Genomic DNA, 576,716 nt, shown 5'->3' with positions numbered 1-576,716 from the left:
GTAGATATCGAGGACCCGAATTGGGCAGCCCTGCTCTAGAGCAGTGTTTCCCAAGACGATCCTAAAGTACCCCCTTGTCAGGTTTTCAGGATATCTGCAATGAATATGCATGAAAGAAATGTGCATACAATGGAGGCAGTGTATTCAAATCAATCTCATGCATATTGGGATTGGGGATTTGGACTTGTATACCACCTTTTGGTAGTTTTACAACTTCACTGTTTTACATAAGAACATAAGAATTGCCGCTGCTGGGTCAGACCAGTGGTCCATCATGCCCAGCAGTCTGCTCATGTGGCAGCCCTAACTGAGTCAAGTCTTACCTGCGTACGTTCTGGTTCAGCAGGAACTTGTCTAACTTTGTCTTGAATCCCTGGAGAGTGTTTTCCCCTATAACAGCCTCTGGAAGAATGTTCCAGATTTCTACCAATCTCTGGGTGAAGAAGAACTTCCTTACATTTGTACGGAATCTATCCCCTTTTAACTTTAGAGAGTGCCCTCTCGTTCTCTTCACCTTGGAGAGGGTGAACAATCTCTCTTTCTCTACTAAGTCAATTCCCTTCAATATCTTGAATGTTTTGATCATGTATCTTTATTGTAAACCGTTTATTTCCCATGTGCTGTCAAATGTATCTTTATTGTAAACCGCTTCGAACTTCACGGTATAGCGGTATATAAGAAATAAATTATTATTATTATTATTATTATGTTCCCAGGGCAGGATTAACTAATAGTCCAAGTAGACACGTGCCTAGGGCCTGAAATTGGCAGAGGGGCCTGATGAAGGAGGGCATCAACACTGTTTTTTCCAAAAGGCAATGGGCCCCTCCAGCATTGATCGGCAATGCGGGCCCCACCCCAATCGTCAATGCAGCCCCCCACCCCCCCATCCATCGACGGAAAGTAAGACAAGCAAGCAACGCAGATAAGAAATGCAATGGGAACTGTAATTGTGCAAGTGGTGCTACTTGCCCAAAGCTTCCCTCTGACGCAGCTTCCTGTTTCCACCTGGGTGCATGGTGGGGTGGGGCGGGGCGGGGCAGAGGGCCCAGTGTACTTGTGTGCCCAGGAGCCCTCGACGAATTAATCCTGCCCTGCATGTCCCCCCTGAGTCTCCTCTTTTCAAGGGAGAAGAGGCCCAGTTTCTTTAATCTCTCGCTGTACGGTAACTCCTCCAGCCCCTTAATCATTTTAGTTGCTCTTCTCTGGACCCTTTCGAATAGTACCATGTCCTTCTTCACGTACAGCGACCAGTGCTGGATGCAGTATTCCAGGTGGGGGCTTAATATGGCCCAGTTCAGCAGCATGATAACTTTCTCCGATCTGTTTGTGATTCCCTTCTTAATCATTCCTAGCATTCTGTTTACCCTTTTCAAAGCCGCCACACATTGTGCAGATAGCTTCATTGACTTGTCAGCCAGTATTCCCAGGTCTCTTTCCTGGGGGGTCTCTACGAGTACTGTACCGGACATCCTGTATTCGTGTATAAGATTTTTGTTACAGACATGCATCACCTTACACTTATCCACTTTTGCCATGTGGCGGCACATTTCTCGAGCGTGTTTATGTCACGTTGCAGTTCTTCGCAATCCTTCTGTGTCTTCACTACTTGGTAGGCTCACAGTCTATCTAATGCATATTGATTGTGGATATTCTGAAATCCTGACTAGCAAGGGGGTACTTCAGAACTGACTTGGGAAACACTGCTCCAGAGTATATGCTAGCTACTTTAGATGATGTGATACTTTTTTAGCGAGTGGTGCCAGTGCCAGCAAAACATTTTGGTTGCTTTGTTTTCTGTTTAATCTCATCCTGAGTATATGTTTTTTTCAAAACGGTTTTAAGAAACCCGACTACATTGGTTTACTGGAAAAATCTCCTGCAGAGTCCTGAAGAATCCTGAAGAAGGTACAGGTTTCTGAACTGAAATGCCTCCAGTATTGAGTCCTTCATTTATATTATATTTATATTATATTTATATTTATATTATATTTATATTATATTTATAGAACTGAAGCCCAAGCCCTCTTGCCCCGTCGAACCGTGACCCCCCCCCCCCCCCAACATCGGGGCAAGAGGGAGCTCAAGCCCTCCTGCCCCAGCGATTGTGCCCCCACCCCCACCCCCACCGAGTATGAGCAGGCCAGGAGGAAGCCCAAGCCCTCCTGGCCCCGGCGACCCCCCTTCCGACACAACGGGCCAGGAGAAAGCCCAAGCTCTCCTGGCCCCGGCGACCCTCCGACTGGATTGGGCCAGACGGACGGGTGCCAAGTCCGCCCGTCCGGCAGGCCAGCCAGGTCCAGAATGGGGCTGGGCAGAAACCCCGCCCACAGGTGGGGCCTGAGGTGCCTGGGCCAATCAGAATAGTCGGGGAGTCGGCGGGGCAAGAGGGCTTGGGCTCCCTCTTGCCTCGAACGTAATCGGACAGTCGGGTGCCGTGGGGCAAGAGGGCTTGGGCTCCCTCTTGCCCCAATGTTGTGTGTGTGTGGGGGGGTGATGCATCGTGGCAGGAAAGATGCCTCATCTCCCCTACCGCGATGCCATCACTCCTCTACCCGAACTGCCGTGACCCACAGCAGGAGAGATAGGGTATCTCTCCTGCCGCGGGTTGCGGCAGTTCGGGTAGAAGAATGATGGCATTGCGGTAGGGGAGATGAGGCATCCCTACTGTCGCAGTACTTGCGGTGGAGGGGTAGGCAGGTTGCTGGGGCCGCTGAGCTGATCGCAGCAGCCACAATCAGCTCAGCGGCCCCTTTTTCAGCACTTAGACCTGGTTTGACTTCGTCTAAGTCAAAAAGGTCTAAGTGCCGACTAGGCAACCTGTAAAATGTTTTGGTTATACCTGTTGTACGCCTAGGTGTAGGTTGGCCCACCTCCCACCCACTGCCCGCCCTTTCCCCTCCTCTAAACACGTCTCTTTTCTCTCTGTGCGTCTAGAGGCAGGGGAAAGGCCTAAGATGGTTTTAGATACGTCTAAAAACCAGCTTTGGTTTTGGGTACTTGGACGATCAGGCTTTTTGATCGTCCAAGTAGCCATTTAGGATACTTTTTAGACAGTTTTTTTTTTATTGATTATGAACCCCATAGCGTCCAAGGCCACCCCATGGATTTGTAAATAGAATTTGTTCTGAAACATAGAAACAGGATGGAGGATAAAGGCCAAATGGTCCATCTAGTCTGTCCATCCATAGTAATTATCTCTTCCTCTCTCTAAGAGATCCCACGTGCCTATCCCATGCCTTCTTGAATTCAGACACAGTCTTTATCTCCATCACCTCTTCCATAAGACTGTCCCATGCATCTACCACCCTTTCTGTAAAAAAGCATTTCCTTTGATTACTCCTGAGCCTATCATCTCTTACATCCTATGTCCTCTCAATTCAGAGCTTCCTTTCAAATGAAAGAGACTCGACTCATGCACGCATTTATAGGTATTTAAATGTCTATATCAGGGGTGCCCAACACGTTGATCGTGATCGACCAGTAGTTCAGGAAGGCAACGCGAGTCGATCGCGGAGCCTATCCCGGGCTCCGTGATAGACTCATGTTGCCGTCCTGATCTACCGGGCCGATCAGCCTTTCTCTCCGGTGTTCTCTCTAGGGCCTTTTAGCTGGGCGATCCGCCCAGCTGTCATCTGCTGCTGCCGCTGAACATAAAAAACCGTCTTGGAGATTTCAGCCCGTAGCGAACTTATGCTCCGTGGCTCTAACCTGTGCGTGCCGGCTTCCCTTCTCTTCCCTCCGAAACCGGAAGTTATGTCCGGGGGGGGGGGGGGGGAGAAGGGAAGCCGGCACGCACATGTTGAGAGCCCTGAAGCAAGCGTTCGCTATGAGACAGGTTAGTGAAGCATTTGTTCTTCTTCCTGCCGGGTCCTGCCTACTTTCTGTTTCCGCGAAGGCAGGACCCGGCAGCATTTCCCCCAATAAGTTGATCACGATCTTGGGATGATCAGCCTTCCTCTTCTCGACGGCAGAATTGATGTCGGGGAGAGGAATGCTGGTTGGCCGAAGCAGGGAGAGCTTGGGGCCTTTTATTGGTGGCGTTTGAGTTCTGGTCCCCGATGGCAATGGCAGTGGCTTGGGGGAGGGCAGGGAGAAAGAAAGAAAAAGGGCAGGCAGGGAGACAGAAGGAAAGAAGAGAAGCAGAAAAAAAAAAGAAAGGGAGGCAGAGAGAAAGAAAGGGCAGGGAGAGAGGAAGGAAAAGTTGGGGGAGGGAACGAGGTCTGGAGGAGAGGAAGCATACAGGCTAAAAGAAGGGAAGAAAGATTGGATGCACAGTCAGAAGAAGAAAATGCAACCAGAGACTCATGAAATCACCAGTCAAGGTAGGAAAAATGATTTTATTTTAAATTTAGTGATCAAAATGTGTCTGAAATTATATCTGCTGTCTATATTTTACACTAAGGTCCCCTTTTACTAAACCGCAATAGAGTTTTTTAGCGCAGGGAGCCTATGAGCGTCGAGAGCAGAGCTGGGCATTCAGCGCAACTCCCTGCACTCTAAAAACTGCTATTGTGGTTTAGTAAAAAGGGAGGGGGTATTTTTGTATGGTTGTTACTGAGGTGATAGTGCATAGAGTCATCTGCTTTGACCTCTTTAAAAAACCCTGGAATAGGAATGATAATTAACATTTTCTATGCGTACATTGTGCGTTGTGTTTTTTTAAAATTTTATTGTTGGTAGATCATTTTGACTTGGTCATTTTAAAAGTAGCTCGCAAGCCCAAAAAGTGTGGGCACCCCTGGTCTATATCATACGTTTCTCCCCTCTCCTGCCTTTCCTCTAAAGAATGCCTATTGAGATCTTTAAGTCTGTCCCTATACACCTTATGACGAAGACCAAGCACCATTTTAATAGCCTTCCTCTGGACCAACTCCATCCTTTTTATATCTATATTCTAAATGAGGTCTCACCAGAGTCTTATACAGGGGCATAAATACCTCCTTTATCCTAATGGCCATACATCTTCCTATGTATCCTAGCAACAAGAAATCTATGCCACTAATGTTTATGTCTATATTTATTCATGGCTTGCTATTACTTCCCTTCAACATACAAATCATCTACAATGCAAAAATTAAAAGAAAGAAAAAAAGAGCCCAAGAGCTAGTCTCGATGGGCAAATATAACAATGGGCTGGATGGCCCAAGGTAATCGCCCATGGTGAGACAGCTTGCAGGTGCTTTGGCAGAGGTAGGTAAGGAGGAACTTGGTTTCCTGCCAGGTGGATGGGAAGGGATTGGATGAGAGAGGAGAAGCAGGGCATGATGTGGGGGGGGGGGGGGTTATGTAGGACTCATGCCTACGAGGAACTGCATGCTTCCCTGTCCCTCGGAGGCAACTTTCCCTCTCACCCTTCCCTTTGTATACAGGGTTTGCACGGGAGATATGGGGGTTCAGGGATGTCACAGCGGTGGTAATCCCAAGCTATAAGGTTTTGGCTCATCAGAAGATGAGTGGGTATTTGGTAGTGAGCTCAGTTGAGTGGTGATGCAGTGGGTCAGGTGACCCGGAAAGGGGGCATGGAGGTCCATGCCTACTCCCCCCCCCCCCAGACTCATCAGGGAATGAGCAGTTAAGGGGACGTGATCTCAGGTGAGCGAATATGCCTTGAGGCAGGTGGCACGGAATAGGGGCATGGAGGTCCATGCCACCCCCAGGCTTTTGATGACATGGCAGGTTCAGGGGAATACAATTTTGATTTTGTCAAATTACAATGTTTTGGTAGCTCGGGAGGTGAAGAAATTAATTGCTTGTTTATTTGTTGTCCCAATAAACAAAGCTGTGGCCTGGTTATTACCATCAATAAAGCGTCTGTGGTTTATTTATTGTTGATATTATTGTGGGGTAATATGAGACTTGATAAGCAAGTAAAGCAAGGGACTTGGTGGTTATGGAGGGCCATTGGGGGGGGAAGATAGGGGTAAGGGGGCGACTAGTTAGCCATTCCAGATGCATATGTTAAAATAAAACACTGAAAGATACAACTCAGGAATGAAGCATAAAAAGTTCAGTAGCACTCTGCATCTCCAATACTGCATGATCCCATAATTGCCATAATCAGATAAAGAAAAAATGCACATCGAGTCCTATTTTAAACTTTCAGTACAATCTCCCAAGCTGTAATTCTTTCAGAATAGCATTCCAATAGGTCAGAGTCAAAATATAAAACATAGAACTACATGCGTGTTCTAAATCAGTGTTTTTCAACTGGGTCCTGGAGTACTCCCTTGCCAGTCAGGTTTTCAGGATATCCACAATGAATATACATAAACTTGATTTGCATACACCGCCTCCATTATATGCAAATTTCTTCCTTGCATATTCATTGTGGATTTCCTGAAAACCTGACTGGCATGGAGGTACTCCAGGAATGAGCTGAAAAACACTGTTTGAATGACATGGGCAGGTGATGAGATATTCAAAACATGACAGTGGGTAACCCACTACCAGAGCCCAGCTTATATTGAGTTCTAAAGGCAATAGGAAGCCAATGATTTTCCACATGCTATGGCAGGGGTGTCCAATGTCGGTCCTCGAGGGCCGCAATCCAGTCGGGTTTTCAGAATTTCCCCAATGAATATGCATTGAAAGCAGTGCATGCACATAGATCTCATGCATATTCATTGGGGAAATCTTGAAAACCCGACTGGATTGCGGCCCTCGAGGATCGACTTTGACACCCCTGTGCTATGGGGTAATGTGATGATAATATCAAGTAGAAAAGAAATCAATCAACTTTTTCAGCAAGTTGTAAGGCCATTATATGAGGGTTCTTCAAAAAGTTTTTGCATTTTCATATTTCTGCGGGAAATGGTTGGGGCAGGAGAAGTGGTAAGAGGACGTGTCATAGAATGTCATGGGAAAAGTTTTGCAAAACAGGGTGATTATGTGGAAAAGTGATATAATTTGGTTTAGAGATATTTTGTAGTGTTAAAAAAAAATAAAAGTGTGGAAATGTTTTTGAATATCCCTCATATATAATAATGATAGTAATCAAAATGTGATATATTACTAGCATGTATAACAGTAGTCAATGCCTTTTTATCAAAAGAGGTCTAGAATAGACCTAATTCTACAAAGGAAAAAATCACTGAAGAGTCCTAAATATCAAAATATAACCAAGCACCTTCAAAGACTTACTGGGAGTGAGCAGATGATCCATCAATGATGGCACCACAGTAAGTGTGGGATGTCGCCTCATATACCTCATAGCACCAGATTTATTCAGAATAAGACGCAGTATGTTCCCTGTAATATATTTTAGCACAGGTATTGCTAGCTCATAGTCAAGGTACATCTTGAACATCCTACCTAGTAACTGAGTGAGATATTCTATGATGGATGAATCCTTTAGTAGAGTCACTGTACAATTCACTAAAGCCATTCTTCTTATTTTCTTCCACAGAATGTAGAAAACACAAGCTAAATGTGCTTTTGGTTTCAGTACTGTGGTATTTTTCTGTTGCGAATGAGGACTGTTAGGGACGTAGGCTGTGAAATATATCATCTCTGTCAAGCATACAGTACCTATATCCTTCACCCTGTGTTTCTTGCTGCTTGATTCCTCCTGCCTGGTGCAGTGGAGCATGTATTGCATCATGGCGCAGGTCAAACAAATGATAAATCCTACTTATAGTGAATCTTTACATACATTATTGATATTACATATCCAGTCATTTTAACTCAGGGTACAGGGGATAACATGAAAGGAATGAGATTTTTGTTGCTGCAGACTCTGTTGTATTCTTTTGTTTTCTCCTCTTCAGTATCACATCTTATTGATACTGCGGTGGTTTTTTTTTTTTAATTACCATGACTAAAACCATGCAAATTAACTGAAAGTAGCTTCACTGTCACTGATCACTGCATGAAGTCAAGCTATTAGCGCTGACATTTCCTTCCGAGCTCGATGCCTTTGATTAATGCATCCGCATGGCTCGCTCTCTCTTTTTATAATGTACTCATATGACAAGAGCTGATTTATAAACATAAAATAAAGATTAAGGAGGGGAAGAGGAACTTTTAATAAAAAAGCCTAATGAGATTCATAGTCTGGCAAGGATTTTTCCAACACATTTGTAGGAAAACCTTTTGTCATTAACTGTGGTAACTGTACCTTTCATATGAAGAGGGCAATTTTCAAATGGATTTACTTGGGCTACAAAGCAATTTCCCAGATAAAAAGCTTCCTGAGCTTGATTTATTCATTCATTCATTTTTCTTTTGCATTATACTTATGTACAATTTAACAGATTAAGGATGTAACTATTAAGGTGTGATATAAGTCAGGCTTTTACTGCGCCTTAATTTCACACAAGACTAACTAGCCTGCAATATCTCAGTACCATAGGTTACTCATTTCTGCAGTTCAAAATAATGCTGTTTGTATTATTTTGTTTTGATGGCCTCACAGTTCTGAACCCCCTCCAATAATGCCATCTTCCCCCAATTCCACCTCATAGGTTCTCCTGGGCCTACCTGGCAAATCCTAGAGGATGGGTTATAATGTGATCAGAGCAGGAACTATCCCCACTTGTTTGTGCCCATTCATGCAGAGGGATTCAAAAGGACACTGACAACACCTAGTGGTAGTCTCACTGTATTACTGCGGAGTTAAGCTGCTGTATAACATTATTATGACAGCTTGACACTTAGAGGTAGTACTATGACACTGCTGCAAGTAATTAGTGGCATCATTTTGTACTTGGTACAGAAATGGCAGGAGCAAAAGGAATTGCTCCTACCCTGACTCCATTATACCCCCTCCCCTCAGAATTTGCCAGATAGGCCTAGGAGGAATCCTATAAGGGATAGCTTGGATAGTTGAGGAAAGAGGAAGAACTATCATGGAGTCTGAATCTGAGAGTCATCAGGGGGGAACTTGGAGTTGGAGGCCATGGGGGGGAGTGTTCTTGCAAAATGGAAGCTTTGGGGAAAATACTCTTACTTTCAATTGGCCTCTTTACAAAGTTGTCCAGGAACATCAGGCTGCAACTTTGCAGTTCAGTGCTCCCTGGATTGAAAAAAAAGGACCAGCTTTTTGCTGACAGTAATTTTCAGGAATGCCACAATTTGCAGTAAGCCACATTATTTGATTTATACAGAAATAAGTTGTATTGCATGCATTTGAAGGCTTTGCAATCATTACTATGTTTTCATAATATTATCCTGCATTACAGCACACTTTAGCAAGTAGGGCTCTTATGGGGGTAGTTATGAAGATGCATTAGGTCCCTAATGTAAATTATTTGTCCCTTACGTGTGTTACAGGGCACTAACATGCATTATATTAATGTAACAGGCTTTTAAGGCCTGTAACACACAGGGTCAAAATGCATCATAATAACGATCAATAAAACCAAAATGAGCAAAAATGACCAAGGGTATCAAGCTGGCAATTAAGCTTTAATCAAAGTTCAATATATGACCCAACATGGGCTGTGTTTCGGCACATCTGCCTGCATCAGGGGTCCAACATGATCTCAATATGTATACTTCATTTAACTATTGTGTAACCAAACGGTTGAAACGTCAACACAATAAAACATGGGACCGGGCCACAACTCAATAGCATAAACAACTAAGAATGGCACAACCGCTCTTTTAAATATTTTTTTAAACAGCTCAAATGAAGACAAATATCATGTTTTAGGAAAATGTAACCTCAGATTATAAGAATGGAAATTAAATGGAAATTCAAAGCACCTACAAGCATCTAACATTAGATCCCATAACATGTTAGACATCTGTGATTCCTGTTTAGTCATTCTAGCATCCAATTTTTGAAATATTTTCTAATGATGAAGTTTCATTAGAGAACTGGCATAGTTATAAACAGTGTGATTTTAAGAGCAGCTTCCATTCTAGTGACCACTTGCCAAATATATTTCAAAGTTATATCAGAAATAGCCCAAACTCCAACAAACCAGGAACCACTGATGTTAAAGAGACCACTGCTAAACTTACTGTATTATCCCAATGGCAGTAAAACCTGAAGCATGAACATCAGAAGAAACTTTAGGGACCAGAAGACCACTTCCAGAATCACCAAGTCTCCTATCAGTACTCCCAGCATTATGGATAGGTTGATAGAGCAGGGTTAACATAAGAACATAAGAGTTGCCTCCGCTGGGTCAGACCAGAGGTCCATCGCGCCCAGCAGTCTGCACCCGCGGCGGCCCATCAGGTCCACGACCTGTTAAGTGGTTCCTGCCTTTTCCCATAACCTATCTCTAAATCTATCTGTACCCTCTAATTCTATCTGTACCCCTCAATCCCCTTATCCCAAAGTCAAAGAAGCCTCTACAAGGAAGGAACTAGAAGCTGGGGCAGCTTAGGTTATATCTGTCATCTTTGCTAGTGCTTCTTAAATAAGAGGCAATATGGGGGAAGTTCTATAAATGGTGCCTTAATCTAGACACCAGTAGACACACTACTGGCACCTAAGTTAAGAAGAAAATGCCATTTTAAATGCAACTTTTAAATGGAAATTCAAAGCACCCACTGACATCTAAACAGGTAACGCTGGAATTGCATCTCCATATCAGTGCCTAATTCCATGCCGGAATAAGCGTTAAGGGGCATAAAGTGCTGCCGTAGGTGAGATTCACATAGGCTTTGAAAACCCTGGTCTATATTTCCAGTGCCTATCTTTGCTGTAGGTTTGATTCTCTAAACGACACTGTCACATGATTGATATATGATCGACAGCCGCTTATAAGGCGGCCTCTGACCATGGCACCATTTAGAGAATCCAAAAGGGCCATGTTCTGTACATGATGCTTAAAAGACTGGCGCCAAAAAGGACAGTGCTTAACACACTTCTATAAAATGCTTCCGAAATTATGCACATTTATAGAAACATGCTTAGTGCCCATATACATGACTAACATTTAGGCACACCCATTTAGGCCAATGAAAACCAGGCCTAAATACTTGTGCCTATGTTGTGCATAGATCAGGCATAAGAATCGCCGCTGCTGGGTCAGACCAATGGTCCATTGTGCCCAGCAGTCCGCACATGCAGCGGCCCTTGGTTTAAAGACTAGTGCTCTAACTAAGCCTAGCTGTACCTGCGTACTTTCTGGTTCATCAGGAACTTGTCTAACTTTATCTTGAATCCTTAGAGGGTATTTTCTCCTATAACAGCCTCCGGAAGAGCATTCCAGTTTTCCACCAATCTCTGGGTGAAGAAGAAGTTCCTTATGTTTGTACAGAATCTATCCCCTTTTAGATTTAGAGAGTGCCCTCTTGTTCTCTCTACCTTAGAGAGGATGAACAACCTATCTCTATCAACTAAGTCTATTCCCTTCATTATCTTGAATGTTTCGATCATGTCTCCTCTCAGTCTCTGCTTTTCAAGGGAGAAGAGGCCCAGTTTCTCTAATCTCCCATTGTACGGCAACTCCTCCAGCCCTTTAACCATTTTAGTCACTCTTCTCTGGACCTTTTCGAATAGTACCGTGTCCTTCTTCATGTACGGCGACCAGTGCTAGACGCAGTATTCCAGGTGGGGGCGTACCATGGTCCGCGGTACAGCGGCATGATAACCTTCTCCAATCTTCTCGTGATCCCTTTCTTAATCATTCCTAGCATTCTGTTCACCCTTTTCGCCACCGCACATTGCGCTGATGGCTTCGACTTGTCGACCAGTACTCCCAGGTCTCTCCAAGTACCGCACCAGACATCTTGTATTCGTGAATAAGATTTTTGTTACCAACATGCATCACCTTACACTTATCTATGTTAAACCTCATTTGTCATATGGCGGCCCATTTCTCGAGCGGGTTTATGTCACATTGCAGGTCTTCGCAATCCTTCTGGGTCTTCACCACTCTGAATAACTTTGTATAACAGTGCGCCTAACTTTTAGAAATGCCCACAATCCGCCCATGCTCCTCCCATGGCCATACCCCCTTTTGAGATTCATGCACTAGAATTTGCATGCACACCTTTATAGAATATGCTTAGAAAGTTGTGTACATAACTTCTAATCAGTGGTGTACCAAGGGGAGGACGGGGGAGGGGTGGACCGCCCCGGGTGCAAGCCATGAGGGGGGTGTTCCAGACCTTGGAGTCATGGTCCGGGATCTTCCCCTTCTCACAGCCTGGCCCCAAGGCTCTGGGTGGTCCCCATGGCCCAGTATGTTCTCACCTTTCTCTCCTGTCTAGTTTGATGTCGCCTTTACGTTCCGTCAAGCTGAAAAAAACGCTGGACTTGGCATTGATTCAGCGACATTGCCCACAGCTCCCCCTCCTGCTTTCTGCATCTGCCTGTTCTTTCTCCAATGACGCAACTTCATGTTTCCGCCCGGGTGAACCACGGCAGATGGAAAGCAGGAAGGGGAGCCGCGGGCAACATTGCTGAATCAATGCCAAGGCCAGCAGTTTTTTCAGCTTGATGGAAGGTAAAGGTGACATCGGACCAGCCAGGAGAGACAGGTGAGAACGTTTTGGGCCTGAAGTAGGTTTTTTGTTTTTTTTAAAGTACAAAGCGAAGGAGGGGGAGGACCGTATATACTCGAATATAAGTCAATCCGAATATAAGTCAAGACCCCCTTTTCCCCCCACAAAGGAGGAAAAATGGTTGACTCAAATATGTCAGGCGGCTTAATATTCAAGTGTCCTGCCCTGTCAGGCTCTGCACCCAGCCCTCCCTGCCAAGCTATGTATCCAGCCCCTTCCCTCCATCCCTCCCCTGTCTAGCACTGCACCCAGCACCCTTCCTTCCTCCCCTCCCCTGTCAGGCTCTGCACTCTTCTTCCCAGGCTCTGCCCTTTGTTTTACCCCCCTCCCCCACCCTATCTTTATACCTCTGCCGATCTGTGGTGGAGGTGCATCAGGCAGAAGCAAGCTTATCAAACTCCTGCCTAGCTGCTAACCGGCTGCATGATCACATTTCCTCATCTGAGTGGCACGAGCCGCAGCGCGATTTGGCACTGCTTCTCGGCACTGCTTTTCGGTGCTGAGCAGCTTCCTTACTGGCTCGTGCCACTCAGATGAGTAAATTCGATCACGCAGCCAGTTAGCAGTGGGGCAGGAGTTTGAAAAGCTTGCTCCTGCCCGCTGCACCTCCACCACAGATCGGCAGAGGGCCCGCTACACCTGCACCTCCACCATGGATTGGCAGAGGTACGCTAGGGCAGGGAGGAGAAGGGGGGCAGAGCCTGGCAGTGGCGGCGGCCTTAAAAAAAATCTGGCAGTGGCGGCGGCCTTAAAAAAAAATCTGGGAGGGGGCATTGACCAGAATATAAACTGGGACCCCCATTTTTTGGCCAATTTTTTGGCCCAAAAATCCCGGTTTATATTTGAGAATATACAGTACATTAATTAAGTGCCAGATTGGGTATGGAGGGACCGAGCTGTTGGAGAGGGAAAAAAGAAAGATGCCAGACCTCTGGGTCAGGGAAGAGGAGGACAGAAATGCCAGACCATGGTAGGCAATAGGAGGAGGAAAAGGAAAGAGAAGGACAGGAGATACCAAACCACAAAAAGGGAAAAAGGAACGAGAGAGATGGACAACAAAGGTAAGAAAAATGATTTTATTTTCAACTTAATGTTTGAAATATGTTGGTTTTGAGAATTTACATCTGCTGTCTATGCATTTGTTTCTATTTCTCTGGTATTGTCCTACATGCAAGCAGAGTCTGACATTAGGGTTTTCTTTGTGTATATTAGGACTCTTAATTTGTGTTCCTGTATTTGCATAGGGTTGATCTGTGTTCTGGTTGTGTGATCAAGGCCAGATGTTCTGCTAGGAATGAATGACGAGAAACGTTATTGATGTCATGGCCCAAAATAGGAACATATTTGTCGGCTCTCCTTCACCCCCTTTGGACTTAAAACAGCCCTCACTTTATGGAAGTGGGGAGGAGAGAGGGGGCAGAGGCAGAGTTTTTTATTGCCAGCCGTGGCGATATTAGCTCCAACGCTCATAGGAATTCTATGAGCTTCAAAGCTGTTACGCTGTGGCCAGTGATAAAAACTGCGCTATGATTTTGTAAAAAAAAGGGGGGTGTAGTTTGTGACTACATATTTCATACTAGGCGAAGGTGTTTTCTGTGTTCTATGTGTTCGAAAGACATGGTTCTCTGTTAGCACTGACTGTGCAGGATTAAGCTGTACTAGTCTGGCTTGTTTAGTTTTGCAATGGGTGTATTGATGTTCTACTGCTCACTGCAGTATATAAGATGTTGCCTTTTCCTAGGTACACTCTTGTTGTGCCACTGCTTCTAATTAGTGCCAATTAAAGCCAAGGCAAGATTACCAGACAGAAACTGACCTATTCTGGACATATGATGAGGGCAACTTCACTAGAAAAGGAGGTGCTACTCAGAATGGTCAGTGGTAAAAGGAAGAAGGGGAAACCATAGGCCCGTTGGCATGGGAATGAACATCAAGCAATTGAAAGAAGTCATAGAAAACAGGGAAGCATGGCAAGGACTGGCCTACAGAGTATCCAAGGGTCAGACACAACTGAATGTGCAACCTTGAAACGAAATCCTGGAGATGCCCCGTAATAGGAACTACAATATATTTTCACTTACCACAGGAGAGGTAACTGCAATTTAACACACTTTAGTAAAAGAACCCCTATGTGTACAGCTAAAATAAGATATAAGGAACTACACTTCTCCCTCCCTCCGTATTCGCTGTGATAGGAGATTAACAGAACCGCAAATACAGAAAAACCGTGAATAACTTTTTCATATGTTATTTGCTGTTTTCCCTTTAAAACCATCGTGAATATGGTAAACCGCGAATAACATGGTGGGAGACCTGGCCTGTTCCTGAAGGAGAGGCAAAACACGGTGAAGAAAGTGCTTGGAATCAGCGATTTCTTTATGCAAGCTGACGTCATTTAGGGGGAGGAGCCAGCAAGCTACAAAACATGAATAATCGAAACCGCAATTGCTGAAACTGCGAATACGGAGGGAGAAGTGTAGTCTTACTTGCAAGGTAGGCAGTAGAAAAGTAGCAAGGGCAGAACAAGCGGAGTCAATTGCAGCATGTATTAAAGATGAGAGAGACAATTCAAGCTTTCACCTGCTTCTTGAAAACAGATGTAGTCTTGAGTTTGCAGATATTTTTAAAATCCTCATTTTAACTACCACACATGAATATAAAGCAATAATGTATATTCTACCTACTGTATACTATGACAAATGACATCAGGCCAAGAAAGGTAGAACAATCGTTCAACGTATTGTATCAAGGGAGTTTGAGAGCACATCATCATTTTAAGTGTGAAGTTGCTAATGTCTTTTTCAATGGCTCAGCTCCTGTAGAGCAGGGAATCTTCATCTCTCAGCTCATCCTTCATTGCACAGATGATGACTTATTATAACAAAGTCACTATTTTCCACACATTCTTCCTCCGCAATAGCCTTTAATGGCATCACCTTTGGACATGCAAGAAATTTTCCATTTAAAAACAGCACCTCATGGTTGATGCTTCGATTTCTTATAGTTGCACTATTCTTGGATAAAATGGGATTCTTTGCAAACAGTGATGCTTTTTAATTGAGCAAACATAAGAATTATCCAAGATGGTGATAAATGCAAAATATAAACTTTTATGGTCACATAGGCTCCATCTTCAGATATGAAGAATTTCATGTGCCTTAAGAGATGTTTGTACTTTAAAAAATATTTACCAGTTTTCAAATAACTTTAAAACTTTTTTGTCCAATTTAACTTCAAAGTTCAATGTGGAAAACTTTAAAACTGAACTAACGAAAGCAATGATATTCAACCAACCATGTCTGAGTAAAGGTAACTAGATAATTTTGACAGGTAAAGATTTCAGATTTCTTTTTTTGTTTGTTTGGATGTATTTTCCAATAATAGTATACATTGGTATGACAATATAAAGGTCTTTTAAAATATAAATCTGTATAGGTTTAATTATGCTGATGTTTTTAGATTTTTTTTTCAGCTATAATTGATCTATTTATTTATATATTTCAGATAATAATGTCAAGTTGTTGCAAATGTATTTTAAATGTGCAAAAGAATTTTAAGCGCAAACTTCTTTTGAATTGTGAGCTATAATTGATGTAGTTTATGATCATATATTAAAAATGGTTGTATATGCAATCTGCTAGTATGCATTTATTCATTTACATACTACTAGATTCTATAAATGGCATCCTATTTAGGCACTGCTAGGTGCCCTAATTGCAGCCGTCCAGTGATGCCTAACCCCCTCCTTTACAAAGCACCTGCCAAGGCAGTAAGAACTCTGATGCTCACAGGAATTATGTGAACAGTGGAGCTGTTACCGTGGCCACCGGTGCTAAATACACTAGAGCAGCTTTGTAAAGGAAGGGATAAGTTTGGTATCTGCACCAAACAGTTTTTTTAATTGACTTAATCCATGCCGGTTTTCAGCCAATCAAAAAAAAAAACAATTAAAATTAAGCAATTTAAGAGTTTGGTGCCAAACTCTTAGGATGCCTACTGATGCCTGAAAACACCTATGTTAAAAAGTAAGCATGGTTAAGGGCGTGGTTGAATTTGGTGTCATTAGGCATCCAACATAGGCACTGCCAAATTAAGCGAGTGAAAAGCTGGCCTAATGGGGCAGCACCTATGTCTTGGACACCTAGCAATGAATAAGGCCTAGATTCACTAACCCCCGATTCTGTGTCTGATCCCTGCCCGATTGCATGCAGGCTGACAAATTCACAAAAGGCCTGCTTGCAAATGGGGATGATCATTGGCACGCCCTCCACCCACCGCACGAATCGCTAGAGAGTGATCCCGACACATGCGCAGACCATCTGTAGATGGTCTGCGCATGTGTCTAAGAGCCGCAATCTTAAAAAAATAAATCTTTTACTTTTAAACAGCCCAGCAAGCCCATGGTTTTCACCTGTGGGCTTAAACCACGGGCTCACAGTGCAGGGAAGGGCAGGAGATCAGGGCTGAGACGGGGCAGAGAGCAGATCGGGGCAGGCAGGAGATTATAAGAAGTGTCTCTGCTGGGTCAGACCAGAGGTCCATCGTGGCCAGCAGTCCACTCGCACGGCAGCCCAACAGGACCATGACCTGTGTAGTAGTCCTCTATCTATACCCCTCTATCCCCTTTTCCTTCAGAAAACTGTCCAATCCCTTCTTGAACCCTAATACCGTACTCTGTCCTATCACGCCCTCTGGAAGCACATTCCAGGTATCCACCACCCGTTGGGTGAAGAAAAACTTCCTAGCATTGGTTTTGAATCTGTCCCCTTTCAACTTTTCCGAATGCCCTCTTGTTCTTGTGGTTTTCGAAAGTTTGAAGAATCTGTCCCTCTCCACTTTCTCTATGCCCTTCATGATCTTGTAAGTCTCTATCATGTCCCCTCTAAGTCTCCTCTTCTCCAGGGAAAAGAGCCCCAGTTTCTCCAGTCTCTCAGTGTATTAAAGGTTTTCCATACCCTTTATCAGACGTGTCGCTCTCCTCTGAACCCTTTCGAGTATCACCATATCCTTCTTAAGGTACGGCGACCAATATTGGACGCAGTGCTCCAGATTTGGACGCACCATCGCCCAATACAGCGTCAGGATAACTTCTTTCGGTCTGGTTGTAATACCCTTCTTGATTATACCTAGCATTCTGTTCGCTGTCTTAGTGGCCACTGCGCACTGTGCCGACGGCTTCATTGTCTTGTCCACTATTACCCCAAGTCCCTTTCTTGGGTACTCTCACTCAATAACATCCCTCCCATCGTATAGCTGTACCTCGGGTTTCTGCTTCCTACATGCAATACTTTACATTTCTCTATATTGAACTTCATCTGCCATCTCGTCGCCCACTCCCCTAGTTTGTTCAGGTCCCTTTGTAATTTCTCGTAGTCCTCTTTAGTCCAAGCACCACTAAATAGTTTGGTGTCGTCTACAAATTTTATTATTTCGCACTTCAATATATGCAGCCAAGCAAACAATGGAGATGTCCAATCAAGACAGGCAAATCTCTTTTATTCACTTCAATAGTTCAATGGCTTGACATGTACTGTACATGTTTCAGCCACACTGGCCTGCATCAGGAGTCTTAAATATCATAAAAACAACGGTGAATGAGGTATCCAGATGTACTGGACCACTTTGAATTCTTAATGTTGTGATAATAGCTATCCTTCAGAGCAAATGGATGTGTCTGATGCACAATCTTGAGCTATTGAAGTGAATAAAAGAGATTTGTGAAATGTACAAAGCTTACCTGTCTTGATTGGCCATCTCCACTGTTTGCTTGGCTGTGTTTGACTTGTGGAGGTGACTCGCCTGTTTTGCACTTTCATGCATAGAATGCTGCATTACGATAAAGTGATATGCATGCATCATACCTATCAGGAGCCAGTATACAAGCTTGCTTTCTATGTAGTCTTAGGCTCTGATCAGTGCTTTTACCCTCAGAAGGCCTCATCCTAGGACAGAGATACAGATAACTGTCATATTTTGAACACATTGCCTGAACATAACAGCTCCTCTATCGTACTCACATTTTCTCGCTTTATTTTAACAAATAATGCAGGATATGAGTCTTGTTGTATCCAAGTCACTCAAGGATGCCTGCTCAGAGGATATAGAAGAAAATGTACAATCGCCACTTAATCTGTCTTCAAGCTCAGCCTTCTGTTCTCCCCTCTATCTATTTTGTTTACATTTATAGGGTTGATATACATTTAAGGCCTTTCTATATAATATCTTTCAAGCTCAGCCTTGGCATGTTAGAAAGACACCTCAGGTGTTTGAATAAGTTAGGCAGTGCTTTAAAGTAGTCATCCAATCAAATATTTGAGACTGAGTTTGCCGGCTCTGCATTAAGCCCCGCCCTATGAAGTGTACACAAGGCAATGCATGTGATATGGGAAGGGGGAGTCTGATCTTCTTTGATAGCAATACCCATAACTATATATTGTTGTGGGCTCTGCCTTCGTACTGGTACAAGTATATTGGGAAACACATAGGATTCTGAAGATGTGCCTACTTCCACTTCTTCCCTGCTTCACTCCATCTTCTTTCCCCCTCCATTTATGGTCTTGGTTGACACTTCCTATTTATAGACTCTTCTGGAGCACCCAGCTACTCCTCGCTGTCAAAATTCTAACAAGCAAATAGTAGCAACCACAGATACGTACTAGAAAACCTTTACTCCAGAAGAGACACATAAAATAATTAGAAGTGAAACAATGCAAGAAAAACAAGGAAGGCACAAACTACAGTCTGTAATCAATTATTAAATAACATCTTGCCATCTCACAGGAATAAAATCCAACTTTCACACTTAGTCCAGAGTTCATCTTCGCTCTCACAGCGCAGACAAAGTAGGTTATTATGAGAAATGGTTTCATATTATTTTTCAGAAAACCAGAGATGAAATTGAACACCAGAGTCCACATACATTAATTAATATGCTCCATGTGAATTAAACTAACTGGCTTTAAGAAGCACACCTGCATATTAATACCAGTGCCAAGCCATACGTACAGATTTCTACCTACCACACTAACTAAACTGTGTTCATGTGTTAACACTGGTTCTGTGGCAGTTAACATAAATTATTTGCCATTGGCATGTTAAATCACGTTAACATAGTTTTTAGAACTAGAAAGGCACAATGGTCCATATTCTATAAACGGCACCTAAGGTTAGTAGAGGATATGCTCTTTTATTTCAACAGACTTGGCTGTAACAAGCATGTTAAAGTCCAATATCTGCACAGTCATTTAAATTGCTTTCCAGAAAACCTTGGTGACTTAAGCAAAGAGCAAGGTGAAAGATTTCACCAAGACATAAAAACAATGGAAGCCAGATATCAAGGAAGTTGGGATGCATACATGATGGCAGACTATTGTTGGAATCTTTTGCTGGAATGTCCTGGCAAACCCCACTCTTGGAAGTCTTACAAAAGGAGATTCTTGTGTGTTGAATGACTGAAAAGTTTGCATCATAAACCTGTGCTTTTGGTATGAAATAAGTAGATTTTCATGCTGTACCCTTTCTTTTAATTTTTAATATGTTTCTTTCATGCTTAAAAGATATGAATTTAAACACTACATTAAAATATCCTGATTTTTTAATGGGCGAGCAGAGTGAAGAGTGATACAGTAGACCCCCGCGAATTTGCAGTTCACGGACTCAGTCATTCGTGGTATTTTCTGACTGCCTCTTCTGGTCAGAAAATACCGCGAATGACTGACTGATGGAAAAGCAACTTTCCCCCTTCTTTGCCTGCTCAAGAAAAGAACAGCTAACCCTCTCCCGCTCTTCCATTTTGACCCCTTTTGTTGGAGCTGCTGTCTGGTGTCCTGCGTACAGGCTGCCTTTTCAACAACAAAGCGAGGTGGGGGAGGATTTGTGCAGAGACAATGGAGCGTAAGGAAGCTCACTTCTGCTAGGGTTCAAGTCTGCGCTCAGTTCTCCTTCAGACTAGGCAAACTCTCTGCAGTCCACCTTAAGAGCAGCCGAGGAGGGGGATTCTGCCACAGTGCTGAGAATTCTTTCAGGTTTAGGGTGAGCATAAGAAAGGAAGGGAAAGACAGTGCTGGGAATCGAAGGACCCATGAGACAGGTGGTCAGAGAGCTCTGACCGAGGAGGGTGTGCAGCATTCGCCCGCCTCCGATCCGCACCTAAACTGCATTTGCGGTTTTTTGAAATTCGCGAGTGCTCCTGGAACGGAACCCCCACAAATTTCAGGGGAGTACTGTATATGGCATATGTGCTGTATCTCAAAAACTAGAGCTGATGGGAGAAAACTGGTGTCATTTTTGGAATGAGAAGGTCAAATATACCCAGAAACAGGTCTAACATCTGAGGCACCAAAATGAGTGTTGACCAGTGTTATTATATTCAGAATAAGATTACTATATCATAGTAAAAACTTTGAGAACAAATACAATTTCAACAATTTATGGAAATGAATAAAAGAAAAATATGATCTAACTTAACTGGGAACATATTGAATAGTTTCGCTATATGAAATATTAAAAAAACTTCTTATATAAATCATGTCAATTTAACATCTCTAAAAGAGGGAAATTGTAGTTTAAGATATGTACAAGTTTGTTTATCATTAAAGTCATCCAACAGAGTTATTAATGATGTCAAATCAGTTGGACAATAACCCTCTAAAATTTTAAAAACAACACTTTAAAAAAAAAATTATTCATGCTTTTACTGGAAGCCAGTGAAGATCAATCAGCAAAGGAGACACATGGTGAAATTTGGTTCTACAACAAAATAAACCTAGCTGCTGTGTTCAGAACCAGCTGCAATCTCTGCATTTGCTTTGGAGTAATTCCAATATATACGGAATTACAATAGTCCAACTGTGGTAAAATGAATAACTGCAGCAACATTTAAAAGTGATTAGGTATAAAATAAGAACAAATGAATCAAAGGTGTTTTAACTTTTAAATAGCCTTCTGGAATATTTCATCTGAACCTTCATTAATAACCCGCAAATCCCTTGAAGTTCTATTCATTATCAATTGAGTAGGTGACAGGTCAAATGCGCGCAAACCATTGAGTATCGTCAAAACAGGGCTTTCTGAAACCAGTATTTACAAGTTTGTGCAACATACATGTGAATATGTTTCAGAATTAATGTTCACAGTATTCATCGTCCTCCCTCCCCGTTTTTACGAGGGGCCGCTGAAAAGTTCTCAGCCCAACCAATAAAATTGGGGCAGTCTCCATTAAGGGCTAAACACTTACCCCCCCCTCTTTTACTAAGGGGCGCTAACTGATTAGCACATGCTAAACGCTAAGGCATCCACAGACTAACATGCACGCGTTATCGTTTAGCACGTACTAATCAGTTAGTGCACCTTAGTAAAAGAGGGGCTAAGTCCATCAATTTTCCACTTTTTTGTTCCCTATTTTTCCAACTTTTCACTGTATTTTTCAATATCACAGAGAATATTTATACTTGTGATGATGAATCTGCACTAAGTGACAAGTTTTCACAAATTATTTTCCATATTAATTATTATTAAAATGTGCTTTATTCATGATTAAATGGAGTTTTAGAAAGCCTGTGCTACTCAGTATATCCCCAAATGCCTCAATAATCACTCTAAATCCTACAGCTTTTGAAAAACAGTCACTCAAGAACATAATTTAGCTTCAGATATGATAAAAAAAAATATTTAGTTATCCAATGCTATTAAAACTTTGAAGCAGTCTTTTCATAACCACTGCATCTGTTAGGAGTGCATTTTCCAGCTCTGCAAACATCCTAGATCTCCCAGGGGAACACCTTATCCTTCCACTAATACAGTCAAGATGACAAGGAAATGTGATCAGAACTTAGTCATATTCCACAGCTTTGATCTTTCAGAATGTTTGTGTGATTCCATTTCTGACCCAGTATAATAATTGCATAAGAAAGAAATAATTCTCTCTCAGACTGAGAAACCTTCAGAGAGACTAAAGAATTGTTTTGCCCATGTATGTCTGTAAAAATGTACCTCAAAGAAACTGGAAGAATAAAACAATAGTTGTATTCAAATGCAATGGTATCCCTCCAACAAAAATAACTTTTCTATTGCATTACGTACTAGTCTTATAGCCCGTTACATTAACGGGTGCTAGAATATATGTGTGTGTGTCTGTCTTTATTTCTTTCTCTCTCTCCTTAGTCTGTTTCTGTATTTCTGTCTTTCTTTCTTTCTGTCTTTCTTTTTCCTCGGCTGTCCACCACCACCCCTTGCCTGCTCCCCCTGTCCATTCTCCCTTCCTTTTACCTCCCCTGTGTCCACCACCACCCCTTCACTGCTCCCCTTATTTACCAAGCCTGAAACATCTGTATCCTGCTACCTGTCAACTTTTTTTTTTCTCTCTCTCTCTCTATGCCTGCAGTTCTTGTCCATTTTTCATTTGCGGGCTTGGCTTTTCCCTGTCCATCATTATACCCCCTTCCCTTCCAAAATCTTAATTTTCAGAGCCAATAGGCAGTCCTACCTTCCAGGGTCACTTCTTTGCTGGCTTTCTTCAGCGCCTGCATAGTTTGAGAGGCAACTAAATGGCTGCTGCTGGCGGGCTGGCGTGCGCTCATGGGCTCACCGTCTTGCACAGAGGGCAAGGGAGCACGTGCACATTGGTTCTCACTCTTGCGCAGGTGCACGCTGGCAGGCCGGCGCGCAGCCGACCGCTCGTTCGTTCGGACGGAACGCTGTGACTGACTGGGGTTGTGTGTGAGGAGGAGCAGGGAGGAGACGGAGACACTGATGGAGCGAAGGACTGTATTGCCGCCTGGGACCGGGACTGCCAGTGCCTGTTTCTCTTTCTGGGTTGGAGTTGCGCGATCAGGAGACGAAAACTAAGGAAAGAAGTCCGCACAGCCAGCAACCGCTGTCTTTCCGCCTCTGCCAGTGGGGACCACCGGGGCCTGGGTGCGGCGGGGAAGGGGGGTCTTGCCTGGCCGGGGCTGGCCGAATCCCGGGCCTGCTCTCCTTCCCCTAAGTCCCGGCCCCTCACTCTGCGCCATCTAGCGCATGCGCACTCTTGCTGCCACATCCCGACAGATCAGGGATCATGGAACACGAGGCGCGAGTGCGCATGCGCGCTTAGCAATTTATTATTATAGATTGATATTCAAATTGCAGTAATGAAGACTCAAGAGGAAGATCGACCATAGGAATACAAAATTTAACGTGGCAGCAAAATTTACAAAGAGAAGTCAAACTGGTCAACATTCTAAACAATTTAACCAGCCAGAAATGGTCACTGAGGAGGAATTTCTGTAACTGGTGCCGAAACTTAGGCGCTGTTAGCCACTCTACCGGTGCCTAATGGCAAACGCCATTAGACATGGTGAAAATCCTTGACGCTCAAGCACCTTCTGGTGCCTAAATAAAAGGCATTGGAATTGCCCCTATGTAGGTGCTTTCTGGTGCCTAATGCCACTATGGACATGGCTAATACCAGAAAGTGGCTATGTAGGAATGATTCATGGCATAGGTAGGCACCAGAAATGTAGACCAGGAAAACCTTGGCCTACATTTCTGGCACTTCCCGGATACACCAGGGAGGGGCCTAAGGCCTGATTGGCCAAGGTACCTAAGGCTCCACCCATAGCCACATAACATATGAAATACCTTCAGTTCCTCTACCACATTTATGTTGCTGCAAGTCTAGGGCTGGTGTAACTGCAGTCACTGACATATAGGCACACTGATGCTGGGTTATGATAATTAATATTCTATAATGAGATCCGGATGCCATTATAAAATAGGTTTTCACTACATAGCATCAGGATCCCTATTTTCTAGATCTCTTCTTATGTTGTCACTCCCTCCAGGGACTCCACTCTATTGCAAATACAATACAATACATGTCTTATATACCACAATTTTCTGCAAGGAATCAATGCTATTTACAATAAGAATTGGGTCCAAGTTCTTAAGTTACATTGTTAGCATGATTTTATTTATTTATTTCTTCCATTTGTTAGTCGCACATAACCTGTACAAGCTCTAGGCAACGTTACAGAGGAAGGGGTTAGATGAGGGTAGGGAGGACTTTGGAAGGTTGGAAAGAGTAGAGAGAGGGAATAGAAGTAGAAGGGAGGAACCGTTAAACAATAGAATTCTAGGGAAATTTAAATGATAAAATAAAACAAAGGGGTAAAAAACAGGGAATGAAAATAAAAATAATTTGTAAACTGGAAAAAAAATTGAAAATAAAATTAAAACAGTCTAAACAGAAGTCCAGCTTGAAATGTCTCCACTGCTTGGGCTGCCAATTTCCCAAGACAGCTACATGACAGGCTGATCCTCGCCTACACACCAGATGTCCCATAGGAGAGAGAGAAAGAAGATCCAGCAGTCTGCCATCCCTGACAGGGCTGTCCCACCGGCTACATGCCGCATCATCACCAACCGCCTCCATCATCCTTGGCACCTCAGCCGGGCAACCACCCATTTCGGCAGCGTCAATCTTGTTCTTCCGCCGTCTGAGGTGCCTTTGGCTTGCCGATGTTATTGTCTATCCGCCCTCCGATTTCCTTCCTTTCACTATGATCATTAGTTTAGGAGGAGAGTGGAAGGTTCAAAGAGAAGAGGTTAGTTTCTTTCTAAGGTAAGATATCAACTCAGCAAAGGTAAACAATCCATACTATTGCAATTTGACATCTCTGCAGTGTTTGATGTAGTAGATCATTCTCTCCTACTTCACAAATTAAATGAGCTTGGAGTACAGTATAGGGTACAGTACTACAATGATTCACATAATTCCTAAAAAAGAAACTTATGGTCTGGACAGATGACAAGAAAGCCCAAAAATGGAAGACTGACTGTGGAGTCCCACAAAGCTTGCCAATATTAACTGCACTATTTAACATATATCAAAGAGCACTAGGGAATAACCCTCCCCTGACTCAGGAGCAAATATTTTCTTATGCTGATGATATCTTCATCCTCTGCACAGCTAGAGAATCCTTCAAAGCACTATAACATACCTGAAAAATACCATTGAAGACCTAAGCAATTGGACAAAGAGAAATTTTCTCAAACTGAACAAATCAAAAACAAGAATATTATGGTTCAGAACTACATAAATGACCTAGAAGAGGAAACAACAAGTAACATAATCAAGTTTGCAGATGACACAAAACTATGTCGGGCAGTTGGGTCGCAAATAGACAGAGATGCACTTCAAAGAGATTTGAACCAACTGGAGAAATGGGCGGAAAAGTGGCAGATGAAATTTAATATAGAAAAATGCAAAGTGATGCACCTGGGCAAGCAAAACAAAGAACAAGAATATAAAATGTTAGGTGTAACATTGGGCAAGAGCGAACAAGAAAGGGACCTGGGAGTACTGATAGACAGGACCCTGAAGCCGTCGGCTCAATGCGCAGCGGCGGCAAAGAAAGCAAACAGGATGTTGGGCATGATAAAGAAGGGCATCACGAGTAGATCGGCAGATGTCATAATGCCGCTTTATAGAGCAATGGTCAGACCATACTTGGAATACTGTGTCCAACACTGGTCTCCCTACCTAAAGAAGGATATAACCCTACTAGAGAGGGTGCAGAGACGAGCCACAAAACTAATAAAAGGTATGAAGAATTTGAGTTACAAAGAACGCCTCGAAAAACTGGGATTGTTTACCCTCCAGAAGAGAAGGCTGCGAGGGGATATGATAGAGACTTTTAAAATACTAAAAGGTTTTGACAAAATGGAGCAAGAATCTTCGTTATTCACATTGTCAACAGTGACTCGAATAAGAGGTCATGGACTAAAACTTAGGGGAGGCAGACTCAGGACTAATATCCGGAAATTCTGCTTCACACAGCGAGTGGTGAATGCCTGGAATGCTCTCCCGGAGGAGGATGTGACAGAGACCACCATTCTGGGATTCAAGGGCAAGTTGGATGCACATCTTCTTGCAAATCACATTGAGGGACAAGGGTGAACAAGGTGTCCATTAGAGAACACCTAGCTTGGCCTCCGCGTGTGCGGGTCGCCAGACTAGATGGACCTAGGGTCTGATCCAGTGAAGGCATTTCTTATGTTCTTATGTTCTTATGTTTAGATCTATCCACTGGAGAGAGCCTAAAGATAGAGAATAACTCCAAAGTCCTGGGAGTCACCCTAGATTCAAACCTAACCTCAAATGCACACATTACTACTCTAGTAAAAAAAAATTCTTCTTTAAGAGACAACTAAGTACAGCTTCAGGACAATAGTGCAGTCCTAGTACCATATCTGGACTATTGCAATTCACTATATTGTGGCATCACAGAAAAGGAATGCAAGATAATTCAGCTACTACAAAACACAGCTGTAAAACTAATTCTCAAAAAGAACCACTACGAAAGGGCAAGTACACTGTTAAAACAGCTACACTGGATGCTGATGAAGAGAAGAACACAGTTCAAGATGGCAGGCATGGTCCACAAAGTGATATACAGAGAAAACACAGAGGGTCTTACTTCGATCATTAAAGTCCAACACTCATTTTTCAATTCATGCACCACACAACACTACAAACTGTCATTCCCTTCTCCTCAACAAATACGAAGAAAAGAAGATACAGTATTTGAATCCACCTTCGAGTACCAAAGACCTCTTATTTGGAACAAACTGCCAATTCATCTAAGACAACCCATCAACTACCTTGAATTCTGAAAGAAACTAAGCTGTTCACTTTGAACCCTCCACTCTCCTCCTAAACTAATGATCATGCTAACAATGTAACTTAAAAACTTGATCCAATTCTTATTGTAAACTGCATTGATTCCTTGCAGAAAATTGTGGCATATAAGACATGTATTGTATTTGCAATAGAGTGGACTCCCTGGAGGGAGTGACAACATAAGAAGAGATCTAGAAAACACCTGGACCCCTGCACCCCACTACAACTCCCTCCTAATTCCACCCGAACCCCCAGGGACCCTCCCCCACAGACCCCCATCTAACCTTTTTTGTTGGACGGACGGATGGGTCCTCCGTCCTTCCAGCAGGCCCGTCTCCATCTTTCCGGTGCATTGTGGGTTGCAGCAGGGAGGGGCCTAAGGCTTGATTGGCCCAGGTGCCCAGCCCCTTGCATCGATGTGTTATGCCGCTGGTGCATGCCATTACAGAACAGTGCTTAGTCTCCCTGCTGCCATTTATGCACAAAAGTGTACACTAACCGTGACACTGCTGTATAGTCTCAAAACAATAAACGTGCACAAATTCTCAAGTTAAATCTTTTAGGCAAACTTTAGTTACTACTTTTTGTTAAATCCAGTGCTAATTAACACCATGGTCCTCAGAGAGCCACACCAAGCAAATGAAATATTTAATTATTAAGTGTGGTAGCAATCCTCATAGGAACCAACTGACGGTGAATATTTGCTGTACAGTGGCATAGCGAGGGTGAGAGGTGGCACCCCTCCCTCACCCTCATCTCTGCCCCCCCCCCACACACTCCTTCCCTGATTCCCCCTGCCTCACGTGGGCCCCCTCTTCCCTTCTCCTACATCTCTAGTTGTTCACCACTGCGAGCAACAAGAACTTCAACGTGCTCCTCGTTACCCTGTCATCTCTCTCGTTGATATCACTTCCTATGCATGATACCCGGGAGTGACATCAGCTAGAGAGATGACGCAGTCGCGAGGAGCACATTAAAGTTGTTGCTAGAGGTACGGGGAAGGGAAAGGGGCGTGCACATGGTGAGGGGAGGAGTGGGAGAAAGCAGGGGCAGGGGAGAGGAGGAGGTGTGCTGGCATCCCCACCAACGCCCTCTCCTTACTACATCATTGCTACTGTACACTAGTATTCTGTAAATTTACATGCTCAAGTGTCACATAAATGCAGGCACCCAGTAATCGATTTGTCTTTCACGATAAGGGTAATTTTTAAAGCTATTATTGCACTTAAACAGAGGCCTATATTCAGAAATGCTTGTTATGAAATTGCCTAAAGTGCACAAAGATAAAGGTATACATATGGCCCTGAATTCAGTAGATGGGTGCTTTAAGTTGCACACAAAGATGAGTGAATGCCCAATTTGTGCATGCAACTTAATTGAATAATGAGCCAATTTTTTCTTTTTTTTTTTTTTTTTTACTGAGTTTGGTCAGTTACCATGTCATTTAACCCGTTAAAAAACAAGTTGTGCACAAATTATACGTAGTTTGCCATCCCTAGGCACCGCTGATGTATACACCTACCGGCGCCTAACCTGGGCACCGTTTATGGAATTTCTCTCAAAGTATCTAAATATGGATAGTGCTTCAATTCAATCACCTCCAACTTAGCCCTAGTGTTAGAAAATTATCCTCCCCATAACCAGAGAGAGCTGGCCCAGTTTTGCTGTGGGTTGCACTTGTTGATGCTACTTTCATTGGAAAATTTTAAAAAGAAGTGAAAACCAAAATAATTTTATAGCCTACCTATATCCTCTAGTGGCCTAAAAAAATTAATGTTAGCTCCTCAATTCCAACTAAAAAATGTGTTTCTCACAGAAGCAAGATCACTTGATAACTTTCATGGCTGTACAGTTTCTTCTTTTAAGATGCACTTGCTAAACTAAAATGTAATCAGTGGTCCCCAGTTGAATATTAATATCAAAATACAGAGATTATGTAGGCCAAGCAATTACATATGCAGTGCAATGCTGACAATGATGTCCCTACAATAAGTACAGGATACCTAGAGATAAAGACGGCCGAAGTTCTGTTCTTCGATGATTTAAGCTCATAATTTCAGCAGAATAGAGAACTAATTAGTTCATTTGGGAAAATACAGTGCTCATGTTTATTGGGTAAAATGAGAACTGGGAAGGGATATTTGATGAAAAAATAATCCCAGGTGCATTGATTTAGTTAAAATAGTAAACTGCTATATTCACTCTATCTACTCCACTTTATTTAACTGAGAGCACTAACCCCTGGAAGAAAAAGCCTCAGGTTTATTGAGGTAGAGCTCAACAGCCCAAACCTCCACCGCCCACATCATTGGCTAAAAAACTTCCAAAAAAGGGGGGAGCGCACGTGCCACAATTAAACTGGGACTGAAAACAACTAATGTCTATTAATCATAAGGAATTTAAGTGATATTTTAAGTAAAAGCCAACGTTTCACGATATAAGACCGTTTCTTCAGGGCATATGACTATTCACATTCCATATTCCAATAAACCTGAGGCTTTTTCTTCCAGGGGTTAGTGCTCTCAGTTAAATAAAGTGGAGTAGATAGAGTGAATATAGCAGATTGATTACCCACTTTTCACTATAATACATATAGTTAAAATAGTAAACAAATTGAAATATCTGGAAATCTTACCTATGCAATAATTGGAAAATACAAAGGTTAATATCACACCCATTATAATCACAGCAGCAGTATTTCTCAGCTGAATGGACAGAGCTCATATGGAATAATTGTACAGTCGCATCCATATTAATACATTAAGAAACTAACTAATTATGTGCCTGAGCTGTACTATCTTACTCAAGGTCATCTCATGCATCATTGGAGGGGGATTGAGGAATAATGTCAGAAGGAGGGAAGGAATAAAACATCAAGAGAAAACTGTTCCTCCAGACCATGTTGTCTTCAACAAGCAAGAAGTGCCATGCCATTTTCGGGAGGGTATACCGTATTTTCACTCATATACCGCGCACACGGGTATAGCGCGCGGGAAACTAATCTATGTAAAGAAATTTTTATATACCGCACACACCCGTATACCGCGCATGCCACCCCGACTCCTGTCACTGCCCAACTCTCCTTTCGCCCGCCCCGACTCTCCTCTGGCCACCCCGACTCTCCTTTCGCCCACCCCGACTCTCCTCTCCCCCTTGAAGTCCTGTCCCCACCCTGAAAGCCTGATGCCCCCCCCCGATGTCCGATTCACCCTGCAGGACCGCTCGCACCCCCCCCCCCCGATGTCCGATTCACCCCCACCCCGAAGGACCACTCGCACCCCCACAGACTCCCCACCCCACCCCCATCATGGAGAAGCTCCTACCGTTCTCCTGCTGCTTCCTCTGCCGGCGGTCCCGGGCCTTCTGTGAGCCCTGCTCTGAAATGCTTCCTCTTCTGGCGGTCCCGGCCCTTCTGTGAGCCCTGCGTCTGCGCTGCTTCCTCTTCCGGCAGTCCCGCCCTTTCTCTGACGTCGGGGGGGGGAGTGCGAGCGGTCCTACGGGGTGAATCGGACGTCGGGAGGGGAACTATGTAAAAAAACGTTGTAAAACGCGCTCACGCATATAACGCACAAGGTTATGCATGGTTTGTAAAAATTGTGTATAACGCGAGCGTTATATGCGTGAAAATATGGTAACCGCCTCGCCAAGCAGCCTGCTCTGAGTAAGTAAGCACAGGGCAAGTGCTAGGGTTCCTAGTGCCCCCTTGCAACTTATCAGTTGACCCCCCATCCATCTTCCAGCATCTCTCTTCTACCTTTCCTCTCCTAACCCCTCTTCCCCCAATCTAGCACTTTTTTTTTCTATCCTCTCCTCCCAAGAGGCAACAGAACAACTTTTTGTTTGGGCGGACCAAAGCTACTGTAGTCTGACAGGCTAGTATTTTTGTGAAACTGGAAATAGTCTCTGTCTTGCAAGTGCATTGGGTGCTGTTGGCAGCCCCAACATAAGATACGCAAAGCTAGAGTTACCAAATTTTCCCAAAGGAAAATCCGGACCTATGGCCACGCCTACAGGCCCGCCCAGTTCTGCCCCGTTCCGACTGCATCACGCCCCGTTCCGTCCTCCAACCCTGCCCCCAGATGGCATTCGAGCGTGCATGTGACGTCACCACGTTGCGTCCATGCCTATGCGGATGCCCCCTGCCGACCCGATTTTTACAGGAAGCTTTTCAAAACCTGGGCAAAGTGCCGGGTTTGAAAAAGCCGTCCGGACCCCCCTGACATGTCCTTGAAAAGGAGGATATGTCCGGCGAAACCCGGATGCCTGGTAACCCCAGGCAGAGCAGCAGCAGTGAAAAGAGGCACCCCTGTCACTCTGCAAATGATTTCTAAATGCAGAGCAGATAGGGGGAAGGGGCAGTAGGGGAGGACAATTTTAGTGGAGCCAGCCCTTCCTTTTCAATGCCCATGCACCTATGCCTACCATGTGAGGCAGGGTTGATGCAGCAGGGAAATCAGAGGCATCTTTTGTGCCCCCCCCAAAAAAAAAAAAAAAAACAACATTGGTAGCCTCCTGCCATGCTTACTGTATTGCACTAGCACTCAATCCATCCATTGCATGATCTGACTGGGTTAGTTCACAAACTAAGACCAGTCCTGCCCAACAGCTTACAAATCTCAGCTGTGCCCAGGGAATCTCAGTCCCTCCAATAAACACATAACACTATCCCTCAAGAATAAAAAAAAATGTTCATGCAAAGTTACAAAAAAATGTGAAAATAAGGTATAGGGTAGATAATTTCACAGGCTAAAAATAAAATAAATAAAACCCCTATGGTAATGATGGATGGGGGAGGGAATTTTTCTCTTTTGTATAGATACTGATTGATTATAAGTGCTTGGTTGATTATCATTATTTGTACATAAATTGTATTGTACTTTTTGTTGACATTAAAAACTAAATAAAGTTAAAAAATAAATAAAACCCCTATTTTTTATCACTATTTGTCAAAAACTTTCAAAAAGTGTGGAATTACTTAAACTAATCCACAACTCATCAGTGATTAAAAAAAAAAAAAACCCAGAAATATTAACTACCCTATTTATTCTTAGAGCAAAGGAATATTGCTTTAGATGGGGTTCTTAAGCTTTTTCTTCTTATTCATAGAGGGCTATTCTATTTTCTTGTTACACTTTGCATGAACATTTTGTATTCCTGAGGGGCTATATTTTGAGTTTATTGAATGAGTTTTACTAGCTGATTTGCTTATATTTTGGGATTGTTTGAAGCTCTGTCCCTCCCCCATGTAAAACCTTTCTTCTCCAGGCTTGAGTATCCTTCCTAACCTGGGAGTAGTTACATTCAGGCTCATTTAAAAGAAAAACATCTAAAAATGACATAAATGACATTTGGACATTTTGTTTACTAAAATGTTCAAATTCCCATTTTGAAACACATTTTTTTAGACAGTTTTGTTTGCAGTTTGTCTGCAGTCATGCTCATAATAAAAAAATAAAGACATCCAAAAAGCATCCTAAATCGGCACTTGGACGTCCTAATTACCAGGACAATCCTTACTGGGTCAGACCAAAGGTCCATCAAGCCCAGTAGCCCATTTTCACGGTGGCCAGTCCAGGTCCCTAGTACCTGGCCAAAATCCGAGGAGTAGCAACATTCCATGCTACCAATCCAGGACAAGCAGTGGCTTCCCCCATGTCTTTCTCAATAACAGACTATGGACTTTTCCTCTAGGAAATTTCCCAAACCCTTTTTAAAACCAGCTACGCTATCTGCTATCCTAGAGAAATGACTGCTTGTGAATCAAGAGGATATAAGCTTGGCTTTTAAATTGACAGATTTTTTAAGGGCTGAGTGTATGGCGCAGTGGTTAGCACTACAGATTTAGCACCCTGAGGTTGTGGGTTCAAATCTCTCACTTCTCTTTCTGACCCTGGCAAGTCTTAATCTGGGGAGAAGGGAAATATGATAAAATAGCTGAATATAAATACCACTTAGGATATAAGTAGTATACAGTGGAACCTTGGTTTACAAGCATAATTTGCTCCAGAAACATGGTCGTAAACCAAATTGCTCGTATATCAAAGCTTGATTCGTTCCACCCCCACCCCCCGAGGCCACCGGTGCTGCTTCACCTTACCCCCCACCCTCGAGGCCACCGGCGCTGCTCCACACACCTCCGAGAACCCCCCCCCCCCGCCAGCGAATGCCCCCCCCCCAAGAACTGGCATACCACACCCACCCAAACACCATCCTTTATCCCAATTTGGCACCGGCACCAGCACCAAAGCAAAGGACATGCTGGTGCCGGTGTCTGAAGATCCTCCCTCTTGGCTGGGCTGGGCCTTGAGCATCTGCGGATGTTCAAGGCCTACTGGTTCTCGCTCTCTCCAAGAATCTCAGAGAGAGCGAAAACCAGAAGGCCTTGAGCATGCACAGATGCTCAAGGCCTAGCCCAGCCAAGAGGGAGGATCTTCGGGCACCGGCATGTCCTGTGTGTTGGTGCTGGTGCCGGTGCCAAATCAGGGTAAGGGATGGTGTTTGGGCACTCAGCGAGGGATGCCAGATTGGGGGGGGCACACGCAAATTGAGTCAATGCTCAGTTTGCAAGGCACGATTTGCGGGAATGTTTTGCTCATCTTGCAAAACACTCGCAAACCGCGTTACTCGAAAACCGAGGTTTGACTTTATAAATAAATAAAATATATTAGTGGTGCTTCTTGGGGAAGAAGAGCCTGCCCTTTTACTGTATACAATTTTAATGTTAAAAAAATTGCATATAATTGCTGTTCTAATGATATCATAATGCTAAAATGCAATAATGTTATAGACGTTGTCAGGATGTCTATGTGACGCTTAAATTTGTTCGATGCCGCTGAGCACAGTTTTCTATTGTGCATCTATGCATAGGAGAATCACTCGCAGTGTTGTCCTCCTAGACATCTAAGCCGACGCCTACGTTTTAGGCGTCTTTTACGGAATTTGCCCCTAAGTCTCTTGTTCCACCTTGATAATATTCCCTAGGACTTTTGCATGAACACTTTGTGCAAACAGACTTTTTCTTATAACTTTGTCATTCATATAGGGGTTTCTGTACTCCATTACATAACCAGTGCTGATTTGTGAAATGAAGAAAAAAAAGAGGAAACAGGGGATATTCAAATACAGTCTAAACAGTGTTGCATACTTCAAAAAATGCATATATGTCATACAAAATACTAGGAAGACTTTTTTTAAAAAGTAAAATAAATGGGTGTCAGGTCAAAAGCGCGCCGGGACAAAGGCGCGCCCAGACAATTGAGCGCAGCGCGCACCGCCGCACCGCTCTAAATTACTGTTTTTAGTGCTCCGACGGGGGGGCGTGGGGGGGAATCCCCCCACTTTACTTAATAGATATTGTGGGGGGTGTGGGGGGTTGTAACCCCACATTTTACTGAAAACTTCACTTTTTCCCTGTTTTTAAGGGAAAAGTTCAGTTTACAGTAAAATGTGGAGGGTTACAACCCCCCAAACCCCCCCTAACGCCGGTGCGATGTCTATTAAGTAAACTGGGGGGGTTCCCCAACAAAACCCCCCGTCAGAGCCCCTAAAAACTGTAATTTAGAGCGGCGCGGTGGCGCGCGCTGCGCTCAATTGTCGGTGTGCGCTTTTGTCTTTCGCGCCGTTGTCTATGAACCAAATAAATGTACTTGTTTGTAGCCTGAGCTTATAAGCAAAACTATGTTTTCATGTTTTCAAGTGTTCTTTAACTATCCTGGTAACCTGACAATATAAATAAAATTTTGTATGCATCCCCCCATATTACTGAATGTTCCTGAGGGGAGATAAGCTTTCCAAGTGTCTTGTTGTTCTACCTTTATCAGAACACTGGAGATTTTAGTGCTATTTAATGGACTTGGCGGAGGAGAGCACAGCAGTCATATGACAGGGATAATTGTCCCAAAAAGACATCTCATGTGGGCAGCATGATCTTTGGTTTTATATAGATGTACAGTAAAAGAGATCAACTGTTCTTTGAACTCCCTCAGGAAGTTACTGACTAAAAGGATGAACTTCAGCGCTGTGAATGACCTGCTGCTTTTTCCATTTGTGGTGCTCTTTCAACAGAAGAGTTTAGGGAGTCTTAATATTGTTAATCTTTCGTTTAACAAGAAACTAGATTATTCTCATTTGTTTACTTTCTAATATATAGGAATATTATTAATTTCTCATAAACATCTTGTACAGATCTGCAGTTTTGTTTTGTTTGCTCATAAACATGTTGACATCCATGTTCTGGGAGCCAGACTTAAAGACCAATTAAGGCTGGGGAAGGGTTTTGATAATTTAAATGTTTCCATTTATAAGGTGTCTTATTTACCAAACCACTAAAGAACTGGCATAATGATGCTGCTTTTTTGGGGGGGAGGGGGAGCTAGTTTCGATTTTAAGCTTTGATTGTCTGGGCAAAGATCACAAAAGCCAATGGTTTCAGAATTTTGGAATGAGTTTTGGGGTAAACCGAAAAATCAAAACACGAGATGGAGAAACAGTAGCACATCCAGAAAATCAATGGCACCTGTTTCAAACAAATTGGAGCAAACTCACTGCGAATAAACTACAAAACCGTAGAAAAAAAAAGATCTCAGAATCTCGCAGCACTGTTCAAACTGTATACCGGGGTCAGCTTCATACCATCACTGGTCACAAACAAAAGAAAAATTACACACAAATTGTTTTCACTTACCTTGAATGTGACTTTTGAAAAATTACAATTGTTGTGTGAAACTTGGCGCAGTGGGTTTGATTACAATGCTGAATGACAATGAGACTAATTTCTTATTGGTGGGAAATTCAGACAATATGGGGCTGATATTCAAAGCTATTTAAGCAGGCCAGAGAATCTCTGGCCCGCTTAAATCACCTAACACTGCCCAAATGCCAATATTCAGTGGCACTAAGTAGAACAGGGGTATAGGACAACTCATCATGACTGATTCATTATGTAGGAGAGGCACCAGTTTTGGGGGAGGAGGAATGTGGAGGAGGAGAGGTTCCAGCGGGGGGGAGGGACAGAGTGGAGGAAAAGCACCAGTGTGAGGAGGAGAGGCACAGGCAGTGGGTGGAGAAGGAGAGGCACGATTCATCGTGGTTCATCACTGCCACTGTGGAGAGGATGATGAAACATCCCGTGATGAAAAACACCCCTTGATAAATCATCCGATTCTGGCAAGGCATTGCCGCCAAATATTAATTCTGACGGAGTCCCCAAAAAAGTGGGCCAGTTATGGACAGGCCAGGGGGCGGTGCTGAGCAGAGCCCGGTGCTTCCATTAACTTGTTCAATCCTTTTTTTAATCTTGGTTAGCATATAAGAGATTTGGGTCCCTTCTATCGTTAAAGATTTGGAGAGTGGGGGCCTGGAAAATCAGTGTTTGGAGGTTTATCGGGCTCAGAAACCTCTTAAAATCTTCTGAGGAATGGGCTTCCACTAGGTTTTTAAGAAACCTTTGTATTTCATATATTCATTTGGAAATTGTCTGATTTACTTGATAGAAAAATTAGAGTTTTGACATCTACAAAGGACTGGTTACTAGTTTACCCTACAATAGGCATGATACAGCATGCTGAAAGTCAGAGGTTTGCTTTTTCATGTGTGATGCTTACATATTGGAAAGCATTGCCCCGAGATCTGAGGTTCATTTCACATTGTATTATGTTCCACAATGTAAATCTTGGCTGTTTGCAACAGCTTATATTTCATCTAAAAATTGAATCCTGTCTGTGCTAATACTTTTTCATTTTACACTATGGCTTTTATTGTTTTGTATGAATATATTACAAGTGATGTTATGTAGATAGAGACATTTGTGTGAAATGTTTTATTATATGCTGTTAAGTTGTATATATTGTTATATGTTTTATATGTATCTCACCTTGGGTTTGCAAAAAGAATGGACAATTCATAAAATGTAGTAATAAAATAAACAAATAGAAATATAGACGATGAAACATGGAAGGGATTCTAAAGCTGATAGAGACTAGACTTGGAGGAATTAACTGCACGATAAAACTGCTTGTGGACATTTTAATGTTAACAGAAATAAATTAAAATGGTCCTAAGTGAGTGATTCTCAACCTAGTCCTTGGAGCAGGGTTGTCCAATGTCAGTCCTTGAGGGCCGCAATCCATTCGGGTTTTCAGGATTTCCGCATTGAATTTGCATGAAATCTATTGGCACGCACTGATTCCATTGCATGCAAATAGATCTCATGCATATTCATTTGGGAGATCCTGAAAATCCAACCTGGTGAGGGCCGAGGTTGGACATCCCTGCCTTGGAGCATACCCAGTTTTGCTTTCAGGATATCCACAATGCAAATGCATAGATATGTATGAAGAAATGTACCGCATACAAATCTCTCTCATGTATTTTCATTGTGGATATCTTGAAAACTAGATTGGTTGGGAATGCTTCAGAACTGGGTTGAGAACCACTGGTCTGAGGAGATGTCCCAGGTTCTTAATGAAAAGTACTAATTTAGTGGCGAGACTAAATATTAAAAATATGGTTATAAAATTGACTCATAAAAGCAGACTTCTTTTGATTATGACGGGGGTTGCTATGCAAATGATAACGAGGAATTGGAAAAATTATGACAGGTTAAACCTTTCCTTTTGGTGGGAAACATTGTGTTTATATTACAGATATGAGAGAATGAATGCGGAACAGGGGGGAAATAATAAAAAATTGAAAGAAATATGGGGTCCATTAGAGGCTTTTGTTGAATTAGAGACTGATTAGCTGATGCAACCTTTAATTCCTAAATGGTTTTTGTTACACACATCCAGAGAGGGATAGAAGGATGGGGGGGAAAAGGGTACTTTAATATTGGTTGAATTCAAGTGCTGTTTTATGTATTATCTGAATGTGTATTTGTTGCACTTTGTATCAGTTCTGAAAATTAATAAAGATTTAGAAAAAAATATATAGCTATATAATTTGAATAGAATGAAAGGCAGATGAACAATGAATAAAGGAATGTTAAAAAGTAAATACTGTAGTTTGCTTTCCTCAATCACTTTTATTTAACACAGCAAGACATGGTATATTATATTATAATACAAGATTTGTGGGTTCCAAACCCACGCTGTTCCTTGTGACCCTGGGCAGGTCACTTAATCCCTCCCTACCCCCCACCCCACCCCACCCCCCATCGCCCCAGTTTCATTATGAGCCTGCCAGGCCAGACAGGGAAAAATGCTTGAGTACCTGAATAAATTCATGTCAACTGTTCTCGCTCTCCTAGGAGACTGGTATAGAAAATTGAATGAATAAATAAATAATCAAAATATGAAATAGAAAATACAGTGAATATAGTAGAGAAAAAGAAATAGTACATCAAACTTAAGAACATTATGGTAAAACAATAAGGATATATGAAGATATCTTGTACTCCAGATTTGTAAAACAAAAGATGGCAACCCCCTCCCCTTTTACAAAACCATGATAGCGTTTTTTTTTGCGCAGGCCGGCACACTGAAAGCTGATGAATGAGGCATTCATTCTGCATATAACACTTTTGATACAGACTCAATTCCTGTCTCCACCACCACTGCTGCCACAAGGTTAGCATAGATAGGGCCTCCAAACCTACAGCAGATAGATTGCCCATGCCAGGTTTTACAGATAAATAATCTGTTTAGGAGTAATACACTGACTAGGATATTCAGCGGGAGCAAGCCAGCTATCTCCCACTGAATACTGGGCAAAATATATTTTAAAACCCATGTTAAATACCTATTGCGACCTGATTGTGCTAAGAACAGGAAGGTGGAAAATCACTTTTCCAACTTCCTGTTGTTTGCATAGATGTTGAATCCTTCTTTTTTTTTTACATTTACCTTGTGCTAAGGTCAGCACAGTGGCTTTCTTCATTTACCTCCCCCCCACCCACCCCTCTTTTACAAAACCATAGTGTGGTTTTTAGTGCCGACCGCGGCAGTAACAGTTCCGACACTCATAGAATTCCTATGAGCTTCAGAGTTGTTACCGCCGTGGCTGGCGCTAAAAACCACACGACAGTTTTGTAAAAGGTAATGCATATTTTTGGAAGTAATCATAATACACACCTGAAAATCACTCCATTGAGATTACGGCATTGGTGCCTAAATGATAGAATCTTGCCTTTTTGTAGAACCAAACAGTGGAGAACAACCACAGCAGCAAACAAAAGTGATGTAATGTAATGTAATGTAATTTATTTCTTATATACCGCTACATCTGTTAGGTTCTAAGCGGTTTACAGAAAATATACATTAAAATTATAAGTAAGAAAGGTACTTAGAAATTCCCTTACTGTCCCGAAGGCTCACAATCTAACTAAAGTACCTAGAGAGTAATAAAGAAGTGAAAAGTAGAGATAGAGGAAAATAGAAAATAAACATTCTAACAAGACTGTATTGAATTAAGTACTTTGGAAGGTAGAAGAGAGGAGAGAAAGGAATAGATGCAGAAGGGGGAACCGTTGAACAAAAGAATTCTGGAGAAATTTAAATGATAGAAATAGAACAAAACAAAAACAAGTGGCAAAACAATGTGCAGCCAAAATCTTGTAAAAGTCTTTTATTAAAAACCTATTTATTTTATTTATTCAATTTTCTAAACTGGTCTCCCAGGGCAGCTCAGAACAGTTTGCATGAGTTTATTCAGGTACTTAAGCATTTTTTCCTGTCTGTCCCGGTGGGCTCACAATCTATTTAATATACCTTGGGCAATGGGAAGATTAAGTGATTTGCCCAAGGTCACAAGGAGCAGCGTGGGTTTAAACCCACAACCCCAGGGTGCTGAGGCTGTAGCTTTAACCACTGTGCCACACTCACCCCTATGGGCTTTGTAGCAGAAAGGACTCAGCATTGACCGTGTTTTGACTCTTTGATCTGCATCAGGAGTCCAACAAATCTTCAAAACTAACAGTGATGACTGACAAATTTATGTTCAAAATATCAAATGGATCTCACAACATCTAGATTCCGCTCAAAATATAAATGCATAAATCTGTGGCATATACCTTCATTGGCTGTGATTGTTCAATGGTTCTGCTTGGTACTTTCATTGTAAAAGACCTTTCTTCCTCTTCTTTGATGGAATCTTGACTTCTGTAGCATCTTTAGATGCTAACTCTATAAGGGGGTTATAGTGACATGTGTACTTTGCTGGCACTCTTTATGTGAAGTTCACAGCAGTGTCCCCTAGCCACTCCTAATTCCAAATGGGCTTGTTTTGGACATTTTGCATTTGGACGTTTTGATTTTCATAAATGACAAAAAAAAGATAAACATCTTAAGGACCAATCCATTTAAAAAAAAAAAAAAAAAAGAACATTTTGTGGTTTCAAAAATGCCCATTTTCATGACCTGACGTTTGAATGTCCTTGCGGAAACATCCAAATTCAGACTTAGATGTCCCATTGAAAATGCAATGCCCTCTGTATGTTGAAAAAGCAACAGCGAAAGCTGGAAGGTTGCTAGGGTGCATAGGGAGAGGTATGGCCAGTAGGAAAAAGGAGGTATTGATGCCCCAGTATAAGACTCTGCTGAGACCTCATTTAGAATATTGTGTACAATTCTGGAGACCACATCTTCAAAAAGATATAAGCAGGATGGAGTTGATCCAGAGGAAGGTTACTAAAATGATCAGTGGTCTTCATCATAAGGTGTATGAGGATAGACTTAAAGATCTCAATTTGTATACTTTGCTGGAAAGGTGGGATAGGGGAGATAGGATTGAGATGTTTAAATACCTTTGTGGCATAAATGCATATGAATCGAGTCTCTTTCATTTGAAAGGAAGCTCTGGAATGAGAGGGCATAGGATGAAGTTAAGAGGTGATTTGCTCCGGAGTAATCTAAGGAAATACTTTTATACAGAAAGGGTGGTAGATGTGTGGAATAGTCTCCCAGTAGAAGTGGGAGCAGCAAAGACTGTGTCTGAAGTCAAAAAAGTGTGGGACAGACACATGAGATCTCTTAGGGAGAGGCGGAGATAGTAGATGTTGTGGATGGGCAGAATGGATGGGCCATTTGGCTTTTATCTGCCATCATTTTTCTCTGCTTCTCTCTAACCTCTAATAAGTTAAGAACATAAGAAGTTGCCTCCGCTGAGGCAGACCAGAGGTCCATCTCGCCCAGCGGTCCGCTCTCGCGGCGGCCCATCAGGCCCACTGCCTGAACAGTGGTCTCTGACTAATTTTACCATTTACCTCTAATCCTATCCCTATAACCTTATCTCTACTCTTATCTGTACCCCTCAATCCCTTTGTCCTCCAGGTATCTGTCCAGACCTTCTTTGAAGCCCTGTAGCATGCTTCTGCTTATCACATCCTCCGGTAGCGCGTTCCATGTATCCACCACCCTCTGGGTGAAAAAGAACTTCCTGGCATTTGTTCTAAACCTTTCCCCTCTCAATTTCACTGAGTGCCCCCTTGTACTTGAGGTTCCCCATAGTTTGAAAAATCTGTCCCTGTCCACTTTTTCTATGCCCTTCATGATCTTGAAGGTTTCTATCATGTCTCCTCTAAGTCGTCGCTTTTCCAGTGAGAAAAGCCCCAGCTTTTTCAGTCTGTCAGTATATAGTTGCTCTTCTCTGGACTCTCTCAAGTACCGCCATGTCCTTCTTGAGGTACGGCGACCAGTACTGGACACAGTACTCCAAGTGCGGGCGCACCATTGCACGATACAGTGGCAGGATGACTTCCTTCGTCCTGGTCGTGATACCTTTCTTAATGTTACCCAACATTTTGTTCACTTTCCTTGAGGCTGTGGCGCACTGCGCCGACGCCTTCAATGTTGTGTCTACCATCACTCCCAGGTCTCTTTCAAGGTTGCTCACCCCTAGCGGTGATCCCCCCATCTTGTAAGTGAACATCGGGTTCTTTTTCCCAACAAGCATGACCTTGCATTTCCCTATGTTGAAGCTCATTTGCCATTTTTTGGCCCACTCTTCCAGCGTTGTCAGATCTTTTTGGAGGTCTTCGCAGTCCTCCATGGTTTTGACCCTGCTGTATAGTTTAGTGTCATCCGCAAATTTAATAACCTCACATTTTGTTCCCGCCTCCAGGTTGTTAATAAATATATTGAACAAAAGCGGTCCCAGCACCGACCCCTGTGGAACTCCGCTCGTGACCCATTTCCAATCTGAGTAATGGCCCTTTACTCCAACCCTCTGTTTCCTGTCCGCCAGCCAGTTTTTGATCCATCGGTGGACCACCCCTTGCACCCCATGGTTCCATAGCTTCCTTAGCAGTCTTTCATGTGGTACCTTGTCGAAGGCTTTTTGGAAGTCAAGGTAAATGATATCTATGGATTCCCCTTTATCCACCTGGCTGTTTATCCCCTCAAAGAAGTATAATAAGTTCGTGAGGCATGACCTGCCCTTGCAGAAGCCATGCTGGCTCGACTTTAGCTGCCCATTGTTTTCGATGTGTTCCCAGATGCTGTCCTTAATTAGCGCTTCCATCATCTTTCCCGGGACCGAGGTCAAGCTCACCGGTCTGTAGTTTCCCGGGTCTCCCCTTGAGCTTTTCTTAAAGATGGGCGTGACATTTGCTATTTTCCAGTCCTCCGGAATCTCTCCAGTTTTTAAGGATAGGTTGCATATCTGTCGAAGTGGCTCAGCTATTTCGTTCCTTAGTTCCTTGAGTACCCTTGGGTGAATGCCGTCCGGACCTGGCGATTTGTCGCTCTTTAGCCTGTCTATCTGCCTGAGGATATCCACCTTGCTCACCTCTAGTTGAACCAGATTTTCATCCTGATTTCCTTTTACAATCTCCTCGGGTTCCGGAATGTTGATTGTGTCCTCCCTTGTGAAAACCGACGTGAAGAACTCATTTAACCTGTCCGCTATCTCCTTTTCCTCTTTTACCACTCCCTTTCTGTCTCCATCATCCAAGGGTCCCACTTCCTCCCTAGCTGGTTGCTTCCCCTTGACGTACCTGTAGAATGATTTGAAGTTTGTTGCTTCCCCTGCCAGTCTTTCTTCATTTTCTACATTATCTCTTTTTGACATGTCTTACTTATCTTTCTGCATGCGTTATATCTAAGGCATCCTACTTCATCTAAGATAGTTTGTTTTCATAATTTTCAAAGTATACTGTCAGTCCTGTATAGACACCTATTCAAAGGGCCAAGAAGCATCATGAATGATGAAAGAGGTGGTTAGGCTTAGCAATTTGACTTAAAGGGCCAGTTATTCAACCATACTAGTGTGGTTGGTGCTGATATCGACTGCATACATTTTTTAAAAAAATTTTCACCACTTATTCACAAAAAAATGGATAAAATTGTCCATATTTGGAGAGGACAATTTACAAGTAGTCTGGGAGCTGAATAAAGAGCAGTTGAAATCAGAAGCTAGCTGAATAATATATAGATTTAAGTTGATCTAATTCAAATAGATAAATAGTAGCCTGGGTTTAGCTGGCCTAATTGCTTACAGCTAAGTTATGCACTGGACACCAGCACTAAGCAAGATTCTATAAAAGATACATGCACTTTGCACAACTGTGCTTAGCACCAAGCTAGTCGGCGCCAGTTTTGTAAGCATTATACGAATCGTATATAGAATCAGATCCTATGCCACCTAATGTGTACTGTTACAGAATAATAGTTTGGCACCCTCTTAGCACTTTCACCACTACCCCTCCCTTCCCCTTTTATAAAACCATAGTGCAGTGGCATGGCCATGGCAGTAACAACTCCGATGCTCATAGGAATTCCATGAGTATCGGAGCTGTTACCGCCGGGGCTAGCACTAAAAACCACATTACGGTTTTGTAAAAGTCGGGGTATATGTACACAGCCCAAAGTAAAATAACACACTCAGGCCCGGATGCACTAAAATCGTCCTCAAATTCCTGTGGGTCACTGTGGGGCCAACAAATTGTCTAATTTCAAAATGGCAATCGATGTTCAAATGACTTCCCATGCAAATGAGTTTTGCAGATGTCTGCCATAATCCCACACGGTCAGTAATTGGAAAAGCGATTTGACACATGCGCAGATCCGGCAGGGGAAACCTGAACAGCTGAGCGGCAGAGGAAACCCTGAAGCAGCCTTCTGCTACTCAGTTGTTCAGGGCACAAATACTTTTTTTTTTTTTTACTGGGCACAGATGTATCTGTTACACACATGAAAACAGAAACAAAAACTGTGGACACAGATGTTCTGGAGATAATTTATTAAACACTGACATATAAAACCATGAAAATTCAATTAAAAAAGTACAATGATAAAAAATACTGTGATAAAAATCCTACACGGTCCGTGTTTTGGCGAACATGCCTTCCTCAGGGGTCCAATGGTTTGCAACCTCACATATAAAGAATTGGACTGAAAACAGTCTATTGTCTTTAAATATGTGAACAAAGAACACCACAGACAAGCTGAAGTAGCAAAAAAGTTGTGCTGCCCTCCCCCCAATGATGCCCACCTCCCTCTGATGACAGCTTAGTTATAGAATTATTCTTTGGCTGTCCTGATTGGTTATCTGATTTACCCGTTTAAAAGCATAGCTAAACTCTTCAATATGTTTCCACAAAGATGGGAAGGGGAAGTAGCACAAAGAGTCTCCTTCTGTTGAGAGCTACTTGGGATAATTGATTTCTTTCAGCATGACTAATAAAACCATATCACAGTGTGCACAGGAGACTTGACCAAAATCCTGCTCAAAAGATGCATCAGAATATAGTAAAAATCCACTTACAAATTCATTTCCCTAGTCACTGATGCAGCCTGAACACCTTATTTATCTTATCGACACATAGAAGTTTATTTTGCTATTGGGATTACAAGTCTTTCCCTTTTTATTTTTTTTTTTTAAGAGTTATGATTGGATGTGACTTTCTAGTAACAGCTTAGGGACTACATTTCAGCTCAGTGGAGAGTTTAACACTGTACCTAAAACAAACTTCGGTAATATTTAGTGCTTGGGCTTCTGGCAATCCTAGTCACTCCCTTATTTATGTCTTTCTAGTTTTACTCTGTCTCCTCTGGAAGCAAATAGTTCTGCTGATTTCCCACAAAATCTGATCATGTATGAAAGCAAATGCGTTGTTGCTCTAAATCCAGCTACATCTTCAAACACTCACTAGGAAAACACATTTAAGCTGGACGTATTTCAGCGGAGAGCATGTAGCTCAATCTAGTTTGGAAAGTTAAAACAGCGGTGCAATCAATGTCTTGTCTGCTTAATACCAATTTACACCAATACCCAGTGATGCCAGTGCAGTGATAGAAATGTGCAGCTCTGTTAGAAGTGCTATTAAATTCAGCTGTCTAGTGCCTGCAAATTAAAAACTCCAGCACTTCTTTCAGCAATTCAAGTAAATCACAGGAGATCCAGCTGCCACTGGATGTACCATATAACAAAAACTGGATGAGGGTTATAATATGTCAAAATGAAAGTGCCTTTTTTATTATTTATTTATTTATTTTTACATTACATACCAAGCATTATAACTTGTGCCGAAAGCAATTAAACCAAAAAAAAAAAAAAAAAAAAGTTTTTACATTAAAATAAAGAAAATATAAATTTTTACAATAAAGCAAGTAAAAGTACTGGCCTAATTCAGCTCAAGTCCTCTTAATTAAAGATTCAAGATGTGAAATGGCGAGAGTATAAAAAGAGAAAAATAAGAAAAGCTAGAAATAGCTATATGACTGAAAGAATCATATTTTAACCTAAAGAGCTCAGAAAACTTGTTAACTGAAAAAGTTTGAAGAAAACACACTTAAGTGTGTGATAATACACAATGGCCCAAATTCACTAAGCAAACCGATTGTGTACCAATCAGTTTGCGACCCCTTAGTAACCCAGGCCCGATTCACTTACCTCTCTTCCAACCATCCTCCGATCCGCGCATGCACATGAAGGCAACGGCATGCAAAGTAGGCAGGGACGCGATTCACTAAAGAAAACCCTGGAACACCGACTGGGCTGGCCAATCAAAAAAAAAGTGACTGCTGAGGACCAGTCACTGAAGCCCTTTCTGGCTGCCCTGCCTTCTGCTGCCCTGCTCTCTGCCCTGTCAGCCCCTATCCTACAGCCCCGAGCACGCTGCATGCCTGCCCCGAACGTGCTGCCTGCCTGCCGTCCCTTCCCCGCACTGCAAGCCCGTGGTTTTAACCCACGGGCTCCATTAAAATGATCGCCTTTAAAAAAAATTAAATAAATCTATGCCGGCCCTGAGGTCCAGTGCATGCGTAGACTATCTATAGATACCCGAACTGTGATAGGCAGGCCTGCCTCATCACAATAGAAGGCCTTCCCCTTTCCGGTGCATCCTGGGATGCACTGGGGAGGGGCCTAGGGCCTTGACTGGCCCAGGCGCCTAAGGCCTTTCCCACAGAAAGGGCTTTAGGCACCCGGGACAATCAGGGCCTTAGACCCCTTCCAAGTGCATCCTGGGATATACTGGGAGGTACCAATGAGAGTCCTTGGCCCCTCCGAATGTATCCCAGGAAGCACTGGCTTCAGGGAGCACTGCTGACTCAGCTGATTGGGGATAACTTCCCCTGATGCAATCAGCTTATGGCTGCTGTAGCCTGACTTTAGGATCCCATGGCAGCCTGATTTTAGGATCCCCCAGTGGCACATATAGGTGGCTAACATGTAGGCCAGAATTTTCCAGGCCTACATTTCAGCCACCTATCATGGCTGAATTTAGGCATAATTCTGTAACCTGTGCTGTCGAGTGATTGACACATGATCAGAGGCCACTTTTAAGGCGGCCACCAACATAGGTGTCAGTTACAGAAACTGGCTCTTAGTGACTAGACAATCTGGATAATGTTGCTGAAAATCTGGATATAACCCTAGAAAGAAGGCCCAGAGATTTGTTGTACCTTCAAAGAACCCTAATTAGCAGGAAAATAATTACCTAATCTAAATACCTAAGAATGGAAGCTCTACACATAATAAAATTTCAGATGTGCCATTATATTTTCTAATTCCATTATACACTAAACACAAATTAATTGAACAGAAGCAAAAGCACACCCCTAAACTTAAGCAAATCCTGTTGACGTGTTCTGATACTCAGAGAACTGGAGCAGACTCTAGAGATAAGCCAATCTGCAATGCAAATCGGCAGCATTCCAACCTGGCATTTTCTTGGAAGTGTTTTTTTACTTGAACACCTATTCACAGCCCAATTAATTTGGAATAAATACAGATTAAGTCCCTAGTCCAATCTGGGACCTTGTTATTTTAACGCTGATTTAATTGCACTGATAAAATCCAACTCCTTCCGATCACGAACCAGTAAAAGTCTATCTCTGGAACACAACCAGATGGAGTTCCAAATTAGTTAACATTTAATAGGTAGATAGGGAGATACAAGTAAAATGTATAACAGTGACAGTAACATAGGTCTCTTATGCAAAGAGAATGCTGCAAAGGGTATGTTGCACAACAGCAAAATAGAAGGGTTGTGGTACATTGTGTATGATTTAATGCTATTTTATAAATATCTGGTTGGAAGTTAACTTGATCATTGTTTGCTAGGTAGATTATAAGTTTCAGTAAATAAATATAAAAACATGCAGTATTAATATTGTGCTGATTTTGTATTATTCCCATGTTACGTATGTCAAAGTTCTACCATACTGCCTATTATAGTATATTATTTATATTGTACTGACATTTACCATATTTCTGTTATTTAAATGTTCTACTGTGCTGTTTTAGTGTGCATATTTCTGAAACTGTTTTATATTGTTGCTATTACTAGGATTTGGTTTGTCTGTGTTCAAGTGTATGCCATTGTTTTAATTGTGTTTCCACTGACATTTGGTTATTTTACTATTTTTATGTTATTAACACAATGAAAGTTGCTTATATGTTGTAAATCATCTTGGATGAATTTCTTCACAAAGGCAATTAATTAAGCAGTAAAATCTGGGCCTAACGCATCCTAATGTGTGACTTTCCCTATACACTAGCCTAGATTTTACGCTGACTTTTTTAAAGCATTCTTTTTTTTTTATTTTGCAGGTCATGTGCTAATGTTATTAGCACATGGTACAATAGCTGCAAATGTTGCCATGGGAACCCTTACTGCTTCCTATTTAAGAGACACTAAGCCCCAAATTCTATTAGGTGCGCTTAAAGTTAGGTGCTTACATTGAGGTACCTAGCCGATGTAGGCACCTAACTCGAGTAATAGGCTAAATTGTTGCCAATAATCGAATGATGTATTGGATGAAACAAATCAGCACCTCTTAGTTGGCACTAAATGGAGCTAACTGAAAGTTATGCACCTAACTTGGAAGGCATGCTTCTACAACAGTTATGCACCTACTGCAAAATGCATAGTTAAAAAGTGGCAGATCATGAGTTTAGGAGTTAGGAGTCGCTGGATGCCTAAGAGCTCCTTTTATCAAGATGCGCTAGAGGTTTTTAGCATGAGCTGACGTAGTAAATGCACTGACACTCATAGAATTCCTATGAGTGTTGGAGCACTTACTTCGCCAGACTGCGCTAAAAATCTCTAGCGCAGCTTGATAAAAGGAGAGGGGTAAATTAGGCACATGCATTTAGGCCAAGAAAACCCTGGCATTAATAGGGTGTGCCTAAATGTTATAAAACTTAGCGCTGCCTAAGGCTGCTTAGGCGGCACTAATTGTGATTCTATAATGGGCACCTGACTTTTATAGAATTGCACTTAACAATGCACTAGTCAGCACTGATTTTTTTTTTTAGGCGACATATATAGAATTGGGCCCTAACGTGCTCTTGCATTAACTCTGAGTTAACCAGTTAGTACATGCTAATGGTTAATCGTTCCATGCCCATTCTCCACCCATGATAATTCTCCTCAATAACAAAAAATTACAAAAATAGTTAACTCATGTTTAGCATGCACAAATAGGCAAAATAGCTGTTTTGGCCATGTTAAGTGGGTGGTAGGGTTTAGTGCCCTTTAGTGAAGGAGAAAGAAAAAAAAAAAGAATAAGTAAGTTTAGTAAAAAAAAAAAAAAAAACAACTAGAAATGTACTGGATGAATAGGAAGGGTAACTAAACCATTTTAATTGCAGAAAGGTACATGCAAGCATTGCGCCCCCCCCCCCCCCACACACACACACACATACATACTACTTTTGTTCTTATTAGCCACAGAACCTTTAGCCATTAAAATCTGCCATAGTAGTGGGGGGGGGGGGTGTTGGAAAGTAGTATCAGCTTATTTGCAAATGACATACTAACAGTATTTGGACCAGACTCCTAAATAGTTGGATCCATCATTATATCTTGTCAATAAATTTGGGAACATTTCTGGGTTGATGGTAAAGTGTATAAGGACTTGCATACAGCTTTTTATGTGTGGTTTACACAATCAAAGCAGTTTACATATTTTAGACAGGTACATATTTTGCACCTGAGGCAATGAGGTGTTAAGCGACTTTCTCAGAGTCACAAGTAGCTGTGGTGAACTGTGGTAAGTCAGAATGAATCTTGGCAAGGAAACTTCATTATATCACCCACTAAAAAACTGATGCACTACAATGGCATTTACTTGAGCGCTAATCCCAAAGTAATTTATAATAGCAATATACTTCGTAATATAGAGGCAATCAGGACAGTGGAATACCTAGCATATGTGACACCCGGGACTCATCATTGTTTTACACCCACACCCCCCATCTGCATGAAAAACATGATTTTTAGTAACAAGCCACACGTCACACAAGAGTGTACCTATGAAAAGGCAACATCAATACACCCATTGTAAAACTAAACAAGCCAGACTAGTACAGATCAATCCTGCACAGTCAATCATAACAGAAAACCATGTCTTTCGAACACACAGAACACAGAAAACACCTTCACCTAGTATAGAATATGTAATCACAAACTAACCCCTCCCCATTTTACAAAACTGTAGTGTGGTTTTTAGCCACAGTGGTAACAGCTCAGATGATCATAGAATGTTGAGTATCAGAGCTGTTCCCACCATGGCCGGCGCTAAAAAATGCTCTACGGATTTGTAAAAGGGGGATTAAAATAGAAATACATAGACAATGGTTAAATTGGACCACCAAGAAGCTGGACTCTGCATACAATGCAACACCACAGAAACAGCGATGCATCTTCCCTGAAGCAAAAAAAAAAAAATAAATAGAAATTTTTTTTCTACCTGTCTTCTCTGGTTTCTGCTTTCCTCATCTTCTTGTCACTCACTTCCTTTCATCCACTGTCTACCCTCTCTCTGTCCCTTCTATATGGCATCCTTTCTCCTTCTATGCCCCTTCCAGAAACTGTATGTCTCCCCCTTCCATCTCTCCCTTCACCCCCATTGGGTGCTGGGATGTAACACAGGTATAGAAAGCTAACCAGGTAATAAGTATAGAAATCCAACCAGGTCGTGCATGTGCAAGACCGGAGGGTTAGGACTTCGATGGGAAGATAGGACTCAATGGGAAACCAAGGTGGCAAGGGGGCCCCTTCTGGTGACTCAGACAGGCCGTGACCTGTTCGGGCCGCCGCGGGAGCGGACTGCTGGGCGGGATGGACCTATGGTCTGACCCGGCAGAGGCACTGCTTATGTTCTTATGTTCTTATGTTCTTCCCTTCCCTCCTCCAATGGTCTGGCATCTTTCTCCGCTCCTCTCCTTTTCTTCACTTCCCTCTCCCACACCCCATTGTCTGGCATTTCACTCTCTCCTCTCCCTTCCTCCCACTTCCATCAGCATCTGCCCCCTTTCTTTCCCTCCAACCCAATTCCATCCAGTATCCTTCCCCGTATGACTCTCTTCCCTTTCTCTGGACACCAATTCCATCATCTGCCCCCTTTTTCTCCCTCCACCTCCTTTCCATACCACCCTGCCCCCTTTATCTCCCTCCATCTCCCTTCTATGTTCCTTTCTCTCTCCCTCCACCACCCTTCTATGCTCCTTTCTCTCTCCCTCCAAACCAGCAAGGTCCCGCGATGACTGCAGCTGCCGGCTCTGCTCCGGAAGAAGTACATGACGTCGGAGGGGGTGGACCAGCAGACACAGTTATGGCAAGGTCCCACAATGACTGCGGCTGATGGTCCACCCCCTACAACGTCACGTACTTCTTCCAGAGCAGAGCCAGCAGCTGCAGTCCTAACTCTGTGTCTGCTGGTCCACCCCCTCCGATGTCACGTACTTCTTCTGGAGCAGAGCTGGCAGCTGCAGTCATCGCGGGACCTTGCTGGTTTGGAGGGAGAGAGAAAGAAGCATAGAAGGATGGTGGAGGGAGATAAAGGGGGCAGGGTGGTATGGAAGGGTGGTGGAGGGAGAGAAAGGGGGAGGGTGATGGAGGGAGAGAAAGGGGGTCAGGGTGGTATGGAAAGGCGGTGGAGGGAGAGAAAGGGGGCTGATGCTGATGGAATTGGTGTGCAGGGAAAGGATAGAGAGAGACATAAAGGGGAATGATACTGGATGGAATTGGGTTGGAGGGAAAGAAAGGAGGCAGATGCTGATGGAAGTGGGAGGCTGCCGACTCTACTCCAGAATATAAGTACGGTAGCCACGCTGAGGTGTTAAAGAGTAGGGCAGGAGGTTCTGGACCCGGCTGGCTGTTCACCTCCGTAGGGTGTGCACCTGGGGCGGTCCCCCCTCCCCCCGCCCTTGGTATGCCACTGAATCAGGAAACTACATAAATAAGGGCAAGATCTTCCACTCTCCTTATTGGGTTAGGTGGCATTAAGATCATGGTGTCCAAACTACTATAACTTCTACAGACCATCCGAATTTGATTAAACATACAGAAAAGCTAAGATTTCTCTCTGTAATATCCAATTTTATTTGGAAGGCAAAGGCAGCAAGAATTATTTTGGCTAAATTAGCCTAGAAAAATCATGGTTGAGGTTTAACGTACCTGATATAATTTAAAATGTAGCTGCCGATATGCATTGGCTCCATGAAAGTACATGGGGAGATGAAATGTTTCCCTAACAGGCTGGTTGGAGGGGTGGAATTTCCCTTTTAAATTTTCAATTTGTTCCATGCTCAGGAGGGGCAATTTCATGATTATAGTCATAAAGAAAAATTTCATGTCACCAATGAGGATGGCCTGGAAGTGGTGGGGGGAAAATGTAAGGAAGAAAAAAACAGAAGTATCCCCTTTCATGTTAATGTGCCCCAGCCTCTCTGGCTGGGGCACATCTGGTTTTAAATATGGACACAGAAGGAGTGCACACACCTAGGGCAGCTGATATACTTGAACCCTAGAACATTTCCATCTTTCTGACAAGTACAATCACAGTGAGGTATCACTAATAAGTGTATGCTGTCATAACTGCAGATTACATCCATCAAAACAAAAAATAGACACTCAAACTTCAAATCCTTTAAACTGACTGTGGTGCTCAGAACCAGAGGTGATAAGAAAAATCACAAATGGGGACAAACTCGTAAATACGCTTTTCAGAGTCTATCATTGCACCAGCTTTTGCCAGTGAAAAAGATTTTTCATCATGCTGTAAAGGTAAGTATTCAATTCATAAAGTGCAAAAAATGTTTTCAAATGAGTGCAAAGTAGTTCAATAACTCAATTTAAACGCATAAACTTTTTAGAAGTCTCACTGCAGCGGGTGCAAGCGGGTTCTGACGCATTTCGCCGATGGCTGTTAAACAGTGAAAAAACTTCTTCCATATTCATTTCTGGTTTGATTTTCTTACCACCTCTGGTTCTGAGCACCACATTCAGTTTAAAGGATTTGAAGTTTGAATGTCTATTTATTGTTCTGATGAATATTGTTTCCCCCGTATTCGCTGTGATAGGGGATTAACAGACCTGTGAATACAGAAAAACCGTCATGAATATGGTGAAACTGCAAATAACATGGTGGGAGACCTGGTCTGTTCCTGAAGGAGAGGCAAAACACGGTGAAGAAAGTGTTGGGAATTGGCGATTTTCTCTGTAAACGCTTGGAATCAGCAATTTCTTTATACAAGCAGACATCATTTAGAGGGAGGAGCCAGCAAGCTACAAAACGTAAATAATCGAAACTGCAATTGCTGAAACCGTGAATACGGAGGGAGAAGTGTAGTGTGTTTGGGAATCCAGGATAACTGCAGATTAGTCATTAACGGGAGAGGCTGCAGGTCACACAATTGCTAGGAACTGTCGGAAGTTAGAGCAACGGTTTTCAGTATTACAAGTTGTTATTTTGATACATGTTACTAAAGAACACATCATGCCCTGCAGGGATAAACAAGATGAGGGAAAGTTTGGCAAAATGACATAGGTCACAATTACTGCATAATGATCAGCAATACTTGGAGCTTTTCACAATCATATATGAGATGACTAAATCTGCAGATTTATAAGAGACCCAATTTAAAGTACTTCACAGATTTGATCTAAGGAGAAGGGAACTTCCTTGGGACTCGATATGGGGGTACTTGTATGAAGTGTCAGCACTTGTGAGGGCTGCTCTTTACACTCATTTTCAAAATGTCACACCCAAACTATTTGGCAGAAAGCTTTGCCAATGATGGAACAGATGATATGACAACAAATTGAATGAGACTCCTCTTAGGAGATAGTGTAGAACCTCATTTTAGGGAAAGAGGATGGGATACGATATGCTGCTTTTCTGTAGTTACAATCAAAGCGGTTTACTTATTATATACAGGTACAGAAACTCAGTTTATTAAAGTAGAAATTTATTTAGTGTGTGCTTTTTAATTAAGAAATTGATCCTACCTTATTGGGTTTCTGAAGAGCCCCTGGTGCAGAAATGGATATCTTGAATGAGGGAATTGGCTAATTTTGAAATAAAGATCAGTATTTCAGCAGCCAAAGAGAGGGAGTTCAAAGAACAATGAAACCAGAAAACCAAAAGAACATAAGAACATAAAAATTGCCGCTGCTGGGTCAGATCAGTGGTCCATCGTGCCCAGCAGTCTGCTCCCGCGGCGGCTCTTAGGTCAAAGACCAGTGCCCTAACTGAGTCTAACCTTACCTGCGTACGTTCTGGTTCAGCAGGAACTTCTCTAACTTTGTCTTGAATTGCTGGAGGGTGTTTTCCCCTATAACAGCCTCCGGAAGAGCTTTCCAGATTTCTACCACTCTCTGGGTGAAGAAGAGGTCTTCAAGAATGTTTATACATTCACATCTTTAATGAAGGACCTGACATGGGCCATGTTTCGGAGATACCCCTGAGTCAGCGGTCACCCTTTGCATTTATCGGTGTTGATTAAGCCTATCAATTAAGTTGTGTGCATATGTTGGCTATGTGTACAGATGTAACCACATAGCCAACATATAGACAGATGTAAGCACATAGCCAACATATACAGGTATTATATAGAATTTGGGGGTATGGTTATATAATACTGACAGTGATGCACCAAATTGACAGCAGTTAGGCGCAAGCAATTACACCAGCCTTTGAACTACCGTAAGTGTTTGCATCTAATGTTAGGCACATAACTGCAGACTTATGATGATATTATATAATTACATTACATTAGGGATTTCTATTCCATCATTACCTTGCAGTTCAAGGCGGATTACAAATGGAATGTCAGGACATTAGAAGTATTTAGGGAGTAGTTTGTACATTTCTTTGAGTTGCTAAGGATTACATCTGAATTGTCATGATATTAGAAGTACATATGTAGTAGTTGCAGGTGATGCTTGGGACATTTCTGATTGTGTAAATTTGGTTTTATGTGTATTTTGAATAGAAGGGTTTTTATTTCTTTTTTGAAGATTTTGTAGTCTGTGGTCGAGGTTAATAGGTTGTAGCATTGGAGGTCGAGTGTTGCAGCTCAAATGGCTAGGAGGTTGTCATAGTTTTTTTCTTTTGTCGTTTTTGGTTGGAGGGTGTGTGAATGGTGCATGGGTTCTCCTATGTCTGGCTGAGGTGGATTGAATTAGTTGATTGTTCCAATAAGCTTTGAATAGTAGGCAGTAAAATTTGAAGTGTATTCTTGCTTGTATTGGGAGCCAATGTGAGTCGTGGTATGTCTCTGTGATGTGGTCGAATTTCTTCAGTGAATAGACCAGTCTTAGGGCTGTGTTTTTTATTGTTTGTAGTTGTTTTATCATGGTTGATCTGCAGGGGAGATATAGTATGTTGCAGTAGAATATTAGACCTAGGATTAGGGATTGTACCATGAGTTGGAATTGTTTTCTGTCGAAGAATTTTCTGACTTGCCTCAGGTTTCTCATGACTGCGAATGATTTTTTTTTTTATTGTTTTGTTGATTTGTGGCTGCATTGTACAGCCTCACTGTACGTCTAGAATTCATGCTTACTAAACACACTTAGGCGTCTAATTTCAAGTGGCGTTTTGAGAATTGTCCCTGTGCTGCCTGCAGAGTCTGTTCTAATCTCACTCTCTTATCCTCTCCCTCCTGCTTTCTTGGTATGGGGTTAGAATGGAAAGGAGACTAGAGCAAATGTTGCAAAAAAATAAAGGGCTCAGGAAGGATATATGTAAATTGCTTGTTCACTCTTTCCATAAATACTAGAACTAGGGAGCATGCGATAGAGCTACTAAGTAGTAGATTTAAAATAAACCAGAGAAAATATTTCTTCACACAATGTGTAATTAAACTCTGGAATTCATTGCTGAAGAATATGGTGAAATCAGTTAGCTTAGCAGGGTTTTAAATAAGGCTTAGATAATTTCCTAAAAGAGAAGTCCAAAGGCCATTATTGAAATGGCTTGGGAAAATACACTGCTTATTCCTAGGATAAGCAGCATAAAATCTGTTATACTACCTGGGATCTAGCTGGGTACTTAGGACCTGGGTTGGTCACTGTTGGAAACAGGATACTGGGCTTGATGGTCCTTCGGTCTGTCCCAGTATGGCAGTCCTTATGTTCTCTCCTTCCCAGTCTCTTTTCCTCCTATTCCTTGCAGGCTTCCTGGAAGGCAAGAATTCATACAATAGACAGCTGCTTAAGACATGAAACCTGTGAGACCATGGCTAGCAAAACCCCTGGAATTCTAATCTAGAATTTTCTAAGAACAGATTTCACTGTTGTGTTAATTTTCAATAAAAGAACCCCTCATTCTTGACTACACATTTCATTTACTGTGCTAGCTTGTTATTGAAATGTCTTATCCTTTCCTGTAAAATGTTTGCTTTAGAAAAAAAATAATAATAATAAGTTACAGAGTAAAGCCTTAACCTCCATAAAAAAATAGAAAAAGTTAAATATTTTTGCAAAGGCTGGTTTTCTTTTTAATACCATGGAAACCAGACCAGGGAAACTTTAAAAATTGCCACCGATTTGGACTACCTCACTTTTCCTGTTAGCAATCTGAATACCAATGGCAGAAACTTACAACGGTATCATTTCTGTTTGTTCTTGGCACCAATTCTAAGTTAATAATAGCAATTCTCAGTAATTACTTTCTCATTAAGTGCTGGCTTATTATTTGCCATGGTTAGTCCATTCCAGTTCTTATTATTCAGGGCTTTCAACAGAGCAATAGCAAACCTGTTTCCTTTGGAAGAACTATTTAGTCAGGCATTCTTTCTGACAATATTTGCTTGTTAAAAAAAAAAAAACCAACAACCCTTGCGTATTCTGCAAATAAACAAATACATTTCCAAAGGTTTTTCTGGCAAATATAAGACAAACATTATTAATTAAAGGGACCATTTTACTAAGTGGCAATAAGCACTAACTCATGCTTACTGCTGTTTTAAAATGGTGCTTGCGGCACATATCCAAGAGCCATGTGCTAACTGTGGGCTCAGCACACGCCACCCAATTGCTAAAAAATTACATTTTGTTCTTTAGTACAGAGCATTTTGGGGAGCAGAGAGTTGGTGACTCTGGGCAAGCCCATCATTGCCCAGGTACAAATCAAGAACCTGTCTAAAACACATGTACAGTAAACCACTTTGATTGTAACCACATAGAAAAAGCGGTATTTCAAGTCCCTTCCCTTAATTGGATTAGTACATGAGCATTGATACACACTGACCGATTAGAGCAAGAGCCATTAATGTCTACAAAGGAGACATATGGGGTTCACACATTAATGGCCATGCAATAATTTTGCAATTCATGTATGGTCATTAATTAAAAAAAATTATGACACTATAAGCCATCTTAGATCCACGCGGCATACCTCAACTCACACTGGCTCCCAATACAAGCAAGAGTACAATTCAAATTCTACAGCCTACTATTTAAAACCATAAACGGAGACAGCCCAGCCTACCTTAACAACCGCCTAATCCAAACTACCTCAACCAGACATAGGAGAACCCACAAACCGTTCACACATCCCCCAATCAGAGACGTCAAACGAATAAAACTGAACTGAAACGTTCTCAGCCCAACCAAGAAGAGAATGATTTGAAATGAAATGAAAAGTGTCAAGAGAAGTGTGGAATAACTTGTAAGTTTCATGATTCCACATCATTCTCTTCTTGGTTGGGCTGAGAACTTTTCAGCGGCCCTTCAAAGAATGATTGGTATACCAAATTTTGAGCACCTTAATTTCCTCTTCAGGATATTCTAACCTGAAGAAAATCATCAGCTTTCCTTTTTAAATATTGGTGCTTCATTTTAATCCATTTACAGAGACATAGAAATTATGGTAGATAAAAACCATATGGCCTATATCCTTCTGCCCATCCATTCTATCCACTATCGTTTCCTCTCCCTTACAGATTCTATTTGCATGTTTCCTGCTTTCTTGAATTCAGATAGATTTTCTGCATAGATAAGCAGGACAAATGCAGATGTGGATCTTTTTTGCATAATTGATTGCTTTAATGCTGGGTTAATATACATATGATTTATTGTTTATGTATTTTTGTGGTTATGTTTAAAACAATGTGTTTCTGGTATTTATGTTTTTATAATTTTTACTTACTAGTATCTGTATATATTAGAAATTTATGTATTTCTTTTTTTTGTATCTTTATTGAATTTTCAAACTACAATTGTGCAACAAGTAATCATATACATATAATATTACAAGAAAAGCACAATAAACTTTTCAGACATTAATGTACAATTACTGGTATATTTTTCCCCACCCTCCCACCTAATATTCAAATAAAATAAAAACCTTCAAGAAACTATCCATATATTCCCTGAATCAAATTCCAGTGCAACTCCCTTCCCCCTCCCCCCCCCCCCCCCCCCCTGGATGTGTATGTTTACAGGTCAATGAAATAAAATCAGTTATCATTCCTTATAAAATTTAGCCAATGGCTCCCAAACATCCATAAAATTCCTATAACATCCCTGCTGTATGGCCATGAAACGTTCCATTTTAAAAATATAACAGAGGGATTCCCACCAGAATGTGTAATTTAACATATCCCAATTCTTCCAATTATTTAAAATTAGCTGCATGGCAACCCCTGTCATAAGGAGAAGTTTATTATTCCGAGCAGATATTTGACATTTAGCTCTCATGAACGTACCAAATAAGATGATATCGTATGTCAATTATTCACTTGATCCCAGATGGATCTCCAAAATCTAAGTATAAAGGGACAATAGTACAATAAATGATCCAACATCCCAGCTTCAAGATGACAATGCCAGCATCTATTAGACTTTGAACTATCTAATTTCTGTAAACAAACTGGGATACAAAATGCTCTATGTAATAAGAAAAACCATGTTTGTCTCATAGATGCAGATACCGTACATCTCATCCTCCAAGTCCAGATTTGTGGCCATTGAGACGCAGTAATCTGATGCTTTACCTCAATGCTCCAAATGTCACAAAGACTAGTCTTTGGTTTTTTATTCAAAAATCCAGATATTGATTTATACCACTGAGTGGCCTGATGTCCCAGGAAGTCCGCCTGAAAACATAAGACTGGCAAGCTATATTGATTTTTTTAGATTTTTCCAATCAGGGAACCCCTCCTGAATGGCCTGCTTCAACTGCAGTAGGAACAAAACAGGGGAAAACAAAACCACAAATATGAAAAAGACAGAATGGAATTGTCCAAATCAAAATGATGTGCACCAATGAAAGTGTCCTCCAACTCTTCTGATAATATAAGAAACTTTATTCTTCCAGTGACACAATGATACATCCAACGACTCAATGACTCGACATGTACATGTTTCGGTCAACAGGCCTGCTTCAGGAATCTACAAGTACATGTATAAACATATAGAAAAAATATCATATTAAATAGTGCATCAAATCATGAATACAATAAGAATTGAAAAACCAAAAGCAGACATTTATATTTATAAAAATAGGAGATCATAGAGAAAACAGCACCAAACAGCACCAAAACAGCAAACAGCACCAAAATATATACATCATAAAAACATAAACTGATATTTTAACAATATCTCAATATTAATGATAAAATTTGTCAAATTCATAAACCAGGTGAAATATAATAGAATTCATCAAGCTTATAAAATTAATAATACATAACTACTAAAACTATAAAGCATCAGAATAAAAACAATATAAAAATGGGAAAAACTGATGCCATAGATATACTCTAAACTCATAGGCATCCTTAAGATATAAATAATATATAACCAGCAAACAAGAAGGTGTGGAGCACCAAATACCCATTAAAGAGGCCAATATGAACCAGCATTCAATCCATTGCTATGAAATTCATCATGCATGCTAATAACACGTTTTTGTGATAAGCAATAAAACCTCATTGAACATAAGAAAACCAAAAAATGATAAAAACATACCTTAAGAGCCTCCAATAATAAAATCTGGAAAGTGCTTCCACTCTAAAAGGTCTTGCCAACCTTCAGACAAAAATCAATAAGAGATGTCATACAGCTATAAAAATCAAATAAAAGAGAGAAAAGAGGAACAAATGCTTGAACACTAATAGATCTATAGGCACAACACATAGAACCTAAACAAAACTTAAAAGTAATATAAAAAAATTAAATAAGGTCTACTGCCAAAACAAGCCCACACAAAAAGGAAGAAATAAATTGTGTCGGCAAGCTCTAAAATGGTCAAACGGTATGCTAAAACATATTGAGAGCAAACTTAACCAACTCATAACACACTATAAAAAATATATAAAGAATCAAAAAAATGTATAAAAAGCCATGACCAATAAAATATACCGGAAGTGGCAGTTGAGTTATAAACTAATGTCAAGTGTGTAGCGAGCAAAAAAAGGTACATTGTGCTACAAAGCATGAAAAACGCATAACACTGGCATTCGCATAACTCCTCATATAAACATCACCAAATAAAGACACATAACACTTATTTATGGCAAAGCATGGGCCACAGCTTTATTAAACTAATCCATCAATGAATTCATATAAATATAATATTTTCATACATAAATAATCCAGTGTAGCTTAACAACCATAAACCTTGGAGCTATTCGGTGTCGAACTAGCTCAACTCACAAAACTCAAACCCCTTAATGCTAATCGGTGTCGAATTAGCACAGCTCAACAAATTCATCACATTCCAGCAAATACCACTTCCCCCAGCAAGACTCGCGGTGTCGCAGAGTCATGCTGGCCACCCATGGCGGTTCCGCACATGAGCAGAATAAGAACATATAATAATTAACTTTATAAGCCACACTGTCCACAATTCACCCCATAACACATTTCCGCAAAAGCTGAAACCAACCCATCCTCCACCCACCAAAACCAAACAACCCAAAAACTGGGAGGGCGGGAAGGGAACAATTTTAACCCTGCCTACCCACCTCTTCCCACACTCCCACCCTTCCCAAAAATGATTTAACCCACCAAAATCATCTTTGATCCCACCACAATTCCTACCAATCACCATTCTCCTTTCCCAACCACCAATCCTCCTGACCTAGCACCCTAACAACCAATCCCTGCCACCCTCCAGCTCCTAATAGTAACACATTCCAATGCCCCCCACCCCCTCCACCCCTAACCCACTGCTGCTACTGAATAACGGGTTCGCTCAGCCACTGTTATCAGCTTACAGCTAAACTGTAAGATCCCTAAAAGACTAAAAACTAAACCGCCGCATGAAAAAAATACATGAAAGAAACAAATCAAAACGCCGTGTGACAAAGGAACCCCTCCTGAATGGCCTGCTTCATCTGTAACCATTTATAATTTTGAGATTTAGCAATCGTGTGTTGCAATCGTGAAAAGTCATCCAAAGTGCATACATCCGCCTTCATCCAATGCTTCCAAATGACCTTAATCCTGCCAATTTGAATCTTGGAGTTCAGCCATAGGCATTGACAAGTGGATTTATGGATCAGAATAGGTGTTAAATTATTAATACATTTTAATGTCTGCCATGTGTCCATCAAAATTCTATTGTCCTTATAACCTCGGAAACTTGATACTTAAAACATGACACAATTTCAGCGGAGACAGGAGTTGCCATTCCAACTATAACCAATCAGGAAGATTTTCCATGAGTTCGGGGAGGATCCAGTACATACCCTGACGCATTATATAGGCTTGATGGTACCTATAAAAATTTGGGAAATTTACCCTACCCGCCGCAATTGGTTTTTGTAAAGATAATAAAGCAATTCGAGCTGCTTTACCCAGCCATATAAATTTGGTAAGTATACTATTTATTTTTTTGTAAAAAGACCCCTAAAAAAACACTGGCAACATATCCATTTGGTAGCAAACCACAGGCAAAATCATCATCTTAACCGTTTGGACTCTCCCCCACCAAGACAAATGTAAGGGGTTCCATTGCTCACACATTTATGCGACCTTTAGCAATAAGGATTCTTTATTTACTTTCATCGTTTCTTCCAACGTACTTTTTATCCAAATACCTAAATATTTTATACCCTCTTCCTTCCAGAGAAAGGGGAACATATCAAATAAACTATCCCTCCAGAACAAGCTAACAATTACCCTGCTATAAAAATGCATATATTAGATTACCTAGGATACATGAGGGAGTACTATAGGCAGACACTTAGGGCTGTGCAAATGCACCAGAAAGAAAGATCTAAGGCTCTCCTCCAGCATATTAACAAGCTGGCAGAGAAATGGTTGCAACCCTACATGTTAGACCCCCAGGGCAATGTTCACGGAAGTAGTCCGGGAACAATTTCTTGAATCTATGCCTAAAGATCTGAGAGGGTGGTTGAAGAAACAGGGAAGTGAGAATTTGGCACAAATACTGACATCTTCAGAGGCTTATTTAGACGCCCAAACTCCTGGTGAGGAAGATAGCATTCATAACAGACCACAATCCCGAGGCCCTAGAGATACTAGACCCCAGACTGACAACACCCAGCGTCTCACCCACTCCAAGTATAGAAAACCCTTAAAGCCTAAAGCGATTCAGGGCTATAGGTACGGGAAAAGGGGGCATAAGCAAGATGATGGTCAGAAGAAGGGGCATTCTATGTGGACCTGTTCTTTAGCTAAGGAGGAGCAGGAAGGAGAGTATTTTATTTCAGTATCGGTAGGAGGCCAAGCTACTATAGCTTTGCTTGATACATCGATGATGGCCCACCGATTCTGGAAGAAGGTTTTTCCTAGAGAGAAGAAAGAGAGAAACTGTAGTTCAGTAATGATTAAATGTGTACATGGGGATATGGTCTGTTATGACCTAAGGCCCACTGATGTATGTTTTAAGGATAAAATGTACCGGACCCTGTAAGCACTAGTGCCAGCTGCCCCGTACAATGTTATATTAGGACGAGTCTGGCCGGGGTTCACTGAGGCGATTGGGGTAAGGCGGAATCTGGTTAACACCCGTTCGCAAGGGGCCCCAGCACCAGAAGCATAGACCCCTCTAGGGAAAATATTTCCCTTCACGGGGGAAGCGTTCCATAGATACCAGTAAAGACAGGAGCGCCGGACCCAGGCTCAGAGGAGAAAGCAACAACAGCAAAGGGCCAGGCCTTGAAACAATCTGTTAAGAATAGGGAGGTCCCTTGGTTACCCCAGGAGGTTATGGAAACCTTTCCCACCTTCCAAGCAGAACAGAAGGCAGATCCCACCCTAAGGGAAGATTGGCAATTGGTGGGGGGTACCCAAAAAGGATACTGGTTTATAGTCAAAAGAGGCCTGTTATATAGAGAGAGCCTGGAAGGAGAACAGGGGGAAGAAAAACAGCAACTTATGGTACCTTAGAGGAGTTGTGATGAGAGCAGCCCATGACCATCCCTTGTCGGGGCATAAGGGGGCTGAAGCCACCTGGCAGCAAGTGAAGAAACGGTTTTGCTGACCAGAAACACGTCAGGAAGTGATAGACTTCTGCCGATCATGCCCTGTGTGCCAGAAACTATCCTTGGCAAAACCTGCTAGAGCTCCTCTTATTCCTATTCCCATAGTAGAAGAACCCCTAGTGCGTATTGCTATGGATATTTTGGGACCCATGGAGAAAACCCCAAAAGGGAATAATTTCATCCTAGTAGTAATGGATGTCACTACCCGATTCCCATGGGCATTTCCTTTGAGGAAAGAGACATCAGCGGCTATCATGAAGGAACTGTTAGGACTCTTTTGTATGGTAGGATTTCCTAGGGAGGTTCTTACTGATCAGGGGAGTAATTTCCTCTCCACCAAGATGAAGGCTTTCTGGGAAGGCTTTAGTATACACCATATTAAAACTTCTGCTTACCACCCGCAGGCTAATGGCATGATTGAATGTTTTCATCACAGAATAACATTGTATATCTCCCTACTAGTTGGCATATGAATGTTTTAATCAAACATTGAAGCAGATGCTAAAGAAAGGCATAGGAGACAACCCTACAGACTGGGATCTGTTCATACCATTGGCCGTATTTGCAGCTAGAGAAAAGGTGCAAGACTCTTTGGGAGTAAGTTCTTATGAAATGTTGTTTGGACAACCACCCAGGGGTATGCTAGATATGCTCGGGGAAAAATGGGATTTTCCCACAGAATCAGGGAGCAGTATAATTACATACCTAGCCCAGTTGAAACAGGGGTTGCACCGGGCAATGAAGATAGGTAGGGATCACCTGGAGTGGAGTCAGCGTCATCAAAAAACCTACTATGATAGGGGTGCAAAGTCCCGCAAGTTGCAGGTGGGAGATCAGGTGTTGGTACTGGTTCTCTCAGACACTCACAAATTCTTAGCTCAATGGAAGGGACCAGCCACTGTGATAGAAAAAGTGGGTGAGGTAGACTACCGGGTAAAGGACCATAAGAACAGGGTACAGATATACCTTATTAATTTCCTGAAGCCCTGGAAAGATAGGGAGGTATGGGCCTTGGTGGCACAGCAGTGCAGGGACGATGACTTGGGTCCCCAGATAGCTGATATAGGTGCTGAGAAGTTGAACATAGGGACGGGACTAACCAAGACACAAGCACATCAGGTTCAGGATATGATTTATCACTTTAAAGATGTGTTTTCTACTATGCCAGGAAAGACTAGGATAGTGGCCATTGATATTGTTACTACCCCAGGAAAGGTTGTCAGGGTTTATCCCTACAGATTTGCTGAAAGGAAAAAGACCTTAGTGAATGAATTGGTCCAGGAAATGTTGACCCTTGGGGTAATAGAACTATCCCAAAGCCCCTGGTGCAGCCCAATCATTATTGTCCCGAAAGCCGACAGGACCCCACGGTTTTGTATTGATTTTAGAAAGCTGAACGAAATTTCGCAATTTGATGCGTTCCCGATGCCATGAGTGGATGAGCTGCTCGATTGGTTGGGGCAAGCACAGTTCCTCACATTAGACCTAACAAAAGGATATTGGCAAATACCTCTTACTAATGATGCTAAGCCTAAGATAGTATTTCGTACACCCCAAGGTTTGTTCCAGTTTAGGCGTATGCCCTTTGGCTTACATGGGGTGGCGACTTCATGTCAACAGGCGGTCCAGGAAGTATTAAGGGACCACCATGATTACGCTGACGCATATATTGATGACATTGTCATACATTCGGCGTCGTGGGAGGAACATCTGGGGCAGGTAGTAGCAGTTCTGAGGTTATTGAGGGAGGCAGACCTCACTGTCAACCCAAAAAAATGTTTTGTAGGCCAAAGAGAGGTCAGATATTTGGGCTACATTGTAGGAAGGGGGCAGGTTAGGCCCTTGGTGGACAAGGTCCAGTGCATTAGAGCTTACTCATGACCATGTACCAAAAAACAGCTCAGGGCCTTTCTAGGACTAATAGGCTACTATAGGAGATTTATCCAGCATTTTTCCTCAAAAGCAGCCCCACTGACAGATATGTTAAAGAAAGGGAGTCCAGATACCCTGCAGGCTTTTGAAGGCTTGAAGGAAAGCCTATGTGAACAGCCTGTCCTAAAGGCTCTGGGCTTCAACAAGCCTCTCATCCTACAAGCAGATGCCTCTGGCAAAGGGTTAGGGGCTATCCTAAGTCAAGAGAGTGAAGGGATTGAACATCCGGTCTTGTTCCTTAGTCGTAAGCTTCACCCTAACGAAATGAACTATGCCACAGTAGAACAGGAATGTCTAGTAGTCAAGTGGGCAGTACAGACATTAGAACATTATTTGCAGGAAAAGGAATTTACCCTAGTCACAGACCATGCTGCCTTAAAGTGGCTAAACACTATGCGTAACAATAACACTCGTCTGACACGCTGGTATTTAGCATTACAATCCTTCAGGTATCATGTGATACACCACCCAGGAAAGCTTAATACCAATGTAGACATTCTTTCCAGAATACCTAAAAATATGGGACACCCTCAAAGTCTTCAGGATAGTCATCCTTTAAGTAGGGGGGATTGTGACAAACCCATAGCCAGCTTTATCGCTGTAATGGATAAAAGCAGAGTACGGTCCCTGGTCAGGAAAACTGACCAGGTTAAAAGTAAGGGTATGAAAATGGCTGACTAACCCTCAGATAGTGAGGTAGAGCAGGAAAAGTATGAGCCTAAAAATATCCAGCAGAGATTGCCATATCAGAATAAGTACACCCGAAAGCCTGATAGGACTTTTATTGAGAAGTGGAGACCTAGTCCTGCAAGGCATGCACATTATCATCCTAGGAGGAACCAGAGTTATTTCCCTAGGGATTTCCTGCCCAACCCCTCTGCTCCTAGGAGAGATGGGGCTATGACACATGTAAAAGCAGAGCCCTGAATCACAGAGAGGAGAGCAGGAATGGAGGGGAAGCTGAGGAACCAAGGCAAAGGCACGCCCAGCAGTAGTGCTAACAGGCAGATGAAGAGAGAAGTCTCCCTCCTCAACCCCACAATAGTGAGGACGTGGAAATGGCAGAGGACTTCCCAAGCTTGAGCCCAGCTGCTGGAAAAGAGGTAGCAATGGACACAACTGAAGGATGTTTAGAAGCTGACTATAACCCAGAAAGAATGAAGGTTAGTCCATAAGCTAAAGGAGAGCCAAGAATCTGTCTCACTAAGCTGCATTTGAGTGCTGGCTCTCTGCAACCACAGCCCAGGTGTCACTGATTAGAGAGAGAAGGAAAACCTTTCACTCTGGGACTGCCCGGAGGTTGTGATTTGCTAAAGGGATTGTATCTATGATAGTGTGAAGCCTCTGCATTAAAGCCTTTGTAAACCTAACAGCTTATCTGATGCCCTGCTGTACTCTGTCGGCTGGGAAGCTCAGCTGATGCTAATGAGCCTAGGAATCTGCTCTGAAAACTATACAGTTACCCAGCTAAGTTAGCTGAAAAGCCTGGAACTTTATTTCTAAAGTTTGCCACTTCATTTATCTGCTTTGTGATGCAGTTTGCTTTCATTGTTTGGAAGTTTATTTTCATGGCATTTCTGTTTATTTGAACCCTGGTGGACTATCTTTAAAGCAGAGAAAGTCCAGGGAACTGTAATTGTATGCCAATATTTTTCAATATTTTTCTTGCACCACTAATGACATTATGCCAATCTGTAGGCTTTCATGTTTTTGCCTATGCTGATGACATTCAGCTACTGCATCCTCTAAATAATAATAATATAATTGAAATCTCGGCTATTAATGAAAAACTTGACCAAATTTATCATTGGCTGGATAAAAACAGATTGGCACTTAATATAAAAAAAAACTAATGTCATGCTTTTTCCATGGAAGGATAGTTTCCCTCTTGTTACTCCTGTCTCTATTCAAAACATCCCCCTACAATCAGTTAAAAATATTAAAATTTTAGGGGTAATTTTCAATAATAAACTTAATTTTCACGACCATATTAGTAACATCATGAAAACTACCTTTTACAGGTTATGTAAAATTCGCTCTATTTCTAAATTTCTATGTCCCAAATCACTTAACATCCTGATTCACTCTTTGGTGATGTCTAAAATCGACTATTGCAATTCTCTATTTAAAGGAATTGCTTTACATGAAATAAAACGTCTTCAAATTATACAAAATGCATCAATTAAACTAATAACCAAATCCAGAAAATTTGACCATGTAACACCACTTCTTAAAAATGCTCACTGGCTTCCAGTTATTCACAGAATAACTTATAAACTTTGTATAATCACCTTCAAAACCCTATATAATATGACCCCCGCTTTTTTATTTAAGTTATTAATTCCATATTCTGCAAGAATTTTAAGATCTAACGAACAAAACTTATTGTCTATTCCTTCGCTGAAAATTAGAAACACGAGACGACAATTTATTTTTTCATGTACTGCACCACAGACTTGGAATGCCCTCCCTATTTCTTTAAGGGAGGAGAAGGAATTTGGAAAATTTAAAAGTAACTTAAAAACTTTTCTTTTTAAAGATGCCTTTGCAAACTAATTTTATTATCTTACTACTCCACTTTACTTTATTATATTTTTTTTTATTTATTACCCTCTTGTATTTTCCCTTAATGTCTCTTCTTTACTTTAATGAATTGTATTTCATCCCTCCTTACCTAATGTTAAGAATATGTTAAACTGAGTGTAATTTAGTCTTTTTTAAGTATTCGTATGTATTGTACTGTCACCTAACAAATGTAAATTTTAATGTGTACATCGCTTAGAAGTTTGATTAAGCGATTAATCAAGACACCTAATAAACTTGAAACATACTTGAACTTTAAGCCATTCTGACAGTTCTGACAGCTGTATGATATTTTTGTTTTATGCTTAATTTTTGCATTCCATGAGGGTGGCTAAAAGTATTCAGACCCCCTGTTCAATAAAGCCTAAGTATGTGAATTTGAACAAACTTGAATCGGGTCTCCTTTTTGGCAAAGTATCTCAGTGTGGCTTGGCAGACTAGGCAGGTGCCTAGGTCTGTTGTACCTGAAAAGCCTTCCTCTTTCCTGGGGAAGCCACGCCGACAGGTCAGGATTTGGAACAGCTAAGCTGCCTGCCGGTCAGAGCAGGGGATAGCTGTGTGATAATCTCCACCCCCACACTGTCTGCGGCAGGAGGGATGCATATTCCCTCCTGCTGGCACACACCCTCCCTCCGTAACATCCCTGGCAGGGGGGATGACCACTCCATCCTGTCAGCAATGCCCCTACTAACATCCCCATACACAATGCACGCACAATAACAGAGCCCATTTTTTAAAAAAAACATTTATAGGGTCTGCAGGGAGCTGAAGCTGATGGCTCAACTGCAAATGGCTTTTTTTTATTTAATGGGCACAGCTGTTGTGCATGCGCTATGTGCTCATACGACACACGCACAACAGCTGCACCCTTCCTTAAAAAAAAAAAAAAAGCTGAGTGCAGCTCCAGAACTTTCAGGGGAAGCCACAAATCAGCTGAGCAGGTAGCCACCACTCTCCTCTCTGCCGGCTTGCAGATTGTGGCTCCGGAGCTGCCATCAGCTTGGTAGAGAGAAAGAGAACAGTGACTGTAGGCAGGAGGAGGAGCTGTGCCTAACAATTGCTCTTCTGATCAAGTGCCAGGCATAGTTCCTCCATCTTTTTCTGGGCTGCTCCACACAATAGCATGCCTATAATGTGCATGCTATTGTGCCGAGCATCACTCGATGAAGAAAAATCGCTAAAACCATGGTATTTTATACTGTGGAGTCAGAGCTTTGAGCATCGGGGCCTCAGCAATGATGCTTTATCAGCCTTTTAGATCTTTGAGATCTGTGAATTATTGTTTTCTGGAAGTGTCTTCTTTCCAACAGCTCTGCTTAAATAAAACTTGCTCTTCTATTTTTTTTTCTTTTTTTGGTAGCAAGCCTGATTTTATGGAATGCACTTCCAGCTGAGATACACCTGATAACAAATGTATCTCTGTTTAGAAAATGGCTGAAAGCACACTTCTTTCATCAAGCAATTGCTGCGGATTTGATCTAGCTGCAAATGGCTGAAAATGTATTTCTTCTGCTAAGTATTTGCTGCAATTTCAAACTAGTAGAAGGCTTGTAAGTCACACACAGCATTATGCTTGCTTTTAATGGAATTTATATTGTGCACTTATGTTTTTAAAGTTTAGTTGCATTTTATGTTGTTTTACTGTAGTTTGTGCTATGATCTGATTATGCGTATTGATGCTGAATTGATCCTTTTCAGCATGTTGCAGGGTGAGTGCCAGACCACCTCCCAGGTTTTGGTTTTCCCTCTTCATGCATAAGTCAGATGATTCCCTTATTAATTTATGTGTACGCACTTAATTTTGAGTTGAACATAACTCCAAAAAGATTCAAAAGCAATCTATATCTAAACATCTACTCTTGCGCTAAATTGAGGCAAGAAGAATTTGTGGTTTGTCCTTTTTCTTTCCCAAACTAAAACATACCGTATTTTTCACTCCATAAGACGCACCCTAGATTTAGAGGAGGAAAACAAGAAAACAACATTCTGAACCAAATTCTCCCTGCCAGACTCCGTGCTTTGTGTGTCATCGCAAGAATGTCGTAGCTTAAATTGGAGCAATGAACAAACATCAAATTTCTTGTTAAACTTAGCAAGAGTGGAAATGAAATCAGGTACATATTAGTCCAAGTTTATGGGGATAATGCCATGAAGAAAATGGCAGTATACAAATGGATTAAACGTTTTTTCTGAGGGGAGAGAAAGCATCACTGATGAAGCACGGTGAGGGTGGCCAGTAATGAGCAGAATTGATGAAAACATTGCAAAAATTAGTTGAATTGTGCATCAAAATCATTGATTGACTATGAGAAGCATAGTAGGCCAAGTAAAAATTGATAGAGAAACAGTTAAGAAAATCTTAACTGAAAATCTTGGTATGAGAAAAGTGTGTGCAAAAATGGTCCTGAAGGAGCTTATCGATGAACAAAAGCAAAAGAAAGTCAAAGTTTGTGAAGACCTTTTGGAGAGGCAAGACAATGTTTTGGATCATGTTATCACTGGTGATGAAATATGGGTGTACCAATATGACCCTGAAACAAAGTGTCCAAGTGCACAATGGAAGTCAGCTAATTCTCCATGACCAAAAAAGTTCTGCTAGTCCAAATCAATAGTCAAAATGATGTTGCTAACCCTTTTTTTTAATATCAGAGGGATTGTTCATTATGAACATTATTGTACAAACTAGACAAACGGTTAACCATGTATACTATTTAGAAGTGCTGAAAAAGACTGTGTAAAAATCTATATATATAAAATCGGAGGTATGTGTGTGTGTGTGTATGTGCCGCGATCACGCAAAAACGGCTTGACCGATTTGAACGAAACTTGGTATGCAGATCCCTCACTATCTGGGATGATATGTTCTGGGGGTCTCGCGGCCCACCTGCACACGTGGGCGGAGCTACAAACATAAAATCAGATTTCACCCATTCATGTCAATGGAAAAAATGTAAAAAGCTGCCATTCTCACAGTAATTCAAAAACGGCTTGACCGATTTGAACAAAAATTGGTATGTAGATCCCTCACTACCTGTGGTGATATGTTCTGGGGGTCTCGCGGCCCACCTGCACACGTGGGCGGAGCTACAAACAGAAAATCGGATTTCACCCATTCATGTTAATGGAAAAAATGTAAAACGCTGCCATTCTCACAGTAATTCAAAAACGGCTTGACCGATTTGAACGAAACTTGGTATGCAGATCAAAAACGGCTTGACCGATTTGAACGAAACTTGGTATGCAGATCCCTCACTACCTGGGGTGATATGTTCTGGGGGTCTCACGGCCCACAACTCTATTTTGCTTGCTCAAGGGTGGGTTCACCCAATAATTTATATGTTCTTGCTCCAGGAGGTGAAACTAAAATTGTTGTTTATAATCACGTTTTGCGTTAGTTGTATTGTATTCATTTTGTCAAATATTTCACTTTATAATTTGAATATTGTACTTTTTATTAAGCTGTAAAAAAATAATTTCATTCACCACTATAAAGTATCTTTATTTGAATCCATTTACAGTGTTATTGCTATAATTAAATACCCGTGCAACGCCGGGGCATCAGCTAGTGTTATATAAAAATGGCCTGAACTTTTCACCAACTCATGGCTTTTGCATCACGACAATGCACCAGCTCATATTGCACTGTCTGTTAGGGAGTTTTTAGACAGAAAACAAATAACTGTATTGGTACACCCTCACTACTCACCTGATCTGACCCCCAATGACTTTTTTCTTTACCTGAAGATAAAAGAAATATTGAAAGGAAGACATTTTGAAGATATACAGGACATCAAGGGTAATACGATGACAGCTCTGATGGGCATTCCAGATAAAGGGTTCCAAAATTGCTTTGAAGGATGGACTAGGGTGCTGGCATCAGTTCATAGCTTCCCAAGGTGAGTACTTCGAAGGTGACCATAGTGATATTCAACAATAAGGTATATAGCACTTTTTCTATGATGAGTTTGTGAACTTAATTGTCAGAACTCATAGATAGATAGATAGATAGATAGATAGAAACTGATTGTGTGGCGTGTCTTTGGTCTGTGTTTTATGGGTGTGTGCACATCTATGTCTGTGTCTATGCCACAACAGCATATAATAAACTTCAAAGTGCCTAAGTGATCTTTTTTCAGATAATACCTTTCTAAGTATCTCTATGGTCTTCAGTTCCAGCCAACCACCAGCCAAGGTCCTTCCTGAGGTTTAAAAAAAGAATGAAGAAATAGCTAAAGCTAAGTACAAAAGTTTTAAAGTTGTATAAGAAAAGTTTATCGATTTGCACAAAACATAGAATATAGAGCACAAGCACTTTAAAAAACAAACAAACTAAGGTCTGATGATGAATAAAAGCCAGAAAGAGAAGCAAGCCTTCAAATAATTTGGCTGGTGGTTGGCTGGAGCTGAAGACCATAGAGGCACTTAGAAATGTATTATCTGAACAAAAAGATCACTTAGAAATTAGGCACTTTGAAGTTTATTATATGCCGTTGTGGATTGATGGTGTGTCTATGTGTGCACATACTGTATCTCATTTTCCTTCCAACAGAATTGCAAGGAATAAAATCTTACATCTTTTTAGAAGAATTACTTTCTATTTCAACCCTCATGAAAAGTTCATTCACTACCAGCTCCCATTAACGTCTAGAGGATTACTGAAGGAAATACCAGCATCCTTTTCTTGCATGTTCACAATACTACACTTTCAGTCAATATAGTTCTCTTTAAAGAGCTCTCCTTTAAGCCATCTGTGCTTAGAAATCCACAGAGCATCTTGCCAAATGTAAAACAACCAAAAGCATTTGAACATCTTTTTTTCAATTAAAATACTGTTCAGATTTCCAAAGTGATTTCTAAATTCAAGTAATACTCACAGGTGATTCATTCATCTCAGGCAAACGCCTGTCTAAATTCCCTAAGTGCTGCTTTAAGCAACAGCCTACAAAATCTGAGTTCTAGAGTTTAAAACTAGACTACAGAAACATTTCCAAACAGCTCCAGGGACCTATTGGCAGAATTGCATTGCTTTTTAAAAGGGGCACCATTAAGGAAGGTTCCACATGAGCAAAGAGCGGCAATGCTATGTTAGTCTGCCTGGGTGGCAATGTAGATAATACCTTTTATTTACTAGAGTCTAACTTTGAAGAGTCATAGGTGTGTCACCTTTCATACACCTCAACTGATTAAGCAGCCGTCAGCTGGCTGCATCTTGCAGTAATGATAGTTAAACCATCTTTAACGTACAAGCAGCCCTAAAATAGGGATTATTGCCTTTATTTTCTCTGCCACTTGTTTGGAGAACCATATTGGTTTCCTTTTTCTCTTGTTTTTATTTATTTTCCTCATATAAAAATTTGTAACCATTTTTATGGCTCCTTTCCGCTTGGACCACTGTTTTTCCACTTCTCTTATATCCTCCCATCCTATCAGCTCTTTCTTTCAGGTGCACCCCATTTTATTTGAAATCCAGGACTTCAAGTTTTGTATGGCTGTTGTCCAAACCAAACTGCTTGATAATTGCTACCACCCAAGTGGGCACCAACTCAGACATTAGAGACACTTTCCCCATTTGGGAGCACCAGATGCAGTATCACTTTTTTCCCTCATGGGTTTGAAGTAGGCCGCTGTCTAGGCCTGCCTCGAGATAGAGACCTCACACGCTATATACTGGTTTCAATCGATAAGTATATTTATTAGCAAATCAGTAACAGCTTACAAGAATAAATCATTCAGTATATAGAGTAACAGAATGTGATCTTCAGGCCTGAGGATCCTCTGATGTCTGTTCTGTTCACTTCCGCTTACAGGCCTGTTTTTATACATTTCTCTGTGATCAACACCACGTTGGTCTAAATCACATGATACATTTTTATTGGTTATTTCCTTACACGTCATTACATAAGTGGATTCATTTATTGGCTTATACATTTGTGTCACGCTATACGTCTGTTCAGTTTACCGTAAGGCCTAACCTTTTCCTGCAAATGCCCCTTTCTTTTACCATATAAGCAATTCCGAGCTCCAACCCCACCCCTGTCTCACTATCACAAGACACATCTTACTAAATGATATTCTTGAGAAATCTATTTCTGACCATGAGCTGTGTTCATCTTTTCACAATATCTGGCCAGGTGTGAGGCTCTGTTGCCATGCAAAAGAGTTAAGTCTTGCTTGCTTGTTTCTTCTCATAAGTTTCGCTTAGCCCAGCAGCTAACTCAGCAGGGTATTTACCAATCAGTATATGACAGTTTATGACAGCTGGTAAATGTATTAAGAAATGTCTTTAGATTGTTAATACTGATTTATTAGAGCAGGGGAATAAAAAAGGGGTTTTTTCTTCTTTGAGGTCTGGTTTCTTCACCTTTAGTATTATCCAAAGGACTTATTATGCTTCACCTGCATCATGCCAGGACTTTTTAAGTGTATTTTCCTTTATACCAGAGTTTTCCGTGATTTTCCTCTTCCTCTCAGGTTCCATCACCATTTGTCTGAGCAGAGCACTTTGAAAGACATCTACAAGATCTCTATTCCTTTCCAATTCTGCAGACGGAACTTTCCAATTCGCATCCGGCAGGTTGAAAACATCCAGCAACAGCACCTCCTCTTTCTTTCCCAGCTTTTGGATATCTGCAACCATATTTTTATCAATTTTCTGTGATTCGTATCGGAAGTCTGTAAACAAAACTTATGTAGATAGAAGTTCCATCTTCTCTTTACAAAGCAATCCATATTGCTTCTTCCTTTCCTTAGACCCCCCTGCATTTAATTCTCTTGAACATTTTCTTTACATAGAGAGCTACTCCTTTACCTTTTCAACCATCTTTGTCCTTCCTAAAAAGATTATAGCCCTGTATATTTGCATCCAATCCATGGGAATCACTGAACCATGTCTCTGTGATAGTAACAATATCCATGTCTGCCTTAACATCAGGGCTTGTAGATCATAATTTATTTTTTTTTGCTTAGACTGTGAGCATTTGTGGTCATTGCTTTCCATCTACCTTTCAGTGACAAAGCACCTGACAGCACACAGTGGAGGAGGGAAGGTTGATATTAAAGTTAGAGGCATAGTTTATTGATGCAGTGAAGCAAGGGAGAGGTGTTAAGGAGCAGATGAGTGGCAGTTGTTGGCAGGCTTTTGTAATTGTTTTAGGAGAGGGGTAGGTGGGAAGGGTGAAGTTTCAGGTGTTAGCTAATTTTGAAAATTTTGTGCGTACCCTGCTCACCATCGACTGCAGGACTTAACTCCTGTAGTCTGAATGTTGCCCCCATTATATCCAGGTAAATGGCTTTGAAAATTATTCTCTGAAATGTATCATAGATACTCAAATATAAGCCAAGATTTTTGGTTTACAAAATGGGGGTCTTGGCTTATATTAGGGTCAGCATCTACCTGCCCCCCAACCTGGACCTGATGCAGGCCTCTGCTGGGCCTGCCATAAGACCTGGTGGTCCAGCGGTTGGCCAGGACAGGAGGGATCTCTCCCACCTCCTGTTACGGTCACCTGTGATGGCTTTTAACTCCCTCTGGCCTCCCCCACGTACCTTTGAAATCCCTGGTGGTCCAGTGGTAGGCTGGAACAGGAGGGATCCCTCTCGTCTCCTGTCCTGGTCAATTGCGATGACTTTTAACTCCCTCCCACCTCCTCTGCATACCTTTGAAATCCCTGGTGATCGAGCAGTGGGCGAAAGCAAGAGCGGTCTTCCCCAGGGAGGAGCCCAAGGCACCTCAGCCAATCAGTGCCTTAGGCCCCTCCCCGTGCATCAGATAATGTGCTGGGGTGGGGCCTAAGGCCGCTATTGGACGGCGGCCAGACAGAGGAGCAGGAGCGTGAGGACTTTTCTTCTGCTCTCGAAGATTGGAGTAGGAGCAGGAGGGTCTGGGCACCCCTCCTGCTTCTGAAGATGGAGGAAGCCTTTGGGAGCTTTGTCACAAGGAACAGGAGGGGCCAGGCACCCCTCCTGCTCCCAACTATTTTTTAAAGGTACCGGGGTGGGTGGGCCGGGCCCGAGCGCCTGGGCCGATAAGGGGTGGGCCGAGGAGTGGGAGGCCTAGGAGCAGGAGGGACTGAGCAGCCCTCCTGCTCCCAACTTTTTGGTGCTGGAGGGGGGTGGGCCGTGCCAGGAAGGGGGGGCGAGGGCCATGCCGGGAGGGCTGTGCCGTGGTGTGCCAAGCCGAGGGAGGGCGAAGGGGAGATCGGGGCAGAGCAGGGCAGGCAGGAAAGATCGTGGCCTGTGGGGGGTGTCCAGCAGGTCCGGTGTGTCAGGCTGGTGGTGGTGGCTAGTGTAGGCTCTCCTGCCTGCCCTGCTCTGCGCCGATCTCTCTTGCCTGCTCGCTAGACTCTCCTGCTCTCTGCTGCTGTTCTCCGCAGTGCAGGCCCACTTTAAAACCACGGGCTTACATTGCAGGGAACAGCGGCAGAGAGCAGGAGAGTCCGGCGAGCAGGCAAGAGAGATCGGGGCAGAGCAGGGCAGGCAGGAGAGATCGGGGCTGAACTCTGACAGCAGTGACAGGAGTCTGCTTCTTTGACTGGGTAACAAGAAAGTTGGACTTGGGAGAGTCTTTGGACGTCATGTACCTGGACTTCAGTAAAGCTTTTGACAGTGTCCCACACTGCAGGCTGCTAAGCAAGATGGAATCGATGGGGTTAGGAGAGACAATAACTGCATGGGTCAATGATTGGCTGAGTGGCAGACTTCAGAGGGTGGTAGTTAATGGTACCCTCTCTAAAACATCGGAGGTGACCAGTGGAGTGCCGCAGGGCTCGGTCCTGGGTCCACTCCTTTTCAACATATTCATAGGGGATCTGACTCAAGGGCTTCAAGGTAAAATAACACTATTCGCCGATGACGCCAAACTATGTAATATAGTAAGTGAATGCAGTTTACAGAATTATATGGCGCAGGAACTGCTTACATTGGAAAGTTGGTCCTCAACCTGGCAGCTAGGCTTCAATGCTAAGAAATGTAAGGTCATGCACCTCGGAAGCGGAAATCCATGCAGGACGTACTTCTTGAACGGAGAAACTTTAACTAGGACTTCAGCAGAACGAGATTTAGGAGTAATCATCAGTGCAGACATGAAAACTGCCAATCAAGTGGAGAAGGCTTCATCTAAGGCAAGGCAGATATTGGGTTGTATCAATAGAAGTTTCATCAGTCGAAAGCCTGAAGTCATAATGCCGTTGTACAGGGCCATGGTGAGACCTCATCTGGAGTACTGTGTGCAATTCTGGAGGCCACATTACAGTAAAGATGTGCGCAGAATTGAATTGGTTCAATGGACGGCCACCAGGATGATCTCGGGGCTCAAGGGTCTCTCATACGAAGAGAGACTGAACAAATTGCAGCTCTACACTCTCGAGGAACGTAGGGAGAGGGGAGACATGATCGAAACATTTAAGTACCTCACGGGACGTGTCGAAGTGGAAGATGATATTTTCTTTCTCAAGGGACCCTCGGCCACAAGAGGGCACTCGCTCAAACTCAGGGGCAGAAAATTTCATGGCGACACCAGAAAGTATTTCTTCACAGAGAGAGTGGTTGATCATTGGAACAAGCTTCCAGTGCAGGTGATCGAGGCAGACAGCGTGCCAGACTTTAAGAATAAATGGGATACCCATGTGGGATCCCTATGAGGGTCAAGATAAGGAAATTGGGTCATTAGGGCATAGACAGGGGGTGGGTAAGCAGAGTGAGCAGACTTGATGGGCTGTAGCCCTTTTCTGCCGTCATCTTCTATGTTTCTATGTTACTACTGTCAGGGTGTGCGCATGAGCGGGGATCGCTCTCCAGTGATCCTGGCCATGGGTAGGGGGCGTATTAACGATCATCCCCATTTGCATGCAGGCCTTTAGTGAATTTGTCGGCCTGCATGCAAACGGAAATGGATTGCACACGGTTTGGAGGATTAGTGAATCTAGGCCTTAATCAGATAAGGGATAGTGAGCCACTCAAACCCAGATAATCAGTGTTGGTGCCCAGACATGGCCCAGCATTGAATATCTGGACACCAGCAACCAGAACACCAATCTAATCTAATCCTTGCTCTTTTATATCACATCTTTTCCATAGAAAATAGAGCTTGAAGAGGTTTACAAGAAAAGAGCAAGATCCAGACTAAATATCAAGATGAGCCTTAACTTCAAGTATCATAAGATTTCTGAAATTATATTTTGGAAATTTGGGTAAATCGTTCCCAAGAGCAGTAGCTCTATTAGAAAAAGAATGCTCTAATAATTTCTTAAAAAGGATAGGTTTAAAAGATGGAAACATCAACATGTAACTCCTCCCCCCCCCCAAAAAAAAACCCCAAAGAAGATGTTGAATCTGAAGTCATGTCATAAAATATTTGATAAAAAGCATAGGCATTTAAACTCAATTCTATAATGAGGCGGTAACCAATGAAGTCTCCTCAGAAGTGTGAGCACATAATCATAACATCATGTCATTTCAAGGGCCGCCATGTTCTGTATCAACTGCAGTTTCTTGGGAGTGCCTGCTCCTATTCCCCCATAAAGGAAATCACAGTGGTCAAGTTGTGACAAGATTATATATTGAACCAAAGTGGCAAAATGGTTCCCTGGTTGAATATTTATCTCAAAACTGTTAGACGTAGTATAAACACGTCTGTAGTTGTAGCACTATTTGATTTTTATCCCATAATTGTTGGATGTAGTATCAATATATCTGTACATTTGCACTATTTGATTTTGAATTACTGTGTAAAACCTGTACTTTCATCAACTGGTAACTCCACCCCCTCCCACCCACCCCAAAAAAGAAAAGAGAAAACTCACATTTCAGCTTTATTCAACTTTGCATATGTACAAGAATGTCCAAATAGTACTGCAGAATGTTTAAAAGCATAATTATTTATGCATTTTATATTAAAGAAAAAGGAACTAGGAAAGCTTTTATTTTATTGAATTGCCTGCTGCTTGAAGAACAGCTAAGAGGGTGAAAGAAGAGGAAACAATTCACTGCAAATAGCAGTCTTACACCATAAAAATATGGAACACAGAACAATGCATAATTTACAGTTTGGTTAAATTGGTCGTCAGAACTATGGAAGCTCTGGAGCACCAACAAAAGACTGTGACAATACTTCCTTCTTAAAACCCTGTCATGTACATTATAATCTACTTAAACATACTCATAGGACTTTTGCTTCTGTTGCTCGTTGTGTAATTCAAGGATACTTCCCACTACTCAAGTCTCTCTTCAGAGAATTCTTAGCCTAAAATTATACAAAGCAATCAGTGCACAAAACTTCTCATTTAAGACAATTACTTTTAAATTGTTATGGAAATCAAAAGTGTCCCTACTGCTAGAGCCAGTCAGCATGGCTTATTCTCAGAGGAAGCTGATCTACTAATCTTAACAAAACACTAAACCCAAAGTTCCTAGTTGTCTGAGCAACTCAAGGGTAGATTCTGTGGCAAATCTGCAAATGTATATTTTGTTTATGAAAATAAAGCTGTTATCTAGCATATTTTTTTAATGCCCAGTTAATATATGACCGTACCTTGCTTTTGGTTTGTATTAACAGAGCTGTCTTAAAATGGCTAAAGTTTAAAAATAGTCTAAACTGAGACTTCCTGTGCCTATTAACTGTGCTTTATACTGATACTGTGCTTTATACTGATGCTTTATACTGATACTGTAACTTTAAAATAGCCCACTTAAATGCTAGCCTATAGAACTATAATCAAGACTTTATATGCTAAGAAAAACTATCCTTTAGCCATGTTCAATTTTAGATAGTGGTGAGACATCCAGGCAGCCAAGACAGAAAGGCAGACTGAGACTTGGATCTAGATTCCTGTTGAAATTTCTGATGTAGAAAGGTAGATCTAAGAGTCGTCAGTATAGAGATGATACTGAAAACCATGAGAGGAGATCAGAGCATCAAGAAAATAAGTATAGATGGAAAAAAAGAAGAGGTTCCAAAACAGAGCCCTGAGAGAATGACACGGTAACAAAATTCATCATCATTCTCGTCCCTGCAGATAACCGCGGGAAACAATCCAGTGTCATTCTACAATGTCTATCTCAACCTCAGTCCTTCTACACCATCATTCTTCAATACAAGGCTTGAGGGTCAGTAGATGTGCCCATTCATATTCTGATTCTTCCCTCTCTCCTTAAAGAATGACATGGAGATGATTTCCCGCTGTTATCTGCGGGACAAAAATGGTGATGAATTTTGTCACCGTGTCATTCTCTAACCTGAGGTATAACGACTGATAGTGGGATAACAGTGGAGGAGGATCTATCTTCCAAAAAAATAAATGAATTGGTGCCACCTACAACCAAAAAATAAGGAACACAATACTAAATTGCTAATAGATCAACTATTTTTAAAAAAGAGAGGAAGAAGGACCTCAGACACCTAACATAGTAACATAGTAGATGACGGCAGATAAAGACCCGAATGATCCATCCAGTCTGCCCAACCTGATTCAATTTAAATTTTTTTTTTTTTTCTTCTTACTATTTCTGGGCGAGAATCCAAAGCTTTACCCGGTACTGTGCTTGGGTTCCAACTGCCGAAATCTCTGTTAAGACTTACTCCAGCCCATCTACACCCTCCCAGCCATTGAAGCCCTCCCCTGCCCATCCTCCTCCAAACGGCCATGCACAGACACAGACCGTACAAGTCTGCCCAGTAACTGGCCTAGTTCAATCTTTAATATTTTCTGATTCTAAATCTTCTGTGTTCATCCCAAGCTTCTTTGAACTCAGTCACAGTTTTACTCTCCACCACCACTCTCGGGAGCGCATTCCAGGCATCCACCACCCTCTCCGTAAAGTAGAATTTCCTAACATTGCCCCTGAATCTACCACCCCTCAACCTCAAATTATGTCCTCTGGTTTTACCATTTTCCTTTCTCTGGAAAAGATTTTGTTCTACGTTAATACCCTTTAAGTATTTGAACGTCTGAATCATATCTCCCCTGTCTCTCCTTTCCTCTAGGGTATACATATTCAGGGCTTCCAGTCTCTCCTCATACGTCTTCTGGCACAAGCCTCCTATCATTTTCGTCGCCCTCCTCTGGACCGCCTCAAGTCTTCTTACGTCTTTCGCCAGATACGGTCTCCAAAACTGAACACAATACTCCAAGTGGGGCCTCACCAATGACCTGTACAGGGGCATCAACACCTTCTTCCTTCTACTGACTACGCCTCTCTTTATACAGCCCAGAATCCTTCTGGCAGCAGCCACTGCCTTGTCACACTGTTTTTTCACCTTTAGATCTTCGGACACTATCACCCCAAGGTCCCTCTCCCCGTCTGTGCATATCAGCTTCTCTCCTCCCAGCATATACGGTTCCTTCCTATTATTAATCCCCAAATGCATTACTCTTCATTTCTTTGCATTGAATTTTAGTTGCCAGGCATTAAACCATTCCTCTAACTTTTGCAGATCCTTTTTCATATTTTCCACTCCCTCTTCGGTGTCTACTCTGTTACAAATCTTGGTATCATCTGCAAAAAGACACACTTTTCCTTCTAACCCTTCAGCAATGTCACTTACATACATATTGAACAGGATTGGCCCCAGCACCGAATCCTGAGGGACTCCACTAGTCACCTTTCCTTCCTTCGAGCGACTTCCATTAACCACCACCCTCTGGCGTCTGTCCGACAGCCAGTTTCTGACCCAGTTCACCACTTTGGGTCCTAACTTCAGCCCTTCAAGTTTGTTCAACAGCCTCCTATGAGGAACTGTATCAAAGGCTTTGCTGAAATCCAAGTAAATTACATCTAGCATATGTCCTCGATCCAGCTCTCTGGTCACCCAATCAAAAAATTCAATCAGGTTCGTTTGGCACGATTTACCTTTTGTAAAGCCATGTTGCCTCGGATCCTGTAACCCATTAGATTCAAGGAAATACACTATCCTTTCTTTCAGCAACACTTCCATTATTTTTCCAACAACTGAAGTGAGGCTCACCGGCCTGTAGTTTCCTGCTTCATCCCTGTGACCACTTTTATGAATAGGGACCACATCCGCTCTCCTCCAATCCCCAGGAATCACTCCCGTCTCCAGAGATTTGTTGAACAAGTCTTTAATAGGACTCGCCAGAACCTCTCTGAGTTCCCTTAGTATCCTGGGATGGATCTCATCTGGTCCCATCGCTTTGTCCACCTTCAGTTTTTCATGTTGCTCATAAACACCCTCCTCCGTGAACGGCGCAGAATCTACTCCATTTTCTCGTGTAACTTTGCCAGACAATCTCGGTCCTTCTCCAGGATTTTCTTCTGTGAACACAGAACAGAAGTATTTGTTTAGCACATTTGCTTTCTCCTCATCACTCTCCACATATTTGTTCCCAGCATCTTTTAGCCTAGCAATTCCATTTTTTATCTTCCTCCTTTCACTAATATATCTGAAAAAATTTTTATCTCCCTTTTTTACATTTTTAGCCATTTGTTCTTCCGCCTGTGCCTTCGCCAAATGTATCTCTCTCTTGGCTTCTTTCAGTTTCACCCTGTAGTCCTTTCTGCTCTCCTCTTCTTGGGTTTTTTTATATTTCATGAACGCCAACTCTTTCGCCTTTATTTTCTCAGCCACTAGGTTGGAGAACCATATCGGCTTCCTTTTTCTCTTGTTTTTATTGATTTTCTTCACATAAAGGTCCGTAGCCATTTTTATCGCTCCTTTCAGCTTAGACCACTGTCTTTCCACTTCTCTTATGTCCTCCCATCCTAACAGCTCTTCCTTCAGGTACTTTCCCATTGCATTAAAGTCCGTACGTTTGAAATCTAGGACTTTAAGTATCGTGCGGCCGCTCTCCACTTTAGCCGTTATATCAAACCAAACCGTTTGATGATCGCTACTACCCAGGTGAGCACCCACTCGAACATTAGAGATACTCTCTCCATTTGTGAGGACCAGATCCAATATCGCTTTTTCCCTTGTGGGTTCCGTCACCATTTGTCTGAGCAGAGCCTCTTGAAAGGCATCCACAATCTCCCTACTTCTTTCCGATTCTGCAGACGGAACATTCCAGTCCGCATCCGGCAGGTTGAAATCTCCCAACAGCAGAACCTCCTCTTTCCTTCCAAACTTTTGGATATCCACAATCAGATCCTTATCAATTTGCTGCGATTGAGTTGGAGGTCTGTAGACTACACCTACGTAGTTAGAAGTTCCATCTTCTCTTTTCAGAGCAATCCATATCGCTTCTTCCTCTCCCCAGGTCCCTTGCATTTCGGTCGCTTGGATATTGATCTTTACATAGAGAGCTACTCCTCCACCTTTATGACCATCTCTGTCCTTCCTAAAAAGATTATATCCCGGTATGTTTGCATCCCATCCATGTGATTCACTGAACCATGTCTCTGTGATAGCAACAATATCTAGATCTGCCTCTAATATCAGGGCTTGCAGATCATGAACTTTGTTGCTTAGACTGCGAGCATTTGTGGTCATCGCTTTCCAGCTATTTTTCAGTGATAATCTCCTTTTTCGTATGGAGTTTTGTGTCGTTTCACTTTCCGTTGCAATACTAAGAAATGAGTTGCTGATATTGCTTATGTTGCAGCCTTTACTACTATCACATCTTTTCTTTTGCCGGGGGTGGTCTCTATAATTGTCCTTCGTACATACACCACCCCCACCTTCTAGTTTAAATGCCTAGAAAAATATTGTCTAAATTTCTCTGCAAGGTTTCTTTTTCCTGCTGTAGTAATATGTAGCCCATCAGTGCAATATAGCTTCTTATCCTTCCATGTATTTCCCCATCCTCCTATGTACCTGAAGCCTTCTTGATGACACCAGGCTCTGAGCCATCTATAGTGAGATCACAGTAAGTCTCAGCTCAGTTTAGGTGTAGCTCTCAATCACTGGTCCTTGAAAAACCTCTTTCTTTCTTTTTATTACTCTTGCATGGAACCCAATTCATTGGTGCTACTTTATAATTCTTTCTAAATCCAACTTAAATAGTGCAGTTTAAAAATCACTTTTCAGAAAGCATTTCCTCTTACTATTATGCTGTTTCATACGTAAATTAACTCGTACATGATTCATGAAAGTCTCTTCCCTACTGTTAAAAATGTGGATTCCTTCCTGCTTATTTCTTCATCGACAGCAGTAAATCTCAAAACAACACTTAAAACATCATCCTTGAAGGAACATTCCTCAGTCCCAACGGAGATCGCCGTTTCACCTTCTCCAGCTTCTTCAGGGGTGTGATTCCTTAACCAATTGTGTTACATTGCACTGTTCACTGCTTCCTTTCAACGTTGCATCATGTGTATTTTTTTATTACTTCTTAACTTCAACACAGCACTGCTGTTCTGTGAGAGGTCCTTTTTCCTCAAAAATAGTTGATCTCTTGGCAATTTAGTATTTATACACCACTTATCTCCTAAGGAGCTCATAATTAAAAAAAAAAAAAAAAAGTTCAAAAAGTGGCCTAAATCAGTACTTGGATGATCAAAAAGACAGATCGTTCAAGTACCGATAATCAAAGCTGGTTTTAGATGTATCTAAAACCACCTTAGGCCTTTACCCTAACTCTAAACGCCTAGAGCAAAAAGAGGCATTTTTAAAGGAAAGGAAAGGACGGGATGTGGGCTAACCTAGACTTAGTCACACAGCAAGTATAACCAAAACTTTAACAAGGTTGCCCAGTTGGAACTCACATGTTTTGACACAGACCAAGTCAAAACAGGTATAAGTTCCGAATAGGGGCTGCTGAGCTGATTGCGGCTGTCGCGATCAGCTCAGCAGCCTCGGCAACCTGTCCACTCCCCACTGCAACGATTGCGGCAGGAGAGATGCTCAATGATGAGAACACCATCCCAGTAAGGGCACGAAAAGAGATGTTAATAGTGCCTTGGGTGTTTGAGGTCTAGCTTATAATTCCACTTGATATCAGTTTTGTTCTCAATTATTTTGTTTATTAATTCTTACCACACTTCATTTCTTGTACACTTCCAGTTAAAGGGAGGGAGGGAGAGAGGGATTTCTTTCTTCTTGCTTAGTTTTTACTTACATAGTATTAAAGTGCTTATGTGATATTATTATTATGTATTTTGTCTGCACTTTATGTTAGTTGGTTTTTTTTTCAAAAAATTTAATAAACAGTTAAATAAACTCATCAGTTTTTCTATTGCTTTAAAAAACGTTTCACATAATTGTGAAATATGAGCATTTAAAACAATGATTAATTGCTGTGCAGTTTACCTAGCAACATAAAAAGTGATATAGTTCAATGTTCAGTGATATAGTTCAATGTTCAGTTCAATGTGCAACATTTTTTTAAACGCTGACCATTGCCAGCTAAATTAGCTCTGGATATTCAGTGTCGGATCAAGTGTGGGCACCAGCACTGAATATTGGGGACTAATTGCCCTGCAGTTAGCTGCCAGAACATATGCAGGTCCCAGCCGGTAAAAGTGGATAGCGTAGCTGGTTTTAAGAAAGGTTTGGACAAATTCCAGGAGGAAAAGTCCATAGTCTGTTATTAAGACATGGGGGAAGCCTCTGCTTGCCCTGGATCAGTAGCATGGAATATTGCTAATCCTTGGGTTTGGGCTAGATACTAGTGACCTGGAATGGCAACTGTGAGAACGGGCTACTGGGCTTGATTGACCTTTGGTCTAACCCAGTAAGTCTGTTCTCATGTTCTTATGTTCAGCCGAGGCCCACATGAAACAGTTAGGCAGACTCCAAATGAATACTTCTGGGTCCTGCATACCTTTTTTATTGTTCTTAATGTACTGTGATCCCTCTCTCATACCCGATGAAGCCTCTTCCTTCTGTTCCCCCTCTCTCAGCCCATGCACTTAAGTACCCCCCCAAGAATGACCACACCAAATACCATCCCATCTCTATTAGCTCCCTGTAATTTAGTTTCCTGGTAATCTACCAACAAGCTGGACAAAAGCTAGAGAGGAATTTTGTGAATTTGTTCTTCTTTTTCATATAATACTAGCTGATGCCCCGGCGTTGCACGGGTATTTAATTATAGCAATAACACTGTAAATGGATTCAAATAAAGATACTTTATAGTGGTGAATGAAAGTATTTTTTTACAGCTTAATAAAAAGTACAATATTCAAATAATAATGTGAAATATTTGACAAAATGAATACAATACAACTAATGCAAAACGTGATTATAAACAACAATTTTAGTTTCACCTCCTGGAGCAAGAACACATAAATTCTTGGGTGAACCCACCCTTGAGCAAGCAACATAGAGTTGTGGGCCGCGAGACCCCCAGAACATATCAACCCAGGTAGTGAGGGATCAGCATACCAAGTTTCGTTCAAATCGGTGAAGCCGTTTTTGAATTAATGTGAGAATGGCAGCTTTTTACATGAATTGACATGAATGGGTGAAATCTGATTTTCTGTTTGTAGCTCCGCCCACGTGTGCAGGTGGGCCGCGAGACACCCAGAACATATCACCCCAGGTAGTGAGGGATCTGCATACCAAGTTTCGTCCAAATTGGTCAAGCCGTTTTTGAATTACAGTGAGAAGGCAGCTTTTTACATTTTTTCCATTGACATGAATGGGTGAAATCTGATTTTATGTTTGTAGCTCCGCCCACGTGTGCAGGAGGGCCGCGAGACCCCCAGAACATATCACCCCAGGTAGTGAGGGATCTGCATACCACATTTCGTTCAAATCGGTCAAGCCGTTTGTGAATTACTGTGAGAATGGCAGCTTTTTACATTTGTTCCATTGACATGAATGGGTGAAATCTGATTTTCTGTTTGTAGCTCCGCCCACGTGTGCAGGAGGGCCGCGAGACCCCCAGAACATATCACCACAGGTAGTGAGGGATCTGCATACCACATTTCGTTCAAATCGGTCAAGCCGTTTGTGAATTACTGTGAGAATGGCAGCTTTTTACATTTGTTCCATTGACATGAATGGGTGAAATCTGATTTTCTGTTTGTAGCTCCGCCCACATGTGCAGGAGGGCCGCGAGACCCCCAGAACATATCACCCCAGGTAGTGAGGGATCTGAATACCAAGTTTCGTTCAAATCGGTCAAGCCGTTTTTGAATTACTGTGAGAATGGCAGCTTTTTACATTTTTTCCATTGACATGAATGGGTGAAATCTGATTTTATGTTTGTAGCTCCGCCCACGTGTGCAGGTGGGCCGCGAGACCCCCAGAACATATCACCCCAGGTAGTGAGGGATCTGCATACCACATTTCGTTCAAATCGGTCAAGCCGTTTGTGAATTACTGTGAGAATGGCAGCTTTTTACATTTGTTCCATTGACATGAATGGGTGAAATCTGATTTTCTGTTTGTAGCTCCGCCCACATGTGCAGGAGGGCCGCGAGACCCCCAGAACATATCACCCCAGGTAGTGAGGGATCTGCATACCACATTTCGTTCAAATCGGTCAAGCCGTTTGTGAATTACTGTGAGAATGGCAGCTTTTTACATTTTTTCCATTGACATGAATGGGTGAAATCTGATTTTCTGTTTGTAGCTCCGCCTACGTGTGCAGGGGGGTCACGAGACACCCAGAACATATCACCCCAGGTAGTGCGGGATCTGCATACCAAGTTTCGTTCAAATCGGTCAAGCCGTTTTTGAATTACTGTGAGAATGGCAGCTTTTTACATTTTTTCCATTGACATGAATGGGTGAAATCTGATTTTATGTTTGTAGCTCCGCCCACGTGTGCAGGTGGGCCGCGAGACCCCCAGAACATATCATCCCAGGTAGTGAGGGATCTGCATACCAAGTTTTGTTCAAATCGGTCAAGCCATTTTTGCATGATCGCGGCACATACACACACACATACATACCTCCGATTTTATATATATAGATTATCACAGGAGACATAAATTTACATTAAGATGAAGAGGATAAAACAGATGCGAAGGATTTCAAAAAATTTTTTATCTTTGCTTAACTATAAGCTCCCTCTACCTACACAAACACATTAAAAAGGCCATATTTTAGATGTGGTAGCTATGTCCACAGAGGAGATTTAGATCCTTCTATCTCTCTATCTGAAGGTATTTGGTGTCATGATATCTGGTCTGATCATTTCACTTATTATTTTAATTTAGTTTGGACTCATTTAAAATCTAAAATTTATCCAAGGATAAAAAAGAACATCTCATAAGGGGTCATATTGATCCAGAGGAATACTGGTCACAATATGAGTTGATAACGGAGATAGGAGAGGGTGTTGATTTTTGGGATCACTGGACGAAAACAAGTATATCCATTTTAGATAAAATTGCCCTAAACGAAATAGTAATAGCTGTTCAAATAAATATAATAATAATAAATGGTTTGATACTGAACTCTTAAAATTGAAACAAGCCGCTTAATCATCCATCTTTATACCATATTTTTGTCCAACTTTCCGTCCAAGTCCAAAACGCCTAGAACAAACCCTGTTGGACATGGGAGGGGTCTGCAAAATGATGGACTGCACACCCAGACATGCCACCTAAATAGTGGGGTACCTTACAGGGCACTGCTGTGAACTTCACAAAAAGGGTGCCATGTCTTCTCCTCTCTACAGCTCCCTTATAGGTTACGGTGAGCCCCCCAAGCCACCACCAGAATCCCCTAGACCCACTTATCTACTACCCCAATAGCCCTTATGACTGCAGGAGCCACTTATATGCCAGTAAAAAAGGGTTTTGGGGGTGTATAGGGCAGGGCACATGTTTAAGTATCAATTCAATGATTACAGGGACTTATGGGCAGGGTCCTCCTCTCTATGGGTCCCTAACCCACCCCCAAGACGACTTAAGCTGCCTCTATGCTGGACAACTAGTCTTTCCTATGTCAGGCGGCCAGGTGATGATGGTCTGGAGGCTGAATTTTAAAGATGTGATTAATATTTTTATGGGGTGAGGGGGGGTCGGTGATCACTGGGGTAGTGTGTGGGGGTCTGTATTATGTGTTTTCAGTGCTTATCTGGTGGGTTTAAGTGGTTTTTTGTGACTTAGACCATGTTTTACATGGTCTAAGTCACAACATCCAAGTTCCGTCGATCCTGGGCTGTATAACTTTCAGTTATACATGCTGTACGACTAAGTCTAAGCCAGCCCATGTCCCGCCCAACTCCCGCCCTCGACACTCCTCCTGCAACGCCCCTTTTAGCTTTGGTCGTTCAGCAGCACTATGAAGGCCTAGGTCATTTAGAAATACGTCCAAAACCCGTTTTTAGTATCAGCACTTGGACGTATTTGAGAAATGTTCGTCCAAGTGCCGACTTAGGCCGGTTTTTGGATGTATTTCTCTTTCAATTATGAGCCCAAAGCATTTTTTTCATCCAAAATTGAATCATCTAATACTAGTTTAAAGGGTATCAATACAAAAGAACTGTTCAATTTGGTTATAAATTTATTTGACATTGCACGCTACACTCGGTTTACGCATAATATTAAACTACCTTCAGCAAATGATTTAGCACAGTATTTTGATTTAAAAATTACAAATTTAAGAAATAACTGTTCGACAAATGATATGTATGAATATCAAATATTTTACATGCAAGGAAATGTAATACCAGCGGACATGATTTGGAGTTCCTTTCATGATTTAGAATAGAATATTTATATCAAATTATATAACAAGTATGCTAAATCATACTGTGTTTTGGACTCTTGTCCCCCAGAAATCATGAAAGCAGCTCCATTAGATTTCAAACTAACCCTCTCTTTTACGAAACTGCGATAACAGTTTCTAGCATGGGGAGCCACGCTGAATGACCCACGCTGTTCCTGAAGCTCATAGGAACTCAATGAGCATCGGGAGTAGCGAGGGCCATTCAGCATGGCTCCCCGCGCTAGAAACTTCTATCACAGTTTTGTAAAAGAAGGCATAAATTTGCTGAATTAATTGAATGATAATTTAAAGAATGGAAAATTTCTTGCCAATAATGGTCACATTATAATAACTCCAATTCAAAAAAACGTAAAAAATTATTAGCATTAGTAACTAATTATAGGCAAGTAGCATCCATTCCATTTTTTTGTAAAAATCATGGAAGGATTGGTACATATTCAACTGATGGAATATCTCTCCTAATCTGGCTTTAGACCTTTGTTTAGCACTGAGACAGTAATTGCAGCCATTTTGGATAATTTACATCTCCTACTCAGTAGGGGCCTTAATGCCCTGATTATGCAATTTGATATGAGTTCTGCCTTTGATTTAGTGGACCACGGGAAATTGTTACATTGCTTAGATGCAATTGGTATCAGAGGAGAGGTGTTGGACTGGTTTCGAGGTTTACTTATGTCTCGCACCTATCAAGTATGTTTTAACTATGATCTTTCTGGTACTTGGAGTAATCCATCTGGTGTTCTGTAGGGGTCACCATTATCCCCATTGCTTTTTAATGTCTATATGTCATCATTAGGTGAGCAATTGTTCCAATTGGGGATAAAAGAATTTAGTTATGCAGATGATTTTACGATCATTATTCCATTCGCTACCTCTCTCTCTGAAGTCATCCCTAAAGCAACTGAAATATTAAATTTGATGGAGCAATGGATGACTGGATTTAGACTAAAACTTAATTCAGAAAAAACAAAATTTTTTGTAGCTTCATCACACCCGTTTGATACTAAAACATCATTGTGTATCAATAAACTTAGTTATCCTATTCAATCTACTAATAAGGTTTTAGGTGTAATACTAGACCAGGGTTTAACTATGAAGGACCAGGTGGACTCTGGTTAGAAAGGGTTTTTTTACTCTTTGGAAGCTTCGGTCCATTAGAGCATATTTTGATGTTTCATCATTTAGAATTTTGGTACAATCCTATATAATTAAACCCTAGAGCGCGCATGCGCTCTTGAAATTTCGTGATCCCTGCCACTGTGATTTCTGATCCGTGGCTGCGTTCCATTTTAGAACATGGAGGCAGGGATCACTGTAGTCACTCCCCTCCTCCCGCCCTCACTCACCAACCGCTGGAGGAAGCGCAGGCAAGCTTGGTCCCGATTGGTGCTGGCGGCGGCTGCTGGGAGGAGGGCTTCGTGGAGCACCGCCACACACCAACACCTCACAGTCTCCTGAGCCGCGTCCTCGCCACCCCGATTGCAGATGTTCCGTGATGCAGGGTAAGGGAGCCAAGTCAGCGGGGATTGGGCTGGGAGGTAAGAGAAGCGGTCTGGCTCGGGTTTTTCAAGGCCTGGCTTCTTCGGGCAGCAGCAGCGTTTACAATTCGCTGCTGTTGCCGGCTTCAGGCCTTCCTCTCTGGCGGGTCCTGCCTACTTTCTGTTTCAGGAAGACGACCCGACAGAGTGGAAGACCTGAAGCCAGCAACAGCAATGAATTGTGAATGCTGCTGCTGCTGCTGCTGCCCGATGAAGTTCAAGGAGGAAAGGGAGCAGAGGGGGAGAGAATGGCTTGGAAGGAAGAAGAGATGGCAGGGCATGGAGGGAAGGAGGAATGTATGCCAGACCAAGGGAAAAGGAAAGGGGAAAGGAAAGAGGAGATGCCATATGGAGAGAGAGAGGGCGGACACTGGATGGAAAGAGAAGAGAGGGCAGTGAATGGAAGGGGCAAGACAGAGGATGAACAGTAGATAGAAGGGGTAAAGAGAGGGAGACAGACACTGAATGGAAGTCTGAGGGACAGCGGGAGCAGATGTTGGAAGGAAGTGGGGAAGAGAAAGAAAAAGGGCACATGCAGGATTGAGGGAAGAGGATAGAGTTAGAAATAAAGATAGACAGACAGGGGGCCAGGGAGAGACAGACAGAAAGAATGACAGACAGCATCTAAGGAGAGAGAGACAAATTTAAAAAAAACCCAGACAGACATGTACTCTAGCACCCGTTAATGTAACGGGCTTAAACACTAGTCCCTTATATTAAGTCAATTAGATTACTGTAATATCGCCTATTTAACAATTTCTCAGAAGAATATGCAGCGATTACAACTGGTGCAAAACGCGGCAGTCAGGTTGATTTTGGGGCTGAAGAAATTCGATCATGTAACACCTTCTTATCAACTTCTGCATTGGCTGCTGATGGAGTCACGTGTGAAATATAAGTTTGGCTGTTTTTGTTTTAAGGTTTTATTTGGGCTAGCTCCTAAATATATAACTGACCTTTTTTTCTTTTTCAACCAATAGACACAAGAGAAGCTCACACTTAAATTTTGTTTCCCCACCGGTTAGAGGATGTAAACTTAAAAAATATCATTAACATCTTTTTTCGTATCAGGCAAAATTATGGAGTAAAGATTTGGAAAATTTGCTTTTGCTTACTAATACTTAAAAACATATTTGTTCTGAAGCACTTAGGTAGCTTATTTGCAAAATCTTATACAATAATTGATCTTTAAGGTTTTAGTTACTAGTTTTTAACTTTGTAAGTTTTACTCAATTTGTAGTATTTTTTACTATTGTGAACTGCATAGAACTTTACGGTCCTGCGGTATATAAACTTTTATTATTATTATTATTATTATCCAATGGGGAAGTGGGGCAGAAGTAACGCCCACTCACTTCTGCCCCTTGCAATTGCTTTAAGGCAGTGGTTGCCATGATCTCTCATGGCAGCCTTGAGATTCTACACTGACTGATTAACTGGAGCTCAGAACTGACTGACTGCCAGACTGCCCGCCAGACACTCTTATCTGAATGACTGAATGACAGTAACTCATGACTGACTGACTGACTGACTGTTTTACTGCCAGTAAGTCCTGATTGACTAACTGTACTGTGGCTTTTAGTTTCAGTTTTCATTAGCTGCAGTCTATTGCAGTCTTTCATTACCTAAATTATTATTTTCTGGCTTTGATACAGTTGGTTTAGTAGAGGGATGCAGACTGCAAGCTCTGATAATCCTCAGCAGCCCTCATCAGCTTGCAATTTTGGCTTTGGCTGAAACCAGGTGATGGGTTTAGGCTGCAGTTTCAGTTTCAACCGAAAGCTTTCAGACAGTTTTGATCGCAGTTTCAATTTCAAACAAAATTGAAAAAAGCAATTTGGTCAGTCTCTAGTTTAAATGGGAATTTTACTTTTTTGTATTTTACACATCTGTATACATAGAGGTACATAATTGAAACAGAAATATATCTAAAAACCCACCTAAATCGGCACTAGGATGATCATAAAGACAGGTTGTCCAAGTGCCGATAATCAAAATGGGTTTTAAACGTATCTAAAAGCAGCTTAGGCCTTTTCACTGTCGCTGTATGCCCAGAGTAAAAAGGGCTGATTTTGAAGGAATGGTTAAGGCAGGAGGTAGGCGGTATATGGGCTGACCTAGACTTAGTCATCCTGCACCAATAATTAAAAGTTTAACGAGACTTCCTAGATGGAACTTTTACGTTGTGACTTAGGCAATCTAAAAACAGGTCTAAGTGCTCAGAAGGTATCCAAACTAACCAGATAACCACTGCAGGGACAAAGTACAGACCCCCACACACTCCCCCAGTGATCACTGACTCCCCTACCACCATAAAAATCAGAATAAAAAGGTAGAGATACCTGCCTCCAGAATATCAGCACCTGGCATTGGAAAGCCTATAAGAGCTGCACAGAGATGGCTTAAGTAGTCTGCAGTGGATGGGCTAGTGAACCATAGAGAGGAGGACCCAGGCCCAGAAGCCACTCTAACCACTGCATTCATGCTAGAAAATGTGTACCCACCTCTAAAAGCCTACTGTACTACCATATAGATGGCACCTGCAGCCATAAGGGCTATTGGGGTTGTAGACAGGTGGGTATAAGTAGGTTTTGGGGGTCTCACAATGACTTATAAGGGAGTTGTGGTGAGATGTTTTTGTGGCACCCTTTTTGTGAAGTTCATAGCAGTACCCTGTAAGGTACCCCACTACTCTTTTGCCATGTCTGGGTGGCCAGTCCTTCACTTTGCTGACCCCTCTCAAGTCCAAAAGGTCTTGTTCTAGGCATTTTTGACTTGGACAAATTTTTAGATGAGAATATGGTATAAAGATAGACAACTTGGCGGTTTGTACAATCAAATGGCTGGATATAGAAGTAGACGATTCTCGGGAAAAAAATATTTTGGACATATTTTTCGAGAATGGACTTTGGACATTTCCGACTTTGGACGACTAGCATTCTAGGCCCAAAATGGACTTAGAACTTTTTTTTTTTATTATGCCACTCATAATATAGTATTGTATAAAGTGAGGATGCTGTGATGATCTGGAAAACGGCTTTAAGAATTTTGATGAAACTGGATCAATCTGTTTTTTGGTGCAAGAAAGCAAATTAGCTAGGTCTGGAATTTGGCAAAATTAATTTAGGGGAGTCAAAGGAGGGATTTTTATGATGTTCCTGCTTCTCCCATCAGGCCATTGGTCAGACATTCCTATGAAAGCTTAGACAGCCAACAAACTGCATGGAAAAACAGGACTGAAGGTTCTAATCAGGTTGCTAAGGCACTCTCTTTGTAGGTAATGCTCCTGCCTCCCCTTTCAGCCCATTGATCATACATTCCTAAAGAAGCTAAGCCAGCCAATAAAGGATTGTGAGGGAGAGGCTGAGGGAACAGATATAGAACACAGGTGAAATTTAAACTAAGGGAAGAGATATAGAAGCTTAGGCAACTAATAGGATGCAGGAAAAAAAATAATAAAAGATTGCTAAGCAGATTCCTAAGGCTCTCTCTCTCTCTCTCTCTCTCTAGCTAAGGAATTCTCAGGCTGAGGGAAGATATATGGAATGTAAAATGGGTGAACAAAGCTAAAATATAAACTTGGTCAGACATTCCAAAGGAAGGTTAGTCAGCCACAAAATGGTGGTGAGGGAGAGGCTGCGGGAACTGTACTGAATCATATATGCTTTTTCTTTCTTTCTTTTGTTTTGAATGATTTGATCGCCTTAAAATAAATAGAACAGATTGTACTTCAGGGTCAGAATGCACTTCTTTGTGTACTTAATATAATGTTATTTCTATTTCTTGCTGACATATTCCAAGGTTTGAAACAGAATATTTTCTTATTTTTAGTTCCTGTTCTCTTAACTCCTACAACAAGATCTAGGAGCACTGCACTTTTTAGGTGAATAGCACTAAACCACTACCCTTTTTTTCTGGGGCGGGCTATTATTTTCTGATAAGTTGTTATCTGACAGAAACTTGCTGGTCTTATCCTCTGTGATGATCAGGGCTCCTTGGGGTTATTAGTTTCCAGGACAACAGTCATAAGATAGTGGGAAACTTTCTATTAGGACCCATTTGTGAATGACTGTACCAGTTCAACTATTTTAAATAGTCCAAAGGAAAAAGAGATGTACCTAAGGCACTCTCCCTAAGGAGTTCTGAGGGAAGCAGAGGCTGAGAGAAGAGATATAGAATATAAAAAGGGTAAACACAGCTGAAATTTAAACTTCATCAGATATTCAAAAGGAAGCTTAGCCAGCCAATAAGGGGTTGTTAGGGAGAGGCTGAGGGAACAGATATATAACACAGATGAAATTTAAACCGCATGAAGATAATATAGAAACTTAGGCAAACAATAGGCTGCAGAGAAAAATAGAACAGAATGGATCAGATGGAGATCAGAGTAGAGAAAGTGGAACAAGAGCAGCAGCAATGTAAAATGGATCATAAGATCCTAAAAGCAATGGAAAAGTGATGACAGACTTTGAAAACCGGGCGAGAAGGAATAATATAAGGAAGGAATAATATAAGGAAGGGGCAGAAGGAAGAAATATGACATCTTTTTAGGAGGAAGTTATTCCAAAAATACTTCCCCTCAAATTAAAAGTGCCACTTGAAATAGAGAGGGCACATAGGATTCCGGGAAGGAGACCTCATGACCAGGAAAGACCTAGGCCAATAATTTTACGTCTACTGTGCTTCCAGCATGTTTTAGAGTTCCTAAGAGAGTGGCAAAAGAAACAAAAATCTATCTTATAAGGATTCAAAACTTATGTTCGTCCCGGACTTTGCAGGAGAGACAGTGTTGCTTCGTAAACAATGGTTATGGTTGGAATGGCAACTCATGTCTCCACTGCGATTAGGTCACATTCTAAGTATCAAGTTTCCTAGATTGTATAAGGACAATAGAATTTTATTAGACATGTGGCAAACTTTAAAATTTGTCAATAGTTTAACACCTATTCCAATCCATAAATCCACATGTCAATGCCTCTGGCTGAACTCCAAGATTCAAATTGGTGGGTTTAAGGTCATCAAGTTTCAAGTTTTATTAGGATTTTATATACCGCCTATCAAGGTTATCTAAGCGGTTTTACAATCAGGTACTCGAGCATTTTCCCTATCTTTCCCGGTGGGCTCACAATCTATCTAACATACCCAGGGCTATGGAGGATTAAGTGACTTGCCCAGGGTCACAAGGAGCAGTGTGGGGTTTGAACCCATGACCCCAGGGTGCTGAGGCTGTAGCTTCAACCACTGCACCACACACTCATCTGGAAACACTGGATGAAAGTAGTTATTCCTCCTTCATGATAGCTTCTCTCTTCCCTATCTTCTACCCTCTTCCTTCATCATCTGTCAAGTTCGGTTAAATTTGTTGTAAATCTGATAAATTGTTGTAAATCTGCATGTCAACGCGGATCCTAATCTAATTGATGTGAACCGCCTAGAACTCGCTGGGTATGGCGGTATATAAGAATAAAATTATTATTATTATTATTATTATTACTTTGGATGATGTTATATCAGATGGTAAGCTGCTTGACTTTTCACGAATGCAACATAAATTTGGTCTTAACAAATCACATAATTATAGATGGTTGCAATTGAAGCAGGCCATTCAAGAAGAGTCCTCTGAATGGAAAAATCTAACTAATCAGTATAGCCTGCCGGTCTTATGTTTTCAGGTGGCTTCCTGGGACACCAGGCTGCTCAGTGGTATAAATTAATATCTGGATTTTTGAATAAGAAACCAAAGACTGGTCTGCGTAACATTTGGAGCATTGAGATAAAGCATCAAATTACTACATCTTAATGGCCACAAATTTTGGCTTGGAGGATGAGATGTACGGTATCGGCATCCATGAGACATACTTGGGGTTTGTTTTGTTACATAGAGCAGTTTGGATCCCAGTTCATTTGCAGAAGTTAGATAGGTAGATGCTGGCACTATCATCTTGAAGCTGGGACATTAGATCATTTAATATTTTATTGTTCATTGATACTTGCTTTTGGAAATCAAATAAATAGCTTGTTGGAAAATCCGGTGGTATTATCGTATGATAGTGTTATTTGGTACATCAATGAGAGTTAGGAGCCAAATATCTTCTAACAATAACAAGTTATTACTCATTATGGCGGGGGTTGCCATACAAAACCAAAAGAAATTCTATGGAATGACAATGTTCCTAAGTGGACTTTATTTGAAAATGTCAAAGTTCAAATAAAGTCCATTTAGGAACATCGTCATTCCAGAGTTTCTTTTGGTTTCTTCTGGATTTTTTTCTCTGTGGAGATTTTTGGGGTCATTTTTTTAGTTTTTGTTTATGGTTGCCATACATCATATCATGAGGAATTGGAAAAATTGGGATCATCTGAATTATAGTTTTTGGTGGAACTCTCTATGTTACATATTTAAAATGGAAAGGGTAATTGCAGGATATTTGGGAGCCATTAACAAAATACTGCAATTAATTAATACCGTTTTCCCCCTTAAAAATGCATGTCCAAGGGGGGGAGGGGGTGAAGGGATATTTTGATTTTCTTATGAGTGCAAATTGAATATAGGGGAGGGAGGGATATGGATTCTGAAGTAGATTTTGATAGACTATTAAGTGATGTATTTAAGTATAAAATTATGTTATATACTGTTACACTTATTGAAAATAGAAAAAAGAAAAATAGAACAGAAGGTTGTTAAGCAGATTCCTAAGGCACTCTCTCTGGAGTTTGTAAAATTCATTTAGGGGGTCAAAAGGGGAATTTTTATGATGTTCCCACATCCCCCTGCAGACCACTGATCAGATATGCCTAAGGAAGCATAGCCAATAGACTGCAGGGAAAAACAGGACTAAAGGTTTCTAAGCAGATCACTAAGGCACTGTCACTGTAGGTAATGCTTCCACCTCCCCTTGCAGACCATTGGACATACATTCCTATGGAGGCTTAAATAGTCAATAAGGGATTGTGACGGAGAGGCTGAGGGAAAAGATAGAGAAGCTTAGGCAACCAATAGGCTGCAGGAAACAAAACAGGAACAGAAGGTTGCTAAGCAAGTTGCTAAGGCAATCTCTCTGTAGCTAAGGGCTTCTGAGGGAAACATAGACTGGGGGAAGAGTTAATGCAAGCTGGGAGAGGCATAGAAAGTGATACAAAGATAATTGCAGCCCAGAATCTTAGACAGCCAATAGGCTGAAGGAAAAAAAAACCCAGCACACAAGATTTGTTAAGGCAGTGTCTCTGTAGCTATTGCTCCCACCTCCCCCTCTCCTGCAGTCCATTGGCAAGAAAGAACCTTAGGCAGTCAATAGGTTGCAGAGAAAACTAAGGCACTGTCACTGTAGCTATTGCTCTCCCCTGCAGCCCATTGGTGAGACATTCCTAAAGAATTCCAACAGCAGGGTTCTCAGAACAGAGAGCTTAGAGGTAAGTGAGAAGAGGTGAAAAAGCTTAAATCTGAAGGACAAAGATTAGAAAAATCAAAGAATGATGAACCAATTCAGAAAAATGTGCTCCAGTTCAGTGTATTATTCAGGCCATCAGGATAAAGAAAGCCCAGTCTGAAAATTAATGGTACCTTTGGACACACCTCCCTATATGCACCACTTTATAAAATTGCTATCTTTGGTCCCCTTTAATAAAGCCATGGTAGCGATGCCTGTGTCACTTTTTTGACACTGACCTTCATAAAAGCTCCCCCACAGATCTACCATCCTCCCCAACTAATCTAGCCCACTACTTCGCAAGCAAAATTCTTAACTTGAAAGCATCCCTCGCAACATCCAACACTTACCCATCTATCCAGCTACCCACCCCAGAAAATGATAGTTCAATGGCCGACATGACCTGGTCTCGCTTCAATAACCCTGATTGGAACCTATTCCTTAAGTTATACTCTAAATATTCTAAATCCAACTGCCTATTAGATAACTGCCCTCCACCCATCATGAAAACTGCCCCCCTCCCCTTCAAAGCCGAACTCTTCAACTGGATCACTCTCTGCTTGTCTACTGGTTTCTTCCCGCTGGAACACGGCCACATCCACGTGTCTCCGTTAATCAAAAATCCCAAGGAACCATCCTCTGCAGTTGCCAATTACAGACCTATTGCCAATATTCCTCTCTTCCTCAAAATCATGGAAGGTCTTGTCAATTACAACCTCATGGATTACCTAGAAAAATTTAATATCCTTCACGATTCCCAGTCAGGATTCCGAACCAACTATAGCACAGAAACCGTTCTAGCCTCATTAACCGATCACCTCCTCCAACTATTCTCATTGGGTAACAGCGCACTGCTACTCCAGTTTGACCTCAGCAGTGCATTCGACCTAGTAGGCCATGATATACTGCTTAGCTGCCTCGATTCCATTGGCATTTCCGGGCAAGTACTATCTTGGCTTCCTAAAAAACCGCACCTATCAAGTTCATAACGATGGAACCTTCTCCCATATAGAAACATAGAAACATAGAAAAATGACGGCAGAAAAGGGCCAAAGCCCATCAAGTCTGCCCACTCTATTGACCCTTCTCTTTGATTTTGCTCACCACCCCCTGCCCTTACCTCATTAGAGATCCCACATGAATATCCCATTTATTTTTGAAATCTGATACGCTGTTGGCCTCAATCACCTGCCGTGGGAGTTCATTCCAATGATCGACCACCCTCTCAGTGAAGAAATACTTTCTGGAGTCTCCATGAAATTTCCCTCCCCTGATTTTCAGCGGATGCCCTCTGGTGGAAGAAGGTCCTATAAGATGGTGCAACCCCTGTGGAGTTCCCCAAGGCTACCCCCTATCACCTTCTCTGTTCAATATCTATATGGCATCACTGGGACACATGCTATCAAACCAAAACCTGAAATCCTACATTTATGCAGATGACATCACAATCATCATCCCTATTACCTCACTGTCACAAGAGACAGTACAACACATCTCAACTGTCCTCACCATGGTTGAAAATTGGACCACTCGCTTCAAACTGAAACTAAACCCAGATAAAACAAAATTTTTCCTTGCAAGTCCCAACCACAAACTTACGACCACCACCCTGCAACTCAACGGTCTACCATATCCAATCAATCCCACCATTAAAATTCTCGGAGTCATCCTGGACCGCTGCCTCACCTTTGAAGATCATACCAATGTCCAGGTCAAAAAATGTTTTTCCACCCTTTGGAAACTCCGTTCTATCAAACACTACTTTGATTTCTCCACCTTCAGTTTGCTGGTCCAATCCCTAATCTTAAACACTTTGGATTATTGCAACATCATATATTTGGGTTCCTACAAGAAAACCATTAAATGTCTTAGTTTGTTTTTTTTTTTTTTTTATAATTGTGAATACATTACAATATCCAATAATTCAAAGGAAAAAAGGAAAATCACATAAAACAATACATAATCAAATCATACGTACATAATTCCTTTTAAGCCCACATTAATGGGGAGTACATATTACTATTTCTAATTAAATAAAGTTCAAGAAAATAAAGGACAATAATTCTCGGTTCACACCAAAGAACCTTGAATCATTCCTTAAGATGGGATATTATTTATATTAATTCTCCTCATATTCTCAGCTAGGTGAAACAAATCACATTTCTATTCTCTTGCAAGTAAAAATTGTTGTAGTTGTATAGGATCCCAAAAGGTGTACTCAATATCTTGTAACTTAACCAAGCATTTACAGGGAAATTTCACTCTATCCTTCAATTTCACTCTATCCTTCAATTTCAAAAATTCTTTCCTCCTCAACTGAGTGGTTCTAGATACATCCGGAAAAATCCTAACCAAATCCCCACAAAATTTCATTAACCTGTTTTTGAAGTAAAGTTTCATTATCAACATCTTATCCATCTCGCTCATGCATGTTATTACCAGGGTGGACTGACTCTGAATCACATCCTGTGTATCTTCCAAAAATTCAGTCAAATTTACCTCTGGTGTGGTCAGATGGTCCACCTCCTGGGTAGATTCAACTTTTTTTGGAGGAATGTAATAATAATTATTTTTTAGAAAATTATCCGCATTGGCCATTCCCAGTACTTCTTTAAGAAACTTCCTTAATAGAATCTCAGGTGACAATAAGTGAGTTACTGGAAAATTGACCAAGCGGAGATTTTTCACTCTATTCATATTCTCTATAGATTCAATTTTAAAATGTATCACTGTAGAATCTTTAACAGCTGATACCGAGACAGCTTGTAAATTATTATATTGAGTTTCAATAGCATTTAGTCGTTTATCCAAACAACCTAGATTAGAATCCACATTTTCTAATTTAGAAGAAACTAACTAAGAAAAATCTCCCATTTGTTTCATTGTTGTCCTGAGAAACCCTTCAACTCTAGATATTCCTAACCATAAGTCCTTTAAAGTAATATCCTGTGTTTCCTCTGTTTGTGGGTTTTCATCCACTCCTCCAGAAAAAATCAATGGTTTAGGTATTTCAGCATATACTAATTTACTTGTATGGGTAGATGAAACCCTTGAGCATCGGATATAGTAGGGTTTATATTCCTTCTGTCACTGGGTACCGGGTGAAGGGGAGGAGTGCGATTGAGGGGTTGACGCTCCTGACAAGGAGGAATCAACATTTGATGGTACCACAGGTAGATTATCAGAAAATAATGTTAAATGTCTATCCATTGGACCAGATACCACTGGTATAGAGCTTCTTGGTTTAATTTTTCTTTTTCCCATATTCAAACAGTCATATAAAAAATTTATAGGAAAAAATTAATATTACCAGCCGATTCCAGCTCCCGGACTCCTCGTGGCTCCAAGGGGCTCCCAAGGGGCCTTGCGTGCCCCTTAGGGCATGCCCCTTCGGCCATGCCCTGTGGCCGCAACCGCGGCGGCAGCTTGTTTTTAAAATGTAGGAGACGGACCCGATGACATCAGGGGGTCTGTCTCTGTAGATGCCTGTCGGCGTTAGTGAAGGGAAGTCAGAACCACTGCTGTAGGAGACCGGGACCGGCAAACAAGCCCCTCAGTAATATCCTCCCTCCGGGTAAGAGCAAAGCTCTCAGTGCAACCGCGGCGGTGGCTTGTTTTTAAAGTATAGGAGACGGACCCGATGACGTCAGGGGGTCCGTCTCTGTAGATGCCTGTCGGCGTTAGTGAAGGGAAGTCAGAACCGCTGCTGCAGGAGACCGGGACCGGCAAACAAGCCCCTCAGTAATATCCTCCCTCCGGGTAAGAGCAAAGCTCCCAGTGCAACCGCGGCGGCGGCTTGTTTTTAAAGTGTAGAAGATGGACCCGATGACGTCAGGGGGTCTGTCTCTGTAGATGCCTGTCAGCGTTAGTGAAGGGAAGTCAGAACCACTGCTGCAGGAGACCGGGACCGGCAAACAAGCCCCTCAGTAATATCCTCCCTCCGGGTAAGAGCAAAGCTCCCCGTCTTAGACTTATTCAGAACACCGCCGTCCGCCTCATCTATGGCCTCAAAAAGTCTGACCATGTTAGCCCCTTCTACAGAAAACTTCATTGGCTTCCAATTGAAGCAAGGGTCATCTTCAAATTCACCTGCCTCTGCTTTAAAACCTTGACTGGATCATCCCCGATATACCTGTCACGTCACTTTGTGTTCCCAGGCTCTAACCGAACACGCAATGCCCACCTGTTTGCCTTCCCCTCACTAAAGGGATGTATTTACAAAAGATTCCTGGACAAAACCCTCTCTTTTCAAGCTGGCAAATGGAATGATTGCCTTACCACCCTCATCTCTCTTGCCCCATCCTACCTATCCTTCAGAAAAATCTCTCAAAGCTTACCTCTTTGATAAATTTCTCTAACCCCATCCTTCCTTCCTTTCCTCTCCTTCCTCACCTATATACCTCTTCTTCCCCGGATCTTACTATCCTCATCCTGCACTCCCTTGTAACTCCTCTCTTCATCCTTCCAAAGTATTTTAGATCAATGTAGTCTTGTTAGAATGTTTATTTCTTATTTTTCCTCTATTTCTATTTTTCACTTCTTTGTTATTCTCCAGGTACTTTAGTTAGATTGTGAGCCTTCGGGACAGTAAGGGAATTTCTAAGTACCTATTTTACTTTTTAATTTTAATTGTTACTGGTTACTTTACTCTGGTTAATCTGACTCTGCATCTTCGCTGTAAATGTACAGTCTCTTCTCCTGTAAACCGCTCTGAACTGTTTTGTGGTATTGCGGTATACAAAAATAAAGTTATTATTATTTTAAAATCCTCTGTGGTACTTTTACTCCCCTAGTTCCTTTATCTTGGAACTCTTATAGATTCTCTTTTGCTAGGGGTGATCAACAATTCAAGCTGTCCTATCCATCTAGTAACGGTATTACAAGAATCAAGACTCTTGGTCAATCTCTGTCTTTTAAGTTTACTCGACTTTGGAACGACCTTCCACTTCACTTAAGAAGTTCTGGTTCCCTTTTTTCGTAAGTCTCTGAAAACCGTTCTGTTTACTAAGCATTTTGGAAACTAATCTTTCTTGATAATTCTCTATATGCCCTTATTGGCCTAACTTAATCATTGTAAACCGAGTCGAGCTTTCCCGGATTGAAGTCTCGGTATACAAAACTAAGCATTAGATTAAATGCTGCTGTGGTATACGCACTAAAGCCCATTTAGTTCCTATGGGCTACAGTGTGTTAATTAGGGCAGCATCATTACCACAGCTTTGTAAAAGTGGGCCTTTATTTTTTTTTTTAATTTAAAAAAAAAAAAATTCACACTTGTATAACACAGCTGCACTGGGTAATACATGTTTCCATAATTTAAAATCTGAGTATCTCTGATTCAACCCTCCCCCCCCCCCCCCCCCCCCCCCCCACAAACAATCACAATGAACAAAAGCTAAAAAAACCTATATGGATAAATGGATAAATCCAGAAGAGTTAAAACGATAGTCAGAGAGGCCAAGCTCTGGATGGAAGAAAACATAGCTAGGCAGGTAAAGAAAGGGGAGAAATCTTTTTTTAAATATGTTAGCGACAGGAAGAAGAACACAAGCAGTATTGGGCGCCTAAAAAAACCTGACAGCAACTTTACGGATGCAGACAAAGCAGAAATACTCAATAACTACTTCTGCTCTGTTTTCACCTGTGAAGCACAAGGATCCGGTCCTCAGCTATAGACAAAGGGTAGTTCAGAGGACCCTTTCTGGGACATGGAATTTACTGCGAGTGAAGTCTACCAGGAGCTATCAAAATTAGAAGTAAACAAAGCTATGGGCCCGGACAATCTACACCCTAGAGTACTTCGTGAATTGAGTAATGTCCTAGCAGAACCGTTAGCTGGGCTCTTCAATCTTTCCTTAAGCAAGGGAAGAGTTTCCCTGGACTGTAAAACTGCCAACGTTATCCTGCTCCACAAAAAGGGATGCAGGTCAGAGGCCGAAAACTATAGACCGGTGAGTCTCACATCACTAGTGAGTAAACTCATGGAAAAGTTGATTAAGAACAAATTGGACATGTTTCTGGATGATGAAAGATTAAGGGACCCCCACTAGCATGGCTTTACAAAGGGAAGGTCCTGTCAATCCAATCTGATAAGCTTCTTTGACTGGGTAACAAAAAAACTGGATGTAATGTAATGTAATGTAATTTATTTCTTATATACCGCTAAACTCCGTTAGGATTCTAAGCGGTTTACAGAAAAATAGACAATAGGGTGCATTAAAATTATAAGTAAAATAGGTACTTAGAAATTCCCTTACTGTCCCGAAGGCTCACAATCTAACTAAAGTACCTGGAAAAATGACAATTAGTAGAGTAATGAAGAAATAAAATAGAGAATAGATGAGAAAAATAAGAAAATAAACATTCTAATAAGATTACAATGATCTAAAGGACTTTGAAAGGTTGAAAAAAGAGGGGAGATAAGAATAGATGCAGAGGGAGAACCGTTGAAGCAATAGAATTCTGGAGAAATTTAAATGAAATTTGAATGATAAAATAAAACAAAATAAGTGGCAAAACAATAAGTGAGATTAAAAAATATATCATAAACTAAAAAGAATTGAAAATAAAATCAAAACAGTCAAAACTGAAGTCCAGCTTGAACGGGCCCCCGAGCCAACCGTTGGTCCGATGGCCAGACTGCAGCCCTCCTCCGTTGGCTCTCCCCTGCTGGCATGGGGGAGGAGCGAAGACAGTGTCAGGTGCCCCGCTGGAACGGGCCCCCGAGCCGACTGTTGGTCCGATGGCCGGACTGCAGCCCTCCTCCGTTGGCTCTCCCCTGCTGGCATGGGGGAGGAGCGAAGACAGTGTCGGGTGCCCCGCTGGAACGGGCCCCCGAGCCGACCTTTGGACCAATGGCCAGACTGCAGCTCTCCTCCGTCGGCTCTCCCCTGCTGGAATGGGGGAGGAGCGAAGACAATGTTGGGTGCCCCGCTGGAACGGGCCCCCGAGCCGACCGTTGGTCCGATGGCCGGACTGCAGCCCTCCTCCGTCGGCTCTCCCCTGCTGGAATGGGGGAGGAGCGAAGACAGTGTCGGGTGCCCCGCTGGAATGGGCCCCCGAGCCGACCGTTGGTCCGATGGCCGGACTGCAGCCCTCCTCCATCGGCTATCCCCTGCTGGAATGGTGTTAGATGGTGTTACAGGGTTTGGTTTTGGTCTTTTACTTTTCCCATCTGTAGCAAATACAGTATCCAATGTAAGTTGTTTTCTTGAAGCCATCTGAAATCACTTTAGTTAAACTGAAGGGATTAAATAGTTATAAAATCTTTAGTGAGAATGTCCAGGGAGAGGAGCTCTGCACTCAAACTGCCATCCTCCTCGCCTCCAAGTTCCGGAAATTCTTCTTCACCGAACGGGTGATCAATCGATGGAATAGTCTTCCTCACCAGGTGGTCGAGGCCAGTAGCGTGCTTGACTTGGATGGGGGTGAATCCCTGGACATAGTATATTTAGACTTCAGTAAGGCTTTCGACAGTGTTCCACACCGTAGGTTATTGAACAAGATGAACTCGCTAGGACTAGGAGACACACTAACAGCTTGGGTACAAGACTGGCTTAGCGGCAGACTTCAAAGAGTAATGGTAAACGGTATTCCCTCGAAAATGTCAAAAGTGACCAGTGGAGTGCCACAGGGCTCGGTCTTGGTTCCGATGCTATTTAATATCTTTATAGGGGACCTGACTCAGGGACTTCGAGGCAAAATCACATTATTTGCCGATGACGCTAAACTATGCAACATCGTGGGCAAAAGAACCCGACAGCGCTACCAGGCCAAGCGCTATGGAGCAGGACCTACTTCTATTGGAACAATGGTCCAGCACTTGGCAACTAAACTTTAATGCCAAAAAATGTAAAGTAATGCACCTCAGGAGCGGAAATCCATGCAGAACATACACCCTGAACGGTGAAAACTTAACAAGAACTACTGCAGAAAGGGACTTGGGAGTTCTCATCCGAGAATAAATGAAAGCTGCCAATCAGGTGGAGAAAGCTTCAGCAAAGGCTGGACAAATGCTGGGTTGCATCAGAAGGAGCTTCATCAGCCGAAAGCCTGAAGTCATACTACCATTATACAGATCCCTGGTGAGACCTCACCTGGAGTACTGTGTCCAGTTTTGGAGGCCATATTACCAAAAGGATGTGAAGAGAATGGAGTTGATCCAAAGAATGACCACTAGGATGGTCTCAGGGCTTAAAGACATCCCATATGAAGAACGTCTGATCAGACTGCGCTTATATTCTCTCGAGAAGCGCAGAGAAAGGGGGGACATGATAGAAACATTCAAATACATCACGGGCCGCATTGAAGTGGAGGAAGAAATCTTTTTTCTAAAGGGTCCCACAGTGACAGGAGGGCATCCGTTAAAACTTAAGGGGGGAAGATTTCATGGCAACACCAGGAAATTCTTCTTCACCGAACGGTTGATCGATCGATGGAATAGTCTTCCTCGCCAGGTGGTCGAGGCCAGTAGCGTGCTTGACTTCAAGTGTCGATGGGACCAACAGGTGGGGGTACCACAGGGTTTTTCTTAAAAGATGGATACTTCAGGGAGGGAGGGTTTGTCTTGAGTAGACTTGTGGGAGGGAGGGTTATTGTGTGGGCAGACTTGTTGGGCCGCCAGCCCTTTTCTGCCATCAAACTCTATGTTTCTATATTTCTATGTTTTGTATTTGAGGTGCAAAGACCTATATACTACACCATAGGGGAATGCTTTTTCTTTCTTTTGTAATGAATGATTTGATGGCCTTAAAATAAATAGCAGGAAACCCAACACACACTGGAGCTATTAATGTTGTTTGTATCACCAAGGATGAGATACGATATATTGAACAGAAAACAATCCCTGGTACATAACTACTGTGTTTCCCCAAAAATAAGACAGGGTCTTATATTACTTTTTGCTCCAAAAAATGCATTAGGGCTTATTTTTTTTTGGGGGGGGTGTCTTATTTTTTTTCATGTACAACAATCATCTCTTCCTTCCTCTCCTGCACCCCAATTTTTCCTTTTTCCTTTCTCCCCCCTCCCATGTGCTGCATCTTTCCTCACCTCTCACCCATCCCCATGTGCAACATCTTTCTATCCCTCCCTCCCATCCCCCTGTGCAGCAGAACCCCACTGACCCTCCCGCCTTAAGACTGACATACCTCTGCTCCGAGGCCTCCAAAAACAGCAGCCATGGCAGTGCTCTGAACGAGCTGCTTCACTGCCTTCCCCGCCGGAGCCTTCCCTCTGCCGCATCACTGATGATGTCAGCGCCTCCGGACTGCACTCAGTTGTCAGCGCACGCCTTTGTCTTCCGCGGTTTTGACCTGACACCGAGATTTCTGCTGTTGAGGCAATGCTCTAGTCTTGCCTCTCAAAGCCTTTTTTCTGAGCACTAACAAACAGGATATATTGTATGCTACTAGTTATGTACCAGGGATTGTTTTCTGTTCAATACTTAAAATAAATAGAACAGACAGTACATCAGGGTCAGAATGCACTTCTTTGTACACTTAGCACAATGTCATTTCTATTTCTTGCTGACATATTCCAAGGTTTGAAATAGAGCACTTCCTTATTTTTTAGTTCCTATTCTCTTAACTCCTACAATAGGATCTAAGAGCAATGCACATTTCAGGTGAATAGCACCAAACCACTTCAAGAAGCCAAACAAGCCTATCCCTGACTCTCTTCTCCCAATGATATCAGAAAAGGCAGTCTAAGAATATCAAACAAAGCAGTGAATATCATATTTTAGGGCTCCTTTACAAAGGCGCAGTAGCGGTTTAACGCATATACCGCGCACTAAACCGCCGGCCGTGTTAGCCGCTACCGCCTCCTCTTGAGCAGGTGGTAGTTTTTAGGCTAGCGCGGAGATTAGCGCATGATGAAAAGTCACGCACACTGAAGCCACTACCGCGGCTTCGTAAAAGGAGCCCTTAGTCTTCTCTGTTTAGGTAAAGAAGTTGATTCTAAATTCCTGTTTCCAAAATGTATCTTGCTAGCATTTTCTTTTTTAAAATTTATTTATTTATCAATTTTCAATTACAATCAAGTTAACACTTGTACAGAAAGATAAAGTTAAGCAACAAATAAAGTACAACATTAATTATATCCTACTAACCCAATAGTTCGAGATAACTTAATATAGCTTAACTTTAACTCAAGTCCTCTATAATAGAACCAAAATGTAGAATTCAGCGAGATGATAACAAAGAATTTAGAAATGAAGATAAAATAAAGGTTGTTGGCTGAGACAGGAAATCAAACTCTATGAGTGTTTCAAATATCCACTACTTTTTTCAGAAGAGTGGTTGACAGGAAGGTTGTTAGTTGACTAGGATAAAATAAAACATATTTTTGCGATTGATACACTATCACATATTTACATGGGTGACGAAGAAAATAGGTTGCCCCAAGAGCAATAACTCTAGTTAGCGCAGAGGTTAGCGCGTGATGAAAAGTCACGCACGCTGAAGCCGCTATCGCGGCTTCGTAAAAGGAGCCCTTAGTCTTCTCCGTTTAGGTAAAGAAAGTGATTCTAAATTCCTGTTTCCAAAATGTATCTTGCTAGCATTTTCATCTGATGTCACAACGTTGTGCCTTTATGATTCAAAATCCACGGTAATAAAATGTTCCCACATTCTGTTGGATTTGTTTACTGAGGATATTGAGTATTAATTGTTGATTAGAATATTTTCAGACTCCTGATGCAGGATATTGAGCCAAAACATGACCTGTATCGAGTTGCGTAGAAGATGCTCATTAAAAACAATTTGAGCACCGATGGTTTGCTTTTGTTGTCTTCGCTGTTCCTTGTGCCTAGCAACATTTCCAAAGTCATTTCATATTACCCCAAAATGACAGGGGAAAAAATCCCAAAATGTCAGGGGTTTCCCCCATGTCATCAGTAATCAAAGTACTGAGCAATAATGCACACTATTAATCAATAGCTATCAGAAAATAGTGGACAGTGTTGAAAACCTTTGCGTTCTGTTGAGCAACAGTGTGTACTAATGGTGACGTAGCCCCTCAAACAAAAATGAAAGTAAACAAAATGAAAATTATTGCTCTGCACACCCATATTGCTAACGTGGCAGACAAGCAGGTGGAGTGGGTCTTTGTAACTAAAAAAAAATCTAATGAATCTTTATGTGAGGGATTTCCAGAAACAAATATGTTAAGCTTGGTAGCTGAGGAGAGTTGAAAATGTACTTGTAAGTGTCCTAAGTTATGAAGTGCCAAGATCATGCCACAGCTAGTAGAAGAGAGTGTGAAGGATGGGGCATCATCTTCTCAGTAAGTTATAGTTTCAGAAGTTGCAACAGCACCAGAAATCCCAGGGAAGCAGGGGACTTTCTGTAAAATATCCGAGGCATGGAGTCATTTTAAAGTGCTTTAAGATATGTGTAATATGCAGATGATATTTTGCTTCATTTGAGAAATCCTGAGACTACCATTCCAAGTTTGTTAGATTTAATTGAAAAATTCAGAAAATTTTCTGGCTATAAAATAAATTTGAGTAAATCAGAGGTTCTTCCTTTAAATGTTCATTGTCAAGAGGGATTATTTGGTTCATTCCCTTTTCTTTGGAAGGAAGAAGAGATTAAGTATTTAGGAATTTGGATTCATAATACATTGGATGAGAATTAAAATTAACGAAAAGAAATTATTGTTGAAGGTCACGGAAATGTGTGAGGAATGGAACCCTTTACATTTGTCTTGGTGGGGGAGAGTTCATACAGTTAAAATGATGATTTTGCCTGTAGTTTGTTACCAAATGGGAATGTTGCCAGTATATTTTCAGAGATCCTTTTATAAAAAGCTAAATAATATTCTTACTAAGTTTGTTTGGCTAGGGAAAAAAGCAAGAATTGCTCTAGTATCTCTACAAAAATCAATTGCGGAGGGTGGGGTAAATTTCCCAAATTTCTATAGGTATCATCAAGCCTATATAGGAGATAAAGTGATAGGAGATAAGAAGAATTCATTCCGAAAATGGCAAAAGGACAAAACCAAGGAGAACTGGAAAAAGCATAGGAAGCATCAAAAAGAATGTCACCTCATGGTTAGAAGAGCAAAAAGAGAATATGAAGAGAGGCTAGCCAGGAAAGCACAAAATTTCAAACCATTCTTCAGATATCTTAAAGGGAAGCAGTCAGCAAGGGAGGAGTTGGGACCACTGGATGATGGAGATAGGAAAGGAGTGGTGAAGGAGGAAAAAGAAGTGGCGGATAGACTAAACATGTTCTTTTCGTCAGTATTTACAAAAGAGGACACATCCAACGTGCCGGAACCTGAAAAAATCTTCAAAGGAGATCAAGTAGAAAAATTAACATCCATGGAGGTAAGCCTTGAAGACGTACACAAGCAGATAGATAGATTAAAAACTGACAAATCTCCAGGCCCGGACGGAATCCACCCTAGGGTATTGAAAGAACTAAAGGAGGAAATAGGGAACCACTATAGCAGGTTTGTAATCTATCCCTGAAAACAGGCGTGATCCTGGAGGATTGGAAGATAGCTAATGTTACGCCCATCTTTAAAAAAGGATCGAGAGGTGACCCGGGGAACTACAGACCGGTAAGTTTGACTTCGGTTCCGGGGAAAATGGCAGAAGTGCTGATAAAAGTCAGCATCAATGAACATCTAGAAAGGAATAAATTTATGAAAACAAGCCAACATGGCTTCTGCAAGGGAAGATCGTGCCTAACGAACTTATTGCACTTCTTTGAAGGAATTAACAAACAGATGGACAAAGGGGACCACATAGACATTGTATATTTAGATTTCCAAAAAAGTACCCCATGAACGCCTGCTACAGAAACTGAAGAACCATGGGGTGGAAGGAGACGTACATAGATCGATCAAAAATTGGTTGGTGGGTAGAAAGCAAAGGGTAAGAGTGAAGGGCCACTACTCGGACTGGAGGAGGGTCAAGAGTGGTGTTCCACAGGGGTTGGTACTCAGACCGCAGCTGTTCAATGTATTTATAACTGATCTAGAAACAGGGATGAGGTGCGAAGTAATAAAATTCGCAGATGACACCAAACTATTTAGTGGAGTTAGGACTAAAGAGGACTGTGAAGATTTACAAAGGGACCTGAACAGTTTAGGAGAATGGGCAACGAGAAGGCAGATGAAGTTCAATGTGGAAAAATGTAAAATCTTGCATGTAGGAAACAGAAACCCGAAGTACAGCTATACGATGGGAGGGCTGTTAATGGGTGAGAGTACCCAAGAAAAGGACTTGGGGGTAATAGTGGACAAGACAATGAAGCCGTCAGTAAATGCTCAGCGGCCACTAAGAAGGCGAATAGTATGCTAGTTACTATCAAGAAAGGTATTACAACTAGAACGAAAGAAGTTATCCTGCTGTTGTATCGGGCAATGGTGCACCTGCATCTGGAGTACTGCGTCCAATATTGGTCGCCATACCTTAAGAAGGATATGGCGATACTCAAGAGGGTTCAGAAAAGAGTGACACGATTGATAAAAGGTATGGAAAACCTTTCATTTGCTGAAAGATTGGAGAAACTGGGGCTCTTTTCCCTGGAGAAGCAGAAACTTAGAGGGGACATGATAGAGACTTACAAGATCATGAAGGGCATAGAGAAAGTGGAGAGGGACAGATTCTTCAAACTTTCAAAAACTACAAGAACGAGAGGCCATTCGGAAAAATTAAGAGGGGAGAGATTCAGAACCAGTGCTAGGAAGTTCTTCTTCACCCAAAGGGTGATAGACACCTGGAATGAGCTTCCAGAAGGTGTGATAGGACAGAGTATGGTATTGAGGTTCAAGAAGGGATTATACAATTTCCTGAAGGAAAAGGGGATAGAAGAGTATAGATAGAGGATTACTATATAGGTCCTGGACCTGATGGGCCACCGCGTGAGCGGACTGCTGGGCATGATGGACCTTTGGTCTGACCCAGCAGAGGCTTATGTTCTTATGGTCTTATATTATGCTGCAGGATATGTATTGGATCCTCCCTGAGCTCATGGAAATTCTGCCTGATTGGTTGTGGTTAGAATGGAAACTCCTGTCGCCACTGAGATTATGTCATATTATGAGTATTAAGATGCCTAGATTATATAAGACAATAGAATTTTAGTAGATACATGGGAAACTATAAAATTTGTAGATAATTTAACACCCAATCCATATAAATAAATCTATGTCTCAGACTGTATGGCTTAACTCCAATATTAGAATTGGTGGATATAAGGTCATCTGGAAATATTGGATGATTGGAGGCATACGCATTTTAGATGATGTTATTTCTGATAATAAGCTGCTTGATTTTTCACAATTGCAACACAAATTTGGTCTTAATAAAACACAAAATTATAAATGGTTGCAGTTGAAGCAGGCCATTCAGGAAGGGTTCCCTGAATGGAAAAATTTGGAGGTTCAAAATAGCTTGCCGGTCTTATGTTTTCAGGTAGACTTCCTGGGTCACCAGGCCACTCAGTGGTATAAATTAATATCTGGATTTTTGAATAAGAAACCAAAAACTGGTCTGCGTGACATTTATAGCATTGAGATAAAGCATCAAATTACTGCATCTCAATGGCCACGAATTTGGTCTTGGAGGATGAGATTTACAATGTCTGCATTTATGAGACAAACATGGTTTTTCTTATTACATAGAGTATTTTGGACCCCAGTTCATTTGCATAGAGTAGATAGTTCTAAATCTAATAAAAGTTGGCATTATCATCTGGAAGTTGGGACATTAGATCATTTACTATACTATTGTCCTTTGATACTAAAATTCTGGAGATCAATTTGGGATCAGGTTAATAATTTATTAGAAAATCCAGTGGCACTATCGTATGATACCTTTTTATTTGGAACATCTATGAGGGCAAAAAGTCAAATTTCGGCAAAAAATAACAAACTTTTGTTTATAATGATGGGAGTTGCCATGCAGCTTATTTTAAAGAATTGGAAAAATTGAGATAGATTAAATTATTCATTCTGGTGGGAATCCCAATGTTATATCTTTAAAATGGAAAAGTTTATGGCCATTCAGAAGGGTTATTATAAAAAATTTATGGAAGTTTTGGAACCATTAATTAAATATTGTAAAGATTGATTTATTTGTATAAGTTGGGGAAAACATGCACATCCAGGGAGGGGGATATGTTTTGGAATTTGTTAACAAATATAGAAGGGTCGATTACAAGTATTTTATGAGATGTTTGTAAATTGAAAGTGGGTGGGAAAAAATACGTTTTGTCTTTAGTCTATTAAGTATATTGTGCTGTAATGATATTAATGTATGTAAATGCATCATCTTTTGTGCACAATTGAAGTTTTAAAAATGAATCTATAATAATAAAACCCTAGAGCGCGCATGCGCTCTTGAAAGTTTGTGATTCCTGGCGCCGTGAGGTGTGCTTCTGTGGAAGTATTCTATTTCACACCTCACGCCGCTTGCAGAGGCTGAAGGCGCTTGCGGTAGCTGAAGGCGCGCAACAGTGGAGCTGTGTCAATGGCAGTCGGCTTCAGGCGTGTTTGTCGGATCGGCGGGAGAGTGCAACTGTGGAGCTGTGTCAATGGTGGTCGGCTTCAAGCGCATTTGTCAGACCGGCGGGAGAATGGCAGTTGCGGTTGCAGTTTGACAGCGGCAGCGCCGGCATTTTCTCTTCTGTTAGTAGGGGCTGGAGAGTGTTGGTTCCGGTGCTGCTTTGTAGGAGGCTGTACAGCGGCTGTTATAAGGTAAAAAAAAAAAAAAATACTACGGCCCAAGGAAGTGGAGTGGGAGAGGGGAAGGGGGCTGCTTTGGAGGGAGGGGGAACAATGAAGAGGGATGGGGGAGCAGGGAAGAGGTGCTATTGGACCATGGGAGCAGGGAGGAGGGACAGGGGGAGCAAGGAAGAGGTGCTACTGGACCGTGGGAGCAGGGAAGAAGGACAGGGGGAGCAGGGAAGAGGTGCTACTGGACCGTGGGAGCAGGGAAGAGGACAGGGGAAGCAGGGAAGAGGTGCTGCTGGACAGGGAAGTGGAGTGGGGAGGGAAATGCTGCTGGTGAGTATAGGGGGCTCGGGCTGAAAGGGAACAGATGGGAGAAGGGGGCTGGGGGGTAAAAATGGGTTTGGAGCTGGGGCTGAAAATAGGTAACCTGTGAGGGAAGGAGGCTTTATTAGCACCCGTTAATGTATCGGGCTTAAACACTAGTAAAGTATATTTTAAAAAAAGATATGTGTAATATAAAACTCATGTACTGTCAAAAGGTCATTATTAGAGGAAAACTAATCACTATTTAAATATACTACTGTTACTAATAATAACTGTTGTTCACAATATTTTGGAATAACCACAATATTAATAACAAAACATAAAATCAAAAATGAACTGGCTTAAAATATCAAGTTGTCTCTTAATAAATACTTCCCAATATAATGAGCAGATCTTATAAATTAAATAAAGAGAGAAAAAGACCTAAGTATGAGCCAAATGACTAACATATGGCCTATGATGCTCTACTAGGTTTTCCCATACCAAATGCTGCTGTTCTAGAGACAGATATACATTTCATTCAGATTTTGGGGAGGAGGGGGGAGGGGTCAATGACCACTGGGAGACTGTGGGAGAAGTCATAACTTAATCCCTCCAGTGGTCATTTTATCAGTTTGGGTTCCTTTTTGGCTTTTAGATACTTTTAAAACAGGTCTAGCTCAAAACGTCTAAGTTCCGTTCAGGTTGTCTTGGGAAAGTTTTGATTATTACCACAATATGTCCAAGTCAAAGCCCACTCAAAGCCAGTACAGAATATGCCCTGTTTACTTGTGGACACATGGCAGCTAGGATGCCGCACAAGATGTACAGAAAGACAATTTTTAAAAACGGCACTTGGATATCCTGGTGATTAGGACGTCCACGTGCCAATTTATGTCATTTTTTTTACTTCTTAGACTTTTGAAAATACCCCTGACAGAGGCCTATTGATCAAACATCTCAGGCATTTATATAAGCAAATATGTTAATATATATAATTGCCACAGTAAAGTCTTTCTCATTAGGCCTCTCACCCCCCACCCTCCCCACCAGCATCATGAACTTCATCAGTCTTCTCCCTATGTGGTAGTCTGAGCGAACCTAAGTCTTCCACAGGTTTGGCTTATTATCTGAAGATGCATTTTGAACTAGGGAGCATATGCAAAACTGGGAAAAAGTAACTATTCTCCTGCTAATTGGGAAAGGGGTGATACCCTTGCGAGACATGCCCCAGCAATCCTGTCCAGAATTTCTGTTTCCTAATAGTTCAGTTCTGTTTTAACTCTACCCTACCATTTGGGAATAACACCAAGGCTATCTCTGGGAGTGGATTTGGGCCCAGGATAAGGGTCCTGCATTTCTACAAGCCTCAGAGTGATTTTGTTCCTGTTTGTATTTTGCCACTGCTGCATTTTCTACCAGCTGCTTTCATCTACCATGTCCTGACTTGCACTATGTGATTCTCAGGGAATGTGAGTGGTACAAATCAGAAATTCCCATTTTGCTTTGACAACAATTCAGGATTTTGAGCACCCTGCCACTCAGATGGAAGCAAACAGTGGAATAAGGATGGTAGGCCAAGGATCTTTATGAGGGAAAGAGACAAATCATTAGGAGGGAATGATAAGTGGGATATCATTGTAAGTTGTGGGATAAATAGAGCATAATTCTGATGATGAGTGTATGAGTGTGTTGGAGGGCCTGAGAGGTGATAAGGAATCAGCTGGAAGAAAAAAGTAGAGGTCAAACCGGAGGAACGTGTCTATGAAACCTCCTTCAACTAGACCCTGGAATCTCCCTCCTAATCTTTCTTCCTTCCTTCACTGATCCCCCTTTCCATAGTAACATAACAGCTATCCAGTAAGATGGCCAAAGTTGAATTTGGCATTCTGCACAAGTCTCTGCCTTTTTGGCTGACATTGCTGCCTGGATGTCCTGCTGTCACTTGAAACTAAACATGTCCAAGACTGAGTGGCTTCTCTTTCCTCCTAAACCCTCTGCTCCTCTCCTCCACTCTCCATTTCTGGAAATAATACTGTCATCATTCCAGTCTCCTCTGCTCATAACCTTATGAACATAAGAATTGCCACTGCTGAGTCAGACCAGTGGTCCATCGCGTCCATCAGACCGCTCCCGCGGCGGCCCCCAGGTCAAAGACCAGAGCCCTAACTGAAATCAACCTTACCCAGGTACGATCCGGTTCAGCAGGAACTTGTCCAACCTTGTCTTGAATCCCTGGATGGTGTTTTCCCCTATAACAACCTCCAGAAGAACGTTCCAGTTTTCCACCACTCTTTGGGTGAAGAAGAATTTCCTTACCTTTGTATGGAATCTAACACTTTTTAACTTTAGAGAGTGCCCTCTCGTTCTTCCTACCTTGGAGAGGGTGAACAACCTGTCTTTATCTACTAAGTCTATTCCCTTCAGTATCTTGAATGTTTCTATCATGTCCCCTCTCAGTATCCTCTTTTCGAGGGAGAAGAGGACCAGTTTCTCTAATCTCTCGCTGTACAGCAACTTCTCCAGCCCCTTAACCATTTTAGTCGCTCTTCTCTGGACCCTTTCGAGTAGTACTGTATCCTTCTTCATGTAACGCGACCAGTGCTGGATGCAGTACTCCAGGTGAGGGTGTACCATGGCCCTGTACAGAGGCATGATAACCTTCTCCGATCTGTTCATGATCCCCTGCTTAATCATTCCTAGAATTCTGTTCGCCCTCTTTGCCACCACCGCGCATTGCACAGATGGCTTCATCGACTTGTCAACCAGTACTCCCAAGTCTCTTACCTGAGGAGTCTGTCCAAGTACCGCCCCGGACACCCTATATTCGTGTATAAGATTTTTTTTACTAACATGCATCACCTTACACTTATCCACGTTAAACCTCATTTGCCATGTCGCGGCCTTTTCTCGAGCGTGTTTATGTCCTGTTGCAGTTCTTCGCAATCCTTATGCGTCTTCACTACTATGAATAGCTTTGTATCGTCTGCAATTTTATTCACCTTGCTCGTTTATAAATATGTTGAAAAGCATGGGTCCAAGCACCAAACCCTGCAGCACTCCGCTCGTGACGTTTTTCCAGTCCGAGTATTGTCCATTTACCCCCACTCTCTTTTTCCTATCCACTAACCAGAATTTTCAATTCCAACCTCTCATTTTCTACGCACATCCAACAAACTCTCAGGTCTGTCATTTCTATCTCTACATCACCAAAATTCACCCCTTCCTCTCTGAGCACACTATCCGGACCCTTTTCCACACTCTCATAACCTCACACTTAGATTACTGCAATCTACTTCTAACTAGTCTCCCGCAGTGCCGCCTCTCCCCCCGGCAATCTGTGCAAAAACTCTGCTGCACAACTCATCTTCTACCAACCTCACTACACTCATGTCACCTCTCTCTTTAAATTACTTCACTGGCTCCCTATCCACCTTCGCATACAATTCAAGCTCCTATTACTGACTTACAAGTGTGTTCATTCTGCTGCCCCATCTCTCTTCTTATACATTTCCCAGATAACGCCATTCCTCAGATAAACTGCTCTTTGCTGTACCCTTCTCCATTGCCAGTCCCAGACTTCATTCCTTTCATCTAGCTGCCCCCTATGCTTGGAATAAATTACCCGAGTTTGTCCATCAAGCCCCTTCCCTTGTTTAAAAGCAGACTGAAAACCCACCTTTTGGATCTAGCCTTCCATCCTTAACCCTACTCCCCACTGCCCACCAATCATAGAAACATAGAAGATGAAGATGACGGCAGAAAAGGGCTACAGCCCATCAAGTCTGCCCTCTCTGCTTACCCACCCCCTGTCTATGCCCTAATGACCCAATTTCCTTATCTTGACCCTCGTAGGGATCCCACATGGGTATCCCATTTATTCTTAAAGTCTGGCACGCTGTCTGCCTCGATCACCTGCACTGGAAGCTTGTTCCAATGATCAAACACTCTCTCTGTGAAAAAATACTTTCTGGTGTCGCCATGAAATTTTCCGCCCCTGAGTTTGAGCGAGTGCCCTCTTGTGGCCGAGAGCCCCTTGAGAAAGAAAATATCATCTTCCACTTCGACACGTCCCGTGAGGTACTTAAATGTTTCGATCATGTCTCCCCTCTCCCTACGTTCCTCGAGAGTATAGAGCTGCAATTTGTTCAGTCTCTCTTCGTACGAGAAACTCTTGAGCCCCGAGATCATCCTGGTGGCCGTCCACTGAACCGATTCAATTCTGCGCACATCTTTACTGTAATATGGCCTCCAGAATTGCACACAGTACTCCAGATGAGGTCTCACCATGGCCCTGTACAACGGCATTATGACTTCAGGCTTTCGGCTGACGAAACTTCTATTGATACAACCCAATATCTGCCTTGCCTTAGATGAAGCCTTCTCCACTTGATTGGCAGTTTTCATGTCTGCACTGATGATTACTCCTAAATCTCGTTCTGCTGAAGTCCTAGTTAAAGTTTCTCCGTTCAAGAAGTACGTCCTGCATGGATTTCCGCTTCCGAGGTGCATGACCTTACATTTCTTAGCATTGAAGCCTAGCTGCCAGGTTGAGGACCAACTTTCCAATGTAAGCAGGTCCTGCGCCATATAATTCTGTAAACTGCATTCACTTACTATATTACATAGTTTGGCGTCATCGGCGAATAGTGTTATTTTTCCTTGAAGCCCTTGAGTCAGATCCCCTATGAATATGTTGAAAAGGAGTGGACCCAGGACCGAGCCCTGCGACACTCCACTGGTCACCTCCGATGTTTTAGAGAGGGTACCATTAACCACCACCCTCTGAAGTCTGCCACTCAGCCAATCATTGACCCATGCAGTTAGTGTCTCTCCTAACCCCATCGATTCCATCTTGCTTAGCAGCCTGCAGTGTGGGACACTGTCAAAAGCTTTACTGAAGTCCAGGTACACGACATCCAAAGACTCTCCCAAGTCCAACTTTCTTGTTACCCAGTCAAAGAAGCTGATGAGATTGGATTGGCAGGACCTACCCTTGGTGAATCCATGCTGACTGGGATCCCGAAGATTCCCTTCATTCAAGATCGTGTCTAATTTGCTTTTAATTAGTGTTTCCATGAGTTTGCACACTATTGATGTGAGACTCACCGGTCTATAATTCGCAGCCTCTGCCCTGCAACCCTTTTTATGCAGAGGAACGACATTAGCTAATTTCCAGTCCAGGGGAACTTTCCCCTTACTTAGGGAGAGATTGAATAGCTCAGCCAACGGTTTCGCCAGGACATCGCTCAATTCTCTGAGCACTCTTGGGTGCAAATTGTCTGGTCCCATGGCTTTGTTCACCTTGAGTCTTGCCAGTTCACTGTAAACTTCACCTGGTGTGAACTCAAAATTCAAAAACGGGTCTTCTGTGCTTTGTGTTTCTTTCAACTGCGGACCGTGTCCCGGTGCCTCACAGGTGAAGACTGAACAGAAGTATTCATTCAGTAGCTCGGCTTTATCGGAATCTGCTTCCACGTAACTTCCGTCTGGTCTTCTAAGGCGTACTATCCCGCCTGTGTTCCTTTTTCTGTCACTAATATACCTGAAGAAGGATTTGTCCCCCTTTTTAATGTTTTTTGCCATAATTTCTTCCACTCGAAGTTTTGCCTCCCTAACTGCCATTTTGACCGCTGTAGACCTGGTCCTATATTCTACTTTTGCCTCTCTTTTCTCCGTGCGCTTGTGGGAGAGAAACGTTTTTTTCTTCTCCTTAATGAGGTGCGAGATCTCCGCAGTGAACCATTGGGGTTTATTGTTTCTTTGTCGTTTATTTACTGATTTTATGAAGCGGCTAGTTGCTTCATGTATGGTTGATTTCAGTGTTAACCACTTAGCTTCTACATCATCAGTCTCCACTTGGTCCTGCAGCGTCTGATGGACGAAATCTCCCATGCATGCGAAGTCTGTGCCCCGGAAATTGAGTACCTTTGTTTTCGTGTTTGATCTAGGGAAGCCTTTCCTAAGGTTGAACCATACTATGTTGTGGTCGCTGGAGGCTAGCGTATCTCCTACTGAGACCTCTGAGACGCTTTCCCCATTGGTGAGTACCAGGTCGAGGATCGCCTGGGCCCTAGTGGGCTCAGTTACCATTTGTTTGAGATGTGCTCCCTTTATGGAGGTTAAGAGCCTCCTGCTACCGCTGGTTGTCGCTGAAAATGAGTTCCAGTCTGCATCAGGCATATTGAAGTCCCCTAGCAGTACAGCTTCTCCTCGTAGAGTGATATTCTCTATGTCTTCAATTAATTCTGCGTCCATGTCTTCCAGTTGTCTTGGGGGTCTGTATACCACACCTAGATACAGGCAATTTTCTCTGCCTCTTGCCAGGTTTACCCAGAGGGACTCCCCGGTGTACTTGACATCTGTGATCCTGGTGGTTTTGATGTCCTCTTTAATGTATAGAGCTACCCCCCCCCCTCCTAACCTGCCCTCTCTGTCCTGACGAAGTAGATTGTAGCCCGGTATAGCCATATCCCACCCATGTGAGTCCGTGAACCAAGTTTCAGATATTGCCACCACATCTAGGTCGGCATTCCTTATTTCAGCCTCCTGAAACTGTGTGCATTGACATACATGGCCCTCCATATCTTGTGTTTGCTAAGTCCCTGTGAGGCGTATCCTACCCGAGTCGGTGTGACTCCTAAAGAACTGTTTGCAATGTGGGTACTTACCTTGGACATGGAAGCGGAGTTTCGACTCACCTCATCAGGATAATTCCTTTCTGCACTAATATGTGAATGGGTACCCTCCCCCGACTTACCTAGTTTAAAGCCCTGTGAAGCAGGCGGGCTAGTCGGTGTCCGAAGACGTTCTTACCCCTACTGGTCAGATGGAGTCCGTCTGGTACCTGGAGTCCTTGTAGCGCTTCCCCATGGTTTAGGAATCCGAAGTTCATATCCCGGCACCATCCCTATAGCCACTCATTCGTCCTCTGGATACGTTCATCTCTGGCTCTTCCCTTGCCTCTAACTGGGAGGATCGATGAGAAAACCACCTGCGCTCCTGTCTGCTTCAGCCTTTCACCCAATGCTCCAAAGTCTCTGGTGATGGTCTCCGGTGTGTTCCTGGCAGTGTCGTTGGTTCCTATGTGGACAAGAAGCATAGGAAAGTGGTCTCGGGGCGTGAGTAGTCTATCCAGACTGGCGGTGACATCTCGTATCCTGGCTCCAGGCAGACAGCAGACCTCCCTAGATTGCATATCCGGTCTGCAAATTGGTCCCTCGGTGCCCCTCAGCATGGAATCCCCGATGACTATTACTCTGCGCTTCTTTGGGGGGAGTCGGTCAATTGTCCCTGGAGATGGAGCTGTGTGTTGGGCCTGTTCCTGCTCCTGTTCCTCATCGGCAGTTCCTTCCTGAAGAATCTGGAATCTGTTCCGCAGGGTGAGTTGAGGGTTGATGTATAGCTGCCCTGTTTGTAAGAAGAAGGAGAAGATGAAGAGATTGAAAAAGGGGGGGGGTCTCCTATGTTTGCCCGTGGAGGTGGTCACCAGCTGCCAGGAGTCAGTGCCGCTAGCCATTTCCTGGATCCCAATTGTTGGTTTCAAAGCTGATGATTTGGGGGTCTCGAGGATGGACTTGTCATGGGCCTGCTCGGTGATTTGGGACAGCTCCTGGACGACTCCGTCGATGTAGGCCTCGTCCTCTCGGATGCTTCTCAGGGATATCACCTCCTCCCTGAGGCTCCTTAGTTCCTGCATGAGATCTCCATCCAGCTGCGCAGCCTCCTCTGTCTGTGTAGAGACTGTAGTGTAGCGCTGGGGGATGGTCTCGGTCTGCACAGAGACCTCTGTCCACCGTCCTGGGTCCTCCTCCTTCTGCACGCAGTCCGTGGTCGCTTCCTGGATCCCCATAGTGACTGGAATACTGGTCTTGATTGTAGACTTCGCGCTTCTTGTCCTCCCTGCCATTGCTGAGTTGTAATTGAGGTCTGCCTGTCAGTAAGGAAGAGAATTAGGAAAATTAGAAAAATCTGTCTGTGAGCAGGTGTGAGATCTTGAAAGTTAGGGTGTCTGAGAGTTGGAAGATTGGGGTATCTAGTGCTTGAAAGATAAGGGTGTCTGAGAGACTGAGAGTTTGAGATGGCTGAGAGGGTTGCTGTCTGTAAGTTAGTATGAGAGCCTGTACGATTAGGGTGAAGGGATAGTGTGTTTGAGAGGTCCGCTTGTTGCCCTAAGGTATCGTTGTCTTATGTAGTTTGGCTCTTCTTAAGGCTCTTCGCAAAGGCGCTCTCGCTAAGGCGAGCGCCTTTGCCGCTCGCCTTCGCTGCGCGTCGAACAGCTGCGCGTCGAACAGCTGCGCGCCGTTGGCTCGTCCCCTTTTATGGGGGGAGTTTAGCTGGTGATGTCAGGGGTGGGCGGAGTTAGCTCTCGCCTCTTCCCATGCTAGCACCGCCTTCTCTGCTCCTCTCTCTGCTTCTTCCTGCTAGCACACTCTCCGCTCACTGTTCTGCCATGTGCTCAGGACTCTTCTACCATGTGCTCAGGACTAGGCACAGCTCCTACAGTCTCCCTACGGCTGGCCTTGCACTGTGAACTCTCTGCTGTTGGCTCGTCCCCTTTTATGGGGGGAGTTTGGCTGGTGATGTCAGGGGTGGGCGGAGTTAGCTCTCGCCTCTTCCCCTGCTAGCACCGCCTTCTCTGCTCCTCTCTCTGCTTCTTCCTGCTAGCACACTCTCCGCTCACTGTTCTGCCATGTGCTCAGGACTAGGCACAGCTCCTACAGTCTCCCATTAACTGTAACCCTGACATCCTGTCTGTCTTGGCTCTTTAGATTGTAAGCTCTTTTGAGCAGAGACTGTCTTGTGACTCTGTACAGCACTGTGCACATCTGGTAGCGCTATAGAAATAATAGTAGTATTATAATACTAATACTTAGGGCTCCTTTTATCAAGGTGCGCTACAGGGGTTAGCGTGTCGGACGCTAACCCCCGCGGCAAGACAAAAAACTAATGCCTGGTCAATGGATAAAAGGAGACCTTAGAATCAATAAATGAAAAGACAAGTGTTAACAATGTAAGTTTAAGAGCCACAATAAATTGTATAGGATCCCAAATGTTGGCCAGCATATATTTAACAATTGATCAGGCTAAAAGAGAAGGGAGGATTAACATTGACGATAAGTCCCTGGACGATTCACATTTGAAAATAAAGATATGTCCCCTTTTTTAGTTATAAATAAATGTTATACGTATTAAGTATGCCAAAAAAACTCAGATATTGTGAAAACCAGCAATAAATCAAAAACACTTCCACAATGGTAAGATGCAAAATGTCAGATGGTAAATTAATGAAACAGTGCAGGCCGAAATGTCAATTTTAAATGGAGGAAAAAGCCTCAGACAAGGGCCCTCCCACCTGCACAATTGTGGAATAGCGGTGGCAGGGCGTTAACCTCACTGGCTAAAAAACCTCCTTAATATAAACCAGATACTGCACTGTGTTAAAGTATAATGATGCTGGAGGCATCCGAATAAGAGTTTGATCGGACATGTTACACCCTGAGGCAGCTAAACAGTGAAACGCTGGCCACCGTTGGTGTACCAATCAATGAAGATAAGTTGAAAGTTTTCATCTATCCTATATGCATTTCATTATACTTTAACACAGTGCAGTATCTGGTTTATTTTAAGGAGGTTTTTTAGCCAGTGAGGTTAACGCCCCGCTACCGCTATTCCACCATTGTGGAGGTGGGAGGGCCCTTGTCTGAGGCTTTTTCCTCCATTTAAAATTGACATTTCGGCCTGCACTGTTTCATTAATTTACCATCTGGCATTTTGCATCTTACCATTGTGGAAGTGTTTTTGATTTATACGTATTAAGTATGGCAATAGACTGGATCGAGAGGTTTTCATACTTATGAGGGAGCATGTGTTAAGTCTGTGAGAACGAGATAGTTCCAGTCTGTGCTCTGAGGCTTTTCATTTATTGACTTTAAGTATTAGTGTTATATACCTGCTTTTAGACTATTAGGAGTTCAATTATATATTTTTGAGAGGAATTATTTGGGACATGGTTTAACTTTCAGGAAACTCAAGAGCCCTAAACACCAGTAGTGATACCCTGGAGTATATGATACATGGAGTATAATGATACCCTGGAGTATCAATACAACTTCCTCTCTCTCTCTTATTCCTCCTCTCCGGTTCTCTTGCTTCTCTATCCTCTCTCCCTCTTGTTCTCCTCCATAAACATTTTGCTGCATCATCCAGAACTCCATTTTTGACCATCCTTTTTTCCTGCCATCTGTGGTTAATGCCTGCTTCAGAGAGGATGTTACATTTTCAGCAGTGTGCAGTCATTAAACAGTGGGCGATTTATTGTTAAGGTAATAACTACTAAGGGATCTAATAATATGTTTGCTTCCTCACTCCTTTGCATACCGGTATTAACATGCAAAGAAATCCATTGTCAAAAATGACCAGAATGCTTAACTTGGACAAATTTTGGCCAAATAATTTAAGTTGTTTTTCTGTTGAGCCCAGCCAGCTAGATTTAAACTGAAATTTATGTAAATATAGTAAATGCAAACAGTACCATAGCCCCTATACAGACTTTTTCTGAAGGAGCTAGAAACCTGAAGTGTCTAAAGAAAACTACTGCCTCTCCTCCTCCCCACACACACAAAAAAATCTAAACCAATTTAAAGTATTCACAAACCAAAAGAGACAATTTAGTATGTAATGTAGGCAAAAGCCAGAGAGACACTGCATGTTATAAGTGGTTAAATATAAATCTGCTGGGGAAAAAAGTTGTTTAACTTTAGTGATAAGGCCCTGATGATTTGAAGGTTCTTCTGGATAAAACCATTGAGCAGAACGCCTGGACTGCCAGGTTGGAAACAAGTTGGAGGAAGCATGATTTATATAGTCAGCCTGAAAGCAAGGTACTGTATAAGTTCAATATTATTATGGGGAAAAAAATGTTTCCAACTTTTTAAAATCAGATATCACTAGACTATGTATTTGTTTTATGTTCTGTTTATCTATTGCTCAGAAAGCAATTACATCTCTTCATGTTTTCACAGGCTTGTTGTACAATTTATATATAGCTCTTCTGCAAATGTTGAACTCTCCACACTTGAGGTGTAATGCCCTAGGAAAGAGGTGGGTTCCCGAAGAGTCATATACATGTTGATGGTACAGTACATCTGGCTGCCTGCTTATTCTTTGATAAACACAGAAGCATCAGATATACTGCAGCCGCTGAAAATGATTTCTCCTGTGTAAGGCTGAGCTTTAAGAACATCTGTCCTGTATGTTGATGTGTCACCTGGGGATCTCTTTCCAAATAGTTGAAAGGGAAAACCCGCCAATGGCAAATACCAACTTTTAAATGAAAAGACTCCCAGACTATGAGTTAATAACATATTTTTGCATATGCTTCCATATACACCTTCAAAATAAATCCCATTTACATCTATTATATAGCAATGCAGAAACAGGAAAAGTATTAAAGGATACCGTTTTCCATATCATATATGGTTATGTTAATTAAGATTTGATATCCCACATTTTACAAATCAGTTAAAACAAGAAAATATCACCATTATCAATAGGAAAGACTTACTCTAAATACTGAAGAGTAAAATAAAAAACCTCTCTTTGTTGTGGTCTCCTGAAAGAAATCTTCTCATGTCCATTGACAATCTAAAAATTGCATCAAATTAAATGCTAAATTTAAAAAATGAGTTTTCAACATAGACTTTCCCCCTCTTCTACAAAACTGCGCTAGCGGTTTTTAGCACAGAGAGTTGCGCTGAATGGCCTGCGCTGCTCCCAACGCTCATAGTGTTCCTATGAGCATCAGGAGCAGCGCGGGACATTCAGCGCAGCTCCCTGCACTAGAAATTGCTAGCACAGTTTCGTAGAAGAGGGGGTTAAATTTTGGAAATGAAAGTTCACTTCGAATAACTTGTGGAAGGTTGTGCCATAAGAATGGAGATAAAAAGAAAAAAGCAGAATTATGAGTTGATTCATAATGAGCCATTTTTGATGAAGAAAGTACCAGTCTCTGAGAGTCAACCATCTGTAATGTACATGTTGGGGTATATGGAATAGTTACAGCAGTCAAATATGATAGAGCTGCATAATGTAGAGCTTTAAATGTCAAATAATTTTAAATTTAAATCTATAATATATAGGCAACCAGTGTAAACTAATCAACAGAGTAATGATATGATCATATACTTTAGCCTTGAATGGAAGCTTACGTAAAAGTGGTGCATGTATCCCACAGTATATTGAATTACAATAATCCATCCTTGATATTACAAAGGCATGAATTAATGTGTGAATGGAGTCAAAATCTAAGGTCTCGCTCCTACACTGTCAACACAAATGGCACCATATCCGTTCCTTGGACAACATCTTGCGGTATCCCTCAGGGATCACCCCTATCCCCTATTCTCTTTAACATCTATATGTCCTCCCTGAAACTCCTCCAATTATCCCCCCTTGAAACAATTTACACATACGCTGTTGACATCCTTGTCCTCCTTGAGACAGAACAGAACCTCACCAACCTCCACGAGAACATTACAGCTTGCATAATGAGACTCCATTCCTGGTCCTTCTTGGTACAGATGAAATTGAATGAATCAAAAACAAAATTACTCTGGCTCGGCCCAAAATTAGAACACCTGCCCACCCTCTTCACACTACCCTCAGGCGCTGCACTGCAGCTTGAGTTCTCAAGCAAGGTCCTTGGCATCATTATCGATTCTTCTCTCTCCCTCAATGACCACCTCAACTCCTTGGCTAAATCATGCTTTTTCAGCCTCCACATGCTGAGGAAAGTAAGATCCTATTTTCGCCAACAATATTTTGTCGTTCTTGTCCAATCCATCATCCTCTCTAAATTAGACTACTGCAATGCCATCTACTTAAGCCTATCAAAAAAAGTCTTCAAAGACGCCAGCTAATCCAGAATACTGCAGCCAAGTTGATCTTTGCAAAACGCAAGTCTGACCATGTCTCCCCACTCCTAGCCAAACTTCACTGGCTCCCAGTGATTTCCAGAATCCATTTCAAATGCTCCTGCCTGGCTTTTAAGATCATTCACGGCATCCTTCCTCCCTTAATCCTACTATCTTATAACTCCTCGAGTCCTGACTCTACCAGACCCGCCCAAAGGTATAAATTATCCTTCCCCTCTCTACACGGTATTCACTATGCAGGTAAACTGGAAAAATCTCTTCTCTTCAGAATCACAGGTCTTTGGAACAACCTTACTACCCTGCTGCGGACCTGGGCTCCCTCAATTATTCCGCAAGCAACTGAAAACCTGGCTTTTCACTAAAATGTAATTCTATCCCCCCTTACTCTTCTCTTCTATAAATAAGTTCATGTAAACCTTTTTTTTTCCTTCTCTTCCTATATTTTAAGTTCTTGTAAACTGTGCCGTGCTCCACATCCGTGGAGATGATGCGGTATATAAACTTAAGGTTTAGTTTAGTTTAGTCTTACTGACTGAACAAATACATTTAAGCCAGTAATAACCTTTTATTAATACCTGATGTATCTGCTGATCAAAGAAGAGTTTACTGTCAAAAAGGATTCCCAGATAACGAAATGTCTTTACTGGAATCAAATCAACATCTAATAATTTAATAGGATCTGTAGGTGCAGAAAGCATTCCACTAATTCAACATGTAGTGTGTTGTTTTTTTGTTTATTTGTTTATTCAGTTTCATAACTAGACCATATAGCTGAGCAGTATAGGGGAAATTCTCAAAAGGTTGCCTAAAGTTAAGTCACAGGATGATGCATGCTAATAGGGAAAATAATTTTCAATAGCATCAATAGATGAGAAGGTTAGTTGGGTTGATGGTGGAGAAGCTGGAAAAGACAAGCAGAGATCAGAGACCTTAATGAAATAATCTGCTAGGTCTTGAGCAGTAAGTGATAGACAAGGTCTAGATGTAGTAGGTAATTTTGTTAGGCGAGAAACCAGAGAAAACATATTTTTAGGCTGATTAGGGGTGTTATTAATCAATTTTGTGCAGTATTCCTTACGGGCAGACCTAAGCAAATTACCATATTCCCTAGTGATGTCTTGCAATGCCTATTGACACCTGTGTTAAAAAGTAGGTGTGGTTATGGGCAGAAAATAGGCGTAGTTGGAGTTAGGTGTCATTAGGCAGCTGACATAGATGTCGCCAAATTAGGTGAATAATTAAGCCAGAAGTTGTTGTAAGAGTGGATAGCGTAGCTGGTTTTAAGAAAGGTTTGGACAATTTCCTGGAAGAAAAGTACATAGTCTGTTATTGATCAGAATTTTCCCTACCCTCAGCCACTGCCTTCAACAAAACTGTGACAGCCATTAGGAAAACAACTTGTGCCATGGACCCTGTCCCCTATCAATGGCCCCTACACTCCAAACATGGTCTTCTGCCTGTAGTACGCAACATGGTAATTAAGAGTCTTTCTTCTGGATGTGTACCTGATGAATGGAAATTAGCACCAGTTCATCCAATTATAAAAAATCATTATTGGAATAATGCTCAGCCAAGCAATTCCAGGCCCGTTTCAAACTTGCTATTTCTTTCTAAACTTCTTGAATGTTTTGTGTTTAACCAATTCACCCATGTTGATTCTTGTCACTTACTCCATCTATCACAATCAGGACTTCATAAATATCATTCCACTGAAACCATAACAGCTTCCTTCTTGAATGATTGTTATTCTGCAATCAACCATGGTAGAGTCACCTTACTCATTTCTTTGGATCTTTCTGCTGCTTTCGATCTGATTAGTCATTCAGTTCTGATTTTACACTTACATGCTCACAGACTCTCCAGAACAGTATTGCAATGGTTTATGTATTTTCTTGACCACCATTCCTTCTTTGTTTCTTTATCTTACTCTGTCTCAATGCGCTGTGAACTTCATTGTGGGTTCCCTCATGGTCCATCTCAGGACTTTTGCTTCTTGAAGAGACTGTTCCTTGTATACCTGCCCTGTGAAGTAACAGGGTACAAGGTTTTTCTTTTGAGTCAATAAAGAGTTTCCCTTTACTGCTTGTGATTGTGTCTGGCTGTATGGGCACAAGCCCAAACCCAAACTCATTCACTCTGTTACAGTTTTGAACAAAAAAAAGAAAGTGCAATTGTCTTGGGAGCAATTTTTCTTTTGATAAATTTTAGAGTGCAAAGTCTATAGATAAAAAGACCCACAAACTTTTCAACTATGTAGGCAGTGTGACAATTGTTCTTTTAAACTCTATTCTGCCTTTATCTTCTTTATTTCAAGCATAAAATTCCCAACTGCAATACAACATGAGGATTTCAGTACTTATTTACATTTTTTTTATCCCTTAAAGCTTGAATGTATTATATTCTTTTCCCCCAGTGTTTCCCACCCCCTTTTACAAAACCGTAGCACACTCTTTAGTGCCGGACACGGCAGCAACTGATCCGATGCTCACAGGGCAGGATTAATTTGTCGAGGGCCCCTAGGCACACAAGTACACTGGGCCCCCTGTCCCGCCCCACTCCACCATGCGTCCAGGCGGAAACAGGAAGCTGTGTCAGAGGGAAGCTTTGGGCAAGCAGCACCGCATGCACAATTACAGTTCCCGTTGCCTTTCTTACCTGCGTTGCTTGCTTGTCTTACTTTCCGTCGATGGGGGGGGGGCTGCATTGCCGATTGGGGTGGAGCCCGCATTGCCGATCGGGGGGGCCCGCGTTGCAGATCGATGCTGGAGGGGCCCATCGCCATTGGAAAAAACAATGTTGATGCCCTCCTTCATCGGGCCCCCCTGACAATTTCAGGCCCTAGGCACGTGCCTACTTGGCCTATTGGTTAATCCTGCCCTGGATGCTCATAGAACAAGCACAAGAACAAGCAGCAAGAACAAGCAGCAATGCCAAAAGACCAGACTTGAGACACTTCACCAAGCCAACAATTGTTCCATGTGCCCTCAGTGTGAGGAAGTAAGCTAAAGAGCCAGCAGAAACTGCAGCTCAAACGTGTAGGGCTCCTTTTACGAAGCCGCATTATCAGCTTTATCGCACAGCGACTTTTTATCACGCGCTAACCCCCGTGCTAGCCGAAAAACTACCGCCTGCTCAAGAGGAGGCGGTAGCGGCTAGCACGGCCGGCGAATTAGCGCACACTATTACACGTGTTAAACCGCTAACATGGCTTCATAAAAGGAGCCCTTAATCTTAGGCAGAAAAAGGGAGCAGAAAAGCTCACTCAAGTACCACACACCATCATTGGACACATAGGTGTGCTACCATAACGCGACTAATGAATGTAAAAAAAACACTTAGAAAGTGAAAAAAACAAGACAAAAAATTATAATTATGGAGCAATAAGGCACAAAAATATAACCCAATTATTTGGCGGCGGGAGAATCAAGAACAGTCAATAGCCTCCTTCACAGACAGAAAAATTCAAAAGTACTTAGCTCCTCAAGCCGGATGAAGAATTAGCGTTCAGATATCAGAAGTTACTTGTTTTTGCAGTAGACTTCATAGCAGGTTCAACCATGCATTGGTTGCAGGAGCAGATAAAGACCCTTCTTCAGGAACCAACGCTTACAAAAAGCAAGAGCAAGATGCTGCCAAATGAAACGGCTGTCAAGCACGGCGTGAGAGAGAGGCAAAGGGGGAGGACCGGAGCATCGGAGCTGTTACCGCCACAGCCAGCGCTACAAACCATGCTACAGTTTTGTAAAAAGTGTGTGGGGGGGGGGAGAGGTTAGTATTAAAAGTATTCTCCTTGCTTCTGAAAATAGTCCCCCAGACACTGACACTGATTAAGTTGCTTAGGAATCCCACTTTGAAGTATTGTAAGCTGGGTTGCCTTAGCCAGTTGTGTCTTTTCTATACCCTTTTTTGTTTGTTTTTGTTAATTTTGTTTAGAATCTCTCATTTTTGAGATATCCACACCGTCATAGAGGATATTAAATATAGAGCATGTTCATTTTTAGCCTATTCTCATTGCTTATCCTCATTTCATTTGCTAATTGTGCTTTATTATTTCTTGTTATATACTTGTATTTAGAAACGTGAAAATTACATAAGAAAGAAAATATTATCAGAACTAACCCCCCTCCCCAATTTTATGAAGCTTTGTTAGCGTTTTTAGTTGCCTGCCGTGGTGGTAAAGTTCCAATGCTCAACGGAATTCTATGAGCATCGGAAACTTTTACCACCGCGGCCAATGATAAAAAACACTAATGTGGCTTCATAAAAAAAAAAAAAAAAGGCAGGGGGGAGGAGTAAATCATGACTCTAGAATAGAATAATCTGAATGGAAAAGAAACTAGCCCTAAAGTGCACCGTTATTTTTTGCTGTCCTTTCTATATGATTATATATTTTTGGAAATGACTGTAGAAAAAAATGCTGAATTCTGCATAAAACTACTCTGAAAACTCAGGTACACATGCCAGGTTTCCTCAGTTCATCTTCAGCTGGGTAGGCAGTTCCATTAACTTTTGGAACACAATCTGCTGCATTATTTTTTTATTTTAAAAAAAAAAAAATCTCTCTCTCAGACTTATGGAAGTGCAAATGTACAACAGAACTACTGATAAAAAGTAAAAACGTATTGCAGCTATGTGAACCTCCCTTGAGGCATTATCGACCCCAGCCTCTGCAATTCTAAGATCTCAAATTGTACCATACAAAATCTATTGTAACAGTAATTTCCTTTTTTAAAAGAGATTTTTATGGAAACAAATTTCAGTTTACTTTTAGGTCTTGCCACTCACAAAAGTTTCTTTGAGGAGGAGGATTCAGTCTTTGCAAAGGCATTTTATACCAGGCTGGAATACATTCATTTTGTAATTCTCTCTCCTGCGGGGAGCCACTAGGCTCACAATGCTTTCAGTGCCTCTCCTTTCAAAAAATGATCTATTGAAGCTGATGATTCTTAACAATGTAACATACTTAGAACCATGTTGGAAGCCAGCAGCTAAGGATAATTTGGCCCAGTCAGACTTCACAATTACACTGCCAGCACAACTACAGGCTTGGTCAGTATCAAAAGTGATCTCCCAGCTAACATCACTACAAGATTGGCCACAAGCTAACCGTTGGGTGGTTAGTTAGGGGGTGTCATGAAGCTATCTTCTATTCCAATCTCACCTTTGACCATATGAAAGTTCCATCACCATGTCATTCTGGTTAATTGTATCACCTCTCCCCTGGAGCGCGATATCACGATCTCATGAATCTTTATTGCCTTCTACTTTTAGCCATTTTCTGTCACTGGTGGATGAGTATATATTTCCACATGTGTACTCCTCCTTCCCATTTCTTAGCCCTAACCTTCCTTCCCTGTCCTTAGCACTGTCTTCTGTGTATGTCCCATATATGCTCAAATTCTTTCTTTTTTTTGAGGTGCTAATACAAAATTTGAGAATATAGGGACTTCAGAGATGGACAATGTGATAGTGTATTAAAAAAGAGGCTTCTAGGAGGTAAAGTCCCAGGAATGCTTGACTAGTGGAGCTAGATAGGATAACTATTGTATGGTTTAGATCAGGGGTGTCAGGATTTCCCCAATTAATAGCATGAGATCTATTAGCATACAATGAAAGCAGTGCTTGCAAATAGATCTCATGTATATTCATTTTGGAAATCCTGAAAACCCAGCTCGAGAACCGACTTTGACACCTGTGGTTTAGATAGATTGGGGGGAGGGGAACTCTTACAGAAGACAGGGTTGGTATTAGAAATGATGGGGGCTTGGCCAGACACTGTGTAGGAAGCCCCAAAGTTTGCCAAGCTGTGCTTCCTTCAACTACAGGCATGCTTAGGGCCTCCTGTGACTTGGGGGGCGCACATCGGTGGTCAATGACTCAGGCATTCGAGGAGGCTAAAGAAGGGTGGGAGGGGACAGGGCAGAATGAGTCAAGTTAAAATCCATGGGGTGAGGGAAGTGATATTGATTTATTTATTTGGATTTATCTCCTGTCCTCCCAGAAGAGCTCAAAACGGGTTTCAAGTTTACATACATAATAAGGCATAACAGGGTTTACATAATAAGGCATAACAGGGTTTACATAATAAAGTAGAACAGGGTATAGTAATGTAGAGCATAACAGAATATTTTAGGTCATGACATGATAGGACAATACATAGGGGAGCATGATAGTAGTGAAAAGCATGGCAATACTTAATAGGATATGATAGGACAAGACCTCTTACAGCATAGGGTGGTGATATTATGAGTTTGGTATGGCATCATAATAATAGAGCTTAGTATGACAATAGTTTAGAGTTTGGTATGACATCATGATAATAGAGCTTGACAGTACTTTATAGTGCCTGACAGTCCGAAGCATGGTAAGGCAGTACATAACAGAGCATGGAAGTGCTTTAGGATGTATAACAGTACATTGTATGGCAGATAATACAGGAGCATGGCAGGAATGTGACAGTGCAATGCATGGCAGTACAATACATACCTGTGAATGAAAATATATGCTAGGTGTGGTATAGCATGGAATGTCTGGCAAAGTGTGGAAGTATCGGCAATGAGAGTACATGACAGGACATGGTATGGCAAGATAGTACATAACAGCACATGATATGTGTTAGGTATGATATAGTATGGAATATATGGCAGGGCATGGTGGTATCAGTGATGGTTATTTATTTATTTAATTCGTCTTTTGGTTGGTATTTAGATTGGAGCTATTTTATAGAAGCACATAAGAATTGGCATAAAGGTCCATCAAGCTCGGTATCCTGTTTCCAACAGTGGCCAACCCAGTTCCCAAATATCTAGCTATGCTGCATATCTTAGGAATAAGCAGGGGATTTCCCCAAGCCATTTCAATAATGGCCTATGGACTTCTCTTTTACAAAATTATCCAAACCTTTCTTAGGCCCCGTTAATCTAACTGATTTCACCACATTCTCCAGCAACAAATTCCAGAGTTGAATTACATTGTGTGAAAAAATATTTTCTCCAGTTGTTTATTTTAAATCTACTACTTAGTAGACCTCTAACTCTAGTATTTTTGGAAAGAGTGAACAAGCAATTCACAACTACCCTTTCCACTCCACTCATTATTTTATAGACTTCTATCATGTCATCCCTGAGCCGTCTCTTCTCCAAGCTGAAGAGCCCTAGCCGCTTTAGCCTCTCCTCATAGGGAAGTCGTCCTATCCCTTTTATCATTTTTGTCACCCTGCTATATCTTTTTTTTTAGATACGGTGACCAGAACTGCACACAGGTTAGAGGAAGAGGTGAGTTTTTATTGCCTTCGTGAAGTTCAATAGTCCTTCTAGTGATCTGAGGTAGTGATGTCAGCATTAAATAGACAGTGGGTCATGTTTGAACACAGCAGGGAAGGTCCCGCTATGAGTATGTTGCTCTGGTGCTCTGGTGCAATTGCATCAGTTGCCTCCTTCCCTCCTGGCATTCATCAGTTTTCTTTACTCGTAGTCATTTCTCTTGGATTGGCACTTGTATTACATCACACAAGAAACAGTGGGAATGGACAAAGAACACCCAGCAGTTATATATGTCCTTTTATTGGAATAAACAAGACTCTTTTACATCAGTGATCCTACGTGGAGTATTCTTTGTCCATTCCCACTGTTTTTTGTGTGCTTTTATACCCGTGGGTCTTTGTCCTGATGGACTTTTTTAACTTGTATTACATCACCGCATTTAAACTTCTTTTTGGCAGCATTAAAATTTTTCTGCACTCATTTATTTGTGTTTTTACTAGACAAATCTTTCACCATTCACTCAATTTTTCATTTATAAGATATTATTTCCATTCACCCTTTACTAATAATTTGCACACATTATTATTTCATGTATATTTACATATACGCATTCTTATAGGACTCCCGAGGAAGGCGAGAATAGCTAAAACACGGACCTTGTTGGATCTGCACCAAATTTTGGCTGTGTACTGTTGTGCATTGATAGTATACTATCTGCATTGCTTGGATTCAGTGGCATAGTAAAGGGGGCTGTCTGCCCTGGATGCCATGTTGGTGGGGGCACCAGTACCCCCTCCTCCTCTCTTCCTCGTCCCATTCCTCCCCTCTACACGCGCGCCCCCTTCCCCCATATCGCTAGTTGAAGTGGTTGTTCATGGCAGTCAACAACGTGCCATTCGCGACCCCGTCAACTCTCCCTCTGACGTCACTTCCGGGTGCTGCGCATAGGAAGGGACATTAGAAGCAGAGCCGATGGGGTCACAAGGAGCATGTTGTTGACCACTGCAAGCAACAACTCCAACTAGAGGTATGGAGATATGGAAGGGAAGGAGGGCATGCACAGCAAGCGGGATCAGGGAAGGAGCAGGTAACAGAGATGAGGGCAGGGGAGAGGCACCACCGCCCCGGGCACCTCTCACCCTCTCTACGCCACTGCTTGGATTAGCTTTTTACATATTGGGATTATTTTTAATAAACTTTTACCAGAAGAACGTTGATTCCACAGCGCAATTTTTGTATTTTGAGTATTAATATTTTTGCTTACTGAATTATAAATTCAATCTGTATTAACTACTGCTTTTTTCACTGTATTGTATCTTTTTTATTATTATACTATATGGTATATTTTTATTATTGTAAACTACTTTATAATCTTAGGGCCCCTTTTACAAAACCATGGTAGCAATTCTCCAAAAGCAAATGTGCCAAAGCCCATAGGAATTGAATAGACTTCGGTGCATTTACCGCAGGGGAATCTAATCCAATCTAATCTTCTATTTGTGCGTTGCACATACCTATTCAGGCTCTAGGCAACATTCCTCAAAATCGCCGTCGGACAGGAAGGCAACGCGATGATGTCATAGTCTGGTGTGTGTGGGGGTCAAAGTTTTATTTTTGTGCATGGCCCAAATATGGTTTTTACCCATGCCACAATTCTTTTTCACCTTAGGCCAGCCTAATATCTCAATGCAAATGTTAAGAATTGCCGCTGCTGGGTCAGACCAGTGGTCTGCAGTCCACTTACGTGCCCAGCAGTCCACTTACGCGGCGGCCCTCTGGTCAAAGACCAGCTCCCTAACTGTGACTAGCCCTACTTGCATACTTTCTGGTTCAGCAGGAACTTGTCTAACTTTGTCTTGAAAATCTGGAGGGTGTTTTCCCTTATAACAAACTCCAGAAGAGCGTTCCAGTTCTCCACCACTCTCTGGGTGAAGAACTTCCTTACATTCCTTGTAATGTTCTGTAATGTCACATAAAGGACATTTGTTAACTTCCTCAGTCAGGTCTTCTGTTGCCTGGGCTCATCAGGGGAGGGGAGGAGTTCAAGTCATAGGGCAGTGGCAACACTTAGTGGATAAATTTAAGGTCCAGAATTGCAGGATTCAAAAAGGAGTCTTAGCGCAAGAAACCCAAATTGATAATTTGCAGTGAAAAGGTTGAGGAATTAGCACTTAAGGTGCTAGATCCAATGGAGCTAGAGCCCAAAGGAACAAGAGGAAGACTTCAGGGCCCCAAATAATAAAGATAATTTTTATCTCCGGTAACCTACAAATATCCCCCTGACAGCAGATAAAGACTAATATGCTCACTCAAGTCAGGTTGACAAGGTAGTATCTGCCACACAGTGCAGGTTTCTTTCCCCATGTCATTGATTTGGGGGGTTGTATCTGTTCTACAGTACATGTTACTTTCCCCATGGTTTCTTAAGATAAGCACACCAGTCATTTCACAGCTGTTCTGAGTTGAGATGCTCCTTTCTTGGTATCCATCTTCTTGCCCTTTAGGGATCCATTGGGTTTATCCCACTCCTTTTTGAATTGCTCTTGCTTTCCACCACCTCTTTCGGTCAGACATTCTAGGCATTCACCACTCTTTCTGTGAAGAAATAGTTCCTGAGGTTGCTTTTCATTCTATCTTCAGGTGCTATTTTTCAAGTGTAGCCTAATATTTTCTTTGAGTACTCTGTAAGCAGAACAGAACGAATCAGACTTTTTTTCCCCCCTAGCTGAGTATTCTTTTTTTTAGTCTTAGTATATTTATAGAAATTTTCATACAACAGTAAAAAGAATAAAGAACAAAAGCATACCCATGAGTATGCAGACATCAGCAAGATATTGAGACAAAATGCTAAACAGTAGAAATAGAAACAAGCTTATTCTTACAAGAGTCAGAATTCAACAGCAAGTATGCTTTGAGATCAGACCATTTTTTCAATGAAGACATTTGAACATTATGTAAACAGCATCTCTTAACAGAATAACATTTGTATATAAACGTGAGAGATAGTAAGTTCCACCATTGAGCATGAGAAGCTTTTGAGAGATTCTTCCAAAAGGTACAAACAATTTTTAAATCAGTGGCTAACAACATGTCTAATAGGAGACAGGAAGACTCTGGTAATGTGGAGGCAAAATAAGTACCTTTCAGTATTATAATTTTGAGAGAAATATGATCAGAAATAGGTAGAATCTCAGTGACAGTAGACCAAACATTTTTCCAAAAATTATACACATCCACCAATCCTTTACATCTTTCTTGGTGGGGAAGAGTTCAAACAATTAAAATGATAATATTGCCTGTGGTTTGTTATCAAATGAGTATGATACCAATATTTTTTCAGGGGTCATTTTATAAAAAGTTAAACAACGTTCTTACAAAATTTGTTTGGTTTGGGAAAAGATCCAGAATTGCTTTAGCATCATTACAAAGACCAATTGTGGAGGGAGGGGTAAATTTTCCAAATTTTTATAGGTACCATCAAGCCTATATTCTAAGACAGGGTATGTATTGGATCCTCCCAGATCTCATGGAGAATGTACCGGATTGGTTATATTTAGAATGGTGGCTCCTGTTTCCATTACATTTAGAACATGTAGTTAGCATAAAATTGCCTAGGAAATACAAGGATAATAGAATTTTACTGGATACTTGGAAGACCTTAAGAAATATTAGTAATCTATCACCAGATCCAATTGCTAAATCATTAAATCAATCTATTTGGGTAAACTCCAGGATCAAGATTGGCGGATTTAAGATCGTCTGGAAACAATGGATAATTGCAGGTATACGGACATTGAATGATGTCATTTCAGAAGGGTCACTGCTTAGTTTTTCACAATTGCAACATAAATTTGGCTTAAATAAAACACAATATTTTAAATGGATGCAATTGAAGCAGGCTATTCAGGCAGGGTTCCCTGGATGGAAAGATCTTAATACTCAATATAGCTTGCAGGTTCTCTGTTTCCAGGCGGATTTTTTGGGACACCAAGCCGCAAAATGGTATAAATTGTTATATGGATTTTTAAATAAAAAAAAGAAAACTGGACTTAGGAATATTTGGAGTATTGAGATTGGACAGACAATTTCTGCGTCTCAATGGCCACAATTTTGGTCCTGGAGATTAAGGTCTACAAGGTCAGCATCTATGAGTCAAACGTGGATGTTTTTGTTACATCGAGTTTTATGGACCCCTACGCGTTTACAAAAGATAGATAGCACTAGATCCAATAGATGCTGGCATTGTAGAATAGAAGTTGGGACGTTTTTTTTGTCCCTGCGTAAATGCTTTTTGGAAACTAATTTGGCCCCAAATTAATAAATTATTAGAAAACCATGTAGGACTCTCATATGACACTATATTATTTGGTACAGCAATGAGAACTCAGAGTCCGATTTCTGCAAATAATAATAAGTTATTATTAATATTGACAGGGGTCACCATGCAACAAATTACTCAAAACTGGAAGGACTATACTAAATTAAATTATACATTTTGGTGGAACTCAGTTTGTCATATATATAAAATGGAAAGGGTATTAGCGTTACAACAAGGGAATATTCATAATTTCAAAAAAATTTGGGAACCATTGACTAATTATTCTAATGATCAGATATCTTAGCACATTGGTAGTAGATATATAGGGGGGGATGGGGAATGTATTTCACATGGAAATAGGAATTTTGACAAAAGGGGGGGGATTTATTTTATATTATCAGAAGATTTGTTTGTAAATACAAATGTTATATGATAATTGATATAATATGTTTAATTCACTTGTAAGAATTCAAAAATGAATAAATAAAATCTTTAAAAAAATAAATAAATAAATAAAATTATACAAATGTGAACATTCAAACAGAACACAGTTTAGAAAAATTAGGGTCAATTTGGTAAGAGGGTCCATAAGGCTTTATAAAGAAGGAAGAATATGGATTGAATAGTGGACACCGATTTGGAGAATTTACTGTATAAAGAGAGTTCCATCGATCAGCCCAAGCTGATTCAGAAATTTATGTTCGAATGTCATTTTCCCAAATGGAACGAAGAACTTAGAGCTTAGGAGATCTAATCATTTTAAGATGCTTATAAATTTTTGATGCTATATGTCCACCAGCATATATTTTCAATGATAGATCAAAAATAGAGGCTTTTTGTCAGCTAATGAGGAAAAAGAGATAGAACTCTTTCGAAGAGAAGATATCAACTGTAAGCCAGGGAAAAAAACTGAGAGTCATCCAGAGCATGAGAATTACAAACTTGAGAAAAAGTTATCCAGAGTTTTGTGACAGGATCAATAAAAAATGAAATATCCCAAATATGTAATCTTTGCAGGAGGTCCAAGAGACCATTTTCTTATCTATTAGTGTGCCGGGGTTATTCCAAATGGACATGTGAAAAGATTGAGAAATAGGGGTATCTAATGTGGAGTCCAAAGGTTTAATAGCTTTGTAAGTATTCTTAATGATGGGGTGGGCTTTGCCTTTCTTAGTAAGAGACATCCCAAATATTTTAGATAGAGATATTGGGTACATGTAGTGACTTTCAAAGGAGAACCACCTTGTCAAAGCAGAAATATGAGAAGGTAATATCCATTCAGGCCTTGACAGAGGATGAAAGCTCTATGATAGAGGAGAAGATCTGAGAAATCTACACCCCCCCTGATAGTTTTGGATTTTTCAGTTTCTGCAGGGATATTCTAGGGGATTTACCATTCCCTAAGAATCTGGTAAGAAGTCACTCCAGAGATCTATAGAATGTTGTAGGAAAAAATAGAGGGAACATATTCAAAAGATAAAGGATCTTGGGTACTAAGACCATCTTGAGGGATTCGAGTCTCCCCTACCAAGAAAGGTGAAGAGGGGACCAAGGGAGAATTGATTTTTTCCACATATATTAAATATTAAAATTAAAATGCCTAATTATGCAAAGGACAATTTGATTTTATTGGACACGTGGAAAACAATTAAATTTATTGATAAATTAACATGTTCCTATAATGAAATCTACTTTGCAGTCCTTATGGTTAAACTCCAAGATTCAAATAGGCGGTGCTGGGATCGCTTGGAAGAATTGGATGCAGGCAGGTATTCGGACATTAGATGATGTTATATCTAATGGAAATCTGCTTGATTTTTCACAACTACAACATTCATTTGGAATTTTAAAATCTTAACAATATAGATGGTTACAGTTGAAGCAGGCTATTCAGAGTGGGTTCCCTGAATGGAAAAATTTAAAAAAACTTATTTTAGCCTGCAGATCCTTTGCTACCAAACTGATCTAGTAGGACATCAGGCTGCCCAGTGGTACAAATTGATTTCTGGATTTTTAAACAAAAAACCAAAAAAGTCTTAGAGACATCTGGAGCATCGAGATAAAACAGTATATTTCTGTGTCTCGTTGGCCACGAATTTGGACTTGGAGATTGAAATGTACAGCTTCAGCATCTATGAGGCAAACATGGTTATTTTTGTTACATAGTATTTTTTGGACCCCGGTTCGATTAAATAAAAGATAGTTCTAAGTCTAATAGATGCTGGCATTGTCATATTGATATAGGGACTTTGGACCATCTGCTATATTTTTGTCCGTTTATATTTATATTTTGGAAGTCAATTTGGGGACAAATAAATTTAGCTTTGGATTCGAACGTTCCACAATCATATGAGGCTATAATTTGTGGAACGATACTACATGTTGTCACACCTGCGCTCTGGCGCTGCGTTGCGAGCCCCGGATTCGTGACACAATACTCAGACCTGGCGTGTCCCCTACTACCAGGGGACCCTTCAGGACTTTACTCGGCTTCTTAACAGCCTAAGAAGGGCATGTAAGGCAAGAGTCCCAGACAGGATGTAGCAAATCAAAGGTTTTATTGTGAGCACAGGTTTCATTCAACAAAAGAAAACAGGCTTCAGCTCAGCAGTGTTCAAAACAAGCCCTCATTATCAGGAGGCAAACCGAGGCTGCTCACACACAGGGCAAAACATTAACATCCAGTTTCCAGGTTTTGGGTGAGTCCCACCTTAACCTACAGTCCCCTGCCTCTGGATTTTCTTAGCAATTCTTTACACAGTCCTTTTCACCAGGGCAGGTTGGTTTAGCAACATTCACTGAGCTGCATCAGCTCTAGCAGCTGTGTCCATTCAAAAGGTAGGTAAATCCAGAACAGAAAATAAACTTGAACAACAAAACCTGAACAACAGGAAACTCGGTCAGCCTGTCACATGGTTTCACTGGCTTAACATTTCATCTCACTCCCGGTTGCTCTGTAAAACGTATTCCTTGTTAGCCCAGCATTTCAAAGGCACACACAGCTCCTCTCAGCCTGGGAAGGCGTTTTCCTTCCTGCTTAGCCTTAGCTCTGAGAACTGCAGGGTCTCAGTACAGCTCCCTGCTGTGCCGTTCAGATACTTAATTATGCACAGCTGTGGGGAAGAACCCTCCTGGCTCAGCTTAGCTGCTAGCAGGAAAATAATGCAAGATGTTTGCTAGCCTCACAACTAAAGCTCTTCAGCACCAACTTTACATGCCCTATCAGAAAGGAGAGGCACACCACCCTCTTCACACTGACCTCACTGGTGGCTTCCTGACTGTGGCTGCAGGCAAACATATATTCCCTACTGCATATCGATGTCCATGGGCACACCTTCCGGTCCTACCAGACTAGCTTGCGTCTCCATGGGTTCCCCTGGGGTTCCTTCCCAGCTCTCAGGATCAGCAGTAAGCTCCTCTGGGTCCAACATCGGCCAGTCTGCAGAGCCAGACTCCTCGGGGTGCAGAGAGAGTGGATGGTTCTCTCCTCCTTGCCTCCAGGCTGCTTCCCCCCTTAGTGTTCCTAACTGTGTCCTTTTAAGCTGTGGAAGGACACTCCCCCTCAGCCTAGGTGGGAGAGGGGCCTTCCACACACAGGCTCGTTCTATCTGCCTAAGTGCAGGTTCTTTCCTAGCCTTAACCCTTGCCTGGACAGGCTGCTGGAAATGAAGTAATCCTCTTGCAGGCTCGGGGCCAGGTTTAAACCCTGTGCTGTTCTATTGCTTAAACTTTTCCTGCTCTGTCTCTCCCGACTCTATTTCCAGGTCTGTGCCGTGATCAGCTAAGTCTAAAGTCGGGGATACTACCTGGTCCGCTCTTTTATATAGGGGTATATTGTACTTCTTCCTAATCCTTGTGGCAAAACCCGGACCAGACTTGGGTTGGCCATAGGAAAACCCCGAAACAGGCTCGGGTTTGTCACAATGTGAAACCCACTCTAGATAAATATAAGAGTCGACTATTTATGATCATGACAGCTATAGCCATCAATCACCTGGTTCCACTTTTGAGAAGATTTTTCCTCCCATCCCCAAATGGAAGTTTCATGTTATAGATTAAAATCACTTCTTTGAATGTCAAAGGATTTGTTAATCCCATCAAGAGAAAGAAAATTCTTTTACACCTCAAGCATTTGAACTCAGCCATCTGTTTTTGCAAGAAACTCATCTCAGTGCCTCAGAAGCACAGAAACTTACTGGTATTTTTGATCAATGCTACATTTCTCCTGCTCTCAAGAAGAAAAATGGGGTTATTACTCTGATTCGTAAGTCTTTTCCTTTTAAAATGTTATCTCACAGCTGTGACTCAGAAGGCCGCTGGTTTAGGCTTGAATTCTGAATCTAAGCTTGTAGCAAAGAGTTAAATATACTCATGAGCAAAATGAATAACAAAAAATGTAGATATACAACTGTGTACATCCAAGCCAAAAAGTATCACAAATACAGAAAAAACAACAAGAAGTGTACTTTCGGGGGTACGTGAGATCAGCAGGACAAAAATGCAACTCACAGCTCAGCAGCAGGGGCAATGAAGAATAGCAAGTGATAAAAATCACAATGAAGTAACAGCCAGATAGGTATGTATATAGACAACATATCACAGTCAAGTCGGATGATTTAATTGTTCTTGCAAGTCACTTTCATTCTGGTGGGGTATAAAAGCCCGTATTGAGCATCCAGGACCTTCAATTGAGGTTGGAGTCCATGAAAAGTTTTTCTACACTCAGCTGTAGTGGGAGAGAGATCAGGAACAAAGAACGGTTTCTTGTCTTGGAATTGGAGATTAGAAATGGTTCTGGTGGCCTACAGAATCTGCAGGGCTTGAGAGTAGCGTAAGACCTTGAAAATTAAAGGTCAAGGAGAGGAGGCAGATGAGTGGGGCTTTGATGGTATTCGGTGCGCCCGCTCAATTTCAAGAGGAGGAGAGAACTGAACATGCAAGAGGTTTGGAAGACGGTGACGGGACAAAAGCACACCAGACAAAGCCGCGCTAACATTTGAGCCCAGACAATTGCGCGCAAGACTCAAGCATACCGCTGTAAAAGTTAATTTTAAAGAGTTCCGGTGGGGAATGTGGGGGGGAACCACCCACTTTACTTAATACTGTTTGCGCTGCCATTGGCTGCCATTGGGGGTGTGTGGGGGTGCAACCCCCCACATTATACAGAAAAAGTTGTTTCCTCTATAATGGGGGTTCCAACCCCCAAACCCCTCCAACGGCAGCGCAAACACTATTAAGTAAACTGGGGGGGTTCACCCTTACACCACCCCCCCTTCGGAGCTCTTTAAAATTAACTTTTCTGGCGGCACGCAAATGTCTGGGCTCAAATGTCGGCGCCATTTTGTCCTGTGTGCGAATGACTGTGAACCTCGGAAGATAGTTCAGCAACAAGGAGACAAAATCAGTACTTTCTGTTGTATCCGGCAGGTCCAGAATCCAGATATTTTTTCTGCACATTCTGTTGTTCATATCTTCCAATTCAAACTGAAGAAGATCAATTTTATGGAGCTTACACTGAAAACCCATATGCATTTCATCGTTCGCTGAAGCACATTCTTCTAGGAGCTCTATCCAGGCATTGAATTGACTAAGTTGGTTGGACATATTAGACATGTCCTGTTTAATTTCTGAAGTGATTTTAGTATTTTGTGCATTAGATCTGTGAGATGCTGTATGCTTTTGGCTCGTCGGCACCATCATGGAGGTCAGGCAGGAGTGGCGTGTGTAGGGCCTTCTCTGACATCAGCATGTCTTTTTTCGATCATTTTGTTGCCGAATGGACAGTAAAATCTCTGTCATTTTTAAGTGCTTTTGTGGCCATAATATTAAGAAAGTCATCTCACCAGTTGCAGGAAGGATTCGCAGGATTTTGGCTGAGATGTTTGACGAACAACCATGGAGCTGAGAGAGAGATCATGCTATGCATCCATCCTGGATAGTGTCATGTGATATCCCCCCTAGCGTTCTTTAAGTAAATTTCTATAAAATGTATTTTAATAGATGTCAGATTTCTATTTCATAAAGAAGACTGAGAACATCCTATATAATAAAATGCTAGCCGCGCATGCGCATTCCTATCTGCGTGTTCCATATGTCTATGGCCGCAGGAGTGCGCATGTGCGCTTAACAGACCCCACGCTCACGGCAGCAGAAAACACTCCTTTGCTGGCTCCCCACTCGGTAAGGTTTTTTCGCTGGTCTGTCCCTCCCATCCCTTCCCGACGTCTGACGGCTCACTTAGTCCTTTGCCGCCCCCCCCTTCCCTTCCCACGGTCCCGACTATGAACCTGGCGATTCCAGCAGCGTGTGCAGCAGTCTTCACACGCTGCTTCGGGCCCTTCTACTACCCTGATTTGCTCTGCCGCGTCTCTGATGATGTCATCAGGGACGTGCCAGAGTAAATCAGGGCAGTAGAAGGACCCGAAGCAGCGTGTGTAGACTGCTGCACACGCTGCTGGAATCGCCAGGTTCAAAGTCAGGACTGCGGGAAGGGAAGGGGGGGCCGTAAGGGACTAAGGGAGCCGGACAGACCGCGGGAAGGGAAAGGGGGGTAGAGGAAATGCTACTGCTGCTGCACAGGGAAGTGGTGTGGAGGAGAGGGAAATGGAGGGGGAGGGAATGCTGCTTTGGCTGCTGCACAGGGAAGTGGTGGGAGAGAAATGCTGCTGCATAGGAGACAGGGAGAGAGACAGATAGATAGGAAGACAGACAGACAGTGGGAGGAAGGGAGACAGAAAGAAAAAAAGAAAGACACAAGGGCAGGGAGATACACAGACAAAGGGGGCCAGGAACAGAGACAGACAGAAAGAAAGACAACGGGAGGGAGAGAGAGACAGAAATAAAGACAGACAGACAGACATATATTCTAGTACCCGTTAATGTAACGGGCTAAAATACTAGTAATCTAATATTTTCAGTCAAACAAGAAATACATTCAGACATGGAATAGATTTGCCTGACCAGAGACATCTGAGACCATTGTTTGATTTGGCACAAACCCTGTAGGGCTGTCAAAATTTCCCTCCTGCGCCGAAAAGCTGATAGCATTTGTGAAATGGCATCCATGTTTCCCTCTGAATACAGATCAGCAAAAATGCAAGAAGGGAAATTTAATTCTGATAGAAGGGTTTGGGGATTTTTAATTGCTTTAATCACTCTTAAAACCTGATGGGACCTTCTTCCTATCATAAATATCACACTGACATTTTCCTGTTTATTAGCCTCAAATCAGGGAAGAGTGTTTATTGTTTCATATTTTGTAAGTATTTGCTCTCTGCAATTCTTTTGTTTGGATTACAATAACATGGACAATTTCTTTGGTGGTATCATCTGGTTTGCTCTGCACATGCAGATTCATATGGCATTTGGTAAAGAAAATAAGGAGGAAAATAATTAGATCTATTGCAAAGAAGGAAGTCATCTGGGAGCTGGCTAGTCTCTGAGCAGATTGGTTTGGGTAAGTTTGACAATAAAAAAGGATATTGCTGTTATCTCAGGCAATCAGAAGTATAAGCAGACAGCATCTTCCAAAAAGGATTCAAAATACATAAAAACCCATACCAAAAGACTGTTTTTTTGTAGAGCAGAAATGTAGAATGTCACCAGCCTCAGGTCAGCAAATACCACTAGGATCCTTGTATTAAGGTGCGCTAACCAATTTAGTGCATGCTAAGGATTAGAGTGTGCTAAATGCTAAGGCGCCCATAGAATAAAATGGATGCCTTAGCATTTACCCCCTCATCTACAAAGCCTTTAAATATCTATGGTTTTCGGGGCTTTGGTTAGCGCACGCTAAATTGATTAGTGCACCTTAATAAAAGAGCTCCATTGTTTATTACTTTGGCGGGGCAGTGGCGACAAGAGATAGGACAGCTACAATGATACAATGCAAGGAATTTGAGGGGCAGTGGAATGGCTGTGGGGTAGGCATTTTTTGTGGTAGTGGTTTTGTACTGATTTTCTTTCTTTGTGGCAGTGACTGAACTGAATTTTAAAACAAAAGGAATCAAAAATAAATGATATATTTCCATTTTCTTTTGTTTTAAAATAAAATGAGGGGGAGGAGTAGGGAAAGGACCAATGGTCAACCAATTCACCAAAAGAATCCAGAGGTACAATGTATTTATTTATTTATGACATTTTTTACCCGCTTAAACCTAAGCGGTTTACAGAAACACTTACATAATTGTCAGACAACTCACAACATATATATAAAACAGCTTAGAAATTTATAACAGCATTATTCATTAATTAAAAGCTTCTATAAACAGTGTAGTTTTCAAAACCTTTTAAAATTTTAAAATATCCAAGGCCCCGATTCTATAAATGGCACCTAAATTTAGACACCTTGATTGGCACCTAGCCGATCTAGGCACCTAACTCAATTTTCTTAATTGGCTTCATTGTTGCCATTGACAGTGCCATTAAAAACAATTTTTTAAAAAATGAATTAGCTGATAAGCACCAACCGAGGTAGATGTCTACACCAAGTAGACATGGTGAGGGGGAGATTTGGGACAGATTTGGGGCATGGTTTGATTTTGAAAACCCTGGCCTAAATGGACGAGGGCCTAAAGGTTCAATACCTACCAGCATTTAAGACTGCTTAGGCGCTGCTGGGCATGATTCTAAAAATGGTACCTATCAGATGATTGACAATTGCATTCTACGACATGGAGGAGTTAAGTGCTGTTTATAGAATCAGGGCCAAAGAGCCTGCTCTTCAGCCAGTGATGATTAGTCTTTTGCTTATTCAAATCCTGTTCCTGCCTGGGCTTCACCTTTGAATATCCAGTTATTTTTGAGATGACTAACACGTAGCCACTTAATATTCAGCCCATAAGCAGCCATGGGGTTTTCTATGAAGATAGAACAGACTTTTATGTGATTCCATTCATGCGCTAAACCTGGCTACTTAAGGGCTGAATATCAGCACTTACAGTAAGTGGCCAAGTACTGACAGAATATCCCCAACATAGCTGGCTTTGAGTTAGCCACTCACTATGAATTTCAGCGGCACTTAGCCCATTAAATGCCACTGAAAACCCTAACTAAGCAATTTAAATTTTAAGTTTATTTGATATACCACCTATCATAATGTGTAAGCAGTTTACAATAAATTTTTAAAAAGCATATTTATTAAAATAGGGAATTAAAAAAATAATAAAAATAGCATCATTACAGGAATACACACAAAAAAGGGGAGAGAGAAAAATATAATATTCACAAAATAAAATTAAAAAAGAAAAAAGGCCACACAAATGGGAGGGGGGTTAAAACAAATGCTCTGAGCTGATAATGAGTAGTTCTCCTTAGATAGTATGATATGCATCCTTAAACAGAGGCTTGCTAAATCGCTTTAAATATCAACTGGTAAATATTCCGCATCTTTCACACATGTGAATACTAGAGATGTGCATTCATGAAGGCAAATTTGGTTTGCATGGGTGACTAAACAATTTAAAGTATGTGCAAATCATTTTGTATGCATATGTAAAAAGATAAAATGAAAAACTAACCTTATGGGGGGTTAGGCACACACCTGGCTAGTCCTAACTGGCAACTTAGTAAAGACTGGGCCAATATTTAAAGCAAATTCCGAAATCACTGGTGGATGGCAAACACATTGCTTACCTGCATATTTTCAAAAGCTAGAGAGATATCAGGCTATTTAAATCACCACATGGCCAGATATTATCCACTGAGTCGATATTCAAAGCAATTTAACTGGCCAGAAATAGCTCCTGGCCAGTTACATCACCTGTTCAGGATTAGCTGCTAATTTTCAGTGGCACTTAATCAATTAGTGCCCCTGAAAAAAAAAAAACCAGCTAGTGCTGAACTGAAAACTGACTATTTTGGGGGTAGGGTCAACACTTGACCTGATAAGTGCCAATATTCAGCCAGCAGGCTAATTGAATTAGTAGAACTGGATAAAGTCAGTCTTAACTTTATGTGGTAGCCTATAGCTAGTTAAGTGCTGAAGATCGCACTTAACCAGTGCGGCAGTGTGGATGGGGAAGGAAAAAAAACTCTAAAATAGCTAAGTACATAGGCCCTAATTCACTAAAGTAAGCAATCATCGCTACACCTGTTTTCACAGGTTTAGTGATGATCACTGCCAACCAACCCAATTCACAAAACAGCGCACCGCACGTTTTCCCCCTTGATCGCCCATTTTCTGATCCAGCCATGCAAATGAGTAAAACCTCATGCAAAATAGCGATTGATTCACTTACATTGCATGCCTCATGCAAAATAGCGATTGATTCACTTACATTGCTTTGCTAATTTGCATCGGGTTTTGCGATCCTTTAACCCGACTGCTGTAGACCTGTCAGTAACTGTGTTATCGACAGGTCTGCTGGGGGTAGTTTCCATTTTTTAAAATGACACTGATATTTTGCATGTATTACACATGCATAATATCTGTCCCATTAAAAAAAAAAAAAAAAAAAAATCCCCCACCGCCACCAACGGCCCTCCCCAACAACCTGCCGACAATCATGCACCTTCCCTATCAACAATTGTAGCAACCCACCGAAACCCCAAAAAGATGGCAGGAGGGATGCCCACTCCCTCCTACCACCAGAGCTCCCCCCCCCCCCCGTCCACTCCCCCTACCACGGCCCTGGCCCCGTACCTCCGACGTTGTGAGCACGAGGTACTGAAAACACCTCCGGCTCCTCCCTGACGACACTGGGCCTCTCCGGTGCATCATGTCCCATAGTAAAAGGGGAAACTAGTTAGAACTTTCTTCAGGGTTCCCCTGGGTTCTCTCTCTCTATTTTCCTTGCTCTGCCCTTTTTATTGCTGCACACTTCCTGTCCTTCAGGTGTTCTTGTTGGAGCTTGCCCACTAGAAGGAAAGAGAGAGCTTTCTGCTTAGCTCTCTGGCTAGGCAAGGGATTTGCCATCAGAGGGAGAGGTAGAGTTTTCTTAAGGGTACTCTGATCCTGTAGGGAATTGGCCACCAGAGGGAGAGATCTATAGACTCTGTCACAACCAGCTATGTGTTAACTGGCTCTGGAAACCCAGAAATTCAATGCTAGTGCCTAGCATGGCCTGGCACTGACTTTCCAGGCTTAACACCAGTGGCAGTCAGTAAAACACTGATTACAACCGGCTGAATATCAAGCCTTATATAATTAGGGGCCAATAATTATATAAGCCAACACCAATAATTATTTAGCACTGCATAGTTATCTGCTTAACTTAGGCTTGCTGAAATAGTGCTGACATGATCAACACTAAATATCTACATTCAGTGGCTATACTTCAATTGATTGTAACTTCTCCAGTTCCAAAATGTCTTATGTGACCTCCATTGACAATCTTGCAAGGATTTCATGAGAATAAATCCTGCCCCAACTCTCCACTAGACCACTAGGTGAAACGGTAGGTCTGGGAGAAGAGGGCAGTGATGGAGGAGGGGGCAGCACGGGAGTGGGAAAGAAATAATACCAGACACCTCGGGTCAGGGGTAAAGTGGAGGAATGCCAGCAGACTCAAGTATAAACTAAGATTTAGATTTTGACCCTTTCTTGGCCAAAAAATAAATCTCAGTTTTTGCCATCAGCTTCAATGGCAACTCCAGTAGTCGGAACATAAGGATAGTACCGGGGAGGGGGACTTCTAAAGTCTAGGACCCAGAGATATCAAAGTAAAAAAAAAAAAAGACAATTTAATCATGAATTTATAATGCATGTAACTACAGGGCAGATTCAGGTCTTTATCAGCTGTCATTTACTATGTTAAGTGAATATGGGTGAGGTCATATTTAATACTTCAGAAAGGAGTTCTGAAATGTTTCTATTCTGATTTCAGTTTTTAAATGGGAAACAGAAAAACACAATCTCTAAGTCAGGGGTGTCCAACCTGCGGCCCCATGAAGTATTTAGTGCAGCCCCGCTCGAGGGCGATACAGTGTTTTCTTCTGCTGTCCCCGGGTGTTTACCGTCTTGCCGGCTCCCTCCTCTGTCTTGCTGCAGCGTTTGTGTGTTTGTGCGGCCCCAGAAACATTTTTTGGGGCCAAGATGAAATCGATGAGGTTGGGAGAAACACTAACTGCATGGGTCAAGGATTGGCTAAGTGGTAGACTTCAGAGGGTGGTGGTTAACGGTACCCTCTCTAAAATGTCAGAAGTGACAAGTGAAGTACTGCAGGGCTCAGTCTTGGGCCCGCTCCTTTTCAACTTATTCATAGGGGACCTGACTCAGGGGCTTCAAGGTAAAATAACACTATTTGCCGACGACACCAAACTATGTAACATAGTGAGCGGCTCTGATTTACACGATAGTATGACGCATGACCTTTTTTTGTTGGAACGTTGGTCATCTGCCTGGCAGCTGGGCTTCAATGCCAAGAAATGCAAGGTCATGCACCTCGGCAGTAGGAATCCGTGCAGAAATTACACCTTAAATGGTGAAACCTTAGCTAGGACTGTAACAGAACGAGATTGTAATGTAATGTAATGTAATGTAATGTAATTTGTAATGTAATGTAATTTATTTCTTATATACCGCTACATCCGTTAGGTTCTAAGCGGTTTACAGAAAATATACATTAAGATTAGAAATAAGAAAGGTACTTGAAAATTTCCCTTACTGTCCCGAAGGCTCACAATCTAACTAAAGTACCTGGAGGGTAATAGAGAAGTGGAAAGTAGAGTTAGAGGAAAAATAAAAATAAAATAAACATTTTAACAAGACAGCATTGATCTAAATACTTTGGAAGGTAGAAGAGAGGAGAGAAAGGAATAGAAGCAGAAGGGGGAGCCGTTGAACAGTAGAATTCTGGAGAAATTTAAATGATAGAAATAGAACAAAACAAAGACAAAAGGCAAAACAATAGATAAGATTAAAGATAAATCATAAGCTGGAAAGAAAAATAAAATAAAACTTTGTCTTCAATCCACGGTTTCAGCGTCAGTGATGAAGTGGAGCAAGTAAGTTTAGGAGGAGCGATTGACGTTTCCAGAAAGGGCTTCTTCAGGGAAGAGACTTGGCAGACAGTCCCAGGATGCCTATGTCTCCTCCCCTGCGATGTTCTCCCATCCATGCATTCCCTCCCAGACACACTGCCCGTGCCCCAGCCGCTCCAAGGAGGCTGCCCCAGATGAGGCCCACGGTGAATGCAGGATTCTCTCCTCTGCGGGAAAGCCGCCCGGAGCCGACAGTCGATCTTCTTAGTGGATTGCATGGGGGGAAGAGTTCACACTCTTGGTAGGATCGGGTCTGTGTGCTCTCGGTGGTTGTGGCTGGTCTCGTTGCTGCTTAGGTGTAAAAGCAGTTGATCTCCACTGCTGCTGATATTTAAAAGCAGGCAGATTGATCTCTCCAATGGACTGCAGGGGGAGGAGTTCACACTCCTGGCAGGATCGGGTCTGTGGGCTCTTGGTGATTGAGGTAGGTCTCGCTGCTGCTTGTATGTAAAAGCAGTTGTTTTTCTACTGCTGCTGATATTTAAAGCAGGTAGATTGATCTCTTAAACGGGATATAGGGGGAGGAGCTCACATGCCTGGTTGGATCGGGGCAAGGTCTCCTATTATAGGCTGCTTAGGTGTAAAAGCAGTTGATCTCCTACTTCTGATAATATTTAAAAGCAAGCATATTGATTTTTCCAACGGAATGCTGGGGGAAGAGCTTACTTGTTTGGCTGGATCAGGGCAAAGGGCTCTCGGTAGTGGTGGCTGGTCCTGTTGCTGCTTAGGTGTAAAAAACAGTTGATCTTCCTAGTGGACTGCAGGGGGAGGTGGAGCTCACACTCTTGGTTGGATCGGGTCTGTGTGCTCTTGGTAGTTGCGGATAGTTCCGCTGCTGCTGAGGTGTAAAAGCAGTTGATTTCCCACTGTTGCTGATATTTAAAAGCAGGTAGATTGATCTCTCCAATGGACTGCAGAGGGAGGAGCTCACATGCCTGGCTGGATCGGGGCAAAGGGCTCTTGGTAGTGGTGGCTGGTCCTGCTGCTGCTTAGGTGTAAAAGCAGTTGATTTTCCTAGCGAACTGCAGGGAGGGTGGAGCTCATATTTTTGCAGGACCGGGACTGTGGGTTTTTGGTGGGTTGGTCCCGTTGCTGCTTAGGTGTAAAAGCAATTGATCTCCCACTGCTGCTGATATTTAAAAGCAGGCAGATTGTCCAGGGAGAGGAGCTCTGCACTCAAACTGCCATCCTCCTCGCCTCCAAGTTCCGGAATTGGGAGTGATCATCAGTGCAGATATGAAAGCTGCCAATCAAGTGGAGAAGGTTTCATCTAAGGCAAGACAAATGTTAGGTTGTATCCGCAGAAGTTTCGTCAGCCGGAAGCCTGAGGTCATCATGCTGTTATACAGAACCATGGTGAGACCACATCTGGAATACTGTGTGCAATTCTGGAGGCCACATTACCGTAAAGATGTGCTAAGAGCAGAGTCAGTTCAGCGGATGGCCACCAGGATGGTCTCGGGGCTCAAGGATCTCTCATACGAAGAAAGGCTGAACAAGCTGCGGCTCTATTCTCTCGAGGAACGTAGGGAGAGGGGAGACATGATTGAGACATTTAAATACATCTCCGGACGTATCGAGGTGGAAGAAGATATTTTCCTTCTCCAGGGACCCTCAGCCACAAGAGGGCATCCGCTTAAACTCAGGGGTGGGAAATTTCATGGGGACACCAGAAAGTATTTCTTCACCGAAAGAGTGGTTGATCATTGGAACAAGCTTCCAATACAGGTAATCGAGGCCAACAGCGTGCCAGATTTTAAGGGTAAATGGGATGCCCATGTGGGATCCTTAAGAGGGTGGAGTTAAGGATGGGTCATTAGGAGAGGGATCTCCAGGAGAGCAGACTCAGGGGGGTGGGTCTGTGAAGTGGGCAGACTTGATGGGCTATGGCCCTTATCTGCCGTCATTTTTCTATGTTTCTAGGGAAGCCATAAGGTTAGACACCCCTGCTCTAAGTGGTCCAGAACGAATTGACAGAAAAGCATATATGTAGATAATACACAATAGCATCAAACATCTTGAATAAACAGCAGCATTTTAATGTAGAACAAACTCTATACTTGACTATTGCATCACTTAAAGATATCAATCAGAAACTGAGCTAATGTAGGGCCATGCAAAGCATACACAAGTTTATTTGCAAGCCTATACAAGATTCCAGTGTAATACCTCTGATCAAGGGCTTTATTCAAAATGATCTTTCTACATTGCGTCTACGGAAATATTCAATAAGGCCCTAATCTCCATAATAACAAACTTACCAGTTCAAGTCTCAGCAACATAAAAAGTAAGTTGTTTTGACAGGCCAATGCTTCTTCTATCTACAGAATGCAAGGATGAATTACTGAGTAACAGGGGAATTTTCTGTACAAACCTAAGTATCTACTAGAATACTCAACTTTATGATTTTTCTTTACATTTTTGAACTGTTAGGAAAACCTATTTGAATCCAGTTTTCAACTTTGAAAATAAATGTGCCGTTTAGTTCAGACTAACTTGCTTATTCTCAAGCATTTAAGACATGTTACTGGAGATTAAAAAAAAAGAGTATCCGAATTCAAGAAAGAACATACGAATTGCCGCTGCTGGGTCAGACCAGTGGTCCATCGTGCCCAGCAGTCCGCTCCTGCGGCGGCCCTTAGGTCAAAGACCGGTGCCCTAACTGAGTCTAGCCTTACCTGCATATGTTCTGGTTCAGCAGGAACTTGTCTAACTTTGTCTTGAATCCCTGAAGGGTGTTTTCCCCTATAACAGCCTCCGGAAGAGCATTCCAGATTTGGACAAGTACAAATGAGTTTTGCGGAGGGCAGCTGTATTCCCATCCAATTGCTCGTTTAGAAACCGGCTCTCACACATGCGCAGAGCTGGTTTGGGAGAGCCTGAACAGCTGAGCATCAGGGGATGTCTCAATCCATCCTCCTTTTTCTGGAGCCATATGGTAAACCTATACAAATATGCACCCCATCAGGAAAGGTGTGGAGTGGAAGAATGGCTTAATGGTTAGAGCAGTATACCGAGATCCTGGGCTACTGGGTTCAATTCCCACTGCAGCTCCTTATGACCCTAGGCAAGTCTCTTAACCCTCCATTGCCCCACTAAGGACAGAGAAAGTACATGTATATAATATGTAAACTAGAGAATGACACGGGGACAAATTCCTCCTCCCCAGAGGAACTCATTTTCTTGTCCCAGCGAGTTCTTTTCCTGTCCCTGCCCCATTCCTGCAAGCTCTGTCCTCATCTGCACAAGCCTCAAACACATTAAAATCATAACTGTTCGAGGCTTGTGCGGTTAAGGAAGAGCTTACAGGAATGGGTACAGGGACAGCGACAAAACTCACAGAGACGGAGAAATTAAGTCCCTGCGGGGATGGGGAAAAATTTGTCCCCAAGCCATTCTTTAATGTAAACCACATTAGTTGTACCCAGTGGAATAGTAAGGGGGAAGCGGACTGCCCCAGGCACCATCTTGGTGGGGCTGCCAGCACCTCTCCACCACCACCACCACCACCCCCCCCCCTCCACGTCACACTCGTGCCCTCGCATGTGCAATGATTCATGCAAGCAAGGTGGTTCCACTATCGGGACAGATTGCACACTATTTTCAGAGAGCAAATGACAAAACACAAAATCTCATGTTTATATAGGGGGATTGAGGGGTACAGAGAGAGGTAGATAGGGTATAGAAAGAGTATAAATAGAAAAATAAGGGGGCTATAGAGCTAAATCAAGAAAATCTGACAGGTCATGGACCCGATGGGCCGCCGCGGGTGCGGACTGCTGGATGCAATGGACCTCTGGTCTGACCCAGCAGAGGCAACTTCTTATGTTCTTATATGTTCGTTTTCAGTCAGTAATGAAATGCAATGACATAGGAAATTTCAAAACCACATCCTATGTTGTTGCAAATGATAGAATATCCCTACTGCCGTGTTTGCACCCTTGACCTTGGTAGTACTCAGGGGCCCACCCTTTAGCAAACCTAAAGTAACATAGTAACATAGTAGATGATGGCAGATAAAGACCCGAATGGTCCATCCAGTCTGCCCAACCTGATTCAATTTAAAGCTCTTTACCCTTCAGAGCTACTTGAGGACAGCCAGAAAATAAAAGCAAAATGATACCCCCATACACCCCCCCCCCAGTCCCTCTCCTGAGTATTTTCCAGTTAGGATCCCAGGTAGAGCAATCCTGGGGCTCGAACTCCTTTGTTGCCTCAAGGGTCATTCTACCTCCGAAAAGGCATGAAAGAGAAAACCGCCCTCAACTGCAAGGGCTTTAGCAACACCTGGGTCACATTTCTATGAGTATTCCTTTGGTTAAACACTGGCATGAATCCATGTGATTTGGCATGCAGCTGCTCTCTCTCTAAGATAAATTTCAGTTACTTCACAAAGGAGCCATGGTAATTTTTTTTTTTTTTTTTTTCCTGCCTAGCTTTTCGGGCTTTTTGAACACTTGGTTCTGTATTAGAAATTTCATTCTTGTGCTTGCATTCAGCTGACAGAACTCCTTTGACAATCAGCTTCAATGCGCAGCACAACGGAAAGTTCTCTCCTGCACATTCAAAGGAAGCCCACATGTAGAGTTTGCTTTCACAATAAAAAGAAAACAGAGCAACAAAAGCTTCCAATAATACAGTATATTAAAATACTCAAGGTGTCTTACTGAGCAGACTTTACTAACCTCTCTTTTATAGTTATGAATTCAACTTTGCTTTTAAATTATATTGTAATAAGATTCTCAAATAAATAGGGATCTAAAAGGTTATTGCCACTGTGTAAGAAATAAAGGATAATACATTCCTTATCTCTGTTATTAAATTCTGTTGATAATGTGTCCATTTCCATGGGCTGCCACACTTCAGGAAACTAATCATAAAAAGCAATGTCTGTTGTCCTGCCAAGAACTGAACTTTGCATCTTCTTTCATGGCCTTTCTATCTCTCATCTAAGAGTATAAGACCAATATGATTATTTTGGGAATATTTAGAAACACGACATTAGCAGCCCAAGCTTCTATAACAGGGGTGTCCAACCTGCGGCCCCGTGAAGTATTTTGTGTGGCCCTGGTCGAGGGCGATGCAGTGCATCTTGCCGGCTCCCTCCTCTGTCTTGCTGCAGCGTTTGCGCGGCCCCAGAAACATTTTTTTCGGCTAGTGCAGCCCAGGGAAGCCAAAAGGTTGGATACCCCTGTTCTTTAATATGTATATGTAAAGATGTCAAAAAAATTGTCCCTTACAAATAAGTTTTGTTTTAATATATAGAAGGGAGAATTACGTAGGGCCAGTTTAACCTTTAGGCAAGACTAGGCAGCTGCCTATGCAGCTTCTGAAGGGCAGCAAAAAGCAGTTGTACACAAAGCAAACGCAATGAATTATCAGCCATCATTATACAGTGCTCCCCCAAAATTCACAGGGGTGTTACATTCCAGCAGCACCTGCGAAATTCAGAAAACCGTAAATATTGGATGTGGGGTTTCGGAGGCGGGCGAAGCCACTTTGCTGCTTGCGGAGAAATCATGTATCACAAGGTGCAGTAGATTCATTGACTGGGATTCAGGAATCACAGGGTTTGAATTAGTTTAGCTTATCTACAGGACTCTCATCAGAGGAAACCACAATGCCAAACAGAGTACCGTATTTGCCGGCGTATAAGACGACTGGGCGTATAAGACGACCCCCCAACTTTTACAATTAAAATATAGAGTTTGTTATATACTCGCCGTATAAGACTACCCCTTCTTCCGCACACCTTCTGCACAACAAATAAAACTTAAAAGAACATCAGAATTTATTTCAACAATTTTAATTAATTCATTAAAACTGAATAGAACAATAAACCCATGGGAGCTGCCATGCTATTTGTTTTCTAAACTGTTAACCAAACTGAAACTGTCAATGATAGAAGGAAGATAACACATAGAGGGAGAGAGCAAGTGCCGGGCAAGTCCCTAGCAAGTTTGCTGGCATGACAGTTTCCCTTTAAAAGCCTTCAAAAGCCTCCTGTTCGCCCCCGCAACTTCCTTAAGGGCTAGACTCCACACACGGCCGCATGTGCGAGAGACGTAGTAAAGAGAAAAGGGGTGGGGCCAGAGCGCCGCTGCTTCCCGCTGCGCAGGATGAAGGAGCTGGCACCCTTGTCACACTGATGTCCCGCCATGGCCCCGCTGATGTCCCGGCAGGTTTACTAGTACCGTAAGCACCGTAAGGAGGTAAGGAAGGAGATGTTAGGGCATGTAAAGTAGAGAGTTGCGCGGGGACAGAAATCCCACCCGTCCCCACCCGTCCCTGCCAAAGTCCCACCCGTCCCCACGAGGAAACCCACCCGTCCCCACCCGTCCCCGTGAGGAATCCCTCCGTCCCCACCCGTCCCTGCGAGGAATCCCCTCCATCCCCACCCGTCCCCGCGAGGAATCCCCTCCGTCCCCGCCCGTCCCTATAAACTTCAGAAATAGTTATTTCATTTAATTATGCTACTGAATTAAAGGCTCTGGTAGAAACCCATTTACAAATAAGCAAAAAGACTTTATTAATTTGAAAATATTAATTGGGAAGAATACATACTTTGTAAACGGGTTTCTACCAGAGCCTCTAATGTTTATAAATTTTTATCAACACAACTAATATACTACTTTATCCTGAAGCAAAAAAAAAAAAAAGAAATAGAATTCTTTTCCTACCTTTGTTGCCTGGTTTCTGCTTTCCTCATGTTCTCATTCAATTCCTTCCATCCACTATCTCTCATCCTTCTGCATCTTCCATTTGCTCTGTTACTGTGCCTCTCCCTTTCTTCCCCCTTCCAAATTGGTCTGGCACCCATCTTCTTCTCTCTGCTCCCCCCATAGTCTGGCATCTGTCTTTTTCCCTGCCAGCGTCTTCTCCCTACTCTCTCTTCCTCATTTCCTTTGTGTCCTTCTCCCCCCCCATCTTCCCCATGTCCTTTCAGCGTCCTTCTCCACCCCTTTGTCTTCCCCATGTGCTTTCAGAGTCCTTCCCCCCCCCACCCTTCCCATGGCCTTTCAGCATCCTTCTCCACCCCTTTGTATTCCCCCATGTGCTTTCAGCCTCCTTCTCCCTCCTCTGTCTTCAAGTGCTTTCAGAGTCCTTCCCCCCCCTCCTGTCTTCACCATGGCCTTTCAGCGTCCTTCTCCCCCCCTCCTTCTCTACTGCCCCGGGTGCAGCACATCCGGCCAGGTCCCCTTACTTTTGTGGCACTTCCCCGACCGACCGACAACAGCCCCGGTCCGACAAACCTCCCTGCCCTTAACCGCGAATCTAAATTACCTTCTTACAGCTGCTGTAAGAAGGTAATTTAGATTCGCGGCTACAGGGCAGGGAGGATTGTCGGACCCGGGCTGTTATCGGTCGGTCGGGGAAGTGCCACAAAAGTAAGGGAACCTGGCCGGCTGTGCTGCAACCGGGGCGGGGCGGGGCGGACCGCCCCCCTCCCTTGGTAGCCACTCGAACCGCGAGGCTACTCTCCTTCTCCTTATCTGCCCTGCCTGCAGCACAGAGCCGAACGGAAGTCTTCCCGACGTCAGCGCTGACGTCGGAGGGAGGGCTTTGTTTAAGCTTTGTTTAAGCCCTCCATCCCCTCCGACATCAGCGCTGACGTCGGGAAGACTTCCGTTCGGCTCTGTGCTGCAAGCAGAGAAGGTAGGGAGAAGAAGAGCCGCGTACATCCAGAAGACTGAGTACATCCAGCCCCGCAGGAGCCCCGCGACCCTCGGAGGCGTCCCCATGGGATCCCCGCGACCCTAGGGGGCGTCCCCACGGGATCCCCGCGACCCTAGGGGCGTCCCCGTGCAGCTCTCTAATGTAAAGTAAGGGCATGTAAACAGTACCCGGCGTATAAGACGACCCCCGACTTTGGGGAGGATTTTAAGGTACTGAAAAGTCGTCTTATACGCCGGCAAATACGGTAATTTCACTGCAGCCTATCAAATAAGCTCCCAATAGGCGGACGAAAACCCCCCACTAATGACTGGGGCCGCGAACTTGGAACCATATAAGGAATTTGCATGTGCATTGGGAAGCCTGGACATTAGAATTTACTCATACTCCAAGCCATGTTCAAGAGACTGCTATAGGACTGCAGCTATAAATCCAGACAAGCTTTCTATTTGTAATGGCAGTCTCTCCCCCCCCAACCATCACATCCCCATTAAAGTTGCTGTGCGTATTCCAGATTTGTGTGTGCAACTTAGTTAACTAGCAAATCCATGCCGATAATTGCCAATTAACAAGCAATTATTGGCATTAATTAGAATTTGTGTGCACAGCTTTCTAAGCATTTTATATAATAAAATGCTAAGCGCGCATGCGCACTCTTACCGCCATGTTCCCTGATCCCTGATCTGTAGGTCTGTGGCCGGCAAGAGTGCGCATGCGCGCTTACAAAGTTCCCTCTGTCGCAGACCCCATACTCCACGGCCGAAGTTGACATACTGCACGGCTGAAGTTTACGAAGGTGGGGATTGAGATAGGAGCCGCCGCAACAAATTTAAAACACAGACGGCTCTCGCTCAGGTCAGGAGCGAGCAGCTTTTCAAATCCCCCCAGCACCGCCACCGCTGCACCTTTTCAAACCCTCCCCCCCAGCACTGTCGCCACCATTGGTACTTTTTTTTTTAAACACGGCCGAAGTTTACGAAGGCGGGGATCAAGATAGGAACCACTGTGACAAATTTAAACCACTGAAGTTGATGGCTCTCGCTCAGGTCAGGAGCGAGCGGCTTTTCAAATCCCCCCCAGCAACGCCGCCGCTGCACCTTTCCAAACCCTCCCCCACCCCCCCCAGCACTGCCTCCATCGTTGGTACTTTTTTAAAAAAAAGCCTGGTGATCCAGCGGTATCCCTCCCTCGCTAGACGACTCTCGCACAGGTCAGGAGCGAGGATGTGAGGAGCAAGCTTATGCGCTCTCGCTTTGGCCCGCCGCTTTCTCCTCACATCCGTACTCCTAATCTGAGTATGAGAGCTGTCTAGCGAGGACAGGAGAGATTTTAAAAGATATGGAGTATTTATTTATTTATTTTTTTTAATTCTCTTGACGGTTGTTGGTTGGTTTTTTTTCTTATTTTTCTGAGTTAGACCGCATGAAGGGAACGGGGGGTTGGGAGGAAATGCTGCTGCTGCTACACAGGGACCTGGAGGAGGAGGGAATGTTGCTGCAGCTGCAGCACAGGGAAGTGGGGGGGAGGGAAATGCTGTTGCTGCAGCTGCACAGGGAAATGGAGGGGGAGGAAATGCTGCTGCGACTGCTGCACAGGGAAGGGGGAAGAGAAATGATGTTGCTGTTGCACAGGGAAATGGGGTGGTTGGAGGGAAATGCTGCTACACAGGGAAATGGAGGGGAAGGGAATGTTGATGCACAGATAAATGGAGGCGGAGGGAATGCTACATAGGGGGCAGGGAGAGAGACAGATAGAAAGAAAGACAGACAGACAGTGGGAGGGAGGGAGAGAGACAGAAAGTGGTGTGTGTAAATTCAACTGCTTAGATTTCAAAAGGAGGCAGGGCCAGGGGAGGAGCAGAGCAGGGTCTTGGGCATTCCTAAAAGTTAGGCTCAATGTTATAGAATACAGATGATCCATGCATAATTTAAGTGCTGACTTTAATGCCAAGTTGTCATTGGCATAAATGGCTGCACCTTATTTTAATTTCAAAAAAATAAAAATCATAGAAGGCAAATGATATGTAAATTGAATTCACAAAAACTATGAAAGTATATAAGAATTCAATGACCAATCATTAGTTCTTTATAAACCATATTACATATAAATATGTATAAGTTAAATGTTATAAATTAAATATTAAATATTATGAGTGCTCAGTTTAAAACACCATCTAAACAGCAGTAGTGTTATCTAATGATGTTAAATCCAGACATCATCGCACCCATCTGCCTGCCTCAAACATCGCTATGGTTGTTATTGTAAATCTGTTGAGCAAGTTTATAAGATCATATATTGTATAGAACTTGCACTTAACTCTGATGAAAATGCTCCTTGATCAGCTTCCGGTCAGGGGTTCAGGAGGGTACGAGAGTCTTAATAAAGTCTATACTGCTGGTTAGTTTTCAAGTTTCCAAGTGTCTGAATTTAACATCATTAGATAACACTACTGCTGTGTTTAAATAGTGTTTTAAACTGAACACTCATAATATTTAATTTATAACATTTAACTTATACATATTTATATATACTATAATTTTTAAAGAACTAATGATGTTTGGTTTCCATTTAATTCTTATATACTTGCACCTATTTTTAGTCACAAGAACAGGTGCTGCACTTATTCTATAAATCGTACCAACTCTGGATACAGTTTATAGAATAGTGCTAAGCTTAGATTTTTTTCAGCAATGATTTTTTTAGGTGACATAAGTAGAATTTCCTAGGCAATCCTAAGAGCTGTAATATTAAATAAATCCTTTTCTAAGAGCTTCTCAACAAGGTGGTCACTGTGGAACATGTAGGGTCATTCCACATCAAGGTGACCAATTTTGAAAATCATTCACTCTTGACATCCTCCAAACTGAATACAATTTTGTTTGGACATTTACTAGAGCAGGGTCATCCAACCTCTGCCCTCGCCAGGTTAGGTATTCACGATTTCTCAAATGACTATGAATGAAATCTATTTGCATACAATGGAAGCAGTGCATGCAAATAGATTTCATGCAAATTCACTGAGGAAATCTTGAAAACCCAACAGGATTGTGGCCCTTGAGGACCAACATTAGACAACCCTGCACTAGGGTGTTGAAGTAAAGGCTGCTTTGTTTACCTCATTGGAATAACTACGAGACGGCATTGTATCTTCCAAAACAGATAATATTTGTTTATTGTTAGTATAAAAACTTACAGTATTACAGCAGCAGAGACATATCAGAAAAATGTATTGTCAGTTCAGAATATGCAATGGAGAGAAGAACTTGCACCCATATGCTTAGCAGGGGGCTAGCAGATCCCCGTAGCATAAGTAAGTGAATCTCTCTCTGGCTTTACCTAAAAGCACGTGTTCTTTATACAGAGCAATTCTTCCTTTGTTCCAAAAAGTCCATCCCCGAATTCTGGTTATGTAATCCCCTATTGGTACATAAAATAATGTATACCTAACTCCTCCTCTCAGTCCACGCCTCTCTCACTTCCCCCCCCCCCTCCCCCACGAGAGGGGCCCTAGCAGTCCAGAAACAGAGGGCACTTCGGGAACTTCTTTTGTCCATGTCTTGAATCCTTATCACCTTGCTGAGGCTGACTTGTTTGTTATACAACACTGTATGTCTTCAGGATGGTGTCCTTGTAGACAGTCTTATGCAGCAAACTGAAACAAAGATGCAAGGGTGACATTCCAGCATCCTGGCCATGCCTGGATCCCATGGCTTGCTTTAGAGACAGGCAGCAAGCCCCCACATCCCTACTCCCCCTTCATCCTTCAGGGGTTGTTACTTGTTATGGGTGGTTTATGGCTTCTCATGGTGCCTTGCATATGTCATACGGCACTGATAACAGCTCAGTACAAATGAACAATGGTCACCGAACCTTGGAGAAGTATCCTCCTTAGGAAGACAAGAACTAGGCCAGCAGGAGTATCATTTTCATAGATTAGCGAAGTACATGCTATTCTATCTGGTTAGCTTGTAAAGAAAGGCTGCTTTAGACTGTGAGAAAATATGTGTTAAAATGGCTGTAGTGTCCAACATACACAAGGTATTTCTCCACCAAGTAGTTCAGTATGTCCAGGTTTGTCCAGGTTATCCAACTCAGTCCCCTCTTGGCGGGCCGAAGTAACGAGGACCGAAGTAACGAGGGCCGCCACTCAAGGAGTGGCCGAGAGAGGAAGAAACAAAGGCGTGGAGGAGGGGCAGCCCTTCCAACTATCTAAACTGAACAACAGTACATGCCAGAACCAGAGGATGGAGGCGCAAACAGCAGAATAATAAAAAACAGTGGGCAAAGGCAGATGCACAGAACATAACAGGCATAAAATGCAGAATGTAGAGTCATCGTACATAGCAGGGCACAAGTTTAACAATCAATACAACACATGAGGTATTGCAAATAAAGAGCATCAGCGAGATTCATGAATAATATGGGAACCAGACTATAAGAACCGATGAAAGCAATAAATAAATATTTGAAATGTGGGGCGTTCAGGTGGAAATACAAGAGGCAAGCAATCAAAAGAAAAAGAAAGCATTAAAATATAGGATAAAATAATGAGTACCATTAGAGAAATAATGTCCTGAACCAAACCTGAAGAAAATATAAAGTCCAGCAAAATGTCAGAACGGGCATAAACAAAATATGGGAGAGAAAGTGTCCAAGAAAGTAAAAGGTCAGGATGCGCCGTTTCAAGGCACACCGTCATTTTAAACTGGTACGGTGCACACTCGGAATGAAAGGGGTCTGCACATACAGGGAGGGACACATCGGCTTGAAAGAAGTCCAGGTATCATCATCCAGCAGCCGAAATCCAGTGAAGAGATTCAAAGAAATGAAAGAGAGAGAGAGAACATCTTGCCGGTACTGAGGGCGGCAACAAGTGACAAAAATAATGCATTTACCGGTCATAAGTACAGCAAGAGAGAGATACAAGATTCAAGTACACAAGATTCATAAGAGGACATGGTTTAAACTCAGTGGAGTGCACAGAAAAATACCATTAAGTCTATAGAACCTTTGCTCTAAATAAGTGAACCCCCTAACTAAGCAGTGCTCAGGCCATGAAAAGGAAAAAAAAAAAAAAAAAGTATTGCGCAATCGAGATAGGAAAAAACAAAAATGCAAAAATGGGGCGAAAAAGCTCCAAAAATGGCCAATGGTATATTTGGTTTCCCCGGGGTACCCCACAAACCAAACAGAGAGACAACACAAAGATTACAGGGCACAAACAGAGAAAACAAACTGTTCTTCCACCTGGCAAGGATTCAGAGCTGAACTGAGATCTGCAGAGAAATGCACAGTTATACAAAAACAAACATCCATCATAGCACGAATCATAATTGTGTACACACATAGGCAAGGTAAATTGCTATATAGCATATGGCAGAATAATCACAGAATCATGAAAAACATCTAAATGGATACTGGAACTCCTGAAAGAGAAAACGTAAGAATTTGATCACTCTGACTCGGTGCCCTGCCTATGTCATTCATAGGATAGGAGAGATAATGTAGACAGGGACGCAAACAGCTAGATTGTGCTGCAATCTGTAAAAATAAGCAAAACTTACTAGGTAAAGTAAGATACAGTGTACAAAGTTAAATATAGAGGTATGCTGAAGTATGGCAATGTCAATTCTAAGGGGAAAAAGAAACATGGTAAATGTTAAGTGCAAGGTCATTTCAAGGTTACTGAAAGCATAACATTTTCCGCCTTTTCTGGGTCAGAAAAATGTCCTTTGTAACAGGTCCAGAACAGCTCTGTATGTATGACTGCGAAGACAAAGAAGAGACATTTCAACTTGACACCACCCCTGAGGTAACGGAGCCATGTTCCCTTCAGGCAGACCTGGCTGCCACCTGGGTCCCGCTACGCTCTGAGGAGTGGGCACTGCTGCAGATTAGATGGGGCTACTTTAGTCTGCACTGTCCTTACAGAATAACTATCCCCTTCCTCTAGAGGTGTAACTACCAAGTTTATTTTAAATTTATTTCTGTATCCAATTGTATTTAGAATCCGATTGATAATAACACATTATACAAACGTGCATGGGAACAAAAAAATCCATAAAGAACACCAGTATAAAGACACAATACGAGAAAGCAAGGGAGACTGTTAGCACAAAAGAATTATTCTCAATCCATCCGTTAGCAATGCTATCAAGCCTTTGTTTATCAAATATGTCAATTTTAGAAAAACATGGACACTTAACCTCTATCATTGTTAGTTTTGTACTTTAAATTCCCCAACACTGGGATACAAAGGCAGGGATTTGCTCAACACAAACCCCACATGTCTGACAAACTGTCTCTTTTAGTGTTGTTTGTTTTTGATTACCAGCAGTCACACTTTTACAACTGCGAGAACACATAAACTATCGGGCTCAACTTACTCACATCCTGTAACAAATCCACTACACTCAGTATATGTCTAATATCACAGTCCTTATTCTTGTTCAGTGCGAAACTCACATTCTTAATTCTGTCTAGATCCACATGCATTTTACCCTGTTTATCAACTTACGCTATCCTGTCTGCAACTTTCGGCAACAATCATGCTGTCTTGCTTTACCAACCTTTCCCAGGTTTCCAACCTAAATGCTTTTTCCATCTCCCTGGGTAATTTCTCAACATCACCAATTTCTCGTTCTTTGTATCTTGCTTGTCTGGTGTCCCCAAATATTTTTTCTTTTATCAATTTGACAAGTATGGCAAAAAGTTGATTAAATTCCAAATACTAAGCATCTGACAACAATAAAAATAAGGGTGAAGAAAACAATAAAGAATTACAAAATTACAAAAAAACTCTACAAACCCAGAATTAAACATATAAGAAACAAGGAGAGAAAAAAGAACTTCAAGGAAGAAAGGAAAGAGAACATAATGGAAGAAAAACAATAGGGCAAAGGGAAAATATTTGGGTGTTTGTTTTGTTGCTTTGAATTTATCTAAATGGTGCTAAACCATAAGATTAGGAGAGTTAATCCAGTCCAAGCATGACTGTGTAAAAGCCTGAACCAATTCAGAACTAATGAGAATACCTTATTTTATTTATCTTAGGCAAAATACATTGCAATCCCTTAAGCCAAACACTAGCGTTTGTTGTTCCTGTCACATCAAAATCTAGCTAGCTAAGTGTTTTGTTTTACTAGTATTAAAACTCAGTTAACATTGATTCTCCATAATTACCCAAATAAAGATTGCATTGTATTGTATCATCTTCTGCAAGCCTGCCATAACTGGCAGGGTTGAGATGTCACATCTCATGATTAAAAGCAGGACTATGTACGCTATATATTCCCCCCTCTTGTAAGAAGAAAAAGAGGGACAGCCAAAAAATAATAAAGAAATAAATGCTGGCCATAGGGGTGGAGGGGAAACAGAAATAATCTGTCATTTGTTTGAAAAACACTTTCCTTATTATCTATAGACCCATTCAGTTTGAAATAATGTATACCACTGTTTTCAATTCTTTTTCCAACGTAATACAACAATTGTCCCCTGGGAGGGGTTAGCTTGTTTGGTTTTCCCCTCTTACTGAAAGCAAGATAAAGGCACCGATTTACAGTGTAACTGTAAATCCATAAAAAACAGAATTTAAAATACTATGTCATTTATAGACATGGGATATTCTATCATAGTTATAGTTACCTACTTAAAACTATCCAGTGCAATCCCTCTGCCTCTACAATGTGCTTGGCACCTCGGTTCAAGCATAAATTAAATACTAGGGCATAAGTAAACTTTTTCCTCTTTTCCCCACTCTTGCTCGCAGACTCTAGCGTAAAGCGGGAAGCAAGAGAAGATTCCTATGGATTTATGACATTTCTTTTTTTTTAGTTCAATAATTTTATTGAATATTATAAGAATTATAAACAGAAAGCAGCTCAAACACATAGAATCATAATAAAAATCATGTATCAAATATTCGTATCTACAATCGTTTGAACAAAACTAGATTAATGAAAAGGATCCAGAGTATCTGGAACTGCTTAGAAAAGACATTTCACATACGGTCACACATACAAAAACATGTAGCCCTGTTGCACTCAGTAAAGCATCGTATTACAAAGATCTCCATGTCCTTAGTTCAAATGGGCTATTTCCACAATAACACATTTGGAATTGTGGCGCAGACAAACTCTCTAAAACCCATAAATCAAGTTTCAAGTTAAATACAAGACTTTTTAAACCGCTTAATCAGGTTTCTAAGCAGTGTACAATATAAGGGTAACGGGCAGCTTAACAATTTTTCCCTAACTCCTATTGCTCCACAATTTTCCAAGGTATACAAACTACATTTGCTTTTCAGTACAGGAAGCCTGTAATGATCTGTGAAGTCAACCGGCTAATGTAGTTGGAAAAATCTCACGGCAAACCCTCCCTTTTTTCCACACTAGGAGTGAGCCTTCTAAGCTCTGAACCGGGAAAAGTAATCCGTCTTTCTGCCAAAATCTAATCTTTGTTTTTGTTTTGTTTTTTTACGTATTAACAGACATATACACAACAGAACATTACCTAATGCTGTAGCTTCATAACGCTGGCTAAGCAAATATAGAGATATACAGGCAGCAAACAAAAACAGATTATAGAATGTACATTTGCAGTCACCTGGCCACACCTTCCATAAAATGTACCTTCACTGTACGGGACATTCTTTACTATACAGGACACTCCTAAGCTACAATTTTAGGCTCCATGCCACCTCCCATCTCTGTTTAAGGCATTGTCTTAAATTAGTTTTTCCTAACTTAAATACTTTAAGGGGTCTCATGGGCAGCACCTCTTTGCAATGCCCTTTGTTTTTCAACAGGAAAACATGTCTAGCTTCCTTAGTTCTGCATGCAATTCTCCTACTAATTGCAAAATATGACATAGCCAATTGTTTTTGGTTTGTTTGTTTTTTCTTCCACACTAAACTTTTCTCTTAATACTGAACACACTGTCATTATCACTGCAGGATCTTCTCTAAGGGCTTTTCCAAAGGAGTGCTGTCTGGGGAGGTCTCTCACTTCTGCTTTACCCATTATTCTATCCCTTTGAGCCACCCGCATTCAACAGAAATATTTTGCTTTGTCCGTCTCTAGCCATGCCCTTCACAGGACAATGGAAACGCAAATAAGGACTCTCGCCCACTTCGTGCCCCTGGCATGTCTCATACACACACAATTGCAGGGTGCACAGATAAAACTCAATCCAGATCTTGACTCAACCCTATTCTTTCCCCTAATATATATATATACAGTATATATACAAATGTACAATGTCAACTGTCTTTCCCTATCACTAGCCTGACGTCTAATATATAAAAATTAAAATAAAAGGTTGTACTTACAATTTGTACAGTATTAATTCCATACGGTCTCTAGATGACTAGAAATATATGTTTTGGCTCACCCAGGAGCACCATCCGTCCAGGGCCAAATGGCCCCTGAACGGGTTTCTCTGTGGAGTTCACTGGAACACCTTAAAAAATAAAATCTGTTAATCACGCAAGCGCGTGAAAACCAAACATGATCACGTCGGGCAGTTACCACTGAAGTAAAGGCTGCTTTGTTTACCTCATTGGAATAACTACGAGACTGCATTGTATCTTCCAAAACAGACAATATTCATTTATTGTTAGTATAAAAACTTACAGTATTACAGCAGCAGAGACATATCAGAAAAATGTATTGTCAGTTCAGAATATGCAATGGAGAGAAGAACTTGCACCCATCTGCTTAGCAGGGGGCTAGCAGATCCCCGTAGCATAAGTAAGTGAATCTCTCTCTGGCTTTACCTAAAAGCACGTGTTCTTTATACAGAGCAATTCTTCCTTTGTTCCAAAAAGTCCATCCCCGAATTCTGGTTATGTAATCCCCTATTAGTACATAAAATAATGTATACCTAACTCCTCCTCTCAGTCCACGCCTCTCTCACTTCCCCCCCCCCCCAACCCCCCCACGAGAGGGGCCCTAGCAGTCCAGAAACAGAGGGCACTTCGGGAACTTCTTTTGTCCATGTCTTGAATCCTTATCACCTTGCTGAGGCTGACTTGTTTGTTATACAACACTGTATGTCTTCAGGATGGTGTCCTTGTAGACAGTCTTATGCAGCAAACTGAAACAAAGATGCAAGGGTGACATTCTAGCATCCTGGCCATGCCTGGATCCCATGGCTTGCTTTAGAGACAGGCAGCAAGCCCCCACATCCCTACTCCCCCTTCATCCTTCAGGGGTTGTTACTTGTTATGGGTGGTTTATAGCTTCTCATGGTGCCTTGCATATGTCATACGGCACTGATAACAGCTCAGCACAAATGAACAATGGTCACCGAACCTTGGAGAAGTATCCTCCTTAGGAAGACAAGAACTAGGCCAGCAGGAGTATCATTTTCATAGATTAGCGAAGTACATGCTGTTCTATCTGGTTAGCTTGTAAAGAAAGGCTGCTTTAGACTGTGAGAAAATATGTGTTAAAATGGCTGTAGTGTCCAACATACACAAGGTATTTCTCCACCAGGTAGTTCAGTATGTCCAGGTTTGTCCAGGTTATCCAACTCAGTGTCAAACAAAATCATGCAAAAATTTTTGGATGGATCTCTATTGGTACAAGATTTACAGGCAGCTGAATGGAGGCCACCTTTAGAGTGCCACCTCCACATAACATAAAACAGCCACTTTGTCCAGGCACTGCAGCTCTTTAAAATCTGTCAAGGGACTGAAACGCTTTGAATTAGTAAGTTCCTGTGCACAGTTTGGAGCCTAACATGAGCTTGCCTCCCTTTTTATGGGCCAGACTATTGAGAAATGTTACAATAAGAAATTTAAGGCCTTCTTTGGCTCAAGCCATAACTGGACCAGCAGTCACAGCCCGTGGCGTACATCTAGGATTTGCACTAGAAGACCAAAGATACAATGCCATAAAGATGTGGTCACTTTTTTATGCAAATTTTTGCCATTTTTTGGGATGCAATATCTCTTGAGTGGTTTAATTTTTTTCTTTTTTATGTCATTTGAAAAGTGTATCTTTTTGCTTCAAAAGCCACCCTCTTTCTTCTTGGACCCAGCCTTGCTTTGGTCAGAATTAAGGTCCAAAAGACATGCATCATTTGCATGCATGGATACACGGCAATACAGAGCCATCTGTGGTATCCTATTGTGTAACACGCAAATGAGCTAGAGTTATGACATTTTACAATGCAGTTAAGCTTGTGCTTGCCATGCTTTAAGCTTATGACACAAATTTGATACCAGGGACACTTTTGTCGCATAAGTCAAAGAGATCCTTTGGTGTCCAAATTTGGTTCTTGAGGGGGCATTGTAAACTAGAATGGGCAGCTAAACATTTTATTTATTTATTTAAAGATTTACCTCTTCATAGATGAGTCCTCCAAAATCCTAGGTTACATACTGGACTCCACTCTAACCATGGAACCCCAAATATCTAGTCTCCAAAAGAAATTCCTCTACACCCTGAGACAATCAAGACTAATCAGACCTTACTTTCACCAATACCACTTTGCCTTAATTGTACAACTGATAAACCTACCACAACTGGACTACTGTAATTCCATCTACATGGGAATCAACACTGCTCTAATTCACAAACTGCAACTCAACTAAAACACTGCCGTAAGACTTATCTTCAACCTGAGAAAATACGATTCAGTCACAACCTTCATCAAACAAATGCACTGGCTACCCATCCCATCACGAATAACATTCAAAATATCTTGCATCATTCACCGCATACTTTATGGAAATTCTGCGGCCCCACTCATCCAACTCTTCTCAACAACATGGTCTACTTCCCGCAGAACCCTCAACTGGATGCTACTAGATCTCCCATCCACTAAAGATCTTCACTATAAACGAGTTTTCCACTCCATGCTTACCTTCCTAGGAGTCAAAACTTGGAATGGCCTTACAGAAAAGACCAGAACTGAACCTTGCCACATCATCTTCCGAAGAAAACTAAAAACCCATCTGTTCGATACTTAATCTCCTTTACCCTCTCTTCTCTTCCTTTCCCTTCCTCCTCTCTCCCCTCTTTTTCTCTCCCCTTCATCTCCCTCTTACCTATCCACCTCCTCTCTCTTCCTCCTCTTTCTCTCCCCTTTTACCTCTCTTTACAGTCGCCTTGAGCCTGTATAAGTATGAGCGATGCACAAATAGATTAGATTAAATTAGATTTATATCTTGCATATCCAAAATTCTATGTGGATTACAAAAATCATGCATAAACATAATTGAACACACAAACCCTAAAATGCTAATACTAACAACACGTCATAAGTTAAAACTTTCTGAAAATATTCAACCTTCAAAATAGCCAACAAAATTCCCTACTTTACCCCCCACCTTTTACAAAACTGCGCTAGCAGTTTTTAGCACAGACCAGAGCAATGAATGCTCTGCACTGCTCCTGACTTTCATAGGAACTCTATGAGTGTCGGAAGCTGCACAGAGCATTCAGCACACCAGCCTGCGCTGTAAAACTGCTAACGCAGTTTTATAAAAAGGTGGGGGGTAATAAACAAAAACCATATAACAAAATTAACATTCTTTATAAATAGAGAGATGATACAGTTCCATTACAGGGTAATTTTCCATGGCTGGTGGCAAAAAAGGTTCCATCCAGCTGTGACTTGAAAGTCATTATTATGGTTGCAAAGATTAATGGAATTTTTGAAGTTTTTATACTGAGCAAAAGAATCAATCGCTAAAATAGTGAATATGGAATAAATTAATAACAATAATAAATGTGAAACAAATCAAGGAAAACTTATAAGAGCACAGCAAGAAAATAGAAGTGATGTCTGTTAAATAGAAAAAAAAAACCCTCTTTTTTTTAGAAAGAAACAGGATAGCTAAGTCAAAGTTTCATCAAGATAAATAAAAACATAAGAACATGTGATGTCAAAGCCTAATTCCACCAATGCCTAAAAGCCAAACTCATCAGTAATGTCGCATGGCTTGACTGTCCTATACTTGGCTCACATAAGAATATAAGAGCTGCCATACTGGGACAGACCGAAGGTCCATTAAGTCCAGTATCCTGTCTCTGACAGTGGCCAACCCAGGTCCCAAGTACCTAGCTAGATTCCAAGAAGTAAAACTGATTTTATGTTGATTATCCAGGAATAAGCAGTGGATTTCCCCAAGCCAGGATGGATCACGACCTGTCCACCAAGGCAGCCATTGTACCATAAAGAGCACAATTGGTGTCACAGGCCAGAGCATGTTCCCAAAATCTCTGCCGCAACATACTGCTAACATGACATCACAGATTCTTGCAAAGATGATGTGTGTCTTGACTTGCATGCAGTAAATAACATAGCACAACTTATCCATTTTAAGGGATCATTTATAAAAGTACTTGGCAAAACAAGATGTATCATAAGTTAAAAATATGGTAAGCACAACAAGCTTAGCTGCATTGTAAAATTTCACATCTCTAGCTTATTTCCATGTTACATAATAGGGCGTCAAAGATGGCTCTGCTTAACATAGTGAATCCATGCATGCAAATGATGCATGTCTTTGGAACCTTAATTCTGAAAAAAGCAAGCTCGGGTTTAAGATAAAACAAGGTGGCTTTTGAAGCAAAAAGATGCTCTTTCAAAATGACAAAAAAATTTAAACTACACAATAGAGATTTGCACCCCAAAAACTAGCAAACATTTGCAGAAAAAGTGACATCACGTTTTTATCTCATTATCCCCCCTAGCGGATTTAGCACAGGCTGGCACGCTGAATGCTCTGTGCTGCTCCTAATAAACTGTATGAGTGTCGGCAGCAGTGCAGAGCATTCAGTGCAATGGCCTGCACTAAAAACCACTATCACAGTCTTATTAAAAAAAAGGGGGTGGGAGTATATCTATGCTTCAAGTTGACTGCAAAGCCTCCTAATGCAAATCCTTGAAGTACATTATGGACCATGACTACTAGTTCAGTTATGGCCTGAATCAAAGTATAAGTCAGGAGCAGTGAGGAGTCAAAGTAGATCTTAAATTTATTTCTTTATTCAATTTTCTATACCATTCTCCAGTTTACATGTATTTATTCAGGTACTGAAGCATTTTTCCCGGCAGGCACACAATCTATCTAATGTGCCTGGGGCAAGTCTGACAAAGCTAGCAAAGCAAAGGTTAAAACGCATGGTACAGTGTGGTTAGTTCAGCAAAACATGGCATGGTAAACATTTTTCATATAGTTTGCTGGCCCATAAAAAGGGAGGCAAGCTCATATTAGGTTCCAAACTTTGCACAGGAATTTAGTAGCAAGAGTTATACTTTTTTTTTTATTATTATTTATTTATCATTTTACAAAAAAATTATCAAGCATTATATCTTGTACAGTAAGATTGTATCCTTAACATATATAATAAGAAGAAAACATATAACATATTCTCTTACACTTAAGCAATCTATAGTTCCCAATTAATGGATCCAAGACTTCCAAAGAGTGACTTTAGATATTAAAAAGAAAATAATAAACAAGACAAAGTGGCTGAAGTCGAAGGGAGTTTTCTAATCATGAGACAGTTATTGTTCCAGTTGTTCTTTCTTTCTCAAGACGTTTCAAAGCCACAAAATTTGTTAGGTGCATTGGTTCAAAGAAAACATATTTGTCTAAACCATAAAGAACAATGCATTTACAGGGAAATCTAAGAAAAAACTTTCCCCCCACTGAAATTACTCTTGGTTTTAACAACAAGAACTGCCTTCTCCGTTTTTGAGTCTCTTTGGTAACGTCTGGAAAAATCTGTATTTTTTGTCCCAGGAACTCTTTAGTTCTATTTTTAAAGAACAACTTCATAATCCAATTCTTATCTGGTGCTAAAGCAACAGTAGCTAACAATGTTGCTGGTGTGACCAAATCCTTTGTAGAAGATTCCAATAAAGTGGAGATATCCAATTGTGGTTCCTGCTGATTTTGATTACCCATTTGCTGTTCCGTTTTTCTAGCAGGCAAGTAGTATACTTGGGAAAAGGGGGGAATTAATTCCTCAGAAACTGAGAAAACTTCCAAGAAATATTTCTTTAACATTTCCCTGGGTGTCATAGATAAGACCCTAGGGAAATTTAGAAATCTTAAATTATTGGCTCGCTGGCCATTTTCAATCATTTCCAGTTTACGCCTAATGTTCACACAATCTTTAACCACAATTTCTTGTACCTGTTTAACCTCAATTATTTCAAGTTCATTTTTTTCCAACTTTGTTTTAGTTAAAGCCATATCCACTTGTATTTTATTTAATTCTTGTTCTTGTTTACATATCTTCTTTCCCATTTCTCTAATTTGTGGAGTCAAAGTATTTCCCAATTTTATTACTAAATCCCAAAGAGACTCCATAGTGATTTCAGTGGGGTTTTTTTTACCACAAAGGAGCCATTCTCACCTTCCAAAGTTGTAGTTTGTTTGTCTTTTTTTTCCTCCTCTCTCTTCTCCGATGTTCCCAGCGCTTCTGTATCTCTTCCAAGACTCAAAAAGTCCTGGGGGATATCTGTCTCCAGGCTCACCGATGAAAGAGCCTCCCGGATAACAGACCCTATCTCTTCGGACAGGCCTGGTTCCCGTGGTGAGCTCTTGCATCAGGGCTGAGCGTGACCTCCAGCCCAGGGATCCCTCTAGCGACGTCACTCTGCGTCGCCGGTTCCAACGGGCGACTCCCTGATGCCGTTGACTCCCTTTGAAGCCGATTCAGCATTTGCTCGATAGTGATAGTCGGGGGATTTTCAGAGCGCCGCGAGGCTCCTGCAGCACTTCTCCCCCTCCTTTTCGGCATGAGGAACACTCGTTCAGTCAAGCTGAAGAAACTAAAAAGGTAAATTTCAATCTTTCCCGAGCATCTGAAGAACGCTTCCAAAATTCAACCATTTGCGGCCATCTTGGATCAGCAAGAGTTATACTAATCCAAAAAATTTAATTTCCTTGACAGGTTTTGTTGAGCTGGACAAAGTGGCTGTATTGTGTTATGCAGAGCATGGCACTCTGAAGGTGACCTTCATTCTACTGCCGATAAGTTTCAAACCAATAGAGATCCAGCCAAATATTTTTTTACATGGTTTTGTTTGAGACTCTAGAGAACATCAACATACATTTTTCTTCAGTTTGGAAGAGATCAGCCTTGGACCCCTGGACTTGATATGGAATGACCCTATATTGAATTAAACCTGCTGGGACAGTAGTCCCTTTCTGAACTGAATGGCTCCAAATGCAGTTTCTTCCTACTCCCAATTCTGAGTGAGATTTGTACAGTTTACCTTTCTTATTGGTGGGGGATTTTCTGTGGAAGCCCTTTTCTCTCAGGCTTCAGGCTTTTCATAGGAGCCTTTTTGCTACTACAAGGCAAGTAAATACCTTTTTCCCTTTTTGGTTGAAGCACTGTAAGAAGTCAAATCTGCTTGCTGGAACCTTAAGAGCTCAGGGGCTAAGTCTTGTGGGTTCTATAGCCCAGTGCCTCTAGTTTCTTCCTTGGTTCCCTCTCCGCTCCCATCTGAATTTCATTTTCAGAAATTGCTATAGTTGAAATAGAACCAGTTAACTCTGTCACTACTGGGAGAAGCTGAATAAGCCCAGCATCTCCAGTCTCTTCCTTGGTTGACTCTAACCTCCCAACTGAATCGTATTTTCAGAAATCTTCATAGTTAAAAAACATCCCATGTTACTTAACTACTGTATATTATTGCTGGGACAGCAATTTCATGAAGGTTTCACTGACCTGGATCAAAGGAATTCACCATAGGATTTGTCCATAGCTGCCTGAAGTTTATGCTCATGTCCCAAAGCAAGACGGCAAGGCTCTGTTTCAGGTTTTACTCTAACCAGGAAAGGACAACTCCTGAAATCTGGTAAGTTTCTTTGGAAATTCAAGGGGATGAAACCCTCTTTAGATTGGGTCCCCCTCACAATTGCAACTTCAAAATGAAGTAGAGTTCAAGTACAAATTACTGTAAATTAAGTATAGTTCTAACTCTAAAGGCCTCTTAAACATGAATTTTGCAAAAGCTCTCCTAAAATAAATGAGTGAAAAGGTGTTATAGGTAAGAGGATGTTAATTTCATGCAAACCTCCAGTCAAGTGTCCTTAATTTCATAAAAGATCAATTATATACACACTTTAAGCACTAAACTGAACAATAATTAAATGAGTAATTGCTTTCTTACTTTTAAGCTGTCACATAATTAAAGTTAATTGAAAATTCTCTATACATGACTAATCTTAGCCAAACAGCAAAAGGTAGAGTGAGAAGGGTGTGGTAAGGAAAGTAAAGGACATTTGGCATAAGGTTGAATATATTATTCTGGCTGCAATGAAAGTCCTTCACAACAAGCACATTCAAACCAAAAGCAATGCAGTTCAAAAAACCAAAACAAAACATTTCTCCAGCAAAACAAACTGTGAAAGCACCAGCCATAGTCCTTTATAACATTGCAACTAAAGAGCCCTGCCCCCACCTGGGGCCTTGAGTTGGGCCTCAGCAGTGCTGTGTGCCCATGTGGCAAAAAGGAAAAAAACTCTTTCAACTTAGTCACTGGCAATTCAACAAGCTCTAGTAATTGTCCATACAAAAAACCAAAGCAGCATTCACCAACAAAATTGTTCAGAGCAGAGACATGCTTTGGAAACTTTCACAAGAAAAAAACATAGTTTTAGAGCCGAGTGGGCCTTACAGGCAACTCCTAGTTCCATAGCTTCAGGGTCTGGCAATACCTGTTCAAAAATGTCCATTTCTTCCTCTGGAGGCATGGCCTCAGCTCCCTGGTCTGGAGCTAAATGATCTACTTCCATGGGTTCCAGGCTATTCAGTTGCTCTGGTCTGGCTGGCTGCTGAGTCCAGGAGAGAGGACCTTTTCCCTTCCTTGGCCTCTCTGATTTTGAAGGGAAAGTAGCTGGCTTTTCAGAGGGAGAGCCACGCCCTGCTCTCAGTGTATCTGCACTGCTCTGAGGCTCTCTTGGGCTCCCCCTGTGGATGGTCGGATAAATGCAGGGTTTTCTCACAGGGGCATTTTGCCTAAACTTAATATTCACAGGTTTGGGAGCAAACCTAGCAGAAATGGGCTGAGTTTCCATGTCCTCAGCTTCTGAATAGTCAGATAGGATTTCATCTTCAGCAGAATCCTCCCTAATGTACTCAGGGAACTTAGGCTGCTGGGCTCTGCGGGGCTTGGGAACACCTTTCCTAGCCCTGTCTCTGCCTCTCCTGGGGTTTCTAGCTGGGAACATGTCAGGCACAGAGTCTGACTGGTCGCATTATGTAAAATCACACAGAATATCACATAAGCCACAGATGTAAGGCAGCTGTATAATCAGCACTAGTAAAACACTTCCACATGATGGAAATCGACAGCAAACACAGTGAAGATGAGTAATGGTGCTAAGGTGCTTTATTTTTCAAATTCTTTAAAAGACAACACAAATGCAGGAGTCTACAAATGCAACTATACATACAAAAAATTCAAACAAATCACGTGCTACAATTACAAAAATTTAAAATACAGCCGTCTAAATTATAAATAGATGTAAAAAAATGAATAATAGAAATAAATAAAAGTAATGAACAGATAAAACATCTCTATAAAACACTTAAATAGACTTTAAAGGAGGAGAGCAATTGCAGTATATAAATAGATTAAGAAAACAAGGCAACCAGTCCACTAGATCCGCCATAGGGCAAAACAAAAAAGCAGACCAAACAAGATTCAAACGAAAGGTCTTTATTAAACTACTCCCAGAAACACAGGAATCTCCCTGAACTGGCTGTGTTTCGCCTATAAGCTGCATCAGAGACAAATCAACTGGTGCAATACAGGCTAAAAACATCAAAACTGAGGGCTCTTTTTACTAAGCTGCGCTAGCGGTTTTAGCGCGTGCTACAATGCCCCGTGCACCAGACACTAATGCCTCCATTGAGCTGGCGTTAGTTTTTCCGCGTAGTGCGGGGGTTAACGCGCGCTAATCTGCTGCGCCCGCTAAAACGCTACCGCAGCTTAGTAAAAGGAGCCCTGAGAGCACAAATGTACCTGGGTCCATGAAGATTAGCCATATAGGGAAAACGCAGCCACGCCAGGCACATTCCTGTGTTCCTAGGAGTATTTTTATATCTAGGATTGAGGATTTTTGGAGTTCTTTTTCTTCGCTCGTGGTGTTAGTGAATTAGGACAGTGTACAGAAGGCAAAAACTTTTTAAGAGCAGAATGAGTGAATAAATGAAAAGCTCTACCAGAGGAGTTCTGTCCCTCTTTATCATCTTGGTCACGCTTCTTTGAACCTTTTCCAGTGCTGCTATATCTTTCTTTAAGATAAGAAGACCAGAATTTAACACAATACTTCAAGTGAGATCACAGGCACAAAACTTAGGGGTCCTTTTATCAAGGCGTGGTAGCGGTTTAACGCGTGAAATACTGCGCATTACACCACCTGCCACGCTAGTACCTAACGCCTCCATTGACAAAGCGTTAGGATTTTAGGCTGCCGCGGGGGTTAGCGCATGATGAAATGTCCGACGCGCTAACCCTGCTAGCGCAGCTTGATAAAAGGACCCCTTAGATTGTGAGTTCATGAGGGACAGAAAAAGAACCTGTATACGTGTATATAAACCACTTTGGTTGTACACATATCACAGAAAGGCAATATATCAAGAATCCTTATAATGGACTTGAAAATACATGAAAAAGTCACGAGATAGGAGGTAATGTTCTATTGTGGATTGGGAACTGTTTAACATGGAGTAGGGCGAAATGGTCAGTTTTTCTTAATAAAGAAAAGTAAATAGTGGAGTCCCTAAAGGACCTGTATTAAAGTCGATACTTTTTAATGGATTTATGAATGATTTGGAAGGGAATAATTAGTTAGGTGATCACATTTGAGGATGATAAAAAAAAATAGCCAAATTTGCTAAATTACACGTGGATTGTGAGAAATTGTGGTTTTTAGTGCAGGCCGGAGCACTGAATGCTCTGCACTGCTCCCAACGCTCATAGGAACTCTATGAGTTTCAGGAGCAGCGCAGAGCATTCATCAGTTCAGCTTGGATCATACATTGCCTGTTATTCATCTCTAACTCCATCCCTAGATTCAAACATACCTGTGATTCAGCTTGAGTGTGTAAAATCTAGAGCTAGTGGTACACAGCTGCCACCAGCACATCTTTGCCACATGACGTGCTTCTTTTGCACAAATGCTGCAATTTTTATTTTTAAGATTTTAATTTTTCCACAAGGCATTATCAGTGGCCTATCAGCTATGTCACACCTCTCAATACCAGGTTTTTACCAGACATCATCCTATACATTTTCAAAGTATGGGGGGAGTGTGTGGTGCATTGGTTAGAGCTAGAGCTAGAGCCCCAGCACCCTGGGGTTGTGGGTTCAAATCCCACATTGCTCCTTGTGACCCTGGGCAAGTCACTTAATCCCCCAGTGCCCCAGGATAGAGTGAAAGCCTGCCAGGACAGATAGGGAAAAATTCTTGAGTACCTGAATAATTTGTAATCTGCATAGAATTGTAGGCTATGCAGAATATAATTTAATTTTTAAAAAACACTAAGCAGGTAAACGATCTTCAGAGAATTTCTCTTCTGCCCCTTTCAAGTGCTCTTCTCAATATACATAGTTTAAGACAAAAAACTAGCCTGATTATGACCTGTTTGGTTCTTAAGTGGATATGTTGATCTTAACAGAAAGCTAGATCCAAGATGGCGACTCACTTTATCTCTGACAAGCCAGTCCATCTAATCACTCAATCAAACAAGATAAAGGGAAGCATGTATAAAGAATGTTTACAAGTCCAAATTAGTTTATAAACATAAGCGATTTTATGGAAGCAATTATTATTCATATACAGGTTCCACAGCTGTTACCTTGCTTAACTTTTTATAGAGCTCCATCTGCACACAGTGATTCTATAGATGAACTCAGAAGACTTCTGTTAGACTTTATTCTATTTCTCGGTAGTTCATTAGTTCAAGGTGATGCTAACGTTTACTTTGAATCCCCAGCAACACCTGCTGAACTTTCATTTATGCAAATGTCGGATTCATGCGACTTTTCACCGACTTCGATTAGTGCTATGCATACTGCAGGGCACTGTTTGGATCTTAATCGCCCTTCAATTTGAAAGAAGTACTCCCATGCCTGGATGGATCATTATCTGTTAAGTTATACAGTACATATTGCATCAATTAAGTTCCAGCACCAAACATATTTTGTCCCACGGGATTTCTAAGATTGATAGAGGAGATGTTTTTGTATCCTGTTTGTCTCATTTTAATTTTTCTTTACATGCAACTTTAGACGAAAGGGTTACTCTTTTTTTTTTTTTTTAATACTCTTCAAGAGTATTAGATGAATAAGCCCAAAGCAATTCTTGTTGACAAAACCTACTTTTAGCAAATCTCAGTTTACAGAAGACTTGCATCTATTAAAAAACTGCTATGTCAGGCTGAGAGAAGTTAGAGGAAAATAATATAACTGCTAATTTGTTTATGAGACATGATTTTGTAAGTACAAGGAGCAGATACTTATTGCTAAACAAGTTTTCTTGACAATTATACAGTATTGTTAATAGTTTTCCACCAAGCGATGATTTCAATGTAACCATAATTCAGTGGCGTACCTAGGGTATGTGGCACCCGGGGCCCATCATTTTTTGACACCCCCCCCCCCCTCATGTAAAATTTTTTTTTTTTTTTTTTTTTGCAATAACCATGAAATGGAATAAATGGTCAGAATAGAAACAGGCAGTGAAAATTTTCTTTTTTTTTTTTTTTTTTTTTTCCAAAGTATTTTTATTGAGAATGGCAAAAGGTCCAGACAAGCAACCATGGTCTGTACAGAAACTTATACATTATCAAAAAGAACACAGAATGAGAGTAACAGCAACAACAAGCATGAACAAGCCTCTCCCAAGAGAAAATTGCCAATGAGAGGCATAGCAATACACAACAAAAGGCCAAAACTTGGGGCAAGCAAACAAATCCCACCCCAGAACCCACAAGAATAATAAGCCGGACTAGACCCTCAGCCATATTTTATAATGAAAAAAACCCCCACAAGCAACAACACCCAGACCGCTCACCAGACACACCAATCCGCACAACAAGCACCCAAGAAACACCCAGCCACCACCCAGACAAAACTACCAGACACACCTACCCCACCAAGCCCAGACCCAACCCCCCCTCCCCAGAGAGTGCAAGCGCAAAGTGGACCGTGAAAAGGGCAGCTGCAGAAGTGGAAAGCCCCAGATAAGTAGGTTAGCTAAAGAAAGCCCACAGATAGAAGAAATCAGGATAACAGAAGTTCCAACAAATGCTCCCACAGAAAATTTTCTTTTATTGAACCTCATTTATGTAACCATTATTCCAAACATAACATAACATAAATTATGTCTGAATTGTCATGACATCAGAAGTACATATGGAGTAGTTGCAGGTGATGCTTGGGACAGTTCTGATTATGTTAGTTTGGTTTTATGTGTTTTTTTAATAGAAGGGTTTTTATTTCTTTTTTTAAGGTTTTGTAGTTTGTGGTCGAGGTCAATAGGTTGTAGAGTTGGGGGTCAAGTGTTGCAGCTCGAATGGCTAGGAGGTTGTCGAACAGTTTTTTTCTTTTGACGTTTTTGGTTGGAGGGTGTGTGAATGGTGCGTGAGTTCTCCTATGTCTGTTTGAAGTGGATTGAATTATTTAGCTGAAGAAATTAGTTACCCCCCCCCCATTCCACACACATTAATTCTCTTCCATTTTTGTTCCCATTATAAAAAAACACTGATAAGTTCCCAGGAAAAAAATACATTAAAATAAGAAGTGAAAACAAAGGCCCCTACAGATGAGAACATAACATAAGAATAGCCTAACTGGGTCACACCAATGGTCCATCATGCCCAGTAGCCCATTCTCATGGTAGCCAATAGTGCTGCCCGATTCAGAGAAAAATATTTCATTCGATCCGATTCACCCTGTTGAATCGATTTTTCGATTAGATTCACTGTTAATGACACCGCTTTTTAAGTTTAAACAAAGTATAACAATAAATTTCACAACAACAATAAATTTCACAAAGTACTTAAAAAAAAAAAAATCACATTTTTCCATTAAAGCAGTTCTGGAGACATTTGCTTGAACAGTCTTTTTTCCCAGTCCATAAGCAAGCAATATGAAAAAGATTTCCTTAATTATCTACTCAAACATTTTTGCTATTTACTTTCATTGTACCTATACTATTATTCAGTAGAAAAAATGGACTTAACTGTGCAGGAAATGAATCTCCTCATACACCCACCATATAGTGCAAAAATGTGCAAAGGTCTGTTTTTTTCTTTCGATCACTACATAGCCTAATGCCACACAAGCAGCGCTGTTACAAACATATTCTGAAGGTCAATGCTAAGGTTGACAAAGTTTCCTTCCTTGGACCAGAAGGAGATACTGACAAACCACTGGAAGAGATTCTAAAACAACTACCCAGAAATAACACCCAAAGACCCACTCAGTGTGTGAACCAGTTGAGTGGAGTGGACTAACTGGGGGTGGAAATGGGCCCAGAGTTTGCTCAGCAGAATTTCCCAGACTACCTCTTCCTCTCAACACACTGACATGCTACCACCACCACCAACACTAGGAACACCTCACCGAGTATGCCAGCAATGCTTATAAACTTTATAAAACACATTATTATATTTTCTTATAAAGCATATATTTTAACTGAACTCAGCCTTGCCATTCACAAAAATAGAAAAGTTCCCTTTTCAAGCTGTCTCATGTACACTTTTCAAATCTAACATATTGTAATCACAAAACAGAAAATAAAATTATTTTTTCTACCTTTTGTTCTCTGATCAATATTCAAATCTTGTTGGTCCCAGGCTCTTGTTGTCTTGCTTGCCAGGGTCTCCTTTCTCCGTGCTAACCATCCGTCTGCCATCTCTGTTCTCCCCTTCCGTTTCCCTTCCCTCTCCCGGAGATCTGGCATCTTTCCTTTTTTTTGTCTCCATCCACAGATTCACCTTTTCTCAACTCCCCACCACCCCAGGATCCACCATCTCTCCCTTTCTGTTCCCAACTATCCTCCTATCCAGTATCTCTATCCCCCCTCCACACCATCCCCTGTTTCCAAGTTCTCTCCCTTTCTGTTCCTTCCCTCCCTAAATCCCATTATGCACCATCTCTCTCCCACTCCTCTGTTTTTAGACCCATTATTTCTAACCCCCAAAGTCTGGCATATGCATGTATCTTTGAACCCCCCCTTCCCTCTCTCCCTCTGTGTACTTTTACACCAGGACCCCCCTCCCCCGAAGGTCTGTCCCCCCTCCGAATGGCTACACCCCACCCCTGAAGACCTGCACCCCCCGAAGGACTTTACCTCCCACCCGAAGGTCTGTCCCCCTCTGAAGGCCTAAACCCCACCCCTGAAGGACTGCCCCCCCCCCCCGAAGGCCTGCACTCCCTTGAAGGTCTGCACCCCCCCGAAGGCCTGTCCCCCCCTTGAAGGCCTGTCCCACCCCCTTGTAGGCCTGTCCCCCCTTTAAGGCCTGCCTGCCTGCCTTTCCCCCCCTTGAAGGCCTGTCTCCCCCTTGAAGGCCTGCACCCCCCTTGAAGGCCTGCACCCCCCCTTGAAGGCCTGTCCCCCCCCTTGTAGGCCTGTCCCCCCCCTTGTAGGCATGTCCCCCCCCCCCCTGTAGGCCTGTCCCCCCCCTTGAAGGCCTGCCTGCCTTTCCCCCCTTGAAGGTCTGCACCCCCCCGAAGGCCTGTCCCCCCCTTGAAGGCCTGTCCCACCCCCTTGTAGGCCTGTCCCCCCTTTAAGGCCTGCCTGCCTGCCTTTCCCCCCCTTGAAGGCCTGTCTCCCCCTTGAAGGCCTGCACCCCCCCTTGAAGGCCTGTCCCCCCCCTTGTAGGCCTGTCCCCCCCCCTTGTAGGCCTGTCCCCCCCCCTTGTAGGCCTGTCCCCCCCTTGAAGGCCTGCCTGCCTTTCCCCCCTTGAAGGCCTGCACCCCCTTGAAGGTCTGCACCCCCCCAAAGGCCTACACCCCCCCCGAAGGTCTGCACCCCCCTGAAGGCCTGCCTGCCCCCCTTGAAGGCCTGCACCCCTTGAATGTCTGCACCCCCCCCCCGAAGGCCTGTCCCCCCTTGAAGGCCTGCCTGCCTGCCTGTCACCCCCCTCCCCCTTGAAAGCCTGCTTGCCTGCCCGCCCGCCCCACCCTGAAGGCCTGATGCCCCGACCCACCCCGAAGGACCGCTCGCCCCCCTGGCCTCCCCGCACCACCTATGAACAGCCGCAGCAGGATTGCGAAGTCAGCGTCGGGTACCAGCCCTAAGGGGGTGTTCCCGGCCTTGCCGTTCAGTCCCCCGCCACCCCCGAAGGACCGCTCGCCCCCCTGGCCTCCCCGCACCACCTATGAACAGCCGCAGCAGGATCGCGAAGTCAGCGTCGGGTACCAGCCCTAAGGGGGTGTTCCCGGCCTTGCCGTTCAGTCCCCCGCCACCCCCGAAGGACCGCTCGCCCCCCTGGCCTCCCCGCACCACCTATGAACAGCCGCAGCAGGATCGCGAAGTCAGCGTCAGCGATCCCTGCTGCTTCCTGCGCCACGGTCCCGCCCCTCCTCTGACGTCAGAGGAGGGGCGGGATCGCGTCGTAGGAAGCAGCGCAGGGATGCTGACGCTGACTTCGCGATCCTGCTGCGGCTGTTCATAGGTGGTGCGGGGAGGCCAGGGGGGCGAGCGGTCCTTCGGGGGTGGCGGGGGACTGAACGGCAAGGCCGGGAACACCCCCTTAGGGCTGGTACCCGGGGCGGCCCGCCCCCCCCCGCCCCCCCCTAGGTACGCCACTGCCATAATTGAAGTTAGCTCAGATCTTTATGCAACGTTTTTACAAAATAAAATTATTTTGTTGCATGGTCATTTAAATCCTATTTTGCGTTCTTTTGCATCTCTACCAATTTCAATTGGAACTCCATCATAAAATATAGGAGGAGTCTCAAAATGCACCTGCTGATTTTTCATTTATTCACTCATTCTGCTCTTAAAAAGTTTTTGTCTTCTGTACACTGTCCTAATTCACTAACACATTTTGGTTCCACCACGAGCGAAGAAAAAGAACCCCAAAAATCCTCAATCCTAGATATTTTGAATACCAGTTTAGGGAAAGGTTTGTTGCCTAATCACTGGAAATTTTCTAACATTAGACCATTATTGGAAAAATCAAATCTACCGTGAAACGATCCCTCAAGTTAAAGGCCGGTTTCAAAAAAAAGCAGTGGTCCATCAGGCAGTCGAATTCTGGGAAGCAATTAATCTGGATTTTGTACTGATCTTAGTACTGAGACTTTATCAGTTCAAATGCTAGATGAAATGATCACTCACAGAGCAACTTAAGGAATGTACTTTTGATCCAATTGGTCCTTACAGCCGCATTCAATATGATTGACCTTTCTATACTTTTTGCAAGATTGAAACCAATTTAAGGATAACTTCTTATACCTGTAACCTCCAAGTTATAACAGGTCATTTAGGTTTGAAGGGCAAGCAGACACCTTTCTCTAGCCTATTTTATAAAGACATATATGGTAAATCAGCAGAAATCATGGATAAAGTTGCAGACATTGATACTTACTTGGGAGCAGGCATAAAGTTTCCAAGTTTATTAGTTATTTATATGCCGCCTATCAATGGAGATTGTCTAAGTGGTTTCTACATTCAGGTACTCAAGCATTTTTCCACTGCCTGTCTCAGTGTGCTCACAATCTACCTAACGTACCTGGGACAATGGAGATAAGTATAGTAAATAGAAACATGATGGCAGATAAAGGCCAAATGGCCCATCCAGTCTGCCCATCGCAGTAACCATTATCTCTTCCTCTCTCTAAGAGATCCCGCTTGACTATCCCATAATATATTAGAAAAACAGGCAGTGACAACATCCCAAAGAATGGAAAGAAAGAACAAACAGTGAAGGAGACTCTAGTATCCAATCACCTTTAATGGTTTCGAGAAAGGTGTTCACAGATTGCGGAGCTATATTTCAGAGGACTGCATATAGGCATTCCATTTTTGTCAAAGAATTGGTAAAGGTATAATACGTTGAAAAAAACTTTCAGACTCTCAGTTGGGGCCAAAACATGATCATGTCAAGTCTTGAGATACAATAAACGTGATTGGACAGAGTCTCGAGATACAATAAAGGTGATTGGACACCAGAGTCTCCTTCTCTGTTTGCTCTTTCTTCTTATCCCATAATATACACATGCATTTGGATATTTTATAAAATGCCTCGTACACATGTAAATTCAACTCTGCTCAAGCTCCACCCAAACTCTGCCCAAGAGCACATCTATACATGGGCTGCATGTACTTTTACACATATAGAAGACAATTCTAAAATAGAGTGCTAACATTTGGGCTCCATATTTGTGTGGGCAGTGAACCTATTCTATAAGACCACTTGCATGCATACATCTTCTTATAGAATACTAGCATAAATTGGTATTGGCAGGTCTAAGCTGTATTGTAGAAAAGGATTAGCATCATTTGTATGTTTTAATGCACGATTCTTGGTGGGCCTTAGGATTATTTATTTATGTTGAAGTTACTGCCTTTAACTATGGTAGTAGACCAAGGCAGTGCACAATCTATAACTTAAAATAATGGAAAGGAACTACAGTTAGACAAGGTTACAGAGGTAAATCATATGCAGGAAGTTGCCAAACTCATGTCCATCTGTTCCAGTTCAACTCCAGGCATTTCAAATGCTATGTCCATGCTTTCTTCTGGGACTTCCAGCTCTGTAGTCTCCTGGGGTGCAGGGCCTTCCCATTCCATGGGCTCCTGCTTGGTGCTTTGCCCTTGCCTGGCCAGAAGAGCCCTATCTCCCAGGTCTTCCTGAGCTGCCTGCTTCACATTCTTTGAGAGCTGTTTTAAGTTGTTAAAGCCACTCCCTAGCTTAGGTGGCTGGGGCACAGGTTTTATTGCTCTTTGGCTCCCTCTCAGTTCACTGGGGATATTACAGTTTGAGAACTGACTGGACTTTCTAAGGGAGCTTGCTCTCCAGACAGGCTCTGGCTCTAGAATGGGTTCTGGTTCAGAGTCAAGCTCATTCTCTTCAGGATAGGCAGCCCTATCCTCTACAGCCTCTGAGGCTCTACCTTCCACTGGTTTCCTACCTCTGGCAATTGGTTTAGTACCTGACTTAACCCTGACAGGTTCATTCCTAGGGATGGAAATGTCACAGTCTATACCCTTCTTGCAGTCCTGCACTCTAGAATTTGAGCATGCAACTTATAGAAAACTGTCTAAGTGCACTTATGTCCATAACTGTTCATTAGCACCAACACCAATTCTAGCAATTGATTGTTAAGGCAAATTAACATCCATAGAAACATAGAAGCAATGATGGCAGATAAAGGCCAAATGGCACATCTAGTCTGCCCATCCGTAGTAACTATTATCTCTTCCTCTCTCTAAGAGATCCCACGTGCATATCCCACACCTTCTTGAATTCAAACACAGTCTCTGTCTCCACCACTTCTTCCAGGAGATTTTTCCACGCATCTATCACCTTTTCTGTAAAAAGGTATTTCCTTAGATTACTCCTCTTAACTTCATCCTATACCCTCTCATTCAGAACTTCCTTTCAAATGAAAGAGACTCGACTCATGCGCATTTACGCCATGTAGGTATTTAAACATCTCTACCACATCTCCCCTCTCCTGCCTTTACTCTAAAGTATATATATTGACATCTTTAAGTCTGTCCCCAAACGCATTATGACGAAGACCACACACCATTTTAGTAGCCTTCCTCTGGACCGACTCCATCCTTTTATAACATAACATAACTTTATTCTTCTATACTGCCACAATCATACAACTTCTAGGCAGTTTACACTGACGAGAAATGGACAATCAGTGATTTACAAAAAGCAAAAGTACAACATATTTCTCAAGGATAGTCAGTATAGAATTATTAAATTTAGTATGACTTCTGTTTAGGAAATAGATCTATCAAACAATGCAGTCTTAATTTCTCTCCGAAATGCACCATAGGTCAACCCGGCAACCAAGACTGCTGTTCACTTGCTTGAAACATGAATATTCCATCCAAAAAGGACCTGTATTTACAACCAGTCAAAATTCACGTTGGGGGGGGGGGAGGCTGTGAGCCCGTTGCTTATATGCTCCTGGCCTGGCGTCGGGGAAGATGCAGTCTCCAGAATTGTATACAATATTCTAAATGAGGTCTCACCAGAGACCTCCTTTTTCGCTGTCATCTTTTCAACCTGTTTGGCCACCTTATGATCATCACAATCACACCCAATCCCTGCTTTTCTGTCATACATACAGTGGCGTACCTAGCATGTGTGACACCCGGGACCCATCATTTTTTGGCACCCACCCCCATCTGTACGAAAAACATGATTTTTAGTAACAAGCCACACGTCACACATGAGTACCTAGGAAAAGGCAGCATCTTACATACTGCAGTGAGAAGTATAACAGCTATACACCCATTGTAAAACTAAACAAGCCAGACTAGTACAGATCAATCCTGCAGTCAATCCTAACAGAAAACCATGTCTTTCGAACACACAGAACACAGAAAACACCTTCGCCTAGTATGGAATGTAATTACAAACTTACCCCTCCCCCTTTTACAAAACTGTAATGTGGATTTTAGCCACGGTGGTAACAGCTCTGATACTCATATAATTCTGAGCATCAGAGCTGCTACCACCAAGGCTAGCACTAAAAAACGCTCCACAGTTTTGTAAAAGGGGGGATAAAATAGAAATACATAGACAAATGTTAAATTGAACCAGCAAGAAGCTGGAATCTGCAAACAATGCAACAGCACAGAAACAGTGACACATGTCTCCTAAAGCAATAAATAAATAGAAATTTTTTTTTCTACCTTTGTCTTCTCTGGTTTCTGCTTTCCTCATCTTCTTGTTATTCTCTTCCTTCCATCCACTGTCTGCCATCTCTCTGCCCCTATATGACATCTTCTTTCCCTCTATGCCCCTTCCAGAAACTGTATGCCTCCCCCTTCCATCTCTCCTTTCACCCCCATTGGTCTGGTATCTGTCTCCTCTCCTTCCCCCCTGCTCTGGCATCTCTCTCTCCGCTCCCTTCCTCCTGTTCTTCCCTGGTCTTCCTTCTCAATTTATTTTCTTCCTCTGTCTAAATTCTTTTTTACTATTCAGTCCTCAATTTCCCTTTTTCTTTGTCTACCTATAGCTTGCCACCTCTTTCCCTCACCCCTTCCAGTAACTAACTCTATCCTCTTCCCTCAGTCCTGCATGTGCCCTTTTTTTCTTCCTCCTCCCCACTTCCTTCCAACATCTGTTCCCCCTTTCCCTCACACTTCCATTTAGCTGCTGTCCTTCCTCTCCCCCACACTTCCATTCAGTGTCTGTTTCCCTCTCTCTAACCCCTTCCATCTACTGTTCACCCTCTATCTCGCCCCTTCCATTCACTGCCCTCTGTGCTCTTTCTATCCAGTGTGCACCCTCTCTCTCTTCCATATGGCATCTTCCCTCTTTCTATGCTCCTTCCATAAACTATCCCGTACCCCTTCTCTCCTTTGTACATGATTGATTTCAACTCTGTCACCTCTCTGTTTTTCTCTCTCTGTCACCACCCCTCCCCTATGCTCTGGCATCTCTCTCTTCTCCTTTCTTTCCTTCCCACCTCACGGTCTGGCATCATCCCTTCCCTGATTCCCGGCATCTCTCTCCTTTCCTTTTCTTCCATCTCTCCCTCCCCCTCCATGCTCTGACATCTCCTCCTTCCTTTTCCCCTTCCTTTTCCCTTAATCTAGCATACCTTCCTCCTTCCCTCCATTACCTGGTGTCTCTTCTTCCTTCCAAGCCCTGGCATCTCCATTCCCTCCAGTTGGGTACAGCAACACTCTCCTCAATTCTCTCCCCCTTTGCTCCCTTTCCTCCTTCTGTCACCCAAGGCCTGATGTCCTGAACTTCATCGGGCAGCAGCAGCATTCACAATTCACTGCTGTTGCCGGCTTCAGGCCTTCCTCTCTGTCGGGTCCTGTCTTCATGAAAACAGGAAGTAGGCAGGACCCGGCAGAGAGGCAGGCCTGAAGCTGGCAACAGCAGCAAATTGTAAAAGCTGCTGCTGCCCGAACAAGGTAATGGCGCCATGCTTTGGAGCATGGAGGCAGACCGCTTCTCCCCCCTCCCAGCCGAACCCCCGCTGACCCTCCTATCTCTCCCCCCCAAGTGAACCTTTCCGACCCTCCCAGCGAAAGCAGCAAACCTCCCTCCAGTAGCGTCGGCTGCTTTGCGGCTTTCTCCTGCCGGTGAAGTGTCACTGATGATGTCATCAGTGATGCGCAGAGGGAGGAGAAAGCCACGAAGCAGCCGATGCTACTGGAGGGAAGTTTGCTGCTCTCGCTGGGAGGGTGGGAGTGTGATAGGGACCGGGCTGGCTGTGCACCCCCCCTAAGGCTGCACCCGGGGCGGACTTCCCCCCCTTGGTACGCCACTGCATACATATAAGTTCTTCACCATCTAATCTTTACTGCTCCTTTGGGGTTTTGCAGCCCAAATGCATGACCTTGTATTTCTTAGCATTAAATATTATCTTCCAAATTTCAGACCATACTTCAAGCTTCGCTAGAACTTTCTTCATGTTATTCACACCAATTAGCATATAATTAATCTAATAAGTTATGCATGCAACTGACCTTATTATATAAACTGTGCACACAATTTTTCATGCTGGTTGCAAGTTTGGGCATGGAACTTATTTATAAAACCACAAGGGGGTTTGTGCAAACTCCTTTGCAAAGTGTGTGAACTCTTGAAGACATTCTTTCTGAAACACAGAATAAAGCAACACAATATTCTGGCTGCCCATTCCTAATTGATATATCTGTTAACATGCATTAAAATAAATTATAGATGTATGTGACTCCATTTAAAAGAATAAATTCTTGTTCCATATTTTTGCCATGAATTTCTTTTTCTATATATGGTTAAACAAATAATGAGAGTGGTAATAGTTTGGGGATAGGAAAGAAGCAAAGGTTGTGCAAATAATGAGTAGTAATAGTTTGGGGGTAGGAAATGGTTTGGCCAATGCATAGCAAACATCAATAGGAACCTATGATATTCATAGTCAACTCCACTAAGTTTAAAGCAGTAGTCTCAAACTCTTGACCCGCCAGGTTCTATTTTGAGGCCCTCGGTATGTTTATCATAATCACAAAAGTAAAATAAAACAATTTCTTGATCATATGTCTCTTTAGCTATAAATTACAATATTATTATTAAGACTTAGCCAAAAGGAAAGATTTATAAACCATAAAGAGTTTTACCTCATGCAAAATTGTCATTTCTTTAATAAGACATAAACTATTTTTTTTCTGAGGCCCTCCAAGTACCTACACATCCAAAATGTGGCCCTGCAAAGGATTTGAGTTTGAGACCACTGGTTTAAAGGCAGTGCAGACAGACAGTGGCATAGCAAGGGTATTTGGTGCACCCCCCCCCCCGCCACACTCACGCCCTCCCTTCCCCCCAGTACCTCTTTAAACCTCCACCAGCATGAGCAGCTTCTCCGGCCTGCTGCTCATGTCAGCATTGGCTTTCATTCTGATGTCACTTCCTGGCCCCACAACCAGGAAGTGATTTTAGAGGGAGCCAGGCCAGCATGAGCAGCAGGCCGGGGAAGTTGCTCACGCTGGCGAAGATTTAAAGAGATATGGAGGAGGAAGGGAGGGGCAAGCGTGACATGGGGGGTTGAGAGTTGCCAGAGCCCCCAACAAGATAGTGCCAAGGACGGTCCATGCTCTCCCCCTTTACTACACCACTTGGTCTTTAAATGTTCATTTTCAGCTTTATCTAATTAGTATTTGTTGTGTGCTTCACTGAATATAAGTAGTTGTTGCCTTCCAATGTGATTCCTGTAAGACTTATTCTAAACACATCAACGTGACACTGTACAAGTCACAGTGCAATCACTACTTCATCTGTTTATCAAAGCATGCTCATTCCAAGTGCTTACAGAAATGAGGGGAATAGTTTTGAAAAATAATAATGTACCCAACCCTCTAGAGTTCCCTCAGGCAGTGGCATTGGTTATTATTGTACTGATATGTATAGAGCAATGGTCTCAAAGTCAAACCCTTTGCAGGGCCACATTTTGGATTTGTAGGTACTTGGAGGGCCTCAGAAAAAGTTAATGTCTTATTAAAGAAATGACAATTTTGCATGAGGTAAAACTATAGTTTATAAATCTTTCCTTTTGACTAACCTCCTCTTTTACTAAGGTGCACTAACAGATTAGAGCGCGCTAATCAAATTAGTGCGCGCTAAACGCTAACGTGTCCATAGACTAACATGCACGCGTTAGCGTTTAGCATGTGCTAATTGGTTAGCGCACCTTAGTAAAAGAGGGCCCAAGTCTTAATAATAATATTATAAGTTATAGCTAAAGAGACATATGAACTAGAAACTGTTTTATTTTACTTTTGTGATTATGGGAAACATACCGAGGGCCTCAAAAAAGTACCTGGCGAGCTGCATGTTTGAGACCACTGAGTTAAGGGGAACGGTTAATCTGCTGGCTGGGTTGGAACAGGACAATCAAGCCATTGTGGCATCACTGATGAGGTTGGCTCTTATTGGTGGAATGAGGCATTATGACATCACAATCTTGGCTCTGCTTCCCAAAGACAAACAAGATGTCATGGATACAGTTAAGGCAGTGGTCTCAAACTCAAACCCTTTGCAGGGCCACATTTGGGATTTGTAGGTACTTGGAGGGCCTCAGAAAAAAAATAGTTAATGTCTTATTAAAGAAATGACAGTTTTGCATGAGGTAAAACTCTTTATCTATATATATATAAAATCGGAGGTATGTGTGTATGTATGTGTGTATGTGCCGCGATCACGCAAAAACGGCTCGACCGATTTGAACAAAAATTGGTATGCAGATCCCTCACTACCTGGGGTGATATGTTCTGGGGGTCTCGCGGCCCACCTGCACACGTGGGCGGAGCTACAAACAGAAAATCAGATTTCACCCATTCATGTCAATGGAAAAAATGTAAAAAGCTGCCATTCTCACAGTAATTCAAAAACGGCTTGACCGATTTGAACGAAACTTGGTATGCAGATCCCTCACTACCTGGGGTGATATGTTCTGGGGGTCTCGCGGCCCACCTGCACACGTGGGCGGAGCTACAAACAGAAAATCAGATTTCACCCATTCATGTCAATGGAAAAAATGTAAAAAGCTGCCATTCTCACAGTAATTCAAAAACGGCTTGACCGATTTGAACGAAATTTGGTATGCAGATCTCTCACTACCTGGGGTGATATGTTCTGGGGGTCTCGCGGCCCACCTGCACATGTGGGCGGAGCTACAAACAGAAAATCAGATTTCACCCATTCATGTCAATGGAAAAAATGTAAAAAGCTGCCATTCTCACAGTAATTCAAAAACGGCTTGACCGATTTGAACGAAACTTGGTATGCAGATCCCTCACTACCTGGGGTGATATGTTCTGGGGGTCTCGCGGCCCACAACTCTATGTTGCTTACTCAAGGGTGGGTTCACCCAAGAATTTATATGTTCTTCCTCCTGGAGGTGAAACTAAAAATGTTGTTTATAATCAAGTTTTGCGTTAGTTGTATTGTATTCATTTTGTCAAATATTTCACATTATAATTTGAATATATGTGTGTGTGTGTATGTATGTATGTTCCAGCATAACTCTTCAATGCATGGACAGATTTCAACCAAACTTGACATACACATTACTTACTATCTGAGGACAAACACTGTGGGGGTGGGAAGGGGGGATATGTAATAATGATTGAAAATGACAGATTTTAGTATCTACCCCATAGTGTTTTCGGGCTCACAGATGAATACTCAGCATAACTCTGAAACGCATGGAGAGATTTCAACCAAACTTGGTACACATATGACTTACTATCTGGGGAAAAATATTGTGCAGTTGGGACGGGGTAAAATACTGTGGGGGTGGGAAGGGGGTGATATGTTAAAATTATCAAAAGCGACAGATATTAATGTCCAACCCATAGTTTTCGGGCTCGCAGAGATGAATACCGACACTCCCGATGCCGTTTAAGTCTAAGTTCAGCCCCATAGAGAGGGACATTCCTTTGGGATATGTGGAGGGTAGGGGGTTGGGACATGGGGGTGGGGCATATGGGACATGTGGGGGGGGTAACGTGGGGGGTGGGACATGTGGGACATAGGGGGGTGGGACATGTAGGGGGTTGGACATTTTGGGATAAATAAATATCCGGGCAACGCCGGGTAATCAGCTAGTGGTTTATAAATCTTTCCTTTTGGCTAAGTCTTAATAATAATATTGTAATTTATAGCTAAAGAGACATATGATCAAGAAACTGTTTTAGTTTACTTTTGTGATTATGATAAACATACCGAGGGCTTCAAAATAGTACCTGGCGGGCCGCATGTGCCCCCGGGCCGCAAGTTTCAGACCACTGGTATAGAGCATAGCTTAATAAACAATCCCTACTCCACAGAGCTCACAGACAGGACATGCAATTTTAAAAAATGAGGGAGGGAAGCATAAATGAGATTAGAATACACCAGTGGGTATGTTTCAGGTCATTTATGGGCTACCACCTGATTATATGGCCTCTCTATTCTATTTTCCCAAGAGGGATAAATATGTGTGCTATTTTCTCAAGCTAACTCTCCAAGTTCCTTCATTAGAGTGAATTAAATTTAAAAGAGGGCATTCTCATATCAGTCTGTGTTAATATGGAGCTCACTACTGGTTGACTTATAAACTTAGATTAATTAAAGATTAATTATATGAAATTTAGGAATAAATTGAAAACCACCTTTTTCTTCAAAACTTATTAAAAGGTACTGAGTAATTTGTGATTTTCTGTTGAAGTTTTATTTATCATGCTGTTAGAGATATATTGGCCTCCTTAACTGTAAAACCAAATGTTGAATCAATCGATTAGGGAATTGCAGTGAATATGAATTTTATTGTATTGCATTTTATTGCTCCATTGAAATAGAAATAGTCTATATTTATTGTATATGTTATTGAGAGTAATAGAAACATAGAAACATGAAGGCAGATATAGGCCAAATAGCCCATCCAGTCTACCCATCCACTAACCCCTGAGAGATCCTAATGTGCCTGTCCCACAATTTCTTGAACTCAACCACAGTCTTTGTCTCCACCACCTCTACAGGGAGACTATTCCATGCATCACCGTTTCTGTAAAAAAGTATTTCCTTAAATAACTCTTAAATTCATCCTATGCCCTTTCATTCTGAAGCTTCCTTTCAAATAAGAGAGATTTGCCTCATGTGCATTTACGCCACATAGGTATTTAAATGTGTCTATCATATCTACCGTCTCCCGCATTTCCTCCAAAGTATACATACTGAGATCTTAAGTCTGTCCTCATACCCCTTGTGAGGAAGACCACACACCATTTTAGTAACCTTTCTCTGGACTGACTCCATCTTCTGTATATCTTTTTAAAGGTGCGGTCTCCAGGATTGTACACAATATTCTAAATGAGGTCTCACCAGAATCTTATACAGGGGCATTAATGCCTCCTTTTTCCTACTGGCTATACCTCTCCCTATGTACCCTAGCATCCTTCTAGCTTTTACCATTGCCTTTTCAACATGTTTGGCTACTATCACACCCAAGACTCACTCCTCTTTCATGCACAAAAGTTCTTCACCCCCTAAACTGTACCATTCCCTTGGGTTTTTGCAGCCCAAATGCATGACCTTGCATTTCTTAGCATTAAATCTTAGCTGCCACATTTCATACCATACTTCAAACTTCGCTAGGTCCTTCCTCATATTAGTCACACCATCAAGAGTGTCTACTCTAGTGCAGAGTTTGGTATAATCCACAAAGGGGCAAATTTTACCCAACTGTCCTTCAGCAATATTGCTTACAAAAATGTTAAAAAGAACAGGCCCAAGAAACAAACCTTTAGGTACACCACTGGTAACATCCCTTTCCTCAGAGGGATCTCCATTGACCACTACCCTCTGTCGCCTTCCACTCAACCAGTTCCTGACCTAATCTGTCACTTTAGGGGCCCATCCCGAGGACACCCAGTTAATTTATTAGACACCTATGTGGAACACTGTCAAAGACTTTGCTTAAATCTAAATATACCACATCTAGCGCACTGCCTCTATCCAAATCTCTGGTCACCCAGTCAAAGAAATTGATCAGTTTGTCTGACAAGACCTACCTCTAGTGAATCCATGCTGCCTCGGATCATGAAATCCACTGGAATCCATAAGCATCCCTATTCTTTGTTTTAAAATCTTTTCCATGTGTTTACTTACCATAGAAGTCAGAGCTACCGGCCTATAGTTCCCTACATCTTCCTTACTTCCACTTTTGTGTAGAGGGACCGCATCTACCCTTCTCCATTCGTTTGGTACCACTCCCGATTCTAGAGAAGCATTGAAAAGGTCAGCCAGCGGAGCAGCCATAACTTCCCTACTTGTGTTTGTCTTCTGTGGTCCTGCTCTGTGAAAACATATGAAAGTTCTAGCAAGGATAGAGCTTTGTTTAACATTACTTTTTCCCATTCTCCATCAATAGGTTATACTCAAATTTCACAGGAAACAATGGATTAAATTAATATTAGTATTCAAATAAACTGCTGTTTTAGAGGTCTAAATACCAATCTGCAATGTACAGTACTCCCTTGAAATTCACGGGGGTTCTGTTCCAGGAACACCCGCGAATTTCAAAAAAATGCAAATACGGTTTTTTAGCTGATCGAAGGCAGGAGAGGGCAGCTGGGGCGCTGGCGGGTGCTTAAGTTGTACTTACGAAGCTGGGCACATTTTCTGACCATCTCTTTCTGGTACTAAAGTCACGGTTACACTAATCAGGAGCTTCTTTGATACGCCAGACAGCGTGTCAAAGCAGCTCCTGATTGGTGTAACCATGACTTTAGTATCAGGAAGAGGCGGTCGGAAAATACCGCGAATTACTGAGTCCACGATTTGCGAACCTCAAATTCACGGGGGTTTACTGAATACAGGTCTGTAAGCATATCTCTTAGTGCAGGGGCATAGTCGTACACCCCATTTTGGGCAAGCTTGAGTCCAAAGTGAGTAGCCATGACAACCATTCCCCCCAGTACTTTTAAATCTTTTAGATCTTCACCGGCAGCGAGCAGCAACTCATGCCTCTTACTTACGCCACCTCTGAGCCTTCCCTCTGATGCAACTTCCTGGTTCTGCAAACAAGAAATTGTGTCAGAAGGAAGGTTTGGACTGGCGTGATTAGGGTACCTAGGAGTAGTTAAAACAGAATCCATCCCTAAGCGCTCCTGCATTACTTTTTTGCAGGTGCTACACACTAATGGGAACATTAGCACACAGTGTGAAAAAAAGAAAATACCAGACTTTAGTACTGTGGCAAATCTGGGCTTATCCCACAGGAAAATCCCACATTAGAACACACTAAACCCAGATTTCACTGCACCTTAGTACAAGGGGACCTTACAGAACCAGTTCTCCTTTAATAATGTATTTGTTTGATTGTACCACTGAAGCAACCCATACAAATTTTTATCCTATTAATGTAAAATGGACAGTTCTGAAATGCTTGCTGTTCCAAAATACCACTTGCATTCTTTCAAGCAAAATCAATTTTTTTTTTCTACAGTTCTAACTGCAACATTTACTTTTGATGAATCTTTCACATAGCAATCTCTCTCAAGATAATTAAAGAACAGTTTCTGATTTGCAACAAAAGTTTAATCAGTTTTAAGAATCTGAAAAGAAAAACAGTAACGGAAGAGGGAAGACATAGAAATATTGTGAACCACATAGTTTAACTGCTAGAAAAAAAGTATTCTCTTATGTGTGAAACATCAGCGCCACCTGCTGTATTTCCATTTCTGTTTTCATGACTGGAATGTAACACTGCTAGCCTAGTAAAAGACCTTAGAGAACAAGAGGTTGAAGGCTTAGAAAGATGCTTTATAGGGAACATAGACTGGGGAAGGTTTTGTTCCTTTAAAAAATATTTAAATTTTATTTTTTTTTTTTAAACCCATTCATTTACCTTTTCAGAATTGCAGATACAGACTTTCCTCAAAACGACACCAAAAATATTATATATATTATTTTAATTTGATTTATTTATTCACTGCTCAGTTTGCATCCTGCTTGGAGCCTTTCCTCTTCCAATGACCCACCCTTCTTATGCAACTTCCTGTTTACTCAGGGGTAGGGTTACCTGACATCCAGGAAAACCCGGACATGTCCTCTTTTTAGAAGACTGTCCTGGCACTCGGAGGGATGTCCAAAACTCAGCAGTTTGTCCCAGTTATGGAAGTCCTAAGCTCGGAGGCCACATCTGGAAGCCTTTGTGCACACGTGGCCATCACTGTGATGATGGCATACGCACATGCACACGCGTGTGACATCATTGTGTCGACATCCGCGCACGCACGAAGGTTTCCAAATGCGGACTTCAAGCTCAGAGAGGTTCATGTGGGGGCAGGATTGGGGAGAGGAACAGGGCAGAGCCAGAGGCAGAATGGGGCAGGGCTGGGGGCAAAATGGGGTGGGGCCAGTCAGCCTCTTTTTTTTTTTAAGGAGGAAATCTGGTAACCCTACTCAGGGATAGGTCACAGCCCGGATTGGTTTTGGTCTGATAAATGCACTGGGAGGTTAGCGCTTGCGGCTCTAGAATTACCACAGTTATCCAAGTAACGGATGGAGCGATCAAAGGAACCATAACTGATTTAATGAGCCATTCGCAGTTTCACTGTAGCAGCCGTGTGTACTTACACGTGCATGGCTTAATCTTTGAGACAAACATATGCTACTGGCAGGATCAATCAGGTACCTCCCGGGATGCATGCATTTATCACACCCAAATCAATCCAGGCTTGCCTGGCTGCTTTGGTGACTCTAGATAACCTCGGGCCGATTGTACGTCCCTATGATGGCGATGATACATTCGGATGTCTGCCCTATCAACTTTCAGGATCAGTGTTAAATTCATAAATTACATATATTGAAATTTAAGAAATATATATAAGAAAGTAATTTAAATAATTTTAGGGATTGCTGTATTTTGCACATTAGAATAATATAAGAGGAGGAGGAAGACCAATGATTATAATATGGTTTTATTCAGCTGAACAGCTGTTTCAGCTGATTTGTATGAATTAAAAAAACCCTTCTGAGGTCTTTTCTCCTTCCTCTTTGAGAAGTAGTGGTGATTTAATATCAAAAGTATAAGGCAACCAATGTAGAAGAAATTATTTCTATTCAAGAACTGAATATATAGTTCTCATTTTGTATTGTATAAAGATGGTGACATTAGCCATAATATACAGTATTTTTGATTTTAATAAACCTAGCATGCATCTTGTACCCTTGTCTGCAGTTCTTCTGTTTGTTTTGGGCCAAATATTATTACATCAGGCCAGAGTTTGACATGTCCGCCCTATGCCAATGAGTCTGTGGTCATTGCTTCAGTGAAGTGTGTGCAGGGGTGACATTTGCCGTGAGCCGATGCTTGTCTTTGCTGCTTATCACTGTAGCAAAGGCTTGTTCCAACAAATATGGTTCAGTGGCACCACAGGCAACTAGTGGATAAAAACAGAGTAGGAAGTGGTCATTAAGTAGTTATCTTCACAATGGCTTGTCTACTCTTTCCTTTCCTGCCTCATTAGAACTCCTCTGCCTTGGGCACTGCCATCCAGCTTCCAGTAATGTACCATCAAGAAAAGGTAGGCATGTGTCACATTTTAAACTACTCCAGATGTCATTGGTGACATACATACTACTCTACCCTTTGCCTCAGCCAATTACATCTGCAGCTAGGCATGGCACTCATTAATACTGGCTGGGGGACTAGGGTGGTCCATAAGACTGTAACATTTCAACCATATCAGAACATGCCTCCAAAAGCCTGTATATGTTTTATCTCATGTAGATACGATATGGTTAAAATTTGAAGTAGCTTGGGACAAATTTAGAGATCACTTGTGGTCCTTTAATATCCTCATAATGTGGCTGGCTATTCATAACAATGTGGTAATGTGGTTAGAAACTATTTCTTACTTAATATTGGTTTAATACGACATAACTATTCTTTGAAGCTATTATAGGCAACAACAGTTTTTGGGGGTTTTTTATTACAATTCTACAGAATAGCAAACAGATACTGGAATATTAACAAAAAAAATCTATTTATACCAAATAGTAATATCAATCATTATCCCTCTAGCCCACATTAACCTTTTCCTATCGTAATAAATTTTACGTTACACTGGTTCCAATTGTAATTATTTTAGCAAAGTTTTGTATTATTCACCGTTATCATTTACGGCTATTGTAAACATAATGTAAATAAGTCATAAGTCTGTAAATTCAAATATTTTGGGTTCCTGTCGTGTACTGTGTGTCCCATGCCATGGGACATACAATGGCAATGACATTTCTGGAATGTCCCGTCAGCCGGGACACACGATAGGAAAAGGTTAATGGAGGACTGTTCATCTCAAATAAACAAAAAACATATTTTACAAATATTCCAGAGAGTTATTATAGCAATTATTAATATTGAGGGGAAAAAATAACACTAGAAGAAAAACAAAACTACTATGTGCTCTCTATAAACTGGTGATTTTTCAAATACTTCTCACAAAAAAAACCCCAGTTAATCCTTAGCACTGTTGTTGTTGTTCCTGCAAAGTTACAAATTGTTCCAATTGCATATCATCCCAAAATATAAATTCTTGATCCTGAAGTCTGATTATACAGTACACTTGCAAGGAAACTTTAGGTAAAAAGTAGCACCTAATGTTAATAATCTAGGTTTCAACTGTAAAAATGCTCTCCTCCTCAGTTGTGTGGGTTTTGCCACGTCAGGAAATTTCAATACTTTGGGCTCCTTTTACAAAGGTGCGCTAGCATTTTTAGCACACGAACAGGATTAGCACACGCTATAATAATAATAATAATAAACTTTATTCTTATATACTGCCAACAATCTTGCGACTTCTAGGCGCCTGCTAGCTGAAAAATTACCGCCTGCTTAAAAGGAGGCGGTAGCGGCTAGCGCGTGCAGCGCTAAGCTTCCACAATCCATAAGTTCGGTGAAATATCTCAACTGCCCTCCAGAGTCACTCGGTTCCATTGGCCTGGAATCATGTTTAACAAAGAGAACTTATGTCTTCTTTGGTGTTCTTACATACAAATGGACAAGAATCAACAATTTCTGGTTAAAAATCCTGCAAACTGGAGAGATAATCCAAACCACCAGTATTTGAAGCAGTCAGCATCATAAGTGACAAAAGTCAACAAGGCATATGGAGACAGACTTAAAGATCTCAATATGCATTCACTGGAGGTAAGGCAGGAAAGGGGAGAAATGATAGAGATGTTTAAATACCTAAGTGGCATAAATGTGCATGAGTCAAGTCTCATTTGAAAGGAAGCTCTGGAATGAGAGGGCATAGGATGAAATTAAGAGGTGATAGGCTCATGAGTAATCTAAGGAAACAGTTTTTTACAGATAGGGTTGTAAATACATGGAACAGTCTCCTGAAAGAGATGGTGGAGCCAAATACTGTGTCTGAATTTAAGGTGGCATGGGATAGGCACGTGGGATCTCTTAGAGAGAGGAAGAGATGGTTACTGCGGATGGGCAGTCTGGGTAAGCAATTTGGCCTTTTTCTGCCATCATGTTTCTATGTAACTCTGCAGAAAGAGCAATTGCCTTAATGCCGTTTTACAAAGAATGTGGAGAAAAAGCTGTTCCACCTTTGCTTTGTTGCTCAGTACAGAAAAATCTATCCTATGTGCTCCAAAGCTACACTGATGAATGTAGGACTACCGTTCAGCATTCACACACATCATAGAAACATAGAAACATGATGGTAGATAAAGGTCAAATGGCCTATCTAGTCTGCAGTAACCATTATCTCTTACTCTCTCTGAGAGATCCCAGGTGCTTATCCCAGGCCCTCTTTAATTCAGACACAGTCTCTGTTTCCACCACCTCTTCCGGGAGTCTGTTCCACGCATCTACCACCCTTTCCGTAAAAAAGTATTTCCTCAGATTACTTCTTAACTTCATCCTATGCCCTCTCATTGCAGAGTTTCCTTTCAAATGAAAAAGACTCGACTCATGCACATTTATATAAGAACATAAGAACTGCCATCTCCGGATCAGTCCCATGGTCCATCGAGTCCGGCGATCCGCACACGCGGAGGCCCAGTCAGGTATACACCTGATGTAGTTTTAGTCACCCATATCCCTCTATGCCTTTCGTAAGGAGATGTGCATCTAATTTGCCTTTGAATCCCAGCACAGTGGATTCCTTAATAACCTAAACTAACTAAACTAAACTAAACCTTGGGTTTATATACCGCACCATCTCCACGAATGCGGAGCTCGGCACGGTTTACAGGAAGAAAGATGAGAGAGGAACTACAGTGGAGAGATTAAAGAGTTAGGTGTAAAGGGGAAAGGTGAGAGGCCTAAGAGGGGGGAAGTGTTACAGTTTTGAGAATAGCCAGGTTTTTAGGTGTTTGCGGAGAGCATTCCAGGCGTCTACCACTCACTGCGTAAAGCAGAACTTCCTGACATTTGTATTACGTAGGTATTTAAACGTCTCTATCATATCTCCCCTCTTCCACCTTTCCTCCAAAGTAGAAGACCACACACCATTTTAGTAGCCTTCCTCTGTTGAATAATGACATAAGTTATCAGTCATCACACAACACTGAACAATGCATAATAAATCATTAGTCCCACAAGCCTATTTTCAGCTGTAAGTAACACAGTATGTATTTTAACTTTTTACATGTGCATTTGCTCATAATTCAGGTTTAGATAGAAAATTAATATAAATTCTGTGCTTGCATTTTATGCATTAAATTAAAAATCACTGAGTGACCTCTAAATGTTCCCTCTGCAAAATCTTCCTGTTCCTATATGTAGGTGGGTTTCTACAGAGGGAAAGCTTTTTGGGCATGCTGCGGGCAGTGTGCTTTCATATTGCTAACACTGCCAATACTCCACCTGAAGACTGGAGTACTGCAGCACTACAAGAGGAAGGGAGAGAAATACTGCACTCTGAATGGGCAGGGAGAGCAAGAGATGCCACATTAATGGAGGGGGAATTGAAGGGAGAAAGATGCCACATCATGGGGGGTAGGGAGAGATGCCAGATTGTGGGTGGGAAGAGGAGCTTGGGTGAGGTGATGGGGGAAAGGAAGGGAGAAAGAGATGTCATATTATGAGGGGCTTAGGGAAAGATGCCAGACTATGGATGGGAAGCGGGGGTTGGCTGAAGGGATGGGAAAGAGTGGGGGAGAAACCACAGGGTGGAGGAAAGGGAAGGGAGATCAACATGTCACATCATGAGGGAAGGAGTTTGGGGAGAGAGATGGCAGACAGTGGATAGGAAGAGAAGAGAGAGCTTGGATGAAGAGATGGAGAAGAGAGGGGAAGAGATGCTGAGAATACTTGGGTGAGTGGAGGGAAGAGAGAAGTTAGATGGATGGATAGGGATAGGGGAAGAGAGTACAAGAGTTGCTGGATCTAGAAAGGAAGTTAGAGAGAGGGTAAAGTGTCATGGATTTGATAAACAGTGTTTCTGTATTACAACTAAAGTAGTTTTTTGCAGAGAGAAGGGATATATTATACAATGAGGAAGAGCAGGGGAGAGAGAGGGAGAGATTCTGGCCTCCCTAAAAGTCATTAATACTCGAAGAAACAAAATATTCACAATTTATGCTCCGCAGCTATGGAATACTTTACCCTCTTATCTTAGAAAAGAACAAAAAAGCTTGATCGTTTTAAGAGCAGCTTAAAGTCTTTTTTATTTAAAGATGCTTTTCACACTTAAATATCAAATGTATGCTACTTCTTTTTAAAGAAGTATATAACTCAGGAGACATCAGAGATTCCTCCTGTCAATCCTCTAGTCCACAGGTGTCAAAGTCGGTCCTCGAGGGCCGCAATCCAGTCGGGTTTTCAGGATTTCCCCAATGAATATGCATGAGATCTATTAGCGTACAATGAAAGCAGCGCATGCAAATAGATTTCATGCATATTCATTGGGGAAATCCTGAAAACCCGACTGGATTGCGGCCCTCGAGGACCGACTTTGACACCCCTGCTCTAGTCTATGGCTTCCCTAGACTCCTTTCTTTAACTTACTATAACTATTCTTTAACTTACTATAAGTATTGTAGTTCAACCCCTTTCCCTATCGTATCATGTTGGTCCTTGTATGATTTGAGACGTACTTATTTTATAATAATGTACCTCATTTTAAAGTGTACATCACTTAGAAGTATTATAAATAAACCTGAAACCTAATATAGGAGAAAGAGAGAACAGGGGGAGAAGTGGACAATGAGAGAAACAGGAAAACAGAAGAGAGATGCTAGGCAGGACAAATAGGAACATAGAGTGAATGACAGTAGACATCGAAAGGTAATGTCAAATGGACGTGAGACTCTGGAAAAAAAGATGGATGGAATATGGAGGGTGGAGGAGAAGGGGAACAGCAAAAAATGAATGAGAACTTGGTGATGCATGAGATGGGTGGCAGAACTTGGACTTGGGGAGGGGGAAGAAAACAGAGCAGAAGATGACTGAGACTTGCATGAGATGGGTGGCAGAACTTGGACTTGGGGAGGGGGAAGAAAACAGAGCAGAAGATGACTGAGACTTGATTATTGAATTGTAGAGTGTTGGACAGCAGAATAGAGAATTATAGATGGGAGAGATGGGGTGGGAAGATAAATGATAAGTGAAAAGGAGACTAGATGGTGAGTGAGAAGGAAAATGATCAAATGGGCAAATAAAAAGCATATGCTATTCCTGAGATGATAATCACAGTTTGAATATTTTTTGCGTGGTAAGATGTAAGGAGGATAGCTCCACTTTGGGGAATATGGAGTTGGAGATACAGAACTGGAGGTGCAGGGTTTATATTGAGATCCTGTACAATCCTAAGGAGAGAATCCAGACTTCAGTCTCACACAGAATTTGTTGAATGATGTTATCAATTGTAATGGCAGTTTTACTGGGTAGGTAAAACTGGCTGCATGGGGGAAGGTTTCTGTATGCATAGAAGGTCCTTGTAGCATGTATTACTCATTTAAAAGTGGGGGAAATGAGGGGTATGGTGTGCAGAAATGTCATTTTGGCTTGCCACTCAATATAGGTGGCTTGCCCATTCCCCCATCGTCGTCACCTCAAATATTTCTGTTTAGAGACACCATTGAGTGTAACCCTTAAAAAGATTCATCATGTGTCATGACAAGGTTACCACTAAGAAGAAACAGCCACAAATGAGTTCAGTTAAAGTGCAGAACTTTAAAAAAAAAAAAAAGAAAGAAAAGAAAAACGTTTAGTTGTTCTGCTGGAATACTATGGGAATTCGTTTCCAGCTGGAACTGAGCCATGTGTTTCAATTCACCTTCATAACAAGGGTGAAGCCCCTCACAAAGACACAATCATCCTGGTAACCATACCATTCCTTTTCAGGGACTGAAATGGCATCACCCTATTAAGGGCAATAATGTTTCCATTATAGCTAATGAAAGCCAACTATCTTTGATTTCTTAGTGACTCAGAAGGTAGAGAGGTATTCTGAGCACCAGCATATCAAAATGAACTACTTGACCTTAGTTCCACAGGGATGAAACTGTAAAACAGAGTTTTTAGTTTATACAGGATTTGAGCTCATGTGATACTAAGGTCTCTTTTAGAGAATGACACAGGGGCAAATTTGTCCCCACCCCCACAAGTTCTGTCCCTGTCCCCATTCCTGCAAGCTCTGCCTTAACCGCACAAGCCTCGAACACTTAAGATTTTAAAGTGTTTGAGGCTTGTGCAGATGAGGACAAAGCTCGCAGGGACAGGACGGGGGAAAGCATCTCTTTGTTTTACTTAATTTAATTTTGTCTATTTTTAATATTTAGTACAATGTACAACACTGGAAAAGGGATACACATAATCAAATCAGGACTTACAGAATAGTTAGATCTAAATGTAATAATTATTACACAAGAAGTACAAATTGCTGATTCTAGATAGGTCTGGTTCCTCTTAAAATAATGTTTTCCAGATATAGACGTTTCAACTTTCTTTCTATTAAACAGACAATGAGATCTGCAAGAAATACGTTTCTAAAAGTGTATATTCTTTCCAAAGAGCAATAAAACACCACAAAATCAATTCTCGTTTAAAAAAGGTTCTCGTTTTTTCTATCAGATCTTGCTTAAAATGTCATGATATCCAGTGTTTTGTTGTTTTGGTTTTTTGGGTTTTTTTGCTGTAACTGTTCAATTCTTCCATTGCAAACCAACTTTGTAACAAGTGTGTAGATGCTCGGTCCACTTACTGTAAAAGGGAATTAGTGTCTTCTAACTTCTCTCTACAATCAAATAGGAAATACCTTCAAAGGTTATTTTCATCTGAGGAAGAGGAGAAAGCCAAAACAAAATGGGAGAGAAAGGAATATGTTTGTTTCCACTGCTAGATAAGAGAATGACATTGAATCACCACAGCTCTCAACAACTATTCCATGAGCCAGGTGTACTGAACAGTTCCTCCCACTGTGAATACTGCAGAAATAAATTAAGCATCTGGCATTGAAAATTCCAAAGCTGAGTAACTGGCCAATTGTCTGTAAACAGTTGGTCCACAGAATGTTTTGTCAAGCTGTGAAACTTATTGGGTTTAGCTTTAGGAATCTGTCTCACAAAGATATACTCCTGTTTGTGATTTTTGATGGGCCTCTGCAAACATTAAAGAGCAGAAGCTCAATTTCCTTACGGCTGGGACTTTGAAATATTTACCAGCAAAAGTTATTTGCCAAATGTGGAACTAGGGTACTAATGTGCATTGGTAATGCTGTTAACAGGTATTAGCAATTATAGTGGGAATGACCGGGGGGGAGGGGGAAGGGTTTTTGGGGTAGGTGGGATGGGGGGGGGTTCTTGGGAGAAAGCGGAGTTGAGGAATTTGGATATGCCTTTTTCTGTGGTTCTGTTCTTTGTAACACTGTTTTCACTGTGATGTGTTGCATTGTTTTGCGCTTCATAATGCTGCTAGTGTTTATCCAGTGTATTGCTTATTGGTTGTATCTTGTTCCTCCTCTGCAGTGGTTCCCAAACCTGTCCTGGGGGACCCCCCAGCCAGTCAGGTTTTCAAGATATCCCTAATGAATATGCATGAGAGAGATTTGCGTATAATGGAAGTGACAGGTATGCAAATCTCTCTCATGCATATTCATTAGGGATATCTTGAAAACCTGACAGGCTGGGGGGTCCCCCCAGGACAGGTTTGGGAACCACTGCTCCTCTGCATAAATAAATATTTTGCATGTTGCATTGCATTACTACTTATTCCATGATGACTCAAATAATTGCAGTAGTTTAAATCAGGCAGTGTTGGGGCCATTTTAGAATCACTAAGGGGCAAATAATGCAACTTAAAGCCCTAATGCTGTTTGAATTTATTCCTAAAATGCTTAGGGGCTCTTTCATTAAACCACATTAAGCACTAGCACACACTTAACATGGGGAAAAAAGGAATACTGCAAAACATGTTAAAGTATTTTGTGGTAACTTGCCTGTTGGTGTGCACTAGTTGCATTCTAATTTTTTTTATGTGAGGGGGCAGGGAGTTATTTCTAAATCTGTATTATTATTTTTTTTACAATTAATAACAACAAAAGAAAAAATTAATGTCCAATCATCTAATTTTTTGATTATCCGGACTACCCTCTGTAATTTGATATATTTATATATACAATTAAGTCTCCTGATGTAGGCCAAGAGGGCAAAACACGGCCATCAAAGGACAGAGTCACTAAACTTACAGACGGGATCATTGTTGTCCGATTCTCTAGCCAATTTTTGCCAAGCGACTGATACACAACCGAGTTTACATGCAAATGATCTGATCAGATGCACATCCGATGGATCAAAACGCATGCGTAGAGTATTCTTGTTGGTTCTTGATGCAACCTATGCATGCGTTTGTATTTTGCCCTTTACTATGCAGTTTGTGGGCACGGTTTATTCACGCATGTCATTGGCGCGTGTCGAATGCGTCGGCCGCAAGGCATTGTTGTTGTAAAAAAATGCAATGTAAAGAATACTAGAAGAGAGATTTATCTTGTCTTGGGACTTTTTGGTGGTAGCTGTTGAAGCTGTGGACAGAGCTGGAGCTGTTGGATGGAGTTCGTAGAAGGTTTGAAAGGAGCAATCGTGAATTGTTGGACGGCGCTGCTGTAAAAGCATATAACACTCGAATGAGTTCTTGTGCATATCTATACCGTATTTTCACGCATATAACGCGCTCGCACACACACACGCACCCCCACCCCGAAGGACCGCTCGCACCCCCACAGCCTCCCCCCCATCATGTAGAAGCTGCCTACCGTCGTCCTGCTGCTTCCTCTGCCGGCGGTCCTGCCCCTTCTCTTAGCCCTGCGTCTATGCTGCTTCCTCTTCTGGCGGTCCCGCCCTTTCTCTGACATCAGATGATGGGGGGTGGGGAGGCTGGGGGGGTGCGAGCGGTCCTTCGGGGTGGGGGTGCGGGTGTGTGTGCGAGCGGTCCTTCGGGGTGGTGGTGCGGGTGTGTGTGCGAGCGGTCCTTCGGGGTGGGGGTGCGAGCGGTCCTGCGGGGGGGGGTGAATCGGACGTCGGGGGGGGCATCAGGCTTTCAGGGTGGGGACAGGACTTCAAGGGGGAGAGGAGAGTCGGGGCGGGCGAAAGGAGAGTCAAGGGGCGGCCAGAGGAGAGTTGGAGCAGGCTAAAGGAGAGTAGGGCTGGCCAGAGGAGAGTCGGGGCGGGCGAAAGGAGAGTCGGGCAGCGACGGGAGAGTCGGGGTGGCATGCGCGGTATACGGGTGTGCACGGTATATAAAAATTTATTTACATACATTACAGTTTCCCGCGCGCTATGCCCGTGTGCGCGTTTTACACGGGTGCGCGGTATATGAGTGAAAATACGGTAGTTATTTTATAGTTATTTTTAATAGTTGTTTTATGTGGAATTGTAACCTCGATACTGATATTTCAGGGCAGAAAAGTCAGCAAGGATAGTGCGCTCTTTTTCGGATCAGCAAACCCGATCGGTGTTTCTTCTTCTGGTTTGTGATTCAATCGCTGCCTGCTTTTGCATGGCATTTCATTACTAATCCCCTCATTAGCATGCTCGGATCAGAGATTGGGCGAGTGCTCGGAGAAACACATCGGACAGCAGTTTTGTGAATCGGGTCAAGGAACACGAACAATCGCAAAACTAGTCAAACCAGTTTAGTGATGATTGTTACAGGATCGGTAAGTTTAATGAATCTGGCCCCAAGTCTTGTTTAAAATATTTAAATAAAAGATTTCTCTAGCACTCTGTGATCGGTCCTCTCTACTGTGTTCATTGTTTGCTGAACCGTGTGGAGCTTTTGTTCTGTCTTCGTTGTTTGGTTGGCTTCTGTGTGAGATCAGCATTAGATAGTCCTTGAAAGCTGTTTTCATATCTTCCCCTGTTATATGACGGTCTTTTACTGGTGAGATCAGCATCAGATAGTCCTTGAAAGCTGTTTTCATGTCTTCCCCTGTTTTATGACGGTCTTTTACTGGTGAGGTCAGTACCTTAGAACCTTAGATCCATTTTAATTTATAAGCTAATCTTTTTCTCTTTTTTTGAAATGTGTGGATGTATCCAGAAATTGCCTTCACTCTATACCACTGATATAGAGTTGTTCTTTAAATTCTGTCGCCATAATTCCTTGTACTTTTTTTTTTTATAAGTGTTGCCTTAATCTATTGCAGTGGTCCCCAAACCTGTCCTGGAGGACCACCAGGCCAATCGGGTTTTCAGGCTAGCCCTAATGAATATGCATGAAGCAGATTTGCATGCCTGTCACTTCCATTATATGCAAATCTCTCTCATGCATATTCATTAGGGCTAGCCTGAAAACCCAATTGGCCTGGTAGTCCTCCAGGACAGGGTTGGGGACCACTGATCTATTGGATAACTTGCTATGTCTGTAATACTTTTTATTTTTTTTAATTCTTTATTTATGTGTACTTTTTATTATTGTAGGAAGTAAGAACAATGCTAAGTTGATGGCCATGAGTTTCTAAACCATATCAGTCATCTGATATGGGAACCTATGCAGTCTCAAAAATTCTTATATTACCACATCTATGGATTAATTTTAGGCTGATCCTGTAAAAGCTGTAACAACCCCCATTTTTCTCATATACCTGTCAATTAAGATGAAACCAGCGTTAGAAATCTGATTAGTGTCCAAGCACACTTACAAAGGAAGGTAGCCAGAAGCTGCAGGGAAGACCAACGAATGAGCAAATAGAACAAACGCTGCTCTAAAATTTCAATTGGAGACAAGAAATCTAAAGATCATTTCTAAAAATTAATATATTGTTATAGGCATTGCATTAATTAAAATGTAATCACAGGCGAAGCAATCGAAGGGAAATTAGACTGCAGGCTGCTTAATGCTTGAATTTGTTTTATGATTGTATCTAATGGCACAGAACTAAAGAGATGAATATCAATCTTTAAAAGAGATGGATCTGCTTCATTTAGAGTAGGTGTTTAGTTTAATTTTCTTATGAGAGCAGACAGTAACTAAAGCCTTGACAAATGGTGCTGCCGCTCACAAGTTTCACATTGGGCTATTGCAACCATCGTTCTGTGTGCGCTGCCACATGCCAAATAGATGAGAGTGTACTTTTCTGTGTCATTACATTTACGAATATTAAGGACAATGTTCAAAGTCATTTACCTGGTTAAACAGCAATTTACCCAAGTCAATTGGTTGTTTTAAATTTGCCCTCAGTCTGGCTAAAAGAAGACACAGGGTTCTATATGTTCAAATAGGCACTTATAACTCCGAACACAAAGCACCTTCTTCTTTTATGAGCTATAAATGCAGGCATTTCTGGGGCAGGGAAAGGATCAGTACTTACAAATCTTATAAAATACCATACCCACATATGCACTGATTTCTTCAAGCAGATATATAGATTCTACAAATGGTGGCCGATCATGTGTCAATCGCGCAATGGTGCCGTTTGTAGAATCATGTCTATGTGAAAGGTAGGTGCCAGAAATATAGGCCAGGGTTTTAAAGGCCTACTTTTCCGGGGCCTACTTTCCATGAGAATAGCATCTAAAGAGGCACCTAAGGATGCCCAAGGCCACTTCCAGAGTTAACCATGCCTACAATGGTAATCCTGGTTGCCTTTATCAGGGGACAGACAAATAACTGTCTTTTCACATAAGTGTTTTTTGCTTATTTGCATGTATATATTAATATTTTATTTGTATTCTTATTTCCGTTATTTGTCCCCTGATAAAGGCAACCAGGATTGTTGAAACTGGGATCCTAGTTGGGACCTTAGTCTTCAGGCTCTGACTTTTGATTTTATGTCAATAAATAGTACCATTGGTTAATTTGGACATCTCACTTGCCTTTCTGGTTCTGTTTGCTACACAATGAGGCAAGATTTCTTCCTGCCCTTGCTTGTTTACAATTAACTAAGACATATACGTGTCATAATTCAAGAAAAGGGACCAAGTCTTGGAATTTGACCCACCCTCCTTTATAAAGCCGCGCTAGCATTTTTAGCGCCGGCCGTGACGGTAACAGCTCGGATGCTCATAGGAATTCTATGAGCATCAGAGCTGTTACCGCGGTGGCCAGTGCTAAGTAAGCAAGAAAATGCTGATTCAAAATGCAACAAACCACATCGTTCTATCATTTGCCAGAGGTATACCGTGTCAGTTGACAATATAATTCAACAAATAAATAGAACCCAACTGACATTGTTGCCTCGTTTCTCAAGTAAGTGTGCACTAAGACTTGGTACTTTTTTGTAGACTGCGATACATATAAGCTTTAAATTTCAGCTAAAATATATTTATGTATTTGTGTCCCTACTTGCTTTACTTATAATGTATTTAAGGTTTCTTCTATTAAGGCGCACTAACCGATTTAGCGCGTGGTAAAGATTAGCACATGCTAAATGCTAAAGCATCCATAGAATATAAAGGATACCTTAGCATTTAGCACGCGCTAAATCAGTGCACGTGCTAAATCAGTTAGCGCACCTTAATAAAAGGAACCCATAATTTTCTTATAATACTGCTTGATAATTAGCTTTATCTACTGTTAGTTCCTTGCTGTGATGTTCTATATATTTTGTTTGTTTCTTTATATCTAAGAACATAAGAATTGCTGCTGCTGGGTCAGACCAGTGCTCCATCGTGCCAGTAGTCCACTCACGCGGCGGCTCTTAGGTCAAAGACCGGTGCCCTAACTGAGACTAACCTTACCTGTGTACGTTCTGGTTCAGCAGGAACTTGTCTAACTGTCTTGAATCTCTGGAGGGTGTTTTCCCCTATAATGGCCTCCGGAAGAGCGTTCCAGTTTTCTACCACTTTCTGGGTGAAGAAGAACTTCATTACGTATATGTATATTTATAACCCCAGATAGAAGCGCTGAATATGCATATACACTTCTGTGTTTGAATCCACTTGTGTGTTTTAGCTTGTCTGTCAGATTATTTTGACGTTTGAGTATTTGTGTGATTGTGCAGTTTTGCATGCATGGGGGGGGGTTTAGCCTTCTTTGTGGGGGGGGGTTCCCCTATTTTGAACTAGAGTTCCTTGCATTTTGCATTTTAGTCTGCAATGTTTGGGTCTGCTCGACAGATGAGACTGTGTACAAGTTAGCGAGGTTTAATAAACTATAATATACAGTAAAACCTTGGATTGCAAGTAACATAGTTTGCAAGCGTTTTGCAAGACAAGCAAAACAGATTATTAAATTTTAACTTGATATACAAACAATGTCTTGCAATACATAGTGAATGATAGCAGATAAAGACCCGAGTAGTCCATCCAGTCTGCCAGCCATACATGGCCCATAAATTAATTATTTAGTTTAAATGGTCCTTTTTCTTAAGATATTTCTGGACCAGAAACTCAGAGCCCTGCCCGGTAGTGTGCTTAGGTTCCATCTACTGGAGTCTCCATCAAAGCTCGCTCCAGCCCATCTTAACCATCACAGCCATCGAAGCCCTCCCCAGCCCATCCTCAACTGAATGTCCATATACAGGACACAGGCCGTACAAGCCTGCCCAGTGCTGGCTTTAATTCCTTCAATGTACAGTTGACATCGCTTAAGTGCAAGCCCTGCAAAGTGTGCTTAAACGGACTGTGCGCTTAATCGGAGTACCACTTTTTAGTCATGAAAAATTGCAGTACGCTGTAGTCAAATGCAATAAAACTTTTCTTCAGCAAAAAACACACAATTTAACATAGTTCAGTTTTAGAAACAGCACTGTTACATCTAATGCAATACAGTGTAAACTTTTTATAAACCAACATTCTACTGAAATAATCAGTCATTGTTTTCTGCATGCAGATTGCATGATTCAGGCTGTGTATCTGACTACTGATGCTGTAAAACTGGCCATAGTCGTGATATCCATTTATCTCCAGATAACAACGCAGCATGTGTAGGCACTTCAGCGTGTCTGAGAAGGAAAAATCTTTACAGGTGTTTCATTAGTCGTGATGACCACAGCAGTATCTCCATCCTCATCAGACTCTTGGTTGTCTGCAGTGTCCTTTATGACTGTACAAATATCGGAATAAGTGTTGTCAGATAAGGTGGTCACATCGTTGTCAACGGCGACATACAGCTCAAACTCTTGTGGCGAGAATCCAACTGGGAGTTCAATGGATGAAGTGTCAGCTTTAGTTGCCTCATCTGATGCGTGAACGAAGCTCGCCTGTCAATAGCAATTTGAAATCGTTGATGATGAGACTCAACTCCACGCCTCCCGTGCCATGTGAAAAGAGTCGAGCACTGTCATTTTTCTCATGAGCTCAGCAGCTCGGGGGATGGATTCCATGTTTGCATCAATCACTGCCATCACATATCTTAAGACGAGCGACCTGTAATGACATTTGAAGTTAGCAATTATCTCCGGGTCCATCAGTTGGATCAAAGAGGTCATGTTTGGTGGCAGAAACACGAGTTTGATGTTGGTTAGTCTTACGTCATTGCTGTGTGCTGCACAGTTATCACACAGAATTACAATGTGTCTCCTATGCCTTCTCATCAGATTGTCAAGCTTCTGCAACCATTCAATCCACAGTGTCGCTGTCATCCATGCGTTTTTGTTGCTTTCATATTCAACAGGCAGGTGTTTAATGTTTTTGAAGCACCGAGGATTTTGATTCTTCCCAACCACCAGTGGCTTGAGCTTTTCACTGCCGTCCATATTGCAACTGAACAGCAATGTCAATTGTTCCTTTGGCACCTTGAAGCCACCAGTTTTGCTGTGTTTGAAAGCCAATGTTCCATCAGGGATGGCATGCCAGTACAGGCCCATCTCATCGGCATTGAAAACGTCACATGGTTCATATCCACCAATGACTGATGGCAACACTTCCATGACCCATCTTTCTGCACCAAACTCATTCATGTCTTGTTTTTAGCCAAGCTGCTTCTTAAATTTTATGCCGTTATGAACTTTCCGCCTCTCTAGCCATCTGTTTGTTGCTATGAAGTCTTTTACGCCCAGTTCTTTGGATAGCTGTGCTGCTTTCTCCATTAGCAGAGGCCCACCGATTGGCAGTTGACGACTTCTAGCTTCAGCAAACCATCGCAGCAACGCCTGTTCAACATCTCCAGTCTTCCCAATTCTTTTCTGTTTCCTGGTAGGATTGCTGTTGTTTTGCCAGTCTTTCAATATGGCTTGCTTTTTTTTGTGAATCCGAGAAATCTGGCTAGGGTGAACACTGTAATGTTTTCCAATAGAGAATTGACTCTCCCGTTGGTCAAGTCCCTTTAAGACATCGACACGTTCAGCCAAAGACAATGACTTTTGATCAGTATGTTGGACACGTTCAGCCAAAGCCAAAGATTTTTCTCTACTGTGGCTGGCATAAAGAGAAATCCTGACTGGAGTATTTGTGTTTGAATATATAAATCTGACTGAACATAGTGAATATAAACTGATGGCATGCTTTTTGGGACCAGACTAGCAGATCACTTGGGTTAGGGTTACCAGATTTTACAATCGTAAAATCCAGACCCATGGCCCTGCCCCCAGGCTCGCCCAGTTCTACCCAGCACCGCCCTGTTCCACCCAAGCCAAACCCACCACAGCCCCACCCCAACCTCTTCTTGTATTCGGAACCACATCAGGAGGGCATCTGCATATGTGCAGGTGTGACACGATATCACATGCATGTGTGCATGTGTGTGACATCACCGTGTTGCTTCCACGCATACGCAGATGCCCTCCTGATGCTGTTTTGAAAAGCTGGAAGCTGGAAGTGCCTGGTTTTGAAAAGCCATACAGACACCCAGACATGTCCAGGTAAATCTGGACATCTGGTAACCCTAACATGGGTCATGTATAGACAGTGGTAGGAAGAAGCAGAAGTGGCGTACCTAGCATGTGTGACACCCGGGGCCCATCATTTTTTGACACCCCCCCCATCTGTACGAAAAACATGATTTTTAGTAACAAGCCACACGTCACACATGAGTACCTAGGAAAAGGCAGCATCTTACATACTGCAGTGAGAAGTACAACAGCAATACACCCATTGTAAAACTAAACAAGCCAAACTAGTACAGATCAATCCTGCAATCAATCCTAACAGAAAACCATGTCCTGCGAACACACAGAACACAGAAAACACCTTCGCCTAGTATGGAATATCATCACAAACTAACCCCTCCCCCTTTTACAAAACTGTAGTGTGGATTTTAGCTACGGTGTTAACAGCTCTGATGCTCATAGAATTCTGAGCATCAGAGCTGCTACCACCACGGCTGGCGCTAAAAAACGCTCCACAGTTTTGTAAAAGGGGGGATAAAATAGAAATACATAGACAAAGGTTAAATTGAACCAGCAAGAAGCTGGACTCTGCATACAATGCAACACCACAGAAACAGTGACACATGTCTCCTAAAGCAATAAATAAATAGAAAACTTTTGTTCTACCTTTGTCTTCTCTGGTTTCTGCTTTCCTCATCTTCTTGTTATTCTCTTCCTTCAATCCACTGCCTGCCATCTTTCTGCCCCTTCATTGGCATCTTCTCTCCTTCTATGCCCCTTCCAGAAACTGTGTGCCTCCCCCTTCCATCTCTCTTTTCACCCCCATTGGTCTGGTATCTGTCTCATCTCCTTCCCCCCTGCTCTTGCATCTCTCTCTCCGCTCCCTTCCTCCTGTTCTTCCCTGGTCTTCCTTCTCAATTTATTTTCTTCCTCTGTCTAAATTCTTTTTTACTATTCAGTCCTCAATTTCCCTCTTTCACTGTGTCTACCTATAGCTTGCCATCTCTTTCCCTCACCCCTTCCAGTAACTAACTCTATCCTCTTCCATCAATCCTGCATGTGTCCTTTTTTTTCTTTCTCCTCCCCACTTCCTTCCAACATCTGATCCCCCTTTCCCTCACACTTCCATTCAGCAGCTGTCCCTCCTCTCCCTCACACTTCCATTCAGTGTCTGTTTCCCTCTCTCTACCCCTTCCCTCTACTGTTCACCCTCTATCTCGCCCCTTCCATTCACTGCCCTCTATGCTCTTTACATCCAGTGTCCACCCTCTCTCTATCTCTCTCTTCCATATGGCATCTTCCCTCTTTCTATACTCCTTCCATAAACTATCTATCCCATGTCCCTTCTCTCCTTTCTACATGATTGATTCAACTCTGTCACCTCTCCATTTTTCTCTCTGTGTCACCATTCCCTCCCCTATGCTCTGGCATCTCTCTCTTCTCCTTTCTTTCCTTTCCACCTCACGGTCTGGCATCATCCCTTCCCTAATTCCCAGTATCTCTCTCCTTTTCTTCCATCTCTCCCTCCCCCTCCATGCTCTGACATCTCCTCCTTCCTTTCCCCCTTCTTTTTCCCTTGGTCTGATGCTTCACTGGCAGTAGAAAGCCGCGAAGTAGCCTGTTTATTGTGCGGCTGCCGACGCTACTGGAGGGAGGTTTGCTGCTCTCGCTGGGAGGGTCGGAAGGGTTCACTCGCTGGTCACCTTGAGTAAGGAGGGAGGGAGCGTGATAGGGACCGGGCTGGCTGTGCACCCCCCCTAAGGCTGCACCCAGGGCAGACCGCCCTCCCCCCCTTGGTACGCCAATGAGAAGCAGCAGTGCCAGAGAATGAATAAGGGCACAGATTTATTCCAAGCAGCTCTTCATTAAAGTGAGCATGAGGCAAAAGAACCTGTTCTCCTTACACTATGTAACTCACCTTGAACTTGGATATGGTACAACCCATCAAGTAATTTTTGATGACACTGATCTGATATAAATTTGAACTAATGACTTGAAGGTAAAAGGCTGTATTAATCCTATTTCAATTCCTTTGAGATATCTAACTGCCTTCTCCTTTATAAAATTTGTATTTTTAAATTTATATTCTCTTATCTTGCCACTTACATTCTTTCTGCCCAGTACGAAGCAGGCATTTCACGTTAGTTTCCCAATCATAGGACATTTCATTTGATAAGCTGATTTTTTTAGAACAGCCTGGACCCTTGCCAATGACCAAGGATCAATGTTTTAGAGTGTTTCAGTTTATTTTATTGATGCAATTGAACAGAATTTATTTTTCAGAGAGTCTGAGTGGCTGTCTAAGAAATACATAGGGCAATGATAGGTCAGGTAAACTCCAATGCAGAAAGCAATTTTTTTTTTTAAATTATAACTATGCTGGAGAGGATTCAATTGCATGGCAGATTTTGTTTTACTGCCACTCTGTACCTTTATCTTGGTAGCTTTGCATCTTTGGTTTGTTTCTCTATCACTTTGAATTGTCAGTAATTTAAATAGGTATTTTTGTAGATATAATATACCAGTTGGAATTTATCTTTATGGTTTTCTATGTTTTGACAGCCTCTCTCTGTATGTTTATTATAAAATTCATATATATACGAGGGTCATTTCATAAATAATGCACACTATTTTTTTTTTAATTTACATGTTTTATTTTTTTTTTTTTCCAAGTATTTCTTTAGAGTCCTTCTATATAGTTTCCCTGCTTTGCAATGACCGAGTCCCAATGTCCGGGAAGCTTCATTATTCCATCCAAGACACCGTTTTTGTTCAGTTGCCGAATGGCTCGGGTACCGGCAGAAGAAAGCTCTTCCAGAGATGCAAAACAATGTCCATGCATAGGTTGTTTCAACTTTGGAAAAAGGTCGAAGTCTGGTGGACTCATGTCTGGACTGTAGGGAACATGAGGTAACACCTCCCAGCCGTATTTGCGAAATTTTTCAATGATGAGTGGCAGAGCAGGATTAACCAATAGGCCAAATAGGCCCGTGCCTAGGGCCCGAAGTTGTCAGGGGGGCCCGATGAAACAGAGGACTCAGTTTGTTTGTTTTTTTCCCTTGGCAACCTGGGCCCCCTGGGAAAGATTGGCAGCGCTGGGCCTGGGCCTGGGCCCCCCCCCCCCCGGAAAGATTGGCAGTGCTGCTTCCCCTCCCCCCCCCCGGGAGATTGACAACACTTCCTTCCCCCGGCATCACCATCAACCATCCTGAATAAGAGACGTCGGAGGGGTTGGCCAGCAGACATAGTCATCGTGGGACCTTGCAGCAACTCTTTGCATCTGCCAGTCCACCCCCTCCGACATCACTTATTCAAGTTGGTTGATGGCGATGCTGGTGGAGGGCGGTGTTGTCGATCTCCGGGGGTGGCCAGCGCTGCTGATCTTTATGGGGGGACCCAGCGCTGCCGACTTTTCCCAGGGGGCCCGCATTACCAAGGAATAAAAAACAGAGTCCTCTGTTTCTTCAACGGGCCCCCTCTGACCTAGAAGGGTGGAGGAGGGATAAAAAGGGGGCAGGGTGGTATGGAAGGGTGGTGGAAGGAGAGAAAGGGGCTGATGCTGATGGAATTGATGTGCAGGGGAAGGGAGAGATATAAGGGGAAGGATACTGGATGGAATTGAGTTGGAGGGAAAGAAAGGGGGCTGATGCTGATGGAAGTGGGGGGAAGGAAGAGGAGAGAATGAAATTCCAGACCATGGGGGTGTGGGTGTGGGAGAGGGAAGGGAAGAAGAGGAGAGGAGAGGAGAGAGATGCCAGGCCATTGGAGAAGGGAATGGAAGAAGATTGATTCCAGACCAATGGGAGTGAAGGGAAAGATGGAAGGGGGAGGCATATAGTTTCTGGAAGTGGCACAGAAGGACAGAAGACAAAAGGAAGAGAGTAACAAGAAGATGAGGAGAGCATCGATCCAAGATGGCGACGGTATAGGAACGCTGTGCGATTGCTCCTGAAAGCCCTTTCGAAGTGGACATTATTTCCACAATTGAGTACAATTTCCTACCTCTGAGATGCCCAAACGGAGAGGGAGAAGCGCTGCTGGGGCCTCGCGGCGCTCCGAGACTTCCGCGGTTGGCAACATCGAAGAACTTATCCGGCGCATGCAGGGAACGTCGACAGGATCAGGGCTACCCCCGCTAGAGACGCTGCAGGAGAACGGCACGCAGCAGTCCTCCTTGGGGCTTGAAACTACCTTTAGCCCTGATATGCGAGCACCTCCCCCGCATCCACGAACGGCTAGTTCCCCAAGGGAGGGGGAACTTCCGGATATCGGAGTGTTTCCTCCTCCGGAGGGAGTGGAGATCAGTCCGGGGGACAGAGATTCGGTTTCCCAGTCTTTTTCAGGGAATCTGAATATGGAGTTCGAGGCTTCAACAACTGCAGGAGATGGATTAGCCCAGCCTGAACAGATATTGGAAGACTTGCCAGTGGGTGAGCACAGGACTTTACATTTTCAATTTCCTCAGTTAATTAAACCCTAGGAGGTAACATTGGACGCTCTGTGGGACCTGGTAGCTACTATTCCTAAAACTATAGCGTCCCAACTAAATCAAGTGGAAGAACGGTTTAAATTGTATGATAAGGACTTTCTAGAACTACGGAAAATCACTGCTGATAATAAATCACAGATAGAAAATCAATAACAGAATATTAATTCCCATAAAGTAATACAGGAGGCTTTAATTAAAGATAATACAAACTTAAGAAGGAAACTTGAATTACTTGAAAATTCTTCAAGAAGTAATAATCTTAGATTAATTAATTTTCCTAAGATTACAACAGTAACTCCTAGACAAATGATCACTCGTTACTTAACGGAAATATTGGGAATTTCTGAATCTTCTATACCACCTCTTACTCAGGTCTATTACCTTCCTGTTAAAGATATTAAAGATCAAAAGAACTTACAAGAAGCAAATCAAGAACCTTTGGATGTTACAGCTTTATTAGAATCCTCAGATAGGGAAGTAGCCAAACCGGCAACTTTGCTTCTTTCAGTAGCTCTTACAATGGATAAAATATGGTTATTGAAATTATATTTTAAAAATAAACATAAAAAATTTTTGGGACTGAGAGTTCAAATGTTTCCTGATTTAGCCAGAGACACACAGAAGCGGAGAAAAGAATTTCTTTTAATGAGACCAGCAGTTATAGCCCTGGGTGCTACTTTCTTTCTTTGGTATCCTTGTAAATGCAAAGTCCATTATAAGTTGCATAAATTTATTTTCTTTGAACCTTCTCAACTGACAACATTCCTATCACTGTCAAGGCTGGAGAAAGCTCAAGATGGATAGATAGATAGATAGATAGATAGACGACTGCCAGCACAGTTTTACCTATAACTGTTTCTTTTTTCTTCTTTAATTGATTACTTAAATTCCGTTTATTTTAACCTTGGATCCTATTTAAGAGGACTTGAGTGAGATTTAAGATACAATTTATTTTCTGATTTTTATTTATTATGTTTGAATAATTTTTTATTTCTTGAATTTTGCTTTTCTGTACAAGTTTATACTTGATTGTTATATTGAAAACTTATAAATAAATAATAAAAAAAAAACAAGAAGATGAGGAGAGCTGAAACCAGACCAGACAAAGGTAGAAAAACATTTTCTATTTATTTATTTTTTTGCTTTAGGGGACATGCATTGCTGTTTCTGTGGTCTTTTATTGTATGCAGAGTCCATGTGTTTTATTTAACCTTTGTCTACGTATTTCTATTTTATCCCCCCTTTTATAAAACTGTAGAGCATTTTTTTGGTGCTGGCTGTGGCTAAAAGCCATACTACAGTTTTGTAAAAGGGGGAAGAGGTTAGTTTGTGATTACTTATTCCATACTTGGCGAAGGTGTTTTCTGTGTTCTGTTTGTATGAAAGACATGGTTTTTTTTGTTAGCGTTGACTAGCCTTGTTTGGGGAAATGCATCAGGCATGGTTCTTAGGAGCACCTTGAATTAACCTGATTTGAATCTCCTTATTTTCTGCCAATCTTCTTTTGTTTCATGTTGGATTCTTTGGTGGACTGCTTGCCTTGTTGTTTCGTTGCAAATTAACATACATGGAGTGGAATGTACTAGAGGAGTTACAGATTTGGTTGTTTATACATATGGGTTACAGTTGGTTGATGTAGAGTGAGGCAGTTGAGAGGCATTGTAAACTTGGTTATTAATATAGACTTATATTTCAGATAGTATTACTGCTTTACAAATATTTGAACACTTTCATATATGCGTGGAAAGGGTTCAGAGTTAAATTCCTGGGTAAGTAGGTGGGAAGGGAAGGAAGGGAGATCTGGTCAGAGATGTTTGGGGGTTGCATAGAAAAAAAACTGTGCACTGGTATACTAATCTTTGTTTGTTTTGAATTTAAAAAAAAAAAGAAATACAAGTGGAAATAAAAGAATAAAACAGATAAATGGGGGCGGGGCATGGGCAGGGCCAGGGGGGCCCAGTGTACTTGTGTGCCTAGGGGCCCTCGAATAATTAATCCTGCCGTGATGAGTGGAGAGCTCCATCTTCCTCATGACCCCAAAAATTTTGACGAGCTCAATCAAAAGTCAAAAAATGAGTTTTACTTATGATCATGAAGGCATCATAATCACAGACACAGTTCCATGTGGAAGAAGTGTCACTGCATGTGTATTATCCTGATTTTTTTTTTGCACAAAATGCGCAGAAAAAAGCACAAAACTCCACCTCAGTTGCTCTTGACTGGGCCACTCATTCTTCACGACAACGCTCGCCCGCACATAGGGAATGTTGTCATTGAAAAACTATGCAAATACGGGTGGGAGGTGTTACCTCATGCTTCCTACAGTACAGGCAAGAGTCCAGCAGACTTCAACCTTTTTCCAAAGTTAAAACAACTTATGCGTGGACATCATTTTGCTTCTCTGGAAGAGCTTTCTTCTGCTGGTACCCAAGCCATTCAGCAACTGAACAAAAACAGTGTCTTGGATGGAATAATGAAGCTTTCTGGACATTGGGACTCGGTCATTGCAAAGCACGGAGACTATATTGAAGGATTGTAAAGAAATACTTAAAAAAATTAAAAATAGAAATAGAAAAAATTAGTGTGCATTATTTATGAAATGACCCTCATATATATTTATAGACACACACACACGAGGGGGTGCTGAAAAGTTCCCATCCCAACCAACAACCAATAAGAGAATTACATGGATATGGTTCAATGAATGATCTGAAACAATGTCATTTTTGCTCTAGAGCTTCCCCCTGAATCCACCAACATAGGCTGCTCCGCGTTAGCTCTGTCCAGGGAAGGGGCATTTGCAGGGGATGATGCTGAGGGGACCACCACGACAGGAGGGACTCCTGCAGAGGCCACATATGCACCCTGGCCAAAGGTACCACCTCCAGGGAGGCCGCCATGGACCCCAAGACTTGGAAATAATTTCAAGCAGTGGGGTTCAGAAGCGCTTGGAGATCCATGATATTTTGCTGGAGTTTGCTCAGGAAGAAAACATTACATTACATTAGTGACTTCTATTCCGCCTGTACCTTGCAGTTCTAAACGGATTACAGAGTAAGATAGCTGGACATTTCCAGGAATTACAAATAACAGTATAAGGTAGCTGGACATTTCCAAGAAGTTACAATTTACAGTATAAGATAGCTGGAAAACAGTATAAGGTAGCTGGACATTTCCAGGAAGTTACAATTTACAGCATAAGGTAGCTGGACATTGCCAAGAAGTTGCCTTTTTTGGGGATGATTACATAGTAGAAGCAGGGGATGCTTATATAGAGGATGCAAGGGAATTACAGAGTAAGGGTGTTGAATAGAAGGGAGGAAGAGGTTTAGGGTTGGTTTTGTGATAGGGTCAGAGGGGGGATACAAGTAGGAGGGGGAGGTTAGCTAGTAGTTTGTGAAAACCAAATATAAAGTAAGAAAAAGTGTTTTCTTTTGTTTATACACTAACCTTCAACCCCTTTCAAAATGAGAAACTTCTTATTCTAGTACAAATAGAAACTTCAGCTGTGTGTTGGGTATCTATTTTATTCTGATGTTCTTATGCCTTTATTTGTTCTTGTGACTTGGTTATTAAACAGCTAATATGGATTCTGAGCCTCTGAAGAGCCATGTGGCTCTGGCTGAATCACCTTGGTGGCTGCACACAATAAAACCAGGAAAGATAACTATTATTATTACAATAAAAAGCACTTTAATTTTCAGTTGAGATTTGCTCAAGTGTAGAAAGCCAAATGCAGCTCAAGATTAAGAAGCCTCTTTGATCCCATTGCAGTGTATCCCCTTGTGACATTCTTCTGCTGTGCTTTGCTGTTATTCTCTTTGCCTCCTTCAGAGAGGGTTGGACAGTGTACAGCCTTCTAAGCAGTGTCTATCTAGGGAAATGGAAGCTGCCCTCTGGGTAAGGAACTATAATAGCACAACTGGTGTCTTGATTCGGCTAGAGATGTGCTCTGTCCTCTGTCGGGCATTTTTCCAAACTTGGCAATTCCTACGCACAAAATTGCAGTGGTGGTTTCAAGAGCTGTTCTTTTCCCCATATCCACAGTTTGCTTTACAACACTAGTATTTTAAGAGCAGGAGCATGCTGAACCACAGCATTTCATGTCTCTTGCATGGTCTTCAACTTGCCAGTATTAAGGAGGAGCTCTGCAAACTTAAACAGGAATTGAATACAATTAAAGCAGCTTCCATCACTCCACAAAATCATACCAACTTACCACCTCTACCTCAAAGAATAAAACAGCCCAGGAATAAATGGGTCACAGTAGGCTCAGGAAGACTGCGACATGTAACACAGAAACATCCACCTTCACTAATATTACCTCTACAGAATTCCTTCACTCCACTAGTGCACTGCGATACTCAGGAAAAGAGAAGGGAGGTGGGACTGGAACCAATGAAGGTAACTCAAGAGAACAAGCGCACCCTAAGTACAAATAAAAAAGCCAAAAACAGAAAACTATTACTGTTGGGGGATTCCATCATCAGAGGCATTAACCTTGGAACACAAGACGAGGAGACCAAAATAGTGAAATGTCTTCCAGGATCCTCAGCTACCAGGAGTTCCAGGCAAATACTGACTATAATTAAGGAAGAAACTAAGGATTTTAACACTGATGTTGTTATCCATCTGGGAACAAATGACCTGGCCAACAACTCCACACTTGCAGCACAGAAAGCTTTTCGGGAGCTTGGTGAGGGCGTGAAACCTTTTGTAAAGACTTTAGCTTTTTCTGAAATACTGCCTGCATATGGAAAAGGAGAGCAAAGAGTGAAAAACACAGAGGACTTTAATAGATGGCTCAGAGCCTGGTGTCATCAAGAAGGCTTCAGGTACATAGGAGGATGGGGAAATACATGGAAGGACAAGAAGCTATATTGCACTGATGGGCTACATATTACTACAGTAGGAAAAAGAAACCTTGCAGAGAAATTTAGACAATATTTTTCTAGGCATTTAAACTAGAAGGTGGGGGTGGTGTATGTACGAAGGACAATTATAGAGACCACCCCCGGCAAAAGAAAAGATGTGATAGTAGTAAAGGCTGCAACATAAGCAATATCAGCAACTCATTTCTTAGTATTGCAACGGAAAGTGAAACGACACAAAAATCCATACGAAAAAGGAGATTATCGCTGAAAAATAGCTGGAAAGCGATGACCACAAATGCTCGCAGTATAAGCAACAAAGTTCATGATCTGCAAGCCCTGATATTAGAGGCAGATCTAGATATTGTTGCTATCACAGAGACATGGTTCAGTGAATCACATGGATGGGATGCAAACATACCGGGATATAATCTTTTTAGGAAGGACAGAGATGGTCATAAAGGTGGAGGAGTAGCTCTCTATGTAAAGATCAATATCCAAGCGACCGAAATGCAAGGGACCTGGGGAGAGGAAGAAGCAATATGGATTGCTCTGAAAAGAGAAGATGGAACTTCTATCTACGTGGGTGTAGTCTACAGACCTCCGACTCAATCGCAGCAAATTGATAAGGATCTGATTATGGATATCCAAAAGTTTGGAAGGAAAGAGGAGGTTCTGCTGTTGGGAGATTTCAACCTGCCGGATGCGGACTGGAATGTTCCGTCTGTGGAATCGGAAAGAAGTAGGGAGATTGTGGATGCCTTTCAAGAGGCTCTGCTCAGACAAATGGTGACGGAACCCACAAGGGAAAAAGCGATATTGGATCTGGTCCTCACAAATGGAGAGAGTATCTCTAATGTTCGAGTGGGTGCTCACCTGGGTAGTAGCGATCATCAAACGGTTTGGTTTGATATAACAGCTAAAGTGGAGAGCGGCCGCACGATACTTAAAGTCCTAGATTTCAAACGTACGGACTTTAATACAATGGGAAAGTACCTGAAGAAAGAGCTGTTAGGATGGGAGGACATAAGAGAAGTGGAAAGACAGTGGTCTAAGCTGAAAGGAGCGATAAAAATGGCTACGGACCTTTATGTGAAGAAAATCAATAAAAACAAGAGAAAAAGGAAGCCGATATGGTTCTCCAACCTAGTGGCTGAGAAAATAAAGGCGAAAGAGTTGGCGTTCATGAAATATAAAAAAACCCAAGAAGAGGAGAGCAGAAAGGACTACAGGGTGAAACTGAAAGAAGCCAAGAGAGAGATACGTTTGGCGAAGGCACAGGCGGAAGAACAAATGGCTAAAAATGTTAAAAAGGGAGATAAAAATTTTTTTTCAGATATATTAGTGAAAAGAGGAAGATAAAAAATGGAATTGCTAGGCTAAAAGATGCTGGGAACAAATATGTGGAGAGTGATGAGGAGAAAGCAAATGTGCTAAACAAATACTTCTGTTCTGTGTTCACAGAAGAAAATCCTGGAGAAGGACCGAGATTGTCTGGCAAAGTTACACGAGAAAATGGAGTAGATTCTGCGCCGTTCACGGAGGAGGGTGTTTATGAGCAACTTGAAAAACTGAAGGTGGGCAAAGCGATGGGACCAGACGGGATCCATCCCAGGATACTAAGGGAGCTCAGAGAGGTTCTGGCGAGTCCTATTAAAGACTTGTTCAACAAATCTCTGGAGACGGGAGTGATTCCTGGGGATTGGAGGAGAGCGGATGTGGTCCCTATTCATAAAAGTGGTCACAGGGATGAAGCAGGAAACTACAGGCCGGTGAGCCTCACTTCAGTTGTTGGAAAAATAATGGAAGTGTTGCTGAAAGAAAGGATAGTGTATTTCCTTGAATCTAATGGGTTACAGGATCTGAGGCAACATGGCTTTACAAAAGGTAAATCGTGCCAAACGAACCTGATTGAATTTTTTGATTGGGTGACCAGAGAGCTGGATCGAGGACATATGCTAGATATAATTTACTTGGATTTCAGCAAAGCCTTTGATACAGTTCCTCATAGGAGGCTGTTGAATAAACTTGAAGGGCTGAAGTTAGGACCCAAAGTGGTGAACTGGGTCAGAAACTGGCTGTCGGACCGACGCCAGAGGGTGGTGGTTAATGGAAGTCGCTCGAAGGAAGGAAAGGTGACTAGTGGAGTCCCTCAGGGTTCGGTGCTGGGGCTAATCCTGTTCAATATGTATGTAAGTGACATTGCTGAAGGGTTAGAAGGAAAAGTGTGCCTTTTTGCAGATGATACCAAGATTTGTAACAGAGTAGACACCGAAGAGGGAGTGGAGAATATGAAAAAGGATCTGCAAAAGTTAGAGGAATGGTCTAATGCCTGGCAACTAAAATTCAATGCAAAGAAATGCAGAGTAATGCATTTGGGGATTAATAATAGGAAGGAACCTTATATGCTGGGAGGAGAGAAGCTGATATGCACGGACGGGGAGAGGGACCTTGGGGTGATAGTGTCTGAAGATCTAAAGGCGAAAAAACAGTGCGACAAGGCAGTGGCTGCTGCCAGAAGGATTCTGGGCTGTATAAAGAGAGGCGTAGTCAGTAGAAGGAAGAAGGTGTTGATGCCCCTGTACAGGTCATTGGTGAGGCCCCACTTGGAGTATTGTGTTCAGTTTTGGAGACCGTATCTGGCGAAAGACGTAAGAAGACTTGAGGCGGTCCAGAGGAGGGCGACGAAAATGATAGGAGGCTTGCGCCAGAAGACGTATGAGGAGAGACTGGAAGCCCTGAATATGTATACCCTAGAGGAAAGGAGAGACAGGGGAGATATGATTCAGACGTTCAAATACTTGAAGGGTATTAACGTAGAACAAAATCTTTTCCAGAGAAAGGAAAATGGTAAAACCAGAGGACATAATTTGAGGTTGAGGGGTGGTAGATTCAGGGGCAATGTTAGGAAATTCTACTTTACGGAGAGGGTGATGGATGCCTGGAATGCGCTCCCGAGAGAGGTGGTGGAGAGTAAAACTGTGACTGAGTTCAAAGAAGCGTGGGATGAACACAAAGGATCTAGAATCAGAAAATAATATTAAATATTGAACTAAGGCCAGTACTGGGCAGACTTGCATGGTCTGTGTCTGTATATGGCCATTTGGTGGAGGATGGGCAGGGGAGGGCTTCAATGGCTGGGAGGGTGTAGATGGGCTGGAGTAAGTCTTAACAGAGATTTCGGCAGTTGGAACCCAAGCACAGTACCGGGTAAAGCTTTGGATTCTTGCCCAGAAATAGCTAAGAAGAAAAAAAAAAAAAAAATTTAAATTGAATCAGGTTGGGCAGACTGGATGGACCATTCGGGTCTTTATCTGCCGTCATCTACTATGTTACTATGTCTTGCAGTCTTGCTAGTTAGAAGGTTGATCTTGATACTCTACGAGGGGCCGCTGAAAAGTTCTCAGCCTAGCTAACGAAGTTGGAGCAGTCTCCGTCGCACGCTTTACACTTAGGGGCTGATTCTACAAACAGGTGTCCTGATTGTGGGTGGCGGTAGGCATCCCACTGCCGTCTAATAGCTCATTTTTAGAAAAATTACTCTCTGAGGCAGAATTCTTACACTATAAACATTTCTCAGAGATCTAGGGAGACACATCGGGACACCTGAGCTCACCCAAGAACGTATCAGATGCTGTCAATCGGCCTCAATCATTATATTTTATGACAAGACGGGCTAATTGGACTCCTGTTAAGCTCAGCAAAATTAATACTTTAAATTCTCCTTTGTGCTTGTCATGCAAGAATGAAAAGGGAACGTTGGATCATCTACTTTTTCATTGTCCAATGGTGCAGGCATTTTGGCAACAGTTTTGGAGTCATGTTCAAATATCATTATCTGCAAATATACTTTTAACATACGCAGGAGCTATATTTAATATTTTTGATGATTCTGCTGCTATATGTAAAAGTGATATAAGATTATTAGCTATTTTGACAGCTGTGGTCATTCAGTCTATTTTGAGAACATGGAAGGATTCGGCTTCATTATCATTCCAATTCTGGTGGAACTCAGTTTGTCTAATTGGGAAGTATGAAGCAACAATTATGGAAAAAAAGAGGTAAAAAAGCAAAATTTGATAAAGTTTGGCTGTCCATTAAAAAAAATATGTGGAAAATAATAAAGATTAAACGTTATGGATGAGTGAGTATATGCATGATACACTCTCTGTAGGTGGGGAAAAGGATGGGAAGGGGTTTTGTTTAAGATATACATGTGTCCCTAGATTACGTTAGAGAATATCATCCAATATAATAAAACCCTAAGCGCGCATGCGCACTCTTACCTGCATGTTCCGTTTTCCATGAACCTGTAGGTCCCCGCCAGCAAGAGTGCGCATGCGCGCTTCAACTCCCTCTCTCCCTCCCTGTACGTTCGCTACCGTTGTTGCCCCCTCCCCCCCCAACTGAGCACCCTTTCCCGGTGCACACGAACCCCCATTGACCCTACCACCCTCGAGACGCACAAACCTCACAGCTCCAGCAGCGGCCACATTACACTAAAGATGCTGCTTCACGGCCTTTCCATGCTCTGATTTCCTCTGCCGTGTCTCTGATGATGTCATCAGAGACGCAGCAGAGGAAATCTGAGCATGGTAAGGCTGCGAAGCAGCGTCTTTAGTGTGATGCGGCCGCTGCTGGCCAGTAGGTTTGACGGTCGTCTCGCGGTGGGAGGGTCAGTGGGGTCGGCTGCATGGCGGCGATAGTGGCGGGGGGGAGAGGGTTCTACTGCACAGGGGGATGGCTGGCAGGCAGGTTGGCTTCGGAGGGTACGGGAGGGACAAAGTATGGAAGGCAGTGAGGGGGAGCAGGGAAGAGGTGCTGCTGGACCGGGGGAGCAGGGAAGAGGGACAGGGGAGCAGGGAAGGGGTACTGCTGGACAGGGTGAGTAGAGAACAGGTGCTGCTGGACAGGGGGAGTAGGGAAGAGGTGCTGCTGGACCAGGGGAGTAGGGAAGAGGTGCTGCTGGTGGGGGCAAGAGTTCTACTGCACAGGGGGATGGCAGGCAGGCAAGCAAGCTGGCTTCGGAGGGCGGGGGTGGGTCAAAGTCTGGAAGGCAGTGAGGGGGAGCAAGGAAGAGGTGCTGCTGGACAAGGGGAGCAGGGAAGAGGTGCTGCTGGACAGGGGGAGCAGGGAAGAGGTGCTGCTGGACCAGGGGAGCAGGGAAGAGGTGCTGCTGGCGGGGGCAAGAGTTCTACTGCACAGGGGGATGGCAGGCAGGCAGGCAAGCTGGCTTCAGAGGGTGGGGGTGGGTCAAGGTCTGGAAGGCAGTGAGGGGGCGCAAGGAAGAGGTGCTGCTGGACAAGGGGAGCAGGGAAGAGGTGCTGCTGGACAGGGGGAGCAGGGAAGAGGGGCAGGGGGAGTACGGAAGAGGTGCTGCTGGACAGGGGGAGCAGGGAAGAGGTGCTGCTGGACCAGGGGAGCAGGGAAGAGGTGCTGCTGGTGGGGGCAAGAGTTCTACTGCACAGGGGGATGGCAGGCAGGCAAGCAAGCTGGCTTCAGAGGGTGGGGGTGGGTCAAAGTCTGGAAGGCAGTGAGGGGGAGCAAGGAAAAGGTGCTGCTGGACCGGGGGAGCAGGGGAGAGGGATAGGGGAGCAGGGAAGGGGTATTGCTGGACAGGGGGAGCAGGGAAGAGGTGCTGCTGGACCAGAGGAGCAGGGAAGAGGTGCTGCTGGCGGGGGCAAGAGTTCTAATGCACAGGGGGATGGCAGGCAGGCAGGCAAGCTGGCTTCGGAGGGTGGGGGTGGGGGTGGGTCAAGGTCTGGAAGGCAGTGAGGGGGCGCAAGGAAGAGGTACTGCTGGATAAGGGGAGCAGGGAAGAGGGGCAGGGGGAGTACGGAAGAGGTGCTGCTGGACAGGGGGAGCAGGGAAGAGGGACAGGGGGAGAACGGAAGAGGTGCTGCTGCACAGGGAAGTGGGTTGGGGGAGGGAAATGCTGCTGCTGCTGCTGCTGCACAGGAAAATGGAGGGGGAGAGTATGCTTCTGTTGCTACTGCACAGGGAAGTGGAGTGTGGAGGGAAATGCTGCTGGTGAGAAAAGGGGGCTGGGGCTGATAGGGAAAAGATGGGAGAAAGGGGCTGGGGGGTAAATATGGGTTTGGAGCTGGAGCTGGGGCTTAAAATAGGGGGCATGTGAGGGAAGGAGGCTTTACTAGCACCTGTTAATGTAACGGGCTTAAACACATATAAATATTTTGCTATATGTATTCTTCTGTCTGGATGTTTTTTAATAAAATTTTCTCAATAAAAAGTATTTGAACTTAAAAAATAATCATTTTGCAATTCTGGTTCAAATGCTGGTTCTAACTCAACTAGACTACTGCAACTCCCTCTATGTAGGCACAACCTATTCTCTATTGAATAAGTTTCAAATGATCCAGAACACTGCAATAAGGTTGATCTTTGGCTTAAAACAAATGACCACATCTCTGTGTACTATTGCATGCTTCATTGGCTACCTGTAAATGCTCAAATCCTATTTAAGCTTTCCTGCATCGTGCACCATGCTCTAAATGCCAGCTCAGCAGAACAAATAATCCACTTGTTCTTTACCTCAACAAGGATTAACAACACCCTTCAACTGATCATTCCCTCACCTAAGGGAATGAAATATAAATGAATATTCAACACCCTTTTCACATTTGCTGCTATCAGACCTACCTCATCATCAGAAAACGTTTAAAAAACTTGTTTGTTAAATATATATCTGCCCATTAACTTTGCCTCTTTAGAGGGTTTTTTTTCTCTTCTGTTGTGCTTTTTTTATTGAATTACTGTATTGTTCTTTTCTCATTCTTCCCTTTCTTTATTCCTGGTATGGATAATTATAATTGTTTGTTTATTCCTTTTCAAAGATACAATAGTTAGATTGTGAGCCCACTGGGACAGAGAGGGAACTTACTTAAAGTATCTGATTAAACTTTTGGCCATTCTATAAATCAAATTGTATTTGTTTTTGTAAACCATTTTTTAATCCAGTGTGGTGATTTAGCAATATACTGCATAAACACTGCATTAAATTAAATTTAAGAAGTGAGGACAAAAGGATAGTCCTTCCTTACATCATACAATTTTTTATTGGAGAACCACATGAAATGGATTACAGCTCAGCTCAACACTGTTTTGACACAAACAATATGTCTTCATCAAGAGTCGTTACAAATCCTCTCAAAGGCATGAGATTGACAAACAGTAGGCAGTAATCCACAAACTGAGCAATTCACAAGAGCACTTCCAAGTGTGCATCCTGTTGCTCTGGTGAATCGCTCAGTTTGTGGATCCTTTAAATATTTCAGAAGGTCACAATTAAGGTCTCTTACTCTGGCCACTAATAAAGCAGCCACTGCAATTCAAGCTTGTTCAGAATGAATAGTAGAGAATATTACACATTGGGCTCCTTTTACTAAGCTGCGGTAACATAGAAACATAGAATATGACAGCAGAAAAGGGCTATAGCCCATCAAGTCTGCCCACTCTAATGACCCACCCCCCTGACTTTACACCCTTAGAGATCCCACGTGAATGTCCCATTTTCTCTTAAAATCTGACACGCTGCTGGCCTCAATCACCTGCAGAGGTAGACTGTTCCAATGATCGACCACCCTTTCTGTGAAGAAGTATTTCCTGGAATCACCTCGAAATTTCCCTCCCCTGATTTTCAGCGGATGCCCTCTGGTGGTCGAAGGACCTATAGGACAGAAGATATCATCTTCCACCTCGATACGGTCCGTGACATATTTGAACGTCTCAATCATGTCCCCCCTCTCTCTTCGTTCCTTTTAGTGAGTACAGCTGCAACTTATTTAGCCTTTCTTCATACGTGAGATCCCTGAGCCCCGAGACCATCCTGGTGGCCATTCGCTGAACCGACTCAATTCGCCGCACATCTTTCCGGTAGTGTGGCCTCCAGAATTGAACACAACACGGTAGCGTTTTTAGCACGCGCTGCCCCCCACACTACGCGGAAAAACTAAAGCCAGCTCAATGGAGGTGTTAGCGCAACTTAGTAAAAGGAGCCTATTATTTTACAGAAACATATTTACAAATTATCCTGACTAGAAATGACCCGAAGTTGTATTTAATATCTAATTAAACAGAAGAAAAAGGTGTTTGAAGTAAACTAGAAAAAATATCTGTTTAAAGAGTATTATTTTGATTTTGCTGAATTCTGTTTATCAGAAATTATATACAGTTAATGGTTAAAATAAAATCTACTGGGTGATTCAGAAAAAAATATGTGGCAAAAAATGTGAATGTTAATGTACATTGTTTTCTTTATCAGGCTGTCCTGTCAGTTATTGGCGTTTTTACTCTTTTTCCCTGGTTTTATCTGATTGTAAACTACGAGGAGGTGCTGAAAAGTTCTCAGGCCAACCAAGAAGAGAATGACGTGGATGTGGTTCAATCAATCATCTAAAACAATGTCAAAACGTAGAATTTCGTTTCTGCAAATTGGCACTTAGGGCTCCTTTCGCGAAGGCGCGCTAGCGATTTTAGCACGCGCTACAATGCCAGACGCGCTAGATGCTAATGCCTCCACAGAGCTGGCGTTAGTATTTTCCACGTAGCGCGAGATTAGCGTGCGCGCTAAAAAACGCTGGCGCACCTTCGTAAAAGAAGCCCTTAATGAAGTAAGATAACACGCTTCAGCTACAGTGGCAAAATAATGCTTGGAATTTAGGAAGGTGGTTGGTTGGGCTGAGAACTTTTCAGTAATTACCCCATTGTGATTTGATTATGAGATACATACAACTACGTCCAGATCATCAACAATAGGCTTATCTAGCATGCTTCACATATTTCAGTGCTCTTTGAAACCAGTTCATTTGGGGGAAAAATACATCAGGGCTACAAGTGTATTGAGTAGTGATTCCTCTCCCCCCCCCCCCCTTTTATGAAGCAGCGTTAAGCTTTTTTATCATCAGCCATGGCAGTAAAAATTCCAACGCTCACAGGAATTCTATGAGCATAAGAGATTTTACTGCTGCAGCCTGCGATAAAAAACCCTTATTCAGCTTCATAAAAAAGAAGGGGGGGGGGTCTGTTGGTTATTAATGCTCAGCTTTATTTTCACACCCAAACCAGCTGATTACGAATCCCCTACCCCAACTACAATTTGGAGACACCTGGAGTACTGTGTTCAGTATTGGTCACCGTATCTTAAGAAGGATATGGCAATACTTGAGAGGGTCCAGAGGAGAGCGACACGAATGATTAAGGGCATGAAAAACCTTTCATACACTGAAAGATTGGAGAGGCTGGAGCTCTTCTCCCTGGAAAAGCGGATAGAGACATGATAGAGACCTACAAGATCATGAAGGGCATAGAGAAAGTAGAGAGAGATAGATTCTTCAAACTTTCAAAACATATAAGAACAAGAGGGCATTCAGAAAAATTGGAAGGGGATAGATTCAAAACAAATGCTAGGAAGTTTTTCTTTACTCAGCGTGTGGTGGACACCTGGAATGCGCTTCCAGAGGACGTAATAGGACAGAGTACGGTACTGGAGTTCAAGAAAGGATTGGACAATTTCCTGCTGAAGAAAGGGATAGAGGGGTATAGATAGGGGGCTACTGAGCAGGTCCTGGACCTGTTGGGCCGCCGCGTGAGCAGACTGTTGGGCACGATGGACCTCGGGTCTGACTCAGTGGAGGCATTGCTTATGTTCTTATTACATTCAAATACTCAGGGATGTTCTGAGTCGTTGAGATACTATGCTATGGATGTGATCTTAAATCACAGTTCTTCAACCGCCGGTCCGCAGGAAATTTTTGCCGGTCTGCACAGGGCCAGCAAGATTGACTTACTTCAACTTCCTGCCGGTCCGCTCAGGGCCAGCAAGATCAACATCTGAAGTCTGCGCTGGGCCGGAGAGATCTTGGGGAGCCTCCAACAGTGGCTTTCTCCCCTCTCTGCAGCTCTCCTTTACTTCCTAGTGCAGCGATTCACAAAGTCAGCCTCGGGGCTTTTGCTGAGTCGCGGCTGCCTCTGATGATGCAACTTCCTCTTTCCTCAGAGGCGGCGCGACCCAACAAAGGACCCGAGGCTGCCTTCCAAAGGACCCGAGGCAGTGCGCCTCATTTTTGGCCTAAAGAAATGGGAACATGTCACCCCTTTCTACCACCAACTACACTGGCTGCCATTTGAATCTAGAGTTCTTTTTAAATTTGCATGCTTCTGTTACAAATCAGTTAACGGTTCTTCTCCTAGTTACATAAATACCCACTTTAACCTTTATTGCAACAACAGGACATCACGTAGAATTCAACTGTTCGCCTTCCCTTCGCCAAAACACTGTCTTCTCAAAAGATTCCTCGATAGAACTTTCGCCTTCCAAGCAGCCAAGTCGAACCCATGGCTAGCCCAGATGATACTCGAGGCCCCCACTTACCTTGCCTTCAGAAAACTACTAAAAACTTACCTATTCAGCAAACATGACCCTTAATTAATCCCTTCTCCCCACATAACACCGGCCCCACCCCTCCCCCTTTCGCCCTCACCAGATCCTTCCTTGTCCCACTCTCTACTTCCCTTGTCTAATTCGATCAAAGCTGCAATTTCTGTTAAATTGCTGTACATTTTCCCTTCAATGCAGACTACTGTAAACTGCTGTAACTTCCTCGCTGACTGCTGTAAATTGTTGTAATCTATCGTGAATCTGATTGTAATTTGTTGTAAATCTGCTTGTAACTTGTTGTAAATAAGCTTGTCAATGCAGATCATTTGTTAATTGATGTAAACCGCCTAGAACTCGCTGGGTATGGCGGTATATAAGAATAAAGTTATTATTATTATTATTATTCCTGAATCGCTGCGCTGGGAAGTAAGAAAAGCTGCTGGGAGGGGAGAAAACCACTATCAGAGTCTGGGAAGCTGCTGGGCAAGGGAAAAAAAGGGACAGCTGCTACTGGAGAGGGAGAAAGATAGATGCTTCTGGGAGGGGAGGAGGGAAAGCAATCTGGGAAGCTGCTGGACAAGGAAAAAAAGGGGCAGCTGCTACTGGAGAGGGAAAAGGAGAGATGCTTCTGGGAGGGGAGGAGGGAAAGGAATCTGGGAAGCTGCTGGGCAAGGAAAAAAAGGGACAGCTGCTACTGGAGAGGGAGAAGGAGAGATGCTGCTGGGAGGGGAGGAGGGAAAGGAATCTGGGAAGCTGCTGGGCAAGGGAAAAAAGGGACAGCTGCTACTGGAGAGGGAGAAGGAGAGATGCTGCTAGGAGGGAAAGGAATCTGGGAAGCTGCTGGGCAAGGGAAAAAAGGGACAGCTGCTACTGGAGAGGGAGAAGGAGTGATTCTGCTGGGAGGGGAGGAGGGAAATGAATCTGGGAAGCTGCTGGGCAAGGGAAAAAAAGGGACAGCTGCTACTGGACCTGGAGGGAAGGAGAAGGAGAGATGCTGCTGGGCAAGGGAAAAAAAGGGACAGCTGCTACTGGACCTGAGGTAAGGAGAAGGAGAGATGCTGCTGGGAGGGGAGGAGGGAAAGGAATCTGGGAAGCTGCTGAGCAAGGGAAAAAAGGGACAGCTGCTACTGGAGAGGGAGAAGGAGAGATGCTGCTGGGAGGGGAGGAAGGGAAGAGAGTTACTGCTGGACAAGAGGAGGAGGGAAGGGAGAATGAAAAAAGGAAGGAAACAGCTGGCAGAGAGATTAGAGGAGGGGAAGGGGAGACACAGGCATGAGAAAGTAGAGAGAGTGATGATAGGAAGGGGTCAGCAGAAAAATAAGCACAGAGGGACAACGATGATAGATCTGGTGTAGGAGAGATAAAAATGAAGAGAGCAATGAAGCTGGAATGAATCATGTAAAAAGGAGAGAGGGGTACAAGCTGGATGGAAAGGGGAGAGGGGCATAGAAAGAAGACAGGTACCATATGGAAGGGGGAGAGGACAGACAGTGGATGGAAGGGGCAGATGCTGGATTGAAGAGACAGAGAGGGCAGACACTGGAAGGAAGAGAGTGAAAAGAAGATTGAAAGCAGAAACCAGAGACGACAAAAGGTAGAAAAAAATAATTTTATTTCTATTTTGTGATTAGAATATATCAGATTTGAAATATATATCCTGCTAGAGCTGGTGTTAGACATAACTGGGGACTGCAAAACCCAGGAAGTGCTTCTTTAGCTTCCAGCTGGCTTAGGGCGCTCTCTGACCAGGGGGCAGTTGCCCTAGTTGCACTCCTCTAAAACTATTCCTGTCTTGTGTGACTGCAATATTCTGTTAGCATGATATTTCTGTGTAGCATTCTGTAATAATTTGTCTTGTTCAGTTTTCTTGATAGTAGAGGGGATATATGTGAAGGGGAGGGGAGACGGGGGTTTTGTTGATCCTTGCTCTGAATTATTTGTATTTATAAAATGACAATTGTACAGAATATTGTTTCTTTTTATACTTTAATAAAATACATTCAATATAAAATCATAACTGAGGCTTGTGTGGATGGGATCAGATGATTTGTGGGGACCGAGCTCGCAGAGATGGGGCGGAAACGGGGTTTTTAAATTTTAGTCCTAGTAGTTTGCCGGTCCACAAAATAATTCTTTTTTTTCTGCCGGTCCATGGGTGTAAAAAGGTTGAAGAACACTGTCTTAAATGATGTAAGTAAAATTAATATAAACATAGAAACATAGACTATGACGGCAGAAAAGGGCCGTCAGTCCAACAAGTCTGCCCACTCGAATAACCCACCCCCCTAAGCACTTCCTCGAAGTGAACCCACATGTTTATCCCATTTATTCTTAAAATCGAGCACGTTGTTGGTCTCTACTACCTGAAGTGGAAGATCATTCCATTGATCAATCACCCTTTCGGTGAAGAAATACTTCCTAGTGTCACCATGAAATCTCCCACCCCTGATTTTTAGTGGATGCCCTCTTGTTGCCGTAGGTCCTGTGAGGAAAAAGATGTTTTCTTCCACCTCAATATGGCCAGTAACATATTTGAACATCCCTATCATGTCTCCCCTCTCTCTGCGTTCCTCGAGAGTGTATAGCTGCAACTTACCTAGGCGTTCTTCATATGGGAGATCCTTGAATCCTGAGACCATCCTAGTGGCCATTCGCTGAACCGATTCGATGTTACACCCCTATTCCAATCACACACAGAATCGCTTATAAAATTCTACTACTTACATTAAACTAAACTAAGGGCTCCTTACTAAGGTGTGCTAGCGTTTTAGCACACGCACAAGATTAGCGCGTGCGACAGTACACGCTAGATGATAAATTACCACTTGCTTAAAAGGAGGCAGCAACAGCTAGCGCACACGCTAAAACTGCTAACGCGCCTTTGTAAAAGCAGCCCTAAAACTTAGCTTTATATACTGGGTCATCAAACAAAGGAAGCGCGACTTGGTTAACAATAGTTAAAAAAGTACTAAAAGAAAAAACAACTAGAATTTCAAAAGGATTAATTTTCAAAGGGTTTAGCAAATAGAAAAGTTTTTAAAGATTTGCGAAAAAAATTGAAATGGACTGGGGCTCCTCAAAATTAAAGGGAGTTCATTCCATAATTGAGAAAACTTGAAAGCTAAAGATTGGCTAATTCCTTTCCTGGAAAGAAGGGAGAGTTTGAATTGTTGGATGCCTCTCGCATAGGAAAATCTGTACACGTTCCATAGCAGGGGAACAAGGGGAATAAAAATAACCATTAAAGATTTGAAAGTGATGCAAGCGCATTTCAATTGAATCCTGAGATCAACCGGGAGCCAGTGAAGGCTCAGAAGCAAAGCAGTCACACCCCCCCCCCCATCCTTCATGGACAGACTTCTCATCCCCTATTGCTCTCCAAGAACCCTTCGTTCTTGGAGAGCAATCGACATCTACATAATCCCTTCACTACAACATACATTCTATGACTCCATCAGGAAAAAAATATTCTCTGTTACAGCACCAACTCTCTGGAACTCATTACTCCTGCATTTACGTGAAGAGAGACATACCGACAGATTTAAAATTAACTTTAAAACTTTCTTATTTAAAGATGCCTACAATATGCATCCTCCATTCCCCCTCATATACTAACCTTGTATGTTCTTTCCTATTATAAATTGTACTTTTCCCCTCTTCCCTGATTGTTTCTTTAAGTTTTCCCAGTGCTTAGTCTTAAGTATGTTCCCCTTAAATTTTGTAAATAAGATTGATGCTAACCGCTTTGACAATTTTTTTAGGCGGTATTTTCAAATTTTAATAAAACTTGGGAAACTTAAAACGGGTACAACAGGTTGGTTAGATCAGGCTATTGCTTTATCATAGCAGAAAGTTTCTGTGCTAGATAAGCACCAACCGAATGCTGAAGAATGGGAACCGAGGACTCAAAGCCACCTGGCACTGCTCCAGGAATAGTAGAAATTTAAAAAAAATTATGCTCGAGGATGCAAATCTCCTGCAATTAAGTATGAAAATATGTTTTACCCTAATGCAGATATTTAAAGACTAAATTATACAAGGAGTACTGGAAAGTAATAATGTGTTTTCTTTTTTGTAATGCACTTTTTATTGTGACCCTTTGGCAGGCATCAAATACAATAATACCTCAAAGGAGAACATAGAAATTTCTGCTTTGTGTTGCTACTGACAGCATAATGGCTAATCCTCTCTAAGCCGCCTCATGCCATTTTCTCTTCTAAATCCCAATATCCACAGTTCCCTCAACTCACCCTCCCCTTCCCTCTTCCAGCTAATTGAAAATCTACTTTCCCTTAGGTGCTTCTGCTGCTCCGCACTCAGTAAAAATTCACTCCCTCACCCTGTGCTTCCATATACTCCTGTGGCCAATACTCCCTCTGAGCAACAAGTTCTTAAAAAAAAAGTATTTTTGTGAGTGACCATGTAAAATCTGTGAGCTACACTCCTAGAATGTCTGAACAATTGCTCATGCGCTCAGCTTATAGCAGTGTATTGTAAACTGTGTGCCGTGGCACACTAGTGTGCCTCGCGAGATTCTAGGTGTGCCACCAGATGCCAGGGAGGAGGAGAGGTGCCAGCTCCAGCTGATTGCCTACAGGACATACCTCTCATGGCGAGAGGCACATCCTGTACGCAGCCTCTCCTCCTCCGTGGCGTCTCTCCTCCTCTCCGCGCCTTTTCTTTGTCAAACACCCCCCCCAAAAAAAAAAAAAAATTGGTATCTCAGGCCCCATCTGGAGGGCCTCCGCGCATGTGCATGATGTCATCACATCAATGTCCACGCACTTCCAGATGCCCTCACGCCACAGCCCTCAATTTAGTGTGCCGCCGGCTCACAAAGTCTGCAAGGCACTGACTTAGGGGGGGAACATAGCCTATGGCACTGCTCTCTTAGAAAACCTAGGCATGGACCCTCATTCTCGACACAGGGACAATTTTTCCCCCGTCCCCACAGGAACTCAATTTCCCCGTCCTGTCCACGCGAGTTTTGTCGCTGTCCCTGTCCCATTCCTGTAAGCTCTGCCTTAACTGCACAAGCCTCGGACACTTATGATTTTAAAGTGTTTGAGGCTTGCGCAGATGAGGACAGAGCTTAGGAATTGGTGGAATGAGGCATTATGACATCACAATCTGAGCTCTAGAATGTTGCTACTTAGGATTTTAAAGTGTCTGAGGCTTGCGCAGATGAGGACAGAGCTTAGGCATTGGTGGAATGAGGCATTATGACATCACAATCTGAGCTCTAGAATGTTGCTACTTAGGATTTTAAAGTGTTTGAGGCTTGCGCAGATGAGGACAGAGCTTAGGAATTGGTGGAATGAGGCATTATGACATCACAATCTGAGCTCTAGAATGTTGCTACTTAGGATTTTAAAGTGTTTGAGGCTTGCGCAGATGAGGACAGAGCTTAGGAATTGGTGGAATGAGGCATTATGACATCACAATCTGAGCTCTAGAATGTTGCTACTTAGGATTTTAAAGTGTCTGAGGCTTACGCAGATGAGGACAGAGCTTAGGCATTGGTGGAATGAGGCATTATGACATCACAATCTGAGCTCTAGAATGTTGCTACTTAGGATTTTAAAGTGTTTGAGGCTTGCGCAGATGAGGACAGAGCTTAGGAATTGGTGGAATGAGGCATTATGACATCACAATCTGAGCTCTAGAATGTTGCTACTTAGGATTTTAAAGTGTCTGAGGCTTGCGCAGATGAGGACAGAGCTTAGGCATTGGTGGAATGAGGCATTATGACATCACAATCTGAGCTCTAGAATGTTGCTACTTAGGATTTTAAAGTGTTTGAGGCTTGCGCAGATGAGGACAGAGCTTAGGAATTGGTGGAATGAGGCATTATGACATCACAATCTGAGCTCTAGAATGTTGCTACTTAGGATTTTAAAGTGTCTGAGGCTTGCGCAGATGAGGACAGAGCTTAGGAATTGGTGGAATGAGGCATTATGACATCACAATCTGAGCTCTAGAATGTTGCTACTTAGGATTTTAAAGTGTTTGAGGCTTGCGCAGATGAGGACAGAGCTTAGGAATTGGTGGAATGAGGCATTATGACATCACAATCTGAGCTCTAGAATGTTGCTACTTAGGATTTTAAAGTGTCTGAGGCTTGCGCAGATGAGGACAGAGCTTAGGCATTGGTGGAATGAGGCATTATGACATCACAATCTGAGCTCTAGAATGTTGCTACTTAGGATTTTAAAGTGTTTGAGGCTTGTGCAGATGAGGACATAGCTTGCAGAAATGGGGCAGGGACAGGAGAAGAACTCGGGGAGGGGGGGCCAAGATGGCGGCAATGTGAGGAGCCATGAGAGATGTGCTGAGATCTCTCCGAGTTTGCTTCTCCAAATCAACTATACCTTTTCCAGATGCCCCACGCGAAGAGGAAAGGGGTGGTCAGGGTCCTTTCCTCACTGGCCCTGGCGTCCACCCCGCTACAGCAAACTGTGGATCGCTTCTTTTCAGCCCTTCCGGCGCCTGCATGTCCCGGAGTGGAGAGTCCGGCATTGGGCGGCGAAGTGAGGGAGTCGCTTGCCCTTTCGGGCACTGAAACATCTGTCTCCTCCGGTGTCCCTCATACCTCCATGTCCGGCAACCACCGGGAAGCTGAAGCGGGAGACACCCGATCCTGGAAGTGGAGACACGGGGTCTCCCGGCGAGGACACGGTGTCTGTCGCTGGTCAACTGATGGAAGCAAGCAAGAGAGGGGAGAATCTGTCCTCTCTGATGGAGGTTTCCCTGCATAGCATCTGGTTTTTGCTTCAGCGGATGGAGACCAAAATGGAAAAATCGTCTGAAGAGGTAACTAAAATAGTGGAGAGCTTGGACTCATTAACTAAAGCTGTGGAAACAATGGAATTGGATTCTATAGCCCAAACTAAGCAGATGCAGGAGGATATATTCACCTGCCAGTTTAATATGGCCTCGATTAAAGACAGTTCCTCTATACATAAGAAATTAGAGCAATTTGAAAATTTTAATAGACGCTTGAACCTCCGTATTTTAAATTTTCCACAAATTCCAGGTGTATTGCCTCTCGATTTATTGAAAAGATATTTGATTGAAAATTTAAAGATTTCTTTAAATTGTATACCTCCAATAAATAAAATTTACTATTTACCAAATAAGAAGACAACCAGAAGAGAAGGAGGAGAAAATGAGATTGAAAAAGAGAAAAGGAAAAAAAATAATGAAATAGAATTTGCTAATGTGACTGTTCTTCTTGAACAAACAATAACAGCTGACACTGATAGAGCTACGCTCCTAGTATCATTAGTATTTGAGCAAGATGTTAATATGATTATGAAATTGTTCTTTAAAAATTCACAAAAATTATTTGGGGAACAGAAAATATGGATATACCCTGACGTCGCTAAGACTACTCAAGAACGGAGGAAAAAATTTCTTTCTATGAGCCAAAATACTATTAATTTGGGAGTAACGTTTCTTTTAGCATATCCCTGCAAATGCTTAGTTAGGTATTTGGGAGTTAAATACACATTTTTCTCTCCAAACCATCTGAAGGAATTCTTGGATGTGAAGAAGATCATTAAGGACTGAGGGGTAATAGAAATAAAGCCGGTGCTTAGATACATTAAGCCTATTTGTTAATTAAATTCCTCCTTAAATTTTCTCTCAAAATTTTTGTTGACCATCCCCCCATTATAGTGGTCTAAGAAGGGGATAAAGGAATATTTTCATAAGAATGAATTTGTATTACTTTTGGATTGTTTTACCTCCCTGGTTTATTGTAGCAAGATGTATTCTTGTAAATTTTGATGACTATATAGAAATAAATAAATAAAAAAAAGAACTCGTGGGGACGGGAAAATGAGCTCCCACAGGGACGGGGAAAAATTTGTCCCCATGTCATTCTCTACTCTCTGTACCATACTTGAGGCAGGTGGGCCATAACAGTCAACTCCATTTTCTTCCTTTTCTCAATATCCATATAACAATGATGCTGGACTCCACCACCACCCCCATGTATCGCTCATCTCTTATCTCCAGCTCTGTTTCCACACCTCTTGACTGTACTGTGCCACCTGGGAGCCAACTTCTGAAAATGATTAGGGGTGCCCAATTCATTACTCGCAACAAATTTCCCCTCACCTAGCAAAGAAAAATGAAGGAAAAACAAAATACATCTGGTAGCGAATGGTAGTGATGACCAGCCAGTTTCTAAATGGCAAGAGCAGCGGCAGCGAATGTGGACAAATCAAAAACTAGGGTCCAGCCTCTCTCTCCTTCCCCTTTCAGATTGTCAGCATCATACTCTTTCTTTTCTCTCTCTCTCCCTCTTTCCATTCAAGCCATTTATAGCACTTTTTTCCAACCAGTCCCTCTTTTCCCTCAGCCAATCTACACCACACTCTATTCCCCTCATTTTTGCTTATTGTTTACTAGTTTTTTTTAGCCCATTACATTAACGGGTGCTAGAATAGATGTGTAGACTTAGGCATTTCTTTTTTTTTTTTTTTCTTCTTTCTGCCCCCTGTCTTCCCTTCTCCCTTACTTTTACCTCCCCCCTGTCTAGCAGCATCCCTTCCCTTCTCCCCCTGTCCAGCAGTAGCCCTTCTCTATTCCTTTTACTTCTTCCCTGCCAAATAGTACCCCTTCTCCCGTACCTGCTCACTGTCCAGCATCCGCTAGGCCGGCCCACCTCGCATTATCGAAGTGGGCCGGCCTAGCAAATGCCCCACGGCTGCTGCCACTGCTGGTCCGGGAGTGAGAAGGAGAGGCATTGTCAGAAGTCAGCCGGCGTCGGAGATCGGGGCAGGAACGTTGCTGGGGAAACTGCTGCATGCGTCACACACCGCCGAAGGCTCCTACTGTGCATGCAGCAACACAGAGCCATGGATCAGGGATCACGGACGCACGGAATTTCAACTGCACATGCACGCTAAGGGTTTTATTATAGAGGATTGAAAGCTTCTATACCACTATTAATGACTGGTGGGTCAATTCAGAGCAGTTCCATGAGCCTCTAATCTTATCTCCCTCCTTTATCCTCTCTCTGGATATTCTAATTTTTCTCCTTCTGCATAGGCATAATTTGATACTTTATATTTGGGGGTAGGAAATTTAATTGTTCTTGGCTAGCTCTACTCCCTAAATCTTTTTTTTTTTTTTTTACTTGTTCTGCTTCTCATTTTCGAGTCTTCTGTTTCCCTCTGCACTTTTTTTCCTAGCTAGTTGCCATTCCATGCGGGTTTGGTTCACCCACGCCTTTACTGAGTTCCACCTCTCACTCTCCTCTACAGGCGAGACGGGTGGTGGACACCTGGAATGCGCTTCAAGATGACGTGATAGGACAGGGTACGGTATTGGAGTTCAAAAAGTGATTGGACAATTTCCTGAAGGAAAAGGGGATAGAAGGGTATAGATAGAGGGTTACTAAGAGGTCCTGGACCTGATGGGCCACCGCGTGAGCGGACTGCTGGGCATGATGGACCTCTGGTCTGACCCAGCAGAGGCACTGCTTATGTTCTTATGTTTGTGGATTTAACTCATCTTCAATTTGTGACTTTCCATTGACCACAGGCTCGGATCATTCCCTTACTCTGCTTTCCCTGGCTTCAGGCCCATTCCTAGTTTCTAGAATTGGTTCCTCATCCCCTTTTGCATTGCAGCACATTCCCTAGCACTCACAGATTCCAGACTATTCCAGACCACCTGCTGAGCCCACGTCAGATTCCTTGCCAAATGCTCACCTTCAGTTTTGGAAGCTGAGTAACGATCATAGCTTGAAATCTCAAAGATTATATGCTGAGTGGGAGAACATGTTCTAGGAGCCCAGAACGTAGGAGCATGCACTCTCTTCCAAACCACTGTGGGCAGGATATACAACGCTCTGACATCATGGTAAAAAATACAGTGGTGGGAGCAATTTTTTTTTACAGGGCTAAGCACATAAATAGTATGCAAATCATATGCATGCAATTAGCCCTGTAAAAGAGGGGAAGAACAGTGCTTAGCACTTGCTCAGAAGAGCAATCGCTAGGCACAGCTGCTCCTCCTAATCTGCATTTAGCCACTATTCTCTAGAGCCACGATCCTGGCAGAGGGGAAATCAGTGGCTACTGGCTCAGCTGATTGGGGCTTCCCTTATTGGCACCGAAGCTGGCAGGTGAATCCCCAATCAGCTGGGGGGGTTAATAGGTGCAGCTGTTGTGTATGCAACACATGCACAACAGCAGCCCATTAAAAAAGGGCTAGATTCACAAAAGTTACCGATCGTATACCCATGGTTTTGCGATCGTTTTCTGAACAGCTGTGCGATCAATCTCTGATCTGATCCAATTCGCACCTGCAAATGAGGGGAAATGCCATACATAAGTAGGAAGACATCAGTTCACTAAACAGAAGAAGGAACACTGATTGGGTTTGCCGATCCTAAATGAAGCGATTGCTGAGGACCGGTTGCTACTGTCTTTGCTGACTCTCCTATTATCTGTCGCCCTGAAAACAACCATCAACATTAAAAAAAAAACAAAAAACTGTACATATGCATACTCCCCCTTTTTTATATATTGTGCAAAAAGTGCAATGTGAGCCCGTGGTTATAATCCGCGGGTGTGTTGTGTTCCGTAGTCTGGCTGCAAAGCATGTTCTGTTCCATTCTGCCTGCACAAATTTTCCTTCCGGGAGCTGCTTGTTCCTACACCACCACTCCCTCTTGGTTTTGACCTTGCTTGTGCGGAGAGCAAGAGCATGCACGGATCACAGCTACAGCCAACAAGGATGGTCTGCGTGTGCGTCGCGATCGCTCTGCAGCGATCCGTGGGCCGTGCGTCCAATCAGATAATTTGCATGAGGACTCTTTAGTGAATCAGTCGCCCGGCAGAACTTGGCCACAAATCACCCAACAACAATCCAATAGGGAGGAAACAGCCAGTGGGAGTACCACTGAGGACAAGGTAATGCCCTGGATCTCTGGCACACTTCCATTGTCTCCATACCCACTATTAAAGTTTCTTCCAGGCTGCAGGAAAAGTAGGAATGGCTTCTCTGGCAACCTTCTGATATTTGCCTCTTTCAGTCTCTTCAAGAAAAGGCATGGAACAGTGCATCTTTGTTAGGATGATAGGAGCTCTGTGTAGTCTTGGTGTCTTTGTGTACTGTACAGTACATGCATATGCGTGTGTGCTTGCCTTTTTTCCTTATGTGTTTGTTTTTGCACATATTTTTGTGTCCGTGTATGGGTATATTTTTACTGTATATGTCTGTGTGTATGTAAATCTTTACATTTTCATGTGTGTCTTTTTTGGGGGGGCATGTCAGTAACAAAAAATCTCATGCACGAATACAGGATATCCAGGGCGGTACTTGGAGACACCTCCCAGGAAAGAGACTTGGGAGTTCTGATCGACAAGTTGATGAAGCTGTCCACGCAATGTACGGTGGCGGCGTAAAGGGCAAACAGAATTCTAGGAATGATAAAGAAGGGGATCACGAACAGAACGGAGAAGGTTATCATGCCGCTATCCCCGGGCCATGGTACGCCCTCACCTGGAGTATTGCATCCAGCACTGATCGCCGTACATGAAGGACACGGTACTACTCGAAAGGGTCCAGAGAAGAGCGACTAAAATGGTTAAGTGGCTGGAGGAGTTGCCGTACAACAAGAGATTAGAGAAACTGGGCCTCTTCTCCCTCGAAAAGAGGAGATTGAGAGGGGACTTGATTGAAACATTCAAGATACTGAAGGGGATAGACTTAGTAGATAAAGATAGGTTGTTCATCCTCTCCAAGGAAGGGAGAACAAGAGGGCACTCTCTAAAGTTGAAAGGGGATAGATTCCGTACAAACGTAAGGAAGTTCTTCTTCACCCAGAGAGTGGTAGAAAACTGGAACGCTCTTCTAGAGTCTATCGTAGGGGAAAACACCCTCCAGGGATTCAAGACAAATTCCTGCTCAACTGGAAAGTATGCAGGTGAGGCTGGTCTCATTTAGAGCACTGGTCTTTGACCTGGGGGCCATCGCGGGAGCGGACTGCTGGGCACGATGGACCCCTGTCTGTGCGTCTATATTTACAGAAAGGCAGATAAAAGGACAAACAGAGCCTCTCCTCATAGGTGATATTGCTTAAGCAAAATGCACCTAAAAATGTTTAAAGACCAAATGGCTTAATAGCATCATTACTGCTGTGTTTAGGTAAAGTGTAAATAAAAGGTGTTCAATTAGAATCACTTTAATAAAGATTTTAACACTATCACCAGTGGTGGGAAGGTGAGATTGGAGATGAATAATCACAGTTTGCAATTTTAGACCTGAGCAATGAATTTAGCAGCTGTGGATAAAGCAATAAGATGGAATCTGACTTTATTGCTAGAGGAAACCATATAATATGTGTGCTTGTGCGGCGCCTTCTGTGCAACAGCAGATTACTAGGAGCCTTTCTGAAGAGAAATGTCTTTATAGCAGAAAATCACAAAAGTAAAATATCATCACTGGAGTCAGTGTATGACTCCTGTGAGAACCATTGTCAGCTTAATGCAGAAAAAAAAATGTAATGCCTTCCTTTAAGCAGGGTTGCTTTGGTGCATAAGATACTAACGTGAACCAAAATTATTTAATACCCATCTTTAACAAAATTTTTAAAAAATAGAACAGACAAAAAAATGATTCAACCATCTTCTTAATATAAAATTTATTATTGTTACCCTGGCCTTATGCATTAAAACCCATGCTCATTTTTTAAAATGAGCACTTTAAAAATAGAAACATGACTGCAGATAAAGGTCAAATGGCTCATCCAATCTGCTCATCCGTAGCATCCACTATCTCCCTCCTCTCCCTGAGAGATCTTATGTGCCTGTCCCACACTTACTTGAATTCAGACACAGTCTTTGCCTCCACCACCTCTACCACCCATTCTGTAGAAAAGTATTTCCATAGATTACTCCTGAGCCTATCACCTCTTTTCATCCTGTTCCCTCTGGAGTTTCTTTTCAATTGAAAGAGATTGACTTCATGCGTATTTATGTCATATAGGTATTTAAAAGTATCTATCATATCTTCCCTCTCCAATCTTTCCTCTAAAGTATACATATTGAGATCTTTAAGTCTGTCACTATATGCCTTATGATGTAGACCACCAACCATTTTAGTAGCCTTCCTCTGGACGGACTCCATCCTGTTTATATCTATTGTCTCCAGAATTGTACACAATATTCTAAATGAGGTGTCACCAGAGTCTTATACAGGAGCATCAATACCTCCTTTTTCTTACTTGACATACCTTTCCCTATGCACCCAAACATCCTTCTAGCTTTCACTATTGACTTTTCAACCTGTTTGGCCACCTTAAGATCATTACATACTATCACACCCAAGTCCCACTCCTCTTTCATGCACAAAAGTTCTTCACCCCCTAAACTGTACTATTCCCTCTAGTTTTTTGTAGCCCAAAGGCATGATCTTGTATTTCTTAGCATTAAATCTTAGCTGCCATATTCTGGGCCATTCCTTAAGCTTTGCTAGGTCCTTCATGTTATCCTCACCATCGTGGTATCTACTCTATTGCTGATTTTAGTATCATCCATAACATAACATAAAACTTTATTTATGAATCACAGATACCTTGCAGTCCTATGCGATTTACAAAAGATAAAACCTGCACATTAACCACTGAATTTACAAACAATTAAAACCACACAATAATTATTTTCCAAATTTACTACATTTACGTTTTCATTAATCTTCTAAAATGCATGTAAGAGAATTATAGTGAAATTAACGGTTGAATTAGACTCCCATTTGGCTACCTGGTAGGAAAATAGATTGGTTGCATACTCAAAGAAGCAAATCTTACCTGAAAGCCCTTCAACAATATCGCTTACAAAAATGTTAAAAACAACAGGCCCAAGAACCAAACCTTGAGGCACACCACTTGTAATAATCCTGCTGGGCATTCCAAAGTACATGATCAGACAGATCCAAATAGCACAGAACGAAGCAGCTAGATTTCTGCTGGGAAAATCAAAGCAGACGAGTGCCAACCTGCTACTGAAAGAGTTACACTGGCTCTCGATTGAAAGCGGGATGAAATTCAAAATCATGTTGCTGACACACAAAATCATTCATCTGTCAGAACCACAACACCTAGCAACTAGACTAGACAACCATACAAAAACAAGCGCCCTATACTCAAGCCAAGAATACCTACTGGAAATACCCTCCTTCAGAGACATCAAATACAAAAGCGTCAGGAAAAGAATGTTTTCAGTGATGGCCCCAATGAGGTAGAACTCTCTTCCAAAGGAATTAAAACTAGAAAGAGACACCAAAAAGTTCAAGAAAGAAATAAAGACGATATTTTTCACAGAACACTTTAGCAAATAAAGAAGCATTTAGGGGGAACAGCAATATGGAGGAAACAGCAGGCTATTCCCCACTTGAAACATGAAAGGGTGAACTCGCATATAATTCAAAGAAAGACGAGTGTACAGAAACAACAATTATAATATATGTAGATAGGTAGATGGTATAAACAGGTAAGAACCTACAACCATATATCCCCAATTCAATGATTTCATATATCTAATATTTTAGATCCTCAGCTGGCTCTCCAGGTACGATGTTCATACATTGTTTGTATGAGCCACTTTTGTCATTGGATTGTTATTTTCACTTTTTTTTTCATTGTTTCATAGTTTATTAAAATTTGATTAAACGCTTAACATAAAATTCAAAGCGTTGTACAATAAAAGTTGTTTAAATATTAATTAGGGATCAGACTACAAATAATAAACATAATCCTTACGAGACAGACAAACTTGAATGGGGAGAGGATAACAAAAGGGAAAAAAAGGGGAGAACTACAATTTGTGAGAAAAGAGAACATAAACGATTAGAAACAGTAAGATATGACAAGGTAGGGATTGTGTAATAATAAAAAGAAAATTATTTAAAAAAGGATAAATCAGTTGTTGGCAACTTTAAAAAGAAAGCATTTTAAACTACTCTTGAATTTATCCAAGTTTTGTTCTGCTCTGATGTATAAAGGGAGAGAGTTCCAAATTGAAGGAGCAGTGACTGAAAAGATAGAAGCCTGACGGGTGCCAATTATTTTTAGTGATGGAACATTAAGAGTATGTTGTGAAGCAGATCTTAGGGTTCGTATGGAATTAGAAGTCGATCTATAAATGAGGGAATGTTAGTCTGTAGACTTTTGAAACTTAGAAGAACAATTTTATAAGTAATCCGATGAGGGATGGGCAACCAGTGTGCATTCTTCAGCAAAGGAATGACATGATCGAATTTTTTCGAGCTCATGATGATTTTTATTGCCCTATTTCGAATAAATTGAAGACACCTGATATCTTTTTGACATAACCCTTTATATAATGAATTACAGTAATCGATTTTTGATACGATGAGAGAGTGAATTAGGATATTAAGAAAATTAGAGGAGCATAATTTAAAAAACGTCTAAGTCCCCTTTTGGCCTAGGCCAGGGCTGCCCAAGTCCGGTCCTCAAGATCTACTGGCAGGCCAGGTTTTCAGGATATCCACAATGAACATGCATGAGAGAGATTTGCATACCAAGAAGGCAGTGCAAGCAAATCTCTCTCATGCATATTCATTGTGGATATCCAGAAAACCTGGCTTGCCAGTAGATCTCGAGGACCGGACTTGGGCAGCCCTGGCCTAGGCCCTAAACGCTGAAAGTAGAAGCAGGGAAAATGTCCATTCTCAAAATAAACATCCATAAGGAGTTTTTAAAAAAAATAATGGCCTGCCAATATGTTCAGCTGTTTAAATATCCAGACCACCACTACGTCTACACTTGCAACATATAATAAACCAAAAAAAAAAAGCCTAAGTCCCAAATGCCCAAAACCAGACCTATTAGGCAAAGGAGGAGCCAGTCCTTCGCCTAAAAGCTGCCACATGAGCGGACTGCTGGGCACAATGGACTACTGGTCTGACCCAGCAGCGGCAATTCTTATGTGCTTACTTTTCAGTGTCTGGCGAAAGTTATATTTACTGGCCAATAAATACTGAAATTTCTTTTGCAGTCAACTAACTCCACAGATCGTCTCTTCCAAACTGTGTAAAAAGTGAATTACATATCTGGTGCTACTTGTCACTGCCAAACAGAATCAGATAGAAAAATGGGAAAACAAACAGATATAACATGTTCTCTCAGCTTTTCCGCAGCTGGCATTGTGCTTGTTGCAGGTTTCTGGGTCGCGCTGTGTCTTTGTCAGGTAGAAACTGACGTTTCAGCCATCATGCTGTGGCTTTCTTCAGGGTAAGCTCTAAAGCAGGGGTGTCAAAGTCCCTCCTCGAGGGCCGGAATCCAGTCGGGTTTTCAGGATTTCCCCAATGAATATGCATTGAAAGCAGTGCATGCACATAGATCTCATGCATATTCATTGGGGAAATCCTGAAAACCCGACTGGATTCCGGCCCTCGAGGACCGACTTTGACACCTGTGCTCTAAAGTCTGCAGTGTGACTTTGTAAATAGTGGGTTCGGTGACCTGACTGGGAACAAGGCAGTCCACCAATTTGAATTTTGGAAACTCTGAGAGAACATCTAACCCAGCTCCACGGGGAGAACATCTTTAAACCTACCAGAGACTTTTTCCATTCTATGGACTTTCGTAACAAATCTCAAATTTCTGACCAACTGACTTTCCTGCCAAAATTCAAATTGATGGACTGCCCTGTTCCCAATTAGGTCAGTGAACCCACTATTTCCAAAGTCACACTGTAGACTTCAGAACATACCCTGAAGAAAGCCACAGCATGGTGGCTGAAATGTTGGTTTCTAGCTGACAAAGATGCAGATGTTAACAACATGTCCGATATTTTTGAGACCAACAGGAAAAGAGTTTTTCAAATTCACACCTCCCTGGCTGAAAGAAGAAATTGTTTTTTTCATAGAATCTTTACCTATAGTTCTAACTTCTTATTTTCCTTCACTAATGCAGCGTATGAATACTTTTTTCAGGAGGGGGAGGAGGGAGTGTTAGGGGTGTTCAATAAACATAAATATTAATAAGATGATGAAATGGGGGTTATTTTTAATCTGACATAATAATTTCAGCTGATCAACATTGTAATTTTATTACACGTTAGTAGGTTAATTCTTTGTAGCAGAAGAAAGAATTATATGATATCCGAAGTCAGTGAGTGCAGTCATCGTTCTTTTACAAGAAACAAACCTTAAAGACCCTGAAGCAGAAAAACCAAGAGACTGGAAAAGCCAGTGCTATTACATTTGTAGGCCAGGAGGCATGAAGAAAAAAATGAGTTGTTATACTAAGCCACAGAGAATTATAACATGACATGGTAAAACTATTAAAGATGTTGAAGGAAGACAAATCATTGCACCATTGATATCCCGAAGCTCTCTATTGATAATGTGTTTTCTCCTAGCATTGAAAGTACTGCTTTCCTGGAGGAATAATATACAAATGGACTGACATGTGGAATATTCTTCTGAATGCAGGGAAGTAACTGGATTATAAATATGGATTTTGGCTGATAGATAAGTCAGGACTTCCTGATTTGCAAAGAAAATGAGACTTACAGGCCAGCAGGAAAAAGAAGTGTGATAATGCCTCTGTATAAGTCTCTGGTGAAACCTCATTCAGAGTCCTGTGTAAAGTTCTAGAAACCTCACCTTCATAAAGATATAAACAGAATGGAATCAGTCCAGAAGCTGGATACTATAGTGGTCAGTGATCGCCATCATAAAGCATATGGAGACAGGCTTAAAGATCTCAGTATGTGTACTTTAGAAGAAAGATGGGAGAGGGGAGATATGATAGAGATGTTTAAAGGCCTCCTTGGTATAAATGCACAGGAGGCAACTCTCTTTCAACTGAAAGTAAACTCTGGAATGAGGGAGCAGAAGATGAAGGTAAAAGGGAGCCGAATGAAGAGAAGGGAATATTTATTTATGGAAAGTGTGGTAGTTGTACTGAACGGCTTTTTGGAGGAGGTGTTGGTGTCAATCACTATCTGAATTTAAGAAAGCATGGGACAAGCTTATGGGATCCCTTAGATCAGAGGTCTCAAAATCACGGCCCATGGGCCACAAGCGGCCCCCCGGGTGCTGTTTTGCGGCCTGCGGTCTTGCACCCGATCTCACACTCAGGGCAGGAAGAGAGGCGCCAGCGTCAGCTGACTTGCAACTTCCTGCAGCTGTCGCATATGCCGGGACTCCAGTCTTCACCTATCCGGCAGATACGCGATGGCAGGAGTCTCGGCATATGCGAAAGCAGCAGGAAGTTGCAAGTCAGCTGACGTCGGCGCCAGAACCTCTCTTCCTACCCAGTGTGTGAGATCATGTACAAGACCGCAGCTGAAAAATACAGGTATTGCTGAACAGGGGAGAAGGGGAGGAAGAAAGGGAGAAGGGGTGCTGCTAGACAAGGGGAGCAGGGAAGGGAGAAGGGAGAAGGGGTTCTGCTGGACAAGGGGAGGTAAAAGGAAGGGAGAAGAGATGCTTCTGGACCTGGCAGAAAGGGAGGGAAAGGAAAGGTGCTACACACTAGAGGGAAGGGTGAGATGATGCATGGGGAGAAAGCATGTTGGGTTGGGAGGTGGAAAGGAGGGATGCCACTGAGAGAAGAGACAAGAACAGAGAGAGAAAGCATGCAGGAGGCAGAAAGTGTTGGACTAATGGAGAGGGTAAGATGGGGAGGACAGAAAGGAGGGAAGGAGAAATGTTACACTGGGAAAGGGGGAGAGGGCAGAGTGTGAAAAGTTGGACTCATGGAGGGAGAAAGAGAGATGTTGTTTGGTTGAGGGTAGGAGAACCAGAGGAGGAAGAGAGAAAAAAATGTTGGACTGGTGGAAATATAGTTAATTTCTTATTAAAAAAATGACAATTTTGCATGAGTTAAAAAGAAAGATTTATAAACCATACAGAGTTTTACCTCATGCAAAATTGTCATTTCTTTAATAAGACATTATTTTTTTTTTTTGCGGCCCTCCAAGTACCTACAAATCCAAAATGTGGCCCTGCAAAGGGTTTGAGTTTAAGACCACTGCCTTAGATGCAGGGAAAAAACATAGTTTGAAGTGTTTGTATACAAATGCTAGAAGCCTAAAAAATAAGATGGGATAATTAGCGTTTATGGCACTAAATGAAGAGATTTCATTTCATTTCATTTATTCGATTTTTTAGCCCGTCCTCCCAAAAGAGCCCAGAACGGGTTACAATGAATATATTGGTGCATTAAAATTATAAGTAAAATAGGTACTTAGAAATTCCCTTAACTATAGTAGGCATCTCAGACACCTGGTGGAAGGAGGACAATCAACTGGACACCATGTTATCAAACTACAAACTATATTGTAATGATAGAGCAGATTAAATTGGAGGTGGGGGGTTGCATTATATATTGAAGAGGGAATTGAGTCAAACAAAATAAACTTTCTACATGAAACAGTAGCGTGGAATCCTTATGGATAAAATTCTGTGTGTGAAGGGAAGGAGTATACTGATAGGGCTGTATTTCAATTCGCCTTGACAGAACAGACAGATGAAGAGATGTTTACAGAAATTAGGAAAGCTGGGAAACTGGGAAAAAGTATAATAATGGGTGATTTCAACTGGGATAACTTTGATATAAATATCACTTACAATATTTAGAATAATATCCAGACTGAAGAGCAATCAAAAAAACTTATTTAAAAAAAATTCCTCAATAATCGTATTTAAAAAAAAGTGGAGAAAAAAAGCCTCAGTACAAAAAGAGCAATATCCCATAAAACCAAGGACAAGCTCATGTTCTATTATCGGCTAAAAAAAAATATCCACATCCTGCAAAATTAATGTCTAAATAGAAGTGCTGTTGCTCTTTCAAACACAAAAAGGCTTATTCAGAATACTGTGGTAAGACTTATCTATGGTTTGAAGAAGTTCAACCATATAACTCCCTTCTATCATGAGTTGCTTTGGTTCTCTGTGTTCCTTCATAGAATAGGCTTCTGTCAAGACATCCTGTTGTACGAGGGTTCTTCCAAAAAGTCTCCGCACTTTCATATTTTTGCGGGAAATATTCCTTTGTACACCATGCTTCATTCTATTAAATTGTTTACTGAATCTCAAATTACATAATAAAATGAATAAGTCATTTCTAAGCCTTGATTTTAGGCAAACGAAATACAAAATTAGCAAATAGCCCAATGATCTGCAGGGTGGGAGGGTTATTTATTTACTTATTTAACTTTACTGTCAATATCTAGTCACATTTAAGGAGTTTTATAACATTATATAATTAAACAGCCATGAAAAGAACAAAATATCATAAATCACATTTTTTCCTCTGGAACACATTGCCTGAGGTTGTGCTAAGAGTAGATAGCATAGCTGGTTTTATGAAAGGTTTGGATAAGTTCCTGGAGGAAAAGTCCATAGTCTGTTATTGACAAAGACGGGGGGTGGGGTGGGGGGGGAAGCCACTGCTTGCCCTGGATCGGTAGTATCGAGTATTGCTACTCCTTGGGTTTTGATCAAGTACTAGTGACCTAGATTGGCCACCGTGAGAACGGGCTGCTGGGCTTGATAGACCATTGGTCTGATCCAGTAAGGCTATTCTTATGTTCTTATGATAAATATCAGCAGAAAATGGCTGATACCATAATTGGCAGCATGGAAGAACATTCATATAAGATACGATACTGATGATGTCAGCATACCAGTCAAATACCTTAATAGGCATGCATTGTAGATCCAGAAGTGCCCCGAGACCTGCCCTCAGGTTTTTCTTAGCATGACACAGTAGTGGTTTGCCATTATCTTCTCCCAAGGTATGGATGATAAAACGACTTGCTGAAAGCCACAAGGAACTGCCATGCAATTTGATCCTGGGTCTCAGCCTCCTGCTCTAAATGGTTGGTGGCTACTCCACTCCAGGCATACATTAGAATATTCAAACAACATAAGAACATAAGAACTGCCATCTCCGGATCAGACCCATGGTCCATCGAGTCCGGCGATCCACACACGCGGAGGCCCAGTCAGGTATACACCTGATGTAGTTTTACCACCCATATCCCTCTATGCCTCTCATAAGGAGATGTGCATCTAATTTGCCTTTGAATCCTAGCACAGTGGATTCCTTAATAACCTCCTGTGGAAGAGCATTCCAGGCGTTCACCACTCGCTGCGTAAAGCAGAACCTCCTGACATGGCTCAAGGGATGACTTTCAATAGATCGCAGCGAGGTAGCTGCTCTGCTACGTACGAAACCCTGACCCAGAATCAGGTCGTCTACGAATGATTTAGCACCGGGTTCCCCACGAACGTGCGGTGCACTACGGGAGAGAGGCGGCCCCCTTCTGTCCGCGCTCCGGTCCCAAGGCGTGCGGCTCTGCTCGCCGGCCGGTCGGAGCCGGCCGGCTATCCCTGGCCAACCGAGGCTCCTCGGCGCTGCGGTATCGTTCCGTTTAGGGGGGATTCTGACTTAGAGGCGTTCAGTCATAATCCCACAGATGGTAGCTTCGCCCCATTGGCTCCTCAGCCAAGCACATACACCAAATGTCTGAACCTGCGGTTCCTCTCGTACTGAGCAGGATTACTATCGCAACGACGCATCATCAGTAGGGTAAAACTAACCTGTCTCACGAGGTCTGACAATTACGTTCACAAACTTGCCTTCATGTGCTTACGATGGCAGCACTGTACAAACAACTCTGTAAGGTTTCATAACCTTGGTATAACTATCTCACAACTGTGTTCGTGTCACCGTGTGGCGGTGTTTTGCTGAGTGGCATTCATTATTGTTGTTGCGTGTTTTTGTGTGTCATCACGAGAATGTCGGACCTTGAATTAGAGCAACAAACATACATTCAATTTCTTGTGGAAGTGAAATCAGGGACATGTTAGTCCAAATTTATGGGGATAAGGCCATGAAAAAAACGGCAGTGTACAAATGGATTAAACATTTTTCTGGAGGGGAGAGAAAGTGTCACTGATGAAAAGAGGTCAGGGCGGCCAGTAATGAGCAAAACTGACCAAAACATTGCAAAAATTCATCAAATTGTGCTTCAAAATCATCGGCAAAATCACATGGCAGACCATGTAAACATCGATAGAGAAACAGTTAAGAAAATCTTAACAGAAAATCTTGGCTCTGCTTACCTCATTGTAGGCTTTTCTTTACCACAGCTAAGAGGCCATGCCAATACCTCACACAAACTGTAATACCTTACAAGTTGTGTCCCTGTTTTGCAAGCTTGCTGTCTTTATACGACTGCACAGCTGTTGAACCCTGCAGCTCATTGCTGTTTTGTCAGGCTTATAAAAATACAGATTGGTCATTGTAGCAAATGAGTGGCTTATTTTGTTAACAACCTGTGGCACAGCCTTATGAGCCAATTGTTAACAGCTTAAAATATCAATTTTCAGAGAATTATGGCTTTTTATAAACTTCAATCAATGGTTTGTAATGGCATATATATATATTTTTTTTAGTTTGTTAAGTTAGGGGATATAGTTCAGTCAAGCAGCTGAGCTGGAAAATTGATTTTTCCATAACAATCAATGGCCAATTTTCTTTACTAGCAGGAAGACACTGTGCTGTATTTTAATAGTTCGATAATTCTACACAAGCATCAAGTGTTCTAAAGCAATATAGAGAGGCTTCTTTAAGCATCAGTCTTTTCACTGTATTTTCCGTTTCGCTTCCTTTTAGTAACAGTTTATAGCAAAAGTAACAGCATAGAAATATATGAAGCAAAGTAGTATATAAACACTGCAGGAATAAATACAAAGTCCAATAAAATGACAATCCATGAGAACCAGATTCACTAGAAAGATCCTAAACCTAAGGTCATAAAACTGTCATGCAGGTATACTGTAAGTGTAAAGGCAGCATTTTTTTTTTTTTTTTTGTATGACTCTTCTCACTGTAGGTTCCCTTTAGAATTACTACATATCTCCATCTTGATGAAAATTAGTTTTTGAGGATGACTATATGCTAATGATCCTTCATGCTGAAAGATGAGCTGCTGCAAATCGGTAACTGTTGTGATTTATCATTCCAATGCTTAGTGATTTATGATTTATTTTGCTACACTTAGGGCTCCTTTTACTAAGGTGCGCTAGCGTTTTTAGCGCACGCAGGAAATTACCACACGCTACGCTTCTAGAACTAACACCAACTCAATGCTGGCGTTAAGGTCTAGCACGCATTCAAGCCCTAGCGCACCTTAGTAAAAGGAGCCCTTAGGGACTCTTATTAAAATGTGATTAAAAAAATTGCTGCTTCCTGTAATATTGAACAAGACACTTACCTCCTCTTTTACAAAGCCGTGCTAATGGCTGCCGCATGGCAACAGCCCCGAAGCCCTTTAAATCTCTGGGTGAAGAAGAACTTCCTTACTTTTGTACAGAATCTATCATCCTATTTGCTTTTTTGGCAGCTTCTGCACATGGGGCAGATTTCAGCATATTGTCTACATCAGGGGTGTCCAACTTGTAGCCCAAGGGCCGCATGTGGCCCAGTGAAATATTTTGTGTGGCCCCGGTCGAAAGCGATGCAGTGTTTTCCTTTGCTGCCCCTGGGTATTTACCGTCTTGCTGGCTCCTTCCTCTGTCTTGCTGCAGCGTTTGCGTGTTTGTGTGGCTCCAGAAACATTTTTTTGGGCCAATGCGGCCCAGCGAAGCCAAAAGGTTGGACACCCCTGGTCAACATCAATGACACCTAGATATTTTTCTTAGGTGCTTACTCCAAAGGTAGATTCTAGCATCAAGTAACTATGATTTGATTATTCTTCCCAATGTGCATCAGTTTGCATTTGTCCACGTTTGGATGCCCAGTCTTCCAATTTCCTATGGTCTTCCTGCAAATTTTCACTGTCCACATATCATCTGCAAAATTAATTGTCTCAGTTGTTTCAATTTCCAGATCATTTATAAGCATGTTAAATAGCACCAGTCCCAGTACAGATCCCTGCAGCACTCCACTATGTATCCTCCTTCATTGAGAAAAATGGCCATTTAATACTACTTTCTTTCTGTCCATTAACCAGTTCCTAATCCACAACAGAACATTGTCTGCTATCTCATAGCTTTTTAATTTTCTCAAGAGTCTCTCAGGAGGGAACTATGTTAAAAGCTGAAAAGTTAGATGCACTATATCATTCGGCTCACCTTTATCCATGTCTATTCACTCCTTTAAAGAAATAGAGCAAATTGAGCCATGTCTTCCCTTGGCTGAATCCATAGTGACTCTGTCCCATTAAATCATGTTTGCTATGTGTTGTTATTCTTTATAATAGTTTCCACTATTTTGACCAGCACTGGAGCCAGCTTTACTAGTCTATAATGTCCCAGATCAACCCTAGAACCCTTTTTTAAAAATCAGCATTACATTGAAGGGTGGCAAACAGATTATTTTAGTGTAAATCTTTTTATTGATGAAAATTAATACAACCAGAAATAACAAGCAACAAGTAAACAAAGAAATTGGACAAGGCTGTGAACACCAAAAATCAGTATCATCTTCAAAAGTACATGACCCCCATCATTCCCCAAGTATCCCCCCCCCCTTATCCCCAACAACCCCAAATAGTATCAGCAGAAAGGAACCAACCAATATCCCAAGGCCTTTGTGTCTGATAGGCCTGGAAAGAAAAAGGAACAAAGGCACAATCACTTAGGATCTTCCTGCTGTCAACCAAACAAGCAGACTGCAGCTAAATTTTTTAAAAAAAACAACCTAAAAAACAAAACAAAACATATCGGACCACCCAGCCCCAAACCCTAGAAGACTGGGAAGAAGACGACGAAAGAACAGAGAAGAAAGGAAGGAGAAGAAAGAGAAAAGAGAAGAAAAAGTGTGGGGGGGGGGAAGAGGGTTATGTTAGCTCAGGGAAAACAACCCAATCATCTAGGAAACCCTCCGAGGTTGCCAATAATAAAAAAAACAACAACCCAAACATGGGGAAGTTAAATCTTCAAAGTGTTAAGTATAGAGCTACAAGCCCGGTGAGACAAAGAATCAATATAGAAGCCCCAAGTTTGAAGGAAAAACTGAGATTGGCGAAAGGAATCCCGCACCTTACCTTTCTCAAGAATCATAAGAGCATGTAAGTGATTACGCCACGCCCAATAAGATGGCGGGTGAGCTGAGATCCACTCCCCCAAAATGGTCTTTTTAGCCACGAGACCAGCTTTACGAACAAATAACTGCCCCGATTTGGCCGTCATATGAAGAGCCTCAAATTTATCAAGAAGAAACCCTGCAGGAGATACTGGTATCGAACGACCCAACAGAGATTCCAAATAACGGACCACCCACTGCCAAAAAGCCGAAACCACTGGGCAACTCCAAAAAGCATGGAAAATGGACTCTTAGGACTTACTTCATGCATATAATAATTACTAGTATCCTCAGGCTGAGAGGTACACAATAGTTTTTATTTATCAAAATAGTTTATACCACAATATAAACAGCATTTCTCTAATCAGGGAGAGAATATAAACATATAACAAACCAACATATAAATCAGTTGGTATTTCCTAATAGTTTAAATATTTCTCAATTTTTGGAATCAAAGGATTGTAATAGCTAAGCGAGCTACTTTGTTGGTTACATTTAAGACAGAATTAGAAAAGCAAGCTATTCTTAACTTGCATTTTGCTAAAAAGCAGGCCTTGTTTTGTGGTCAGCAATTAAAAGTTTTTCCAGATGTAGCCAGGCAAATGCTGTAGCCAGGTCTTGGCTGTGGGAGATTTGGTATCTTATGGAAATGATAAATATATATTTGTGGATAACAATCCAATAAGAGATTTTTCTTAAAGATAAACCTTTAACTTGAGAAAGTTTTTGAAACTAATACAGTGGTTGATGATAAGTGACATATAGAAAGTTTTTTCTCTTTTTTTGCCTGTTCCGATAGTATTATGAATAATTTCTTTTCAAAATTTTCCTAGCCTATTAAGGTGCAAGATGGCCCCAATGATGTGGACTAAAATAAAAGGAATGTTTTTATTTTATTTACATAGTAACATAGTAGATGACGGCAGATAAAGACCTGAATGGTTCATCCAGTCTGCCCAACCTGATTCAATTTAAATTTTTTTTTTTTTCTTCTTAGCTATTTCAGGGCAAGAATCCAAAGTTTTACTCGGTATTGTGCTTGGGTTCCAACTGCCAAAATCTCTGTTAAGACTTACTCCAGCCCATCTACACCCTCCCAGCCATTGAAGCCCACCCCATCCCATCCTCCACCAAACGGCCACACATAGACACAGACCATGCAAGTCTGCCCAGTACTGGCCTAGTTCAATATTTAATATTATTTTCTGATTCTAAATCTTCTGTGTTCATCCCACGCTTCTTTGAACTCAGTCACAGTTTTACTCTCCCCCACCTGACGTCAGAGGAGGGGCGGGACCGCAGCAGAGGAAGCAGCTCCGAAGCAGCACAGGGATCGCTGACATCGCAATCTCGCTGTGGGCTGCTTCGTAGGTGGTGCGGGGAGGCCAGGGGGGCGAGCAATCCTTCGGGGTGGGTCGGGGCATCAGGCCTTTAGGGTGGGGCGGGTGGGCAGGCAGGCCTTCAAGGGGGAGGGGGTGTGACAGGCAGGCAGGCCTTCAAGGGGGGGGACAGGCAGGCCTTCAAGGGGGGACAGGCCTTCAAGGGGGGGGGGACAGGCAGGCAGGCTTTCAAGGGAGGGAAGGCCTTCAAGGTGGGGGACAGGCAGGCCTTCAAGGGGGGGACAGGCCTTCGGGGGGTGCAGGCCTTCAAGGGGGGGATAGGCCTTCAAGGGGATCAGGCAGGCAGGCCTTCAAGGGGGGGGGCAGGCCTTCAGGGGTGGGATGCAGACCTTTAAGGGGGGACAGGCCTTCAGGGAGGGGGGCCCTGGTGTAGAAATACATGGAGGGAATGGGGGGTTCAAAGAGACGCGCATATACCGGACTTTGGGTAGGAAGAAATAATGGGTCTGAAAATAGAGAAGAGGAAGAGAGATGATGGAACATGGTTTTTAGAGAGGGAGAGAAGTTGGACACAAGGGATGGTGTGGAGGGGGGGATAGAGATACGGGATAGGAGGGTAGTTGGGAAAAGAAAGGGAGAGATGGTGGACCCTGGGGTGGTGGGGAAGGAGGGAGAGATGCTGGATGAAAGGGTAGTTAAGAAAAGATGGATCTGTGGAGGGAGACGAAAAAAGGAAAGTTGCCAGACCTCCTGGGGAGGGAAGGGAAACGGGGAGAACAGAGATGGCAGATGGATGGTTAGCATGCAGAAAGAAGGAAGAAGGAGACCCTGGCAAGCAAGTTATCAGAAGACAACCAGAGCCTTGGACCAACAAGATTTGAAAAATAACCAGACAACAAAAGGTAGAAAAACTAATTTTATTTTCTGTGTTGTGATTACAATATGTCAGATTTGAAATGTGTATCCTGCCAGAGCTGGTGTTAGACCGCAAACGTGAGCTAGGATTTAACAGAGAGAGGAAAAGTCCTTTTTGTTTCTTTATTTTACTTACACCACAGCGCCAGTGTGGTTAGGAGAAGCCAAAGGGGGGTGAAAAAGCTATAAAATAAACCCACCAGGATGTTTGAAAAAAAACCAAAAAAAAAAACACCCAATTGGGCAGGAAAGTTGAATCGAAAAACCAATTCAATAGGCTGAATCGAATCGAAATTTTTTTTTTTTTTTCTTAAATCAGGCAGCACTAGTTTGCGCTACTGTCTTAGACTTTAGGACCGGGGATTGGGGAGAGATGGCATCCTCAGTACTTTATAATGCAAGTGAAATGAGGATTTGGTCAGACTTTTGAAGGGTTTGCAGAAGAAAAATATTGTATAGGCCGGGGACATAAGACAGCAGGAAACGGGAACTTTTCTTCCTTCTATTTTTGTGAATGGCAAGGCTGAGGATGTCAGAGAGTTCAGTTAAAATATGTGCTTTATAAGAAAATATAATATTGTGTTTTATAAAGTTTATAAGCATTGCGGCCTACCCGGTGAGGTGTTCCTAATGGTGGTGGTGGTGACAGCGTGTCAATGTGTTGAGAGGAAGAGGTGGTCTGGGAAATTCTGCTGAGCAAACTCCGGGCCCATTTCTACCCCCCCCCCCCCCCGGTTAGTCCACTCCACTCAACTGGTTCACACACTGAGTGGGTCTATGGGTGTTGTGCCTGGGTAGTTGTTTTGGGATCTCTTCCAGTGGTTTGTCAGTATCTCCTTGTGGTCCAAGGAAGGAAACTTTTTTAACCTTAGCATTGACCTTCAGAATATGTTTGTAACCGCGCTGCTTGTGTGGCATTAGACTATGTAGTGATCGAAAGAAAAAACCAGACCTTTGCACATTTTTGCACTAAATGGTGGGTGTATGAGGAGATTTACATTTCCTGCACAGCTAAGTCCTTATGAAGTTACCTTGTTCTTTCTGTATTTGACATCTAGCAAGGTCTCTGTTTGGAAGGAAAGATCTAAACTTAAAAATGAAGTGGCCAGAAGTTATGGTAAAAGCAGATAGCATTGCTGATTTTAAGAAAGGTTTGGACAAATTCCTGGAAGAAAAGTCCATAGTCTGTTATTAAGACAAGGGGGAAGTGTCTGCTTGCCCTGGATTGGTAGCATGGAAAGTTGCTACTCTTTGGGTTTTGACCAGGTACTAGTGACCTGGATTGGTTACCATGAGAATGGGCTACTGGGCATGATGGACCATTGGTCTGACCCAATTAGGCTATTCTTATGTTATGTTCTCATCTGTAGGGGCCTTTGTTTTCACTTCTTATTTTAATGTATTTTTTTTCTGTGAACTTATCAGTGTTTTTTAGAATGGGAACAAAAATGGAAGAGAATTAATGTGTGTGGAAGGGGGGGGGGGTTACTAATTTCTTCAGCTAAATAATTAAATCCACCTCAACCAGACATAGGAGAACTCACGCACCATTCACACACCCTCAATCCAAAATCGTCAAAAGAAAAAAAACTGTTCGACAACCTCCTAACACTCGACTCCCAACGCTACTACCAGCGGCAGCAGAAGGCTTTTAACCTCCATAAAAGGGGCGCAACTCAAACAAATGGTGCTGGAGCCCACTAGAGGTCAGGCAACACTGGACCTGATACTCACCAACGGAGAAAGCATTTCAGAAGTTTCGGTAGGCGATACGCTAGCCTCCAGCGACCACAACATGGTATGGTTCAACATCAAGATAGGCTTCACTAGATCAAACACAGCAACAAATGTCCTCGACTTTCGGGGCACTGACTTTAAACGCATGGGAGACTTCGTCCATCAGGCGCTACAAAACCAAGCTGAAACCAATAATGTAGAGGCTATGTGGTCAATCCTGAAATGCACCTTGCATGAGGCAACAAACCGCTATACAAAAACAGTAAGCAAACGACGGAGGAAGAACAAGCCCCAGTGGTTCTCTGCAGAGATCTCGGATCTTGTTAAGGAAAAGAAAAAAGCTTTTATTTCCTACAAGCATACAGGAAACAGGGTGGCAAAAGAAGACTATCTGACCACGTCTAAAGCAGTCAAAGCGGCAGTCAGAGAGGCCAAGATTCAAACAGAAGAACATCTAGTGAAAAACACTAAAAAAGGGGATAAATCCTTCTTCAGATACATTAGCGACAGGAAACGAAACACAGATGGGATAGTACGCCTCAGGAAAACAGACGGGACATATGCAGAAACGGATTCCGATAAAGCCAAACTACTAAATGAATACTTTTGCTCAGTCTTTACCTGTGAGGCACCGGGGACCGGTCCACAACTGCAGGCAAGGCAAACCTCGGAAGACCCGTTTCAAAATTTCAAGTTTACACCCAGCAGCGTCCATGGCGAACTATCAAAACTCAAGGTGAACAAAGCCATGGGACCGGACAATCTACACCCCAGGATTCTTAGGGAGTTGTGTGATGTCCTGGCGGAACCGCTATCCATGCTGTTCAGTCTTTCCCTAAGTACCGGAAAAGTCCCCATGGACTGGAAAACAGCTAACGTCATTCCATTGCACAAAAAAGGTTGCAGAACGGAGGCTGCGAATTAAAGACCGGTGAGTCTCACCTCAATAGTGAGCAAACTCATGGAAAGACTTATTAAACACGAATTAGATACGATCCTGACCGAGGAGAATCTACAGGATCCCCACCAGCATGGATTCACAAAGGGAAGGTCCTGTCAATCCAATCTGATCAGCTTCTTTGACTGGGTTACAAGGAAACTGGATATGGGGAAGTCTCTAGACGTCGTGTACTTGGAATTCAGCAAAGCTTTTGATAGCGTCCCGCACCGCAGATTGTTGAGCAAGATGACTTCAATGGGATTGGGAGTGACATTGACGACATGGGTCAATGACTGGTTAAGCGGTAGAATCCAGAGGGTAGTGGTTAACGGTACCCCCTCCAATACATCGGAGGTGACCAGTGGAGTGCCACAGGGATCGGTCTTGGGACCGATCCTTTTCAACATATACATAAGAGACCTGACTCAAGGGCTTCAAGGTAAAATAACATTATTCGCCGACGACGCCAAACTATGCAACATAGTAGATAACAACACCTTGCCTGACAGTATGAAACAGGACCTGCTCTTATTGGAACATTGGTCCTCGACTTGGCAGCTAGGCTTCAATGCCAAAAAATGTAAGGTCATGCACCTTGGCAGCAGGAACCCATGCAGAACTTACACTCTAAATGGTGAGACCTTAGCTAGGACTAGGGCAGAGCGTGATTTGGGAGTAATCATTAGTGAAGACATGAAAACTGCCAAGCAGGTGGAGAAAGCTGCATCCAAGGCTAGACAAATCCGTAGAGGTTTCGTCAGCCGGAGGCCCGAAGTCATAATGCCCCTGTACAGATCCATGGTGAGACCTCATCTTGAATATTGTGTTCAATTCTGGAGACCACATTATCAAAAAGATGTGCGGAGAGTCGAGTCGGTTCAGCGAATGACCACCAGGATGGTCTCGGGACTCAAGAACCTCCCATATGAGGAAAGACTAAATAAACTGCAGCTATACTCGCTCGAGGAACGTAGAGAGAGGGGAGACATGATTGAGACTTTTAAATATATCACGGGCCGCATCGAGGTGGAAGACGATATCTTCTTTCTTAAAGGACCTTCAACCACAAGAGGTCATCCGCTGAAAATCAAAGGCGGGCAATTTCATGGCGACGCCAGGAAGTATTTCTTCACCGAAAGGGTAGTCGATCATTGGAATGAACTTCCATTGCAGGTGATTAACGCCAGCAGCGTGCTCAATTTTAATAAGATATGGGATATGTATGTGGGATCTCTAGCCGGGTGAAGTCTGGGGGTGGGTCATTAGCGTGGGCAGACTTGATGGGCTACAGCCCTTTTCTGCCGTCATATTCTATGTTTCTATATTGACCTCGACTACAAACTACAAAACCTTCAAAAAAGAAATAAAAACCCTTCTATTCAAAAAACACATAAAACCAAACTAACACAATCAGAACGGTCCCAGGCAATCACCTGCAACTACTCCATATGTACTTCTGATGTCATGACAATTCAGACATAATTTATGTTATGTTTGGAATAATGGTTACATATATGAGGTTCAATAAAAGAAAATTTTCAGTGCCTGTTTATTATGACCATTTATTTTTCATGGTTATTACAAAAAATATTTTTTTACATGGGGGGGTGTCAAAAAATGATGGGCCCTGGGTGCCACATACCCTAGGTACGCCACTGAGTTGAAGAGAAGGGCACAGATAGGAGGGACTTACCAGCAGAGCAGAGCTCACAGGTTGGGGATCATAGGGGGAGTTAAGTGAAGAGAGATAGTGAGGGGCAGCTGAGTGAGTGCATTTGTAGGTCAGTAAGAGGAGTTTGAATTGAATTTGGAAACAGATGGGAAGGCAATGAAGTGACTTTAGGAGAGGAGTAATGTGAGTAAAGCGGCTGTCCTGGAATATGAGTCATGCAGCCAAATTCTGGACGGATTGGAGGGGAATGAGATGGCTAAGCGGAAGGTCTGAGAGTAGTGAGTTGCAGTAGTCTAAGCGTGAGGTGAGAGGGCATGGACAAGTGTTTTGGTAGTGTGCTCGGACTTTGGCAATATTATTGAGAAAGAAGCTGCAAGTTTTAGCAATTTGTTGTATCTGGGAGGTGAAAGAGTCAAAGATGATCCCGAGATTACAAGCACACAAAACAAGAAGGAAGAGAGTGTTATCCACAGAGATGAATGAGGAAAGCGGAGAGGTAGGTTTACGTGGGAAGACGAGCAACTCTGTTTTAGCCATATTCAATTTTAGATGGTTGCGAGATATCCAGGCGGCAAGACTTATGAAACAATAAGCACACATCAGAACAGTCAAATAACATATATGATGCCGATGCTTTTATACAATACAGCTTATCATATAGCCAAGGAGCCAAGTGCAGATATTAGTTGGGGATGATGGGTGGCACAGAATCCATTGGGATAAACAGAGGGGAGGCTAAAGGCAAGTAATTTATATAGTTAAACATGATATAAGGAACTGATATAGTTACAATGTGTGTAGCTAGTTAGTCCAGTTGCAGAATGAGTGCATAGTCAATCACCCTATGTATTAAAGGCTTCGGTGAAGAGCCAGGCTTTTACCTGTTTTCTGAAGTAGACCTAGTCTGGCGTTAGATGTAGCCCCTCTGGGAGTAAATTCCAGAGTGTGGGGGCTACTCCTGAGAAGGCTTGCCAGTGGATATCACATCATACAATTTCATTTAATGAGGGTACAGATAGTGATGTTCATTGAGAGGACTTCAAAGGCTTCATAGGTGTGTAAAGGGTTAGCTTAAAGTATTCTGGCCTATTTTGACTGAAGCCTTTGAAAATCAAACACAGAGTTTAATATTTAGCCCTGTAAGGTACTGGTAGCCAGTGTAGTTTTTGCAGGAAACGATCAACGATGCTGCAGCATTGCTATACCCTTTAATTCGCTGTATGTACAGTTTCTCTTTATTGTATTTACAGTTTCTCTTTATTGTAAACCACTTCTCTTTATTGTAAACCACCTAGAAGTCGCAAGATTGTTGGCGGAATATAAGAATAAAGTTATTATAAATTAGTTGCAGCTGTTACAAACTCTTTAGTTAGACCAATGTACAAGACATTACAGTAGTCTAGTCATGATGTTTTCATGGCATGGATCATGTGGTCAAACTTGTCTTTTCAATATGAGAGATTTCATAGCTGCTATGGATGATAAACAATTTTTTAAAGCTGCTTGAATCTGCAGGATTCGAGTGAGTGATGAGTCTAGCAGTATCCTGACCTGTGATTTTAGGGGGGGTAGTTCATGTTTCCCAAAAGTATTTTGATGTTAGGTATTATAGAAAGCATGCCCTGCAGGTTGTGCTTGCTTTCGGATACAGGGGCTTTGCAGATAGCTTTTAAACAATCTGAACTCTAATTTATTTCTCCTTCTTTGAAGAAGTAGCCTTAGTTATGAAATCATATTTAAGCTACATGAATAGCACTTTGTTGATTCCTGGTCTCTCAGGTTCTGTAGCACTGTCTGTACAGCTGATTCAGTGTCTTGTTGAATTGCACCAATACCAGAAAGTAATCTTGCAAAGTCATTTCTGGTAATTATTGAAAATGTACATCCTTTCCAAATGCAAATTCAGAGTGCTCATTTGTGTTCTAATAGTCCTTCTGTCAATATGACTCTGCCACAGCTGTGACACTCTTCCCTGAGAGGCGATAGTAAGATAAATAACCAGTTCGGAATGGTTTAAGCTATTCAAGCTTTTATGCTTAGCAACAATGGGAAACCCCAAGGAGACACATTTTAATATTAAGCTCATCCTTTTTTCATCAAAATATAGTTTTGGATATCATTTTAAAATCCTATCTTTACTTCTTTCCAATCAGCTGTAGCATGTAGATGTCTTTACTGTACAATTTGGTTTATGTGTTTAACACATGAAAATTGGTTTATATTTGTATCTAGATATACATAATAAGTGAAGCTTTTACTCTTCTGATAAATATAATACTTATAACAATTTAAAACTAATTGTACCAGTAACATTGATCCCCTGTAGAAAAAAGGCACTGAACATGCAATGTCCATGACATCAACTTGAACTAAAAGCAAGAAACCTCTCAAAGTGCTGTCTAGTTTGCATACTCTTAGAAACATTCGTCACAGCCCCATTTGCACCCAATGAGGAAAATCACAGCATTCACACATGCACCAAACTGCTTACTGCAGTGTAGTTGCTCCTTCCTTAGCCACAGTTGGCTGAGAAAGCTGCATTGCAGGAGGAACTGCTGGGATTCCAGGCCAACATACAAAAGAAAACCCAAAAAAAACTTTCAATCTACTCTAGATATTCTGTAGCTGCTGTGTCTATGAAGGGACAGCATAAGAACATAAGAATTGCCACTGCTGGGTCAGACCAGTGGTCCATCGCGCCCAGCAGTCCGCTCACGCGGCGGCCCCCATGTCCTGTGCCCTAACCGAGACCAGCCCATCCTGGACATTTGTCACATGCCTGTGTCACACATGAAAAATGGAGTTCTCAAACCCAGCATTGCTATCATTGGCCTTACAGCCATCTTCATGTCACCACATGGCAGTAAGACTAGGGGCATTAGGAATTTGAACTTATTTTCCATTCACATGGGCTCCATCCTTGCATTCCCTGCAGTTTTACAGTAACAGAAGTGATTTCAGTCTCCACATTATTTGTCATCACATTTCTACACTCATACTACATCACCACACTTACTTTATTGATGCCTTCTGCAACATTTGTTTTCAACCCAGTCCTGAGGTGGTGGTGTAGCCAAATGACCAATTTTAGGTGGGTCTGACCCACAAAATTCTCTCCACCCCACCCTTTTGCCTCTCAGAATTTAAACACTTGAGTTGATAGAATCCCCAAAGCATAGTAAGGAGGGGGGTGGGGCGGACCACTCCAGACACTGATGTGGTGGAGGTGCCAACACCTCTCCTCTTACCTTTTCACCAGCTCCATCTCCAACCTGCTGCCCACACTGGCCTTGGCTCTCCCTCGGGAAGTGATGTCAGAGGGAGAGCTAAGGTCTGCATGAGCAGCAGGTTGTAGATGTTGCTCACATCGGTGACCACTGTGAGGACACATCCTGTCAGTTATATTTCCAGGATGTCAACGATAAATAAGCATAAGATAGAGGTAGTACATGACAATTTATCACATGAGAAAATCCTGAAATCTGTTTGGCTAGGCATGCCTAGTTGGGAAATCCTGCTTTGAATAGGAATGCATATCAGTACACATGCATATAGGTATCCTATACTCACTCTTGACACCAAAGAAAAAGGTGATCTTCAGGACTGATGTGCTGATTCCGGTACTGAACTGAGCTCCAAAGTCCCGATAACTAATTTTAAAATTATTTTTAATTTCAGAGCTTTGTACATTGCTGATGAGTCAATTTTTATTTTTTGCTTTGTCTACCAGGATCTTCTGCAAATACAGTATAGAAAACTGAATGAATAAATTTGTTTGTCGTTTAGTTTCTTGTATTTGAAGATGATACTGAGAGCTTTCACAATGTTTGGGGCTTTCCAGTTGCATGCAGTATCCTGCCTTGGGCAAAACTCTTCATAAAGAGGATTAATAAATTCCCCCAAATGAATAAATATATAAATCTTTCTTTTTACCCATGTGGAGAGTTCTATAACAGGGTGCCTATATAGTACCTGCTGTACAAAGGAAAATATGCACCAGCTTTCCTTTATCGTATACTTTTGTAACTAGGTTATACTGTATATTTATTTGAATATTTTACTGCTGTAATTGTTTTTTGCTTATGCTTGACTTATTCTTGCTGCATACTGTCTTGAGTGAATTTCTTCAAAAAGGTGGTAAATAAATCCAAATAAATAAAAACAGGTATGTTAAGGACAATAGTATTTTGATACTTGGAAAACCTTGAAATTTATCAATAAACTAGTCTTTAAGCCCGTTACATTAACAGGTGCTAGAATATGTCTGTCTGTCTTTCTGTCTCTCTCCCTACCCCTGTCCTTTTCTTTTTGTCTCTCTCCCTCCCGCTGTCTTTCTTTATGTCTTTCTGTCTCGCTCCCTGCCCCCCTTTGTCTTTCTATCTCTCTCCCTGCCCCTGTGTCTTTCTTCCTTTTTTTTCCCGCTGCCTATCTTTCTTTCTTTCTCTCTCCCTCCCTCCCGCTGTCTGTCTTTCTTTATATCTGTCTCTCTCCCTGCCCCCTATCCAGCAACATTTCCTTCCCCCTCCACTTCCCTGTGCCGCAGCATTTCCCTCCCTCCCCACTTCCCTATGCAGTTTGGGAGCTCATTTTTTTTTTTCAAGATGGTACCTGGTTAGGTTTTAGGTTGTGGTGCCTCCCACCCTTTTTTGTTTGGTCTGCTGTTCTTGCATCCTTTTGATCTATTTTTGCTATCTTGGTTTGACTTGTTCTCTTTTTGACTTGGTCCAATTGAGTAATCCTTGATCAATCATTTTTTTTCATTTCTGGCTGGGATCGCCTTTGCCTTGCTATTAACGGTTGAGTTATTCCATCTTACTTGCCTTTTGTGGTGGTTTCTGTTTCTGTCTGGCAGTATGGATGAGCGGTGTACGATATTTGGCAGGCAGTACAGTATGGTCGGGAGTTTCTTCTGATTTCCGACGCTTCTCTCCTGCTGCTGCTGGTGGCTGCTCGTCAGATGATTGAAGTCGGACCCTTCCCTTCATGCTGGGATGGAGTTTGTTTTGGCAGCAGATCATTGGCCTGGCTCTTGTGTCAGGGGATCAGGTGCTGCAGTGGAGGCAGGCTGGCCTGCTCCGGTGTCAGTCGGCTGGCAGGTGCAATTACTGATGGAGAGTCTTCTGTTCATCCCTGGGTCCTTGATCTGGCAGCAGTAGCGGTATTTACCTCCCCCTCCACATCCCTGTGCAGCAGCAGCATTTCCCCCTCTCCCTCCCTTCCCGCGGTCTGGCCAGCTCCCTTAGTCCCTTGCCGGAGCTATTTTTAAGTTTAAAGGTGCTGCGGCAGCTCCTCTCACAATCCCCGCCTGCATCAGAAGCCTTCTCCGATGCAGGTGCAGCTCGTGAGAGGAGCCGCGGCGGCGGCAGCTTTTAACTTAAAAATAAACTTCAGCCATGGAGTAAGGGAGGAGGCCAGACCGCAGAACATTACCTGAGGACTGCCGCTTCAATGGCTGGAGGAGCTGGAGAGCAGGGAGGCCCACGCTTTACAATTTCTCTGCCGGCACTGGCACAGCTAAGCAAGCATGCGCACTCCTGCCAGCCACGGACCTACGGATCAAAGATCATGGAACACGCAGGTAGGAGTGCGCATGCACGCTTAGCATTTTATTATTATAGATGATCAGATATTCCAATAGATAAATCTACTTATCAATCCTTATGGTTAAACTCCAAGATTTAAATAGGTGAGCCTGGAATTTTCTGGAAGCATTGGATGCAGGCAGGCATTTGTACACTACATGATGTTATATCTAATGGAAAACTGTTTGATTTTTCACGACTGCAACAATCATTTGGTATTTCAAAATCTCAAAATTATAGATGGTTGCAGTTGAAGCAGGCCATTCAGAGTGGATTCCCTGATTGGTGAAATCTAAAAATCATTATAGCTCACAGGTTCTATGCTTTGAGGCAGATTTTTTAGGACATCAGGCTGCCCGGTGGTATAAATTAATTTCTGAATTCTTGAATAAGAAACAAAAAAATAGTCTTAGAGACATTTGGAACATTGAGATAAAGCAGTATATTTCTGCATCTCGATGGCCACGAATTTGGACTTGGAAGATGAGATGTACAGCGTCAGCGTCTTTGAGACAAACATGTTTTTTTCTGTTACATAGATCTTTTTGGACCCCTGTTAGGTTACACAGGTTAGACAGTTCTAAATCTAATAGATGCTGGAACTGTCATCTAGACATTGGGACACTGGATCATCTGTTGTTCTATTGTCCTTTGATACTCAACATTTGGAAGTCATATGGAACAGATTAATCTCATATTGGAATCAACAATTCCATTGACATATGAGGTAGTCATATGTGAAACATTACTACATATTAAGCCCCCCATGGACCGCTATAAATGTAGGCTTTTCCTAATTATGACAGGGATAGCCATGCAAATAACTCGTAATTGGAAAAATTGTGATCGCCTTAATGTTTATGCTACAGATATGAGAAGATGAATGTTGATATGTTGGGGCCCGTTGACATCCTTTGTAACTTCATTATAGGTATCTTTTGTTTTTAATTTTTGTTTATTTTCATACACATCCAAGACAGGATGGTGGTGGTGCTGGGGGGGGGGGGGATATCTTGTTAGTTTATTCTTTGATTAAATGTATTGGATGGGAGGGGAGGGATATTTTTCTTCTGCATTGTTATTGATTGAATATAAGTGCTTGTTTTGATTATTAATGTCTACATAATTCCTGGCACTTTATATTAGTTTTGAAAAAATAAAAACAGAAAACATTCCTAGTCTGATTACCGTAAAAACATACTTGTAAAATCAATGAACAATACAATTACTATCATTTAAATGTGAGAAATAAATGCCAGCTCTAGAGCTGATGTAAGTGATCACACTTAAATTGCTGAAAGATATGCATGATAGTGTTCTATATATAATTGATGCATGTAACTGTATGCCCCTCCAAAGCTAAGTAAATCTAGGATATGCATAATGCACAATACTGTTATTTCACACATAAGTAGGATTTACAACAAAGAAAGTACACAATACTATTATTAAGTGTGTATATATTGAAAGATTTGGGAAATTTTCAGGGTATATAAATTGGAGTAAATAAGAGGTTCTTCCGCTAAATGTACATTGTCCAAAAGGATTGTTTGATTCATTCCCCTTTCTTTGGAAGGATAAAGGTATATTTAGGAATTTGGATTTACAAAATGCTGGAAGAAACAATGAAAGTAAATGAAAATTCTTTATTGTTAAAGGTCACAGAAATGTGTGAGCAATGGTGGGGGAGAGTTCAAACAGTTAAAATGATGATTTTGCCTCTAGTCTGTTACCAAATGGGTATGTTACCAGTGTTTTTTCAAGGGTCCTTCTATAAGAAATTAAATAGTATTCTTACTAAATTTATTTGGCTGGGGAAAGCAGCTTGAATTGCTTTAGTATCTTTACAAAAACCAATTGCAGAGGGGGGGGGGGTAAATTTTCCCAATTTTTATAAGTACCATCAAGCCTATATTATGCATCAGGGTATGTATTGGATCCTCCCTGAGCTCATGGAAAATCTTCCAGATTGGTTGTAGTTAGAATGGCAACTCCTGTCTCCATTGAGATTGTGTCACGTTTTGAGTATCAAGTTACCTAGGTTGTATAAGGACAATAGAATTTTATTGGACACTTGGGAAACACTAAAATTTATTAATAATTTAACATCTATTCCAATTCATAAATCCATTTGTCAGTCCCTTTGGTTGAACTCCAAGATTCAAATTGGCGGGTTTAAGGTCATCTGGAAGCATTGGATGAAGGTGGGCATATGTACTCTAGATGATGTAATTTATGAGGGAAAGCTGCTTGATTTTTCATGACTACAACAAACATTTGGTATTGCTAAAACTCAAAGTTATAGGTGGTTGCAGTTGAAGCAGGCCATTCAGGAGGGGTTCCCCAATTGGAAAAATTCTTAAAAATCAGTATAATTTGCCGTTCCTGTACTTCCAGACGGATTTCCTGAGTCACCAGGCCACTCAGTGGTATAAATTAATATCTTGATTTTTGCATAAGAAAGTAAAAACTGGTCTTCGTGACATTTGGAGCATTGAGATATAGCATCAGATTACTGCGTCTCAATGAATCTGGACTTGGAGGATGAGATGTATGGTGTCTGCATCTATGAGACAAACATGGTTTTTCTTGTTACATAGAGCATTTTGGACTCCGGTTAGATTACAGAAATTAGATAGTTCCAAGTCTAATAGATGCTGGCACTGCCATCTTGAACCTGGGATGTTAGATCATCTATTATATTATCCCTTGATACTTCAATTTGGGACCAGGTGAAGAAAGTACTGGAAAAGCCAGTGGCACTAACATACAACACTGTGCTATTTGGCATTTTAATGAGCACTACAAGTCAAATATCAACTCACAATAACAAACTTCTCTTTATTATGACAGGGGTTGCCATACAGCTTAGTTTAAGGAATTGGAAAAACTGGGATCGATTAAACTATACCTTTTGGTGGGAATCTCTGTGTCACGTCTTTAAAATGGAACATATTATAGCTATACAACAGGGACATTATAAGAAGTTTCTGGATATTTGGGAGCCATTGACAAAATACTGCAGAGTTATTGTTGATTTTGCCCCTTGATCATGCACGTCCGGGGGGGGGGGGGGGGGGGGTTGGAAAATATTTTTAATCTTTGAGTGCAATTTTTGAATATGAAGATGGGGGTGATATAAGTATTTGTCACAGATTACAATTTGATTGGATTTAGGTGCTATTATAGTGTAATATGATTGTATAATATGTTGCACTTATTTTTGATTTCAAAATGAATAAAGATTTTTTTAAAAAGTGTGTATATACATAGGATGAGTGTATTGTGTAGTGCATAAATAAGTAGGATGGGTGTGTATAAATAGAGTAAATATTGTATTTTCTGGTATACAATTATATAGGGTAAAGATATCAGGCTCATAATCAAATATCCAAAAAGCATCCTAAATCGGTACTTGAACGTCCTAATCATCAGGACGTCCAAGTGCTGATAATCAAAACCATCTTTCTGTATGTCCGAGGTATTCCAGATTCTGTACATTCAGAGCAAGAGATGGGCATGGTGGAGGTGTGTTATGGGCGGGCTTTGGGTAATCTCAAGGGCAGGTTAGACATGGACATCTTACAGGGCAATTGGATCCTGCATGAGCAGCCAAGGATGACAGAGAAGTCTGACACTTTGATCCCTTTGCAGATGGACCAGGTCTGCATATCACAGTCGCCTTGACCAGTCTGGTGCTACTAGAATCACCCCCTGGTGTGCCATGATTCTTCATAGAAGTCGGCTTATCAGGAAGGCATAAAGAAGGCCTGCCTTTGGCCAGGTTTGCATTAGGATGTCCATGCCTTCACTTCCTGGCTCATGTTTTTGACCGAAGAACCAAACTGCTTTCTTAATAGCTGCCAATACCATCAGATCAAATGTCGGGTGCCCCCCACTGATTCACAATGCCGGTGAAGACTTCCTGAGACAGTAACCACTCTATGGGATCCAGGGTCTTCAGGCTGAGGAAATCCACAGCATATTGTCCACTCTTGCCACATGTACTACCTAGAGTGCCAGAAGATGGGCCTCTGTCCAAAGAAACAGCATCTGGGCTGCCAAGTGTAGATCAGTGCTCTTGGTGTCCCCCTGGTAAGGACTTCGGCTTATGATCCTGTATTCTGGCCATAAGATAATCCAGACCTTTCCCAAAGAATAAATGTCCCTTAAATAGTAATTTACTCAAGGTTGCCTTAGAGGAGGAATCCCTCTCCCACTGTCTGCTCTATAGCATCCTGTGAGCAGAAATGGAATAAGCAGACATTTTGCTTATAACCGAAAAGGTCATACAGAGCATCACCTACATAATCCACTCCAGACATTAAAAACGAGTGATCCTTTCCGACAATCTCTGGAAAAAAGTTCTAGGACTGATTTTATAAAAAATTATTCAACAATCTTGCAGCTGTCATTGAGTCTCCTTCAAAGTACTCCCCCTTTCCTACAAATACACTTTTCCCAACATCATTTCCACTTCTGGAAATAGTCCTTAAATGCATCTTCAGGAATTGCCAAAAGTTGCTGCATCAAATTTTGCTTTATGTCTTCAAAGGTGTTGAATCGCTTTCCTTTCAGCGTGGATTTAAGTTTAGGAAACAAGAAGTCAGCAGGGGCCAAGTTTGCGCAAAAATTCACAAATCTTGATGCATTCAAAACACCTTCCACAACTCATGACATGTTCCCCCATCAGCCACTTTCAACATTTCATAAGTTTCTATAGCAGTCTTACCCAATTTAAAACAGAAAGGACATCACGCTGTGTAGTGTTGCTAATTGAGGTCAAACATGATGAAAAAATAGCCAATCACGAACACACACTTTCACAAAAATTGCTGTAGCTCAGAGACAAAAACAGATATGAACAAATGCAAAAAAAGGATGTTACTTTTGAGGTTTCAAGCTACTCAACATCACCTACTGCCTCTCAAAAGAACTTCCCATTGGCATGCAATTCAAACTGTCCTGGAACTTTTTGAACAGACCTTGTATATCATTCAATGCAAATAGTGTAAATAAGGGTTCTACATTGGAAAAACAAGCCAGATGGTAAAAACTAAGATTAATTTACACAAATGATATATTAAAAACTGCAATGCCAACCAAGATATAACCTATGTGGGACAACACTTCAAAAACCAAAACATTGTATTCATGAATTTATGATGAGAACACCAAAAGGAAATTTTAAGACAATCCATGAACATAAGACCTTTGAAATCAAAATAATAAAATATTTTGACACTCACCAGACAGGACTCAACGAAGACCTTGGTTTCTTATCACGTTACAAACCATTAATTTTTTCTGTTTTGTCTCCTTATCACCTATCCATCTCTCTATGCCTCTCGCCCACCCAGCCCTTTTTGTCTTTCACCTTAGCCACTTCCCTCCCTTCCTGTGAGACTATCATTGAAATGCTTTGATGTTTCACTTATATATACTAGCAGTTGTCAACATTTGCTTATTTCTGATCTGAAGGTTACCTTTGAAAGCTAATCAAACAATTCAATAAGTTAGTCCAATAAAAAAGGTATTATCTTTATTCCTTTTTCTATTTATTTCTATGTACCGTATATACTCAAATATAAGTTGATCCGAATATAAGTCGAGACCCCCCTTTTTCCCCCCAAAAAGGAGGAAGAATGGTTGACTCAAATATAAGTCGGGCGGCTTAATATTCAAGTGTCCTGCCCTGTCAGGCACTGAACCCAGCACCCTTCCTTCTTCTCATCAGGCTCTGCATCCAGCACCCTTCCATCCTCCCCTCCCCTGTCAGGCTCTGCACCCTTCCTTCCTTCTCCTGTCAGGCTCTGCACTCTCCCTCCCCTATCTTCATACCTCTATTGATCTGGTGGAGGTGCAGCGGGTCCTCTGCCGATCGCTGGTGGAAGTGCAGCGGGCAGGAGCAAGCTTTCTGAACTCCTGCCCCGCTGTTAACTGGCTGTGCAGATCCACTCTGTTCATCTCAGCGGCACAAGCAGCAGCGTGATTTAGCGCTGCTTCTCGGCACCTCGCATCTTCCTTATTGGCTCCCGCTCAGCGCCCAATCGCGCTGCTGCTCGTGCCACTGAGATGAACAGAGTGGATCCACGCAGCCGGTTAGCAGCGGGGCAGGAGTACAGAAAGCTTGCTCCTGCCCGCTGCACCTCCACCAGCGATTGGCAGAGGACCCGCTGAACCTACACCAGATTGGCAGAGGTAAGAAGATAGAGCAGGGAGGAGGAGGAGGGGGCAAAGCCTGGCCGCGGCAGCCTTAAAAAATTCTGGGAGGGGGCATTGACCTGAATATAAACCGGGACCCCCATTTTTGGGCTAATTTTTTGGCCCCAAAATCCCCGTATATATTTGAGTATATACGGTAACATTTGTGGAAAAGCAGTATATCAATTAGAAATAAATTATAAACTGTAAAACCAAGGCATGTCACCTCACCTTCCATTGCCTCAGCTACAAACTTACAATATTTATAAGGCACCAGTGGCATAACTGTATACTGCTGCTGAATATTTCATATGGTTATACATTTAGAAGTCATATTCAGACCACAAACAAGATAAACTTAGGACAGCATAAAATTGGGTCATGGATAGGCATGGGCCCACCCAATTTGGGCTCAGGCCTGCCAAGCAACCTTGCACCTCAACAAAACCAGTGTGGGAGCAGGCTGGGCTCCCGTAATGCTGCATTTTCATCCCTTAAGATGCATTTCTCTCTTTTCAGTGGGTCTCTGGCAACGGCATAAATTCTTACATATTGCCTACCATTACCCAGTAAGCTTCCCCTCTGCTTCCAATGGGTAAATTATTGGACATGGGGTAGAGAAGAGGGATAGCTGCAGCAAAAGTGGTGGAGAGTGAAGGGATATGCTGCATAGAGAGGGGAGATGAGCAAGATACAGTCAGAGATGAAGGGGAGAGAGATGCGTGAGGAAAGGAGAAATGGACATAATGGTGGAGGGAAAGAAAGGAGAGATACGTCATGGAAGAGAGATGTTGGACCATGGCACAAGGGAAGGAGAAATTGTGGACAGTGGTATTGAGACAGAAATGCTGGACATGGCAGTGAGAGAGAATGCTGCATGAGGGGGAGGAGGAAGAGATGTTAACTCAGGGCACTAACATTTTGATGATGAATATTAAAGTGCATTTAAATTTCTCAATAGCAATCATAGCTAAAGCAAATATAGAGATCAGACTTCAGAATTGTTCAACCTTTATTTTGTCATCTTTAATAACACTGAGGAAATTTTTACATACAATATTTTCAGGTATCTTTTTTACAGGGAAATTCCAATATACAGTATTTAAAATAATAAAACAAAACAATGAATGCAGACTTATGTGCTCAACTAGTACTGAATTCAGTACATTATGTGTCTCAATCCTAGCTACTTCATGTAGCATTGCAAACAGCCTCTCTGTACAAAATGACTTCTTTCTTTTAGCATATACTCTAAATCATTTGACCAGTAACCTATGATAACACTGATTTATTTTCTGCCCTATTTCTCTTTTTTCACAATTTCTGTTTTTATAGGTGTGGGACAAGAGCTCTTGATTGAAATGCAGACACCAATACCTACTTAACAACCTCAACAGAGCCTTTCTTGGAGGCAGAGGATGGTCTGCAGTTTTCAGAACAAGGGTCTGTTTAGGTGCTGTTGAAGAAAGTCGGTATTCTGATCAGAAGCCCACAGTCAACTCCTGCAATACAATGAGAAACAAGCTCGATTTTTTTTAGCCAAGTATACTCGCTTTATAATCAGTTTTAAGATGAAAGAATTCTAACTTTTATTTGCCTGGTTAATGCTCAAAATTAGAGACATTAGATTACATAATTAGACATTCTATTTTCATGATATGTTGAAGAATAATGTTAAACCAATCCAGTTTAAAATTTGGATCCATAAAAGGAAGGATTCCTTTAATTTAAATACCTAACGTTTATATTGCACAATGTTTTTATAATGCTTCTTTATCTGTATTAAAAATGTACTCTCTTAGGAGACCAAGAGATATCAAAAGGCAATGTAATGTGCTTAGTCTCCAACTCAACTTAGTAGTCCAGGATAGCTGGTGATGTTGACAGACCAACAAAGACCTTATATGAAGGGAACTTGCCTTCACCCCCTTTACTAGTATACATAAAGAACACCATGAAATAGTACAGCCTGTAGGTGGCCTCAAAATGTTAAAAGCAATATTTATCATGCATTTTATGGCTGCCCATCATTCAACTTGCCTCTAAATTTTAATAATAATAACTTCATTATATACCGCCACACCACATAGTTCTAGGCGGTTCACATCAAAGAGGACTGTACAATCAGTGAATCAGATAAAATCATAAGATTTTATTTCAAAATGCTGAGACTTATATTTTGCATTCTGGGGGTGCTCTGCTTGTTCTTACTATACAGTCCTTTATTCATGATCCATAAATAAAGAAACCTTGGTGTTATATTTATGCAGAGCCAAACCATGGAACATAATGTGCCAGGTTCTGTTTCAAAAGGACAATACTGTAAATTCTACAGAATATCATCCTCATATATTAGTCATGCAATAAGGTGAGATGAAATGATCTATCTGGCAATATAGGCAATAGCTTCACATTTAAAAGTTATAGCAAGCAATAACACAATATATGAAATGATATTTATATTGGTAATTCAACTTACATGTTTAAGCTGTTCTTCTTGAGCTCACAAAGCAACCACCTTGGTAAGGAAGTCACAAATTACATCTCAGTTGTTTTATATGACACATTCTAAACATAGTGTGTCAAATGGCTTCTCAAACATTGACTCAATAAGATCTGTATGCGATGCAATTTTTGGCATTCCTGTTAATGTGGCTACACTTGTGTGTGCAACAGAATAACAGCACAGTTTAAAAAATGTAATTGCTATTTACTGTTAAGTATCTAAATAGATACAGGGAAGTGTTAATTGGCAATGGCATGTACTATTAAAATGTAGATCAATACAGAATACAAATGTTTCTTAAAAGTACTGTAAGAGCATTCCTTTCAAGCATTCTGTTTAGACTGACTTATGCATCAGGCTGGGGGGACAACAACAATTTTTATGAGAACAAGTCTGCATCGACAAAAAGAGGCATGAGATGGACAAATTGAGGCATATATTTTAAATGTTTGTAATCCACTCTAGATTCTCTCTTCAAGGCAGCTTACGAGCACTGTGAAACCGTGGTGACTTGCTATTACAATACAAATAGCTAGTGAGGTTTTTGTGGTATAGTGACTCAGTGTACACAAATCTCTAGTAAGAGAAATACACACAGTGAAAGTCAAGTGTGCATGAAACCCTGAATTCAGGGAACAACTATGAAATATGTCATAGCAAGCATGCAAAGAGAACCCAATTAATTATGATTCTTAGAAATAAATTGCATCAAGGAACTATATTAAATATTTTTATTATGGCATATCTTTGATGAGATTTGGACTCAAGATAAAGATGTCCAACAATGAAAAGCTTAGCTGGACAAATTCTCCATCCTACCTAGGAAATAGCTTAGTGCATAGTGTATGTGGTTTGTACCATTTACCACCATTGTCTGAGAGAATATATTTTTCTAATGACCTACCAGCACCAAAGGGAAAGTATCAATAGTGACAATTTTTTTTTTTTTTAATCATGAAAAAAGAACAGTATGGCTATAATGCTGTATCAGTGGAACACTAACATGTTATGAGGTGTAATAACAGCATCCATTACAGGAAATCTATTTTGTTTCTTTGTTGTTTTATTTTATAAGCCACATACGACAGAAGGCATTTAGATTTTAGGCACAATGTCAAGCAGTAAAACTCATTTAAAGTGCAATTTTTTTTTCTTACTGCTGTTAAGTTACTTCTTAAAATACTGTTTACATTTTTCGCCTTTATATATTTATATATACATAAAGTACATACATAAAAAAGAGCAGTAGTTTTATGTTTTCCTTGGAGGATATTGCACAAATTAATACACAAGAGAAGGGAAGACCTAATGATGAAAAGTAAACAAGACCAGAATTACCAGTAAAACATACTCATTTAACTCAGTGGTTTGTGAAAGGGAACTGGAAATCAAGCTACAAATGAATGTAGTTGTCTTGAAGCAAACTGAACCATTACAAAAAAATATGCAAAGGTGCACAGCAATGCCAACTGATGAGAGCAATAAAATGTAGCAAATGGACTGAAGCATAGCAAGGCAATCATAAAAAAAAAAAAAAAGGAAAGAAAGAAAAATTGAGTGACAATTTTATTTATAAAATAAGAGACCTGTCAAAATGATCTGGCTAGGATATTCCGACTTCTTTTCTCATTCTGAATGGGGATGGGGGGAGAGAAGAAACACTAAAGAAATTAGATTCTTACCTTGCTAATATCTTTTCTCAAAGATAGGTGTGCCATTCTGGAAGGATGGGTAATCTCCCCATGCTTACGAGCCATGTAGAAGGAATTCATTCCAGGTTTTGAATCCCTTCTCCTCAACCAGAGGGCTCTGCTGCCCCCTACAGTTTGTATCAAAGTAGGCAATATCCCTATATAGCAGCGGTCTCAAACACGCGGCCCACGGGCCGCATGTGGCTCTCCAGGTTTTATTTGCGGCCCGCGGTCTGAAGGCCATCATTCTCTTCCTTTTGGAGCAGCAGCTGGCTCGTTCGCTCAAAGCCGCAGGTTGGCGGCTCCTTGCGCTATCCACTCCTGCATCAGAAGCCTCTCTGATGTCACAACATCAGAGAGGCTTCAGACGCAGGCGCGGATCTCGCAAGGAGCCGCCACCCGCGGCTTTGAACGAACGAGCCGGCCAGACACGCTGCTGCTCCAGTGGCGTACCAAGGGGGGGGGGGGGCGGTCCACTGTTGTCTTCCCTGCATGGCCAACCAACTCTGGCGGCCCGACGTCAATTCTGACGTCAAGAGGACATTCTGGCTAGCCAATCGCTGCCTGGCTACCCAGAACGTCCTTTCCGACATTAGAATTGACATCGGGTAGCGAGAGTTGGTCGGCCCCGTGCAGAAGAGAAGCAGGGAGATGGCATGTTCCCGATAGCGGCAGCAGCCTATTCCGCGGCGGCGGTGGCATGGGGAGGGCAGGAAGGGAGGAAGAAAGAAAGAAAGAAGGTGGGGTGGGGACAGGGAGCCAGAAAAAAAAGCAAAAAATGGGGCACGGAGGAAGGAAGAAAGAAGGAGGGGGGACAGGGAACCAGAAACAAAGCAAAAAATGGGGCACGGAATCAGAGAAAGACAGACAGAGAAAGAAAGAAAAAGTTGGGGGAGGGAATGAGGTCTGGAGAGGAAGCATACAGGAGGCTGAAAGAAGGGAAGAAGTATTGGATGCACAGTCTGAAGAATAAAGTGCAACCAGAGACTGATGAAATTACCAAAGGTAGGAAAATGATTTTATTTTCAATTTAGTGATTGAAATGTGCCAGTTTTGAGAAAGAAAAGATATTGAACTTTAAATGTGAGTGCTGCAGAAAAAAATAGAGTACTTGGAGGGCCGCAGAAAAAATAGTTAATGTCTTATTAAAGAAATGACAATTTTGCATGAAGTAAAACTCTTTATAGTTTATATATCTTTCCTTTTAACTGTTAAAAGGAAAGTGTTAAACTATAAAGAGTTTTACCTCATGCAAAATTGTCATTTCTTTAATAAGGCATTAACTATTTTTTCTGCGGCCCTCCAAGTACCTACAAATCCAAAATGTGGCCCCGCAAAGGGTTTGAGTTTGAGATCACTGCTATATAGAAACACATGTGAAAGAGGGATACAGGGCAGCTCCCCAAACTACAACTCTGTTCTGCTCTGAAAATATTTTTTAAAAACCCCAAAAACATTACACACTGCAATTGAACACTTGAAATGTTGAAATAACCATACCAAACAGAAACATTTATGGAACTAAAATAATACTCCAATGTGTTATAGCAACAGATTATTCTTCATACCCTTAAGGTCCGACTGTCATCCAAATTTCAGTTTGGACTTGAATTTTCTGAATGAGATAGACAGGCGCAGGAGATAACTGACAGGCTGGGGCTCCAGAATGATACACCTATCTACTATAAAAGATATTAGCAAGTAAGATCCTAATCTCTATCTAGTACAATAGGTGTGTCATTCTGGATGGACGAGTCGTACAAAAGCAGTCCCAGAAATATAGGGTGGGACCTCTGCACTGGCCGTAACACTGAGGACCCAAAGGCAGAGTCCTCCCTTGCCATTACAGCCACTCTGTAAGATTTGGAAAATGTATGCAGTGTGGACCAGGTTGCTGCCCTACAAATATTCTTGGGGAAAACCTTCCGAGCATCAGCCCATGAAGACCGTTGACTGTTTTCCACAGGCAATATATGCTGACAAAATGGCCCTACAGATCCATCTGGAAATTGTAGACTTAGACACTGGTGCGCTGCATTGAACCTGGCTGGTGAGCAAAAAAAGATGATCAGACAGCCTGAAATCATTTGTAAGTTCAAGGTATCTTAGAAGCACTCTCCTCACATCCAACTTTCACAATCTGGTCTTTCTTAGAACCTATGAACTGGAACGCTAGTAATCTGACCTCTCGATTGACATGGAAAGCCGAAACAACCTTTGGCAAAAGAACGGGATGGTGTGCATAGAAACTCTGGCATCCGTATTCTTGAGAAAGGGATCTCTGCACTAAAGTGCCTGCAGCTTTGAGAACCTTCTCGCTGAGGTAATGGATATGAGGAAAACTGTCTTTAGTGTAAGATCCATCATTGACGCGTCCTTCAGTGGCTCGTATGGATCCTGACTTAGGCCTTGCAAAACTATGTTAAGGTTCCATGAAAGAAATGGGTGTTTTACCCCAGGTCAGAGCTGTAGCGCCCTCTATAGGAATCTGCTATGTCCGGATGAGATGCCAATGAAACTTTACATTCCTAAGCACTGAAACAAGAGAGTCCAGTCACCTGAACTCTTGAGGGAAGCCCCTGTAAGCCCCTTGCCAAGACCAACCTTTATGAAAGTTAACACCTCTGAGATCAGAGCAGAAAAAGGCTCCGCCTTCTCCTTAATGCACCAGTTCTGCAATGTTTACCATGTTTTAGCATAAGCAGAGACAGTTGTAGGCTTTTTGGCTCTGAGAAGAGTAGCAATCACTAGCTCTAAGTATCCTTTGCGTGCTAACATCATGTGCTCCAGAGCCATGCTGAATAAGCAAAGCAATCCAGATCTTCTATGGCCACTAGCCCCTGAGAAAGAAGGACTGGCTGTACTCTGAGTCTGAGACTTGTGCTCCTCTGAAGGCACAGCAGATGCCACAGTCTGTATGGCCAATCTGGAGACATGAGAATACCTTTTCCCCAATGGCTTGCAACCCTGTGGAGTATCCACCCTATCGTGCCATGGAGGAAACATGTATAAGAGCTTTCTTTGGCCATGGCTGGATTACAGCATCCAGACCTGCGCTTTCAAGCATGGAAGCAATTTGCCTTCTTGTTTCTTGCTATCACCATAAGATCAAACGTTGGGTGACCCCAGCAATGAACAATGGATTGGAAGGTTGCAGCAGTGTGTCCATTCTCTTGGATCCAGGTGTCTGCTAAGGAAATTGACATCACTACACCATAGTAGCACTGTCCAAGAAGACTTGGACTGCTTTCCCCTCCAGATTCTTCTCTGGCTTCTACAACACCAAGCAAATGGTTCAAAGCTCCAAAATGTTTATCAACCATTTCCTTTGGGAGGGCGACCAACGCCCCTGGATCAGTTTCAGTGAGTCCTCCAGCCAAATAGACTGACATTCCATTGTCACAATTACTGACAAAGTTATTCTGAGAGGTATGCCCCTTGACAACGCCTGTGGGCAGAGCCACCAGCTCATACTGGCATGGGCTTCCGGAGACCACAGCAGCAATATATGCAGGGAGTTTAATTGTGGCAGCCACCGTGATAGCAGCGCATTTTGGACATTACGCATGTGAGCCTATGCCTATCGTGGCTACCAAGGAACCTAGCACTTAGAGGAAATGCCACATGGATGGAGCTGGCTGGGCCAACATGTTCATTATCTGGATGCAAAGCTTCTGTTTGCGTGACTCTGGAAGACAGACACGGCCTTCTGCTGTGTTGAAAAAGTCTCCCAGGTATTCCAGGGATAGGGACTGAAAGTTGGCTCTTTCGGAAATTCACTATTCAACCCAGGTTCTGCAGGATCCTGACCATGTGAGCCACTGCTTGTTCTCCCTCTCACTGAGAACGACGGCTTTCTGATTAGTCATTCACGTATGGATGCACCTGCAAACCCATCCTGCTTAGATGCACCGCTACCACCATCAAATCCATAGAGGCCAGAAAATTCCCCTGGTGCTACCACCGCTATGACTGACCATACTGTCTCCATGTAAAAGCATGGAACTTTCAGCACTGGACTGACATGTGTAAGATCCAGAATGAGTCTCCAATTGTGAGCCTTTTTTGGGCACTATGAAGTATATGGAGTATCTGCCTGAGCCCAAATCCTCGGGTGGCATGGTCTCTATGGAATGAATGTCTAACAATCTCTGATCTGTAGCCATGACCCTGCTTGCTTTCTCTGGTCACCCTGCCAGGGAGCCCACAAACCAGTCCATTAAGTGGCAGGCGATTTTGAGACTGTAATCATTCTGAATGATTTCCAGCACCTAACAGTCTGATGAGATCTGTGCTTAGGTCTCCACATGCCCCAAGAGCCATTCCCCTATCTTCAGAGGAATGGCTCTGGACCTGGTGTCACTGTGTTTTCTTAGAGACTGAAGTACTACTGCCCAGAGCATCTTGAGATTCACGGTCTGCTGTCAGGTAGAAATTTCAGCTGATGATCTGCCACATTAGCCATGAGATTGTCCAGTCCCTTTCCAAACATTTGTCCCTTGAAAGGAAGTCTGCTGAGGGTAGCCTTGGAGGTTTAATCGCCCATCTATTGCCTCATCAAGAGCATTCTGCGGGCTGATGTCATAAGAGAGCATTGACCACGTAATCCATTCCTGCTAATAGGAGCTGGGACAAAGGCTCACCCTCCACCAGCTCAAGCCCCCACATTTAGTATGACAGGTGCATGTCACAAAGGGAATCAAAGCAGCTGCAGTGGCTTATAAGGCTAGCACTTTGAATTGTCTTTTAAAATACATATCCATTCTGCGATCCTGCATTTCATTTAATACCATGCCTCACTCACTTGGTAGGGACGTGCATTTGCTTACCTGTGATACCAAGGAATCTTCCTTGGGCTAAGCAAACATCAGCAGACACACTTGTGCCATTGTATACAGCAGAGCTTTGCTACGTTAAGGGACCCCTCAGGAGCATCCCATTTCTCTGTGACTAATACACTCATATCAGGACGCCAGGGAAACAAAGACGTCTGGGCTCTCACTCCATTCAGTATATAGCAGGGAGCAGAAAGGACCTATTGGGAGACCAAGTTTAACTCTCACAAAGAGTAATAAGGTCTAATAGAGCTGAGAGTTTGAACAGCCAGCAGACCGTGGGATCAACTCCTTGATTGAGGGCCATCACTGTGTCTTGCATACTCATATCTGGCTGCGATCCTGCATATCCCAGCAGGGAGGGCTCGTTCTGTGACAGTAAAGGCATACAGACCCCCCTCATCCTCAGAATCTCCATCATGAAAGCCCACTGGATCCTGGCCAGCCTCTGATAATGAGGCAGATGTGCCCTGGGAGCTCAAACCCCCTTTGTACGCTACCTGGTGCGCTGCCAGACTTCCCCTGGGGATCTTGTCCATTCACATAAGCTCTCCACATCAGACTGACAAATTCCAGTGAAAATGCCATATTAGGCAGCATGGAGTCTTTTAGATGACTCCAGCTTGCATCTCTTGGGATCTGCTGCCTCCATGTACCTGCGCTTAGCTTAGGATGACTGCCATTCTAGGGCTCTTGAAGAGATTTAATTCCAATTGAAAAGCGCCCCTCCCCCCCGGACTCCATTCCTCAACCCAAGACAGCAAGGGGAGGCTAAACCAGCTGCTCCTGCCTCCTCCCTCAGGTGTGAGGCACAGCATGTGGTGCTTGATGTCCACCATTTTAAACCTGGCATGAACTAAGGTTAAAGGAGCCCAAGGACTCCATACCTGCCAGTTTTGATGCAAAACGAGATGATTTGAAGGTTCTGGGGACTTTTAAAAATTTTGGGGGGAAAATCCAAGATGGCTGCAACAGCATTTTTGTGCCAAGAAAGGCTCCAAAACACCTTAAACTAAAAAACAGTGAAAAAGTGATTTTGGAGGTGGGGTACCCTATGGGATGAGGCAAAAACCTGAAAAATAAAGGTTTTTTAAAGACACGTCTCCTGATTTCCTCATAGGCTGTAACAGCCTTACTCACTGTGCAGAAGATGTGCTGCAGCTTGCCTCAGCTCCTAAAGTAGTTGGATCTGGGAGAAGAAATCACTGCCTCAATTGGTCTGTTCCTCCAATGCTGAATCATCAGGCTGCCACTCGGACTGAAGTCTGACTGTGCCTTAACCCCCATGAGACTGTTGACGTGAAGGGGGGAGGTGAAACGCAGCCAGTACCCAGAAGAACCCCCCTAGGATATTCCTAACAGCCTGCGCTAAAGCCCCTGCAACCCAGTAGGTGAGCAGTGTTACAAAGGGAATGGCCCCGAACACCACAAAAGTTTCTGCAGGCTGGCTAACAGGTGCCACAGAGGATTGGCCTGTTAGCTGCAGACCTGTCTGCTTCTCCTTCACATAGGCAGAACTTGACTCTTCAGCACCAAAAGCTGCCAAAAATTGTGAAAAAATAAAGAAATATACCAAGCAGATCAGAAAAACTCCTTCCAGCTCACATGCAGATGAAAAACCTGAAGGGGCAGCAAAGCCCTCTGGTGAAGGAGGAGGAGGAGGGATTCAAAAGGTGGAATGGATTCCTTCTGCACAGCATGGGGAGATTACATGTCCATCCAGAATGACATACCTATTGCACTAGAAATGAAATTATCTTTTACTTTAACCATATATTGCAATTGATCATTGAATATAAACCTTACAGTGGAACAGGATTAGAAACGATACTTTGAATGGTTACACTAAGTGGGCATCAACAACTGTCTGCTGCCCCCACATCCACCCCACTTTACAAACTATGTTTATTTAGTAGTATCAATTATGTGAGAGTGATAACCAGGGGAGATAGTTCATATTTTTTTCATGCTTTCATTAAAGATGTACAAAAATGAAATTGCTTTCCTTTTCACTAAATGTCCTGACAATAATCCTCTGTTGCTGAATGCACTGAACCTTTTGATAACACAGGCCAACAACAAAAAAATAATAATTTCTTGATGCCTTGGGTTTTTTGACCTGCTCCTTAGGTTATTTGGGGTGCCGATTCAGAAAATTTCATTGGATAGATTGCATCAGCTCTAGTTTCTTAGATATGGTTGAATTTATTAATTTTTTTAACAGGATGTCATAACAAGCTTTCTTTATTGAATGGGAAATGGTGGTTGGAGGACAAAATGCAATCAATGAACCTTTGGTAGCATGAGATAGAATTATACTGCCATCACTACATCTAAAGCTAGGCTTGATGAAACAATTTGTAAAGGTTTTGAATAAAGACTGTTCATGCATTGAATACAAAGAGGGGCATAATAAAAAAAATGTCTTAAGTCCCCTTTTGGCCTAGGCCCTAAACATTGAAAGTAGAAGCAGGGAAAATGTCCATTCTCAAAATAAAGTCCAAAAGGAGGTTTTTCTTGATAATGGCCTGCCTCTACGTTCAGCTGTTTAAACACCCAGACCACCACTACGTTTATACTAACAACATATAATCAACCACAAAAAAGCCTAAGTCCCAAACGCCCAACACAAGAGCTTTTAGGAGAAGGAGGGGCCAGTCCTTCGCCTAAAAGCTGGATTCTGTAACCGGTATCTGTCAAAAAGGTTACAGAATCTACCCCCACCCTCCAGCAACGATTGCGGCAGATCCACCAACACGATCAGGGCAGGAGGGAGCCCAACCCCTCCTGTCCGGCGACCCCAGTACCCTCCACCCCCGACTCGATTTGGGCAGGAAGGAGCCCAACCCCTCCTGCCCCGGAGAACCCCCTGCCCCCCACTAAAATACGGGCAGAAGGGATCCCAAGCCCTCCTGCCCCGATGCAGCCCCACCCACGACTGCCCCCGAACTCCTAATCAGCCCACCAAAAACCACCCCCTCCACCCGCAGACCCCCATGACACCACCCCGCAACTACACCCCCCACCCCCGATATCCTCCCTTTACCTTAAAAAAGTTGGATGGACGGGTCCCAAGCCCGTCCGTCCAGCCATCCTCAGAATGGTGGGCCTTAGGGCCTGATTGGCCCAGGCGCCTCAAGCCCTGCCTACAGATGGGGCCTTTGGAGACTGGGCCAACTGGAATTGGCCCAGTTGCCTTAGGCCCCTCCTGTGGGCGGGGACTTAGGCACATGGGCCCAATCTAGCCCATGTGCCTAAGGCCCCGCCCACAGGAGAGGCCTAAGGCAACTAGGCTAATTCTGGTTGACCTGAGGCGCCTGGGCCAATCAGGCCTTAAGGCCCGCTATTCTGAGGATGACGGGTCTGCCGGACCAGCGGGCTTGGGACCCACCCATCCAACTTTTTTTATGGAAAAGGGGGGGTGTCAGGCAGCCGCAATCAGCTCAGTGGCCCCTTTTTCGGCACTTATGCTAGTTTTTGACTTGGTCTAAGTCCCGACTAGGCAACCTGCCTAAACCTTTGGTTATACCTGCTGTACAACTATGTCTAGGTCAGCCCACCTCCCGCCCTTTCCCCTCCTCTAAAAACGCCTCTTTTTGCTCTATGCGTTTAGAGGTAGGGGAAAGGCCTAAGCTGGTTTTAGATACATCTAAAACCAGCTTTGGTTATGGGTACTTGGACGATCAGGCTTTTTGATCATCCAAGTACCCATTTAGGCCACTTTTTAAGATGTTTTTTTTATTATGAGCCCCATAGCACATATGTTACCTGGACTTACCATGGAATAACTGAGGCCAGAATTTTTGATGGTTCACAGATCAGACAACTTAAAAATGACTCACATTTCATAGCATGAATGAATTAAATCAAATCATGTGCCTGATCTTCATTTGTTCTTGTTGTGAAAAACTTTCTTGACAACAAGAAGGCAGACAACTACACACAATTAGTAGAGAATATGGTTTTTTCCTTTTAAACAGACTTGGCTGTAACATAAGTGCTGAAGACCATTATCTGCACAGTCACTTAGATCACTTTCCAGAGAACCTTAGTGACTTAAGTGAAAAGCAAGGTGAAAGATTTTTATCAAGACACAAATGAAATGAAAGCCAGATTTCAAAGAAGATGGGATGCGAAAATGATGGCAGACTATTGTTAAAATCTTGTGTGGGATTGTCATGGCAGATCCCACTTTTGGAAGACTTACAAAAGGAGCTTCTTGTGTGTCGAATGACTGGAAAGTTTGTATCATAAACTTGTGCTTTTGGTATGAAATAAGTAGATTTTCATGTTGTATACTTTTCTTTTAATTTTTAATATGTTTCCTTCATGCTTAAAAAATATTAATTTAAACACTAAAATATCCTGATTTTATAATGGACGAACAGAGTGGTATATGGCACATGTGCCGTATCTCAAAAACTAGAGCTGATAGGAGAAAACTGGTGCTGTTTTTGGAATCAGCAGGTCAAATATACCCAGAAACAGGTCTAACATTTGAGGCACCAAAATGAGTGTTGGCCAGTGTAATTAGTCTCTCAAACATAGCTGCAAAACTTGCAGTACCATCTAGAAATGTAGACAAGTTGTTAAAATGTCTTCATTTAAATTCAGAAATTTCATATGATTTAGTTTCATTTTTCACCTTGAAAGCTATTTCCTATGTCTATTTCTACCTGAGAGAGTTTCCACTACGATCTTGTACTGCTATGCTGTTGTCCTCACATCTGCCCAATTCACTTGGGAAATCCCTAGACATCTTTCATTAACCTTACTTTTTAGTCAACAAAAGCTCGCATCTCATAATACATAAGAGATGGGGCAGCCATATTTAAACTGGATTCTTGGACACTCGGGCCCGGATTATATAAACAGCACCATCGGCAGTGGCCACTTTAAAAATGGCTGCAGATCTTGTTGTCAATCAAGCGACGGCGTCGTTTACAGAATTATGCCTTCGGGAAAGGTAGGCACTGAAATGTAGGCCAGGGTTTTCAAGGCATACATTTCCAGTGCCTACGTTTCACGTGAATCGTGTCTACGGAGGCGCTTTATGACGTTAACACCACTTCTCACGTTAGCCACGTCTAGAGTGACGTTAGGCATTGTAAAGCGCTTCCATAGGCACAATGCAGGCACTATTTTAAAAAACCCTTTTAAATGGTGTTTTGCATTTAACTAAGGCACCGTTTATAGAATATGAGCCTCAGTGTTACAGTATGTTCACTTTCATTTCTCAGAATTAGAATGAACAAGCAAGATGAAATAGATGACGATCACTTCATGCCTTACTCACATTTCACCACTAATAAGGAGGAAGCACTGAATTTAAACCTTACAGTGGAACAGGATTAGAAACGCCACTTTGAAATTTTTAAATTGAATCCAATTGGGCAGGCTGGATGGACCATTCAGGTCTTTATCTGCCGTCATCTACTATGTTACTATGGGTTCCTTTTACGAAGACGCATTAGCAGCTTTATCGCATGCAACTTTTTAGCATGCGCTAACCCCCGCGCTAGCCGAAAAACTACCACCTGCTCAAGAGGAGGCGGTAGCGGCTAGCGCGGCCAGCAAATTAGCGTGTGCTATTACGCGCGTTAAACCGCTAACGCAGCTTCGTATAAGGAGCCCTATGTTTGGGTGAACCTGTCCACCATATGCAAAGCAAGATAGCTTTTCTTACCCACTTTAACATTATTTTATTAAATAAATCATATATAGAGCAAAACATAACATAAGGGAAAAAAAGACCATTAGTAATTATAAATCTGGAAACAAAATAATGAAAATCGTGATCTTAAATTAAGAGGTAATAAACTTGGAAGAACTTATATTCTTTAAAAACCTGCAGAATCATCATTTTACTTCACCTTCACGCCTACCAATCAGCAAATAATCTCTGTTGGTCTTATTATACCACAGTTTTGGAGAGAAAGTGCTACATAAAACATTTTTCACTGATATCAAGTTATTACCGTTATTAATAAAAAAATAAGCTAAGCTGCCTTATCTATTTTCTAATACAAATTTGTGGTAGTAAGGGCATTCAGATCCTTTTGCAAAAGTGCAGAGCCACTCATTCTATTCCTATGAGCTGATCAGTAGTGCTCATTTGTAAAAGCCCACCATTAGTTCCATCTGTGAATAAAACAGACTGCTTTAAATACATTAAAAGAGCAATTTTGTATAGGTTGTCTAGGTATAAGAAGGTCCACCCAAGTTGATACAACAACAGTTTTGCTGTGCATTTTACACAAGACTCGCTGATTGCAGACCTTTGGTATAAAAAAATAACATATATGGCAGTGAGAAAAAGATGTGTATTCTGTGACACATATAGCAAGAACAGCAATATTATAAGGAAATATGTTAAAATAAAGAGCTGCAGCACCTGAGGCTCTTATATGTAAATACTGGAGCTTATATATGTAAGTGGTATGTAGATTTTGTAACCAGCACATGTAAGTGTTGGCATGTACATATGTAAGAAGCAGATTTTACAAATCCGCTCATCCCAAAGGAATCAATTATGGAACCCAGCCACCAAACCTATTTTTTCCCTGTTTGAGATGCTTTTGAATATCAGATAGGTAAGCCAAATTCCATCCTAAATCACTCCTCTTATCCCCATGTCCGAATATGAGGATTTAATACTTAATTTGGCATATTTTTTGCAGTATATGTGCTTTTTGTCACAAAACAGGAAATGTGCATATTTTTAAGGCCTTTCCAAATCACACATCCTTGAAATTCGTGCATGCTAAAAAAGTTTGCATGTGTGAATACAACTTTTCTAAAATTATTTTTAGATGCAAACCCACTATTTAAATAGGCAAACACAAAAACAAACCTTTTAAAATGGTGTCCTAAATGCTGCATTATTTTTGACCTGGCGACTAATAAGAAAAAGACCCTTTTACTACGGTTTGGTAATTTAGAGTGCGCTAAATGCTAAGACGCCCAAAGGCATATATATAATGAGTTTCTTAGCATTTAGCACATGCCAACTCCATTAATGCACCTTAGGGCCTGTTTTATAAAGCCACGCTAGCAGCTGTAGCGCGGTAACGGTCCCGAAGCCCATAGAGATTTAAAGGGCTTCGGAGCTGTTGTCATGTGGCAGCCGCTATCACGGCTTTGCTATCACGGCTTTGTAAAACAGACCCTTAGTAAAAGGAGCCCTAATATTGCATAAGATTTTATCAATTATGAAATCTCTCAAAAAATGCATAATCTGTACAAAAGAGATAATTAAACATATTTAGCTCTAGTGTCAAGAGCTAGTTTTTTTCCAGTGCATATATCTACATCTCTATTATGTTAACAGAAAAGAAAACAAAACTTGTACATTCTGAGAAGCTAGTTTAGTTAGACCAGCTTCTTCTGCAAAGAAAGTTTTGTTTGTTGTTCCAACTGAGTAAAGAATTTACAGAAATCTATGGGTAGCTCTATGTGAAGTAATAGTATAAGAAAAAAAAAAGTAAAATTCCTTAAAGATTATTAAATAAACATTTAGGGTGAGTACCATTTTGTTACTGAAGTGTTTTGAATCAATAGTTGTACCCATCTAGACACCACTCTGTAAAAGTCAGAAAAGAGGTATCTGCAAGAAATTAATGTGATGTATGAAATATGTCCTGAATGACGAGAATGAAATTAAATGGATACTGGTGAAATTTGCTTTCACATAAAAAGTGATAAGAAATTCTACATCAAACATAGGCTCACAGAGAAAGTCAGTAATCATGTTAACTAGCTGATTAATAATATTTGTTCCTGGCACAACCAGATATATCATGAATAATCAGAAGTACCCACCCATATCCTCATACACAGTTTTTTAAATAGTATCAGCAGTAGCATATCCACATGGCTAATTTGGGGTGGGCATAAGCCCCAAAGTAGGCGGGCACATAGTTTCATCTGTCCCCTCCTGCAGAACTGCCACCCAAATGCAAAATATAAATCCCTGAGCAGGTGAGGATTCCCAAGGTCTGCCAGCTGAAGATCACCTCCTCAGATGCTCAGTACTCTTTCTAAGCTTGGCAGTCAGTGGCAGAGTCCCCAAGCCGCTGCCATTGACATCCTGCATACACACAATTTTTGCACATGGGCGAAAACTAAGCATGAGCGAAGAAGGGACTACAGCTTGGGAACATTGCTGCCAGGTGCAGAGCTTGGAAAAATTCTGGATGTCAGAGGAGGTCTTCAGCTGGCAAGGCTTAGGGATACCCACCGGCCACAACAAGATGTGCCAATTTGGGGTGGGCATGAGCCCAAAGCGGGTGTGTTCCTGCCCACTGGGATCCTGCTGTGGCTATACCACCGAGTATCGCTGGCTAGGGCTATTATAGTCTGGGACCCATGCAGCAATAAAGTTAAAACAAAAAATCAGCATGAAAATGATTTAAAAATTGCAAAAAAGTACCATTAAAAGAAAAATGCTGAAAGCATGTTATAGCATTCCTCACAAGGAATATACTTTGTTTAATAAATTAATATTTATGGTATCTATAGAAAATAAACCAGCCTTGTAATATGTTGATCAATGACACAAGATTAGTGAATAGAAGCCTTACTGAGCTAATGTATGTTAATGCAGATAATAAAAGTGTTTAGTATGCCCAGCTAGATATGGGGCCAATACTAAGGCTATCATAAGTTGTCACATGTTTCTTTCATACCTTAATCAGCTAAGAAACTACTTTCTGCTAATTTTACTGCAGGCCTTGAAATAAATCCAGATATAAAAAGCTATGAATACCAGAAAACATTTCCACTAATAATGTACCAGAAATGGGACTAACAAATTCACTAGTGATCGATTTACTCCCTCAAACATGTTTTGGAAATCTATTCCATAACAGGATATTACTGGCATGTGCCGCAGCATCATGAGAATATAACGAGCACAGTGACATCTCTGCAAATTTTGGCAGTCATCTTTGCTGAAGGAAACATTGAGCTTATTTTATAAAGTTGCACTATCAATTAGCTATATGTTGAATGTAAAGAAGCCCATTGGGAAAGGAATGGGCTTCCTCAGATCCAGAGCACTGCTAATTGGTAATGCAGCTTTGTAAAAGGAGCCCAGTGTTTTTTATTATTTATTATCAAAAAGCAATTTTAGGTTTAAAGTTAAAAGAAATAGAAAACCAAATCCAAACAGATTAAATTATAAAACATAGTAAATAACTCAATAAAATCAAGACATACAGTAAGTACTGATAAAATAGGGCATTTCTTGTTTATACAGGTTGCTAAAATTACAGCCTCTAAAACACTCAGATTTTGACAATAGTTAGCCCAGGTTCTCATACAATTGCTACTAGCTACTATGTCAATTTAGAGTCATAACCCAGCCAGCAGATCTCATATTTAATATTCTACATTAAAAAGAATTTAAAATAATTTCTAGTAACAAATCATCCTTCCCAAAGGTAGGGTGCAAAGGCTGATAATGCATTTAGCTCTTATTGCAGGTTCAAATATTAGATAATTCTGTTAACTGAATTGATGGACAATGCTCTCAGGTTCTGAAACAGGTTTCTGATACAATACCAACCATTATATTGATTTGAGGAAAACTGCATAATTTTGAGAACATTGGCTGTAAGCAGAGACAGCATGGAATAATCAAATCTAATGATTGCTGTGTCTATAAGGCAACTCAGGACATAGACTCTTGATAAAGCAGCATTTGCAAAAGAAACCAGATGTATGGGTAAACAATTACCAAGTCAGTCAATCTTTCCAGCGCAATAGGCATATGGTAGAAGTTATAACCTTACTGTGTTTTTGGTTTAGGGAGGCGAGAACGCTGGTTGCAAGAAGTCTTCTCCCCAGCATGCAAACTATTACCTTGGGATTGATGCATGCTCTCCTTTTTTTGTGGCTGTAACTTTGTGACAGAAGTTCTGTTCTTAGATGGTAAATTCCGAGGTACTTGACATATGGATGCAGAAGGAATCTGACAGTTTATATGCTTTGGTTTAGAAAACGAAGTATTTGGTGGGCAAAGACTAGAGGTTTTGGGACGTTGAATACCTTTCTGACATGGTGGGCTGGTGGCTGGAGCCGGCAGCCGCGGTGGGCTGGTGGCTGGAGCCGGCAGCCGTGGTGGGCTGGCGGCTGGAGCCGGCAGACGCGGTGGGCTGGCGGCTGGAGCCGGCAGACGCGGTGGGCTGACGGCTGGAGCCGGCAGACGCGGTGGGCTGACGGCTGGAGCCGGCAGACGCGGTGGGCTGGCGGCTGGAGCCGGCAGCCGCGGTGGGCTGGCGGCTGGAGCCGGCAGCCGCGGTGGGCTGGTGGCTGGAGCCGGCAGCCGCCGTGGGCTGGCGGCTGGAGCCTGCAGCCGCGGTGGGCTGGCGGCTGGAGCCTGCAGCCGCGGTGGGCTGGCGGCTGGAGCCTGCAGCCGCGGTGGGTTGGCGGCTGGAGCCTGCAGCCGCCGTGGGCTGGCGGCTGGAGCCTGCAGCTGCCGTGGGCTGGCGGCTGGAGTTTGCAGCCGCGGTGGGCTGGCGGCTGGAGTCTGCAGCCGCGGTGGGCTGGCGGCTGGAGTCTGCAGCCGCGGTGGGCTGGCGGCTGGAGTCTGCAGCCGCGGTGGACTAGAGTTTGCTGGCTGTCTAAGAGATGAATTGTTAGCTGATGACTGCAATGGCAACTCATTAGCAATTAGTAGCTGCTCTTGTAACAGATAAAGAACATTTAACTGTAGCTGGGATGGAGTAGGTACTTGTAAATGCTGTTGCAGGTCATTATCCTCTACAGGTCTGTCTTGAGATGGTATGGAACAGGTCTTTATGTGACATACCAAAGCATTCTTTGTGTTGGATTTGAAAAGATGCAATGTCTTGGTCCGAGATGCTTGACACTTTACAGCTGAACTAACTTCTGGCTTTATTACTGTATTATTTTCAGTAGGTATCTGAATGGAAGAAGGTACTAACTGCATATCTGATTGTTTGTTACATGCTTTTTCTCCAGACTCTGTTGTGTTATTTTCTATTTTCTGATTCTCCATTGCTAGCATATCCTCTTCAGAATCCTTTATTTTCAGTTGTGTACTCAGTAAAGCACTTAGTCCACTGGGGTCACTTTCAGCATAGTTTATGGAATTTTGTTTCTGATGATAGCTACTTTTATGCAAGACCTGGTCAGTATGTTTACTGTGGTCCTCGATAAGTGCTGTTTTTATTAATTTTCCCTGGATGTGGTCTGTGGAACTGAGCGTGTTGCTGGAATACTGTAGTACTGGATGCTGTTAATAAAAGAAAAAAAAATATTTTAAAGTTATTTTATACTACAAGTTGGATAATTATAAACTAATTACATGCAGAACACATGGATAAGCACTATTCAATACAGGCCAAGTGTCCAGGCTTTGCACAAAAAGAAAGATTATATAAATATATACTTCTGTATATTACAGGTAAATCATTTGAACACACACTGGAGTAAAAAGTCCTAGATTATATAAATCTAAAAATCACATAAAAGATAAAGGTAGATAGTTAAAGGAAAAAAACCCATCTTTTTTCCTACTTTATGCAAAGGAAGAATAATTCTAGTACCTTTATAATCTGTATCTGGCTCTTTAATTCAATTCTATCACATCTAGGTTTCCCCAAAGTGTGTATTTTAGCAGTGGTCTGCAAACAGATTGGAGGATGTTAACCCCCCTCCCCAACACACATACTTTAATCTCCATGTTCTGCCCCACTCCCTACATCCAAAATTCCATTGGGCCAAATGATTGTGTGCTTTGTGCCTATCTGGGAGCATACAGATGTGCAGGTTTCTAAAATGGCAAACATACATGTCTGTGTTGGCATTTACATGTACATGCTGGTATTTCAGAATATAGATAGATGTATGTTGTCCCAACAGCTCCCAATTTGCGGATAAGCTCTCCAATAGCTCAGAGAGATGTTTTTGGGTTTTTTTCTCTCTCTGAGCACGTGCAGTGCCTGGGCCCCACTGGGCATGCCCGAGCCCTACCCATTTCCCCCTGCTTCCCCCTAATCCCCAGGATGTTCCTAGCTGTGGCTGGGTCAGCCGTATGGGGAGGCAGGTGGGTTGTGTGGCTGACTATCCTGCTGTCCACGGAGAACCTACGTTACAGGTAAGTAACTACACTTTCTACTAGGACAAGCAGGATGAGTCAGCCACATATGGGCGACTCCCTAGCCGAGGGATGTACCGACTGGACCTGCGCCTTAGCGCTCTGTGCATTCCTCGCCTGGCTGTGGAGGCCGAGCCGGGCAGGGTAATCAGGCGAAGCAGGTGAAGTTGAGGAAACAAGGTTTTAGATAAAGTGCTGTGTTAACTGAGCAATAATACTCACAGAACAGTGAACTGGTCAATGACAAACAGTGAGAAACCAACTGGTCAACAGTGACAAGTCGTACTTGCATGTGAGAATTCATACTTGCCTATTCCACATTCAGTCTAGACAGGAGTGCTGGAAGACCTACTTAACTCACCGAATAGCGAAACTGGTCAAATCATTAATGATTTGGACACTGACAACTGTAAAATGGATGCTTCGGCTGCACTTAGCCAGCATACACATAGGCATTCATAAATGTATTGTTAGATCTTTTCCTAAAATACTGCTGCATGTTGCCATGCTCCCAACCCTGGACACCTGAATTTTGATTTCTATTTCTATCTAAAAATGGGGCTTCACATGTAGATGAACTTCTTTCAAGATATGGGTGATTTCCTACACAACAGTCCCTAAAATGTTAGTTTTTTTCACTCAAATAATGTGGAAAATTTATTATATATGATTTTATCAGCCTGGTTGCTTTTAAAGATTTCAAAAGAAGGGGATCTGGAGATGCTGATTGCTAGATTTATACTTTAAAAATACTTGCTTAAAAGTTGTTATTCAAAACTGCATCTGCTATGAGGAATGATGATATATTTAACTGGTTACCAGTTGATAAAAGATGCTGCATTGTCTTTAGAAATAGACACTCATTCTATGGAGGTCAATTTGCAGCTGGCACCCTGAAGAGCCCTACTGAGTCCCCTGTGGATGCCTAACAGCCTACGCTCAAGCCCCTGCAATTCAGTAGTTGAGCTAAACTACTAGGGAAATGGACCCCGAGCTCCACAAAGTTCTCTGCAGGCTGGCCAAACAGGTCCCCAAGGGATTATGCTGTAGACCCAAGTCTGCTTTTTCTCCATGCATGTAGAGCTTTCTCCTGCACTGGGGAGTTCTGATGCATCAATATCCGCTAAAATTGTGAAAAATACCAAAAATAATAAAGAAATATACAGATTTCAGAAGACACCTTCCCGATCGCATGCAAAAGGAAAAACTGAAAGAGGCAGCAGATCCCTCTGAAGAAGGAGGCAGAGTTGAAAACCTGGAATGGATTCCTAATACCTACTGCCCAGAATGACACATCCATTGCACTAGAACATACATTATACTGTAAACCTTATAATTATTTATTTGCACGGAACATTCCCACATTTAAAATTCCCTGAGCAATAGGTGCAGAGCAAAAGTAGGATGTTGAAAGATTAGGTTCTTATCTTTTGGTAATCTTCTTTCTGTTAGTCCATGGAGAATTCTGTGCCACAGGTGTTCAATCCCAACCCGCGAACCGGGTATTGCAGAAATCCACACTTTTTCAGCATGTGCTCCTCCCACTTAACTGATTAGACAGACACCCCCCTTCAGTTCAGTTCAAAACACAACCAATCTTATTGGAACAAGGCATATTTATCAAGGGGGTACGGGGAACTTAGACAACTGCAACGTACTTCTCTTGGTCCTCCTGCGCACCTGTCTCTCACCTTTTTAATCCGTTCAAAATGCTGCTACACAACTCATATTCCGTGAGGGCCTCTATTTTCACATAACCCCTCTCCTCAAGTCGCTTAATTGGCTCCCTGTCCATTTCCGAATACAGTTCTTACTGATCTACAAGTGCATTCGCTCTGAAACCCCCTGATATCTCTCCTCACTAATCTCCCCCTATGCTCCCCCCATCCGTGATCTCCACTCATAGGACAAGCTCCTCTTATCTGTACCCTTCTCTTCCACTGCCAACTCCAGACTCTGTCCCTTCTTTCTTGCGGCGGCGTATGCCTGGAACAGGTTGCCTGAATCAATACATCGTGCTCCGTCTCTGGCGGTGTTCAAATCCAAGCTAATGGCCCACTTTTTTGAATGCTTTCAACTCTTAACTCCCCCTCACTGCTGTCAGATACCTATACTCACTATAATCTCTCCAACTCTGCTGCTGTCAGATATCTATACCCACTATAACCTCCCCAACCCTGAAATGTGCTGTCTAAATTAGATTGTAAGTTCTTCTGAAAAGGGACTCTCTATTGTATGTTAAACTGTACAGCGCTGCATACTCTTTTCAGCACTATAGAAATAATAAATAGTAGTATTAGTAACTTCTCCAACACAAAGTTCAACTCTGCAACAAATAAACACAATTAATAAACTGCCAACATGGAACACAGGCAAAGAACACATGAACAACATGGAACAAACCTGGTGCATGCAACAAGCACAAACTAAAAACATGCCATGAAGAGTGATTTCCCCATAGGTCCCATCTGCTGAATGGAAGATACTGTGGCCTGTAAGGAGAAATAGTTGAAGAAAAAAAAAATGGCAGGCAATCCAGAGAAACTGAGCATTTAGAGAGTGGGGTGTACATAATCCCACAGGGACTAACAGAAAGAAAATTACCAAAGGTAAGAACCTAATCTTCCAGTCTGTTATGACCCCTCTGGATTCTGTACCACGGGTGACATGCCAATGTATAGGAAGGATAGTGAAATTAATACTTCTAGAACACACACTTAGAATTCAAAATTATGCTGAGACACGAAGGCAACAACATGGAACCTCACCACCCAATCATTGCATATTGTAAATTCCAGTGGAAAACAAAATTCTTTGCTGCAAACTAGCATAGAAAAAGTCCTTATACTTTAAACAATCACAAGCAATCACTTAGCTTCATCAAAGGTTCGGACAGGGCCCGTTTTGATCCTATGTCAGGGAACCAAATGGAGCACTCAGCAAAGCTCTGAAAAAGTGGTGGTGTCTCTGAAAGCATACATAAAATACTTCAATTGTTATTCAAAACAGCCATGCAGTGTAAAATATTTTCTTAATTACTAATTCCCAGCAAACCAGAGGGTACCCACCAAAAATTCAAGTTTCATTCATATATATGAGCCTTCTCCACTGATTTCTCCAAGGCTGAAAAACCGGCAAGGCTACTGATTTTAAAGATAGCAGAACAGCTGGTATCAGGACGCAGGGGCGACAGGGACGTGTAGAGCAAGTAAAAAAGCATATCAAAAACGTAACAGCTATTCACATGCAAGTCGTTTTTTACTAGAGAAGCGGTAGTGAGACAGCTGTCTCGCTGCAACTGGACTAGATCCGTGTATCAAAGACGACACGACCAATCCGGAGCCACAAGAATTACCAATCCTTAATGGGTTGCAATCCTGCAAAGGACCCAGCCTATCATTAGCCATGGGGGAATACATATATTTACTGGCCAAGGTTCTACTAGTGTCTCTATGCCAACAATTCCTGGATCTGACCTTTAACTGAAAAAACAAGAAGCTTTGTTGATGTCTGCAGAGGCCATGAGATTAAATGCTGGCCACCCTAGCATTTCACAATGCAGATGAATGCTCTCTGGGACAAAGACCATTCCCCCAGATTCAGGGTGCGGCTGCTGAGATAATTGACCTGGATATTGTCCACTTGAGCTGCCATGACAGCCTGCAGATGGGCTTCTGCCCAGTGAAACAGAAACTGAGCCTCTACCTGCAGTGGAGCACTCTTGATTCCTCTTTGTCTGTTAATATATGCCACAGTTGTGGCATTGTTGTCAAAGACCCTGCCTGCTTTGCCTTTCAGCTGCACCTGGAAGAACCTTAGAGCTAACTGAACGGCTCAACTGTAATCTGTTGATGGATCGTGCCCTCTGTGAGGACACCCAACGCCCTTGTACTGGATGACTCTTTCAACGACTCTCCCCCCCCCCCCAGCCGTACAGAATGATATCTGTTGTTAGGGTCACCCAAGACTATGCAGAGAGGGAGGCCTCTGGATAATGACTCTGGCCAGAGTCACTACAATGAAGCCTAACACCTGCAAGTAATGCCAAATCATAGGCATCAGTAGCTCCAAAATCACCAGGATCTGGCGTCTGAACTTCAATTTGCATGGTTCTGGAAGAAAAACTCAGCTCTTCCATGTTGAACAGAACCCCCAAATACTCCAACAACTGAGTGAGTTTCAGGTTGCTATTTCTGAAATTTATATTCCACCATATATCCTGCAGATGAACTGCCTGAGACACTGCCTGGTGACATTCCATCTTGGATGGCACACTGATCAGCTAATCATCCAAGTACGGATGAACTTGTTTGCCTGATCTACGCAGATGTGCTGCTATCACCACCATTACTTTGGTAAAAGTGCAAGGCATGCTGCCAAGCTGAAGCGCAGCACCAAGAACTGAAAATGGCTCTCTAGCACATAAAACTGAAGAAACCTCCTGTGATCTGGAAAAAAGAGTATATGTAGGTAAACCTCCGTCAAATCCAACAAGGCCAAAAATTTGCCTCGAGCTTCCAAGGCAATGACTGATCTCACCATTTCCATCTGGAACCTAGGAACCTTTAACGCTGCATTGACTGACTTGAGATCCAGGATTGGTCTCCAATCTTCTGAGTCTTTCTTGGGCACAATAAAGCATATCAAGTATCTGCCTGAGCCAGAGTTTGTGTCTGGCACTGGCTCCAATTTGCACAGTTATTCTAACCTTGGCTGCTTTCTCTGGTCTTCCTGCTGGAGAGTCCAGAAAGATGTCCCAGAAGGGACAACAGAATTCAAGTTTGTAGTCCTCTTGAATGATGTCCAGTACCCACTGGGTCTGATAAAATCTGCATCCAAGTCTCCCAGAACTCTGAGAGTCTCCCTCCTATGTGGGGGATATTGGAGGTCAACCTGGCATCATTGCGATTTCTTTGAATTTTTGGCAGAGTGAGAACCGGATGTGGAGGCTCTTCTGAGCCCCCAAACCTATTCTAGCACGTTGGAAGGACCTATGGGATGAGGAGTCTGCAGACCAATAATGTGTTTTTCTGTAACAGTGAAAGGAAACACGATTGGAGCGCCTGGTACCTCATGGCTTACTGTCTGGCAAGGACTTGGGACGATGATTCATCATGCTGATCAAGTCGTCTAATCCTTTCCAAAAAGCATTTGCCCCTTAAAAGGGAGCTTGTACAAAATGGCCTTAGACACCAAATCTCCCACCCAATGCTTGATCAATAACATTGTGCAGGCGGAGATTGAATACGCTGACACTTTACTCATGATACTGAGCATGTCATAAATAGCATCTTTTGTTATATGGGAGTTCAGATTCCATTATTTCAAACAAAATTGGTAGGAGTGGTGCTCTTCATTATTCCCTTCACAATTCTTATATCATAACTTAATTTTCTTTATAACTTGTTTAATTTTTTAATTTATTAGATATTTATTAAATATTTAAAATTGAACTTATCTTTTAGTCCTTAAGGTTCCCCTTCCCGACGTGTTTCATTTGTCTTTATCAAGGTCGGGGAACTGCAATACATATATAAAGAGCAACATCTTATCTTCCATCAATCATTCCCATACCTTTATTTATTAAAAACTACTACCCTTACCTAAGGATAAGCAAAAGTTTGTTCCATTTCCTACTGCCGCTGGCGTTCAAAAATGGTGGAATCTGAACTCCCATTTAACAAAAGAACAAATTGAGTGTTTACTATTTGGTGGATTTTTCACGCTATTGGTGAGTTAGGAAAGTTTGGTAGATAAATAGAATCTGCCATATAGTCCACCCTGGGCAGAACCACAAAAGGGCACTGCGCCCCCTCTGCAAATGGATTCTGGTGTAGTAACTTATGGCATGCCTGCACACAAAGGAAGCCATGGCCACAGCTTTAAAGCCTAATGCCAATGCCTCAAAGTGCCATTTGAGGACTAAGTCCACCCTGAGCATCCTTCAGGAGAACTCCATCTTCACTAGGCAGAGAAGTTCTTTTAGTAACTTGAGCAACCAAAGAATTCACCTTAAGTTGACTAATAAATAGCAGGAAATCAAAAGTCATGAGACAAAATTTCCTCATTGCCCTGGCCCCCAGAGGACCCTCAGATTTTTCTCAAGGCTCCATTATCATTCTTGTGATCTGAGTGTGAAAGGAAGCACCTGAACTGTGACTTTGTACTGCTTAACAGCAAGAGCTGGGCAATAGAAATCTGAGAGGATTCTATATCCAACTCCGGGAAAGAAACTGTAATAACCTCAGTTAAATGTGTCAATTTAAATAGCCTGCACAGTTTTGGATCCTCTTCCTGATCTAGGGCTGTCACCGACCCCTGTAAATCCAGGCATCAGCATGGAGCCTTCAGTGCACGGAGCTGGAGAGAGAGAGAGAACATTGGATATTTCCCATATGCAGCCACTAGGTGGCAAAACACGAGCCCTGTTGGAATAATTGCTGCCTTTCTTCAGTTGAGATGTGATTTCAACATGAACAGATGTGAACCCGATTGCAACGGTCTGTGAGCAAGGATACCAGCTAGTAAAGATAAGTTAAGCATTTTTCCTGTTCTTTTGCTGTTCTTCTGTTGTTTTCTTGTGCACAGTGGTGTGGGTTAACCCATTTTTGAAAACAGCATTTTGTACTTGGTGGAGTTTTTTGCCTATGAGACAGAATTTGACTGGCTTATAACCCCGCTGGGCTGCCATCTGATATTGAAAGCATTTGTTAATGCAGTTGAGGCTTTTTCTCCACTATTAGTAAATGTGCTTCAGTGGGTATCTTCACCACTAGGCTAATAACATTGATGTTTTTCTTGAGAGATGTTTAAATACCTACATGGCATAAATGAGCATGAGTCAAGTCTCAATTGAAATGAAGCTCTGGAATGAGAGGGCATTGGATGAAAATAAGAGGTGATAGGCTTAGGAGTAATCTAAGGAAATACTTTTTTACAGAAAGGGTGGTAGATGCATGGAACAGTCTCCCAGTAGAGGTGGTGGAGGCAAAGACTGTGTCTGATTTCAAGAAAGTCTGGGAAAGGCATGTGGGTTCTCTTAGAGAAAGGAAGAGATAATGGTTACTGCAGATGGGCAGACTGGATGGGCCATTTGGCCTTTATCTGTCACGATGTTTCTATGTGCTATGCATCAGCTTCCCACTGCTGCTAGAAATGGAGAAGGGATTTCTGTCTCAGACTAGCAAGGGTAGCTTCCAGCGGCTTGTCTTATTAGGCTGCCTTTTAATCAGGTTCAAAAAACCTGAAACCCTCGGCTCCTCATGCTCCCATATGGAGTTGACCTCTACCAAGCCACATGGACAGTTTTGGGATTAATCAGCCCGTGCTCAAGCGCCTGACTGTGCATGGGTGAGCACCACTCCCAGGGGACTTAGCCCTGAGCTCCCAATTAGTATTGCAGGCCAGCCAGGCAGGTGCTTTTTTAAAGTGTGGCCCTTCTGGCTACAGACCTCAATGTCTTGCCGTTCTCCCAGGCAGAATTGTCCCAGGACTACTGGGCACCTCTTAGCATAGGAGAGCCTTGAAAAAAAATATCAGATTAAATCCCGAAAATAAAAAAAAATCTAGTGCAGAGCAGATGAAAATAAATCTTCTCAACTTGCACGCAGGAGGAGAGGGGGGCGCTTCCCAAAAAGAGAAGGGGGTGGAAAGAAGAAAATGATTGATGTCTTCTGTAAGCAACTCGCGAGTTGAGGAATCACATGCTGTTTGCACAGGAATAAGAATTTTAATTAACACCTGTAACAGATTGTTTCTATAGCAGGATTGATGAGGCACACAAGTAGGTCATTTAATTGAGTGTCACCAAATGGACCTGCTCCCCCAGAGCTTAGTACTCATGCAGCAATCTCCTCAGTTTCTCAGTTAGTTCCATAGCTCAAGAAGGAATGCATCTCTCAGGTACTATGTGCCTGATAATCCTGTTATCTATGGTGAACATTCATTACAAGTGAGCACTACCACTTTTTCTGATGGAGTTAAATATTCCCTGAAGTTTCTTCTGTGCTTTTACCAGAACAGTATACAAACACTGTATTAGCAGTTGACAGGAAAGCAGAATTTTAGCAAAGAAAAAAAAAAAATTCTACCGTTTGACTCTTACCTGGTAAAGCTGAGAAATGGTTTATCATTCTCTTTGTCCTTTCAAAGTGGCCTCTACCACTTTTAACTGGTGAAGCAGTTGGATACTGTGAAACTTGGGTATAGATTTGATCCCTACCCTGCATCTACCTTCTGTACTACTAAATCGGGATGTAAGTGGTAACTCCCATTTTTTAAATTATATACCACAAGAAATCCCAAGATATACTTCTGGTAAAGGTAAGAAAGAGCAGATATCTGGGTTGGTGTACATAAGCAGTAAGAAATGGGTCTTCCTATAAAAAGCTTGTCAGAGGCTCTACTTGAATTCAACATAAAGCTAGGGTAGGAGGCTGCCTTTTCAAGAGCAGAGACAGTCATGTCAGACATTGAGAAAATCAATGGCCTCAAGATCTTATGTCTTTGAGTCTTCTGGCTTCATGGTGTTGTCACTGCTAAGGCACACTAAAACAGGGGAAACAAATCCATAAAAATCAAACAAGCAAGAGCAAAAGTGGAAATGTCCAATCAGAATGGTTGGACATTTCCACTTTTGCTCTTGCTTGTCACTGTTAAGGCTCCATGCTTGTAGTCAAGTTCTATTTAAGGGCAAGCTTCCCTGACCTGTCTGCTGGGTTGAAAAGATTAGTATGCTCAAATACAGGAGCTGTGGTCACTACTACTACTATTTATTTTTGTAGTGCTGCACATTAAGCAAGAGACAGTCCCTGCTTGACAAAGCTTGCAATCCAATTAAAAAAGACAAATAAGGGATTAGGGAATGGCTTACAGTGGAAATGATTTAAACAGACATGGGTACTTTACAAATGAACAGGAGTTAAAAGCAGCCTCAAAAAGTAGGTTTTTAGCCTAGATTTGAATACAGCCAGAGACGGAGCTTGATACTTCGGAATCTATTTCAGGCATACAGTGCAGCAAGTTAGAAGGAACGGAGTCTGGTGTTGGCAATACAGAAAGATACAGATAAGAGAAACATACCCAATGAACGGATTTCACATGGAGAAGAGTAAAGAGAGATGAGATGAGAGATACTGAAGAGCTGTAGAATGAATGCACTTGTAAATCAATAAGAGGAGATTGAACTGTATGCAAAAATGGATAGGGAGCCAATTAAGTGACTTGAGCAGAAGGCTAATGTCAGTGTAGTAATACTGGTGGAATGAAGTCATGCAGCAGAATTTTTAACAGTCTGCAGATTTCACTGTACCTGCTTTCTGAAAATAAGAGTGGTTCAAGGGGTGGTGTCACTTGGCTTTAACTTTAATAGCCTCTATTCGGACAAACACTGAGAATAGTTAGTACATGGACAACATCCCAGCATATGACTTGGATTTAGCTCATGCCTTTTCTCCATAGTTTATGAAAAGTTACATTCAGATGCAACAAATGGTTTCTTTTTTTCTTTTGTCCCACAAGAGCTTATGATTTGGGATTTGCAGCTTGAGGGTAGTGGAGGGATAAACAACTTACCTGGGATCATTGAGGGGAGCAGCAATGAGATTTGAGCTGACTTCCCTGTTCATGGCTCACTGCTCTGATCATCTGGCTACTCTTGCCACATGGTGCAAATTGGTAGGCACTTGCCTATGGCACCAACGAACTGAGTTTGAATCCTACACTGTAATTTCCACTAGGTAGTGGAACTATCTTTTCCTTTTACCAATAAAAAAAGACCTACTACAGGGTGATGAAGGCCCCTGCAGTAAACATTAGAGGCTTCTAGTTTCTGACTGTTGGCTGTGCCTCTGTTACAAAATGTACGCTAACTGAGCAAAGGCTACTATGTAAGTACTGCTTGCAAACCAGGTGGGAACTAATTAGTAGAAGGGGCAGAGACTAGAGTCTGTTTCTAACCTATTTATAGATTCATTTCTTCCTATTCATACAAGGGATACTTGGACTTTCTTGTTCAAGCACACAGAATTGATAAGACACATTCCCTCACTTTCCTCTGCTAAAGAAGAAAAGTTTAAGTTGTGCTGCTGGTAAACAGCACTATGCTGATTTAACGTGTATGCATTCCCCCAGGATCATGGTGTCTTAAAGCGGCCAGCGAATTGGACTGTAGCAAGGACAACTGAGAAAGTTAGCCTTTTTGGAGCCGTTTCCCATGTGGTAATCATTTCCTTTTGAGGAGATCAGCTGCAACACACGAAAGTAACATTCTGGTGTAATAATCGCATTGTAATGATGTCATAATCAGGCAATCCATACACTATACTCTAGAAGTTGACCCTTTGAGGATGCCGGTTCTGCAGTATCTGCTTTGTTAATATCTTGCATGTGCAAGGCACATTCCAGGAATACGTAATGCAATTGCTGACTCTCTTTTGCTCCAAGTGGAGCTTTTTCAAGGAATTGATCTCCCGAAGCATCTATGATGCATATCGACATGGGAGCTGCTATGATAGTTTGTTGCCCTGGTGATATGGAGATCCTACATGAGTTTAATGAAAGTGAGGTCTGCCTTACTAGGGAAATGTTGTTACTATAACCCCGTATTCTGGACAACATTGTGGAGTGCATCATGTACATCAAAGATGTGCTTTCTTGGTTAAGAAAGATATTATGACCGAGTCACTGGACCAGTGTCTCTCAAACTATGTGCCAAGGCCCAGTGGTGTACCCTGAACAGATTCTGGGTGTGCCATGAGAGATTCCAGAATTTTACTTTAAATTAAAAAATTTCCTTCATAAGTATACACTAGAATAGATGACATGTATGTAGCGTATGGAAGAATCTGTCAATGTTATGAGCGTCTGTGTGCGTGAGGATGCAACATGTTTCATTCTTTGATGTGATTGGTCCTTGAAAACTAATGGCAAGTAATTTTATTTTTATTTTTTTTATGTAGTAGTTATCCTAACTTGAGCAACAAAGCAATCAAGGTTTTGTTACTTTTTGGATCTTATCTTTGTGCTTGGATTTTCAGCTCTGACAGAAATTAAATTGGACAAAAAAAGAGAACTGCAGATGGTGGATGATGAAATACATGTCTGCTTGTCAACTATCAAGCCATGCTTTGAGTTAATTTGCATTTAAAAACAAGCACATCCATTGCATTGAACATAAGAATTGCCGCTGATGAGTCAGACCAGTGGTCCATCGTGCCCAGCAGTCCACTCCCACGGCGGCCCCTAGGTCAAAGACCAGTGCCATAATTGAGACCAGCCCTACCTGCATACGTTCCAGTTCAGCAGGAACTTGTCTTACTTTGTCTTGAAACCCTGGGGGGTGTTTTCCCCTATAATAACCTCTGGAAGAGCATTCCAGTTTTCCACCACTGTCTGGGTGAAGAACTTCCTTATGTTTGTACGGAATCTATCCCCTTTTAACTTTAGAGAGTTCCTGATGTCTCTAGAGCCACTCAATTTAGAAGGAAAAAGTTTTTGAGGTAAAAAGTTAGAGTTTTGGCTCTTGAGGCATCTTTTTATTTGAAATTCCCATGTAAATGCTTAATCAAATTAAAAGATGTCAAATATGTTTTTTGGGATCCTATCCAATTACAATAATTTTTAGTTGCTCGAGAACAGAAATAAGTTTAATTTCCTTCAATGTTTCATCACTAAGAAACGTGAGGAGAAATCTATCCCTTTTATAGTAAGGAACGACACATGGTTCACGTAAGTGAACTGTGAATTAATTAAGAACATAAGAACATAAGCAGTGCCTCCGCTGGGTCAGACCATAGGTCCATCCTGCCCAGCAGTCCGCTCCCGCGGCGGCCCAAACAGGTCACGACCTGTCTAAATCACCAGAAGGGGCCCCCATGCCTCCTTGGTTTCCTAATTGAGTCCTATCTTCCTATCAAAGTCCTAGCCCTCCGGTCTTGCACCTGCACAACCTGGTTGGGTTTCTACATTTATTTTCTGGTTAGCTTTCTCAGTATCCCACGATCCCTTTATCCCTCAGGAATCCATCCAGTCTCTGTTTGAATCCCTGTACCGTACTCTGCCTGATCACTTCCTCCGGTAGCGCATTCCAAGTGTCCACGACCCTCTGGGTGAAAAAAAACTTCCTTGCATTCATTTTGAACCTATCTCCCTTCAGTTTCTCTGAATGCCCCCTCGTACCTGTTGTCCCCTTCAGCCTGAAGAATCTGTCCCTATCCACCCTCTCTATGCCCCTCATGATCTTGAAGGTCTCTATCATATCACCCCTGAGCCTCCTTTTTTCCAGAGAGAAGAGCCCCAGCCTATCCAACCTCTCAGCATATGGGTAGTGTTCCAGCCCTCTTACCAGTTTCGTTGCTCTCCTTTGGACTCTCTCAAGTACCTCCATGTCTTTCTTGAGGTACGGCGACCAATATTGAACGCAGTATTCCAGATGTGGACGCACCATCGCTCGATACAGTGGCATGATGACTTCCCGCGTCCTGGTAGTTATGCCCCTCTATATGATGCCCAGCATTCTGTTGGCTTTTTTTGAGGCCGCTGCGCACTGTGCAGATGGCTTCAGTGATGCATCCACCAGCACACCCAAGTCTCTCTCAAGATTGCTTTCTCCCAACAATGCCCCCCCAATTTGTAGTTGAACAACGGGTTCTTTTTCCCTATATGCATAACCTTGCATTTTTCCACATTAAAGCGCATTTGCCATTTGTTTGCCCAGTCTTCCAGCTTGTCTAGGTCCCTTTGCAGGTCCTCACACTCCTCCCTGGAGCTAACTCTACCGCACAGTTTGGTATCGTCTGCAAATTTTATAACCTCGCACTTTGCCTCCTTTTCCAGGTCATTGATAAATATGTTGAAGAGTAACGGCCCCAGCACCGATCCCTGCAGCACACCGCTCGTGACTCCCCGCCAGTCAGAATAATGGCCCTTTACTCCGACCCTCTGCAGTCTACCCGACAACCAGTGCTCGATCCATCTGTGCACATCCCCTCCCACCCCGTGGTTCCACAGTTTCCTAAGCAGCCTTTCATGTGGTACTTTGTCAAAAGCCTTTTGAAAATCGAGGTAAATGATGTCGATGGGTTCCCCATTGTCCACCCGACTGCTTATTCCCTCAAAGAAGTACAGAAGTATCGTTCCTTTATCTTTTCCTATACTTTTCTGTTGTAAATTGTATCATGTCTCCCCTTTTAGTGGGCTTAAAAAGGAATTATTCATGATTGATTATGTATTTTGTTTGGAGATTCCCTTTTTTCCTTTGTATTATTGGATAATGTATTATTCAAATTATAATAAAAAAACTTATTGAACATTAAAAAAACAAAAACAAACTTTAGAGAGTGCCTTCTTGTTCTCCCTACCTTGGAGAGGGTGAACAGCCTGTCTTTATCTACTAAGTCTATTCCCTTCAGTATCTTGAATGTTTCTATCATGTCCCCTCTCAGTCTCCTCTTTTCGAGGGAGAAGAGGCCCAGTTTCTCTAATCTCTCGCTGTATGGCAACTCCTCCAACCCCTTAACCATTTTAGTCGCTCTTCTTTGGACCCTTTCGATTAGCACTGTGTCCTTCTTCATGTACGGCGACCAATGCTGGATGCAGTATTCCAGGTGAGAGCGTACCATGGCCCAGTACAGCGGCATGATAATCTTCTCCAATCTGTTCGTGATCCCCTTTTTAATCATTCCTAGCATTCTGTTCGCCCTTTTCGCCACTGCCGTACATTCAGTGGACAGCTTCATTGACTTGTCAACCAGACCTCCCAAATCTCTTTCCTGAGGGGTCTCTCTAAGTATCGTCCCGAACATCCTGTATTCGTGTACAAGATTTTTGTTACCGACATGCATCACCTTACACTTATCCACGTTGAACCTCATTTGCCATGTCATGGTCCATTTCTTGAGAGTGTTTGTCACATTGCAGGTCTTCGCAATCCTCCTACTCTGAATAACTTTGTATCGTCTGCAAATTTAATCACCTCACTCGTCATACCAATTTCCAGATCGTTTATAAATATGTTGAAGAGCACGGGTCCAAGCACCAAACCCTGCGGCACTCCAGTCCGCGTATTGTCCACTTACCCCCACTCTCTGTTTCCTATGCTCCAGCCAGTTTTTAATCCACGTATTTCACCCTCAATTCCATGGCTTGCAATTTTTCGAAGTAGTTGTTCATGCGGAACCTTGTCAATCACCTTCTGAAAATCCAGATATACAATGTCGACTGGGTCACCCTTGTCTATCCGTCTGTTTACTCCCTCGAAGAAGTGCAGCAAGTTCGTCAAGTAAGATCTTCCTTTGCTGCAGCCATGCTGGCTGGTCCTCCTCAGATCATGTCCGTCAAGGTACTCAATGATGCGGTCCTTTATCAGCACCTATACCATCTTTCTCGGTACCAAGGTCAGACTCATTGGTCTGTAGTTTCCCGGACCACCCCTCGAACCTTTCTTGAAGATTGGTTATCAGTTGAAGCAGCTCAGCTATAGTTCCTTTCAGTTCCTTAATTACCCTCGGATGGATGCCATCTGGTCCCAGGGATTTATCATTTTTAAGCCCATCAATCTGCCTGCATACCTCTTCTAGGCTGAACGTCAACCCTGTCAGCTTCCCATCTTCGTTTCACGCATATAGCCTGTCGGCTTCCGGTATGTTGCGTATATCCTCTTCAGTAAATACAGACACAAAAAATGTATTCAGTTTGTCGGCAATGGCTTTGTCCTCTTTTAGCACTCCCTTTATTCCATGGTCATCCAACAGCCCCACTACTTCCTTCGTGAGTCATTTCCCCTTAACATATCGAAAGAACGGCTTGAAGTTTTTTGCCTCCTTGGCTATTTTTTCCTTGTAATCTCTTTTGGCCCCTCTTAAGAACATAAGAACATAAGAAGTTGCCTCCGCTGAGGCAGACCAGAGGTCCATCTCGCCCAGCGGTCCGCTCCCGCGGCGGCCCATCAGGCCCACTGCCCGAGCAATGGTCCCAGACTATCCCTATAACCTACCGCTACTCCTATCTGTACCCTTCAATTCCCTTATCCTCCAGGAACCTATCCAAACCTTCTTTGAAGCCCTGTAACGTGCTCCGGCCTATCACAGCCTCCGGAAGCGCGTTCCATGTGTCCACCACCCTCTGGGTGAAAAAGAACTTTCTGGCATTTGTTTTAAACCTGTCTCCTTTTAATTTTTCCGAGTGCCCCCTTGTACATGTGGTTCCCCGTAATCTGAAAAATCTGTCCCTGTCTACTTTTTCTATACCCTTCAGGATCTTGAAGGTTTCTATCATGTCTCCTCTAAGTCTCCGCTTTTCCAGGGAGAACAGCCCCAGCTTTTTCAGTCTGTCAGTATATGAGAGGTTTTCCATACCTCTTATCAGTTTAGTTGCTCTTCTCTGGACTCCCTCAAGTACCGCCATGTCCTTTTTGAGGTACGGCGACCAATATTGGACACAGTACTCCAGATGCGGTCGCACCATTGCACGATACAGTGGCAGGATGACCTCCTTTGTCCTGGTCGTGATACCCTTCTTAATGATACCCAACATTTTGTTTGCTTTTCTTGAGGCTGTGGCGCACTGTGCCGACGCCTTTAAAGACGTGTCCACCATCACTCCCAGGTCTCTTTCTAGGTTACTTACCCCTAGCAGTGATCCTCCCATTTTGTAGCTGAACATCGGGTTCTTTTTCCCTACCGCCTTATGGCACCTGTTTTGATGCTGTTTGTGCTTTTTCCAGTTTTCGTCTGTTTTTGATATTTTCCATTCCATAAACTAAGTCTTCTTGTCTCTGATTGCTTCCTTCACCGCACAGTGAGCCACGCCAGTTCCTTGTTCTTTTTCCTCTTGGATCCCTTGTTGATACACGGTATATATAGATTTTGCGCCTCGGTGACTGTGTCTTTAAAAAGGGACCATGCTTGCTCTAGCATCTTTACACTGCCTATCCTCTTAATCTTCTTTCCCACGAGTCTCATCCCTTCGTAATTCCCTTTTCAGAAGTTCAGTGCCGTGGCCGTCCCGTTTCCAGGTTGAAATGGATCATATTGTGATCACTGGTTCCCAGCATCCCCTCTACTTCTATGCCGGTCCTCTTAGTCCATTTAGAATTAAGTCCAGAATTGCATTTCCTCTCGTATTTTCCTTGACAAGTTGTTCTAGGAAGCCATCGCCTACAGCATCCAGGAACTTGGCCTCCCTACAGCAGCCGGAGGTGCCTAGGTTCCAGTCTATCCCCAGATATTTGAAGTCACCCATGATAGCTGCATTGCTTCCCTTGCAGTTGCGTTGAATCTCGTCTGTCATTTCTCCATCAATTTCTTCAGACTGCCCTGGGGGTCGGTAGTAGATGCCGATCTTCATTTCCATTCCATTTGTTCCCGGAATTTTGATCCATAAAAACTAACTTATTCTTCGTGTTCTCTCCGGTAGATTCAATTTCCTCTTTGACGTAAAGGGCAATGCCCCTGCCTTTTTGATCCACTCTGTCTCTGTGGTATAGCTTGCATCCTGGTAGCACAGTGTCCCAGACGTTTTCCTCGTTCCACAATGTTTCTGTGATGCCAATGATGTCAAGGTTACCTTTCTGTGTCATAGCTTCTAATTCAACCATCTTATTCTTTAGGCTCCTTGCGTTCGTGTACATACACTTGAGTTTGCGGCCTGTTACTTTCTTGCAATTCCTTCCCTCTTGTGTCCCTTTCGATCCATCAGGATTTCTGTCCTGCCCATGATTTGGTGAGTCTTTCCCGCTATCTTTCTGCACGGTATCCTCTGGGTATACCGGTTCCTGAACCATCGACTCTCAGTCAACCATCGGCTTTCCCCTTCTTCCTAGTTTAAAAACTTCTCAATTTCTCTCTTGATGTTGCTTGCAAGTAGCTTCGTTCCACCTCCGCTGAGGTGGAGTCCAACCTTCCTGAATAGCTTGCTCTTTCCCCAGAACGTCATTCAGTTGTGCACGAAGTGGAATACTTCTTCCTCACACCAGTGCTGCATCCATGTGTTGACTTCTGCCTCTTCTTGTCAGCCCTGGGTACCGGAAGGATCTCTGAGAACGTTATCCTCTACGTTCTGGTCTTCAGCTTCCTTCCTAGCATCCGGAACTGGTCCTTCAGTACTTCCCTGTTGTAGTTTCTGTTGCTCATGTTGTTTGTTCCCACATGGCTCACCATCGCCGTATCTTCCTCTTCCACGCTGTAGATGAACCTGTCGATGCGGCTCACTATGTCTTCTACCTTGGATCCCAGTAGGTAGGTCACCAGCTGATCCTGTCTTCCTCCCGCTATGTGGCTGTCAACTTGTCCGATGATGGAGTCTGCATGACGATTGCTGTCCTCTCTATCTTCTGTCTCTCTAGCCGCAAGTCCGTGTCCTTGGTGTATGACCATCTCTCCAGGTCCGTGTCCTCTGTGCACTTCCATCTTCCCTCATCCTGGTGTTGGCTTGCACCAGACTCGTCTTCTTGTGGGTTCCCTCCGCTGTTTCCAGATCTCGCTGCTGTGTCACCCATTTCTTCCTTGTGGTTGTCCTCCAGGTGGTCCTCACTCTCTATAGGTGTATCTCGGCAGTTCCACTGTTGCTGGTGATTTTCCACGGCCTCCCTGTATGCCTCCTCGATGAACTTTCTAACTCCCGGACCTCTTCCTCAATGGTTTCCTCCGTCTTGACGTTCTCTGTATCTCTGTCCTCCTCCTCCACTTCTCGAAGTGCTTCCAGTTCCAGTATTCTGCCCTCCAGGAGTCTGACTTGTTTCTTCAGGCTCTCCAGTTCCCCGCATCGAGTGCATACATAAGACCGCCTCCCAGAGGGGAGGTAGTCATACATATGGCAGACGGTGCAGAAAACTGGGTAGCTCAACATCCTTCTTCTGTCTGCTGTTTCCACTGTTGTCCGCTTGCCAGTCTGCTGCTTGAAGTGGCTTCTCTCTGTTTCCTTATGTAGTGTCCTTGATGTTACTAGGAGGTCCCTCACCTGATTTTAGACTTGCTACCCTTGCTTGCTTGTGTGTGTGTCCTGTGTGTCTGCTATGGTTGCCCTCTGCTACTACTGTATTTGTTAATCTACTGCTTGTCTGTCCTGTTGTCCTTGTGGTACTTGCCTGTGTAGGTGTTCTTCCTTAGCGCTTCTTCTTTGCAGTGATGCATTCCTTCTTAAGGCCTTTGGCAAAGGCGCTCTCGCTAAGGCGCGCACCTTTAACGCTCGCCTTTGACGTGCACCAAATGGCTGAGCACCGTTGGTTCCTCCCCTTTTAAGGAGTTCCAGATTGGTGCTTTGTTGAAGTCAGGGGTGGGCGGAGCTACCTCTCGCCACTGCCCCTCACTCTCTCCTGCCTCCTCCGACTCTTCTCTTGTCTCCTGCCTACCCTGCTCTCTGGGCTCAGCTGTTTCGAATCACCGTTGGCTCCTCCCCTTTTAAGGAAGTGTTCTGGATCAGTGCTTTGCTGATGTTAGGGGTGGGCGGAGCTACCTCTCGCTGCTGCCACTCACACTCTCCTGCCTCCTTCGACTCTTCTCCCCTCTTGTCTCCTGCCTCTTGACTCTCTTCTCCTGCCTGCCCTGCTCTCTGGGCTTAGCAATTCTATTTTATCTACTTTAGTTTCACAGTTTTTACAATTACCCATACATAGCTTAAAGAGCTTTAAATAAATAACTCTCGAATTTAACATTTTGTTGGTTTTGCAATTTTATGATTTCAATTATGTGCCGCAAAAAACATTTGCTCCGTTTAGTGTGCCATGCAAAACATTTGCTCTGTTTAGCCAGAGCTAAAAAAGTTTGAGAGACATTGCATTAGACCAAGAGGCACATGATCACCCTTAGAACTATGCTGAGCTGTGACATGCCTTAGCTGAAGTGGGAGATTCACCTTTTTAAGGTCCATCTTTTTGAATTGAAGTTCCCTTGGCTTTCTTGGCACCCTAAAGATTGTTAAGCTAGTCAAAACTTCAAACAAGGTTGACAAAGAGAATAGTGTCCTCCTTCTCAATGTGGTGATAGAGGAGGCCATGTTGAAGATGGTTATTCAATTATTCAAGTCCATCCCAAAAGGGAGGAGTTGGAGGCAATACATAGTGTCTGACCTGTCCATACTAAGTGAAGTGATTGATATTTGCAAAGATGTAAAGGTTCATCAAGCCCATTATCCCATTTCTAACCTTGGACAAGAAATGTAAGAGTGTGCACAAAACAGAGCTCAGTATTTTTATATTAAAAATATTTATTCTGTAATAACCAACCCAATAATTCTCCCCAACAGGAAGCTTATGGGGTTAATGTAATGTACATGTTTTCCTCCCAAAGAACAGGGTGATTCAAAACCACAATCAGTAAAAATATTTTTTGGAGTAGTTGAAGTTACCACATTTTTCGCTCAATAAGACGCACCTGACCATAATACGCACCCTAAATTTAGAGGAGGAAAACAAACAAACAAAAAATATTCTTCATGCTTAAGTTACCCTCATCACAACCTCACCAGAACTACTTTCTTCTAAGAAATCTTCTTAAGGTCTCATCCAATTAAACAGATGTAATAGTACATAGCCACACTGAAATCTTGGTGAGCTTAATATTGTATAACACATGTCCCTGCATTGTGCCCACAGACACGTGTATATGCTGCAGAGTCAGCAATTGGTAAAATAAAGGATAACCTTATCTTTAATGCACAGCTTGTTACACCCCCTCCCTACTCACCCATTATCTCTCAGTGTTGAAACATTTTATTAAATTTAATATAGCACACAAAAATCTAACAAACAAGTAACAAATATCACAAAACCAGCCCACACACCCCTAACAATCCCCCAGACAACCCCCCCTCCCAACAGTGACAGCCAGGCTAGCTCAACATTCAGGGGTAACAGCTCCCCTCCCAACCAACCAACCAAAACACCCAAAAGAATAAACAACCCATCCTGTGACCCATCCCTAACTCAGAAGAGACCACTGAACCCACCATTCTCTTTCTTAATAGGAAAAAAATACCGGTAAGTAAAAAGCAGAAACAGTGAGAGAGATTGTGTATGAGCACGCTCCGGTACCTGCTCGGCTCCCTGAAAGCAGACCTTACAGATGAGGGTTGGGCTGATGCAGATGGAGCCCGAGTCAGCTTTGGGGACTCTGGCATTGGTGTACTGCTTTGGCTGGGGAATGCTGCTGCCCCTGTTGCCGGCGGTTCTTCATCCTTGGGCTCTGCCTCCTCCTCAAGCAGGGGAACAACCGCGGTCCCAGTTCGCTGCCCCAGAAGTTCTTAATAAAGGCCAGCGGTTGCGTCTGCAGCAGTGCCTGCGCTCTCCTCCGAGCTCATCGTGGATGGAGGGCGAGGTCAACTACAAGGGCTCAGCGCCACCATCCCAGCCTCCTCATCCCACCCTCACTCATTCACCCAGACACCAATAGAGCCGCGGCGCAGGAGGGCAGTGTCCAGGGACCTGGGAGGGTATAATTCTCTCTGCGGCTGGGTATATTCGCTCCATAAGACGCACCCTTATTTCCACCCACTTTTGGGGGGGAGGGAAGTGCATCTTATGGAGCGAAAAATGTTAGGAACAAATTTTAAAATGTTATTATTTATTCTATGAATTGGGGATAACAGGAGTAGAGAGATAGATGCTAACTTTAAAATGGAAGACAAGGGAAGTTGTCTCTCTCTAAAATGGCTGACAGGCTTTTGCTTGCCATAATTCAGCTGTTTTTCAGATTCAGCAGGAGCCCTTTGGCCTATTTGATAATTGGCATGACCACATGTTTAAGTTGGACCCAAAGCAGCTGACTCATGCGAGAAGCAATGGGCTGAAGACTGAATTATCAGAGTGACATAACATGCCTGGATGTGAGGTGCACAGTGACCTAGGCCTGGAGAGGTTCTGGGAAAAGGAGAGTGGCATGCACATGTATCAACCTATCGGATGCTAAGGACGGGAAATATAGCATGAAGAGTGGCTAGTATTGTGTATTTTGCGCCCTCCTTAAAAAGACTGTGCAAAGATGTCTTGTGCCCTAAGCCATATATGCATGAAACGTTGGGACTTTCCATGTGATCACAATATTATTCAAAGGTGGATTAAGGGGCTTGTGTTTGTTCCCTTCCTCTGAGAGCACTTAGCAGTGTAGGCCTTTCCAGAGAGAAAAAAAAAAAAAATAGACACAGGTAATATATTTCTTTGACCTAATTTATAGTCTGTAGTTAGTTATAATATTGAGGAACTAGTGTTTTTCTTAGTTAGGGGAACATAGAGTACTAGCTAGTTGACTTAGAAAAGTTTAGATATGTGATCAGACTTAGTAAGATATCCGTTTGCCTACAGTTATATATTAACCAGCTATACTAAGTTATTTTCTTTGTGATTTTGCTGAATTAATTCTTTCAATAAACTTATCTAATTAGTCTAAGTTATTTCTGGTTTCCTTTGTCATATTCTGGGGTGATATTGTATGCACAAGAGTGATTTTCTGGACTGTTTTCTTCTTTGTGACTCTGTACAGTGCGCATACGTCTAGTAGCACTATAGAAATAATAGTACTAGTAGGAACATAATGAGAATGCACAAAAGGGAGAAAGAAAATCCAACGTAGTCTGCAGTATATAACAGCAACCAGAAAACAACGAACAGACTGCAGATAATGTACAAGATGCAGGCGTTGTTTATTAATAAATGCAGTAACATATACAACCTTATAGCCAACCAAGGGACCCGACACGGTCCGTGTTTCGGATAACACGCCTTCCTCAGGGGTCCATGGTGGTTAAGGTATAAAGCAAACTGCATAAAAGATAACAAACATTCAGACATAAAAATACCATATATTTAAAAAAAGAGGGGGAGAGTAATGCACAAGAGATATGAATCAAAACCAGCTATACTCTTGTGACAATGATGAGCATAAATAATATTTATGCTCATCATTGTCACAAGAGTATAGCTGGTTTTGATTCATATCTCTTGTGCATTACTCTCCCCCTCTTTTTTTAAATATATGGTATTTTTATGTCTGAATGTTTGTTATCTTTTATGCAGTTTGCTTTATACCTTAACCACCATGGACCCCTGAGGAAGGCGTGTTATCCGAAACACGGACCGTGTCGGGTCCCTTGGTTGGCTATAAGGTTGTATATGTTACTGCATTTACTAATAAACAACGCCTGCATCTTGTACATTATCTGCAGTCTGTTCGTTGTTTACTAGTAGGAACATAGCCAGAAGAGAAAGTCCACACATTTGGTAAATTGCCCAGCACAGTTTGTCATAACAATGTTAACCCTAGTAACTTCACTGGGTGCCCCCTAGTCCTTTTATTTTTGGAAAAAGTAAATAAGTGATTCACATCTACTCCATGCAGATTTTTAAAGACCTCATACTTCCCCCTCAGCTGTCTCCTTTCCTTAAGCTGAAGAGCCCCAACCTCTTTTGCCTTTCCTCACAGGAAAATCATCCCATCTCATTTATAATTTTGGTCACTCTTCTTTGTACATTTCCTAACTCCACTCCATCTTTTTTTAAGTTCAAGTTCAATTTATTTGATATACCGCAAATATAAAACCAAAGTTAAAATATAGCGATTTACAATATAATGAAAATATAAAAAGGGAATAAAAAACAAAAACAAACATGCAATTATATTAAGAAACAGAATACCTACATTACATACTGATACATAAAGGAAAAATTAACATTACAATAAAATTAAATTCTAAAAACAGGACACCCCCCCAGGTTAAGGAGAAAAAAAAAATGTTGTGCAGTTATGAGTCCGAACTGCACATAATATTCAAGGTATGGTTGCACCATGGAATGATATAAAGGCATTATAATCATCTCAGTTTTGTTCTCCATTCCTTTCCTAATAATTCCTAGGATTTGATTTGCTTTCTTGACCATTGCTGACACTGTGCAGAGGGTTTCAATGAATGATTAACAATGACAGCTAGCACCTTTTCGTATCTGATTCTGGATCCATAATAAATACTTATAAAAACCAATGTTTATTCATGCCTTTAAAAATCTGTTAGGATTGATCTAACAAGACTAAATGTTCTTTCATCAGTATTTTTTGTTTCCAGTTAGAATGTCTTTCTGAGACAAAAGTGTATACATGTGGTACAAGAGCATGACTGTACTGCATGCAGGGTGTCTTACACACATGCATCATGCAAGGAGTATTCGAGCCATGAAGTAGGAGACAGAAGTGGGAAGAAATCCGAAATTTGTACTATACCATGCTTTATCACAGAAGTAATGGACTAATTCCTCAACTCCTTGACAATGGCATAATGGGAAAGCAGAGACAGAAAAAGACAACGACAATGGTGTCAGAGGAAGACATACAAAAACAAGCATTAATATGACCAAATATTGATTTATTAAAATACATTCAATATATTTTAAATCTCAAGGACCAAAAGCACCAGTTCCTAAGTTAATCGTAGCTAAATATTGTAATGCTAAGATGGACATAAGAGCTAAAATTTTGAGACTACTACATATGTTTGTGAGCATTTTCAGTCTTCATTTAACACTGCAACACAATGTAAATTGATGCTACAGTGCTGAAAAAGTTTGTTAGTCTTAATAATGACAATTCCAGGTTCTTCCCAGGACATTTTCATTTAGGTGGAACAAGTCTTTTCTTATATAGAAAAAGTGTAAAAATTAAACAGTCCTATATTTTTTGAGACCTCAATGTACAAAATAGGAACAGTAAGACTAATTCAGAATCAGTGTATGAAGTTATTAATTTTCTTAGCACAATTAACTGCCTAGTAGGAATCAGATACTTTAATTAGATAAGGAAAAAGTATGTTTTACCAGATCATTTTCTTTTCTTTAGTCCTACCAGACTGAAAGGACACATTTGAAAGGATAAATCTTCTGTCTCTGTCTGTGCTGGAGGTGCTCAAACACAGACAGTGTGTGTGTGTGTTTGTTCTCTTAATTTTCTGGGAAAAGGCCATTTAATCTTGTTAATGAAGTTAGCTGTTTGAGACAATGGAGGTTTGACCCCCCACTGCCATGTACCGGTTGAGAGAGATAAGGGAAGCTTTAACACCTTTAGATTTAAACAATGAAGCACATATCCTGCTCGTCCACCCACTCCCCTCTCTTGTCCAACCCCCTTTTCCTGTGTTGGTTACCATTGACCCTTGTACAAAAAAAAAGGTATAAAGCTGAATGTAAACTAATAAAAGATTAGGCAATCTCTTTAGGACACTGTCTGCGTATCCTTTCTTTCTAAGGGGAATGCCTCCGGATATCTGTACCCAGGCGACAGGGTGTGGGCAGGGCGGTTTTGGGATCAAGAAACGGACTCTATTCGCTTCAGTTGGGGGCTCGGTCCGGGATGGGCTGGACATCACCAATATCTTGTGAGTATTTCAGAATTTTGAATTCTGTTCTTTAATACTCACTGGTATTGGCGTCCTGTTCCAACCCTTTATTTATTGTGGAGTTTTTGGGAAACTCGCGCTGCGAAAGTGAGCAGCTAATGTTCTTTCGGAAAGAACGAGATTACGTAAAGGCTTTTGGGAAGCCTATTTGTATTGCGGAGTTATTAAGTAACGGCTTTCGGGAAGCCTATTTGTATTGTGGAGTTTTCGGGAAGCTCCCGCCGTGAAAATAAGCAGCTGCCGTTCTTTCGGGAAGAATGAAATTATTTATAGAAACGCCTGCCCACTTTGTCGTCTGTACCACTCTTTGCATGCGCTTTTCTCTTCTATCGCTTAGATAAGATTTTATAGAGTATAAGATTATATTGTATATTATTAATGTATATTGCTTATAGGTAAGGTAAGCGAGCATCGCACATTGCTATATTGTTTTTGTAATGGGTCAAAGATGAGACTTGTAAGGCCTATGTTGCCTATGTGTGTGACACTCTCCTTCCAGCTCACATCTCTCTGTGTCACCAATCCTTTCCCATATACGTTTGCACTGCTTATAAGTTTAAATTTCTGCCGTTTCTTGTGCTGTGTAGCCGGAAAGAAAAAAATTCCGTTTCAGGTTTGTTTGGGGATTTGATATACCGCCTTGTCAAGGTTCAGAGCGGTTTTACATAATAAATAAAGACAAAGAGTAGAAAGGCATACATTAAAATAAAAGAATAAAACAAAAAAACAAAAACAAATTATAATTATTAAAACAGTCAGACACAGACGAACATTGACTTACTGAAACAAAATGAAAAAGGGTAGAAATACATTTGTGTAATGAAAAAGAGAGGGAGAAGAATCAAAACAAAAGGGAGGGAACAAAAAAAAATAATAATCTAGCACTTTGTAGAAAAGATTAAAATGAATAAGAAAAGCAAGGAGCAAAGTTCCATTACAGTCCTTAAAAGGACTATTATACTCCAAATGCGTCTTTAAAAAGAAAGGCCTTCAAGCTACTTTTAAATTTGTCAAGTGATGAAATTTCTCTTATATAATTTGGTGCTGAGTTCCAGATGGTAGGGGCCGTCACAGAAAAGATATTAGTACGCATGGTGCCAATGTGTCTTAAAGAGGGACTGGATAACAGGTTTTGATAAGAACGTAATGTGCGATGGGGGTTTTGGGGGATTAATAACCTGTTGATGAAATCAGGTAGACCGGAAGCTATGGTTTTATGTATCAGTAACATTATTTTATAAGTAATTCGATGATCTATGGGAAGCCAATGGGAGTTAATCAAGTGGTGTGACATGATCAAATTTTCGAGCTTTAAGTTGAAATGATTTTAATGGCAGTATTTTTGAATAATTTGGAGGTGTTATCTTTCTTTCTTAGTGATGCCTTTATATAATGCATCGCTATAGCCTAGACATGAAATGACTAGCGAATGAATAAGAGTATTTAATTATTATCCCCCGAGATTACTAAACACCTTCTGTCCCAGCCAGCTCAAATTATTTCAGTATCAGAAGCTAGGAGGTGGCGTGCTGAGGGAGCACCCCAATACAAGAAAACACCACACACAGGAAATAGAGAGCATGGCAGAGATAGTTACAGAAATGCCTCCACTTACATTACCAAGGTGACTCAGGCCTTCATAGCCCAGTCGGACTCCTTTCACTTACCTGTGGACTCACTTTTGGAGACGCAGTATAAGGGAAAGAAGTCAGGCTCAGAATTCAGCTTGAGGTATGTGGCACCTTTAATTTTGGACACTTCCGAATGCCCCAATGTTAATACTACCATAGAGGGTCAGGATAAATTAAATTTGATTAATAGAGGGGCCAGAATCAGTTTTAAAGATACAGCGCCTCCTACTGGAGATCAGAAAAATATGGAAATTTGTGAGATTCAAGTTTCAAGTTTATATTTAACTTATTGAATAGCTTAATTTAATTTGCTAAGCGATTTACAAATAAAAACAAAAAGTGTACACATAAGCTTATTTATAGTAAATTACATGAGTTTGACATATTGACATACAAACTAACAGATACATAAGGGAAAAAGGGCAGAACTACAATTGTATTAATAAAGCACAAAAGAAGACATGAATGGTGAAAACAATAGGAAAGGGGAATAAGATTTAAAAAAAAAAAAAAGGGGTAATCATTAAATATAATTATAAATTAAACGCGTTTTTCAAAAGGAAGCTCTTCAGATTGCCTTTAAAATGGTTTAGGTCATTTTCTTCTCTTAAATGCTGAGGTAAGGTGTTCCATAATTGTGGGGCTATTACAGAGAAGATATTATGACAAGTTCAGATAACTTTCAGTGATGGAATTGTTAAGTTTTTGATTAATGAACCCTAAAGAACGTGATATACTATGGGAAATAAGTAGTTTATTAATGAATTGGGGTTCGTTCGAAGACAGTGTTTTAAAAACTAAAAGTAGGGTTTTAAAGGTAATGCGATGAGCAACAGGAAACCAATGTGATTCGATCAGGATTGCAGACAGAGCTTGATAGGTGTTGAAGAAGTTTAATGAAACCTGGACCCAAGAGGCAGGTCTTAGTGGCCATGCAAATATGGATTCCCTACTTATTCAGACTTTCCTTTCTAACCTCCATTCTCCCTTGCAAATTCTGGTCAAACAAATGATTTCAGAATGGCCCACTAGTTCTCGTGCAGAATTTCAGAATAAATTATTGGAAAAAGAAGCCGCAGGTTGCTTTGAGATCTCTAAGCCTCGGGAAATCCTGCATTATCAGGGCCAGCTACCCACCTGGGGACCGCGTCTGTCCGCTCCTCACGGAAGAGGAGGTCGCGGGTTTCGTAGGGGGCAGGCCCCTGCCTCCGATCGAGGTGGTAATAACTGGATGTTTTAATTTGGGGACCCCGGTCACTGGCTTAATCAATGCCCATCTGGCCGGTGCCCAAAGCCGCCCTTCGGACGGATTTTGGTGCAAAGAGGGGAAACCCTGTATACCAGCTGCTAGCTCTCCCTTATTCATTGTCCAATATCATGGCATTGATCATCGCAGTGCTCGCTCGACATTTCAACTTCTTGCCAGTGATTTTTTCATTCTTGACCTTCGCTCTCTGATACAGACATATATAGCTCAACACCTTACTTACCCCACTTCTCCTTTTACACACTTACAGATTGACTTTACTCATATCCCTCATGCCACCGGGACTCGCCAGGATTACGCCCTTGTTATTGTTGACATGTTCTCCCGATGGCCTGAAGTTTTTTCCTAACTACAAATGAAACTGCTCATACTGTGGTGAACATTTTACTTCGCGAAATCATCCCTAGGTGGGGATGTCCCACACACATCAACTCAGATAATGGTCCTGCTTTCACTGCCAGAGTATGCAAAGATTTAGCTATCGCACTCCGCATTGAGTGGAAATTTCATCTCCCATATCGCCCACAGAGTTCCGGTATTGTCGAACGCATGAACAGAATTATTAAAGACAAAATCAGGAAAACCACAGCTGGCACGTTTGTGAATTGGGAAAAATTCCTTCCTCTTGTTTTAGCTGAAATTAGGATGTTGCCAACTTAAAATGTTTTTCTTTTTCTTAGCAGCAGTTCGGATATATACATAGCCATCTCAGCCCAGCTTTGGCACAAAGATATTTCTAGTGTTTTCCAAGGATCCTCTTTATCACTGCAGAGATAAAGACGATCCAAAAAGACTTTAGCTTTTCCAGATATGAGATGGTTATGATATGCATTATTTGTATTACTCATGTGTTCATCTTTATTTTGGTTCTCTATAACAATGTGTTTATTTGCAGAGTTAAATTCAGCCCTGCACATTTGACAGATGGAAAAATAGCTTCACGCCTAACACTTTGTGTTTTATGTTTTGTCTGTGCCATGAGGTCTGTGTTTTGTCCACTTGTTTTAGTTTAGTGCAGGGGTGTCCAATGTCGGTCCTCGAGGGCCGCAATCCAGTCGGGTTTTCAGGATTTCCCCAATGAATATGCATGAGATCTATTAGCATACAATGAAAGCAGTGCATGCAAATAGACCTCATGTATATTCATTGGGGAAATCCTGAAAATCCGACTGGACTGCGGCCCTCGAGGACCGACATTGGACACCCCTGGTTTAGTGGGTACCCCAGGATACATAACATTGGCCATTTCTAGAGCTCTTTTTCCACTTTTTACTAGCCTAATTGCGCAATATTCTTTTTACTTATAGCTTTCATATTCTAAATGTAGCTTAGTTAGGGGTTATATGTTTAAGAAAAGGTTATACAGTGTTTATTCTATGGTGCTCACTAGATATGAATCATTCAGTATACATTTCCAAATACATTCAGTACAGAATTATGGTCTTTCTGAAGTGCCATAATAATTATATGCAGCACACAAAAACATATCTTTTTGGAATGTCCGATTAAGAACCTTAAGTACCTGAATATTGTTTCTCTTTTGTCATAACTATACCAAGTAAATGCATTAATATTGTCACATGTTGCCACATTCAGTACAGGCAACTCTCTCTCTCTCTCTCTATATATGTGTGTGTATATATATATATATATATATATATATATATATATATATATATATATACACATACATACACACACATATATATACACAAATACACACATACAAACATTCAGTACAGGCAACATGGTTTCTCTCTCGTTTTCTATCTATTTGGATCACACTGGAGTACAGCTGCTGAATTATATCTGAACTCTTTTCAAGCCGGTGTATCCCTCCCTGTATGCACAGACATCATTTTATCTCAAGGGTGAACACCACTAGTTTCCAGTGACTGACAGATCCTGTGCAAACATCATTTCATCCCAAATGTGCATCTCACCAGTTTAAAGAGATGGTCGGTTCCTGCTGGACTAATTCATCTTCCTGCACCATGACTGCAAAAACTTCTCTACCTTCTCACATATGCTGTACACAATGTTTCCTGTTCACTGTTTCTTGTTCATTGGATCTACAGATTCACGATAGCCACTTTCCTAAGAACGCTTTGCTGTACAGTTCAACTTATTTACTGCTATGGACATTCCAGACTTTATTTCATATGCTGTGCATCCACTACCTCTTTGTATGGGGAACGAGACATTTCAAAAGCTGCTGAACTTTACTGAACTCCATGCATACATTTTACAACCTAAGAAAACCTCCAAAGAAGTGAATCATGCTATCACTTTTGAAAATGGACAAATTGCACAAACTGTAGAAAATTTGCTACGAGACGCTCATGTCTCAGTTTGGGAACTTTTCTTTGAGTATTCGCCCACTGCAAACCACGTATTTAATGTTTTAATTCACCCTATCATTATCTTAATTATTCTACAAATTTTGCTATGTATTGTTATGATTCTCCTTTGCTGTAAAGTGAAACACATGTACTTTTCTTTATCTCACAAACTTCCTTCTAGCTTTTAAGGCAGTTATACATGAATTTCCAGTATCTTCTCTGACACTTGCTAATTTGGCTAATTTGGTTTTAATCTGGCATATTGCATTGCATACCAGGGTCAGACATAATTACCTCATACTTGCATACTCTCTCATGACATCTTTGTACCTTTACACCTGAGCCTCCTGAGAAAAGTTTCCTGCATCCCTTATGCACCGTTCATTCGCTCAACGACGGGTAAGATATAGCATACGGCCTATACAACCTAAGACAGAGGTTTGAACTCATAATGGGAACTGTTTAGCTTCATAGCTTGGAGATTCTGCAGGACAGGGGACGTGCTGCTATAATGTTGGAGGTAAGCGAGGCATCTTGCAAAATGCAGACTGGCTGTTTATAGAAGGGTACCACAAGCTTGTCTTCATTTCAAAGAATAAAAATAAAAATAAACAAAGTATGGCAAATGTCAGCATGGCTGTTGCTAGCAATCAGCATTTTCAGTTGGCATAACTAATGTCAGCAGAGGCCTATGGGAAATTGTGTTAATCTCACTCTGGAATGTAGATGCAAACAGATCCTAAATGCTTATTCATAGAAAGCATCCAGGAAGACGGTTTCAAGTAGTCCTGATTAAATCATGATTAGCTAAAAGGTGTTAATTTTTATTTTTTCACTTTCTTTTTTAGTTTATGAAATTTTATTTTTAAATCTCATTCATTATTTTGCCACTTGGTTTTTGTTTCCTACTTTATTATTTAAATTTCATTTAAATTTCCCAAGAATTCTATAGTTTCAACGGTTCTCCCTTCTGCTTCTATTTCCTATCTCCCCTCTTTTTCAACCTTTCAAAGTCCTTTAGACCATTGTAGTCTTATTAGAATGTTTATTTTCTTATTTTTTCTCATCTATCTCTATTTTATTTTTTCATTACTCTACTAATTGTCATTTTTCTAGGTACTTTAGTTAGATTGTGAGCCTTCGGGACAGTAAGGGAATATCTAAGTTCCTATTTTACTTATAATTTTAATGTACCCTATTGTCTATTTTTTCTGTAAACCGCTTAGAATCTTAACGGAGTTTAGCGGTATATAAGAAATAAATTACTTTACATTACATTAATGTCTCATTAAGAGGGTGCTTAGGACAATGGGTCCAGGTGCACAGATAACTAAGATTAATCAGAAACTATTGTCAGAGGCATACTGGAAATTACATTTGACTGCAAGCCTATTACTATGTTTATTCTGTATTTTAGAATAAGTCTCAAAACTATAAAAGCCCCCTCACACTCTACCTGAAGCATGGGACATTGCCCTCCCCACCCCCCACCCCCCATGTTTTTCTCTCTTTCTTTGTGTGTTCTCTCTCATTCACAAGAACACAGAAGCAGTCTCTGTACAGCTCCTAAAACCCCTCCTCAAGAGACATATCTAGAATCTCTCTCCTTCCACGTTCATGATGTGCATTTATGATGTCATTTTCATGACGTAAGAGGGGACTGAAAGGACACATTTGAAAGGATAAGTCTTCTGTCTCTGTCTGTGCTGGAGGTGCTCAAACACAGACAGAGTGTGTGTTTGTTCTCTTAATGTTTTGGGAAAAGGCCATTTAATCTTGTTAATGAAGTTAGCTGTTTGAGACAATGGAGGTTCGACCCCCCACTGCCATGTACCGGTTGAGAGAGATATGGGAAGCTTTAACACCTTTAGATTTAACAATGAAGCACATATCCTGCTCGTTCACCCACTCCCCTCTCTTGTCCAACCCCCTTTTCCTGTGTTGGTTACCACTGACCCTTGTACAAAAAAAAGGTATAAAGCTGGATGTAAACTAATAAAAGATTAGGCAATCTCTTTAGGACACTGTCTGCGTATCCTTTCTTTCTAAGGGGAATGCCTCCGGATATCTGTACCCAGGCGACAGGGTGTGGGCAGGACGGTTTTGGGACCAAGAAACGGACTCCGTTCGCTTCACAGACCAGTCCAGCAATTTATGTCCATTTACCAGTAGATAGAGAGAGAAAAAAAAATTATTTCCAAGTGATTCACCCTTAAAAGAGTACCATATTTGCAGTCTGTCAAGTAAGGTAGGGCTATAAATAAAGTCTGCAAAGAAGCAGAGCTGTCATTTCTTCCTGAAAAATTAAGGAGAAAATTTAAATGCTACAAAAGACATGACAGAGTAAGAATGATTAACAAAGCATTAGAGAATTGGCAGGAGATATAGTAACCCAAGCAAGGTTAGAACAAAATTTTGAGAATGGATCTTCTGAAGACAATTACCTACTCCCAAGCAAATATCATGAAGGGAACACTGCCTTTCTTATTGAAGCATTGCAAAAGAGATCAAGAGAAGTCAAACTACTATGTCCATCCCTGTCTACAACTGTGACAAATGGTAGTAAGAACTGGAAGCAACTTACCAAAGTCACCCTTAGGTTAGAATTAAAGGGGGGCCAAGAGATCAGAATAAAATAGCTAGTGACCAAGTTATCGACACAGAATGCATTATTCAGTCATGAATACTAAAATGCTTAGATAACAGCAATAAGAATCAGGAAGCCTCCGGGGCAGCTCCTCTCCATCTTGAGCTGCTCCAACCCGAACCAGAACCAGCAAGGAGACCTGGCATGGGAGATCGCTCCGCTCCACCCTTCCCTTTCAATGGACATCAGACCAGGAAGAGCAGAGAGCAGGTTGGGAAGCCTTCAGGACAGCTCTTCTCCATCTTCAGCTGCCTCAACCCGAACCTGGACCAGCAAGGGGACCTAGTGTGGGAGATTGCTCTGCCCTTCCCCTCCTTATCCAGCAGAGTAAGGAGGAGTGGGCTGCCATCCCTCCTTACCCAGTCACCATCGAGATCGGCCTCTTCAGCCCTTAAAGGGACACCAGAGAGGAAAAGAATCCTTTGATTCTACATCTAGCAAGGTAAGGATGAGGGGGGCCGCCACCTTCCCTCCTTACTCCACCATTCCTGCTGCACGATCTCTCATGGAGTTGGCCCTGCCCCATAGAGATTGGCTTCTTCAGCCCTTTGTGTGGTCCAAGGAAGTCATTTTAAGTGTGCTGTTCTAGGTGGGTAAATGCTAGGTGGGAACAGCGACCAACTTTTGATAGATCTATTCAGATTTAAAAGCAGAACACATGGAAAGCTACAGATCTGAAGCTTGGTGAAGTGGCTACAAGGTGAAGTGGCTACAGATCTGCTATCTAACCTTAGTAGGTCCTACTAGTGTTCAAAGCAAGTGTTGTGGATGGGGCACATAATATTATACAAAATCACAATACTCCTATCCAAAACCTATTATTCTTTAATAAAGTATGTAAACTCAAAAGTAGAGATGGTTCCAAATATAATCAGGAAAACTTGCCCAGTCATGAAGCCACAATCACAGAAGTACCAAGAGTAAATATGGATAATAGAAAAATGAAGCATCTCTCATTCTCCTAGCATAGTGGTAGGGATCATAAAAATCTAAACCATATTAAATACAGTGAAGATATACTCACAGAGGGGGACTATGCACCAATAGAATGCTTATTATCTGAATGCCCGCTCAGTTTGTAATAAGATCTTACTCTTAAAAGAGATCTGATAACTGATTGCCAGACAGGAATTGCAAGGATAACTGAAAAGTGGATACAAGATGATGATTCACCAGTTTTGATTGATCTTTGCCTACCAGGCTGATTCACTGTCTCTTGCTCTATAGATCATTCCTGTCGTTATGTTTATTAGATAACTGCAATGAACAGGGACTAGAATATATGATCTGCAGCTTGAAGAACCTGGAAGGTGAGAATGATCTAGGCATACTCCTAATCTACAAACCACCTAGTAACTGGAGCACAATGGAAAAAAGCTGTTAATCTAATCTCTCACTGTACCACAAACTTTCCAAGTCTGATTATTCTAGATCATCTAACATTTGGAAATGTGCAAGGATCTTAATGTCCGTGCCTTCAAAACCTTACTGAAGTAACTAAACTTTGGGACTTTTCAGAGTCTAACACACAAAGATGGACACTGTCTCAACTTCATCTTAGGTTTCTTCAGGGGCCTGAATTTCTCCTTAATATACCATGTTAAGTGGGGATCAGTAATCTGGTCCGATTACCAGCTTTTAAATTTCTACCTAAAATTACCAGTAGCAAACATATCATCAGAGAAGAAGCAAAAGTGGAAAGGCATAGTAGAATTTCCAATGAAGGAATTCTGAATCTCCTGGCAGGAGATAATAGTTTTAGATAAGATTTCCCCAAATAAAACTGAAAAAAATGGAAACAGAATAATAACCCCTGGGTTTCAAAGCCACTACTAGACTTAAAAACAAAAATTACAAAACTGGAAAGATTTTGGAGAAAACATCCAGAACAGGAACATTATATTATATAGAGAAGGGAAGTAAAACAATATAGGATGGTGGTAACAGAAGCTAAGAAATTATATTATGAGAACCTGATTAATCAATCCAGAAACTCTTTCTTACTCATTGACATCCAAAGATATAACCACCAATTCGGCTTTCCAGAAACCCAATGAAACCAGCCTAGCAAATTACTTTCAGGAAAAGATTAGAGTGGTAAGGGAGTCATTTACACTTAAAGTGATACCTTGGATCCAAACTTAATCCATTCTAGAACCCCGTTCAGAGTTCCAAGATAATTTTTCCCATTTAAAATAGTAGAAACTGGATTAATCCGTTCCTTGGCCCCACAAACTTAGATTTTCAAATAATTTTAACAGTAAACACACTGGATTTTTTTTTTGTAATTCTTTATTCATAACACTCTCAGATATTAACCAATGATAATACAGTAAAGTAATGTTCAGTACAGTAATGTAAAGTAACCAATGATAATGAATGATGTGGAAGCTGGAATAGGAGGGAGATTACTGTGTGGAAGGCAAGTCACTTTCCAGATTAGCATCAAGTGGTTCAGGTGGAGATTGAATGTGAAAGCATGTGTTACCAGGCAGGTGTCTGAATTCTGTTCCTTTTTATGCTCTTTGCCAAGGTACCACTTGTAGAGTGCTTGGGGGCACCTTCCATGTTATCATCAGGTGGTTCAGGAGTCAGCAGTCTGGTGGTATCTTTTGAGAACCAACTTCCAAAGTGGTCTGATGATGGCAACCTTTTTAAACTTTATCATTGAATAAGTTAATATACCTGTTAACTGCTTTATCGGGGTGCCACTTCTCAATGACTGTCTGTGTTTTTGACCACATGCTGAACAGATCCTTGATTTCAGCAATATGAATGGTACCAGCGTCTCCCTCTTCCTCCCCTGAATAAATTTCTTCTGCTATTTCTTTCTGCTGCTGCTGGTTGAGGTGCTGAAGCTCTTCCATTGTCAGCTCTGTCCTGTGATCGGCCACTAACTTGTTGACATCCTCTTCGCTTACTTCCAAACCCATGGACTTGCCCAGAGATTTTTCCAGACAGAGATCAACATCCTCAAAGACACTTCCCTCCATGCTTTCTCAATAATTCTTAGGCAATGGAGGATATTATAGTCATCCTTCCAGAACTCTAAGAGTCAGTTCCATTTCATTTTTAACTTCAAAACATCTCTGGAACATAGCCATGGTGTACAGCATTTTGAAGTTTGAGATCACCTACTTGTCCATGGGCTATATAAGAGAAATGGTATTGTAGGGCAAAAATTTTATCTTGATGAAGCTATATTTGCCCGCCAAGTTAACTTCTAGGCCTGGAGGATGTGTAGGAGCATTGTCGAGGCCAAGGAGAGCCTTTATCGGGAGATTTTCTCCTGCAGGTAAGTCTTTACTAGTATTATATTAACGGGTGCTAGAGTAGATGTCTGTCTGTCTGGGTATTTTTTTTCTTTGTCTCTCTCTCCTTGCACGCTGCCTGTCTGTCATTTTTTCTGTCTGTGTCTCTCCCTATGTCCTTAGTGCCCTCAGTGCCTCCTTCCTATGTCCTTAGTGCCCCTTCCTATGTCCATAGTGCCCCATCCTATGTCCATAGTGCCCCTTCCTATGTCCATAGTGCCCCTCCCTATGTCCATAGTGCCCCTGGTGCCTCCTTCCCATGTCCTTAGTACTCCTTCCTACGTCCTCAGTGCCCCCAGTACCTCCTTCCTGTGTCCATAATGCCCCCAGTGCCTTCTTCCCATGTCCTTAGTGCCCCCAGTGCCTCTGTACTGTGTCCTTAGTGCCCCAGTGCCTGCGTACTGTGCCCTTAGTGGCCTAGTGCCAGCGTACTGTGTCCTTAATGCCCCCAGTGCCTCCTTCCTGTGTCCTTAGAGCCCCCAGTGCCTCTGTCCTGCTTAGTGCCCTCAGTGCATCCTATGTCCTTAGTGCCCTCAGTGCCCCTATGTCCTTAGTGCCCCCCCCGTGCCTCCTTCCTATGTCCCCATTATCTTCCAGACTTTGTCCCATCCCCACCTCTGATGCCAACCTGCCTGCCTCCCATCCCCCTGAGCAGCATGTTTCCATTTAAACCCCCAGCCCCCGATGCCAGCCTGCCTGCCTCCCAACCCCCTGAGCAACATGTTTCCATTTAACCACCCCCCCGATCCAGTCGGCCTGCCTGCCTCTCATCCCACTGAGCAGCATGTTTCCACTGAAACCACTCCACCCCCCAATGCCTGCCTGCCTCCCATCCCCCTGAGCAGCATGTTTGCATTGAAACCCCCCCCACCCCAATGCCTGCCTGCCTCCCATCCCCCTGAGCAGCATGTTTGCATTGAAACCCCCCCCCACTCCCCCTCTGATGCAACCCCCAGCCCCCGATGCCAGCCTGCCTGCCTCCCAACCCCCTGAGCAACATGTTTCCATTTAACCCCCCGATCCAGTCTGCCTGCCTGCCTCCCATCCCCCTGAGCAGCATGTTTCCATTAACCCCCCCACCCAATGCCAGCCTGCCTGCCTCTCATCCCCTGATCAGCATGTTTCCATTGAAACCAACCCACCCCCCAATGCCTGCCTCCCATCCCCCTGAGCAGCATGTTTGCATTGAAACCCCCCCACTCCCCCTCTGATGCAAGCCTGCCTGCCTCCCATCCCATCCCCCTTCCATTGAACCCCTCCATGCCAGCATGCCTGCCTGCTTCCCATCCCCCTGAGCAACATGTTTACATGGAAACCACCGCCCTCCCCGATGCCAGCCTGCCTCCCATCCCCCTTCCACTGAAACCCCCGATGCCAGCCTGCCTGCCTCCGATGCTCCTGAGCAGCCTAATTTCCTCTGCCATGTACGGCAGAGGAAATTAGGCCAGTAGAAGACCGCGAAGCAGCGGTGTTTACTGTGCCTGGGACGCTGCTGGAGCTGCGAGGTTTGTCGGCCGTCTAGCGGTGGGAGGTTTGGCTGGGAGGGTCAACAGGGGTTTCTGGTGTGCCGGTTAGGGTCAGCTGGGGGAGGGGGTCGCAGCGTGTTAGTGGTATGCCGGGTAGGGTCGGCGGCAGGGGGGAGGGGGAGGGAGTCCCGGCGTGTTACCTGGCCGTCCTTAGACGCGCGCATGCGCACTCTTAGCTGCCACAGCCCAACAGATCAGGACTCAGGGAACACGGGGTAAGAGTGCGCATGCGCGCTTAGCATTTTATTATTATAGATTGTCACACTTAACAAATTATTGTATCTATATCAAAAGGAAGGAGGTGGACCAATGATTGAAACCATTATATTGCAAATTGTCAAATAGCCATAGGCTGTTATGAGACACAGCAGTACGGTCTGAGGTTTGCCTTCTTTCATTAACTATCTATCAGTACAATTGAATTGACGAATTAATAAATTAATCTTTTTTTATTCCACTTTTGTTATATATTTGATATTTTGGTCGTGGAATTTCTGCTTTTGTGTTTTGATAAAAGGGGGCCATAATTGGGCACACACACTAAAGGGCTATGGCACTTTTTTTGGTGGGGAGGGGGTTGGAAATCTTTTCCCATAGAAATATGAGTTTAGGGGCATTTTCAAAACTGCAAAATCATAATTAAAAAAGCTGAATATGTTGGCACTTGCACATTTTTCTCACTAAAATGTCCAAGTGCTGATTTTCAAAACAAAGAAGTTAGATGTTTTGGAGACATTTTACCTCTTTAATGTCTAACTAGTAAAGGGGAGTTAGAAACTTGTTTTGGGCGAGCTTTGAGACAGTTTAGACTTAAGACATCTTGCGGCTACAATTTAACCTTTTACAAGATGTCCTGTTTTAGAAGCATCTAAGTGCTAAAAAAGGTACTCAAACTGACCAGATGACCACTGGAAGGATTAAGTAATGACCCCCCCTCCATATTAAACAGTACATACCTGTCTCTAGAATAGCAGCAGCTGGTATAGGGAAACCAAGTAAAACATCACATAGATGCTTAAGTAGCCAGATGATTGGGCTAGTGAACCATAGGGAGGAGGAGCCAGGTCTATAAGCCACTCTAACCATTACATTTGTGTTAGAAACTCTAAGCCCTCCAAAACTCTACTATACGGCCATATAGGTGCCACCTACAGCAATAAGGGCTATTGGGGTGATAGACAGGTGGGTATAGTAGATTTGAGGGTTGGGGGGTTGGAGGGCTCAACATAAATTATAAGGGGTTTATGGTAAGATGTATATGTGGCACCCTTTCAGTGAAGTTCACAGCAGTGTCCCACTGCTCTGTTGACATGTTTATGTGGGCAGTCCATTACCATGCTGGTCCCTCCCACATCTAAATGGTGCTGATTTGGACATTTCTGATTTTGGCAGTTTTGTAATTGAAAATGAGGTATAAAGTTAAACGTCCTGATAGCCAAGAAGGCCAAGTAGACAATTTTAGAAAAAATATATATTTGGAATTCAGTTCAAAAATGGCCATTTTTTGGCCCTCGACTTTGGACATTTTGCTATTAACATCCAAATAGGACTTAGATGTTCTGTTTGAAAATAGCCCTCATTATGTCCTTAAATATAGAGAGGAATGCAATTCACCTTACAGAAATCATCTCTCATAAAATTAAGTGTCCTGCAATATCTATTGAAATATAAGAATTCTCAAAGCAGTGAATCTTTTTTACTGCCTTAACAATATAAAAAAAGAGCCTACAAGGCAAGTTGCACAACAGACAGACAGACCATCTCATCCCTCCTGCTCCTGATCATAGGAATCAACACATTAAAAATAGATGTGAGCACTCCAGGAAGAGAAATGTAATTCATCTTGAGCTTACTACTGAAAAAAATGTGAGCAAATCCCAAAATTATTTTTAAAAATGATTGGAGGTAACAATCACGATATATATCACTTCTCTTTGGAGACAACAAAGGAGCTTGCTCAATATTTGGGGGGTGCACAGTGCCCAAAGAACTGCCTCCTAGGCTCCTGGGGTTGGGGCTTCTTGGCAGGGATGCAAGAGAAATGTAAGGGTTTGAAACAGTTGGACAAAGTAAAAGGATGTTTGGAGACTAGGGAGCTGTGTGGGGATGAGGGTTGAAATATGTAAAACCAGATCCATCTATTGCAGGAGAAACCTCTAGCAGTGGGCCACTAGCAGGGTTTTTTGTTTGTTTGGTTTTTTTTAGCATTAACATGAGATCTGGAGATCTCTATTGTTGGATCCCCAGATCTCATTTCACTGCTGAATATGGATCCTCTGGATCTCATGAAATATAAAAAATTAAGCCAGATAAAGACCATTTGGCTTTTATCTAGTCTGCCTATCCATGCCATCTACTATCCCTTGTTCCATGTTTCTTGAATTCAGATACATTTTTCATCTCCACAACCTCTACTAGGAAGTCATTCCAAGCATTCACCTCCCTTTAGATGGAAAAGTATTTTCTGAGGTTACTTAATGTCTCTTAACTTTTATCCTATGTCCCCTTAATCCTGAGTTTCCTTTCAATTGGAAGAGACTTGCCTCATGCACATTTATGCCATGTAGGTATTTAACCTTTTTCCCACCTTTCCTCCAAAATATAAATATTGCGATCTTTAAATCTTTACCCATATGCTTTATGACAAAGACCACCAACCAATTTAGTAGCTGTCCTCTGGACTGACTCCATCCAGTTTATACTTTTTGAAGGTGCGGGCACCAGAACTGTACATAATATTCTAAATGAGGTCAAACCAGAGTCTTATATAGGGGCATCATTACCTCCTTTTTCCTACTGGCCATTCATCTCCCTATTTACCCTCCTAGCTTTCACCATCATCTTTTCTACTTGTTTGGCCACCTAAAGCTCATCACATACTATTACACCCAAGTACCGCTCTTCGTTCGTGCTAAAAAGTTATTCACTCACTAACTAACCCCGTTCCATCGGGTTTTTGCAGCCCAAATGCATGACTTGCATTTCTTAGCTGCCAAATTTCAGACCAGTCTTCAAGTTTTGCTAGGTCCTTTCTCATGTTACCCATCCCATCAGGGATACAGATTTTGGTATCATCCACAAAGAGGCAAATCTTACCAGACAGTTGTCCTTCAGCAATATCACTTACAAATATATTAAAAACAGGCACAAGAACCAAACTTTGCGGCCCACCACTGGTAACATCACTTTCCTCAGAGTGATTTCCATTTACCCCCACTCTGTTGCCTTCCACTTAACCAGTTCCTGACCCAGTCCATCACAATCAGGCTCATACTGAGGGTACTTGGTTTATTTATTAGACGTCTGTGTGAAACACTATCAAAGGCTTTGCTAAAATCTAAATACACCAGATCTAGTTCCCTCCCCATATCCAATTCTCTGGTCACACAAAGAAATTGATCAGATTTGTCTGATAAGACCTGCCTCTAGTAAAATCACGTGGCCTTGGATCCTATAATCCACTGGATTCCGAAACTTCACTATTTTCTGTTTTAAAAGCATTTCCATTAATTTACTTAACACAGAAGTCAGACTTGCTGGCCTGTAGTTTCCCACCTCTTCTTTACTTATACTTTTGTGGAGAGGGACCACATCTACCCTTCTCCTGCCCTCCAAGTATCTCTCCTGACTATAGAGAAGAACTGGAAGTCAGCCAGTGTAGCCCTAAGTTTCTTCAGTACCCTCTGATGTACACCACGTGGCCTCATTGCTTTTACCACCTTAAGTAAAATCGCCAGATGAGCTAATAGGGAAGAGTGTGGTGCAGTAGTTAAAGCTATAGACTCAGCACCCTGAGGTTGTGGGTTCAAAGCCACGCTGCTCCTTGTGACCTTAGGCAAGTCACTTAATCCCCTCATTCCCCCAGGTTCATTAGACAGAGAGCCCACCAGGACAGAAAGGGAAAAAAATGTTGAGTACCTGAATAAATTCATACAAACCATTCTGAGCTCCCCTGGGAGAACAGTATAGAAAATTGAATGAATGAATAAATAATTGTTTTGACTACATAGACTCACTCAGATCTATTTGCTGGATCTTCCAGTTCTGAGTTTGCAGCAGTGATGTGAGATCTGGAGGATCCATCTGATCCAGAGATCTCCTTCTGATCACTGCTTCAAAGGAAACCTGGCAGCTGCTGCACAACCATAGACTTCTTTTGCAGCAAATCCATTGCCTCTGCCACCTTCATTCTTGCCACCCCTTTTCCATGCATGTGCCGTTTTTGCCTTATTCATTATTTACTGCTGGAAAAGGTAAACCAGAACCTGTGCATCTGTTTTTTTACCAATCCTGTTGATGATGGCATTGAGTGGGAGTGTGGATGATGGTGATCAAATAAAAGATCTATAATATATTTTGGGAATGCGTGTATCTACTTTATTTGTACTTTGCTTTGTGTAAAGGAAGAAACTGTATTGTTAAGTTTGCACTGCATATAAGTGGAATATTGGACTTTTTCATTTCACTTTGTAGTCAAATAGGCTGTATTTTACAGTCTGATTGTATTCTGTGTATGACTAGTGTATAGGAGGAACCTCTTGAAATTTTATGTTTTTCAGATTCTGCATTATTTCACAATGGGCGTTAATTAGTAGCAAAGAGATTTATATTGTTATTACTCAGATGGCACAGGAATCAAAATATTTTTCATATGGTTATTTCCTTGGAGAAATGTCTAATTCTACTCCAGCTGTGTTGGGTGAAGGAGTGCTTATTGAGATGAAGAGAACATCTACATTTAACTCACAAAAAATCTGTTTTACTGAGTCAGATCAAAGGTCCATGAAAATCATGTATGTTGTGTGTCACATATGCCAAGCATCATCTGTCAGGTATGTTTAACAGAAAAAAAAAAAAGCTGAGAACTGTCCTAAATGACAACACAAATCATGAACAGACTGGCTGACACCAAATTTCACGAGCAGCCTAATCCTTGCATTAGTGCTTAATAAAGCTTCACGTCTATGAAATTGCAGAAAATTAAACTGCACTAACTGTGTAGATAATTGAAACTGAGTCGAATTCCTAGTAGAATCAAAGCACTTGAAGGGTTCAATCTAAGGTACATTATTATGCAATCACAACACACCCACACAAATCAGCATGAATTCTTCTAAAATGGACTAAATATATCTAGAGAAGGGGCTGAACATTTCTTCTGAAGATCATATATTATAGGCTGTAATACACCTTTTATTGGGTCAACATAAAATTAAGCCAAAAAGGTAGTATATGAGCTTTTAAGAACACATAGGGCTAGATTCACTAAAGTCCACAAATTGTGTCCTATCTGTTTTCGAGTCATTCTGGCTGATCGATTCAGTAAAGCTTGTCCGTGCAAATGATCAAATCATAAACACGCCCCCATTCGCGCGCACGTTTCGCTGTAACATCGATCGACGCGCGTGTGCACTGTATCCTTGTTGGTTTTGAAGCACATAACGCATGCGCTAGCTCTTTAGGACTTCAATGTGTAGAAATGGGGCGGGGTTTAATTGCAGACATCATTGGCGGGCTTTGAATGCGCCTACCGCAAAGCATTGTTGTAAAAAATGCAATATAAGAAATGCAGTTTTTACCAGCCTCTCCTCAGCATACTCGTGTTCCAAAAGAAGCAGTGTAGCCAATGAGCGGCATCCATTTCTCTCAGGAAAAGAACTGTTAAGTTGCTAGAAGGCACAATAGTTAACAGCAGTTGATTGCACTGGGATCATGCGCTGTTATATACAGCCTACGAATCCCAGGAGGCTGTGCGGCTCTTTCTGCCATGAAGCACAAAGCAACCAAAGGTGACCCCGTGATGTCAGATGCACGCAACAATCTAGCTGGAAGGAAGGGGGGGGGAAGGATAGCTGACCCTTAAAAGTTATTTTTGATTTTTTTTTTTATTTGGCATGTACAATTTAGCATGTACAATGCCCAAGGAGAGCACGGGGTTAATCCATGATTTTCTTACCATGCGCATTACAAATCCAAGATTCACTCCCGCACTCGCTATGCGCATTCCAAAATAAAAAGATTAAAAAAAAAAATAAAAAAATATTTCTAAAGCGTATGTACATGAAAGTTTACATATATTTAAAGTTTAGATATATTTTGTTTTTTTGCAGGGTTCTTAACATGCACGCGGCAGTTGCTAGTCAGGAATAGTTGGCGAGGATGTAAAACAACTGGTCCTCAGCAATCGAAACTTTTTGGATCGGAAAGGCCAGTCGGTTTGGATGAAATGGTTTAATGAATCAATGCCTTAAGAAATTTACATGCCTTTTTACTCATTTGCATGCGCAGATCAGATCGGTGCGGATGGGGTCTGCAGAAAGGTTAGTGAATCAAGCCATAGTCTGAAAGTGAGCACAAACCGATTGGTACCGATTGCTTTGTGAATCTAGCCCAAAGTTCTTGAAATCTACTATAACTTTGAATGCTAAAATACAACATATGAGGACTGTTCAAAAAGTATCAGACCATAATTTTTCTTGCGTAAACAAATAAAGCTAGGGAGACATGGTTTGGTGCACGTATGTAGGCGATCCTAATGCGCATGCTTGAATTTTTTCCCGCTTACAGAAGCTGTCAATCAAGTTTCAAGTTTATTAGGATTTTATATACCGCCTATCAAGGTTTATCTAAGCGGGTTTATAATCAGGTACTCAAGCATTTTCCCTATCTGTCCCGGCGGGCTCACAATCTATCTAACATACCTGGGGCTATGGAGGATTAAGTGACTTGCCCAGGGTCACAATGAGCAGCGCGGGATTTGAACCCACAACCTCAGGGTGCTAAGGCTGTAGCTTCATCCACCGCGGCACACACTCCTCCAATCGCCAGCAGACCACCGATGAGTGAGGAAGTGTAAGTGAGCGCTGTCTGATTTTCATTTTTGACAAAATGACAGAAAAAGTTGAACAATACTACTGCATTAAATTTTGTGTAAAGCTTGATGATTCCCAAGTGGAAACGATTCACAAGATTCAACAGGCTTTCGGGGACAAAGCAATGGGCACCACACAGATAAAGGAATGGTACAACCACTTCAGAGATGACCACACATCAGTGGAAGTGAAGCACGTTCTGGTAGGCCCTCAACATCCAGAAATGAGATTGTCATTGACCAAGTGAGGACCCTGGTGATGCAGGATCATCGAATCACCAAGGGGTACTACCAAGAGGTTCTGTATTTCCTTTATAACACTGTGAGACGCAAACAGCCGGACCTGTGGGCAGCGGGCAATTGGCAGCTCTTTCACGATGACGCACCTGCCCATTCTTCACATTTCCTATGGAGTTTCCTGGCCAAACACAACACACCTGTGATTCCTCAGGTTCCCTACTCTCCTGACATGGCTCTGTGTGACTTCTGGCTTTTCCTCAAGCTGAAAATGCCCCTGAAAGGGACCAGATTTCAGTCAAGAGAAGACATCATGCAAATTGCGATGGACCAATTGCGAGCAATCTCCAAAGAGGTGTTCCAGCACTGCTTCAGACAGTGGCAGAACCATTGGAAAAAGTGTGTGGCAGCCCAAGGAGACTACTTTGAAGGAGATTAGTATAAGATTATTGTATCTGAATATGAATATTTTTTATGAGTAAAGGTCTGATACTTTTTGAACTGCCCTCGTAAATTTAGAATGCTTTCACTTTAGGAACAATGAATTTTGAAAAAGATCATTTCATTACAGCTTACAAATGTAGTAGTTTAATGGGAGATTAGTTTTTTATCTTCAATAATCTTCTTTCTGTTAGTCCCTGTAGGATTCCATAAACTAGGTGTTCAATCCCAATCCGCAATCCGGGAGTTGCAGAAATCCAACACTTTTCTGAGCACATGCTCCACCCCCTTAGATGGAACTAGAAACATATCTAGTTGAGTCCCAAAGCCAAGTAACATACGTGAACAAATCCACAACAAGGGGGCTATAGGGAAAGATCCCCAGCAACACAAACAATTCTTGAACTCGTCTAATCTGCAAAACATGAAGTAAAATAGGCACAAAGGCAACACAGAAAAACACTGAGGAACAATGTAGAACTAACCTGCTATGTGCAACAAGCACCCCAAGATAAAGCCTTTGGCAATGCGCATACTCGCAGAAAACTCCCCACAGAATCTGGCAACTGGCTGGAAAATCTTCAAGCCTGTAAGGAGAATAACCAAGGCAGAAAGAAGCAGGCTATACCAAACAACTGAGTGCATAAAGAGAAGGCGGGTCATATGGAATCCTACAGGGACTAACAAAAAGAAGATTATCGAAGGTAGAGACCTAATCTTCCATTCTGTTACTTCTCTTCTGGATTCCATATGCTAAGTGACCTACCAAAGCAATGGTAGCAGCTAGGGTGGGACAGAAAAACCTGCCCTTAACACTGAGGTCTCAAAAACGGCATCAGAAAGAGCAGACATATCCACTCAGTAAAATTGGGTAAAAGTATGAAGAGAGGACCAAGTAGCCCTGCAAATTTCATCAGGATGAATCGCACAAGACTCCGCCCACAATGCAGACACACTTCTAGTCAAGTGGACTTTAAACAAAATTGGCAGCTGCTTGCCACGGGCAATGTAAGTTGCGGAAATGGGCATTCAAATTCATCAAGCGATCAAGGACTTAGACGCCAGCCGACCACAGAAAGGCTCAGCAGTCAGGACAAAAAGGTGATCAGACAGCCTGAAATCATTAGTCTTCTCCAAATTGTGGAGCAAGACTCTCCGGACATCCAACTTACTTAAGATCTAATCTTTGTGCTCCAAATCTGTGGGATGAAACGCAGGCAACCGAACCTCCTGGTTGGCATGGAAGGCTGATACCACCTTCAGCAGAAAGGAAGGTAAAGTACGGAGGACAATGCCTACATCCGTAATACGGAGAAAGGGTTCCCTGCACAAGAGAGCCTGAAGCTCCGATATATGCTGTGCCGCAACAATGGCGACAAGACAGTCTTAATCATTAGATCCAGAAGAGAAGCATCCTTTAGTGGTTCGAATGGGGCCTCTCCAAGGCCCTGCAAAATGATGTTAGGATTCCACGAAGGGAAAGGAAGGACGCAAATGAAGTGCCGCTCTCATAAACCTGGTCACATCTGTATGAGAAGTAAGTGAACTAGCGCAGAGCAGCATGAAAGGCTTGGAACCTGAACTTTAAAAGAGGCCACAGTTAGACCTTTTTCTAGGTCCTCCTGAAGAAAAGCCAGGACCACCGAAATGGGAGCCCTCTCAGGTTCCACCTCATCCTTAGTATACCACTGTTGGAAAGCCTTTCAGGCTTTAGCATAAGAAGCCATAGTAGAAGGTTTCTTCGAGCACAAAAGTCGAGATAACTACATCTGAATAACTGCACTTCATCAAGGCTAAGTGCTCAAAAGCCATGCCGTAAGACCAAAGCGCCGTAGGTTCTACATGGGCACCATTCCGACTGATAAGGTTTCAATGAAAAGTTAGCTGAAACTTCTTGTCCCACTGAAGACGGACGAGATCTGCATACCATAAGCGACTTGGCCAGTCTGGAGCTACTAGAATCACCAGGCCAGGAAGCGTTGCTATCCGGCGGATGACCTGACCAACCAGAGGTTACTGAGGGAACATATATGGGAGCTTGCGAGCCAGCCAGTGCTGAACCAAGGCGTCTAGCCCTAGGCTTCTGCGCTGTGTTCATTGACTGAAAAAGTGCCTGGCCTTCAAGTTCTCTACTAAAGCCATCAAGTCTATCTGGGGCTGACTCCAGTACTGCAGACATTATCCCTGGTCCAGGACCTATCGGCTGGGGACGTCTGCCTGAACATTGTCGACTCCAGCCACATGGGCTGCTGAGAGACAGAAGAGGTGCTTCCACCCAGTGAAACATCATGTGAGTCTCATGTCCTTTTGACGATTTCTGTATGCCACTGTTGTGGCATTGGAGAATACTCACACCACTTTTCCTTCCAGAAGGGGCTTGAGAGTGAGTAACGCTGGGCTGGGGGAGAGACTTCCAGTGACATCACTAACCTCAATGGCGGGCTGAGGAGCAGTATTTGAAGATTCTTTGGAGAATTGGGAGAAAAGATGTCGGTGAATAAAAAACTTGAGGAGAGTCGCCCTCAAGAAGGAGGGCAGGAAAGAGGTGGCCTCTGGTGTGGACAGGGAGACGCCCATGAGACGCCATGTGAGTCGGGAGAGAGTGCATCAGAGGAGGAGATAGAACGAACGGTTCTGCCCTGGAGAAGACATGAAGATCCAGCGGTTTCGGCCATAAAGGAAGAACTTCAGTAGTGGGCCCTGGAAATAAAGAGCAAAACGGCTCTGGTGAAGGGGAAAATTAAAGACACTGTAAAAAAAATAAGGTGCACACTTATTTCTGCCCACTTTTTTTGGGGAAAAAGTAAGTCTTATGGAGCGAAAAATACATTACCGAACTATGTGCAGCCCCTTAGTCAGTCAGTATTTGAAAGCAGCAGGTAGAATTGAAAAGCAGAAACTCTCATCAAAACAAACCCTACAACAGACAGTAAAAGAAGCAGAAGACATATCCCAAAAATATCTACTCTGCTTCCAAAAATAAAAACAACTTGCAGTTCAACAGAGAATGGTGGGTTCTGGACTGGTGGAACTCAAAAGAAAGAAAATTAGCAGTAAGATCAAATTTATCCTTCCTTACCATCCCTTCCCAGACCAGCAATTTAAATTGGGAAAGAAAATTCCAGCCCAGTAAACCTAAATTCTGATTCCTAAGGCTGAATTCTGTCTAGCTGACCATCAAACCAATAATGCTGATTATCAGAATGCAAGGACACTTAAATGGCTACCTTATAAATGTCAACTGGAGGCACCAGGGAAATGTTCTGGCCATGATGCTGTTTGTCCCCTGGTAGAATGAGCTTTAAAACCTCCAGTACTGGGCAACCTTTCAGAATCTGTACTGAAGATATTGCTTCTTTAATCTAATGGACTACTGTAACTTCAGACACAGCTTCACCACTGTGCGCAATCCCCAAAAGTACAGTCTGACTCTCTATATCCTAGTGTAACTGCTCAATGTCAAAATATACGACTAACATTTAGTTTATGAAGATGATTCTAATTTATATCTTTAATGGCATCACTGGGACTAACATTTAGTTTATGAAGATGATTCTAATTTATATCTTTAATGGCATCACTGGGACTAACATTTAGTTTATGAAGATGATTCTAATTTATATCTTTAATGGCATTGCTAAGCAGCGGTAAACAGATGACTGATTAAAGGTAAAAGTTAAAGTGTCAAGGACTTAATATACCGTCTTTCTATGGTACAGCCAAAGCAGTTTACTTATTCTATGCAGCAACTTTCTCAGTCTGCTGGGTTCACCATTTTGTGCCTGGAGCAATGGAGAGTTAAGTGACTTGCCCAGGGGTACAAGGAACTGCAGTGGGAATTGTATCCAGTTCCCTCAGGTTCTCAGCCCACTGCACTAACCATTAAGCTACTCCTTCACTTTGGTGAAAAGATGAAACCACTTCAGGCAGAAAGGAACAAGTCAAAGAATCACTTCTTCACAACTAAAAATCAATAAGGTTTTTGACAAGATTAAGGCTTGGAACTCCAAAATTCTACCACACCTCCTGCGCTATTTGCATTTCTCTTCTGTAGTCTCATTCCCGATACTCCAGCTCGTGATCAGAGAAAGAAATATTTGTTAAGCAATTCAGCTTCTACATATTTTTCCCTTTCACCTTTGAGTCTCACAATGCCACTTTTGCACTTCTTCCTATCACTAGTTTATCTATAAAATTGTCTTTTCTGTCAGCTATTTTTACTTCCATTTCCATCTTTGAAATCCTGATTACTCGACCAGCCTCTCTCAACTTTTCCAGATATTTGTGCTCGTCTTCCACTTTCTGCAATCTTATGTAGTTTACAAAAGCTAACCTCTTTTTTCTAACCTTCTCAGCTAGTACTTTTGAGAACTAAAGCAGCCTTCTTTTACTCTTACATTTACTTACTTTCTTTACAAAATGGTTTGTTTCCTTTACAATAGCTTTCTGTTTTTCCCACTGCTTTCCTGCTTCTTCCAGATGTTTCCATCCAGGCAATTCCTTGATATAATCCCCCATCTGAAAAAAGTTAGTTTTTTAAAAGTCTAGAAAGTTAACTTTCAAATTACCCTCTATATACCCGTCTTAATAGATGATCACCTACTATAACATCAGAAACACTTTCCCTGTTTGCAAGCATTAAGTCCAGTATAGCTTCATCCCATATGGGTTCCATTAATAATTGCGGGAACAATTCTCCTTGTAGAGAATCCAGGATCTCCTTATGTGTATAAGACCCCACAATAGGGGTACTCTAGTCAACATATGGCATGTTAAAATCACCTATTAGTAGTACTTCCCCTTTTACAGCTATATTTTGTATGTCTGCTATTAAATCTGTTCACTTCTGTCTGTGAAGGAGGCTTCTATATCACACCAATGTAAATACATTTACTATTCCCTCTTTCTAGATTGACTCATAGTACGCCTCTTCCTTACCCTGTAGAACCTGCAATTGTGTGGATTTAATGATTTTAACATATACCACCACTCCCCCTACTTTTCTTCCTAAACTGTCTTTCCTCAACTATATTCCAGTCATGGTTCTCCATGAACCATGTCTCTATAATAGCCACTAAATCCAACTCAGCCTCTTATCATCAAAACCTCCTAGATCCATAACCTTGCTTTTGATACTTTGAGCATACTTCCAGACATTGCCCCTTTTCCAAATTTGAGCATATGTATTTAGTGATTCTCTAAGGGTTTATACTTACCTGGGGGCTTTGATCACATTGTCCCAACAATTCTAGTTTAAAGTCATCTTCAGTAGGTTAGCTATACACCTTATGATGAAGAATAAACTTGTTCAACTACAAAATTCTTCAAAAGAAGCTGCATCTGAAGGCAGAAAACAATTGATTCACATCTTGGGCAGAAACAATCGGGGCTGCATCAAAATTGGAGATAGTTCCCATTGAAACTTGTACTGCAACAGACCTGACAAACTCCCCAAAATTATGCCGAACCATTAGCGAAAAAGTCATGCTGAGAAAGCGTTGAAGTTTCCTCACCAGACAAAGTCAGTTTATCTGATCTCTTCTCACTTTTCTGACATTGAACCAACATATTGCCTACTTACTGATGCTCCCCCCCAAACTGTACAGTGCTCCAACTTTACATATTAGCTTCCTGATTTGCCTGAGGAAGAAATAGAGCTGAATGGACACGGGGGTGGGGGGGGGTGGGGGGGGTGGGGAGACAGTACAACAGAACTACACAAGAACAAAAACCCCCAAAATACGTGCTCTCACCATACAAAACTCTGAAACAGTCTCTTCTTTAAGAAATTAGAGGGAAGACAGAAAACCATGCCTTACAATAGCTTAAAGTTTTTCTTTTTTTTTGTCTATTGCAGCAATACTTAGCTCAGGCACTCAACATAGAAACATGATGGCAGATAAAGGTCAAATGGCCCATTTAGTCTGTCCATTCGCAGTAACCATTATCTCTCTCTCCAAGAGATCCCACGTGCCTATCCCAGGCCCTTTTGACAGTCTCTGTCTCCACCACCTCTTTCTGTAAAAAAGTATTTCCTTAGATTACTCCGGAGCCTATCATCTCTTAACTTCATCCTTTGCCCTCTCATTGCAGAGTTTCCTTTCAAATGAAAGAGACTCGACTCATGCGCACTTACATTACGTAGGTATTTAAACGTCTTTATCATATATCCCCTCTCCTGCCTTTTCTCCAAAGTATACAGACTGAGATCTTTAAGTCAGTCCACATACGCCTTATGATGAAGAACACATACTATTTTAGTAGCCTTCCTCTGGACCGACTCCATCCTTTTTATATCTTTTTGAAGGTGCAGCCTCCAGAATTGTACACAATATACTAAATGAAATATACAGTGGCATCAATACCTCCTTTTGGCCATACCTCTCCCTACGCAACCTAGCATCCTTTTAGCTTTTGCCACCTTAAGATCATTACATACAATCACACCCAAGTCCCGCTCTTCTGTCGTGCACATAATAGTTTCATAGATTATTTAAGTTTTGATTAAACGCTTATCCAAAAGTACAAAGCCTTGTACAAAGTATTTAAAAATAGCTGGGAGACTAACATTTTTAAGTTATTAAGCATACATGAACTAATAGTTAGACATACACGAACTAAACAAACATTCTTATGACCCGAGAACAATGGGAAAAGAGGGAAGAACTACAATTTTTTAGAAAGCTTACATAAAAGGAAAATACAATAGAAAAAGGAAACAAGTTTAAAAATTGCTGATGTAAATATGTATATAAAAATCAGTTATAGGCATCTTTAAAAAGCAAGCATTTTAGGCTGCTTTTGAAGTTCACCCCCTAAACTGTACAGTTCCTTCAGGTTTTTGTAGCCCAAATGCATGACCTTACATTTTTTAGCATTAAATTTTAGCTGCCAAATTTCAGACCATTCTTTAAGCTTCACCAGGTCTTTCTTCATGTTATTCACACCATCTGGCGTGTCTACTCTATTGCAGATTTTGGTATCATCCACAAAGAGGCAAATCTTACCCGAAATCCTTCAGCCATATCGTTTATAAAAATGTTAAAAAGAATAGGCCCAAGAACAAACTTTGAGGCACACCACTGGTAACATCCCTTTCCTCAGAGCGATCTCCACTGATCACTACCTTCTGTCGCCTTCCACTCAATCAGTTTTTGATCCAGCCGGTCACTTTGGGACTCATCCCGGAGGGCACTCAGTTTATTTATTAGACATCTGTGATGAACACTGTCAAAGGCTTTGCACACATCCTCTATCCAATTTTCTGGTCATCCAGTCAAAGAAATTGATCAGATTTGTCTGACAAGACCTACCTGTAGTGAATCCATGTTCCCTTTTTATGATGCATACAACTAACTCCTTAAATGCCAAGGAAAAAAAGAGAAGGGAGAAGAAAAGGGAGGGCCTTGTGAACCCCAGGTGAAACATTCCAAGACTTCTAGAATGGCCAAACTTCTTAAGTCTGTGCCTCACTCACTAGCTTCTGACTCTCTCTTTTTTATAACTCCAAAAACTAAACAAAATAAACTACTTTCCTACCAGACTTGAGAAGATGCACCAGTTGGGGCATAACACCTGCTGGTGATTAACCAGGGCAGGTGATAGCAACCTTTTTACAGCAAAAAGCCAATTTATGCAAAATGTTTGACCCAAGATTTACAAAGAGCCGCAAGGTTGGGCTTCTCTCTCCTCCAACCCCTCGCAGGTCTCTGCACTTCTCATCTCTCCCATCCCCTCCCCAACCCATAGACAAGGTTCTCTCCTCTTTCCAGCCCCCAACCCTTTAATTTTTCTTCCAACACTACCCCCAGGCCTACTGAGGTACCTTTTAGTCCAGCAGGAAGCTTTCTGGCACGAGCACGGTCCTCTTGCTCCTGCCTCCTCATAGCTGCCTTGACCTCTTGCGGCACTACAGGAAATGCCACGAGCAGCTGCGAGAGGTCACAGCAGCTATTTTAGAAGGCAACCATGATGAGGCAGGAGCAAAAGGGCTGTGCTCCTGCCACAAAGACCCCTGCTGGACCACCAGGTACATCGGTAGACCAGGAGGGGGGAGAATCATAGGGTTGGGAGGGAGATTAAAGGGTCAGGACCTAGAGAGCTGCAGCTACATGCAAGAAGAGCCGCAGGTTGCCCACCTCTGAACTAGGTGGATGCAAATGGTTCTAAACTTATGACATTGCAGCTCAGTTCTTCTCAGTCTTCACCTACTGGCAGAAGAGCATAATCCAAGTGTCTGGACTGGTCAGGGATGACATTAAATAAATATTTATTGTAGATATCCTAAAAACTAGACTAGTCAGGTACTCAGAAAAGTGATATACAAACAGGCAAACTTTGTTGGAGGAGGTTGGGGTATTGATGAAAATGGCAGAGAGATATGAGCAATAGCTTCCTTGGAAATCAGCAAAAAAATGTAACAAAGTTAAAAGGAGGAGGAACTAAGTGTTAAGAGTAGGTTGGCAGGATCAAAGGGACAGACAGGTCGTGGTGGGGAAAGAGAGCAAGAAGTTGGTATAGATGGGGCAGAATGAGTAGCTTGGGGGGGGGGTGAAAGTAGAAAAGACTATAGGGTTTAGGGGAAGACACATGCTGGTGAGTGGGTAAACAAGGGAGGCTGTGGCATGGGACTGTCCAGGAAGGTAGGGAAGAATGTGGAGGTGGGAAGCTGGAAGATCTTTTCAAACCCTTAGCTGTTGGCAAAAGTAAGATTATGACTGACTTGCTTACATCAAGATATCTTTCTTATAAGCATACAAAATTTCCAGGTGATTACAAGGAAACTCATGCATGCACTTTATAGCATCTCAAAAAAAAACCTTCAAACACGCAGTTTAAACAAGGCTACAAGGAATGAATCATGCTATATAACATGCCACAGAAGTAATAAAATTAAGAAATGCAGGCTAGTAAAAATCAAATTCAAATACTCCTATCATGATATTTTTATAATTACTTGCTATAATGGTATGAGATATAGTTGATTGAAAATTGACAAAGAAGCATTTAGAGTTAGATGAGAGCAAACTGATTACTTAAATATTGAACATTTTAGATGCTAAAAAGGAAGGGATGCTAGTTAAGTAAGAGAGCATGCAAGGAGATGCATCCAGGATAGGGCAATGCAGGAAATGAGTGAGAGATACACAGACTCACTCTGTCTGCGGTGCGGCGGACCAGTCCGAGGATACCCCTGAAAGGGGCCCTGCCAAGGAGAGAAGGAGGGAGCAGAATACCCACCCTGTGCAGAAAAAGAGAGGGGAAAAGTATAATAAAACAGAGAACAAGAAAAAAAGGAGGTATGTACTAAAGCCATACAGTTCCTATTCCAAACAGCTTGCCAACTGGGTATGAAATGCTATTCTCACAATATTGCATATTTGTGAATATTCATAAATCTAGGCAAATGCTCTTAAATAATGGCTTTCACATTGTGTCTTAAACCTTGTTGAGCTTCTTGGTGAATACTAGCAAGTTTTATGCAAAAAAGTACCACCAGATTTTTTTTTTAATTTAAGGGGCATTTACTAACAATGGGCATTGTTTAGCATACAGTTAGTAAATGACTTTGTAAATGAAAATCTGTAAAAAAAAACCAAAAACCCAAAAACCATGAATTCAAGGTTCACAGTGATAAGAATCTGAAAAATATATGCAACATATGTAACATTTTTACCCAATCAACAATCAAAACAAAGGTGGATATATTTTGTGTCATACAAAAAACCTATTTTAACTCGTATAGGAATATAATCTGAAAATGTGCATTCCTTAATTTCTAAAAAATTTCAGCAGACAAAGTATGGCTTTAAGAGTTTGATTACTGTCCCCCAAATGAATCAGATAAGGAAAGATCATATTGATTCAAAAGAGGTGGTTAAGCAAATTTTTTTTTAAACTAAAGAATACAACTATTTTCAAAGCCAATTAAACAAGTAAACAGAGATTTATATGTATAAATGCCATCTCTCAGTGGCCACAAGTGCTTGCTACACATTTGTTAACCATATTTAAAAAGTATTTTTCTTGGGGGTATGTTTACGGTGGGGAAAGGAGGGATAAATTCATATACTGTAATTTCAATACCATCCCTCTAATTTTATAACAGGTTGCCAAAACTTAAGTGCCACTCATTCAGGTATGCTACCGCTATTTACCCAACTGCTGTTCTGTAATTTCTCATTAAATGGCTTAAAAGGCAATTTTATAGAATAGCAGTGCTTATACACACAGCAGGCAACAATTATTACCAATTACCAGTATAAGTACTAGGTGCTATTCTGTGTAAACAGTGTGCCTAAATCGCCAAGCATGAAACTGTCAGGGGGTGTATATGTTGGTGAAGTATTGATGTGGCATGGACATATCACCAAGCAATGCATACAACTTATGGAACACTACCAGTTGTGTGCAATAGCATAGTATACACATAAGAACACCCACTTGCACCAGTCATTGATTTGTAAGTAGGCACACCTAACTTTTGGTAGGCAACTGCAGCTTTATGCAAATTTCCAATAACAGTTCAGGAGTAACCCTTAAGAGGTTATAGAAGGATTAGGTTCTTACCTCAATAATCCTCTTTCCTGTAAGAACAGCATACAATTCCTTATGGATGGGAAATGCATTCCATCTCACGAGTTGTTTGCAGAAGACATCAGTCCAATTAAAGGCAAGGGAGGCGTTTATTCAACCAATGAAAAGATCTTTATTGATGAAATTAGTCTTTATTCCTAAATATAGTCCCCAAATAAGATCTAAGTTTCAGCGTAATCAAAACGCCTTCATCATGAGGCACTGATAAAACATTAAAAACACAAATATGGACATATATAAAATCATGACATGATTAAAAGCAAAACATAATAAAAACAAATGTAAAATTTAAAACATGCAAAAGAAAAGTATTCCAAAAACCATAATTCAAAAGAGATGCAAATATATATAAAATAATATATTAAAGAATATATTAAAAATGCCATCATAAGCATAAATATATGAAAGTCACAATATACATTAATTAAATGAGTAGGATAGTAAAGGTGCAAAGAAAGGGTAGCGGCATAGTTCATGAAAATAAGAAAGCCAAAAGGAACCCGAAGAATGAGATAATATGTGTGATTGTATCACATGACAAACGTATATGCAAGAGATGTATGTGAAACACCGATGCCAAAGAACCAAAACAGGTTGAAGAGCCCAAACACCATGGTCTCAAAATAATTTATTATTAATATATTAAAGTAATATGAGAAAGTGGGCAAACATGAAATAGGTACCTCATATAAGGCTCACTGAACATGCTGAAGAGATGGTGCACTGTAGACAAACAGAAATGGAGGACTCAGACTTTGTGCGAGACAAAAAGCCGTGATATTATGAATACTTGTTAATGCATACTTGACATGGTAAATAAAGCATTTGGAAAAAAATAAAGTTTCTCAACACGTTCAATGAGCCTTATATGAGGTACCTGTTTCATGTTTGCCTGTTTTTCCATATCACTTTAATATATTAATAAAAAAAAATTTTGAGATCATGGTGTTTGGGCTCTTCAACCTATTTTGGTTCTTTGGCATCAGTGTTTCACATATATCTTTCGCATATACGCTTGTCATGTGATATAATCATACATGGCATCTCATTCTTCGGGTTACTTTTGGCTTTCTTATTTTCATGAACTATGATGCTAGCCTTGGGTTCCTTTCTTTCCACCTTTGCTATCCTACTCATTCATTTAATTAATGTATATTGTGACTTTCTTATATTTATGCTTATGATGGCATTTTTAATATATTCTTTTATGTATATTTGTAAGTCTTTTGAATTATGGTTTTTTGGAAAACATATGTTTTTATTTTGCATGTTTTAAATTTGTTTTTATTATGTTTCACTTTTAATCATGTCATGGTTTTATATATGTAATGTTTTTATCAGTGTCCCCTGATGAAGGCGTTTTGATTATGCCGAAACTTGGATCCTAGTTGGGACTATATTTAGGAATAAAGACTAATGTCATCAATAAAGATATTCTCATTGGTTGAATAGACGCCACCCTTGCCTTTTATTGGACTGTCTGGATTTTAAGGCGAGGTGGTGTTCTTTTTGCCTGCAGAAGACATCAATCATTTTCCTCTCTCCGCCCCCGTGTCTCTCTGGGCAGCACTCCCACTCCTCAGTCTGTACCAAAGAAAATGAGAACCCCTAGGAAAGGAAATGCAAACAAAGGGGTAGCTCAGGAAACTCCCTGATCCAGATAAGTTCTATCTGCTCTGCAATAGTAAACTAGAGTTAACAAGTACACAACAGGGCAACAAACAACAGTGCAACAGGTACTAACACTTGTACAGCTCTTAGCGGAGCCATGTTGTCATATATAGCGTTTTTAAAAAAGAAATCAAGACAATATTATTTGATAAATTCATCTCTTAATCTGAGCTTTTACCTTTATTATTTAAACATAATTAATCTTATCCTATCAATTTTAAATTTTAATGTCTTTTTAATACAACAGGTTGTATTCATTTTTTACTGTTTTGTATTTCACTGATTGTCCAGTTTTTCTCTTTTGTGGAAACCACCTAGAATTCTTTTGATTAAGGCAGTATAGAAAAATAAAGTTATATTATGTTAAAATGTGCTGATATCGATCTTGGCACCAATATGCCAGCATTTGAAGGACTCTGTTTCTCTTCCTTGGCTGCCTCAAGCCAAGCCGCTGGAGACTCTTCCAAGACTACAAGTCTCCACAGGTATAACAGACATCTGATAGGGCACGTTGTAAGGAATTGTATGCTGTTCAATAGGAAAGAGGATTATCGAGGTAAGAACTTAATCCTTCCTTCTTGTACAAACAGTATACGATTCCTTATGGATGGAACATACCAGAGCCATCCCTTGAGTCTAGGATGAAACAGATGAGCCTGTGAGCAGCAGAAAGGACCCAAAAGCGGTCACATCCACTCTGTAAAATTTTGTAAAGGTATGGAGCATAGTCCATGTGGCTGCCTTACAAATTTCATCAGGCAGCACTGCCCTGGACTCTGCCCAGGAGGAAGCTACACTTCTGATAAGAGAGTTTTCACGGCAATTGGAGACTGCTTGCCACAGCTAATGTAGTCCAAGGAAACAGTCATACAGATCCATTTGGAAATAGAAGATTTAGAGGCTGTCTTCCCCGAAGGCTAGAACTAGACAAGACAAATAGGTGATCCAGAAGGAACTTATTTATCACCTCAAGATAAAGAAGTGATCTTCTGACATCCTGCAACTTCAGTCCTCTGTCCTGTTTCTTCTTGCCCGTAGGCTGAAAGATAGAAAGCTGCATTTCCTGAATGACATGGAACACCGAAATCACCTTAAGCAAAAAGGAAGGTATGGTGCGCAAGGACCCCTCTGCCTCTGTGAATCTAAGGAAAGGCTCTTTGTAAGATAATGCCTACAGTTCAATCACCCTTCTAGCCAAAGTGATTGCAATCAAGAAGACCGTCTTCATTGTAAGATCCATAAGACTCTCTCCTCAGACAGCGGCTCAATATTAAGATTTCAAGTAGGGACTGGCTGACGTTCTAGAGTGTGGAGTGGAGAGCTCTCTTCAAGAACCGGAAACAACTAGATGAGAGGCCTAAGACTTTCTGAACACTTGAACTCTAACATGAAAGACTGGCTATTGGAACCTTGAGAGATCCTGGCACTAGGCCCTTCTCTAAACCATCCTGTTGAAATGACAGGACCTTGGAAATGGTAGTCCATAAGGGGACTAACATCTTCGCCATACACTAGTACTAAAAGTTTCCACACTTTCACTTAGGTCCCTAGTGTCACAGGTTTCTTTGATAATAGAAAAATTGTGATAACCAAATCTGAACAGCCTGTTCTTGTTAAGGTTGCACGCTCAAAAGCTCTGCCCAAAGTATTACAGATTCTCAAAGAGTATGAGTCCCTGTAACAGAAGATCCTGGTGTTCCAATAGCCCGAGACAAATGACCCGCAGCAAATGGACTAGATTCGCATACCAAGGACGATACTGACTGCTTGATTTCTCCTATCTGCCTTAAATCTATGGCATTTCAATTCGTAACTACTATCAAACTTCTTAGTATGACTTTTGACAGTAAACTATCTTATCAGCAAATTAGTATCATAGTACAAAAATGTTTCTGCAGGTTATGTATAATTCGTCTTATTGCAAATCTTCCAGATACTCCATTCTTAAACATCCTAATACACTCGTCAGTCATCTCTCAACTAGACTATTGCAATGCTCTATACAAGGGAATAAACCAGAAAGAACTCAGAAGTCTCCAAATCATACAAAATATAGTTGTTAAACTCTTTATCTAAAGGCAAAACAAATTTAATCATTTAACACCGCTTTTGATAAAAGCCCACTGGTTATCAATTTTCCACAGAATATCTTACAAAATATGTGTAATGGTTTATAAAGAAAATAGATATTTTTTTATGAGTCACAACAGCTATGTAAATTTATTTCTGATAAAGATCAAATAACTTCCACTTCCTGCTAAGGGTACCCAAGTAGAACAGCTCAATGGGAAATAGGATTTTTTTTTTGGGGGGGGGGGGTCTTCAAGCCTCATCTTTATTTCTTAAGTTTTATGGAATAATGTAGCTCAGTTTACTTTTCAGCTCCTTCTCCAAAAATTGTGGACTAATTATACTCTTATTTAATTAATATGTTTCCTGGAAACTTTGAATTGAGAACATTAGTTCTTATTATTTAGATATTTTCTGTTCATTGTATTTTTTCTTATTTTTGACGATGTTGTCAAAAATTTAAAAACAGCATAAATAAAGAATTATATATAATAAAAGAATATCTTACAAAATATTACTTCTAACTTAAATCAAAAATTTTTCATTCTCCAGGATTTATCGATAGATTAATCATTCCCTACAATTTACCTAGATCATACTGAACTTATTTCTGAAGATATAGCAATTTATCATTTCACCACTGGGATTTCTCAGAAGCTGTGCAATCTGCATCCTGTAATTTCTTTTGTTATCTTTAGTCTTGGCTTTTAGACATACAGTTATGCTCATAAGTTTACATACCTGTGGCTGAATTTGTAAGATGTGTACTATTTGTGGAAAATAAGTTATCTTGCAAAACACCATTTTTAAATTTTAAATAAGGTGGAGCTATTTATCTTCACAGAATTGTGTGACCTTTAGTAATCAAAATAACTAAACTCACACTGATTGCTCTGATCAAAAGTTTACATACCCTTTAATGTTTGAGATAATATATACACAAGTTGACACGGCAAAGAAGGGTAAGTGTCCATGCCTGTGCTTTGTTTGATTGTAATGTGTCTTTGTATAAGCAGGCAATGAGTTTCTTAGATCATGAGAAACTCTTGTGCATTTCATCCAGGACTGCACCAACTTTGTTGGTTACTGAAGCATGGAGAAATCAAAAACTGTCAAAGGATCTGTGAGCAAAAGTAGTTCAACTTTATAAATAAGAAGGATATGTAAAGATATCCAAGGAAAATACAAATCAGTAAACTCTGATCAAGAAGTGGAAAACTATGGGTTCTCTTAATACCAAGCCATGGTCAGAAAGGTTTCAGACAACAGCCAGGAAACTTTGTAGGGATCCAAAGAAAACCCCACAATCGAATTTTACTGAAATACAGGCTTCTCTGAAAGAATGTGGTTTCAGCATTTACAATAAGGAGATACTGGAACAAAAATGGGCTACATGGTAGTTGCCAGTTAAAAAAAAAAAAAAAGCTTACAATATACCAAACAGCACCTAGAGAAGCCTCAAAACTTCTGGAACAAAATAATTTGGAGTGATGAGAGCAAAATTGAACTTTATGATCACAACCATAAATATATGTTTAGAGAAGAGTCAACAAGACCTATTAAAAGAATTCTGCATACCATCTCTACCGTGAAGCATGAAGGTGGATGTCACTGCTGTTTTGCAGGTATGTGAGCTACAGGGAAACAAGGAATGTAGTCAAAATTGATGATGGGATGAATGCATCTTATTAGAAAATATTGGAACAGAATTTGCATTCATTAACCAGGAAGCTGCGCATAAGGCACACTTGGACTTTCCAAAATGAGAATGATCTGAAACATAAGGCCAAGTAGACCCTTCAGTGGCTGCAGCAGAAAAAAGTGATGGTTCTAGAGTGATTATCACAGTCTCCCGACTTCAATATCATTGAACTATTTTGGGGAGAACTCAAACATACAGTTCATGCTAGACAACCAAAGAATTTATATGATCTGGAGGCGTTTTGCCAAGAATGAGCAGCTTTAACACATGAGAAAATAAAGGCCCTCATTCACAACTATCACAAAAGACTGCAAGCTCTCACTGATGCAAAGGGGAAAATAAAATAAATACATGATGTTAAGAACTAAGGGGGGTGCAAACTTTTGAACAGGACCATTTTATTATTTCCTTTATTGCTATGGTTTGTTTAATCATTGTGCTATTCTGTGATGGATAATAGTTTAATTTGAAAACACATTAAAAATAAAAGAAATATGTTTTCTAATCACTCATTTTCCACAAATAGTACCGTATTTTCGCGCATATAACGCGCACACGTGTACAACGTGCACACGGGTATAGCGCGCGGGAACAAGGAATTTATGTAAGAAAATTTTGGTATAGCGCGCCACGCGTATACCGCACATGCTCTTCATTGAATTTTCATAATCCATGCCAGCGTTTAAGTCCTATTTATCTAACTGTTGCTTCGTATGCAAAATGACTTCACAAGAAATATTAGCTGAGCTATTTTAACTATCAGCAAATGCCGCCAGCAGGGAAATTACCAATGAAGTAATTTTGTTTCCCAGGTTTTCTATTGTAATGCCTATTCTATTGTGATGTGGTGTTTTCTGTCTTGCTGGCGCCCTTCTCCATCTTCCTGCATCGTTCGCTGAAAGCCGCGGCAGCGGCTTCCATGCGCCTCCTGCGGCTGACCCAGAAGTGTTCCTCTGACGTCACGATGTCAGAGGGAACGCTTCCCAGCCGCAGGAGGCGCATGGAAGCCGCTACCGCGGCTTTCAGCGAACGCTGCAGGAAGATGGAGGAGGGCGCCAGCAAGACAGAAAACAATTGTATAACGCGCTCACGCATATAACGCGCATGGTTATGCTCGGTTTGTAAAATCGTGTATAACCCACGGGTTATATGTGTGAAATACGGTATTCATCTTAGACAAATTTTGCCAGAGATATGTAAACTTATGAGCACCACTAGCTTTCAAAATACACCATAAGGTGTGACAATTTGCACTCAGATCCTCAGCTTCTGTTTGATAAATTGCAGGTTGATTATCAATCTGTTGGCTGGTAAAAGAATAGAAGCTATAAATGAATATTGTGTAAATAGGATTAACCTAGCTACTCAGTCACTTTTACAACAGAAGCTTAAACTGTGCAATGAGATGTAAAGTAAACCTTATTTATTGCAATAGGCAGGACTATAAAATTGTCAAAAAATGGAAACGTTTGCTTACTTATCTTTCTTTTACACTTGATGCAACTACTTCATATGGAGAATGCCATTCATTTGAAAACAATAAAAGTAAGATTTACAAATGCAATGTCTATGCTTGATTTAAAATGCCTAAATAGCTCAGACTTGATATGTGACCCTCTTAGGCTGTCTTATCTACGTATGCCAAGAGCTTCCAATATAGCATTTATTAAACTGAAATGACATTGTGTCCAAGAACCTGCTGTAGCAGTGTCCTTACCTATTTGCATAACTCAATCTAATTTCTACTTGATTCAATGATGAAAGCACAAAAACACATACTGCATTTAATTTTATTGATTAGCTTGCCAGCTACAGAGTAGTCCTATAAATCTGTATTCATTTAACCAACTAACTCAGTACTCTGTCCTTGCAAAATGTTATGCATCTAAGAAAAAGCAACTAAGATTTTTATACTTTAGCTTAGTATACTTCATATCTGAAGTTTAATGCCCCAAACCAGCACGACAATCATATAATTCAGATCATCCACATGATAAAAGGTGCCATTTCTTCAGTAGTCTGGCACAAGTGCAGCTCTTGTTTCAAGGGACCTGCTGTATCCAGAAACTCCTGATGCATTAGGTAACAGGTCAATGCTGTCTGAATCTGCTTAGAACCTACTCCATGACATGCGATTGACTAGACTCATAAGTTTGTCTTATTCAATATTATCTTCAGTTCATACTGTCAATGTGGGGGAAAACACACCTTATCCCTTTACCAACTTATAATTGAAGATCTGCAGATCAGGGATATCTTGCACTGGGAGGAAAGGGCCGAGCCCTGAGGGACTCCACAGTGCTGCCAAGGAAGACCAAAAGGGATGGTGAAAAGGAGCAATAGAATAGTCACAGTGGAATTGCGGAGGATTGCTTCCTGAATATATATACTACATTTTCAAAGTCAAAATTATAGAAATATTTTTAAAATAATAAAGAAACAAAAAAGTTGAGATTCAAAATGGTTGTACACCCTTTATCACTGCAAATCCAAATTGGCTTCATTTTCAAGTTGCTTTAACGTAGCTCATAGTAAGTTAAATAGAGTTCATCTGTCTCCAATCACAATAGGTGGAGCTGATTTTGAATACTCCAAGAAAGACTTAAGCTATAACTGTTATAAAGTAAAGCAGAAATCTTGACATGCTGAAAATGGCTGCCAAGGAATCCTATGAAAAAGTTATTCAAAAGTACAGATATGGGGAGGCTGTTCTCTTTGGAGCAGGAGCAGTATCAGGCTCATGGATATAAAGTAGATAGAGTTTTGCACTATCAAGACAGCACCTTGATTAGGCCATTCCTTCAAAATCAGTAGTAGTGGTTAAAGAAATGTGCTGAGGAAGATCACTGTGTCCAGTGGTAAGGCTGGGCCCTGCAGCCCACCCTTCCCCTTCCACTGACTGTGTGAGACGGACCCCCCTCAAAAAAAATTTAATTTTCTCTAGTAGTGGAAGGAGGGATGCCTACGCCCTCCTGCTTCAGAGTCGTGCCCCTGCCCAATGTAGGGGCCTAAACACCATAGAAGGAGTCTAAATGAAATGTTGCCAGCACAGTGAGCTTTGTGCATCTGCCCCAGAAAGGCCAAGGAGCACATGTAGATATGCCTTGCATATACAGTATCTTTATAACATTTGGAGACAGGGCGCCAAAGTGTTATCTATCTACAATCTTTGGGGAATTTTCTCCCATCAAAGGGTATTAGATATTGAATATATGCACAAGAAATTCAAATGATCAAAAGAACAGAGTTTCCATACTAGAACAGACTGAATGAATGTCAATAAATTCCAGTATCCTATTCCTAACAGCGGCCAATCCAGGCTACAAGTACATGACAAGATCTCAAAAGAGTAAAGCAATTTATACTGTCTATCCTAAAAATAAGCAGCAGATTTTCCCACATCCATTTTAATAATGGCTTATAAACACTTCTTTTAGGACATTATCCAAACCTTTTCTAAACCCTGATAAACTGCTTTCACCATATTCTCTGGCAAACAATTTCCGAATTTACTTACATGTTTAGTGAAGAAATATTTTCCTTGCATGCTCCATAGTCCTAGTATTTTTGGAAAGAGTAAACAAATGATTCATATCTACCCTATGCCCCCCCCCCTCATTCCAGGGCTTCTTTTCAAATGAAAGACTTAGTTCCTGCGCATTTATGCCATGGAGGTATTTAAATGTCTCAATCATATCTCCCTTTTCCACTCTTTTTTCCATATTGAAATCTTTTGGTCTGTTCCCATACGCTTTATGAAACAGACCACTGACCATTTTAGTAGCTGTCCTCTGGACCAACTCCATCCTGTTTATACCTTTTTGAAGACTTCCTTAATATTGGGAATGTTCAGCATCCACTGGATCCATAGAGCTGGCTCCTATGTGGCTGTGCTTTTGCCTGTGACCAAGGTGCAGTATTCTGTTTGGATGTTTGTATAGAGGTGTACTGGTGTTGGAAGGCTGAGTGCAAACTGCATATGTAGTACTGCATATTTATAGGCAGAGTTCATGCTGTTTGAATTATAGGAATTAGTGCTATTGTTTGTATGATTGGTTTGCTACATGCATGCTGAGTTGGGATTTTTTCAGGTTTTGTAGTTCACAGTGTGACTGGTAATGGAGAGATTTATGTTGCTATTGCTCAGATGACTTGCGAATCAGAATATTTTTTGTATATAGACTTCTAAGAAAATATATCCTATCTTGTTGGGAGAGATTGGAGTTTTGTGGATGCAGAGAATGTTTACCTTTAAGCTTTGTTTACAGCATTAACAACTATTTACTGTTTTCAGATTGGCTAATATGGTATTCAATGTTGTTTGTAATATAAATAAAATACAAGTTATACACAGATAATCTCTGGTGCACAGATTATCATGACATCAGTTCATGTTAAATTACATAATGAATTTATCCCTGCATTTAATTTAAATGGCTACATGTTTGCAGAGAGGGTGGTTGCATTTATAAATGATGGAACATTTTATAATGCATTACAGTATTCTTCTGTCTTCATCTGGCCACTCCTTCATGGCACCGATTGCCAAAAATTTCTGGGGAGAACACCAGGTATTAAATATGCAAATTTTGCTGAAAAGCACAGTTACTTACCGTAACAGGTGTTATCCAGGGACAGTAGGCAGATATTCTCAACATGTGGGTGACGTCACCGATGGAGCCCCCTAGCGGACGTTTTCGCAAGCAGACTTGCTTGAAGACCTTCAAGCTTGCGATTGGCCCGCGCATGCGCGTGTGCCCCTCCCGCCCGACCTAGGGCATGCGTCTCCACAGTGTGGCCTCAGTTCAGATAGCTAGCAAAGAAGCCAACCACGGGGAGGTGGGTGGGTTGCAAGAATATCTGCCTGCTGTCCCTGGATAACACCTGTTATGGTAAGTAACTGTGCTTTATCCCAGGACAAGCAGGCAGCATATTCTCAACATGTGGGAGACCTCCAAGCTAACCAGAATGGGATGGAGGGAGAGTTGGCAATTTAGGAGAACAGATTTTGCAAAATGGACTGGCCAAAATGGCCATCACGCCTGGAGAAAGTATCCAGACAGTAGTGTGAGGTCTCCAAACTCCTTGAACGAATTGTGCTCCACCGACTTCACCCCTTCATTGAAGAACAAACTGCTCTATCCCCTGCCCAGTCCGGCTTCCGAAAAGGCCACAGCACAGAGTCAGTACTCCTTGACATCATTGATGACAGCTGGGCAATACTCGACAAAGGCAGTGATGCCCTACTAGTCCTACTTGACCTCAGCGCTGCCTTTGACACAGTCGACCACCACCTCCTCACATCCAGACTCTATGACCTCGGAATCAAGGACACAGCCCTCCAATGGATCACCTCCTTCCTCCATCAAAGGACCCAGACTGTCCTACTAGGAACACACAAATCTCGCCCCAAGCCTATAAAATATGGTGTTCCTCAAGGCGCCCTTCTATCCCCCCTCCTATTCAACCTCTACATCAGGCCTGTCATTGATATAGCGCAGAAATATAGCATTAAAATCCACTCTTATGCAGATGACATCCAGCTGCTCCTCCCACTAGGCGATAACCGATCGTCCCAAATTACTAACCTCCAACATTGCCTCTCTGATATGAAAACTTGGATGTCAAACAACAAACTTCAACTAAACGCCACTAAAACAGAACTCTTATGGATCAGGAAAAAAAACACCAAATTCACACGTCCTACCCTAGCATGGGACTCCACTCTACTAACGGCAACAGATCAGGTATGCAGCCTAGGAGTAACCTTAGATGGACACCTATCCCTATCTGCCCACATATCCCAAGTAATCTCCACCTCCTTCTACTACCTCCGCCAACTGAAAAGGATCAAACCCTACATCTCCACACCTGACCTCGCCCAACTCCTCTACGCATATGTCCTCTCCAGAATGGATTACTGTAACTCCCTATTTAATGGACTAACCAAAAATAATCTCAAACGTCTCCAACGTGTCCAAAATGCAGCTATCCGCCTCCTACACAATCTCAACTACCATGATCCCGTCTCCCCAGCACTCCGCGCTGAACACTGGCTCCCAATTAGCCAGCGCTGTGCTTTCAAGGCCCTAGCAGTAGCCCACAAGAGAATTTATGCCACCACCCCCTCCTACATAAAATCTAAGCTTCCCATCTACACCCCCACTCGCACCCTCCGCTCAAAATCGGAAATACGCCTATGCATTCCCCCTGGAAGGTCCCTCCTCTCAGAAACTGCCCGCAAACGATCCTACAGCCACTTCATCCCACATCTCTGGAATAAACTCCCCCCCCAACTCAGGCAACAGAACTCTTTATTGACATTCCGTAAAATGGTAAAGACCCTCCTCTTCAACTAAAGGTCTCCCTCAGTCTACACCCCCCCTTAAACCCCACCTCTCTCTTCTCTCCCCTATTTAACTTCTCCTAAATTTCAGTATAGTCCTCTCTTAGTCTGTACTCTGATAAACTGTCTGTACTCTGAAAAATTGTCTGTAGCCTGATAAATACTGCACAATCTTGTATGTCCAAGCATCTAAACCTATTGCACATTTATTTGCCTAACTACTTCTACTGTGTATGTTTACTTGTAGACCGTTCTGAGCTACTGGGAGAACGGGATATAAATCTAAATAAATAAATAAATAAATAAATAAATAAATAAAATGTATGAACCGAGGACCAAGTGGCAGCTTTACAGATTTCCTCAAGTGGAGTAGAGCGAAGGAAAGCAACAGACGCCGCCATCGCTCTGACCTTATGGCCTGTGACTCGACCTGGTAGGAGAGACCAGCCTGAGCGTAACAGAAAGAGATACAAGTGGCCAACCAGTTAGAAATGGTCCGCTTAGAAACAGAACGACCCAAACGATTAGGATTGAAAGAGGAACAGCTGAGGAGCAGAACGATGAGGAGCGGTGCGCTTCAAGTAGAAGGCTAGCACATGCTTACAGTCAAGAGAATGCAGAGCCACTTCTCCAGGGTGAGAATGGGGCTTCGGAAAAAACACAGGAAGAACAATGAATTGGTTGATATGAAACTCAGAAACAACCTTAGCCAAGAACTTAGGATGAGTACGGAGAACCACCTTATCATGATGGAAGACAGTGAAAGGTGGGTCTGCTACCAAGGCTTTAAGCTCACTGACCCGACGGGCAGAAGTGAGAGCAATAAGAAACACAAGCTTCCAAGTTAGAAACTTCAAGTGAGCCCGCGCTAGAGTCTCGAACGAGGGTTTCATCAAGCGAGTAAGGACCACGTTAAGATCCCAAACCACAGGAGGAGGTTTAAGGATGAACATAGAAAAGGCCTTTCATGAAGCGGGAAACTACAGGATGAACAGAAATAGGCTTCCGGTCAATCGGCTGATGAAAAGCAGCAATGGCACTAAGATAGACTCGAACCGAAGAGGACTTGAGTCCAGCGCCAGACAAGTGTAACAGATAGTCCAGGACAGCAGATAAGGAGGCGGACAGCGGCTCCTGCTGTTGAGTAGCACACCAGGAAGAAAAGCTGGTCCACTTCTGATGGTAACATTGGTGAGTGGACTCCTTCCGAAACGCCTCTAGGACGTCCAGCACAGGCTGGGAGAAATGGAACGAGGGCATTAAGTCTCGAGGAACCAAGCCGTCAAGTGCAGAGACTGAAGGTTGGGATGAAGTAGAGAACCTCGACTCTGCGTAATCAGAGAAGGAAAAACAGGCAGAAGAAGAGGCTCCCTGGAACTGAGTTGCAACAGAAGGGAGAACCATGGCTGTCGGGGCCACCGAGGAGCTATCAGAATCATGGTGGCACTCGTGGACTTGAGCCTGACGAGAGTCTTCAGAATCAGAGGGAATGGAGGGAACGCATACAGAAACAGGTTCGTCCAGTCCAGCAGAAAAGCATCCGCCTCGAGTCTGAGAGGGGTGTAAACCCTGGAGCAGAAGCGGGGCAACTTGTGATTGAGGGGGGGTGGACGCGAACAGATCGACATCTGGAGTCCCCCAATGAGCAAACACTTGACGCAAGGTCAAGGAATGAATGGACCACTCGTGAGGCTGCAGAAGACGACACAATCTGTCCGTCAGACAATTGTGCTGGCCATGAATGTAGACCGCTCGAAGGTATATGTTGCGGTGGATGTCCCAATCCCAGAGCCGCATCGTCTCTTGGCACAAGGACAGGGACCCCGTGTCCCCTAATACATGGCGACTTGGTTGTCCGTGCGGATCAGCACCACTCGGTCACGAAGCAGGTGACAAAAAGCCTTCAGGGCAAGGAAAATCGCTCAAAGCTCCAGCAGATTGATGTGACAAAGGCGGTTGGCACTAGACCAAAGACCCTGAGTGCGAAGACCGTCCAGATGAGCCCCTCAAGCATAGGTCGACGAGTCCGTCGTGAGGACCTTTTGCGGAGGTGGGGCATGAAACAGAAAACCTCTGGAAAGATTGGAAGAGAGCATCCACCAACGGAGAGACTTCTTCAACAAAGGAGTCACGTCAACAAGTCGCGAGACAGGATCTCGATCATGGTTCCATTGGGACGCAAGGGTCCATTGTGGAATACGGAAGTGAAGTCTGGCAAAAGGAGTCACGTGAACCGTAGAGGCCATGTGGCCCAGGAGGACCATCTGAAGCCGAGCCGGGGCCGAGGACAGATGGGCCACCCTCTGACATAAACGAACAAGGGTCGCTTGACAAGGCCGAGGCAAGAAGGAGCGGAGATGAACCGTGTCCAGAACCGCTCCGATGAATTCCAGAGACTGGGACGGACAGTGATGGGACTTGGGAAAGTTCACCTCAAAGCCGAGGCTCTGAAGGAGCACTCTTTAATAGGATTAACTTCTTCTATCCTATATTTCTGGGATCAGCATAAATCGGTTCTCCTTATATCCTTAGATTATCTTCAGCGTTCGATACGATTGATCATCATCTGCTCTTAAGCAGATTAGAATCCTTGGGAATCTCAGAAGTTGTCCTACAATGGTTTCAATCATACTTTAATGAAAGATCTTCTAAAGTAATATTTGACGGCTCATCAGCAAATTTAAAACCAACAAATTTCGGGATTCCGCAGTGATCAATTCTATCCCCATTACTGTTCAATGTATTTCTGGCACCACTATTAACTCTTAGTCGGTCACTGGGATTTATACCCTTTGCTTACGCAGATGTACAGCTTCTGTATCCTGTAGACATGAGTTCAGCTGTAAATATCACAGAAATTAATGAGAAATTCTCAAAAATAGCTAGGTGGTTACATGACAATAAGTTATCCCTTAATACATCCAAAACAGAAACCAGGCTCTTTCTATGTAGGGAGGGACAGGAACTAGGAACCAACATAATTATGAACACAATTAACCTTAAAACAGTTACTAAGGTGAAGATTCTTCGAGTCATATTAGACCAAAAGCTTAGCTATCATGAGCAAGTTAGTTCACTCGTAAGAACATGTTTCTATAGGCTAAGAATGATCAGATCATTATCTGCTTTCCTGGATGAATCAGCATTAAACACATTAATACACTCATTAGTAATATCAAAAGGAGCGATATTGCCCCGATAGAGTGAATATCAATGGCAGAACTACACGGAGACTAATCGGCGAGTGGAGAGACTTGATGCGGCGGGATACTGGGAAGCGAACACGCTGAGGACCACGGAACAGTAACGCCAACCCCCCTATCCTTCGGGGGAATAGATGCCGAGGGAGAATCCGGACTAAAGGACAGGAACCGCGGATGAGCCATAGTAAAGCTTGTCAGGTCTGAAGCTGTGTGGTAAACTGACTGTCGATTGTTGTCGGTTGGATGCCTCGGGTTTGGATTGGATCATCTCAGTGAGCAGCATGGGACATAGAAAATTATTGCTGTCTAGAGGAAAGGTGACTGCTGGTTATGGCTTGGCCTACCGATGAATGGCTGCGGTAAATACTCTCCACACAAGTTTTAATGCTATAATATTCAGTAATAATTTGTAAAAATTATGGAGAATGAGATACCATGAAGGGACTTATTTCTTACTGAGCAATAACTCTCTATTCACAGACCTACTCCAGTTAAAGGGAGGAGTATTTTATTTATTTTTGTTATAGACAATCAATAATTCTCAGGAAAATGTGGATTTTGGATTTTTACCTGTGAAGAAAGTTGATATTCTATTGAAAGAGTCTTAAAATCAATAGTGATTAAAATATTTTCTGAGTGAATTGGAACCCTCTGAATATAAGTACAAGTGGAATATATGGCAACCCGCCATAAATTGGACAAATTTCACTTTAATGACTCATCAAGTGGTAAATGGCCTATGAAAATATCCCCAGCAGCAGTTTCCAAAATGGCATCTCCAGAACAGCTCCAGTTATCTCTAGTAGCGGCCAGCCCAGAAAATAACGCTATAACTTTGAAAAAGATCTTGGAAGCTGGATTCCAGGACTTAAAGTCAGAGATAAAAGGAGTAGGAGAAGATCTTAAAACAGCCCTTACTGAAATCAGAGCAGAAATGAGTGAACTGAGAAGCCGGTTTGAGGCCTCTGAACAACATGTACAACAGCTGGAAGGAGAAATAAAGGAAATTAAAAGGGCAATGTCACAGTAAACTAAGGAGATTACAGAACTGCAAAAGCAAACTGAAGACCTAGATAACAGGTCCAGAAGAAATAACTTGAGTTTTAAAGGAATACCTGAATTAGATCAATATAGAAATTGTATGGAAGTAGTGAAAAATTCGGTAGTCAATTACTGGGATCTGAAGAGACTGTGGACAGAGCTAACATTATTTTCTTAAGAGCACATCGCAGTCTAGGGATGAATAGACCAGGCATCCCAAAAGATATTATTGTATGCTTTGGAGACTATTTACTCAAGGAAAAAATACTTCAAACTGCTCGAAAATACCCTCAATTTATTTGGAATGGAATTACAGTAGGAGTCTTTCAAGATCTGGCTCCAATTACTTTACAGAAAAGAAGAACATTTTGCGAGGTGGCACAAGTCCTGCATTTAGAGTGCCATCGGTATAGATGGCTGTTTCCTTTTGGAATGTGGCTGACTATTAATGGAAAGTCAAGAAGAGTGGATACAGTAGAAGATGCTTAGACTACTCTGAAAGATTTGGGCTGTAATAATTTACCTAATAGTTCCACGGAAGTGACTCTGACAAAAACAGTGAAACAATTTGAGACCTCAAGTATGGTTTCTCGGTCAACTAAGAAACCACCATCATTGGAGAAATGAGTCATAAGCGAGACTGAAATACAGATATTTTAATCTATAATTAATAAAAAAATAGGGGGAAATGTATGAATATCTGCAAGAATGATGAGTGGGTTATATCAGAAATGAGGAGTGAAAAGATAGTGAGGATTAATGAGTGAATGAAAATTTAGAATAATAGGCATTGAGATGAGAAGATACCGATATTGTTATTGTTTTAATGAGTGGTTGTGATTGGGAAGAATATGGGTATAGTAGCCCTTTGGGAGAAGACTTATCCTTTCTCAATAGTCGATCTAGATAGGTCTAGACCGACATATGTAGGGGGTGGGAAGGGAGGGGGGACTTGTGGGAAGGGGGGAAGAGAGTGGGGAAAGAAGAAGGGATTACAGATGGGAGCACTTAAGATTGGATCTTGGAACATTAATGGAATGAACAGTCCAGGGAAAAGAAGTATGATCTTTCGAGAATTGAACAAAATGAGGTGGGATATTTGTTTACTACAAGAGACTCATTTAAGACCTAGAGATTCGAGATTTATGGAGAACCCATTATTTGAACAAGTTTGGACCCACCAAGGGCAAGACCCAGCTAATAAAAAAGGGGGGGATTGCAATATTGGTGAAAAGGGGTCTGGGATTAGTTATAGACCAGGTATTTCGAGACTTACTGGGGAGATGTTTAGCTCTGAGAGGGAATATTCAGGGACAAAGAGTAACAATAGTTAATGTTTATGGTCCTAATATAGCTCAAATTGAGTTTTATACGTCTCTGCAGCGTGAATTATCATTATTCCTCCAGGGGGGTGATAATTTTAGGGGGAGATTTCAATATGTTCACTAATGGACGTTTAGATCATTCTAAAGGCAGTAGGGACTCTACTAGGGGGCATTCTCAGACTTTTCGGACTTTTATGCACTCTTTAGGCCTGATAGATTGTTGGCGTCTGTTGCATGGATCCCAGCAAAACTATACTCACTACTCCTATGTACATCAAACCTATACCAGAATAGATGGAATTTGGATTCATAGGAATCAATTGAGGAAGGTTAAACAAGCTGAGATAGGAAGTATTCAGATATCGGATCATGCATCTGTATGGGTGGATTGTATTGGGATGATATCTGGGGAAAGAACTTGTAAATGGAGGCTTTATGACTCCTTGCTTGATATCCCAGAGATAGCAAAGGATATCCTTTGCACTATAGATGAATATCTAGAATTTAACGATAAAGAGGAAGTTTCAGATGGTACTTTATGGGATGCTTTAAAATCAGTTCTGAGGGGTATTTTCATTAAATGGGGATCTCGATTGAAACATCAATGAAATCAAACCCAATTACATCTAAGGGAACGTTTACTCTTCCTGGAAGTGTCACATAAGAATACACTAGACCCACATACATTGATACAATTACGACAAGTGAGGGGGGAATTGTTGCAATTGCAAATGGAAGAGTTCAATTATATACGGGAGCGTTTTCAATCTTATAGATATGAACATAGTAATAAATGTAGTGCTCAATTGGCTCGCTTCATTAAAATTAAACAAGCAAAAACATTTATTACAGCGATCCGAGATAGTAGGGGGCAAATACAGGTTGCTGATAATGATATAGGTAATTCCTTTTTGGAATATTACCGACAGTTATATAACCCAGAGGAAAATGGGGAAAAAGCTGAAATACAGTCTTTCTTAGACAAGGTAGATTTGCCTGTTCTACCGCTTGATGAACAAAAGTTACTTAATGAGCCAATCACTTTAGGGGAAGTAATGGGTGTTATCCGAAATTTAAAACTCGGTAAATCCCCAGGATTGGATGGATACACGGGCTGTTGTTATAAGAAATTTGGACTACAATTGGCACCATTGTTAACGAGAATAATCAATGGATATCAGAAGGGGGTCATTTACCCGATTCCATGTGGGAAGCAAGCATAGCGATCCTCTTGAAACCTGGGAGGGACCTGTTATGCTGTGGCTCATATAGACCTATCTCCTTACTAAATGTAGATGTTAAAATTATAGCAAAAACTCTGGCCATACGATTAGGTAAACTACTCCCTAACTTGATTCATATAGACCAGTGGTTCCCAAACCTGTCCTAGGGGACCCCCAACCAGTCAGGTTTTCAAGATATCCCTAATGAATATGCATGAGAGAGATTTGCATACCTGTCACTTCCATTATATGCAAATCTCTCTCATGCATATTCATTAGGGATATCTTGAAAACCTGACTGGCTGGGGGTCCCCCAGGACAGGTTTGGGAACCACTGATATAGACCAATCAGGCTTCACACAACAAAGACAAGTAGGTGATAATATTCAACGCACTTTACATTTGATATGGCATGCAAAAAACAAACAAATCAGGAACAAGCGATCTTGATGGCGATCGATGCTGAGAAAGCTTTCGATCGGGTATCCTGGGACTTTTTGTGGGCTGTTATGGAAAAGATGAGATTGCGGGGACCTTTTAATTTATGGGTTAAAGCGTATCATGAGCCCCGAGCATGTCTTCGGGTTAATCAGACCTATATAAAAATTTTTTCTATTGCTAGGGGAACGCGCCAGGGCTGCCCGCTTTCTCCATTACTCTTTGCTTTATCTATTGAACCATTAGCAATTTTTATTAGAAATCACCCACAATTGAAAGGGATTCAGATTGCTGGCATTGAACATCGTACAGCCTTATTTGCTGATGACATCCTTTTATATATATGAGAGCTAGACCACACCGTGAGACCCTTAATGCAAATTTTTGAGGAATTTGGAGAAGTATCTGGATTTAAGATTAATCTAGATAAGACTGAAATTATGAACCTTACTTTAGAACCATTAAAGGTATTGGATATTCAGCACTTATTCCCATTTAAATGGACATCTAAGGGTATAAAATACCTAGGTATTCATTTATCAACAGATTTGGATACTTTGTATGAAGCCAACTATGGACCGATTCTCCAAAAAATTTGGAAGGATCTACAACGTTGGAATGGGCTGTGGCTTTCCTGGGGGGGACATATTGCCGCCCTCCAGATGAATGTGTTACCCCGGCTATTATTCCTGTTTCAGACTCTCCTGATCCCCCTGCCCACTCGGCTGTTTAAGATCTTGCAGGCAGAATTTAGAAAATTTATTTGGGCAAATAAAACACCTAGGATCTCCCAGAAAGTGATGTGGTTAAATAAAGCTCGAGGGGGTAAAGGTGTCCCTAATCTTAGATGGTATTACCAAGCAGCACAAATACGGATGATACTGGATTGGGAATTGAATACACATAAATGGGGAGTTTTGATAGAACAAGCCTTAATTCCTCAGCATAATTTGGCTAATGGACTTTGGTCTTCACAGACAATTCGATCGTGGAAGTTAGAAACTGATAACCCCTATGTAATACACTTATTAACTATGTGGGGTAAATAGCGAAAGGAATGTAATAAGGGAGTAATATCTTCAACTTTGGCTTCACTAAGGGATGAACCCCAATTTAAAGTGGGCATGACTAACCCAGTATTTGTAAGATGGGGTCATAATGGAATAACTACCTTTCAAGATTTTTTAAGTACAGGGACTTTGATTACGTTTGAAGCCTTACTTCATACCCCAGGAGTTAAGCCGGGGGACTATTTAGCATATTTACAAGTTAAGCACTATGTGCTGACTCAAGGCTGGGTTAACAATTTGTTCTCTGAAACTGAACATTTAGAGAACTTATGGATAATACTACAGAAGGTGCCAAGGACTATTTCAGTTATATATAAATATCTAGAGGGGAGAGAAATTCCTAAACTTAGTTATAGACTGGGAAAGAGACTTACAGTGTGTATTTACCGTTAAAGAGTGGGACTCTATTTGTGAAGAAGTATGTAAAGTATCTGTTTGTGCATTAATCCAAGAAAATGCATATAAAGTTCTGAGTCGCTGGTACTATATTCCAGATCGACTCCACAAGATGTACCCTCAGATTTCTGTAAACTGCTGGCGTTGCCACAACGGAATAGGTAATTTTCTCCATATTTGGTGGGAATGCCCTATATTAACACCTTGTTGGACTAAAGTAGTGCATTTTTTGTCCCAATTATTGGGAGTTTTGATTCCCAATACTCCCCAGTGTTGCCTATTAGGATTATCTACCAATTGTGAGACCAGATGGCAAATATGTTTATTACATATGGGGCTAGCAGCGATGGTGGACACAACATTGAAACCTTCGGCGCAGAGAGCAAACAGAATGCTGGGCATCATCAAAAAGGGTATCACAACCAGGACGAAGGAAGTCATCATGCCGCTGTATCGCGCAATGGTGCGCCCGCACCTGGAGTACTGTGTCCAGTACTGGTCGCCGTACCTCAAGAAGGACATGGCGGTATTCGAGGGAGTCCAGAGAAGAGCGACTAAACTGATAAGGGGTATGGAAAATTTTGCATACGCTGACAAGTTGAAAATGCTGGGGCTGTTCTCCCTGGAGAAGAGGAGACTTAGAGGGGACATGATAGAAACCTTCAAAATCCTAAAGGGCATTGAGAAGGTGAATAAGGACAGATTCTTCAAACTGTGGGGACCCACAACCACTAGGGGTCACTCAGAGAAATTGAAAGGGGGCAGGTTTAGAACAAATTCTAGGAAGTTCTTTTTTACCCAGAGGGTGGTGGACACATGGAACGCGCTTCCGGAGGATGTGATAAGCCAGAGCACTTTACAGTGGTTCAAGGAGGGTTTGGATAGGTTCCTGAAGGATAAGGGGATTGAGGGGTACAGATAGAACGAGGGGTAGGTCATAGAAGTGGTCAGAAACCACTTCACAGGTCATAGTCCTGATGGGCCGCCGCAGGAGCGGACCGCTGGGCGAGATGGACCTCTGGTCTGACCCAGTGGAGGCAACTTCTTGTTCTTAGATGTTTAATAGCTGCTTATTGGAAACAACCCCTGGTACCAGATGAACACGAATGGAAAACAAAATTTCTAATGATAGGGAAAATGGAAATCTATGTATCTATGCGTCGAGGGTTTTATCAACAATCGCTACAATCCTGGTCTGTTATTGCTAAGAAATTGAATCTACTGAAAGTATAGTTTTATAAAGAGATCCAGATTCCCAATATATATTTAACATTAGGGCAGGGGGAGGGATGGATATGGAATGTAATATATGGATGTATTTATTGTTATTATTCTTATGGATAACAACTTCTTGTAAAAGTGGAATATTCCACATTCTATGTTTTAATTGTTTGAAGTCTCAATAAAATTTGTTAGGAAAAAAAAAAAAAATGCTAGTGCAGCTTTGTAAAGAAGGGGTATATGAATTTTCCAAGTATACATACCAGTTTCTTTTTTACTCACAAATGAATTTCTGTATTATGTGTACAGGAGTAAGTTTACTTCCAGCCCTTTTGTCTACATATGAAGCCCTGATAGATACTTAGGCATACCAAGGAAAGACAACTGCAACAGACATACAAAAAAATGATAACAAGCATGAACTCTGAGAAAGCTAGACAAATGATGCAGACAAGCAGGACTGAAAAGCACAAGAGATGACACACTGGCATGCCAGTTAAAAAGGTAACAAGTGAAAAGGCACTTTGCACTCTTGACTCCATCAATCGACAATGCGGGGAATGTGTGGTGCAGTGGTTAGAGCCACAGCCTCAGCACCCTGAGGTCATGGGTTCAAATCCCACACTGCTCCTTGTGACCCTGAGCAAGTCACTTAATCACCCATTGCCCCAGGTACATTAGATAGAGTGTGAGCCTGCCAGGACAGATAAGGAAAAATGCTTGAGTGGTATATAAATACTTAAATAAATAAAATAAATATAACTAGACTATAAGAAATACAAAAATCCAATAGATTTGTTGTGTAATGACAGACTTATATGGAAATAGCCTTTTATCAGCCACTGGGGCTATCTTGCCATTTTCAACCCACAAGACAGGAGAAGTGATCTCAAATGGTCTGTGGCAGTCTGAAAAGCATCCACTCTCACTCTAACCCCTCCATGAAAATATAACATTAATAAGTTAAACATTAGTCAAGAAAAAAAAATCTCACACAAGCCGTACAAAATCAACAAACTGTACAGCCCACACTGTCTATATGTACAAATGAGACATACCAGAGTTACTGAAACTGCAACTAATTCATCAGGAAGAGCATTACATGTTCCACTTTAATCTTGGAGGAACATCTGTTGAATATGAGCAGCTGAATATAGCAGGCTATAATGGAGGTACAAGCTGCCATTTCCCCTTTCTATCAGGCAATAAGCATAAGCATATGATGATCTTATTTGCCGTTTCACCAAATTTAACTTCATGCTCTTTAAATTTTACTGTAATATCAGATGAGAACTGACAAATTCAAAACGTTTTTTTGTAATGATGACTCTATTCTGTTAACAGTTAGCCATATATCATTCAGCGTGATCACTTTATCTTTAGGGAGAGCATCAGAGTCTGGCCCCCTAAAACCATCTGCACAGGGGATAGCCCTTTAGCTTCCATTAAAGACTGACTTGATATCTCCAGTCCAGATAATAAAGATAGTTATGGAGATGAGACTACTCCCACACTTTGGGAAGGAGAATCTACTGTCCCAACAGTATTTAGTGGTTGAGGATAATGAAGCAGTTTGAATATCTACAGTTACCTGCTCTTCCACACGTGGCAAAACAGGAGCCATAAGATGATGATCCAGCGGGCTCGTTATCAGAGTAGATGGAATTACTTTGGCCTTCCTTTTGCCCATAGTAGTAGGATTCGATATTGTACTGCTCTTCTTGGGCTCCAAAGGGGCTCAAAAGGGGCATGTTACACTCATTTAGCCACGCCCCTTTGGCTCACAGCCCGAGGCTCGCGACCGCAGACTGCGGAACACGGCTCACCGGCAATTTAAAGATCCCGGCAGGACCTTCTCCAGCTGGCTGGGGGCTCAGGCAGCTGCGGGACTGCCTGTCCCGATGTAAAGTGCTCAACAGCACTTGCGGCCAAAACGATGGATGTTTTGAGGACATAGTTGGAGTTTCAATGCATAGACCATTCACCCTACTCATCAGATCTTGCTCTATCTGACTATTTTTGTTTCTAAACCTTAAGAATTTGAAAGGGTGACAATTCGAGTGATTCAGAGGTGATTGCAGCAACGGAGCAATATTTCAGTGACCAGATATCGGAGTATGTTTTGGAAGAATTACAGAAACGTCAGACACGATGTGCCAAGTGTGTTGAACTTAGAGGTGAATATGTGGAAAAACTTGTAAGTTTCTTGATTCGATGTCTTTCCCTTCTTGGTTGGGCTAAGAACTTTTCAGTATTCCTTTGTAAAGCTAGTAGGAAAACAAGTATCTAGGGTTTAGGGAAGAGGGGAATCACAAAGTAAAGAAAAGGAAAAAAAAGGTGAAAATGGTTCACAGCCAGAATAACCCTGATGAAAATGCTTAAAATATCCACAATGAAAATGCTTTAGACTGCTTTCTATGCATTCTCTCCTTCACCTCTCAGAGTAGCAATCATTTATTAACCCCCTGATATGTTCTTTTCCTTCTTCCTCACTGACTTTGACTCCTGGCATCCCTTCCTTTCTTTAACCCTCATCTCCTTCCCTTATCTTCGGTGACTTCAAAGTCCATGCCGATGACCCCTCTGACTCCTATACATCCAGGTTTCTCACTCTAACATCCTCATACAATCTCCAGCTGTGCTCCACCGCCCCTATGCACCAGAAAGGCCACTTCCTTGACCTTGTCCTCTTCTCCAACTGCTCTATCACTAAATTCTGCACCTCGACTCTTCCCATCTCTGACCACCAGCTGCTAACCTTCACAACTCATCACCCTCCCCCCCCCAAATCCAGCCGATCACTACCCATACATTTAGGATCCTTCAGGCTATTGACCCTGACATGCTCTCCACCACTGTTTCATCTCTCTTTTCAACTATTATGTCGTACAAATCTGTCAATGAAGCTATCCTATCCTTCTAGTGATACCCTCACCCCTCCCATTTCATATCCTGTAAGACTTGCCAAACCCCAGCCCTGGTTGACCCCCAACATCCGTTACCTGCACTCATGTGCCTGAGATGCTGAACATCTTTGGCTTAAATCCCGCACACATGCTGACTTCATACACTTCAAATTCATGCTGACGTCCTTCCAAACTACTACAATCATTTAATTAACTCTTCATGCCAACCCTGTCTCTTTACCATACTCAACTCTCTACTCAAAGTACTTCCACATCCTATCCCCTCCTCACTTCCCCTCCAGACGATGGCAGAGTTCTTCTATGACAAGATTCACAAGATCCACCTTGAATTCTCAACCAGGTCACCTCCCCCACCACCCTTTCCAGCTGTCAACTCTGCCAACTTCCCTTCAACAACCCCTGCCACCTTTTCCTCCTTTTCTGAAATCACAAAGAGGAAACTGCTCATCTTCCTTTCTCCTCCAAATTCACCACCTGTTCCTCTGATCTGATTCCCACCCACTTACACAGAGATGTCCTGTCTATCCAAATTAGATTGCAAGCTCTTCTGAGCAGGGACCATCTTTTGAATATTAAATGTACAATGCTTTGTACACCTTTCAGCGCTATAAAAATGATAGGTAGTAGTAGTAGTAGGGGTTAAAAGAGCCATACAAAATGAAGTATAAGAAACTAAAAAAAGTATACTTTAAAGGACAGATTAAGATAAAGATACCCAAACATTTTAAGTAAGATAAATTTAGCTCAAAAAGTAAACTTTCTTCAAAGGAAACAAACCCTTGAATAAGATCTCAGTATGAAGCTCCAAGGAGATAGACCAAAGAGTAACATCAAAACATTCTTTACAGGAATGGTGGTGGATATATGCAAAGGGCTCTCAGAGAAGTGATGAATGAAAACAGTACCCAATTTTTTTAAAAAACCATGCGATAAGGAAGCTCTTTAGCTGAAATGGGAATGTGGAAGTTAACAGGGGTTCAAGACTGCATACCTGAAATGAAACTGGGCAGACAAGATGGGCTTTAGACTTCTTATCTGATATCATATTCAATGTCTATACCCATAAATTGCATTTGCTCACAGAAGTAACTTTGTAGTACTCACTGAACTCCTCCTAAATGGTGTCTGTGTATATCTCTCAAAATGTGTACGCCTCCCGCCTTTAGAGTCTTGGCTTTCTGTGGAGCATTTGCATTTGGTAGTCTTTAAAGAAATCAAAAAAGATGAACAAAAAAAATCCCATGAGTAATGATGATGCATAACTGTTATGCATTCATAAATGACATATGAAGATATTACACCAATCTAATATAAATACCAGAATTATTTTCTTAATATTTCTGCTTGTTTTTTTGAAAATCACATGTAATGTTGAGACTGAGGATAGAAACGTTTTGCAACAGCAGAAAATATGTTTATTAAAAAACAAAAAATATCATTAAAGTTTGCAAAGGATTTAGCAATACTGCGAAAATAATGCTAGTTCCATTGGCAAAGATGTAGTTTAGAGAATCCTTGGCAAATCACAGTTATACACACATCTTCAACACATAACATTACTATTTAAAGAGGTTTTTTTCCTGACATGATGGTAATATTAATCTAAAACAACATTTTGCTGAGATATTTTAAAGCAACAGCAAAAAGAAAAGTTACTTACCTGTAGCAGATGTTCTTCGAGGACAGCAGGTATATATTCTCACATATGGGTGAGGTCATCCATGGAACCTGGTATGGACAGTGAAAAGTGTATTGTCACTCAATTTTAACACCGTGCAGAGGAGGGATTCAAGATGGTGCAATGATGAATGAACACATAAACTGTGGCTCTGCAATTTTGAAGCTAAGTCTGCGAAATCAGAAACCCAACCTCTTTAGGAAGGGGAAAAGGAGAGCGAAGGTTTGTGAGCCTCCCCCAGTGTCTTCTTCTACTCCTGTGATGAAATAGGCAATGCTCGATTGTTTTTGAGCAACAGTGGGACCGAATGCTTCTTTCTCTTTGTCTATGCCAATGTGCAGATCCCCCTCAGCCAGAAAGTGGCTTGACTGTTGATCGGCACAGGGGAGTCCCTTATTCAGATAACTCCCGGTGTGCAAGTGGGCAGACGACGGAAACAGCGAGCTTAACTTGAGAAGATCTGTCTACAGAGGTGGCCTCAGATCCTTGGGCAAGAAACAGAATACTCTTGTGAGTTAAAATCCAGACCCTTCCTGATTTTGAACAAAGGAAAATTGTAAAAACATCCATAGTGCCTTTGGAGTCACTTTGGGAGGCCATTAGTGGCATGCACCTTTCTGTGTTGGGAAAAGTTAAGCAGAATACTTTTGATTTGAAAGTTATTTCAGAAGCATTTTTTCTTCAGGCACAGGTTTCCAGTCAATGTTCCTCAGAATTGATGGCATTGAAAGATAAGATTCAGACTTTGAAATCTGTGGAAGCAATTACAATAAAGGATAAGAACTGTACATCAAGACATTTGGAATATTTAGAAAGTCAACTTAGGAGACACAATTTGAGACTTTTAAATTTTCCTAAGTCTCCATTGGTGTCTGCTATAGAGATGTTCAAAATATATCTTATTGAAGTCCTAAGATGCTAGCTGATTCATTGCCCCCAATCACTAGAGATATATATTTACAGGGTATTAGAAGATCTGAAGATATTAACCCTCTGAGCTCTGGTGTGAATGGGGGAATTCTGGGCCTGACAACTTTTCTGGAGTCTTCTTTCTAAGTGATTACACAAAAAACTACAATACTGGTGTGCTTTGTTTTTGAGTTGGACCGTAATACATTATTGAAACCTTCCTTTAGATATCTGGAATCAAACTTTTTAGGATCTAAAATAAGAATATTTCCTGATTTAGTGCGAGATACGCAAATATGACATAAAGCTTTCTTGGTGTTGAGAGCCAGGGTACAGGCTTTACCTGCTAACTTTGTGTATGATTTCCTTGTGCTGCTTGTATTGTTTTTTTAGGGTAAGCTGTCAATTTTATGATCTTAAACAGAAAAATTTTTGAGTTGTCTTTGTGTTGATGCTTTGAGGCTGTGGAAGCTTGGGCATGTCTTTAGGGGAGACATGATTGTGCTTCTTGGTTCTCTTACAAGGCTCTCCCGATGTTGAAAACAATGATGAAAACATGAGTTCCTGCACTACGTCATCGATGCTGGTGGTACAGGTGTTGACGTCATAGTAGATTGATGTTGAGTGTCACAATAGAATCCTCAGGCATGGTTGGTGTCCCTGAAGTGGTACCAAAAAGTTTTTCAAACTGAAGTTTCTGAGCCTTAACAACCCCTAATGCATGTGAGAGCAGAGAGAGCAGGAAATGTCAGTGACTGAAATAGTCTTATTACATCATGTGCAATGTGCTTTGGACATCAAGAGGAAAACTGTCAATGCAAAGTCAAAGGACTCAATAGCCCATAGAACTTGAGTAAAACTCAACCAGAAAATGGTTAAAGGCTCCCAAATCAGGTAAAGGCTTCAGGAGGCCCAAAGGCCAAAAAACAAACAAATATTTTGACTAAACAGGAAGAAAAAAAGAAACCCACTAATAATGATGAAAACTGAAAGAAAAAAATAAAAGGAAGACATCAAAAAGCAAATGTTTGACACACTGAGAACTCTGAAAAACACAGCTTCTCAGCTCCACAGAAAACTAAGAACTGCAAGTCCCATGAGCTGACGTCAGGCAGGAAGGCACCAGCACACATGCACAAGGGCAGTGCTAAAATTTAAAGTGACAGTACACTTTTCACTGTTTGTACAGAGATCCGTGGATGTCATATGTAAGAATATATAACTGCTTGTCCTCTGAGAATTTTTCACTGATTCCAGCAAAAGTGAAAATAAAGTCACACTGGATAGTAGTAAAGTATGAGTAATGGAGGCTGTAGAAGCTACAGCCAAAGTTACCTTTACAGGAACAGTGTTCTGTTTGAACCAAGAAATATGGAAGCAGAATACAGCACTATGGATACAAATCCTAACTAGTGCACTGAAAATAAACTGCTTTTGCTCAGTAACTTTGATTTGATTTTCTAACTTTTGAAATTAGATGATGCAAGGCCACTGAAACTACAGGGGAGGGGGCTGGGTGAGAAGAGAATATAGGAGCTAGAAAAGAAGATGAAGACATTATGTATAGAGAAGGAGATTATGAAACTATGGATTGAAAGAAGGAAATATTGCACCTGAAACAACTAGAACTGGGCAAAGCAAGCACAAGCATGCTGACTATAGCCCACATGTAAGTCATGAGACTGCCTTATTTAAAAATGTTCAAAACACCTCTTACACAAATTATTCAACAGAAAGCAATGGGATAAAAGGGTAGCTATAAGATCACTATTCAGGCAGCATATTCCCCTACTTGTCAAGAACTGTGCACAAAAAGTCAATGGAAATGTTAGATAAAAGGTTCTAATATTTTGAAAGTATGACTGTACTTACAAGGAGATCTTCTAATTGCTTAATTCTTTCATCTTTCTTCTTTGCATCTTCTTTAAGCTGCTTGATCTCAAGCAGCAGATCATCAGTCTGTGACTGAAGAATAATAAATAAAATAAGCAGATTATATTTATCAGAAGTTTGCTAAACCACAGTACCAAAGCACTTTCCTAGAAATAAATGAGGGTCAAAAGCCATTTCAGAAAAATGTGCATTACTACGAGTTCCTCCTAGAAATTATCATCAAGATGAATGTGGATAAAGGCAGAAGTTCTGTGTCCATATGACCATGAGAAAAAAAAAAAGAAAGGAAGGATGGAGTAAGTTGACCAAGTTGAGACTCTTGCAGCAATATACAAGATTCAACAAATGAACCCCGATATTATATTCCTTTCATCGTAAGACAGTCAAGGCCAGCTCAAGTGTCATCCAATACCCTCACTGTGCTGCCCTCTCTTATCTGTGGTGTATCTCCCATGATGAACACTTTAAACCCCCTACTGTGCAACACACAATGGTGAACAATCCCCACTGCTATGAACCCCCTCCTCCATTATGAATCCACATACCCAACCCTTTATTAGTTTTACTGAAAATATAAAAGCCAGCATCCCCTACGCTCCCCTCTGTCTTTCTCACCCCTTCCCCAATCCAGTATCCAGAAACTCTTCTCATCCAGTCTCAATCTCTTTCCCCACATTTTTAGCTTTCTCCTTTAGAAACATAGAATTCGCCCTTTCCTCCCTGAGCACACTACCCGGACCTTGTCCAAGCTCTCGTAACCTCATGCTTAGATTACTGCAATCTACTCCTAACTGGTATCCCTCAGTGTCTCCTCTCCCCCTTGCTATCTGTACAAAACTCTGCTGCGCGACTCATCTTCTACCAACCTCGCTACGCTCATGTCACCCCTCTCCTTAAGTCATTTCACTGGCTCCCTGCTATCATATTGCTGACCTAACAAGTGTGTTCATTCTGCTGCCCCTCAATAGCTCTCCTCGCTTCTCTCTCCTTATATACCTCCTAGAGAACTCTGTTCCTCAGATAAGTCACTCTTAACGTTACCCTTCTCCTCCACTGCCAATTTCAGACTTTGTTCCTTTCATCTAGCTGCTCCCTATGCCTGGAATAAATTATCCGAGTTTGTCCGTCAAGCCCCTTCTCTTGTTTAAAAGCAGACTGAAAATTCACCTTTTTGATATAGCTTTCAATCCTTAACCCTACTCCTCTGCCCTCCAACCCAGCCGCTCCTCTTAACTGTATTCATTACATCTTATTTGCCTGTCTAGATTGTAAGCTCTTTCGAGCAGGGACTGTTTTCTTACTTTTTGTGACTCTGTACAGCACTGCATGCATCTGGTAGCACTATAAAAATAATTAGTAGTAGTAGTAGTAGTAGTAGTATGTATGTATGTATGTATACCATCCCTGCTCAGCAGTAGCCTTTGGAATATCATCCCACGGTCCAGGAAGTCAAACCACTCTCGATGACACCATCCACATAGCCATGCATTCATCTCCAGGATGTGTGCTTCGCTGACATGGCCCTTATCCTCGACAGGGAGGATGGACGAGAATACCACCTGTGCACCTGCTTCACCTTCTCTCCCAGAGCCACAAAGTCACTTTCATATGTTTACACATTCTCCCCTCTCCCCATCCAAACAGTACAGCATCTCCCTCTCTTACTCTCTCCCTTTCCCACCACGGTCAGGATCCCCCTCTCTCTCCTTCCCTGACATCCCCAACCCCATACTCAACATTTCCCAGCTCTTTCCTGTTTCATGTCAGAATCCCTGTCTTTTCCCCTCTCTTCTCTATTTTTCCTCTCTACCTTGCAAGCAACACTAATTAGAGGCAGCGATCTGCCACCAATATGCAACAAAACAAAAAGCAGATCAGTCCCAATGGAAATAATCTGATTTACTAATAACAAACACCCGATGTTGTCACGTTTTGCCCACAGACTGCATCAGGGGTAATAACTGTGAACAATGGAAGTAAACATCAAACCAAAATCACACATATAGTCATATTGACTATATGTGGTGGTTAAAAACACTAGAAACATGCTCAACTGATTCATAAATGTAGTGTGCTTGACAAGCTGTTTCTTTGATAATAATAACAATAATAATATACAAAAATGTGAATATAAAAACAGGAAAAGTGAGAGCTTGTGACATTGTGCAAACAACAGTTCATTAAAAAGGAATATGACACATTATACTTAATGCATTTAACACCTACAGCGAGGGAATGGTCCAGATGCACTAAAATTGTCGCTAAAATCCAGTGGGTTGTTGTGGGGTAGACAAATTGTCCAACTGTAAAACGGTGATCGATGTACAACCGACTGTGCGCAAATTAGTTTTGCAGAGGTGCAGAGCTGGCAGGACAAACCCTGAGCAGCTGAGCAGGGGAAACTCCGAAGTAGCCTTCTGCTACTGAGCTGTTCAGGGCAGGAAGAGTAGTTTCTGGTTACACACACATCTGCACCCATTTAAAAAAACAAAAAACAGCAGGAGGGATACCCACTCCCTTCTTTCTCAGCCACCCAGACCCCTCCACTCGATCCCCTCCCCAAGAACTTAAAAAAAAAATAATTAAAAAAAATCAGTAGGAGGAATGCATGCTCCATCCTGCCCTAGCCAACCAGACTACCCCCCACACCCCTGACTGTCCAAAACCTTCCCCTCCCACTACCCCCAACACCAAGGCCCTCCCTTTCTGACCCCTCCTACTACCCCCATGCTCCCAGAAGGCCCTGGTGGTCTAGTTGGCTTTAGAGAGTCAGGTCAGAACCCACCCAGCTCATGCATACACCCAAATTCCCCCTTGTACCTTGTTGTTGAAATCAGGAAAGAGGGATGTTCACTCCCTCCTGCTGACAGGGCCACCTCTTCAAAATGGTGGGCCTTCTCTTTCCCAGAACATCCTGGGGTTCACTGGGAGGGTCCTAAGACTCTGATTGGTTCAGATACCTAAGGCCCTAAGGGGGGGAGGGCATTTCTGAGGCAGGAGGGAGTGAGGCTGTCATGGCTGTCTATGGCAGACCTATCGGTAACAGTTACCTGTGGGTAATTTCGGGTCGTTTGTAGTGGTTGCTAGATTTAGTGCAGGCTTAAGCAATGTTAGAGCATTGGTAGGGTGCTCAATTTAATATTAATGACCTAATTTTAATACCAATGAAGTCATTTGCATGGCAGAGTCAGAGGCTGCAACGAACACACAGAAAAACCCGCGATGAGCCATTGTGGACATCGGTCAGTAAATTACATCTCCTGTCAAACAAATTCAACTGGTTTAGCATCCAGGCCTATGTTAGCACAAACCCTGCTAGTTAGCACTTCTAAACCACACAGCCTAAAAGAAAGAATACAAACATATAAAGCTAAATTCTTAATGTGTCATACTCCTTTTTAATGAACTTTGTTTGTACAATGTCACAAGTTCTCACTTTTCCTGTTTTTATATTCACATTGTTATTAGTTTTATTATCAAAGAAACAGATTGTCAAGCACACAGTATTATGAATCACTTGAGCAAGTTCCTAGTGATTTTGGCCATCAACTATCTGAAAGTACATATCATATACTGGTTTAAATGAAGTCCTGTGTATGGAAATATGTTAAATAAAGTAGTGCAAAAAACTCCACTTAAAAGGTAGCTGAGAGTCTGCTCAAATGAAAGAATAAGCTTCAGGTTTTATTGGCAGAGCTCAAGCTCAAACCACCACCTCCACTCATTGGCTAAAAAACTTCCATAGAGTGACAACTCGCTGTTGAGGTTTAAAATAATTGAGGACCAAGATATTTTGCAACTGAACCCACCGTGAATGTTTAAAGCAGTCTATTAAAATGCCAAAGTTTCACAGCACTAAGCCGTTTCTTCAGGGCTAATATGACCTTGCTTGAATCTTCACAGAGTGACAGAGTTGTGCTCACGATCTCACCAGCTATCTTTAATTGGAATTTTTTTGCACTACTTTATTTCCCCACTTCACCTTTTGCAATACTGAAAGTATGTTAATGCATGTTTGAATATGCTTTTAATTTATTATTTAGAGGGATGGTTAACAAGACTAAGAATGTTATAATGTCCATGTATCGCTCCATGATGCGATCTCATCTGGAGTATTGCGTTCAATTTAAGTCTCCTTATCTCAAGAAAGATATAGTGGCGCTAGCAGTGGCGTAGCAAGGGCGAGGCGGTGGAGACAGATATCCCTGGGTGCAAGCATGAGGGGGGGTTGTTCCTGGCCTTGGGGTTCATGGTTTGGGAACTTCCAGGTGGGGGGGAGAACAGCAGGCAGGGTCGTGGCTCTGCTGCAATCCCAGGGCAGACAGGAGGTTTAATTGCGGCTCTACCACAATCCCTCCGATGGCTCCTGGTAGCGTTGAAGATGAGGCGGCAGTCTGGTATCCCCAGCAGCAGCAATCAGCTGATTGCTGGAGAACGCTGGAGGATTGATGGCGCATGCGCAGACTTCCACACATGCACAGAAGGAGTCGTGACAAGGCCAGAGGCGTGGTAGCACGTCAAAGACTTTCAGAGGGCCGGGAAAAGCAGAAGAGGGTCCAGGGAAGGAGTCAGAAGGCAGCGGGCAGGTGAGCGGACCCCAGCAAGGTAAATGCTGGTGTCCGGAACAGTTGTCGGGCCACGGCTGAGACCTGACAGGGCGGGTTCCATCAAGTTTTTCAAACAGATTGGGGAGGGGGGTCAAAAAATAATGGGCCCTAGGTGTCACATATGTTAGCATGCCACTGGGCGCTAGAAAAGGTACAAAGAAGAGCGACCAAGATGATAAAGGGGATGAACTCCTCTCATATGAAGACTAAAACGGTTAGGGCTCTTCAGCTTGGAAAAGAGACGGCTGAGGGGATATATGATTGAAGTCTACAAAATCCTGAGAAGAGTAGAATGGGTACATGTGGATCAATTTTTCACTCCGTCAAAAATTACAAAGACTAGGGGATACTTGATGTAGTTACAGGGCAATACTTTTAAAACCAATAGGAGGAAATTTTTTTCACTCACAGAATAGTTAAGCTCTGGAACACATTGCCAGAGAACAGTTAAGCTCTGGAACACATTGCCAGAGGTTGTAGTAAGTGCAGATACCGTAGCTGGTTTTAAGAAATGCTTGGACAAGTTCCTGGAGGAAAAGTCCATAGTCTGTTATTGAGAAAGACATGGGGGAAGCCACTGATTGCCCTGGATCAGTAGTAAGGAACATTGCTACTCCTTGGGTTTTGGTCAGGTACTAGTGACCTGGATTGGCCACCGTGAGAATGGGCTACTGGGCTTGATGGACCATTGGTCTGACCCAGTAAGGCTATTCTTATGTTCTTATACGATTTAACTGGATTTTATTTATGATTTGACTATATATGTGATTTTGGTTTGATTTTTACTTATATTGTTCATAGTTATTACCTCTGATGCAGCTTGTGGGTGAAATGTGGTCATGTTGAGCGTTTGTTATTAATAAATCGGATTACTTCAATTGGGACTGAACTGCTTTTTTGTTTGTTGTTCTCTCCTCCTCATCAAGCATCTCTCCTTATACTCGCCCTCCCCCAAATTCAGTAAGTTCCCCGTTTCCACTTAATTTACAATTCACACGCACTGCTTGTGTTGGAGGAAAGTATCCAAAACAATCACAACTTCCTTTTTCTAGTAATGCAAGACATGTCAGAAGGAACTTCTTCGAAGCATCCGATGACTGTGCATGTGAATTGCTGCCTGCCACTGTTCGCAAGAGTTAGAAATAAACACAAATCTAAAGGTACACCGAGGGGGGGGGGGGGAGGAAGGGGAACATATATGTTAATCAGGTTTTCTATTCCGCCTTTACCTATTCAGTTCAAGGTCGGATTACATTACAAGATGTTGGGTTAGTTACCCAGGCAGTTACAATGGACAGATTGACACAGACATTCAGTAGGGTTGCTAGTACAGGTAGTTAGTTCATAGTTACAAATACATCATTACAAGTTCAAGTAGTTCATCGTTGGCTAATCGTTATGTCCCAGGAATTACATTAGACAGTTTAGAAATGGGCTTTTACAATTACCATTTCAGTTATTTCAAGATTGGCTCCCTGTCTTGGTTTAAAAATGCTTTTAAAAGTTTTCTGAACCTGAGATAGTGGTCACAAGATTGTAGTGTAAATGGTAGTTAGTTCCAGCATTTTGCTAGTGGATAAGGTAATTTGCCTGGTAAACTTTATATTCTTGCATGCTGGAAATTTTAAGTGGAAATATTTCTGGTGGAATATCTGTTGGAAGCACCCTGGAATAGGATGGCCAACTCTGTTAGGTAGTTGGAGGCATTCCCTCTCAGGATCTTAAAGGCAGCGATGCCTAATTTAAACTTGATCCTTGTGGTTATGGGTAGCCAATGTAGTTTCACATAGTAGGGCTATAGGTGTTCCAATTTCCATAGTCCATATAGGAGTCTTACTGGTGCATTTTGAACTAGTTGTAGACGCGATAGCAATGTTTTAGAGCAAAGAACTAGTGGTACATTACAGTCGTCTAGTCGAGATAGGATTAGGGATTGCACTAAAATTCAGAAAGCCTGTTTTGTTAGCTTTCTCATCATAAGGCAAGATTGTTTTATTATTGATTGTATGAGGCTCTTCATGGATAGGTAGTTATCAAATTCTACTCCTAAGATTTGGAATTGTAGTTCTAATGGAAAGTCTGTGTAATCCTTGGAGTATAGCATGGATCAGTTGAGGGTCCTAGCCAAAAGAATTTGGTCTTGTTCTTATTTAGTTTGATGCGATGGGTTGAGGTTCAATTTTCTATGATGTGGACACATTTTTTGATAGTGGTGAGGATGTTGGCTAATGGTAAAAGTGGGGATCCTTGGGGGACCCTGCAGGGAGGGTCCGCAGGTCCCAGCTGTCAAAGTTCACCATCCTTACATACAACATAGTGCAGAGTGGTTAGGAAGCCTTGGAACCAGGAAAGGACTTTGCTGATAAATCCAAAATCACTGAAGATCTCGGACATTTAATTGAAGTCTACTAGGTCAAATTGGATTATGATTGCATTGTGACCCTTGCTTAGTAGTTCTTTGCTTTTTGTTACTAGTCCTGCCACCAGTCTCAGTGCTGTGAGTTTTCCTGAATCCCGATTGTGAAGGGTGGAGGATACTGAAGTGTTGCAAGTACCATTTAAGTTATTGTGTGACATATACTTCCATCATTTTGATAAATAGGAGGATGGAAGCTACTGGCAGATAAATTGGTCATATCAGAGGGGCTCAGTTTTGGGTTCTTGGGAATGGGCATTAAGATAGTTCCTCCAAATACTCTTAAAGGAAGACATAAGATAGAGGGGTACGGGGAATAACCCCAACAGTCCAATTCTGTTCTACTCTGTAACAAGTATAAGAAGTAAGGTTAAAGATCAAAATAGAAATGGCATGCAGCCAGAACTAACTTTCTTGGAGTTATTAGCTATTCACATAACCATTTTATCAGGGAAAAATACCTGGATTTTTTTTTTTTAACAAATTTATCCAAGCTGAGTAGCAGAAGCATTCTCAAGTCTCAAAATACACTCAGAGTCTAAGACAGAAAGTAGGTTCAAAACAATGACAAGGTGGGTCCTCAGGACTACTAGTCACATCTAAAAGAAAGAAGACTATTGAAGTAAGAACCTAATCTTTCTTTCCAATAGTCCTGAACAGTAGGGACATACAAAGCAGTCCCCTGAATCTAGGGTGGGACCCCTGAACCTACCTTCAGAACAGAGGATCCAAGGTGGTGCCCTTCCTAGCTGCTATGTCCACTTTATAAAACTTGGTGAAAGTATGAAGAGTGGACCCTGTGGCCGCCCTACAAATTTCCTTAGGCGAGACCGCCTGAGACTGTGCCCATGAAGAAGCTATGTTTCTGGTAGAATGTGCTCACACTGAAATCAGTGGCTGTTTACCACAGCCAATATATGCCGACGAGATTGCCAGTTTGATCTATCTGGAAATAGAGGCCTTAGATGCCTTTACACTGCACTTGGCCTGACTAGTAAGCACAAAGAGGTGATCTGAGACCTGAAAAGTCACTGGTCATCTCCAAATAACAGAGAAGAGCTCTCCAAACGTCAAGGAGTTTTATGATCTGATCCTGGACTTCTTGGTTGACTTGGAAGGCCGAAACAACCTTCGACAAAAATGACAGAATTGTGCCTAAAGAAAATACTGCTTCTGTAATCTTGAGGAATGACTCCCTGCATAAGAAAGCCTGCAATTCTGAGACTTTTCTTACAGACATAATAGCTACCAGAAACACCAGCTTAAATGGGAGCCTTACTGAGCCCTTTAAGGACCAAATTGAGACTCCAGGATCAGAAGGGTGATCTCGCCGGATGATGCAATCAAAGAGCACCCTTTAAGAATCTTGCTATGTCTGCGAGACCAAAGAGACCTTGTCCCCATGAGCTCTGAAGAAGGAAAGAGCTGCAACCTGGACTTTCATGAAGCAACCGCCAGGCCCTTCTCAAGGTCTGCCTGTAAGAATGCAAGAATCTCCAAAATTGGAGCTTTCCAAGGCTCCACGTTATTTTTGGACCACCAGTGCTGAAACAGTTTCCAGGCCTTAGCATAGGTCTTGATGGCTGCAGACTTTTTAGCTCTAAAGGAGAGTGACTATGACCCCCCTCTGAGTAATCTTTCCTCACTAGAGCTGCCCACTTAAGAGCCTGGATATTCTGGGTTTTCTATGTGTACTATGTCCTGGGCAACCTGAGACTCTTATCCCTCTGCATCAGAACCAAGTCTGCGTACTAAGGCCTGCGGGCCCAGTCCAGTGCCTCGAGAACCACCAGGCCTGGGTGACTTGCAATCCTGTGAATAACCCATCCTGTGAATAACCCATCCTATTATGGGACATGGGGGAAACACATACAAGAGCCCTGTCCTTAGCCAAGGTTGAACTAATTCAACCAACACTCCGCTTCTGGGCACGAATCTTCGGCTGTAGAAGCAATCCACCTTTTTGTTCACTGCTGAGGCCATGAGGTCCATCCGCAGGCATCCTCCACTTGCCACGAAGTGACTGCTGGAGTGAATCCAACTGAGGTGACCACCGGGACAGAAGGGAGTACTGCAGGGGACACATAGGAACCTTTACTCACGTTATCACCTCTATGAGCACTACCATTGACCTGGAGGTAATGCCACACAGTAGGCTCCAGCCTTGCTAATAACGCTGTTATTTGCTGTTGCTGGAGATTCTGTTTACATGCTCTAGCAGAAAAGCACGGCCCACTGCCATGCCAAACAAACTTCCAGGTACTCAAGTTGTTGGATTGGAACCAAATAACTCTTCTTGAAATTGACTATCCAGTCCAGATCCAAGAAATTGCTAAGGCCTGTCGCTTCTATCACTATTCCCACAAAAATAGAAGTATATTGTCTAACTAAGCACTTCAAATACAAAAACCATATAGTGCAAAAAACATATAGAAGTGGCTATTTAACTTAATATGCTATTAAACACACATTTCCCCTCTTCAACAGTGCTCAGAATGTCCTTAAGAGTCACGAATGAAGCCACAGCCGCAACTTGGTTAACTTGGGCTACCAGAAAATTCACCTTAGGCTGATCAAATATCAGCTGGAAATCAGAAGCCACCAGGTAAAGCTTGACTATAGTTCTAGCTACCCTCAGGAAGTCCTCTGGGGCTTCCAGTAATCTGTGATGAGCTTTGTGATATCTAGATACGAGGGCAAGTACATGGTCTGAACTATGGAGCCATTCATAACTGAGTGCTGAGAAGTGGAGACTCGCAGGGATTCCAGTTTCAATTCTCACAATGAATTTGCAATAAGGCCAGGAAGCTCCATTACCTTAAATAGGTGCTGCACCATTGGATCCCCTCCTTGGTGACCACAGCCTACTGCCCGCCAGCCTCATGCTGAGAGCCGGGAATCTTCCAGGAGAGAAGTAGCTCCCTGGGATAACAAAGGCATGGCTTCAAAACCCCACTCATCCCAGTCTTTGACAAACTGGGCCTCTGGGTCTGGTGGCAGATCTGCCTCCAATCAGGAAGCCATCTGGGAGAAGTCCCCAGCCTGCTCAGGCCCAGGCACACTTGCAGATGACATGAGCCAACCCTGACACTTTAAATATGTGCTCTACATCAGACATAAGAAATCAGGAGTGACCCTTGGAGAGACACTCACTTCCTCCTCTTGGACTCCGCAGCAAATACGCAACTGTGTTTCGCCAATTCATTGTTGGATGGCTCCTAAAAGGGTCTCTTCCTTGAAAAACAAGCCTCCTGTGGATTCCCTGCCCTAGAAGACTTCAGCAAAGCTTTCGATAGTGTCCCGCATCGCAGGCTGTTGAGCAAGATGAAATCAATGGGGCTGGGAGAAACACTAACTACATGGGTAAATGACTGGCTGAGTGGCAGACTTCAGAGGGTGGTAGTTAACGGTACCCTCTCTAAAACATTGGAGGTTACCAGTGGAGTACCGCAGGGCTCAGCCTTAGGCCTGCTCCTTTTCAACTTATTCATATGGGACCTAACTCGGACTTCAAGGTAAGATAACGTTATTCGCTGACGACGCCAAACTATGCAATATAGTAAGAGACGGCAATTCACCAGATAGTATGGCACAGGACCTACATTTGTTGGAGCTTTGGTCCTTGACCTGGCAGCTGGGCTTCAAAGCTAAGAAATGCAAGAACATGCATCTCGGCAGTAGAAATCCGTGCAGAACTTACACCTTGAATGGTGAGACCTTAGCTAGAACTTCAACAGAATGAGACTTGGGAGTGATCATCAGCGCAGACATGAAAACTGCTGATCATGTGGAGAAGGCTTCATCTAAGGCAAGACAGTTGTTAGGTTGCATCCGCAGGAGTTTCGCCAGCCGGAAGCCTGAAGTCATAATGCCATTATACAGAACCATGGTGAGACCTCATTTGGAATACTGTGTGCAATTCTGGAGGCCACACTACCGAAAAGATGTGCTGAGAGTAGAGTCGGTGCAACGGATGGCCACCAGGATGGTCTCGGGGCTCAAGGATCTATCGTACGAGGAAAGGCTGAAAAATTTGCGGCTGTACTCACTCGAGGAAAGTAGGGAGAGAGGAGACATGATCGAGATGTCGAGTATATTACCGGCCGTATCGAGATGGAAGAAGAGATTCTCTTTCTCAAAGGACCCTCAGCCACAAGAGGGCATCCGCTCAAACTCAGGGGTGGGAAATTTCATGGTGACACCAGGAAATATTTCTTCACCGAGAGAGTGGTTGATCCTTGGAACGAGCTCCCGGTGCAGGTGATCGAGGCAAACAGCGTGCAAGAATTTAAGAGCAAATGGGATGCCTATGTGGGATCCTTTAGAGGGTTAAGCCAAGGGAACCTGTCACCAGGAGTGGGATCCCTAGGATAGTAGACTTGGGGGTGGGCAGACCTGATGGGCTATGGCCCTTATCTGCCGTCATCTTCTATGTTTCTATGTTCTATGTTTCTACCTCCATATGATCTGCAGCATGTGGTACACGGACGCTCCTCAGCTGACCATGCAGCTCAAATCTGTCATGATAAAGGTCTGAGAAGTCCATTCCTGGTCAATTTTAAGCAAAATTGAGGGAGTATGAAACAAACAGAGGCTTTAAAAAAATAATCGGGAAATCCAAGATGGCCACAGTAGTGCCAAAAACGGCCCAGGGGAGAAAATCGAAAAATCAAAACATGTCAAAAAAGAGTTTCTGGAGGTGGAGGCCTTATCGCCTAGTCTCAGAAACCTCCAAAACCACAAAAATCAGACCTCCCTGATTTTCCCCACAGGCTATAACCTTATTTACAGTGCCTTGTGAAGCCTTTTCTGTGTCAACTCAAGAGCCCAATATAAACGACTGGGTTAGGTCAAAAAAGCCTAGTTCCAAAAAACGGAATCACAAATAAACAGATAGAGGAACCAGTTCAAAAAATACTTTCCACTTTCAGAAAGTGGAAAGTATTTTTTGAACTGGTTCCTCTATCTGTTTATTTGTCAACTCAAGAGCCTGCAGCTGAGAAGCTGGTGAAGACTTTGCCTCAAATTCTACACAGAAAGCGTGATCTTCTGGCTACCAGTCTGACCAATGTTAGACTAAGACTCATCCCCTATACGCCTCGCATCACGACAGGGAGGAGAAAAAAAGCAACTGGTTCCAATAAAGCCCAAACAGCCAGACACAGAGCCAAACAGCCTGTGCTCAAGCTTCTGATAAATCAGGGATGAGAGCAAGGTACTGTGGAGTGGACCCTGAGCTCCAAAAATATTAAAGCTGGCTGCCTAGACAGGTGTCCCTGAGGGTTGATCCTCCTAGCAGCAGACTTCTGCCGCACGAGTCTGGGTCTTCTCTCAGGCGGAAATCCCACCATGTGGGAACCTCTAGGCATGAAAGCCTCAAATTTCAGATGTGAAAAAGCCCTGAAAATAATTTTTAAAAACTGCAGAGCAGATCAGAAAGACACCTTCTCAACTTGCTTGAAAAGGGAAAACTGAGGAAGCATGGCACAGCCTTCTGGGAAGGAGGCAGAATAGAAAGATGTGCGACATCCTTTCGCAGCAACTTAAGAACATAAGAACATAAGCAGTGCCTCCGCCGGGTCAGACCATTGGTCCATCCTGCCCAGCAGTCCGCTCCCGCGGCGGCCCAACAGGTCACGGCCTGTCTGAATCACCAGAAGGGGCCCCCTTGCCACCTTGGTTTCTCATTGAGTCCTATCTTCCCATCGAAGTCCTAACCCTCCGGTCTTGCACATGCACGACCTGGTTGGATTTCTATACTTATTACCTGGTTAGCTTTCTATACCTGTGCTACATCCCAGCACCTCTCTCAGTATCCCACGATTCCCCTATCCCTCAGGAATCCGTCCAATCCCTGTTTGAATCCTTGTACCGTACTCTGCCTGATCACTTCCTCCGGTAGCGCATTCCAAGTGTCCACGACCCTTTGTGTGAAAAAAAACTTCCTTGCATTTGTTCTGAACTTATCTCCCTTCAGTTTCTCTGAATGCCCCCTCGTGCCTGTTGACCCCTTCAGCCTGAAGAATCTGTCCCTATCCACCCTCTCTATGCCCCTCATGATCTTGAAGGTCTCTATCATATCTCCCCTGAGCCTCCTTTTTTCCAGAGAGAAGAGCCCCAGCCTATCCAACCTCTCGGCGTATGGGCAGTGTTCCAGTCCTCTTACCAGTTTCGTTGCTCTCCTTTGGACTCTCTCAAGTACTGCCATGTCCTTCTTGAGGTACGGCGACCAATATTGAACGCAGTATTCCAGATGTGGACGCACCATCGCTCGATACAATGGCATGATGACTTCCCGCGTTCAGCGACAAAATCCTACTGTTCAGGACTAGACACATGCACTAGAAACTTTGTTACATTTGCTTGAAGGACATATTATGTTTCCTCAAGATCCTGATCTTGTAGTGCTTAATGCAAAACAAACTGTGCAAATGGATGATCTCACATAACCTGAGAAATGCAGACAATATTTCTGGTTTAAACAGACATTGACATAGCGGAACAAGTCATCCAGTCAGTGGCCAGGAAACTTACACATCTTTTCAATTTGGCAAGCTGCAAAACCTCTTAATTACAATTAATACATTGTATTAGTGTCTTCTATTCTACCAATATCTTTTGGTTCTAGGCGGATTACAAAAGAATTGATCTGGGGATACCCAGTGAGATTACAAAAAAGATAATTAGAAGAAGCATTAGGGTCCAGGGATATATCGAGACGGTTAGACAAATTTCCTGAATAGCTTGGTTTTTAATTCTCTCCTGAAGGTTTTGTAGTTGGACGTTGTGATCAGCAGGTTGGTCTAGTTTTGCTGTTTGGGTGGCTAGTAAGCCATCAAACATTTTCTTACATTGCATGCCTTTGTTGGGGAGTGAGTGAAGGGGGGCCTGTGTTCTCCTTGGTCTGAATGTGTTGTTCCTGGTTAGGCGATTGTTTAGATAGGTTGGTCCATCACCATTCTGGGCTTTGAATAGCATGCAGTAGAATTTGTAGAGTATGCGTGCTTGTACAGAGAGCCAGTGTGAGTCTTGGAAGGCAATGCTAATGTGGTTGTATTTTTTCAACACGTATATTAGTCTGAGGGCTGTATTTTAAACTGTTTGTAACTGCTTTATCATGTTGGCAGGGCATGACAAGTATAGAATGTTACAGTAGTCTAGTAGTCCTAAAACTAGGGACTGGACCAGGAATCTGAATTGTTTTTTGTCAAAGTATTTTCAGATTTGCCTTAAGTTGTGCATGACTGCAAAGACTTTCTGGACTTTTGTTGATTTGGAATTGTATGGTGCAGCCTTTGTCTAACACTATTCCCAGCAGTTTTAGATTGGGTTGCAAGGGGTATGTGATGGAGTTTATTTCAAGGTTTGTTATGGTTGGGTTTTATTATTTTCAAGAAGTAGGAATTTAGTTTTGTCTTGGTTCAGCTTTAGTTTGTGGTCTTTCGTCTATTTTATCACTGTTTCTAGTGTTATGTGTAGGAACAGGCAGCAGGCAGGCAGCAGGCAGGGAGAAGGTTCACCAGGCAGAGAGGAGGTGGTGAGCTGAGCGAGGCGGGAGACACAGAGAGGCGCTAGCAGCGCCAGAAAACCCAGAGGCAGCCAGCGGGGTCGCGGCGAGAGTAGCTCCGCCCACCCCACGCGTCAGCAGCCAGCGACCGGGCTCCTCCTTTAAAGGAGGCGAGCCAACGGGCGCTGCACTGCTTACAGGCAGCAGGCAGGGAGAAGGTTCACCAGGCAGAGAGGAGGTGGTGAGCTGAGCGAGGCGGGAGACACAGAGAGGCGCTAGCAGCGCCAGAAAACCCAGAGGCAGCCAGCGGGGTCGCGGCGAGAGTAGCTCCGCCCACCCCACGCGTCAGCAGCCAGCGACCGGGCTCCTCCTTTAAAGGAGGCGAGCCAACGGCGCGCAGCCGTTCGGCGCGCGGCGAAGGCGAGCGGCAAAGGCGCTCGCCTTAGCGAGTTCGCCTTTGCGAAGAGCCTTAAGAAGAGCCAAATCCGGGGCAACAGGACATATTAGGGCAAATCCTTCATTCCAGACACCCTATTGCTCTCTCTAACACCTAACTTTTCAGCTTTACTTCAACCCTTTCTCTTAGGGTACCTACCTCAGAGGCCCTAACCTCACACACTCTTATACTATCTCTCATACTCTTACACTCTCATACTATCTCATACACTCTCTTACACTCTCTTATACTATCATACTCTCACATTTACTCTCTCATTAACTCTCTCTATCTTTCCCTTTTTTGTTGTGTTATGGCAGGGCGGACAAGGAGCGTGAAACCCACAAGCAAGGTCGGTATCCCCTGCACCGAGATGATCCAGGAAATGGCCTCAACCTATGCGCAGACAGAGGAGAACAAAGCATCGGGAAAAGACATCTCCATGCAGACCGAGCCCATCACACAGCAGTACATTACGGCCTCTACACAGACAGAGGAGGTTGGCCAACAGGATGATGACATCATGCAGGAACTAAGGAGCCTCAGGGAGGAGGTGAAACGTCTGAGAGGCATTAGAGAGGATGAGGCCTATATCGATGGGATAGTGCAGGAGCTATCCCAAATCACAGAAAGGGATCGTGACGGATCTCCCATGATGACACCAGGGCCGTCGATAAAGGAAACAACTGTTGTTGTTCAGGAGATGGATGGAGACACTGACTCCTGGCAGTTAGTGACCTCCTCCACAGGTAAACGTAGGAGACCCCCCTTCCCATTTACAATCTCTTCACCTTCTCACTCTTTCTCTCAACAGGGCAGCTCCACATCGACTCCGCATCTGAACCTGAAGAACAGATTCCAGGTCTTGCAGGAAGAGACTACCGTTGTGGACATGGAACAGGATCAACACACATCTCCAGGGACAATGGACCGACACCCCCAAAAGAGGCGTAGAGTGATAGCCATTGGGGATTCCATGTTGAGGGGCACCGAGGGACCAATATGCAGACCGGATATGCAGTCGAGGGAGGTCTGCTGTCTGCCCGGAGCCAGAATACGAGATGTGACCACCTGTCTTGATAGACTTCTCAAGCCCCAGGACCACTTCCCAATGCTGCTCATCCACGTCGGGACGAACGACACTGCTAGGAACACCCTGGAGGACATAGCTAGAGACTTCGGATCTCTGGGAAAGAAACTAAAGCAGACAGGAGCACAGGTAGTATTCTCTTCTATTCTTCCTGTTAGGGGCAGAGGAAGGGACAGAGACGAACGTATCCTGAAGACGAACGAGTGGCTACAACGATGGTGCCGGGAGATGAACTTCGGATTCCTGAATCACGGAGAGGCACTACAGGGACTACAGGGTCCAGACGGACTCCACCTGACCAACAGAGGTAAGAATGTCTTCGGACACAGGCTAGCCCGCCTACTTCGAAGGGCTTTAAACTAGGTAAGTCGGGGGTGGGTACCCACTTTTACACCAGAGCAGTAAGTACCAATCCTGATGGGGCGAACCAAAACTCCGCTACTAAGTCTAAGGTAAGTACCCTTATTGCAAAAGAATCACTAGGTGACACTTTAATTCAAATGGATGGCTCACTACAGGAGCTTAGTAAACAGAAAGAGTGGAGAGCTATGTATGTTAACGCACACAGCCTAGGGAATAAATTTCTAGAACTAGAAACAGAAATGGTTAATGCAGACCTGGACGTAGTAGCAATATCCGAAACATGGTTCACAGACTCTCATGGGTGGGATATAACTATACCAGGATACAACCTGCTTCGACAAGACAGAGAGGGTAAGTTGGGAGGAGGGGTAGCACTTTACATCAAAGAGAACATCAAGACAACCAGGATCACAGATGTCAAGTACACTGGGGAATCCATCTGGGCAAACCTGGCCAGAGGCAGAGAAAAATGCCTGTATCTTGGAGTGGTGTACAGACCTCCAAGGCAATCGGAGGACAAAGACGCAGAATTAATTGAAGACATTGAGAATATCACCTTACGGGGGGATGTCGTTCTGTTAGGAGACTTCAACATGCCTGATGTGGACTGGAACACACTCTCAGCGACAACTTGTGATAGCAGGAGGATATTAACGTCCATGAAGGGAGTAAGGCTCAAACAAATGGTACTAGAGCCCACTAGGGCCCAGGCCATCCTGGACCTGGTACTTACAAATGGGGAAAGCGTCTCGGAGGTCTCGGTGGGAGAAAAGCTAGCCACCAGTGACCATAACATGGTATGGTTTAACCTTAAGAAAGGCTTCCCTAGGTCACAAACAAAAACAAGAGTACTCAATTTCCGAGGCACTGACTTCGCACGCATGGGAGATTTCATCCATCAGACGCTGCAGGTTCATGAAGTATCTGATAATGTGGAAACTATGTGGTCAACCTTGAAATCGACCCTTCATGAGGCAACTCAATGCTACATAAAATCGGTAACCAAACAGCAAAGAAAAAAGAAACCCCAATGGTTCACTGATGAGGTCTCGTACCTCGTCAAAGAGAAGAAAAGAGCATTTCTCGTATACAAATGCTCGGGGGAAAAAGAAGCAAACATTGTATACAGGGCAAAGTCTGCAGCGGTCAAAACAGCAGTCAGGGAAGCCAAACTTCGAATGGAAGAAAATCTAGCGAAAAACATTAAGAAAGGGAACAAATCCTTCTTCAGGTACATTAGCGACAGGAAAAAGAATGCAAACGGGGTAGTACGCCTTAGAACGCCAGAAGGGAACTATGTGGAAACAGATTCCGATAAGGCCAAATTGCTGAATGATTACTTCTGTTCAGTCTTCACCTGCGAAGCACCAGGACACGGGCCACGGATTGAAGCAAAGCAAAGCATGGAAGACCCATTTCGGAATTTTGATTTCACACCAGAAGAGGTTTACAGAGAACTGTCGAAACTCAAGGTGAACAAAGCCATGGGACCGGACAATTTGCATCCAAGAGTGCTCAGAGAGCTATGCGATGTTTTGGCGGAACCGTTAGCCATGCTCTTCAATCTCTCCCTAAGTACGGGGAGAGTCCCCCTGGACTGGAAAACTGCCAATGTTGTTCCTCTGCACAAAAAGGGTTGCAGAGCAGAGGCTGCGAATTACAGACCAGTAAGTCTCACATCAATAGTGTGTAAACTCATGGAAACTCTACTTAAAGGGAAATTAGACACGATATTGGATGAGGGAAATCTGAGGGATCCCTGTCAACATGGATTCACTAGGGGCAGGTCATGCCAATCCAATCTCATCAGCTTCTTTGACTGGGTGACAGGAAAACTAGACTCGGGAGAGTCTCTGGACATAGTGTACTTGGATTTCAGTAAAGCTTTTGACAGCGTCCCGCACCGTAGACTATTAAACAAGATGAAATCAATGGGGTTGGGTGAGAAACTAACTGCATGGGTCAATGATTGGCTGAGTGGAAGACTTCAAAGGGTGGTGGTCAACGGCACCCTCTCTGAGACATCGAAGGTGACTAGCGGAGTGCCGCAGGGATCAGTACTGGGACCGTCCCTTTTCAACATATTCATAAGGGACTTGACCCAGGGGCTTCAGGGAAAAGTAGCACTGTTTGCCGACGACGCCAAACTGTGTAACATAGTAAGTGAAAGCAATCTCAAGGATAATATGACGCAGGATCTGCTCGCGCTGGAAAACTGGTCCTCGACATGGCAGCTGGGATTCAACGCTAAGAAGTGTAAGGTCATGCATCTCGGCAGCAGAAATCCATGCAGAACATACACCTTGAATGGAGAGGCACTAGCTAGGACTTCAGAAGAACGGGACTTGGGAGTAATCATCAGTGCAGACATGAAAGCTGCCAAACAAGTAGAGAAGGCCTCGTCCAAGGCAAGGCAAATGATGGGATGTATCAAGAGAAGCTTCGTCAGCCGCAAACCTGAAGTCATGATGCCACTGTATAGAGCCATGGTGAGACCTCATCTGGAATACTGTGTGCAATTCTGGAGGCCACATTACCGTAAAGATGTGCTTCGAGCCGAGTCGGTCCAGCGGATGGCCACTAGAATGGTCTCCGGACTCAAGGGTCTCTCATACGAAGAAAGACTGGGCAAATTACAGCTCTATACTCTAGAGGAACGCAGGGAAAGGGGTGACATGATTGAGACATTTAAATACGTCACAGGTCGTGTAGAGCTGGAAGACGACATATTCGTTCCCAAGGGACCCTCGGTCACAAGGGGGCACCCGCTTAAACTTAGAGGAGGGAAATTTAGTAGTGACACCAGGAAGTACTTCTTCACAGAAAGGGTGGTGGATCAATGGAACAGACTTCCGGTGCAGGTGATCAAGGCCACCAGCGTGCTCGACTTTAAGAATAAATGGGACATCCACGTGGGATCCCTACGAAGGTCGAGCTAAGGAACTAAGTCATATGCACTCAGACTTAATGGGGTGGGTCAGTAGAGTGGGCAGACTTGATGGGCTGTAGCCCTTTTCTGCCGTCATCTTTCTATGTTTCTATGTTTCTATGAACAGTTTACACATGGTTTCAAGGATTCCTTCAATCCTGGAGATATATGTAGAGTTAAAACAAAGAAAAATCGGATTCCTGGACCAACCCCTGTGAAGTCCCCCAAGGCTCTTCACTATCTCTAACACTCTTCAATCTCTACATAGCCATACTCAGTACTTGCCTGGACAAACTAGGCATAACTTCATACAGCTATGCAGACATCACCATCTTCCTTCCTTTTGACCAACATACCTCCAACACAACAAAATTATAGTGATACATACACATGCTTGAAAATTCAAACATACATCTGTAGTCCAAAACTGTCCCGTCACTAACCCCAGGAAGGCTGCATTCTACTGTGGGCCAAGGAATATTTGTTCTTAATTTTGATGATTGAAACATTGTTTTACTTATAGATATGTCTTTGAAAATTGCCCTTTTTAGGGCTTTATCACAAGATAAATCATTGGATGCTTTCAGAATACCTGTGGAATAAAATAACTGTCCACTCACCCCCTTTATGAGGTTTTGCAGATTAAACATGAAAAATAAGATGGCATAATTGTTTTACCCCATCCTGAATGTTTTGGGTAATCAAATAATTGGAAATAAAATTAGTACTCGTAAAACAACTTGCATGCCACAATTCTGCAACATGTAAACATAACTTTGGATTTACCTTATATACAAGCTCAGCTTCCTGTGGTTCTGAGGATAGCAGCATTGACAGATGAATGTCCTGTGGTCCAGCCTCATTATTCTGAAGAGAAAAAGGCAAAGAAGATTCAGCTTTGCTAGTAAGTAGTTTGCTAGAGGTCCTCAAAACTAGTTGAGAAAAAAATTAAGCAACTATTTAAAAGTTCAAATACATAAAATTCTGTTTCACAATACTTATGGATAAAATTCATACTTGAGACTTGGCATAGCACATAAAAGGGATTTATCTGCCACTGATTTTGTAGATCATAGTAGAGTTAAATTCTCATGACTGTTATGACTTCATTGATGTTAAAGTTATGAGTTTAAAGAGGAAAATTAAGTGCTTTAGGTTGTGTAGGTAAAAAGGGGGGAACCTTATATGATACTTAGGCCCTGCTCTGTGCATCAGACCTTCTCCTACACTCAACCCTCAGTCCTTATTCTTTCATCCCCAACATCTTTCAGCGTCAGCCCACTTTTCTCATCCATGGCATTAGATCCTTCTCCAATCCACAGCACTACTAGCATCAGCCCCCTTCTCTCAGGAATGGAAAAGTAACCTAGTGCTTAGAGTAGCAGACAGAGAAATCATAAAAGGCAGATTCAAATTCTAGTGTGGCACTTTATGATCTTGGGCAAGTCATTTAACCTTCTATTGTTTCAGGTAAAGAACAGAGTGTGAGTCCTCCAGTGACAGAAAAATGCCTACTGTACCTGAATATACACTGCTTCAATAGTTTTCCTTCCTCTAACCCCAGCATCTGCCGGAGTCAGCCCAAATTCCCGGCATCATCCAGAAAAAGCCCTTCTTCTCTCATCCCTAGCATCCACCAGAGCTTAATTCTGCCATGCCCAACAAGACCTCTCCTAACACATATCTGACAGTGTCAGTTTCCTCGTCTCTCTCCATCTCCTCAATCTACCATCTCCCCTTTCCCTCCTTTCTCTTGTTCCTGTTCTCCTCACTTCCCAATGACTTGGCAAATCTCTCCCTCTCTATCTAGCTAATCTCCCCCTCTATCCCTCATCCTTCTTTTGCATGTCCAGTATCTTTCCTGACCTGCCTGTTGATGTACGCCACCGCCGTGACACTGTCTGAAAAAACCTTTGTCGGTCGGCCCCAAATCAGGGGCAGGAACGCTTGGAGCGTAAGCCTGGCTGCTCTCAATTCCAGAAGATTGATGGCCCACTGAGCTTCCTCTGGAGACCAGACTCCCTGCACTGAGGATTGAAGGCAGTGAGCCCCCCAACCCAACAAACTGGCATCCGTGGTAAATATAACCCATGCCAGAGTCGCCAGAGACATGCCTTTGAACAGATTGAAATCGCTGAGTCACCAAGCCATGCTGAGCGATGCAGGTGGCGTCCATTGCAGACGACGATTGTAATCCTGAGACACTAGGGACCACTGAGAGAGAAGTGATTGCTGCAGTGGTGTCATGTGAAAGCGCGCCCAAGGCACAACTTCCAGCCTAGCCACTATGGATCCCAGAACCTGCACATAATCACACACTCTCGGTCTGGGTGACCGGAGAAGTATGTGAACCTGAGACTGTAACTTCTCCCCCCAGTCTTTGGGAAGAAACACTTTCCCTACCTTCGTGTCGAACACTCCCAGATGTTCCAATGACTGGGACGGGATAAGAGAGCTCTTTGGACAATTGATGACCCACCCCAAGGATTGAAGAAGAGAAATCACCCTGTGGGTCATTGATAAACTTTCCTGCAGGGAAGACGCTCTGATCAACCAGTTATCCAAGTAAAGATGAACCCGAATCCCTTCCTGGCGAAGGAACACCTCCACCACAACCATTGACCTTTGAGAATGTCCAAGGAGCTGTGGCTAAGCCAAACGGCATGGCGCGAAACTGATAGTGCTGTCCCAGGATTGCAAAACGAAGAAATTTCTGATGCGGCGGGCCAGATGGGAATGTGCATATAAGCTTCCTTGAGGTCGAGAGCCATAAGGAATTCCCCCGGCTGAACAGCCGCTATGACCGACCTCACTGTTTCCATCCGGAAATGCCTGACTCGAAGAAAGCAGCTGACCCTCTTGAGATCCAAGACTAGCCTGACCGAACCCTCCTTTTTGGGCACAACGAAATAATGGAGTACCATCCCTGCCCCCGTTCCGCTGGAGGCACTGGAATTACGGCCCAAATCTCCAGAAGAACCTGAAGAGTACTCCACACTGACTCTCTCTTGGCAGCCCCTGAACAAGGGGAGTCCAAGAAAGAATCGGCGACGGGAGAGGAAAATTCTAATTTGTAACCTTCTTGAATAATGTCCAATATGTAATGTAATGTAATTTATTTCTTATATACCGCTACATCCGTTAGGTTCTAAGCGGTTTACAGAAAATATACATTAAGATTAGAAATAAGAAAGGTACTTGAAAAATTCCCTTACTGTCCCGAAGGCTCACAATCAATACCCACTGATTGGACGTGACCTTGGTCCACTCCGCCAGAAAGGAAGACAGCCGACCCCCAATGGCCACGACAGAGGAAGCCGACCTCCTGTCATTGGGAAGTATGCAAGGCCGGGGTCCGGGCGGGTTGGGCAGCCTGGGGTTTTGTAGGACGAAAGGAAGTCTTTAGTAGAAATCTAGGTCTAGTATTATAGGAAGACCCGTAAGACGGTGGAAAGAACGGTTTCCCAGGCACATATCGTTTAACATCCCTGAAACGATTTCTGGCAGACAAAGACTTTAAAGGGGCTTTAGGTTTATCTTCCGGTAACCGCTGAGTTTTGGTATCACCAAAATCTTTAACCAATTTATCCAAATCATTCCCAAATAACAAGCGACCCTTAAAAGGAAGTCTCACGAGCCTAAGCTTGGAAGCTGCAACCGCCGCCCAGTTACGGAGCCACAAGGATCTTGGAGAAACAACAGATAGAGACATTTGCTTCGCTGAAGCGCAAATAATATCATAAAGGGCATCCACCACATACGCAAGACCCGTTTCCAAATCAGGAAAGTCAGATGGAACAGCAATCCCATCTCCATCATTTTATCCGCCATACCTTGCGCCCACTGCAGATAAGCCCACGCTGCATAGGAACTGCACACTGCCGCTTGCAAGGTAACCGCCGCGACATCAAAGGACAGCTTAAGTGAAGATTCAATCTTCCTATCCTGAATGTCTTTGAGCGCTATACCAACCTCAACCGGCAAAGTAGTCTTTTTTGTAACTGCAGCCACTAAAGCGTCCACCTTGGGGTTCTTAAATTTGTCCAGCTCGTCGTGAGATACGGGATACAACTGGCACAGAGACCAGCCTCCGGAGTGTCCCATTGAGCAGAAATAAGCTCATGCATCGCTTCATGGACTGGAAATGCCTTCACAGTTTTTCTCGTGCCTGCCATAAGAGGATTAGCCAATCCCGTCGCTTGCGGATCCGGCTGTGAGATATGGAGGCCTTGTAGTGCCTTGGAAATAAGATGGCAATTCCACCCTATGAAAAAGACGGAGCGCTGTAGGATCATCCACCTCCCTAGCCAGCGCATCCTCAAACTCTAAATCTGCCACTTTGCCATCCTCCAGGGCCTCCGGAAGATCCAGAGATAAGGCGGAGCTAGACGGAGGGTCATCCCCGTCCATAGTCGCCACTCTGCGCCATTTTGCCGCTTGAGACTCCAAAGGAGGTCTACCGGCAGGAAGCACAGGAAACAGGTCCAAATTACCCTCCCGTGGCTGCGAATTCTGCATCAAAAAGGCCTGATGCATCAACATCACAAACTCCGGGGAAAACGCCACCTGATTAGAATGAGCCGTTGATAAATTAATTCTCCCCTGCCCAGAAACCGGCCCCGCAAAGGCAGAAGAAGAAGATAAACTGCTGACTGCTGGCGCAGCCGCCGCCGTGCACTGGAGCGGAACAGCGGCGGCTGCAAGTGCAGGAGAAGAAGGACGAATTTCAATTGCGCGGGAAACTTTAGGCGCGACCTGTAACTCTTCCCCCACGGCGTCGGCACAACCCGCCGATCAGAGGCCCGATGTTTTCTACAGCAGGAACACCTTTTAACAGCCTCTGCCGCCATTACACCCAGACCAAACCGCCGAGCAAACCAAAAATCGGCAGGCAACCCAACAACACCGCGTGTCAGCGAAAACTCCCTGAAGGAAACCGGCAGACCCAACCACAAATGCACAGAAGTTATAACATAAGTTCTTACCCGAGTCCACCGTTGCTCAAGCTGGTAGTTGCAGACTGGAACTGCCAGGACAGAACCGTCCAGCAACAGTACTCTGGCCTCTTTTTTTTGTTGTTGTTGTGGAAAGAAGAAAAATAGAGGACCAGGAAAAAAGCCTCAATCCTCCGGAGCGGAGGGTGGAGCAGGGACCTGGGGGGGCCCAGGTGTAACTCACAAAGTTGGTACTGTTCAGCCAAACACCCCTATCTACCTGAAGAGAAAAATCTCAACAGAAGAAGAAACCACCAGCCAGCCAGAATCCAGGAGCTAATGGAAAAGCGACCATCACCTGCTGGGAGATAGAGAATACTGAAGATACAAAGAGTGTGCCAACCAATGGGACCACTTGTTATTCAGTTCTCTATCTCCACCTGCTGGTAGATGTGTATTATCCCACTAGTCTCTGGATTCATCTGCTGCTGTTGAAAAGGAAAGATCAATTAAGAAAAGAGATGAACAAAAATAAAAGGAAAAACACAAAGCTTCTTTAGAATACCTAGAAGTTAGAAACCATAACAACTTATAAAGTAAAATCCTATTATTTATAACCCCCCTTCACACTAGGGAAGTTGCACAGCACGTTTGTTATCAAGAAAAGTCTTATGCTGCTTTAGGTTATAGAAAAGGTATCTGTTAGAATCCAAAAGAACCAAACATTTACAATGAAAACGTAAAAAGAAATGAGCATCCAAGGCTAAAACCTGTGGGCACATTAACAAAAACTGCTCTCTCTTCTCCTGTATGTCCAAACAGATATCAGACCTTTGCACCCAAAACCAATTTATCATGGTTCCAAAAAAAAAAAAAAAAGAAAGTCTTATCACCCAGTCTTTATTGGACACAAATACAAAAGTTACTAAGAGCATTGTTCTAATGCACTCATCTTCCAAAGATCTTTCCAATAACTGTGTTACATTCACGCTACCTGCCAAGAGATCCTCTAGTTGTGATTCCTGATGCTTCTTCTCTGGCAAAAAATACATTGAGAGGTAGGAAGAATAGCTTCCTTAGGGACCCCCAGAATCCCCATCAAATATTTATTTAAAAGTTCCATAGGAGATATATTCACAGCTTGGAGAAAGTTAACAAAATATAAGGTCAACCTTCTAGTAAAATTTTCTACTTTATTAATCACTCCAACAATACCACAACTTGATGCTAAGTCCTTGACGTGAACCTCCCTTAGGTCATGTTGAACAGTTTCCACCTTCCTTTCTAGCTCAAAATGTTTTGCTTCCTGAGTGACCAGATAGATTTTAGAATCTAGCAAAGAATTGCCTTTGCAAACTTATTCACCAAAAATATTTTCTCTAAATGGGCCACCGCTTCCCAGATGGAATCTAGTGACATGAGTTGGTTTAATTAAAGGAGATAAGCAGAGATCATTAACCTGCCACTTAGTATTGTCCACAGCCAGTTTTTCTTCCAAACAGAGTTTCATGTTCTCCAATGACTCCCCTCAGACCTTAGGTTCCCCCCAGAACACACTAACACTTCTACAAGCTCTGTGGAACATGCACTCACGGCAGCATCCTTCCTTCCAACAGCTCCCTCTCTGATCTGGACATTCCCTTCAATCGATAGTTCATTCGCTGCCAGACTTCCTGGCTTCAGCTGTGATATCAATAATTCTGGCAGCTGCACCATGCCTGGGTCTGGGGGCTCAGAGTAACATTGAGACCCAGTAAAGCTGCCTCACTGCTAGCATCGGATCTGCAGGGCTGTGCGAACAACAAACTTTTCAATGGAAGGCATGGGAGTGATGAGGACTAGAAGGGTAAGTCCTTATCATCTCCTTTCTCTTCACCATCTTGTAATAGAGAAAAATTTTCTATAAAGAATATTCCATCCAAGGAAATTTAAAGCAAAAGTGGGAGCTCAACTCAGTGTGACTGTCTAGGTGGCCATTTTAGATTTCCCTCTCAAATACCTGAATATGTATACCCTAGGAAAGAAGGGATAGAGGAGATATGATACAGATGTTTAAATACTTAAATTGTATTAATCTACAAACAAATCTTTTCTGGAAACAGAAGCGGTAAAACAAGAGGACATAATATGAGTTTGCGGAGTGGTAGACTTAGGAGTAATGCCAGGAAATACTATTTCATGGAGAGTGCCTGGAATACCCTCTCTGCAGAGGTAGTGGAGACAAAATAGTAACAGAATTCAAAAATGTGTGAAATAGAAGAATCCCTAAATAAATGAGGATAGTACCGATACAAAACTCAAAAGATCACCAGATCAACAACTATAATTTTGTTCATGATGCTTAGGAATGATGCTAAAAAGCAGCCCCAGCTATGGGGTAGTCAAGTTAATGCCGGATGGACTTCTATGGTCTTTGTCCCATATATGGCAAGATGGGACAGGCTTTGACAGTGACTCCAGCACTGGGGCAATGTGGCTAAGGCCAGGGACTTCTAAAGTCTGTGTCTTGTATATGGCAAGATGGATCAGGAGTAAGTATGCCTATTTTATACCACATTCATATCATCCGAGTGCAGGGAATGTGAGGACATCTTATAGAGGAACTTAGCAAGTAAAATGAACAATTACTAGATGAGTGTGGGACTGCCCAGGTCTTTGTCTGTTCTCATTTACTATGTTACACATTCCCCCATGTGATCTAATATTTTCCTCCTCTTGCCACTCTCTTGTGGGGTGTTCCCTCCCTTTAAAGTTTCCTGTTGTCATGACATTACAAATATAAGAAATGCACTCAGAACATTGTGCACAAGCACACTCAAAGTCACTATGGCAACAGGAAGCAACACCAGAGCGGGCAGGATCCAACAGTGACCTGCAGCACACACCAGCACTAGGCTGTTTATTACTTTTTTTTTTTTTTTTTAATTAGTGCAGACTTTTTTGTAGCAACAGAGAGGAGCCAAAACAGGAAGATTTGAGGGGGAGAATAAAATCCACAGAAAGAGGAGAAAATGTTGGATGGGGAAGGAAAGGAGAGAAGATGCTGGACCACATTAAAGGGAGGCACAAGAAGGCACAGCAGAGAGGCACGTCATCCTCCAGCATGAGGGGGGATAATATCCTCAACCACAGATACATTCACATTCAGCTGTAGAATTGCCTTCATCAGACTCTCTCGAGGTCATATGCCATGTTCACTTAAGATTATTTTGAATCTAATCAAATGAATCATGAATAAGTATAAAAACACGCCTAAATCTTCACACATGACTATATCCAACCAGGACTGCCGTATAAACATTTTTCTTTTCTATTGCCAAGCACAGTTTACTAGGAGATCTACTATCCAGAAAATAAATCTGCTTGTCTCTCAGCTCTTCTCTTACTGAAAATGTTCTGTAATCAGTGTTTTTAAAGAATACTTGATAGAATACAGTAGTTAAAACAAGGAGAGAAACTTAAAATAAACACCAGAAAATACTTTTTCATGGAAAGAGTAGTAGATGCTTGGAATGTTCTTCTGTGGGAGGTAATAGGAACAAAAACAATGACCGAATTCAAAGTCATGGAAAACAAAGGATGCTATGTAGTAAGAGAATGGAACAAAATTATAGAACATTTCCACTTGAAGCAAAATTTAAATGACTTTTATAGTTAGACTGAATAGTTAGACTGAATGCTGGTCTTATCTGCCACTATTTACTGTGTTACTAAGTTACCAATGCACATACAAGTTACCAATGCACACACAATTATGTCAAGCACAAACCTTCAGATTTTTTCATCAAAATTCCAACCACAGAGCTCTTTTATGTGAGCAAATGAATTTAAAGTAGGCTAATGTCCTGACAGCCATGCTAGATTCTATCTCTGTCTGATCAACATTGTGCATGAGTTGAGAAAAACTCCAGCATCCCCTCTTGAGCAGATATATTGCACATGAAACAGGATGTAATTCCCAAAAAACAAGATCAAAACATCTTTAAACTAGAGCAGGGGTGCCCCAAACGTCAATCGTGATCTACAGATAGATCGCAAAGGCAACGCGGGTCAATTGCAGAGCCTGGGATCTCTCCCTGCTTCCCGCTGAAGCCACCACAAGGTGCGTGCAGTGATTGAACGCCGGCCCACAAGCTTTCCCCCTGACGTTGGAGAGGAAGTTCCAGGCCAGCCAGGTTGGCCTGGAACTTCCTCTCTGACGTCAGAATTTACTTTGGGGGAAAGGCTTGTGGTCCTGCCGTTGTGCAGTCGCTGCACGCACCTAGCCTGTCCCTGTGAATTGGAAAGAGAAGTAAAATAAAGAACTTTTGCGAGTAGTTGCAATGAGGACTCATGGTGCTGAATCTCAGCAGTTTCAAATGAGTTGGAAACTCAAGGAAGCAGGCAAAACTTTCACCCATTTCCATCAACAATATGAAAAACTTGTACAAGAACAATATAATCACATCTGCAGTGGTGGGGAACCAGAGAAAGAGAGAGAGAGAGATAGGAAGAAAAAGTTGGGGGAGGGAATGGAGTGTGTTGGATGACAGGGGGCAGGCAGGGAGAGAGGAAGAAAATGTTGGATTCATGTAGGGACAGAGAGAGAGATATTGGTTGGGGAATGGAATGAGGTCTGGAGAAGAGGAAGAATGCAGGAGGCAGAAATAAAAAAATATTGGATGCACAGTCAGAAGGAAGTGCAACAAGAGACTCATGAAATCACCAGACAACAAAGATAGGAAAAATTATTTTATTTTCAATTTAGTGCCCAAAATGTGTTCGCTTTGCAAATTTATATCTGCTGTCTCTATTTTGCACTATGGCCCCCTTTTACTAAACCGCAATAGTGTTTTTTAGTGCAGGGAGCCTCGCTGAATGCCTCGTGCAGCTACCGACGCTCAGAGTTTCCATGAGCGTCTGAAGCAGTGCAGGGCATTCAGCGCAGCTCCCTGCGCTAAAATCTGCTATCGCGGTTTAGTAAAGGGGGGGGGGGCATATTTGTCTATTTTTGTATAGTTGTTACTGAGGTGACATTGCATATTTTAACATCATCTGCCTTGACCTCTTTGAAACCCCCCACCCCACAAATATATATGATTATAAACATTAACATTTTCTTTTTTTAAAAAAAATCTTTATTCATTTTTAAACTTATAAGTGTGATAACATATCCATACAAATAACCATAAATATATCACTTAATAATCAACAATGATACATATAATATTCTCTTATCTCCCTCCCTCCCCACCCTTATCTATCATATAATCAATACTTATACAACATGTAACAATAAAAATACCCTCCCTCCCACCCCATAATTGAACTTGTAAATTTAAGGGAAACAAGATTTTTCTAATCATTACAATACTTTGTTAATGGCTCCCAAATATCTTGAAATTTCTTGAAACAATCCTGTTGTATTGCAATAAGTCTCTCCATTTTATACATATGACATAAGGAGTTCCACCAAAAATTATAATTTAATCTATTCCAATTTTTCCAATTATATGTAATTTGTTGAATGGCAACCCCAGTCATTATAAGAAATAATTTGTTATTATTTGTAGATATCTGACTTTTTGCTCTCATTGCCATACCAAACAGCACAGTATCATATGATAATGCCACAGGGTTATCTAATAAACAGTTAATTTGGTCCCAAATTGATTTCCAAAAATTCATAATGAATGGACAATAGAATAATAAATTATCTAAAGTCCCTGCTTCTAGATGACAGTGCCAACATTCATTAGACTTAGAGCTATCCAATTTTTGTAAACGAACAGGGGTCCATAAAGCTCTATGTAACAGAAAAAAACAAGTTTGTCTCATGGATGCCGACACTGTACATAAGAACATAAGAAGTTGCCTCCACTGGGTCAGACCGAGGTCCATCTCGCCCAGCGGTCCGCTCCCGCGGCGGCCCATCAGGTCTGCGACCTGTGAAGTGGTTTCTGCCTATTTCTATAACCTACCTCAAGTTATATCTGTACCCCTCTATCTCCTTATCCTCCAGGAACCTATCTAAACCCTCCTGGCCTATCACATTCTCTGGAAGCGCATTCCATGTGTCCACCACCCTCTGGGTAAAAAAGAACTTCCTAGCATTTGTTCTAAACCTGTCCCCTTTCAGTTTCTCCGAGTGACCCCTAGTGCTTGTGGCTCCCCACAGTTTGAAAAATCTGTCCTTATTCACTTTCTCTATGCCCTTAAGGATTTTGAAGGTTTCTATCATGTCCCCTCTAAGTCTCCTCTTCTCCAGGGAGAACAGCCCCAGCATTTTTAACCTGTCAGCGTATGAAAAATTTTCCATACCATTTATTAGTTTAGTCGCCCTCCTCTGCACTCCCTCGAGTATCGCCATGTCCTTCTTGAGGTACGGTGACCAGTATTGAACACAGTACTCCAGGTGCGGGCGCACCATTGCGTGATACAGCGGCATGATGACTTCCTTCGTTCTGGTTGTAATACCTTTTTTGATGATGCCCAGCATTCTGTTTGCTTTCTTTGAGGCTGTCGCACATTGCGCCGATGGTTTCAGTGATGTGTCGACCATCACCCCCAGGTCCCTTTCAAGGTTACTCACCCCTAGTAGTGTTCCCCCCATTTTGTAGCTGAACATCGGGTTCTTTTTCCCTACATGCATGACCTTGCATTTTTCTACGTTAAAACTCATTTGCCACTTTTTTGCCCAGTCTTCCAGTTTCGTTAGGTCCCTTTGCAGGTCTTCACAGTCTTCCGTGTTTCTAACCCTGCTGCAGAGTTTGGTGTCATCAGCAAATTTGATAACCTCACATTTTGTCCCTGCCTCCAGATCGTTAATAAATATATTGAACAGTAGAGGTCCCAGCACTGACCCCTGTGGAACATCTCATCCTCCAAGACCAAATTCGTGGCCATTGAGACGCATTAATTTGATGCTTAATCTCAATGCTCCAAATGTCTCTCAGACCTGCATTTGGTTTTTTCTTAATAAGTCCAGTTAATAATTTATACCACTGAGCGGCCTGCATACATGTGCTTTGTGTTTTTTAAAATTTTTATTTTTAGTAGCTCATTTTGACTTGGTCATTTTAAAAGTAGCTCGCACACCAAAAAAGTGTGGAGCCCCCCTGAATTAGAGAATTATAGTACAGTCAGAACAAGAAGCCTAGTGATAGTGCAAAGATTTAAGACTAAATATCTTCTGTTTTACAAAAGGTGCTGAGTAAGTGTCCAAGTTGTTCAATAACACTTGGACACCAGTCTTAAATTTATGATACAAGGACATTATTTTACCCATTAAACAGATCTGCAGTGCTTTGAATGCTGGAACTATATTCACTATATTTCTCTCTCAGCTATACAAGTTGAAGAATGCAAAGTGTCATGACTATCACAAATGCATGATAACAATTTACTATGATTTCAGTATTACATCTAGGAATGCCTTGCTCATAGAATTCTAATTTACAAGTAAAATACTGCCTCACTCACAGTTAACATAACACTAAGGAAGACAACATGTCTCTGCTCATCTCACGTAAGAAGAAATGATTCCCAAATGGATCCTCTAAATAAAATCTGAGATAGAAGAGGGCTGACATTATATTTCACTTTTTCATTACTTTCAGGTCAACTAATACAGCAGAACCACCTGGTTCCTTTAAATTATTTTCTTCTGGAAGTTTAAGAACCTATGTTTTCTGTGAAGCCACAAAAGAAACACGAGTTATGACATTTTCTTACATTCTATTATTTTGGGAAGTCGTCCAGCACACCCAACAAGGATAAGCCCAGCTCCATTTCTTTACATTTCTGTTCACCCTGCTGAATTCAGGAACGCTTGCACTTAAATCCCCTGACGCAGCCAAGGAGCAAAACAGGGATTATTTTTTCGGGTGTGCTGGACGACTGTACTTCCATGTGACAGCCCTGAGGAGCGCTTGAAGTTGGCGATCGTTTGCAGGAGCGCTGGATGTTAGTGCCTGAATGGGAACAGATAAGTCCTGGCTTTATATTACTGACTTGGCAGTGGTGTATTTTTTGTGCCTTTGTGTTTTCCTGGTGCAAGTTGCCGTGAGTCATCTAAAACAACTCTATTTTGAATGAGACTTGAAAGTATTACTGAATCATTAGGAACTGGAGTGAGAGTGTAGTTTTTTCCTCAAAACCCATGAAACTCAAATGAGGTTTTTATTCCACTCCTTTGTGTATTCCCATTGATCCTTTGCTTCACTTTTACATTTTAAGTACCTTGGCATCTTCTAGGAGCACTGTTTGCATATTTTCTTGGAGCAGGCTTGTTTCCTTTGCTATAGCGATTATCGTGCTCCTGTCTTTTTCTATTGTGATACCTGAAATCACCCATTATTATACTGTCGCCTAGTTCTCCAGCTTTCCTAATCTCTGAAAACATCATCTGTCTGCTCATTTTGCCCTCGGGAACAGTAGTATAACCCTACCTTTATATTCCTTCCCTTTACACATGGAATTTCTATTCATAGGGATTCCATACTGCTATCTATGTCATGCAGAATATTTATTTTATTTTATTTAATTCAATTCCCTCGTTAACATATTGTGCACCCCCCCCCTCCCCAATTTGATCTACTCTATCCTTACGATATAATTTGTACCCAGGTAAATACAGTGTCCCATCGACTGTCCTCCTTCCACCAGGTCTATGAGATGCCTATTAAAACTACTTCCTCGTTCAGTGCTATATACACTAATTTTTTTAGGCTTCTAGCATTTGTATACAGACACTTCAAATTGGTTTTTCCTTGTAACTACAGGCTGCTGAGAAGACAGGGAAAAAATTGAGTCTTTTACTCTGCCTTCCTCTTAAACCCCCCTGGCTTTCTCTACTGGGACTCCCTAAATATCCTGTTTCAATAGTATCTGTCAAGGATACCTCATACCAAACCATCCACTCCCAGGCGACTGTCAGCCTTCCCCTGCATCTCAGTTTAAAAGCTGCTCTATCTCCTTTCTAAATGTTAGCACCAGCAATCTGGTTCCATCCCGGTTAAGGTAGAGCCCATCCTTTCGGAACAAGCTCCCCCTTTCCCAGAAGTGAAAGCATTTTTATTTGAGAAGGCATTTAGTTGATATTGTATTGGGAGACGTGGTTAAAGAATAAATCTGATCCTGCAACAATACTAGTGATCTGTCCGGTGGGATTTAAGATGATACAGATCAGCAGACAAAGGAAAAAGTGGAAGTAGCAATGATATATAAAGGTGTTCTAGAAATTAAAAATCAGATGCTTATGCGAACCAGAAATAGAGCTGTCAACTTAGAAGTAACCCTGCACAACCTCTAGACCTCATACTCCCAGTCCATGGTCAAAACATACACCAAAAGTACAGTAATTTATATTTAATGTAGCATTAACATGCTCCTCGCTGACACTGCTCAGTGACTTCAACCTACCATTAGAAAACAATCTAAATGAGGATGTTAAGGAACTTAACCAATATCTTGACACTCTCTAATTTCTATGCAACACAACTAGCCCTACTCATGAAAAAGGCCACTCACTAGACATGGTGATCCAAAACTGTTGTCCTTTATTGAATGTTCTCCACTAATATGGTCATAACACTATATATTGTATATAAATTTACCTTAAATTGCGCAACATCACACACCAAAAAGAAAATCCATTAAATCTAGAGAGAAAATGAACGCCCAAATGTTCTGGGAAAAGTAGGAACCCTCTTTACAAATGACAGACCCAAACCTGACCAAAATCAAAAAAGGACATAATCCATAGAAATCACATTAGAATTAATAGCTCCACTAGTAGAGAGGAAAGTACCTAAAAGACACCGTGTACACAGGGTAACTAAGAAGCCTGAAAAGAGAATGCCAAGAGCTTGGAGAAAATCAGGAGATCAAGCGCTTAGAAACAGATGGGGGAAACATGCATATTATAACAGACAAAAATTAAATAAACGACAATACTACTCAGATACGATTGGGGTAGACAAACCAGACAAGGAAACTATTTAAAATTATAACAAAACTGACAGACTGAATAACAACGACTGCCTCAAACATAGCTCCTCCCATACCCAACTCACTAGCATCATACCTTGAGAATAAGATAGAGAATATAGGTATTTAAATTATGATAATATGACAATCAAGCATGATAATATAACTGACTGATAATAATAGCATGATAATGTTATTTCTGAAAACAATTCATTAGCTATACCAGTGGACAGAACATGGACAGCATTTAATACCGTATTTTCGCGGATATAACGCGCACCTGTGTAAAACGCGCACAGGGGTATAGCGCGCAGAAATCACGATGATATGTACCAAAACTTTTCTATACCGTGCTCAGGCATATAACGCGCATGATGCCCGACGCTCCTTTCACCCGCCCTGACTTTCCGTGCGCTGTCCCGACTCTCCGTTTACCCCCCCTGACTTCCGTGCACTGCCCTGACTTTCCGTGCGCTGTCCTGACTCTCCGTTCACCCCCCCTGACTTTCCGTGCACTGTCCCCCCTTGAAGTCCTGTCCCCCCTTGAAGGTCTGTCCCCATCCTGAAAGCCTGATGCCCCCCCCCGACGTCCGATACATCCCCCCCCCCCGGCAGGACCACTCGCACCCTCACCCCGAAGGACCGCCGACTCCCCAACAATATCGGGCCAGGAGGGAGCCCAAACCCTCCTGGCCACGGCGACCCCCTAACCCCACCCCCCCCCACATTACGGGCAGGAGGGATCCCAGGCCCTCCTGCCCTCGACGCAAACCCCCCCCCCCCCCCAACGACTGCCCCCCCCAAGAACCTCCGCCCGTCCCCCAGCCGACCCGTGACCCCCCTGGCCGACCCCCACGACACCCCCACCCGCCTTCCCCGTACCTTTGTGTAGTTGGGCCAGAAGGGAGCCCAAACCCTCCTGGCCACGGCGACCCCCTAACCCCACCCCGCACTACATTACGGGCAGGAGGGATCCCAGGCCCTCCTGCCCTCGACGCAAACCCCCCTCCCCCCCCAACGACCGCCCCCCCCCAAGAACCTCCGCCCGTCCCCCAGCCGACCCGCGACCCCCCTGCCGACCCCCACGACCCCCCCACCCCCCTTCCCCGTACCTTTGGAAGTTGGCCGGACAGACGGGAGCCAAACCCGCCTGTCCGGCAGGCAGCCAACGAAGGAATGAGGCCGGATTGGCCCATCCGTCCTAAAGCTCCGCCTACTGGTGGGGCCTAAGGCGCGTGGGCCAATCAGAATAGGCCCTGGAGCCTTAGGTCCCACCTGGGGGCGCGGCCTAAGGCACATGGGCCAAACCCGACCATGTGTCTCAGGCCGCGCCCCCAGGTGGGACCTAAGGCTCCAGGGCCTATTCTGATTGGCCCACGCGCCTTAGGCCCCACCAGTAGGCGGAGCTTTAGGACGGATGGGCCAATCCGGCCTCATTCCTTCGTTGGCTGCCTGCCGGACAGGCGGGTTTGGCTCCTGTCTGTCCGGCCAACTTCCAAAGGTACGGGGAAGGGGGGTGGGGGGGTCGTGGGGGTCGGCCAGGGGGGTCGCGGGTCGGCTGGGGGACGGGCGGAGGTTCTTGGGGGGGGGCGGTCGTTGGGGGGGAGGGGGGTTTGCGTCGAGGGCAGGAGGGCCTGGGATCCCTCCTGCCCGTAATGTAGTGCGGGGTGGGGTTAGGGGGTCGCCGTGGCCAGGAGGGTTTGGGCTCCCTTCTGGCCCAACTACACAAAGGTACGGGGAAGGCGGGTGGGGGTGTCGTGGGGGTCGGCCAGGGGGGTCGCGGGTCGGCTGGGGGACGGGCGGAGGTTCTTGGGGGGGGCGGTCGTTGGGGGGAGGGGGTTTGCGTCGAGGGCAGGAGGGCCTGGGATCCCTCCTGCCCGTAATGTAGTGCGGGGTGGGGTTAGGGGGTCGCCGTGGCCAGGAGGGTTTGGGCTCCCTCCTGGCCCGATATTGTCGGGAAGTCGGCGGTCCTTCGGGGGGGGGGGGATGTATCGGACGTCGGGGAGTCGGCCGGGCAGGAGGGCTTGGGCTCCCTCTTGCTCCGATCGTGGATGCGGGTGCGGGTGGGAGCGCGTGCGAGCGGTCGTTCGGGGTGGGGGTGCGAGCGGTCCTGCTGGGGGGGTGAATCGGGCGTCGGGCGGGGTGGGAACTATGTTTAAAAACTTTTCTATACCGCGCTCAGGCATATAACGCGCGAGGGGTATGCGCGGTAGGTAAAATCGCGTATAACGCGCGCGTTATATCCGCGAAAATACGGTACTGTCACAGCAACAGAATTAAGGCCCAGATTGTCAAAACTTTAAGGCAGTTGCTAAACTGGTTTCCGCCGGTTTAGCCAGCACGCATTTTATTGGCGGACTATCAAAAGGGCTTATCTCTGTCTTTAGTGAGCTTTCTAGCAGTCTCCACACTGCCATGCAAATGGGCTCAACATTAAAATGAGCACTCTCACTGCCACACAACTTCCTCCCTCCACAACGGTAGAGATGGCCACTCTCTCCTACTGCCAAGCAACCCCCCCCCCCAGCAACAGGGGAGATGCCCATTCTCTCCTACTGCCAAGCAAACCTCCCCACCCCACCAGTGGGAGAGATGCCCATTCTCTCCCATTGCCACACAACCCCCCACCTGCCTCTGACCCCTCTCCCCCATACCTTGAATTAGATGGCTGACCGGAGGAATGCCTGCTCCCTCCTATGGCAAGGACCTTAAACAACCTGGGTCAATCAGTCTCAGGCCCCTCCCCAGTGCATCCCAGGATGCACCAGTGAGGGGTAGGCCCATTTTGAAGAAGCATGCCAGCTAGCCAAAGGGAGTAGGCATCCCTCCGGTCAGCCATCTAATTCTAGGTAAGGGGGAGAGGGGTCGGAGGCAGGGGGGAGGGGTATTGTGTGGCAGCAGGAGAGAATGTGCATCTTCTGCTGCAGGGAGGGGATATTGTGTGGCAGAGGGAGAGAATGGGCATCTCTCCTGCTGTTGGGCTGCTGGGGGAGGGGTGTTGGTTGGCAGCGGGAGAAATTTTGATCTCTCCCGCTGTTGTGTTTTTGTGTTTTTTCTGCACATGTGCTCATTGCTAGCACCAGCAATGAGCACATACAAATTTAGCGACTCTTCTCTGCCAACCTCATTTACATGAGCATATTTTGGAGAATGACTTGCTTTTTTTAATTTGATACCACAACTGCTGCGATAGCAGTCCGTCATTTTTTAATGTGTTTTGAGAATCTAGGCTTAAGACCTCTGGTAAATAGGCTATCTGAAACAAAATGCTAACCAGATCTATGTCCATCCCACCTATACTGAAACCACAAGAGCTCCCTCCCCAAACTCTACATAACAATTGCACCAATCTACTTGTATCTAACTCAACTGTATTATACTCCAAATTGCTGTACTGTAATTCTAATGACAGCTCAATGCTTCCCCTTGTTGAATAATTACTACATCTCCTATCTCTGGTAATTACCTCATAGTACACTGCTTACTTTATGTCATTGTTGTAACTCCTAAATTCAATGTAAACTTTTTGATTTCTAGAAGTCATCTTGAACCTAGATAGGCAAAGAGCGACCTAGAAATTGAAGTTTAGATTAGAAGAGATGAATAAGACATGGGGAAAGCCACTGCTTGCCCTGTATCGGTAGAATGGAATATTACTACTCCTTGGATTTTAGCCAGGTACTGGTGACCTGGATTGGCCACTGTGAAAACAAGCTACCGGGCTTGATGGACCATTGATCTGACCCAGTAAGGCTATTCTTATGTTCTTATGTCAATTCTACAATAAGGCAAGGATAGTTCTTAAGAGGAATTTGGAGAAATTCTACATAGAAACATGACAGCAGATAAAAGCCAAATAGCCCATCCAGTCTGCCCATCCACAGCATCCATTATCTCCTCTCTCTAAGAGATCCCATGTGCCTGTCCCATGCTTTCTTGAATTCAGACACAGTTTTTGTCTCTAGCACCTGTATCGGAAGACTATTCCATGCATCTTCCACCCTTTCTATAAAAAAGTATTTCTTTAGATTACTCCTGAAACTATGACCTCTTAACTTTATCCTATGTCCTCTCATGCCAAAGTTTTCATTCATTTGAAAAAGGCTCACCTCCTGTACATTAATACTACAGAGATATTTAAATGTCTCTATACTCCTCTCTTCTGCCTACCCCCAAGCTGCAAGCTATAGACCGGTAGCAAGCAAACCATTCATGACAAAGTTAATAAGAGTTTGTAGTCGCTACCCAATTAAAACATTATATTTCAAAATGGAATTTACTATTACCCTCCCAACCTTTGTTCAGAAACAGTACAGAAACATGCTGGATTGATCTGATATTGAATTAGATCGGTATTACGCACAGGTAAATAAATGTTACTACTACAGTTCAATGTTTCAGCATCTGACATGGCCAACCACACACTGCTGTTAAATAGACTAGCTGAAACAGGAATCTCAGGAATGGTATTACAATGATTCAAAAGCTTTCTGTCAAAAGACACTACAAAGTGTCAAAAGAAGCCATGCAGAGTACCACAAGGATCTCCTATCTAACCACTATCATACATCTTCATGACCACACTGAACTCAACAAGCCTCAGACCAAGGGAATGGCTCTTCTCATAAACAATGTCTTTCTACTATTTCCTGCAAGTCTGAACCAAGCAAGCATAACTACAAATATTGTCCAGAATGCTAACTAAAGTGCAAGAATAGGTGGAGAGATACCATCTCAAACTAAACCCATCTACTATTACTCTGACAACTGGAACCAGCTTCAATATTGAGAAAACCTCCAAAGTTCTGGGAGTCACTTTAGATAGCTAGCTATGTTTTGAAGCTCATGTTAACTTAATCAAAAATCATTTCTTACATTACAAGAACTAAGGGCTCCTTTTACTAAGGTGTGCTAGCATTTTTAGTGCATGCTAAAGATTAGCGTGCGCTAACCACGCGCTAAATGAAAAATACTAATACAAGCTCTAAGGAGGCGATGGCGTTTAGCGTGTGTGGGTATTGTAGAATGCACTAAAACTGCTAGCACACCTTAGTAAAAGGAGCCCTAAGAATAAGACCCTACTTCTTCCAACAGCATTACAGGATACTAGTGCAGTTAAAAGATATTGTCACTACTAGACTACTGAAATGCTCTTCTATCAGATATCCATGAAATTAATTAAAAAAATTTCAACCGATATAGACATTGCAGGAAAACTCATACTACAATTCAAGATTTGACCATGTCACACCATTTGACCATGTCACTCCATCAATAAAAAACAGAATAGAATTCAAACTATGCTGTGTAGCATTTAAAATGCTATACAGTGATGTCCCTAATAGCTTCCCCAGATTTACTGAACTATTAGGTAGATCTGTGGACCAACAAAATTCTAATAACCTGACCCTATCATTCCCAGCTCTGAAAGATATAAAATACAAGACAACTCACAGCAAATCATTCAACTACTAAATAGCAAAAGTGTGGAACTCACTTCCCATCGAAATTCACACAATCACAGTATACTCATATACACAGTTTCACAAAAATCTAAAGTCATGGCTTTTTTAAAGAAATTCTACCAGACTGAGACTAATAATTCAAGTCACCCAAACCAAAAGAATGTTAATGGTGAGCTGCTATTTATGTTATATTATGGACCATTCAGGTCTTTATCTGCTGTCATTTACTATGTTACCTCAAACTGTATGTATAATTTGATAACTTAATGTAGCATGTATAATTCTTTGCAACAAATTTAACTCTACACAAAATTCTATGTAACAATAAGTTGCCTGTAACCCTCCTGGAACTCTAATTAATGAGGATTCAGCAGGATACAAGATTGCCCATAATATAACATTAATAAGAAAGAGTGAGCCTTCATAAGTACTAGCAAGTAAAACCGATTATACTAGGACCTTCCACACAAATTGATAACAGCTCAGTTTCACTTTACAAACACAAAATTACCTTTAAATGTTACCAATATTAATATTTTCTGAATGTCTGCATCACTAACCTGCTGCATCAAACGTTTCAGCTTCAATAACTGTGTTTTCACTGCTGTGCAGTCCTGAACCATATGAAGAAGGGTCATTTCATCAAGCATCACCGTGTTCTCATGTAAACTCATTTGTGTATTTCTAGAAGCTTGGTATAAATTTGTCATTCCATAACTTTCAACAGGATCAGCAGGCAGTTCAAGGTAAGTAGGATCCCTAAAATGAACAATGTCCTCGAAATTAATTGGGCCACATTCTCTTAGTTTTCAATAAAAAGAATTAACAGATAATAAATTCAATTGTTTTTGAATACAACCAATACAAAAATGGAATATATAACAAATAGATGTTCTCACTCGACACTTTCACAGAAATGGCTTGACATTACCAAATCATTAAAGTGAGAAAGTGGCATAACAGTTGTGTCAATGAACAGAAAACCACAGAAATATGAGTCAATCTAGCTCAGGGGTAGGGAACTCTGGTCCTCGAGAGCCGTATTCCAGTCGGGTTTTCAGGATTTCCCCAATGAATATGCATTGAAAGCAGTGCATGCAAATAGATCTCATGCATATTCATTGGGGAAATCCTGAAAACCCGACTGGAATACGGCTCCCGAGGACCGGAGTTCCCTACCCCTGATCTAGCTGTATTCTTTCTTAAGTAAATATGCAATGGGAGTGAATTATTAAATTCTTGCAATAAATATATGATCCACAAATATATGACAGTTTAATTTCTATTGTAGAAATATTTGTGCAGTGCTCAGACCCGCAACTAACTCGTGCTCAATATATAGTGAACAAAACAGAGGTTGCCCAACATGGCACTCCCTGTCCAACCGCCACTTAAGCAGCTTCAGGAGTTTAATCGATTAGAGGTTGCAAATGGGTTGCCCAGTTCACGGGACCTACACTAACCAGCCATGATCAGTAGCTTTTCTGTTAAGAATTTATCCAATTTTAGCGACTGAATTAATGCTCTAAGAATTAAGAAATTGTTTTGCCTTCCTTGGGACTGTGAGGGAACAGGCTCAGGTCTTAAAAGAATGTTCATTGCACCTTCCAACCATGTCTGCCTGGGTGTTTGTGTATGGGCATGCACTGGAGTTCAGGAGGACCTGGACTGGATCCGTCACAGTCAGTTATATTGAGTACATTTCTCCACTCAGAGAAAGTAGTTGTGTTGGCAGGGAGGGAGGGAAGAGACCTGGCATCACCAGGTATATACCCTGAAGAGCTCACACAGAATTTTACCCCTCAGCTCAACTGCAACTTCAAAGGAAGGCCAGGAGAACACCCAAAAAAATAAAAATCAATCACAGAGATGCACACAGATGCTATCTGCCTGCAAATGGGCATAACCCACAAGTTTGGAATGGCCTTTTGAAGTCAAGGGTGAATGTTGCACTTTCTCGACAATACATCCCCAGTATTTTATGCAGTTTAAGCACCTATGGACATCAATGCTTTCCATGCCAAAGTCAATGGACTGTACTTCTCAATGCCAAAAATATAGTTGTTCAGCTTTTCTGGACCATAGAGACCTCTCTTGGATATCAAGAGGGATCACAGTCAGGCTCCAAGCATTGCAAGAACAAGTTATGGGCATCTGTAACCAATACGGTCCTGCTTTACTGGGTACACTCTTTATAGCTACTGGTTGGCTGTGAAATGACTATTTTGAATACAAACACTCCAGACTGAGCCTAAAGTCCTCAAAGAGAGGCCTACAGCTTAGCTCTAAACCAAAGAAATTTTGAAAAGGTCGAAAAGTCTAAAACATTAACAGAGGAAAAAGTACAGTATAACAGTGACAGAAGCATAAGAAATGTTAGTGAAGAAATGTCTTCTTGAGACAAGCTCCAGTGATGAATGTCTACTAGGTCCATAGAAAGATGAAGACTGAGGTGGTCCTACAGGACAAAGCAGGAGAGTGGCATGCAATGGCCACTAAGTGACTCAAAAGTACTCACAAAATTGGAGGAACTTTCTGTGAGAACTTGCTATCCTGCTTGTACTCAAAGAAAAAAGATAAGACGGGACTCATGAGAACTGACGGCAGCCATTCAGGAAGCAGTGCGGGCACAGACAGAAGCGCGAAAAGCTTGCTCTTGCCTTGTGCGCCACTAGCCCCAACATGAGGACTCAGGAAGCAGTCGTCCAGCGAGGGAGGGGCAGGAGCGTGGAAAGTGCACTCCTGCCGATACACCACTGGACCAGCAAAATTTAAAGGTGCGGGATGGCTGGGGTAGGGGAGGCTGGGAATTAATTTAAAGGTATCGGGGGCTGGGACTGTCTGCCTTAGACCTGCCCTGTACTAGCCTACCATTAGACCACCAGGGGAGTACAGGGTGCAGAACCTAGCAAGGAGTATAGGGTTGGGTGCAGAGCCTGGCAGGGAGTGAGGGGGGATGGGTGCAGAGCCTGGTATATATTAGTACACAATTTGGTTCAGAATGTTTTTTTTTGTTGTTTGTTTTCCTCCTCTAAATCTAGGGTGCGTTTTATGGTCAGGTGCGTCTTATGGAGCGAAGAATACGGTAAACAATATAATACAAAAGTGTAAAATAAATCTTACTGCTTCAGTCTGGAGAAATGGGGAAATCAAACTTCTGCTAGTTTGACAAATAGGTACAGTTAGACAAATTCTGCTAGTTAGACAAATAAAGTATTAGAAAAAGGCTGTATTTGGATAGAAACAAACAGCATGGATTTGAGATACAACAGAGGATAGAAAAGCCACATGAAGTTTGGAACATGCAAATTATACTGACAACAGTTTTCAGTTAGAAAAGTCAATTTCTCCAAAATCCAATATTGAAAAAATACAATTTGTTTCCTAACATTAATTATATTAATTACATTAATTAGACTCTACCTATTCATATTGTTTTTGTCATGGTGATAATGGTCAGTATTGCCTAGGTGATAATGTTCTTTTCCACTCCAGCGATGAGTTGTCCTGTTCCACAGTGCCGTTTGCTGTTGCCTGACATTTCTGTCTGGTCTCTCAAAATGACTCATACTTGAACTGCGAACTGTAAGGTAAACATGGCAAATACCCATTAATTAATTAGCTACTAACAACATACTGAAAACAGCTGCTTCATTAGAAACTTGAAACAAACAAAAAGTGAGGCTGGTGCTAAAGGGGCTTATTTTCAAAAAAGATAAATGTCCAAAGAAAGCATAAACTTGCACTTAAGATGTCTTACTAGTCAAAACTTCCAAGTAGGCATCCTCAAAACAGACTTTCCAGAAGTCTTTCTGGTTGTTTTGTCTCCAGTGCATCTAAATCTTAAGGGGGAATATTAAGGTATGTTTTGGGCAGGCCTAGGGCTGTTAGGACTTTGACGTTACGGAGACATAATCAAACCTTTAACAAAACATCCAAGCTTTGTTTTTGTCTTTTTTTTTTACGTTTGGAGCTAAACCTGTTTTAAAAGTGTCTAATTGCTAAAATAAAAAGTGCCCAAAGTGAGCAGATGACCACTGGAGGGATTAAGGCATGACCCCCCCCCCCCTTTACTCCCTCCAGTAGTAACAGACCCCCCTCCCACCACCCAAAGATGTGTAAAAAAAAAAAAAACCAGTACATTCTAGCTCAGTGGTCTCAAACTTGCAGCCTGAGGGCCACATGCGGCCTGCCAGGTACTATTTTGAGGCTATGTTTTACTGAACTACGATTGCCATGCTATGTCTCACCTTACCATGTTTTGTCATATTATATTTCTCTCCTATTATATTTTTACCATGCTTTGTAAACTTTGTTTTGCCATCTTTGTCAGACTTGCCCCAGGTATATTAGATAGATTGTGAGCCCGCCGGGACAGATGGGGAAAAATGCTTGAGTACCTGAATAAATTCATGTAAACCATTCTGAGCTCCCCTGGGAGAATGGTATAGAACATTGAATGAATAAATAAGGTTCAGCAGAGGGAGATCTTGCTTCACCAATTAGCTTGACTTCTTTGAAGGTGTGAATAAACATGTGGATAAAGGTGAGCCGGTTGACGTAGTGTAGGGCTGCTCAAATGGTCGATCGCAATCGACCAGTAGATCGCAAAGGTGAGTTGACCGCATTGCCTTTGTGATCTTGTTCTTCCTTCCTCCCCGAGCCAGGCCAGGCGCGTACAAGCGCCGGACCCACAAGACTTCACCTTCGACATCAATTCTGACGTCTGAGAGGAAGTTCTGGGCTAGTCAATCGCTGAATTGACATCAGAGGTGAAGGCTTGTGGGCCCGGCGCTTGTACACGCCAGGCCTGGCTCGGGGAAGCAGGGAGAAATCGGCGTGGTGGCTTAGGGGAGGAGGGGAGGGACGGCAGGAAAAGAGAAAAAGAATTGGGGAAGTGGAGAAATCGGCATGATGGCTTGGAGGGGGCAGGGAGAGAGAGACAAAGGCATGCAGGGGGGAAGAGAGAAAGAAAGACAGGCAGGCAAAGGGGAGAGAGAAAGACAGAAATAAAGAGGGGGTTAGGGGGGAGAGAGAAAGAAAGGCAGACAGAAAGAAAAGGAGAGGGGGCAGAAAGAAAAAGACAGAAAGAAAGAAATATTGGATTCACAGAAAAAGGAAGTGCAACCAGAGACTCATTAAATCACCAGACAAAAAGTTAGGAAAAATAATTTTATTTTCAATTTAATGATCAAAATGTGTCCGTTTTGAGAATTTATATCTGCTGTCTATATTTTGCACTATGGCCCCCTTTTACTAAACCACAATAGTGTTTTTTAGTGTCAGGAGCAGCGAGGGGCATTCAGCGCAGCTCCCTGTGCTAAAAACCACTATCACGGTTTAGTGTGAAGCAGCAGACCGGCTCTGCAGGACTGCACCCTCTCCTCCAACAGAGGACCACAGCAAAGGGATCTCACGGCACTCAAGCTACCAAAAAAGACAAACTAAGTGATATAAAAAGAAAAAGATGCAGAGCAAAAGACTTCTGCATGGATTGCTTGTAGAAATTGAAACTGTAGGGGGCTCTAACTCTCTAAGGTAAGAGAAGTACAAGTTCAGAAAAGCGTTTGGATTTCTGCAACTTCCAGATTGCGGGAAGGAATTGAACATCTAGTGTACTGAATCTGGAAGGGATGTAACAGAATATACTGTTCAGAGAAGCAGACTTCGAGAGATGTTGGAAACCTTTCATCTTGTGAGAAGGGATATATTTTTGATACCCAGGAAATTGTTTGATGAGATACTTCAGGTAACAACAGAAATAGATTATAATTTATGGCATGATTAGCTAACAGAGTTTTGGTATAATCGCCTGCCAAATCTATCCATAGTCTGTCCCTCACGGCAAAGGGGAACAGAGGCATAACCCTTAGATGGAGTAGATTTCTTCAAGTAGACTCCACCACCAAAGATTGATGAGTGAATTGAGGATTATCAAACCCTGGTAATGATCTAATTTTACATAGTGTGTCCAAATTCCTGGGAGCCACAGGAACAGAGAGAGCTGAGACTCCCAATTTTTATAGAAAGTGTTTCTCTCAAAATCCCATGCAAAGGCAGTTTGAGTATCTCCTTAGGTGGATGATCATAGTCCAAAGTTTCTAGAAATTCTGCATTGAATTTGGAACCGCCTCCATTTTGACTGAGAGATCCTTTCCCAATTACCTGATAAAATAGGTAAAGGAGAGTTTCTCAAAAGGAGAAGAAGCTCTAGTTGGAGAATGTCAATTTCAATTTTCTAAATTTTTTTCTTGAAATTTTTATGGTAACAGAAGAGATACATCATACAGTAAATATGATACAAAAAGGAATACAGAATGACCTAGAGGCGGGAACTAAGTGTGAAGTCATTAAATTTGCAGATGACACCAAACTATACAGCAGGGCTCAAACCAAGGAAGACTGCGAGGATCTCCAAAAGGATCTAACGCAGCTGGAAAAGTGGGCCGAAAAGTGGCAGATGAGCTTCAATGTGGGGAAATGCAAGGTCATGCACGTGGGGAAAAAGAACCCGATGTTCACATACAAAATGGGGGGAACACCACTAGGGGTTAGTAACCTGGAGAGAGACCTGGGAGTGATGGTAGACGCAACACTGAAGGCATCGGCGCAATGCGCCACAGCCTCTAGGAAAGCAAACAGAATGCTGGGTATCATTAAGAAGGGTATTACGACCAGGACGAAGGAAGTCATCATGCCACTGTATCGTGCAATGGTACGGCCGCATCTGGAGTACTGTGTCCAGTACTGGTCGCCGTACCTCAAGAAAGACATGGCGGTACTTGAGGGAGTACAAAGAAGAGCAACCAAACTGATAAAGGGAATGGAAAATCTCCCATATACCGACAGATTGAAGCAGTTGGGACTTTTCTCCCTGGAAAAGCGAAGACTTAGAGGAGACATGATAGAAACCTTCAAGATCCTGAAGGGCATAGAAAAAGTAGACAGGGACAGATTTTTCAAATTAAGGGGCACCACAAGCACAAGGGGGCATTGGGAGACATTGAAAGGGGACAGGTTTAGAACAAACGCTAGGAAGTTCTTTTTCACTCAGAGGGTGGTGGACACATGGAACGCGCTTCCAGAGGCTGTTGTAGACAAGAAAACATTAAATGGTTTCAAAGAAGGTTTGGATAGATTCCTAGAAGAAAAAGGGATTGGGGGGTATAGATAGGTATAGACCATTGCTCAGGCAATGGGCCTGATGGGCCGCCGCGGGAGCGGACCGCTGAGCAGGATGGACCTATGGTCTGCCTCAGCGGAGGCAACTTCTTATGTTCTTATGTTCTTAAGATAAGAAGCAACAAGCACCCATGTATAATGAATAAATAAGAACAACTATATGAAGCCATAATAAGGGATTAATAAGTTCAGTAGGAGACCCTTGACATTTATATTCAATATATTCAACATAAGATGATGAAAGATTATTAATAACGAGACAGTTGGAATATATAGTAATTTTGGGGAATGGAAGAAATATTATCAAGAGGGGACCACATTCTTATGGATTTATATCCTTTATTTATAAGAGAATTATCTTTACATTCAAGGTTATGAATCATCATTACAGTGGCCCACCACTGTATTGTTAGGTTTATGTTTACTATTTGTTGTTTATTCTCTACTCATATTTGAAATTTTTATTGTACAATGCTTTGAATTCCAGGAGAAACATTTAATCAAATTTGAATAAACTATGAAACTATTTAATATGTGAGCAGATTTTCAATGTGACAAAATCATCTGTAGAGATATAGCTATGAGAGCATCTAGTAATTTAGATTGCCAAACGTCCAGGGCACCAGGCAGGGCAAGGGATCTAAAAAGGTAAAATATTGCAAATGATTCTCCAAACAGAGGTCCAGAACATATGAATTAGTGGACAATCGCATATCATATGTTTAAGATTAGCTAATTGACTATTGCAATGTCAACATTTATTGGAATCAGCTAAATGGGCTCTATGTAATTTATTAGGGGTCCAGTAAGCCTTGTAAAAGAGAAAAAATAAGGATTGCATAAGACTTGTGGACATGGTGGGCCACAGGGTATGTTTGAGAAAGTTTAACCATTGCTTGTCAGAACTCACCCAATTAGATTCGGAAGACCAAAGGCATTTGATATGCTGTGTAAGGGTCAGAGAAGAGTCAATATAAATTCTATAGAACAGAGAAGTGGTATGACCCAGCATGAAACCAATGTGACTAAGTTCTAAGAACTTAGATGAAAGTGTGTAATTGCCATTTTAAGCTAACTAAGCAATGTTTTAGTTGAAGCCATTTTAAAAAAATCTATAGAGGGTAGATTATACTGATTCTGCAATTTAGAGAAGGGTATTAGATTGTTATTTGAGATTATGGTTTTAAGATACCAAATACCCTTCTGTATCCATGTAGTCCAGGATACTGGCTTATTATCAATAAGCATATTAGAGTTATACCAGAGAGGAGCTGACAGATGTTTTGCTCTGATTGGGTAGAGCCTTTTCTAATATTTGGATAGCATGATTGGTAATAATGGTGTCATAGGATATTAATGATTTAAGATTCTTTTGAAGGGAATGCATTTGAGAGGGACTGGATAGGTAAAATACTTCAACAGCATGGCAAGATGCTATTTATAAAAATCTGTAGAGCCCATGTCTCCATTTTTTTCTAGAAGTTTTCAGTATAGAAAGGGTGATCCGAGGAGGTTTGTTACACCATATAAATTTGGAAAGTGGAGTATCAAGTTCTTTGTCGAAAGACTGGGTAGCAAGTTTAGGAAGCATACCTAAAATATAGTTAATAATGGGAGATGGTCATCTTAACCGCTTCAATTCTACCCCACCAAGATAGATTATACGGAAACCATTTGGAGGTTAAGGTAGAAACTTTAGTTTTAGTTCTTTTTTTAAGTTTAGATTCATTAGCGTATTTCTATGTCTGTGAAACAAGATTCCCAGATATTTCAGGTGATCTTGGGACCATTTAAAATCAACTGGGCCCAAGTCAGATTGGAATGTTTTATCAGTCATTGGCATAGCTTCAGCTTTGCTCCAGTTAATGCAGTAACCAGAAATTAAGAAGAATTGAGAAAGTGACGGTATAGAAGATTAAGTAGTGACGGTATAAAAGTATTTGGTTCGGTGAGGAAAATAAGCAGATCGTCTGCATATGCAAGAGTTTTAAATTGTAGATCTCTACAAGGAATATCCCTTAATTGTTGTTGAAGTTCTAATTGCTATTAACAGGGGCTCAAAAGCAATGAGAGAAGAGGAGATAGGGGACAATCCAGCCTGATGCCTCTGGACAGTCGCACATCTGCTGAGATAATATCATTGATTTTAGATCTAGAAATAGGAGAAGTATAAAAGACTTTGACTCATTGTACAAAATTTTTACCAAAGCCAAACCATAATAAAGTTTTATATAAGTGTGACCATTCGACCATATCAAACGCCTTTTCGGCATCTAGTGATATAGCAATGGTTGCGTTATTTCTAGTTTGGGCTAAATAAATAAGATCATGAAAAATCCAAGCTTTGTCTCCAACGTATCTGCCTTTCATAAAACTAACCTGATCCAGATGGATAAGGTGAGACAAGAGAATTTTGCAAGAATTTTGCAGTCCAGATTGAGAAGGGAGATGGGCCTATAGTTTCCTACTTTAGTCATATCTCTACCAGGTTTTGGTAGGACCACCACAAGCGCTTCAGCAAATCTTCCTTGGTCAGTAGGATTATGCCAGACATGATTAAACAGAGATATGAGATTCGGGAGCCAATGGTAGACAAAAAGCCTTGAAGAATTCTATAGAAAAACCATCAGCCCTGGGAGGCGTTTTGAGATAAGGCTTTGATGGCTGATATAGTTTCAGATAGTATAATAGATGTACCAATAAAATCATCTTGTTCGTTGAGGGATGGATGAGGTAGATCCTGTAGGAAAGAGTCAGCTTACTAAAAATACTGCAAAATCAACATGAGTCCCTCAAACATCATTTCTCATCAGCATTCAATCATTTGGGAACCAGCCTGGCTGACAGCTTCTGCATACTCAGCTATTCATGGATTATACACCCAACATGTTCCCTGGATATCTGTAACGTCTCAACAATTGTTTTAGCCAATATTCACTGATCTGTCAAAATCAGGTCATGGACATGGTCAACAATTTCAGGAGCTGACAGAGTTTGAGGCCTCTTAGGTCTTGCTGCATCTTCAGTCTCAAGATATCCATGCTGAAAGTTTGCACACCACTTCTTCACTGTTGAGTATGAAGGGCATTTGTCACCCAATGTTTGCATCATACATTCATGGATTTCCTCTGGAGTTTTCTTCTGCAGAAATAGGAACTTCATGACAGCATGGGGTTCCACACTTTTTGTTGACATGGTTCAATCAATGGTCTGAAACAATGTCAAAACATAGCATTATAATTGTACAAACTGGAACTTTGCAAAATAAAACTTAATACTCTTTTCAACTATACTGGCAAAATAATGCTCAGTATTTAAGAAGTTAGTTGGGCTAAGAACTTTTCAGCACTCCCTTATAGATGGCAGACCGAAAAAGGTTCAACATTCCTAGTGTGAAGACAGGCTGAAGAGAGCCTGAAGGCTCAAAACAAAAGACGGTGAAAAAATTAAAATTTTCTAAACCAAATAAAAAAGAAGGGAAGGCACAAAAACGCATACAAAATATATGTTCAAAACATAAGCACAATAAAAATGCATTAGTTTGACATGCTGAGAGAAACTCGAAGGAACAGCTTCTCAGATCAACGGAAAACTGAGAACTGATAGTCCTGCAAGCTGCCTTCAGCCGGGAAAACACATGTAGGAACAGTGCAAGCGGTCTTCAAGTTTTAAAGTGACAGTGTACTTGTTGACTGTTCATGTCAGAACTCCTTAGATTGCGCCACCCACATGTGAGAATATACTGCTTGTCCTTGGATAAACTACTATATACACCGATAGTTTCTGCTCATTGTAGATGGTAAGTAAGCACCCTTTTACAATCAATATGTGGAGGGATCTCTCAGATTAACTCCTGCACCAATCAAGATGATATCTAAGAGCTCATGGAAACATCCTTCCGCAGTACTTGCACTCAGCCCGATTATAGTCTACACCAGGGGTGCCCAATAGGTCGATCGCGATCGACCGGTAGATCGCCAGGGCAAAGTGAGTCGATCAGACTCACATTGCCTTGACGATCTACCGAGCCGATCAGCCTTCCTCTCCCAGACATCAATTCTGCCGTCTGAGAAGAAGTTCAGGCTAGCCAATCACTGCCTGGCTGGGCGGAACTTCCTCTCCGACGGCAGAATTGATGTTGGGGAGAGGAATACTGGTCGGCCCGCAGGGAAGTGGCTTTGGGGCCTGTTACCCGATGGCAGCGGCGGCAGCGGCTTGGGGGCCTGTTCCCCGATGGTGGTAGCAGTGGCTTAGTGGAGGGTAGGGAGAAAGAAAGAAAGGGGGAAGCAGGGAGACAGAAGGAAAGAAGGGAAACAGAAAAAAAAGAAAGGGGGCATGAAGAGAGAAAAAAGAAAGGGAGGCAGGAAGAAAGAAAGGGCAGGGAGAGAGGAAGAAAAAGTTGGGGGAGGGAATGAGGTCTGGAGGAGAGGAAGCATAAAGGCTGAAAGAAGGGAAGAAAGATTGGATGCATAATCAGAAGAAAAAAGTGCAACCAGAGACTCATGAAATCACCAAACAAGGTAGGAAAAATGATTTTATTTTCAATTTAGTGATCAAAATGTGTCTGAATTTATATCTGCTGTCTATATTTTGCACTGTCACCTCAATAACAACCATACAAAAATAGGCAAATATACCCCCTCCCCTTTTACTAAACCACAATAGCGGTTTTTAGCACAGGGAGCCTATGAGTGTCGAGAGAAGCGCAGGGCATTCAGCGCCTCTCCCTGTGCTAAAAACTGCTATTGTGGTTTAGTAAAAAAGGAGGGGGGTATATTTGCCTATTTTTGTATGGTTGTTGACAGAGGTGACAGTGCATAGAGTCATCTGCCTTGACCTCTTTGAAAAAAACCCGGAATAGGAATGATAATTAACATTTTCTCAGCGTACAGTGTGCTTTGTGTTTTTTTAAAATTTTATTGTTGGTAGATCATTTTGACTTGGTCATTTTAAAAGTAGCTCGCAAGCCCAAAAAGTGTGGGCACCCCTGGTCTGCACAGACAGATAAGGCATCTACAATGTATATAAACATTCTGGATCTTTCTATTACACTGATGTCAAGTCAGAACTCTAAATTGGAAAAAAACAAGAGTGAAGATTGTCACTTGGGAAGCACTGTGCATGCTCAGAACTTTACACTTTTGTTCTGAGTGCTGTAAGAGATATTCTGCTCTGGTAACATGCAAAGTTGCCAATCCTGCTTGTCAACAGAAAAGACAACATGCATGAGCCAGGTCTGGGAAACCGGAAGGGTTTGTGGGAGAAGGGAGAGAGAGAGAAAGAACATTTGAGAGTAAGGTGAGAAAAAAAAAAAGTGCCATTCCCTCTTCCCAGCTAATCTGGATCAATATGAGTGGAAAAGTACTAATGTTTGTGCACCCTATTCTGCATCCATTCTAATCTTCCTACTATCCTTCTTCTCCCCCTTATCCCTCCCCGTCAAATTTAATAGTCAAACTAACAGGTATGGCTCAGGACAGACTAGAAAAGGCCAAGCATACATGTGGTAGATTGGAGGGTTCGAGGAAAGAGCATGCTAAAACAAAGGATAGAGATGTGGGAAATTTGCTGGGATCAGGTGACAGCAGAGTGGAGAGGGGCACCCATTCACCAATCAATATTACCAGGTGTCAGCAAGAACTGTCATAATGGAAAAAATAAAAAAAGCTATGGGATGAAATCTTTATAATAAACTGCATCTAACTTTTTAGAACTAAGAACTTAAGGAACAGCCTCAATCTATTCTAGAGCTAATAGGGTAGGAAGAATGTCACAAAAATTAAAGCTATTGCAATCATTTGAAAAATTTTCAATAAAACCACTGTGGAAAATATTTTACAAATCCTTTCCTCATATTATGTTAAGTCAGAATATGTTCTTGCTAAATTCATGAAACTAGCACCCACAGATAATAAAAACAAAAAGTCAAATACATTCCATCAGGGCAGCATTTTCTAATATTCAACTAGTAGCTCTCATACTTCCAATCAAACTTAAATAGTTTCAGTTTCAAAATAAATGAACATAATGAATCGCTATGATGTTGCTTGTTTTTTCAGCAAACCATACAGAAAAAAATTACTCTAAAGCACTAGTTTCTGAGAGATAAACAGGAAAGCTGTGCTTTCTATTCAAGTCTCTCACATATCTGCCAACTTCTTACATAACTACTAAACTAAAAGCCAAAAGAGAATATATTTTATTGTGCTAGTCACGGTAATGAGATAAAAAGAACAAAGATTTTCACTTCACTTACCTGAAAGAAATGTTTTCCTTCACATTTTCAGACTCTCAAATCAGAAAAGTTTATACAAGGAAAACATTAGGTCATCCTTAATACGAATAGGCTGAACTTCCACACAAGACGTAAATAACCAGACCTTCCTTCCTACTGAATTCCCAGCCTGTGTACTGCTGGGAAGTGGGCCTAGTTTTATCCTGTGACAATCATTATTGCTAACCACTTGCATAGCTGCTGAACTAGGGCTGCATCTATAAATATAAGCACCACCCAACCACAGAATGGGAGGAGGGAAATTTACAGTAGGCCGAAGGAGTACAATGGTAAGTTTCAGTTAACTCAAACATAAGATTGCCTAAAGGCTCTTGAGAGAATCGCAAGCTACAAGCAAGAAAATACAGAAAACAGAAAAGAAAAAGAAAAAAAGCCAGGAAGAATTAGGAGAAAAATGCAAGACAAGAATTTGCATTTAAAATTATTGCATTTAAAATCACCCACTTAAACCACTTAGCTACTACACATTTGCATACCCAAGGATCACCGGCTGTAAATACAAATCCTTTTTGGACGGATCTTTCATGTTCCAAGCAAGCTAACAGCAGTCATGGCTGGGGTAACTACATCAATAGAGCCAGGCTGACCTATGGCGCCTTTCGGAAAGTAATTAAAACCATACTGTTTGACCGATTCATCTCCTAATCAGAAGCCACACTAAATTTATTTTTCCTTCTGTCTATTCCTCGTGTAATATGCTGTACCTTCACCATTTGCTTTCTGTAATTCGCTGATTGTCCAGCCCTCTTCAATGTGAACCGCCTAGAAGTCATCTGACTATGGCGGTACAGAATAAAGTTATTTATCATTTCTGTACTGCCACTGACTAGATATATGCAACCCTGCATAAACAACTACAAGAGAGAATCCCTGCCAATAGAGCTTACAATCTAGTCAAGACAGCACATGAAACAAAGAATCTTGGAATTTTATTTATTAAAAAATGCTTAAAAACCCAAAAAAGCTGTAATGAGGAAGAACAGTGGTTAGGATGTAAAAGCAGCTCCAAAAAAGGTAGCTTCTTAGATTGTGAAACAATCAGAGAGGGAGCGTTAAGTACAAGATCAGAGAGTCTAATCCTAGTGCACAGCATAGCAAAGTGGAAAGCATAAACAGTAGAATCTCAGTTATCCAGCACCCATGGGGATTGGTAGATCCCGGATAACTGTTTTTCTGACTACCTAAGAGTTGCCAGATCTCAATTCCCTCCCTCCCTGAAGCACCAGCGTGGCAGCTGTCCTGAGCTGCAAACCCCCCTCAAGCCATGAAGCAGCAGAAGCAGGCGGTAGTCCTGAGCTGCAAACTCCCTCGTTCCCTTCCTTAACCGAAGCACAGCCAGTCAGCAGGAGGCAGCATTTCCAAAGGATAGGCCTTGCCAGGGCTGGCCATAAGTAGCCTGTTTTGAGCACAGCCTCCAGCCAACTGGCTGCTGCTTTGGTTAAGGAAGGGAGCGAGGGGGTTCGCGGCTCAGGACTGCCGCTGCTTCTGCTGCTTTGGGGCTTGAGGGAGGGAGGTTTGCGACTCAGAACCATTGCCATGCTGGTGCTTTAGGGCAGGAGGGAGGGGGGTTTTCGGTTCAGGTCTGCTGCCACTTCTACTGCTTCAGGGCCTGAGGGAGGGATGGAGGAGGATTTGCAGTGCAAGACTGCTGAGGCAATGGTGCGTTGGGTCAGGAGGGAGGTGGGGGTTCGCGGCTCAGGACTGCCGCCATTTCTACTGCTTCGTGACTTGAGGAAGGGAGGTGGTTTCATGACTCAGGACCACTACTGCTTTGGGGGATTCATGGATCAGGACCACTGCCACTTTGGGGGATGATTCCTCTCCCCCACCCCTACCCCCACCTCCCAGGGATACAGAGGGAGCCTAAGGGAGTCACTGATTGGCTCAGACGCTTAAAACCCTGTCCAAGGGGAGGGGCTTGAGGTATTTGAGCCAATCAGGGCCTTAGGCCCCTGCCCATGCATTAGATGATGCACCGGGGAGGGGGCCTAAGGCCCGCATTGCAGACTGTGGCATCCCTTCTGCTCCTGACTTAAAGGTACCAGGGAGGGGGGGGCTAAGGGAGGAGGGTGGCCTCCACTGGAAGGAGGGCCGCCGCCAAAACTGCCAAAACTGAACACACTGTTCCCATCTGGAAACGGGGTACATGCAGAAAGGTAAGCATGGACTCGAGTTCCAGAAAAGGCCTCCAATCTTCGGAGCCTTTTGTTGGAATAAGAAACATCGAGTATCTCTGAGCCCAAGTCATCTTGTGGACCTGGGTACATCGCTGTCAGATCCAGCAATCTATGAACCGCAGCCTGCACATGCCGGGCGTTATCTGGATTTCCCGTGACGAGAACAAAGAGAAATCTAAAGAAAGCTACAGATGTCACCATGGCTCTAACTTTATGGGCTGTGACTCGACCCTCTAGATCAGGGGTAGGGAACTCCGGTCCTCGAGAGCCGTATTCCAAACGGGTTTTCAGGATTTCCCCAATGAATATGCATGAGATCTATTTGCATGCACTGCTTTCAATGCATATTCATTGAGGAAATCCTGAAAACCTGACTGGAATACGGCTCTCAAGGACTGGAGTTCCCTACCCCTGCTCTAGATGCAATCCAGCCTGAGCATAGCAGAAAGAGATTCACGCAGCCAACCAGTTGAAGATGGTTCTCTTGGAAACTGGAGGAGAATGAAGCTTTGGAAAAAACTGGAAGTACAATGGATTGATTGAGATGAAATTCTGAAACAACTTTTGGTAAGAATTTAGAAAGAGTAAGGAGGCGGAATACTGTGAAAGGTAGGTCCACTACTAAAGCTTGTAGCTCACTGACTCTGTGAGCGGACATGAGAGCAATGAAAAAAATCACTTTCCAAGTGAGATATTTCAGATGAGCCGAAGACATTGGTTCAAAAGGAGGCTTCATCAACTGAGCAAGAACAACATTGAGATCCCAAACCACTGGAGGTGGTTTGATATTGGAAAGTCCTTTCATAAATCTGGAAACCACAGGATGCGCTGAGAGGGGTTTTCCTTCTATGGCTTATGGAAAGCAGCAATGGCACTGAGATGTACTTGAATGGATGTTGATTTGAGGTCTGATTGAGATAAATGAAAGAGGTAATCAAGAACAAGAGACAAGGAGTATACTGAGGCTACTTGTGATGAAGATCACACCAAGCAAAAATCTAGTCCATTTCTGGCTGTAACATTGCCTGGTGATAGGCTTCCTGGAAGCCTCTAAAATGTCTTGGACAGATTGAGAGAATTTTAGGTTAGCAGTTACGTTGAAAGGTACAAAGCTGTCAGATACTGCAGATTGTGATGAAGTAGAGAACCTTGACCCTGTGTAAACAGACGCGGAAAAACTGGTAGAAGTAGTGGTTCCTTGCTGCTGAGTTGAAGTAGAAGGGAGGACCAAGGTTGCCTGGGCCATCGAGTAGCTTTGAGAATCATGGTGGCATGTTCGTTTTTGAGTTTGACGAGTGCCTTGAGACTGAGAGGGAATGGAGGAAAAGCATACAGTATTTGCTCATCCATTCCAGAAGAAAAGCATCTGCCTCCAGGCAGTGAGGAGAGTATATCCTGGAGCAAAATGAGACAGCTTGTTGTTGTGGGGAGACACAAAGAGATCTATTTGAGGAGTTCCCCACTGACAAAAAATGTGATGGAGAAGCGATGAATTGAGCGTCCATTCGTGAGGTTGTAGAAGACGACTCAATTTGTCGCCAAAATGTTTTTCTCTCCTTGAATGTAGACTGCATTCAGAAAGACATTGTGAAGAACTGCCCAATTCCAAACTTTCTGAGCTTCCTGGCAAAGAGGGAGGGATCCTGTTCCTCCCTGCTTGTTAACATAGTGCCTGGCTACTTGGTTGTCTGTACGAATGAGAACTACTTGATCGTGAAGATGATGTTGAAAAGCTTTGAGAGCATTGAAAATCATTCCGAGTTCCAACAGATTTATGTGGCTCCGACAATCTGTATTGGACCAATGCCCTTGAGTACGGAGACCATCGAGATGAGCCCCCCAAGCGTAGGTAGAGGAATCTGTCGTGAGGACCTTTTGATGAGGGGGCATTTGAAACAGTAAATCTCTGGAGAGATTGGAAGAGAGCATCCACCAGTGGAGAGACTGTCTCAACGAAGGAGTCACTGTAATGTGCTGAGAGAGTGGATCAGAAGCCTGCGTCCAGTGAGATGCCAGGGTCCACTGAGGAATTTTGAGGTGAAGTCTGGCAAAAGGAGTCACGTGAACTGTAGAGGCCATGTAACCTAGGAGAACCATCATGTGTCTCGCTGAGAGTGAAGTTAGGAATGACACTTTGATGCAAAGGTGAATGAGAGAATCCTGACATTGAGGAAGGAATGCTCTGAGTTGCATATTGTCCAGTACAGCTCCAATGAACTGTAGGTTTTAAGAGGGCTGTAGCTGTGATTTTGGAAAATTTATTTTGCACCCCAAATGCTGGAGGAATGAAATAGTCCATTGGATCGCTACAATAACCCCCTGAGATATTGAATCTTTATTGAGCCAGTCGTCCAAGTACGAGAAAACCTGGAGACCATGGCTGCGCAGAGCTACTACTAGGCACTTGGTGAAAACTCTGGTAGATGATGCTAGGCCGAAAGGTAGCATTCTGTATTGAAAATGATGATTTCCCACCCAAAATCTGTGTGAATGTAAACCACTTTGAGATCCAGAGAGCATAACCAATCATTGTGATCCAGAAGGGGATACAAAGAAACTAGAGACAGCTTCCGAAATTTTTCTCTGACAAGAAATTTGTTGAGATTTCTGAGATACAATATAGGTCGCAAATCGCCCATCTTCTTTGGGATAAGGAAGTAACGGGAGTAAAATCCCGTGTTCTGCTGTTACAGAGGAACTTCCTCGATGGCACGGAGATGAAGGAGAGCTCAAGTTTCCTGAAGAAGAAGGGTGGCCTGTAACAGATTGGAAGGATACTCTCTTGGGGGAAGATCTGGTGGAACCTGAAGGAAGTGAAGAGTAACCTTCCCTGATGATTCTGAAGATGTTGAGTTGGAATGAGATGCAATTTGGGGAAGTTGACTTCGAATCCCAGAATTTGAAGAAAAGAAATGGTCTGAGATGTTTCTTGAACCACTTCCTGAGATGAAAAAGCCTTGATCAACCAGTCGTCCAGGTAAGGAAAGACACGGAGGCCATGTCACCGAAAAGATTCGGCCACTACAATCAGGCACTTCATGTATACTCTGAGAAACAATGCCAGACCGAAAGGAAGAACCTTGTATTGGTAATGACAATGACTGATCTGAAACCGAAGGTACTTCTGGGAAGCTGGATGAATTGGGATATGCGTGTAGGCTTCTTTGAGGTCTATGGAGCATAGCCAGTCGTTTTGATTGAGGAGAGGATAAAGCAGAGCATGTGACAACATCCTGAATTTCTCCTTGACTAGAAATTTGTTGAGAGCTCTGAGATCCAGGATGGGTCTCAGTCCTCTTGGGGACTAAGAAGTAACGGGAGTAGAATCCCCAGCCCTACTGATCGAGGGGAACTTACTCGATGGCATTCAGCAGAAGAAGGGATTGCACCTCCTGAAGAAGGGAGGACTGTACAGGGTCCAAAGCAGACTCTCTTGGAGGGCTGTCTGGTGGAAGAGTCTGGAGATTTAGAGAGTAACCCTGACAAATGATGATGAGGACCCAAAGATCTGATGTGATGAATTCCCAACGACTGATAAACAACTGAAGACGACCTCCGATAGGCTGAGGTAAAGGTTGAGAAATGATAAGACTGGCTATGCTCCGGAGAAACCGGTCAAAAAGGCTGTGCAGATTTAGCTGGTGCGGCCTGTTTCTGTTGGCGTGGTTGTTGCTGCTTTTGTTGCCTTTGTCTGCAAGGTTGAGATTGAGTTGGGTGCAGAGGCCTAGCAGCAAAACGACGCCGATATGAAGACTGAGGTCTGAAAGGACGCACAGGTGGAGACTTTCTTGTTCTTAACCAAAGTGTCCCACCTGGTTTCATGAGCTGACAACTTTTGGGTAGTGGAATCTAAAGAATCGCCAAAAAGTTCATCGCCCAAACAAGGAGCATTGACCAGACGATCTTGGTGGTTGACATCCTGCTCTGACACCCTAAGCCAGGCTAAACGCTGCATAGCCACAGACATGGCTGCAGCTCGAGAGGTGAGCTCAAAAATGTCATAGAGTGTACTAGAAATTTTTGCAGTTGTAGCACACTAGAAATGTACTGTTGAAAAAGAGGTACTTTACGCTCAGGTAAATATTTCTGTAAGGTGAGTACTTGTTTAAAAAAATTAAAAAAATGGAAAGCATAATTGCTGGACCAGTTGGCAAGCATAGCATTTTTAAATAAACGCTTGCCAAAGTGGCCCATTATCTTTCCCTCTCTGCCAGGAGGGACAGAAGCATAGACACTGGCCCCTGCAAAATTTTTAAGTGTAGACTCCACCAGAAGAGATTCATGAGGGAGCTGAGGCTTGTCAAAACCCGGAATGGACACCACCCTATAAAGGGAATCAAGCTTACGAGGAGCCCCAGGGATGGTCAAAGGAGTTTCAAGATTTTTATAAAAAGTCTCCCTGAAAGGATCCAAGATGGCTGCTTCAAGCTAGATGCACTGAGCTGTTCGCGTCGGGTTTGTCCCTCAACCTAAGAAATTTTCTTTGCCTCCAGCCCTGAACGGGCTTTGTGGATACTTACAAGCATGCCTAAGAGAAGAGGCCGGAACGCTGCTGCTGCTGCCTCACGGCACCCCGAAGTTCCCCCTCTTGGCAACATAGAGCAACTCCTGAGGCGAATATAGGAGGTCTCTCGGGCGTCGGATGGCGGCCTGCTGAGGACACAGGGAGGCGAACCCGTTGCTGTTCCTCTAGGGCACGATGTCACGCTGAGCCCCGATGCAAGGGCGCCGTCCCCACACCCTCAGGTCACCAGCTCTCCCAGGGGTGGGGAAACCCCGGAGTCCATGGTGTTTTCTCCCTCAGAGGTAAGATTGGATCCGGGAGAAGGTTTGGAGGTAGGGGCTCATAGTCAAGGAGCCCTAACGAATATGCCTGGAGATAATTCAACTTTACAAGGGGGCGATATCCAGGAGGCAGGCCCTGAAGAATACCCACAGAATGGTGAGCACTCTATCTTACAAACTTCAATTTCTCTGGTTAAACCTGCAGTGGTAACATTAGATTCCTTATGGGACCTAATTGCTGGTTTTGCAAAGTCTACTACCCCTAAATTTCAATACTTGGAAGGAAAAATTACAAAACATACAAAATAACTGAATGATTTAAGAAAAGAATTGACTAACTCAAATGCATCTATACAGAAAATTGAAAAGGAAATCTTCACATCTAAACAACTTCAAGAGACTCTGATTAAGGATAATACCAACTTGAGAAGGAAAGTTGAAATGCTTGAGAACAATTCTCGTAGTAATAATTTAAGGTTAATTAATTTTCCTAAACTTGAGATGGTAAATCCTAGAGAAATGCTTAAGAGATATTTAGTGGAAATTTTAGAAGTATCAGAGGAAATGTTACCACCATTTTCACGTGTTTATTATTTACCGATGAAAGCTTCTGTAGACCAGCAAAAAGAATTGGTTCAACAAACTTTAAATGTTTCAGAATTATTAGAGACGTCTGATAAGGACTTAGCATTACCAGCAACCCTGATTATAACTGCGGCACTTCCGCTAGATAAAACATGGTTATTAAGACTTTACTTTAAAAATAGACAAAAAGTTTTTCTTGGTTGTAAAGTACAGATGTGTCCTGATCTTACAAGGGAGACACAGAAGCGTCGCCGTGAATTTCTTCTTCTGAAATCTGGGGTTACATCTTTGGGAGCTACCATTTATTTGAGACATCCATGTAAATGTATAGTGTGTTACCGCTCTGTTAAGTATGTATTCTTTGAACCATCTCAATTGACAACTTTTGTGGCAATGTCTCGTCTGGATGGAGGAATATCTTGAACCCTATATAAAATTATGAGATCTCATTTTCAGTGCTACAGCTTTTAGCATCTTGCTATAAATTTTTATTTTTTCTTGTTTTCTTTAATTTTTTCGCTATTTCTAAAACTTGGATCTAGAATGAGGACTTGAGCATAAATAGTTAAATGTTTTCTTTATTGGATGTAAAATTAACTTTATGATTTTATGTTATTATGACTGTTAAGCTTGAATTTAAATTGAAAATCAATAAAGATTTAATAATAAAAAGTCTCCCTTAGAATGTCATGAAGAGGGAGTTTAAGAAACTTCTTAGGTGGCTGCTCATAATCCAATGCATCCAAAAATGCTTTAGATTTCTTTGAATCAGCCTTCAGAGGTTTAGAAAGTCTCTGACATTTCTCTCAAAAACTTTGAAAAAGAAGTCCGATCTGGTTTGCGAGTAGGCTCTTGAGAAGAAGGATCTTCATTAAAAGAGGCCTCATCATCATCAGTCAGAACAGGCTCTTCAGAATCTTCCCATAGATCCGAGTCCCGTATCGGTGGAAGACAACGTCGAGAATTGGATGTCGATGGGTCAAGATGTTTCATCTTTTTGAAGATTTACCCGATTTGACAGACATTGTCTCAGGAGATGTGTGTGAAGAACGATGTCAAAACTACATCCGACATTGAACCTTGAACAAAGCGTGTCTGCACCAATGAAGGCTTTCGTTCTGGTGCCAAGACAGTAGACACCGGTGCCGGAAGAGTCGATGCCGATAACAAAGGCTCAGACCGGACTGGCACCGGAGGACCAAGGGTCAATGCCAACAAAGGCCAGTGGAGCCAGTGTCGCCATGACAGGGAGTAAGATTTGCAATTGCTTCCATAACTGGACTCGCAGCACTTCTTCAATTTGCTGCTGAAGAGTCTGCACCAGTACCATTGGCTTTTTCGCCGGTACCTTTGGTGCCGCTCCAGAGATGGAGGCCAATGACGAGGCACTCATCTCAATTGGAGCCGAGCGTTTCTTAGGGCGCCTCAAAGTCTGCAGGACTTTGCTCACTGCTGTAGTGACCTGAGGGCCCGAAGGGGTGAGGGAAGGCTTCTTAGCCGGCTTACCCACTGGTTGCGACACATAGGTGCTTTCCAGCGATGTTGAGTGATATGACGTCAACTTCGGCGTGGACTCTGATGTCGGAGCCAGTGTCGAATTTCCCTCCATACCGGACCCGAAAAGCAAACGTTGTTGAATTTGCCGGTTTTTGAGGTTCCTCTTCTGAAGAGAACAATGGATGCACGAATCAGTCCTCTGGTCTGGCCCCAAACACTGGAAGCACCAGCGATGCGGGTCCGTGAGAAAAATAGGATGAGTACACCGTTCGCACATTTTAAAACCCGTTTGCAGACGGGACATGGATGGAAAAATGGCCTTGGCAAAATCAAAAGTAGAGGCTTGGGGCGTGAAACAGGCCTCACCACAAAAGTGAAAAAGTTAAAAAAAAAAATATATATATATATATATTTTTTTTTTTTTTTTTTTTTACTTAAAACAAAAGGAAAAAGAAAACTGACAGAAAAGTCAGGAAAAAATGCCGTGTGAGCGGGAAAGCAGCGAAAACATATCAACGATTGTTGATAAGCAACTTCTTAGCTCTGCGGAAACTAAGAAACTGAAGGAACCGCACACCTATGTCGGGCGGGAAGGCACTCGCGCTTGCGCAGTGCGGGCTATCGCAAACTTTCTAAACTCTTAAAGTGGCAATGCAATTTTAAAGTGGTCCGTACCGGGGCTCCGTCGGTGACATCACCCTTCAGTGAGAATATGCTGCCTGCTTGTCCTGGGATAACATATCTTACGTCTTCCTTTTTACACACATACAAAAGTACACAATTTTCCATTCTCAATGATCTTGGCAGCCTATGCAGTATCAAACACTTTAATAGATAATCAGGTAAAGTGTCATAGATCACCTGCTGAACAAATTTCAAAATTTTAAAATTGCACAAGGAAGCAAAATGGGTCTGGGTAGGGGAGGGGGGAGTTGGGAGGGTTGGAGGTTTGGTTTTCTGTTTGTGGTTTGCTGCAGGTTATTGTAAAATTTTGTATTGGGCACGTTCTGACCTCTTCCCATCTGCTCATCATTATTGTATTATTGTTTTGTATTGCGTTGTTCGTTTGCCTGGTCTCGGAGACTGATTTGGACTAGCAGATGTGTTTTTTGCTTATTGTTGTTTTGTATGTTGTTGCATTTGCCCAATAAAGAAATATTATACTAAAATTGAAATATGTTCAAAACGGGATGTCCCCATCAAAATCCTAGCTACTGAGTTCTGAACTGTCTGCAATTCTTTCATACGGACAGATGGCATATCATTGGGCAGGAGTGAGCTTTCTACGTTCCTGTCTCACGCTAAACCCCTCACTGAATGTCTGCCTCGAGTTCTCGCGTTCCAGCGGTGTACCAGGCAGGAGTGAGCTTTTTGCGCTACTGGCCCAGCCTTGAGCCACTCCCTGAATGGCTACCACAAACTCTCGTGGACCACCAGTGATTCAAAAAGATAAGTGGGGGGGGGAGGCAGAAAGGAGGTAAAAAAATTGTCAGAGTCCATCGGGACAGGAGGGATCCCTCCTGTCCCAGGCTACCAGGTCATACAGCAGGCTGGCAGAGGACTGCAACAAGTCCAGGAGGGGGGGGGGAGGTGGGCAATGACCCAAATATGAGACCCCTATTTTTGGCCCAAAAATCTCAGCTTATATTCAAGTATATACAGCATATTTGCTTCACATCAAAATAAAATTCAAGAGTTATTTGGTCTCATTTATTTAGTTTAGGACTCTAGGAGACAATATATAAATATCTGTGTTATATGTGAAAGCTTCAGTTGAAATAACAGTTAAATTGCCAATATTCAAGTACTAGGATAAGTTTACTAGCTGTTTTTAATTGTTATACAAACCATTATCATAAGGTATGTCTTCAGGGAGGTCCACATCCAACATGAGGTCATCATCTTCCAAATCACATGAGTCAATATTATTCAGAATATCCTACAAGAGAAAAGGTACAAGTGTGAGAAGAGGAGAAGATATATGCTACAAACATGTTTGCAAATTTATATGAATCTCTACTTTTCTAAATGATTAGTGATACACAATGCACTTGTATTGTGTGTGTGTCCATTTACATTAGATAAGTCAGGGGAAAAACAAACAAACAAAAAACCCTTACTAATCTTTCCATATGAGACCCCTAACAATATTTCCAGTAGTTCTAACAAGGTAGACAAAGCAATTGAAAGTACTTTACTAATTATATTAAAGATCAAAAATAAGCTATAAAAATAGACATATGGCTAAACATCACTGCAAATGATTTTGAGTCTTAGTTTCTTTATTGTAGATTAATGAAAGGTACACAGTAATATAGAAGAACAATTTTATAAATGGTGCAGATTAACTAACCCCCCTTTTTACTAAACCACTGTTCTTGATCCCCTTCTTAATCATTCCTAGCATTCTGTTTGCCCTTATCACCGCCGCCGCGCATTGCGTGGAAGGCTTAATTGACTTGTCTACCAGTATTCCCAAGTCACTTTCCTGGGGGGTCTCTCCAAGTACCACCCCAAGCATGTTTATGTCACGTTGCAGATCTTCGTAATCCTTCTGCATCTTCAGTACTCTGAATAACTTCGTATCGTCTGCACATTTATAATCACCTCACTCATTGAACCAATTTCCAGATGGTTTATAAATATGTTGAAGAGCACGGGTCCAAGCATTGAACCCTGCGGCACTCCACTAGTGACACTTTTCCAGTCCGAGTATTGTCCATTTACTCCCATTCTCTATTTCCTATCCGCCAGCCAATTTTTAATCCACGTATTTCACCCTTGATTCCATGGCTCGCAATTTTGCGAAGTAGTCGTTCATGCGGAACCTTGTCAAAAGCCTTCTGAAAATCCAGATATACAATGTCAACCAGGTCACCCTTGTCTATCCGTCTATTTACTCCCTTGAAGAAGTGCAGCAAGTTCATCAAGCAAGATCTTCCTCTGCTGAAGCCATGCTGGCTGGTCCTCATCAGATCGTGTCTGTCAAGGTGCTCAATGATGCGGTCCTTTATCAGCGCCTCTACTATCTTTCCCGGTACCGAGGTCAGACTCACCAGTCTGTAGTTTCCCAGATCACCCCTCGAACCTTTCTTGATGATCTTAAAGTGGTCAAACAAGGTTGAAAAAGCAACTATGAAAGCTAAAACGATACTAGTGTGCATAGGGAGCGGTATGGCCAGTAGGAAAAAGGAAGTATTGATGCCCCTGTATAAGACTCTGGTGAGACTTCATTTAGAGTATTATGTACAATTCTTGAGACCGCATCTTCAAAAAGATATAAATAGGATGCAGTTGGTCCAAAGAAAGGCTACTAAAATGGTCAGTGGTCTTTGTCATAAGATGTACGGGGACAAACTTAAAGATCTTAATATGTAAATTGTGGAGGAAATGCGGGAAAAGGTAAATATGATACGAAATGTTTACATGCCTAAGTGGCATAAATGCACACGAGGCGAGTCTCTCTCATTTGAAACGAAGCGCTGGGAGATAGCATAGGATGAAGTTAAGAGGTGATAGGTTCGGAAGAAATCTAAGGAAATACTTTTTTACAGAAAGGGTGGTAGGTGCATGGCATAGTCTCCAGGTAGAGGTGGTAGAGACAAAGACTGTCAGAATTCAAGAAAGAGGAGGATGCATATAAGCAGATTAGATAAGTTATCTGTCTTATCTACCATCATGTTTCTATGCAATCAGTTATTCTCTCACTAATGATATTGCACTAAAATGTGGAACTCATCAAGAGGGTCCTCTTCCCCTCTCAATCAATCTAGTTTTGGAACCATCCTTTATGCAATACGTCAATCCCTTTAAAATTCAAGGCATCTACTCCAAACACTGTCAATTTAAATTAGCAGATATCTTACTTTTTTTAAAAAAAATTATTTATTTAATTTCTTCCTAGCATAAAAATCTTGTATAGATAGTGTGATTAACACACAAAAATGATAATAGGAATCACAATTAAGCTTATAAAGAAAACAAAGCAAAAGAATAATCTTTAACTATTACATCCATATTAATCTCACTCAAGTCCTCATAACTGAATCCAAGAATTATTGAGTAATACTTAAACTAAGATTATATTAATAAATAAAAATAACTATCCTTTGCTAGATGAGGAGCAAATATATCTAATCCCCGAGTAATGGTGGTTGCTCCTCCATTTTCCAGTCGCTTTAAAAAAACATATTTTAAAGAATGGTACCTAACAATGCATTTACATGGGTAGTGAAGAAAAAATCCTTCTCCAATCTGTATCACCCCGGGTTTCAGCAAAAGAAACAGCGTCTTACTTTTTATTAAAAATCCTCTTTAAACACTACTAGCTTTTATATAACTAGCCTCCCAATTATTCACAATTTTCAGGAAAAATTGGAGATCATATCCCTTAATAATTTAATTTAATTTAATCCTTTGAGCTCAGCCACTTAAATTTTGCATGGGCTCCTCATATTTTAAAATATTTGGGAATTCTCAATAAGAACCCCAACCAGATTTTAAATTTAAACATTACTAAAACTAAAGATATTGTCACTCACATCTTATCAAAATGGTCTCCATTAAACCTAACTTAGTGGGGAATAATATCCACAATTAAAATGACCCTCGTTCCCCAAATTAATTATATTCTCGTGATGTTACCATCTCTGTCAAAAATCTTTTTATCTTTGGATTGACTGCAAGATTTGGAGTTTGTTTGGAGAGGCAAAAATGTTGCTTCTCTCTACAAAAACAGAAATCTTCAAAAAATGAATGGAGTTATTAAACTTACCAGATTTTTTTTTCATTTAGCATCTCTGGCCCATTATGGAGCTTTTTGGTATAATGCATTCTCCCACTTCCTGAACTCCCCTCATGGCTAGAAGTAGAAATTACAATCTGTTCCCCTATTCCACTGAATAAGCTAGGAAGAATGTACATTCCTTCTGAATACAAATTTTTTTTTATTTAATCCAAGCTACTCAATCTGCTATTCTCTCTCTCTTGATAAAATAGCTGATATTTCTTTATATTCTGACTGACAAATGTATCTGGAATAACTTAAAGCTTAAACACAAAGGTAGATTTCTTTTTGGAAAAATGGCAAGTACATTTCTCCCTCCTTATCCACGGTTTCCGTATCTGTGGATTCGCTTATTTGTGATTTTTTGGAAGCTGACTCCGCCCCCCAAAATTACATCATTAAAGTTCTTTTTCCTTTTATTGTACCGATAAAAAAGTATATCACTTACCATTCACTCTGAAAATTGCTGCTACCATGCTTTCTCCCACAAATTCGCTGCTTCCATGCTTGCTAATGTGCACTGAGAAAAACGCTGCTTCCCAGCATCCATAAAGATAAAGGCTTCTTCCCAGCATGCTTGCCCAGAAATCACTGCTTGCCTGCTTGCCCAGAAATCGCTGTAGAAAAGTTATTCGCGATTCCAATAATAAAAACAGAAGGCTTTTTCTAAAAACCGCAAATAACATTTAAAAAGTAATTAGCGGTTTTTCCATATTCGCATCTATGGTCCGCTCACATTCCCCGAGAATACAGAGGGAGAAATGTATGTGAAATTTGGTCCTGAATCAGCTTGTAATCAATGGCAAGTTTTGTACCTTTCAACAACTTGTCTCTCTTTATCCTACATTAATGCACAATAAATCTCAGAGGTCAAGTGTATCAAATTTAACTAATAATAAAACTCTACACATCACATTCTGCCTCCATTAGGAAATGGGCATCTCTCCCGCTGTCTCACAAACACAGGCTTTCTAGCAGTCTCCGACACTGACCAGCACCCCTGGACCAGTCACTTATTTTTGTTACCAAAACCCGATGCTGCTTTTAGAAAATGGCCCGGCATTTTTTAAGAATCCACCAGAGGGCTCATTTCAGAGTTGAAGGGCCCATTTGCATGTCATTGACGGAGACTGCTAGAAAGCTCGCTATTGATAAGAGATTATCCGTTTTGATAATCCATTGCTAAAATGCATTTGTAAACAGTTTAGCGATGGCATTAAAGTTTTGAGAATCTGGCCCTCAGCCTTTTCTTTATCAGATTCTACATATCCCTCCCCTTCACTTTTAAGTCTCACAATGCCACTTTTGCACTTCTTCCCATCACTGATGAATTAATGTACAATTCAATATGTGCACATTAAACATAGAACAGGCATCCAGAACCAGCCCCAATAGTACACAAATTCATACCTATGCTGCAGGTAGTATAAATCTATGCATGCTTTCTATATATGTATTTTATAAAATATACACATGTACTGCAACTCTGCTCTGCAATTCTGCTCAGAATTGTCTCTGGGAACATGCACATCATCAAACCGGTTTTAGGAAAAATCATAACACCGAATATTCATTAATAGGCCTAACTACTAATATTAATTACCATTTAGATCATCATAACTGTCATACTCTTTTCTCTCGACCTTTCAGCTGCATTTGACACTATTGATCATTCTCTACTCCTAGATAGATTAAAAACCATAGGCGTCTGTGATCTAACTTTACAGTAGTTTACTTCCTTTCTATCTAATTGGTCACCTATCTATCTAATTGGTTCACTTTAATAATTCAATCTCCAATTCTTTCTCACACGATTATGGCATTCCTCAGGGTTCTATTTTGTCTCCTTTACTTTTTAATATCTTTCTTGCTCCTTTACTAAGTCTAGGTCAGTCTATAGGCTTTACCACCTATGCTTACGCAGACGACATTCAATTGATTCATCCCATCAACCCTGAAAACACTAATGAAATACATTTAATCAACCAGAAACTTGAAAAAATCAAAAATTGGCTTATACATAACAGACTAGCTCTAAACATAACTAAGACGAAAGCACTACTCTTCCCAACTAAACAGGGGTTAAAACTATCGGCTCCATTTTTAATTGACAACATACCTATAAACCTAGTATCATCATTGAAGATACTTGGGGTTATTATCGATGATAAACTTTCTTACCATGATCACATCAGTAATGTTGTCAAATGTTGTTTCTATCGTTTGCGTATGATTCGTTCTATGTCTAAGTTTCTAGAACCCAAATCCTTAAACATTTTAATACACTCACTTGTGATCGCTAAGCTTGATTATTGTAACTCGTTATTGTTAAACATTACTCAAAAGGAAAAGAAACGTTTACAAATAATCCAAAATACTGCAGTTAAAATCATTCATAATGGAAAAAAAATTTGATCATGTAACTCCCTTTCTGATTGACTCACATTGGCTTCCCATTAACCAACGAATAACTATAAAATTTTGCTTTCAGTATTTAAAACGCTATCCACCAACGAACCTCAATTTATAGATCTGTTACTCATCCCTTACAACACGACACGTTCACTCCGATCTACATCTCAGGGACTGCTACTGATTCCTTCTTTGAAAATTATTGGAACCAGACGTCACGATATATATTCTGTAATGGCCCCTTTAACCTGGAACGCCTTGCCTTTATATATAAGAGAAGTTAAAGATCTCAGCAGATTCAAAAATAATTTAAAAACTTTTCTATTTAGAGATGCATTTAATGTTTAAATAATTCATTTCTAACAATCTTAATCCCATTCCATATGTTTTTCTTTTCTTCCCAATTATGAAAAATATCAATATTGTAACTGTCTTCTCTTCCTTTTCCTTTCCCTTATGTATCGGAGTCTGTTTGTTTTGTCAGTTTGTTTTTAACCCCTTTTAAAGTTGTATAATGAACTCTAGATCTATCTTATATTTTAATGTTACTTGCTTAGTATGTAATAAGCGATTTATCAAATTTAAATAAAACTTGAAACTTGAAACACATGCTCGCCATATAAAACACTGATATTTCAGTGCATATGTGCTCATGCCTAACCTTGATTTAAAACCAGGACTCTGGAGTCAGTTGGAAACAGTTTTGGGTAGCATCGAAGTCCAGTAAAAATGTACCAAGTCCAGCTTCAAAATGAAAACATTATATGGTAAATTTATCATTTCATACTTAGATATTTTTTGTTCAGTTTCTTGAAGTTTGAACAAATATAGTTTAGGGTCTATTAGTTCTAATTTTGCACATGAAATAAATATGCTATGTTTCTGTAATTAATTAAAAAATCTCTCAGATACATAGTACGAGTTTCAGTCAGTCAGAGGCAGTGTGTACCAACTCCACAACCTCCTTAAAAACATGGCAGTAGATAAAACTATGATAGAGCACAATGGTTTAAAAAAAGTAATTTCTCTTTCATGCAAAATGTATTTGAATTTCCCTTGCTTACCCTATCGTGCAGTGATGTTTTCCATTCTTTTACCCTTCTTTTTTTTTTTTTAATTTTTTATTTATCAAATTTTTACATTTTATAAATCAAGTATCCACTTGTACAGAAAGTTGAAGAAAAGCAGGAAAATAATGCTCATAGGTAAAATACATAATAATCAAATAAAATAAAAATAAATGTTTAGCTTAAATTCAGCTCAAGTCCTCTAAATTAGATCCAAGAAGGATAAGGCGGACATATTAACAAATGCTAACAAATATCAATTCAAATATTAGGAAAATAAAATCCCTTAGCTGAGGAAGGATATCATTTATTCAGGAAAACAAGATCTCTTTAGCTGAGAAAGGATATCATTTATTCAATTGCACTTCACTTTAATTTCCCTTCATCCAGTCGAGTTCCTGCCAGAAAGGCTGTCAACTGGAATGGCTCAAAGAATATATATTTTTTCATATGGTATTGTATTACACATTTACAAGGGTGCCGTAGAAAGAAAGTCCCTCCAAGAGATGTAACTCCTGGCTTCATCAAAAGAAATTTGCGCCGTCTTCTTTGAGTGTCCCGTGCCAAATCTGGAAACATTAAAATTTTATATCCAAGAAATTCTTTCATTTTATTTCTAAAGAACAGTCTAAGCAACCAATTTTTATCTGGTGCAAGAGCCACAGTGAGAAGCAATGTTGCCGGAGATGCAGCTTCTCTGTCCGAAAGTTCCAGCATTGCTGAAACATTAAGTGGTTGATTATCCTCCTGTGGTTTAGATGGTGATTTAATAACTTTCACTGGCAAATAATATACTTGAGTAAGTGGTGGTAATGTATCCTCTGGAATACCTAGAATCTCCAACATGTAGCGTTTCAACATATCCCTAGGTGTCACCGAGGCTATCCTAGGAAAATTAATCAGTCGGAGATTATTATTACGAGAAAAGTTCTCCAAAGTTTCCACTTTTCTGCGTAAATTTGTGTTATCTTTTACTAATGCATCACTAAGCTGTTTTGATGCTTTTAATTCCTGTTGTATATTCACAATAGAATTCTTGGATTCGTCAATTTCAACCCTTATATTTTTTATCTCAGTTTCTTGAAGTATGATTTTATTTTCCAGCTGCAAAAGCTGGGGCTTAACAGACTTGGCTAGGTCAGCAACTAGGTCCCAAATTGAATCCAGTGTTACTTCTCTGGGTTTTTCTATAACATATGAAACATTAGAAACTTGAATAGTCTCACCAATTGTTAGCTGTTCCTGGCAATCCTTCTGCTGGACTGGGGTAATCCCTGATGTTTCCAAGTCCTCAGTACTTCTTGGACTCACCTGAAAACTCAGGGAGTCCATCTCCTCGCTCCTCTCCATGTTCTTCCTAGCCTCCGAGGGTAGGTGCTTGCCTTCTTCCGGTAGCTCCTCCACTCGTGGGGAGCTGGTAACCTGAGGAGGTGGGGGAGGTGCCCTAGCGTCGGGGCTCAGCGTTGTCTCTAGCCCCAAGGAGATCACCTCATTTCCGCCCCTCTGAGGCGTCTCCAGCGTGGTTGCCGACGCTGCCGGGATATCCTGCATCCGACGCAGGAGTTCTTCGATATTGCCGAAAGAGGACACCGCAGAACGCCGCGAGGCTCCAGCAGCGCTGCGACCTCTCCTCTTCGGCATATTCAAGTAAGTAATTCCCCTCCAAGAAAAATTTCCAAACAATCTCCTCCGGCGTGCTGCTCAGCCTCAGAGACCGTCGGCCATCTTGGATCTCAGCGCCTCTTTTACCCTTCTTATGTTTCTCCAGAAAACAAATTCCTACTGATTCTGAATGCAAATAAGTGTGACTAATTTCTCTCTGCAAGAAAATGTTGGTGCCTAGATTTTTAGGGTGTTAAAAATAGTGCAGATATCAAATTTTATTTCACAGAAGCCACTATCACTTGAAAATAATTTAAAGAAGCATATAGCTTAAGAGCTGCCCACATACCTACTTTGAGATCCACTAATACACAGATCATAATTAAAAAACAAACAAAAAAAATCAGCCAAGGGACTGGAGCTGAGAAGTCTGTACACCAAACCTTCAACACCTCTATTTTTCTACTGTTCGCCTCAACTGCAGCACAAACTTCAACTCCTACTGATACTAGGCTTTACGTTTTTTGTTCCAGATCTAAAGTACTAGTAAATATAACTTATTTATCAGTTCTTTATATGCAGGGCAGATATGTATATCTAAATAATAATACCCTTAGCGCACATGCGCACTTCAATTTTTGTGGCTCCGTGCGTCCGTCGCTCTGTGGTCGGCAGAGAAATGTTGCAGAGTGCAGCGCGTGCGCACATTGGGAGCCGACATCGGAGAGAGAAGGAGGCGGCGGCGAACAAGCTACGGAGCTGGGGGAGGGAAGGCCACAACTACTGCCGCTCCGTGGTCGCATAGCCTTCTCCACTGCCTCCACTCTCCCCTCTGGGTGAATTTCCAGGTCGAGGATGAGGATTTGTTGGAGGCTGGTGACGCTGCCGCAGAGGGGATGGGATGGGCTGGGGGGGGCGGTCAAAGGAAGGGGAGCGGGGCGCAGGCAGGGAACAGGAGAGAGGGAAGGAAAGAGACAGACAAGACAGCGGCCAAGGAGAGAGAGAGTGAAAGAGATAGAAAGAGACAGCGGCCAAAGAGAGAGAGACAGAAAGGCACATAAACAGCGGCCAAGGAAAGAGAGAGAGAAAAAGACAGAAACATACACAGACAGCAGCCAAGGAGAGAAAGAGACAAAGACAGACAGACACACAGACAGCGGCCAAGGAGATAAGAGACAGACAGCGGCCAATGAGAGAGAAAGAGACAGAAAGACAGACACACCACGGCCAATGAGAGAGAGAGAAAGAGACAGAAAGGCACATAAACAGTGGCCAAGGAGAAAGAGACAGAAACATACACAGACAGCGGCCAAGGAGAGAGAGAGAGAGAGAGAGAGACAGAGAGACAGAGAGCGGCCAATGAGAGAGAGAAAGAGACAGAAAGGCACGTAAACAGCGGCCAAGGAGAAAGAGAGAGAAAGAGAGAGAAACATACACAGAGAGCGACCAAGGAGAGAGAGAAAGAAAGAAAGAGACAGAAACATACACAGACAGCAGCCAAGGAGAGAGAGAGAGAGAAAGAGACAGAAACATACACAGCAGCCAAGGAGAGAGAGAAAGAAAGAAAGAGATAGAAACATACACAGACAGCAGCCAAGGAGAGAGAGAGAGAGAAAGAAAGAGACAGAAAGGCACATAAACAGCGGCCAAGGAGAGAGAGAAAGAGACAGAAAGGCACATAAACAGCGGCCAAGGAGAAAGAGAGAGAAAAAGGAAGAAACATACACAGACAGCAGCCAAGGAGAGAAAGACAGACACACACACACACAGACAGTGGCCAAGGAGATAGAGAAAACAAAAAAACTCTGTGGAGTGACAATGTTCCTAAATGGACTTTATTTGAAAGTGTCAAAGTTCCAAAGGTACACTGAAATCATCCACAAAAAATAATTCCATCCACATAAAAATAAATCATCCACATAAGAACCTTAAAGGACCTAGTCCGCTAGGGACACAGGACCCAACACGGTCCACATTTTGACAAAAAGTCTTCTTCAGGGGTCCCTGGGGGTTTCATAAAGGTGAATACATGGGAAACAAATGTGGTGAGCCGGAAGTGAGACACTGCTTGCATTTGCATTTAGGAACATTGTCACTCTACAGAGTTTTTTTGGTTTTCTCTGGATTTTCTTCTTTGTGGATATTTCGGGGTCAATTCCTTTTGTTTTTTTGCAAGGAGATAGAGAGACAGACAGCGGCCAATGAGAGAGAGACAGAAAGGCACATAAACAGTGGCCAAAGAGAAAGAGAGAGAAAGAGACAGAAACATACACAGAGAGCAGCCAAGGAGAGAGAGAGAGAGAGAGAAAGAAAGAGACGGAAAGACAGACACACAGCTGCCAACAAGAAAGAGAGAAAGAGACAGAAAGACAGACACACACAGAGAGCGACAGAGGGAGACACGCAGAAAGACAGCGGCCAAGGAGAGAGGGAGAGACAGAAAGACAGCAGACAGAGGCCAAGGAGAGACAGAGAGACAGAAAGACATACAGACAGTGGCCAAAGAGAGAGAGAGAGAGAAACAAAAAGACATACAGACAGTGGCCAAAGAGAGAGAGAGAGAGACAGAAAGAAAGACAGCGGCCAATGAGAAAGAGAGAGACAAAGAAAGACAGACACATCTATTCTAGCACCCGTTAATGTAACGGGCTTAAAGACTAGTATAAGTATAAAATGATACATTTACCATCTATTATAATTATTTTTTTTATCTTTGCAGATGGATTAGGAGTCCTTACATTTTTACCAACTCCACCCACAATTGCTTCCCACTGACTCACATCCATGCAAAGGACAGCGAAAGTTTCTACAAAGTTTGTTTTCTTTCACCTGTTGCTGTTTGAACACAGTCAGCCAAAGGAGCATGTTGCCCTCTTGTGACCACTACATGTAATAGTTAGAAAATCTTTCCCAAATACAGTACGGAATATTCGAAACATGTTAGAGTGAAATTAAACTAAGCAGGATCAGCAAGTAATATGGAAAAAGGAGGACACCTCTTACCATAAACTAGAGGGAGAGGGAATGAATGAAAAAAAAATCTATTAATAACCCTATTCCACTCAATAACCCTAAGAGTGAAAGAGACTTCAGTATGCGTTTACAAGGCCTTGGTAAGTATCCTCCAGGCTGACAACTCTAGTGAGGACTATTTAAAGCCCGAGTGATTTCGTCCGATACATCACAATGTCTCTTCTTTTAAATAATAATGTGAAACAAAAATCAAAACAAAAGCAGTGGAAAAAATGTGAACAAATGTAAGTAAAATTCATTCATCTCCCTCTCTCACAAGTAAGTCCTCAAAATTCAGTTAAATATACAGTTGTACCTTGGTTTAAGAGCATAATTCGTTCCAGAAGCATGCTCGTAAGCCAAAGCACTCGTATATCAAAGCAAAGTTCCCTATAGGCCATAATGCAAACTCAGAAGATTTGTTCTATAACCAAAGTTTGCTATGGTGGCCCAGGGGTGGGTACCTGCCTGTGGGTGCTGCAGCCCTTTCAGCGTGGTGGCTTCCTTCCCTCGGGGTTCCCGTGTGGCTGCCCTCCCGCTTCGGCCAATGCCTCTGTCATCCACCAGCACCTCCCGGCTTCCAATTCAAGCCAGCCGCCATCCTGCAGAAGCATGAACAGGACCTCTCGACTCTCGAGTCAAGCTGGCCGCCGCCCCAACAGCACGCGCACCACGTACAAGCATGCAGGACGTCATGCGTGCTTGTACGTTGTGCACATGTTGTCAGGGCAGCGGCCAGCTTGACTCGGGAGTTGAGATGACCTGCGCATGCTTCTGCAGGATGGCAGCCGGCTTGAATCGGAAGCCAGGAGGTACTGGTGGACAGCAGAGGCTTCAGCCAAAGTGGGAGGGCAGCCGCATGGGGAACCCCAGGGAAGGAAGCCACCATGCTGAAAGGGCTGCAGCACCCACAGGCAGGTACCCACCCCTGGGCCACCATACCTGAGAGCTCATTTAGCGAGTCAACACTCGTTTTGCGAGTTAAGGTTTGCGGGAGTGTTTTGCTTGTCTTGCAAAACACTCGCAAACCGCGTTACTCGCAAACCGAGGTTTGACTGTATATATTAAAAAATCTGTATGCATGAAAGTTCAATACATGAAAAATTGAAACTTATCTGTGTTAAAGGAAAAATCCATGGTTTGTCCAAGGAAAGTCTGTGGTTTGCCTCTTCTGAGGTCTACAGAGCACAGCCAATTGTTTCATTCTAGAAACAAGTAGGGTCCTTAAAGATAGCATGCAAAACTTCTCTGTCTAGATATTTAAGGCTCAAAGATTAAGAATTTCAAGACCTCCTGTCTTCTTTGGAATAAAGAAATACCTGGAGTAGAGCCTCTTATTTTCTGAGCAGAGGGAATTACTTCTATGGCATTTAGTTGAAGTAGAGCTTTGATTTCCTGAAGTAGTGAAGTCTGTTGAGATGTGAAAGAGAACTCTTGGAGAGTAGTCTGGAGGAATGGTTACAAAATGGAGAGAGTAACCCCTCTTTGATGACTTTCAGGACCCTGGAGTCCATAGCGATGATAGCCCAGCAGCAACGATATAACTGAAGTAGACCTTCGATGGGTTGGAGAAGAGGCTGAGGAGGAGGAATTTTGGCCATGTTCTCTAGAAAGACTGAGCTGGCTTTTGAGAAGCCAAAGACTGGTGTTCTGAAGTCTGTTTCTGTCTCTTCTGTGGTGGAGGCTTAGAAGAAGAGGATGTTGTAGGATACAGTCTCTTGTAGGAATAGAAGTAGATTTTTAAGGAGGCTTAGATGGTTGAGCCTTAGTTTTAGATCTTGTTAAAGAATTCCAATTCTGCCCATGCTAAGTTTGAGTAGGAGCCTCTATCCTGAGAGAAGGGATGTTGGCAAACCGATCTTGAAGATTAAAATCCATATCAGAAAATCGCAGCCAAGCAAAACGCCTCATAGCAACAGACATGGTGGATACGCTGGATGACATTTCAAATGCATCAAATGCCATTCTTGCCATGTATCTGTGTTTGAAGTAGACAGAGTAGTCTGTTGAAAATCTGCAAAGTGGTCAGAGGGAATATGCTGCTCAAAATCAGCCAACTTCTTATGAGATGTTTAAGATATCTATAGAAGTTGTAATTAAGAACTCGGTTAACCAACATAGAGTTCTGGTAAAGACTGTGACCAAATTTATTCATAGTATGACCTTCACCCCATGGTAGCGCAGTGGCATAAACCCTGAAGCTGGAGAATTTTTTAAGGGTCGATTCTACAAGCAATGATTGATGTGGTTGCTGTGGTTTGTCAAAGCCAGGACATATTATTCTGTATCATGATTCAATCTTTCTTGGAACTATAGTGACAGAAAGAGGAGTCTCCCACTTTTTAAAGAGAGCTTTTTTGAGGAGATTGTGTAAAGGCAATTTATGAAACTCTTGAGAAGGTTCATCAAAATCCAATACATCAAAGGAGTAGAGCTCTTCCCAACTGTCTAATATAGTTTATTATTATTAGTTTATTAGGATTTTATATACCGCCTATCAAGGTTATCTAAGCGGTTTTACAATCAGACACTCAAGCATTTTTCATCTCTGTCCCGGTGGGCTCACAATCTAGCTAACGTACCTGGGGCAATGGAGGACTGAGTGACTTGCCCAGGGTCACAAGGAGCAGCGCGGGGTTTGAACCCACAACCCCAGGGTGCTGAGGCTGTAGATCCAACCACTGCGCCACACACTCCTCCTTTACTTAGTAAATGAAAGTCCTTCATGACGAGACCACCCTTCGAGAAGGAGGAGGAGTAGATAGATCTCAAGGGATACAATATGATTCAGGAGCAGATAGTGTAGGCTCATACTCGGTATCAGTATGGTGATGGAAGAGGTCAGAATCGACTTCTTCAATCCCAGGTGATTCTCTGTAGGATGAAGGATTTCCTAGGTGAAGATTGGTGAGAGCGTTGAGAAGAGCTTCCTCGATGACGTTGGTACCGATCCAATGAAGACGACGAGCGACGTGAGGCTCTTTTGGATCTGGAATATAAGAATAGCCTTACTGGGTCAGACCAATAGTCCATCAAGCCCAGTAGCCCATTCTCACGGTGGCCAATCCAGTCACTATTATCTAGCCAAAACCCTAGGTGTAGCAAGTTTCAAGTTTATTGAAATTTTGATTTGAACGCAACAAGTATTTTCAATGCGTATAACAATGATAATTTGGGGAGGACAAATAAAACCATTTAAAAACAATAAACATACAATCATATCCATAGTGAATTGGAGATACATAAGGAAGGCAGGAATAAATTACAATTGTTAAAAAAAAAAAAAAAACCATGCTACCAATATAGGACACGCAGTGGCTTCCCCCATATCTTTCTCAATAACAAACTAGGAACCTGTCCAAACCTTTCTTAAAACCAGCTACGCTATCCACTCTTACCACATCCTCTGGCAACACGTTCCAGCGCTTAACTATTCTCCGAGTGAAAAAATATTTCCTTCTATTGATTTTAAGAGCACTTCCTTGTAACTTCATCAAGTATCCCCTAGTCTTTGTAATTTTTGATGGAGTGAAAAATTGATCCACTTGTACCGTTCTACTCCACTCAGGATTTTGTAGACTTCAATCATATCTCCCCTCAGCCGTTTCTTTTCCAAGCTGAAGAGCCCTAACCGTTTTAGTTTTTCCTCATACGAGAGGAGTTCCATCCCCTGTACCATCTTGGTCACTCTTCTTTGAACCTCTAGCGCCACTATATCTTTCTGCAGATAAGGAGATCAGAATTGAACGCAATACTCCAAATGAAGTTGCACCATGGAGCGATACAGGGGCATTATAACATCCTTAGTGTAGGGATGGAGATCTGATAAGTTCTGATCCAGGGCATCAGAACACTGGCGGAACTCCTACAGGTTCGGTTTTGGTGCCAAGCAGAAACGTCTGGCCTGCATGAACAGAAACTACGGAAGAAAATCGAGCTGCCCCTACAGAAGAAAAGCAAGCAGCTGCAGACACCAGTGCAAGAACCACAGAGGATAATGTCGTGGCATCAATTCCTGCAGAACCCCATTCCTGAATTCGATTCCATCTTAAGGAAACCACAGCAAAGTCCCATACCACAGCCAGACGACCGGAAAAGAAATCGTTATTCTAGGACTGATCAATTTGGGGACACCTTAAAAGCTTGAGTAACCCAGCCATTCTCACCTTGAAAAAGACTGATAATTTTCACATTAAATATGTGCAACTGTTGTGCTTTTTCCTTTTTTTTAATTTAACAAATCTGTCCTATGGTTTATTACCTTTCTACCATAAAATATACACCCTCACCATGCAAACTATTTATAGTAGCACTGCAGATCTTCAGAATCTAATAGGCCCATTATGTTATGATATTTTGTTCTGATATTTTGTTATCTGTTGTATTTTCTTTATTATTGTCTCATGCATTGTTCTCAGAAAAGAACTATTTGTTTATCCCATATTTTTATGTAATGTAACACCTGTCGCAGGTAATAGGCCTGTCCCCCAGGTGGCAGTGATTTACATTTTGATTATTTGCTGACACATCACAAGTTCTTTTTACGAGTTACATTTAATTTGAGAATTTGGCCCTTGCACCATACTTTAAAAAGACAAAATCTGTCTAGTTTATATTCATTGTTTCTATCACCTTCACATGAGTTAACTGCACCTTTATGCATATTTGGGCTTTTTAGGGTTTGCCTGGGCATTTCTTCTCCATCTTAACGCATTTCATTCTAGGTTACTATGCCCGGCACTTCTGGGTATAGGGAAAGTAATCTTGAGGTTCTCTTATTTTAGGGACATTTAGGGATTTTTTGCTATGCATCACATATCTACTAGGGAACTTTAATTAATGCCAGACTCCTCCGACTGGCTTAGGAAGTTATAGGGACTCACACTTTTGATTATGTGTTATTATATTTGAAATGTGCATATAATAACAAAAACACTACTACCAACACATTAGATTTTGCAGCTTCCAGAGGCACTATATGGATATGATTAAGTTAGCACCAAGGGGAATAAGAAAGATTTCCCCACTAACTAATTTTATGACTGAAGCTGAAGTATCATGTACTAGGTTTACATCATGGGGAAACATAGTCAGAAAATTACCCTGGGAAGCCATGACCATTTATTCCCCCATGGTAGCAAATCACAAAAATCTGTCATGTGCTAGGGTAAGAATTGTACTTATGGAACTGTTCGCATTTTGTCAATATTTCATATATTAATGCTCACCTTGTGCTGCCTGCAGGTTGGTTTTGAACCTGTGGCACGTGGACATGGAATTATATTCCTGCTAATTTAACACACACTACCCAATGCTGCTTAAGTAGATTGGTCCCAGCATTGGTACACAAACAGCAATTGATTAATCACAGTATTGCTAGAGCAAAACGCTCCGATAGTTATGCTTTAACTGATCAATGCTATAGTAATGTTAACTTGCTTTCAAAAGCTGAAATTATCTCTTTGACAGTCTCTTTAGTTGGTGTACCTGGGTTAGCATTATTTAATCAAAAAACCTTATCACAATTAGCTTGTGCTTTAGCTAAGAACATCGATCATATCTTACACAGCACTTAGCTTTTTAAATCAAGAACACGATAACTCACCAAAGTGCTGGAATGCTTTATGGGCATGGCTTCCATTTGGCCGGTGGATCCAGGTTGTTCTGCAATATCTCCTCTTTGACTTAGGTCTTTTGAGTGCCTCTGTTGTTTTCTGCAATGCCTGTCTGCTTTGTTTAACTTGCTCATAAGTCCACTTTATGGTCGCTATCCAAATTCTCCCGAGCAGATTTGCCTCACCTCTTTAAGCCCTTAAATATAGTTAAGTAAGGGGAAATGTAGGGATGGAGATCTGATAAGTTCTGATCCAGGGCATCAGAACACTGGCGGGGTCCGCACGCAGGCGGTTCTGAGCGCAGGCCAGGTCGGCACACCGACCTAGGCCCTGTGTGCGGATCTGGGCCTGTGTGTTGATCCAGGCCTGGGTTTGGTTCTAAGGCCCTGTTTCTCATTTCCTCTCCCTCCTGCTACATATATATTCTAAGCAAGGACAAGGGTTGCACCTTGAGCAGAAGGCTGAGACATCCCTGACTCTGGCCACATATTAACCTGACATACATTTACCCTTTTTCTTTCATCTTGTTTAAGTATCCCTTATATGGGCAACAATCAGACTTTGCCTGAGCAAGGCTAATCAAGAGAGCTTAAGAAGCATGCATTATAACCTTTGGACTGTCACATGCCATAGTAAGATTTGAGACATAACTGTTATTATGTATTCATATGTCACGTGAGATAGTAGCTTTGATATAGATAAACAATATATTGCCTTGGTTTAATCCTCACAGTAAATGCATTATGAAATTATAACCTTGTAGAGCATTAACTAAGTAATTAATGGAGATATGATTCTCAATAAAAAGAGGGAGAGACCATTCATTTGGAGCGTCTCCTCTCGACTCTAAGATTGCATGTGTGTGCTTCCTTTGTGGCATTCCTACATCTTAGTACATTGATGATGTGATTGAGAATGTTGGTACTTCAATGCAGAGCATTGAAGCTTCAATGAAGAGAATCGATGCCTTGATGGAAAGCGTCATCTAGATGAAGAGTGCTGATAGGAAGTAGAATGGCATGTCGATGTAGACCTGGAATCGGTTCCATGTGGCCTCAGAGTGCTATGCTTAGGCTGAGCCAGTACCGAGGGAGTCGATATAAGCACTGGTATCAAGTACAACTGAAAACATGTCACTGATCTCCCTCTGGAAAAACCCATTGAGTTGTTCCCTGAAGATTTGCATCGGTACCCTTGGCTCAATAGCCGTTACCATTGGTATGGCAGGGTGTCGAGGGGTGGAAGACCTTGACAAGGATGTACGCCCTAAATGAGACACAGCCTGCACTCTGCTATGGAAGACACCCTCTGGTATATCCCATTTAACCAGGTCCTTGCACTCCCCCCACCCTGAATGCTGTTTCTCCCTTCCCACTGCTTCACACTTGGCAGAAGCAAAATGGCCAACATTCCTGCCAAAAACAAGAAAATCATGGCTAGTGCGATTGGACAATTTGGGACTTCAACATGCTGCAGTCACCAGTTCCCACATGTACTGCACCGCACTTCATTGACACCCACTAGGCAATGCAGCTGCTGTGGGCAGAAACACCTTTCCTCCAGACCTAGACCCTAAAAAGCTCATCACTAAGTGGAGACCCGGAGTGGCTCATTGCTTCTCAAGTGGCCATAACTAGTGCCACTCTCTGTAGGGCTGCTTTCTATGCTTTATTTTGGTTTTAAACAACTTTGCTCTCCCCAGCACCTAACAAAATAAAACTAAAGTCAACTGCTTTTTTTTAATGTTTTTTTTTTAAGGCTGTAGGAATGCAAAGGACAAGGATGAACCTCTCACTCCAACTCTCTCTCCCCACCCCAACCACTGGCAGAGGCTTTGCGCAGACCTCTGCCAACTGAGTAAGAGCCCATGAGCTAAGACTCAGGGTGCAAAGGAACAAACCTCAGCTGAGGAAAGGACAGTAGTTAGAACACTTATTGCTTATGTGTTGCTCTGGGGTTATCAGTTATGCAGGCTTAACTGAACACACAATTTCATGCCATACATTTATTACAAAGGTCACTGTATTTGTCAAACATTTAACCCTCAATAATATGTAACTAATTCAAGGAAGCAGGAAAGCAAACAACTAACGCCAGCTGTTATTTAAGACACACACACAAATGATTCAATCTATATATATATATATATATATATATATAAAATCGGAGGTATGTGTGTATGTATGTATGTATGTGTGTGTGTGTGTATGTGCCGCGATCATGCAAAAACGGCTTTACCGATTTGAACGAAACTTGGTATGCAGATCCCTCACTACCTGGGGTGATATGTTCTGGGGGTCTCGCGGCCCACCTGCACACATGGGCGGAGCTACAAACAGAAAATCAGATTTCAGCCATTCATGTCAATGGATAAAATGTAAAAAGCTGCCAACACAAAAACGGCTTGCCCGATTTGAACGAAACTTGGTATGCAGATCCCTCACTACCTGGGGTGATATGTTCTGGGGGTCTCGCGGCCCACCTGCACACGTGGGCGGATCTACAAACTGAAAATCAGATTTCACCCATTCATGTCAATGGAAAAAATGTAAAAAGCTGCCAACGCAAAAACGGCTTGCCCGATTTGAACGAAACTTGCAACACATCTTCCTTTTCAGTTTAAGAGATTGCAAATTCCAGTGAGACTTGCATTCTCTATCACAATCAACAAATCACAGGGACAGACTATTACATACTGTGGAGTGGATTTAAGATCCCCCTGTTTTTCCCATGGACAACTCTATGTTGCTTGCTCAAGGGTGGGTTCACCCAAGAATTTATATGTTCTTGCTCCTGGAGGTGAAACTAAAAATGTTGTTTATAATCAAGTTTTGTGTTAGTTGTATTGTATTCATTTTGTCAAATATTTCACATTATAATTTGAATATTGTACTTTTTATAAAGTTGTAAAAAAATAATTTCATTCACCACTATAAAGTATCTTTATTTGAATCCATTTACAGTGTTATTGCTATAATTAAATACCCGTGCAACGCCGGGGCATCAGCTAGTCTGTAATAAAATGCTTCAACAGCAGGCAGCTATTCTCACATATGGGTGACGTAATCCGACGGAGCTCCGATGCAGACTCCTCACAAGCAGACTTGCTTGAAGAAACTAGAAGTTTCGAGTCGCCCGCACCGCGCATGCACGAATGCCTTCTATCGTCTCCTCAGTTCAGATAGCTAGCAGAGAAACCAACCAGGGGAGGTGGGTGGGTTATGAGAATAGCTGCCTGCTGTCCCTGGATAACACCTGTTACGGTAAGTAACTGTGCTTTATCCCAGGACAAGCAGGCAGGTATTCTCACATATGGGTGACCTCCAAGCTAACCAAAATGGGATGGTGGGAGTGTTGGCAACTTAGGAGAATAAATTTTGTAATACTGTTTGGCCAAACTGTCCATCCCGTCTGGAGAAAGTATCCAGACAATAGTGAGAAGTGAGAAGTGAAGGTATGAACCGAGGACCAAGTAGCAGCCTTGCAAATCTCCTCAATAGGTGTAGATCTGAGGAATCCTACAGAAGCTGCCACTGCCCTGACTTTATGGGTTGTGACTTTACTGTGAAGTGGTAATCCAGCCTGGGCATAGCAGAAAGAGATACAAGCCGCCATCCAATTGGAGATGGTGCGTTTAGAAATTGGATGTCCCAACTTATTTGGATCGAAAGAGACAAAAAGTTGAGGAGCAGTCCTGTGTGGTTTGGTGCGTTCCAAATAGAAGGCCAAAGCACGTTTACAGTCCAGAATATGAAGAGCTGATTCTCCAGGATGAGAATGAGGCTTTGGAAAAAACACTGGAAGGACGATAGATTGGTTGAGATGAAATTCTGAGACCACTTTAGGTAGGAATTTAGGATGAGTACGAAGAACCACCTTGTTATGATGGAACACAGTGAATGGTGGATCAGTAACCAAAGCTTGTAGCTCACCGACTCGGCAAGCAGAAGTGAGGGCAATGAGAAACACCACTTTCCAAGTGAGATACTTCAAATGAGCCTTATCAATTGGTTCAAATGGAGGCTTCATGAGTTGAGAAAGGACAACATTGAGGTACCAAACCACAGGAGGCAGTTTGAGAGGAGGTTTAACATTGAAAAGTCCTTTCATGAATCTGGAAACTACCGGATGAGCAGAGAGAGGTTTCTGTCAGCCTAGAGGCCTCTGGGAGATTATATCAATCTGACCCTGGCATGGGAAGGCAGATAGACCCTTAGTGCAGGGAAACTGTTTTAAGTAGCCCTGATTGATATATTTTAAGTTTCAAGTAGCCCTGCTTGAATCATGGCTAGCTAAAAGGTGTTAATGCCTGATTAAGAGGGTGCTTAGGATAATGGTGCACAGATCAAGCCAGAGACTTAATCCCATCAGGTTTCTCACCCTCCTTTGTTAATTAAATTAACCATTGTCTCAAACAGTTTACAAATTCTAAACAGAAAGATACTGGGAGATACAATATTTTCTCTATTCAGAATAAGATTCCAAGGTATAAAAGCCTGCTCTCTGCTCTATCAAGGGACCTCTCTCTCTTTCTATCTAACTACCTCTTGGCTCTTTGCTTGGCACTCTGGTTCTGTCTTGGCTCCCCTTCTCTCGGTCTATCCTTCCCTTTATCTATGGAACACGAATCTTCCTAGAACTACAAGCTTCTATGTCCCTCTTTATCTCTGACCTCTGTAAGGCAGTGAGACTGCTTGCTCTCTGCTTAAGTGTAATGCTCTCTGCTTAATTGTAATGCTTATAAATATTACTTTTCTGTAAGACTATTTCTATAATATATTCTTTATATAATCACCCCTGGCTGTGCTTCTTATTTGATTCTATCCCTAATGAAACTTCTGTGAAGGAACTGAACCTGGGACCTGGCGTTTGTCAGTACGCCTTTCACTTAACCTCTACCACCTAATATTGTGGGGGCCACTTTCAAACTGACATTTTGGGGGCTCTGTCTCGGTCCTTCCTGATGATTTCATTTGGGTAAGTAGAATTTAAGTTTTTTTTTTAATGCACTGTGCAATAGGATTATGTATAGACAGAGTGATATAGAAATCAAAAGTCCTTGGAAAACCCTTAGATTGATTGTACGTTAGACTGGATGACACACTGTTGAAAAGTTCCAGTAATATTGTGGGGTTTTATACTTGGTGAGATTTTATTTCAATTTTTGATTGATAGACAGAGTGAGATAGAAATCAAAAGTCCTTTTGGAATCCTTAAATTGTTTTAGACTGGATGACACAATTGTGAAAAGTTTCAGTAATATTTTGGGTTTTATATTTGGTGAGATTTTACTATCAAAAGTCTTTGTAGTTTACCTGTGCCAGTTTGCATTGTATGATTTGCTATTATATGCTTGCTAGGGTGTTGCATGTAAGAATATTTGAGCTGCTCTGAAGAAAAGCAGGGTTCAAAGTGAAAACAGTCACTCAATTAAGACACGCCACATCTGTACTAACTAACTTTTTTTACCTTGTGCTTTTAATTCTATTTCTTGTCAGTCTCTGCCCTGGTGAAAGGCCCAGTGCACACTGGACTGGAACTGGCAGCTGACACCTCTGCTCTTCTATATTTTATCCTGCTAAACTTCTGCCTGTAAATTTCAGGTAGTAACCAGTGTGGGCAAGTGTGGGCATAAGTGTATTATTTATGCCAATGACTCTTGCCTAACACGCTTTACCTCGCTTTTCTACCTATTAACTAAAGTCTCCCTCCTTCATAAGTGGGAGCATTTCAATCTCAAAGGCTACACACAGACAGGGACATTTAGAAGCCCATTCTCTCTCATGAAATATATGAGCAAGGCCCACGAACCAAGGCAGACTTCTGCAGCCTCAAATATGAACCCTTTTGATTTTCAAGAACTCACAGATATTGTACACAAATATTTTGACAAGAAAGGGGGTCCATATGAGGGTAATTTTCCAGAACACACATGGCACGATATTCAGAAACAAATGGTTTCTCATTCTCAGGAGTTTAGAAAGAAAACAGATAAAAGAAAATGCCTTTTCATTCAAGGCCTCTGTAGAGGACTTATTAGCCTAAGACAAGATAATACTAACTTGAACACTCAGTGCCATCAGCTGTCCAAAGACTTAGATGAGGCACAAATTAATATATCCATGCTAAGAACCCAAATTGTTCAGGCCACAAATACCTTTTTAACTGTAAATGAACAATTAGAAGAGGCCAAGGCAGAATTAAAGTATTTAAAGTCAAAATGTGCCTCACATGGACAGGCTAATGCTGTCTCCATACAGATTCTGCCGTCTGCACCTGTGCCACCATCACCATATAATCCATGTAGTCAGTTTATAGAGAAACAGAAAACCATTTTTGTAGCAGGTCAGAGAAAGGGTAAACGAAAGTGAGGAAAATTCATTACCAGGCCAGAGCAATACCAATAGTACCCCTATAAGTGACACAGCTCCAGTAACTGTAGTGCTGCAGGGACATATGAAAGATAGTGACATTGAAAGAATAGTGGAGAAAGTGGGCCCTATGCCTTTTAACATAAATGAATGGTGCAAATGGGCTACTGACATTCTGATTCACTGGGGTCTAGGGAAATACAAAAGGAACAATGCAGATTTTGATAAGCTTATGCACCTAGCCCTGGGTCCACATTATTATAAATTTGGATCTCTTGTTCATCCATACCAATTTGTAAAGATGGGCATCGAACAACTATTTCGCTGCACTTCTTTGCAAGTACTTAGAACTCTTTCACCCCTGCCAAGTGATACACCAGAGCAGTTTGCATATAGAGTGTGGGTAATCAACGCGGTACTTAACGAACAGGAACATTGGCCCATTTCCTCAGATTATGGCCAGAGAGAACATAAAGAATTCCTATTAGAATTATTATCTCCCGAGATTACTAAACACCTTCTGTTGTTCTCGGAGGACCCTAAAACTACGCCTTTTGACACTTTACTGCTCAGGATTGGGTCTGTGTGGAAGACCCAGCCAGCTCAAATTATTTCAGTCTCAGAAGCTAGAAGGTGGCGTGCTGAGGGAGCACCCCAATACAAGAACACACCACACACAGGAAATAGAGGGCATGGCAGAGGTAGTTATAGAAATTCCTCCACTTACATTCCTTTCCATGAGCTCAGAGCACAGACAGAAGCATTAGAGAAAGAGAAAAGGAAATGGGAACAGGATCGTCACACAATGCAGATAGAATTGGACAGAGTAAAAAGTGATTTGACAGCCAGAAAAAACAGTGCTAGTCCATAGGGATGTCCTGACTCTCTGTATCCGAATGCCAAGGTGACTCAGGCCTTCACAGCCCAGCCAGACTCCTTTCACTTACCTGTGGACTCACTTTTGGAGACGCAGGATAAGGGAAAGAAGTCAGACTCAGAATTCAGCTTGAGGTATGTTGCACCTTTGATTTTGGACACTTCCGATAGCCCCAATGTTAATACTACCATAGAGGGTCAGGATAAATTAACGTTAATTGATACAGGGGCTAGAATCAATTTCACAGATAGAGCGCCTCCTACTGGAGATCAGAAAAACGTGGAAATTTTTGAGATTCAGGGTCTAAATGACAAAGCTTCAAAGTGTGTGTCTATCCCACAAAAGGAACAAATGAAAGACATTGTAAAAACTACTGCCAGCACGAGTGAGAATACAGGCAAAGAAATTGTTGAGGTGGCTGGTTTTGTATTAGGTACAGGAATTCCTAATGCTTCTAAACCTTTGGTTCACGAGATTATTCCTGTGCAGTTAGCCACACAGTGTAGTATGCTAATGCAGAAGCATGATCGTAGTATAACTCACTCAGAGGTTGCAGCTGTTTCACTTTGGGCACAAGACTGTGGGAAAGGGTACACAGAAATTTTGTTTGAGGGCAAAGATCCTGAACCACAAACACAGCATCCAGTACTTCCTCCAGCAACAGAACTGGTGCCTAAGATGGAGGAGAGGGGTCTGAGTGGACCTATCTCTTTAGCATGTGGCTCTCCAACTGGGTCATTTGCTAAATCAGAGGGCTCTGTTAGACTCACTATACACTCTCAGGCCCTAACTAAGATTTCAAAGCCTGTAGTGCCAGTGGCTTCCTCTTGCTCTGACATTACTGTGAAATTTAATCCTAAATGTGCATTTTTCTCTGTCCTAGACATGACTAATGATTTTCGGAATTTGCCCCTTGCCTCTGAATGCCAGGATACAACAGTGCAGACAAAAGAAGACAAATCTAGCCTGCACCTGACTTCTGCACCGCAGTGCCCACTCCTCCGAGTGCAGTGGGACCCAGGTGGCAGACATGTGGTCCAGGTCGGCCTGAATGGAACATGGACAAAGTTTGCTCTAAGTGACCTTGAGGTTGCTGCTAATTTAAAATGTTTTTTTTTTCTTTTTCCTAGCAGCAGTTCGGATATAGCCATCCCAGACCAATTTTGGCACAAAGATATTTCTAGTGTTTTCCAAGGTTCCTCTTTATCACTGCAGAGATAAAGATGTTCCAAAGAAGATATTAGCTTTATGCCTTTTCTGAATATGAGATGGTTATGATATGCATTATTTGTACTACTCAGGTGTTCATCTTTGCTGTGTTTTTCTATAACAAAGTGTTTATTTGCAGAGTTAAATTCAGCCCTGAACACTTGACAAATGGAAGAATAATGCCGACGCCTCAAAATTTGTGTTTTATGTTGTCTGTGCTATGTGGTCTGTCTTTTGTCTATTTGTTTTAGTTTAGGGGGTACCCCAGGATACATAACATTGGCCATTTCTAGAGCTCTTTTCCCCAATTTTTTTAACTAGCCCAATTGCGCAATGTTCTTTTTCCCTATAATTTGCATATGCTAAATGTAGCTTAGTTAGGGGTTATATTTTTAAGAAAAGGTTTTATTCTATATCTATACCATGTTTATTCTATGCTCCTCATTAGATTCAGTACACATTTCTGACAATTTTTTTTATATATACATTCAGTACAGAATTATGGTTTCTCTGAATTGCCATAAGTTATATGCAGCACACAAAAACATATCTTTTTGGAATGTCTGATTAAGAACCTTAAGTACCTGATTATTGTCTGTCTTTTGCCATAACTACATGTTGCCACATTCAGTACAGGCAACTAGTCTCTCTCTCTCTCTCTCTCTATGCATTCAGTACAGGCAACCTGGTTTCTCTCTCTCTACATTCAGTACAGGCAACATGTTTTCTCTTCCATTTTCTATATCTTATTTGGATCACACTGGAGTACAGCTGCTGAATGATATCGGGACTCTTTTCAAATCCCTCCCTGTATGCACAGACATCATTTCATCTCAAGGGCGAACACCACCAGTTTCCAGTGACTTGACTGATCCTGTGCAAACATCAGATCCTGTGCAAACATCCTTTCATTTCAAGTGTGAACCCCATCAGTTTAAAGAGACTGCCGGTTCCTGCTGGACTAATTCATCTTCATGCACCCTGACTGCAAAGACTTTTCCACACATGCTGTACACAATGTTTCCTGTTCATCGGATATAGCCACCTTCCTAAGAACGCTTTGCTGTACAATTCCTCCTATTTAACCTATTCTATGGACATTCCAGACTTTATTTCTTATGCTGTACATCCACTACTTCTTGGAATGGGGAATGAGACATTCCACAAGCTGCTGAACTTTACTGAACTCCATACTTACATTGAACAACTTAAGAAAACTTCCAAAGAAGTGATTCATACTATCACTTTTAAAAATGGACCGATTGCACAAAATTTAATACAAGACGCTCATGTCTCAGTTTGGGAACTTTTCTTTGGGTATTCGCCCACTGCAAACCACGTATTTAATGTTTTAATTCACCCTATCATTATCTTAATTATTGTACAAATTTTGTTATGTATTATTATGATTTTTCTTTGCTGTAAAGTGAAACACATGTACATTTCTTTACAACGCTTATCATACAAGCTTCCTTCTAACTTTTAAGGCAGTTATACATGTATTTCCAGTATCTTTTCTGACACTTGCTAATTTGGTCCTAATTTGGTTTTAATTTGGCATGGCCTATTGCATGACCATTACCAGGGTCAGATATAATATTATCCCATATCCCATACTTAGATACTCTCTCTTATGACATCTTGGTACCTTTATACCTGAACCTCCTGAAAAAGCTACACCCCTTATGTACGTTCACTCGCTCAACGACGGGTAAGATATAGGCATACTGGGATCCCCGCCCAGATTATGGCCTATACGACCTAAGACAGAGGTTTGAACTCGTAATGGGAACTGTTTACAACCTATCTTCATAGCTTGGAGATTCTGCAAGACAGGGGACGTACTGTTGGAGGTAAGCAAGGGTACCACAAGCTTGCCCTCATTTCAAAGAATAAAAATAAAAATAAAAAAATTATGGGAGATGTCAGCCTAGAGGCCTCTGGGAGATTATATCAATCTGACCCTGGCATGGGAAGGCAGATAGACCCTTAGTGCAGGGAAACTGTTTTAAGTAGCCCTGATTGATATATTTTAAGTTTCAAGTAGCCCTGCTTGAATCATGGCTAGCTAAAAGGTGTTAATGCCTGATTAAGAGGGTGCTTAGGATAATGGTGCACAGATCAAGCCAGAGACTTAATCCCATCAGGTTTCTCACCCTCCTTTGTTAATTAAATTAACCATTGTCTCAAACAGTTTACAAATTCTAAACAGAAAGATACTGGGAGATACAATATTTTCTCTATTCAGAATAAGATTCCAAGGTATAAAAGCCTGCTCTCTGCTCTATCAAGGGACCTCTCTCTCTTTCTATCTAACTACCTCTTGGCTCTTTGCTTGGCACTCTGGTTCTGTCTTGGCTCCCCTTCTCTCGGTCTATCCTTCCCTTTATCTATGGAACACGAATCTTCCTAGAACTACAAGCTTCTATGTCCCTCTTTACCTCTGACCTCTGTAAGGCAGTGAGACTGCTTGCTCTCTGCTTAAGTGTAATGCTCTCTGCTTAATTGTAATGCTTATAAATATTACTTTTCTGTAAGACTATTTCTATAATATATTCTTTATATAATCACCCCTGGCTGTGCTTCTTATTTGATTCTATCCCTAATGAAACTTCTGTGAAGGAACTGAACCTGGGACCTGGCGTTTGTCAGTACGCCTTTCACTTAACCCCTACCACCTAATATTGTGGGGGCCACTTTCAAACTGACAGTTTCCCTTCAAAAGGCTGATGAAAAGATGCAATTGCACTGAGATGGACTCGTATGGATGTAGACTTGAGTCCAGAGTTGGATAGGTGCAAAAGATAATCTAAATCAGATAAGGAGGAATGTTGAGGCTCCTTATGATGAAAGAAACACCATGTAGAAAATCTAGTCCATTTTTGGTGATAGCATTGTCTAGTTGTAAGCTTTCTAGAAGCTTCTAAAACATCTCTGACAGATTGAGAAAACTGAAGAGGGGTTATGTTGAAAAGGTACCAGGCTGTCAGGTGTAGAGACTGCAGGTTGGGATGAAGCAGAGATCCTTGACTCTGTGAGAGCAGAGAAGGAAAAACTGGTAGAAGGTATGGTTCCCTCCTGCTGAGTTGAAGTAGAAGGGAGTACCATGGTTGTCTCGGCCACCGAGGAGCAATTAGAATCATGGTGGCATGATCGTTCTTCAATTTGACTAGAGTCTTGAGAATGAGAAGGAATGGAGGAAATACGTAGAGAAACAGATTCCAGAAGAAAAGCATCTGCCTCAAGGCGGTGAGGAGAGTATATCCTGGAGCAGAACTGAGGCAGTCTGAAGTTGTGGGGAGCTGCAAAGAGATCTATCTGAGGTGTTCCCCACTGCGAGAAAATGTGATGAAGAGATGAGGAATGGAGAGTTCATTCGTGAGGTTGGAGACGACTCAAGTTGTCCGCCAAGCAATTCTGAGCCCCTTGAGTATAGACAGCTTTGAGGAAGGTGTTGTGACGGATAGCCCAGTCCCAAACCTCCAGAGCTTCTTGACAGAGGGAGGCAGATCCCATCCCTCCCTGTTTGTTGATATAATACATGGCGACTTGGTTGTCAGTGCGGACGAGGACCACCGTGTCGTGAAGGAGATGTTGAAAAGCATGGAGAGCTTTGAGGATCGCTCTGAGTTCCAACTGATCGATACGACACTGATGATCCATACTGGTCCAGAGGCCTTGAGTACGGAGACCATCGAGATGAGCGCCCCAAGCGTAGGTCGACGAATCTGTCGTGAGGACCTTCTGATGAGGGGGCTGTTGAAAAAGCAAGCCTCTGGAAAGATTGGAAGAGAGCATCCACCAACGGAGAGACTTCTTGAAAGAAGGAGCAACTGTGATGTGTCGGGAAAGAGGATTGCAGGCCTGCGTCCATTGAGATGCCAGGGTCCACTGAGGAATTCTGAGGTGAAGTCTGGCAAAAGGAGTCACGTGTACTGTGGAGGCCATGTGACCCAAAAGTACCATCATGTGTCTCGCTGGGATTGAAGAGCGGGAAGACACTGTATGACAGAGATGAAGAAGAGCTTCCAGACATTGTTGTGGAAGGTACGCTCTGAGATGGATAGTATCGAGAAAAGCTCCGATGAAGTGTAGATTCTGTGAGGGCTGAAGATGAAATTTGGGAAAATTGATTTCGAATCCCAAACTTTGTAGGAACCAAGTAGTCCATTGGGTCGCTACAATAACCCCTTGAGATGTGGAATCTTTGATGAGCCAGTCATCGAGGTAGAGAAATACCTGAAGACCATGGTTCCGTAGAGCTGCCGCTACCACAACCAGGCACTTGGTGAACACTCTGGGAGAAGAGGCCAGGCCGAAGGGTAAAACTCTGTATTGAAAATACAGATTCCCCACCCGAAATCTGAGGTATTGACGGGAGGCCGGATGAATGGGGATATGAGTATAGGCCTCCTTGAGATCCAGAGAGCATAACCAGTCGTTCTGCTGGAGAAGGGGATATAGAGATGCCAGGGATAACATGCAAAACTTTTCTTTGACCAAAAATTTGTTGAGAGCCCTGAGATCCAAAATAGGTCGCAGATCGCCCGTCTTCTTCGGAACAAGGAAGTAACGGGAGTAAACCCCCTGTTCTGCTGTTCCAAGGGAACTGGCATGGAGACGAAGCAGAGCTTGAGCTTCCTGAAGAAGAAGGGCGGTCTGGGATGGGTGGATACTCTCTTGGAGGAAGCTCTGGTGCAACCTGAGTGAAATGAAGAGTATCCTTCCCTTATGATGGTAAGTACCCAGAGGTCGGATGTAATGACCGTCCATCTGTTGTAAAAATGATGGAGACGACCTCCTATAGGTGGAAAGGGAGTCAGAGACAGAACGATGGAGGTTATGCGCTGTTGTAAACAGACAAAAAGGCTGAGAAGCCTTAGGTGCAGCAGAAGGTTGAGGTTTCTGTTGTTACTGAGGCGGCTGTTTCTTCAAAGGAGGGCGAGTGTAAGACGCTGGCTTTGGAGGAAAATGCCTCTGATAGATAACAGGAGGGCGTGTAGGCCTAGAAGGAGCTGGCTTAGGTTTAGGTCTGACTATGGAGGCAAAGGATTTAGCATGGTCAGACAATTTCTTGGTGGCTGCCTCGATGGATTCATCAAAAAGGTCATTGCCCTCACAAAGAATATTCGCTAGGCGGTCCTTAAGATTAGAGTTCATGTCAATGGTGCAAAGCCAGGCTAGACGACGCATGACCACAGAGCAAGCCGCTGCTCAGGCAGAGAGCTCAAAGGCATCATAAAATGATTGCAGAAGATGAAGACGTAACTGAGAGAAAGAAGCAATGACTTCTTGAAACTCAAAATGCATGTTATCATCCAAGTAACTCAAAAATTTTGGCAAAAGAGACAAAAGAAATTCAAAATAAGTGATAAAATAAAAATTATAATTAAGGACCCTAGAAGACATCATAGCATTCTGGTAGATGCGACGTTCAAATTTATCCATGGTTTTTCCTTCCCTGCCAGGAGGAACTGTGGCATAAACCCTGGAAGGATGGGATCTCTTTAAACAGGATTCTACAAGCAGGGATTGATGAGACAACTGGGAGTTGTCAAAGCCTTTATGATGCACCATTTTATATCTGGCGTCCAACTTTCCTGGAACTGCTGGAATGGAAAAAGGAGTCTCCATGCATCTAGTAAAAGTTTGATCGAGAAGCTTATGTAGTGGAAGCTTAAGAGATTCAGCCGGAGGTTGAGGAAGATGCATGACCTCGAGGTATTCTTTAGAATATATAGAGCCAGTGTCCAATGGAACCCTCAAGTCCACAGCCATCTGTTTCAAAAAAGAGGAGAAAGATAACTGATCTGCAGTTGCACGGCATCGAGAAGGACTCGAGGACGTTGAGGCAGCTGGAGTCGAAGAAGAAGAAGCCTCGGCAGGAAACCATGTTGCAAAGGAACCTGGAGACTTGAATGAGGCACTGGAAATTGGAATATCCTCGAGGGCCGGCATCGGAGATCTGGAACGAGGAGTTAGTGGTCTTGTCGAGGCCTGAGGGCTCGTCGAGGGCTTGTCGAGGCTTCGAGGAATGATGTCTGGAAGAATGCCTTGAAGCAGGCCTCGAGTGGTGTCGAGAACTGTGTCTCAAACTGGATCTCGAGGACCGAGCAAAGGTCATCTCGGAAGCAGAAGATCGAAGATCTATAGGCGTGGAGGAGGAGCCTCGAAGCACTTTCGAAGACTGGACACCCTTTGTAGAGTGTGAGGTATCCTGTTGATGCACTCGCAAAGAATCTACTCCATGTGTTTCGTGCTTGGAAGCCAGACCAGACACTCGCAGAGACTCCGCTCCCTGCATCGAGTGTGGAGGATCAGACCGGGGCAAAGGCGGCTCGACCTTGCGGGAGACTGCTGCATGCCCAGGCTGGAGAAGAGTGAGCAGTGTGGGTCCCATGTTATTGAGGACCTTAATAATCTGCTCCTCCAAAGAGGTCTGGGACGAAGCCAGCAAGGAGGGTACCGCGTCTGAAACCGGCCCACCTGCCTTGGCTGAAGGGTCCCGCACAGTGGTGTGAGAGTGTTTTGACTTGGGAGGCTTCGACACTTTAATCACCACTGGCGGAACCTAGTGCTGAACTATCTGACCTGAGGAGACAGGAGAAGATATCGCAGCAGAGGACGTCGACGCAAGAGCCACTCCAAACGACGAAGGTCTGATGAGGTTCGAGGTGGAAGCAGAGGCTTCAACGGGGGTCGAGGCCAAAGACACCTTCGATGTTGAGGGATTAGTAGACTCCATCTCGAAGAGGCTATCCACAAGGATGCAATGACGCTTAAAAGCACGAGGCTTAAGTGTTTGGCAAGGCAGGTACGAGGTAGGATGATGCTTCGGCCCAAGGCACTTGAGGCAGCGTCCGTGAGGGTCCTTGAGAGATATCGTGCACTTGCACTTGCTACATCGTTTGAAACCGATAACAGGCTAGGACATAGACAAAAATACAGCCGACGCAAAGTCGAAGCCCGCGGCCTGTACCGGACGAACGGACGGAAGTAAATATTTATTTATTTTTTTAAAAGAAAGAAAAGTAACAATACAGCGATTTGTGAGAAAAATAAAACAAAAACCGCGGTGAGAGAAGGCACGAATGACGAAGTAACTGGAGAGAGCCAAAAAGACGGACTTCTCGGCTCCGCGGAAAACTAATAACTGAGGAGACGCGCCGCTCTGTGCACCAGTGCGGCGACTCGAAACTTCTAGTTTTTTCAAGCAAGTCTGCTTGTGAGGCGTCCGCATCGGGACTCCGTCGGATGACGTCACCCATATGTGAGAATACCTGCCTGCTTGTCCTGGGATAAAATGAGATATACAATTTCAACGTGAGGTGAAAAGGAACATAACTACTCAAACAATATTTTGCTCTCTTCTACAAAAGTGAAAAGATTTCAAAATTAAGTCAGGGATCAAAAAGCAGTGATAAATGCAAGTATAAATCTAAAGTATAAGGCTATTCCACTAATGAAATTTTATTTAGATTTTGTATTTGTTTATAATTTAGATTTTGTATTTGTTTATAATTTGACACACTGATATTAGTATGTCCAGCAAGATTTGTGATATACTGATGCAACATGACAAAGGAAGCTAGTAATACAGAGTCTTAAAGTTAGAATCAGGTGATTAAATTATGCAGAAAGAATCAAACTGGGGATAGGAAAACATTGGGTTAAGCTTGCCCAGCTGCTGCAGACAGCCTGTTCAGCACACAACTATAATGCTGTAGTATCTCAGAAATTGATCCATAAAGCATAAAACAGCTTTACAACAGATGTCAGTAATGTGAGCATTATCTAGCTTAACCCAAGGAACTTTGGAATCCCCTGGGTAGATAGGTCTGTATTAAGATACATGAAAAACAGAACAAATCTTTCTGACATGACACATTAGCTTTCATTTCACTTAAAACTCTGGGAGCCCATGCCTTATCAAGCCATAAGAAGTGCAAGATTACTACTTGTAGTACAAGTTTATTTAGGTCTTGATATACCGCTTTTATAAACAAAGCAGTTTCCAATTTATACAAAGTATTAAAAGTTTTAGAAAATATATAAAATAGAGGGAACAAATAAATTCACAGATACGGTACGGATATAACATGATACATATGGGCAGATAGGGAGGATACATTGCTTAAAATAAAAGAAAGGGGAGGCAAAATGAATAAAGGGATCTTTAATGTAAGGCCTGATGTCTGAGGTTTTAGGAAAGCTAAGTATAAATTTCAAAAGCATCTCTGAAAGAAATGTTTTGAGATTAGATTTAAAGTTGTTGAGATTCTTTACTTGTCTCAGGGTCAGAGGTAAGACATTCCACAATGTGGGTACGGTTATTGAAAAGATTGTTTTATGTGTTGTATCATCAAATATATAACAAACTGTAGGGACTGCTAAAAGATATTGTTGGGAGAGAGAAAATCAAGATGGAGTCTGAAGCGGATGCCTGAGAGGGGAGCTCCGTTACCTTGTCTGGTCGACACTACTTGATAATCTTCCCTGGTCGGGAGATATGGGGAAGAGAAAGGGAGCCCTCCATTCTAACCCTCCAGTGTTGGTCCAAACAACGATCGTGGAGGCTTTTTCCCGCCCGGACGACTCTGCAATACCCAATTTTGATGGGACTGCCGGAATGGAATATGGTGTATCAAGGTTCTTCTGCAACATGTGTTGAAGAATGCCATTCATAGGCAAATTCCTAGATTCTCTGGGAGGATGAGGCATCTCCAATTCCTCCAACATTTCTTTAGTATATTTTGCATCAGACTCCAAAGGAATATCCAGATCTTTAGACATTTGATAAATGAACTTTGTGAAAGACACCAGATGAGCTGAGGAATATCTTCATGAGAAGGAGTACGAGATCCCTGGAGTGCAGAGAAAGAGGGTGAAGCCTCACATGAGTACTGATATTGTAGGTCTGATTCAGGAGGAAGCGATGTAGAAGAATACCTGCTCCAGGAAGGAACAAGAGAAAGTGAACGCTTCCTCTTAGAAGATGGAACTGGAGATGATGGTTTTGACTCATGGGAACCAGATACCAGTTGATAATGCTGCTCCTTCGGAGAATGCTACAATAAAGGGGTGCGGGGCCTCGGAGAACCTTGAGGCAATGAAGAATGCCTCGGTGAACGGTGTTGTGACGAGGAAGACCTGTGTCTGGTAGATCCGGAATGGGAAGCACCCTGGTATTGCCTTGAAGGATGATGCTCAGAAGAGTCCCGAGCCCGTCGAGGTGACCTCGAGACTTGCCTCAATGAATGCATCGATGAACGGTGGAGAGGTGGAGTTTGAGACCTCGGTGACCTGGAGCGATGCAACGAGGAGTAGCTCGATAAGGATCGATGTCGAGACATTCTGGAAGATATAACTTATTGTCCCTTAGAGGATTGCCCATGCTGGTCTCGAGGCACTCTCAAAGACTTGACTCCTTGTAAAGTAGGCGAGTGCCCATGCTGGTCTCGAGGCATTATCAAGGACTCAACACCTTGTGAAATAGAAGAGTGCTCAGGCTTTGGACGGCAGTGGAGGTCGGAGTAAGTTTTGCAAGCATATTGCCAAACTCCTTGTGCAACGCCTCCAGCATGTCCTGGAAAACAGGCACAGATACCAATGGAGCTGGTATCTTTGGTACAGGCGTGTCCTCTGGTGAGGAAGACCTCGATGTAGAAGGGCCAGAGACTCAGCTTGGAGGACTTAGCCAACATATCTGAACGAGGAGACATTGATTTGGACAGACTGTGGATGTCTTCAATGCTTGGTCTTCGAGACTGCTTTAGTCGAGACCGATGCCAAGGTCTTTACCACTGAAAAAGATATGAACGGTGTCGAGGGAGGTTTACCTGAATCCATACCTCCAAAGATTTTCTCTTATTGAACTCGACGTTTCTTAAGTGACCTCTTCTGAAGTGTAGCACAGCGAATGCAGATACTGAATACACCAATGATGAGGATCAGTGACAGATCGCATGCTGACACTGGCTACACTTCTTGAAGCCAGTGATCGGACGGGACATCGAAATAAAGATGGCCGCAGCCAAATCGAATCCCGCGGGACACGGCTGTGGAACGGATCCCATCATCACAAGACTAATAATAATAATAATAATAATTTTTTTTTACCGACACGGTTAAAACAACGACTCTCTAAAGAAAAAAAAGAACGAAAGCCGCAGCAGAAAAGGCAAAAAACCCGATGGCTTCTCAGGGAAGGCACTCGTGCATGCACGGTGCGGCAGTCGCAAACTTTCTAAAAGTTCTTCAGGCAAGTCTGCTTGTGAAGCTGTCTGCATTGGGGCTCTGTGGTTGACATCACCCATATGTGAGAATATGCTGCCTGTTTGTCCTGGGATAACAGAATGAGATGCAGGCCACTAACCATGTAGAAATATTTCTCTTTGTTACAGAGAGACCCAATCTGTTATGATCAAAAGAGACGAACAGCTGAGGTGAAGATCTGTGGGTCTTAGTGCTTTGTAAATAAACCAAGACCCGCTTACAGTCCAAAGTATGAAGAGCTGTTGCTCCAGGATGAGAAAGAGGCTTTGAAAAGAAAACTAGCAATACAATGGATTTATTGAGGTGAAAGTCTGTGATTACCTTAGGAAGGAATTTCGGATGAGTTCTGAGAACTACCTTGTCGTAATGAAACACTGTAAAAGGTCAATCGCAAAGTGCTCAAAATTTACTCACTCGACGAGCAAAAGTGACACAAATCAAGAAGACTACTTTCTAAGTAAGAAACTTAATATGAGATACTGCTAAAGGTTTGAATGGCATCTTCATGAGACTGGTGAAAACCACATTAAGATCCCAGACAACTGGAGGAGGTTTCAGTAGAGATTTGGAATTGTGAAGTCCCTTCATAAACCGAGCAACAATAAAATGAGTGTGGTGAGAGGTTTATTATTAAAAGGAGTATGGAAAGCACTGAGGTCACTAATAAGTTGTTTTCAGTTCAGAATTAGATAAATGGAGAAGGTAATCCAAGATGGAAGAAAAAGACGGGGATAGATCTAGATGGTGGAGAGCATACCACGCAGTAAAGCGAGTCCATTTAAGTTGATAACAATGTTGAGTGGAAGGCTTCCTGAAAGCAGCTTTAATAGTTTGCACCGATTCAGAAAGGTTAAATCTTATGGAGTTAGGGGCAGAGATACCAAGCTGTCAGGTGCAAGTAATGTAGATTGGGATGTAAGAGATCCGTGATTGAGTGAGTAGAGAAGAAACGATTTGTAAGGGTATTGGATCTTTGGCACTCAGTTGAAGGGAAAAAAACCATGCTTGTCTGGGCCACCAAGGAGCTATCAGGATCATGGTGGCTGATTGTTGTTCAAGTTTGACTAATGTCTTTAAAATGAGAGGGATTGGTGGAAAGGCATACAGGAAAATTTGCGTCCAATCCAGAAGAAATGCATCCACTTCCAGACGAGGAGACTATGGTCAGAAGCAGAATTATGGCAACTTGTGGTTGTGGGGAGATACAAACAGGTCTATCTGAGGAGTCCCCCAAAAGGGAGAATAGGTATTGCAGAACTCTAGAGTTGAGAGTCCATTCGTGTGGTCGACGGTATCTAAGTTTGTCAGCTAGAGCATTCTGCTTTCCTTGCACGCTTATGGCTTTGAGAAACAAGTTTCCAGAAATTGTCCAATTCAAAATGTGCTTGCCTTCTTGACAGAGGAAAAGATCCTGTTTCTCTCTGTTTGCTGATGCAGTACATTGCTACCTGATTCTGTGCATATCAGGAGAACTTGATTGGAGAGATGATCCTGAAATGTTCTGAGTGCATTGCAGATCGCTCCAAGTTCTAGCAGGTTGATGTGAAGAGTCTTCTCCTGAGAATACTTCCCTCGAGTCTTGAGACTGTCCAGGTGAGAACCCCAAGCATATATGGATGCATCTGTCACGAGTACTTTCTGATGAGGAGGTATGTGAAAAAGCAGGCCTCTGGGAAGGTTGGTAGAGTCCATCCACCACTGGAGAGATTAAGAAGAGAGGTGACATTGATCTACTGGGATAAGGAAAGTTGAGGTTTCCAAGACTTCGGCGGTCTTTGTCTCTTCTACCAAATTTGTTCATTGTAAAGCCTTCACGACCAGGTTGCGCCATAGCATAGACCCTGGAACTGGATGACTTTTTAAGAGTGAACACAACCAATAATGACTGATGAGATAACTGCGGTTTGTCAAATCCAGGACAAGACTGAATCCTGTAAAGTGAGTCAATTTTTCTAAGAGCAGATGGAATTGAAAGAGGAACCTACCAGTTCTTAAAATGAGCTTCCTTAAGGAGTATATATAAGGATAGTTTCAAGAGCTGTTTTGGAGGTTCAAAGTCCAGAGCCTCCAGTAATTCCGCTCTAGGCTCTACATCAGATTCGAGCTTAACTGATAAAATGTAGGCCAAGCTGTCTGATGTACTTTGTAAATGAGACCCTCTGACGCAGATCTACGCCTTGGTGGAGGGGGAAGACAGGTCTGAAGGGATTCCATATGATTCTGGTGTAGATAATGTAGGCTCCAAGTCAATATCTGCATTATGAGGAGAAAGATTTGTATCCTCCCCTTCAACACCTTGATGCTGCTCAGGAATCAGTGAAGAGTACTATTTTCTGGAATAGGAAGTTCGATGACTTGAACTGCAAGAATGACTCCTTCGGTGACGTCGGTACCGGTCTGAAGATGAGGAGGTTAAGAAGGAGGAGCATCAGAATCAGGTGCCTATGTCCATCTATGCTTCGATGCAGAACTGGAGTCTGTACCTTTGGGCCACTGTGTACTATGCTCAGACTGGGCCGGTACCGAGAGAGCAAGGGTTAGCATCAGTGCCTCTTGCATCCGAAAAAAGTCCCTCATCTCATTCAGAAAAATCTCCCACAACGGTTCTGGGATAACCGGAACCGGTACCATTGGCTGAACAGCTGGTGGCATCGGTGCTGCAGGTTGATCAATGGTGGGTGACCTCGATGAGGATGCCCTCCCCATGGATGACACCACCTGCACTGAGGGGATACTCGATGCTGAAGATGCCTGTGATGCCGATGGGGGTAGTGGAAAACTTCTTAGCCAGTCTACCTGATGCAAGAACAGTATCCAACATTGATGGAGAGGAGGATGCTGGTGCCTTTTTCGGGACTGATGGCATCGATGAATCCCCAGAAGCCATCACCAGTCCAAATAGCTTTTCTTGTTGAAGCCATCGAGCCTTGAGAGAATGTTTCTGAAGGGTAGAACAAATACAAGTGTCCACCTGGTGGTCAGGACCCAGACATTGAACACACCAGTTATGGAGATCAGTGACCGAAATAAGCCGTTGACACAAGGAATACTTTTTAGATCCACTCATTGGCTTTGACATGGATGGAAAAACTTGTGCAGTGAAGTCAAAGGATTCAATTTTTGATAGAACACGAAGGCCCAAAGGCCATTAGGGAAAAAAGAAAAATAGAATTTTAAAAAATCCTATATAATAATGCCCTTAGTGCGCATGCTCATTTCAATCTTCGTGGCTCTGTGCGTCCATAGTTCCATGGCCGGCAGAGAAATTGTAAAGCGTGCGACGCATGTGCGTTCGCCACGTGTGCGCATGACGATTTGCTTCGAGTGGCGGTTTAACCTAATCCAGCAGCGGTTACTGTGTGCCAGTTGCCATTCCCAACACAACGCGGGATTAAAAAAAAAGGTAGGATGGGGCACGATAAATGACAGGGAGAGAGATTGAAAGAAAAAAAACAAACAGTGGACAAGGAGAGACACACAGAAAAAAAGACAGACAGCGGCCAAGGAGAGACACAGAAAGAAAGGAAGACAGACACACAGAAAGCGGCCAAGGAGAAGAGAGAGAAATAGAAGGAAAGAAAGACAGACACACACATCTATTCTAGCACCCGTTAATGTAACGGGTTTAAAGATTAGTATCTAATATAATAAAACGCTAGGCCGCGCATGCGCAGTTCCATCGCGTGCGTCCGTTTTCCGTGAGATGTACAGCATCTCAGATAGGAGTGTTCATACGCCCGAAACACTCTCTCTCCTCCCCTGAGACGGATGTCGGACACGGCGGCTGTCGGCCCATGCTGTTTTTTGATCTGCCCTGCTCCTTGCCTGAAGTCCTCTCTCCTCCCCCGAGGCTGATGTCGGACACGGCGGCTGTCTCCCCCGAGGCGGATGATCTTATGGGAATCAATGTTCATCGCTCTGCCCTGCTCCTTGCCTTACTATATTTTTAAGTTGAAAGACCAGGCAGCGGCTCCTCTCAGGATCCTCACCTGCGTCGGAAGTCCAATGCAGTCGGGGATCTTGAGAGGAGCCATCGCCGCCGTGTCTTTCAACTTAAAAATATACTAAGTCAAGGAGCAGGGCAGAACGATCTTCAAAATGGCGGCAAATCGATCTCCGTTCCTCCAGGGGGGGGGTCTGGGAGGAGAGGGATCGCGACCCCACCGAGGAGCCCAGCAACTTTCCGCTGTCCGAGACCCGACTCATTTGCCGCCGCCCCCCCCCCCTTTCCTTACCGCGGGCCCGACTGGCGATTCAAGCAGCGTGTCCAGCAGTCTTCACACACTGCTTCGGGCCCTTCTACTGCCCTGATTTACTTTGGCACGTCCGTAGCAAATTAGGGCAGTAGAAGGGCCCGAAGCAGCGTGTGAAGAGTGCTGCACACGCTGCTTGAATCGCCATGTGTAGTCGGGCCCGCAGGAAGTGAAGGGAAGGGGGGGGGCGGCAAAGGACTCGGGCCCGCGTTTGTAGTCGCGACTGTGGGAAGGGAAAGAGGGTAGAGGAAACGCTAATGCAGGCACAGGGAACTGATGTGGGGGGAGGGAATGCAGCTTTGCACAGAAAGACAGAGGGAGGAAAGAAGACAGAAAGACAAGAAGAAAGACACAGGGGCAGGTGCACAGGGAACTGGTGTGGGGGGAGGGAATGCTGCTTTGGACAGACAGACAGAGGGAGGAAGGGACACAGAAAGACAATAAGAAAGACACAGGGGCAGGTGCACAGGGAACTGGTGTGGGGGAGGGAATGAAGCTTTGCACAGACAGACAGAGGGAGGAAGGAAGACAGAAAGACAAGAAGAAAGACACGGGCAGGTGCACAGGGAACTGGTGTGGGGGGAGGGAATGCTGCTTTGGACAGACAGACAGAGGGAGGAAGGGACACAGAAAGACAAGAAGAAAGACATAGGGGCAGGTGCACAGGGAACTGGTGTGGGGGGAGGGAATGCAGCTTTGCACAGACAGACAGAGGGAGGAAGGAAGACAGAAAGACAAGAAAACACACACAGGGGCAGGTGAACAGGGAACTGGTGTGGGGGGAGGAAATGCTGCTTTGGACAGACAGACGGAGGAAGGGACACAGAAAGACAAGAAGAAAGACACAGGGGCAGGTGCGGGACAGTGGGAGTCATGTCAGGAGGGGTGCGGGATGCCGCAGAGGGAACATTTCCAATGGGTGCAACTGGGCGGCTGTCGGAAGCCTCTGATCACGGGCAGAGCAAGGTAAGTGTATCATAGGGATAAGAAGGAGGAGGGGGGGAGAAAAAGGAAGGGACGCCTACTGCTGGACAGGGGGAGAAGGAAAGAGGTGCTGATGGACAGGGGGGAGGTAAAACAAAGGGAGAATGGCTGCTGCTGCATAAGGAGACCTGTAAAGGGGTGGTGGTGGACACAGGGGAGGTAAAAGGAAGGGAGAATGGACAGGGGGAGCAGGCAAGGGGTGGTGATGGACAGCCAAGGAAAAAGAAAGACAGAAAGAAAGAAAGCGGCTAAGGAGAGAGAGAGAAAGAAATAAAGAGAGACACACACATATATTCTAGCACCCGTTAATGTAACGGGCTATAAGACTAGTATATAATAAAACGAGAGAAAAGGAAGTAAAATTGAGACTGAAGGCCAAAAAAAAAAAAAAGACTGATGAAAAATGTTCCAGAGGAAGGCAACGCAGTTAGACAAAGTCTAACCCAACTTCTTCACTCCGTGGAGAACGAAAAACTGAGGAACCACGAGCTGACATCAGGCGGGAAGGCAGTCGCGCATGCGCAGTGTGGGAACTCTAGAAGCTTCAAAAGCTTAAAGTCACAGTACATTTTTGCACTGTCCGTACCGGTCTCTGTTGATGATATCACCCACATGCGAGAATATGCTGCCTGCTTGTCTAAGGCAGTGGTTCCCAACCCTGTCCTGGAGGAACACCAGGCCAATTGGGTTTTCAGGCTAGCCCTAATGAATATGCATGAAGCAAATTTGCATGCCTATCACTTCCATCATATGCAAATCTCTCTCATGCATATTCATTAGGGCTAGCCTGAAAACCCGATTGGCCTGGTGTTCCTCCAGGACAGGGTTGGGAATCACTGGTCTAAGGATAACTGACAAATTCTAAGTATCAGATCCAACTGTATCCAATGGAAAGCTATAACACTAGGCCCATCACATTAACCAATGGAGATCCTCAAAGATTATTTCATGTTTTGGTTGGAGCCATTTTAGAAACTATACTTTATATGTTTTAATTGTTTTTTAATGGTTGAAATTACTATTAACTGCTTTAACATCTTAGTTGTGCTAAATATTATATAGAAAGTGAATAAATCAAATCCATTTTACTTGGAATATTCAAAAAATTTTTCTTCAAAAAAAAAAAAAAAAAAAGTGTGTGATTTTTCAGATCCCAATAAGAAGTGTAAACAAGTGAGAACAAACCATACACAGACATTCAATTCTAAGATTACAGAAAATGACATCTCATTTATCAAGGTCAATTTTAATAGGGTATGTCCCAGAGCCATAGTCTTCCTTCTCCCATCACCCACAAACTGCAGCCTGATCAGTCCACAGCAGGCAAGTTATCATGCTTCTGGACAGTATTTAACCAGCATACTAACTCTTTTCGGTCTTGATTGAAAAGTGCTTAAAAGATCCAGAACAAATACATACCAAGCTATTCATCTCTGAAGACTCATAGCTTCCACATGGATGGATATCTCCTATGGGTTCCATGCCTTCTTCATCCCACATGTATGTTCCATCAGAGCTGTCAGATGGGGAAAGTTCCAATGATGAACCCTCTCTGTAATTCATGTCTGGAGTGTTCTGGTGATTCTCATAAGAGTCTTCTGTGCTTTCATTTTTACTCTGTATTGCTTAAACCAAAACAAACATCAAAAGATAAGCAACAAAACAAAAAGTGAAACAAGGCAAAAATAACAAAAATATGTTCCCACTTTGATGCAGCATCAATTTCCTCCATGAAAATAATGGAGTATTTTCCAGGGCTGTGGAGTTGGTATGTAAAACCTTCGACTCAATGACTCCTTTATTTATGGTATTGCCTCGGACTCCAACTAATTTATTTCTATATCTATATAGGTGTTGGACTACATGCAAGATGTGGCTTCTTGGTATTTTGGTTTAATTTATGTTTATCATTTTTGGTCAACTATTATGGGTTTGGTATTTGTGTTCTGTGTGTGAGACTGAAGTATTCTGTTAGCATGATTTTTCTATGCAATATTTTGTAGTAATTTGGCTTGTCCAATTGCCTCAATAGTGGAGGAGCTATTTCTGATGGGGAGGGGAGACAGGGGTTTTGTTGATTTTTGTTCTGTATTTATGATTTATAAAATGACAGTTGTATAGAATATTGGTTTTCTTATACTTTAATAAAATGATTTTAATAGAAAATCATAACCATTTGAGGCTTGAACAGATGGAATCAGATAGTTCACAGGGATGGAGCGAAACTTTGTCCCCATGTCATTCTCTAGGTGCCACTTTCACTAATATAAATATCATTAAATATATTACATTTTATAATCAAAGAACTTGATATTAAAATATATTCTAAAAGTAAACATATCCTGAAAAAAGGGTTAATCAAGTTATATGTGAAATAAAAAATTTAAGCATTATAGTATTTGCATGACATAAAATTTAACTCTATTAGGTGTTTGAACTGGAGTTGGCATGTTTTCTCTGATTCAGACTCCAGTAACCCAAAAATTGTTTCTAACTCAACAGCCTTAGTATTTTCACTGACAAATATGGATCAATTTTTGCAGCAGATCAGCAACAAGTGTCCACTTACTGCTGTCTTGTCTCAATCAGGAAATTAGTTCAGGTTAGAGTTTTGAACATTAAACTATTTCTTCTTTTTTTTATTTAATCAATCATAATTTCAACAACATAAGCTCATTGAACAAACAAAAGTTTTCCCAATTTAGTTATAAAGAAGAAAAAAAAATAACTCATTTACCAATTTAAATACATACAAACTTTTGAATAGTCCTCATTAAGGGAAGAAACAATCCACATACCATTGGGAATGGAAAAATCAAAAAATTTACAACAGAAATCAAATTAGTAGCTCATCTATTTTCTATAATTCAAACCAGAAGATTGAGATCAATTAGGACTCTGCATTGTCACTCCTTTCCCTTCCAAAAAAACTGCAATTGGGAAGGTTCATAAAAAACCTAAGTATTTTGATCCAAGTAAATTATACATTTACAAGGATAATGCAATTGAAATTTTGCCCCCAATGTCTTAACATTTTCTTTCAGTTCTAGGACTCTTTTCCTTCTTTTTTTGTCTTGGTAGTCGGACGAAGGGATTGCAGCTCCTGCCCGATATTGTTTTTTTTAGTAAGCTCTTTGAGCTTAGAAATTATGCCTAAAAGAAGAGGTAGAGTGGCGGTAGCCCGACCACCAGAGCCTACCTTAATGTGACAGGGAGCAATCACCGGCTTCTTCGCATCTTCATCTCGGGGTGTACCTATTGTCTCCAATTCGAGGGAAGCATCAGAGCTAGGGAGCTGAATCTTGCTCAGCCCCGCAGGACCAGCGCCTCCTTCATAGCTGGGTGTAAATGGAATGCTGGCTGCAACGCATACAGCGGAAGTCATGCTGTCTGCAGAGCCATTGGGCTTGCTGGCTCCCCAGGACTCCACAGCCAGATCAACTATACCAAAGGAAGCTATAGCAATTTCAGAAGTGCGAAGGGAATTGCCGTCTCTTCAACCCTTCGAGAGGCCTGCTAAAATCACTTTGGAATCTATTTGGACAGCATTGGACTCCCTCCATAAGGTATCTGGGAATCTTATCGCTTGTATAAAACCAAAGTGTGAAAATGCAGAAGTTTGAAGAGGATTTGAAAGTTCAAGGGGAGAAAATTAAAAACTTTAGAACATTCAGTGCAAGCAGTCCAGTCTACTTGTACATCAATTATTCAGGATAAATTGGTGCTTTTGAGGAAAATGGAAAATATGGAGAATTATACTAAACAGTTGAACTTAAGAATTTTGAATTTCCCCAAAACACTTACAATGTCCCCAAAAGAATTGTTTTATTAATTTTTGAAAGAAATCTTTAAGTACCCTGAAGTTGGACTTCCACCTCTACATAAAATATATTTTATACCTATTTCTGTAAAAAAAAAAAAACTCTTCCTCTTCAGATGTCGACCAACCTAATGTTGATTTGCCAAGTCCTATAGAAATAACTAGAATATTGGAGACCTCAGAAGAAGAAGTGGTAGTTCATACAACGCTTCTAGTGACATTTGTATTTCTAAAAGATAAGGAAGCACTTCTTCGCCTATTTTTTAGGCTTAAAGAAGTCTCCTACATGGATGGCAAGATTTTGACATTAAACTATTTCTATAGTATTCTACTGTTCAGAAAAAAAAAATTCACAACAACCATATGTTTCAAGACAAAAATCTATTCTGTAGAAGAAGCTGAAATAAAATAAAGCCCACCTAGACAAGAAATAATAGATATAGATTGTATGTTAGTGAAGCATTCTTCTGAGATATGTATTTGGTTCCCAATTCAAGCTTTCCAATACTTGGACTAAATGCAACTCTAAAACAAAAACAAAAACAAACCAAAAAAATACCCCTCAGCCACAGATCACAAGCAAATACTAGCCTTTTCAAAGAAGAGAACAAAACAGCACCATAAGATGCAGTACCGAAGAAAACCTTATATAGAGGTATACTAGGGCCCAAAGCTCACCAACTCTAGAAACAGGTTTAGCAGTGGCCTCCCTTACAGTTCAGGTTGCAGGCCTTTCATGTTTTAGAGCAGGGCTGCCCAAGTCCGGTCCTCGAGATCTACTGGCAAGCCAGGTTTTCTGGATAACCACAATGAATATGCATGAGAGAGATTTGCCTGCACTGCCTTCTTGGTATGCAATTCTCTCTCGTGCATATGGATATCCAGAAAACCTGGCCTGCCAGTAGATCTCGAGGTCCGGACTTGGGCAGCCCTGTTTTAGAGTGAGCAGAGGCGCTGGATCGCTTACTGCTCTCCCACTGTGTCTAGGTTTCTGGGAGGAGCACTTTGTTTGCGACTTCCCTTTGTGGAATCATAACATCATTCTCATTCTGCAGGGCCTTGGAGAGGCTCATTCAATCCACTGAAGGATGTTTTTCTTCTGGATCCGACAATCAAGACTGCCTTTTTGGTCACCATTATCTCTGCCTGGTGTTTTTTGGGGCTTCAGGTTCTTTTGTACAGGGCATCCTTTATCCGTTTTCCGGACGCAGAAATTTTCTCCCTACTGTATCTTCTTCCTTTCATCTGAAAGTGGTTTCTGCTTTCCATATCAAACAGGAAGTTCCTTTGTCTGCCTTTCCTTCCACAGGCTCTGAGCGAAAGGATCGGATTCTGTGCAAGTTAGCTGTCAGGTGAGTCTTGCTCCATTGTTTAGTTCAAGCCTAATATTTTCCGGCTGTCTGATTGCCTATTTATCCTGACTGCTTTGCCTCGCTATGGTCGGCCAGCAGCCAAGGCTTTGATCGCTCAATGGATTCAAATGGCCATTTCCGCAATTTCCATCGCATGTCCATCGCCTGCAGCAAGCAGCCACCAATTTTGCTTAATGCCCACTTGACGAAGTGTGGCTGTGTCATGGGCGGAGTCTCGCATGATTCATCCTGATAACTTTTGAAGGGTGGCTATTGATCCTCTCGTCATACTGTTATCTGGTTTTACCGGTGGATGTGGTGGCTTGTTCCGATGCCGCTTCTTGGGACCTCGGTGTTGAGGGCAGGCTCTTCTGTCCCTCCCTACCATTGCTTTGGTATGTCACCTAGTACAGTGGTGCCTCGCATAACGGACGCCTCGCACAGCGAACGCTGCGCACAACGAACTTTATGTCTTGATTCGTACAACGAACTTCGTTTCACACAACGAAGTCGCCCGAGCTGCATCCTTCCGCGCAGGCACTGCGCTTAACTGCCCTCTCTCCGCCTGGCTCCCTCTTGCCCCCCCCCCCGACTCCCCGACACGATCGGGGCAAGAGGGAGCCCAAGCCCTCTTGCCCCCCCCCGACTCCCCGACACGATCGGGGCAAGAGGGAGCCCAAGCCCTCTTGCCCCCCCGACTCCCCGACACGATCGGGGCAAGAGGGAGCTCAAGCCCTCTTGCCCCCCCGACTCCCCGACACGATCGGGGCAAGAGGGAGCCCAAGCCCTCTTGCCCCCCCGACTCCCCGACACGATCGGGGCAAGAGGGAGCTCAAGCCCTCTTGCCCCCCCGACTCCCCGACACGATCGGGGCAAGAGGGAGCCCAAGCCCTCTTGCCCCCCCGACTCCCCGACACGATCGGGGCAAGAGGGAGCTCAAGCCCTCTTGCCCCCCCGACTCCCCGACACGATCGGGGCAAGAGGGAGCCCAAGCCCTCTTGCCCCCCCGACTCCCCGACACGATCGGGGCAAGAGGGAGCTCAAGCCCTCTTGCCCCCCCGACTCCCCGACACGATCGGGGCAAGAGGGAGCTCAAGCCCTCTTGCCCCCCCGACTCCCCGACACGATCGGGGCAAGAGGGAGCCCAAGCCCTCTTGCCCCCCCGACTCCCCGACACGATCGGGGCAAGAGGGAGCTCAAGCCCTCTTGCCCCCCCGACTCCCCGACACGATCGGGGCAAGAGGGAGCCCAAGCCCTCTTGCCCCCCCCGACTCCCCGACACGATCGGGGCAAGAGGGAGCTCAAGCCCTCTTGCCCCCCCGACTCCCCGACACGATCGGGGCAAGAGGGAGCCCAAGCCCTCTTGCCCCCCCCGACTCCCCGACACGATCGGGCCAGGAGGGAGCCCAAGTCCTCCTGGCCACGGCGACCCCCTAACCCCACCCTGCACTACATTACGGGCAGGAGGGATCCCAGGCCCTCCTGCCCTCGACGCAAACCCCCCCTCCCCCCAATGACCGCCCCCCCCAAGAACCTCCGACCGCCCCCCAGCCGACCCGCGACCCCCCTGGCCGACCCCCACGACACCCCCAACCCCCTTCCCCGTACCTTTCTGTAGTTGGCCGGACAGACGGGAGCCAAACCCGCCTGTCCGGCAGGCAGCCAACGACGGAATGAGGCCGGATTGGCCCATCCGTCCCAAAGCTCCGCCTACTGGTGGGGCCTAAGGCGCCTGGGCCAATCAGAATAGGCCCGGGAGCCTTAGGTCCCTCCTGGGGGCGGGGCCTGAGGCACATGGGCCCAACCCGACCATGTGCCTCAGGCCCTGCCCCCAGGAGGGACCTAAGGCTCCCGGGCCTATTCTGATTGGCCCAGGCGCCTTAGGCCCCACCAGTAGGCGGAGCTTTGGGACGGATGGGCCAATCCGGCCTCATTCCGTCGTTGGCTGCCTGCCGGACAGGCGGGTTTGGCTCCCGTCTGTCCGGCCAACTACAGAAAGGTACGGGGAAGAGGGTTGGGGGTGTCGTGGGGGTCGGCCAGGGGGGTCGCGGGTCGGCTGTGGGGGCGGTCGGAGGTTCTTGGGGGGGGTGGTCGTTGGGGGGAGGGGGGGTTTGCGTCGAGGGCAGGAGGGCCTGGGATCCCTCCTGCCCGTAATGTAGTGCAGGGTGGGGTTAGGGGGTCGCCGTGGCCAGGAGGACTTGGGCTCCCTCCTGGCCCGATATTGTCGGGGAGTTGGGGAATCGGCGGGGCAAGAGGGCTTGGGCTCCCTCTTGCCCCGATCGTGTCGGGGAGTCGGGGGGGCAAGAGGGCTTGGGCTCCCTCTTGCCCCGATCGTGTCGGGGAGTCGGGGGGGCAAGAGGGCTTGGGCTCCCTCTTGCCCCGATCGTGTCGGGGAGTCGGGGGGCAAGAGGGCTTGGGCTCCCTCTTGCCCCGATCGTGTCGGGGAGTCGGGGGGCAAGAGGGCTTGGGCTCCCTCTTGCCCCGATCGTGTCGGGGAGTCGGGGGGCAAGAGGGCTTGGGCTCCCTCTTGCCCCGATCGTGTCGGGGAGTCGGGGGGGGCAAGAGGGCTTGGGCTCCCTCTTGCCCCGATCGTGTCGGGGAGTCGGGGGGCAAGAGGGCTTGGGCTCCCTCTTGCCCCGATCGTGTCGGGGAGTCGGGGGGGCAAGAGGGCTTGAGCTCCCTCTTGCCCCGATCGTGTCGGGGGTGCCAGGGACCACACGGAGTCACCCACCGTACCACCCGATTTGGGTAAGCGCAGGTATCGGTGGGTGGCTTATTTGCGGGGGGGTGCCTTATTTTACATTTTTTTCTAAAAAGGGGGGGGGCTGTCTTATTTGATGGCCCTGCCTTATCATCGGGGAAACACGGTAGAAAAAAAAAAAAAAATGAACAGTTAAGTCCCAGTTTTTGCCGCTGAGACTCTGCCCTCTCTCACTGTAAAATTAGACTCTACTTAGTCTGTCTTTAAATTTAAAAAATGTGTGTTGTTTTAAAAAACAATTATGTTTTTAGATGTATCTAAATAAAAATAATAACCAAAAATTTATCTTTTTTTATGTCATCTTAGCATATTTTATGCTGCAGAACGAATTATTTTTTTTTACATGTATTCTTATGGGAAAACGCGTTTCACATAACGAACGTTTCGCATAACAAACTTGCTCCTGGAACCAATTAAGTTCGTTGTGTGAGGCACCACTGTATTTGGAATCTGGAAGGGATGTAACAGAATGGAAGATTAGGTTTATGCCTTCGATAATCTTCTTTCTGTTAGCCCCTGTAGGATTCCATATGACCCGCCCTCTCTGTGTGCCTTGATTCTCCTTACAGGCTTGAATGCTTTCCAGACAGTTGACAGATCCTTTGGGGAGTTTTCTGTGAATATGCATTACTGAAGGCCTTTCTTGGGGTGCTCGTTGCACACAGGTTAATTCTACATTGTTCCTCAATGTTTCTGAGTTGCCTTTATGCCTGTTTATCGCTTGTTAATATTTTGCAGAGCAACCAGTTCAAGAATTACTTATGTTGCTTGGCTTTGGGACTTAACTAGATATGTTTGCTAGTTCTCAGGCTGAGGGGGTTGAGCATCAGAAAAGTTTGTGGATTTCTGCAACTCTCGGATTGCGGGTTGGGATTGAACACCTAGCGTATGCAAATCCTACAGGGACCAACAGAAAGATTATCAAAGATATAAACATATTCTTCCAATATGCATACACTTCCTAAAGCCTCTCTGATGTGGCTTTGGCTTACTAGCAAATGTGAAATAATTAAGTAGAATTAGATTACTGGTACATGAAGGGAAGACTTGGTCTTTCTGCAAATGCCCTACCCTCAGAACAAGCCGCCACATCCACTCGGTAAAACCAGATAACAGTATGAAGAGAGGATCAATAGCCACCCTTCAAAGTTATCAGGATGAATCGTACAAGACTTCGCCCATGACACAGCCACACTTCATCAAGTGAGCATTAAGCAAAATTCGTGACTACTTGCTGTGGGCAATAGAAGTTGCGGAAATGGCCATTTGAATCCATTGAGCAATTGAAGCCTTGGCTGCTGGCTGACCATAGCGAGGCAAAGCAGTCAGGATAAATAGGCAATCAGACAGCCGGAAAATATTAGGCTTGAACTAAGCAGTAGAGCAAGACTCATCCGACAGCTAACTTGCACAAGATCCGATCCTTTCACTCAGAGCCTGTGGAAGGAAAGGCAGACAAACGAACTTCCTGTTTGACATGGAAAGCAGAAACCACTTTCAGAAGAAAGGAAGTATGGAGAAAACTCCCGCGTCCGGAAAACAGATAAAGGATGCCCTGTACAAAAGAGCCTGAAGCCCCAAAAAATGCCATGCAGAGATAACGGTGACCAAAAAGGCAGTCTTGATTGTCAGACCCAGAAGAGAAGCATCCTCCAGTGGATTGAATGAGCCTCTCCAAGGCCCTGCAGAATGATGTTATGATTCCACAAAGAGAAGTCACAAATGAAGTGCTCCTCCCAGAAACCTGGACACAGCGGGAGAGCAGTAAGCAAACTGGTACGTCTGCTCGCTCTAAAACATGAAAGGCCTGCAACCTGAACTGTAAGGGAGGCCATTGCTAAACCTGTTTCTAGACACCTTAAGAAAAATGAGGACCACCGAAAAGGGAGCACTCTCAGGCTCCACATTATTCTTAGCAACCACTGTTGAAAAGCCTTCCAAGCTTTGGCATAAGACGCCATAGTAGAGGGTTTCATGAGTACAAAAAAAAAAAAAAAATAATCAAAATAACTACTTCCGAAAAACAGCACTTCCTCCAAGCTGAGCAGTCAAAAGCCATTCCGTAAGACCAAAGAACTGTGGGATCTCCATGAGAACTGTCCGCTGACTGAGAAGATATCAATGAAAAGGGGGCTGGAGTCTCTCACCCCACGGAAGATAGATGAGATCCGCATAACCACGGGTGCGGAGGGCAGTCTGCAGCTACTAGAATCACTAGGCCGGGATGCATTGCTATCCAGTGGAGGACCCTACCAACAAGAGGTCACGGAGAGAACAACATACAAGAGCTTGTGAGCCAGCCAAGCATCCAGTCCTAGCTTCCTCGCTGTTCATCGATTGAAAAAGCGCCTTCGAGTTCTCTGCCAAAGCCAACAAGGCCCTCTGGGATTGACCTTAGCTCTGTACAATTAGACGGATCACCTCCTGCGAGAGGGACCACATTCCTGGGTCCATCTGTCAGCCGAGAAGTCTGCCTGAACACTGTCAACTGCGAAAACAAAAACACTGTGGAGAAAATGATGTCCAAGATGCAGGCTTTATTGAAAATACAAACAATTAATCTACATGGTGAGATATCTAGGACCCAAATGATTGGTCCATGGGTCCATGTTTCAACAACCCTGTGTTCCTCAGGGGTCCCTGATGGTCCTAATGCAAAAAAAAAAAACCAAAAAACCCCGTGGATCAAGGGTTAAGAACTAAGATGGTCAAATACGGAAGTAAACTGGTCTTGGTGGAGAACTCTGCGTGACTGAGTAAACCTCAATTGCTGTAGAAAAAAAATCTTATACCGACAACCCTTTACAGTGGGAATAGCAAAGAATTTAATTTCTCGAACAAGGTGTCTACTATTTGCAAAGAGGAAATGCTCAGAGATATACGTACGTTGGAATTAAACCATGTAGTATTTTGTAACAACATTAAAAAAAAAAATCAAGTTTGAATATTATCCTCGATTCAATTTGCAACCAGTGAAGTTTCTGATAATAGCCTGAGACATGATCAAATCTCTTAAGGTTAAATATCAATCTGACAGCGGTGTTCTGGATAAGTTGTAGCCTCTTAATGTTTTTTTTATTTGAGGCTAAATAAATCAAATTGCAATAGTTTAAGGTGCTCAAAATCAAAGATTGCACCAATAGCCTAAATGAATTAAGAATAAAATAGGCCCTCATAGTCTGGAGTTTCCAAAGCAAAAAATAACACTTTTTAACAACAGAGCTGATGTGTGCTTCAAGAGATAATTAATGATCTAAATTGACCCCTAAAATCTTGATACGGGAGAGAATAGGGTAAGTTATCCCATTCAACTCTAAAGAATTCACTTTAAGTTTGCTGAGAGGGGAGGCCAGAAAATTTAGTTTTTATCAGGATTCAATTTCATTTTAAATTTGCTAATCCAGGATTCTACTTTTTGGATGATGGAAGATATAAATTGTAAAGTGTCATGTGAGAAACTGGAGATGGATACAATGATTGTTATGTCATCTGCCAAAGAAGTCAAATAAAGATTAAAAGAATGAAGGTGAAAGAGGTGATATCTGAGGGACTCCACTAAGATTTTTCCATTTTGAAGAGTTGCTCTCCAAGACTAACTTGATATGTACGGCTCACCAGGAAGCCCCTAAACCAATTCTGAACCCGCCCTGATATTCCGATGGTATCTAGACATCTAAGCAGGATTTCATGATCGACTAAATCAAAGGCACTGCTTATGTCAAATTGCATCATCAGAGCACTCCCACCTAGGCTAAACTGTTGAAATACCAAGAAGAAGACCAATTCTGTCTATGTACTGTGAAGAGAGCAAACTCCTGATTGAGAGGGATGTAGTATTGAAAACTGTTCCAAATAGTTGTTTAATTCATGATAAACAAGTCCCTCCATCAACTTAATCAGAAACAGAATAGCAGCAATCGGTCTGTTGTTGCTGATAGAGGCGATAAGATTCTCGAGTTTTTAAATTATCTGTGTTATTAAAATATGGCCAAATTCTGATGAAAAAAATTCCTTTTTGCAAATGGATGGTTAACCATGAGAACATGTCCTTTCTAAATTGTAATGGGGTTGATTTTAGGATTGTTGATGGACATATGTCCAAAGGACAATGCGATTTTGAATATTTGTTAAATAGAATATTACATTTATCCCAATCTGGAACAGAAAAGTCATTCCAGTATAAGTCAGCTTTACATTCAATATCTGAGATAAATAGCATTTGGTAACTGAAATCATCTTTGTTTATAATAAAACTTCTTAGTTTTGACACCTTTGAGGAAAAGTAGTCTGCCAACTGATTTGAAGTGGGTACTAAGTCTTGAGGAGCAAGTCTAGAGGAATTTGTATTCCATATAGAGTCCACCAATCTGAATAACTCTTTAGTATTAAGAAGAGAGGCTTATTAACTGTAATATGTACAACTAGTCTGTTTCATGTTTAAATTATCTTTCGTTATCTGCATATATGTATATTTGCATATTTATAATAATTATTTGTATACTTTGTATATTTATTTTGAAAAATAAAAAAAGTTTATGAAAAAAAAAAGAAGAGACGTACCAATTTTTGAAGAATAAAAAGCACATCTTTTCTCTTTAATCTTTCTTTTATACGTTTGAATTCCTAATCTCCATCGGAGAAACTTGCACCACTGGTCCTTTCAGAAGGGGTTGGCGAGTGAGTAGCGCCAGCCAAATTGCCCAAAGCTCCAGACAATTGGTCAACCAACATTTCAGATCAAGAGTCAACTGCCCCTGAATGAAGCAGGCCCCGCAGTAAGCCCACAGCCCTACAGGCTGGCATCCATCCTAAGTCATCCACTCTGAAATCTGGAGGAAAGCTGCCACAACTACCATCACTTGGACGAAAAAGTGTGGGTGCTACCATGAGGCCAAAGGGCAAAGCTGCCAATTGGAAATGCTGTTACAGAACATGGAAATACAGAAACCTGCATTGCTCCAGGTAGATTGTAATATGGAGATAAACCTCTGTGAGATCCAAGGACACTAGAAACTCTACTGGAGAGACAGCAGCCATCAGCGTGTACTCCATTGCCATTCGGGAAAAAAAGGAATTCACAAGAAGCAAGTGATCGACTTTAGATCCAGAATGGGTCTCCACTTCTGAGTCTTTCTGGTACAATGAAGTATAAGGAGTATCCGCCTAAGCCCCAATTCATGTTCCAGAACAGGTTCCAGGATCTTGATGTCTAAGAGGCATTGTAGGGCATCGCAGAACCTGGACTCCGTTTCAGTCGACTTGCCGGAGTCCAGAAACCAAGTCAGAGGTGGGCAAAGGAGGATTAACTAGTGTCTTCGAGATGATGAAGCCATGTCTGACCCCTGGTGTCACTGGGGCTTTTTAGATGCAATCACTGCACAGGAGCCTGAGGACGCATGGAACTGGAACTATTGCAACACGGACATAGCCCTGGGAATGTCACCGAGAAGAAAAATCTGTGTATCCCTGGCGACACCTGCAGGAGATACAAATAGTACTATGACCCCTTCCTGATGTCCAGCGAAACTTGCTCACAGGGAGTGACTCAGGGCAGCGCTCAGCAACACCTGTGTAGGGATCATCCAGACCTATACCAACAAGAAGTTGGTCTTTGAAAAGACGTCCGCTTAAGTTGAGGCCATGTCCCCAGTCCAAAGACAGATCCGAACAGTCTGGTGCACAGACACTGCACTAAGAACTCGAATAAGATCATAAAGTATGCTCAGCACTTAATCCACACCAATCATCACCAGCGGAGGCCAGGCATGCACCTCTATAGAAGACGCATTGCACAGGCCGGAATGACAGGCTTGCACCATAAGGAAGTGGCCACCATCGCTTGGCTACCTGAAGATGCCGATAGAAAAGAAGGTTTTGTAATATAATATCCACCCAGGTTATCAAAAATAGTAGCTAGAAAGGTAAGAGAAAAGGTTAGCCTTCATAAACTGCATGAGATTGCAAAAAGATGAAGACAGGAGACAATATCTGTAAAAGCTAAGATAAGCTGTTAAAGTAGTTGGGAAAGAAAGATGCAAATGGAAGAAAAATAGCTAAAAAGTAAAATGGGGGAGGAGAGATTTTAGATATATTACTGATAGAAGGAAACGTATAAGCAGCATTGCAAGACTCAAGGGTGAAGGGAGCAGTATATAGAAGCTGGTAAGGATAAGGTGAAATTACTGAACAAATATTTGTTCTGTGTTTACAAATGAAGGGCCAGGAATAGGATTGCAGCAGACAAACACAAATAGGAATGAAAGTGTGATAGACCTTGAACATTTTTTTAGAAGACTGCATTTGAGAGGAGCTAGTTAAACCAAAGGTGGACAAAGCAATGGGGCTGGAAAGCATATATCTGAAGGTACTGGAGGAGCTTAATGAAGTTTTGGTTGCTCCACTTTGGATGGATGTGGTCTCTCTCCACAAAAACAGAAGTAAGGGGGCAGGTTTTGGGGACTACAAGGAGACAAACACACTTGAGGAATGGGCCGCAAAATGGCAAATGAGGTTCAGCATGGATAAGTGCAAGTTGATGCATGTCGGTAAGAAAAATTATATGCACAAATACAGGATGTTCGGTGCTATACTCGGAGAGCGCCCCAGGAAAGAGACCTGGGAGTACTTGTAGACGAGTCAATGAAACTGTCCGCACAATGCATGGTGGCGGTGAAAAGGGCAAACAGAATGCTAGGAATGATTAAGAAGGGGATCACAAACGGATCTGAGAAGGTTATCATGCCGCTGTAACGAGCCATGGTGCACCCCCACCTGGAGTACTGTGTCCAACACTGGTCGCCGTATATGAAAAAGGACATAGTACTACTTGAAAGGGTCCAGAGAAGAGCGTCAAAAATGGTTAAGGGACTGGAGGTGTTGCTGTACAATGAAAGGCTAGAGAAACTGGGCCTCTTCTCCCTTGAAAAGAGGAGACTGAGAGGGGACATGATCGAAACATTCAAGATATTGAAGGAAATTGACTTTGTAGAGAAAGAGAGATTGTTCACCCTCTCCGAGGTGAAGAGAATGAGAGGGCACTCGCTAAAGGTAAAAGGGGATAGATTTCATACAAACATAAGGAGTTCTTCACCCAGAGAGTGGTAGAAATCTGGAACACTCTTCCAGAGGCTTATAGGGGAAAGCACCCTTCAGGGATTCAAGAAAAGGTTGGATAAGTTCCTGCTGGAACAGAACATACGCAGGTACGACTGGACTCAAATAGGGCACTGGCCTTTGACCTAAGGGCCACCGCGTGAGCGGACTGCTGGGCACAATGGACCACTGGTCTGACCCAGCAGCGGCAATTCTTATGTTCACCCTGTGATCCTGAGAGTCCTTAAACCGAGTAGGGAGGGCTGCGCACTGGATAACCTGAGTCACGGCGGAATCTATCTCAGGCTGTTCAAATCTGCTGAAAATCAGGATCCAGGTGATAAAGCGTAGACATAGCTTTAGAAGGTCAGAAAGAGCTTTCCGGGGTATCACATGTTCTGAAACCAGACCATGGAGTTGTGGACTGAATAGAAAAAAAGAGCACAGAACAAAGGGCACAGAAGTAAAACTTGAGAAATGGAAGGTAGAGAAAACAAATGGAGCTCTTTCATAACATCATCCATAAAAAGGCGGACAAAAGCCCGTTTAAAAATTTGCAACAAAGGGTCAGCACTAAAATCCGGATGCTCAGAGTAGCCGAGGAGATCAGTCTCAGCGAAGGCATCAGCCGGATCCAAAATAAAAACATTGGCAGAGACAGAAGAACCATAATATCTTTATGGTAACTACTGCAATTGAGGTCTAACAGCCAGATGAGAGGGCTCCTGAACAGGAAGCTTCGCCACAGGCGCAACAGACCGAAATAGCTGCGACACTCCTGCTGGCTATGTCAAACAAGCTGAGGTCTGAGAAATACACCTTTCAGAAAAGCCGAATAAAATCCAGTAAAAAGGCCCACCCCACAACCATGGCAAGGTTCTATTAAGGTACAAGCACCACACCAAGAGTCCCCAGACTTAGAACACAGGCGTTTTATTCAAGACTCCAGGACGGTCTCTGGATGAAATTTTATTTGGAAGGCATGCCAGCTCTCCAACTCATGATTACTCAGAGGTGGTGAATTCTGTAGCTCTCCCTCCCCCACAAAGCTACATAACGCTGTACATGATCGCTGATCTGGCACAATCAATGCCCACATTCAACAGATTAGGGGCCGGGGAGTCCGCCGCAAACATTTTTGTATCATAATCGAGGGGGTTTTGAGGGAGAAATAAAAGTTACCAAAAAAAGATCATTTTTAAAATCCAAGATGGCTGCCATCACAAATTTGAGCCAAAAATCGGCAAAAATAAACAAAAACTGAAAATAAAAAATTGCGGTTTGGGGGTCTGGGGAGGTGGGGGACCTAAACCCTACCTTCAAAAACTGTGAAAAGATGACTTTAAAATCGTTTTACATGCTACCTCCTAAGTTCCATAGGAGATAAAGAACAGTTACTTACCGTAACAGGTGTTATCCAGGGACAGCATGTCGGTGATGTCATCCATAGAGCCCCGTCGCGGACAGCTTTTCAATCAAACTTGATTGAAGATCTTAAAGTTTGCTAGTGCTGCACCTCACATGCATGTGTGCCTTCCCGCTCAGCTAGGGGGCGCGTCTCCTCAGTGTGGCCTCAGTTCAGTTAGCTAGCAAAGAAGCCAACCTGGGGAGGTGGGCGGGTTGCGAGAATATCTGCCTGCTGTCCCTGGATAACACCTGTTACGGTAAGTAACTGTGCTTTATCCCAGGACAAGCAGGCAGCATATTCTCTACATGTGGGTGACCTCCAAGCTAACCAGGATGGGACGGTGGGAGAGTTGGCAAATTAGGAGAACAGATCACGCAAAACCGACTGGCCGAACTGGCCATCACGTCTGGAAAAAGTATCCAGACAGTAGTGAGAGGTGAATGTCTACTAGCGACGCAATGAATGTCTACTAATGACAGTCTACTAGTGACACAAGCAGCAAAATTGGACCATGACATCTTCAACCTGCTGATGACAACAAGCGATTTCAAATCTTTTCGCAAAGAAATCAAAACCCATCTATTCAAAAAATTTATACGGATGTCATAACTCCAACCTGGATTCCCCTCAGTGTGACTCCCCCATCCTCCCTTCTTCACCAGATACCCTTCCCCTCAAAGCCCAAGCTTGTCAATTGCTTCCCTAACTGCATATATACTGAAACTGCACTATATCCTATCTGTGCAGCATCCCGAATTGTATATCCACTGAAATAGCCCAATCCTCTTTGCCGTATCCCATTCCCTAAACTATTCTACACCATTCTTCTTGTAACTCCTCTGGAAATGTTCTTCTTCTTGTAACTCTTCTGGAAAAGTCCAGAAGTCTCTTTTGTAATCAGCCCAGAACTGCAAGGTTGAGGCGGAATAGAAATCAGCAATGTAATGTAATGTATGAACCGAGGACCAAGTGGTGGCCTTGCAGATCTCCTCAATAGGCATGGACCTGAGGAAAGCGACAGATGCCGCCATCGCTCTGACTTTATGCCCCGTGACCCGACACTGCAGCGGGAGACCAGCTCGAGCATAGCAGAAGGAAATACAAGCAGCCAACCAGTTGGACAAGGTGCGTTTGGAAACAGGACGCCCCAACCAATTCAGATCAAATGATATGAAGAGTTGAGGAGCCGTCCGATGAACTTGAGTGTGTTGCAGGTAGAAAGCCAACAACCTCTTACAGTCAAGAGTGTGTAGCGCCATTTCTCCAGGATGAGAATGAGGCTTAGGAAAAAACACAGGAAGAACAATGGATTGGTTGAGGTGGAAATCCGAAACCACCTTGGGCAAGAACTTAGGATGAGTGCGAAGGACCACCTTGTCATGATGAAAAACAGTAAAAGGCGAATCCGCAACCAGAGCTGGCAGCTCACTGACTCTGCGAGCAGATGTGAGGGCAATCAGGAACGCCACTTTCCAAGTGAGATACTTCAAAAAAGACTTATTGATGGGCTCAAAGGGAGGTTTCATCAACTGAGCCAGAACCACATTCAGATCCCAAACCACCGGAGCCGGCTTGAGAGGAGGATGGACATTGAAAAGACCTTTCATAAACCGGGAAATCACCGGATGGAGAGAGAGAGCGGTTTCCCATCAAGCGGCAGATGAAAAGCAGCAATTGCACTGAGGTGGACTCGAATAGATGTCGATTTGAGACCAGACCGAGACAAGTGCAGCAGATAGTCCAGAACTTAAGGTAAGGAGGCAGACATCGGCTCCATGCGATGCGTAGCATACCACGCAGCAAATCTAGTCCATTTCTGGGAGTAGCACTGTCGAGTGGAACTCTTATGAGAGGCCTCAAGAACATCATGCACAGACTGAGAAAAACTGAAGGAGGGTGTCATGTGGAGAGGAACCAAGCTGTTAGGTGTAGAGACTGTAGAATGGGATGCAGCAGCGAACCTTGACTCTGAGACAGCAGAGAAGGAAACACAGGCAGAAACAGAAGCTCCCTGATACTGAGTCAAAGTAGAAGGGAGAACCATGGTTGTCTGGGCCACCGAGGAGCTATCAAAATCATGATGGCATGGACCGACTTGAGCTGGATGAGAGTCTTCAGAATCAGAGGGAATGGAGGAACACGTAGAGGAACAGGCCTGTCCAATCCAGAAGGAAAGCATCCGCCTCGAGACGATCCGGGGAGTAAATCCTGGAGCAGAAGCGTGGCAACTTGTGGTTGAGGGGGGAGGCAAACAGATCTATCTGCGGGGTCCCCCATCGAGCAAACACCTGACGCAGAGTGGAGGAATAAAGCGCCCACTCGTGTAGTTGGAGAAGGCGGCTTAATTGTCCGCCAGGCAGTTCTGCCGGCCCTGGATGCAGACCGCTCAGAGGAAGATGTTGTGACGTATCGCCCACTCCCAAATCCGTAGAGCTTCCTGGCAAAGAGACAGGGATCCTGTACCCCCGTTTGTTGATATAATACATCACCACCTGGTTGTCCGTCCACACCAGAACCACGTGATCCTGAAGCAAATGACAAAATGCTATCAAAGCATTGAAAATGGCCCGAAGCTCCAGCAGGTTTATCTGGCAGCGACGGTTGGCACTGGACCAAAAACCCTGAGTGCGGAGACTGTCGGAGAGCCCCCCAGGCAAACGCGGAGGAGTCCGTTGTGAGGACCATCTGCGAGGGGGGCGCATGAAAGAGAAATCTCTTGAAAGATTGGAAGAGAGCATCCACCAGCGGAGCGATCGTCTCAAGGAGGGAGTCACCGCAATGTGTTGAGAGGCGGGATCCCGGTCCTGTCTCCACTGGGACTGCCAGGGTACACTGAGGAACTCGGAGGTGAAGCCTGGCAAAAGGAGCCACATGAACAGTGGAGGCCATGTGCCCCAGTAGAATCATCATATGCTTGGCCGACACCGTCGTCTGAAGGGAGACCCTCTGGCATAAGTGAATGAGGGCGTCCCGTCGAGGCTGAGGCAGAAAAGGGAAAATATAACAGACTTGTAGACGCGATGCACAGCGACTCCGATTGAAGAAAAACAACAAAAGAAGCTGCGGTGCAAGAAGGCACTTAGAATCAAACGCAGAGAAGAAAGATAGGGCTTTCTGGCTCCGTGGAAAACTAAGAACTGAGGCCACGCTGAGCGAGAAGGCACATGTGCATGTGCGGTGCAGCACTAGCAAACTTTAAGATCTTCAATCAAGTTTGCTTGAAAAGCTGTCCGCGACGGGGCTCCGTGGATGACGTCAATCACATGTAGAGAATATGCTGCCTGCTTGTCTTGGGATAATGGAAGTTTACTCACAGTATGCAGTGCCACTCTGTCATCAGCTTTAAACAGCATTTGAATGAATGAAAAGGATTTTCTGCCTCAGAAACAGCTCTCAATGAATCCAGACTTGAAATCTTCGGACTGCCAGCTAGTCAGACACCGACTAAGACCTCTGCTCCTACAGATCCTCGGCCATACGGTCAGGGGCAGGAAAGGCAGCCTGTGCCTTGAAACCCGGGTGGGTTTCACTCCAGACGCATACAGCATACACATGAAACCTGTGACAAGGTCGCTGTACAGCAGACTCCCAGGGGAAAGGACCCTAAGTTCAGAAATGGTAGTACACAGCAGGCTGGCTCCACAGATCCACCAGAGTTTCTCTGTGAAGCAGCAGTCTGGCACTGCGGGATTGTGTCCTTTCCTCCAATAGAAGACCACTGGGAAAGGGTCTCGAGGCACTGAAGCCACCAAAAAAATGAACTTTAAGTGGAAAAAATAAGAAAAAGAAGCAGAGGAACTGCAAAAGACTTCTGCACAGATTGCTTGCAGAAATTGTAACTGGATATGTTTGCTAGCTCTCAGGCTAAGAGGGTGGAGCATTTGCTCAGAAAAGTTTGTGGATTTCTACAACTCCCGCATTGCGGGTTGGGATTGAACACCTAGCTTATGGAATCTGGAAGGGACGAAACAGAAATTTATTTTATACAGTAGGCCAGGGCTGCCCAAGTCCGGTCCTCGATTTCTACTGGCAGGCTAGGTTTTCAGGATATCCACAATGAACATGAATGAGAGAGATTTGCATACCAAGAAGGCAGTGCAGGCAAATATAGCTAGAGAAGAGACACACATAGACACACACAAATCAACCATTAGAAAAACGAAACCAGCTGTGATCGAAATACTGTGGCTATATAAGTAGCACCCTTATATTGCTGAATTATAACAATTTTAGTTAAAAATCTTTAATTCACATCTTTCAAAGTTTTTTTATATTTATTATTTGCTTTAAAACTGTGATGGATATGATTTATAAAAGCAGCAGCTGGGTGTCCACTATACAAGACTGATTTCTGATTGAGATATACTCTATATCAGTGATTCCCAACCCTGTCCTGGAGGAACACCAGGCCAATCGGGTTTTCAGGCTAGCCCTAATGAATATGCATGAGAGAGATTTGCATATGATGGAAGTGATAGGCATGCAAATTTGCTTCATGCATATTCATTAGGGCTAGCCTGAAAACCCAATTGGCCTGGTGTTCCTCCAGGACAGGGTTGGGAACCACTGCTCTATATCATTAACACTAATGTAGATACCTTATTGTATGCCAAGCATCCTACCAAGTATCTAATTTATCTATAGATTGAACCTACAAAATAACAAAAAGGAGGACTGGAGGGAAATATAATCAACAACAACAAAAAAAATCACTCCAGTGTAAATATACACAGTCTATGCCCCAAAGTATGATTCTAAAGCGAAAGAAAAGCCTCAGATCAACGGAGAGATGTACCCACACTCTTCTACTCTGATATCACAGGCAAAAACTTTTGCAAAAGTTAAATATTGACAGGTGGGAGCCTAAAAATAGTCAAGAAAAAAACATGGAAAACCCACTGATTATAACCACAGGCCGACGATAGTTTCATGGCATAAGACCACTGCTTCAGGGCCAACACTCCAGTCTATCAAGTTCCACTCTGCTGCTTTCAACCAGTGGATTTTCCAAGATTTTTTTCTTGGCTATTTTTAGGCTCCCACCTGCCAGTATTTAACTTTTGCAAAAGTTTTTGCCTGTGATGTCAGGGTGGAAGAGTGTGGGTACACCTCTCCATTGATCTGAGGCTTTTCTTTCGCTTTAGTATCATACTTACTGGGGAATAGACGGTGTATTTTTTTACACTGGAGTGATTTTTGTGTTTTTTGTTGATTAGATTGAACATATACAGTTATAGCGCTATTTACTGGTATGTATCTCTCCAACACTAACTCATTATATTGGTGAATCTAGCAAAAGCATTTCATTATGAATATTTTCAGCTAGTCAAGTTATACATATACTTACAAGATAAGTTTAGATCCACCCAAGCATCTGTTTTATAATGGGATAGCTTATTTTCTGCCAGAGATTTAAATGACAGTGATGCATCACTATTATACATCTCTTTTTTGGGAGAGGTTTCCACAGGCTGAACTTGAAGGATTTGATTTTGACTTCCTAGGTCTATGAAATCATCACTGAAGTCTTCACTCAGGTCATTCTTATCAGAGGAGGACAAAGATGATATGGATATTTCATCCACATCATCATTTAAGGATTTCAGTTTTGTATTACTTTTGTCCACATTATCACACACAATGTAATCACCAACCTGTCTGCTGGTTTCTACTATGTCTTTTTGTTTATCTGTGGCTTTACAAGTAGTCCTCATTGAAGGTTCTGTTTTTTCCATTATGCATGAATTGGTGGTAACATTTTTAGTATCTACAATCTCTCTGGTGAACAGGGGTATATTGGATTTTAATAAAGAAGGTCGTCCCATTCTGTATCCAAAGGAGGCAGCTATCCCAGATCCATTTGGTAGCCCTGGTTTTTTCAAACCAGAGACCGATACAGCTGCATATGTTCTAGTAAAACCAGATTTCATTTGTGGTTCAATTCCATTAGATACTTCTGACTGCCTTCCACTTCTTGACAGTAAATTTGACCTTTGAGATGTTCTGGCATTAATGTGTTGATTTTGATAAGGCCTTGTAAGATCTACTGCCCGGTTAAAGGAATGTGATCTGGTAAGGGATGTAGTGGGAAGTAAAGAATTCTGAATGGAATGTGAAAAACTATGGGACCTAACAATGCTTTCACATGATGAAGATTTTATACTAGCTGTAGGTTGCATCAAACTTTCTTTAGGACTATTCCTGTTTGTACTGGAGTTTGCTCTAGGTCTCTGCAACCCTGTAGTGGACCTATTTGTATACAATCCATTAACATGTGATTTAGCAGCATTTGGTCCAGAAAAGGAAGTCCTTCTCAAAAAAGTACCTTTGGTAAATTTAGTTGAATTCGATAGTCCTGATAGAGGCTTTGGGTTCAGATCCTCCAAAGGAGGAACTAGCATATTTGTTTGCTTTGTGGGCTTTGATGACAGAGATGGGCTCTTTAAATTCACTCTGGACACATCCTTGTCATCAGCAACCTGGGGATGGGGATTTTTTGCATCATCTTTTCCAATGAAGTAAAGAGGTGGCTTATTAGGATGTTGATCATTTTGCTGGAATCTCCTAGATTTTCTCCAGGTCAAGGAAACAGAAGGCATGCATGCAATGCCACTGGGCTTGTTAAAGTTTTTACTAGCACTGCTGTTGGAACTGCCCACTAAACTAGCATTTGGGACATTTGGCATCGTTTTCAGGAGCCTTTCCACAGATTTTATTCCTCTAAATGTAGGCAACTTGGAATTCAAAGACGTCTTGGCATGGATTTTTTCTTCCATGAGATGTCAAGTGCATTTGGTCCTTTCAAACCATTTGAATCTGTAAAGAGAGAGAAAAAAAAAAAAAGAGTCACCACACATAGCAAATCATATTGTAAAAAGTACTTTTGTACAAAACAAAAAATGAATTTGCTTTAAACTTCTATGTTTCACCTTAAGTTTTACACAAAAATATGACATTACATTAAAAAAACATTTTAAAAATTCATAAGAAAAAATGCATTTCAAAAACTTAATTGGAGCATTTTATTAGTAAAGCAATAGACGCAATAAATCTGACAAGGTCAACATAGATATTTCTCCTCTGAAAGGATTCCAGGGGTTATCTGGGAAATTACAGACTAGCGAGTTTGACACCAGTGACAAGTAAAATGATAGAAACTATTAAAAGAACAAACTTAATTATACCACATACACGTTTAATAGGCAAAAATAAACAGGGATTTCTATTATTATTATTATTATTAAAGGGAAGTCCTGCATCACCCAAGCTGCTGCTGTTACTCATATTATGCATCAATGGATCTCTGTATTTTACAATTCATTACTTAAACTGCTTTGATGTCAAATTTCCAAAATGCTGTATGTCAAGATTAATAAGCTTTGCATAGTACAAACACAAAAAGTAGATAATCAGTCCATGGTGATCGGTGTTTTTATAAATGCTAATCACTGCAGTCTAAATTAACATAGAAACATAGAAAGATGACGGCAGATAAGGGCCATAGCCCATCAAGTCTGCCCACACCATTTACCCACCCTCTTAAGTCTACTGACCCCTAAAGTACAATAATTATTCTGTCACTCTACTGACCCGCTCATTCAAGTCCTAGTGACCCTATCCCTTGGCATGACCTCGTAGGGATCCCACATAGGTATCCCATTTGTTCTTGAAGTCTGGGATGCTGCGTGCCTCGACCACCTGTACTGGAAGCTTGTTCCAATGCTCAATCACTCTCTCCGTGAAGAAGTACTTCCTGGCGTCTCCACGAAACTTCCCTCCCTTGAGTTTGAGCGGATGTCCTCTTGTGGTCGAGGGTCCCTTGAGAAGAAAGATATCCTCTTCCACCTCGACCCGTCCCGTGATGTACTTAAAAGTCTCAATCATGTCTCCCCTCTCCCTACGCTCTTCGAGAGTGTAGAGCTGCAATTTGCTCAATCTTTCTTCGTACGGGAGACCCTTTAGCCCCAAGACCAACCTGGTGGCCATCCGCTGAACCGATTCAATTCTGAGCACATCCTTACGGTAATGTGGCCTCCAGAATTGCACACAGTATTCCAGATGAGGTCTCACCATGGCTCTGTACAATGGCATCATGACTTCAGGTTTCCTGTTGACGAAGCTTCTCTTGATACAACCTATCATCTGCCGTGCTTTAGATGAAGCCTTCTCCACTTGAGTGGCTGCTTTCATGTCAGCACTGATGATTACTCCCAAGTCTCGTTCTTCCGTAGTCCTTGTTAAAGTTTCTCCATTCAGGGTGTAGGTTCTGCAAGGATTTCCGTTACCGAGATGCATGACCTTACATTTCTTGGCGTTGAAGCCCAGCTGCCAGATCAAGGACCATTTTTCTAAAGTACGCAGGTCTTGCTCCATAGCATCCTGTAGATTATAGCCGTTTACTATATTGCATAGTTTGGCGTCATCAGCGAATAAGGTTACCTTGCCTTGAAGCCCTTGAGTTAGATCCCCAATGAATATGTTGAAGAGGAGTGGGCCCAGGACTGAACCCTGTGGCACTCCGCTAGTCACCTCTGACATTTTAGAGAAGGTACCGTTAACCACCACCCTCTGAAGTCTGCCACTAAGCCAATCTTTAACCCATGCAGTTAGAGTCTCTCCTAATCCCATCGATTTCATCTTGTTCAGCAGCCTGCGGTGTGGGACGCTGTCAAACGCTTTGCTGAAGTCCAGGTACATGACGTCCAAGGACTCTCCTGAGTCCAGTCTTCTTGTTACCCAGTCAAAGAAGCTGATTAGATTGGACTGGCATGACCTACCCTTGCTGAATCCAAGATATATCATTAGACCAGATATATAATGTCAGACCACCAGCACCTCATATATCCAGGTCTTGGACAACTGCTGAAGATAACCAGCTGCCAGCCAACATCCAATACTGCCATACTTAGACAGCTAATTGTGCTAAGTTGAAAATGGCATGATGATCTGCACAGATATTCAGTAGCACTCTCCGATTAAGTGTCATTGAATATTAGTGATTGGGACAGGCAGAGTCATTTAACTGAGTAGAACATAAGAATTGTCATACTAGGACAGACCAAAGGTCCATCAAGCCCAGTATCCTGTTTCCAACAGTGGCCAACCCAGGTCCCAAGTACCTAGCTAGATTTTATGCTGCTTATCTAGGGAACAAGCAATGGATTTCCCAAAGTCATCTCAATAATAATGGACTATGGACTTCTAGGAAGTTATCCAAACCTTTTTTTAAACCCTGCTAAGCTAACTGATTTCACCACATTCTCAGGCAACAAACTCCAGTTTAATTACACATTGTGGGAAGAAATATTTTCTCCGATTTTAAATCTACTACTTAGTAGCTTCATCACATGCTCCCTAGTCCGTGTTTTTCAAAAGAGTAAACAAGCGATTCACATCTACCTTTTCAACTCCACTCAGTATTTTATAGACCTCTTATCATATCACCCCTGAACTGCCTCTTCTCCAAGCTGAAGAGCCCTAGCTGCTTTAGTTTTTCCTCATAGGGCAGTTGTTCCATCCCTTTTATCATTTTTGTCACCCTTCTCTGCAAAGGCAAAGTTGGTGCACATGGGGAAAGGAAGAGAGTAAAATTGGACATAGAGAAAGGAATAAGATAGAGATGCATGGGGAATAGAAGAATGAAAAGGAGAAATGGTGGAAATGGTGATGGAGAGGGATCAGAGGGACAGCTTGAAGGGGATGCAAGGGGAAGGAATGTTGGAGATAGTGATGGAGGGAGACATGGCATTGAGCTGGAGAGGGGTGATGGAGAAATGGGCATGGGGCTGGTGGGCAGTGGTGAAAAATGCTGCACATGATCCGGGGGATATGAGCGAGAGGGAGGGGGAGAAAAGGGGGAGAGAGAGAGAAGGAGGGAGACATGTTGCCAATAGGGGTAGAGGAGAGAGGGAGAAATGTAGGACTCATGGAAGGACAGAGAGAGAGAGAGAGAGAGATGTTGGTTGGGGAAGGAAATGAGGTACAGAGAAGAGGAAGATTGCAGGAGGAATAAATAAATAAATATTGGATGCACAGTCAGAAGGAAATGCAACCAGAGACTCATGAAATCACCAGAAAACAAAGGTAGGAAAAATGATTCTATTTTCAATTTAGTGATCTAAAATGTGTCAGGTTTTGAGAATTCATATCTGCTGTCTATATTTTGCACTATATTTGTCTATTTTTCTATAGTTGTTACTGAAGTAATATTGCATATTTTAAAGTCATCTGCCTTGACCTCTTTGAAAAAAACCCCTAATATAAAATGATAATTAATCTTTTCTTTGCGTATAGTGTACTTTCTGTTTTATTTTTAATTTTGTGGTTACCATTATGTATTAATAAGATTATATTGTGTGTATATGAAAAATGGAGTGAAGAAATTGCGTTACAATTAGTACTATTATTATGGGGGTGCGGTCTAGGGTGGAGCCTTGGCAGGTCTGGGGCGGAACTTAGGTGGGAGTACTGTTTATATTTATTAGATTTAGGGGGTATTTGGCTTGAAGAAGTTGAGAAACACTGTTCTAAACCACTCAGTTTATTTATGAACCTCCTAAGAGGAATATCAATCTTAGTGCATGTCCTCAATTCAGTTCTCTGGTCGCCCAAAGAAATCAATCAGATTTGTTTGGCAAGATTTAGCTTTGGTAAAATTTTGTTGCCAATGACTTTATAATTCATTGCATTGTAGATATTTGATTATCCTTTCCTTCAGCAACATCTCCATGACCTTTCCTACCACTGAAGTAGGACTTGGACATCTGTAGTTTCCTACCTTTGTGAAGAGGGACCACAACAATCATGTGGTACTTATCTAATCTTCAAGGATATATATTTTTTAAATCATTCTTTTAGAGGGACCCTCAAAATCTAAACTCCTTCAGTACCTTGAAATGAATGTCACTGGCAGAAACGGATTGGCCTCAAAATGGGAACAACCTACTTTACAGGCCCTCTTAAAAAGCTAAATATAAATACAATGAGATTTCCTCTAAACTGGCTAGGAAAGAATTGTTTTCTCAACAGGCTTTGTATTATGGAAACTCGAATAAGGCAGGAAGAGCACTAGCTAATTACTTTAAAGCTAAAAAAAGAAAAGTAAAGATTGTAGCTATTAAAGATGAGAAGGGTATGACTCATTCTCAAATTGGAGATATTTTAAAACAATTTTTGAAATATAGCTTTATATTCTTCCGAACCTTATTCAAATAAAGAACTAGACGGTTTCGAGTTTTTAAATTCCAATCAAGGGACCAAATCTTGAGGCACCTATTTCATTGAAAGAACTACAAGCAGCATTGAAGTCCCTTAGAGTTGGATCCACTCCAGGTAGGGATGGTTTCACTGTAGTTTTATAAGTCATTTCAAATTACCCTATTACCTTATCTATTAAACTTATGTCAGGCTCAACTGAATAAAGGTTGCATTACAGGTACTATGGTAGAATCTTTAACTATAGTTTTGCCGAAGCTAAATAAAGATCCTACGTTGGTTTCAAATTACAGGCCTATTTCTTTGATTAATGTAGATGGAAAACTTTTGGCTAAATTATTGGCTTAACGCTTGGCCAAGGCTCTCCCTTATATTATCGGTAGCATCCTAGCATTGCTAGCAGCCAGCATTTTCAGTTGGCCTAACCAATGTCAGCAAAGGCCTATGGGACATTATATCAATCTGACTCTGGAATGTTGTTGCAGATAGACCCTAAATGCTCCTGCACAGAATTCACATACACTAAGTATCCAGCCAGACTAGATTGTTTATCAAGAAAATAGGTTACTTGAATGGGACAAAGAAGCTAGAGACTAATCCCATCTACCATGCCTGCAAGTATCACACCTTCCTTATCAATTAAACTAACCATTGTTTCAAAACAGTTTACAAATTATAAACAGAAATAAAAGCCTCCTCTCTGCAACGCCTCCCCTCTCTCTCTAGAACCTGAAGCTTAGACCATCACCCCCTCCCATCCACCCCCCTTTCTCTCTCTCGCTCTCCTTGGAACATCACGCTTCTCTGTCTCTCTTTTCCTCTGGACTCTGTAAGGCAGGGAAACTGCTTTCTCTCTCCTTAATTGTAATACTTAATTGTAATCTTTATGAATATTACTTTTCTGTAATATTAAGCCTATTTCTATAATATATTCTTTATGCAAGCACTCCTAGTGGTCTGTCAGTGATTTTACTTCCTAATGAATCTTCTGTGAGGGTATTGAACCCAGGACCTTGCGGAGTGTAAGGCCGCTTCAATATAACCTCTCTAACTTTACAATTGGTATGCACCAAATGGGGTTCGTTGCTCATAGACATTCTTCAAACACCAGACATGCTTTCCACATGTTAAATTAAACAAAAGCCATCCTTGGATGCAGAGAAGGCCTTTGATCGTGTAGGGTAGACCTTTGTATATCAAGCAATGGATTGGTTTGGTATTGATTCCAGATTTGTACAAATGATTCAAACCTTGTATGGTTCCCCTTCTGCCAGATTATATATCAATAATACTTTTTCTGAATGTTTCTGTCTGGAGATGAGAGTTAGACAAGGGTGTCCACCATCTCCTTTGCTGTTTGATATTGTTTTTGGAACCCTTGTTATTGGCTATTCAGCAGGCAAAGGAGATTCAGAGTATTCCTTATGCAGGTCGAGAATATAAAGTCTCTGCATATGCAGATGATATTTTGCTTCATTTAAGGAATCCTGAAGTTACCATTTCACATTTATTAGATTTGATTGATAGATTTGGGAGATTTTCAGGGTATAAAATAAATTGGAGTAAATCAAAGATTCTTCCACTAAATGTACATTGTCCAAAAGGATTATTTGATTCATTCCCCTTTCTTTGGAAGGAAGAGGATATAAAATATTTAGGTACAGTGGAACCTTGGTTTACGAGCATAATTCGTTCCAGAAGTATGCTCATAAACTGAAATACTCGTATATCAAAGCGAGTTTCCCCATAGGAAATAATGGAAACTCGCTTTGATACATCCCCACGCGAACCGGCACCCCCCGCCCGAACAACTTGAACTTACCCCCTGTCTGGCACCGGCACGCTGCCCATAGGACGTGCCAGTGCCACTAGAAGATCTTCTTGCCTCTGCCAGGCCTTGAGCATGCATCTGCACATGCTCAAGGCCTTCTAATTCTCCCTCTTGCTGAGATTCTCAGAGCTCTCCATTCTTTGTAAAAAAATATTTGTACTTTCCAACTAAGAGCCATCTAGTTGGCGAAAGAGGTGCCATAGCAAAACAAAGCCTACTATGCTTTGTTCTTTTCATCCTCACTTCAGTCAACCATTAGATTATGCCTTCAGAGAGATTCTTGATTTGTATAATTATGTTTCTGGCATACTCAGCAGAAATGTAGAGTCTGGGTGGGGTAAAATGTAAAACATTTATAAAACTACACATTAGAAAATGTAAGTAAATTACTTGTCAGAACAAACACAGCATAAGAAAACCTTCAACTCTAGCTATATTCCATATGAAAGGAAAAAGGAACAGAACCCTTAAGAAGTATCCTAAACAACAATCCTAGGACAAACACTGAACAGTGTTTGACTGGTCTCCCATCTTTTTTTTTTTTTTGCTTCATTGCAGGTATTTCTACAAAAATACAAATACTGCGCTGTCATTCAAAAAGATTGCTTATTCTGCTACACTTCGCACAAAGAGCCAAAAACTCAAATCATATCTTTTATATCATAACAATCATACAAGTGATTAATATTTTTTCTATAATTTTTCAGGACTGTCATGCATAGAGTAAATGATTAAAAAATATCACTAGCTTATTTAAGTGTGATAATGAAGTAGTGAAAACCATGAACATACAAGTTCGTGCATAAGTAAAAGTTGAAAGCCTATCCAATTAACACTTATTTAGAATATTTATACTGAATAATAACAACACATTTTCAAAGCAATGAAAAATATGGGGCTCATAAAAAAATTAAAAAAAAAGGTAAAAAAGTGGCCTAAATCAAAAAGCCAGATCGTTGTATTTAGATGTATCTAAAACCAGCTTAGGCCTTTCCCCTGCCTCTAAACGCACAGAGCGAAAAGAGGCATTTTTAGAGGAGGGGAAAGGGCAGGAGGGTAGGCCGACCTAGATTTAGTCGTACAGCAGGTATAACCAAAAGTTTTAACAGGTTGCTTAATCAGCACGTATATGTTTTGACTTACACCAAGTCAAAACAGGTATAAGTGCCAAAAAGGGCCCGCTGAGCTGATCACAGCTGCCGTGATCAGCTCAGCGGCCCCGGCAACCTGCCCACCCCTATCGCAACGATCGCGGCAGGAAAGATACCTCATCTCCGCTGCCGCGATCCTCCCCCCAAAGTGCTGTGGTTCGGGGGGTGGGGGATCGCCATCGCGGCAGGAAAGATAGCCAATCTGTACTGCCGAGACGCAACTCCACAACCCCTCATCCAATACAGGCAGGAGGGAGCCTAACCCCTCCTGCCCGGCAACACCCCCCTCCCGATCTAATATGGGCAGGAGGGAGTCCAGGCCCTCCTGCCCACAACGCAGCCCCCCTATGACCGGCCCCCCAAGCCCCCAATCATCCCCCACCCCAACACCCCCTTACCTAAAATCAATTGGATGGACGGGTTCCAAGCCCACCATCCGCCGAGTGCAGGCCTTAGGGCATGATTGGGCCAGGTGCCTAAGGTCCTGCCCACAGGAGGGGCCTTATCACCTGGGCCAACTAGAATTGGCCCAGTTGCCTTAGGGCCCTCCTGTAGGCGGGACTTTAGGCACATGGGGCCAACCCAGCCCATGTGCCTAAGGGTTTGGGACCTGTCCGTCCAACTGATTTTAGATAAGGAGGGTGTCGCGGGGGTCGCAGATTGGGGAGGTGCATCATGGGCAGAAAGGCCCGGGATCCCTCCTGCCCATATCGGATAGGGGGAATGGGGGGGTCACTGGGGCAGGAGGGGTTGGGCTCCCTCCTGCCCGTATCGGTTTGGTGGGGGGGAGGGATTGCGGCAGAAGAGATTGGGCATCTCTCCTGCAGCGATTGCAATCACCCCTCTACCCTTAACTGCCACGAATCACGGCAGGGGAGATGAGCCATCTCTCCTACCGCGATCGTTAGGGGGGGGTGGATTCTGTAACCGGTGTTTTGACAGACACCGGTTACAGAATCCAGCTTTTAGGCAAAGGACTGGCCCTCTCTTTTGCCTAAAAGATCTGGTTTTGGGCGTTTAGGGTTTAGGCTGTTTTGGGGTCAATAATTTGTTGTAAGTGTAGACGTAGTGGTGGTATGGCCTTTTAAACTGCTGAACGTAGAGGTAGGCCATTCTCAAAAAAACCTCATTTTAGATGTTTGGTTTTTTTTGAGAATGGACATGTTCACTGCTTCTACTTTCAGTGTTTAGGGCCTAGGCGAAAAGCGACTTAAGACTTTTTTTTTTTATTTTAAATTATGCTCCTCCACGCCTTTAGGCTCTGGGTAAGCTTAAGTTGAGTTTCCATGAAAGTACAACCCTCAACAATGGTGGACTAATTTACCTCGCTTGGAAAAAAAAACAAAAACCCACGAACAGAAGGGGACTAGTCTCGAAATAAGACAAGGAGGAAAAAAAGGTTGGCTCAAATATAAACCGGGGCTATGTGAGTGTCATTTCTCAGGGATCATGCCATAAGTACCGTAATCACTAATTTTTCAGTTGAGGCTTTTTTAAGTCCAAAAGAGCTAAAGGAAAGCCGATAAATATTTTTCCTACTTAGGGCCACAACACCAACCAAATTTTCTTGACTTCTATCCCCACCAGAACTCCTGGCCTCAGTCACACATGCAGAAGGCAGAAGAAACCCTTTTCAAAACAAACCCACAAACTAAAAGTACTATTGTACACAAACAAAACCCTAATATGCCAGACTCTGCACATAGTACACCACAAGAGAAATAGAAAGAAATGCATTTCTTCCTGAACAGTCCAAAATATAAAAACAGATGTAAATTTTCAAAACTGGCATATTTCAATCACTAATTTGAAAATTAAAAACATTTTTCCTGCCTTTTATCTGGCAATTTTATTTTTCTGACCATCTTGTTCCATCTGTTTCTCCAAGGCCTCCTTATTCATTTGCTGTTTTTTTCTTCTGCTCCTTCACCTCTTGCATTACATCCATCTTTGGCACTGATTTTCATATTCAGTTTTCTTCCATTTTTCTGCTTCCATCTCAAATCTATCTTTCCAACTCTTCCATTTTGTCCATGTGTACTCTTCCTTCCCTCCTTCTCTTCCCCTGCCCTCCATCCATGTGCCACCATCACCTTCCTCCCCCCTCCATCCATGTGCCTCCATTCCTCTTCTCTCTGCCCCTCCCATTTAGCATCTCTCCCTTCTTCCTCCCTCCCCACCCAGTTCTGATGCCCCCCCTCACCAAGAAAACTACAAAGAGGTCGCTAGCACAGGAGTGATTCTCTTGCACTGCTAGCAGATTTCTCTGCATCGTTCCTTTGCTACAGTCATAGAAACATAGAAGATGACGGCAGAAAAGGGCTACAGCCCATCAAGTCTGCCCACTCTGCTTACCCACCCCCTGTCTCTGCCCTAATGACCCAATTTCCTTATCTTGACCCTCGTAGGAATCCCACATGGGTATCTCATTTATTCTTAAAGTCTGGCACGCTGTCTGCCTCGATCACCTGCACTGGAAGCTTGTTCGAATGATCAACCACTCTCTCTGTGAAGAAATACTTTCTGGTGTCGCCATGAAATTTTCCGCCCTGAGTTTGAGCAGGTGCCCTCTTGTGGCCGAGGGTCCCTTGAGAAAGAAAATATCATCTTCCACTTCGACACGTCCCGTGAGGTACTTAAATGTTTCGATCATGTCTCTCCTCTCCCTACGTTCCTCAAGAGTGTAGAGCTGCAATTTGTTCAGTCTCTCTTCGTACGAAAGACCCTTGAGCCCCGAGATCATCCTGGTGGCCGTCCACTGAACCAATTCAATTCTGCGCACATCTTTAATGTAATGTGGCCTCCAGAATTGCACACAGTACTCCAGATGAGGTCTCACCATGGCCCTGTACAAAGGCATTATGACTTCAGGCTTTCGGCTGACGAAACTTCTATTGATACAACCCAATATCTGCCTTGCCTTAGATGAAGCCTTCTCCACTTGATTGGCAGTTTTCATGTCTGCACTGATGATTACTCCTAAATCTCGTTCTGCTGAAGTCCTAGTTAAAGTTTCTCCATTCAAGAAGTACGTCCTGCATGGATTTACGCTTCCAAGGTGTTGCTTCAGAGATGGGTGGGACTGTGGCAAAAGAAATGCACTGATAAGACCCAGGACCAACAACAACAACAGAAATTGGGACCTGATTTAATGAATATATCTAATATTTTGGAAATATCTGATAAAGAATTAGTGACCAGCCACTTTACTTTTGACAGTAGCTCTCGCACCAGACAAAAACTGGTTGCTGAGACTTTTCTTTAAAAATAAACAAAAAGAATTTTTAGGTTGTAAAATTCAGATGTTCCCAGATTTGGCTAAGGATACGCAGAGAAGGAGACGAGAATTTTTGTTAAGGAAACCTGGTGTTATATCCCTGGGGGCGACCTTTTACTTGCGACATCCATGTAAATGTGTAATTAATTATCATTCTCACAAATATGTTTTCTTTGAGCCATCTCAACTGACAGCCTTTCTCTCAACTGCATCTCTGGAGAAAGTAAAGTGCTTCGCTTAAGAAAGGGTGCTTTAATCTCACTCAACTAGTTATTGCTTGGTTTAATATAATTACTTTGGTTCACCTATTACCCTTCTTGGATCTGATTGAGGACTTGAGTTGAAATTTATGCTTATATTTGATATTCTTTATATATGTTTTCATTTGTATTAATTTCTTGCTGAATTTCCTTTCTGTACAAGTTTATCTTGATTATATTGAAAAAAATTCAATAAATATATAATTTTTTTAAAAAAAGAAATGCACCGAGGCGGCCACCAGCAGTGCTGGAGAATCAAATAACAGTGGCTCAGGCACTCCTATTCTCCACTACCCGCTTCCCCCTGTCCCAGATTCGACATCATACACTTCTCCCTCAATATTCGGGGGGGGAGGGGCAGAGCCGGCCCGTGAATATTAAAAAAAAAAAAACGCACCCCCTGCTTTTCTCTGAAATTAAAGCTGTATTCCGGACCTTCCCCACCTCCCTCCCACTTTCCCCCGGAATCCCTTAAGCCTTACTGGGGGTCTAGCGGGTTTTCGGGGCAGGAGCGATCTTCATACGCTCCTGCCCCGTGCAGATCACTCATAGGAAATGGCTGCCATGAGCTTCTGTAGCCTCTCGAGACTACAACGGGAACTCACATGCTTGTCCTCAGAGAATTTTTAAAAATCTAGATAAGTAAGCCTAGATAAGTAATGTGGACCCTAACCCCATCCACTAGATGTTACCAAAGAGTGGCGATTGAGATTTCCTCTACTTGATGTCTATAAATGACTTTACAGCATCTCAAATACTGACTAATGTGGAATGGAAACCTAGTCATGGAATCAAACTCAGGTCTTCTGCTTGACAATGAACCCAAAGCTACCAGGCCTACCCTCTGCTTTTGTTTTTAATGTCACTAAGTAAATTATTCGTCTTTTTTGATGTAAAATATAGAGTACATGCATAACAATGTGAAACATGCATGGAGCTTTAACAAAGATTAGTACACAAACATGCCAATTTAAAAATCGGCAAGGGTTAATGTTAAAAATTTATATGTAATTTCATATTTACATTGTTCATATTTTAAATTGCTTCTTAGCTAAGATTTAATCTCCCCTGTTTTGCCGGCTTTGCAAACTGTCAGATGGCACCGCCTATTAGTTAGAGGCAAGGTCACTCCTTTTTGAGTACAATCTTATTTCACTTACAGAAAAAAAAAAAAATTTCAATAGGCACTCTGGTGTTCTGTTGGCAGTAAATTGGAAAGCCAGAAAAATTGCTCATGCAGTTTTGAGGAAGTAACCTGAATAGAGGTAACTAGCATATCTTCAAATGAGATATTTAGCTCATCAGAAGTTTAGACTTCATGCTGCGTTAAATGGCCAAAGAAAGGGTGAAATAAGTGTGTCTGCAATTATTCTGCAGTGATGCATTTACAGTATATTAAGTTCTCAGGAATGAGTATCCCACGAGCAACTTTTCTGGATTTCCAATATTTAACTCCAATAGGAGACTAGAGTGCCTACTAATATGGTGTTTACTTGTAAGATTGTACTCAACAAGGTGTAACCTTAACTCTAACTAATAGGTGGTGCCATCTGACAATTCACAAAGCCAGCACAACACAATCACAGCCAAGAAGCAATTAAAACATTGAAAAATGTAAATATGAAATTGCACATTTATTTTTAACATTAATCCTAACAACAAATTAAGAACTGGCGTGCTACTGTACCAATCTTTGTTAAAACTCTATGCAAGCAGCACATTGTGTACTGTGTGCATATTTTACATAGATCAAACAATCAGAGTTTTCTCAGTGACACTAAAACAAAAGCAGAGGGCAGGCTTGGCAGCTCTGGACTCACTGTCAAACAGAAGACCTGGGCTCGATTTCATGACTAGGCTAAAATTCTCCAATCAAATGCTACGTGAGACAGCATTTAGGGGCTAATGTGGACCCTGGTATGGCACATCATAGGTGATTTAAACAGACCTGATACAGGCATGTTTCACCAGTTGCCTGCATCACAGTATAATTTTAGCTTTGCAGACAGGCATCGTAGGTGAATAACCAATCATACCTCAGTCTTAAAAATAGATCAGCAAAAAACTCAATCTGAAATCATACCTCTGATGGCAGGCAACTGCCAAAATATGACTGGATCAAGTCTGTGTTCATTCAATAAATCTTTGGTGTGCCATACTGGTGCCACATTGTATTCTTTCATCCACTGATAGTTCCCTTAGACCAGGGGAGCCTAATACTTAAGGCGAGGTCGCACCATGGAGCGATATTGAGGCATAGTCTTGTTAACCATCCTTTAAAAAAAGTACATCTTGTTTGCTTTTTCAGCTGCCGCACATTGGGTGGAAGGTTTTGGCACATTGTCTACAATAAACACCCAGATCTTTTTCTTGGGCATTAACCCCCAAGTTGAACACTAGCATCTGGCAACTATGATTTGGGTTATTCTTCCCAATGTGCATCACTTTGTATTTGTCCACATTAAATTTCATCTGCCACTTGGATGCCCAGCCTTCCAATTTCCATAAGGTCTGCATGCATTTTAACATCTTTGAACAGTTTAGTGTCATCTGCAAATTTAATTGCCTCACTTGTCGTTCCAATTTCCAAATCACTTAAAAATAAGTTAAATAGCACCAGTCCCAGTACAAATCCCTGTGGCACACCACTATTTACCTTCCTCTATTGAGAAACATGGACATTTAACCCTATCCTCTGTTTTCTATCTGATAATCAATTTATAATTCACAACTGAACATTGCCTCTTTTCCCATGATTAATTTTTTCAGGAGCCTCTCATAAGGAACTTGTCAAAATTTTCTAAAAATCTAGATACACTACAACCACCAGCTTACCTTTATCAACATATTTATTCGCACCTTCAAAGAAGTCCAGCAAATTCGTGAGGCAAGATCTCCTTCGGCTAACCCATACTGACTCTTGTCGTATTAAATCATGTTTGTCTACATATTTCACAATTGTATCCATTATTTTGCCCAGAACTGAAGTCAGGCTTACCGGTCTGTAATTTCTTGGATCTCCCCTAGAACCCTTTTAAAAAAATTGGTGTAACATTGGCCACCCTCCAATATTCAGGTACTACAAACAATTTTAGCAACTGGTTACAGATCACTAACAGCAGATCAGCAATTTAGAGTTTGAATTCTTTCAGTATCCTGGGACATATACCATCTGGTCCAGGTGATTTATCACTATTTAACTTGTCAATTTGGCTTAGTACATCTTCCAGATTCACAGAGATTTTTCAGTTCCTCCATATTATCACCATTGAAAACCATCAATGGTTCAGGTAGATCTCTTACATCATCTTCCATAAAGACGGAAGCAAAAAATTCAACCTCTCTCCTATGACCTTATTCTCCCTGAACGCCCCTTTTGCTCCTTGATCATCCAACAGTCCCATGGATTCCCTCACAGGTTTTATGCTTCTGATATATCTTTTTTTTTTAAAAAAAAAATTGTTACTATGAGTTTTGCCTCTTTTGCAAGTTTCTCTTCATATTCTTTCTCAGCTTTCTTTATCATTGCTTTGCATCTAATTTGCCAGTGCTTATGTCTCTTATTTTCTTCATTTGGATCCTTTATCCTTTCTTTAAAGTTGTTGTTTTTTTGTTGTTATTTATTTTTTTTTTTTTTTGCTTTAATAGCCTTTCACCACTTGTTTTCTCTTCTTTCCACCTTTGTTAATAAGTGGAATACATCTGGGTCTGGGCTTCCATGATGGTATAGTCACTGATCCCTTTATTTATTTAATTAAATATTTCTTACTCGCTACATCCTATAGTTCTGCGCGAGTTACAGTTACATTCACAGTCGAAATACGAGTATCAAAAATTTGACTTACAATACAAAAGATACATCAAATCTGCTTTTTAACCATTTTCTTTATTTTATCATAATCGCACTTTTGAAAATTAAATGCTGCTACAGTATATTTTTTTTAGCGACATCACTCTATATCAGCTCTTGATGCTGTTGTAATCCCAGCAAGTTCTTTTCCTGCCCCTGCCCCATACCTGTACCCTCTGTCCTCATCTGCACAAGCCTCAAACACTTTAAAATCATAAGTGTTCCAAGGCTTGTGCAGTTAAGGCAGAGCTTACATTCCTATAAAGGGCAGGGACAGGTACAAAACTCACAGGGATGGAAAACTGGAGTTCCTGCGGGAACAGGGACAAATGTCCCCGTTAAGGTAGAGCTTACATTCCTATAAGGGGCAGGGACAGGTACAAAACTCAAGGGGACAGGAAAACTGGAATTCCTGCGGGAACAGGGAAAAATGTCCCTTTGTCATTCGCTACCTACGTCATCTCCCTCACTCTCCAACTTGCTGCTCTCTTTTGAAGACAAGTTGTTCTCTTTCTCTGTAGGAGCGGGTATGGGAAGCTCGGGGCAATGTGGTACCAGGGTGATGGATGAAGGAATGTCCAGATATGCGAATGCAGATGCATGCTTGCAAGTTCGATGTTTGGAAGGGTCCATCATGCAGAAGCAGCAGTTGCTTGAGTGGTCAGTGGGTTTTGCTAAATTCTTGGGCTAGCAAACTTCATGGCTCCTTTCACTTTAGTAAAAGGGCCCCTAAATTTACTCAGCTTGGAATCAATCTGGAATGTTCAGCAAAAAAGGTAACTTGTCAAAATATCAGTCCTGGACACAAACACAAAGTTTGAGGGGAATGGTAGACATTTTCTTTACTTTTGTGGAATTGCCTATTAAGAAGGGACACTTACTACCCAGGAAAATAAATAAAATTTTGTTACATAGTGTAATGAGCGATTTCAACTGTCCCAGTACTGATTGGATAAATAATGTCAGGGCACGTTTCAACTGTCCCAGTACTGATTGGATAAATAATGTCAGGAAATGGAAGGGAGGTAAGGTTCCTAAATGAAGTAAAGGACTGCTTCATGGACCTGTTGGCTCAGGAGCCAACAAACAAGGGAAGTAAATCCAGATCTAGACCTTAGTAAAATACATGTTTTGATGCAAGAGAACAGAGTAGGGACCATTTGGCAATATTGATCATGTGATCAAGAAGGAATTACAGCTTACTGGATACATTTTCTTTTCTTTAGTTAGTGACACTGTTCAACACAAATGGGTGTTATCCCTTCTTACCAGTACATGGAGATAGAAAAAAACTGAATTCTACCAATCCAATGGCATCACCAGTACAAGCTGTGGTTCTCCCTAGAACAATTCACTATCCATTTATATAAGAGCTGAAGGTCCCTTTAGTAATGCACCCATGCTCCATCAACCACTGCAACTGCAATAATAGACAACCAAGGAAAACATCAGAGTGGTACTTACTACCCTGCAAATAACAGGACATAGTGTTCAACATCCTTAATTTCTAGAATTCCTAAGATGTATCAAAAGAAATTAGTACAAAGAATACAAAAAAAATATTTATAAGTGTGCTCAGACACCCAGAGATAGCAAAAGTGTTACTAGGCTCTACTTTAGGCTCAAAAGTTATTGCACACAAGGTTTTCTTATAGTCATAGCAAAATCTCCAAAACATAAATAATGTGAAAAAATATATGAAAGAGCTCTTTTTACTTAACTTAGCAATATCAGGGTTTCGACACCTGCTTCAGAGAGCCCAAAAAGCAAATTCCAATATTTTAAGTACGTATCTGTTAGAAAATGTCTCCAATTCCATTTCTCCCCTCATTTTACTTTATCTGCTACATGGTTGAGTCACATTATTATGACCACTGACTACCTCTAACATCATGGACAAATATCAATGAACGAGTACACATGTCACACGTAGACTTCATGGGTATATAAGATGGGATGTCACCAAGTTGCCAATATAGAAACCATGGCTGTCATGAAAAAAAAGTGCAATTTATCAAATATTGAAAAAGGCATGATAGGCTACTGGGCCAAGGGCAGCAGCATTTCAGAAACGGCGGAGTTTGTGAACTGTTCATGAGCTGCTGTGGTTAAAGTGTACCATGAGTGGACCAATAGAACCTTTTCGATGACCCAACATGGTAACTGTGGAGTAGCACGAGCCATCAATGCAAGCAGTGAACATCGACTGTGCAGGTTGGTACAGGTTGATCCAGGTTGATCAGCACACTACAGTGGAGCAACTCACTGTCCTAATGAACCAGGGATCTTCCAGATGTGTGTCCAAAATGACTTTAAAGCAAACTCTGTTGCGAATGGGGCTCTGGAGCAGACAGCTGTAACTGCATCCATGCTCATGAGGGTTCAACGCAAAAAACTGCTGCAATTTTGCACCAGAGTACGAACATTGGACATGCACTGACTAGCAGAGGGCTGCTTTCTCTGATAAGTCACATTTTAAGCTCCATCGAACAGATGGACATTGGCGTGTCAGGCGTGAAACCACCGAGAACAAACACCCAGCAACCTTTGTTGGACGTACACAAGCTGGTGGTGGCAGCCTTATTGTCTGGGGAATAATTTCTTGGTATGGTCCAGGTCCCTTGATACTTCTGGAAGGCACTCTCAACCAATATGAGAATCTCTCCATCCTTGCCAATCAAGTATACCCATACATGTTGACAATCTTCCCCATCGTCAATGGGATCTTTCAACAGGACAATGCAACATGTCATACCACCAGAATTGTTCGCGAGTGGTTCACAGAGCATGACCAAGGCTTCCAGCTACTTCCCTGGCCTCCAAATTCCCCAGACCTTAACCCAATCAAGCACTTTTGGGACCACCTCAAATGACATGTTTCACGACTGGATCACTCACACACACCCATCACTAACTGTTGATGCACTGCAGTCTGCATGGCTCCAGATACCTCTAGAAACCACCCAGTATCTTACCGAATCATTCCCATTGTGTCTGGCTGCCATAGGCAGTTATTATGGATATTAGCAGGTGATCATCATCATCATAATAATAATAACAGTTTATATACCACAGGACCCTGAAGTTCTATGCGGTTTACAATGATTAAAAATGTTACAGATTGAGTAGTACCGTATTTTCACGCATATAACGCGTGCGTTATACACGATTTTACAAACCGTGCATAACCTTGCGCGTTATACACATGAGCGCGTTGTACAAATTTGTTTTACATAGTTCCCCCCCGACGTCCGATTCACCCCCCCCCGCAGGACCGCTCGCACCCCCACCCCGAAGGACTGCTCGCATGCACCCGCACCCCCACCCCGAAGGACCGCTTGCATGCACTCCCACCCGCACCCCCACCCTGAAGGACTGCTCGCACCCCCACAGCCTCCTGACCCCCCCCATCATGTAGACGCTCCTACCGGTGTCCTGCTGCTTCCTCTTGGCGGTCCCGGCCCTTCTGTGAGCCCTGCGCCTGCGCTGCTGCTTCCTCTTCCGGCGGTCCCGCCCTTTCTCTGATGTCAGAGAAAGGGCGGGACCGCCGGAAGAGGAAGCAGCGCAGGCGCAGGGCTCACAGAAGGGCCGGGACCGCCAAGAGGAAGCAGCAGGACACCGGTAGGAGCGTCTACATGATGGGGGGGGGGATCAGGAGGCTGTGGGGGTGCGAGCGGTCCTTCAGGGTGGGGGTGCGGGTGGGAGTGCGTGCAAGCGGTACTTCGGGGGGGGGGTGAATCGGACATCGGGGGGGGGGGGCATCAGGCTTTCAAGGTGGGGACAGGACTTCAAGGGGGAGAGGAGAGTCGGGGCGGGCGAAAGGAGAGTCGGGGTGGCCAGAGGAGAGTCGGGCAGCGACGGGAGAGTCGGGGCAGCATGCGCGGTATACGGGTGTGCGCGATATACAAAATTTTTTTTTACATATTTTCGGTTTCCTGCGCGCTATACCCGTGTGCGCGTTTTACATGGGTGAAAATACGGTACTAACAGTGTTGAAGTTTAGCAATCAGTTGTGAGGAAGGATTGTGCAGTGCAGCTGCCTACGTACTTTAGGAACAGATATGTTTTTAGGAGTTTCCTGAATTCCCCATAGGTATTCGCAAGCATGAGTAATTGTTTCAGATCTTTACCCCATAATGTTGCCTGACATGAGAAGAGATGTTGATGTCTTTTAAATTTACATCCTCTAACCGGTGGGGAAACGAAATTCACATTTGAGCTTCTCATATGTTGATTGGTTGAAAAAGAGAAAAGGTCAGATATATATCTGGGGGCTAGGCCGAAAAGTACCTTAAAGCAGAAACAACCGAACTTAAACTTCACACGAGCCTCCATCGGCAACCAGTGCAGGAGTCGGTAGGAAGGAGTTACTTCCTACCAAAACTCAACCGTGAATTTTTTCTTCCATTTGTATCTTTGCTTTCCTGACTACTCGACCAGCCTCTTAACTTTTCCAGATATTTTTGCCTGTCTTCCTCTTTCTGTGATCTTTTGTAGTTTATGAAAACTAATCTTTCTTTACCCTCTCAGCTACTACTTTTAAGAACTAAAGTGGAACTCTTTTCCTCTTACTTTTCTTACAAAATTGGTTTGTTGCCCTTACAATAGCTCCTTTCAGTTTTGCCCACTGCTTTCCCAGTTCTTCCAGATATACCCATCCAGGCAATTTCTTGACATAATTCCCATCTGAACAAAGTTAGTCTTTTTTTTTTTTAATTTAGAATTTTCAATTTCGAATGAGCCCTCTCAGATAATTCAGAATACTGCTGTTAAACTCATCTATAACGGTCTACTAATCAAAAGCTTATAGTAGTCCCCTCTTTGAAAGTTATTGGAACTAGACGACATTATATATTTTCAGTGATGGCTCCGCAGCTTTGGAATGCCATGCCTCAGCATTTAAGAGAGGAAAATTATTTGAGCCATTTTAAAAGTAATTTAAAGATCTTTTTTTTTTTAAGATGCTTTTAATCTTTAAATTATGTTTAAACTTTGTAGTAATTTTCTTCTTTGATTGCACTTTTCCCTCCCTATTGTTTTCCCCATATATGGTTCTCCTCTGTACTTTAAAACACTGAATTGTAGTTCTGTTCCCCCTTACCTTGCGTATTAGTCAGTCTATAAGTCTATTTGTCTAACCCATTATTTTAAATTTTAAATTGTATGTCTAATTATATGTTTATATTATCAATTTTACACCTCGCTTAGTAAAACTAAATAAGCGATTCATCAAATTAAAATAAAACTTGAAACTCTACACCTGTCTTAACATTAAACCACATCACGCAGTGATCACTCACTATAACATCGGAAACATTTTCCCTGTTTGTAAGCACTAAGTCCAGTATGGTCTTGTCTCATGTGAGTTCCATTACCAACTGCTAGAATAGTTCTCCTTGTAAAGTATTCAAGATCTTCCTACTTCTAGAAAATCCTGCAATAGAAATACCCCAATCAACATCTGGCATATTAAAATCTCCTCTAAGTAGTACTTCACCTTTTACAGCTATATTTTATGTCTTCCAATAAATTTCTGTCCACTTTCTATCTGTGAAGTAGACCTGCATATCACAACAATATAAATATATTTTTCATTTCTTCTTTCCAATTTGGCCCACAGTGCCTCTTCCTTACCATGTAAATCCAGCAATTGTGTGGCTTTAATATGATTACATTAGTGATTTTTATTCCACCATTACCTTACGGTTCAAGGCGGATTACAGAAGAGAATTTCTGGACATGTCCAGAGGTGGTACAGAGTAGAGCAGGTTGCTTCAGAGGATTGAAATGTTTCATACTGTGTTAGTCTTCATGGATTTCTTGAATAGCAGGGTTTTTATGTCTTCTCTGAAAGTTTTGTAGTCTGGGGTTGCGATTAGTAGATTGGAGAGTTAGTGGTCTAGTTCTGCTGCTTTTATGGCTAGAAGGCCATCGTACAGTTTTTCCCATTTGATGTCTCTGATTGGAGAGTATGTGAATGGTTTCTCCTATGTCTGGTTGTGATAGTTTGGATTAGGCGGTTGTTCAAGTAGGCTGGGCTGTCACTATTTATGGATTTAAATAATAGACAGTAAAATTTAAATAGTAATATGATGGTTAACATATAATGCCACTCCTCCTATTCTTCCTATCCTGTCTTTCCTGAACAGATTATAGCCTGTTTTAACTATATTCCAAGATATATTCACCCGAAGTGGTTCAAAGCACAATATACAAAAATGATACCAAATACCACTTCCAGAGAGTATGTATCCAGAATTGATTCTACAATGGTTATAACTACTCAGGAAAAGGCCTCAGAATAGGAGCTTACGCAAAGTCCTATCATGGACTGAAACTTCAGCGTAACTAGTCCTTGCTCCAATCACTGGCCCAAAAAAAAAAAAACAAAAAAAAAAACAACCTGAGGGTATATTCAATACAGTTTACTTCAAGTTTCAATAAATATAGTTTAACTTTTTTTAAACTTTTTTTTAAGACCTTTATGTAAACTGTAACCTTTTGGTAAACTATAAGTAATCTCTCTATTAGTTTGCAAAAGAATTTGACAACTAGGTACTTATCTTAAACGTTGTCATAGTTAGTTCAAATGTTGCCTGTAAGTTGCCAAAAGTTGCCGACGTGGCCAGCGTTTCGTGGACATATCACTCGGTCCACTGCTTCAGGGCCATAGGCAAAAGCATGCAGGCATAGTTCCGTTGAAAGCTGCCAAAAGCTTTTTTGGGCCAGTGATTGGAGCAAGGAGTAGTTACGCTGAAGTTTCAGTCCATGATAGGACTTTGCGTAAGCTCCTATTCTGAGGCCTTTTCCTGAGTAGTTATAACCATTGTAGAATCAATTCTGGATACATACTCTCTGGAAGTGGTATTTGGTATCATTTTTGTATATTAACTATATTCCAGTCATGTTTCTTCATGATCTCCGTGATTGCCACAAAATCCAACTCAGCCTCTTCCATCACAGCCTCTAGATCAATAACCTTGTTTCCCATAATTCAAACATTAGTATACACTGCTTGCCAGATATTGCCCTATTTTGTGTAAAGATAGTGATTCACTTACCTAAGGGTTTATACTTACCTGGGGGCTTTGGCCTCAATGAGTCTAGTTGAGAGCTCTCTTCAGAAGGTTAGCCAGTCTGCTGCTGAAGGCATTTCTTCTCTTCTTTGATAGATGGACACCATCCCTGCTCAGCAGCCCTTGGAAAAATCATCCCATGGTCCAGGAAGTCAAAACGCTCTCGACAACACCATCTCCACAGCAATGCATTCATTTCAAGGATGAGAGCTTCTCTGTCCTGGCCTTTACCCTCAACAGGGAAGAGCGAAGAAAACACCACCTGCCACCTGACTGCTTCAGCTTCTCTCTCCGAACCATAAAGTTACTTCTGATATCCTATATTTGGAAGGGTACCTCACAAAATCATTAGTGCCAATACGGATGAGTAATTTCGGATAATAATCATTAGGCTTGATGAGTCTCGGCAAGCTCTCTGTAACCTCCTGAATTTTGGTACCAGACAGACAAACTTCCCAGGACATCATGTCTGGTCTACAGATGGACGCTTCTATACCCTTCAGAAGGGAATCTCCAAGCACCATTACCTTTCACCTCCTAGTGCTCACAGATCCAGCAACTTTGGGTATGACAAGCTTTGATCCTTCCTATTCCTGGGATACTCTCATCTCCTTCACTTTCAGGGCTGCATACCGGTTCTTCAGTTCAAGGGTAGGTGGAGTCAAAGTATCAATCTTGCAGGGTCTCATAATCTGAGTCCATGACTGAGCAAATTTAGATATACACACAGACATATACCCCAACACAAATAAATATATATATATATATTCAACACTGTTTTTAGTCCATCTTCTTGGGGTTTTGCCAGATGCAGTAGTTATGAGGGGTATGCTAGACGTGTGTTTAAAAAAAAAAAAATAAGAGGAAAGCATCCAGAGCATAGTTCATTGAAATCTTTCCTCTGCATGTTTGTGTGTTTTTTAAATGCATATATATATATATATCAATGTTTCCTCATAACTACTGCATCTGGCAAAACCCCAAGAAGATGGACTAAAAACAGTGTTGAATATAACAAAAAGGATTTCAACCCAGCACCAATTTACCACATCCAAAACTAGGTTATATCTATCTAGTGAAATCTAATTCTATAAAGGCAGAGATGGGCTGCATACAAAGGAGGCAGTGCATGCAAATAGATCTCATACATTTTCATTGGGGAAAACCCAACTGGGTTGCAGCCCTTGAGCACCAAGGTTCCCCTACGGGATTTAAGTTAAACTGGTATGTATTTTTTGCAAAGATTAGTTTCAGCAAACAGCAATACCTTCTAAATGGACCAACAAAAGGATGTTTCACACAGTACATGAGCTTTTGATATCAGATAGATGTCTAATATCTGAAAAAAGAACCCATTCATGTGGTAAATCTTAACAGTTCCTTGGCACTTTAAGGATACACAGCCAACAAAGAAACCATTATTTTCCAGAACCAACACAGATACCAGAATTTCACTACAAGTTAAAATCTAACAGCATTCTTTCTTAATTAACTACATCTTAGACAGTATCCTCTTCTGTCCACAGTATTTTCAAGTTATCTAAATGATTCTTTTTGCCCTACAAAAACTACACAAAGAAACAGAAAGAGCTATTAAATACAAAGCAGGACCTCTGGGAGGTGCAACAAATCTAAGCAGATGGAGAGAAACACACAAAGGCATCTTTCATGCCTCAATTCGAAAGCACCAAATGGTTAAACTTGTCTCCTAAATTCCTACCAGCCTAAATCTATTCCAAATGAAATTACCTGGAACCACTCTGATGACATCCTATTTTCTCTTAAGTCTTCCCTCCCAAAAGTGATTGTTTACTTTCAAAACAAATTGATTTTCAAAAGTATATGCTACAAAATTCTCGTCATGGTATGCAGCTTTAGGCTATATTTAAATTTAAGCAACCAAGGGTCTAGATCCCACTGCTGTCTGATCTCTGGGATCAGAATAAATGAACACATAACCTTTGTCTTGCTATGTAGTTTAATGTCCAACTTGCAGCACAGCTTACACAAGATGAATTATTTACTGGTGGGAGGGTCTTTCTGTTCCTTCCACTACAATCTTCTTTTAGCAGTTTGTTTAGACATCACACCATCTTATTTTTAAATTGGAAAATTCTTTGTTTGATCAGCAGGATATGTACCGCAAATAAATATCGCCACAATGTTTATAAGAGAAGCTAATGAACTGTAAGTGTTAAGAACATTTCTAAAAACAATTGTATGTGCCCACTTTTGTACACACTTAGCCAAACAGCAGAGAGATTACTGCTTGTTCTGAGAATACTGTTTACGCACAAAAATTTCTGAAAACATTTTTCTTTACTGTACACCTTGACACTCAGCTCATATTTATGAATTCTGCGCTGTTTCAAAAAGCTGTGGATGGACTCATTTCCTACAAAAATTCCTAAAAGAAAAGCTGTCTGGATTATGAAGTGAATGATGAAAAATAGGTTTGCAGTGTACATCTTTTATGCCCTGCAAGATGAGCTTTGCAGGGAACCACATTCAGTCCTTCACTTGACTTCCCATACTATCTTTAAATTTGTTTGTTTTTCATATAAAATAGAGAAGTTTTTTCCCCTTTCAGATTTTGGATAAGTTATATTCCAGGTTAATTTTACAATTCACTCCACATATAATCATTTGCTAAAAGTTGCTTGCAGAAGTCAAAAGACCAAGGCAACCCCATGGGGTCTTTAACCCACAAAAGGAATAAAATGATAGTAAAATATCTTGGCCAAAAAAATTTATTGCTATCCTTTTCAGATCAAAGAAAGTGGTTATCAGCTCTGATTCTCAGAATCTGCACATAAATCTGTTCCTTTGGGATTATTAACCATTTTTATAAAGAGATTCACTTGGCAGTGTACAGGTGAGATACATCTTGATATAAAAACTTACAATTTTGTTAACATTATTTATACTTTTTTTTTGTTACAATGAATGAGTCAAACCTTCATTAAAAAAAATCTATGACATACAGGCCCCGATTCACTAAAGATAGTGACTCAATCGCTGCTCTGTCCGATTTTCAAAGAGCGATTGGTTTACTATGAAGTGAATCGGAGCATGCAAACTCACTGAATCAATCACTCAGTTAGCTATTGAATTGAAAAAGCAGCTTCCTGTCACTGCTGTCAGGGCTTCTGCTTTTTTTTTTTTTTTTTTAATGGGACAGATATTCTGTGTGACTTAAATGCACTGTTGAAATCAACCAATCAAAAAAAAAGGGGGGGGGGGGAGGACACAGCCATATAGACTCCAAAAAAATAAAATTTAAATAAACGTGCTGTGAAACTGTTTTTGAAGAGTCATATGTTCAGCCAATCATATCATAACACATCAAAAAAAATAATAAAGGCAAAAAAGTGGAGAAAAACAGACCTCATACACAGACCGCCGGGACTGCACCATACCCTAAGCGGTCCATATTATCATAGGTCTGAAAAAAATTCCACACAGATAGTTTGCAAACTTTTCATGCATTCAGAAATATTTAATATCAAGTAATGTGTTTTTCAAACAAGACGATCAATTGTATGTAACTGCAAAAAACATCAAAAACAAAAAAAATGACTACAGCTGGATAATTCACAATTTGAAATGTACTGTTTTAAAGTATTTCTAATAAGCGTGAAAAAAAAAAAAAATCTGGATGAGTGGCAACATATACTTTCATTTTCTGCATACCACAAGCCGCTTTCTCCCGACAGCAGGTACCTCTCTATTTTGCACGTTCACGCTGCTATATCAGGGGAAGAGTATAAATCAATTTTCACAAATAGAAGTACATCCAAACTTCCACGCCACTGAAAAAGACAGCCAGGCAAAACAGAAATGGCTGCGGATCCAAGAGACAAGCCCGGCTCTTTTGAAAGAACTGGGCATCATGATGTCATCACTAACGTAAAACATGATTTGCTAGACTCCTTTCGTTCACAAACATCAAGGTGGAGGCAGACAGGCAATTTGGCAACAATGAGGAGGCAGAGGAAACAAAGGATGGGGGGGGAACACAGAGGTCGTACCCGCACGAGATCACAGCAGAAACGCAATCCATAGTGCTCAATATATCTTCAAAAAAAAAATCTAACTATGGATGAAAAAGCTGTTTTAGTATGGGGTTTGACTTTTGTACTGACAACATATCATAACAGCTTTCAAGCCCGTGTGGACTTAGAAAAATTTTTACGCAGATTAAATCTTTGCACCTTTTTTCATAAACATCCAAGTACAAAAAGTGATGCCTCTTGTGTAAAACCCGATGCGAAACAGTCAAGCAAACGTTAGTAAATCAATCTCTTGGCTATTTTGCATGGGGTTTTACAAATTTGCATGGCCGGATCGGAAAATAGGCGATTGAGGGGAAAAACACGTGGTGGGCCATTTTGTGAATCGAGTCAGTTAGCAGCGATCATTTAGCGACATTTTTTGTGACAATCGCTGACTTTATTGAAACGGGGATACAGTATGGCCTATCAAATGGCTTAATTTGCTTATTTTATTTACCTTGAAAATCAGAGCCCTGGGCTCTGACAACCAGAGTTGAAAGGCACCAGCCTACAGCTTTAGGTGGTAAGCAAGCAACAACATTCCAGGCAAAAAGGTGAAATAGAGGATAACTCTATGCCCCAATTAACTAAATTTAACATTCAATTTAGTATACTTGTCTCTCAAAAATACATTTTACAAAAGTTAGCTTACAACATCACATTCTGCTTAAAAGTTCCCAACCAGCATTAATTCTGGTAATAGATGCATTGTGCATAAAGTACAGTGATATATTTTGAAAAATAAAAATTTAAACCACTACTACTGAATAAAACAGGTTTTCAGTGCAGCTGCAAAATCAAACGCTATGGCTGACCCCCATGAAAGAGTCTATGATAATGGCTTTAAAAGCACTGAATCAATGACTGCTTCCTCTGCTTCCATAAAGTAACTGTATCAATTACAGAATCATGCTTCTAACAGCATTTGATGCAATGAGTCAATTCCACTTCAATAGTCATAAAATGTAGCAGCTGGTGTGTGCCTGTCTGCATTTAAGTTGCAATGAATGACGAACACCTCCTGAATTACGAGAAACTAAGCATCACAAAATTTCCAGGGTCCAACTTCAAACCTCCTAACATAATGCAGGAACAAAACTTGTCAGTTCAAAAGTAAATTTAACTATATAGAGAAGGTATTAGGCAAGATGAAACTTCAACACAGACATCTGAATGTCTATGTTTAAACATGCACAATAAAAATCAAATGCAAAGTACCAATGGTAATACTTTAACAAAACGAGGAAATACTAACTGTATCTGAACAGAGCTCATCTTAAATTACAACTGGAAAAAAAAAAAAAAAAAAAAAAAAGATGTGAGCCAAATACAAAGACAACAGAGACTGACTGTATAAGCTGCTGAGCTACATCAGGAACTCAGACATCTGATGCTTGCTCCATTGTCATATGCACAGCAAAGGAAAAGTTTACCTTGTCTGCCAAATAACTAGCAATACAGTACATCTGAATGTGTTTTTATGATTAAGCATTTTCTAGCACAGTGGTCCAATCAGTCGAGTTTTCAAGATACTCAAATATGCATGCTATAAAGAAGATGCTAAAACAATCTCTGCAGTAACAACAATCACATACAATCAAGATATAAAAATTATATATATTACATTGTTTACCTTTTATAAATACATGCATTTCCTAACATATACAGTGTTACCTTGGATTACGAGCATAATCCGTTCCAGGAGCATGCTCGTAATCCAAAATGCTCGTTTATCAAAGTGAGTTTCCCCATTTCCCATAGGAAATAATGGAAACTCGCTTTGATGTGTTCCCCCCCCCCCCCCGAGAACCGGCATTGCTCCCCTCGAAGGCCCCCCCTGCGATCCGGCACCCCCCCTCCCCGATGCGATTGGGCATCCCCCGACGTGATCTGGCACCCCCCCTGCCACGATCAGAACGTGAATTTGCAGGCCTTGAGCATGCGCAGATGCTCAAGGCCCAGTAGACGAGGAGGCCGATCTTCGGGGTGCCCAGATGAGGGTAAGAAGCGGCGGGGGGGTGTCCAATCGTGTCGGGGGGGTGCCGGATCGTGGCTGGGGGGTGCCCAATCGTGGCGGGGGGGGTGCCAGAGCGTGGGGGGGGAGGGTGCCAGATTGCGGGTGGGAGGGCTCGTAAATCGAGCCATGCTCGGTTTCCGAGGCACCAATTTTGCAAATGTTTTGCTCATCTTGCAAAACACTCGCAAACTGGTGCACTCGTAAACTAAGGTACCACTGTACTTTCTATTACATCAGTGTCTCTCAAACTGTGTGCCCCGAAGAGATTCTGGGTGCACTATGAGATTTTAGAATTTTACTTTAAAAAATAAAAAAATAAAAAATCTCTTCATAAGTATACACTAGAATAGATGACATGTACATCGTGTACACAAGAATCTGTCAATGTTATGAGTATTAGTGTGCGTAAGGATACAACCGCCCAGACAAGCATCATTCTTTGATATGATTGATCCTTGAAAACTAATGGCAAGTAAATTTACTTTTATTTTTTATGCAGTAGTTATCCTAACTTGAGCAACAAAACAATTAAGGCTTTGTTACCGTTTGGATCTTATCTTTGAGAACTTGGATTTTCAGTTCTGACAGAAATTAAAAAAAAAAAAAAAAGATGAACGACTGCAGATGGTGAATGATAAAATGCATGTTTGCTTGTTGACTATCGAGCCTTGATTTGAGTTAATTTGCATTCAAAAATAAGCACATCCATTGCATTGATTAGCAATTCTATTCCATCTGCTTTAGTTTCACTGTTGTAACAATTGCCCATATATAGCTTAAAGAACACTAAATAAATAACTCAAATTTTTTGCTCATTTTATAATTTAAATTCTACATATTGGCTCCTTTTAATGTGCGGAGATAAAATAAAATTTGAGAGACACTGTATTACATAGTCCTTGAGATAATTCATGTATTCCTGAAACATTTTTTATATCATTGTTCAAATATATAATGAATATGCATGAGGCAAATTTGAATATAATGGAGGTGACAGACATGCAAATCTGCCTCATGCATATTCATTAGGGATACCTTGAAAACCCAAATGGCTGGAGTCCCCCAGGACAGGTTAAAAACCACTGCTTCTAGCACATTCATTATCCTACCCTAACCTGTTCCGTTACAAATCCAAGACAAAAAAAAACTTCCATCACATCAGATACAATGTAAACCACCAACTTCTGGCATCTGTCCGCCAACCAGCTTCTAATCCAGTTCACAACTTTGGGCCCTAACTTCAGCCCATGGAGTTTAAGAGCCTCCTATGAGGAATTGTGTCAAAGGTTTTGTTGAAATCTAAGTAAACTACATCTAGCGCACGTCCTTGATCCAATTCTCTGGTCACCCAGTCAAAGAATTCAATCAGATTTGCTTGGCACAATTTACCTTTAATAAATCCATGTTGCCTTTGATCTTGTAATCCATTAGATTCTAAGAATTTTACTATCCTTTCCTTCAGCAATGTTTCCATTATTTTCCCAATAACTGAAGTGAGGCTTACCGGTCTGTAATTTCCCGCTTCATCCCTGCAACCACATCCACTCTTCTCCAGTCCCACGGAACCTCTCGGAGTCCCTCAATATCCTGGGATGGATCCCATCCAGTCCTATAGCTTTGTCCGCCTTCAGTTTTTCACATTGTTCATAAACACGTTCTTCTGTGAATGGTGCGGTATCCACTCCATTCTAAGGTGTAACTTTGCTATCCAATCGCGGTCCTTCTCCATGGTTTTCTTCTGTGAATACCAAACAGAAGTATGTGTTTAGCATATTTGCTTTGTCCTCATCCAATCGCGGTCCTTCTCCATGGGTTTCTTCTGTGAATACCGAACAGAAGTATGTGTTTAGCATATTTGCTTTGTCCTCATCACTCTCCACATAGCGGTTCATACCTTCTTTCAGTCTCGTAATTCCATTTTTTCGTTTTATCACATGGTTGACCTACCTCCAGCCACCAACTTCAGGACTCCCCAAAAACGCTCAGTTCTTGTATGAACCAGGACCAAATTTCTTTAGCTAGAGGAATTTTGGCATCACCATCAGTATCGGCATAACTATGCTTACATCATCCATAGAGCTGGCCCAAGTGCAGATAATTAAATGTGGCAGGAACAGATATAACTTATTGTTCTGAAGTTATGTTGATAAGTGGGAGCCTCATCTATGTCCCATCAATGTTCCATATTTGCAGAATAATTTTTTGGCAGCATACTGGTATGTATACACATAAGTGCTTATATTCTAGTATTCTAAACATTTGCATGTGCAATGGGCACATAAAATGTAGCACCTTAAGTTTATAGCCCAGGCATGTGTGATGGTTAAAGGAGAAGTATCACAACTCTTTCCCCATAGGGCAGGACTTGAGAAGGCTGTCCCCTATCACCCTTGCTTTTTGTTTTGTATGTATGTGTCCTAGTGTCTAGATCAGGGGTCCCCAAAGTCCCTCTTTGAGGGCTGAATCCAGTCGGGTTTTCAGGATCTCCCCAATGAATATGCATGAGATCTATGTGCATGCACTGCTTTCAATGCATATTCATTGGGGAAATCCTGAAAACCCGACTGGACTTTGGGGACCCCTGGTCTAGATTATGAAAGAACTATGATATTAAGGTTATTACCATAGGTGATAGAGATAAAATTTCTTGTATTTTGAACCCAATTCAAAATGTAAATAACCTTACTTATGGTGCTGCATGAATTGAAGCAGTTTAGTGTTGTATCTGGGTTCAAGAACATGGTAAAACCAAAGGTGATAAATCTTACTATCCCATGGAGAGGTGATGGAAAGACTGCACAGCAGCTTCCCATTTCAATGGATTAAGGAAGGTTTACAATATTTAGTGATTGTCTAAAGGGGGGAAAGCGCTAACTGTATAAATTAAACTACAGTCTTTTGGTGATGGAAACAGAGAGTTGGACAAATAGTCCAGGTCAAAACTTTGTAGCTGGGGAAGGGGGGGGGGGGCAGGTGAGACAGGAATTAAAATGGCAACTACTAAAATTATTTTATTTTAAAATATTCCAAATAGTTTTATGGGATCCTTAAGCTTCTTGAGATATGGATTTTTAAGTACATATGACAAAAACAGCTTCTGCAGGTTGTCAAAACAATGCTGTTAACAATACTGTCATTTATATAGGGTTGGAGGAGGTTGGAACGCGAGTGCCAAATATCAGGGTATTATGAACTGGACAACTGCAGGCAGCGAGTACAGGATAGGATTAACTCTTTAGTGGGCCCCCATCTATAATAATAATATGCTAAGCACGCATGCGCACTCTAATCCCGTGTTCCCTGAGTCCTGATCCGTCGGGATGTGGCCAGCAGAGTGCGCATGCGCGCTTAATACCAGGACTCCAGCCGGGACCGCAACCAGCTGCTGATCACCTCCACAAGCCCGCTCCGCTCCTCCAGTCTCCCCGGGTCCTTTTTCCCCATCCACAAGCATGCAATCGGAGACAGAGATACCGTTCGCCCCCACAGACCTCCCCCCCCCTTTCATCTTACCTGCTGTGTCCCAGCCACGGCCAAAGTTTGCCGCTAGCCAGGCGATCGCAGCCCCAGTGCAGCGCTTCTGCGGCCCCGATGGCGACCGGCCGCTCATTGGCAGCTCTGAAATTTCCCGGAGTCACATTGCCACATGCATGGGTTGACGTCATCCGGGTGGCTGCAGAGCGGACCCTCTCGCCCGAAGCCCAGAGGTTGACCAGAAAAAAAAAATCTCTGGACATGTGTGAATTTAGCAGTTCACGCCCCTCCTCCTCAGTTCATTTCATCCCCAGGTAAGGCAGCGGCCGATCTCTCTCTCTCTTTGCTTTTGTTTTCATTTTTAGTTTTAGATTTTTGTTGCCAGGGGCATAGCCAGCAGCCCATTTTGGCGAGGTCTCAGGATGAAATAGGGAAAGCCACTCATTTCTCTCTGCTGCGCTGCGCTCCCCCCCCCCCACCCACACACAAACTTAAAATGCTAAATTTTCTTGCAGGAATTCCCAAGCCCCTACAGCCAAAGAACTCCACAACCTGACTGTCCTCCTCCTCCCTTACCCCCAACCATAAGTCAGCATGCTTTCCAGCCAACATTTGGTACTCAATGTACATGCTCAGTTCATGCGCAAAGAATGCCAGGGTTAGCATCTGGAAAGCATGCTGCTGACTTCCTCGCCATGGAGCTTTTCAGTCCGTGAAGCTTGGGCATCCCTGCCAGCTGTTGGGTACTCCCTAGGGCTCGGTTACAGTTCCCACTCAAATTTTGCTTGGCTACTGGACAGAGAAGTGGGGGGGATAGAAATGCTGCTGCATAGGGGGCAGGGAGAGACACAGACAGACAGAAAGAAAGACAGACAGACAGAAAGACAGACATATTCTAGAACCCGTTAATGTAACGGGCTTAAAGACTAGTTATAATATAAATAGCTTCTAAATCTCCCACACTCGGGACCTTATATGGTTCTGAATTCAGAAGAGGAAACTGCAAGTAACACCTCACAAAACCAGGGAGCACAATGGGGAAAATAGACAGACTACTGTGGACAGTTAATGGCTCTTGTCTCTCCATCCATCCACTTACCACCACCCCCTTCTTTCTACCAGGGCAAAACTCTGCATTAGGAGTCATTAAATCAGCCCCTTGGCACATGACTAGTTTGCCTATGCCTTAAACCTGCTCCCAAGTGCCACAGCCAATGTACTGCGAAAAAACTGAACAGACCTCTTGTGAAGGATAAGTAAATATGAGGTCACTCTTTTTGCATCTATGGGGGGAATGTTCTGAAGTGAAACAGTACAGGGCCCAAGCAGACCAACAGATGAATGAGCTGTTCAGGCACTACAACTTATGCCACGTAAAAGGCAGGTGCAAATGTGAGCACCTACATGTTCTTAAGTGTGGGACCTGCCCATGCTGTGCTCACATGTATGCCTCTTTGCATTTGCATGCTAAGCTTGTTTAGAATATCACTTAGGCACATGAATGTTAACTACTAGTATTGCATAATTTTAGAGTGCAAATGGCACTTACATTAAGATACCATAGAATGAGGGGGTAGTTGATTCAATTGTTACTGCTAAAGTGGCTTCCACCAAGTATTGAGTCAAAGGGTATGAAAAACTAAGAAATACAGCTGATTGTACAAGACAATTATTTCTAGAGTTATTCTTTCACACTGAAAATGTACAGTACATTGTGCAGATCAGTAATACAAACTATTAATTTAATTCATTTTGAATTGTATTTTTTTAGAAAGCAGAATATGAATATACAAGGGCCTGAGAATTTTTGTGTGTGGTCTCTTAAGCCTCACATACATCAACTTCGAACACTTATTATTAGTTAAGTAAAGGTAAAGCTAGGACCAAGTTACTGAAATTCTACACTATAAATTTGCTAATTAATATACTAAGAATAAATACCTCCTTCATATATAACATCATTAAATGCAAGGCTAGCTCATAAACCGGAACGTCATGTGCCACATAGACCAGCCCTGAAACTATTGGTCTTTTCTTTGATGGCTAGGGTGGAAAAATTAAAGAAAATTACCTGTAGGGTGTCAACACTCAAGGCGTTTCAACAATGCATAAAAAGCTGCTATTGTTAGTATTACAGGTATGATTTCATACTGAAACAAATTTAATTTTTCTATGGATTATTCTACAAAAAGGTAAATTAATAAAAGACAACTTCACCCCTTAAAACTTATTCTGTTGAATCTTAATCAAATAGCTAGTCAGAGTAGTAAACACTGACCTGGATTCTCTGAACAGCTCTGGTTTCTTAGACACCAGTAGGTGTCCAAGCTCAGTGAAAACCACCATTTAAACGCCATTTTTCACTGATTTTCAAGGGGCATACCAACACCTAAAAAGCAGTTACTTACCCTAAACAGGTGTTATCAAGGGACAGAAGGCAAATATTGTCACATGTAGGTGACGTTATCGACGGAACCCAGTAGACAGTGTACTGGCACTTTAAGCTTTAGAAAGCTTTAAGACTACATGTACCGCACAAGCTTGATGCATGTACCTTCCCACTTGACGCCAGCTCACAAGGTCATCAGTTCTATGCCCAAGTGAAGAAGCCAACCAGTGGAGGTGGGTGGGATGTGAGAATATGTGTCTGCTGTCCCAGGGTAACACCTGTTATGGTAAGTAACTATGCTTTATCCCAAGACAAGCAGGCAACATATTCTCACATGTGGGTCTCCCTAGATTATGAAATGGGATGGAGGGAGTGCTGGCCTCTTAATAAAACACAAGAGGATCTCCACTCAAAAGGCATATATATTGTCCTATTCGAGCAGGAAGAGCAAGGGACGAAAAAGAGGCATATAACCCGTCCTCTGAAAGAGGAAAGGGTAACAAGGTAAGAACAATAACACATAAGGAGGCTCTAAAAAAAAAAAAAGATACTACCTCAGAAAGGCAGACAAGTGAGTGTGGGCGAGGAAGACGCCAGGACTCAGGAGAAAAGTAGAAAGAGTAATAGGAAGAAAACTGCACATATAGGAGTGCCAGATGAAAAAAATCCCAGAAAACCATGTTTCTCCTTGAGAAGACAGGAAATGAGGGAAAAAAACAAAAATTGGAAAAAGAAATTAAAGGATGGTTCCTGTTGAATAAACAAATGCTGTAAGATGAAACCGGGAACAAAAAGCATAGAAAGGAGATAAATTCCGTACTATGAATGTTAGCAGAGAACTGAAAAGAAAGACTGAAGATTAAGCTATACAGTATGCCCCCGAAATTCATAGGGGCTCAGTTCCAGAAATCCCAGCGAATTTCAAAGAACCACAAATGTGGTTTTTCACCTATCAAAAGGCAGGGGAGGCAGGAGAGGGCAGCTGGAGTGCCAGAAGGTGAAGAAAATCACTCGTGGTATGCTCCAACCGTCTTTTCCTGTAGTAAGGTTGGGCTACACCAATCAGGAGCTGCTTTGACACGCAGCTCCTGATTGGTGTAGCCCGACTTTACTACAGGAAGAGGCGGTATGAGCAGACCACGAATAAGCGAGTCCGCAATTCATGAACTGCAAATTTGCGGGGGAACACTGTATATGAACAGTTCTTCCAGGGGGCTGTGTGAGAGCTCTGGAATGTCTTGTAAAGAGAACAGAGTCAATGGAAGAAAACAAATGAGAAGGTCTCACAATATAAGCTGAAAAGAAAACAAAAGGAGAACCAGTTGAGAAGGGACTGAATAAACAGTGAATAGGAGATAGAAGCCATTAAATGCTTCTGTTGAAGAAATAAGGTTCAAAATTTGAGAGCAGAATATGCAAATTTTTGTGAAGAATCTGGCAAGGGGCTGTACTGAGAGAAAACAGTACAGAGCTCAGACATCAGAATGTTAATGGAGAAATAGGACCTTTCCCAATTCAAAGAGCAACTAAGTATATGGACACAATCAGAAGAAGAGTAAAGCTAGAAAGAAATGTAGACCAATGGAAGCAAAGTCCGGAGTGACCAGATGGCTGGAAAATTAGTAATAAAGATAATCAGACAGAAAAGACATAGCTTTTGGGATGGGAAAATTATGTATGTACCCTGGCAAGCAAGTTATCAGAAGACAACCAGAGCCTGGGACCAACAAGATTTGAATAATGACCAGACAACAAAAGATAGAAAAAATAATTTTATTTTCTGTTTTGTGATTACAATATGTCAAATTTGAAAAGTGTATCCTGCCAGAGCTGGTGTTAGACCGCAAACGTGAGCTAGGATTTAACAGAGAGAGGAAGAGTCTTTTTTGTTTGTTTATTTTGTTTACACCACAGCGCCAGTGTGGTTAGGAGAAGGCAAAGGGGGTGAAGAGGCTATAAAATAAACTCACCAGGATGTTTTTTAAAAAACACCCAATTGAGCAGGAAAATCGAATCGAAAATTTTTTTCCTGAATCGGGCAGCACTAGTCCCCAGTAATGCACTAAACTGTCATTACGTGTTCGTGCATTAGAGGTGCTTTGCAGATGGTTGTATAAAGAGAGGGGGTGAAGGCCACCAAAGAATGGAGGTGGCTAGGAAGAATTAGAAAAGGCAGAAAAACCTGACAATCCTAAGGGAAATTAAAAAAAAAAAAAAAAAAAAAAAAAGACTACTAGGAGTGGGGCTGGAACCCCTGTAAGCATATTTTCATAAGTTGAACGCTGAAACCACTTCACCATCCTAATGGCTGAGGTGAAGGGAGAAAGTGAGTATACCCAAATGTAGATGATAGAAATAGTAGCGGTGGAACATGAAGTCCACTAGCACAGCCAGTAAACATGGAATGTGGAAAGGATGTTTTGTGTTTGAAGAATAGAAAACAGCACCATGGAAATTAAAATCCAACATATCAGGCATTGGAGATATGAAAAAGAAGTACTTAAGGTGATGGACATTGAAATGTTAAGTGACTTGCCCAGAGTCACAAAGAGCTGCACTGGGAGTTGAACTCAGAACCTCAGGGTGTTGAGGCAGCTACTTTAAGCACTAGACCAGTGTTTTTCAACCTTTTTTGGGCAAAGGCACACTTGTTTCATGAAAAAAATCACGAGGCACACCACCATTAGAAAATGTTAAAAAATTTAACTCTGTGCCTATATTGACTATATATAAAGTAATTCTCTTGAATAGGAATCAAATAAACACAAAGAAAGTATTTTATAATGATGCCACCGCCAACAACACCGTTGGCGGCGGTGGCACTCAAGTGGCTAAAGAGCCGCAGTTTGCCGGCCTAGGGACAACACTGGAGGGTGGCCAGCTGTGCACCCCCTTGGGACGTAAACCCGGGGTGGGGCAGACCGCCCCCCCCACCCTGGTATGCCACTATCTGCACCTCACTCCCTCCCTATGACCAAAAATTCTCCTTTCTTCTATTCCCCGTGTACACAACCATCTCTTTCCCTCCCTTCCTCTCTCCAAAGTCCATGCCTTCTGTGTCCAAACACTCATTCCCTCCCCCACCTCAGCATCTCTTTCCCTCCCTTCCTCTCTCCCAAGTCCATTTCTTCTGTGTCCAAAAACGCATTCCCTCCCCCACCTCAGCATCTCTTTCCCTCCCTTCCTCTCTCCCTCCCTTCCTCTCTCCCAAGTCCATTTCTTCTGTGTCCAAAAACGCATTCCCTCCCCCACCTCAGCATCTCTTTCCCTCCCTTCCTCTCTCCCAAGTCCATGCCTTCTGTGTCCAAAACCCCATTCCCTCCCCCACCTCAGCATCTCTTTCCCTCCCTTCCTCTCTCCCAAGTTCATGCCTTGTGTCCAAAACGCACTCCCTCCCCCCTTTTGTGTTCCGTGTTTGCCTACCAGCCCATCTTTGCAACTTTCTCAGCAAAACGAAGCTCAAGCCGCGAGGCTTGTCTTCTGCTTCCTGTCTGCCCTGCCGCACACAAATAGCCGAACGGAAGTATTCTCCGACGTCAGCGCTGACGTCGGAGGGCAGGCTTTGCTTAAGCCCTCCCTCCGACGTTAGCGCTGACATCGGGGAACGCTTGCGATTGGCTATATGTTAGCTGCAGGGCAGGCAGGAACAGAAGACGAGCCTCGCGGCTCGAGATGTATTGAACTCCGCGGGCCCCCCGTCCAGCTCTCTCCTGTCCACGTGGGGCGGACCGCCCCTCTCCCTAGACTGGTGGTACTGCCCTGATGGCGGCCCTGACCGTACGGCACACCAGGCAACATCTCGCGGCACACTAGTGTGCCGCGGAACAGCGGTTGAAAAACACTGCACTAGACCACTCTTCTACTGAATAAATGGCAGGTTGCAAGTATGAAGGACGACATACATAAGTCGGAGTAAATACCAGAGGCCTAAAGAGCTACAACATGGAAAAAAAAACCTCCAGAACCCTAGAGTGTCAAAGAAACCATGCTAAGTACTGTGCTAGCTAAAGATTCCAGAGAACAGAGCACCATAGGCAAAAATTATGAAGGGGTCAGCAAGAAATAAAAGAATATAATGCACTGCAGGAGGAATAAAGGAAAAGGTGCCATTGAGGGCATCTTGTCATTTGTTTGAAGTGATCTGCATAGAGTAACAAGGAGTAGTACCAGGACCCGATTGCGCAATCTTTGGCATAGGGGCAGCAGCTCCTCCAGTGAGGCATACCATCCTCCTGGGGTGCATTTTGTTGTCTGTGTCCGTCATGTCTTCTTCTTAGCTCCCTAATATTAAGCATAGCCAGCACTTAAAAAAACAAACAGAGAAATAAGGGGAGACTTAATAGAGAAAGTCTCAACTGGAAATAACAGAGTATCTATTCCTGATAGAAACACAGAAGAGGAATGGAGAACTGTGAAGATAGCATTATGACATGCTACGAAATAGGTGTAAGTAACTATAAATGGCATAATCAGAGGATCATGCAAGGTCCAGAAATTTTGCAGCTAGATCACATATGAATACAAGTGAGGCTGGAAAGGTGTAATATCGTTAATAGCATGTGATAGTGGTCTCCTCCTCCTCTATAGCTATCCAAGTTGATTAGAATAATGAAGGAATTGAAATTTTTTTTCATATGTCCTTTGAGGAAAGTATGGAAACCTCAAGAAAGGAGGACATCCCGTTGGTCTATTTAATAGGGATAGCATCATTGATGGTACAAAGGTAGTTCCAATTTTGAAGAAAGTGGAAATCGTCAGTATAGGAATGGCAATGGGAGAGAGATCTCCCAACTGTGAAAATTAACATGTTTGACAGACTAGGAAATTAACAGGTATGATTAAATTTCACCTTCCTTAATGGCCTAGTTACAGTATTAGGATGTACCCAAACAGAAGCTCATTGGGTGGGAGAAGATGAGGCCTCATGAATCGTAGCTCTGCTAAAGTCCAACCACACTATGGCTAGCATATCTGGTCTGTAATGCTTCACAAAAGAATAGAGCAAAGACTATGCAATGTAAGAATCTCCCGGCGAGTTTCATCTCAATCTAAAGGCTGAATGAGGTGTGCTGTAAGCACAATAGAAGACTCTAATGAAAAGATCTGCAAAGATTGTAGAAAAAAAAGTATCCAGACATGGAACATAATGTGGAGAGTGTGATCTGTTGTAGCAGAGGAGAACTGTGAAAGACAAATGAATCCACTTTATAGGTTGTATACCCAGAGTGGAGTCCGTTGTTAACAGAGACAGACAAAATCAATGATGGATAAAAATGGTTCTAAAGCAGTGGTTCTTAACCTTGTTGGAGGCACTGAACCCCACCAGTTTCATATGCGTGTTCACCGAACCCTTCTTTATTGGAAAAATAAAATATGATTTTTACAAATTCAAAACATAGGTATACAGTGAGGGAAAAAATAATATCAATTTTGAAAACAAAAAAGTTCTCCTATATTTCGAATAATAATAACATAATAATGAAATTTACTACAAATCAGTGTGACTTCTGCTGTTGCCTCTCAGAGACCAGTTCAGAAATATGCGGCTTTACCTTGGCAAGTGCCACTCTCATGTCATTTTCGCAATAAAGTCTGTTCCTTTTCTTCGTTTATATGTCCAGCATCCTCGAAAAGGATTGCTCGCAAAGATATGTTGTAACAAAAGGTATGAAAATTTCCAGAGCTTTCTTAGCAATAACAGAGTACGTTACCAATTGTTGACACCAAAACGTTGAGAGCATTGTTGTTCTGAAGAGTTGCTGTTGAACCTGGCTCTGCTGAATTTCAATGATTTCATCAAGGTATTCATCATTGACATCTGTTGTCTCAACACTAAACGTGAACGGCTGTCTCACCCATGCTGGATACGACTCTCTTGTAGGGAAGTATCCGTCGAGAGACTTTGCAAGCTCATCTAAGTGCGTGGCAATAGTTTGCTTCAGTTCCACGGGTACAGAAATGTCTCCGATTCCAGATACATCTTCAATCTTACTTACACAGTTGTCTAGCAGGGGAAAGTTTGCGAAGTTATCGTTTTCTGTTCATCGTTTCCATAATGATAGCTTTTTTTGAAAAGATTTCAGGTTTTCTTCCGCTTCGATGATGTTGACTCCACCACCCTGCATCTGCTTATTGAGATGATTGAGAGCTGCAAAGATATCAGCCATGTACGCTAAAATGAGAATGAACTCAGAATTTTTGAAGCAATCTGCATGACAATGTTGCTGCTCTTGCAAAAACAGAGCTAATTCCACACGCATGGCAAAAACACGATTCAGCACCTGTCCCCGGGATAACCACCGAACGTTAGAATGGTACAGAAGTACCTCGAATTCAGATCCCATTTCTTTACACAGCTCCTTGAAGATGCGGTGCTTCAGAGCATTATTTTGCACATAGTTCACGCATTCCACAACAATTTTTAAAACTTCTGCCAGTTTTGGAGGCAAGGTTTTTGTTGCCAACGCATGCCTGTGCAAAATGCAATGCGTAACAATGATGTGTGGTGCATCGGCATTCACTAGCGCACCAAAACCGGACTTTCTTCCGAGCATGGCTGGAGCTCTGTCCGAACAAACTGCAGAAACCATATCCCACGAAAGATAGTTGTCTTTGAAGAAGTCATCCACAAGTTTCTTCACATCAGTTGCCTTAGTTGTTGTTGTTGTAAGAGGCTTACAAAATAAAAAATCTTCCTTTATCACATCGTCTTTCACATAGCGCACGAATACTGCAAGCTGGCTTAGATTGGAAACGTCTGTGGTCTCGTCGAGTTGAAGGCTGAATTTTGCCGGGCTTGAAATCAGATCTGCAACTACTTGAGCCAAGATGTCTTTGCTCATGTCAGATGATACCACTGAGGTCTGTAAGTTGTAAAGTACTAAGATAAACTTACTTAAGATTCTCCTCTGATATTTATGCTGGCTGGCTGGCTTTAGTGGAGATCTAAAAACATATAGAGTCAGCTGTTAGGTTGTATTAACACCAGAAGTGGCATTAGGCGTCATAAAAAGCCTACGGAGGAACAATTCACATCAAAACGTAATCACCACAAATGTAGGCCGGAAAACCCTGGTCTACATTTCTCATGCTTAACCTTGCCGGAGGTGGGATTCTCTAACCCAGTGATCCCCTACCCTGTCCCGGAGGACCACCAGGCCAATCGGGTTTTCAGGCTAGCTTTAATGAATATACGTGAGTGAGATTTGCATATAATGGAAGTAACAGGCATGCAAATCTGCTCAATGCATATTTATTTGGGTTTTCCTGAAAATCCGGTTGGCCTGGTGATCCTCCAGGACAGGGTTGGGGACCACTGCACCATCGCATGATTGACACATGATCGGCGGCCAAAAATAGCGCTGGTTAGAGAATCCGGGCCTATGTTCATAAGAATCATGTACTAGGGAGTCCAACACAGCTGAAATATTAAACCTATCATTATCCAGAGATCCTAGTCAATAGCTGGATCTAAAGCCCCATATTCCTTTACCTCCCCATAAATTCCTACTATGTAGTTCACATTAAAAGGAGGTGCTTAAGGGTTCCAGTTAAAACAGAAACTCAGTTTTCAGCTTGTCATCTTTATCTACAGTAGGTTGATGCTGCACAGTTAGAATGCTTAGTTATTGAAAGCAGTACAATCAAAGTAGTTTCAAGATCCAGTGACAGACAGATATCCAAATCCTACAGGCTTTTCGATTGTCATTTTTTGTTTTAAACAGTTAATTGCAAGCATCACATAGCAGCCAAAAATTCACCATGTTTGGGCAGCTCAGAATCATAGTTGTGGCTTGCCCTAGCTCCGAGCATGAATATAAGGGCACAGAAGAGAACAGGGCAGACATAATGATGGAAGAGGAGGCAGACTACAGATGTGATTCAAAGCTTCCAGCCAATAGGTCATGATTACCTTAATTCATCACTGAAAGGGTTGATAAGTGGAATGGGCCGCCTGCTGGAAGTGGTATATACAGACTGTATCTGAACTCAAAGCATAGGATAAGCATATAGGATCTCCAAGGTAAAGGATAGCAGATGGTATAGCTGACAGATTGGACAGGCCATATGTTCTTTACCTACCATCATCATGTTCTATGTTTTTATTATGGATTTTCAAACATGCAAATTCAATTCACTCCCTTACAAAAAATGGCAGAGAAAGTACATGGAACAGGACTGGCAATGTCAATCTAAGGTAATGAAATCCAAGAAATTTTTCCACACCAACTGCAAACCTTTCTCACTGCTTAAAAAGGTATCAAATAGGTCAAAGCCATGAGCCAGAAGCAATGTGTCTAAAGAAAGCAATTCCCATTTGCATCTTTCAGAATCACTGCAGTCAAGCTCCAAACTTTGCCCTAACTTATTTAAAGAGATGTAGGCAAGGAAAAAGGGGAAGACTTATAAACACTATGCGGCATTAGTGAGTGAGTAGTGGCGGCAAAAGGAACACATGATAGCAGTATGATGGCACACCCTGAATCTGGAGAAGTGTTTCAGGATAAAAGCATACACAGCCCCCATCAGATTCAGATAGACTTTTAATAAGAGTACCATCCTGTGCCTCTCTGAAACCTGTGCCATCTCTGAACGCTGAAACCACTTCACCATCCTAATGGCTGAGGTGAAGGGAGAAAGTGAGTATACCCAAATGTAGAAGATAGAAATAGTAGCGGTGGAACATGAAGTCCACTAGCACAGCCAGAAAACATGGAATGTGGAAAGGATGTTGTGTGTTTGAAGAATAGAAAACAGCACCATGGAAATTAAAATCCAACATATCAGGCATTGGAGATATGAAAAATAAGAATTTAAGTTGATGAATAACTATCTGGACACTGAAATGTTAAGTGACTTGCCCAGAGTCACAAAGAGCTGCACTGGGAGTTGAACTCAGAACCTCAGGGTGTTGAGGCAGCTGCTTTAAGCACTAGACCACTCTTCTGCTGAATAAATGGCAGGTTGCAAGCATGAAGGACGACATATATAAGTCGGAGTAAAGACCAGAGGCCTAAAGAGCTACAACATGGAAAAAAACCTCCAAAACCCTAGAGTGTCAAAGAAACCATGCTAAGTACTGTGCTAGCTAAAGGTTCCAGAGAACAGAGTGCCACATGCAGCTACTGATTGGTAAGGCACGACTTTAGTACAGAAGAGGCGGTTGGAGCATATAGCAAGTGATTTCCTTCACTCACCGGCGCTCCGGCTGCCCTCTCCAGTCTCACCCAAGAAAAAACATATTCACGGTTTTTCAAGGTTCGCGGGGGTTCCTGGACCGGAATCCCTGCAAATATCGGGGGGAGTACTGTACTTCTATTTATATTCAGATGCTTATTTTATTGGATTTTCTTTTATACTCCAATATAAACCTTTCTTAAGATATTTCATCTCCAACATCCTATACTGAAAACACTAAGGGCTCCTTTTACAAAGGCACGCTAGGGCCTTAACACGCGGAATAGCGCGCGCTAGCCACTACCGCCTCCTCTTGAGCAGGCGGAAGATTTTTAGCTAGCGCGCTAATCCGGTGCGTGCGGTAAAACCCGTAGCACACCTTCGTAAAAGGAGCCCTAAAACACAGTAAAGTAGTAAATTATAAAAGCATTTAACACATCAGAAGGAAATAGAACTATAAATCTGGAGAAATCAAAAGATCTGCTCAAGTAATGATAGAAGGGCTGATTCTATAAAGGGCACCTAACTTACTTGGTAAAATACCCTTAACCACCTCAATTATTTAAAATTTTTAATTGAGCGATAGGTGTCTACCCGATTCTATAAAAAAAAGGTGCCTATCACAATGCACTTAATGGTGCCTAATGCCTAAGTGGGCGTTTCAATGGTTGGAGTGTGTTAGGCGCCACTAAGCACAATTCTTCAAAAACTTAGGTGCCTGAAATGTAGGCGAGGGTTTTAAAGGCCTACATTTAAGGTGCCTAAATTTTTACATAAGCGCCGCTACCCATGATTCTGTAAACAGTGTCTACGCATGACTGATATGCAGCCGCACCTATTTTTTTTTAGGTGCCGGCCAATTTAAGCGCCATTTATAAAATCAGCCCCTAGTCTAGCCAACAACTCCATGACCTAGAAGTTATTTATTTTAGCATTTGTAATAGTCACTTGTAAAATCATCATAGGGGTTTACAATATACCGATATAAATCAGATTCCAAAATTTCCTGGAAAAAAAAAACCCAAACATAATTACACTTCCACCTCTGTATTCGAGGAGATAGGAGATCACCATGGCCGTGAATACAGGAAAAAAAAAAAAAAACAACCCACAAATAACTTTACATATTTTATTTGCGGGTTTTCTAGTGCTGCGATTTTCTCTGTGCATCGCTGGGAGCAGCGACTTCCTGTGATGTAAATTTGGGGGTGGAGCCTGCACATGAAAAACCGCAAATAACAAACCGCGGACAACAAAGTCACGAATACGGAGGGGGAAGTGTAAAGTGTACAAGGTTTGAATAGCACAAGATAATATTACCAAGGAAACAATGACAACAGCTATACATTGTACTATTCCTCCTTTTGTTTTCTGGTTAACAGGAAAATCAGATGTCCTCAAAAAAAACAAAAACAAAATAAAAGACCAGACATTGTCCAGAGATTTTAAAAAGTCATGCAGCAATCAAAGGAAAAGCTTAGTAAGAGAACCAAGCCTAAGGCTACCTTAAATTTGCTTTCCAAAGACTGTAACCGAAAGACAGGAGGGAGAGTATTAAACAGAGTAGAAATACCACAGCAAGATGCTGACAAACGCAAAAAGTCCAAATGAAGCTTATTTTTTTTTTTTTAGTATTTATATAATCACTTATAGCCTACATTTAGGTAATCAAGCATTTAGTGTAGGACAGGACAAAAAGTTTTATACTGTATTTGCAAATCTGAGCAAACAAGCGGATTATAAGAAGTAAACATGACAAGTATTTTGTAACATAATTCTACTCGTGATTGACGATTTTGCTGTATTAGATGTGGGGTAATCTGATCACAGTATCTTGCATTATATAGTTTTACAGAACTATTTTAGAAAACTTGTAAATGTTTAATGTGTATGGTGGCCTGAAGGCAAAGCACTGCAATAATCCAAATCAGATCATCACCATGACATACACCAAAGTTTTCAATATCTTTAGAATCTAAATAGGGTCATACCTGTCTTAAAGAAAAAAAAAAAAAAAAGGGTCTGAATTAGAGTTGCGCAGGGACAGAAATCCCACCTGTCCCCGCCAAGATCCCACCCATCCCTATAAACTTCAGAAATAGTTATTTCATTTAATTATGCTACTGAATTAAAGGCTCTGGTAGAGACCCATTTACAAATAAGCAAAGAGACTTCATTAATTTGGAAATATTAATTGGGAAGAATACATACTTTGTAAACGGGTTTCTACCAGAGCTTCTAATGTAAATATAAAATATAAATACTCAGCTGATGAGAACCCCCAAGATGTCAGCTGAGGACTTCTTTTGCAGTTGGCTGGGGGTCCCTTTTGTCAAGCTTGGCAGGCAGCAGTAGCGTCCCTGAGTCACAGATGCTGGCAACTCAGTGGCTCATGGATGCTGCCAGTGACTGCTGCGCTTCGTGGAGGGGAGTTCTGTCCATCTCTAGAGGAGGTCCTCTGCTGGCGGTGCTTGGGGATCCCCACCAATCACAGCAAAGGTCAGCAAGTACTTCAACACTGTAGAAATAAAACCAAAAATGCATTTCCTTTTCTTTTGAACCCAATACATTTCCCAAAGCTAACATATTTTAGTCAATAAATTCCGTTTTTTACCTTTGTTATCTGGAGACTTATTTTTCCATAAAGTTAGTCCAAGTTTCTTTTTTCCGCTTTCCCATCTTCTGTAAATTTTTCTGTTGCTGTCCATTGGTTCCTCCTACCATGGTCCAGCATTTATCCCTTTCTCATCTTTCGTGCCTGCCCACCAGCCCCATGCCCAACATTTCTCCTTCTATCACCCCTCTCCAGCATCATGCCACATCTCTCCCTCCATTCCCCTCACCACTATGTCCAACATTCCTCCCTCTTGCATCCATTTCAATCTGTCCCACTGTTCCCTTTCCACCACAATATTTCTCCCTCTCATCTGTACCTCCCTCCCTCCCTATGACCAAAAATTCTCTTTTCTTCCATTCCCGTGTACACAACCATCTTTTTCCCTCCCTTCCTCTCTCCCAAGTCCATGCCTTGTGTGTCCAAAAACGCATTCCCTCCCCCACCTAAGCATCTCTTTCCCTCCCTTCCTCTCTCCCAAGTTCATGCCTTGTCCAAAACGCACTCCCTCCCCCAGAAAACGACAATATCTAATTCTAAATCTAATTTAAACTTGAAGAATGAATGCTGTTGGAAAACATCTGTCTTCATCTATTTGTGTTCAGTTCCTAATCCTTTGAATCATTTTTACTTAAACATATGATTTACAGACAAATGCTAACTGATATGTTTCTTCAAAGGAATTTTTTAAAGTATTTCAGTGTGACTGACCAGCTGCTGAAATATTTCTTTTGGGTAATGAATGCAATTGTATATCCATAATAGGGAATCTTTGGTAATACTGGAAAAATATTGGCCAAAAAGGATAATAAAGAGAAGCAGGGCTGTGGAGTTGGTAGATAAATGTTCCGACTCCTCAGTTTTTTGTACTTCAGACTCCGACTCCAGTACCCGAAATTTCCTCCGACTCCGACTCCACAGCACTGGTTAATTTTCAGATTGTTAAAATGTAATGTCAAGTTGAGAGAAATGAGCATTTTCGACACTACCTTCTTTTTGCTTTTAATCAAGGTTCTAAGGCCGCAGAAGCAGCTCGCAACATTTGTGCTGTGTATATAGTGGGTGCTATAGCTGAAAGAATCGCTCGTGATGGTATGCCAAGTTCAAAAATGGAGTCGGTAGATAAATGTTCCGACTCCTCAGTTTTTTGTACTTCTGACTCCGACTCCGACTCCAGGTACCCAAAATTTCCTCCGACTCCGACTCCACAGCCCTGAAGTGAAGAGCCAGTGTCTATAGGGGTTGATTTACCCTTTATGAGGCTGGAAATGAGACAATGCTCCCCCCTTTTGTGTTCCATCTCCCAGCCCTCATTTGCAAGCAAATTACCAGCAAAATGGAGCTCGAGCAGCGAGGCTCGTCTTCTATTTCCTGCCTGCACTGCCCAAGCACACATAGCCGACCTTAAGTCTTCCCCGCTGTCAGTGCTGATGTCGGAGGGAGGGAGGGAGGGCTTTGCTTAAGCCCTCCTTCCGACGTCAGCGCTGACATCGGGGAAGACTTCCGGAAAAAGAAGACGAGCCTCGTGGCTCAAGTTGCTTCAAACCCCGCAGGATTCCCGCGACCCTAGGAGGCATCCCCACGGGATCCCCGCGACCCTAGGAGGCATCCCCACGACCTGAACGGGGAACCCGTGGGATTCCCGCCGTCCCCGTGCAGCTCTCTAGCCTGAATCACGCAAGATATGAGAGACAAATGTAAGCCAGCCATCAACCTAAACAGCAGGTTATAAAATAATGTCCTTAAATAGAAGTGATATAGATCTAAGAATAGGTTTGAATAGCTTTTGTAGAACATGTACTGATCCAAAGAGCCTCTGATTTACCTAGAAGAGAAGTTTATTTTATCCAGCTGAAAGCATGGTTTGAAACTGATAATACCAAGTGTCATAGATAATCAAAAGTTGGATATCATACACATAAATATGGAAGATACCCAAAGTCCAAAGAAGAGTAGCAAGTAGAGCTTTAAATATACTGAACAGGGTAGGACTAAGTCTAGACCCTTGTAGAACACATTTAGCTAAAGACTGAGGGAGAGAAATCGTATGCAAAATATAATCACATCTATTAATTTCCTTTCCTTTAATCCAGCTGCACCATCCTGATTACCGAGAATAAATGGGTGCCTTCCAGTCCATGCGTGCACTCATGCTCAGACAACATCTTGGGTGGGCAGAAGTCTGACTGATCTTGCCTGAGGATATCTGTAGGGCAACAACTTGGTCATTGCTCTATTCTTTTGTGAAGCATTACAGACTAGATATGCTAGCCAGAGCCTGGTTGGACTTTAGCAGAGCTATGATTCATGAGGCCTCATCTTCTCCCACCCAATGAGCTTCTGTTTGGGTACATCCTAATACTGTAACTAGGCCATTAAGGAAGGTGAAATTTAATCAACCTGTTAATTTCCTTTCCTTTAGTCCAGCTGCTCCATTCTGAGACTCTAAAGACTTTGGTTTAAAGAACTCATTAGGATTTCTGTCTCTTTTCTACAGCCAGGACACAAAGGAAGGTAAAATTTAGTCACACCTCTAAATTTACCAAGTTTATTTAGGGCATCTGCCTCACCTATTAAAAAAATGTGGTCTGAGGACCAGATTCTCAAAACATTACCGCCGTCATTAAACTGTTTACCAACGGTTTAGCCTGTATGCATTTTAGCGGTGGATCATCAAAACGGATTATTTGTCAATAGCAAGCTTTCTAGCATTCTCCGACAATGACATGCAAATCGGCTCTTCAACACTGAAATGAGCCCTCCGGTGGATTCTTAAAAAATGAAGAGCAATTTTCTAAAGTGGCATCGGCTTTTGGTGACAAAATAAGCGACTGGTTCAGGGGTGCCAGTCAGTGTCAGAGACTGCTAGAAAGTGTTGTGATGCAGAATGAGAAATGCCCATTCTCTCCCGCTGCATCACAACACTCCTACCCTGCAGCAGTGGTGAACACCACCCCCACCCCCCTCAGAACAGCAGCGACACTCTCCCACTGCTGAAAACCAGGTCGCGTGCCCCACCCATCAGGACAGATGCCCACACTCTCCTGCTACCCTGAAATCACAGCCGCACGCCACCCCCCTACAGCAGAAGAGATGCCCACTATTCCCCGCTAGCAAGTGACCTCCCTGCCAAAGAATGCATCTACCCCTTCCCCCTTACCTCAAAATAGATGCCTTGAAGGATGTGGACTCCCTCCTCCCAGCTGGCCTGCGTCATCTAAAATGGGCCTTCCCCTCCCCCCTCTTGGGATGCACAGGGGGAGGGGTCTGACACTGATTGGCCCAGGTTGTTTAAGGCTCCCATTGGAGGGGCCTTGGGCCAATCAGAGCCTTGGGCCCCTCCCTGATGCATCCCAAGATGCACTGGGGAAAGGGAAGGCCTATTTTAGACAATTTAGGCCATCTGGAAGGAGGGAGTTTCCGTGTCTCCAGGCATCTATTTTGAGGGAAGGTGGAAGGGGCGTTGGAAACGGGGAGGAGGCATCTCTCCTGCTGCAGGGGGGTGGCGCGTGACCAGGATTTCATGGCAGCCGGAGAGTGTGGGCATCTCTCCCGCTGCAGGGGGGTGGTGTGTGTTGTTTTTTTTTGGGGGGGGGTTCTTGATGTGTTTTTTTTCTGCGCATGTGTCCATCGCTATCACCAGCAATGGGCAAATTTAGCGAATCTTCGCTGCTGTCCACCAACCTCATTTACATGCACGATTTTTTAAGAATGTCTTGCTTCTTTTTATTCACTATGAAAACGGCTGCATTGGCAGACCGTTGCTTTTTAACGCAGGTTTTTGAGAATCTTGGCCTGAGTGGCTTATGATCTAAAATATGAGAGAAAAGAGAGAATATGACAACGGATTAAAGGGTAAAGGAGAATTGAACTATAATCTTTGATCAAAAAGGAGGGAAAAGAGTACAGTGCCTTCACGCTATTCGCAGCAGTATAGTTCCAAAAATCTTTGTGAACCTCAAATTCATGAATAATAAAACAATGGATCAATGAGAAAATAAATGTCATACATGTGGTTCCTAAAACCAGCGGAAAGTTAACAATTGATCCTAAAGGAAAAACAGAGTTAGGTTCCTGCACTTGACAAAAGCCATATAGAACATTCAGAATGTTGTAACTCACTCCCTGGACACTTAGGGCTAGATTCACTAAGCAAACCGATTGTGTACCGCTCGGTTTGCGCTCAATTTCCGCTCGATTCACTAACCTTCTTCCAGACCTCATCTGCACCCTATCCGATCAGCGCATGCAAATGAGTAAAAATGCATATAAATTTCTTAACGCGTCGATTCATGAAACCATTTCGTCCAAACCAACTGGCCTTTCCGTTCCAAAGATTTACGACTGCTGAGGACCAGTCGTTTACATCCTCGCCGGCTATTTCTGCCTAGCAACTGACGCGCGCATTTTAAGAACCCCATCAAAAATATATATCTACCCCTCCAAAAATCCTAAATATATCAAAATTTTTAAATATATGTAAACCTTCAAGAACATAAGCGTTAGAAATAATTTTTATTTCTTTTTTTGGAATGCGCATAGCGAGCGCGGGAGTGAATCTCAGATTTGTAATGCGCATTGCGAGAAAATCGTGGATTAACCCTGTGCTCTCCTTGCGCATTGTACATTTCAAATATCAATGCCAAATAACAAAAAAAAAAAAAAAAAAATCATGGGCCAGCTATCCCCCCCCCTTCCAGCTGGATTGTTGCATGCATGCGACGTCAGGGTGTCGCTAGTGGTTGTTACGTGCTTCACGGCAGATAAAGCCGCATAGCCTCCTGGGATTCGTAGGCTGTATATAACAGCGCCTGAACCCAGTGCATTCAACAGCTGTTAACTGTTGTGTCTTCTAGCAACTTAGTACTTCTGCTTCTTTTGGAATACGAGTACACCGAGGAAGATGAGGCTAGAGCCTTTTTTATGACAACAATGCTTTGCGGTAGGCGCATTCGGAGCCCGCTAATGATGTCCGCGATTAAACCACGCCCCATTTCTATGCAGTGAATTCCTAAAGAGCTAGCGCATGCGTTATGAGCTTCAAAACCAACAAGGATACAGTGCACACGTGCATCGATCGATGTTTCAGCGCTAATAGCGCCGTGTTTACGATTTAATCATTTGCATGGAAAGCTTTACTGAATCGATCGGCTACAATGACTCGGAAATGGATAGAACACAAATAGGAGAGATTTCGGGACTTTAGTGAATCCAGCCCTTAGTGGCCATTTTTAGAAGCAAAAACAAAAGTGAAAGCAAAGTGCACAAGTCTGCAAATATGCAAACACAGCAACATGAATGGCAAATAGCAGTTACAGTTAACCCAATCGCAGATACACACTGCAAATATTGGACACAGAATAGTGAGAACGCACTGTACATATGGCTTGGGGAGGGGGAAGAGGAGATGATGTATGTAGATCAAGCCTTTGTTAGTAGCCCCAGAACTGAAAGGTGAAAGTAGCATTAGACTGTAAAATGTCATTTCCTTTAATCTGGGTTAAGCCAGAAAATTAAAAAAGGACTAACAGTGAGTCAAGAAGCAATTAATGTCCACAAATCCACCACCCTTTCTGTGATGGAGCAATGGTACAAGCATAAGTAAGAAGTGCAAATAGACAGAGGCTCAGAAGTATATCAAGTGAAAAAAACCACTAAGGCAAAGGTGAGAACTATAGGCCCAGGTGAGAATTAAAAGGGAAGTCAGATTTAGTGAAAGGGACCAGAAGAAAAACCAGATATCCATAGCAGAGTGACAAAGTGAAAAGCCAAAGGCAAGGACATAAGGGGCAATGTGCATATCTAACAGCCATAGGAGGCATAACTGAAAATAAACATGGCAATTAGACTCAATTTGATACATCCCAGAATAACAAGCTAACTACTAACTATATTCACTTACACTTCTGACTCAACTAAAACAGGAGACACTGCAAGAAACTATAGAGATTATGAGATGTACTACAGCTCCATAAGTAGAAACACAGAATAGCATAGCACCTTGAAGCTAAACAGATTATGTATGTTTTATATGGAAAATAGATAGATATAGATAAAATAGGGTCACAAGGGTTATCATTAGGTACTTGTGAAGACGGGATACTGGGCTAGATAGACCACTGGTCTGACCCAGTAAGGCTATTCTTATGTTATATTCTTATGTAAGAAGAAAATCTTGCCAAATAATTCCGATTTCTTTGATTAACTAACCAAAGTATATTAGAAGGTACAGCAGATGTGACCTATTTGGATTTCAGTAAAGCCTTCGTCACTATTTTACTAAGACAGCCAGTGAGCAAGCCAGACAGTCTGGGAGAGGGAACAAAAATAATGAAATGGATGAAAAACTGGTTGAGCAACAAAGCTCAAACTGGAAATTAATGGTATCCACTGTAAGGGAAAACCAGTGGTGTCATACCGGAACCAGTATCATGGCTAGTATTCTTTCAATAGTTATATCAAATAGGAAAGAAGTGATGGTAGGAAAACTTGCAGCACAGCAGACAGACCAAAGGACAAAGACAATTTGATCCTATTTTATTCAACTGTACATATAAATTTGCCTTCAGTTTAGCTTCCCATCTATTTATCCCAATGTATTTGTACTACCCATCTTGTTCTGTATTTCGTATGAATAGTGTTTATGGCTATTCTCTCAGGTTGCCTCTTATTCTGTCTTTCATACACTGATATTCATCATATTTCTGCACAACAATGAAAAATGGGGAGACCCAATGATCCACAGTGAAAACAATCCACCGATGAAAACAAAAACAAAAAACTGGATACAGATGTTCTGGAGATAATTATACACCGACATATAAAAACATGAAAATTCAATTAAAAAAAAGTACAATGATAAAAACTAACCGGACCCTACACAGTCTGTGTTTCGGCAAACACGCCTTCCTCAGGGGAGCAATGGTTTGCAAACTCACATATAAAGAATTGGACTGAAAACAATCTATTGTCTTTAAACATGAGCAAAGAACACCGCAGACAAGCTGAAGTAGCAAAATAACGCTTTGGACATAGCTACGTCTGCGGCGAGGGTGGCCAACCGCCTCTTGAGCCTCCCAGGTGGCCAAATTATACAATCATTTCTAAGCAACTGCAGTTAAAATCATCAATGCAAAGGTGAGATTTGCTTGTTCCAAGTCTTTCTTGGAGCACTTTTAACAACCTTCCACCCATATGGTCAATACCGTTGGAGGAATTGTTTTGGTAGTCGCAATGCCTCCATTCTGCACATATTGCTCCACTGTAAATAATTTGTTGCAAATTTCTCAAATGGTTTCACTGTAATAATAAGAGATGCTAATGATCATGCACAAACATTTCATCCGGAACACTTCTAGCTTGCACAAACCCTCAGCTAGCAACAGCCATGTTTCTGATAAAGGAGGACAGGCACGACTGCAGCATTAAAAACTCTAGTGTGGGTCTTCAGTATTAACACTGTGCTTCTTCCACATACACTAGTTTAGACTGGTGAAGCCACAAGCACTACCAATTCTGGTTGCAATATAAGAAGCTGCAGCAGTTTTTGACTAGTAGGACTACTTTCAAATTGTCTTGATGATGCCCCCCAAACCTACTATACCCACCTGTATGCCACCTCAATAGCCCATATGGCTGTAGGTGGCACCTGTATGGCTGTACAGTAGGGTTTCTGGTGGGCTCACAATTACTACCATAGATGCTGTGGTTAGAGTACCTTATGGGTCTGGCCCCCCCTCCCTATGGTTCACTAGCCCATCCACCTGGCTCTTATGACATATGTGTGATGCTCTAGTAGGATTTCCCATACCAAATGCTGTTGTTCTAGACACAGGTATATATTGTTTCATTCAGATCTTTGAAGGGTGGGAGAAGTCAGTGACCACTGGGGGAGTGCTGGGGGTCATTTGCTTTATTCCTCCAGTGGTCATCTGGTCAGTTTGGGTATCTTTTTGGCACTTAGACACTTCCAAAAGAGGTCTAGCCCAAAAGGTCTAAAGTTCCACCCAGGGTATCTTTGGAAAGGTTTGATTATCCGCGTAAGACGTCCAAGTCTAGCACGCCCACAGCATGTCCATAACACAAACACCCAAACTCTGGATGCACAGAAAACTGGTTTCAAAAATAGGCACTTGGACGTCCCGGTGATTAGGATGTCCAAGTGCAAACTTTGGTGGGTTTTTTTATTATGCCCCTAGTCGTCTCTTCAAATAAAGGCAAAGAAGAGTCATGAAGCGATTATTCAAACACCTAACAAACTTTAACAAAGCACCGAAAGGAAGCATCTCCAATAGAATAAAAGGTACAAGGACAAGTAGAAGGGAGGGAAGTTAGGATTGCTAAAAAATACATTGTAGAGAGTGGTGGAAACAAAATAACTTCTAGCGAAAGCTACATGAGCCAAAGCAGTGGAAGAATTCAATTATTCATGAGACAGACAACAGGATATTAATGACAGAAGGATGGAGAAAATCTGTGAAAAGCAAGAAAAATGGAAAGACTGGGCTGATAGGTAATCAATGTCTTTCTGCCAATATTTCCCATTTCAAATATCAAAGGGAAGAGCAAGTTTTTTCAAGTCCAATTATTCTGTACCTTCTCTAATCTTATGTAAACCGCATAGAACTTCACGGTATTGCGGTATATAAACTGTTATTATTATTATTATTTTCTTGTTTATAACAGAAATTTACTCCATTATACAGTTCTGTCGTTGCTTCTTATTTCTTTAGCTATTCAAAATGATCAAACTGCATAGAATATTTTTTTTATCTATTATGTATTTTTTATTATTAAATGAGACATAATACAAACAATTGGGGAGGGAAGTGTTCTGCTTTGCATGACACACACTGAAACATAACATACTGAAACTAAAATTGGCATCAACAAAAGTAAAACAGAAGGTAAGCACTAGGAATTCTTATTCTTTTTCATTTCTAGCACTTCCTTTCCTACAGAGGGCCAAAATTCTAATTATACTATACAAGTTTGTTTATCCTTTGTTAGTCTGCCTTCTGTACAAGCTGGTACTTAAGCTGAACATGAACAGCAAAAGTTTGGAACAGGTCCCATATTTACCATATTAAGGTCACGTGTGTAAACTGCAATATTAAACCTAATAAAATTAGAGAATACTGGTTCATAGACAACCTCGGCGAAAGACAAAGGCGCGCGCCGACAACTGAGCACAAGACGGAGGTGCGCGCCGAAGAAAATTACAGGTTTTAGGGGCGCCGACGGGGGGTTTTGTTGGGGAGCCCCCCCAGTTTACTTAATAGAGATTGCGCCGGCGTTGTGGGGGGTTTGGGGGGTTGTAACCCTCCACATTTTACTGTAAACTTTACTTTTTCCCTAAAAACAGGGAAAAAGTGAAGTTTTCAATAAAATGTGGGGAGTTACAACCTCTCATACCCCCCACAATGCGGTGCGATCTCTATTAAGTAAAGTGGGGGGGTTCCCCCCCCCGTCGGAGCCGGAAAAACAGTAATTTTCTGTGGCGCGCACCTCCGCGCTGCACACAATTGTTTGGGCGCGCCTTGTCCCGGCGCACTTTTGACCTGACACCGTTCTCCTGGGTAGCTTATGTACCACTTCTCAGGATACAGTAATCACATCACCAAATAATCTGTATAAACATTCTATAGAAAGGCAGCAAAACAGGAAATGATCTTCAGAATAAAATTGTCAATACTCAGTATTATAAAATAGGCTTTCAAAAAGCAATAGCTTTGAAATAACTCCTTATTGATGCTTCCTTCCTGATCCTGTTATCTAACTCTCCTCCACCTCTTCGCATCCACCCTGACTCCCTCTTCCTTCGTTCTTTTGTCTTCTTTAATCTGTTTATTGTAAAACTGCTATATTATGCTTGTGACATTATATAAACCGTTTCTAAATAAATACTACTCATAGGGCTCCTTTTACTAACCTGCGTTAGGGCATTAATGCGTGGAATAGCCTGCGCTACAATGCCGCACGCGCTCGACACTAACGCCAGCATTGAGCTGGCGTTAGTTCTAGCCACATAGCACGAGTTTAGCGTACACTAAAAATGCTAGCACACCTTAGTAAAAGGAGCCCATAGTTTTAAATCTGTTATAGCAATTTATTTTTACATCAATAACATCCTTTTATCACGGGGGGGGGGGGGGGGGGTTGTTTGTTTTTTACTTTGCAAGATTATGTACGTTGACAGATAGTTACACTGTAAATGAAGACTCTCCGGGGCAGATTTTCAAAACTAAAATCTGCTTTTAACATGTTTGCGAAACCAGTTCCAGTCTGTTTAACATGCATGTATTTTAGTGACAGATTATCAAAGTGGCTTACAGAGTGTCTTTTCAGAGTTTTCTAGCATCTCCAATACTGCTATGCAAATTAATGAGATCATTAATATTAAAATGATCACTCCGAGCGATTCTCTAATCTCAATGTGTCACATTTGTCGCCAAAATTTGCTGACAGGTCTGAGCTGTTATACCTTACTTTCTGATCAGTGCCTGAGCGCTGATTGGCTCAGGCACTGACAGAAAGTAAGGTTTGACAGCTCAGACCACACTCCTCCCCATGCAAATTTAAATTTTAATAAACTAAATTGAGGATCGGCAGAAGATGCCCACTCTCTCCTGCCACGTCGCAATCTCACAACATTGCTACCTTCCCCCCCTCCCCCCGCAGTGGGAGAGATGCTCACTCCCTCCCGCTGGCAAGCAACATCACACCCCCTAGTGGGAGAGATGCCCATTCCCTCCCAAGCAATGCCCCCCCAGCAGGAGAGATGTCCACTCCCTCCTGCTGCCAAGCAACTCTCCACCCCCTTACCTTGTTGAACGATGGTTGGCCGGAGGGATGCCTACTCCTTTCGGCCAGAAGGTCCGCCTCTTCAAAATGGGTGCATCCTGGGATGCACTGGGGCAGGGCCTAAGTCTCTGATTGGCCAGGTTATTTAAAGCCCCTCTCATAGGCCCCTCCCCGGATGCACAGAATGCTCTAATGCAGGAGTTCTTAACCTGGATTCCATAAGGGTCAGATAAAAATTAACATTTATATTCACTATAATACCCAGTACTGTTTATTTTTCTCGCAGATAATGAGAGAGTAAATGTAGTGTGTGGCACAGTGGTTAGAACTACAGCCTTAGAACCCTGAGGTTGTGGATTCAAATCCCTCACTGCTCCTTGTGACCCTGGGCAAGTCACTTAATCCACTCATTGCCCCAGGTACACTAGATAGAGTTTGAGCCCACCAGGAAAGATAGGAAAATATGATAAAGTACCTGAATGTAAACCATTTATGATATAAGTGGTATATAAATGATTAAGTAAATAAAATAGTAGTAATGGTAGTAGAAAACAGTAGTAGATCTGTTTTAATTTGCACAAGAGGATTGTATTTCATAATTATGAGTGTCCATTACTTTTTGCATAAAAAAATGGAGTGGGGGGTTTTTTTTTTAGATTATTTATTGAGACTTGATTGTCTCATACATATGACATACACAAAGTATCATTAAACTTTAAAGTACAAAGCACATTATATTCATTGCATGCAAAGTTGTGTTTATGCTAATATTTCTGGGGAAGGAGGTCCATAGCTTTTATCAGATTCTTAAAGGGGTCTGTGACTCAAAAAAGGTTAAGAATCACTGCTCTAATGGTTTCAGCACCAGTGCTGAAACCATTAACAAAGACCACATTTAAATGAGGTCATTCGTTAGCCTGCAATATGTTTGGGAGGGGGGGAGGGGGGTTTAAATGGATGCCAGCTCCGGAAAACTAATGCCTGGTCCAGGACAGCATTGAGGTTTGGATGAGAGGTGTCTAAGGGCACCCCATCTCTCCCACCAACCCAATCACTCCAGATAGGCTTTCCAACCACCCTGACTGCTCTGGTGGCTTTCCAACCATCTATCATTGCCCTGGTGGCATACCAACTCAAACCCCTACCAACCTGACCAGGCCCCCTAGTCATCACTGCCTTGATGGTCTAGCAACTCAAATCTCACCCTCAGCCCTAGTGGTCCATGTTCTTTAGTCACAGGAGGGATGCCTATGCCCTCCTGCCTTTGGGCAGCGCCAGTTGGTGCATCCTGGGATGCACAGAGCAAGGTCCAAGTACCATATAAGGAGTTTTATTTCCTTATATGGTGCTTTGACCCCACCTATTGCATCCCAGGATACACTGGGCAAGGCGCCACCCTTTTGAAGAGGGTGGCCCAGAAGAAGGAGGGAATAAGCATCCATTCTGCCTCTAACTAATGTTCATAAACCACCAAGGCTGGGAAGGGGTTCAAGTCACTAGACCACCAGGGCCAGTGGCAGTTAGCGGGCTGGGCCCAGCTTGAGTGGGTCTGGTCAGGGAAAGGGCTGGCATGCTGCTTTTTTGCTTGACTTTCCTGTCCGTGCCTGAGCCAATCAGTTCTCAGATACTGACAGGAACGTTAACTCAAATGAATGAGCAGCAAATTACTGCCACAATATTAACGCAGCATGAATTTACATGTTCATTACTTTGAGTATGCTGTGCTGATTTTTTCAACGCAAATCTTGAGCATGAGCTCACTATTCCCTTATTTGCCCTGTTTGTCTGTTTTGACTGACTATAAGCTATGTCTTTTATGTGTTTAATATACAGCGCCGTATAAGTCTAGCAGTGCTTTAGAAATGATTAATAGTAGCAAATTTCATTTTTCAGAATTTTCAAATCTTCCTTTCCCTTTTTTTCTATTCTGTTGCACATCATAGTATAATCTAGAAATAAGAACACATTTCTCTCAAGATCCTCAATAACAGCAATAAAGATATTGAAAAAGAAACCACCCTGATAACAAGCACAGAGGAACCCTACTAAATAAAATTATTTTGCTTTTAGCAGACTGTACTTCATTAATCCCTCACTTTTGGCACTCAGCCACTCAACTAGCTCCTCACCCAATTTACATTTTTTTGCCCATTTTCATATCTTCTAACATTCAGATATGGAATATCTGCCATAGTTTCTTGATCCGCCACTACTGTTACCTCAATTAAGAACTCAATTACATTTGTAAGGCATAATCCTCCTCACCGTGGAGGATCATTTTTGATAGGACATCTAACTTTTGAGAAAATATCCAAAAATCAGGTAGAGAAAATGTCCATTTTTAAACCAAAAGATATGTCATTTTTTTTTCAAAAAATGGCCCAGCTAGATGTCTAATTATTTTGCTATAATCGGGGGGGGGGGGGGGGGGAAAAAGTAAAAATTAAAAATGTCCAAAACAAACCATTTGCATGTAGGAGGGGCCAACATTTTTAAAGGACTGCCAGCATGAGCAGAGGGGCATCCTAGGGGGTGAACTTCACTTTAAGGGTGCTAGGTACACAACTCACCACTACCCTCGTACATTATATGGTGAGCCTTTCAAAACTACCTCAAAATGTGCTATATCCACCTACCACCCCAATAGCCCTTATGCCTGCAGGTGTCATCTATATGGTTATACAGTGGGTTTTTTTGGTAGGCTCATACATTCCACAAGTGTACTAGTTAGGGTGCACTCTTGGCAGAATTCTGTGCAACTGTGCAGCGCAGAATTCTGCTCCTGTCCCCTCCTTCTCCCTTGCACTGGTCTGGCCTCCCTGCACCCCCCTCCCCCGGGAGATCAGACAAACCTGTGGGCCTCCAAAGGAAGCAACAGCAGCAACGGTAGCTGGCTGGCAGAGGCCAATGCTGTGAATTGGCTGCTAGTGGCCATCCCCGCCAGGGGAAGACTGGGTCTTCAACCAAAAAAGTGCTTGACTCTGTTTACAATAATGTAAGTACAGTACATAAATATAGAAGAAGAATGTAATCTAGAATAGCTTAGTTTCTAAACGTTTAGTAAACAAAAAAGTTTTCAGAGCTTTCTGAAATAAAATGAAGGAGCCTAGTTTTATTCCAAGTTTTATTTTGGTTTAACATACCGCTTAAAATTTATCCTAAGTGGTTTACATAAAACCAATCTAAAAATTAATTTAAAACAGGGAGACTAACATAGACAATTAAGATAACAAGGGGGACAAACAGAGGATACAAGAGGAAAACAGCCCGGATTTCATCATTGCATAAAAAACAATAAATTGATAGGGAGAAGGAAAGAGGAGGGGACATGTATGCTAGATCTGCAGGGTGAGAAAGAGAGGGAGGGGACATGGATGCTGCACTGGAAGTGGGAGGAAGCGAAGAGGAAATATGGATGCTAGACCTGCAGGGGAGGAGGAGAGGAGAGGGGAGGGGACAAGGATGCTGGACCTTTAAGTAGAGAGGAAAGGGAGTGAGAAGGAAACCCAGGCCAGAAAGGAGGGTGAGCAGAAAAAAAAAAAAAGATGCTTGATTATAGAGAGGGGGAGAGAGAGAGATGACAGACCAGGGGGGAGTATGGAAGGGATTAAGTGTGCAAGTGAGAGAGGCAGTGGGTGGGGTGAGGCAACATGGATGCTGGATCCGCAAGTGGGGGGTGCAGGGAATGCTAGTGAGAGGAAGAGAGGGTGACCAAGATCAGAAAAGGGATGAGAAGGGAAGAAGATATTCTTACCCTGTGGAAAGAGAAATGCTAGATATGGGGGCCAAGGAGGGGATTAAGGGTGCAAGCGAGAGAGGAGTGGGATTTAGAGGGAGACAGAACTGCAGTTGGAGTGGAAAAGGGAACAGAGGATGCTGGAACCTAAGAAAAAGGCAGGAAGGAATTTCAGGTTTCAGAATTCTATGCAAAACACTACAAATAAATTTTCCTGAATTTTAAAATATTGTGTGCAGAATTTTCAAACTTTTTGCACAGAATTCCGCCAGAAGTATAGGGTGTCAGATGGGACCAGGTCCCTTTCTCTGTAGTCCACTGCACTGCCCACTAGACTAAGAACATAAGAAGTTGCCTCCACTGGGTCAGACCAGAGGTCCATCTCGCCCAGCGGTCCACTCCCGTGGCGGCCCATCAGGTCCGAGACCTGTGAAGTGGTTTCTGCCCACTTCTATAACCTACCTCAGGTTCTGTCCTTACACCTCAATCCCCTTATCCTCCAGGAACCTATCCAAACCTTCCTTGAACCCCTGTACCGTGCTCTGTCCTATCACATCCTTCGGAAGCGCGTTCCATGTGTCCACCACCCTCTGGGTAAAAAAGAGACTACTCCAGAGACTTGCTTGCAGCTCCACTAGAACTGACATACTAGAGACAAAACAACCAGAAAGACATCTAAAAAGTCAATTTTGAAAAAGTCCACTTGGACATTTTGACTATTAAGACGTCCACATGCCTGTTTATGCTATTTTTTGGATGTCTATGGTTTTTTTTTGTTGGGTTTTTTTTTTTTTTTTAAACAAACCCCATATTGCCTGGTGTTCTGTAGTCTCCATAGTAATATAGTAACATAGTAAATGACAACAGATAAAAGATCTGAACGGTCCATCCAGTCTGCCCATTAGTTAATTCTCATTAAAAATACATGATTAAATTAACTTGTCTCTTCTTTGATATTTCTGGGCCATAGACTAAAGTCCACCTGGTATTGTCCTATGTTCCAACTGCTGAAGTTGCCATCTAAGTTCACTCTAGCCCAGTGGTTCCTAACTCTATCCTGGAGGACCACCAGCCAGTCGGGTTTTCTGGATAGCCCTAATGAATATACATGAGAAAGATTTGCATATAATGGAGGTGACAGGCATGCAAATCTGCTCCATATTCTAGAAAACCTGAGTGGCTGGTGGTTCTCCAGGACAGGGTTTAGAAACACTGCTCTAGCCTAACCTATTTTACAGGATATCTACCATAAAGTCTGGCCAGTAACATCATCATGTTCCAACTTAGTGGAGTTCCCTTTAATGCCACCCCCAGCCTATTCTACACTAAATCACAATATATGGGACACAAACCATACCAAATCCTGAACATTCTCTTTTCTTAAAAGAGAGAATTTCTAGTTTGCCAGCTACCAAAAACTAGACTTCTATCTTTCAATAATGGGACCATATTTGCGCTCTGTCTAGAAACAAGAGATCAAAACAGTAAACTATAGGCATTGGTCATGAATTTAAGTAGATCAGTACCATGTATTGATATAAATAAATATGAAACAAACAAACAGCATTAACAGATTTTTTTTAAAGTCTGTTTTGTTTAAGGAAAATCATAATACCAGGAATTCCACTTATTTTTTTTTGCTATTTAGCCCCTAAGCTTTGGAAGAAATCTTCTCCTGTTTCTTCATGCTGAACTTCACATGCCAAGTTCAAATCTGGTTTGAAAACCTGTATTTTGACCTTTCTTTTAATAGTGTTGGGAGTTGAAGACATAGGCTTTTGACAAGCATAGTTTTTACTCTTTTTTTAGCTTTCTATTGTATTTTATACTGTTTTTAGATTGTTTATATTGTTGCAACTTGCAAGCCTTATAATGCTTTTAAGTGTATGTGAAAATTTGAATACTGATATGTTACTAAGTAGCAGCACACCCTTATGCAAGTCTTTCCTGAACACCTAAATGGCCTATTTTGTATCAATGGTAATGCGATGTTGCCATTAACGCACATCCATTTTGTACGTTGTAAGGGCTTATGTGGCATCCCTGCGCTAATGTTTATTTCTCCTGCAAAAATGTTCCTCTCTCACTCTTTTCTAATTAGAATTGCAAGCCAATCTAATAACCATAAACCTAAGTGTAAAATAACTGAAATACATTACAATAAAAAAAGAGATCTTGGAATAAAGAAAAAGCAGTACAGACAAACTGATATTTTGAGTAGTCTGGTCAGTATTCTCTGCATTTCAAAAAAAACAAACAAACCCAAAACAAAACATGAAGAAAGTCTTCCAAGGTTCCTTCTCCCATCTTAGCCCCATCATTTTGTCTGTAGAAGCCAAATAAAACAACCTTGGGCAGCCACCTCTCTCACCTGTAGCAATCATTACAGAACAGAGACGTCTGTGCTTCAATCTGCTGATTCACCCATGAGCGAGTTGCTGTGATTTTCTCAAACACTCAGCTAAAACGCATATGAAACTTAAGACAGGTCATGATAGTGTTTGCCAATAATCACTGGCGTAGCGAGGGCGAGAGGCGTCCCTCCCTCCTTCCCCTTTAACGTTCCCGCGCGAGCAGTAACCCCAACCTGTTGCTCGCGCTAGCGACGGGTCTTCCTCTAACGTCACTTCCTAGGCGCGGGTCCAGGAAGTGAAGTTAGAGGTATGTTGGGAGGGGGGAGGAGGAAGAGGAGAAGAACGGGTGCCGGCATCCCCCTTACTACGCCACTGGCAATAATGTATGAATAATATGAGGGTTTTAGGCTACCATCCTCAGAGGGAGAAAGGGAATACAGAATATGTACAAACAGACACACATGAGAGGTCTTTCATAGTAAAACCAAATCACTGCTTGAAAAGAAGCTGGGCGTAAACAGCAAAGTCTATCCTTATGTATTTTTAATGCAAAGGGAAAGAGTGAAAGCAGCCTCTGGGAAATGGTGTGCATGACATATCATGAGGACTCCCTTCTGCAGCTACGGATCTAAAGCATCCTTCACCCCCCCTTAGCCCTGCCATCCATGCCGGCGTCAAACGCGCGGCTACGATGGGACCCTGTAACGGCATGTCACAATGCGGCGCATCACCCAACAATGACCCGCTCCCCCAGCAGAACTCCGCCTGCCTGACCGCTCACTGCTGCCGATGGCGGCAGCGGACAAGTCACGGCCACAGAGCTCCCGGTCTTCCAACCAAGAAGAGCACTCACCCTCCTCCCAACGGGACGCGGTTCCCCCCACACTCACCGTGTCTCTCTCTCTCTTCTGCTCGCTCTGCTGCTTGCCCCTCCCACTCCGCTACAGCCTCCTCTTTACACTCACCGCCACAGGAGGAGCTGATGCGAGAGGAGCCGCCTTCCCACCGGCATTTTCCGCCCGTCAGCGCCCAGTAACGAACACGTGCTGATTCAAGCTCCGGTCTCTTCTCTGCCACTCCCTTCGCTCCCACTTTCTCCTCCACCCCCTTCCCTCCCTGGCTCCTTGCGGCCACCGCCGGCTGCGGCCTCTCGCTGATTGACAGTGACGTCACACTCTCGCCAGCGTGCGCGTACAGAAGGGGCGGGAGAATGAGCACGATCTGGGGCGGGGCGTGTGACGTATTAGTAGCCAGCTAGTCGCACGCGTGGCTGGTTATTTCTCCCCTTGTTGTCCTCCGTGCATAGAGCAGGGGAAACAATGTAGAGGTAGATCGAGATTATACGTATACCCTGGAGGTTTTTCTGAAAGCGACTTCTTCTCCACGGCCTCCCAGCGTTTGCCCGTCCATCTCTATGGTGCAGTTTACAGGCGTCCCCAGCATCGATTCAGTTCTGCTGCTGGCTCCGCCCCCCGAGCTTCCATCTGCAGTGCCGGGCCAGATAGGAAACAGGAAGTGGCATTATTGAGGGTGGGCCGCGGTGTAGAGGGCCAGCCCCAGCAGCAAAAAAAGAATCACCGTTGGCGTCCAGGGACTCCTGTAAATTACACCGAGGAAGGATGGGGGTTCTCAGATAGGGCAAATGCCGGGAATACGGAGAGAGGGCAGCAGTTTAACCATCCCCC

General features: G+C 42.4%; 1 protein-coding gene across 9 annotated transcripts; it reads right to left on the bottom strand.

Annotated features, from left to right (window-relative positions):
• Nucleotides 1–280,357: 280,357 nt before the first annotated feature.
• Nucleotides 280,358–576,405, bottom strand: CCSER2 (coiled-coil serine rich protein 2). Of its 9 annotated transcripts, none has more exons than XM_033940827.1 (11): nt 575,922–576,315; nt 511,101–512,569; nt 490,740–490,945; nt 448,706–448,796; nt 427,760–427,919; nt 424,897–425,095; nt 404,755–404,835; nt 384,600–384,692; nt 381,245–381,343; nt 298,959–299,405; nt 280,358–280,615 (listed from the first exon to the last, which is right to left on the bottom strand). In XM_033940827.1, exons 2-11 carry the CDS (start codon nt 512,527–512,529, stop codon nt 280,595–280,597), a joined length of 2,826 nt encoding a protein of 941 aa, XP_033796718.1. In that variant the 5' UTR covers nt 512,530–512,569; nt 575,922–576,315; the 3' UTR covers nt 280,358–280,594. The 9 variants fall into 9 exon arrangements, with proteins under 9 accessions (XP_033796718.1, XP_033796720.1, XP_033796716.1 ...); XM_033940828.1 differs by lacking the exon at nt 280,358–280,615 and adding an exon at nt 354,068–354,152 and having other exon boundaries at nt 299,210–299,405; XM_033940829.1 differs by lacking the exon at nt 298,959–299,405 and having other exon boundaries at nt 575,922–576,314.
• Nucleotides 576,406–576,716: the final 311 nt, after the last annotated feature.

This window comes from Geotrypetes seraphini, chromosome 4, assembly GCF_902459505.1.
Source record: "Geotrypetes seraphini chromosome 4, aGeoSer1.1, whole genome shotgun sequence".
NCBI classification, from domain to species: Eukaryota; Metazoa; Chordata; class Amphibia; order Gymnophiona; family Dermophiidae; genus Geotrypetes; species Geotrypetes seraphini.
This window is presented reverse-complemented; position numbering and strand designations above follow the sequence as displayed.

Excerpts from the sequence above, each read along its gene's own strand:
- CCSER2 (XM_033940825.1), bottom strand. The coding sequence starts at position 512,529 with ATGGAAGAAAAAATCCATGCCAAGACGTCTTTGAATTCCAAGTTGCCT. Across the intron at positions 425,096-427,759 it reads GACAAAAACAATATGAATAG|GGATCCTACTTACCTTGAAC; the intron begins GTAGAGTCTAAT and ends TGTTCATTTTAG. Across the intron at positions 299,406-381,244 it reads CACCATTTAGGAGGAGTTCA|CATCCAGTACTACAGTATTC; the intron begins GTGAGTACTACA and ends TTTTATTAACAG.